Here is a 560,352-nt window from a genome sequence, read left to right as displayed (position 1 = left end):
TGTTGTCCACACAATTCCAGGTGAAATCATCGCACAGCGCTTCCATTCTTGACACCTCATCACTTTGATCTTGTGGGGCGCGAGCTGCTGTCGTCGTCACGTCGTTCACCTGCACTTAATAAGTGTTGTCAATAACTGCATTATCAGTCGTCGCGTTGGTGTTGATTGGGTGGAATTATAGCTCAGAGCCATCTTTAGCTAAACACCACGACCTGTTTATTATAGCTCCCAGTCAAGTCACAAGTGTGGTGCCAAACACATACATGTTAGAAACAAGTGAATCCAGCTGACAAAGTAATGTAGAAGGATGGTGTGCTCTTACCTCTGGCACCCCTCAGGGCGCTGTCCTGGGTCTACCAACTTTCACTTATTGTACACTGACTTCTTCTTTTTATTTATTTATTTACTGTTATTAATAAAGGCGATCTAGTCTAATCTAAATCCAATAAAATGTATCTCAATCTCATTTGTGCTTTTCTAACCACAGTATGGCAAACTTGCAAATATTCACGATTAAAAAAAAGGAAAAGTCCATTCATATTTTTATTTAACTCCATACATTCCCAAAATTTGACCCAGAATGAAGTTGTATTTTCATGCTTTTCCAGAATCATGAAGTTGTTGGTAGGTGAATTGAGATCATAGCGTGCACCACATCATGTTTGCACTGACAGTTGGCTTCTGTAGGCAAATATGAAAAGAGACAAAATAAAACAACAGATAATGTCAATAAAACTGCGCACCAAATTTGAAACTGCTCCTGTTTTCCTCGGCTAAAACTGGAAAGTTCTTTGTCTCTGCTTGGCAACGCAAATGAGCCTAAACTTGGCATCCTCCATTCTCAAGTCGGCAGGTCAGATATACCGTGTTATGGGACCTAGTTGAAGGTCAGCTCATGATGCTCAGCTCTTGTTAATACCGATCCGTTGTCTGTGCTTGTCAGTAAGTAACATGTTTCATACTCCACCTCTCTCACAGCAGTGTTTTTCTCAGCCTTGATCATAGAACAACTGACAGTTCCTGTGAATTTCTACAGATTGTAAAGCACAGTTTGGAGCCTATATGGGGATTTTATCTTCTCCTCTGTTGGTGTTTAGGGGCCGTGCATTTACTAGGATACAGATTGTTCCACTGATCATGTCACAAGTGGCATGTATCGACAGGTAGCAACATGCTAATGGTGACATACAGTGGACAGCTGGCTTTTCAGTGACAGCCTCCTCTGGCCTGGACCAGGGAAAACACCAGGTCCTGTAACCAGGTGAATGTGAGTCCAGGGGACACAGCCTTCATCACCGATCACACACAAGATCAAACTGCTCTTTTAAATCCTACCATTGGCTGAGTCTCACTGGTTTTGTTCTAAGTCATCATCATCATCATCATCATCATCATCAATGCTTTGCTTGGTTCACTATTGTTCTTAACCTATGATCCAAAGCCAACATGCCGATTGAGACTTGTTGTTATACACCTTGAAATGTGCTATGGTGCCTGTCATTTTCTAATTGCTTTGTGTTGTGTTGCATGTTTGGTATATGCACGCACACACACACACACACACACAAACTTCCATTCAAAAACACCACAGTTAAGCACTCAAGCCTTCGAGGAAGAAGAGAACAAAATACACAATTGCAAGAACCTGTATCTAAAAAATAGTTTTACATTTTAGCATGTTGTTAAAAATAAATACCTCAAACATTACGTTTGAATTATTTTCTAAAGTCAGATCAGATGTGAATGCATCAAAACAACTATAATTTTAATATCAATGAGTAAACTAAAGAGCTACATTTGGTGTACTTTATTTATTTAGATAGTCGCAAACATGTCTTCATCACATCTTATTTTAGACTGATGAGTATTTCATATCCTAAATGTCTAAAAAGACATTCAGTTTATATTCTTGGCTGAGTGGTGGGGAAATACTTTCACTGCTTCTTTATTTTCCAACTTTATCTCACACTAGTTTCCATGGTGATCCTAAGATAGCGCACAGTTTAATCCCTATTTAAAGTTTATAACTACTTTTAGAGCGTGTGTGTGCCTTGTACAGATGTACTTCTGGGGACTTATTCTTCCTGGTTAAGGTTAGCCATTTGTTTTGGATGGTTAGATTTAGGGTCAGAGGCTGGGGAAAGGGTTATGGCAATGACAAACCTCAAAGAAGATAGAACTACTAACATTGGGGTTAATCACTTAAAGTAAATGCCAAGTCTGGCAATAGCTGCAAAACAAAAAAATGTTGTTGATTGTCCCCCAGAGGGCTGCTAGAAGTTTTTTGTTTTACCAGTTTTAATACACTTGCCACATATGGTGGCAGTAGTGAGTCACTGAATTGACTTGACAGTTGCAAATTTGTGAAAGTCACCTACTATGAAGAAGTTCTTGGAAAAAAAAAAAGTGACAGTCTCCTCCAGCCTGGACCAGGGAAAATGTCCGAAAAAAGAAATAATGATAAAGAAAAGTCATGCCGCCCATAACAGTAAAAATTGTTGAACCTGTTGAAGCAGTTTGTAAAATTAATTGGAACATTTATTGGTGATACTTTCATTTACATTTTACTTATCTACTTTAGAGTTTATTCATGAAATAATGCATATATTAAAGCGTTTTATTATACTTATTTTATTCATGACGTACAGTTTTTTCAATTTTCTCAACAGTTTGCATTAAATATATCGATTTTTTCTTTGGTAAATTTGATCAACATGACTTGCACCTGCTTCTGCTGCTGGTTGGACTTTTCCATGACGAATACCTTTGTGCTGGTCACATGGTTTCATGTCATTTCACAAGTTTTTGGTTTGTTTACAAGTATAGTTGAAATCAGCAATGAGCCCCAAGATCAGAAAGGTTAAGAATCTCTGTTCTAGAGGAAATATTCAGTTTTATCTTGGACTGTCAACCATCAACTTGGTCAGTTTCCTTTCTCCCCGATGACAAGTTCAGGCAAAATCTTCTGTTTTACACTTCAAAACATGCTCCCTTGGAAAACCAACATCACGGCTTGATGTCATCAGATGTGCAAAATGTTCTGAACGGGTTTGGAGCTGGCATGTGACTGTACAGGTTGTCTTGCTATATCTGTTAATGCCTCAACAAGAGCAGTGACATCCTCCACTTCCTTGTGCCGTCCTGTCTATTTTTGAAATGTAAAAATCCTGCTGGAGGGGGGGGTAAGAGAAAGAGCGGGCACCAGCCCGGGAAAGGAGCGTTGGGCATTGGAGAGAAATGTGTTGCATGGCCTGCAGCTTAACTGGTAATAAAGTCATTAATTCAGCTGATTAACTTGGCCTTTGGGTTAAAGAAAAATCATATCCGTCTCCCTTTGAGATGTGACTGGGGAAACACAGAAGAGGGAGAAGCCAGCTAATTAGTGCTAGAAAACAGGATGGGGGTGCGAGGTGTGGAGCGCGAGATGAGAGATGAGAGAGGGAGGGGCTGAAATCCAAGGGTGTGTGTGTGTGTGTGTGTCGGCGTGTTGGCTGCACATAGGTGTTTTGAATAAACTACTAATGAGCCTTGTTTGGGGTGAAGGAGTGACAAGCGCATCAAAACACTGGCTTGCCAAGAACGCCTTCCTCTCCCAGAATTTGCCCGGCAACCTTTGAGCCTGACTCCGCTGCTTAATGATGTGAATCGACGGAGGAGAAGCAAGAAGTCGGGGTGAAATGTCAGTCTCCTTGGTGTTTAATGAGCTTGTTGGCTGCAAAAGAAGAACACGCGTGGAGAACAAAACAACACCAGTCAGGAGTGGCATCGTCCCCGTCTGAGCCTCAATGCCGCCTTCATTAACGCATGACTGTGGCGCACGCTGGGCGCGTGTCACATAGGAACAGGAACTGATGCTCCCACTCTTGCAATGTGAATAAAAATTTGGGATCTCTTAAGAGGAGCCCTGAACCAAAGCCTACTGTAGTCAGGCGACCTGCCTTCTTTTGTGTCTGCTTCACTCTTTTCATTGGATTTATTTCACCTGGATGGTCAGGTAAAATTAAAAATGTCTGACTGCCGAAGCTTGGTGCGAGCACAGTGACACCCATAAGAATACTGTACCATGCTTCTCCCACGCAGGAAGGAATGAGCTCAGGAGACAATGGTGGAGTCAAAAGATTCCACTTGAGGGAGGCCAGGGGGAGACCATTACTCACACAGGGCTGGCAGAAACCTGACATCGCTAGGAGGCAGGTGCCCAGTGACGTTTGCACGTGAACTGATGTCAAGTCGACGACAGAATTCAATCCTGTCGGAACTGAACTGGGTCAGCAGAAATGCAGCACGTGTCATGCTGTCAGTCAAAACTGCTTTATTATTGAACAGACACATATCAAGTTGCTGTGGTCCGGAGACTTTGACTCAGACAATAACAACATCCTGTCAAGACTTAACTAGTCAGTCTTTACTGGAGAAACATCAGTGAGCTTTCAATGGTGCAGCGTCTTCTCTGTGATAGAGTATCTTGTTTCCATGGAGAGTTTGAAAGATGGAAATACAATTCTAAATGAAAGCATGAACGCACTTGCTTGTAAATGCAGAGACATACAGTACTTATTTGGATGACACCTCAGGCCTCCGTTGGATATTATGACCGAGAGGAAAAAAAGAGAAAAGGAGTGATGGCATATCTGAAAGCCGAAGGAATAAAAAAGCCCCACCTCATGACAAGTCTCCAAGCTGCCTTCACCCTCCACTGATCAGCTTTCCAGGCAGAGAGAGCAAAATAGAAACAACACGGAAGCCTTCCAATAAACAAGTTTTGCTCAGCCCGGTTTATTTCCTCCTCACTGTCCCTGTAAGAGCACGCGGCTGCAATTAAGGGTTTATATTTTCAGGGGAGTTTTAATGCTATTTCAAAGGAAGAATTAATTAACAGTCGGCTTTAGTGTTTTTACAGCAATTTCACACGTCTTCAGCGATGGTAATTGCTTCAGGGTTACACCAGAAACCTTCAAAGTACAATATTGTGTAGACTTGAAAAAGGAATCTGTTTGAAACTCAAGAAGATAAACACTTTTCTTGAGGCGTGCGGGGTTTTTTTTTTTGCTGTTTATTTATGCGTGTAAAACTCAGAGGGAAGCGCTGACCTCTGATTACAACTATGTAAATAGACTGAATTCATTATTTCGTTAATTAGAAAAAGCTCTGCAAATATTATGTCCACACACTCAAACAACTCTGTCTTGTTGTGGTAAACATTGTGGAGCGGATCGCGGGCGAAAAGAAGAACAAACATAGGGCATTTCAGAAAGAACATTAGCCCATTCGTTTGCATATAGCAGATATATTAACATATTCATTTATGGTTAACTCATTAAATTATTACTCTACTTATCATATTGCAATGAGATATCATGATGAACAAAAGTGTAACTGCCATGGGCTGTTCATTGGTTTCATTGGGTTTGAATTTTCATGTATTGTGCTGTGCTCGGTTCATGTTTACAGAACTTGAACACTGAGCTGCACACACACAAATCCTCTTTATGTTTTGGGCTAAAGCCTAATGGAACTGTTCCAGATATTTTAAACAAAAAGCAAGTGGAAAACAAGCTGGAAAATACAGCAGAAGACAGCGCTGTACTCACTGCAGACTTTTTTTTAAAGCAGTGCATTGGTATAATGCTAAGAACTATCTCTTACTAGATTAAAAGACTTTTAAATACTGAATATATCTGTTAGCCACAGCAGAATATTGTTGCATTTGTGAGACAGCTTAGATTCTAGGAACAGGTTTATGAATATATATATATATATATATATATATATATATATATATATATATATATATATATATATATATATATATATATATGGCAGGTTGTATTACACTTTCAAAGGGGGATTAAACATTTGGACAATGGTTCATCATTTCAGAGCTGGCAGCAACGTCTCAATATTAGGGAATGTTCGTCAGCTTTGTATCATGTTTCATCCGAAGGAACATAAAGAAAATCTTCATGAAATCATAAATGTATCGCCCATCTTGCAGGTTATCTACGCAGCTGTGACTGGCTGTCGTTCCAAAAGACACAAAGACAGCAGTTAATAGAACATCTTTTTTTTTCTGATCATCCCGGCGGAATCCAATTACAGCGGTGTTTGGAGATCTGCGAGATTACGTTGCATCAGAAAGAAAAATACAATCAAAGCCTATCTGATTCCCCGGTGTTAGCCAGGGACATGCCCTGCGACAAAGTCTGCGCTTTCGCCTCAACCTACTGTTTTCTCCTCACAGATTCTATTTTCTCTTTTGTTTTTATTTTCTCTTCACACTTGCAATATTTTCACATATTTCCCTTCATTTTTTAATACCAAACAGCTCCTGTAAATATGTCTGGTATTGCCGTGGCAGGCTTTACCGTGGAGCCCATATGCAGAGCTGAGAGCAGCAGCATGGTCCTTCCACCTCAGTTAAATATCACACGAGACCCAAGGGGAGAGGTGACCTTTAGAAACTGCAAGTTCTTTTTCCAGGGAAATGGTCGACGTCCCCAAACTCCAGTTGTATGGTGCCGTGTGTATGGTCTGTCGCTTAAATACTTGATTTAAAAATGAGTGTATCTCCTGCCGCAGAAATAGCATTAGGGTAATTCATATAATATTTCAACATAATGAATACTTCTCGACAAATATCTTTGCTTTTATATTACTGTTACTGCTGTTATTTATCAATTTACTATTGTGACTATGTTTGTAAGAAAAATAACTGACGGTACACACACACACACAACACAACATAGAGGACCTCACACAGCCACTTACATATGGCTACACACAACCACAATATTGACTCAATTGATTGCAATATAACAATCATGAAGCCATGTTATGTAAAAGTGATATAAAAGCTGTATAATTTGTCATGTTAGGTATATTCATGCAATAAGGTGCTGCCTCATCTACCCATCACGAGTGTGCGCTGGGTTTATCAGCAAGCAAAACTGATTCTTTCGGGTCAATTACACTCATGTCTTTCAAAACACCCACAGGGTGAAAAGAGTGTAGGTATGTTCAGTTCAAATATTCTGCTGGTCCATCATTGCAGTATTATCTTATTGGCATCCCACGGTGTTTTCTCAAGTCACATCTCCTCCTCCTGACTCAGTAACCCACCCAACTCTATTAGCTGAACACCTCTTTGTATTCAGCAGTAGATATCACGGTCCTGCCCCAGCCTCCACCTCACCGTCAAGTGGTTTACGGTTCACCAACCTGCCTGCCCCACCGGCCCTCCTGCATAGCAGCTCTCACCAAGCATCTGAACCTCATGAGTCCTAGCACCCTTGAATCACTTCAGCATATTAAATACATCCCACCTTATCCGTGTTTCAATGAAAATGAAAGCTTCAACAGTGGCGTGAGCCTGTTCATGGCAGTGGGTCCTAGATGTCTACATACTGGACACCTCTGGTCATTTGTTATTAGCAGCGCAACTGAAAATGTAAAACTAAAATGGCAAGGACAGAAGACTGTCGGCTCGTAGCTCACTTCACTCAAAGTGAAAGATGACTCGGTTGCTGCAGTCAAATATTCAATATTAATATTAATCCTAATGTTCGACAAAGTTTACAGTCAAGTTGTAAGATTTCTACTGGTGGATGACCCTCCCAAATTGTCTAAAATGCCTATATTCCCTCCAGATGTAGACCTTCAGTTATGCATGAATGTTCATTGTGTTTTGAGTGACTACTATGACACTTGAGTCCAAGGAAGGACATACATGATATTAAGATGAAGAAAAAAATGCATGGTGATCCTTACCTGAGATGCTGCGGCCTTCGTCTGCTCAGCTTTGAGCATTTGGTTCAGGCAGCATTTTGTTTTGATAATCCCAAGCTGCACCCGAGCGAGCCCAGATAGTGCTCATGTTGGAACTGATGGTCAAGATCTGGAGTGAGTCACAGCACGTTTCACCACTGTTGTTGAATCTCTACGACTCTGCAGCTCTGGACTGGTGTTGCTCCCGTCAACAAACCCCAATCATGCAGGAAAACAAGACAACCTGAATACTGCAATAATATAATATAATATAATATAATATAATATAATATAATATAATATAATATAATATAATAATGCAATACTGTTTGCAAATCTACACAAACAGTAACAACAATTTCAGGAAATATTTTGGCACCAGTGCTGTTTGTTTCTGGGTTGAGCACTCATCCTCCAAAGTGTCTGCACCTGCCTGGTTCTGAGGGGGGAGTGAATGCTACTGACTGTACTGAGGTGCTCTGACTTGCTCTGACTTTGAAATCTATCACTGAAGTTATGCTTAAACTGGAACTGAAAGATCTACTCATCGCTTTATTATGTGAAACCAGATCACTTTGAATTCCAATCCGCAATCATTTTTTTTTTTTTTTTTTTTTTACAAATTCCATCGGCATGTCATGTTTGAAAAGGTCAAATTAATCGAAGAACTGTTCTTTTCAAACCTTAAGAATTGAAAGTGAATTAACATTTTACATTTGTTTCATCTAGGAAGCTAAATTAATTGGAGTTGTATTTATGACCCAATAAGCATTTAAGTCAATTATAAAAACGAGGAGTGCCGGGTCTAAATGATTTTTGGTGCCCATGCGGCGCGCGGTGTCCCGCCTGTGTGGCAGAACATATTGTGCGATTCGGCAGCTTTATCCCCGAGTAGTTGTCCTCCATTACTATGTAATGATATTCATGAGCTGGGCCCAGCGTACAGCTGTGTGAGTGCTGTATGTGTTTCATGCTATAGATCCAGCCGACAGCTCCTCAGGGCCAGTTGGTTGGGGCCTAATGACCGGGGCCCGGCTAACCCCCCGAGGATGGGCCTGCACCCTCCAATGTAGGGGGACGCCTTTGATGGAATGTCACACTGGTGTTGCCAGTGCAGTCTTCGTCGCCGACCCCCCCTATCCTGAAACACACACACAGAATTTGCCCTGAAGACATACACACAGAAATACTCACAAATCTGTAGGCAGGCCTCTTTGTGTACATTTGCATCCACGGTCGTCTCCAGACAAGCACATGCACAGTGGGACCCTCACAGTCAGGGCCGCAGTAATAGGCACCCTGCCATCTGGAGACCCCGTCCAGGGGGCCGTAAACAATAGAGCTCACTCAATATGGCACAAGACATCATCAGCACGTGTGTGTGTGTGTGTGTGTGTGTGTTGTTAATATAACAGGGGACATCACCGGATCTTCCTCTCATAAACCAATGTTTTCTCTTCGCCTGCATCCAGCCCGAGGCGGTTGGCCACTGCTGCTCATTTTAGGACAATAGACACACACGCTCTGAATAATGGACCGACTCATTTATTCCACTCTTGGGTTTCAAACATATGCTGGGGTTTCCGAGAATATTTTCAGTCAAATGAACCGAGGGAGAATCGTACACAGGGTTTGTGTCCAATGACTGTCAATGCAGTTCATCAATACATGATTCACTTCTTCTGCTGCAGTTTGGCTGGTCGGTGAAAAAACAGAGGCACAAAATGGAACAAGGAAGCCATGTTCCCAGGACTCACAAAAGAAGAGTTGAACTACTAGTCATTACAATAACAACTGTATTGCACATTACTAGACAAATACATTTGGTCCACAAGCTCAGTGGTCACCTTAATTTAATGTTGTATCATCATCAGGGCAGAAAATGAGTGGCGAACAAGTCAGTCAACACTCTGTCTGCGTGTGTGTAAACTTGTATAGCTATACCTGTGGGGACCAATTCTTGGAAATGCACCTCCTTGAGGGATCTTTTGCTATTTGTAGTCCCCATAAGCTTGAGCCTCAATGTGAGGATCACAACTTTAAAATAAATAGGTCATTATGATTGAATTTAAGTTTGGTTTAGGTGCTGGTTATACTCTGCCATTTGTTCTGGTTGGTTACGTTTAGAGTGAGAGACTGGGGAAAGGACGAAATATGGCATGAGCGTGAGTTTGTTTGAGCTTATCTATCCTAGTGAGGTCCAATTTTGAGGAAAACACCGCCTGTGTGGCCCCCTTATAATTGGGTTTCAGTTTGGTTCAGAGTCCTGGTTAAGGTTAGCTATGTGTTTTCGGAGGGTTAAGTTAAGGGTGAGAGGCTGGGGAAAGCATGTCAATGACATGTCCCTATAAACGTCACAATACAAGTGTGTGTGTGTCTGAGGACGTGCTTGAGGTCGAGGAAAAGCTAAAGTGTTGCTGTGTTTGGCAAAGATACTCAGGCTTAAATTCCACATTTTAATTCAAACATGGTGAATTCACCACTGTTTTATTGAACTAATAACAGTGCAGTTTAAATGTTGGTCATGTCGGGTATTTGGCGTGTGTGTTTGTGTTTACTGTCTCTGCCCCTTCACATCATCTTGTGCCCCTGACTTGTTGGTCAAACAATGAAAAAAGCCTTGTGAATCTGATGTGAAATGTTGTTGTATTTCTCTCCATTTGACATATGCCATTTCAAAAGAAATGTGGCTCTTCATATAAAGAAAAATCAGCTTGTTACGACCAATATTTTTAACACAATAGCGTACTGTTTCCTCACTGCTAATGACAGCAGTGTTTGATACACACACACACTAACACACAGACACACTAACACACAGACACACTAACACACACCCACGGTCGGAGATGTATCTTTGTAATTTGACAATCAAAGCTGAATCTGCGGACAATTTCCTTGAAGGTGCAGAATACTAATAACTATTTATCCATTGTCCCAGCTCCCAGTCTGAAAAATAATTGTAATAACCAAATCTGCCCTTCCCCCAAGCCTTTTATGAAAATCAGATCTTGCAAGCGGCTAATTAGGCGTGATTCGCGCTATAGGACGGGGAAAGAGTGGAATGTGAATAAATTGAGAGCAGGAGCAGAGAGAGGCTCGACAGACTGGTGATTAATGGGAAGGCTGCGATGCACATCAGCAGGGAGACACATGACGGCATGCAGAAACAGTCCAGTTACATCTGAGTGTGAAGCCCATCCAATAGCTCTTATGTACAACTGGAGCGCCAGACGCTGCTTGACCCGATCTGCCGCTCCATATTTCTCTTCCTAGTTTGGCTTTCCAATTTTTCTTTATTTTTCCCTTTAAAAACGGCACCAACTCAAAACCTTTTGTGAAATCCAATATATTATTTATTTTATTTCATCTTCACTCTTACTCGGCAATTTTCTCCAAGCTCCATGGGAAACCAAAGCGACTTGTATCAGCACGTGCTGAACAGATATTTTAGTCCTCTTTTGTCTTCAGCAATGGACTGCTTGTTCTTTTTCAACCCCTGTCCAACACAAAGCATTTTTAGTTGAGAGAAAAAAAGACATACAAACCAGTGCATCATCTCTGTGATTTATTGCGCTTTGTAACATTGCACTTTCTTGCTTGCGTTCTTATGATCCTCAATATATACTAATCTGGATATTCATCTGAATAATGTCAGGATATTGATGGCTAAGTGTTTGCGTCTCTCGTATGCTTTTTGAGCAATGTTAATGTGCTTCAACCACGACACCAATGTTATCGTCGATTTGGGGGACTCTATTTTTTTTTAAATAATTTAAATGAAAAGCTAAAGTCTTTAATAATTGTATACATAATTAAGTTTTATTTATAAGGACCATAAAGGCCTTCCACTACCCCTATTTGAGAACCACTGCTCTACAGTGAGATGTCCTCAGGCCTTACACAAGCGCCATCATTTTGGAAATGAGGAAGTACACATATATTCTGAGAGTCAAAAACAGTCTTTTACAAATGAATTTAGCATATGATAAAAATTATGTGCAGGGGATTTTGCATTGTAAAAAACAAAATGAAACCCACAAAATACAAAAACAAACATGTTAAACAGAGAGACAGATGAGGGGAAATATAAATATATATATAAAGACACATTAGAATATTCCAAACAATGTGGATCAATAAAACCCAATGAATGTCGTCCATGTTGGGCCAACACCTGCCAGTTCCCTGAAAATGCAATATAACAGAAATCTGGAGTGGAAGTAGCAGGATACTAGGTGATTCTTGGATGGCGTCATAGACAAGGACGGAAGGTCATAACGGACTGAAAAGCACGACATTGGTGGGTTGTAACTGAATGGACACTATGATAGTGAGAAGGACAGTTGACCGTGCTTTTAAACCTTTGAAGCACTTTTTCCAAGGCAGGATGAAGGTAGCAGAGGTTGTGCCTTTCAAACAAGACATAAGTAATTGCAGACCGATTTCAATCGTCTTGTTCCAAAGGTTTGATGTTTTCGTGGAACAAAAAGCTCCTTAAACAGTTTTTATGACAAGGCTTTATGACCAAAGGTCAGACTCAGTGACATTAATGAGTTCAATGGAAGCAAACGTGAACCAAAGTATGCTCATTTGAGCAAACAAACAAAAAAAAAACTTTTGCTCTAGGTGTGAATTCTTTATTCATATTGCTCTTGTTTTTGTTTTGACAAACGCTGGTGTGTCCGACTGGCGCCTGTCTGCCATCATCATCTTCTGGACGACAGTAGATCTACACAAATGCTAACAGATATTAAATTAAAGAAGATTTTTGCTGTAATGTATTTGAAGTGTCAGGATGGAAAGACACAAAGACAAAATAATTCATGAGGATTTACATCCAGGTTTGGTTCACTTTTGCTTCCCTCACTAATTGCTCTGCATCACACAGTGCTGGCACTTTCCCACTGCGGTAATCGATGCAAGGAGAAGAAGTGCAGCTACACGGAGAGCTGAGCCCCAAGCTGTGACACAGGGAAACGGTTTGTATAAATCTACACTTTTGAATATCAAAAGACACTGAGTGAAAGAATGAAAAACAGATATATGATCACATGGCCGTAAGTGCTGACCTCTGAACTGTCAGCGGTTGTTTTCAGCCTTGACATCTGTGCACCCCACAATGTGTGGCAGACCTGGACCAAATACAATTTAAATGTATTACCAAATAAATACACAAATTGCTCATTTTGAGTTTCAAGATGGATACTCTTTTCTTCAATACATTTAGATTTTTATCTTGATCTGGGTTATGGCTATTAGTAAAATAAATAAGCACATGAAACAATATAGCGCTAGCACAACTTTTCTATCATGGTTTTGAATTATGATCAGTTGTTCTTTCATTTTCTCCAGCATATGTCAATTCTGTATTTAAATTGTATTCCTCTTAAAACAGTTGGTTGCACATATTAAGTTCTCATCAATGATGCATTACCAGTGCATTTATAGGACATCATAACATATTCAAAAAGCTTTATAGAGGATGTTAGGAACGTTTAGACTCAAGGATGGTAACTTACTACGAGGTTTCTTAAGTACTTCAAGTACTTCCCAACGTTTGAGAAAAATAGCATTGTTTGTAATAAAGTTATACTGTGTGGTTAGGTCAAGGGTTTGGCCTTGTTTAGGGTCATGGTTTTGAGTTCTTGAATATTTATAACCAGATTAATTTAAGTCCACAACTTATAACACTTATAAACCTTGTCATCTGTTACCATACATGAGTATGAACATTCATAACATATTCTAAGTTTTATAAATACACTAACAATGCATTATAGACAGGACCTTGAAGCAAAATGCTATCAAACTTTCTAAAAGAAAGTGTATAACATACGTATACCTCCAGGTGAGACCACACCTGACCATAAATTATTGATGCAAATAGTTGTGTATTGATATTCCTTCACAACTTTTAGCAGTTTTTAACGTCACTGCCCTGCCACAGACAGCTTAATCCAGACTTATAATGATTCATTAAACGTTCTGAACGGAGCGTTGCTACAGCTCACAGCAGACACAGGTGAGGACCTTTCAAACGTGATGTCTTTTCAGTGCAGTTCGACTTTGCGTATATGCAGTTGAAGGCCAAATTTCCCAGGAAGCTCTCAGGGTCGTCATCTTCACATTTCGTGACCCCTGTCCTGCGTAGCTGAAGTGTCTTTGTTTCCTCTGATCAGCAGCAGACTCCAGCCATCCGTGCTCTTCAAGAGTGAAGCCTCCTTTGCCTTTAACTCCGGGGAGTGATCAGCGTTCTCTTTCTAGGTCAGTGGTGATGTGATGCACTGAGCCACTGGGAGCCTCTCCACTCTTATTCCTATTCTCCGTGCGTAGAAGAAACCAGCCACAACTCCAATTAAACTCCCCTCCGCCGACTAAACCCGCTCTCCGTCAGATCTGGAGCAGTCATCTCGTATTCAGACGTCTTCCCTCACACTCCATGCCCCGAGTCCCTGAAGATGCCGAGGACAGACAAGGAAAGATTGTTTCCTGATTGCTGGCAAGTGGGAGAAGGGGGAAGGTTTTTGAAATATTTAGCGGTGAAGCGGTCTCAGCGGAACAAAGTGGTTTTGTTTTGTTTTATATTTGATGCTAGAAAACTTGGGAGATACACAGGTCTTCCATTTAAATGACGGAAATGTCACCGGCAATGAGAATTCACTGTGGCTCAGCTTATGACTTTTTTAACGCTGTTGTGACTTGGGAGGGACGTGAGAATGTTTACATGCCGTCTCATTTCAGATGCACTGCACTATTCAGCCGAGCCTTTTCCACATTCTTATTTTCTCTAAACCAGAACGTGGAATTAGACGTGACAATTCCACGAAGAAAAAGTATTTCAGTTCATATTTTGAGCAAAGGTTGAAGCCTATTTAAATAAAATAAATGACGCTTGTATTTTGAAAACTAAAATGAGGATTTTATATTTAAAAGGAACAAGAAAAAAAGTTGAGATTTGCATACAATTCTGCGTTCTAAAGTGAAAAACCACTTATTACCTTTGGAAAACAACAACTACAATAGCAGGGTGAAGGAAAAACGGTGTATGGTGTTGTGCAGTCGATAAACATTGTCAAGTTGGCCTATTTGTGCTGTAGCTGCTTTTGTTCAAGTGTTTATTCTGCTGTTTTTCTGTGTGTGTGAGAAGAACAATTGAACAGAGATTTTTTTTTTTTGTGCAACTTGATCAACCGGGACAAACAAACATGAATTAGATTCAACGACTGTACTGCAGAAAATGTTTTGTGATGTGTTGGTAACACTCACTCTGCTGTGTTGTAAGTGTGTGTCCATGCCTGTGTGTCGTAGAGGAAGCGCGTTTGTGGCTGCAGGTCCCGAGGAAAGTTGTGGAACATGAATGTAGACAGCTTCTTTGTTACATCTGGGAGGTTTGTCTCTACCTGCTCACCTCAGCTCACCCACAGGAACAGATGTTTCTCCTACACACCATTTGGAGAGAGACATTTTCAAAAAAAAGAATCACCTAATTGTTATTCATTGTTATTCGTTCTAGAGAGGCTCAGATCTATTCAGCCTCGCCTCACTCAGACTAAGTGCACTACTATCGACTCGACACATTTTGAGGAAGCCTCAGGTCTGACTGTCGTGTGGAAAACTAACTCCTTTGTTGCGTGCGACTGCAGGCCCATGCAGAAGTGCTTGTGTAGTTGTTGCTATAGAACAATACCCTTTCAGTTAATCGCAAAAGTCTTGTAAGTTCAATTTATCTGTCTATTTTTTAAACCAGAACAACCTTTCAAAGTTTCAGGCTGTGGTCAACATTTGATTTACTTTAATATCCACGTTGGAGATGCTACATTCTGAGCTGGGGCTGGGGAAAGGGCAGTCAGGAAGTGCACTATTACATCAATATCACTGAGACAGATGAGCAGGAGAGCACACTATATCAGCCTGCTTGATATAGTGTTTCTCAGAATAAAATTAAATTAGTGAGAGAGATGGTGTAGCACACACACACACACACACAAGTCAGTTTTTAAAAAGTTGAATTTTTAAAAGCATACCTTGTGTCACGTGAGCCGGCCGACTCCACCTGGCTCTGTGAACGATGTCAACTCCACTGACATTGGAGGCCGAGGTATCGTATAAATGTGTCCTCAGTGTTGACACTTGGACATATGTAGTGAGTGATCCGGCAGGTAATCTTCTGAGGAGTGCACTGAGTCATGCACTGTTGACGTACCCTCGCAACTGGCCACACCACGTGACTGGTGCAGGAACAAGATTATGCAGTTAATTTCCAAATTCAAAAGGCATTGAATGAAGTGGAAAATTAAACATGTGAAGGTGATGCATATATTTATATTTACTGGTCAAGACTAAGCTCATGTTTATGTGCAATAATGTGTTGTGATGTGTGTTTTCAGAGCCATGGTTCTTCTCCAAGGGAATTTCCAAGGCTGCCTTTGGTTTAACTTTTTGTCTTGACATACAGTATATTCATGAACTAACTTTAATTTCCTTCCGACCATTCACTTTTTCCAATTGAGTACGGAGAGGGAGGTGACGCCTTAAACAGTGACTGCTTGCTGTGAAATAGGTCTACGACATGCATAAAGGGGATGGCAAGATTGTGTCCTCCATGGTGGCACATTACACTCTGGTGGCAGATCCAACACTCTTCAATGAGCATTTCCAAAACACAACAGAGATGGCTCATTTCAAGCACTGTTGCACAGTAGAGACTCTCTAGTCCATTCTGAATGTATTTTATTGTATTTATTTTTTAAATGAGAGGCCATCAGACAGTCCGTTTCCATTGCGAGCATGAAGCAGAGCTCCATGCCTCTTCATTTCAAATACCCTGCTCTTCTAGTCTTCACACAGCAGCACTGCTTCAAGTTGGAGGGGACAAAATAGTTTATATCATTATTGTCATATTGTTGCTGGTAAAGTGGTCTTTTGTGTACAACACATCGAAGGCAGCCTTCAGTGTTGCATGGTGACGCATCAGGTTTTCAGCTGAAGTGAAGTTTTCCGCAGGAGTGGCGCCTAACAACAAGATGGAGGTTGGGATTAGGTAAGCAATGGGATGGCGCTCATTTCCCTCAAATATATTCCAATGCATCAACACTGAAGGATGCTTTTCTCGTAGGTAAGACACTTTCCCAACATCAATATGTTACGGCATGGGATTGCGGATGTGTTGTAGAGAAAGGCAAAGAGTTTGTAAAAAATAGTATGTAATAGAATACACAACATGTAGACTTGATTCGTATCTTAATGTAAGCCTCACACAAAATGCTACTGTAGTCTCCACCAAAACAAAGCAGCGTGATGAGAGTCTGGAGAACATTTGATCACAGTTTGCAACATATTTTCAGTACGTCTTGTGTCTTTGCTAGGTATTAAGACTCAGGACTCAGGGACTCAGTCAGGGTTTGTTTTATTAGTTATTTATTAGGAGCTAGACACGTCATTTTCCTTGCTACTTAGCTGCTTCAATACCGCTGTTGTTGTTCTGCGAACAGAGCTGAATTTGAGAGTTTATTGATGGATCATGATCGCGAATTCAATCAGAATGACATAAAATGCCTTTTACAGAAAATGTTTATATTTTCTATAATACTAAATTTTAGATGATTTCAGAGGTCATAAAAAGGCTTGTATACAGAGTGACTTGCGGGGTATGTCGGTAAACCCTTCATGACCACGACAGGCCCAGGCAGGGACACCAGACACTCCAAGTGCAACAACCTTCCTCCGACACTGGAGGAAAGTACTGTCACCAACAGCCTTCGAGGCAAAGACAGGGGCTTTTCATCTAAATATTAATCATGCCAATGTGCCGCACCCACCCTGAAGCCAAGAAAAAAAAAAACCAAGAGAGGACAAGACAGCACTGAAGGAGAAAATCTAATTAAAAAGCCAGCTAATACCTTCAGCATTCTGTTATCATTGTAATATGACGGCCTCGGCCATGACAGCTCAAAGCAGGTCCATAAAGGAGCACTGCAGCCTCAGGAGTACTGCGCTCCAAAAGCACAAATTGAATATATAAACTCTTGGCGTATAATTGTATGAGCAGGCTTGAATGGCTTTGCAGCTGCCAAATCTGTGACAGTTCTGTCCCTAAAAACCTGCTAATGGGTTTTTTTTTCCATGTAAGAGCCAAGTATTAGACTCACAACAGACTGATGAAAGCCATTCTTTCCACTGTCATATTTTTTTTTTAGGATGAACATACAATTTCAGATGGATTTGTTGACCAACACACAACTAGTTCCACATTATCCGACACCCCTGAACCACTTCTTGCCCTGCCATTGTGGGATTTATTGCGTTCCCGTTTCCAAGATGATCGAGTAAAAAAACACTCAACTGACTTGTTACATTTCAGGAGAAAGAAGGCAGGAAACTGCTCATTACACATTCTGCAGCATTAATGCAGACACGAGGAGAATAGATCATTTGTTGGTAAAGTCAAGTATTGTTTTCTGGCATTTGGCTGTTTATCACAGCTTGGCCCCAAGAGGCTGCGGAAGGAAATGCAAAGGGCTCGCGCTGCTTTTGTTAATTAAAGCTGTCAATCAGGAATATCACTTGTTTTTCTCTCGTCTTCCTCTCTCTGGATCTGTGCGTGTGTCACTCTGATCAAAGCCACGGCGCGACGAAAACGCCCAACCCTGCAAGTAAACAAGAGAAATTCTCTTGTTGGTTGAAGGCGAGACGCTCAAATGGAAACTTTTACTGTTAAAAGTCTTTTTCTTTCTCCCTTTGTGTTATTGATGTTTCATATTTTATTCATATGTGTTTTTTTTCTGGGGCCGTTTAGCCCACTGGAAGAGAATATTTGTCTTCATTTCTTAGTAAGTGAGGCACCAAAAGAAAGATTCTCGACTCCCAGGAGTGAAAAAACCTTGTCAGTCATTTGTGAGAAGTGAGTGTACCACATCAGTCTCTGGACTAATATCAGAACATGTTCTGCAGACTTATTCCTTCTTGACTTTGTCTCAGTGCCACACTTTCATCCACACAAGTCCTCACAGGAGACTGTGGATTATTTTAAGAAAATCATCATGTTCTTTGTGAGCGCACAAATGTATACAGTTTATTATTTATTACATAGGTTGCTTTTTGCACTAGCCATTTTATATATAGAACAACGTTGATAAATGGAAAAGGAACAGTGTGTGTATAACATATGCAACACATGTGATAACTACAGCAATATAGTGCTGATGCTGTGGTGACACAGTGGCAAAACAGGACAAATTTATATCCTCTGATAATCCTCCCGACTGCATCAGTACATGGTTTGCTTGACCAAAAATATTATGAAGATGTTGATGCCCAATCCAAACGCTTTTTATCTTGTCTGTCGCGAAGTGAAACTTCCTGTGTGAAACACAACAAGCTTGCTAAACTTAGGACAGAAAAGGTGTCTGGTCGATTTGCTGGTAAACCTGTGGAACACAAAGCAATTGTGTTATGAATGACTCAATGTTTATTTTCATAACCTCCTCTAACACATTGGAAATACCATGAATGACAAACAATATTGCTACATTCATGAGTGGGACCAATTACGCAGCTTGTCACAAAAATGCTAGACATTGTTAGAGTTCAGCAATTGGGTGGTGCGTTTTTAGCTCTGGATGTTTAGTCTCATGCCACTCAGTGCATATGACACCTCATATAGTCATGCACTTAAGCCACTTAAGGTGTTGTATGTACAAGGTGGCATCAAAAGTCAAATAGTGATGAGAACTAGTGACTGTTCCGGCCTGTGTGTCCTGACCCCAAACTAGATTTTGTTCCAATGAAATGTCTCTCAATATGCGACTCAGCAGGGTGACCTCGGCGTCAAAGTTGGATGCAAAAGTCCACTTGTTGATATATGATGCCAAAAGGCCCATTGATGCTCAACGTTACATTCAAATCTGGATAGGGATGGATTATTTTCTGCGGGTGTTGTGCTAATTTCGTTCATATTTTTGCTTGTTTCTACAAAGCTTAGGGATACGATCCAAATAGAGCAGTGCCGCCGGAAGCAGAGGGGGCTACCAGCCAGTACGTACAGGGGTTGGACAAAAGAATGGAAACACCTTAAAGCTACCCCTGTAGTTCTAATGACACATAACCATGGTGGAAATTTCAATATACTTAATTAATAGCCTCACCAACCACTGCCTTCTACAACGCTGCCTGTGTTTCCCTCTTTCATGCAAAGCTACATTATCGATACTTCTTCCACAGTCGACATATTGGTTTTGGAGACGTTGTATACAAGTACAGTGGTACCTCGGTTTTCAAACATCCTGGACTTCGAACAAATCGGAGTTTAAACAAAAACTTCTAGATTTTCTTGCTTCTGATTTCAAACGAAAATCCAGAACTCGAACATCCCCGAAAAAAGGTGGAAAAAACATAACGTGCGCGGACCGATCAGCTGACCCACTCGCTTTGTTATTGTGTAAAACGGAGCCTCTGTACGTGTCCCGTAAGCTTCATTTACTGAGTGTTTTTTCTTCATATTGAGGTGTAAAACCTTTCCTGTCTCTGCACTGGATGGTGGTAGAGTGTCACAGGGGAGGTGCTCGCTCTCCACACCTCCGAGGCTGGAGCGCACACTCCAGGGTTTGATGTCCTGTTGTGGGCTGGAGCTGGGACAGGGATGAGGCGAGTCTGGGACAGAGCGTTACTTGGTTTATGACTTTGTCACAGCCAAACTGCACAGAACCGCACATTCAGAGCTGGACACGCACCGGGCACCTCTTCACTTCTGGAGAGACGTCACTCACTCGGCAACCCCTCCCACATGCAGCGGCCACACACATAGACGAACAGCGCACCTGCAGCAGACACTCTACATTCACTCCTACAAAAGACTATTTTAAGGCTTGGAACGCATTATTTCTTTTTCCATTCATTGTAATGGGAAAAATCGATTCAGATTTCGAACAAATCGCTTCTCGAACGGCCGTCTGGAACGGATTGTGGTCGAGAACCGAGGTACCACTGTATGTACTGTAACGGAAACATCATTCTTTTTTGTAAATAAAGGGAGCCTAAATGGGCCTTTAGAATTGGGAATGTGTTGGTCCTTTTCAGGATGACAATGCATCACCAGTATTACTGTACCAGCTTGTGAAGGCTGAGAATTTAAGGTAACAATTTGGATTCCTTAAAAAAAAAAGAAGCCTAGAATTGATTTAGGTTTTCCCCAAGTAGTCCACGTCACCTGTTCTGTCGCTCCTGCCAGCGTGTGTGCATCCTCCTGAGCACTGTTTACTGTCCACTTCTGCCAATCATCCTGCACACCTGCTGTCAATCATCTTGTCAGCTCCCTTCAAGGCGACAAATGTTTTCCTTCAAAGGCTTATTTTACTCCCAGTATGGAGAGCCTCTTTTTTCTGCGGCAGTTTTTAGTGGGATCAGCAGAGAGATGGAGATAGAAATCCCTCCTCTGTCTGTGTTTGTTCCCCCATTAGCTGTTACATTTAGCCATGAAAATGCTAATCGTATGACCAAAAAATATACACTCCATAACCTTGTCGAATGATGTGATGCTAAACAAAATGAAAATATAAATCTGTAATATTGCAGGGCCCAAATTTGAGCTGTAGTTTTAGGCAAAAATGTTCCTGTTCTAACTCTTGTCATTTTCTTTTAACGACAAAGACACCGAAAAATGTTCCCACCTGGTAGCAAAAATTCCCACCTTTTAGCATGCACATTGAAAAGATTAAAATATTTAGATTTGTTTACTGTGGCAAAAAAAAAAAATCTGTAATTTAACTCCCAATGTAACAGCAACTTTGAAAACTATGAAAAATGAACCAAAAATACACCATTTTGAAAGAAGATGTGTGACATATTGTGTTTGACAATAGCTTGCTCCCCTTCTCTCTTGCTTCAGAAGAACCCTTATGAATAGGACTAAAATAATGGGTAGCTCATTGATTAAAAATGTGATTAAATCAAAACAATCACAGTAAAAACAGTTTTTTTTATGAAAGTGATTTAAATGATTTATGCTGAAGTACATTGCAAACAAAAGGAAGTGCTTAATCATGTGCTTCATTACCGTTACTGCCCGATTAAATCAGTTTTCAGTCCAAACTGAAAACACAAGATAGAATCTTAATTATCCAGCCACGTAAAGAAAACTGCTGACCTCAGCAGAACTCTCGCTACAGTAAGATACTTGTCTCAACTTGCCAGGAAACGGTGGGCTTTAGACAGTCGCAGGGAGGGAACAATACATCGGACAGAATTGGCGGCGTCATGGCAAACTGGTGTGGTCGAGTAGCGTTTCTGTGTCGCAGCAAAGATGAGAGGAGAACAGCCAAGCACCGCACTCTCTAACTGAAGCGAAAGGCCAAAGGAATGATAAGTCCAGCTTCTGTCTTGGAGTGCGATTGTTCTGGCGGTGCTGCTTTTCTCTCAGAGATTGTGCCAAGGGCGGTCTGAATGTTCGCCAGTATTCACGCCCCACCATGCTCCCCACAATACTCTGACAATGTGTCTTTCTTATGAAGCCACGAGGCTCTTAATTGGTTTTAAAAAGCAATGCAACACCCCACCGAAGAGACCACCCCTCTCTCTGCCTATTTTTTGAAATGCCTCACTGAAATAGTGTGACAAATTTGAAAGGACAAATACAGGGAACATGTTTTCTTTGTTTAAATTGCTGCTATGATTCAGAGTCCAGCTGCGACCACGCAGCCGTGACTCTATCGCCAACAGTTGATCCTTTGACCTCTGGAACGCGTCCTGTTTTGACACGCAATTTCTCCTCTGGTCTTAATGTTCATTTCCACTTGAGGGTGAAGGAGGCGGCGGCCGTGATTGTGCTGGCTGACATGTGACATGCAGCGGGGTTAAGGGATACAATAGCACCAGCATGTTCGGAGGCTACATACACAGGCAAGGAGAGAAGTGGACCCAGCATTAATGCTCTGCACGTAGGTGATATCGCCGAGCAGGATCCGTTTCCTCCCTGTTCTCTGTCCTTCAGCCGCCACGGTGCAATTACGTTTCAGATGAGAATAGATCAGAAGCAAGGAGGGAGTCGCTTGCAGAGAAAATCAGCCTCTGTTTGTCTCATTTCATTTATTGAGTGCATTTATATTTAATTGTGTGCTGTTAATGAATAAGGAACTCGCACTAGGATTTTAAATGAAACAACAACAGTAAGATGTGCTACATGTAACAAAAAGCAGGCACTTTCGACCAACCATGTTTTTTAGAAAAGTAGAAAGATATATTTCTTTATTCACTTCCCAATGCGGACATGCACTTACTACCCTTGTTTGTTTTAAGACGCTACATTCAGGGTCACAAATCATCTACAGTGAACACCTTTGAGTCAGCAACCAGACCGTGTCATCAATTATTGTCTTCATCCAAACATTTTGTGAATCTCTGAAATTTTAAATCTAGTTTTCCTGTCCGATCATTTCACAATCTTAATTCTTCTTTTCCATTCATCTCAGTTTGAATTGCGCTCCTTTGTCCAATCCCAGTAAGCAGGTAACTTTTTTTTTTTTGAAACCACGCAATAAACAATGTATTGATTTCGAAGAAGAAGTTGCTGCATGCTCTTCAGCTCCTCCAGGTCACGGCTTTGGGTCAAGATACTAGATTAGGTTAGATGGCCTTTATGAGAAATGTTATGAATATTGCCAGTGACTTTATTCCGAGTTAGAGAAGACAAGAAGTGGCCCCTGACCAACCAACAGCATCAGAAATCTAGTTCAGTCATTTGTCTTGCTCTATGTAGATAATAAAACAATGAATCCCAGAAACCCAGACAGAAAAAAACAAACCTTAATTTTGCTCTGTAAAAACTCAATACATGCCTTTATGAAACCTCTTTAACAGTCTTTAGAATGAATATAACTACAGAAAAAAAGTCATTTGAATCTAAAATAATATATTAGGTATATTTAAATCACCATAATAATAATTGTGATATTTTATATTAAATATTGTCTGGTTAATGCCTTTGTTTCTCCAGTATTGACTATGGTGTTGCTTTATATGTGTTTAAGGTCTTTGATGTCTTTAATGTCGGCTGTAACAACCAAATGTCCCCATTATGAGAGGAATAAAGGCAGTCCAAAGTGGCATCCATCAAAGTGTTTATGAAGAGCTGCAATGAATTGCTTACTAAAGGTTTGATAATTTTTAGTATGTTCGCTGTTGCTGTTGCCGTGAACCAGGGGTCAGAGTCTCAGAGTCAATATTTTTGTCAGAACCATCGTATCATTTTCCCCCTGACTAAGCATCTTGTCAAGATTCAACCACAGTGTTTCAGCCAAAGCCATTTTGTTACTTTATAAATATATTTAGTAAAAGCAGCAGGACATGGTGCTCTCAGCCTGTGGTCCTACAAATCAATTCGTCAGATATGAGCGGAATTAGCACTGGATCAGACCGAATTGTGTCTGATGAAAAGGCATCTGGTGCCGTCGCTGCGGGGGCGCCGCCGCGTGAGGGAGGAGGGGGGCAGGAAACAATAGAAAATACATAATGCTCCAAACAGTGGGATCCCTGCTCAAGATCCACCTGGGACTCCGTGTGCAGGATCCCCCCTGACCACGGTCCAATTAAATCCTGCGCACACACTCAGAGACACACACACACACAAGTCCACACGGAGTGACCTGCTTCCATCATGAATATGGATGTGTTGGAGGAATGCAAATAGAGCTGGCCGGCTGCAGACAGACAGTCAGCAGCACAACAAAGAGCCGGTGGCTTGCGTGAACAAAGGATGGATGTTACGGATGCCTTCACTTCCAGCCAGGGTCCACCCATCTCTCTGACATGGTGATATCACTCCAGTCGATTCTTCCCTCTGATAAACCATGTTTGATGCACAGCAATAAATTGACTCATTAAATACCCCCCCTTCCTGCGCCGCTCATCATTTCGCAAGACGAAGGATGTTCAAGACAAATGTGAGGGTAAATGAATCTCCTGAATATGCACTCTAGACCAGCGCGTGAGGCAGTCAGGGAGCAGCATATAGAGGCCATAAATATTAGATGAAGGCGGGGAGACGGCTGCTCTGAGGACAGGGGCAACCCCAGCTCACACACGACCGAAAATAGCTGTGATGCGACCGTGCGATTTGAGCGCGCTGTTCCTGAATCGTTCACGGAAAAATAAGGGAGGATTTCATTGGGACGGAACAAACGGAGGGATCGGTGCAACAGATTTCCACGGTGCTCCAGACAGAGTAAGCAATAATCGAGTGGGCTTCATGGATAGTGACATTAAATGCAGGAGAAGTGCCAAGCCAGACGTGGTGTACAGGGGTCTGCTTGTAAATAATTAATCTTTGCTCTTCATGTCTTCTTGTCAGTACAGACGAGGGGCTTGTATCCTGGCAATGCGCCATGGTTTCCACATGCTGCAGGGAGAGGGAGACCCTCAGGGGGGAGACAATCTTCAACCTGCCTGCAGCTAGCAAACACACACTGAGAGCACACACGAGGTGCCGTCTGCAGCTCCTGCATAAGGCATGAACGGTATGTACAAACAGAAACATATGCCAAGGTTGCGGTTCACATACACACGAGCTACACAAACTTATTTCAGAAATTTGTACCTGGAGCCAAATCCACACCCTTAATAATATTGATTTAGTGGATGACTTGTTTTCTGGCCCCCATTCGGGAGCTGGGGTCTCTGCAATATTTAGAGAAGCAATTTCTGTGTGTTTCATTAAAATATTGGGCCCCAGTGTGTAATTATAGCTGGTGCTCGAGTTTCTCACTTGTATGTTTGAGTGATGAAAAGTTAGTCACTGGAGGGAAAACTGTCACTGAAATAAAGGACAAGGTGTCAATGATTTTTTTTTTCAGGTTTTAATGTTTAATTCAAAGATTGCAAATGTTTCTTTATCCTTAGCAGACAGTGTTTCCCTGGAAGGCAAGTACAGGCAGGCAGTACAAGTTAAAAAAAAAAGTATATTATTATGATTTTACAGCTGTATTCAGTGCCAATGCAGGCTTGCATGACTTTGGATGTCGACATCTGGGAAAGTTCTGACCTAGAGCATCTTTAACTAGTAGGCAGAAACATGTTCCCGACATCCCCATCCAAACTTGTATCCCCCTAATTCAAACTGTCATCTTCAATATTTAAATTCATTTGCTGTCCACATTTTCAAGAGTTACTGTGCAGTCATTCATCATTTTATCGTGCCAAGAGGGGCGCAGATCTGTCATGTTGCTATTGTCTGAATGTTCCTCTGTTATTTGGTCCAATCAAGCGTTCCACCACAAACATATCAAGACTAATTATCTCTGTAAATTTGGTTTACTCTTTTAAAACAAAGATTTAAGGGATGCATAAATCCAACTGATGCACCTCCAGCCACGAGTCTGTGAAGCTGATCAAGTTTGCGGATGACACCACCATCATTGGGCCACAACAACCTGGAGCACAACGCCCAGAAGACAGTGGAGATGATCATGGACTTCAGGAGAGTCACAGTTTCTCTGTCCCCTCTCATGTTGGCTGGTTCACCTATTCCTATTGTAGACTCCTTCTCTTCCTGGGAACCACCATCACTAAGGACCTCAAATGGGAGCCAACCATCAGGTCCCTCATCAGGAAGGACTATTTTTTTTTATTTTCATGACAGCACTTTATTCCAAAGCACTTTCCTAGTTGGTGGGATCCCCACTGACCATGGCAATAACGCTGGTTCTGATTTCTGTCATCAGGTATAGTGATCAGATTCAATGTATTTCATAAGACTGAGTGTTCAGACAGGTCACCAAACTGATCAGATCCACGTGTACACACCTGATCTTCTGAGAAAATATTCTTGGAAACAGACTTTTGCTCTGTGGGAACTTTTTGCCGGTGCCCAAGCCTCAATTTGTGCATGAAAAATTCAAAATAACTGGGTCATTAATAATTGTGTTTAAGTTTGGTTCAGAGTCCTGAGCTGTTTTGGTACCGGTCCTTGGATCAATTGGTACCGGGCCGCACAAGAAATCATTCATTATTTCTGTTTTATGTATTATCTAAGTTGAATGATCTTTTGAAAAAAAAAATATTTTGAGAAAAGCCTGGATTCTCACACGAGAGTCAAAATGTAACCCACAAGCTCACAAAATGAGTCAGAAACAGCTGTCTTTGGAAAGTTTCTTTGCAAAGAGTAAAAGGCTCTGTGAAAAGACAGGTGAAGAGCCCACAACTTCCACGAAGAAGAAAGTTTTAACGGAGAATAGTGGGAGTTGCATGTGAAATATGGATTTATCATGGTTGGTGATTCCCGCGTGCCAAGCACACAAACATGCAGAGGCCTTATCTGACGGTTCAAATGGTGGAACGTAGACTGGTCCGCGGTGATAAAAAGGTTGGGGACCACTGGTATATAGTATATATGGCGCTAGTTGTCCACTAACAGGTTGAAGTGACACAAACCACCTTACACTAACAAAGAAACAGACATCGCAGGACAACGCCTGGCAGTTATCATCATCAGAATCATCATCGACAGGAAGTCAATGTGCACACATTCACAATGTCAACAGAGTATGCAGATAATTTTCTATTGCATGAATCATTGTGCTATTTATGTATGTCATTGTCTCAGTGAAGAAGGAAAGAGAGCTGAGGAGCGGTGAGGAGCTGATACGCATCCCAGCTGAGCCACACTCAGCCAGGAACCTATCTATTGATGCGTGGAGGCCTCAGCTATACAGACCAAAAAACTTCTCTCTTCTACTTTCAGCTTCTCCCTTCAGGGGTGGCCACAGCAGATCATCCTCCTCCATCTCACCCTGTCCCCTGCTTCCTCTTCTCTCAAACCTACAAACCTCATGTCCTCCTTCACCACCTCCATAAATCTCCTCTTTGGCCTTCCTCTCCACCTTCTGCCTGGCAGTTCCAACCTCAACATCTTCCTACCAATGTACTGGCTATCTCTCCTCTGTACATGTCCAAACCATCTCAATCTAGTCTCTCTGACTTTGTCTCCTAAACACCTGACATGTGCTGTCCCTCTGATATACTGGTTCCGGATCCTATCCATGCTGTTCACTCCCAGAGTGCACCTCAGCATCTTCATCTCTGCTACCTCCAGCTCTGCCTCCTGTCTTTTCTGCAGTGCCGCTGTTTCCAAACCATACAACATTGCTGGTCTGACCACCGCTTTGTACACCTTTCCTTTCATCCTTGTCACACATCACACCTGACACTTTTCCATCCTGGATTCCATCCTGCCTGCACCCGCTTCTTCACCTCTTTCTCACACTCTCCATTGCCCTGGATAGTTGAGTCTAAGTACCTAAAATCCTCCACCTTCTGTATCGCTGCGTCCTGTAACTTCACCTGTCCACCGCACCCTCTCATTCACATACATGTATTCCGTCAAAACAGCTGGTGAAAAAGAAGACCCAAGACATCCAAGTGAAAACCCAGAAACTGACCGCACCACTCTAGATTGGGGAACACATACTGACTATTAATAAACTAATAATGCTCTGTAAGTGTCATATTCTTCAGAACAAGCACAGGTGACGGTCTTAGATTTCAACGGTCTGGACTTCATATGAGCGCAACATTAAGTCCTCTACTTATAAAGCTCCAATAGACATTAAAACTTCTGTTGGGGTACCAGAAGGAGAGTGTATGAATAATAAAGATACCTTACATGTCAGACTGACATGTGGCCTTCTCAGTGATGCTGAGGCCAAACGTCATCTAAATTTCAATAAATAAATCGTAAACGTGCCGTTTACACACCACATGGATTTAGGCTGAGGCTTGGGACGATGATGGAGGGGAAGAGCGAACCAAGCGTCGACAGTGTGATCCTCAAGCACGGCTAATTATTGATCATTATATTTCCCTTCAGCGTGAGTAATCACCAGCCAGGGCCGTGAGATTTGTACATTAATGCAATAATGAGCCTAGAAATTGTTCACATTAGCACATAGTGGTTAAAGGCCATTTTTCATCCCTTGTAGCAGACTTTCCTTCCTATCTGGCCTCTATTAATTCTGCTGTGTCATGGCGACGTGTGAGTCACACGGAGTAACTTCAGGGTTTTTTCATAGCACATTTTTGTCATATTTGTAATTGAAACACAAACAAACTGTTCTGCATTGTCTCATTGTCACAGGCGTGTGAAGGAGAGACGGAGCTTGGGGCTGGTGGCTGGTGCAGAGCTGACGAAACACTCCCTCTCCGGTGGGTCAGGCTGGTTATTATTCTAATGGCCTCTCAGTCGCATGCAAATAGGTCTAATGGTTGGAGGAGGGATTCTGAGGTGGGCTGGGGGTTTGTCAGTGCACCACACCAGAATTACATTTTGGTCTGTAATAGTCGCATGTTAGTGTGTGCTGAGACAAGATGAGATTTTAAAATGTGTCGCACTAAAATGATGCTTGTTAGTGTTTGGTCTGGGCTCAAATTTCTCCCCAAAAAATCTAAAATTTTCTCTTTTTAATGACTGAATTACAATATCTCATGATATTTTTAGCTAGTTATGCTTATCAAGGAAAGTGTCAAACCAATCTTAACATGGTTTATTTGGCTCATGTCATGCGGTGAAATAATAAGAAACCTAATAAAAGTATTGACTTGTATACTTATGACCTTGCACTGAACGGCAGCTTGACCGTGGGGCAGAGCGCAGTGTCAGTAACAACCATGTGACCTAGCCCTGCTCTCTAATTGGTGTTCTCCAGTGTGGAGGTCATGTGTGATGATGGGCAGACATTTTTGTGTGTAGCACACCTGGTGCAATGAAAAAGCTGGGATTGGGTTGCGCTTGTTTCTGGTGTCTCTCATGACGGTCAATTGTGTTTTACCCTGAAATGATTCTTCTCTGTTCTCTGTGAGTGTAGCAGGCACAGTTCATTAAAAGCTGCCACGCAGAGCCGTGAGAGAAGCTCAGCGAGAGCTGGTTCCACATCCATTCCTGCCCCAGCGTGCCGCCCCTGTGCCAGCTCGCCACCATTGAGCTCTCTGTGGCAGGGTCCCCAGGAAGTGGCAGTTGTGGGCACTGAAGTTTCCCAGAGCAGCTGCCAAAAATTCCTCTCCGCTTTTTGACACATAATGGACTCAGCAACTTCAGCAACAACACAGCGCTCCGGCCATGAGAGAAGCGGCGTTTTGTGTTCACAGAGCGTCAACGATCTGGCCGCCACGTCTCCTCTGCCACTTCCTCTCGGATCTCTTTTCACTTTGTTATAGGGTTTGAAATGAAACACTTCCCACTTTGTCATAAGCTGGCAGCCACGCCAACGCATTGTGTAGGAGCTTCATTTCCATTCCTTTCCCTAAGTGCGGCTCTGTTCGTCTGGAGAGGATGTTAAAGCGCGCTGTGGAAGTTAAAAGACTAAATGAGTGCTGACAAAGACCCGGCAACGCAACAACAGAGCTGGCTTTAAACTCTCACTGTGCTCTTGATTCTTTGACTGCGTACGAGCCTGCCAGTCCTCTTCCTACCACTTCAGATCTCATATCAAGCGTTTGCTTCTTCTCCGACTGGCTTTGAAATGTCATTTTATTGTATGGATGTAGGACACCATAACACACATAAACAAGTCGCTGCTTAAAACAACTTGGCCCTGCATGCGGAACCCACTTTTTAGACCTGCATTCTAATTTGTCTCTAGGTAACGGCCCTTTTAGAAAGCACAAGGCAGAGCGTGAGGCAATTTATTAGCCTCATTTAAAATGTCTGTCAGCCTGGCGCTATGGGAGACACTAACTGGCTCCATGATGACAGCACTGTGAATAAAGAATGTCATGTTATAAAGTAGATACATAGAGCCGGTGTTTGCTATGTGAGGTTTAAGAGCCTGACCTGTGGGAGGAGTAGGTTTGTATTAAGATTCATATGAAAACATGCGACTGGATTCATAAAGAGGGACTCATTTATGATGTGGAAATAGACTAGAATGGAAGGAAGTGGCGAAGATATAGACAGTGTGAGGTGGGAGAGCTCACTTTATAGTGTCAAAAATCAAAGCCATGTGCAATAAACTGTTATCTTTGAGTAAATTCAGGGTTAAAGGTTTCATTTGGGGAGGGAGTTTATAACCGACCCATTTCCCCTGATGTTTTAATACATGCAATGAACAAAAATTATCTAAATATAGTTGATGTAATGACCAAGAAATGAAAATGACTTGTTCAATGTATTCTGCAGAGTTTTCCAACCAGACTACTGACTGTAGGGAGGGCATTTTCGGTTATTGAAAAGTCAATGCTAAGTTTATTTTTGTTAAGAAAAGCACAATCACTTTACACTTGACAACAGTAAAGCCTCCTACTGAGCACAAAAAACAATGTTAATATGCTATGATAAAAGATTTTTTGGCCAATACACATGGGGGCAAATCGCACCTGCCAAGTCATTTTATGACGCTGACAAGAACCTTAAATACTATCTATACTCTATATCTATACTAATAATAATATGCACAGTGCGTGTTGGTGTAATGTCCCGCAAAACTGTTTCTGCATGTATCGATGAATCGCTGAAACAAACTTGATATCAACAACCCAGAACATATTCAATATTTTATTTTTTATTTTTCGATATTACTATTTTCAATACTGGAGGGCTAAAAACAACAAAAGACAAACAAAGACATTTTCATTAACGTGAAAAACAGAATGTCAGAAAAAAAAAAAAAAATAAATAAACTCACTGACTTTAAATATAGCAAAAAGTAACCCAGGCTACGGGTACTTGAGCATCAGAGATGTATTCTGCCAAGACTTTATTTTTAAAGCTTCAGTAGACTCAGTATCTTATTTTCATAATTCAATAGAAGGATAATAAAAGGCTAACAAAACAACAACCGTCATTCATTGAGCAGCAAGGTAACCACAGCTAGCATGGTAACAGTAGCATGCTAGCTGTGGTGAATGACAATGAATGAATGGAACTAACCAGTTATAATTCACAATAAAGGCCAAGGTGCCTCTGCGCACCGTAGCAGCAAATTAGCATCGTATCTGGATTGTCGATATTTTTGACAACTTTAGCGTGCACTAAAATAAATAGGCTACTTCAGAAACATTGCTTGTCTTTTATCATTACAAGTTGTGATAAGTTGTGATTGTTTTTGAGCCATAGAATGGCTTCTGCGAATACAAGTGACCTCACGGAATTTTCCCTGCACACCTTCTTGGTTCAGGCTTCTCTGGCACCAGAGGTTAACGATAGTTTCCACCCTGTTCCAAACTTGTTCAAGGATGCACGCCTGCTGACACGGTTGTCCTGCGAGTGCATCTGTGCCGCTTGACTAGCCCTGAATGAACTGTGCGCTGCTACTTTGTTGGAGTGTGTCCCTGTACCTCAGCTGGTAGGCGGTGTTGAGCGGAGCAGCTGGCCAGCTGTACAGGGCACCATGTATGCCCTCTGCCCCTGCCTGGTGGGGGATCCAGGCCAACGCTGGCATGGCCATAAATCCACCGACTCTGAGCATGTGGAGGCATTCAGGAGGTAGACGCCTCACCTGCTGCCCGACGGCACGCCGACTCCCCCGCCGGCCTCCCGCGCAGCTGCACCTTTGCACTCTGACATCTACAAATTGTCCCCATGGAAACAGGGAATTTCACAAAATATAAGCGAATGCTTTTTCTGCCACTGCAACATTTTCTCACACACACACACACACACACTTCCTGTGACATCCAGGAAAAATGACGTCCCCCACAGAGTGAAGCCTGCAACCGAGCAACCAACTAATGAAAGACTGGCATCTAATCCAAAGAGATACTCTCTGGAAATATAATAATAAATGAGCCAATAACCCCCTGTGACGTACATCCTTATTCATCAAAGTGTCAAACGTGAAAGCACAAGAATACTGATCAAGTTCTGATACATTGTGATGCTGTGTTTGATTTACTAGCTTCTAAACCATTAACATGGATTTCAATTATTCATCTACAATTAATGTGAATGGAAAATCATGGAGCTCACAGGGTGAAGAACATACATCAAAAATCCCCTTGAAGATTTCTTGTCGACTCATTTGACACTAACTTGAAAAAAACAATAATTGGTGCTGGTGGGGAAACTGCTTTGCAAAAGTAGCTGGTAGAAGTGCATGTACAGTAGTTGGATCAGGTTTGCTGAAAGAACTATGGCTAAAATAAGAATGAACATCAGCACGCTTCGCCACTTAAGTTTTGTTCACCTGTTAGTTTCAAGGTTTGGTTGTTTATTTCCAACTTTATTTTGTTAGGATGTCTGTGTGTCACATTTTGTCAAGTCCTCATCAAGCTTCTGTCTTATTGGCAAGTTTAGTCAAGTCTTCACGTCAAGTCAAATAGTCTAGTCTACTCCCGTCTGGTCTAGTCAAGTCATCGGCCCGTCTTGCCCTGTCAAGTCAAGCAACAGTCCAGTCCTGTCTCATCTTGTCACTGCCAAGTCTAGTCATTGTCTCAGTCTACCCACGCCTTGTCTTGTCACATCTTATCTAGTCATCTCCTCGTCAAGTCTTTTCTAGTCATTGCCAAGTTCAGGTCTTTTCCACGTTTAGTCCCTTTTTTGTGTTGCCATTTAAGGTTTTCTCGTGGATTAAACACAATGGTAGAAATCTGATTCTGCTCTGTCTTGTATTTCTTGGACCTAAACCTCGACTGACCTCATGACATATCTTATTAAAAATATTACTTGTTGCTGCCCAAAACTGTACTCACTGCTTGGATAGTTGAAAAAAAGACCCTATAAGAAGTTGACGCAGCACAAAACATGAATGTAGTTCAACTTCCAGCGAGTTACTGAAAATTGTGTCAAGCTATGTTGTTAAAATACATGCTGTCTAACCCCAAGAGATCGTCCTGGAAAAGACAGGTGTCTGTTGTTGGGTGACGTAAATAACTGTTGTTGCGTGATAAAGTGTTTAAAGAACTTTAAACACAAGGAGGGGCCAGACAGCATTGATGCCCGATTGCTTCCGCAGTCTCTATGAACTCAACCAACATATAGTTTGACACTCTGACAATATACACTGACAATCTTTTCGAAAATAATCCGAAATGAGATGAGGCCGGTTTGTTCAACTAAAAATGAAACCGCCTCAAGTCCATGGCAGCAAATCGCAAGCAAGATTATTGAGAGATCAATTGTATTTACAGTATAGTACATGTTTATACATAAACCAGACTGCCTTATTTGATGACATAAAGTAGGAAAATAAATAAACATGTGAGCAGCAGCATCATAGCAGCTGACAGGAAAACACAGCTCAAAAGTCCATCTCAGGGATGACCCACTAGAGAAGGTGGGAGACAGGACGCCCATGTTGGAGGACTGCTCTCACCTACTGCTCGGGTCTCTGCTGAGCCGCTGTGCAGGGATGGACTGGATCCCACGAAACAATGTATTGTAGAGATGCAAAACAAGTGACTGTTGGTCTCTCCTCAACTTTCATGAATCCAGACGGAGGTCCAGTGCAACACCAAAATACACTCCTCTGCTCATCATGCCACGATCCGTGGCCCTGGTCAGACGTGTTTGTCCTCCACCTCTTCTTAAAAACAACCATTACACAAGTCTGTCAGCCAGAACCTTTGACATGACAAGTTCTCTTGAGTAAATCACAGCACCCCCTGGTGTAATTGTACAAATGAAACAGCAGCCGCTCAGGTCAGAAGGTGAAACTGCTTTGATCTAATTGCACTTTGCTTGGACAGTGGAAATATAGTTTCAGCAGTCAACCCATTCCCAGTATAGAGAGAGCATTAACTGAAGTTATGCATATATCTGACCTCCCCTGCATCACATCACCTTCACTCAATGGAACAGTAGCAGTTACAGTAGTAACAATTTGATTCCTTGTCTCTCCTGTTTCCTCCCAAAGTCCAAAAATGTAGAGTTAAAATGGACTCAAACTGTGAGTGTGTTTCTCAGTGGTTGTCTTCCTGTGTCTTGGGATAGACTGGTGAACTGTCCAGCACGTCCCTGCCTATTGCCCTCAGTAGCTGGGATGTGCCCTCGCTCTCTCAGGCCTGGGTTGACTTACGGAAACCTACAATCCAAGTTATTGTCAAGTTTCCTTCTCAGGTTGTTTTCTTCAATAGGAATCTGATTTCCCGAAAGGCTAAAAGAAGCGTCAATTTGTTATGGAAAAGTTTTTTCAAAAAGGGTGCCCAAACTTTTTGGCCGCTTTAAAGGATAGCTGTGTTTATGCAGCGCAAAACAAAGCCGCCGACCAACATATGCTCACATATACATGATATACATGCAAGGGCCGGGGTCAGCAGAGTGGGTGACAGAGAGGTGGTCTGCTGCCCACTAGCAGAGTGTCACCCAGTCTAGACTCCAGATGTTGGCAGAACATAACCCAGCTCACACCCTCCCACTCACCCACCTACATGCTAACATTTGAACATCCACACACAAGCAGGATCAGCAAAGCTTGTCTTCACGATCCCTGCCAGATGTCACTGAGCGTTGATAGACTCTCACCGCAGCTGGAGGCCGACTCATGTAGGAGTGTGAGTGTGTGTGGGGGCACACAGCTCTTGTGTTCCTGTGTGCATGTTTGCCTATTTCAGTTAGCGTGTTTGTGCGTGCAGTGTGAAGCAGAAGTTTGGAGCAGCTTGAGCACAGTCGCGCCTCACAGCAGGAGTCGCTGGAGAGGCCTGCTCTGTTTGACGAGGTGCTAAGTGTTTGTTGTTCTTACGAATGTCTAATTTGTTGCCATAGCATGCGTAAGTCTTCAACTCTGGAGTGATGAACAACTATAGAGAGACTTCACACTGCAAATATGTCAACCTCAGCCATGAATGGCTGCTTTCAACTTCAAGATCGACTGGAATGCAACTGGCAATATGATGAGTACTGACATCTCTAGTGCACTCTCTCCAAAATATCATGATCATGGTGCAAAAAACATCCCTCTGAATGGATTTGTGACAGGCCAAAAACATTTCATGGTTTTATTTCTTGGTCATAATATGGAGACAGATTTGAAAAAGATCCACAATAAGTAAAGACACAAATAAAATAAAAATAAATGAGAAATGCTGAAAGACAACAAACTGGTTGAAGGTTTTTTTTTATCTTCCATACGCTCAAATTTCTGCTGAAAATTTGATAAACTCCTGACCACTTGCTTGTCAGATCACAAACTGAACATACATACCAAACCTCTCTTGTTCACCCAGCAGTATCAGTGGGATATGAATGTAAACTTCTGATGCACGTCTAATCTTCTTTGTTGTTATCGTAAATGTTTGTCCCACCTCTTTAGCTTTTCTTGAGTTTTTCTTTTAGCTGTTTGAGAGAGGAATGGCATAGAAGGAGTACTAACTGAACTTTGTCCTATAAGGAAAGTTGGTTTTGTAAAGAACAATGACCTTGTTTGTAGACAATTATTATTCACAATGCTGTTATCAATAACAAGTCAGACTTCCATGTCACATGAAGCTGGAAACTTTAATGTTGATATTGCATGTACGCTGGATTAATTCCCAACATTTAAATACAATGTTTTATTCAGCTCTGTTTTCACCCAGGGGATGTTGCGGAGTCTTGTGTGTAAGAGCTCTCGTTCCTTCTGTTTTCTCACTGAAATGGCTTTAATGTTGCCAGTGTTGTGGCCAGATGATCAACATTTTACAGAGCAAAGTAGCATGGTGCTTAAAAGCAACACTGTGCTGTACGTGAGTGTGGACGGGCAGGCTAAGAGGTTAAATAATAGCCAATTATATTGAATTTTTTTAGCCAATTAAAACAAAACAGAGGCTTTTTGCTGCAGAAAGTTCTCTTATTTCACCTTCACACAGTCTTGTTTCCACACCGCATGTGGAATTAAACTTACAAGACTGTTTTTGTCCGACCTAAAGCATTTTATTTCACTATTTGTATTTCACACCTTGAAAACTGTGTGGTCGATTGGTCCATGCATTTCCAATGAATAAAGCCTTTATTGAATAAACAACTTTCACGTTCAATTTAATTAATTTAGCTGCTTTGTCAGACAGAGTTGTTTTTGATGGATAAATTGCTATTGCAATAATTAACAGATTTCAATAACAAACATTGGCTGTGTAGAATGCGAAAAGTCTACCTTAATACAGCCAAACATGTTTCAAGTTCATTTTTCGGCCCTTCGACCTGCATACAGATGTCCACTAACAGGATCACCGTGGACGGTCCATGTTGGGACACTGATGGATTGTCGTGTCAACAAGAGACATGAGGGATCACACTGGTCATGTTGACCGAACAACACACACACACACACATGCTGGGGCTGTTGTTGTCGAGACTCCCGGACCCTCCATCTGGTGTCCAGTCAGGAGGTGATCTGGGAGCAGGTGAACCTCGCAGGAAACACTCCCAGTATCGCTCATGTCCAGCAGCGGGGGGTTGAGCGTGTGGCATGGCTGTGAGGAAATCCTTGTACCCAGACCTGAATTGTAACCCAGTAACTTCACATGGCTATGACTTTGACTCACTCTGACCCAGATATTCACGCTTCCCTAAACAGGTGGCTCCTGGCAGGCCAGCGTTACCCACGGACATGGTGTGTGTGGGTGCTTTCCCTCGCTCCTGTACCTGTCCTGACGCATGTTTCTGCGCCAAAAATGGCCTGATACATTCCTTAGACGTCACGAATAAACAAAATAATGAAGAGCAAAACCTTTACTTTTCAGGAATTTACAGTTTTCATCTTGGTCGGCAATGTATCCAACATGAAGATGGTGCTCTCATGGAATGTAGGTTGGCTGTGTAGTGTAATAGTGTAATAAAAATAATGGTTAATATATATATATGTAGGATGATAACAACAACAACAAACATGGAGGAATCCCTGATCCCTGAACAAAAGCAAACAAAAGCATCTGTTTGCTTTTGTTCAGGGATGTTTTTCGCTCCACAACTGCTCTGAATGTACTTGAAATTCTTATAAAATTCAAATTCTTATTCAAATATTTGCAAGACATTAAAAGAGCTTTAGTTTAAATAAGGTTATATAAAAACTTGAATATAGCCACCATTGTGATTTATTGTGCTATTGTCGAACTGATGCAAAACAAACAATATTTTGTTGTTTAAATGTATGTATGGGTCCATTGTTTGATTCAGTAATATACCCAATTCAATCAAATTGAAAAATGTGGCTTCTTGTGGCAAATATTCTTAAACTATAATATATATATATATATATATATATATATATATATATATATATATATATATATATAAAACGCGATCACAACATTTCAGATGAAGCTCTACATTAGCTTGCTCCTGTGAAGCTGCTTTCCTTCAAACAGTTACATTTCAACGATTTTCTGTTCGTGCTGTGCATCACTGTCCATCATTGTGAATTGTGGGCTGTAATTGTAACCTGTCAAAGGCCCTCGACCTCAGTAGGCGTTGCAACAAAGTCTATTAAAAAGCTCTCCAAGGAGCATAAAAGCAATTGATTAGTTGTCAGGTTCTCATCACGCGGCTTGATGGCACCAGAAGGGACAGCAATTATTCCTTTTCTGTCCCTCATCCTTGTACTTTGTATCATCACAACATGGATTTATGACATGTTACATGTCAATTATAATAGTGTGTTCTAATCTGTGTGTGTTTGTCTTGTGTCCTACGATTGGACATATCAATGGTCAGTCGGTACCTTCAGTAAAATAGGAAAACATGTCTTTGCTCTTCACTGTTACCCAGGGATGGACGTCATAACTGACTTGATATAATTGACAGAAAAACTGGACGACTGAAACGACTGAAACCCTTACAGTACAGCAGACGTTTCCCAACCACATGTTCTTACCACTCCCTGCTTAAACCTGTGGAAGGGTAAAGCTATTGTAATGTGTTGATGCTGAAATTGTACACTGCAGAAAATACCTCGACATGGCTTAATGTGAGCTTGTTGTTGTTGATATCCGTAGTAGCAGCACAAATGAAGAAGTAATTTTCCATGACTCACAAGTGACAACAAGTCCAATTTACAAAAGTCTGGAAATATGGGGTCCTAAAAGCTTACTAACCTGACATGTCTCCTCTGCAGTAGATTCTAAACCTTTCTTTACCTGTCAAATATTCTGCTTTTAATTTGACAGTAAAATACTAGTATCTATATCCATGCTAGACAAGTTTTTCTCACTGTCAACTTTTATTTAATCCATCACTTCTTTTCACCTTCCCATCGTGTGGCTGCAGGGTCCTATGCGTCCTTGCTCTCCACCTTCACTCTGCTCACTTGCTCCCTCAGACCTGCGCTCGGTTCCCAGCTCTCAGTCTCCCAGGGTTGTGTCGGCACATCTCACCTCCCCGCCTTGTCTCCTTCCCATTAACTTTGGAGCAGATGGCAGGGCCCTGCTCTCTCTGTGTGAGCTTGACTGACAGGGGCCAAGCACCAACCTCTATAGATGGCCAGTCATGTGCTGCTTCGTCTCGCCACTTCACCATCCTGTCCTTTAAGTCCCCTCTTATGTTCTCCTCATCTCATCATTTTGCTGAATGAATGTCTGTCTTTAAAATTTTTCATACTAACCTTATACCTTCCCTGGCAGCAGGTTTCTTAAGTACTCATCGCTGACATGGCCTCAACTTATTGGTATCTCAGAAAAACTTTGGCGTAAAATCCTGTTTCACAAAGTCCACTACCTTGAAAATTGAACACGACACTGCAGAGAAATGCCTGCCACAGAGCTACTGAAAAACACTGAGGATCTCTTAAGGAGGCTTCTGGGATAGAACATTCAGCTAGCTTTCATTTTAGTCATGGTTGGATTAGTTTGGGTGCAGGACCATTCCAGCTTCCACATTGTGCCATACTCAGTTGGTTTGTTGCTCAAGCTGACAGTCGGATCACTGGAGGAACGTCTGGAATCACATTTTGTTATGATGCTGATTCATTGTCGGGAGACAATAGTTGATGCTCTTCAGCTTTCAAACATTGGCCCAGATAATACAACTTTATTTATATGGCACATTTTCAAGACACTCATCACAATGACTGGAAGATGATAACTTCAAAAAGAAGATAGACAAGGGGGCAACTTTTCTCATGTACAAGTAACATCCGACTTATGACCTGCTCGACTCACGTCCACCTGTTACGACCTCGGCCAGCAGATGCTTATTTTTTAAATTCAATGTCTGGCACCGCAGCACGTAGCAGCCTGGCACCACGTACGACAGTTACGGCAACACAGTATCCCAGCATCTCACTCTCACACAGCCATCTACCACTAAACTAGTACCTATAACCCTCGCGTTGGCTTTTGAATGGCATTCGACTTACGTCCAATCTGACTCACGACCGGTTGGTCGGAACCGATCCCGATCGTAAGTCAGATGTTACTTGTATAGATGTGATGACATCATGCCCTCAGAATTTTTAACAGACTGAAATCTTGCATAGCTCTGCTTTAAAATCCCTAAATTGACAAATTCTATTCACAAGGCACAATCTCAATATCTCAATCAGGACACTTGTTGCAGACCGGTGTCAACACTGATTTATGGATCATAAAAGGTTTCATAACATGACTATGGAAAGCATTATGGCATTCTCAGCCCATTCCAGTCGGTCCATGGGACCTAAGATCTGAGAAAATGAGCGGAAGCCTATCAAAGTTATTTTCTGCTCCGCTTGACCTCGTGCCCTGGATCACACTTATGCTGTACCTCAGATAGAAATGATAAATAATGACGTGAGTTTTGACTATGTTTGTCATGTAATTTATGATTTATTTGCTTGTGAAAATACTGTTATTTGGAAAACAAATCAAACGTGGCATGTATGACGTCTGAGCAGGAGCCAACTGCTTCGACGCTAAGGCAGATGCTTGAAGTATTAAAGTATCAAAGATAGATGCTAGCAAACATTAGCTGACATTGTTAAATATTTACCGTGACCCTGTAACGCTTGTCCCGCATGGTGGCTCCCACTCCACCAACTATTGAGTGAGAGCCTGCGTTGAGCATTGTAGTTTGCTAGTACATGTCACACAAAACCTCAAGCAACTTTTGATGTGCAGTGCTCTCACAGCATTTGAATGTGTCTTTCAAATTCACAGACATCATATGTGAGATCTATGGCATGTTTCATAAAAGATGAGTAAATAACTTCTATCTCTCCATTGACTCCCATGAATATTTTTTGCTAACCATTGTACCATGAAGTGGAAGGTGACTCCGTCACCAGCCTTGTGTTTGATATACTGTACCTGTTTTGGAGTAGTTAATTCACCTTATTCTATGGGTCCCAAACAAAGAGGCGGTTGGGTCAGCATGCACAAATCCCATTCACCCTCTTCCATTCAAGAGGTTATTTGGTGTCATAACGCAGTGAACGTAGAAAAACACCAATAAATATGTGGCCGCCGTTGCATCTGGAAACCAAAGAACTCAAATATATTTAAAATCAAATGTTTTTGAGGCTTGCATGTATTTCTGTGAAGACATGAGGAGCATTTTATGAGCTACCCCTACTTTGTCCAGTAATGGGGCCAGATCAATGCACGTCTCTTTTCTGTTTCTCGCCATGAGTTCTCACGCTCAACATCAGAGTGCTGCAGCTCACTGGATGACGGATAAAGCACAGAGTTGACAGACCATTTTCAGCATTTGAATTTGCATAAACACGCCTTGACTTCAACTTTATGCAAATGAGTTGTATCTAGAGCCACTGAAGTATAAATTAAACTGTCAAAATGAAGCCCTGATCAAATCTCTATCAAGATTTTGTTGCTGCATGACCCATTTTTTTCCTTAGATGTTTCCAGCGACGACTGGAAACAGACAATAAAATATTAAGTCGGGGAGGGGATGTAGTCAGTTCTATGTCTGATATTAAATAATTTCTTAAATCTGGAATGTGGTCGAAATAAAAGATGGAGTTGCTGGTGATGTGCAGCAACCATGCGATGCTATGCACCATTTCTGGGTAATGTTTCTATCACATTGCTGAATATATATAAAGTATCAAGGTGGTTTTCTAGGCAAAAGGAGCACCAACCTGGTGCCCTGTATAAGGTGTATATATTTGATCACATTTTGGGTTGAAAAAAAGTGATTAAATAATTAAGACTCCACAAGTTTGAGTTGACAGGCTTTTTATCCACCTGGATCCAGAGTGTTCAGTCACTGTAGCTATCTCACGATTCAATACGGGCCATAACAACTGTTCAACAGAAAATTGAACAGTATCTCCAACCCTCATAGCTCATGCAATCTCAACCTTCTGGCATTGTATTTTCCCTTTTTGTTTTTGTTGTATCTGCAGTGGGTGTTAAAGAAAGAAGAGGAGTCAAGTCAAGTAACCCCAAAGTTTTGAAAAGATGAAGGCAATGGAACAAGGTGCTGCACTCAAGGCAGTGACGCAGTCCTCAATTTCAAATCCCCTTTTTCCAACACAGAGGAATCCATCTGTCTTGTTCCCTCTTTATTTGTGTATAAGCTGAGATGAATGAAGGGCGGTCAGCTCGGATGAGATTTGTTTCCTAAAATGACCAAGGCCTATTCTCCTGGGTTGAGAGTTTCATTTGGAAGAGATATAGCCCAGAAATACATATCTAGCAACCACTTGCATCCACCAAATCCATTCCTCTTCCATCCTGGGAGAATGTACTCTGAGGATTTCTTTACTGCTCTGATGGATCTTTCAGTCACATTGATTTCCCTTCTGTCTCTGGGAGAGGAGCAGGTCCACATCTCTGAGAAGACTGGCAACATAAATAGTGTGGCAGGATGGAAGGGAAATGAGCAGGGATCCATCGTCAACGCACCACAGAGAAACAGCTGTTTCAGGTCACAGCCAAAGATAAGACTCCTCATTTCTCTCTCACACACTCTCCATTTCTTGTTGAGTCTCTCTTAAACATTTAACACCCCAGCAGACTCACTTTAATCAGTCTCTGCCACACTCCATTTCTGTCCCGTCCCTCTCACTCTCTCTATCTGATCACAGTCTCTAATGCAAAGAGCCCATTGTGCTCATCCTCTCTTAACCTTCCTGGTCCCAGAATGCTGGGTTAGAGCGCAGCACAGATGGGGCACGCTGATGACTAAGCTTTAAAATACAGCAAGTATAAAAGATGTTGGGAACATCTGGGCCCTTGCTCCAGAATAAATTAAAACAGCGACCTTTGTGTCATATCTTCTCTTTAAAAACTCAGCAATTTCAGGCTGTACTTTTGTTACTGATATTGTTCTTCATGGGCAGAATGGTCGAGGAGAATGGTGAGCTGAGGTTCTCACTGCTGTTGATGGACAAACAAAAATCACCAATAGGGAAACAAACAGGAGTGTTTTTGTTTGTTTGTTTTCCATTCATCCATCCATCTTCATCCGCTGATCTGTTGCTGGGTTGCTGGGGAAGCTGCTTCAAAAGGTTGCGCCAAATGCCCAAAATGTTCAGCCCAAAATGTTCTTGCTCAGCATTCAAATGATCGCTGCTGTGTACCGACGTTGGCGATAGTTGCCGCTTGGCACTCGTTCTTGCATCACCCTTTTCTAATGATATTTTTCATATTTTTGCAAAAGAGAACAGGCTTACATTCGCAGTGATAGAACAGCCAGCCGCCATGCAGTGGTTCAGCTTCTCTTCCTTGAAACTGAAGAGAGGTTTCCACCAATGTGAGAAGAAAGGTTAACATGATGACATCACGATACCTTTTAAAAGACTCCCTTCCTTTAAAAAATATTTTAAGGGAAAATAGTAAAAGCAGAGCGAGGTTTTAGATTACCTCATCTGCTGGCTCAGCACCTTTATTTCCAGCGGCTCCCAACAGCTGTTTGCAGCGTTAATAACCCCCTCCAGCTCAAAGCTAATGTTGCTCTATTTTTGCTGGCAACTCTTTATTCACACATTCACCAACAAGTTTGTGTTTTCACTCTGCTCTGTTGTCTCTATTTAACCTGATGCACCAGATGGTTTGATACACACAACCATCTGGGTAATCGTCCTTGGAAAACTGTTGTGAAAAAGCAGGTACTTCAGACCTGTGCTTGGCAGGTGATTGGAGGAACCATCTGTCTGTCATAACTGTGAGCTCTTTTGGGTGCGAACAGTCTCACAGGGAGCTTTAACAGTTCTGAACCGCTGTAAAAGACTTTGTTTATGGCCCCTTTTTTATTTACTTTTGACTTGAACTCTATGCCCCACAACGATTTACAAAATATTTTATCAGAATGATAAAACTGTATTTGCAGATTGGCCATCGTAATGCAACTTTTGCCACGGACCTGCTGTAGACTTCAGGGGTTCGGCACCATTATACCGGCCTTACAATAAAATAGTTTATCTAAATCTGGCAAGACAAGAGGCAAGCAAGATATCCGTCTAGAAGTAGATGTGCATCACATTTATGAATCATAATTTTGTCATTATGAGCCACACGAAAGTATGAGACCATTCCAACATAGTTTACCATTGTTACAGATACTTTGTTGATGTCTTCCCTCTGTTTTTTCCAATAGCTACTTTTCTCCAAAAGTTCAACTGCTGGAAGAACATGGTGTCAGAAATTGACATACAGCAAATGTCTTAATATCTGCTGTGCTGAATCCCACTTCTATTGCTGATAACACTGTATCAGGACATGTGCTGGTGCTCCATATAGTGTGTGTGTGTGTGTGTGTGTGTTTGCAGCGAGCTGGACCACTGAGACCTCCAGACAGCTTATTCTTAGCAGACAGATAGCAGCAGGATTCTTATCTCTTCTTCTCTCTCTGATAGTGTATTGATGGGCCAATCGGACACAGTCTGCTGAATTCAGGAACAAAAGCTCTGATAAGTGTGCTACCACAGCCCTGATAATTTTTAGGGGGCCGGGGGGATCCCCAATTCTTTGTCAACATTTGGAAAACATCATTAATATCATCCACTGGTCTGAGGAGGAGGAGGCCTGGAGCAGCAAAAATGACGGAGGATTTGGCCATTAAGTTGGTGGCAGAATAGAAATGGCTGTCCTGAGCTTGTAAACACAAACTGTTGATCAGACTGTTGAGGCAATTGGAAATACATGAGTTATCAACATGCAGACCTGCGTACCTCAGCAGCCAAATCCATAGGAGAATACTTTTAATCATGGGCAAACAGTTCCCTCAGCCGACCAGAAGGGATGTTTCGGTTCAGACCTCTCACAGCAAAATAAGATGTTATTTGTGGCGACTCCAAGCGTCAATCCAAAGAGGCAGGACAAGAGAAGGGGACAGGGAAAACCAAGGAAAGGATCTACTTATCAATAATATCGTATAATGGCTCAGTCATCTACAAGTTTGAAACTATTAGCCAAGCAACAGCTCCGCGTAATTGAGCTTTGTTTGCTATGTTGTGATGGCATTGCGCTGTTACTGTATATGGAGTTTGTTTTAATTCAATGAACAAAATTGATGGTTGGCTGCGAAACACACAAAAAATGCATTTGAATCGTTGTGTCAAGAAGAGTCTCACTTCTTCAGCAGCACAGCAACAAACTGTGATGCGCTGCATGTTTCTGACACCGGTCCATTAGGGTCAGCAGGCGGACCCTTCTTTCCCCTCCATAGTGAAACCATGTGGACACAGGACCAGTGGTTTTGAGGGTATGGCTGCACTAAATAGGCCCCTCCTCTGTGCTGCTGATGATTGATATTCATGATGTGATTCAGTTAGAAAACTTTCTGTATTGAAAGAGGGGCCATTAAAAGTTGCTCATCTCTATCAAGCTCAGTAATTCCGCTTGATGGAGTTGAAAACTTTCTCGCTCGACCCCAGTCTCCTTTCACATTCAATCTGAGTCACAATCTCGTGTGTGTGTGTGTGTGAGAGAGAGAGAGAGTGGATGTGTGTGTGTGTTCTCCCTTCACATTTTACTACTGAATGTGAACGCACACCCACTATACACCCAAATGCTATATACACATTTCTCTGAGTGTATGTGCTTCGCTTGTGAGTCTGAGCTGGCTGTGAGCTGAATGCAATATTTCTCACTGGTGCTTGGCTTAATTTATGTCTTACCTGCCTTTTTACCAAATTACTCGCCCGCCCTCTGGGGTTTAAGCTGCTCGCAATGCTGCAAATAACAGCTCAAATGAAAAAATGCAAATGATCAAGCAGGATCCAGCAACAACTCTGTAGGGACCGCACACACACACACACACACACAAACAAACTCAAGCACTTAGTCTCCATTTTAACTTCCTCTCTGACTCTCTCCATCTTTTTATTTTCACTCTGCTGCAGGAGAGGATGCCGGATGAATATCAGCAGGGGTCAGAGAATTGCTCGCAGTGAATGACAGAGGAATAATAAACACAGGCCTTCACTCAAATTACGCCAGCTACAGTTTCACACACACACGCTGAGAAGCATACTGTACACACACACACGCACACCTCAACACACATGTGCACACACTCAAACACACACACTCGCACATACGTTTGCACCATGCACACGCACACACACACACAATGAATCCAATCAATCAGCAAAGTTGCTTTATCTCCTGCGTATGAAAATGGAACTTCAGAAATTAGCTCATTTATTTTGGACAATTAGGGTTATTGAAGTGTGACAGTGGAAAATTTTGTGTTCGCTGAGGCATGGGCTCACTAACAATAGCAGGGAGCCAATTGAGTGCCAGAAGCATTTAAAGCTGTAGTATTTACTTATCAACGTAAGCGGAGCTCTGTGTCGATCTCATTAAAAGCTCTTCCGCCGCGTTCCTTTATTCTGACGGGACAGAGACAGAGAGAAGATGAGCCCGGGGCGGCCACTCATCCCTGTCCAATTTGATATTATAGTCAGATTGCATCTCAGAAATGGAAGAGAAGCACAGAGTTTTGTCAACTTGCTGCCACAAGGTGAAATAAAGCAGGTCTCAAACCTGTGCGGGATTTAATTTAATGGTCCAGTGGCGTTCTGCTTTACTTCTCCTATTAACATAATGATCTCGGTTTTAATCTGATCGAGAATTTTTACACTGCTGCCAGTGTTTCCGTCAAAGCTTTTCTCGGCAGTCACAGGGGGCAGCAGTTGACATTAGGATGGGGAGTGGGGGTTACTTCAGGCAGGCCACCAGAGACAAACAGCAATAATTCAGATTCTCTTAGCAACAAATATGAATGTCTTTTTGTGTCTTTAAATCAATCAAAAACATATAGATTCCTGCCCACCACTATTAAATTCGACAGATTATCAATGTATGAAAATGACGTGACAGCTTCACAACATATTTGCAGATTAAGAAAGAGTGTTTTACGTTTACGCATTTTTACGTTTACGTTACGCATTTTACAAATAATAATAATAATAATAATAATAAGCATACAAAGCACATGACAGGATGAACAAAGCTATACAGTCAACATATGGTGGTACATTTCAAATAAAATACTCTAATCTAATTACAATAATAATCTAATCCTACGATCCTACAGACTTGCTTGGCTGCTTCAGTTTATCTTTTGTGGTTAACAATTGGAATATTTTACGTGCCTCTGGGATTCCAGAGAAAATGCTCAGGTGTACATTCAGCCACCGAATATGTCTAAATCATACATTTGTCCTGTGGCTCGTGCTCATGATTTTCACTGCGTGATCATCGTGGCAAACACAAAGGTCAGAGAGATGAAGCAGGAAGAAGAAAATGTAAGTGGATGCAGTGGCATCACTGGCAGCGGTTGATATAAAGAATATTGTAGTGTGTGCATTTTCATCATGACATGGAATTTAGATATTTTTTTAACTACTTTTATCATCATCCTGATATCATGAGTTAAAAATAACTTTAATCTAAACATTAAAATAAGCTAGTAAAACAGTTCTAATTCATCCAAACAAAAAGTTGCATTATGATTTGATGGATCTTTCACATTGAAGCAATATGTTAAATGTATTAGTCAGTGAGGCAATAATATATGCACCTTCAAAATGAAACATGAAAGTTTAGCAACAGTACCTTCTAAACACACACACACACACTGAGGCTACATCCAATTTAATTCAAGTGACACTGATGTATTAATGTGTTTACATGCAGAATATTTAATCTTATCGTGATGATGCATCGCCTTAATAACCTCCAATATTTATTTAGTTTGTCCTCGCAGAGACAGTGACAAAGTTGCAAGTTCACCTTCATGAATTCTCTAAACTGTAGAGCTGACAGAGACAAACCTCACTCTTTCTCTCCCACACATACTCCGAACTGGCGCAGCATCAACTGAAAGTGCATTTCACTTCCTCACTAAAGTCTGAATAATTCACCACCGTGTTCTCCGGCAGTCGATTATAATCAGACCATTTCAGAAGAAAGCGTAAAGCGCGGAAGAATCTTGATGCTGTTCATTTGTTCCTCAGATGGAAATCTCGAGGGATTCAAATAAGAAAGCTGTGACAGAGGCCATCTATACGCTGATAAATATTTAAGGCGCAATTTTAATAAGTAATAGTGCCGACATAAAAGCAGTGTTTGTTATGGCCTCCCGGTTCTCATTATGTATTCAGACGCTCCCTTGTTTTTCTTGTGCCATCAGCATCTCTTCAATATTAACACCTCTGCAGATGGATCTCTCGGCGCGGAGCTAAATGTGTGTATCCCCTGCTTCTGAATTATTATTAGAATTATCATTATTAATGGCTTTTCTGTTTGCAGTCAATTTACATGCCTCTCTTTGAGCGCAGGAGACGTGTCTGCATCCCTCCGACATAATTTCCCCTCCTGCCTGCATGTTTGCCGTGCAGCTCTTGTTTTGCCGCTGAGAGGCCTGTAGATGGAGAATTTATTGAATCTGTTGGTGGAAGTGGGCCACAATATAAACCTTTCAGTAATGTATTCCGTATGTAAATGGAGAAGGGGGACGGCGGCGCTACCAGTTCATTACGCAGAGTGTGTGTGGAGGTGTGTGTGAGTAAATATGTTACCATGGTTTTGCTTGACCTCCTCTCCACTGGCTTCTGGCGTGTGAGACCTGTGCTTAGCATATGCAAACAGCACCCACTACAGATGCATTTATACCCACATGAAAACTAAAGGTATTTATTTCTTTTTACCATCTTTATGTCATCCATAGACGTTGAAACTAAAAATGCGCTACATTCATATATATTCCATTTGAGTTTCACACATGTACAGTAATGTCAATTTATTTGTATATCTAATGTATAATAATAGGTGCAAGACTTGTCTGTAGGTCACTTAGATTATATGAGCTATGATTGATAAGCAAGGAGAAAGACTCATTCATCCTAAAATCAATCACCATAATAAAGACGTCAACACCATCAGTTGTGGCTGAGGTTAGCCAAGAGAAAATTGGTACAGTGATGGCTGAGAAGAAAACTTTGGCATCAGTAGGAAGAGAGGAGGCAGAGTAGTGTCAGTGTAGGAATGTTGAATTATGGAAGTGAAGAGGGGGTCAAGACTGGATCTTGAATTGATGTACTGTAGAATAGGTTGTGATGAACGTAGTCATTGTTGATGCCTCACAGGTAGGATAGCGGTACGAGAAGAAAGAAGTTCTGCAAAAAATGAGGTTCTGCAAGAAGGTGAGGTGATGGATGTATTGCATCCAAAAGAGAAAGGAACACATGGGTACTTATATGAGTGGAGGGAGGAGTTCTCTGGCAGAATGGAACACCCTCACACCCATGGCATCATATCTTGATAATGCCTTTTTCATCCTATACTGAAGAAAAGGCGGCCTTCAACGTTGCATATTGACGCATTGCCAGCGCACCACGTGAAAAAAAAGACATAGGTTGGGGTAAGCTATGGGATGGTGCTTCATTCACTCTATGTTAAAGTCCATCATACTGCTGTGTGTTTTAGTCACAGTGATTTTCAGTACCGTCACTAAGGAAGAGAGAAATGTAAGGGGTTATTAAAATAGCAAATGACGTCCATTGTCCTTCAGTTAAAAAGTCTCACCATGTCTTTGTGTGATGCTCCAAGCGCTCGCACATTCCCACACCTCCATGAGCGCTACCTTCTCGCGCCTTCCCGCACCTCTGCGTGGTGCTCCTCGTGATCCGCGCCTGGAGCTATATGAAAGTAAAATGTGTTTTTGTTCCTTCCGCAGGCATGCGCCCCACACAATGCAGGACCTTCTTCTCCCTGCCTGGAACGCTGTGGAAGGAAGCCTTTCAGTCCATAGAAACACCAATGCGTAAGAATTTAGGCTGACTGCTGGCTTTTTCATCAGTATAGTACACAAAGGTCCACGTTCCCCGTCAATATATTACGCCATGGGAGTGAGGATGGGTTGTATAATACAATGAGTGCAGAAGGGTGAGTCTGAAAGACCATTTGACTGTAAGGTAGTGCGTGAGTGTTGGTAGGTGCACAGAATGAGGTTAGAGGCAACAGTGAAGGTAGAGCCCAAGAGTAAATGAAGTGGAAGTTGAGGCAGGAACAACTTACTCAGGAGGAGGAAAGTAGTAAAGAAAACTGCATAGAAGGTGTTAGGTAGATTGTCAGGGAAAAGAAAGGATAGTGAGACTTCGGGTTTTCCCAATTCTTCCTTAATGGTTAAGCTCAGTCCTCAGCCTCAAAAATGCATGCTTCCGTGAAGGGCAAGGGCTGTCTTGATACTTCGGAAGTTAAGTTGAGGAACAAGAAGCTTCCTGAATTTTGACAATTGCCGGTACCTACCTTAGGATTGAGGACTGGAAGACACAAGCTACGCAGCAGAGAATATATTCGGACAGCAAATATATTCGCCTGTATGATGCAAGAATAAGCAACATTCAGTGGCGAAGAGCCACGAAAGGTGAATTGTGTCGTGACACGATCACCCAATGAAACTGCCAGAGCAGCCTGGACCATGACTTTCACTTCAAATCGACAACACCATGCGATAGAAAGTGTTCCTCAAATACAAAACTGTGCTATGGAGATTGAACGAGTTCTGCACTTCAGCAGCGCACGACTCCCCGGCTCACTGCCCATTTGGCTGGTGACTGAACAGTAGCGGTTCAACACTTGTTGAATTGATATTGACTTTCCGACCCATGTTTCTCACGTTTCCTCTATATTTGATCATTTGTATGTTGTCCATGGTGTCAACTATCAAGTGCAGCCAGTTCAGACCATCACAACGACACTTCAGTGCAACTGGTTCAGTTCTGCACAATTCTGCCAGCCACAGTCTGAGGACATATCTGCATTTAAGAGATGTTCCATTTCTAAGTCACACATACTGTAGCCCTAACACTTTTTGAAGATGAGGGGAGGAGTTGGAATTCACCCTTGGTGTTGAGGTGATGAAGATCAGGAGAGTATCACTAAAAAGAAGGACGCAAAGAAACTGTGGTATAGGCAGACAAATGTGGAGAGCAGGTGGGTTGGTGGATCAAGGCACAACACTGGACTAGGTAGTACAGCAAAAGTGAGGTCAGCTCTTAAGAGGATGAAGAGTAGGAAGGCAGTTGGCAACAATACCATCCCAGATGAGGTGAGGAGTGTTTAGCGGGGGGGTACAAAAAATTGATTCACATAATAATTGTAATTTTATTTGCTGCGTTTCAGAATCAATTTCAAACGTCCCAAAAACAATTTTCAAATGTCCCAAAAAAATCCCTGTCCACCGTTTTGTAACAACGTAACAATTGTAACGTCCTAACGTTAACCACGTGGTCTGTTCTGGACACACGAAACGCAATCCAGCCAGCTCCAGGGAGCACATGGTTGGTCTGTTGGTCGATATTTCACAGACTTACTGTGAGCAATATTTGTCTCTCACGTTGTATAAGGGGGCAGCAGGCGGACTCTTCTTATGGACACACCATTGTGACTGCCTGTAAACAGTCCCATCACCTGTGTGTTTTCACACCCATGATGTCATCAGATGCTATTGTTATCATCAGTGTGACAAAGCTGTGGAGAAATATGAGGGGCAAAAACAGGAGATGAAGAGCGTATATTAAGTGACATCAGTGGCCCTACACCAGTTGAGATCATAAAGTGCTGCTCCATATATCACAACACCAAAACACAAACACACACACATTCATGAGTGTGTGAGGAGGGCTGCCAAAGCGGACTTGGCACGGGGCCTAATGATGCCCGGCATGCGCCTGCTCTCGACAACGGCGGGAAAACACCTGCCAAATATTACTAAGGTGTAAATATCTCTATTAGCGAATGGCTGATCCCACGCGTACGTTGAGCAGATCAGAGGGAGGACCCCGGGCACCACTTCCGTCTCACAACCCGGTAATCGCTGGGTCCAAGGGGTTTGCTCTCTTTTATTCCAGCTCCGGTCTGCTCTTTTCATGCAACTCAACTGTAAATGTTCTGGCACTGGATCAAGAACATGCACCGACTCTGTATCTCACATTTGTTCCTCTGCTGCTGCTCAATAATCCTGCACTTAAAAACAGATGATTTTAAATTTTCAAAAAGTGTGTTTGGCCCAAGCCTTCCGCCAAGCTTGGCTGGGAAAACACTGAACAAAATGTTGATGGGATCCGTCTGGGAAAGCGGACCTTCTCTTTTTGAAATAAACATCCTCTGCAGCATCCAGATGCTTTATTTGTTTAAATAAGCTTCAGCCAGCTGAAATATTGCTTCTTCGTCCTGGGAAAATTCACTTCATACATATATTTATTGAAGCTGTACTTGTTGTTCTTGTGTGAATGTTTCATTCTTGTGTAATAGGTTAATTCTGTCGCCATGTGATATCCTATTGTTGACATCCAAAAACTTTCTGTGAGAAATAGCAGAATCATCTGACAAAGATGACAAGAGTAAATTGATTTGGGACATGGCAGTGAGTCATTGTCTGCGATGTTGATTCACCCTTAATAACGTGCACTAACTGGGGATGGGACTTTCAAAAGTGACTTTGTTACTTCAAGTTACTCATTACTTTGAAAGTAACTAGTTACTAGCAAAAGTAACGTTTTTAAAAACTGTATATTATAGCGGAGCTCAAACATAAACATCTTGGAACAGTCACAGTCATCGGGCAGAATTCAATTAATTGGGACAGAATTATCATTATTTGTATGGCCTGCCAAACTAGATAGTGAGGTATTGATCTGTGAGCTCTAACCCACTTCAAGTGTAATGAGATTACGAAGAAACAATACACGTAGACACCTAAAGGTGCAATGGCAGGTGAACGAATGACAATATTGAAACCTTTGATGGGCATATTTATTGTGATCATTTAGATTAGAAACTATACTTTTAGCACTGCAAACTAATCAATTCTTTTACAGAACACTTAGTAGTAGCAAGAAGAAACAATAGTGCCAAACCGATGCTGATGATCATCTCAACAGCAACACAACTGTACCAACTGGAAACATGAACTGCATTGACAACTCCACAACTGCGATAGGCAGCATGTCTTCCACAACATAACTGGCTACTACTAGTGTGTTCAACTGCTTCTGAGATAGAGGCTGTGCAACATGCGCTCCCAAGTCAGGCTTCTGCTGTTTGGCTGCAGTGGCTTCTCCTGTGGCGTCAGACCAGCCAACCTTAGCAGCGTCTGCTTCGGCCTCTTTTTCCACCAGCTCTTCGACGCGTGCGCTTTCTGAAGATGTTTTGCCAGGTTGGAAATGTTCGTTTTGGACGTGTTATCGGGCCTCCACATAGCTCACATATTTTTTATTTTAATTTTCATTATTCAAAAAAATATTTGAGTTTTCGTATGTCCGGCTTGGAAAGGTGGATATAAGAAATTGTCTAAAATTATATGACATATGACACACTCCTGTCTGTTTCCTAACAGCTGTCCATCAAAGCACTTCAGACCAGTCAGTCAATCTCCACACCGAAGCCCAGCGCCCAGTGCCTTGCACAGCAGCCTAACTTTGCCCCTGCCAGCCTGTTCACGCAGGTTCATGGTGAGAAGCCACAAAAGTTGATTCTCGAAATCATCAGTTTGTGATCTTGTTTGCGACAATCTTTCTCTGTTTACAAAATGAGCTGTAAGTCGTGTTAGTAGTGGAAATTTAATTAAATAAAATGAAATAAATGTTGTTGTCTCCCACCTAAAACACACAAAACTGTGTGTTTATGCCCCAGATGAGATATCCACACAGTGAAGATTCATTTTTTATTAAAAAATTTATTAAAAGTGAATGTTTCTGTTTTTGTGCCCTGTCAATACGGTAAATGAACAAAACCAGTTATTCTAGCTCCTGGTTCTGTTGAATATTCAAATATAATAATACACTTTCTGAGCAGTGGGGGAGCTTGTTGCAGCAGAGGCCATCAGTTATACCTTGAGTGATTATGGATCACACATTTCCAACTTTCATTCACAATGGAAAGTGGATTGTGACTCAATTTATGGGGGAAAACAGGCTATAGGAACAAATAATTAATATTGAGATTAAGCTTTGTGACATCACACTACCGCAACAAACCATGAACTCAAACCACGGTTAAACTCACCATCATTGTCTGACACAGTGATGATGAGTCTGATACAGTTCCATCTAATGTCCCTCATCACACATGATGAAAAAAGTGATTGAAAGTCAGTGTGCAGTTTTAGTCAATAATTCCTGAAATGTTTATCGAATGAAACTAGTTCTTCTCCTTCATCTTCAGCACTTCCAACTGATCTCAGTCCACTTCACTTCTTTATTCCTTACTGATACACTCTGCCACTAGCGCATTGTTATTGTAGTTCCTGTCTTAAAGTGGACTTCATTTAAAAATATATTGAAGCATATAAATATTGGTCTCTGTTATAAGTCACAGTGTAAGACCAGTGATGATATTTCCATGTTTTCATCCAATTATTTCTGCTGTGTTTACGTGTCTATTCTCGTGTGCCAGGCGTCTGTATCTCAGCCACAGGACATATTGTGAGACACTTGAGCACATTATGCATATGCACATATCGGGCTGGCACGTATGAATAACATAATCCAACAGGAAAGGGAGGGTATTAGCATATTTTGTTGGAAGCCATTGTTACAAGTCATTGTGAAGTAATGAAACCGATATTCCTCTGAGAGGTGATTATTGATGCGAGTTTGCGCACTTCAATAATAGCATTTGTAACGCCATAAGATAAAGTGGGGCCTCTTGTGCTCAAGCGCTGTTGGAGGGACGTCTAATAAGAAAGTCAGAGAGCTAATGAGGGGTCTGCTTTCTGCTCATTGCGTCTTAATGGACGATGACGTCTGTCAGATGTCCACGTGTCTTTCAGTCAAATGTATATGTGGTGGTTCAATTACCCAGCTCTTTGAGCGAATATTTGGAATTAAGTTGAAATATAGCATGGTTAGCTATGAGAATATCATAATGTTGGTGATAGAGTAAAGTAACGTATGTTGAAAGAGGTGAAAATATGGCCCAATCCCATTCCTCACTCTTAACACTAGCATTGGTTTATGAGTGCCCTCTACAATGAAGTGCCCTCGGACGTCCCTAAGAACTGCACTTCATGATGTTACACTTTACTTATGTCAAGCATCAAGATAACGTAAGCGTCACTGGTTGCCATTGCCTGCCATGGTACATCGTGTTCCCAGCATATTGAGTGTTTGAGACGTTTTGGAAATGCCGGCTCCAGCGTTTTTGCAACCTCTGGCATCTGCACTGACAATCTTACTCCGTTTGGTGAACCAACAAGAAGAAATGTACATGAAGCCGACTTTGACGCTATTTTGCGGTGACCGATCTGTTAGAGGTACGTCGATGTTAATGTTAACCTGAAAGCTGGCCGACTGTTGTTTAAGACGAAATAACAGCATACTCATTCATGTTGTATTGTTAATTTTGTATGACACAGTAGACCCTTTAGGTCACTAACACATGATACAAGGAGAAAGTAAACAGAAGAGTAGTCCTTGTTAATAAAATGTCCCTGTTGTCCTACACCCCATTGTTTTTAAGTTTAACTATCCACACTTCATCTTCCCATTTCGTTTCAAGTCAGCTCCGCAGCCCCCTCGGTTTGGAGGGATCATTTCAAGTGGTGAACAGCGAGTGTCCCCGGTCTTAGGAGTATTGGGACAACACACGTACATGTGTCCACCCCTGAACCCCTCACAACAAACAAGTGGAGGAAAACAAATGTTTCAAATGACAGTAAAACTATTATTTCAGTCATCAAAAGATTTTAAGACTCATCAATTTATTTTTCTACGCACATTTTAAAAATATTATTTGCTTCATGTGGAGCTAGGAAAAGAATATCCCTGGTAAGGTGGATGTTGAAAGACTGCGGTGTATGAAAGAAAGTGCACGCTGCAGGGCAGGTGAAAGCTTTATGGTAATCCAATTCAGTTTTTAGAAGTGTTTTAATTTTTTTTATAAACCATCCATCCATTGTCAGCCTCTCATCTGGAGTCCGGACATTTTTGAAGTGAGACCCCTTCCCTCCGTCATACCTGCATTGCTCTATCCCACGTCCAAGGTCGGCCCTTGGGCCTCCTCTTAAATGGATGGTCAGCACTGGTCTGGGGATCTCATGTTCCATCTCCTCCTCGCTTGTGAACAAGATCAAGAGAAACTTGAACTTCTAATCTGGGGCGTGATCTCAAGTACCCCGTGGACCATGGTCTCGTTCGATATTCAAATGTAGTTCTAAACAACTCGAGGTGTCACACCTTGTTTTGTTGAGCCACAATCTGTAATTGAGCTGATTCTCAGTATCTGTAATTCAACTGGTCATGAGAACGGTTTTCAATTTGTAAAAGTCTGGACCAACTCATTACGCAGAGCGACCTACCATCCTGCTTCCTGAAAAAGGACCAGTTGTAAACACAGGATGGTGCCCTTTCTGAGCCTCTCTAAGAATGAGGCCCACACATTGATGGGACACCTCACCTGACTCTTCCAGTGATCTCACACCTGACTGAGCTCCTCACAATAGTTCTCAGTGGCCGATCGACCCTTGTTTAGCTGACACGTGTCATGTTTCGACCCACAGGCTACTGCAGTATGTTTAGGCAAGAATAAAGATTGCAGTTGTTCCTAGTCAAGCTCTTTTGTGCGACTACAGCGAGGAAAAGAAATAAAGTCTACAGAGCACATTGGCACTAGAGGAAAGAAAGAAAGAAAGAATTTGACCTTTGTTCCTGGTGTGTAGAGCAGAATACAGCTTGCTCTTATTGTTTTTTTTTCCTGAGATGGGTGGATGACAGAGTGGGTGGAGTAAACCAACAGATGAACCATTGACTGGAGTACACAAGATCTTGATCAATCATTGGCTTATGTCAACCACTGTTCTCTTTTGGATTGCTTGAGTATCTCCTAATCCACGAGTCAACACATCAGGTGTCAACAGATTTTCTGTGAACGCAACATGACAATAGCGTGAAAGAGACTCTTGACTGAGTGTTCAGGGCAGTGTGGGTCTCACCTTTGGTAAATACTTTTGTTTCGACATCCTAGTTTAGTGCCGAAACTAAGCTGCGCAAACATTTACTCTTATAAGTATTATACGTTTTCTATTATAATGCACTGTCACTATTATTACAGATCATAAGAAGATTATACCTGTAATCGACCACTTAATATTTTTCCTTGTGTCCGAGCACTTGGGATTAAATTAAGCAGCAACTACTACCCTGGACTGCCAGTCAGAACCACTCTAGTCCGACCCATCTGTGGCTGATTGGTTCTTGAGCCTGAACATTTAGAGTTGCTGCTACTTCTCTGCCTCACACAATAGCTTGGCTGAGTCCCAGCCTTAAAGATAATGTTGTTACAATGTCACAATGTCACAAGAGGGTCTGCACCACCATTGGCAGTACCGAACACCAACAGCAAGTGAATCTTATCACCTTTTATGCAAGTGATATGCTCTGGATAGGATGGTTCCCTGGGATTCAGTTGGGCCTCACTCCCAGACCAAACTGCAAAGTGTGCCCTGTGTAACCCATGTTAAGGTTGCAGCAATGTTACCCTCATTTTTCATTCAAATTAGCCTTCAAATTGCCCTTAGTCTGGTCCTGCATTCCGCCACCCGCTCCCCTCATTAGGGTGATGATTCAACTAAAGGATTTCACCAACAATAATTCTGATGAGGAATAGAATGTAGGTGTATTTCAGAAGACATTCCAGGAACAAGTGTGATCATTTTTGGAAGTATAAATCCGACCGGTCCTCACTCCAATGGCGTCATATATTGACGTTGCCTTTTGCGTCCTACACAGACAAAACAGGTCCTGAGCATCGCATGTTGACCCCTTGTAAGACGTGAAACAAAGACCGAGGTTGGGGCGAGGGTAAACTATGGGATGGCGTTCTATGTGTCAATTGCTAATTAAAGGCCATGAAACAGCCGTGCGTTTTAGTCAGTACTGTCAGTAATGACAGGAGCCACTGATATCCAGTGTGATTCAGTGACGAGAGTTTCAGCACATCTCCCCCGAATCTCCCTCCATGCACATTCCCGCACCACCCACCCCTGCAACACGTGATTCACACCCCTACCTGATACCGCCAAACACAATCTCCACGATGACAATCCTGCATCTCACGATCAATTCGATAAACATGTGACACACTCCGACACCAGCGTGTGACAGCTCACGATGGTGGTTCACGATCATATTTTTAATACAGGGAACCTATGATAGTGACACTGGTCGACTCTGAGTCTCTGGATCTGTGTTTATTTTATTAGATGGAGTGGTCCTCACAGGTTCTCTGACATGGTCGTCTGTCTTGGTTTACATCAACACATGCAGGTCTCCTGCTGCGCTAGCGCCTCGGCGAAACACTGTTGTGAAAATTGTTGGATGTTGGACGGAGCTCCGCTCCGGTATTGGCGGCGGCGTCCTCTTCCGCATCCCCATTAGGGTTCACTGATCGCGGACACAGTTTCACAGGCAGCGCTAAAGCTACGACCTGGCATCAGTTAGGGACCATCAACAAATTCTAAAGTGGTGAAAGTATAAGTAAGTATAGTAGTGTACTCTTCAATAAGGCAATGGAAAACAACCATTTTAGATGAGATAATTGTGAAAAGGTTTTTCATCACACAAGACAAAGGACAGTTTGTATAATGATTTCCAGAATAGACTTTGACTAAATGATCATTTATTATTTCTAATATTTATTCATTAACATTTAGGACATGTGTCCAGACTGGTCCATAGTTCAAGTCAACCGTTAAGCGGCATGAGATACAGCAGACAGATGGCTCAATTTAACCCCTAAATAAAGTTGGCAGAACAGTCTGTCAGACACCAGCGGCTTCGACCAGAGTCGTGAAACATTGAATTTCTCATCTCTACCCTTAGTTTACTATTATATTTAAACATAAACAAATAATGATGTTGGAGACCAGCTCCTCTAATGAGTTTCATCATAAAGCAGTTTCAAGAGAGACCTTAGTGTGTCCAACACAAGGAATATAGAATGACACTTTATCGCGATAACTTTTTTTGTCCATATCGCCCATCCCTACTAAATGGAAAAGAACAGCTACAGTACAGTATAGGACGCAAAAGGACACATTTTCTCAATGTCAATATATGATGCCATGGCAGTGAGCACATGCACTGCCATATACCCTAACATCCAGACACCCACATTTTTTTCTCATTCTTTTCATTTTCTTTTTTTGAATGGATGACAGCCAAAAACACCTCAGTCTTCTTCCTCGTGTACTCTTGGGTTCAACAGTGCCAGATAGAGTTTTCCTTTTTGCTGACTGGAATGACAATGAATATCTGCAGAATTCCTTGATGACACATGTCTCTGTATGTATTGTATATGTATAAATGTGAGAAGAGATGAATTCTGTTCCTGTGACAGAAAAACATGGCATCAATCTATTAAAACTACAGCCATAATGCAAAGGGGTTTAACTCAGCTATTTATTTAGGGGATATGAGAGTCATTCTTAATCTGCTGTAATGTGAGAAAAGAGGCTTATATCTTTTGAAATCCTTCAATCATTTTCCTTCAAGACATTGAGAGTCTTCATGTTCAGGAAATTAATCTGAAACGATTGAGAACATTTTGATAGTCCGTTTTATCTTTTTTATTATTTTTTTTGCAAGGTGAAAACAACATGATCTTTGTAAATAAAGGTCAGCATCTGGCAAACAGCTCGCAAAATAATAGGAAGAAAGCTTATAGCTTGCAAAACGGATGATAGGAAATTGGATTTAAAGGAAATTGAGTGCAGGTATTATTGAGTTAGCGGCAAGAGGGCTGCGGATGGTAAACCAAGAGACCTGCTGGGAGAATAGCTTAGTGTGTGATAAATACACACTGGCACAGGAGGAACGCTTCCTTATTAGAAATTCAAAATCCCTCCAGGAAGAATATTGGACACAATAAATCATTTAACAGCCCGCCGCCTGCACTAATACTGCCGACTCAGCAAAGTCTTTTATGACCATCAATAATTTACTTTGGCTAACGTTGTTAAGCATGGATGGATGAACGAATGAATGAATAGATGGACGTATTGATAGATGGATGTGTGTAGCGGTCGAGAGACAAATGTATAAAGAAGTAAATGGATGGTACAACAAAATAGTATCAGTGGTGGACCTTTGTTGGATAGATGGATGGATGGATAGACGGACGGACGGACAGACAGACGGATAGATAGATAGATAGATAGATAGATAGATAGATAGATAGATAGATAGATAGATAGATAGATAGATAGATAGATAGATAGATAGATAGATAGATAGATAGATAGATAGATAGATAGATAGATAGATAGATAGATAGATAGATAGATAGATAGATAGATAGATAGATAGATAGATAGATAGATAGATAGATAGATAGATAGATGGACGGACGGACGGACAGACAGATAGATAGATAGAAAGATAGAAAGATAGAAAGATAGATAGATAGATGGATAGATGGATAGATAGATGGATACTAAGCGGGTTCTGGGTGGGCTCTGGCATCTGGATTATGAGGTGATTATTTATGGAGACTTTTTAATTAAAAGAAAAACTGCTTATTAGGAAGCCTCAGTTCCCTCATTAATAGCAGGAAGAGATGGAGTGTGTTGTTGGTGGGAGCACTAATGAGAAGGCAGGAGTGAGGAGGGGCACACAGGAATGTGTGTTTGGAGAAGATGTATACCAGTGAAAGTAGTTGGCTGCTATGGGGTGGTCAGATATTTAAGGGGGGTTCATCAGACAGAAAGTCAAATCTATTGATTCTAAAGTCAAAGCTGGTCTTCAAAGTGGGAGACTGCAGAGGACAACAATTTTCCATGTTGTGTTCCAATTCATCTGTTGTGTTTTACTTGTTTTTGAGGTTTCTTGTTGTAGAATGTCACGTCCAGTGTCAGTCGCTACTGCTGATTCATTGTTTATTTCTTTTTCAATAGGCCAGTCCCTTGTTTTTTGCTGTCTTGTCAGGTCTTGGTCATCATTACATCAGGGGTCACAGACCGATCCACCATAGGGCCACAGTGCCTGTATGTTTTTCTTCCAACCAAGCAAGAGAACACCTGTCAGGAGATTCATCATCTGGTGCTTAAAATATGGAAACTACTTTTATTTCACTATGCATGACTAAATCGCATGTGCTGCATTCTGGCCTTTATTTTTTGGGTGATGTAACATGTAACAAAACTGGAGAGGGCTTGAGTACATCCATAACGGATAATATGATACAGTAAATTGACTACATTCTGGAATATCCTGTGCCATTTAAGTATGATGCAGCTTCATATCCCCAACTGTAAAAGTGAAGTCAACATGCATGTACCACAGCATCCCAGAATCAAGTGGCACTGAGGAACACATATTCATATAGCTGTACTGCAATTCAGGCGCAAACTGAGCTACATTAAGTTTCAGAGCAGCCCATACGATGTCAGTGCACGGAAATATCTACAGTGCGCAACAAAAATTAATCCTCAATTGAATATAAATTACCACAATTCCTGGACTACAGGACTTCTTCAAGACATAAAGCCTTATGACAGTAGACCAATAAAATGAAGCGCTCACAGCGCAGTTCAACCGCGTGTTTCCTTAACCGGCACTTTCCACAGGTCCTCCGCTGCAGTGGCGCATAAGACCGTCCGCCGAGTGACACCGCTACATACACAATGGAACGACCAGCAACTAGAAGAGCTGCTATTTGAAGTGAACTATTGGAGCTGGCTGATGTTCAAGAATTGATTTTTCTCAAGGTCACTCATGGTTGGTCAAAATGTGCGCATGCACTGTGACAATTGGGGCAGCGGAGTTACACACAGGAGAGAGATCGTTGCAGCACAGGTTTCAGACTACCATACACAGAGATTACACACTAGTCAGGTGAGGAAATTCACAGTGTAGTCAGTGAAAGAAACCTGTTTCTACTTCATTTTAGCCTGATCTACACAGGCTCACTGCTCCATGAGGATCAGTCAGAGAATACGGTAGCCTCAAGTGGACAAAATTTAGTGTCACAACGAACGGATTCATGAGCCTTATCAATCAGTTGTTTGTAAAAGTTAATGGCGTAATGTGACTTCAATGACTAGAGTTAGATTACTTATTGTATTGGAAGGTTCTTGATATGTATGCATATTGTGAATATATTACATTATGATTCAGTTGAACAAATATGTAATATACAATTCAAAGACAATTGAAAGATTTTTTTATTTGAAATTTTACACGTTCCATTCCTCAATGTGCATTACACAAATTGTAAATAATTTTAAAAAATAATATTTAAACGCTATTATAAACTACTATAGCAGTCACCATAGCCGACAACGACAGGTCGCTCACAGTGGTCCAGGTGACCGCTCAGAGAGTTTGTGTGTTTGCTCAGACACACGAGAAATAAGAGGGAACATTGAGAGCAGCTGTTTAACCCCCTCATCTGATTGTGACGGTGACACTAAACTACAAAATTCCTGTATTGATCCAAACTTTTTTCAGGCCTGTACACTGTTAAATAAATACATGAATAAATAAAAAGAAAATACATTTATTAAAAGCCAGAAATGATTGCAGTGGTTTAAACTATTACATCAAAAGGAAATGTTGTGAGAAAAGTCATCAAAGTCATTCATTTTTCTGTTTAGTGCTTTGAGCAAAAACAAGTAAAAAAAAAAACATGAGATGGCCGGTGTAAAGAACAATACACCCTGATCATACAATTTCAGGACAGCACTCAATCAGCTCCGACCTAGGGTTAAGGTCACACACACACAAGCTGGACTCTCATATTGTATCAGACCAACAATGCTGCAGCTGGCCCAAACAGGGAGCTATTTAACAGCCACCAATTGATGCAACGCCACCAGGTGCTACTGTGTGCCTTTCCCATCCTCATTTTATGCATCAGCAGTATTCTGTTTGCCTTCATTTTCATGGCTCAAATGGTGAAAAACAAGGACGGACCACGGCCTGCCATAAATGCGGCTATTTAAGGTGTGGCAGTGGACATCCCCACCTTTGAACAAAGATAGATCCACAGCACTCACAGAAATAAATCCCCCTCTCGCACGGGTGTCTGTTTACATGTGCTGTGTATATTTACTGGCATACACTACAGATGCACAAACACCACTGGGGCAGTCTGCTTCAGTTCAAAAGTGTGTTTTCCGTGTCTGTATCTGCGCGGGTAGCAAGCAGCAGAAATAACACACCTCCATGGGACCTTTTAAATGGACACCATCTGTCTTTATCAGGGAAGGCTTTGGGAAAACTAATGCTGCGGCTCAGATGCTTTTTACCAGCAAGCAGCCGAAATGAACTGCAGCAGCAGCATCACTTGAAGAGAGGCATGCTGCATTCTTTATGGTGAATTCAAGTGGCAAATATCAAAGTTGTGACAGTTAAAAGGTTCATGTAAGCATGTAAGCTTGTGTTTTTGCATGTCTAAGCTTTACCTTCGTGATCGACAGCAAGATCCTGATCTGCCAACTGGGCACCTCTGGAGTAACGTGAAAGACATTTTAGTTTGTTGTATATATATATATATATATATATATATATATATATATATATATATATATATATATAAACGATACAAAACAATATTATTATACTCTTGCTTACCAGTACAAGTGTGTACAAACACATAAACTTTAAACTTCAACTCAAACAACCTGCAACAACCTAGAAACAAGTGTGTTAACTATGAGGAAAATGTGCGTGCGGTGCGTCGCTTGGTTGGACTCGGCCCTCAAAAGTGCCTCACATATTAATTGTATTCCTTAAGTGGAGTGGCCATTACAAAAATGATGGAACAGAGTAGATGTCGTGCAGCTTTTTGCGCCTGAATAAGTATCACTTTACTGTATTTCTTATCCAGTTGTCTCGTGTACGCACACATTGCTTCGGTTTACAGTCTCCCTTTGAGAGAAACCTCTTGTTGAATGGCTAAACTTTGAGCAAGCTACATGTTCTTAAAGTTTTGGGAGGCTGTTTGAAGTGACTTGATGAGGCCCTGACTTTGCCGGGTGATTTAAAGCGGGAAATGAAAATTAAATATATTGCTTGAAGGATTTAGTTTTTTCATCCAATGGCATTGAACTGCATCTTAAAAATGCCTTGGTCGTGCTGCCAACTAAAGACTAAACTAAAACCACCTCCTGACTCGACGACGTGATTGATAATGCCTTCTGTGGACAAAGCAAAAACCTCATGTTGCCCTCTGGGATAAGACAGTGAAACAGGAGGAGACCTAATCACACCTACACCATAATGGGAAATATAAGATCACTCCTGAATGAAATGGAATGGATTTGTGGACTACTGAGAGAGCAGTGTTTGTGGGCCACAGCAACACAACCAACAGAGCCCACTCTGGACGAGACGATGAGTCATAGTGATTGTGTTGCATCACTATTCATGACCAACACTGCAGTAAAGGCGTGGACCGGAGAGTTCCCACACGTCATGGATGTGTCTGTGCACATCCATACAAAGGCTGTGGACTGCACAAAGTGAGCTGCAAAGACAACTGTCAGGCAGGGTCTGTCTTCCTACTTGTCAATTACAGAACATGTGTGACAGCTGTCAGGGTGACTTTCGGTGTGTGTCCCTCTATGCCTCCCCTGTCAGACGCTCAGAGACACACGCAGACGTGATGTGATGGCCACACTGTCTGATAGCTCCCAGATCCTTCACGCCTTAACTGGCCTTGACTGCGGATGAGCCTCTAAACTGCCTTCTACAATAAGGAACACGTCCAAGAGAATGGGTTTGACCTCTGGGGTCATCTTGTAGATTAAAGGCTGCAGCTTGGCGAGTCTGACAGCCACAAATCTCTGTGCCTGGCGAACAAACACATACAGATGGACCCCAGAACATATCCAGACATGAGCGGGATGAGGGGCGACGTGAATGTAATGACTTACTGTATGTTTGCGCCGGCATCTATAGCGTAAGCACACAGAAGACCCCCTTGGGTTTTCTCTTGACTGTAAGCCTCTCTAATCCCTGAAACAGATTTGCAACAGTTTGACGTAATCCTCTCACGTTTTCGCTCGCCTCTCTCCCGAACCACTCCACTGCTATGCTACAGTAAGCATGCATGCTTGATACCTTGATGTAATGAGAGGCATTTAAGCAATGACCAGGTTCTAACACTCACTGGGACTTTTCAGCTGTCAGGCTGTTAAAAATACAAAAGATGTCGATGGAAATGTTTCCTAGACATAGATTAAACTTCAATTAACCTACATAATTTAGATGTCTTCATTTAGCAAAGTAGAAGTTGTTTGCAGAAATTGAAGCTACAACATTTACAGTGTTTAGGTGGACCACTCTACTCAGAATTTAAAGCATGAAAATGCTTCATGTTGTCATGATCCTGTTTTGCTGTACATTTACGTTTTTTCCTCATCTCTGTTTTCATTTTTTTTTTTTTTTTTTTTTTTTTGATAGAGTTCCATAAATCCGCCAGACGATTGTATTCCAGTGCAAGACTTGTCGATGTCGCTCTGAATCCCAATCTTGCTCTGAAACCCATGGACATCTTCTGATGCTGAGTTCCTTTCACTGGCCTGTGCTTCAGAACTTTCTCAGTTGGTTGCTATCAGTTCTGCAGTTTTCGATTTAGATACCTTTGTCTGTCAGTTGGACTATGTGTTGGATTAGAGTCGCCTTTGAGGATTATTATTCATTAAAGACTGTGAATTTCTATGTCTTTCCACATCTGGCTCCTCCGCCACACTGACACATCAAACATATGAGCACTTCTTTTGGAATGACATGAGCCACTTCAGCTTATTCTGAATGAAATGTCGTTCTTATCGAGATGAGTGTTTATGCCGATTGATCATCTGGTCCTTGTCTGGACTGATGACACATGACAAAAAATGACAAACTTGAGTACTCGGGCATTGTTTGCACCAAAACCTCTGCAAAGAAATGTTTTCATTTTTGCACAAAATACAGCTACCGGTATGTGGAACAGCAGTATATACTTTGCTTGGATGTTTTGCTAGGTTTGTTTACAAATGGATTGAGGAAGTAGTGAGTGTGAAGAGTCTCTTCCTCTACACTTCTTGCTCAGTTTTTTTATTCCTGTGCAAGTCAGAGTGGTCAGGTTCTGATTCACAGCTTGCCACAAGGGCAGTATCTTTTTTTCAGAATCAGTGTCTTTTCCCGGTATGTGAATGGCATACCTTGGATCAGAATGGATTCATTCATGTTGTGGAAAAAGTACAATGTCAAATGAACATCAGTAGACATTTTGGCAGCATAGTAGTATGACAGTCAATTTCTTCAGTCATTCAATTGTATTTTTAAAGCTGAGTTATTCAGTTTCACCATCTCAAGGAATTCACTGGGTGAAATTTAAGTAAATTTGAATGCGCCTTCAGAACACTATCAAAATCTAATCATTAAAGTGTCCAATTTACAATTGACATATGTTCACCCGTTTTTGAGTTTTAATGTTACAAAGCTTGACTTTTAATGATACAGCATACAATCAAGTCAACAAAACAATGTGTGTGATTCGAGAGTGTTGACTCACAGCACAATAGTGTGATGTTTTGACTTGACTTGGTGATAGATTCTCAAACACAATTGCATCAACATTAGTTTTTCAGCATGCTTGAGTTGTCAAAACTATCAATCTCATCTCACAACCACAAAACAATGTTGAAGGTGTTAAGAACCAAGGAGAGCGAAAAGTGTGTCCCATGGTGTGCACAAATTGAACAATGTATTAATAAATACATTACAGTGAATACACAGTCAAAGACAACAGGAAGGAGAAACTGGGGGAGTCCGAATCGAGAGAAATACCCGAAGTAGGCTCAGGAAGATCGGGAATGTAAGAAATGGAACAAGAAAAGAAGCTGAGGAAGAACAGAGGAATGGGAATAGAAAAACTCAATTAATCAAACATACAGAACAGAAGTATAAAATAGAACAGAAGATCCCGTGGCAGTCACACATCTCATGGATGAAGCAGGAAGAAAGCAAACTGACAGAAGACAGCAGTCGAAGAGGTGACAAATGAGAGACTAAGTTACCTACAAGGTCAGTTTGGCACACAACACTGCAACATAAGTGGAAGTGGCCAGTACAAAGTGAAATATAAATTCAATAGAAAATAAAACCCAAACAAAAGTGAACCTGTCAAGAGTCAAGGAACGTGGGACGAATGTCACGTGTCGAGGACGTGGAGCTGGACCCAAGTGCAAGTAGTGAAGGTTACAGTGAGGCAGGAGTGAGATAGAAATAATATTTAATAATTAAACAAACAACAAAAACACAACAGAAAGGCGTGACCGAACCGGGAGAAACTAAGCTGAAGCTGAATGTACAAATGAACCGAACTACAAAAGAGAACCGGAAACGCATGGAAACTGGGAGAAACAAAACACTAAACTCAGGGCACCAGGGTTTAACACAGTAATCAAAAAATTAGCTAGCTCACAGAACGAGAGACCAAACAAGGAGAGCCACGAGAACCAGGAGTTACCATGGGGAACAAGAGGAGTCCAAATCTCAGGAAGGGAACAAGGAAGAGAGTCACAGAAACTAGAAGACGATCTGGCACATGTTGCTGGAGTCCAGGTGTTTTTGTTCTTGGATGATCAGGGAAAAATTGGCTCCAGCCGTGTGCCACACAAACAGGAAGGGAGGCGGGAGAAACCAAACATAACTCAAGGGACAAAATAAAAGCAGGATCATGACAGAACCATGACACCAATAACGCATAACATAACACATTTGGACACCCAGTGATTGTGCTTTATAAAGTTTTTTGGGTTTCTTTTCAGAAAGGAGCATCAATAAGAAGTCTTACAAGTGAATGACTATTCCTTGGCCTCAACACAGGAAGAGGTTGGAAGATGAACATGAGGTGGAAGACGAGTGTTTGTTCATTAAAATCCCAGTCACTTCCCTACATATACATTAAGAGTGATAGAACTCTGTTATAATGAAGTGATATTATGAAATATTCATGGAGTAAAAGTGAAGATGTGTTGCTGAGGGGCAAAGGCAGCAGGTGTTAAATCAATGGAGCAAAATGTCCCTCAACAATCCCATCTCTGTTGGAAGCTACTTTCAATAATCTCTTTACATTGGTGTGTTTATTTGTTGGCATGTTTGCACTCATGAGCCGGTGTTATTCATGCGTTGGACAAGGAGGAAGTGACATAGGAAAACGATGAAGTCCGCTTGTGAGGTAGAGAAGCCATCCTGAAATATGGACTCATAAATCATCACACACACTTGCCTGCAACAAGGTACACACACATGCATGCACTTTCCCTTCCGTATGGTGAGCCCATCTGCAGGTGGGGAGGTGATTATTCACCACAAAACATCAGTTGGACAGCAGTGAAAATGGAGCGTTTAACTGGTTACTTAAATGGCGACTCCACAGGAAGACCAGAAGGTAGAAGGACCCGCTCGTGTTTGATTGACCTGCCTGAATTCTGGTAGTACTCAGTAATTCGTGAAATGTTATGTTATGAAATGTGTTTACTGTTACTGTTTTACACTTATTGTTTTATATTAAGTTAAGTATTTTGAGCTTTATTGCTTTCAGTAGTGGAAATGTGTTTTATTTATTGAATATGTGTTGCATCAAGAGTCCATAAACAGTACATGACATCACTGAAAGAAGAAGGAAGGATGATAACAGGCTCAAGAAGAACCTCGTATCCCCATCTCAGAGCGTCTGCTGTGCTCCAGCGATGGCGGCTATATGATGGCAGCAGCTTCCTCATCTGTCTGTCTCCATGTATGGCCGATGCATCCTTGTTAATGATCTATTTCATGGCACATTAATTTAAATGATTTTAGGGAATGGAACATTAGCACTTTGAGCAGCTCATATTTCTTACTGTGGCTGGCAATATTTGGATATTTTCTTTCTGATTTGATTTCATTCTGGCCGTTTAGCAGCAATTCATGAAAAAAAAAAGCGAAATGAAGCAGATATTTTTTCAGATTACAAAAATAGCGTTTTTAAATTAATAAATACATGCAATTTTCATTCTGCTATTATTCATCTCCTTAGTCAAAACACTGTCTTTTAAGGAAAATGATCAAAAGCTTCTATCTCCACAGAAGCAATGTTGTGTTCCACGTAACGTAACTTTTGTTGCTCAATGGTCTTGAATCTTCATCATATTTTTTTGAAAAGGTTAAAAACAATAGTATATTTGTGTTCACTGAAGGAGGAAGGTGTTTCTTCATATATGAATAAAACTTAACTATTGCTGACAATATATATCTGGAGTGACAGTAGATATGAGTTGGAGGAGAAGCTGGAGAGGTGGAGGTATGAGCTGAAGAGAAGAGGAAGGAAGCTCCCTCAAAGCAAGTCAGAGAACTTGTGCATGAGCGTGAGAGAGGCAGGAGGGGCAGTGGAGTTGCAGGAAGTAGACGTAGTCAGAAGAGGTGAGTACAAGTACTTGGATTTGGTCACACAGGGTGATGTTAAAAATGATGGATGAAGAATGCTAGACGTCGAAGATGAAGATGAAAAAGAAGAAAAACTCAATGTGGTCAGATCACTTATGCAGCAAAGGCATCGAGGCACATTGTGCTGAATTTATGATCCCCACAGTTGCTTGACAACTGAACATTACAGGCTGTAATAACAAGAGTGAAGATGTACAGCCATTTCCCAGGCCCATAATACGATGTACAGGGCTGGATCATGGGGGGATTATGGGATGTAATTAAAGGGGTAATTTAACGTTTGCCGTCATTTGTGAGGGAAGGGTCTCCTCTTCATAAAAGCCCACACAGGCCATTATAGCATAGGTTCGCCCAACAGGAAACGCCATGGATCTACAGCCAGACGATCCAATAAAGGGCATTATACAAGTGCTTGAGCCTCATACTACCATTTTTATTGGACGATTACATTCATTAGCAGAGCTTAGGATGTTTATTAAAATCCTCCATTCGATGTCCTTTTCTAATGAGAGAAAACCGCTGTGTTCCAATGCAGAGAAAGACTTTAATACCACTGTGGATTAGAGAAGGCTATTTATAATGAAAGGTTCTCCAGATTAGAGCATTAGCATTTCATATAAAGATCTGAAATGTTAGTTCAGATGAATCATCAACAGATTAGGGATTGTGGAAGTGAAATGCAAATCACCCAGCTGAAGTTTAGGTTTGGGGTTTGTGAGTATACTGTAGTGTACAGCTGACAAAAAAGTGGTGGAATTATGAACATACAGAGTGTTGCACTATAACTGAAACCTGGCCTCATAACCTTCATTTTAGCTTTGACTTATCTTAAGAAACGCCTCAGCCAAGATTGCTGAGTTGAATACAGATGCAGAAAGCCACATGGCGTTATTTACTGTAATTTTCATAATGTCAATTTGCATTTGTTTATACACGGGCACACATTTCCGCATGTTGGTGTATGAGAATGCAGTCAACTTTGTCGGCTGTCTCTGGAGATGCGATGCCACTTAACTATTCTACATCAACCTAAACTAAAATACACACATCAGTAATATTGTTGTACGGTGGTCGCAGTATTTGCATTCGTTCAGAGAGATCTCACCACATGTACACAGTCAGAGGTATATAAAAGTAAAGATGCAAGAATTGCTCTCAGGGTTGCACATTCACTTTAGCCACCAGACACAGATGCCATTTCTGCGTGACATTTCTCACCTGCGTTCCTAAAGCAAGCTGCGATCAAACCATCCTATGTGCCACTGAGTAAAACAAAGTTTTAACTCTGACCCATAACCTTCACCTAAGCGATCAATCAATGGCCCCAGGAGGCACGTCCTGCTCCATATTCTCTACAACCATCACATAGCCAGACTTTCATGGATGTTCCTCAGATCCATCCCCTCATTGTGATGCGTGGGGGTTTATGTTCCTTGCAAGCTGCAATGTCCAGCTTCTTGTAAAGACACACGCCACAAAGAGGACTCCGGTACATTGAGGATGACTAGTGAATTCAAAACAAATCATGGCTGATGTGAAATTGATGCCCAATGGTCTAGTCTGAAGCCAGCACTGGGCAGTGGCCCACAAGTTCATCCTTGCCACTTTTACCACCTTCCGCTGGACGTGTGGTGCCTGACTCTTGGCTGAGCAAGTCTCACTTGTGTTATGAAAGGACAGAACCAAGTGTGGATTCTTTTTTCTTTGGCAAGCAGGAAAACTGGACACATGTTTTTCGGATTTGGCGTTGACGAAACCACCTCGTAGAATAGTTGTGTGAAAACTACATGTATTGTTTGTCTTTTTCCCCACCGCCTTCAGGCTGTTTTACTGAATGTACACAAAGAAGGTGATATCAGTCAACGCAACATTGATGCTGTTCTACTGCAGTTGTCGCGCCACTGTCGGTGTTATTTCTCTGGTCTAAAGCGACGCCATCAGCGGCAGATTGTGTGTGATTGGATGTAACAGAGAGAGAGAGGTGCAGAATTACCTAATCATTAAGGAATAAAATTTGGCAGCGGTACACACAGTGTGCATGGATGAGACTAATTTACTAAACATACCCTCCAGTCTCATAATTACATGTAATTTTACCAGCATAATTAACTAATTTAATTACCACTCCTCAAGAGCATCAATTATTGATATTGCAGAGCATTCAGATGGCAGGCAGTTGTCTGGATGTGCCACGCGTTCAGAGGGAGGTAAACACATGCTGACTCTCCAAGAGTCTTGGCCAGCTTCCTGCCAGCAGAGAGGCTGAGAGAAGTGTGAGGGAGACAGACGCAGAGGACGAGAAAAAAAAAAAAGACGCGTGTGGATCGAGTGAGGAGAGAGAGAGGATTCCATCGCTGAAGTCCAACGTTAGTTAGACATTCGCTGCTGCCTTGGGAGGAATTTCAAACGGGGGTGAGTAAAACGTCAAAACTGAAGATGTGATTTCCGCTCCTGCAGAGCAACACAGCTCTCCTGACACAGAGTGGAGAGGGATGTATTTCACTAATATTATGTGAGAAAGTTTTGATGAAAGTTGTGGGTCACTAATAGACGCCTTGTATAACAACAGGCCAGCAGAGATTCACAACCTATTTTCCCTCAAGGCCCATCCACACTGGGCCTGTAACAAAGGAAGAAATGCATAACCATTGATAGCCTCTGTCATCAATTTCCCTTCAGTTTCCTCATGCCCAGGGCGACTTCACAAAACCAATCACAGCCACATACATATATCTACATCACTGTGACAGCGTCTGAATATATTCATTGGTTTGTCATTCTGATCTGATATTAACCTTTAATATCGTCAGCAGGTTTTATGAGAAGGTCTGCAGAGATTCTGCACCATTCCCCGCCTTCATTGGGCCTCTAGACTTTGTGTCACACACGCTAGACTGTGTCACAGTCAGAAACAACCCATCCTCACCCCCAGAGCGTAATATATTGATGTTGGAAAAGTGGACTTTTACTAACTATACTCCGGTGTTCCATGTCACACAGGCATTTCAATGGAGTGGCTCTCCTCTTTGATGACGGTGCACACATGGCCGTTTAAAGGGCTTCAAATAGCAATTGACACATTAAAAAAAAACAAATTGGATGCAAGGATGCAAGAGTTGCTTTTTTGAAACAGAAAAAGATGTTGTTTTAAGACCTGCAACTCCAGTTTCACCAGCTCAGTCATGCAGGTGCGTCTCTCTCTGAAGAAATGAGTCAGTTGAGGTGTTTCAGGAATCCCTGCTTTCTTTCCAGCAGAACTGTTGCAGTTCGGGTTGGAGGAGACAGACCATGAGGTGGGTCCTGAGTGAATTCAGGTGTCAGGTTTGCAGGCATGTTTCAGAAATCAGACCTGATGTCTCATGGAGAGTGATGTCTGAGAATTTGCTGTTTGATCAGTGGCATGAACAGATAAAATTAATTCAAAATTGAAGTAAACAAAAATATCTGCGCTGGAGGATTTTCTGTAAGACATCAAGGGACTCTTGCATTATCATCATTATATTATCTTAAATATATTTTTTGTCAGGTAAAATATCACCAATTTGGGACAACATTGCAGGAGCTTAATACATTACCCCTGAAAGGACCCCAATTGTGCAATCTTTCATTCAAACATATCAACATAATAGCATTGCATCAAAACATCTATTTTTAATGTTAGCATTTCCAAGTTAAAGGGTGGATATGTGTGGGAATGTTCTCTTCCTCCCTTAGTTAATGGTTGTTCTGTGGACAACATTAAGTTTCACACAAGCTGAAGGAGTTTAGTGCTGTTCCGGTACGTGACAAGATCATGTGTCCACTTCAGTGACAACAGCTCCAGTGAAGACGGATTCACAGATTCTGACAGAACCGATCTTGGTTCTCGACAAAGTGCTGAATAGATCGGAGGAGACTTGATAGCTTAGGTGACGTACGGTGAAATGATACTGTGAGAGCTTCATGCAAAAGGAATCTGCGAACAGACTGTGTGTATAATGTTTCACATTGCTGACTCTTAAAACATGGGAACCATTTAAACATGCTCTTCTCAAAAAGCTGAAACATTTGCTGTTTTGTCACATGCCGAACGATGTCCATCGCACAATTATAAAAGGAATACACATACCTATTTTGCTGTTTGCGTGTCATGAGAATTCAGCAGGTGTTGCAGCATATTTTCCCACTATTATCCAAAAGATCTAAATCCTCCTAACTAGCTTTTCTCCTGCTTGTTCTGTTGATGCAACACGCGAGTGGCCCAATTAAATTCATTGGCAGTTTAGAAAGCTCTTCCCGTGGTGGAATATTCTAATGACCACAAACAAGTGGATGTGCGATCAGATTTGGCACCAAACAGCAGGAGCTAATAATTCAGCCACTCAAGCCCATAAGCCTGTCCATTCTGCCAATAAACCACGCTATTTCACAACAACATGGATCAACATATTAATGGATTTACACGTGCGCAGCATGAAACACTCACATAGAAGAGGTGCTTGATTTGGACAGTACATCCTCACCACCAGCTACTTTTGATCCATTAGTGCCCCTGTGTCAGTCGTGCCTCAACTTTGTCTATTACTGACACAGCCTTCTAACACAGCGAATCAAACTGACTGCGTGAAACATATGTGTTGAATCACCTCACCACAGTCTTATTGGTGGCTGATTCACGACATTCTGATGTTACTTCATGTACATCTCACAGTACTTGCTGTAAGCGGTGCCATGCAAGAAACAGGATGTTGGTGTGAGGTGAAAGAAGTGGGTGTAATTTTCAAGAATTAAGCCTAGGTTCCTTCATCGAGTCTAATTTCTGTTTTTGCCTCACAAACACAGAATTTGCCAAATGACACCTTAAATGGACAGATTTACTAATGGTTGATCAGAACGTTTTTTTAAATCACACATTTCCATGAAGTGACATGAAGTGCTTGAGCGAGTGCTTGCTATTGTATTGATATTCAAAGGCCACTGTTATACAAAGGATGTCAACCAGTTTCTAGGTACAAATTTTGTGCAGGTTTTTGCTCCAACCCAACTATCACTCACAGCTTCTGCAGTCAGATCACAGTTGCTTGTTTCAGCTGACACTTCATTGGTTAAACTCTGTCTGTGTTTGATTGGTTGGAACATATACTTCTGAGTTCCAGTCTGAGGGCCGCCGAGGCAGATGTTTACCAGGAAAGTCACAAAAGTTCCCAACATTAAATGGAATAAGTGTTCAGGGTTACTACCTCAGCATGTGTGCTGCCTATATCATCTTTGAGGTGACTGTTTTAGCAGGTGCATTTGACCACAACTGACGTTTTGGAATCAAATAAAAGAAGCATTCTTTTAAATCTCATGTAACATTGGCTGAACCTTCAGACAAAGTGCACAAGGTCTTGATGCGAGGTACGCTCACATGGGTGAAAATTGAGTGTCGATACCCAACAGACACAATTCCCAGGCATCCGAGAGAACAGTGCACGTCAGTGAGCATCCTGTTTGCAGGAGTTTATACACACATATTGTGTCAGTGTGTATGATGACATATGAGTTTGCACACTCACATATGAGTGAAAAGGCCCGTGTGTGTGTCCTGAACATCTCCTCTCTGCTCCTCGATAATTATATTCATAACAGCAATCTGAATGTGCAGGGCCCATGATGAATGTGCCACCCAAGTGTGACTTGCTCCTAATAGGATTCTGGGAAACATGGCGGTTGACAAGAGGGGCCCCGTGTGGCAGACAACACCCTATGAGTCACACACAAATGCCGACACACACTATCGAATTCATGGAGTCTGAGGCAGATGCACACGCACAGCACAAAAAGTTCACAGGAGTGTGTCCATGATCTTTCTTCTCCCGCTCACTCTTTTCATCCTTCAGTTTTCATGAATTTGTCATCGGTCTCCATGCTGCCGAGATAAAGTGCGGGAGTGCTAGACTAGAACACCTCATGAAAGGTTTCGAGTCAAACAGCCAGCCTTCTGGATCTGGATTCAGGACCACACACTGTTGACTAGGGGTGTAAGAAAATATCCATACGCTCAAATATTGCAATACTTGATTCCACAATATCGTATCGTAATTTTTGCTGAAACATCTCAAAACTGTGTGATATTGTCTTGATATTTTAAGTTGTATGTATTGACATTTATTACATGGATATTTGGATAAGTGAAGTGTTTATTGCGTATTCTTTTGCATACTGGAGTTCTTTTGTGTATTAAGGGAGCTGTTTGCGAAATTTTACTGAACTAGACTGACAATTTGTTTTGGTACACATCACATTGTACATTTGACTTATTTTCCCCCATGAAATGATGGTTCTTATTACAAAATATTGCTGAACTTACAGTATCACAATAGATCGCATCGTATCCTGTCACCACTCCTTTATCGGGATGGGTATCATATCGATGATGTACTATTCTGCATTAATTCATATACACATTTGACATGTATTAAAATGTATTATCCCCAAGATCCTTCATCTGAGTGGAAAAAAAATAACGTCATCAGTAACACATTTTTCCTGCGAAGACTCCACACTATGTACCGCGATGTTATTTGTTTTGGTAACTAAAAAATGTGGTCTTTGTTTTTCTTGTCTTTTCATCCCTTCTGTAATTGTTTCTACCTTTGTCCCAGTTTGAAGGAATATCGGATGTTCCAGAGCCAGAGTTGAAATCTCATCTTTGCTGCAGTTGTAGACGTTCCTGCCGTGGTCACCTTCTCAGACGATGGAGGGCTTTTGAAAAATCCAGGGTCACTCCATTTCCTTCTTAGGTCAAGTCACTTGATGAATTGTATTCACTATATTATTAGTCAAAGTTAATTCTGGTTTGCCTTTCGTTGTTGCAATTAGTTGGCCTTTTGGCTTCAACTATTTCTGAGGACATTTGAAATAATGACTTCTCTGCTTTATCAGTCTGAAATATGTATCCAATATTTATATGCACTACAACAAAGGACGAACTCATACTTCTCAGGGGCATATTCCAGACATATTTGTCGCCACAGCTGGACAGTATTAACATAGCTTTATTGTTTTTTGCCACATTAATCGCCAAGAAACTCTCATGTTTGTTTTCTATATCCTTCAATGCAGCATCTGTCAAATATGCTAAACCTGGCAGGCTGTGCGATGCTGCTTACCATAAGAAAGAGCGGTGTGTTTTTTTCCCTTCAAGATGAATTAGAAAACCACACCTATCCAGGTACATCTGAGACCTGGGTGGATGTATGGGATTACACATATAGTCAAAGCTCCCTCCTCTGGGATGTCTCAGCGAAGTGGAGGCAGCACACCAGGCCCTTTCCCTCAAGCGCACCTTTCTGCATCCATCCATCAAAGTGTCAGCCCGACTTCTTCTCTCCTCCCCACCTGGAAATCTATCAAGACCTGATCCAGATGTGCTGACTTGACGTGTCGAGCATGTACAGCCGACATCGCATATATCCGTCCTGTGACTGATGTCAAAGCTGCTTCATGTGCTGACCATCTTGGTTGGTCCCTGATGAATTGGAGAAAGACGTATTAGCAGTACACAAACAGACGCACACGCGGCCCCGCTAACGCAAACAGGCAGCCTGCTGGACAGCCTATCAGGTCCCTGCAGGCCCCAGCAGGCACCACGACGGGGCTCTGATGGGCTGTGGCATTGATAGACCATCTGTAAGTGTGTCACGTTGGATTACAGTGAGGGAGCGAAGAACACAAAAGAAGGAAGAAGAAGAAGAGAGACGACGGAAGGGGGGCGAGGGATCAAACCCTTCTTGAAGAGTGCCTCTTTCTGTCTTTCTTCTAGAGACAGGTCCTTATCCTGGAAGAAAAGACTTAATCCCTAACCCCCCGCTACCCTCACCCCAATTCACCACGTCCCTCTTCTATTTCCGAGCCACTCTCACTGGTGCTGCTGAGGGACAGCGGTGTCTCAGCTGTAAGGCTTTGTGTTCCTCCTGGGAAACCGCTTCTAAGATTGATCTGCACAACGTGGAGCACAAAGACTGCGGGGTTTACACACTACAGAGCCAGCCATGTATCAAGATGTATCAGGGGTGGGAGTAGCCATACCTGTCTTATCACATCACGGCTAAATGGACAGATGATGGGAGGAAGCATTCGAGAGGGTTGGGTAATGCAGGGTGTTCGGTTATGACTACTACAGCAACATTTCTTCCTATTGAGAAACAGTATCTTTGTTAAGGATACAAGAGATAAAGAGCATCAACCCATCATTTAAGTTGCATTAATGCAGTATGAGGAATCTAACACACAAAAAAGAAAATCCGTTTCAAAGGAGAGATTGGCATTATGTGTGGCCACGAAAGAGAAAGGGAAGGTATATTGGACAGTTGTGACACCTGCCATGAAATTTAGTTTTAGCGACGATAGAAAGAATTAGAAAAGTTTAGGGAGGCCAGACATAGAGGGCTTGGACACATGGAGGGAAGAGGCAGTGTTGCACCAAGAATGTTGCAGATGGAAGCAGAGACACCTATTAAGACACAACACATTCTCACTCCCACAGCGCTGATACTGCGGGCACCATGTCGCGTGGAGGAATGATGGAGGTTGGGGACGGTGGAGTGTTCCTCTCACTCCGCATGTAGTCACCAGGCACTTACTACATTAAACAATGCAAATAGTCACATAGGAGAGCCACACACACACACAGACACACACACACACAGACACACAGACACACACACAGACATCAACATCATCAACATTATGCCTTCACCATTCTCTCATCTTTAACTTAACCATCTAAAACACTTTTAAACAAACATAAACCTTATTATAATGACCGTGTTGTTTTGACATCTTCACCCTCAAATTGGGGCTCAACTTTGTGGGATCTGGCAAAAGACATAAGGGCCCCCACAAGAAGGTGTTTTCCCTCACTAGGATAGATAAACACACACACATAAGCATAGCACACTTGTATTTCTCTCCATGTGGCAACATTATGAGGTTTCTTTCTTTCCCCAGTCTCTCACCCGAAACCCAATCATCGAAAACAAATGACTAACCTTAACCAGGACCTAAACCAAACTTCCACACCGTTATAATGACCCAGTTATTTTGACGTCTTCATTCTCAAATTGAGGCTTAACCTCGAGGGGCCCAGCCAAATGTCCCACAAAGTCATATGGTCCTCAGAAGGATAGTGTTTTGTCAAAAATTGGTCCCCACAGAGAAAGATAAACAAGTCCCCTCGTCTGACACACAAAACATATGCACACACACACACACACACGTTTAGTTTCGAGAGGACCTCTCATCGACATGATGTTTTCCCCAGTCTCTGACCCTTAGTTGTGCCATTATTGCGATGTGGCCATTGGTCATGGCTGGTAGATATGATTAGAGATTAGAATTTGGAAGGCTGGATGCCAAATCCCAACGACACCCAAATGTCAGGGAAGTAAGTACGTCACAAATCTAAAGGGTGAAAACCCATCAAGCGAAGAGGAGACATGGAGGTGATAATGATGTTTGCAGGCACAGAAGTGGAAAGACAGATTAAAGCACGGTGAATGGAGCTAATCCTAAAAGTGACGACAGGTAAAAAGAGGAATGTAGCCCGGGGTGTTCATGAAGTCGGCCCTAAAACAGCACTCTGCAGAAATATGACTACATAGGCCTATGGTGAGTGAAATGCACGATGAGATCTTTTGGACTGTGGGATACACAGTGGTTCTTAAGGGGGCCGCCAGCTAGCAGAAGCTGTGCAGGTGCTCGCCCACACACAGTGGACAAAATAACAATCACCTGAGGCTCTTCCAAGGCCTCGCAGCCTTTGTGATAGATGGCAGTCCTTCTTCTCCATTTCTGCTATTTCAACTACTGCGCTGCACACACACAGAGAGAGCACTGACGCACACACGCTGCTGCCTCAGGGTGTTTTGCCCCGTGCAGCGGTGAGATACAGTCTTAGGCTCCACAGTGTATCTAAGAATCCTATTTTCTGTCCTATTGTGTGAGTGCAGATAGAGTCCCATCACCAAGAGAGCAAGGTCACTGAACACATCAGCACAAAGACTCCTATCTCCTGCTCTCTGTGTATGAAAGTGGCTGCACCGCTCTCTGTCTCTGCCCTGCTAATGCGCGCGCACGCACACACACACACACACACACACACACACTTTCTGCTCCAGTCCCTCGCTCTTATTCATTCATTCTAGAATGTCCTGACCTCAAATACGCTGAAATAGCCACAAAGCCTCCCTGGCTGCAAATATCTCTGGATCTGAACTCACTGGCATTTTATTCATCAGGACAAGAGGCCTGATCAAATTGTTAGATTGGGATCATTGTTTGTGGACCGAGGGGAAGAGAATGGAAGAATGAAGACACTCCAACAAGACCTTTAACTACAGTCTCTGGAGTATTCTTCTCTTGGTTTTGGAGTAAATGCATTAATAAAACAGTTCCGTTTTTCCCATCCATACATCTTCTTCCACCTAGGGCCCAGTTGAGAACCCACTTCTCTGGTAACACCAACGTCTCCTACTTTAATCTGTCTACCCTGAACTCATGTGACCATGTGAGAACCCACTTCTCTGGTAACACCAACGTCTCCTACTTTAATCTGTCTACCCTGAACTCATGTGACCATGTGAGAACCCACTTCTCTGGTAACACCAACGCATCCTACTTTAATCTGTCTACCCTGAACTCATGTGACCATGTGAGAACCCACTTCTCTGGTAACACCAACGTCTCCTACTTTAATCTGTCTACCCTGAACTCATGTGACCATGTGAGAACCCACTTCTCTGGTAACACCAACGTCTCCTACTTTAACCTGTCTACCCTGAACTCATGTGACCATGTGGTGGTGGTTAGAAGACATTCTTAAAGAATGGGGTATTCAAGCCACCTCCACGGGCCTGTTTGGATGTGGTGGATTCAACAATGGACGTCTTTCCGCTGAAGAATCCAGTCACACTCCCGAGAGATGTAATTGTGGCAACTTGAATTTTGAGCTTGATCTTGGATTAGCTTTACCTTTTGGTCCAGCTCATTCTTCAGCTTGAGCAGCCGCTGCAACATCCTTCCAATGTTAAGGCAGGGGGATCTTGAAAAACCAGTTGCAACACAGCGTAATATATTGATGTTGAGAAAGGTCCTGTGGTGTCGCCGAAGTTAGCCTACTGTGTTGCATGTTGAGGCATCAGGCTTTCAATTGAAGCGCATGTTTGCCTTCCGCGGTATCCTGACTCCGTGGGCAGGGCATCACGTAACAGAAGGATGAAGGCTTGGTTTTCATAAACCGTGGGTGACGCTCCTTTCATTCTACGTGTAACCACATGTCAATTGGGAGGGATGGAAATGCGATAAAGATTTATGATGACTCTTCAGAGTGCTGGAAAAAGTCACACATGGCTCCCAAGGTGCCGGCCACAGATGTTGGAAAGGGTTGATCGAAATATTGGGAGTATAAATTCAAGATCCAACTCTGTCTTTAATGTTTTTTCTACCACTTGCATGTGAAGCACATCTAAGTGTGGTCCCCTAACTAATAATGGACTGAAGAATTATAGCAGTCCATGTCAATACCACTTCATAAAAGGACACAGGGCTGCTAAGTCAGAGTCTGTGTGGCACGTGGAAAGATTAAAAAGTGAGCTAAACCTTCTTAATCCCATGTCATCAGTTTGTATGTGAGTGATATATAAATCAATAAGCTGAAAACAAGGTCAAGGGCAGCCATGGTTCATGGTTAGTCTTCCTTGACTGGCCTGAGACTGCGACTGACCTCTATGACTCCAGAGCTGTTGAGAAGAGTGACACTGAACTTTGTTTCTTTGTCCTGATGCCTCCACACTGCATCAAATACATCAGTATATGAATCATAAAACATATATTTTAAACATATGTGCTGCTCATTGAGGACCACATTTTTGCTGAAAACACCTCTTTGTGTGGCTGTTATGTTTTTGTGGGGCCCTTTTGTCGGACCTCACAGGGTCAAAACAACGCGGCCATTATAATTGGGTTTCAGTTTGGTTCAGAGTCCTGGTTAAGGTTAGCCAAGTGTTTTGGATGGTTAGGTTTAGTGTGAGAGGCTGGGAAAAGCATTATGGCAATGTGAGGTCCCCACAAAGATGGTGCGACAAAGGTGTGCATGTGTGTGTCTGTGTCTGTTAGCAATGCAGCATACTACATAAATATTGTAGTGGGTTCTCAACCATCTCCAGAGTCCCCTCCTGGCAACACCAAGTGAATAATACATTACCAAGATGCAGGAGAGATAGTGCTTTATTACACTTTTGAACTACAGTCAGAGTTGTTTGCCCCTGAAACGGCTCACCAAGGGAATTACTGCAATTTATTGTGAACCTTTTATGAGAATTTCTTCATCTTTTCTCTCTTTTGATTCATAATTAATACTGACTGAAGTGGTCACGTTTTAAACGTCAGAGAAGTAGAATTCGCCAATAATATTCATGAGCTCTCCTAAATAAAAAGGCTGCCTTCCATTTCGCCCTCATCTTATCATGTTTACTTTGGCTGTTTCCAAGGTAATAATGATAATAAAAAAGCATTTCTACTTACATGCAACAATGGCTCAGACAGAGCTGCACAAAGCAAGAGATTGAAGCAAGCGAAGTTCAGATTTTGGGTGAATGGAAATCAAACATGGAGTATATTAATTTAAGAAAATTGATATTCTCCTCTCTCTTTTCGAAATGCAGATGACCTTGTGAAGCTGTCGGCTGAAGAGTCTTTTACAGGCCTGAGCTGAATTTTCAGTCTATTAGGAAGAAGCCATTAGTCAAAAAGCAACTGAGGGAAAACAAAGCCACATTACATTTAACAAATGCACCTACCTACATTTGCTGCAACATGTCCGATGGAAATTCAACAGTTTGAAAATAAGGACCTGCTAAGGAGGCATGAAAAAAAGAGAGAAAAGAGAATGTGGAAGTGCTGAAGCCAACTCTTGTGCAACAGCCACAAAGTTGGAACGTCCCGAAGCCTACCTCCAAACTAGCTACAACGTGACCAGGGTTTTTGGGAAGGTCATTCAAGCCATCTCCGTTTGTGGGCCGAGCTGAAAAGACTCGCAAACCTAGGCAGTCTTTGAAGTTGGGAGGTTCAATCCGTCCAGAGGAATGGCCCAAAATTTCTGTAAACTGCAGTGAGTAGCTTGTGAGGGATACTGAAAACATTTGGCCCCAGTCATACACTTGAAATGCAACACTATCAGTCTATCAGTCTATCAATTTCACTGATTTTTACACGCAGTGTAAATGGGTGAAGGCGAGTCGAACAACTCAGCAATTGAACTTGGTTTAATGCAGGTTGCTTCGACTCCCCAGCAGTATGAACCCTCATGCAATGCTCACCCTCTTATTTCCTGTGTCTTCAGACAGCGTCTGCACAGTTTTTCCAGTAACATCTGAAATGCTGAACGATCAATTTCAACATAAGGTTAAAAAAAAGTTTTTGTTGGTTAGGAAAACTTTTGTTTTCAGCACAAGTGATTAAAAAATAGACTAGAAAGCTGAGGCAGAAGTGGTGGTGTGAAGTTGTCCAAGAGCACAGAGAGGCTTTTTATTCTGCAGCCCTTTCAGATGAACAAATGTGGACGATCTAAAGTCCCTTCCATTGATGCACTGCTAACCTTTGCGAGTGCGGCCGCCCTATTAGCATTTGAAGGAGCTACATTTTTAGCTAAGAAGCTGTGCATTTAAAGGCCTGAGAAAAAGTCTGGGGAACCATCTGTGCTGGCTCGTCTCCCTACTCCAGCCAACTTCTGAGCCCCCAAATAAACCCTTCACACGCCCCATCTATTAATTCTGATATGCTCCATCAAAAAAAATAAAGCTCCTGAGGCTCCGGCCGACAATTTTCCGGCAGTAGTTTGTTTTTTTATATAGAGTTGTGTTTTATGTGCAGCGGGATATAAAACAGGACCGCACAAAGTACGTCAAACTGTCACAATACTCTTCCACTCACAATCTTCATGCTGAGACTTCAAAGAGGAAACTTCTTTTTCTAAGTTAAGTGTAAAGAGGCTTTTATGGAAATTAAAGACAAGAAAGTAAACTTGCCACTCCAGCGAGATGGATAGCCGTAGCAGAGGAGTATCTTGTTCAAGCGCATTAATCATTTCATTGACACTGCTGCGGCACCGTGGACACATTCATGTCTGACCAAATGGCACCAGTCTTGCTCCGCATAGACAATGTATCCTACTGAGGCTGGCTGCTTCAGGTCATGTAAGCTTACCTCAGGAAATGAGGTTCCACAAGGGTCAGTTCTTACATCAGTGCTGCTTATTTTACACATGTGCCTTTTATTCCATTTCCATTAGTGGCAGGATCAAATATGTATTATGACGAAGAAAACAAGATGGAAGCAAGCAGTTTCCCACTTCACCTCTAGATAGGATTTAGCATTCTGGGTTTATTAAACCATCCGGGTTTGTTTCCTACTCATTCATTTACCCATTTGATTTACTATATAAGTCTTTTGGACCAAGGTTAAGTGTAGCCTCGATTTATTTTCCAACCAGATAACAAGGTCTAGTCCAGAAATAACTGGAAAAAAACTCAATGAACAGTTCTCAACACTGTGGAGACGTGCTTTGTTATAATATAATTTAAATCCAGTTCATTTGACTTTGGCACTTTGGCACTTTCACAGCCACAGCACTGATCCCTCACTCTCCTCTGCAGTATTGTCTTCCTTAATGAGAAACAAACAAAAATAGACCAAGGTAACACAAAAGTCTGAGCTTAATGGTGGTCACAAAATTGACACTCTGGAAGTGGCAAATTGTCCACCTCTTCTCCTCAATTGAAAAGAAAAACTAAACTAAATAAATGCACCAGTTACGCTGTAATATGTCTTTACTACAGTCAGACTAACTTGCCATGTTTGTGATCATTGAGATGTAAAGGCAGGTCGTGTAGCTTCTGCACCTTTGTCCAGAACTATTCATGTTGTCCTTTATTTCATTCAATTGTGGCTAAAATTCTCTTATAGCCTCATTGACTGGTGATGAGCATGTACACTCGGTCCCCTAGAGGAATTCCAGAACCCCCCTGTTTGCCGGCCCACAGTCATGCTGCCTTTGCCCCTGAAGCACCTGTTGCACTTTCCCAGGGCTGTGGAGGTGGAGAGAACACCACCACCACCCTGAAGCACAAAGAACACACACGCTTCTCACACAATATCCGCCCACACTGCACACACTATAGGTCACAGATCCTTTATTCAACCCCAATGACTGCACAACACATTCCAATACAAGTGGAAGGCAAGCCTTCATTCTCAACAAACATTTGCAGCACACAGGTGCACAAATGTACATGCAAACATCGCTTGAATTAAACTCCGAATTTACACTGACCACAATGAGACGTTTGGAGAGCACCTAGTTTTGGATTATCTTCTCCGCCTCGCTTTCAGAGGCAACATGCAAGTGCAATATGGAAGCTCTGCTGTTAGAGTGGCCACTTACAGTAGATCTTGATGTTTGTCAGAGAATTTAGACACTCCTCTCGTGATCTGCCCAAAACTGTGTGAGCTTTCTGAGCTTTCATTTAGTATGAAGCACATCTTACCTATTGCTTGTGCGCATAACATGGAAATTCAGTTGCCTTCATACCTTGAGTCAAAATAAACGAATAAATCTAGGCTCCTTTAAACATAAATGTATTTTTTATTCTGTTCTTTCTGACGTCCCATTTCTGTTGAGGGCCATCCTGATGCAGCAAGCAGACTATTTTTAGTTGGTTTCAAAACATTGACCTTAGAGGCTCCAACATGTACAGTTGTATTTGACTGACAAGGATAAATGTAGTTGGTCCAACAGTCAGCATTGACTTCCCATCCTAATGCAAAGATTCCTGTTGTTCCATGCAGCAGTGCATTCTGGGAGGTGCTCCGAGTGTCCTGCAGTCTCACAGCAGTCTGAGACTGGTTGAGTTGTACATGATTCAGTTGATATGCTAGAAATGAATTTGTGTTTAAGAACTTGGTTCAGGGCTGTCAGTGTGCTCAAATAAAATCTTACAGTTATGTCTTCTTCTTTTTTTTATTTTTTATTTTTTTTTACAAAAAACGTACTGTGCTCGGAGTAAACTGCATTACATCTCCAAAGACTGGAGTCAAACCAAGGTTGCTGTGATGCTGCGGGACCAGCCTCAGCATCATCCTGCTGTAGTAACAAGGGTGGAAGAAGGCAAGAGGACAAAGTAACCCACTACATAAACCTGATAGAGCTACTGATGAAAAACAAAAAATATCCTAGGAGGACATCACATAAAAGATGAAGCTGATACCCTTCTCTCCCTGGACTGGACAGATGGTTCTAAAGGTGACTTTATACAGTAGTTGAGCCTTGGCTTTGTAACGACCATAATGCCCTTCCCAGAAATTTTTGGCCAAAATGCTGATTTATGATCATAACATTAATAAAATAAATAATGAAAAACATTAAATAATTGTATAGAATAATAATTATAAATAATAATAAAAATATTATTCCATAAATTAATGTATCATTCATGTGTTGCAGTACATTTTTGTTTTTGTTTATTTTTTTAATATTGTTTATTTTTGCAGCCATACACTTTCTCAACTTCAGATCTTTAAATGAATAGTATCCTACTTTCATATTTCTGTGACAGTCAGTAGCTTTGGTGTCCATCTAACCGTTGCTAACCGTTGACAAAAAATGATTCATTGGTGACGTTGTTCTTTATTTGTGAACCTAAATTACAGGACCAACACAGTTCGTTTGTAGTTTATCATTTACAGTTGGATGTTACTGAACACTTCAGCCAATGCTGCAGCAAAGAGATTCTATATAGAAGTAGCAGTGGAATTTATTAGCAGTTAGCATCACGTGTGACATTAGTAAGGTTTGTACATCCTAACTGTTTTCTTTTATTTGGATGGAAATTTCTGTTTTAAGTTTTCCGTTTGTAATCATAGGTTACCTTACACGACCAGCCACACACAGAGCCAAATGAGTGAGTTTCAGATGCCTATTTCACTCACTCTTTACTTACATTCTCGTCTCCGCTCAATTCAGGCTGCGTCTCAATAACATTCCAGTCGCTGATGTGCCTTTGGATCATAGAGATGCCGGGACTGTGTTGTCGTTGGAGGTCGCTGACAAGAAAGACAAGGAGCAGATGGTGGTCTTTGTCATTCCCTCTTCCTTTCAGCCTCCTGGCAAGCTTCAGCACCTCTCTCTCCCTCTTGCTCTCTGCACCATAGCAGCAGCGCAGGCCTCCGAATGGGCCCCAACCTCTGCAGCAGTGCAAACCTCCTCACAGGCACGGACCTCTTCTACCAGATGGCGAGATTATTTGGAGCAATTAATTCTTTGAGAGAATCAGTGGGAACATGTTTGCAGCAGAGATTTGGGGGCGAATGCCTGAATGACATTCCAGCATAAAGTCCCTCCCAAACAAGTGAGACGCTGGTGGGCTGGGGAGGGACGAATGGAGGGGAAATACTGGTCGCTGAGAGAAAAGAAAAGCGCGCCTTAACTTGGAGGCGCCTGTGGGAATTTTTCTGAATGAAAGGACTTAGGGGAGGAGTGTAACATGTCAATGACCAGATAGAATCGCACCTGTAAGACAAATGATCGGTAAATGCCACTCACTTCATACTGGACGAGCTGTCTGGATCAATCAGCCTGTTATCTGCCGCTTTTTCATGCCTGACAGTCTGTTGCGCTACGTAGACCAGCAGTGACATAAGGGCTGTAATCTGTCACCACACCACATCATAGACCTCTTAATGACCCCGCAGGTCAAAGGGTTGAGTCCCTCATTAACTCTGACACTGGTCTGGTCTTCAGGTCTTTCTCTGCACACTTTCTCTGAAGAATTAGCCTCTTTTTTAACCGCCATTCCCTCTTTTTCAGTGCTGTGGATTAAATCATCCTTGGTGAAGTGGAACAGAGGGAGTCTTTCTGCTCTCTGTTTGACACATCTGTTCTGTGACTCAGTTGCATTAAATACACAGATTTTGAGTGAAAAGTTTTGGGGATGACGTGACCGTGTCTTTTTAGATGACATCTGTCTACTAATTCTCGAGTCCTTTTGCTGCATTGCTTTAGAATAAGATGAGAGACAAATCACTGCACTTGTAATAACACCTGACGTTTACACACTGAGCCATTTTGCTGTTATTAAAATGAAATTGTGGAAGGAAAATACTGGAGATTCAGAGTTACATGGACACTGGAAGAGAAAACTGGTAAGATCATAGAAACATACTGTGACTATTCAAAAATGTGTAAATAGTGTATAACAGAACTAGAACTAGAACATGACATTATCAAGACTCTCTCAGCACCGTCATATTTGGAGGCAGTGCTGCATGTTTTGGGGTTTTAAAATATAGTCGTGAACTCCGTAACTTGTTTGTATGTTGCATGTTTCATTTCAATCTAGAGCTGGGTAAGCTGTATAAAGGTATTCCAATTGTAGGGTTGATTTCTTGGTCGCTTTTGGCCTGCTTATATCAGACATATCCAAAGTCCAGCCTTGTTTGTGGCCCTTCATTTGCCTCTGTCATTGAATGTTTTTGGATTACCAGCTCACCTTCTGCACTGAAATTGTGTCTTAAAATATAAAACAAAGTAGTTAGTGCCATATGAGTGAAGTGGAAACAACTCAATGCTAAAAGGGGCAAGACTTCCATTTTCAAATGCCAATGTAGAAGATGAGAGCTAGCTAGGGTAGGGTTCAAGCTGTGTTCCTTGATAGCTGAAAACTATTACTCAAACCCCAAAATAATCGTCACCCTTATCTGGAAATGATGCACCTGTTTTGATGTCAGTGTGAAAACAAGTCTTTCCTCATTTGTACTGGTCCGTCCCAAATGGCTAGTACATTGATTTTAAAGTGAAAATTAAGATTAACAATTTAAAAAGCAAAACCTGTCTGCCACAGAAATCATGAGAACTGTTCTTCTCTCTGCTCCTTTTCGATCCATCTGGTCAAGTTGATGAGAAAAAACAAATGTTTTATGTATGTCTGATGTGGGATTGAAATAAATGTGAAGTTAAAGCAGAGTGACACACCGTGAGTGATTCAGCGTTTTATTCACAGATGAGTCAACAGCTTTACAGCAGGATGCAGCAACGGTGCACCTGTTGAAGCTCACAACTGACACACACAAGTATCTTCCCTGTCCTCCATGTTGTTGGGCCTAAACAGTGTAGAGTACAAACAGGATACAGATAACTGAGCATCCAAATATCAGACCAGGAGTGTTTGATGTGAGCAGGCGGAGGAACACAGCAGTGGCCGGGATGAGAAATCAGTGAGTAATGGACTTGACTGAATTGTTTTTGACCTAAATGAGTGTGGCCCAGAACAGAGCTCCCACTTTTAGCGCATTGATGTAAGAATAGATCATGGCTGTTAAACGCAAACCCCACAGGTGGAGGATCAGCCTGCACCTGCGCGTTGTGACAGCACACACGTTTCACTGTACAAGCTCCCCTTTTCCCTGTCTATTTGCAACTAATCATTCATTTCTTCTTCTCCTACAATGTCCCCACTGTTTCTGGAGAATCATCTGATGCATCTGCTTGCATGTGGGTGTGTGAGAGTGTGCGCGCGTGTGTGTGTGTGGACGGTTACTCAGGTTGCACAGTGTAAACACTGAATGCACCTGTGTAAATGACAGCGAGAGAGCTGTTGTGTTTAGCTGGGAGGCCATCAGGGACCGTAGCATGTTGTGCAAACTGTGTCACCAGGAGAAGAGAAGAGGAAAGTGTGGCGCCGCCCGTCAAAGCCACAGCTGAGCCCACTCACAGATCTGGGATCAAATGATATCATGACACCTGATGGATCATATCAACTCCACGTGCGAATCTTCCAGCACTTCCAACGGCTCAATATTCAAAACCACAAATTGAAAATAGAGTAAAAGTATTTTCATCTTTTCGATATCGATTACCCTTCATAGTTGTCATCGTTCAGGAGTCATGAGTACTTGTACATTTTTTGTGAGGTAAAGTCTGATTTCATTTTGAGTCTTGAGTTATTGCTTCTTTTCCCCAAATCAGCCATTTTAAATTCATGTTCTATGTTTCACTTTGGAGAACCTTTTCTAGCAGGAAAGCAATACTTTTATCTTGATTTAACACTAAAATTTTAAACCTAAATGTATGAGTGACAACTTTTTCCATTTTCATAGATTGGAATTTTTTATCTCAATGAATTATTATTGACCACTGCTGTGTTGAGCAAATCTTGCCTTAAATTACATTTTGAACAGATGCAAAATGTTTTATTAATTTGCCATAAAATTAAGTCTCCTGTAGTGCGATTAATTGGGATCAATATTTTTAGTCTATTGACAGCCCTGAATATAATACATCATTTAATATTTAACCTCTTTCCATCGCCTTTAACATCATGGTTGGGAATTTTTTTTCAGTCAAATCTTAGCAGATTAAAGGGTGTATTTGAAGCTGAAGTTTTAATGAGGTTTTATCATTTTAATTCTTCTGATATTGACTCATCTTTATGCTGTGGGGAAGTTTAAAGGAGAAAAAACAGTTTCCAATGTCAGCAACTTCTGAACGTTTCAACACACTTTCAGCACTTTGCAGCACAGTTGGCTCACAACCAAAGGGTCCAGATGCAACAGCGCTAATGCAAGAGCTTCCTGCAGCCGTTCAAGCTTACAGCTGTCATGGACATGCTGGGGAGGAGGCTGAGTCTGCTCCTGCTGATGCTTCCAGCTCTGTCCTCTAGACTATGTAGCCACAACAAACAGAGGTTCCCTTATCGAGCTCATCTGGTCATTAGTCTCTGGTTACCAAGCTTCTGTCCCCAGTTAACGCTACAACAAACCTTAAGGGAAGTAGAGCCACCGTCTGAGGAAGCAAATAAAGGTGGAATAACACTCGTTCGGTTGCGCTAAATAACATGCAGGTGGTGAACTGGGGGTCAATGAAAGTTGTGATGAAAACAAAAAGAAACAACCAATATCCTAGTATGAGCATGCTCTAAAGACAGGGCGGAAACTGGATCATCCAGAAATACACCATTTTACACCACAGATTAGTTCATGTTCTGTATGAATTTAGAGTCGAATATTACATTAGAAAACTGTTGAAATATATGTGTATAGTGCCCTTGAGCCCTGGCACACACACTGTTCGTCTAGACAGCTGTTCAAAGAGAGAAACAGAGCAGGAAACCACACACTTCCTTATATGAAGTGGGGGGTGACATCATATTCTGAACACATGACAGGGGCACCGGTCCAAATGGATCCCTTGCTTTTCACCTTTGTGCTATCCTCTGCAGGCCTTGGTGTTGCCTGTCCTGCCCACGTAAGCTTCTCTTCCATCTACTCTATCTGGCTCCTCTTCACTTTCAGTCATCCCAACACTGTGGATGTTCACAGGGTCATATTCTTAACAAATTACATTGACATCATGTTGTGTATTGTTGTGTAGTGTGTCCATGGTTAAGAGAAAAATGGCCTCTTCAGAAAATGAATTTTGACTTGAGCAGCTGAAATTTGACTTGAGTCTGTAAGTATTAGCGTTGATCTTTAAATAAATAAATAGCTGAATATTACCACCCTTTATCATGTAATGTATTCCATACCAATTGTCCAACAGACACACACTCCACCTGTGTCAAGGAACTACACTGCTGCTGCAGTGGAATCAAATGGAAAGCTGTCAAACAGGAAAGGCAGATCGACTGACAATCCAGTCCTGCGGTGTCATTTCACTTGGCTGTGAAAAAGCGTCTTCAACAAAATCAAGCATTTTGAGTTTGCCTACTTAATATTGTACTGTGACAGTGGATGCTAATTTATATCAGCTATATTTTATTATGAACAGGCAACATTTTCCTCCATTCTTGATTTTATTTTACTGTAAATTATATTGCTGTAAATAAAAAACACATGAAGATACACACTCAGAGACAAATACTATACATATTGCTATTATTATTATTATATTTATTTGTAGTAGTAGTAGTAGTATTAAAACAATAACGCACTCACTGAAATGGACCAAGAAAGACGTTGTGAACGCACTGTTAGCTGCACATTATGGCACTTATCCGTTCCTCATCCAGGATCTTCAAACTACAATCAGGAAAAACTAGCTGTTAGACAAGTCGGGGTTCAGCACCCTCAATTGAACCCAAACCCCAAATCCGTGTGGAGCTATGAAGTAAATTTGCAGGGTTCAATTCAAGACATCCAGAGTCTGTTATTTTTATGTACATGTAACAACATGGTTTGTAATGGAAATAGACTATATGTCGGTGTTTCTTAAGCAAACAAAAGATGTGCAACATTTCAATTAGTAGTAGTAGTCGTAGTAGTAGTAATGTAGTAGTAGACTATCGTTCATTGCTGCATCATGGAGGAGTTGAAAGCAGCAAGCTTGAGTCAAAGTGTCTGACTTATTCACAATGTCCATCACCCAAAGTACAAGCTGAGAAGTCAGTATTATTCATTTTGGGTTCACCTTTTCTTGTCCTGTGGCTCTGTCAAGTTTGGGTTTCATTTTGATACTGAGATAAAAAAAACACACGTGCTCAAAATGTGGATGTCTGGATTTTGAATCTGTTGCCTTGTAAATCACTTGTGTGTGATGATGTTTCACACACCACGTTGCGTGTGGAAAGGCTGCCATCAAAGATTCATACCACTTACCTCTTTGAAGTTGCCCTTGAACCAATCATTGTTGTACGCATTGCAGGGCAGAACAGTGACTTTCCATGGCAACAGAAAACACAGAGGAGGAACTTAAGCCGTTTCAGCCTTTCATTATTCATGACAGACGGAATTGTGGTGTCTTCCATAAAGTTTGGGACATTAAACCTCCAAAGAGGCACTGATCTGGGTACCATTTGTGCTGGATTCGAACCTCGGTGCTGCCATATGCGTGAGGCCAGAAAACACTGACGCTGTCTTGGCAACCTGGAAGAGCGGGGAGGAAATCATGAAAAGAGAAGAGAGGGTCGTGTTGATGAGGTTCGGACATGGCGCCAGGCAGTCTGCCCGGCACAGTGGCTCAATAGTCGAGTGTGAGAAGGGAAAGGAGTGGGGTCAGAAGGAATTTCAAGGCACAATGCGACACAGCTGGGGAGGTATGCTGCCATCACAGGTCACACAAGCCCCTCCAACACAAGTTTCTGGACTCAAGAGCTGATAAAAAAAAAAAAAATAGGGGGTCAATAATCATTGTGAAACACTGAATCATCCACTCCATTTACATCTGATGGAAGTGACTAAACAAACAACAAATCAATAGAGGATCTGTGCGTGTGCGTGTGTGTGTGTGTGTGGCTTGTGTTTATCACTGACACTGAAGAGAAACCAGGCTCTCAGAGAGAAGGATGCCATGAGTGTGACTAGAAAGAGTCGTGTGAATTCATGTGAGAATGAGGGTAATATGTTCCTGTGTTTCTGGCTGTGAAACCTGTTACATGGCCAGTGATGCTGCGATGAGAGCTGCATGTGTGTGTTGGGCAGATGAACCTGACAGTGGAACTGGATGTAATAAGGTGGCGGAGAACACTGACAAGGAATGCAGGCGTATGGTTGCCGAGAGTCACATGGGGGGAGCTGGGAAACGCCTATAGATTGGAATTGGATTGTATTTATCGAAGCAATTATTTGCATGTTTTATCTCCATTGGATTATTAATGTTATATTAATAATGTAATAATGTAATATTAATGAACAAGCTGTCCAGGGTAGCCTTCTAAAATGTCTTCTCGTTAAATCTTGACTTTCAAAAATCACCTACTGTTCATATTGTTTTCTTGACAGCGTGTACTCGTGTACTCGTAAGCAGCGGAGAATCGGAAGTCATAATTGTGTGCGCAATTACGCACGAGTGAGTGGCTGTTGGAAACACGCCACCGACAGAAACACACCGACACTCCAGGAAAGACCTTTTGCACAGCTGCTCTTCTTTGTACAGCGGTGGGCAATGCGCAATCGAGTGCTCTAAATCAAGGCGCACACACTGACTGGGGGCAGAAGAGAGCGAGCGAGAGAGAGGAGTGGGACACGCCCTTCTCTCGGCTGGCTGTGGGGTCTGTGCCGGGGGTTGACCAGCCTCTCTCCCTCATCTGTCAGCCTGCTGCTTGGCGCCTCCCTCTCCTCTATAAATGAAGGGATTCTATTCATTACTTTCACACTGATCCTGCTCCTGTACGACGGACGTGGACGGAACACGGGATGTGTTGACTCAAATCGACTCGATCGTACTCTCTCGTTTATTTCCGGCGTTCATCGGACCCGCTCCTCTTGAGTAAATTGATCGTGTTGGTGGCTTGATCGAAGATGAAAGCTGTTAGTCAGGACTCGTGCAGCGGCAGCCCGCTCTCCCTGCACTGTGTGTCCAAGCAGAGCGTCAACATCGCCCGGTGCAGGACGGAGGACGAGGACCACTTCTGCCTGCAGTACGACATGAACGACTGCTACAGCCGACTCAAGCGCCTGGTTCCCACCATTCCGCAGGATAAGAAAGTCAGCAAAGTGGAGATCCTCCAGCACGTCATCGACTACATCCTGGACCTGCAGCTGGCCCTGGAGACGCACCCTTCTTTCCAGAAGCAGCCGCCACAGAGGACCTACGCTCCCGCTTCGGCTCCCAGCAGGACACCGCTGACAGTGCTCAACATCGACCACCAGGTGAGACTCCGTCCCACTAAGCGTCACACGCGTGTCATTGTTCTTGCGATGGAGAAATCAAACGCGCCGCAGACCTGATCACTCGGTTGCAGATTGCGCACTTGATCGCGGGGCTGGCAGATTAGCATGACAATGGGAGAGTAGTGGCCCACCTTACCCCGGGACTGGAGAAGTGCCTCGGCCCACGGACCACTCCACTGCACAATGAGGGCAATTTGCTGTTCAGAATCTACAGTGGAATTAATCATAGCTGATAAATGGGTTCCCTCTGCTCCGCTCCACTGCATGTCATTCATTCTTCCCAGCTGCAGGCCTGTATATTTACTTTCATGTCTTCATTTTGGTTTTCAGAGGCCAGCAATTGTCAAGAAGCCAGAGGATTCAATTTTGTGCCGCTGAACACTTCAAAGGTGAGTGACGAACTTGACCTGCACGTCGGAAATATATTTTCAAAATGTGTATTTTTTCTGACCCTATATAAATGAGTCATGGAGTGGGGTGTCGCATCTGCGGAAGCATCTGTAGGTCAGGGGCAACAATAAATCGTCTGAAACCTCAGACAGACAGCTGTGCTTTGCACAATAACTGCCTCTTCGATAGCTTGCCACACGTCTCCTGCTTCATTTAAAAGAAGAATTCAAGTATGATAACACACCAAATATCATGAAGCCGGTGTGAGCCTGTCACAATGAGACGCCCTCAGTCTGGCCCCTTCATTCTTGCCCAACAGCCTGAGAAGCCGTGCGCTGGTTGTTGGTTTGTTTTGGGTTGTTGATCAAGCATGGCCTCTGTTTTGCTGGTGGCGCCAGTCAGTCTAGAGCTCTGCAGCTCACCCCCGCCTCTATTCATCCCCTCCACAGGTGTGCAGGCTGCACAGAGCCGCTCCAAAGCCAGCAAAAGCTTCGCCAGGGAATCACACCCAACTGGAGGCACAATCACGAGGGGATTTCAAAAGCATTGGGAGGAATTAAACCCAAATAAAATGTACATCAACGTTGGTTCCAAAGAACGAGGGATCACTCTTCACCTCCCTGGTTTTTTGTTCATTTACTTTCTCGATGAAAAAATGCTTCGTGTGAAGTTCTTTTACCTAACTTAAACTCGTGACGGGGACTCCAGTTTAAAGCTTTACTAAACTGCGAAAATCATTGTACATGTTTGGTACATCTATTGTTTCAAATAGATGATTTGTGTGGGACAGGGAATGGCCCCTGGAATCTTTAAGTGTTGGATATTGTAAAGAAGAACAATTCTGATTGGAGACCATTAAGATTGTACATATCTAGAGAAAAAGAATGTTCTATGAAAGTTTGTGAAAGCAAAAACGTATATGCTTCTAATAGACTATTGTAATAATAAGATATTTTTATTAAAAATCTCTTTGTTGTTCTGTAAATATTGTGTTTACACTTTGAAGTCTTTAGTGAATGAATGTGATCAGCCCGTTAAATGTCCTCACACCTTCCTATCTTTCTTTTCGGGAACTGTTGAAACTATGTAGCATGCATGTCACACTGCGGAGAATCTGAATGTGCACTGAAGCGGCCTCGGGTGTAGATACACGCTGGACACTTTGCTTTGCCCTGCACAGCTTTCTCTGCTGGTTTTGAACTTGTTAGCGATGACATCACTTCTGCTCTTTGATATTTCTTTGAAAGGCCGACGTTGACTCTTCTTTCATTGCACTCTGGTCAAACAATAACAGAGAGAGTTACAGCACTACTTCTGGCTGTGTTTACACTGTAATACCCAAAAAAGGCTACTGAACAACGTCTCCTGTAGATGATTCACGCCGCGAAATATCTTAAATAAATGTGAACATTATCCGAGCCTGTGTGGACAACAAACCAACCATGGTGTGCATTTAGTGTTGCATCGGTTTAAAGGGGGGAAAAAAAAATCAATGCCTTTATTTTTCGTGAAAATGAACACCGACTTTACCTCACCACCCTCCTGCCAGTGTGAGAGGGCACTTGTACTTGACTGTCAGCTGCACTGTTGGACTCAGCCTTCGCTGGCTTGTGAGGAGTTGTCAAAACAATTAAAGTTTCCAGGAAATCAGAACTTCTTGTCTCCTGTTTTTGCTCGGCTGATGAGCTCAAATGAGCAAAGGTGAATGCACTTATTTGTACACCATTAAAAATATCTAGTGGTACTATTACTCTAGGTGGTTTCTAACATGACAAAATCCTCCACCACAAATTTGTCATTACATCTTTCTGTTCCTGTGGAATTTTTATTTTGGGCACATTTATTCCATCATTTCCTTTCTTTTAGAGATAAATTCATGTGCAGTATATATTACACTCTACTAAACTTGCTGGCTATATCAATAAAATCTTCAATTTCAAATGGATCATTGAACATGAGTGAACAACAAAATTATGTTACACATTTTGAAGTGTAATTAAATGCCAGTTATTATAGTTAAATATCTTAGCAGGAGCCTAATGATGATCTACTCATGATTTAAGCACAGTTCCTTGTGTAGGCTACAATAAATTGCATTTATTAAAAATGTATTAAATTCATTGTTTGCTAAATATGCAAGTGAAATCAAATCAAATCCAAAGTCAACTAAAAGTTACAAAAAAAATGACATTCTGATATTTTCTGCACTTTATTTAGCATCACACAAAATGTTTTGAAATATTGATTTTTAAAGTGCTACAAAAAGTATTTTTTTTATAGCACTTTCGCGATGAACTTAGGCGTGCTTCTTTTCCTCGCCGTCTGATGACTTCAATAATGCTCCGCGTTTTAGATTCACCATGGCAAATCTGTCTATTAATGACCTGCCTTCATTTATATGAATATGCTTTGCATATCCGTTGGTTTGGGCCTCTGGCTTTGCTCATGTGGAGAAACAGTATTCACTCATAAATATTGCAAATGCTTTTCCAACAGCAAAACATTGTTTACTCACCTAAGTGATGAAAGCAAAAATAAATGCTGAAAGCTAAAATCCAAAACACTACGTAAAAGGAATGAGGCTGGAATCAACAAGTTAAAAAGACGAATGATTCAACAAGACTGCTCCGTGATAGTTTTGGGGTATAAAATCATTTTATTAAGCAGCTTCTTCACTAGCTACAGCTGTATTATTAGTAGTATCTTAGTAGTAATTGTTATTAAGTCTTAGTAGTATTTATTATTATGTCTTTATTTTTATTTTTATTCTTATCTTGCATGTTTGTCACGAAAAGCAATTTCCGTCCGGATCAATAAAGTGATTCTGATTTTGAATATTCTGTTTTTTCAGCACAAAATGACTCCAGTGTTTTAATAACAAATGTGTCTATGTTTTCTTTATTGTGCATCAAAAATCAGGTGACTACTTGTTTGAAGACTTAAAAGCAGGTAAGTGCTGCAAGTGTTTCCCTGCTTCCGAGCGGATGAAGTGTGTCCTTGAGTCAAAGCAGGCCTGTCAGCCATTTCAATCTCAGCTCCTGCTTCCCTGACTTTTTATTTCATCATCACGACTGCAGTGCGTTGTTGTCTGGTAAATGTCCATTACCTTTATATCACTGTGAACCCTGTGGGATATAAAACATAAATACTCCAGCTCTTTGATGGCCTGTCCGAGCTGCCCGTGATGGCAGAGGTTCACCTTCAAGTGTTATCAAGCAACTAAACATTGACAAAGATTAATCTCCACGAAATATTGAAGAGTCCTCGTTCATATTCTGAATTTCGCCTTCATGCAGTGAGTTCAATTTGTCAGATTGTATTTGATTTATTTGAAATTTGTTTCTCAAGTCAAGAAAAATAGAAAGTTTTTTAGCAGGAGTTTCTTTATGTCCGGATTTTGTTCTCTATGCCTGAGGGGGTTTTTATCGGGTCATTTGGGGATTCAAAGTCTCAGTAGAGGTGAGTGTGCTCGCTGTCTGTATCAGCTTTAGCATTTAAAACATGTATTTGAACTGAGTCCTCTTCTGGAATCAGATCTGGGGTGTGGTTCTCAGCTTCGGATTTTCTCCAGTCGGCACTTTGTCTTCAGTATGTCTTGCACTGCTGCAGCATGTACTGTACAGTAAATAAAGCAATGAAATCTGATCTAATAATACAATGCATACAGTATATAAAAAAGATTATCTTAGCCCGTGACCCTATACAATAGTGCGTAAGAGAGCCACACACATTAAAGCAATAGTTGTGTGTTTACATGGCCTCAGTCACAAAGGACTCGACCTCCGCCAGCAATGAAGAAAGATGAGCCTTTCCACTGCGGAGAGAAATACGAATCTTGATCACAGGCTGCAGTCTATAATTCTTTCAAATGAACGGAACAACCTATTTGTTTAATGTCGGCATAGAAAATATAAATACAAGTTTCGTAAATAAAGCAAAGTATGAGACAACACAGCTTGGTAATTGAAGTGAAAAGTCTTAATACGGTCGAGGGTTTCATGAGCATGAAGAGGAATCATTCCAGTCGCTTCATTTTTCTGAGAGATATTTTAAACATTTGAGAAGTCCAGCTGTTTCTACTTGAGCACTCTCATCAATCTGATGAAGCCTTGTGCGTAAACTGCCAGCAGGAATCTTTTCTGCGCTCCTTGTCACTTGCCACCTTTCCCCCCACTCTTTAGCTTCTATATGAATTGTGATGATAGATAAATGATAGACGTGTTCGATGAATGTGATTGCAACATGAGCTATACCAGCCGTATTTCACAGTCATTCTGAGCGCACGTTTTGCATCTCTGTTGAACTTCATTCTGATTAAAGTCATCCACAAGTTATTTATTTAATATTATTGAAAGTATTCAATATTCTTGAGCTTCACACTTGTGGATAAGAGGTTTCATCTATTTCAAGATCCTACTTCATTTACATCATGTGAGCTGTGACACAAAATAATAACACAATACAATACAATATGCCAACTTTCCCCACATGTATTTCACATCCCTGAATTCAGCCAGTCAAAAGCAATAGCAGTGTTAGTCTTCCACTAGCTTCCCTCCCGTGTCCTCTCAGACTCACTCCCATTTGGTCCTCGCATTAAAAAACTCTCCACTCTGTTTTCCTTCAGCTAAAAATTATATGTAAAATAAATCTCTCACTTTCACTCACCAACTTATGAAAACATATTCATGTGCTGATTTTATACGATTTCTATAGGTGCCTACAAATAAAGTTTATCATGATAACAAAAATAACTCGAGTTGGAAAAACACAGTAAAAACAGTGTTCTGACTGGGACTCAAAGTCATTGGGGCTACTGTACCTGTGTGGTTAGTTTAGCAGTATCACAGAGTTCTCAAAACCAAAAAATGAATATCTTATTTAGCAGCCTTTAAGCAATGATCAATAATGTGTTCAATGTTCAATGAACCAATTATGTTGAAGATTTTCTATATTTTATTTTAATCCTGAAATTGAGGCCTAACCTTGTGGGAGCAGAATTGGTCCCTAAAAGTATCGCTGTACAAGAAACACTGGAGCACTTGCACGACCAAGACATTCCTCACTCTAAAATATGTAACCCCCTGCTCGAACAATCATAATCCGAAACATGCGTACATAAAAAATAAAAGGTGCCATCAATCAACAGAAAATGTAATTTGGGATATGTAATTGGTTATTAGGTGATTTATGGTTCATTAAAAAGTTTGCATCTGCTAATGTTCGCCTCTGAAAAGATCATTCATAGTTAATGCCCCAAAAGTGGGTGATATATCCTTCAATTCACGCTGGCTCCCGCACATCGCCACCAGGCATGGCAGACGACCTCAGCGCCATCCCATCATGCACCTCTGCAGCAGCAGCGCGGTGGGATTCCCTGAATAATCCATTTGAGAGTGAGACAGAGGCAGTGGCACGAAGACAGCAGAGGACGGCGGGTATTTGCTCTTTTCTTTTGTTTCATCCGACCAACACACCCACAAAATTTGCCAGACATTTTATTGTATTTTATATTAAATTAACTTAATGATATATACTTGTATTTCATAAACTATTGACTTAAAGCCCTGTGCCAAGGTGAAAAGCACATTGAGGCGACCAAAGCAAAATTCATCACGTTATCGTGTTTGTGCTTTCTTAAAATGTGATGGTGTTTTCACGAGCGTTGCTCCTGTATGAGAGCAGTCACTCATTTCAGCGTTGTTCTTCTTCACATGGCAAAAGAAACTGCATTAGAATCTCAAATGAGCCTGCGTCTCTAGTACTTTCTGCCTTCTTCTCTTGGAACATGAGTCACAAACACACAGAAGTGGGAGGAATTTTTTCCTGGTGAATTTAGGCAGACTGAGAAGTTCTCTTCTCCAAAACCCTCTCTCTGCAGGGACTACATCAGACATGTCACTAACATTGTATTTTTTTGCTGTATTCTGTATGCGTTTGATACATTCTACTTCATGTTTGGAGATTTGTTGTTGTGTTCAAGGCTTGCACTCTTCTGCTTGTTCTTCAGAAGACCACGCCCAATGTCTTATTCCACTGTGCCTTCAGCACTGGGTGTGAGTTATTTGAACATCACAACTCTACCCCTTCATTTATCATTGTCTCTTATCAATTCTCCAGCTGTCTCATCTAACTTTCAGCATGTGCCAACTCGGGGTTTCAGTTGGCATTAATCATAAATATGCTCCAGTCAAGTCAAAGTTTATTTTGGCCTGGTCATAACATTTGTAACAATTTGGTCAGATGTTGACAGTTCAAGGTCATTTCCTCTCCATACCACATCATTTTTTATTTCTGGTTGACTGTTTTAGTTAGTATATAGTTGTAAACGGAATTAAAAGAAGATGGAGGAACTTAACCAAAGCAAAAGCTTTTCAGCAACATTTGTTGAAACCATTACTTTTCAACTTATAATTTAACCACATGTTCCACTCTCAGTTGTAGGATTTGGATTAGTCTGTCAAAATCACTATGCACATAATTGTAATAATTCACTACTGATACTATATTTAGTGAATTCTTCAGTGTCACCAACCCATATGACTAGCATCGCCCTTCATTTTTTTTGTTTTAGGAATCAAGTTTTGGGTTCCATAAGTCTGAGCGGATCGGGACTCCTCAGTGCTCTCCTGCCATCTTTCACGCTCAAGGTGCATCAGTAAAGCACCAAGGCATAAAAGCAGACGCCAGCCATTGTGTGTGCCTTGAATGAACCTCGTGCATATGTTAAACTGCCATAACAGGCCGAGCGGTTGTGTCTCACCTCCCTCTCCTCCTGATTTAACTCCACATTACGCGGTTCCACGGGGGCCGATATCCCCTCGTGTTAATCACTGCTCTTCCTCCTGAAATATATAGCAGGCGCTTGCAGAGCAACAGTGGAGGACAAAAACGTGCTCGCTCTTGGACACTACTTGATTGCAGACTAATTGGTCTAGAGTGATTAAATATCTCATGCTTCTCACTAATTGCAGCTATTTAAAGCGGCTATTAGCTCCAAATGTCTGCCACCAACAGCCGTTTACTCATAAACAAAATGGAAGATGCAGCTACTCACCCATGTTGGGAGGTTGAGGATAGAAGGGAAGCCTTGGTGTAATGTTGCAAGGGCTGTTTCAAGCTATTTGTTTCTCTTCCGCAGCGCGGTTTTGAAAATCCGACTCTTCCATGTGATTATACATATTCAACAGATGACTCAGTTAATCTGAAGAATATCCTCATAACTGTGACGTGCGTGACAAGACCTGAGTGGCAAAAGACAACTAGTGATGGAGCTTCAAAAACAGGTAACAAGAAGACATGGGACATCGAGGAAAATATATCATGAAAATAAAAGGAGGGCACCAAATAATGTGGAGTTCCAGCGACTTGTCAGTGAGCTTCATTGACCCCCACAATACCAGTAAAATAACCTGCTGTGAGCCAATGTTTCAGGCGGCGACACCCAGTCTCAGTCTCTATCTGGAGCACCAAATCTGGTGTACATTGTTTGAGCTGTGATGATGATTCTTTCTGTTATATATTGCTTATGACAAAACACAAGTCAAACTTTGGAATGACTCATTTCAAAGTTACAAACTGAATGAGGCCCAGAGGCATGCTCCAGTATTTAGCATCGCCAGTCTTAACTGATGCAGGCGTGGTTTGCCTGCCTTGTTGCGACAGCCCTGAATAAGTGCCATCATCTTAAATGAGACTGTGACTGGATGCAGGCCAGTCAGGAGAAAGTAGCAACTCGTGAATGACCAGAAAAGGTTGTTTTGCTAGTCCAACCAATGAGAGACGTGCGTGCTCTTTACCTGATCACAGTGCCAGGTATCGGGCGGGTCCTCTTTCACCTGACAGCTTGATGTGAGCTCATCTTTCAGAGTAAAACATAGTGTTTTCAGAATTGATGCACTTGGCTTTTCATTGACTGACTTCCTGCCTGAATGATCTGCGACCATCATGTCTGATGGAAACACGCAAACGCAGTTAGCTGCGGAGGGTTAGAGTGGATGGAGGTGAAGACCCACATACAGTACGTGCTCAATTATCTGGCGGCCCGAAGTGATGCCCACTTACTGTTGTTTTCTGACCACAGCAAGTCAGTTTTTCATGCGTATTTATTGCATTTCATTTTCACAAAATGACACATTGAACTTTGAAGCTGTTGTGATGCGAGCTTGGATACTTCCTTTATTAATTCTTTTTATTACTCTTTCAGCACAGTTGCGCAGGTAACTATCGTGGTTGCGACAAAAGCCGCTGTGAGCGCATCCGAGGAAAATTTGGATTAAATGGTGTTTAGAGAGACATGAAGTAGAAGGAGGATTTGGCATCCGCGGTGCCAACCGGGGCTCCCAGGAGACGGGCAATGAATTACAGAAATGAGATCTCAGACAAATGCCAAGCTTCTCCAAAGAGCTGTGAGAATGGATGCAACCCCCTGGAGAACACTGCGATTAAAGGAGGGAAGCCAGGGGTCTGCCAAGCCCCTTAACGCTCTGTGTGTGTGTGTGTGTGTGTGTGTGTGTGTGTGTGTGGAGGGGTGGCACAGACACAACAGCCATGTCACAGAACATGACCCTGAGGTGCAGCCATCAGACAGCCAATATGGCGAGTTAAATACCGCTGCTGCATCTGAGCGGAAGGACTCCAACTGCCTCCAATCACACAGGTTTCTGTTCACCTCATGAGCTTAATTCATGAGGCTCACTGTAGATTGCTCTGCGTGGAAACAATAATGCAGCACAGCTTTGGTCCAAACAACCGCTATTCTGCCGTGTCGCAGAGAGATTCAGAGAAGTTACGTCTCCAGAAAAATGACCCCAAATACATTTATCATGTAGGTGAATGGAGCGAATTACCCAACTATCAATCAAGTACACCCACTGAACACCACTGAAAATGCACCACCTGTAAAAGTGTGGATTACCGGGGGCTAAAAATAATAAAATTGCATAAATTGCAACAATACAAGCAGTTTACCATCTCCTGATGTACTGTATTGCTCTCTTTTTCAGTTGTCCAGTTCCCCACGTGCGATGACCTGTGTGTGATTTAAGAGATGTTGGTCAAGTTAGTCCTGCAAGTGTTCAAAGGCTGACTAAACTGGTGACAGGTTAGCAGGTGAGCAGGGGTCTCAAACCGGTTCTCGAAGGGCAGCAGTGGGTGCACGTTTTGTTCCAGCCAGTCACCTTTTCACCAGTCAGGTGTTGCTGCTTGTTTCAGTGGTTAAACTGTGTGTGCTTCTCTGCTTGGAACAAACACCTGTACCCACTGCGGCCCCTTTGTGGATCAGACCCCTGAAGTCGGGGGATGTTGTTGTGTGACAGATGATGTGTGAAAACTGTGTACTTGAGCGCTGTGTTGCTGAAATGTGAGCAAGGTTGTTCTGAAGAACGTTGTCACAGTAATGAAGGGCACTCTCTCTGCAATTTAAAACAATGTAACTGATCCCTCCTGAAAAATGTTTCCTCCACTCCGCCAGTCAATTTTCGCTGTCCTGACGATAACGTTCACCCCGTTGACACCATTAACAATTATCAGTCAGCATTTTGCAAGTGAAATTGTGACTTGATGGAGAACAAAACACCATGGAAACACCTCAGCATCCACCCATGGTGCTGTCCAGCCCCTCGCTGTAGAGCCATGTAGCAGTCAGGATAGGCCCTGTGTAAGGGTGTCAGCAACCTTATCCAGTAGTATGGAGACGGCATCGGACGGCGTAACTGATCAAACCATGTCGGCTTTGGACAGCTCTGGCAGTTTAGGCAACGATCCTGAACAAGATGTCAGACAATCATGTCTTGATCTTGGTGAGGTGTGGTAACACTTAACTGGCTTGGACAGTTCGCGGTGCCTGTTAGATGGAACCTGTGGACGAGGATCACGGAATGATAAAAGCAATTACACCGCTTGACATGTCGATCTGAAAAATGCCCGAGGGCTTTCCTCTGGTGACAATCTTGGCATGGCTAAACACCTTCAAGTACTACTACTAGTACTTCATGAATGAGTTCCATGTTCTCTTCAATTAAATGTTCCCCATTCCTCGCTTAATATGTTGGCACAATTCTGCTGACAATAGGATTCCATCTCTGACAGGATTCGATTACTGTACTTCAACAGGTGGTGCATTTTGAATGGATTTCAGCTATGCTAACAAAACGTAATTGTTATAGTACTTACATTCTGTGCAGTATGACGTTGTTTCAGGCTGAAAAAAAAAGAATATCCTTGAAAATCGATTTATCCTGGTAAATAGTCAGTGTAATACAGTGTAATACATGGTCAATATAAACAAAATGACACAAAATGACAGCAACACCTTTCAAGATGACCAAGTACAACAAAACACAGTTGCTAGTTGGTTTGTGAAGGACCCAAGACCTGGGCTGTATGGAGCAACACATTCTCACTCCTTATGCATCACATATTTACTATCGTCAAGTGAACTTTTCCATCCAATATTTACACTAGAGCATTCTGTGTTGCATGTTGACACATTGGCGATTCAATGGAATCAAGTGTTTCCCTCTTGTAAGACGTCCAAAGGTAGGGCTTGGACGCACAAGTGGGTGATGATCGTGAGTTCTCACTTCTGTTTGATGTCACATGCCACTTGGTATATACTGTATAGCACCACGTGTGTGGCCACGGTCATATGAGGTGCTAAAATATATGACACCAGCCACTACATTTTTTTACATGATGTACTGCCAACGCCGTCGGACATGCTACGGATGGTGATATGCATGCTTCACTTAAGTCATGAGTTCACCATGCACTTCAGACAGCTAGCTAACTCTTTGTCACAAAACAACACATCCTCACTCACATGGTGAAATACATTACCGTTGGGAAGTGGACTTTTGCGTCCTGTGCTGACATAGAAAGCAGCTTTCAGCGTTACATGTTGATGCATTGGCTTTCAATTGAAGCACATGTTCCGCCGCCTGTGGCATATCGTGACATCATGGGCAGTGCATCGCTTAAAAGAAAGACAGACATTATGGTTAGGAAAGACATGGGATGGCACTCCTTTCATCCTATATGGAACAACAAGTCAATTAGTTTTTAGCGCCCCTGTGCTTTAGTCAGCCACATAAGGACGAGGTGTAATGACACCCAGTTAATCATTCATGTCTTTTAGAACCTTTCCACAACCCCTCCACCAGTCTTTTATTTTGTTCAGTCTCTTCTTCTGCTTTTCATAAGTGATAAGTGTATGCTGATCGTTCTCTCGCTACTTGTAGATTCATTCGTTCGTGTGTTTTTTTCACAACATCACATCGGAGTATTTAAATTGGTGGATATGTTCATTTTTGTTCTCAGTTCCTGTTCCTCGTGTCTCACCTGTCAACTGAATTTCTGTTTGAAAGTCTTCTACCTTGTTTTTCTTCATTTTTGGACTTTGCTTGTACTCTGCCAGGTCCTACTTCAACTGGGTCTCCAGCGGGTTCTGAGCCCCCACACACGTGTTTTAAAGGTTCACACTAAAAGGAGTTTCTCTGTAAGGTGGCTGGACAGTCATGTATGAGTCACTCTCATCTCCCCAGGAGAGCAAGAGTTTTCATTGGTGAATGTTACCTCCCTAGCTACTCCACTTTGGATAAGCTCACGACTACAGAGTGTCTGCAGACCTCTCTTTGCCAACACTGCCAGCCGTGCCAGAGGCTGGTTCACACATCGCTGCAGAGGTCAGTGAAGACTGGGATTCTATGAAATAATCAGACGCATCATCAGAAAAATTCACTGCAGAGCAGGCTTTTAGCTAGAAGGGAGTCTGGGTGTCTGCAAAACATGAAAAAATGGACGCCCGATTCTCAACTGTAGCTTGGCCGCTAGATTATGCTGGTATATGGCGACATATGGCGGCCAAGCTACGGTCGTGAATCGGCGTCCATTTTTTCATGTTTCGTAGACGCCCTCCTCGCTAAAAGCCTGCAGCAGAGATACAGTGGATGCAGATGGAAGCAGATGATAGTGGCTCCAACTCTGATCATATTTAACTGGCATTGTAGTACTATGTGTGGTTAAAAACATATCAACTTTCTGCTCATGGTCAGCTGTAACACTTTTACATCACTGCCTCGACTTTAATGAGAATAAACATTTGCGTATGTGGTACTCAGGCACTGCCGAGGGGAAACTGTGCCAAAGTTAAATCACATTGCACTCAGATGATGGATGAGAATGTTGACTAACTGCATCAATGACATGACTTCGATTTGAAAATGGGGGCAAAATTAATTTCTCCGCTTGGCAATATTTCACTTTCTGCCGTCGCGGCCGTTCTGCCGCGTATACACAGGCTTTGATATAGATCTTTTTCAATTTCATTAGGAACGCTTTCATTTGCAGTTTTGCATATTTGTCTTCTGCTGGAGTGTGAAGGCATCGAGGCGCGAGAGGCGGCAGCAGCAGGAAAGTAGAGCAAGGCTCACTTTTCCATCTGCGAGGACCATGGATCACTTTCTCATACACTGGAATGAACCCCTATGTTTCTATCATATTTGTTTTTGTTTTTATGCCAATTTAACTGAAAAACCTCCAAGAGTTTTAAAGTTGGAAAGCTCATTTACGTGATCAAACGTTGAATTTTCCAGTTGAGATTGTTATAATTTGTAGTGCACAGCTCTAGCAATGTGATCATGTGGATGTTAATTGCTCCTGTGTGTTCAGACACACGAGCCAAAACACTCCATCCGACCGTAGGATGAATCCACGCTGCCATGAAAGCGCGACTGTGATCCCTCCATATGCTTGCATATAGATATCAAGCCATCGATTAGAGGAGACTGCTGTCACCTAGTTGGCAGCGACGGCAGCGCCGGTCCTGGCACCAGCTCAACAACTAATTCACATGCTAATGTCTTGCAGATCAGGTCTCGCCCCCAAACTGGTTCTCCTTTATTGACTTGATTCCCCGATTGGACAGATGGCCACCTTTCAATATCACAGACGTCTGCTGGTGTTTAGGCTCGGGGTGTTCGGCTGTGGTGGATTTACGGGTTTATGAATAAACAACAACAGTGATCCGGATAAACAACAACATTATCTGGCGTCTGAACCTTGACGACGATCCATTATGGGCATTACTGTCACATCATGTGCTACAGTTGGATTTTAATTGCTCCTATTTGCTGTGGAGAAAAGGGGGCGGAGGGCGTGGGGGGCGGGGGGAGACTGTATCAGCTCTTAATTGATTTGTCCTCATGCTTGCCAAGACAAGTCAATACGGTGGAGTGTGCTGAAACCTATCAAAGCGCGGCGAGAGGCGAAGGCAGGAGAGGAGAAAAAAAAAAAAACAGCATTTCTATTTCTGCAGCCCCCCTCGCCCCCCCTCTTCCTCCCACATCTCTCCCTCACCTCTTGCTCTGCTCTTCCTCTCTCCACTTTCTTGCCTGGCAGCAATCTGACTCTGGAGACTTTCTCTTGCAGTTTTGTGAAGAGAATGTCAGTGTTGAAGAAGTGTGATGTTTCACATTTGTGTGTGTGTGAGTCACAGCATGTGTTTCAAAAAAAGTCCCCTGGATGTGCTCATTAGCAAAACACAAGTGCGAAAGGCTCCTCACAAGGCATCCTGGGTCCTGCCACTGTTCATCACAGCATTGTGTTTTCATGAGCCTCTAATGAAAGGATTCAGGCATGGATACACACCAATACTATCGTTCACACACACCCACGCACAGGCACGCTTTCCCGCCAACACATGTGAAGTGACCTTTCCAACACAGCTGTCTTGGAAAAATAACCAGTTGCTCCTATTTCCCATGCTTCTCAATTAAATGAGAGGATGGTCAGATGGTGGTCTCAAGGTACTGGACTGATCGAAACACAAAACATCTTCCAGTGTAAATGAACACTAAGGTCTGGAAGCTGCCCTTCACTCTCTCTTCTGGGTCAGCTGTAAAGTGCAATATTGTAACATACACCATTTGCTTAGTCTCTCATTAAAAATGGTATGGTCAGAAATGTATTTTCATTTGGAAAATCAAATGAATGAAATGACTAAACCTGCACATGTAAACGATGTTAAGCTAATGCTGAGATCTTTTGTTTTGAAGACTCACCTTTGGCTGAAGCAGGTTACACACAACAATAAAGGGAATGTTGTGTCCCAGTTTAGCAGCTTCCCTGACAAGGATGGCAAACACCTAAATAGCTTCTCTGTCATGAGATTATCCCATTAAATAATGCGATCTGTGGGTATCGTAATTGTTGAACGCTCAATATTTAAAGTCCAAAAATCTTTCTGTGTGTGGGGAGAGCTGACCTCTGCCAACTTGAACTGTGATGTGGAACAGAAGCTAGCCATAGTGACATGATGCTTTTAATCCTGAGGTATAGGTCTCACTCCGATCAGCCATTGTCTTCACCTGGTCTGTTGTTTAAAGGAACTTTTATTTCCTTCCATGAGCAGTGCTTGTGTTCATCTCATTTAGTCAATATGATTTTATTTTTCTGTGAGTAAAAAAAAAAACACCCAAGAACACCATCTTCCTGTGTCCCTGTTAAGCATTGCATTTTCCAGTAGTTGAAATATTTTTTTCTAGTCGGCTCCCTAACAGAAAAAAAGAAAATCAATAAATTAAAATAAATAAAAATCAAGATTTATAAAATGCTTTTGTGTGCATCCCACTCAAAAGATTTGTGTTGAATTTGTGAATTATAAATCTAGAAAAATGTTCCCGTTTCTGGCACAAAACTAAAAAAGAAAAGTTTGTCCTCATTCCATCTTTTAAAAAAGCATAAGAAACTTTAGTTTCTACTTTTTCATGCTTGAAAAAAATATTTTTTATGCTATAGTCTCCATCACTATTTAACACTAAGAAAATGTCCTTCAATATTATAGACAAGTTTATTCGCTCTCTCTATCATCAAAAGCAAAAAAACATCTCTTTCGACATAAAATGTATTTGTGCCATTTGATAGATCATAAAAAACACATGGAAACAACACTGTAAAGGGCTCCTGGATTTAAAAATCTTTCATTCAATCAGGGGTTGATGGAAAGATGTCCAGTTCGAATTTGTCTTTCAGACTAATTTTAAAATGTTGACTCTTCTCTGTGACTGAATCATTGATCTCTTTTGACCGTGTCATCGCACGTCTTTGTCCATTCATTACTCCTCGTTCCTTTAGTAGTGGGCATTATTTGCTTCCTCTGTGTTGCGGTAGAAAATTTTCTCTATCTTGGAAACAAACTTTCTGTCATGTTTGCCTAAGAAGTGACCCAGGTGCAGATGACTGCAGGCTGACATATTAAATTAATAAATTTAATACAAAAATCACAATAAATACACACAACGAAGATAGGAACTGAAGGCGTCAGAGTCAAAACACAAACCGGGAAATAGAGAGGAACTAGGGAAAAATCAGCAACAAAGGAAAGGTGAATTAGATTCAACCTTCAAAAACAGGGAGAACTCAAACACGCTCGGACAATAACTCACAAGGTCCAGATCAACTGAAAGGGCTACGTGGAGGAGAAGACTCAGACTCACACGAAGGGAAAAGTCTTCACAACGATAAATGAAAAGTGAGTTTAAGAACACTCACACGCAGTCTGGCTAAAGAATTGAGGAGATCAAAACAGAGGCGGAGCAAGGAGGAGAAAGCGAAACTCAGGATGCAACTGAAGAGAAATTCAAGTGCGCGCAAGAAATCTAGAAAATTCAGAAGAACAACAAGGAATATAAGTCTTGGGAGATTTACCGAATGACCCGAAGTGACCATCTAGAAGCCTGCAGTGTGGAACCCACGAGAAGATATCCACAGAAGAGTTGATGAAGGGATGAGCTCCAGCTGTGCTGCCATTAAGCTGGATGGGACACAGGAAAAGGAAACTACAGGGGTTTAACAAAACAAAAGCACGCAGAAAAGAGCGAATAAGAGCGCAGAGTGTGGAACGTGACACTTTCAGCTCAGAGCTGCAAGTCCTGCTGAGTGTGCCCTCTACTGGCACGTGTACTGTCGCATCGATACTATGCCAAAGTAATAATAGTGTATCTGATTACAGCATCTGAGTACTTGCCCGAGTATTGATTTATCTTGACAACCTTTTCTGGCTCCAAAAGGGCCTACAATAATGTGTTACTTTTGGTGACATATTCAAGAACTGAAGCGAAACCTTCTCCCATCCCCACTCAGGCTATTACAGTACCGTGCAATATTTCCTTTTTCATGTCGCATGAAGGTGGAACTGTTCGGAGAAATGACTGACACGCTCATGAATATGCATCACCATGAACAAAAGGAAACAATTTATACCCAATCACAATCACACTGATCCAAACTAATCAGCAAACGACCATGAGCGGAAAAACACTGCCATCTCTCACGCCATAATCCTCAGAGGGACGAGCGGAACAGGTGCATAGGTGAGCCATGATGAATATGGCCAGGCTTGATGAAATCATTTCTCTACCTGTCCGGGATAATTACTCATTATGTTAATCAGAGGACCTATTCATCATCTTCTCATTCCCACTGTCAGGACGAGGCTGTGGTGTGAGGAGCTGGAGCTGCTGCACAGCACAGCCAGGAGTTCAGGAAGACTGGACATGGCACGACATTTGCTGCAGATACAAGTTTAGAAGCAGATCAGTCCAAAGAAGGCTGTGATGTTTGTTCGAGTTCAAACCAACTCACAATGGTTGATGCTGCTGGCACAAAAAGACGTTGGGTAGTGTGTTAGCAAGAACAACACTTGTGTGTGTGTGCGCGGGCGTGTGTGTGTTTGTGGGAACCTCTCTCAAATCAGCATATGTGCCTCTGCTCATTGTTGTCTTATTTTGAAATGCCCCACTGGGGTAGCCAGCTGTTCCTGCACCCATGAAGAAGACCGTCTGGTGGGATGAAAGAGGCACACGTACAGCAGATTGACGCCACACACTCACAGCTTTGCTTCAGAACAGAATGAGTATTGGACCTGCCAAAAATCCGGCTTCAATGTTGCTATAAACATTTATTTTCTGGTTTGTGTTTCGAAGTGCGCCTTGGAAACTGGTACCAAAGCACCTGTATGATCACAATATAAAACCATGCAATGCATGACATACAAGTCTGTAGTGTCGCTGCAATGAATATTTACATTGTCTCTTTCTTTTTGTCAAGTTAATTGTGTTATTTTGTCCACCGAGGTGCAGACATTGCAGACACACTCATTGATTTTTTTTTTTTTTTTTAACAGATCACTTCAGTCTTCCATACAGACTCAAGACTCTCGGAGGGTACAGCGTTGGAGTGCTGAACTCTGCATGGACGTTTTTTCCCAGTGAAACATATGATAATGACAGGAGATGATCAGCTCATGTCAAAAGTGAATAAACATAAGGCAATGAGACTGTAATGACAATGATGGACGTAGAAAAACATCCAAATATACGAGTGTAAAAGGAAGAAAACCGTGGCTGGGAGGCTTGGTCGTGTATTGCTGGCACGTCACGTCGAAAGCCTCCAAATAAAGATGCTGGAACAATCAATGATGAAGCTGCACTCCTGCTCACGTACACACACACTCAGCAGCAATGTGGTGGAGGCACTATCACTCCATATCTGTGTGTTGGAGACACAGCAGTCTCCAAGGCTGCTATCAGCTCTTCTATTATCTCAGTCAGCGCACGAGGTGGTGGTGGCAGAGGACAACAACGAAGTCTGTACCCCGAGCTCCCCCAGTCCACCTGCTCCTCCTATAGCTCTCGTACACACACACACACACACACACACACACAAATGAACACCCACCATCAGCTTGTTAAGATGGCGGAAATGAAAAGTCTCTCCCCTGAGCTGCCGGCATCCAAGTTTGGCGGCCATCACAGCCATCCAATAATACATCTGCTGACAAAGAGAAGGGAGGACAACGGGTGCAAAATAGATAGCAAGAGCAGGAAGATAGCAGTGGGGGAGGAGGAGGGAGCGCCCCCAACCTCTGGTCTCATTAACTTAATGGTCCCAGTGGATAGTAGAGGGCTGAGGAAGGTGGGCATGGACGTATGAGAGGACAGGAGGGTTATGGACAACACACAAAATAACACGGGAGGATATGGGGCTATAATCGGTGCAAAAGATCTGTCTGTTTTTAAATGGATCTTCAGACGTGCATCTTAATCTGCATGTGCACAATACAAGCCATTAAAGTGCTATACACAAGAGCGAAATCACAGCCATCAAGTATATTTCAGTGTCAGAGGCAGCAGTAAAGACAACCTCATGAAAATAGGTGACAGTATGTGCATCATATGGTATATTAGAGTCCACATGAGTGATGACACCACCGCCATCTGTTGGTCCTACTCTGCATATTTCCTTCACTCATGAACAAGACCCTACGATACCCGAGTTCCTCCTACTGTGGAAGAATGTCTCAGACCGGACAGGACTTTCCACCCTTGTCAGACTGAACCTTTTTTGATGACAGGAGCCAAAAAAAACCTGCATGTTTTGAAATGCCAAATTTCTACCGAATAAAACTAAATAGAAAAGGAATACCATCATTTTTATGTATTAAGAGTATAAGAGTATAAGACTTTGAATTTATTATTACAGCAACATTAGAAGAACATTGTTCTACACAACAACAGGGAACAAATTATATACTGCATAAAACACACTTTCACTATTCAATATCCAGGGATGTAGATGTGGAAGCAAGACTATAATGACAAGTCGCTTGCATCTTTTCTCACAACTATACGGCATAGCTATGGAGTTTATCGGTATCATGTCCCTTCCCTCTCATTAAAAAAAAGGTATGGTGACTTGAACCTAAACAGTTCTCATGACGCTTTGCTGGCCTGTCAACCAATCATAGTGGTTGAGCAATACAGTGTGGCTCCGCCTCCACAGCAGGCCATCTGAACAGCTTGGCTCTCCAGGAACAGTAGAGAAGAGGGTAGAGGACGTCTGAGTGCAGATGAAAACAGCTCATTCTACCACTTGCTGAATGGATAGTCTGGTCAGAAGATAGGAAAACAGCCATCCGTCATAACAATGAGTCATTGCCATGCAAAGAGTCATATCTGGCTCACAAGCCATAGGCTCTAATCCCTGCTATAGAATGTAGAGTTCTCAGTCTGCAAAAGGCATTCATGATGTCTTGAGTGCAGCAAATCATAGACACTCCATCCTGGCAACAGATACTGTCCATGCAAAGCACCTGGTCACGGAAGGCAGCAGTGGTGGAGTAAAATCCTTACCAGAAGAGAGATGTTTCCAGCTATTTGGACCGGCCTCCTACACCACACCTGTCAGAACAGGACTGAATAGCCGAGTAAACAGCTTTCATACCCCATACTCACAGAGCACCTCAGCAGGACACCAGAAGAAACATGCCTTCTCCCGAACCTTATAACGCTTCCAAGAGCAAGAAGACAATCTGACAGTTCTTCCTCTGCAGCACTTAGTAAAAAGACTACATCAGGGAGGTGGAGGAGTGCTGTAGGCCAAACACAATGCCAGGCCCGGAAAGGAAACCACCACCCAATTCATCCAGTTCAGATGCACCTGTTTGCATGGATCACATTGTCTGCTTCTTCAACACATCTTCACTGCTAATCTGTCAAATCGTGACTACCATTAAATGGACTTTTGCATCCCAGAGCGACACCTTCCACGTTGCATGTTGATAGCTCCCAATGGAGTCCAATATTTCCCCTACTGTAACGTTTCCTGACATGGGCACATTAAAGAATGATTGATGCTGGGTTTTTTTTTCACTCATGAAAAAAAAAATTGAAAAAGAACTGTAATTTATGTGGGACTTCAATTCTCGCAACGATGCCAGACCTATTGAGTCTGCTGTGACCTTGTGCTGACAGTGCGTCATAAGACTTGCAAGGCGGCTGTCTGTGTTGACATGATATCAGCGGACTCACCACCCTGTGGCGCCACATCCAAAACAGCTTGTGCACAGATCATGGTAAGGAATGGACACGTGCAAAGGCCATTTGTTGAGGCTTACATTAGAAAGCTTTAGCGCAGTCTGGCTCCACAGCCGCAGCAGTGCTCCCTCCCTCTCCCAAATCACACCATTCAATGTTTTCACCATCCATTTCTTTGGTGTTATTAATCAGAGGTGTCAAGTAAGTGCAGCATGTAAAACAGCCATTTATTTCTGTGAACCAGGATGGACAGATCATTCTTCATGTTCTATCTCCCTGCTCCGGTCTGAAAACACTAACAGCTGCTGATCTGCAGGATGACAAGACACGTGCCGCTGACAGACAGACAGGCTGGAGATGGAGAGAGATGACAGGCCTTAAAATATTTCACTACGGTCCGACAGGCGCTGGATGAAAAGACGTTGGAGATGAATGGAAAAGGACTCGAGTCGGTGAAAACATTGTTTAGTGTAGTGGGACACCAGAGTGACAGCGTTGGAGCAAATACAGTGAGAGAAGTGGTAAATGATGAGGAAAGTACAGTCAGACAATTTGTCATCTCTGTTAAATGCACCTTGATCACAGCTGTGATGGTCTGAAGGGAGAAGTATCTTCAGAGAATTGCTTCTCTACCGTCACACTCACGCTTGCAATTCCACTGCTGAGCTTTCCTTTCGGTTTCTCTCTACATTCGCTTGCTATCCTACACACACACACACACACACACAAACACACACACACACACACACACACAAACACACATACACATGGATACTGCGGGGACCATATGACAAGGCCAAAGTGATTTTGGTTTCAGGGGACCAAGAGTTGGTCCCTCCACAGATGGGCCGGGGCCTTGCACCCTCTCCCTAATGCTCCATTCTGCAGCTGTGTGAGATTAGCAAGGTACCATCAATGCTAATTTGTGCTGATACCACCAAAACTTTTATTGAGATGAGGAGGAAAAAGGATATAAAACAGAGGCACACACGCATATGGTACAAAGAGGAAGGCTACTTGAATGTCCTGCAGATGCTGCTGTGCTTTATGCTGATATGGCAATGTTTTTTCTTGTTTGTTTTTTTCTAAAATACTGAATATTGTCTCATGACACAATGTTTTAGAATTGATTGAGCTCTTATAGTTTTTGTTTGCTCTGCAGAAACCTGCAAGTCAGAAAGTAGAAGTTTATTTCCATTTGATGTTTTTACACGTATTGACGTGTGGCGAACAAAATAACGATAAATATGTTCTTCATTGCCATGCAGGACTTCACAGCATCCTAGCACACAAGTTCAGTCTGGCTGCCTTCATCAACAGACAGGGAAGTCTATTTTCGTTTTTTCGTCCTATATGTGAAATTGCAGCTGTTTATTAATGAGTAAAGTTGGCATTTGAAAGTCAGGTGTTTAAACACATTGGAGCTCTTTGATTATTTACAGCGGTCCCAGGAGATGGTTTGACTGAACTTGTTTATGTGTGAGAGTTGTGTGTTTCCCATTCATGTATGAGTGTCCCTAGTGCTGTTCATAGCATGTTCGTGATGCCACACTGTCCCTGCGCTTGTAGGCTACCCCCGACGTCTGCCTTAACTTTATCACAAGTCCTACTGATATGGCCCTTAGGTGGCACACACCACACTTGCTGAGGAGCTGTCTGGTGACATTGAGGCCATGTCTAGTGTCCGAAATAGATGAGCTATAAAAAGCCATACTTTATTTGCTAACATTTTTTTGTCCACTGACCACCTGCACGTTCCCAAGGCTGTCAATCAGCAGAGGAACTGTGACTGCCAGTCCATACATGGATCACAGCCATGCTCAAACAGGAGAGTCCCATCAGGTGTGTCTTGGTCCTCTGTCTCCAGCTCCAACCACTGACCTGAGGCAGTCGTTGAAAGTAAGTAACATGGACAAAGGCCTAACAACTCCAAGCATTATGATCTGCTGTCACTAGGATAATAGCATGTTGCATCTCTGGTGGTGCCCTGTACCGCACAAGGAGACCAGTGATCAGAACTTACAGGCCACTAGATGAAGAAACAGGTTTTTTAGAGGTAGAAATTGTAATTCCGTATCGTTCGAAGAAGAGAGCCAACTGTCCGGGAGTGTGCAATGGACTGTATACTCGAGTGCTGCAGCGATGGACTGTAGTTCCAGTTCCTGCCTTCCACTTTCAGGAAAGCCCGCCCCAACCCATATACCAGTGTTGTTTTAGCGAGACGTCAGCTTTGGTCAGAACCCCACTTCTAACAATCATTTCATTACGGAAAGAAATTTGAACCCTATTGCTCCATGTTTCAACAGTTATCTAAGGTGTTGGTAAAATGAATCATCTTTACCTAGGTTGGAATGTGAACAAACAACACCATCTCACTTCTAAGGCATCATGTCCTGATCTTTGAAATCCTGCGGCATTTTTTGCAGTGTCTCACCAGACTGTCCAAAAAAAAAACGCTCTCAAAATATGGGTACATGTCACTTGGTATATGTAGCACCTCTTGTGCTCAAGAACTTGAATCGAGTGGTGCCAACTCTTTCTATAAGGTACCATCACAAATTGCCACCATGCCCGTCCTTGACCTAACTCCATCTGTTATTTTTTAAATGAAAAAAAATGCAGAGAAAGGGAAATATTTGATTCAACTGAAACACCAATGCATCAACATTCAAGGTGGGAGACTCACTTCTGTGTGACCATCAACTGTAGCTTGTTCACGTCATCATGGCCAACCTCATTCATTTAACTCACCAAAAAAGTTAACAAAGGCTCATCACTCAACAACAGACTGGTGTGTTGCCTGACTTATTCCAAGGATTCCTCCTGGATCTGAACTTAAACCTGAATGTAGCTGTATTTAGCTTGAGGCTAATAGTTTAACAGGGGACTGAAATTTTAATATAATACTTGTCCTGAGCAATGAAGATAAATACATTGACTACAACACAAACACGGTGAGCTCATTCAAGTCACACAGTTTTGTGATGTGAGCTAACAAAAAAAAAAGTTAAATAGATGGAAGGCAGTAATTGATAACAACAAGCTGAACAGAGTTCATGTTTTATTTAAATGACATTTAGATTTACATCTTTATTTACGAACAGCTCAAATAAAAGTGTCCCTACATGATTCAACAAATAATTTTGGATTGGTTCAAACAGACACTTAATCTTTGGTCACAACTGTGGATTGCAGTTGCCAATTTTAACTCAATATTATTTGAGGAATAAATCATCCTCAATGTTTTATTGAAACAATCCACTCTATAGATCAGGCGTGGCCAACCAGTCAGAGGCTAAGAGCCACATTGTTTTACTGTGCTGCTGAAAAGAGCCACATCCTACAAATATTTAAGGACAATGAATAACAGCTGAAACACATGCCATATGTTTCGTTTAGGGAATGACAAAGTTTGGTGAAGAGCCGCATGAAACTGGGAAAAGAGCCGCATGTGGCTCGGGAGCCACAGGTTCATCTCCACCAAGCTTGGTCAGTGAATGTAGAAAATGCCTTGTAAAGCGCTCCTCCGTCATCAGTAGTCCCACGTGTCTCCCTCCGCTCCGATGTTTCTCCATCCTGTCACTTTCCCTCCCAGTGGCCTCCCTCCTCAGTCTGACACATCCACTGAGTGTGAGAGGATTCATCAAAGCTGTTTAACCCTCACGATGCCCCCAACTGGAAAGCAGCCAGGGAACATCACAGAGGCAGTCAGTTGTCATCCACCCCAGCGCCCCCTGCACACACACCATCCGCCCACATCACCAGCCAGCACATCAGACAGGGAGCAGGCCTGGCTGATGAGAAGAAATGCACTAATTGTTTGATTATACAGATCTCCATGATAATGAATCACTCCTCCATGCTTCGGGAACATAGTGTGCAACCCGAATTACCATCCCAACACTCAAGCTGTGAAAGTTGATTACTCATTAGTGGGTGACTGAGTGGCACAAACAGCCCTGACGCCACTGTAAAGTCGTATTTTACTGTATGCTCTTGTAATTGCTCCGCCAGCTCGTGGACTGCTTGTGTGGAATTTCCTCCGTTTGTTCGTACAGCTGCTCTGACAGAAGACCTCAAACTATGGAGCTCACATTTACGAATAGAGAAAACATGAAATGCAGACAGGTCATTGGACGCAGAGGAGGCTTGCTTCAAGAGATGGTGGTGTACAGGTAAGTGGGGCAACAAATAAGAAAGTCATGTCCAAGAAACCTGTCGTGATGTGCATCCATCCGTACTAATCCCCCACTGAAGACGCAGTCAAGGCCAGGCTTGGACATGTCTCAACGTCAAGAAATAATATAGTCAATAGTATGTGTCTATGAACAGTGTGTGTGGCCTGCGACGGACTGGCGACCTGAAAAGGGCGTATTCCTGCTTCTCACCCACTGACGGCTGGGATATGCTCCAGCACTCCCTGCAACCCTGACCAGGACTAAGCGGTGGCTAAATGATGATGTGTGTATGGCTGCATGTATAAACACAGGGTCCCCATAGAGATGTAGTCCAACTAACTGGTGATTCTTTAACTCCTATAAGCTCCTCTGTAACCAGCGTAGGGTGGATCACCCTTCTTCTTCATCAGAGGACTCACAGTAAAGACAGGCAGTGATCTTACATTTCTGGGTGGGGAAAATCCTCTCCATACCTCACAGGAAGCACAAACATCAATGTCCTTGTGGTACTCTCACACTTTCAGGTCAGCCCGCACCAAACCTTATACCAGTGCTGTTTTAGTGAGAAGTCAGCTTTGGACGCAACTACATTTCTAACGGATATTTCATTACGGAAAGAAATCTGAACCCTATTACCCTATGTTTCAACAGTTATCTAATGTGTTGCTAAAATGAAATATCATCTTTACATCATCTCACTTCTAAGGCATCATGTCCTGATCTTTAAAATCCTGTGGCCGTTGCTGCTGTGCCTCACCAGTCTGTCCAAAAAAACCCAAAAAAACCAAAGAAGCTGAGTCAAGGGTTTATCCATGGTGTGAGACTCCATCCACTCTTCAAATATGGGTACATGTCACTTGGTATATGTAGCGCCTCTTGTGCTCAAGAACTTGAATCGAGTGGTGCTAACTCTTTCTATAGGGAAACTAGTACCATCACAAATGGCCACCTTGCCTGTCCTTAACCTAAATCCATGTGTTATTTTTTAATTGAAATAAAATGCAGATACAGGGAAACATTTGATTCAAGTGAAACACCAATGTATCAATATTCAGCATGGGAGTGTTGAAGAGACTGCTGAACCCAAGACCAAACCTTTATGGGCCTGAGACCGTCGAGACCAACAGTGGTGTGACGGGACCAAGCCTGAGACCAAAATGAATACAGTACAAACTGCCAGTTCGTTTTAATGATATCATTTCACTACTTTATTTAGTCCGTAAATGTGTGACTCTATGTGACAGATTGAGTTATGCTTCTGTATTCTACTCTGTAGTCACTTTGGTCTCGGTCTTGAACCTCACACCTCATTGACCTTGGCCTCGACACTGTCTTGGGTCCATAAAGCCTTGGTCTTGGTCTCTGTATGCGTTGGTCTCAGTCTCGACTTTGACTGCTTATATAGTATACGGAAAAGGCAATCTAGCATGTGAACGACTTTTACGGGGACCAGATATTGGGCGGCTATTGAACACAGAAGTGTGTTTTTGTTAGCATCTCTATGATTTGAAATATTTACAGTAGGATTGGTACTTGAATGACCTCCACATCCACAGGGCCAGATGTCTGAAGAAGTTATTTTCTATGAACAAGTGAATAATTTGTTCACGTGTGATTGTAAACACATTACAGCAGCATGGCAGCTTTTCTAACTGTATGGGACACAACACATCAAGTAAGTGGTCAGAGAAGCAGCTTGGTTGCCTTTCTGTGGCCACGCCCTAAAATGAATACGATGCCCTGCTACATAGTAAAAGTGTTTATTCATCAGAGTTGCTGAATAATTTCCAAATCAATAATCACTATTAGTCTTTTTATGTGTCTTTGTGTGTGACATTTAATACAAAAGCTGTGGCTTTATTCTTCAGGATCAAGAATGCAATATATATACATGCATGTGTTTGATTCCAGGAAATAAAGGCTGGTGTAATTGCATGCGCAGCAAGCTACCCGTGGGCGTTAAGGTGCAAGTAGACTGTGTTTGTGTGTGCGAGTGTGTGTGTGTGTGCCTCAGCACAACGAGACAAAAGTTAATGAGGTTTGAAGGCTGCTATGGCAGCCTCGTCTTTGTCTCGTTCCTTTGCCTCTGTGTTTCCTGCCTGGGCCTTTATTAAAAGGATAATGCAACAAGGGTCTTTAAGTGTGCAGCTGTGAAGAGAAAGGCGGCCAGAGTGACACAGAAACACAGGGGTAGAGAGTGTAAGATGTGTGAGCAGACTCTAGAAGTGTGTGCCTGGTGAGATGAGTGTGTCGTGTGGAGCGTTCTGCTGGCACTAGTCAAAGTTCATATCTCTGCATAAGATCGAAGACAAGGATTGTCATAGGTATTGTGGTTGTTTAAACCATCAACTATCAGGCACATAGCCAGCATGGGTGCTGACAAGGTTGAAAAACACTATTCAGTCTTATTAGTTTTCCCATAGACCTTTTACATAAATGTGTTCATTCATTTGAATTGTTTTCATCAAGTTATGTTCTCACCAATGAGCAACAAAAAGTTAGCTAGTGAAAGCGTGGCTTTATTCTGGCTTGGTTGGCAAAGGATTTACAATGCCACATTCTTCATCTTGAATCAGGGGACATTTAATAGTCTGTTCATGTAACCTTGTTTTGACCAGATCATTTCAACAGCAGTATATTGATGAACCAATTGCAATACATATTTCATGATGGAATAGCGCAGTTAACTGACTTTCTCATTTCTGTCTGACTAAAAGTGAACATGTTTTTTTAATGTGAAATAATACAAACTATGGTCTTCTGTGTTTTATGCAATTGTTTCAAGGGTCCTGCTATCAGGAATGCCTCTTTCCTGCTACTTCCCTCATCAATAGAAGGCAGGAATCTCTTCTTTTTTTCATAAAATAATTAATAGTGAAATGCATCCTTCCTTTAATGTATTTGAAAAGAATGTTACAGTGACAGTATGTGAAATAATTGGTGCTACAGCTCATGCTAGCATGGTACTGTAGGTCTTTATTTCTTGAGTTTTTCAGTTTTTTTAATTAAAGTATTAAACCTTTTTGTTAAATAGAGATAAATATGATATAGCACGATATAGGGTCGGTGGAGAGTTCTTGCCCCAATTGGTGGAGTTTAAGTATTTCGGGGTCTTGTTCTTGAGTGAGGGAAAAGGGGAGCATGAGATTGATAGACGGGTTGGTGCAGTGGCAGCAGTGATGCGGTCGCTGTATCGGACCGTCGTGGTGAAGAGAGAGCTGAGTCACAAGACTAAGCTCTTGATTTACCGATCGATCTACCTCCCCACCCTCACCTATGGTCACGAGCTTTGGGTAGTGACCGAAAGGATGAGATCGCGGATACAAGCAGCTGAGATGAGTTTCCTCCGCAGGGTGGCTGGGCGCACCCTTAGAGGTAGGGTGAGGAGTTCGGTCATCCGGGAGGAGCTCGGGGTGGAGCTGCTGCTCCTCCACATCGAGAGGAACCAGCTGAGGTGGCTCGGGCATCTGATCCGGATGCCCCCTGGACGCCTCCCTGGGGAGGTGTTCCGGGCATGTCCTACCGGGAGGAGACCCCGGGGAAGACCCAGGACTCGCAGGAGTGATTATGTCTCCGGTCTGGCCTGGGAACGCCTCGGGATCCCCTGGAAGGAGCTGGAGGAGGTTTGTGCGGCCTGGGAAGTTTGGGCTTCCCTGCTCCGAATGCTGCCTCCGCGACCCGACCCCGGATAAGCGGCAGAAGAAGGTGATGATATAGCAAGGCTAAATACAGACGAGTATCATGGGTGGAATTTTCTCCTCTTCTTTTCTTTCACACATTGAGACCCAGATCTGATATGGTAAAAATAAAAAATATTAATTATTAAATCGTGGAAACGAAACACTAAAGTGTGTTCTCAAAACAAGTAAAACATGCACATGAAATACAAATGTGGGGCACAAAGTACCCACCGAGCACCACCTGTAGCTCCTGCATCAGCATATGAGGTTGTCCTGTTATGTACTAAATAATAAATGAACTATTGTACAAAACCTCGGTGTTCTTTCTGCTATATTATATTCATTGTTATCCTCCATGTCTAATAACACATCCCTGTTTTTTTACACCTAACTTCCTTGCGCAGGGTTCAGCAGCATGGTACTTGTAGGCACAATAGAAGTAGCTGACGGAACTGTTTAAAACTATATTTTGAAAAATTAAGACAGATTTTTTTTTTGTTTCCTTCAGTAATCACTAATACAATCATTGCATTGGAGGAATATAAATTATTGTCCATAATAACAATAATAATGACAATCCACAATGTTCTGTTTTTCTGTTTTTTCTAAACCCACATGCAGTAGAAACAGTTTTGGAACGAATGGAATGAATCAATCACTGATCAGTGCAGACATTTTACACATTTCGTGGGCACACTTTCGTATTTCCTTCCCACGATTTACTACATTTTTATTAAAATTTTTGAAAAATTTGTATTTCTACCATGTGAGGTCTGGGGCTCCGTAGCACTGAGTCTGTTCTGCGTTGCTCAATTTGAATGGCTTTCTTTACCTAAAAATGATCTCAACTCAAAACCACCGTCTTCCGTGCTTCTAGCCAGGAGGCACACTTCCTTTCAGCTAAAAAAAAAAAGGGACAAACATGCTTTTTCTTGGATTTCCCTCTTTGTTCTGGCCAATTAGTAACCTGTTAATTGGCGCAGGTGCTGCTGTCTGAATCCAGGGGCATGGTTATTTATTAAGAGATCTCTGCAGACCTCCTGTTGGCTCAAATTAGCCCTCTTTTTGGCCAGTGGCAGGTCTCAGGTGTGGCTGTTGCGGCCCAGACACGTGCCTGTTAGTGTTGTAATTAGGGGGTAAGTCTCTCCATCGCCTTTCACCAGGTCCCACCAGCTGTCCCTTTCTCTGTCCCTCTCTCTCTCACCTCTTCTTCTGCAGTCTGTCTGCCTGTCCTCGCTCCCTTTCAATCACTTGTTTCATGGAAATAGTGTATGTTCAGAACAACTGTCCATCTTCCAAGGATCAAATTCATATATGAGATACAAGGTCCTAATATCATCATCGATATGATGATACAGTGGTCGGTTACCTCTGTTTACCAGTGCCTTTGTTTACACATTTTGTCTTGTGAGTATTTTCATTTTGGGGGATGAGCAAAGTCTCTAGTGCATATTTTTTTGCTGTCTAAAAGGTTTTCCTTTTCTGATGGTTGCCAGTGTTTGGGTGTATTTTATTGAGCTTCTGTCAGGTGTTTCCACAGCAAGTCATTCTCTCATCTTTCACACCCAGCCTCAGCATGTCCTCTCTTACCACATCCCGACTTGTCCATCTATTCTTTATCATTTACCTGCCTCCAGGGTTCCCTAACTCTGTCTCCAAACCTGTCCCTCTGATATACTTGTTTTTAATCTTGTCCGTCCTAGTCACTCCCAAGAAGATCTACAGATCTTCAACACTGACTCTTGTAACTCTGCTCCCTGTCTTTGTGTTGCAGCTACTGTCTCTAACCCACACATCATGGCGGGTCTCACTACTGTCCTGCAAAGATCCCTTTCACTCTGGCTGCCACTCTTCAGACGCTCCCCCTCACCCAACCAAGAGAGGAAGAGTCCATGAAATAGACTTGAAACAACACCTTTCAAAGACTAGTTTAGTAGTTTAGTAGTCTAGTACTGCTCGCTCATCAAATGGGGAGATCATGAAATAATTAATGAGTCATGGTGAAGATCAGGCTGCTGCAGATGTGACTGAGGCCAGTCAGATCAGGAAGTCAGTTGGAAGGCATTTAAGTGAGCAATCTATTCCTAAAAACATTTTGTTTGAGTGATCCACGGGTAAAAATAGGGAGTGAAAAACAACCAATATTATATTTCATCGCCTGGTTTGGTCAGTATCAACCTCAAACAGTGACGTGTGTGGCAACAAACTGCTGCTTCTCTCCCTCTCAGTGTTTCCTTGAAGCAAAGTGCATGTATCTCAATTTCACAGCTGAATCCCAGACCTGTCACATGTGTACTTGGTCGGAGAGGGACTGGCCCTGCAGCTTCTCCGGCAGCTACACTCACCTTGGCCTGGACCTCCTTACAACATGATGTGAAAAGGGAGCACAGTGATTCTGGGATCTGTTGACCTTTTGCCTCTAAAGCCAGAGCTCCAAATGGCTAACAATAACCCCCTGATGCCACTTCAGAGTAGAAGTGCAGTGAAGGGGCGAGACAATACTGTGGAAGTATCAATTATTTTCCAGTCAGCGGGGCCCACTTTATTGAATTACATGTGCATCCTTGCCTTGAAAACTCAGTGTGAAGCTAACAAATGTGATTTCATTGCCCCCCCCGCCCTTAGTTCCGGGGTACACTAGGTGTGCTGTGCATTGATGTACACTCAGCTGCGTCAATGTGAGCTCGGCTGCTCGTGTATACTTCCCTCCTCGCTGCTGCTGCCCCTATCACTAATGCAGCAGGCATTAGCATAGTGTTTGATGTCGAGTTAGGAGACATTTAGACACTCTCTGTTTAACAAGTGTGTCAAGTGTTTGCCACGTCTATTTACTTCTCCAACAACATCAAACAATGCACACGCAGAGCCACAATGGCGCTCTGGCTGTGGAGCAGGATGAGAGAGGAGAGGGACAGATAAAGAGTGGAAACAGAAGCTGGAGAGGGACAGGCGCGTGAAGAGCCCTCGCTTCTGTGGATCAGCAGGACTGTCGTGTCCACTGTGAGTTCGTATTAAAGCACCACTGAGAGAGCAAGAGATTCCTTGATCTGTTTTTCAATATGTGTTATGATGACATTTGTGGCTTCAATCACAATTAAATATCAGGTGTTTAACGTGCTGACTCATCACGATTATTTGTCGTGTATATGAACTGAATATGAAGCTGTGACCTGTGACTTGCAATGTGGCCAGTCCGGACCAGTTCCACATCATCAATAGAGACTTCCTTCCTCACAGAGCATCAGTTTTCAGCACTCTCTGATTTGGCTACGACAATACTGCTGGCATTTTCTTTACTGTCTAGAAGGACTGCATATATACATAATGGTAATACCGACAAGCCAGCGATATGAAGCTGAGGCAATATCATCCTGAAGATAGAGCTTCATGGTGAATCACCACTGCTTTGTTCTGTGTTTTAATTAACCATTGGAGCATATTAGCACTGTTGGAAGCATTCAGCTCCATATCTGCAAGGAAACTCCGCCCCTTACATGCGTGCATTAACTCATCTCCCGAAACATTTTTTTTTTTAAAACATAGCACGACAGATCCCCAGGATCTTATTCCATTAAAAAACAATGGATCTGTTTACTAGGAATTGTTTACACGAAATTGCCAACAATAGTTGCACTAACATGTGCACAGTCCACATGCGCAGTCAACTGCACATTTCATTTATCTCACCTTTATTTTTTTTTTACAAGAGTGCCACTCTATTTAAACATATTTGAATATGGTTGTGTTTCATTCTTTTGTTTGGCACTTGCAAAAACAACAATAAAAAAAACAATACTTTAAATTCTTAAATTTATTTTAACTGCTCTCTGACTTTCAGGGAAGATTTCAAAAGTCTTCAGTTAAGATAGGTTGTTGAAATATCATTTAGTTTTATACCAAGTATCGCCTTTCAGTCAAAATATATCTGGATATGATTCGAAGACCATATTGCCCAGCCTTTGAAGGTGTCTGTGTACGTCACAAAAGATCCAGAGCTCAGCCAAAAAAACTACCGGTGACTCTAAGCAGTGCACAGCAGCTGCACTGATTCAGAATTGTTTGCAGAAAAGATGCTGTAGTGTTGAATCATTGGTGGTCAATAATGAACATTATAGTCGCCCTTCACCACATCTTTCTTGCTTTGCTCCAGTTAATAATCATCTGCCATTTTCAGATACGTGTTGCACCACTAGCATGAGCCACTAGCCAAAAGTAAGTGAACAAATCTCCATTAAAGAACAAAACAAAATGGAGAGATTGAGATTGTGAAAAGAAAAAAATCTAATTCATAGTTTATATTTAAAAGATTTTTCCCTGCACAATTGCACAACGCTTTTGATGGATGACACTTAATGAACACTCCCGGCAGAGCATTCAGATAATGTCCAGCATGCTGTAACTTCCGTCTCATTATCATTGGACACAAGCACCTTCGGCAGTAACAGTGTGATTTGATGCGGCATGTCGGCCATAATGTTAAGTGCCTATTGTTAAGCTTTACGTGTAAAAACAATGACTGATGCCAGCGCCCATCAATGTTTCAGTTGTGTTGACTGTGTTCAGTCCTGGCCGGTGTATTTCTGTGCAGGCTCTCAAGGACAAACGGTGGGCGGGTCAGTGGTAAACAAGAAACTGCATCTCTGTCATCACCTGCAGGCTAAATGAAGCAATGGTAACTGAGGCAACCAAGGCTGAGCCTGAAGACTGTTTAAAACAGTGTATTCATGCAGTGATAGAGCAGTAGATCTGCGTAAAGAGCCGACCCCGTAGTGCCACCTCTGCACAAGAGCAGCACAGCCAGATGCCTTTTGATATAAGGTTCCACAGAAAGGTCTTCATCGGGAGGCTGATATGTGTCAATCAGTTTTTTTGTTGTTGTTGCTGGGCACATCAGCATCAGCGCCTGCCGTCCTGTCTGCCTCTCTCACCTCCAGCGAGTCCCACCTAGCACTGATAACACTCAAATATCAGGTGAGCGACTGCTGGCAGAAAGGAGATTGTCTGACCTTATTGTTTGCCTTTGCCTCCTCTTTGTTCTTCACAAATAAAGGGTTTTTTAATAAACTGAAAGGTCCTCTGCCGTGGCCTGTAGAGAAAATGAAAGGGGGCAGTGAGGTATGGTACAATGTGGCGGGAAAAAAAAGAGCAGCTCATCAGAAAATAACAAAGGTGCAAGTTAAAGATAAGGCGCCTGTCAGAGATTAATCCAGGCCTGCTTGATTGTTTTCTTTAATACCAGACCTGCTACTGCAAGCGATAAGTTTGCTGAGTAATTTGGTTTTCTAGGGGACGGCGAGTGGGTGGCTGGGTGCTCGAAATAATATTCAGGTGTGCTCCATAATTGATTTCTTTTTTTCCCCACTGCTCAGTTCTCCGTGAAAAAAAAATAAAAAAACGAGATGAAACTCAAAACTGCTTTGACGCGTCTTTCTGCTCATCCCACTACATCTCCTCTGTTTCCGTCTCTTCTCTTCCCCCCTTTGGATTAATAAAGTGGCTTTGTTGAAGACAATAAAGGGAAGGAGAGAGTGTGCTTGAGGAAGCAGTTTTCTCTTCTTGCTCACAGCTCCATTGTGGCTCCTCTGAAGATGGCAGAGAGGAGGATGGAGAGCACTGCAGACTGACAGACACGCGGCTGTTTGTCACGTTGTTTTCAGGAAAATGAATGCACGGAACAATAGATTCAAATCTATTAGCCTGCTAATGAAAAGCGCAGATTCAGCCGCCGCGCGATAATTGCGGCGCCGGGATGAAATATGTAGATATGGTTTAGGAAAGGAAAACTAGTTTAGAAATAAGTGTTGTAACTCATCTGGAAAGAGTTTTTCATCTTCCATGATAATTACAATGTTCGCTTCTTTTCTTCCTCCGCTCAAAGAGAGGCCTTTAATTTACGCTTTTATCACTCAGGCTGCATAAAGGAGAATCACTTGAAGGCTTGGAATTGAAAAAAAAACAGAGGAATGATCACGCATTATAAACCCAACGAACGGGATGGAAAAATGCTCTTGGAGATAGGAAATGACAAAGACGCTCCAACAATATGAAAAATAGATATTTTAGGATGTAATCTACAGTAAATCTATTTCCTTTTTTTTTTTGCTCATCAGCAATAAAGATTAAATCGTGATGTATTTTTCAAATGTTTATACTCAATAATATTGGACAGAAATAAAAAGGTCTCGGAGAAATCGAGGACGTGCATCGACATTTTGTGTGGCAGGTAGTAAAGCCAGAAAACGGGCACAAGTGGTGAAATGTCTCCATAAATAATAATAATATAATGATAATAATCATAATATATAAATCTTCTTTTCCGCTTTGTGGAAGGAGGATAGTTGGGGCTCGATGAGCCAATCTCAGCATCATTAATATTATTGTAGTACTAGCGGTAATAGTACTTTAGTAGTGGTGGTACTAAACAAGGACAAAAATGTCATTTAGATTAAGGAACATATATTATCATAAATAAACTATTTATTCCTACGTGTACTAGTAGCATATAAGCCTGTAAGAAATCATCATAAAGCAGTTATTGGTGTCTTGTTGTGCCTGACATTTTTACCCAGGAATGGTCACCGAAAGTTTACACTCTATACAGCATTATAATTACTGGTTATTGACCATAAATAAGCAAGTAATTGTATTATTAGCAGTCAATATGTGCTCCCCAATCTAAAGTGTTACCAAAATAACATACAATCAACAAGTTCATTTTCATGTGTCAGGCAACTGTGCTGTTCAAGTATGTTGATTTGCTTAAAGACTATGATTTGCTTAAAGGCATGTATCAATTCTTTTGAACGATTCATATCATGTAAAGGTTTGAGGTTTCGGAAAGAAAGAAAGATTCAGAAAGCTTTATTGCCATTGTCAGTGAGGATCCCACCAACTAGGAAAGTGCTTCAGTATATTGAGCAACAATGAACAAAATAAACAAACAATAATAGTAACAATAAATAAAATAAAATGCCAAATAAACAACAATGATATGAACAATTAATAAATAAACAACAAACAATTAGGATGTTCACAAATTCACTAGTCTGAGGGTAGAGGGGAAGAAGCTGTTCCTGTGACGAGAGGTTCTGGTCTGGATGGACCGTAGCCTCCTGCCAGAGAGAAGAGGGACAACAAGGCCAGAAATTCTAACCTGCCTAACTGTGAAATAATGACTTGGACAGTGGACTGGTGGAAGTGAAGTTCCCTCAATTCCCATTGCTTCCTGTTGCTGAATTCTGGATACAAACAAGCCAACAATAGCCGGTTGTTTTGAGAGATTTATTGTGTTATCACCACCTTAACAAATCCAAAACACCACAACTGCACCTAGAACAGCTCTGTTCTCGCACTGGACTGCAATGATCTCCCTTCTCCCTGCCATCTGCCATGCTGCTCTGTTAACTGCTGAAGCAGCGATTATGTCACTAAGCATTCTGACTCAATTGTGAAACATATTATATAAAGTGTGTCGCAGTGAAATGCATGATTTTCTGATATTGATACGATCAATTGATTACATCTTAAAATGACTTTCGCACGATGTTTGCCATTCAGAAGGCCAACCTGCTGAGCACAGATCGACACATATGGATCATAGGGATGTTATCAATACCTCGATCCTCTGGAAGACATGTTTATTATGTTTAACCTTAACACTATTTTAGACATTAGTTAGAGATAACTTCAGCACAGGATGCGTGGTATCAGCACTGAGGCGCACAACGTTATAGGTTCACTTGCAATGCATGGCTTTTAGATGTGTTGCGTTTCAGCTCATTGAAAATATCAAAGTAAATAACAAAGGCACATTGTCCAAACAAAAGCATTGTTTTCTTTGCACAACAGGATTTCACTGATCCTATGTGATGCCCAATGAGAGCTATTTAGTTAAGGCAAAAGTGCATGCGCTGCTGATGTCCACTGCGGAGTTGAATAAATCCTACATGTTCTCTGTTGTTAGAGATTTTGATGTTGTTCTTTTTTTCAAGAATACGCTTCAGTACTCCTCCATTTTGCGGTTTTGAAGGCTCCCTCCTCCATCACCATCACTCCTGCCGAAAGCAGCCTGCACTCTGGGGCTGTTTTCCAATTACGCTTCAACCTTTTCACTGAAGGTCATTATAATTAGAGATCCATTTATCCTCCCTGAGAAAGAAGCAAATGTATTTTTTCCAAGATTGTGCTCTGTAGAACAAGAAGAGCTGATGTATTGCAGATCTCAAGTGGCTCTATTATTATTATGCTTGGGTGGACAGGCAGTGCGCTGCACTTTGGGGAGACACTGGCCTTCTTTTCACGTTACTGCCGCATGAATCAATACCAACCAGGTCTGTACGAACCAGAGGACGCACAGACTTAACTTGATGTGGACGGCTGATGGGTGCAGTATTACGCCTCGTCTCTACGCACGACTGAACTAACACAAACTGTCACATTCATATTAGACACACTAATTGGCTTCCACACATTCCTACTTTTAAAAGAGCAATGTGATTGTGATCTACTCACTACTTTGAGGTTTTTTTGAGGAATCCGGATCCAGTGGTGGATCAGGATTTATGGCACCCAATGGGCCCTCTCAACTGTTAAAAAGGGCTGCTCTATAGCATATGTAACTCAGGAACAGTCATGTTATTTGCTCATTGTTCTTCCTGGCTGGTTGTTAACCGCAGCTAGATGGAATGCTTGAAGACATTGTGTGTTGAATATTTCATGATGCCGTCTCCATGACTGTGGCGGTAAAATGGAGCCGAACTAAGAGGTGTTGCTATTCCAATGTGCTGGAGTAAAAAGAACTAAAAGGGAAGTGTCCTGCTCAGTTCAGGCTTCAGTCGTACGGGACCCGCCGCGAAGCACTGCAGTGCGTTTCTTCTGGGAATTATTCAGATTCTTTTGGCAGAGCAACTGGATACAGATGGAAATCATGGATCTGTGCCTACGATGTACAACAGCGTGTTTTCTATCTGTGTTCTGTATCACAGAAGCAGATGGCTGGGGACCAAGGCAAGCCAAGTGCTGGAAATCAACTAATTGGTTTGAGGGAAAGCGATATGGTGCCAGCAGCGAACCCTTCCTCTTCTCTCACAGTCCGTCAGTCGAGCGCTGCAATTACCCCATCGATTGGTCGGCGCTAATTGCAGGTCTCATTATTGCGGGATTCAGCCGGTCCGCATCAGCGCAGCTGAGTTCAGAGGTAAACCAAGCCGCAGCAGAGTGTGCTGACGCTGAAGGCCGGATCACTGACAGGAAGAAAATGATAGGACTGTCTTTTCCGAGGTTTTGTTTTGAGGGCAGGAACCGCAGAGATGCCTAACATCGAGGACTGTATAGGACAAATATCTGCTCTGCTTGTAGGAGCTTGAGCAGTTTCATATGAAAGCAGTATTCCAAGTACAAAGCCGACATGAGTTGCTCATTCTGTCCACAGGGTTTAACCTCTGCATCAGTGAACAGAGCAGCGTTGCTTATAGATACGAGAGTAAGGTTCTCTACAGGAACCACGTGGGAGACCATAAATAAAGGAGAGAAGCAGGAAGAGATTTCTGTTTTTAAGCAGCCAATGATCCGCCGTTGATATTTCATTATTATAATGTCCCCAAGTCTGAACAATTTGAATATAGATTTTTAAATTTTTTTTACAATTTAAAAAGGGTTTATTAAGAAAAAAGTGAAATTATAGTACATTCATAATTCAGAAAAGCTAATGCTTTATTGGCACTTACAAATCAAGTAGTAAGTAAGTATTGAAAATCAACTCTCACCCTGAACTTAACTTAACCTTAACTTCTGGCTAAACCTTAACCAGGACACTGAACCAAACTGAAACCCAATTATAATGACCCAATTCTTTTGAAGCTTTAATCCTCAAATTGAGGCTTAACCTTGTTGGTTAAGTTAAGGTGTGTTTCCAAGACCTGGTTCCCACAGGTATAGTTATACACATCCACACCACCTTTGTGGGGACCTTGCCATAGTGTTTTCCCCACCCTCTCACCCTTAACCTCACCATCCAATACAAATGGCTCACCTCAACCAGGACGCTGACCCAAAATTGAGCCCAATAATAATAAACTATTGACATTTTAACACTCTAAAGCTTGTGAGTGTCATGATAGCGGATGAATGGACCCACTGCAGTCAGTGTTGGTCGACAGAAGACACGGGACTTGAGATTAAATTACACAATTTAATCGAAGATGGAACAAATAATACAGACAGACAAATAACTAATGAACTAAGAGCGCCGGGAACCAAAACGTGGACCGGGATCAACACATAGGGAACGGGGAGAATCTGGAAAACAAGAGCGGCGGATTAGAATCAACAGCCTACTAAAATGGGGAGAACAGAAAACACACCCAGAGTTAAACACAACGCGGTGGTGATAAACTGAAAGCGCTCGGTGGTGGTGAATACACACACGCGCACGAGGATTAAACTACACGGAATGATATAACTAAAAAGTGAGACTTGAAAACTGCTCACACACAGACTGGATCGAGATTGGAGAGAAGCGAAAGTAGAATGAGGAAGAACGAGGAATGAAAGTTACGGCTGAAATAGGAATTTGAGCGCGCAGTGGAATTTTAGAAAAGGTCAGGGACATCAGCGAGATCATGGAAGTCTTGGAAGAGCTACCTGAGTGGAGACAAGTAGCTACCATCTGGCAAACGTGACTGGCGTCGGAGGGAGGATTGATGAGGAAATAAGAGCCAGCTGCGTTTGCCTGTGAAGGTAGAGGGAAGGCAGGAAACAGAAATGACAGAAAATAACAAAACAAAAGCACAAGGAAGAGATGGGGAAGAAATACTAAAAACAGGTTAAAGTGCGGACATGACAGTGACGGCAGGCCAAAACTATCCCCACAAAGCGAAATGTCTTCACAAGAAGGTGGCAAGTATGGCAGAAACATGCCCAGCTATATTTTAGCTCCCGCTAAACAACACTATAGTACTGATTATTAACCTTAAATAAGTAATATGTATATTAATGGCTAATTTGTGTCCCCCAATGTAAAGTGGAATCTATAAAGCAAATAGGGAGTATGCATTATTCATGACAGTTCATTGCTGCACTATATTTTTCCTCAGGCAAGACAGCATCACAGGGGGACTGAAGACCCCCACCTGAACTAGCTCCTACCGACATTATAGAAAATGCATTTGAGTGCAAAGGGTTAAAGAACAGAATTGTGTCATCATCTAGTTACTTTGTTTCTGTGTGATATGAACCAGGAAGTAGGTTTCCCTTTATGTCAGCTCCAGCAGGGCAGTAGTTAATTTAGTTCAATCCTGTCACCTCAAACCTTCGATCTTACAAAGCTTCATTGCTGAGCTATGCCTGGAAGAATAAATAAATGAAAGATACTGGTACTTATCAAAACTTCAGCTCAATATGAACTATGCCTATGTGTGCCCAAATGTGTTCAAAGTAAAGCTGAACTGATCTGATCGGCATATGAACGTGCATGTTTTGTGTGTCTTATTCATGTTCCATGTGCGTGCTATTGCTATTTCAGAAAACGCATGTGCGAGAAGTTATGTCCACCAATAACCATTCAAGACCACAAGTCCAAAAATCCTGCCATTCTGATTCCCAGCAGCTTTTTTTTACACAAATGACAAGTTGTTGTTGTAATGTGGTTGCAGCGCTGGTTGTTACCAAGGTAATGGAGAAGTCTCATTCTCATGCTGCAAGAAGCAGGTAGAGTCTGTGGGTAACCTGCTGGCATCACGGGGGACTAATCTGCAGCACAGATTACAAGAATTGTATCACTGAACAACATCAAACTGAAGATATTGCAGTGGAGGCGTGGGCTAATAGTGTGTTCATAGCATGTAGTGGTCTTTTGTATCCTATGGTGAAGTAGAAGTCAGTCTTCTGCATTGCATTTGAACAAATGTTTTTTACTAAATCCCATTTCTTTTCAGTCTTCTTCCCTCAGTATTTCCTGATGTTGAGAAAGAATGCATGGGGTGACGTTGGCCTGTGAGTCAAGAATGATCACATGGTACTATCGAAACCAAGTGACGTCCAATATCATGTGGATCAGGTCGGGACCTTTTGAGGTGCCATCCATTATCTGAACCCTTAACCTCACCCTAACCTCAAACCATTCTACTCAGACAGGTTAGATCTTCTGATCCCAATCCCACCTACTGTATCAGGATATGTCGCGTCTGAGGGTGACACATGTAACACTGTGCACATTTTTAATCGCTCATGCTGTCCTTGACAGGGCCATGGCAGGGTTGTCATTCACCAGACACTACCACAGGATCTTGAATGCGAAAAAAAAACATGATCATGTATTTGCCTACAGAACCAAATACTCTTTGGTTTGTGATGTAATAGTTCTGTTTAGCTAGCTCCTGTGCTTGCTTGGAGCAATGCTAACCAAACTGAGTTATTTTTACACGCTACATAGTCTGGAATATGATACACATTCATGAATGCAATATTCAAAAGCTCGACAGCTGAGTCCTTGCCTCTCTTTCATCCTTGATCAGCAGGTCGGTGGCCGTAGGAACATGGGTTTGTTCTGGGTCGCTCCGTCAATCTTGCGTTGGATGTTATTATTCATGGAATAGAATGGAAGCCTTGTTAGAAGATGTTTTTTTCACTGATAAATCTATGAGTTGTTTACTTGCAGTGCACTTACATTTGAGTTCAGCACGCGTATAGAAATGTCCCGTTCTCTTGAACAATGAAATGACTAGAACCATGGAGGAGGGTCACTGGTGTTAACTTTTTGTCACAGCCATAGTCAATGACTTTGTTTTTCTGATGACGATGAAATGGTAGGTGAATAAAAATCTGTTCACAGGAACAAAGATAATGATGAAATGTATGATGTATTGACATTTAGAGTTGATTCATTCAGATTAAAATAAAATAAAAAAAGTTGGGACCATTAATGGCCATTACAAATTAACAAAAAAAAATTAATTAAACAATTTAAAAAAACAGTGTCAATTTTTTGCCTAAAAAAGCACCAGGGTGCAGAGACTTTAGCAAATTATGGTTTGTTTTATTTATTTCAAGTGAAAAGAACACACATGAAAAATAACTAAATTAATATACATAGATGCTTAATAAAAAAGAAAAACTAAAACAGTCCAGTCAGTCTAGTCCATGAAGTTTCCAGGCTCACCCCGTGTTGTGAGCCCTCGTGTTGTTACGGAGCTCCTCACAAGGGGACGTTTGGATGAACATCTGAGTCTGAGAGGTCATGGTAGGGAATGTTTGTGTGTGTGACAGGAGTTGTTCAGAGTAGGAATAACTGCTTCATGTTCCACAGGGTCAGGATGTAGAGAGATGGCTCTCACGGTCAGCCATGTTTGTTGATGTCTGCCCACTGTAGTGTTCGAGCGATGACACGCTGCACTACTGAGTTCTGCTTTTTAGTTACATGATACATGATACATGATTTTATGATACATTTTGATAATCAGAACCTGGACATTTATGAATGGATTCACAATCACTCTAGTCCATAACCACGAGCCTTGCCAGTAACAGTAGTAAAACTACTAAAACAGTAGTAAAAATGTGGGCGTAGCACATGACTTCACCTCAACCAAGTGGGAGTGAGTATGACGACACATATGTAGAGTAGCGTGGTGGATGAAAGGAGACTAAGGTGATTGGTGGAATTCAAGGAAAAGTCATGGTGGTTGGACAAAGTTGTTACGTTGTCATTGCAACTTTTCCAGCAGGGACTCACTGATCCCACTCTTGGTGTTACAAGAACATTTGAACTCTTTAAGATGTTGTATTACATATTACCTTTTAGGAACTTTATTTCACTAAATCTACTGCAGTTTTTTAGACTACGACTTAAAAGAATTAGATGACAAAATTGGGACTTAAAAACAATTAATAAATGTGATTTTTGTCAAAAGACTGTGAATAAAAGTAAACCAAATTCCTATTTCAAATGAACACTGGTCTGAAACTCGATGTTAACGTCCCCTCTCAGCCTAGAACAGCCTCTGGACTAATGGACAAACCGGTACATTGAAATAGGACCCTCAGTCCACACTTCTGGGCTGAACTGGGATCAGTAAAAGTGCTCCTTAATGAAAGAACAAGGGTCCAATAATGAGTTTAGCCGAGCTGTTCTTTGGAGCAGACCTACCTCCTGTCATAGGCCTCTTGCCCTAAATAGCTTCCAAACGCTCCAGCCCCATGTGACCTTTTTTTTGTACGTTGAGTATTATGTCTCAAAAGGAAACGGAAAACATCCATTAATGAAGGCAAAAAAGAAGCTGGATGGACTAGAATGCTGGAAGAACGTGAGCAAAGAGACCGAAGATTTTACCTGCGTGTATATTTATTTTAAAAAATGGCAAGACTGACGTTTTGCTTTGTGCGTGTTCATGTATCTGGACGTGTCATTCATAGCTTCTGATGGAATCATCAAATTTACAAAAAGACCTTTTGATTGTGGCGCTGCGCTCAGATAAGTGAGCACGACTGGTAAATGTCAGGCGACTTGACAGATGGAAGCAGAACCTGAGGCTGCTGCCTGACACCCTCTAATTTTGCCTTGTGCTGAACGCTGGTGCTGGATGTTCAACATGGGACATGAGACCCAACAAGAGCGAAGAGATGAGAATCACATGGAGCGCGAGCTGCTGTCCACAGTGACCTGTTCACCGGGCAAACCCCGACTGTGTCTTCAGCCGTGGCTCTGTGGTTTGGAGCGCTTCTTGGCGCCGTGCCTCGTGAGTGTAATTTGGATGAGTGCATCTCGCTTGCCTTTGGGCTCATTAACAACAATATAAACAGTAATTACTGTGATCGCCTAATTAATTCATTTAAAAATGCTGCACAGAGTAGAAGGCACATCTTTCTAGGAGATAAGACTTTTGCAGAATCATTAATGTGGACCTCATTAGCAATTCCATGCAGAAAAACACAATGAAAATAATGAAACTTTCCCAACTGTTTACATTTATTCTTTTGAATTGAATGGCTTTGTCCTGCCAGTTACCCGCCACAGATCTGCCCCCCCCCCAGTCCTTTTGTTTTCAAACCATTTGTTTTCGTCCAGAGAGAGAAAGAGAGGTCACTTTGTGTCTTAATTGTGCGTCGTGCTTTTAATCACCAGTTAATTGTGATGAACATGAATGCAGATGGCAAACGGAAACTACAGTTTCAGTGGATATGGATGAATAAATAATGGTCTTTGTTTCACGATTCAGTGAGCACATTATCTACATTTACACTGGTGGTTCTAGGCTCTGGATGGAAAAGAGAAATATCCATTTTTAAACACCTCTGTCGCCCATCATATTCCAGCGACCAGAAGCAGTCACACAAAGGGACGCTGGTGACGACTCAGTGCATGCAGTTCCGTCTGTGTTCAGCTCAAGTGCCCATGGGAAAAGGAGTCAAAATGTATGTTAAAGTGCCAAATTTATTCACTGAAAACTGCTGTCTTTGTCAATATAAATCGACACATGGACAATGCCTCCATGTCCGGAAAGTCACTCTTGAAATTATTACCCATCAAATGATTTCACTATTAACAAAACATTTTCAATAGAATTGTAGTTTCCAATATTAAAGAAAAATACATTTTTAAAAAAGAATCCTTTACGCCCCTCCCAGCCCATAATGCTGACATGCAATGGCTATGACAAAGAAAGTTTCCGTATGTGACTTCAGAAACAACACATCACTCACTCAACCCAGAGCCACTGTCTGGAAAAGGGTTCAAACTCTGATGTGTTTGCTTTTTTGGACATTTACATGAGGTATGTTAAGCGTGCCACCCAATAACAAGCAATGTAAAGGGAAACTGTTTTCCTACTGTGATGAGAAATGAAGGAATTTTTAACCTATAATTTCTCATGTCAATTAAAAAAATTCAGGGAAGGTCTTGCAATATATTTATTGATTCATCTGCTTTGTTGTGGGGTAGCAACAAAAAATTAGAAACAATAAAAATTCACAATAAAAACGATGATAATAGTAATAAATGGTAGAGCATATTTCTGTGGAAATGGAACCGGTTTCTTCGAATAACCCAATCATAGCAGCAAACAAACTAACTGCTTCCATATGTGCGCATTTCGAAGGATAAAAATCATGATTGATTTATTTTAGAATCCAGTGTTCCTTAAAAAGATAATCCTGTGTTCCCTTTTTAAGGAAGACAGGATTCAAGTTGGCTGCAAACGCGACTCACAGCTTAGTTGCTAAGTCACTGGAGAATTGATCGCTCAATCGCTGCAGGTGAAAAACACAACCTATGTTTCACTGTGATCTGGGACGAACTACAAGCTAATCTCTCCGGAGCTATGCTGCCGTCAACAAGTCAGTGTGAAATGAGCACCAGAAGAGTGGAATGTTTTTAAGAGCTGAATGATGCGCGAGCAATATGCAGCACACATAATTAAATTAGCTGCCTTGGCAGATATGATCTCCATCGCCGTGTTCCCTATCAACCCCTGAGATCTCTGCGTGATAAGCTTGCCAATGCAACATTTCATTGTCAGCCGCTTGAAATGTCTCTGCAGGTCATCAAACACATTTAAAGTGAGAACAGTGGCGCACAGCCAAGAAGAAGCGAATGATCCGGGGGTTCTATGGTGCAGGCCTCTGACCCCGCCGAAGGCCCATCAGTATTCAGGCGGACCGCCATGCCACGCCCGGCATCACTTCTGCCTGATCCAGGTGTTCCATGCTGCAGGCCTCTGACCCCGCCGAAGGCCCATCAGTATTCACGCGGACCGCCATGCCACGCCCAGCATCACTTCTGCCTGCTCGCCACTCCGCTCAAGTGCAAGTGGAGTTACGGTCAGACTGGATTGATGCATTGCGAAGGGGCGGGAAGTGAAAGTCTCATTTCATTAAAATGGTGACAAACGGAAGTGACCGAGTCCAATTTCATCATTTCATTATTTATCAGACACTGACTCCCAGGAAAACGCAATTACTGTCATTTCAACTCAAAGGCTTTTCTGTCATAAATCAATGTAATGCAAATTTATGTTACAGTCAATGTGTTTACACTATGACTTTCACCTTTATAAATAAATGTATGTTCCTTCGTTTTCTTTCCAAATAATACTTTCTTTTGCAAGTGTAATCTGCGATTTATAAATTTATCTTCTGGATCTGTTTTCTGGACATAAAGTTGTGGATGTTAAATCGAGTTTTTTAGTTGTGCAGATAGTGCAGATATGGAGTCATAAAGAGGATAATCTGATCTTATAATGGCTCCACTCGAGTATTAGAATTTATTTTAATGACACCACAACACAATTCATTCAACGCGGTTCGTCGGGATAAAACGCCAAAGACCTTGAACGCCCCCTGGTGTCGAGTGGGTTGCAATGGTTAGTCATAGTCCAGTACACAAATCGTAAACCATTCGGGTTGACCGAGTTAAGTCTCGTGCAATTTTAATCTTTTTCGTTTTTCATGAATTAGAAGGCACAAATTAGACGATGTCATTAAAAATATAAACACAGCAGCAACTATGGGAAAAAAAAAAAAAAAAATATATATATATATATATATATATATATATATATATATATATATATATATATATGTGTGTGTGTGTGTGTGTGTGTGTGTGTGTGTGTGTGTTGCTGCTGTGTTTATATTTTTAATGACATCGTCTAATTTGTGCCTTGAAGTTCATGAAAAACGAAAAAGATTAAAATTGCACGAGACTTAACTCGGCCCATTATATATATATATATATATATATATATATATATATATATATATATATATATATATATATATATATATATATATATATATATATATATATATATATATATATATATATATATATATATATATATATATAGACTGGGTGCAGTCATATTTTGAAAAACCCGTGTTCATTTTACATATTCCTTTAGCATGGATAGAGGATTTTTAGATGTTGAATTTCCTCACTGTGTGACTAATAAAGGGAGTCTAATCTGATCTAAAATGCAGTGAAAATACACTACACATCTTGTCCACGGGATGGCGGCAAATGACACGAATATGCGGATAAAGGCAGCGCGACGGGCTGTGTGATATTTCTGCCGACAAATAGGACGCTGAATCAGATAGACAGAAAGACTGGTTTGAATAAAATTAGCGGGTGCTAAAATAATAAAATAATATTGCACTGGTTATGAATGTTATTGGTTAAAAGTTCCAAGCTGTTAATGAATATTAAAAATTAGAAAATGATATTCTCAAAATGTGTGGAGGTACATTATGTCCTGACACACCTACTTTAGAGATGTTCTCAAAACCTGCATGGTTCTCGTACATGCAGTCATCTGCTTCAAACCTCACCTATCTCTCTCTCCATTGAGCGTCTGGAAGGTGGTAACTCTGGTGGTAACTCTGTGCCAAGGGGTCTCACCTGAAAGGATCACATTCTCGTCACAAAGCCTTTTTCTGGTAGAACTGGTGATGTGGAGACAACATTGTCGGCCCAATCCCTTTCACTGGAGTGTGAAGGCCACAGGAACTATTGAGTTTAATCCAGAGTGAAATGGAGAGGATGAAACTGTATTAAACGTTTGGGGTGACATGCACATCATCTTTGATTAAAAAATACAGTTTACATATTATTGATATGGCACATAGCTATTCTAGCTGTATCTAGGTTGTATTTACTTGTACTGAAAAACTACTAAGCCAAGCCATCTTGGACAGTAATACTTGTCCATTTGTGATGCTCAATGTACACACTGATAACGCTCGCACTATATGTTGCACTGCTCTTTAACATCAGTTTGGATGCGGAGGTTTTGTCCAACAGTAATATTATAAGCTGTGGATGTCACCAGAAGCACATGACCTGACAGCACTATAAAAGCGGTGTTCTGGAGTCAAGGTTGACACAGTGACCCTTCTCTATTAGTGTTTGTCTTAGCTGTATCCGGCCACACACCCATAGTGTGGGAAACAACTTCCGCATCCCTAACTCTTCCCAGTATGGATGCTTAGAATTGTTGACATTCCACCATAAAACCAAGGACGTAGCTGTTGGACAAGGGCACTGATGCCCGTGAGAATGTTAGTTCACACATAGACTTGTGGGTGTCTACTAAACATGTGGCTGTTTAGAAAGGGTCAGGCACTGAATATTTGATCCCAAAACCACAACCATGTGCCCACTATGAGGGAGTCTCAACACAACGAAATTAAGTTAAATGTTCTGTGCTCCATTACAATATTTCATGAGGTGCATGCTGTGGCTGCCAAAACGTCTCCCGCTGACTGACACAACACCAAAAACAAGTCAAAAGAAATGTGGGCTATTTGTCATGATTTTCATGATTCATCTTCACTTTTGTTGCTGGGTTGCTTCACCTTCAACAAAGAGAAAAGTCTGAGATATTTCAAGCAAACATTACAAGTAAGCAACCTGTTTTCCATCTCCACTCCCTCTAATCTTTGGGTCCCTCAGATCACCTCAATGTAAAGGATTAAAACAAAGCCAAAATATCAGGCTCCGTCCAAGTAGTGATGAGTCAGATGACATTCTCTGACCTGTGAGTCATAAAAGCTAATTACAAACAGGCCGTGTGACGTGCCAGACTCCAGCTCTCTCTTCTAATGAGCGGCACATAAGGCCTTCACGACCTCAGAGCCATCTACACGCGCAAAAGATGGAAGGCCAACGTCACTGCTGGCTGCCTTTGTTACCAGGTGGATCGTATAATTCAGATTTAAATTACTTTAATGGAACGTGAAACTATGGACAGCTGTCGTCAGCAACTGTTCGCCTCCTCTGCTGGGACATGAAATCTCGCTCCTGCCAACAAATGCAACACAACAACATGCATTTTCTCCCTTGCCATTTTAGATGATTAAAAACAGAACCAAGCAATTTGCTGCGGATGTTAAAATGGGCAGAAGATCTCTGGATTAAACAGTTATTTGATTGATGTTGATTTTTTTTTTTTTTTCTTGACAGCATTAGCCACCAGCATTTGTCCGTCTGAAAAGTGTCTTCTCTCCTGGCATTGACCCCCACAACCTGATTCATCATCATTTTTCTTTTTGCGTATAAATAATCATTTTTAATGCAGTGAAGATGTGGTGCAACTGGGACCAAATGAATCCTACAGAGTACCATCATTTGATAGGTAGCAGTTTACTGGTTATGTTTAGAGACTCATATCAGCACTGTGAGTTTCAAGGAAAAAAGTAATGATGATAACGAATACTGCTCCAGATTTTACAACTGTAGCTTGCTGTTCACACACTTATTCTTCAGCCGAGTGGCAGACAAAAAAGTTAGGCCTCTTTGATTCTATTTGAGTGGTAAATTCAGCAATATTTAAGGCTGAATTATCAGATACTGTTACATAGTAGAAATCACTTGATAAATATAACCTATTATTTTATTATTTTATTATGCATTTCACATTTTCATGCACTCTTCACACTTTCATGCATTCTTATTTTGTTAATGTAAGTACCGAGTCAAAATCCCTAACCAACACCAACTCAATACTACACATGTAACCTCCACTAGGAGGCGCCTTGCGTTTCAGTCACAGACCGCTCTTACAGTTGCTATTGAGAGCGGACCCTCTCGAAGTCTCAGCTGTTCTTCCAAGGGGCCTGCGAGCTCCGTTGACTGATTTTTGAATGATTTATTGCCTTTATTCATCCCACAATAGGATTGTTTGCATTTCGACAGCATAGTAGCAGTAGAGTCAAATATTTAAGACGTACACAAATGCTTCAGAAAAAGAGACGTCATAACATAAAATAGATTTTTTGTATCTTCTTAAATACAATAGTTACAAATTATCAACAAGCTTAACAATGACAGTGCATCCTGTCCAAGCACACCACTGTGCACCCCGACAGCGTGTTTGGTGGACTGGTGGACTCAAACATGGTGTGTGCTTGTAAGCGGGTGGGATCTTCAGCTGTGGTTCAAGGTTCAGCTCAGGACACCTGCGGAAGTTCTACCGCCAGGGATCGTCTGCTCCCTAGTTTTGACATAGACAAGTGTTTCACCCACATCCATGTCCTCTAGTGGAGTAGATGAGGACGAGCTTCAGGGTCACTGAAATCAAACACAAAGGACACACAGGTGCCTCTGTTATCCATCATGTCTGCTGGTTTGATAGACATGGAATTGCATCTGAGATTCCCCTTTTTTCCAGCCATGTTCTGCCGTCTTGTCAAAACGAATGGGAATATTGGACCAGCAGGGGAGCAGCTGATTTGACTGCCTGGTTGGGTGGCTTCAGTGGGATTACGGGTGGCACTGGAGGCTCGCTGTTCACACGTGCTGGACGCAGCTCAAAAACTTCAATGACAGAAGCACATCTTAGTTTCAAGGCAAGCTGCACACACAGGACAAACCACAAGTTGCTTGATAGAAGGAGGAGTAGCGGGCCACGGAGGACTCTCGTGGTCACCCCATGGTGGCCAATCATGTACAGGAAGATAAACTCATGGCACATCTTTTTCAAGTTGCCGAGTCAGAAGGGATCCAAGCGTGGCTTGTTTGAATCAATGCTTACAGCGTTATTGTCATTCGCATGGACGATCAAAGTGGTGGGCTGTTGAACGTGAAAAGAGAGGAGAAGTGGACACACTTCATTCAACCCCCGTGAGATTCATGTTTAATGATGTGACTGATGTTCACGTGAATCTAAAACAAAGTGCTTAAATAAGGAGTCTAGCGCAGTTATTTTGTCGTGTAGCAGCCTTCTGCCCTTCTTTCAACAGCCATGTCGGGTCAAGACGAACCGGCTGTCAGTGCTTCCAGAGGCTTACTCGTGTTGGTATGTGATACAGAGCACGGTCCTCTTCTGCCTCTCATTTAAATGTCAGCCACTCAACAGCTGGCTGTCTCAGCTTCATGTCTGTCTGTATATCTTTCTGTGTTTATCTGTCTGAGAATTGAGGTCAGTAAGACCAACTGTGAACGCCTGGTGTTACAGCACAGTCAACATGCCACTGTGTCTGAGTTGAAAAGGTTTTAGTGGTGTCTGAACTGCATTTGTCATATTTGCAACCATTGACTGCTGATGAAAAGTTCACCGATGTTCTGGTGTAAATGCACCCACCAACTCTGCCACAGATTCCTAAACAGGTCTCCTTCTGAATGCCAGTAAAACCTATAGACACAATGAAAAACATTACAGTTACTGCCAAACTCAACTCAACTGCGGGTCCCATCTTTCAGACTTGTTTTCCCAATGACCTTCCTGCATCATGTAACTTCTACCTCTTCTGACATCCCTCTATCCTTTTTCATACTTGTTCTCCAAGTTCGAGGGGCAGCAACCGAAGTCAGGGTCACCAGACTTCCAATTCCTGGGAATCATCTACCAACTCCACAGTCTTTGCTCAAAACGTTGAAGTTGTGTGCTACATATTGGTCCCATGACATGATGCTACGTTTTGAAGTTAAGTCAGAATGTCAGGATTGTTTATATAGCGCTGTGCTGCTCAGCAAAACCCATCCACTTCCAGATACTATGGTTCAATAGCGCAGTTGCACAACAACCTCTGACTGATGTTATCAGTAGTAAATCTTTTCTCTAACATCTTTCCAGGAAGACCTTGTAATAGAATTGCTGGTCCAGGTCATTTGTGAAGAAAAAAATATTCATAATTTCATACATCTAAAAAGGCCCGCTCTCAATCAGCTCATGTTTGGTGGATGACCTAATTCCAAACGTAAAGTCTCTCCAAAGCCCGTGGTTAGCGCCTCCATCATCGCTGTGTTGAACTCTTGACCCAGTGGGAGTACCATCCACCCAGTTCTGAATCCATCTAATCGGTGACAGCTGTGGCATTTGGGTGTCTCCCTTTGTCTACATACTTTTGCTTTTGTGACTTGCAGCTGACGTCCAGCATGCCCGACTTGGTGCTGAAAGATATGCTTGGAGTTGGGTGGTGTTTTTATAAAGACTCTTATCAATTTAGCACAATACAAAAGAAAAGAAAATGTCTTAAAAACGCCCGCTGGAGATACTTCTATTCATTTACCAGTGTAAAAAAGTGCATACAGAATCGGTCCTACCAAAGAATAAACCTGTCAGCCAATCACAATGCTTTATTTGGCAGATCAGGACATACACATATACTTCACAACCTGATGACATCGTCTTTTATGGCTTTAAATGTTTTGTGTGTGGTAGAAAGTGCCATCAAGTCAGTTATGACTCAATTTTTTTAACACAGGATCATCATGCAGCAGCACGTACCCTGAGGATGAATTCCATGAGTGGACCGATTTGGTACCTACACAGGCCTATGTAGTGACAAAGTGCCAGTCCGAGTTGCTCCATCCCCACCAGCAACAGAAACAAGGCCCAAAGTGAACATCTCATCACTGTTGAGCTAATGCCACCAAGCCTGTTCTGGCTTGTCTCCACGCCTGCTGTGGCCAGAGGGGCCTCTCCTGCACTGCAGGACTGTTTCAAAACATCAGACTGGGGACGTGTTGAAGCAAGCAGCCGCCCGCAGTCACCGTGGCGATAACCTGGGCTCAGGAGTGCGACCAAACTGTTTCTGCCAACATCACAGTGCCTGGATGATGTCACAGAAATAATATCAAATCAGAAATGTTGGCATGTGGACAGCTGGTTCCGAGCTGACTCCTCCTTTAGGGGATGAGACTCAAGTGAAAAATGCGAAAGTGACTGCCAACTGATACCATCGTGCACCAAATGAATACACAACCCTAGCCTCTCTGCTTTACTGCCTCCAGTAAGATTATTTGTTTATGTGTCATGTGTGACAGTGACCCCCCAAATCCCCACTGTCCCCCTGAACTTCCAACCTAGTGACAAAGCTAATACTGAGCGAAGTTCAACACCAAGGACGAGTGCGTATACTTTTTTTTCCAGCCAAATTGTGACCGACTCCACAGTGACATCACCCTTCTAGTCAGAGATGTCGGCGATGCGGCGCTAAGAAATAGTCGTTGAGCCTCGCTGACAGTGAACGTCTCACACTTAGCTGATGGGCCGACTGCTGGCATATGCCCCCTATTAGCAGCGGGTTGTCCTCATCTGTCTGAGAGCGTGATGGTGCTGGAAAGAATGTCAATGTCAACAACAACTCAAGCGGCCTGTTGCCACAGGTTTTATTTTTAAGTCAGATGAGACAGGTCCGTTAGAGGAACTTTCGACATCTTGTTGAGGCAAGGTGTTGGATTGATGTTGCCTCATTCAAATATATTCACAACAGCTGGGACTTCAAGACATGAATTTTGATTTGTTAATTACAGGCAAAAAAATGAATAATAATCATTGATCAGAAGATGAATCGCATATAAACGTTATTTGGAGGGAACATTTTCAACGTTTTTAACGGACAGTAATCGAAGTCACGATGAACGGCTCCTGAGAATTTTTTTTTTTTCCTCTACGTTTGTAACTCAGTAGATCTGTGTAAAAAAAAAAAAAGTTTGGCTGTGACTAATATTGACGTCTTATTACAGAACCTTGCATCTTCCACTTCTGGTGTGTAGAATACGGTGCAGTACATAGACAAACAAATACAAACTGGAAAAGAAGCTCTGCCTTCCGCCTCCCGCATTTTTTCCCAAATACCTTTTTCAATATTGTTTACTTTCCTTTATTAGCGCTATTGGTGCAAACGGACAGGAGATGGCAGTAGTGCTCTGGAGTTCTGACTAGACACACACGATGCCGTGAAGAAGAAGCCGCTCTGCTGGGGATGAATGACAATTGATTTATTACACAGATTCAATTGCATGTTGTGTTTCAAGAAGTGGAAAGATTTGTTTTCTGCCCATTTTAAACAGCGTTGCTCACATAACCAAATATGCCCTGAAGCCTATCTATGGAGCAAGTATTCTGAAATCCAGACGGACCAACAGGGAACCATAAACAAAGTACACCACACAAGGTTGGTCTCCAACAAAATTATATTTAAGAGAGAAAACTTTTACAAAACGTTTACTGTGAAACACAGAACAAAACAGCGTAGTAAAATGTGTCCAAACTCACGTGACAGTTCCTATATCAATGATATTTGATGTTAGTTCTGGAAGATCTTTGGAACATGTTCAGAAATTGAAGTTCAAAGTAACACACACAGTATTTTTACTTATATTTTATGTGAATAATCCCTTTTTATTGATAATATGATAATTGATAATATGTCACACAATTCATACATTTGTGTAAATGCCCATAAAATTTGATGGCAATGTCCAAGTTCAGACAGGTCCAACAGAATAATTTACATGAATAAAGAAATTACACAGATAGGCAGGGCATTTCCAATTCCCAATCCACAGAAGACATGCAAGCAGGACTCATTATTTTCATTTAATTCTAGGGCCCCAAAGCACCCAGAGATTGCCAAGCACTTTTGTTGCTGCTGCCGCTAAAACATCCATGTTAGTCATGCAACACCATAGTGTGTACACGCACTCCAAATATAGCGGCGGATGGCGTGATTTCAATTGAAGTCAAGCCATCTCCACACTGCTCTGCCTCGGCACCGCCTCAGCACTGCTTCCAGACTCAGTGGGTCTGTTCACGACCCTGAGACACGATAGTTTCAGATAAGTGCAAGACCATTACTGTATCTGTTGGTCCACAGGGGCCACAAGGAGGGGCCAGAAAGATTTCTGCAGGGGCACTGGCCCCAGTTGGTCGCCGTACAGAGCTGCCCCTCACTACACCAGTAGAACATAAGGGATGCAAACAGAAATACTCATTCAAAACAGATGATCTGGAAAAAAGCTGACACATGATGGGTCGAAAATGAACCTGGTAGAGAGGAAGATAGTTAAAATAAAAAACAGCTAGAAGCGGGACATGTCACTGCCATTGTTGATGCCATAGCACAATAGGAAACCATTGCCTCGGAGATTGGCGCCAAAATCATCACAATATAGATTGATAATTGTCTGTGATAGCTTTTCTTTATGACCAGATTGTGGCTCCATCTGCCACTTAAAGATGGTGCTGAGGAACCAGTGCCAAACCTAGCAGCAACAAAGTGGGTAACTACTCCAATCTGTTGAAATGTTATGTTTTAACTGAAGGTTTTGCTTCTTCATTTCACACAGGTTTTTCTCTTTTTTTTTCTTGAACACATTTGGGTATTTTTACATTTTTCCTTTTATATCTTATGTCATATTTTGCTTGAAAAGATCATAGTTTTCTTGAATGCATGTTCAACTCCTTAATGTTAGTACTGTAATTTTAGTATGATTTCAGATATTAGATACAGTAATACATTTGCTAATTTCTTGGTGAAACTTTGAAATAACAGTAAGAAACTGTAATTCCAGGAAGGTATTCTCAGACATGTTCAGAGCAGTCTGTGCAGGCCACTTGTTCCGCTCAGACAGATGTAAATGTAAATGAGTATGAAAAAAAATATCATTCACGTGGTGATGGACAAGTTTTGTTATTATTTTTTCTGGCTCTTACGTTCACCAATCATTGATGAAAACTCATGCATCCTCATGTTACTGGATGGCAGGTATCATGAAGACTAAATGACTCTAAAGAATGACGTTTAACTTAAAGATGTGCATTCAAAATTCAAAAGACGTGAGGATGTCCAGTAGAGCCACGTACAAGGATGCAAGCGTTGAGTGGCCATTATGTAAGAAGCAGGCAGATATGAGTGGGCAGGAAACCGTGACAGCCGGTCTGCAGCAAGTATGGGGCTTAGGGGGAGTGAATAAGAGGAGCGGGTTTATGTAGGAGGATACCAGTGCAAATATGGTAGGAAGACGGCGCACTGCTGCCGCAGACCGCTTCTATTGAGCAGATGAGCCAATGAGTAAGCAAGCGTGTCTCGTCCAGACACCCACACGACCGATGCTGGTGTCCTAGGAGATTATCTCTAGGTTTTTGCCAGGTTTCCTTATGAAATATCCTCATGGCAGCCCTGCATGATCTCTGCTCCGTCTTCGTCTTGACATGCATAAATATGCAAATTAAAATATTAGAAGTCTGTTTCATTCAATATTACTATTCATGACAGTTTTTCAGACCAGAAAAAGGTACGAAACAAATTGTCATTAAGATGTTACATTTTTGTGTAGAAAGTCAACCAACAGAAATAAACAAAGAATAGTAGCTTTGGTTTTTTTTTTTAAAAGTATTTTTATTAATGTTAATACTAACAAGGGGAAGCGCAAAAGCAAAAAGGTTGAGGGTTCGAATCCAGCTGTAGACCTTTCTGGGTGGAGTTTGCATGTGCCTGCGTGGGTTTTCTCCAGGTTCTCCAGTTTCCTCCCACCGTCCAAAGACATGCTCACTAGGTTACTAGTGGTGACCTGTCCCGGGTTTATTTCTGCCTCTCGCTCAATGACAGCTGGGGTAGGCTCCAGAACTCCATGCAACCTGTTAACTGAAGATCTATTTATGTATAATAACATGCACAACTTGTCACAATCAACTCACATCAATAAAGATAAAAATACGTCATCAAGACGTCAATAAACATCTGGTTATTGCAGTTACCCTTCACTTTGATCTGCTGTTGATGGAATATAATCATTAAAACATAAAATACAAAGTGGCGTTGCTGCCTTTATATGTATTGCAATGAAATACTGTATAAGGAAGGAAATGCTCCTTCCAAATCTCTGTGCTGATATAATGGTTGTGGCTAGCGAAGGAAAACTGAAGTGCCAGAATGATGGGTGAACTCCTCAGTTTGGGACGTCCCTAATCTGAATTACTGAATTGGCTTTGTAAACGGTCTTTAAAATTCCTCCATTGAACACTGTAAGCACAGACGAGCCTTATTAAAACTGGAACTGCGAACAAAGGGTGGCGAGTTTTTTCATTCAACATGGAATGTGACAGTCCCCTTTAGTGCAGGCAGCCAACCATTCACTAGGTACTAAACCACTATTTTTGTTCTAGCTGGTTTTAAGAAAACTTTCACGCATCTTTTTTTGCAACCTTTTAGTGACTGCTGGACTCTTCATGATCTACACTGGACCTCCCAGCCGGCCTCACCACTTCTTTACTTTGTGTCATCAACAAACAAAACTTGTCACTTGGTCCCTTAGTTTGATTTAAATCACCTGCAATTTTACCAGCTACAAAAATGTGTGAATAACTATCTGTTTGTTTTGGTGCCATTGTTATTCAGCTCAGTCTATGCTGATCTATTCTGGACTGATAAACATTTACACACTGGACCTCATTGTGTGTTGAGGCAGTCCTGTCACTGAGCGGGTGTGTTCGATAAGGTTCAGGCAGGAATTCATGAGACGCCATGCATAATTACAGTCATCCATATGTCATCAGTAGCAGCCGTCTGTTGAAAACAATACACCAAAATAGATGGGGACAGCGGGTCGGTCAGTGAGAGAATGGTGAACTGGTAGGTGACACCAGGGTCCTGGAGCCTTCTGTGAAAATCACTTTGCAGGACAGTGTGTGTGTGTGTACTTTGTTTATCCTACTTTGTGGGAACAGATTCTTGACAAATTACTATCCTTATGAGGACCGCCTGTCATTGTGGGGACATTTGGCTGGTCCCCCCAAGGTCAAGCCTCAATTTGAGGATGAAGACTTCCAAATAACTATGTCATTATAATTAGGTTTAAGTTTTAGTTCAGAGTCATGTGTTTTGGATGTTAGGTTTAGGGGGAGAGGCTGAGTAAAGCATAATGTCAATGAGAAACCTCACAATGTCCCCACAGGGAGAGCAATACAAACACCTGAGTGTGTCATGAAAAGACCAATTTTAATCAGATTTCCTACCAAAATTAATCATTCACAATGAAGTCCCAGTTTGTTCATAGACTGAAAGAAATTTTTAAAAAAACAATTTTGATGTTTTTTCAATATGTTTAATGTTTATTTAACAATATATTGTGTTCATGTTGAAAACATTTATGGTCATTACTACAGCAGAATGACTGTCCCTTTAGTTCAATGACACCTTCAGGACACACCACCCGATATAAATGAATATGTGAAATGTATGTCATCTGTTGTAGTTGAGAAGTCATCATCTGGAATCTCTATGAATAAAACCCTGCGTTCTCAGGTTATGTCGCTGTGATTGTGCCGATGTTAAATGTGTTTTTACTGTTAAAAGCTTTTTCTGTTATGCTGCCTTATGGTTCAGGGTCAGGCGGGAAAAGCATGAATCCTTCAGTTGCTCGCCACATGGCGCTGTGTGAGCTCATATCACACTCTCTGCTTTTGAAAAACTTCTTTTCATTGTGCCACCAGATTTGTAGATGAGAATATTTCATCTATCATTAAGCCTCTTAATGCCTGTAGTCAATAATACATAAAATAACAAGATTGAAAAATAAAATTTCAAAAAAATGATTTCAGCCTTTGTCATTACATACTCAGGAGAATGTTCGTCAATTGTCTTGTGTTATTTTTGCGTAACTCACCTCATAACCCCTTCCAGCTCCTCCAGGGTTCATGTCCATTTTGCAGTCGTACCATTATCACCGTTTGCTGCTACTGCTTCTCAGATCAGATCAGTTTAACCCTTGTGTGGTGTTGGGATCTGTGCGACCCGTTTTCATTCTTTATTAAAAGAAAAATGATACAATTAATTAATTTTTCAAACTGGCACTCACTGGCTTTGGCTCATTTTCTGTGATGAACATATATCAGAATACATATTTAATTATCACAAACCGTACACCCCTCCTACACATTTCTATTACATATAAGATGTCCGGGTCCCCTGGACACGGGGCCAATAGAAGTGTGGAAATTGATGTTCTGTGTACCATACACACACACAGAGCATGAGCAGTTGCCACATTTGACCCTCTATCTCACACTCTATTTGCAACAGATTGGAGGTGGGACACTATATATATATATATGTTTAAGCTTTGCCAGGGTGGTTTCTTATCATAACCAATCAAGATGGCCAAAAGGTACTCTGCTCAGTGGGCCATGGAATTGATTTTGGAAGAGAGAGAAGTTTCTGATAATGATGTAGAGGGAGAGGATTCAGAAGAAGAGGTTTCAGAATTTGAGAATCACATTTCTGAAAATTCAGAGTCTGACAGTGACTCTGAAGAAGATGATGAGATTGAGCATCAGCCAGTTCCAAAGAAAAGATGCCATCCAAATGGATGGCACTGAACCCAGGGTGGAACCGAGTGAAGCTCCAGAAAAGACGGCTCTTTCTTGAGGATCTGGGAAAGGCATTTGGTGAGACCAGAAATGGAAAGAGAAAAACATATCCCCAGAACCCCCCAGCCTCTGCAGCCATGGTGAGGAGGATGTGTGTGTGTGTGTGAGAGAGAGAGAGAGACGTTAGTAAAATTCCTGATCTTTTCATTATTCTAGGTTGTGAACCCCAGCAACAAGAAGAAGCGTTGCGAAGTGTGTGGACCCAAGATGGACAGGGAAACACAATATACATGCATACACACACAGTAAAGCTGTGCCCCTCATGTGTTGTATAGGCTCGTGGCTAAAGGCCATGTGTTCAATGGGGCTGATGTGTTATCTTGACTGATATATTTACTTTGTTCACGTGTTCAGCTTGTGTTGTGCAATGGTTAAAATTTCAAGTTCAGCAATAAAAGTCAACAGTTTTGAAAAACCTTGCTTCACTTGTAAATTTGTTTCCACTCATATCTTGATTTTAATTGATTTTCTTTGTTACGTTTTTAATAATAACTTGTAAATTTGACCTAACAAAGGTAAAGGGCAAATATTAACAATATATAACGTTTATACTGCTTGTAATTGGGATAAGGTAAACATCTGTTCAGTATTTTAACATAAAGTGTTTGATTGTGAAGCATAAAAAGCCACAAAATGCAACGGGTCCATCAGACGCACAAACACTGCACGACAACATGAACATTACACAAGGGTTAAAAACTGTCCCTGTATCTTCCTCTAAATCGCTTGGAAGTTCAACTTGATGAGTCGTGAGTCAACCGTAATACAGTACACACAAGTTTGTCTCTCTGAATTTCTCATCAGGGGTTGCCAGAGCAAGTCAGCCTCCTCCACCTTCACCTGTCGTCATCATCCTCAGAATAACAAAACTTCCTTTTGTTCAATGAGATTATTTTACAGTTTTTCCTTTCTCGTTCAAGTGGATCAAGCTCAATGTGGAACGTCCAGAGCTTCTTTTTTGTACCGCCTCAGTGGTGAAATTCTCTGCTGGGAACAAACCACACTCTGCCCTTCTTGCTGGACTTTTGGTTTCTTACCTCTATCCTCCAGGATAGCGCTTCACTGAAAATAGTTCATGTTCATTTTTTATATAACTGAGAATCCATTCAAATACAGTACGACTGAGTGTGTAGAAGGTACTCACAATTCCACAATCTCCACGATATATCCGTACCGAGGTTATTTTTACTGTTTGTTTGGTCACAGTTTGCTCACTCCTTTCTGCACATGTAAATGCTAGCAGTATAAATACTGAGCTTTATTTTATTTTTTTTGAAGTTATGAAATATAATAGACAACTTTACTCAGTTACAATACGTGGGAGGCTCTGGGAAGCTGACTGCATTTGTGGCTGCTATTCAGGTGTGCTGCATGAAGGTCTCCCTCACCCAGGACACCTCCTCACCCAGGGGCATGTTCTCCCTCATTGGTTGCTCATCTGCTCACGCCCTGACAACGCACACAGGCTGCCTTCACACAACTGCAGTGTGGACCTCGATTACAGCCCAGCCCAGACTGGTACTTTATTAAGGCTACTGTCAGTCACCAGAATCATTCTCAAAATAGAAGAAATATCAGCTTTTCATCCACCTTACAGTACAGATGAGCTCTCCCACACAGCTCCAAACATTTCTGTTTCACAGACATCATCTGCTACGTTGGTGGAAAACCACTCGATCAAGGAGTGTCCAAGACTCCCCCTGGGCCTGACCTTTTATATCCGTTGGAGTCTGTGGATGCATCTTCACCAATCAACTCTGTTGTCCACGACTAGAATGGGTACAAACATATGCACCGATGGAGGAAGAGAACATCTCAAAACATAAGCTGTGGCCTCGCGCCTCATACCAGTGATGTCACATGACTACAACGTAACACCAGCTTTGAGTGGGAACACTAGCTTTGTTTCTGCTTTTCAGACAAGGCAGTTCTTTCCTTCACGTCAACCACATAAAACTTGATAAATACATTTAAAAAAACATTTAAAAAGTTATTTTGCAAAGCATGCTAGTATGTGTGATTTTATTATTGAAAGAAAAACAATATCAATTGGCCCCTTCTTCTTTTAACTTCACAATAGCTCTACAGAAAATAAAGGGCCACGAGCACAGTACTCCTGTGCAGCTGCAGAATAAGCAGTCATAGGGAAACTCCCGGTGAAGCGCACGTGTGAGTGACAGAGACAAAAGCAATCGACTGTCAATAAAGGCCCGAGCAAACGATCTTTGACCGAAAACAAAACAACTTGAATTCAGCAACTGACAAACACTTTCTGAGAACAGAATCCGACATTGTGCACATCAACCCAGAATCAGAATCAGAATCAGAATCAGAAGTGTTTTGGAATAAAGTGCTGACAATAAAATAAAATAAACAAGGCTGTTCACAAATTCAACAGTCTGACGGCCGAGGGGAAGAATCTGTTCCTGTGACGGGAGGTTCTGGTCTGGATGGACCGTAGCCTCCTGCCAGAGGGAAGAGGAACAAACAGTCCATGTCCAGGATGAGAAGGGTCTGCTCTGATCCGACCTGCACGTCTCTGGGTCCTGGAGGCATACAGGTTCTGAAGAGGTGGCAGGTTGCAACCGGTCACCTTCTCAGCAGAACATACGATGCGCTGCAGTCTGCTCTTGTCCCTGGAGGTGGCGCTGGACTGGATGATGGCTGTGTAGAACTCTACCAGCAACTTCGTCTGCAGTCGTAGTTTTCGTAGCTGCCTTAGGAAGAACATTCTCTGCTGGGCCTTCCTGATGAGGGACCTGATGGTTGACTCCCATTTGAGGTTCTTGGTGATGGTGGTTCTTAGGAAGCAGAAGGAGTCCACAATAGGAATGGGTAAACCAGCCAACATGAGAGGGGACAGAGAAACCATGACTCTCCTGAAGTCCATGATCATCTCCACTGTCTTCTGTGCGTTGAGCTCCAGGTTGTTGTGGCTGCACCAGGACACCAGCCGCTCCACCTCCCTCCTGTAAGATGACTCATCTCCATCTGAGATGAGCCCGATGATGGTGGTGTCGTCCGCAAACTTGATCAGCTTGACGGTCTGGTGGCTGGAGGTGCAGCAGAGCTGAAATCTACAAAAAGGATCCTGCCATAGGTTCCTGGGCAGCCCAGATGCTCCAGAACGAAATGAAGGGCCTGGTTCACTGCATCGTCCACAGATCTGTTGGCTCTGTGGGCAAACTGCAATGAGTCCAGGTGAGAAGCAGTGATAGATTTCAGGTGAGAGAGAACCAGGCGCTCAAAGGACTTCATGACCACAGACGTCAGTGCCACCGGTCTGTAGTCATTCAGTCCTGTGATCCTGGCTTTCTTGGGAACAGGAATGATAGTGGAGGACTTAAAGCAGGCAGGTACATGACAGGACACCAAGGAAGCATTGAAGATGTCCGTGAACACTGGAGCCAGCTCAGCAGCACAATGCTTCAGGATGGCAGGGGAAACTCTGTCCAGACCCGCAGCCTTCCGAAGGTTCAGTGACCACGTCCTGCTCCATGGTGTCAAGAGAAAGAGGAAGAGGGGGGAGGGGAGGGAGTGTCTCATCAAAAGTGACTGTGATCGACTTCGCTGTCTCAGTGACATCATTGGTCTTAGTTGTGTCACTAAGAGACAGCATAGTCCTTTGTTGTAAAGTGGAACATGGGGCTGGAGAGACCACAGAGGTGTTGATGCAAAAAGGTTGCTCAAAGCGACAATAGAAGTTGTTCAGATCCTGTGCAAGAGCGAGGTTGTTCAGAGTGTGGGGGGCACGTGGCTTGTAGTTAGTGAGCACCTTGAGCTCTCTCCACACCGCAGCCGAGTCATTGACTGAGAACTGCTGCGTAAGTTTGTCAGAGTATGCGGCCTTAGCTTTCTTCAGCTCCCTCTGAAATCAATCCTTCACCTCTTTGTAGCAATTCCTGTCCCCACTCTTGCGCGCTGCCTCCTTCTCCTGTCTAATCTGGCTGATTTTGCAGTCAACCAAGGTTTGTCATTTGCATAACTCACCTTGGTTGGAACTATGCACTCTTCAAAGTAGCTGATCCATGACCCGTCACACAGTCAGCCATGTTGAATATCAAATATGACGTAGTTTAAGAAGTGTCCCAAGTCAGCACCTCACAGTGATCCATTGAGTTAATGTTCACGTCAGTTGGGCTCACATCTAGTCTGCCTCACTCAGATGTGTGGGATTCTTCAGGAATTACAAGGTAGAACATTTTAATGAGCGGTCCGGTTTCGGGGGGGCATCAGGGAAATGCAATTTTAGACATTTCTGGAATCTGGAGGGCACTAATACTATACAGCAGAGTGAAATTCTTTTCTCATCATTGTGAATCAGCATTATGCCAACAGTGATGAATGAATTGTCATGTACAGCATATATTTACATAAAGGCTGCTGCGCATTAGAAATCGTGACATGGAGGCTGCAGAGTGACTCATATTAAGACAGCAATGTTCTTTTCTTTCTCCATCCTGGATTACTGCCTGCTGCATCCTGAAAGCAAACAGAGACTGTGGGCTCCCCTCTCAATGGATCTGGTCTTTGGTGTGCTGTGAAGAACAATGCAGGAGATAGAACCGGACCGGTTTCCGTCTTTCCCTCTGGCATCCAGTTATAGGCCTTGAGTCATCGTAGATGGAGTGGGCTGCTGAGAACTCTCCAGACACGTCTTATTATGTTGACTCCATAAAACTATTCAGCTGATCAAATGTGATCATTGTCACATTACAGTCATTAAAACCATTACAACCTGAACCACAGCATTAAATGTTAACGTCCTAAACAATTCAGTAGTTTATTCAGATTGATGCACAACCCCTCGGCATCCAGCTTTTTTAACAGCAGAGAACAGTTCCTGATTCCAAAGCAACCCATCTCTACTTTCTGTCAAGGGAAAGTTAGCACGAGCTCAGGTGTCCCTGACTCGCCTGTATGTTTCTGACTGTTCACTTTGATCCCACTGAATTGAAAAGCAAGAAAAACTACAGATTTTCGATTCCCAAACATATATTCAACGTTGTTCTCTTCTCAAAGAATTGTTCTCTTATGCAAAGTCCATCTGGTTTACACAATAGCAACGATAGTTGCTCTCATTTGAAAATAAAACATGGGTTATGAATCAGAGAAAATGACCTCAGGTTTATCATGATACTGCCAGGACCTTGTCAGCTATAAACATGATTCAGTTCCGGCTCATCTCAGCTACATTTCTGGAATTGTGTCCATCTCATTTCATTTCATCAGTTCATCCAGACTTCAGAAGTTTGATGACCAAATACTCAACACCCTCCTGAGTGTGTGTGGCGGGTTATTCTCCGTAGGCATCCATTAATTTCTTTAGTTTTGCTGCTTGTTTTATTCTCTATGTAAAGACTTTGGCTGGGCAATAGAACAATCTAACATCACTCTCATGTTATGTTTTAAATGTCTATCAGAGCTGACACATCCATCAATATTTGGCGTTTCATTAATTTCTTTCTTCATTTTGAGAGTTTTGTATTTCTTTCTGAATACAATCTTCCTCATTTGGTCCAGTGCTTAATGGGAATTGTGCATTTATTATACAATATTAATATCATTCATTGTTTGTGCTACTAGTGAAGAAGTTATTGACAGAAGCAGGAATGCTGAATGAGGGAGTGTGGCTGAGTCTGTGTTAGAATTTAAAGTTGCAGGTGGAGTTCAAAGATGGGAGTGAACCAAACCAAACGCTGGAGGAACAAACATTGTCACTCATTTAGAGGGTCCAAGGTCAGACGGAGGAGGCTGGGAAGTACCATCTTCTCCAGAGCTGGAAGGAGCTGGTCCTGATAAGAGCCACCTGGGTCCGGACCGGGGTCCATGCCTTGGTTGCCATGGTTACGAGGGAGCCAGCAACCAGGACTGGCACCAACAGTGGAGGACCAATCGGACGAGGACGGAGCTCACGTGGAGAAACTTTGGTGTATAAAGGGTCAAGACCTCAGATAGTTTTTTTTGTTGCTCTACCAGACTACTGCTAAGGCTAAGTCAGGCGTAGTTTCTGACCCAGAAATCTGCTTTTGTATTAGACTCCTCTGTCAGGGAATACATTTCTTGGATATAACTTGTTGACACTCCCACTTCTCATGAGTAAACAAATGCACAGAGGTACACGGGTGGTGTATTTCCAACATGCTTTCTTCCTACAGCCCTGCTGCATCCTCGTGGGTCATTAATTGTGAAAAATCTTTGTTTAATCTTGGTCTGCTCTCAACTTTACAGGCATCATGGCAGCGCTCCTGTTGTCGGTGGCCATCATTTTCTGGAAGATTATTAAGTCTACATGTGAGACCCGATCTGTCGAGATCTGTTTTCCCATTCTTGCTTGGCCATTATTTGCCACAATTACAACCCTGAAAAAACTCGTCCTGTAGTTCAATTAAGTGAATTTACTTCCTTATCCTGGAGGCCTCTGAAGTTGCTCCCAATTGGAACAAACAAAGCATTGTGCTCATATTTTCTCGCTGATCACTGATTCACCTTCTTTTATGCTTGATGCTTTCAGCAGTGGATGAAGGTCAGTGTGTGTGCCTTGACCCCTTTTAGCTGCAAGACCAAACAAGCGCTGATGTATTCAAACAGTCATTAAACATTCAAGTGCTTGGTGCAACAACAGCAGGTTTGCTGGACCGGCCCACAAGCCACACCAACTCAAGGAGTCCCTGTCCTCAGACCTTCACTGGGCCTCAAAAGAAGTCCCAAAAAAACGATATGGGTACAGAGGGAGGTTCCAGACACAAGACAGGTGGCACAGCTTTCATTTTGGTTTGTGATAAATAAATTATTGTCTTCAATATAACACACTCTAACAGACCACCACCTGCTGTAAGTGGTCCATGGTTTTATGCAGACATCTGGGATGATCTGTTGTGTTGGCAAGCACGCAGGTACATGGGATGATAGTCACGCACTCCTTTCTCCCACCTGATCTATCACACTTATGTAACGCAGTCTCACTAGCAGTGCAATAATGTGCTGAACCAACACTCAAAATTAACATCAGCCTCCTTTTCATCATGAACCACAGCTGCTCTGTTTCACTGCATCCTTACTGTTGTAGAACGCAGCACACCACAGGTAGAATCTCTGCAGCGAAATAAATCACGATACAGTCATGCAGATTGTGTCCGCCATAAACAAAAGTAATATATAGAGAAGGAATGACTCAGAATCCAATATTCAGTTCCCGTATCATGTGTACCTCTGTTGTCTCAGCCAGTTGACAGTAAATCACTAATAAGCCTCTCAATGAGCATAAAATGGGGAAATGTAAATTAGATTTTGTGGTTCTTGCATAGCTGCACTTGTAGGGACCAATTTCTTGGGATCTCACCTACTTGTGGGGACCTTTTATTCCCAGAACTTTAAGCCTCAATTTCAGAAATAACACCTCAAAATAAATGGGTCTTTATGAAAGAAGTTTGGTCCTGGCTCAGGTGAGCCATGTGTTTTGGATGGGTAGGTTTAGGATGAGAGGCTGAGGAAAGCACTGTGGCGGTGAGCGGACCTCACAAAGAGTGCGACAAACTTCTGTGTGTGTGTGTGTGCACCTGGTGTATTCTAGGTTGTGGAGACCAATCATTGAAAAAAAAAACACCTCTCATGCTTTTGTGGGGACCATGCTGCTGGACCCCACAGATCCAATACTCAATTTGAGAAGAAAGGCATCAGAATAATTGGGTCATTATTATTAGGTTTACGTTTGGTTGGGGAAAGCATTATGGCAATGAGCGCTCCCCACAAAGATAGGAATACAAATGTGTGTGTGTGTAATAGAAAGAGAGAGAAAGAGAGAGTGAGAGAGATTAGTCGCTCAGTCTGCCAAACATTTCTTCATCATTTGGTGTCGAAACAGACAGTTATCATGTAATGTGACACTTGTAAGTGTTACTACAACAGATTGTCAACATCACTAGACATCCTCCTCCGAAACACACTTTTGAGTCATTTGAGACAGAATCATAAATGTTTGAGAACACAGTTATTTCCACATTGTGGACAATCTTATCATATCTGAATGAACCATATCCGAATAAAACCTCAGGAGAAAATGCACCACCACCAAGGATGTCTTTTAAATCCAAGAGCTCACATAGCTCTTGGATTTAAAAGACATCCTTGGTGGTCAGGAGAGATCTAGGATCAACACTCCACTTGATATTCTCAGGAAGTCTGGCGTGAGTGGCTTGAGGTCACGAGTGTCTCAGGCTGAGGTCAAGACTGAGCAGAAGTGAAATATAGAAAGAAAGAAATGAAATAGAAATGAATTGTAATGATGAGAGATCATTGCCTTTGATATGCTGCCAGATTGATCGATCTCTCCACTAGCTCTTTCTTGGGTTGAAGCCACCGTCGAGTTCCTCCAGACCGATGGGCCGAAGTACCTCGATACACTTGTGAATTCACTTTCCTGCCAATGATAGCATGTTCTGCAAGCTTTTGCACTTACAGAACTTTTTTTGGACAGTGGCAGCAGCAGTGCCTCATGTTACCTCCACCTCACCGAGCATCCTGCTCAATGCTCTTTCTGTCATCTCTGCAGGACAGCAATTCTTTGACCTCTGACTCCGAAATGCTCTGGATGGAGTTGTGTTGACATACATTCTCACTAGATTTTAAGAATAGATGTTCCGTGACAAGCCAAGCACTATGATCTGTGGGAGGAAACCAGAGTGAGTGAAGCGGAGACACACATGCACACATGAGGGAACATAAAACATGAGGTAGGTTTGCTTTAAATACAGTGTTTAGCTGGAATCAAACCTGGGACCGTCTGGCAAGGTGGTTGTAGCACTGGCCAGTTCACCACAGGGCCGTCACTTGTTATACATGAGGTTACTGAACTGAGTGGAAATGTGAACAGAATCCAATTTCAAAATGAATAAATCAACAAAAGGAATACTGTGCTTAGCTACAATGCTAAAAAGGTATGTTTAGTTGGTAAACAGGATTGTTGATGTTGACCCCTTCTGCCTACTGTTGCGTTCAGTCGTTCTGATGTCATAAAAGAATCCTTCTGTTGTCAATTAATATGAGAGGAGCTGCAGATATGAGCTCAGTTGTTTTGAGACTGCTGCGGAACATTTCCTCTTTCAAAGGAACGTCTGAGGGATTTGCCTTGGAGAGAGAAGTTGTTTTCTCTTCCGCCTATGTTGTTGCTTCCTGAATCTCTAGTTGGGAGGAATTCCCTCAAGTGCTTTTGCCCACCCCACATTCTCCTACACAAATGAGGGATGAGAACAACATGACACTTATCGTGTTGTCATGAACCATTGAAACCCACTGTTAAGTCCATTATGGAGCTCATGGGCATCAATAATGTAGTAGCACAGGCTTTACATCTGTGCTCTCGTTATGTTATGTTGTATAATCTGTGAGATGTACTTGTGAATGGTTTTATTGATTATTTAGCGAGCTAGAATCCCTGGATTAAACACTGCACCAACAGACTCCAAATAAAAATATTCATCTAAAAACTGCTTTATTCAAACAAAAGATTTGGGTTAAATATTTGGGTTAAATAACTCACTCAATGCAGTCTGAAAAACAGCTGACATCCAAAAATTCGTTTATTTGTTGAAGTAGAAGTGTTAACTGGGATGCTTTTTTTTAAGCTGCATTATATATATATATATATATATATATATATATATAGCAAACCTCAACTTACCTGTGGTATGTGGCTGCACAACTGTTGGCTATAACTGGCAGTGTTGTCTTCTTTATATCATGTTTTTCCTTCCACTTACCAATGTTGAGACAGTGCTCTATACATTGTCGCTTCCATCACGATTTCTCACGCTTGCATAAACTTGCTTGCAGTGAAGCTGACCCCACCCCACCTTGGACTGGGCCCCATGTACTCCATTCAAGTGGTCTGCAGATGCAGAAGAACATAATCAGACTCAGATGTGTGTGAGTACAGGATGGGTCAGGTTGATGCTCAAACATTTATATGGATGACTCACCACAGGAGGATGGACCAATGTAGGTCCGTCTATAAAGCCTCTTCTGTGACTGTCATGGCTTACTTTTGTGTCAGGACCTCTGATGGGCAGAGACCCATTCACACTGAGGTACACCCTACTGACCCAGTCTCCAATCCATCCAAGCACAGCAAGACATACAACCAAGAACCACCAGCGTTTGTGGTTGTTTAAAGTTGGTTAGCAAATTGCTCGTTTGTTCATACTTATCTAGCTAAACTAATGTGTGTGCTTATCAGTGTTTTGTCCACCAGCACCAGTAACGGAGTAACTCTAGGAGCCAGTTAGAAGCGTCACTGCTGAGTTATGATAGAGCTTATTTCTACCTTGTTTTCTTTATTGGGCATTGTTCTGTTTTGTTTGTTTGTTTTATTATTATTAGTGACAGTGTCAATCTGATAATTTGGAATTTAAGGTTTGATAATTATGTCAAAATAATTCAGTAACTAGCTATTCTGACTGCAACCCACACACACAAAAAATGTAATTGTTATATCTTTGCCCAATTTTGTTATATATGTGAGTGAAAATGTTAAAAAGATAAACTGGATGAATTAGTCAGCTATGCATTCATAGCCCATCTATGCTTCTGATACATCTAACGTGTGAATCTTGTGTGTTGATCCGACACCTCCTGGTGGTTTAGGAGGACCTGCAGTTAGACTGAAGTGCTCTGCACTCTGCGCATAAGAAAGTGTGTGTGTGTGTGTGTGCGTGCGCACTGAAGCCTGTGAGTTGACCTATTGAAATCATTTCAGCGCTGTCACCACAGCAACGCAGGCTTCTCTGTCTCCCTTCTTCTCTGGCTTCTATTTCCCCTCCCCTCTCATTTCCCCTCCAATCCAAAGTGAAGTCATGTGACCGTGGTGACGTCAATCTCGGCAGGCAGGCAGAGGAGAGAGGGTTAGCTTGTGGGATTTTGAACAGACCTGCTCTCTAGGAGACGCTGACTTTCTCTCACTGTTCTCAGTCTGTGCCTCAGTCAGTGGCTCACTCATTGCTCTGTTCCTCACTCGCTCGTCTTCCCCTTTTCTCGTTGTCTTCTCTTTCTCTTGTCTGTCCTCAGTACCCTCCTGTTGCTTCATCTGCTGCCGCAAACTCTCACTGAAGACAAAGTTCTGGGAGATGGACTGCTGAGCTGCTCACGCATTGCTTCCAAGAGAGGTAAGCTCCATGTGAATGCATTTCTCTAAGGCGTGGATGCCAGTAGCAGCTGATGTAGACATGTGTTTACGTTGCAGGAGAATTCACACAGTTGTGCAAAGGGGAAGTGTAATTCCTCCACATAACCTCTGCGCACCCCTTCAGGGAATCCAGATATGAATGCTCATACATGCGGCACGGTGTCATTTCTCTGGGGGTAAATTTGGATGGCGGGCTTCCTTTCTTTTTCGGCCCCTTTGAGGAAGAGAATGCGGGAGAAAAAGCGAGGAAGAAGGCGAGTGTGTAATGTGCAGAGCAGCCAGCGGTGATGGGCAGCTCCACATGGCTTTTCCTCCCAAAGCGTTGCTAATGTTAGAGGCAACAGTGGGCTGGTGCCGCCGTCTGAGACTGCCAGTGTTGGAGGTGTGGAGGGGGCCCCCAGCAGCTGCCACCTGCCCTCCACCCCCTCACAGCGATGGGAAAAGCTGTAAAGACTGCAGAAAATGCACCGCTAACACTTTTCTGTTTGACCAAATCTATATACTTCCGTCAGTTGAGCACAGCATTTTAGTCACAGATTTCTTTGGCAGAACCCCCTCACACCACCCCACCCCACACTACACCTCCTTCTCCTCCACTCACACATCCAGCTCCCCAGAATGTCTCAGACAAAAGCATGGCATCCCACATTTAGGTCAAGCTGGAGGAAAAGAAAGGGAAATGTCGATAACAAATGGCCCGGATCTTCCTTCCTCCCCTTCTTTCTCTGTGCTCTCCACTCAAGTTTCCCACCATGTTTTCGCTTCTTTCCGACTCCCATTCACAAATATATAAACAGTGCAGGATTTATATTATTGAAGTACCCCAGAATGGAGCTTTATTTTCTCAAGAACAAATCAACGTGTTTGGTCACAGGCTACTTCTCCGTAACTTTTTTATACATGCAACGAGGCAGCTGCTAAACTTTTGACATGGTATCTCATATGACTTTCAGTTTTTAGCTTGTATGCTGGAACTTCACTTTGCAAGATTTTCTCGGGATAGCCATCACTCACAAGCCTAGTCAGCCATTGTAACATGAGAGTCTTGACTCGTGAGAGACCTTACTACCGCAGCCTGTATTATACTGATAAGTTCATTGTCCACCAAACATCAACCACTCTCAAGTGTTGCATTCCAAAGTGACTTTGTTGACGCACGGTGGGCAGCATGCATAAGAAAGAGGTACGGGATAGGACCTAGCTCTGAAGTGGCGCTCCATACGCTCTGGCCAGTCAGTTCATGTCACTTTGTATGTATAGCACCCCATATGACCATGCCTAAAACTCACAGTGTGCACCTGTTGGCACCATGACTAAATAGCCAGATAAGATGCCATTTGGATAGAGTGACATCCCCCACATGTGCTAAACCCAACTGCATCCTGTGAACATTCGATTCCATTGAAATGCCTAACTAAAGATTTCATTGAAAAGTCAACTTGATGATAGTTGATAAGTTATGCCGCAGGAGTCATAACTGTTTAATCACTATTATTCCCAGTACAACACTGCCTGCCTCTTGTGCATAGATATCCTGGTGTTCGTGATGCAAGCTAACATTTGACTCTATGGTTGTAGGAAACAGGAATCGTGGTCAGAAATGGGACGGAATTTGCCATTTTGTCAGTGGTTGAGGCAATGCAGACTTGGGGTGATCCTGCGTTCCATTCTCCCAGGGCTTAAACCTCTGGTTTCATTCAGTCTAAAAGATCAGATGTTCGCTATTGATGGCAGTGAGCAATGTGTAGCTGATCTAGGCTCCTGACTTGCGACCCTGGAGTACTGTGTACAAGGGTTGATCTGGCTGGTTCTAAATAGTTTTGCAGCCACGCTGTCTCCCTACAAGGGTCTCACCTGCAACTCTAGGGTCCAAATATAACACAGGTGCAACAGTAGGAACAAAACAAAGAAACAGAACCTTTCTGTCCTGAATTCACCCAGATTTAGCCAAGAGCGCACCTTTGGCAGTTGTGTTGGTGTTTTAAGGATATGGACCTTTTTCCTGGCCAAATAATCACCGAACAAATGTGTTGAAACTCTAGCAAGTACCTTGTGTTACTGCTGAGCCTGGTGAGGTGGAGCAGCAACAACATAAATGGGTGTGTTATCCTTGGCCACGTGTGTCAATGGGATTGTGTTATAATTGTGAGACTTCTGTCATGAAAACCATGACACTGCATTGTTGTGCAACAACGCCCACGCACACACACACAGCCATTGCAGCGCAGGGTTGAAGTAAAGCCTGGAGACTTCAGCCTGCCAAGTGCAGCAGCCCTGCACAAAGACAGGAATCTATAACATCCTGTCTTGTACTGACGGAGGTCCTCATGTAACTCTGGTGGAGACTGAGTGGAAGGCAGTTTATGTAACTGCTGAGTTATCACCTTGCTGGGAGAAGGAGGGTGATGAAAGCAGGAATGGAAAAAGTTCAGTTGTGGGATGAAAAAGATCCAAGAGATGTTTGATGATGCAAGACAGAGCAAGAAGAACGTCAGTTGTTGTTTGTGTGCAAGAAAGGTTACAGCCGAGGACACTGACCATTTCATCCCCACCATTTGGACTTTTTATTATTGTGACATCTAATCTTATCATGCACTTGACAAACTTTTTCTAAATCTAAAACCCTCTTAAATGAAGGGTTTCGTGAAAAGTCCTACTCCACCACAGGGGAAGGTCTCAGAAGTCTTGCGGGACTGAAGCGCTGACAGATGCATGAGAGTGGCGAATGCAAGGGACAGCTGGCCAGCCAAACTCTTTGTGGTTCTCTGATGGGATTCTTTATGAAGGGGTCAAAGGTCCTCTGCCTGAAAGTTAGCTCTTGGGGGATGGAGAAGGCTCAGGGGCATATGGTGCGGCTGGAGGGTCAAACCGCAGGGTGTCTCACGCTGACATCATTCTAAAAAGAGGCATGAGTTTTAGGAAACTACGACAGACATATGTCCTTTTTTATCCTCAGAGTGAAGTTCACACACACGGAGTGGCATTGTTTGGCACAAAGAGTGAGACACAGAACAACCTACTTTACTGGAGAAACTAGCACCAAAACAAGGACAGCCTTGTTACCGGCCTTATAATTGGTTGGTAAAGGTTGTAAAGGTTATAATTTAGATAGCAAGTTTGCTGTTGTTGTCTAATACGACCACTCAACAACAACACACTTAAATTGAAATGTTATTTTCGCAGTAGTGCTTGAAATAGCAAAACAGATCAAATCCATCCGTATTGCAGTTCTAGTTATTATAGAGGTGAATCCATTGTTTCTATTGCACGGTATATTGCATATTATTCCATATGATGCTGCTTAGTGGCTCAAACTGTGGACTGACTTATCTTCCAGCCACAAATCAGCCGAACAAGGAAGCAAGGAACACAGTGCCACTGAATTCTAGCATGATCAAGCAGCAGAACGTGAAGTCCCTTGAAGAGTAACACTACTGTAAAATGGTTACATATAAATGCAGTCTAACAGTGAATTACATCCAGGACTCTGTATAACAATGTTATAAATGTTCACCAAGTTTAAAAAAAGAACATTTTCTAAAACTGAACATAACTTTCTATGAGTTTATTGTACTTGCGCTTTAACTATTGTAACAAAGGTATTTGCTTTAGTATGAACAAATCTTACATATTTTTTAAATGAATCATGATACAGTGGTACCTCGGTTCTCGACCACAATCCGTTCCAGACGGCCGTTCGACAAGTGATTAGTTTGAAATCTGAATCGATTTTTCCCAGTACAATGAATGGAAAAAGAAATAATGCGTTCCAGGCCTTAAAATAGGCTTTTGTAGGAGTGAATGTAGAGTGTCTGCTGCAGGTGCGCTGTTCGTCTATGTGTGTGGCTGCTGCATGTGGGAGGGGTTGCCGAGTGAGTGACGTCTCTCCAGAAGTGAAGAGGTGCCCGGTGCGTGTCCAGCTCTGAATGTGCGCTTCTGTGACAAAGTCACAAACCAAGTAACGCTCTGTCCCAGACTCGCCTCATTCCTGTCCCAGCTCCAGCCCACAACAGGACATCAAACCCTGGAGTGTGCGCTCCAGCCTCAAGGTGTGGAGAGCGAGCACCTCCCCTGTGACACTCTACCACGGTCCAGTACAGAGACAGGAAAGGTTTTACACCTCAATATGAAGAAAAAAAACAGTTAGTAAATGTAGCTCACGGGAAACGTCTGCATACAGAGGCTGTGTTATACACAATAACAAAGCCCGTTGTGCGTCAGCTGATCGGTCCGCGCACGTTATGTTTTTTCCTGCTTTTTTAGGGGGCGTTCGAGTTCTGGATTTTCGTTCGAAATCCGAAGCAAAAAAATCCCGAAATTCTTTTTCGAACTCCGTTTTGTTCAAATTCTGCGATGTGTGTCCATGTGAATCTTGTTGCTGTTGTCGACTGCATGGGTATGTTAATGTGTACATTTTAAACATTGATCTAAGAGATCATGGATAGTACAGAAGTGCTTGTTGTGTTAGCAATATGAAATTGAAATGGGTTGTCTGTAACTTGCACAGTGGTTGAAGACATTTTTAGTATGTTATTATTATTCAATATTCATAATCCTGACTTCTAAACAAGTGACAGTTAATCTAAATAGTATCTGAAGCACATGACAAAGTTGCTGTTCACAGGTGATGGATCCCCTCGAACACAGCTACTTAGAATTCCACTGAGCCTGGCTCCACACTTGCTGCCTTTTGGAAATTCAAATAATGAAAAAGCAGTGAAGGAAAACCATTCATTTTAAGTCAGTACCCTGGAGAAAACCTTTCTTTCTGACCCGTCTGACTTGTAACCTGTGAGGGGAGAGTGAGCAAGTTCTCTCCAGCTCCATGCAGCTTGTAGATTATTCCTGACTCGTTGATCATTCCTCAGATGTGACACTAAAATTCGTCATCAGCCGTGCACTTTAAAGGACTGTTGGTTGACAACAGTAGTGCCAGTAACTGCCGGTGAAAGTGGTCTCTCTCGGAATGGAAGGTTCCCTGATGCTTTTGTGAGCTGATCTTAGTAGTAATTTTACCTCCTCAGGTCTTAGTTTTTAATGGCTCTGTATGTTTTAGCTGTCAAACCTGACTCAGTCAACTTTATTATTACACTTGTGTATTTTAACAGTTTGAATGTTTGTTTTATTGTGATTTGCAACCAAGTGCAGCACTTTGTGATGATCTTGTGTCATTTTATGTGCAACAGTTTATAAATAAATATGGGTTGTCTGATCAGTGAAGCATGTGTTTCATCCTGAACAAGTTACATTTGTCAGACATTTAAGAAAGGTCTGACTGAGAAAAAGCTGCGTGTTCAAAAGTAGCCTGCCACCCCATGTATAGTTACTATACCTTGCTACAACAGTATTACACAGATGATAAATCAAGTAGATGATGTTTTCAAGGAGCAGGTTATGACGGTGTATATTTCTGGTCATAAACCACCGAAACCCTGGCTTACTATATGTTGAGGTATATATATATATATATATATATATATATACAGTTTATCTATGTTAAAATTCACTTGAGCAACGTGGAAATATGGAAAAAGTTGTTGAGTTAAAGGTCAGAGTGATTCAGGTAAAAGTGGCCGCTGGAAGGACTCGTACCCATCAGCGGAGTCACGCCGAACACTTGAATATGTGGGAACATGTTGGGCCACTCACAGCTTCAGGTGTAAATGACAAAATGGTCAAGATAACATGATTATGATGGGGATGATTTGGGCATTTTGAATAAAGTTTTCATCTCTAGTAACTCTGCAAAGCAAAGCGTTTCTCAGGCTTGTAGGATCTAATTATGAATTCATATATTTATTGACATAAAGAAATGAAATGGCTGTTTTTACTCATTTTGGTAAAGTGTACACATAAATCTTGAACATGCCAAACGAAGATGGCAACAAATAATAATAATAGGTGATGTAGGTGTGTAATGAAACGTGAAGGATTTTGCTTCTGGAGCTACTGTCATGTTGAATATTTTATAATAGAATAATAATTGAATCTGGACCAGGTACAGCCTGGGGAGCCACATGTGGCCCTTGGCCTGCATTTCTGTGGCGCTCATAAGGATTGAGTAAACAGAAAAAAATCATCCCTGCTGTGATTCTATTTCCAGTTTTTATCTTTTCATTAAACGTGCCTGGATTGTGTCCTCACAATCTAACATTAAATCGCATTATATTCCATTACCAAGTAATTCATTTTTGATGTTGTCATTTTGGTGAGTATTACATCCTTTTGTCCCTCAAAAAAAAATGATAAAAGTTGCATTTTTTTTTTGCTCATTGTTCTGTTATGTTCTGTTGTTCTGATATTTTTAAATTTTTACAATTTACTTTAAGTGAAATATGAAATTAAAATAAATCATATGAGCTCGAATGATGTTACCATGGCATTTAAGTTTTTAGTTTTTTTTTTCTTCTATGACTATTCATTCTAATTGTCTTACAGCTTGATCGCCTCTCGCTGCTGTCTCACTATATAATGTTAGGAAGGTGAACTGCTACTTCTGAACTAGAGGAATAGCTCAACTGAGCAAACAAGATGAACTAACAACGGGTGCTGTTATTGTCGACGATAAATATAAAATGCCTTGTCATCAGAGTAAATACTGCCCACATGAGTTCCTCTACAACACGCACACACTTCTGGTCATATGTTTGCAGCTTGTAGCTTTATCGTGTTTGGCAAAGTTACAAGAGGTCTGGGAGTCAGGTCCATGACTTCTTGCTATTGTTCAGCCTCTTCTTTGTTGTATCACTTGAGGCAAATTCTACATTTGTTTGAACCAGCAAGTCATCCTCGCAGCATAATCCTTTACTAAAGACTGACCTCCAACATTCACTGTGATGCAACTTCCTGTTCTGTTTGTTATTTTCCATGATGCTGCGTCCTGTTTCTATATTTTCCTTTGACCACAGGATGCGAAGGAAGCTTTGTAACATCCCCAGAGGCCTTCTCCGATCAGAATCATCTCCAGCCTCTGCCTGACTCACATTTTCTCTCTCGCTTTCAACATTATTGCTCAGCTTTCTTTCTGTCTATCAGAAACACTGTCGTCGTTCTGCTCTCGAAGCACATCTGATCTGTGGTCTGCAGTTAATAGCTGCTCACTAGTTTTATTTCAACTCTGCTTTGACCCGTTTTATAGTCCATTTCAGTCCGGATTGTGTGACAGACTTCTTGGTTCAAATGAGCACACGGATGCAGGACTATGACTGATCCAAAAGATCATCCTTTATTGAGGACTTTACAGTTGGATTTTATGCAGTTCAGAAACATCACGTGCTTCCAGAAGAAAATGTTAGTTGTCTCCTTTGCTACACAACTATTTTATCATCTGGGGATTCACAAATGAAGCATAATCTATACGCCGCACTCATGAAGAGTCAAGACAGATCAGCTTCCCTCTGTGTAAATCATTCAGCTTACTGAGGCACACACTTCTTTTATTACAAGATAGTTATACTTATTATGCATTCATTGGGATTGTTGTTCCTCATAAAACACAATTGTTGTTCCAAAGCACCATCAGAAGCAGTGACCAACGTTTACAAACTTAATTCTTCCTACGACATTGTAAGATTGTGATGCGTTCTCCCTCATCTCTTGACTGTAAGTGCACAGCTGAACTACTTCCTATACGTTCTTATGATGCTACATTTTGTAGTCCAAGCTGATGTGTGTTGCCATATCTGCACTCGGCCTTCAGTGTCTGGAGAGCCGCCCGTGTGACCTAAACCATAACAGCAGTGGGAGCATTCCCCACCCTCTGAACAGTTGAGGAAAAACACTACGAAACACTATCTACCTGAATATGCTAATACAGTGTAGGTATATTGCTCATTCTGGGGGAGATAAATAGAATAGTATATGATGTATCTACACATCTATTACGTTGTTTTGATTTCATTTCTATAAGTGAGCTGCTCACATCGAAGGCTATTAAAGCACACCAACAGTGCACACCGAGTTGCTCATCTACACCCGTGTCATACTTTTTTCTTTATGATTATTGTGGTTTTCTTGATGAATTCTTGAGTCAGAACCTCCTTGTTAGCTCGCCTGCCGTCATGTCTAATGCATTTATCTGACTTGAAAAAGTCCACTCAGCTCAGATGAGACTGTAACTTTTTTTAAATTGATTATGAAAGCTGTAGGAGGAAATGTCTGTGTCTCCAGCTCGTCCCTTCTTTTCTCTCTAACTGCTGAATGAATCAAGATGGCTTTATGTGTGGTTGCTTCTCTCCGCTCCTATCGGGTCTGTTACCATAGCAACCTAATGAAGGCTAAGGAGGCAATTTAAATTGAAAAATGACAAAGGCAGCCAGCAACCTCCCCTTACGTGACACAACATTCAACACTGTTTTGTGGATCGAGGTGGGCGAGTCAACAGACGTACTGGGATCCATGTACAAACTAGAGCAGTGTTTTTCAACCGTCAGGTGTGCCGCAGGACATGAGCTCATTTTAGCAAGTATTACTGGAGATATGACAGCATGAAATCATGAACAATTACAACATACAGTATGAATCATCTGCCAAACTGAGGCGATCGTATGGATCGATGCTGATGCGCTGACTCTCAGGGATGGGCTCGGCCACACATTCAGTCAGAGTGAATAACCTGTTCAAAAACTCAACTTCCAGTTGTTTCTAAACCCGTGATTCAAACACACATTCACAGCAGAATAACTCCTGATTCTAAAGACTATCTGCACCACAGGGCTAACAGCTAACTCACTTCAAACCTAGAGCAACAAAGTTTACCTTTGTTTAATAGATGGTTTATAGAGCTGGTGATATGATATGGGCACCTTCTTATTTTGCAATATAAAAATGCAATATAATCCTATAATAAAGTTATCAGTCAAACAGACTTGTTTTCACTGCAAAATCTCACTGTAAAAAGTGTGTTGGAATGAAACAAACTTGGAATCTGTTAGATAAATCAGAAATTAACATGATAGCAGAATTTGATGTGACAGAGCAGCAGTTGTTGCCACTGAGGCAAACACTGCCACGGCCTCCAACCACCATTCATTGGAACGACACCACAGTGTTCGGATGTCCACTTAGTGTAGTGGAGTCAAACCACCAATCCACAGGTTACTGAACGTTCCTCCCTCCATACCCTCTTCTTCCAGACCAGCTGCTGTGAAGCGTGGCACAAACTGCAGCCTGAGATCCTTAGGAAATGTAAATAAACAAACTCCCTCAGGAGTTTTTGAACAAATAAGTACAACACAACATGACGGAATAAATTAAAAGGAGAAAGATGAACACTATCGCCACAAAGCTGTTGCATTCTCATTTACTAAACCAGCAGGACTTCTGTCGACTACGTCATTTCCACCTCCAGCCTTTGGTGGGCCATGCTCACACAGGAAAAATGAAACATACTAAAACAAAAAAATATATATATAAAAAACTCAGCACCAAATGAATGCACTCCAAAATGTTAACACACACATAATGACTATTGTGGCGATTCAAGCTGAGAAAATGGATGCTAAAAATTTGTCTGGAAACTCCACAAAACTAAAATAAAATGACGAGAGGCGGTAAATAAGGAACTGCCTGCCAACACAGGGCAAGCCAGACTAACAATCTGTGATAACAATCTGTCAGTGCATTTCTCTTCATCGGCAGCCAACTTGACCTGTGGTGTGCCACAAGGTTCCATTCTAGGTCCCATTCTATTTTCAATCTACATGCTACCTTTGGACAAATCATCCCGTGTCACCACATGTTTCCACAGACAGAGCAGAGTAGCACATCACTCCAGTGGAGTACTGCTGATGTCCTACAAGCCAGCCAGGACCCTCAGATCCTCAGGAGGGTCTCTGCAAATCTAGACGTAAATCTAGGGGTGACAGAGGGGTCCTCAACTCTGGGACAGTCTGCCAGAGGAGACTCCAAACACAACTTGTACCTGATAAAAACTCACTTTGTGAACAGCGTTCTAAAACATGCTATATAAATTATACTATATTATACTTTATACAAGGAGATGAAATATGTAAACAGTACCACGTCCCAGAGCTGCTGGATCTTTATTAATCACGGTCAATAATCAAACAAATGAAGTTAGAACTGTTGTATTCAAAATTCATCCAAAAGAGATGACATGAGTTACTTTGCATTTTCATGTGACTGTTTAGTGTTTTGGTGAACTTGAATCCTGTTCAAATGACTGTGCTGAAGAAAGTCAACCATCGTGTCCTCACTGATGTTTTACCAAGTTCCATATTTATTACACAATAAATACCTCAACACACATATGAATTTCTAACTTGTGAATTACCAAATCACACCATTTTTTGCGGCAGGCGGTGAGAGGGAAAGACCGGGAGCTTGCTTTGCTCTGCTCCTTCTGCAGACTGATACCTTTTCAAAAGATATGTAGATCCAGACAGTAAACAAGTCAGTCACCAAAACTCAATCCTTATCTGAAAATTTCAATGAACTCTGTTCATCCATTTTGATGACACTCGACTGTCTCTGTCATTACATGGCCTGGATCCCATCGCTGTATCTGCTGATGAATGGTACCAACCAGCATCTGAAATCCTTCACGTTCTGTGAGGGTAAACAAGCCACTTTTGCTCACAGGTGCTGATCGCAGTTGAATACACCGGACTCGCCTCGCATACCTGCACCCACACAAGCACTCGCGGCCCCACGCGCTCTCACTCGTACACACACAGCCCACAGTTTGCCACCTCTGTGTTGTTGACTCCGGAGCACCATGTGCGACCATCCGTGAGGATGTGCACACTTTCAACCAGAAGCTCATCAATGACTGTGTGATTTTTGCGCCTATGTTACTATGGTTACGGCAGGAAAATCACTTGATCTGAGAGTGAATTGCTGCTGTGTAGGACGCAATTTAAAACAGAAGATGAAGACTGCAGGGATATGCTTGAACATGTTTCACACTGTGTGGAAACAGGAGTTCATGAATTAAATGATAAATATAAATCTACTTGTGAAAACACAAGCCGCCCTTAACCACACTGCACCGATTGGCAAGTTTTTTTTTTTTGAGGGTTTTGAGATTGGAGGACAGATATTACCATAAGTAATTTTTTAAAAGTTTTTTAACAAAGTAAAGTGTTCAAAATAAAGAACACAAACCACAACCATGGTTATTTGTCACCATTCACACTAAAGCAACTCAACAAGCACCACATTATAGCATTAAATCATTATTTCACGCTTAAACTTTGTGAGTTTTCAAAACTTTAGAGTTGAGTTTTGGTTTTTACAGCAGCCTTGCTTCTCAGGATTGACCTATTAAACTTGTTCTTGAGCTGCTACTGATCACTAGTACATTCAAAATGCATTCGTAGGAGTTAAGAGATGATGTTTTGAATGATCATACTAATTCACATTATAATTTATGACACGTTTATAAGGTATCAATGGTGAATTTAACCTAGATGTAAACTTTATACTAACTTTATCCTAACTATAAATCCACCATACTGTATAATGTTGGAACAAATAACAGTATTATCCCAATATTTGCACCATATAACACTCTAGAATTCTTGTTAAATATTATCATAAATGATTCATTGAAGCATTCATAATACAGCCTACAAAGTTTTATAAATGCATTCTGATGTCTTGTGATTCTACTAGTAATACATTGTACAGTCGATGAGACCCATACATGAAGTGTGATCTAAATATATTTAGCCCTGTCAGCATCATAAACCTCATCACTTTGTCGTTGTCATCAAGTTATCAGTGTCATAAGAGAAGGAGAAACTGTGGAACTAGCAAGCCTAAGTGCTGCCGAGCATTGGTCTCGAGCAAGAGAAAGCTTGACTGACGTAATGAAAGGGCTGTGGGAGCGCAAATATGAGATTGCAAGGGGCACTTTAATGAGCCACCGAACTGTTAGCCAGCGGTGTCATGCAGATCTTCAGCTCAACAGGGCCGCAATAGTGTTGCATCCATCTCTGGGCATACAAACTAAATTCACCCACAACAACATGTCCATATTTGGCCGCTCAGCTGCTACAAATATCCAAACACTTTGTTTTCCTTCATCATGAAGCAACTTTTAAGAGGCGTGACAGATGTGTTTGGTAAACTGTCTCAGATGGCGACTGTTAAACCTCCTTCATGTAAAACAGTAGCACAGGGCCCCTATTTATAGATGACCATACATACTTCCACACGTCATGAGAATACATCCAGCACAGAAGCATTTCTGAGCGTCAACTCATAAAACCTTTACTACTGAACGGTGTCTCTGTGTATGGACGGCAGCCGTGGGAAAGTGTTAGATTTCCTGTCTCAAATAGACTCAACCAAAGTACTGGAAAAAAAAAGTTCAGATTGGTATTAGGTTTGTTTTGAGATTAAAAAATATGCCAGTAACTATTGGCCCTACCACCCCCAACCCAACTGTGAGAGCACAGATTCTCATCGTACATTCCTAAAAATCCAACAGGAGCCAGGAGAGGTCTTCTGAAGTGACAGTTTCTGTCAATCAAGCTCCCACTCCTTTAATGTCAACTGCTGTCAATCTCCAAAAATGGAGTACAGGACCCACTCCAAATCCAGTCTTCTAGTTCCACCAGTCCCACACACTGACATTTATGTGTTCTTTTTTTCCCAAGCATTTTGAGTTCTCGACTTGTTACTTGAAAATGTTTTGCTCTAGATTCCTGGTTTGGTATAAACTGCAACCTTCTCCTCAGTCATTACCACTTGAGCTCCAACATCATGGAATCATGATTTGTAAAGATGCGTTTCTCTAAACAATTTGATGTTGTTTAGCGCTTTGTAGCATTCTAATGAATGTTGGATGGAAAGTGTGGTTCTGATTGATCCATTTTTGACTTCACAACACCTCCCCACTGAAACAGGAAGCACACCGTGTCACATGACAGGCTTCAGCCGTGAATCTGAATTTAACTTCCTTTGAGTTTGAGCTGACCCTCATATCAAGCACCAGACCTGAACTTCATTTGATGTAAAGTAAAACTGCACAATGCTGCGATTTGGTTGCTCATATTTCCTCCTTTTAACGGAATTATAACATCCTCAGCTGGATGTGACCTGCTGCCACACAGAGTATTTCATTGTCCTTGTGTGAATTAATAGATGCTCCGGTATCACCCATCTCTCTCCCTCCCTCTGTGGGTGCAGCTTCACTGGGAAACGCTCTCCTGCTTATCTTGTATTTATTAGCATTCACTCTGCCCGTCTAGTTCTGCCTTATCTCCACTTCCCAGGTTCTGAACAGACCTCTGTTCAACTGTAGGGCTGCATCATTTCTTAACTCACGGAGACGAAGCAAACATCAGCCTGTGATAACGGCAAACAAAGCAGAGTCAGATGTAACTCCCCAGTGTGAAAACCATTCCCCCATTTAGCCAGGTGTCACTCAAACGATTATTTGCTTGGGCGATGATTGTGCCCGACCCAGCCATTAGAGCCTCCTCTGTTGTCATGTTTACAAAACAGAATTAGGCTCCGACATTTTGGTTCGGATCAGATATCAGATGTTTTTCTTTATTACAGTAGGCGCCACAACAATTCAGTTGCACTTGCTAACGGACATGATTGCTATGAATTCATGAGTAGTTTCCTGTACGATTTTGATAAACATGTATTTGGTACGTAGTTGTGGATACATGTTTCAACGGTTGGTGACTTGTGTCCAGAAAAGAACCCAGTCACACATGAATGCACAAGCAAGAGGCAGTCAATGAAGCCATCACAACCACAGCACACCTTCTTTTGACGGAACACTGGGACATAAGCCACTGCGAGGACTAACTGTGCGGACATAACAAGGCATCATAACGGTTTGGAGCTAATGTGCAACACTTAACTCACGATCATTTAACTTGACAGCAAACACTGCCAAAGTGCCCCATAAAGGTCTCTCCCGACGGTTAAGTCGCACATGATGAGCACTCGTCTCCCTCCTTCAGTGGAGTGTATCTTTGTGAATCTGAATGATATTTGTTTAGTGACTCAGTTCAAATATACTTTGGCTGTGCCGGCTTCTCCTCTGTTAGCTGTTGAACCGGCCGTCAGTGCAGGAGGAAAGTATGTTGAGATTTTATTAGCCACTTAAACCTGTGTTGAACATATGCCGCTTTTTCCATTCCACTGTCTCGGTCATGGCAGTGATGCAGCAAACATACAGGCGAGGACCGTATTTTTATGCTTCACCGTTCACACTTTGTCCGATGCAGACTTTCAGCTAAAGCCTTGGACAAACTGACTCATATATTGCTATAAGTTCCAGATTCAAACTGATGATGAAGCTGAATCTTTTCATTTTATCACAGTAACAGACGCATAAATGTGTTTAGAAAACCTGGCACAATTCGTAGGGGTGAGCCGGAAGAATATGTTTCAGAAACGGCTCAAGAACGGTACACGTTCAAGTCTTCATTCATTGGGTCATTTTGCACCGACTAAGAACACGTTTGCGTGGTGAACCTATTATTCTGCCCTTTGCTATGAACCCGCTCTGCTCAGTCCAGGAAAGAGCCAACCATGAATCTACTGCACTGCTAATGCACGGACCTCCAATACGACTTGGTCGACTGTACTGTTTTGATCTATATACGATCATCAATAAGCAGCAGCCCAGATATTATTTCCAGGCCATCTTTTGGTGGATACAAAAAGACACATCAAATTGCCATTTAATAATGAAAACATATAGAATTCAGTGCCAAAGCTGCATTGAGTGACATCACCAGATGATAACTCATATTAAATCACTGTCTACTTATGCGCTGTAATAATTGTGTACTACCACAGATAGCTTTAAACACCAGAACCAAAGCAGAGGCATATAGGGCAATGAATATATGCCGTAGAGAGTTTATAAATGGTCTTGAAGTAGGGATTAGCTTTTGCACTTTGATTTATCTTGTTTTTGTGCTAGTTATTCTGACATGTGTTCTCTGTTTTGATGATTAAAGCGAAGACACCTGCTGGAGGTTGTTGTGATCATGATCAATCCTGTTTGGTTGGCAGTATTCCTGAATCTGTGTCTTGTTTTCGTCTGGCAGCTATTCACTGAGAAACCAAGCGGGACGACAGAGATGGGGAAACAAAACAGCAAACTCCGTCCTGAGGTGATGCAGGACCTGCTGGAGAGCACTGACTTCACCGAGCACGAGATCCAGGAATGGTACAAAGGCTTCCTGAGGGACTGCCCCAGCGGAAATCTCTCCATGGAGGAGTTCAAAAAGATCTATGGGAACTTCTTCCCATATGGAGACGCCTCCAAATTTGCAGAGCACGTCTTTCGTACGTTCGACGCCAATGGCGATGGGACAATTGACTTCCGAGAGTTCATAATCGCCTTGAGCGTGACATCACGTGGAAAACTTGAGCAGAAGTTAAAGTGGGCCTTTAGCATGTATGACCTTGACGGAAACGGCTACATCAGTAAAGCTGAGATGCTAGAGATCGTTCAGGTGAGTTTGCTTGTCTTTCCGATCATTTAGTAGCATGACCTTTCAGGTGAGATGTCGTTTTTGTGTCTGGAAATATGATAGAAATTCGTTTACTAAGCAGCTGTCCTCTTCATGTGATGAAATTTCATCTGCCTCTCTTTCACAGTAGATCCACCCATTGTCTCTGCACATCACAATACACATTAGCTCCTCTACCCTTGAGCAGCAATTGGTCTTTTTACCCTGCTAGTTTTACGGTGTTGCAGACAGAGGTCCATGTACTCCAAGTGACATCACTGCCCAGGACTGGGTTGTTAAATGACGCTGCTACACAGATCCACCACTGTCTCCATAGCACACGTTTTATGAGAGCAGTATAAACATACAATGTATTTTAAGAACAGGAGTTAAAACAGATATGCTCGAGGATAGTAGGACATATTGTATGAGGCTCCATTCATATTATCTGATAAAGATACTTGAGTGGAGAAGAAAGAGCATATATATATATATATATATATATATATATGTATGTATGTATATGTATACGAATTACAAATTACAATTTGTAATATATTACAATTAAATTACAATATATTATACAAATATTTGCAAGACATTAAAAGAGCTTTAGTTTAAATAAGGTGATATAAATACTGTGATTTACTGATGCAAAAGGAACAATATTTTGTTGTTTAAATGTATGTATGGGTCCCTCATTTGATTCAGTAATATACCAAGTTCATTCAAATTGAAAAATGTGGCTTCTTGTGGCAAATATTCTTATATTATTAAACTGTGATTAATTGAGAGTAATGAATCACAATATACTATATATATACACATGGAAGATTGAGGTATCTCATGCTTCTGACTGAGTATTCAGCGATGGATGATGAAATATAAGAAATCAGGGGTGGCATTGAAAGTGCTACATTCAAACATATCAATAACTATAATTTAATATAAAGAGATACACAGAGAATCGACCCTCTGTTTAACAGTTCTCATTAAAGACAGTGTCCAAACCAACTGTTAGAAGCAGAAAGTCTGCGATCAGATAACGTTTGCTTGAGGGTACTGCAGAAACGTGCCCCTCTATTCTATACTCTCCATGGCAGGGTGACTGGATGGACACCTGGTGCCATAAGACCGTATCATCCTAGCCATGCGATTGGCTAAGCTGTTCAAGAGACACTGTCTCCAGAGCACCACAAGCCATATGTGACCAACAGGACGCTGTTTCCTCCAAAATAGAGTGATTTATATTTTATAGCTGACTTGCTGCAGCACAGTATGAACACTAACTAAAAGCAGTAATTATTATGGAGACTGATCCAAAATGAGAGAAGGTTCTCCTATGAATGAGCCACCACTGAGTGTTTCTGTGCAGTGGAAGACCGACAAACTGCAAAATTGTTCTATTCCTGAGAGATGATGCAGGAGCAGAGGACCAACATGAGCTGCCCAGATTCAGGTTCCTGCTGTAAATGTTATAACCTTTTAACCAGATCTGCGTTTAAAGGACGTAAGAATATCTTACAAGGTTACAAGTGTTTTTCAATATATAAAAAACAAAGTAAATTTGCCTATTTGTTCCCTGCTTCTATCTTTCTTCCCTCTTTTGGAAATACAGGGATTTCTTTTTTAAATAAGTCCTAAAACCTTTTTATAATGGAAAATAGTTTTCCACTCTCCATCTCAGAAGCCTTAAACCCCTTTGAGGTATTGTATGCCTTTATTAACCAACGAACTAAGTGAACCTGTGACAACATTTATTGCAGTGAACACACTCATCTGTACACGTGGCCCAACAATGGTTGAGTGGCTGAACAAGGTTGTTTCAGGCTCTGTGCAGTTGTTTCCACTGATGATGTGGAGCCTTGCATTCCATTCCATATAGCAGCAGTTCGTATTAAGTCTGACACAAAATCAACATGATTTTTTTTTTGTGATATCAGCGCCTCTAACGTCTGCTGTTATAAATAATACACAAGCAGACAAGGAGTATTTATGAGAGGAATATTCAACAACTTGCTTTGAGGAAGCAAGCATAACACATAGGTGACAGAAAATTGAATTTTGAACCATCAGACCTGGGAATCCAACCCTAATCTCTGGGATACAGGACTCCAGCTCTACCACTGGGCTGCCTTATCACTCACCAGGGCAACATTTACAGCACCTGTCATTGGTCGGACCTCTTTCACGCATATATGCTATATGCTATGATATGTGAGAGTCAAGAAAGTGTCGGAAATGACACTTGTTTTACATGCAGTCTACACATGGCACTAGTTTGTTGTCTAATCTAACGTCTGGTTTCTCAGTCTCAGTTTTCATCTAGTTTCCCACCACTCTCAAATGAATGTGAAAGAAGATATCCAGTAGCGACAGATGAAAAAAATTCTGTGGAGGTCAGAGTCAAATGAACTCTTCAAAATGATTAGAAGCGGAGGAAGATATCTTATAAAAGTAATGAGCAATCTAAAAAGTTTGAAAATATTTATATAGTAAATAAATGGAATGGTTGAATGGTTTCAATATGAAGTGTGGGGCAGGGCTGACCACCGCCACTGGATGCGTACTGAACTTGGGGGAGGTTTGAGTCACGTGTCTTGAGTGTTGATCATGACATGAATCCTCCTTCAAAGGAATTTCTGTGGCCAAGTGACCGTTCATCTCTGGAAAGGCTGCGATGCTGTGCTCAGGGGCGATTTTTCTAATGCCCCAAAGCAGTATGTGATTAAATCAAATACAGTGGTACTGAGTCTACTTAAATACTACAAAGTAGTGCTCAACAACTCCCTGGCCTCTCTCTCACATCTCTGTTGGTTTTCAGTTCAGTGTTGACTAAGCACGAAGTCAATGCCAATCCACATCTACATCTCTGTATATAGAGTAGTACCTCGGTTCTCGACCACAATCCGTTCCAGGCGGCCGTTCAAGAAGCGATTTCTTCGAAATCTGAATCAATTTTTCCCATTACAATGAATGGAAAAAGGAATATGCGTTCCAAGCCTTAAAATAGTCTTTTGTAGGAGTGAATGTAGAGTGTCTGCTGCAGGTGCGCTGTTCCTCTATGTGTGTGGCCGCTGCATGTGGGAGGGGTTGCCGAGTGAGTGACATCTCTCCAGAAGTGAAGAGGTGCCCGGTGCGTGTCCAGCTCTGAAAGTGCGCTTCTGTGCAGTTTGGCTGTGACAAAGTCATAAACCAAGTCACGCTCTGTCCCAGACTCGCCTCATCCCTGTCCCAGCTCCAGCCCACAACCGGACATCAAACCCTGGAGTGTACGCTCCAGCCTCGGAGGTGTGGAGAGCGAGCACCTCCCCTGTGACACTCTACCACGGTCCAGTGTGGAGACAGGAAAGGTTTAACACCTCGATGTGAAGAAAAAACAGCCAGTAAATGTAGCTAACGGGACACGTCTGCATACAGAGGCTGCTGCGTTATACACAATAACAAAGCGCGTCGTGGGTCAGCTGATCGGTCCGCACGCGTTATGTTATTTCCACCTTTTTTCTGAGGCGTTCGAGTTCTGGATTTTCATTCAAAATCCAAAGCAAGCATGTAGATGGACAAAAAATCACCATGGATATTCTTTTGACCGCAATGTGGAGTAAAGTAGCGCAGGCTGCCACTATTATGTTAGTATTCCTCAGACAAACAAGTGATGTGACTCTCGAAGCATGAGCAAGTGAGTGAGAAATAAGGAAATACTATTCACCCTTTAATTCTGTTGACTTCATAACATCCACAAATCAAACTTTGCAACAGTCACAGACGTTACTACTGATTTCTAATGGTTTGAATTCAATACCAGCGTAACATTTGTGACCAATCTCCAGCAGAGAAGCAAAAACCTCATGATTGAATTCAGCCTCCACAGACATAAGTCTGCTGCATGAATAGTATTTTATTACTGCCTTTGCCTCCAGAACACGCTGATTGAAAAACATAGCTGTCATAAACCCCTTCGCCCACCTTCCATTGAGGCTGCACCTTTTTCAAGAAAGAAATGGAATGTGTGAGTCACACACGCGTGTCTGGCTGTCTGCAGGAGCTTTCAGGGTAGATGGAAGTTGAGGGGACTGAGCCTGATAAGTGCATTCGCAGAGAGAAGTGAATGCATGTTTGTGATCATAAAGCAAATGTGTCTCCCGCTGGATATCTCCTTTGTGTGGCTTCTGGTGAAACCTGAAGTGCGTCTCGAGTCTTGGTTCAGTCATCTTGGCTGCATTAAGCGAGAAGGCTCATGGTCACGTCTGAGTTTTTCATCTTATTTCTCCCCCATGCTCATGTTTCTCCATTTGCCTGACTCATTCACCTGTTTGAAAGCTGCCCACCAGTGCGCTGGATAGAGAAGCCTTAAGAGAAAAGTTTTCTTACACAAGTTTCTGCCAGTTTTGTAGTTGAAGTGATGCATAAGTCAAAAGAGCATGCTTCCACAAGGCAAAGTAAATCCATAACGTGTGGGAAAATCGTAGGTAATCGCACTTCAATAAACGGTTTTGTACATCACGAAAGGTTCTGACACACGTCTGTATAAAATTTTTCAAAGACATTTTGTTTCCATTTACTACCATAAATGACATGGTGATGAACCCACTCTGTAAACAAGCACGTCTGCGTGCACGTAGCACGAGCAATATCAATGTCAAAAAGATTGGCGTGCTGGTGCATGGACAATGGACCCAAAACACAATAAAATCTATGTATAATACAGTATATGTTCAGATTTATAATACTGACAGTCAATATTTAGAATTGTCATAATATATGAAATCTGCCATATTGATAAGTTGTCATGTTTAGCTGTTCAGTCAGGGCTATTGTAGTCGGTTATCATTGACGAACTTTCACAGCTTATGATTCATGTGTAGCAGACTCCATGTAATGTTTCTCTGCTGATGTTGAAGCTGAAGAGCCTGTTCACCATGACGTCAGATAGATCAGGTGACACGATCTTCTGCTTGTGACGTCATCAAGTCATGTCTCAGAATCTCACTTGGGGCAACACTTGGAGTTGTTGTGCACTTATACAGTGCTGTAATTTACCAGTATCAGCTTTGTAAATGATATCAGATCATATCACACTGCGTATTTATACTCATATCCAGAGTGCTGTATCAGACCCCTGAAGTCGTCCTTTGATGCTTAAAAAATCGATCTCGACTTGGAACGAAACCCTTCTCCCACAGCCAGCCTTTTGTGGATCATTCTGAGACCCCTGATCGACACGCTGCTGTCACATCTGGGCTTATTTTAAGATGGTATTGAACCACTTCCTGATAGACACTCAAGTCACAGGAACTCCTGAATGTGTGTGATTTAGCAAATCAATGAGTAGTTCTTCTCAAGGTTGGTTCATCCATTATAGGACTCTCATTCCTGTTGGCTGATCTGAGTCCGCTACGAAACACTGGGCCATAAAAAAAATTGACTCTTTTGGAAGGAGCTGGCAAAGTCTTCATGCAGTGAATGACATGGCGGAAGCTTATCGAATCGACGCTGCAGCTAATGTGTTCAAGTTAGAGACGGCCCAATGAAATATTAGTGAGAATAGACTGAACTTCTTTTGTGGGGATTTTTTCTTTTGCCAGACAGTGAATTTGAAGCAAAGACACCGCACGTCTATGGCTGTTATGTAAGAAACTAAATGATCGGTTCCCTCACGACTGCGTTGATTTATTCAGCTATTGATTCACCAGGTTATAATGGTCTGAAAGGAATCTTCTTCGTCTTCTGCAGGACTGAAAAAAAATCCTTATCTCCTCCTGCATTTAAAGGTGGTTTCCCTTGTTCACATTCTTCTTCCTGTATAAGAAATGGCAAGGTTTCAACCGTGCTCTTGCATTTGAGCGTCAGGATGGCTGCTCCCTCCCACTCGCCTGTGTTTGTCGGATGTATTAATACTAGCCACCGTTTGCTGGAGGAGGCTCTCTCCTGCAACGGTGGTGTGACTGCGCGTGATGCTCATAATTGGCCTTGCTGTGGGAGTAATTGAGGGAGATGGATCACTGCCATCATGCCTCATTTTCCAAACACTGTAAGGGAGACGAACCTCCCTCAATCTCTCTACACCTATTTGTCCGTACAACTCTCTTCAGTCTCCTGCTTTTACAACATTTTTGTCAGGTTAGCCAACACTAATGCAGATGAAGGTTAACAGGAAGCAACAATGTCAACCTTCTCATCGTGAGATGTATAAGAAGAATTGAAGCTGAGCATAGCAAGCGACATGATGACATGGGTTAGATGAGAATTTGGCGTCAAAGCGATTGCGCTGCAAGCACTGTCCAAGAAGAAGTGATCTTTTTGGCTTGAAATCCACCTCGCTCACGAGTGGATCCTTGGTATCATATCGGTCCACTTCCTCCTGGTAGCATGTAATATTGGGATCTGGCTAGTTCAGATTAGTCCGCTGAGCGGCTCTGGATTAGAAAACTCTAAATCCTTGATGTGAATTATTGGCTAAACGTACTTAGCAATCCGAGCAGTTCCACGAACAACAGCTGGGATTGAAATGAGGGCTGATATTAGTCCTGCTGGGGCTCGGCTCTGACCCAGGAGATGAGATTCCCCGCTACTGTGGCCAGCACCTATTTAAAGCTCCCACTGCTCTCTAATCACAATCATCCCTCGCCTGTTCCCATGTCAGCTCAAATCTACTTCCTTATTAGACGCACAAGGAGTGGGCTGCTGTTGCACCGTGCACGGCCTCCACAGCATCCTCTGGCAGACAGACTGTTGCTGCAAAACAGGATTGATCTTCAACCTCATTACACTCATCAATATGATTGAAAGGGAACTTGTTCCACCGTGAAAAACATCACCTACGCTTCAACGTCCTGAACCCCTCCCCCTCCACTCCCCCCGCTATACCCTCACTCGACGCCCGCTCCTTCTGTTGTCAACCTGCTTAAGAGGAGCTGTGTTCGAGTGTGTCGCACGGTGATGTGTGAAGAAGTGTGAGCCGGCAGGACAAGTGAAGCAGCGACATTCAAGGTTATTCATGGTCAGGGGTTCTAAACTCAATTGTCACACTCCCAAATCGAATTTGGGTCTCAGGGTCAAAGGTTGGAATCTTTTGCCTGAGTTCACATGTAGCTGGCAAGCATCAAAGTGAAAAAGTTTGTCTGGTATGTCCTTACTGGTCGATTGATGGATCAGCAGTTTCACGTCTGTAAAGCCACTGTGTCTCACCATGAACTCAAAAGACCATTATTTTAGATCAATAGGATCTTTGTTAATATATAATCAACAGGTTACAAACAGAGACTGTAGACAAATTATAACTGCTGAGCTAATGGCTACACTTCAAACTGGCTGGCAGACCTGACAACAACCGTGGCCAAAGCTTAGTTCTGCTTGGATTTGTTCTACTGAGAAATAAACAATAGAAGCATATTTGTAAGCAATGAGGCATGAAAAACCAACACCGCAACTGTGGAAAAAAATATATATATATGTATTGTTTGTCTTAAATCAATTTGTCCTGAAAGGCCCTAAATGTTCTCGAGGTTTCTGTGAATATAATACTTCATAATTTGGACAGACTGAAATAAATATACACAGAAACGTTACTAATTTCCCCAAATAAATGATTATAACAACTGGTAGCATCTGCTGCTATTTGCAGAGTGACCAGTCGGCTCTGAGCTGGACTGTAGGCAGTAATTCAAGGCTTGGCAGGGCAACTTGGCATGCTTTATGGCTGTATTCTCTCAGTTTCTCAATGACATTTCAGAGGCAGGGCATGCTTTGGCCAAACAAGAGTAGTGATGTGAAGTCAGTAATGCAGAGGAGAGAGAACTGTCTGTAATGTTGTTAGATGCACATGTTGAAGAAAGATTCTTGGATCTGAAAATGCTTAACTGCATTCACTTTATAGATGTTGTGTCTGTTGCATGCAGGCGATCTACAAGATGGTTTCTTCAGTGATGAAGATGCCTGAAGACGAGTCCACACCAGAGAAGCGGACAGAGAAGATCTTCAGGCAGATGGACACCAACAGAGACGGTACAGTAACAACACGCGTTGCGCTTTCAGGCAGAAGACCCAGATACACCTCACGTATTAAATACTTGGGACTTATTTTTAAGGATCATACATTTCCAGAGAATACATGATGATAAATCATTTAACTGGAATACCAATTTCATGATCTTAAATTATATATTTATTTTATTAAATTACAATTATTATTTGTTTTTAATAAGTGCCTCCCATTTTCCTGAAATCTCAAGTCAAAATAGTAAGAAAACTCGCCAAATCAGGTTTAACCCATCTAGTCCACAATACGTCTCTGACTTTTGTTAAGTTTTATCATAACACAATTGTTATTTAATCACAGGAATTATTATTCAGGGTTTTTCTTCATTCCTTATGGTTTTGACATTGTTCATTTAAGCAAACGGTGCTCTCTCTATTAGAAAGCTAATAGGGTTTACTGAAAGATAGCAGTAGGAATACCGTTGATCTGCTCTTGAACAGATTGCAAGTGGCTATAATCAATATCATGGATTATATTCATAATCCAGACACGTTCTAACTCCAGGTTTACTGTGGCGGTAGATAATCTGCTAACTCAGGTGAGTTATGGAACTGGCCCCGACAGAATTTTGGTGGATGACGTTACATACTTCGACCTCTTACGTCCCTGTTTGGGTAAAAGGAAAATAACAAGAAGCTAGAGCATGTGGTTGTTAAAATAAAGTAATCACAGAACTTCAATATCGAAGTTCTAAGCAACAAAGTTTCTAATACAAAAGAACCAACAGTGGCCAACACAGAAAAACAAAATAAAATGTGTCTCTTAAAGTGAAGGGCAAATGAAGCAGCCGCTCTGAAAGGAGCCCAAACTGGGGCTTTAATGGCTCCCAACACCCGTGGCTGTAGCTGATATGAGGGGGAGGTCAAGCAGGATAACAATCACATGGATCTCTGAAAATGTGCCACACAAAAACAGGCCATTACACCTGTCTCACGACATTGTTCAGGGCAATGCACTTTTGAAAAATGGGAATGTAAGAATGATAAGAGCCAACAAAAAATCTTCTCAAAGTGACTCAGGGGACAGACAGACATGCAAAAACATCCTTCGAGAATGAATGTATCTGATCCCATGGTACTCTCACCAACGTCTTGACAAACTAGGCACCCATCTGCTCCGACTGTGTGATGGGTTGCGTGTGTCAGTGGCACCTGGGTGAGTCTGCTGGTTGCACTTATGAAGCAGCAACGCTGACTAGAATGAAAGAGAGAGGTGCTTGCATGACTGATGACTTGTTTTGTTGTTTAAATCAACTTTGAACTTGAAGTCAGACTCAACTATAGTCAGCAGGGAGACAAGTGGCGGGTCAGCTCAACACTGCCACCTGTCTGTCGTGTGGTAGGAAGCCCAAAATAAATAGTGGTTGCATTTGTAAACAAAGTGACCATGCAAGATCCGGATGGATGCTCCAGCATAGTCCTGGCTCAGTTGTATTTTCGTGTGTGTCTGTGTGTTTTTTTTTTCTCTTTTCATCCTAACTGTAGTAAGTAAATAGAAAGTTACTTGTGAAAGTTCCAGTGAAAATCACCCACCCATAACTAAAATGGTTTCTTCACTGGTAACTAAGCAGCTTCTAACTATGTCTATGTTTACATATATAATATATATTTATATATTTAATATTTAAATTCATCATGCTTTCTTTTTTGTAGGCAAACTGTCCCTGGAAGAATTCATTAAAGGAGCCAAGAGTGACCCCTCCATCGTCCGGCTGTTACAGTGTGACCCCAGCAGCGCGGGACAGTTCTAGACATCCTAGCCATGGAGGCGTGGAAACTTCTCGTAAGACTCAGTTACATCATATCAAGCGCATCTCAAATATCAGTCACAGTGGAGGGTCAGTGACTCTCCGCTCGTCTCAGAGTTTGTGCGCTGAGCTACCTGGATGGCTATCAGACACTTTGTGGGAGGTTGGTTGGTTATTTCTGAGCTGGGACTGAAAATGTCCGCATGTGGGATTGGAGAAATTTCAACTCATATTTTCTTTTCTTTTTCAAGAGGCATGTGTCATGCAAGCAGAGAGCTGCTCTAGATGTTGCGCAATGAGTGTGAGCGATGCGTATCACAAATAAATACTGCACTAAATAAAATAACAAAATATAAGGTTTGCATGCACTGGAACAGTGTTTTTCAACCGGCGCCGCGAAAGACAGTCTGGCTGTGGGAAATGGTCCAGTTTCACCTGATTGAGGTGGATGATATGAAGACATTAAATCATGAACAACAATCTACCAGGAGATTATATGGATTGTGGACTTTGTATACACTATAGCTGTTCAATCCATTAGAAAAAAAAAAGAGGAAGTGAGGAGACAGGAAACGGAATGCAAGACTCACCTGTGGCAGGCTGCAGCAATCAGCCACAAGACTCTCTCACAAAGAAACACATGTTCGTGTCAAAGAACTTCACTTTGTGCTTGGCCTGAAGACACCAACAGTATGGAACAATAAGAATTTGATCTAAATTTTTTTGTCTATTTGTTAATTTGTTTATTTTGTTTTGTTTATTCTGGAAGGTTTTCAACCTCTTCAAGATAAGCCGAGTTGTCCAGCAGATCCTTTGAGGCTGGGCAAGCTATTGGGTCATATAGGACAGGAGTTCCCTAAAATAACTTGACAGATGAAAAACCTCGTGTGATGGTGAGAAGTATCAAGGATCAAGACCTGTGCTGTCGGCACAAAGTGAAACTGCAGACCAACAGGCCAGACTGAATAAATCCAAACGTCATTGGATGCTTTTGGAAGACCTGTTTAGTAACTTAGGGTGCTTTCTCACTGCAGTGTTCTGTCTCGGGAGCCTGAATCCAAATCGCGCCCCATTGATTCTTCACAACTCTGCCTCGCTCCATGGCGAGCCTCGCACCGCATTTTCACTTCTGACTCTGCCCACACGAGGGCAGCAAATTCCGGAAGAGGCTTTGTTCATGTGAGTTTGTCATCAGCTGTGCGATAGCACAGTTCATGATCAAAACACACCATGTTGTCGCGAGTGATGGACGTCCGAGATCTGCTCCTCTTCATCGACATGAACAGCTTCTGTACTTGGCAAACTTCCGTCGTCATCAGCGGCGTTCTACGATGAGAAACCGTCGCACAGCATGGATCAGTTTCTTCAGAGACAGAACAAGTTGAGGTCTCCATCGGGGATCAGGTCCGCGGCCAAAACCCGACTCGCTTGATTTCACATCTTGGACTTCTGAGACAAAAGAGCTTTGTCTCGAGACAGAACCCCTAGTGTGAAAGCGCCCTTGAAGAAGAGAGGACGTGGACTAAGAGTCCTTTCACCAAGCAAGCCAATTATCTATGTATATGGTAAAGGCCTGAGCTGCATGAGGAGTCCAAGAAGCTCACGGCAGGAGCTAGGAATGTTGGAGATACAAATGACCACTACAGAGCTGGCCTTGGAAGCAGAATATGGGGAGCTGGTTAAGCAACAAGAAGCTGATGTGGAGAAAGTGACGCACGATTAAGTGAGGTCAGAGAAATTGTCCAGAACTTATGGTCGACGTATGGTGAACCACAATTAACTTCAGCAATCCAAGAAGTGGAGCAGGCCTGTGATGGAGCTGCCATGATTCATGTATCTGCTGTCAACCACGATGGTTATGTGCTGCAGTTAGGTTGACTGACAGGTTTGGTGCAAACTTTAACTGACTGGGAAGAGTGGCCTCCAGGAAGTTAAAGACCTCATCTTCAGACCCAGGTGCACCAACTAAAATCCACAACTAATATACTTGAGGCCAGAAGATCAGAATTTTTTACTGCACAAAGAATCATGGAGGAAGATAAAAAAAAAAATAAAGGTGCCTTATTGGAGGCCACTGCATCATCTGCAACTCTGCCACTTGTGAGATTAAAATGTATCACTCTCCGCAAGTTTAATGGATTCAAGAGAAACTACCACTGATGGAGGAGAGATTGGGAGAATTTGCAATGACAAAGCGACCCAACAGGCTCTATGGAAGCTAAAAAGATCCAGCTATTGGGCAGCGTTGATGATAAAATCTGCAGAGTTCTCTGTCTGTATACATGCAACACTGCTGAAGACATATTCAGATGACTAGAAAACAGATATGGGAATAAGGCTGCAATCCTTATGGAAGTCGTTGAAGAATTAGGATCGAATGCCTGTTCTTGGTTCTGATCAACCGAGGAAAGTAAGTGATTTGATCCAGACAGTTGAAAAGACTTTATCAGATCTTACACACAGGTGCAATGGAAAATCCTCAATCGAGTGCAAGTTACCTGATTCCATTAAGAGGGAATGGCTAGCTTTCATGTTTAATCCTGACAACACTCTTTGGGCAGATAGCTTCATTGTCATCTGGAGTTCCTGGAGAAAGAAGAAGAAATCCTTGAGCGCCTTGAACAGCTTTGTATGAATAAACGGTTCAAGAAACCAGAAAGAAATTCTGACAAGAAATACGCATCAACTCGCTCAATGGTCAAGGATGATGGATGTGTTGTCTGTGGAGATACGAAGCATAAAGACAAGATTTTCTTTTGCAGGCGTCTCAAGCAGATGAAGTGAGGAGACAGGCTGAGAGCCAAGTGTTTGGAATGCCATGGTGATGGTGAATCCTGCAATGACTCTTTCCTAAGCACTATACTTAGTGCGGGATGTCTGCAAGCCATGACAGCTTTCTTTGTCCACAAAATGATACTCCAAAAAGGGGGAAAAGTGAGAGGAGTCATATTTCTGAGGAAGAACAAGAGTGTTTCCTCCAACAGGTATCCCCTGAAATGGCTGAAAAATGCAGAAATTCATTTTCAAACTCGACAGCTGCAACAAATTGTGGGACAAAAGAGAACCATGAACCGACTGGAAGAGATGGAGTCAACAAAAACTTCCATAACTAATAGCGCTTCGAAGAGATTGCACCTAAAGAACGAAAATGTCACAGAGAAGGGAGACTTGCTACTCAAAGAGTGAAGATTGTTGATGACCTTGTTCTCGAGGATGATCCACTGGGCAAAACAGTAGCGGGAGCTCATCCAAATATTTGTGAAGATGTTCATATGGAGACACAAAGGTCTGTAACTCACTTTGCACGCTCAATGAGAGCAGCTGCTTTCAAATTTGAGGAACATGCCTCTGAAGTTAAAAGTGAAGCCATGAGTTCGGTGACCAGTAAGGATACTATGTTCTGGTGGAGGTGGGACAACATCGGAGCAGCTTGTGAGCCCTAGTGTGGCGGATGTCGATGTGGTACATGTCAACCCGACGGAACGGAGATGTCACTCATTGAAAAGAAAGAGCTTGCTATAATCAAAGATGGACTCTCACATGTCATGTAGACACCAGAATCAAGAGCCGAGAAGACTGAGACCGTTCAGTTTGATGATCATCCTTACAGAAGATTGCAGCGCATCCAGACTGAAGTGAACAAATTTTGGCTGAAGTGGAGCCAACTCGCCAGCCCAAACTTGTTCGTCAGAAGTGAATGGTACACGAGGGAAAGGAATGTGGCTCTTGGAGACGTTGTTGCTTGCAGATAAAAATGCCCTCAGAGACCAGTACAAGCTTGCTAAAGTGGTTGATATCAAAATGGATGAAAGGGGCATCGTTCGATACATGATTGTTCAGACCTGTTAGAGTCAACCAGCTACAGCCATGAAACGGACCTTCAGCGTAGATGGAAAACCCAGCACAAAGCTGTCCAACCCAACAACAACCCAATATCCAAGAGACCAGACCTGTACCACCAGCATGAGTCAGGTGACCTCCTTAGGTTTAAGGACCAGTCGGCCAAGTGGGAGGTGTTGAGTCCATTAGAAAAAAAAGGCTCAGCTGTGGCAGGCTGCTGAAGTCTAAACTAGATACACTAGGCTACAACCACGTCAAAAGAGAGTTATAAAATTGAAATCGATTTATTTAAAGTAAATAAATAATGGTTTTTGTCATATTGCCCTCCCATTTCTGGAGACATTTTAAACAAATACATTTTCAGCAATATGTTTCTGCAAATAACATGCATAGTGTCAGTTTTTCATGAATTAAAAGGGACTTTCCTACAGGACTGAGCACAATTGTGCTTTGAGCGAGGTGATTTATAAGGCCATGAGGGTACAAGCAGCAGAGGACTTGACAGGTCCAACTGTGTGCTCTTGATTGGTTGGAACAAAAGCCTGCACCCAGGAGGATCAGTGGCAGAACCCTGGCGTTCAATGATGCTAAACTAGCAGAACAAAATAAAAGCCTCTGAAAGAGGAGTTGTGACACTCTTGAATGTCAAGACTCCTTGGACATTAACCTTCATTTTGCACCCACAATAAAGCATAATGAAAAGGTTATTTTACATTTGCAAGTGTTCTTTCAGAGCTCTGACAGACAGTGTTTTTGTTATTGTTTTAACGGTAAAGAGATGCTGGTCAGCCGGGGGCCAGCGAGAGACTGACATTTGAGTCGACAGGAAGAGCATAAGCTCAATATGAAGTAGCTACTAGACAAACAGCAAGGTGGCCGATGAGCAGGCAGAAAGTGGTGAGTGATCCTCCTATTAACAAGAGCCTTTGATAGGTTCATGACTACATTACTGTACACTTTATAGTCAGACATGATTTCTGAATCTTTCAAAACTGTTTCCCACTACATCTTAAATTTACTGTGGAGAACTTTTTTTTAACTCATTCGTGACTTGAGCTTAATTTCTCTGTGCACAAGAAAGAAAACAAACTTCTAGTCGAAATGTTACTTCTGGTTTTCATTCAAAAACACAAGACTGATGCAACAACATCCTCAGAAAGAAAAGAGCACAGGATAGAACATTCTGTTCAAGTTTTGAGAATGAATCTAGTGTACATGCACTATGTACAATAAAGTCTGCTTTATAGGACATGAGGATCTTTAGTAATAATATATTTTTTATTATTGATGACAGCATTGTGAATTATAATAGTCCACAAACAAGGCCATTGTTCTTTGTAAAAACAAGTTTTGTTACTATTGCTGGTGTCTTATCTCAAAAGGCAACATTCAAGAAAAGCCCAGGTCTAAAGAGGCCCAGTATCAAACTCAAGGTCCAAGAAGTTCCTGAGCGTGCTAGTGTTTGTGTGCTTTTGCATGATGCGAGTGATTATTTCAGAAAACTGTGTCAGCATTGTGGTTGTTTTGAGTGGCTTAGTGAGGAAAAATTACATTAGGGCTTATTGCTGTTATAGGCTTCCCATGTTATCATTTCATGATGATTGATTTTACTAATTCACAGTAATATGATGCCTTTTTTTGTCAGTATTGTACACAAAAGTCCACTTTCCCAGAGTCAATATATTACACCGTGGGAGTGAGGATGAGTGGGTTAGATTTGGTTGTCTTTTGCTTGTTCATGTGTCGTATGATATGCGTCAGATAATTCAATTTCACAAGTGAAACATGCCACGTCTGTCCTCTTGTGTGTCCACAGTTCCTGTCTGGGTGAATGTAAATGCCTATGACTGTCCACTGCAGAGCAACCTGATGAAGAATGAGATGCTGGTGATGATGATGATGATGACGTCTACAGGCCTTCAAAATGCACTTCAAAGATGGTGTGCAACCCCCTCCATGGCCCTAGAACCAACAGATTACCATGAATTCCAGCCGGTTTGCAAGCATGTCGGAGTAGACTGCTGTCGCTCAATGGCGGGTTGTAAATAGAGTTGATGTCTTGTAACTGTATTTCTGTGTCGTTGAGACTACACCGCCGGCTCATGGCATGTCCTCCTGGGAATGAGAGAGCTAGAGAAAGACTGGAGGCTCAACCATCAACTTTTGAGTTCCCTTTTCTACTGTGAGAATGTGATCGTACATATTTTTGCTGCTGTTCTGACTCCTGGCTCAGACAGCCAAACATGTTTCCAAACTTCTCAGAACTTTCCACATCCATCCTTTTCAATCTTTATATATTTCTCGACAGATTACATTGCACAAGAATCATCCGAAGTTTTATGACTCTGCAAACAAGCTTCTTTCCAGAGCAGCATGTGGAAGTATTTGTACAGGAATGCATGTGAATACTAGGCATGTGAGTTTTTAAAAAGTCTACAGCATCGTCCCACTGTGCTTGCTTCTGCTCAGCGCTGTTATTAGGATTTGCACAGTCACTGACCAGAATGTAGACACGGACTAGGAGAGAGGAAACACTGGCTACGCTGGCGATGGCCACTTTATACAGCCAGCCTTCATTGAAATTTGGTGTCAAATAAGAATTTTATTTCAGAGTACAACCAGCTACAGGAACAACTGAAGTCTGCTGCAAGTCCATCTAATCGCACAGTTAAGAACATAAACATTGTAAATGATGGTGGCAACTCTGGTGGATGGTGCTGTGACGTGTAAAAGCGTCAGAGCAGATGCAAGCAGGGATCGATGGCCACCGGTGTTTCCTGACACTTGGCACCAGTGTAGGTGGAAAATGAGTTAGAAATACATAGCACTTATGAGGTATCACGCCACCAACAGAGTTACACACTTGCTGACGTAAACTTGAACCGTCTTCCTGCCTGAATTGACACTGAAGCAAAGGAGAAATACGGAGGATAGATGATGCACTCAAAAGCATCAGTTTCTCAACATTTCATTATGGAGAAATGAATATTCCATTAAGACTCCCACATTTTCAACAAGTGTTTTTCATCCCACAGTTTTTGCATTTCAGAACTCAAACAACAACCATTTTTACAGTATTATCTCTTCCCAGTCAACTTTGGATGGATCTCCGATTCCTTAACAGTTACTTGAAAACCGTCTTGTTTTATGTGATTCCATTGGTGAACATTACTTGTGATATGTTCCACAGTAGTTATAGTTCTTCTGCTTCTGTCCTCTGCATTGGAGAGCTGTACGTGATTCGTGTGCTTCTTATTTTCTCCATCTGTCCTCCTTGATTATGTTTCCAATGAAGACTCTGCATTGATGAGTTTCCATTTCTTCCAGCGCTCTAATCATTTAAATCTTTCCTCTGTCTTCACTTTGTCCCCTGATACCAACCACTAGTTGGTCCATTTCAAAGTTCTCTCTTTGTTTTAGATGTGGCCAATCTTGTGTTTTATTTCAGTGTTACTTCCTTCAGAGTTCCATCAACTTTTGTATGGCATACCTTCCTTCATTTTGGAAGATTCCTCACATTGTTTTCATCCTTTATATCTTCCTTTATATTCTTCATTTCATGTCAGTTCTTTGTCAGTTCAGATGAGTCACCGTCACTCCATTGGTTACTGATGGTTCCATCTGCTCCTTCATCAAAGTCAAGTGTGGAAACAATTTCCTTAGCTGCTTCCTCAGGCTTTTTGGCATCATCCCTTATCAATCCTTTTTTAACTGTATAACACAATATCACTTGACGTCCATGTCGATTTAACAGGCGCCTTTCAGTTAAGTGGGCATCTTGTCTGGAGCCCCTGAGCTCTCCTCAGTGTTACTCAGATCTGGAAGCCACTCCGGAAGCAATGGTCAAGGTCTCTATAAATCCTTCCCCTTTTGCATCACCTCAGATTAAGCACACTATTTGACTAAATGATTTTGAATTGTGACTTTGACAAGGGGGCACGGGACTCATTCAGATGTGTGGGATTCTTTGATCCCGTGGGTCCGACATGCATCCTGCTTAGTTCACAAGTGTAACTGTGGTCATCTATTCACTGAGCATTAGGGTCACCAACAGGGCCAGTTCAATACAAATATATTTTTATATTAATGTCAAGTTTTATGTTGTTAAAATAATATCTCAGATCAGAATCAGTGCTGATTCCTGATGATGTCTTATCCAAAATGAACCGCATAATGGACTTTATCACAGAAGTGTGTCTCATAAAGTCGTCCTTCAGGTGACACCAGGAGGTGCTCGCAGTTTTAAAAAGGTTGGTGACCCCCCCAAGTCTCTGCCGCAGGAGTCGCTCAAGCAATGACAAAGGATATCTTCTGTGCTTGGTCCTGTGGGTAATGGCTATAACGTTCCATGAAACTTGAAATAATCTCCATTCATGGAGGGAGTATGTATTTCCACTGCTCAGCACTAGCACACGCAAACTCACTCACTCGCACAGTTGGACTAGTTTTTCAGAAGCCAGATTGCCAGTGACTTTCCCGAATGTAAGCTCCCGCTCCTACAGAACTCACAGACTCACCGATTCAGTGACGATGTTTCCTTCAACTACAAAAGCTCTGAATGTTTTATCAAATTATTTTTTTCTTAATAAATACAAGGGGAAAAAAGAAGGAAAAAAACAGGCAGAGTAACACAACTACTGCAAAGATACTCTCACAGTACGTTGCTTCTATTGTACTTTGATTGAAAAAATATATTTTCAGCTGTAGCTTTTCTGTCGGACACAGATATCAACATGTGGTCAGGTGCCAAATGAAAATAAAACTGTATTGTATACATTTATACTGTACAATTGTTCAGTGTTGAAGAAAATGTTTGTATTCGTTGCATTTTGTAGGTTTTGTATGGTATCTTGTACTGGTGAACACATGACTTTTGTCAAGTTGAATAGGTTATAAATTAAATTGACCATTTATTGTCATTTAACAGGACTGTGTCCAATTTTTTCTGTTTCTATTAATATTTTTTCCAAAATTACTGACTGAGTTGTTTTTGGAGAACTGTAAAAGAAGGGGAAAAGTAGTAATATATCGTAATATATATAAAGTCTAGTGGAACTAAAAATCTGAAAACAATGACAACAAAAAAAAAAAAGCTATTTATGGATCATTCGAATGAGTTGCGGTTCTCCTAATATGAAAGGATGAATCAAGCTGTCCACAGCGCCCTCTCCTGGTCCGTGTTTGACCTAAACTCATGCAATACACTACTGAAGTTGTCATGTTGCAGAATAACCGCAGCAGAATCACACACCGTTTTATCACGTATTTTATTATTATTAATGGTTTACAGTTTACAAGGACACATTTTGTAATTAATCTCATTTTTCACTAAGACAAGCCACGTTTTAATAGATGTTGGCGTCACAGTGAATGCACATCACTGTGTTTCTTATTTATTTATTGGCATCCCTGCGCAATAATGTAAGACAGTCTTTAAACAAAATTGTTTTCATTCCACAGCGGAGTCATGAAAATGAGTTGTATCGCAATAGTATTGCACATAAATACATCATGAAGAGCAGATCAAATCAAATGTATGAGTGCCTGAGCTGAGGAGATCATGAATTTTCATTTATCAAAAAAATCTGATTTGATTGTTTGAACGTAGGCTTCTTCTGCATACCCTGCATTATCGAGGAAATACTGCACAAACAAGCGCTTCACTGAACTTAGACTCAATAGTTGGCATGATTTAGAAAACACATTGTCCGCCAAATTAAGTCTCTGGTGACCATGTGTTGGGTAGCCTTGACCAAAATTAAAAAGTCATAAGCAGCAAAACACAACAAAGCACAGGATGCATATTTTGTAATTATTCAAGGAAAAGAAAGAAAAACAAAACTGAAAATGGTACTTGTGGGAATTGCAGTGGCAAGTCCAAAATCCAGTCCGTTGGCTTGGAAGTTCAACATGTAGGTGTAACAAGTCAACACACAAGACAAGACTGAATAAAACTTAATTTATTGACATTGACATTGTAGAGTGTAAACAAAGGGACAGAACAGCAGCCCCACCTACAGTATGAGTGTAAAGTCCCTGACCTGAAGATGTGACACCCACTCCCACACACCGGTTCAAGAGTTTCCACTGACGCCGTCATCACAGAAACTGATGTCAGCAGTCAGCTCTGTTAAAATGTCTTGTCTAAAATGTTAATCCACAGTACATCACGAGTAAAAAAATAGCTATAGCTGAAATGCAATCGTTGACTGAAACTTGTTTTTAAAAAGTGCACAAATTGACATTTGACTGTATTGTATTTTCCATCTAAAGGCAGAAACTACAAAAGGAACAAGGAGGTGGTTCAATCATAAAATACAGAGCAAACGGCCCTGTGATGTGAAAAACACAACAGGTATTGCGTGAATGTGAATCCAAGCCAAAGGGTCCAGACATCCAGGAAAAGCAGTGTGTCCCAACAACCCCGAGATAGTTCATCAGCGCCCTCTTGCTACATGGAAATCTCTGACAGCGTGACACGGAGGGAGTCAGCAGAGCTGCTGATGCTCAGAGTGAAGGTGTCCTCATTGGCAAAGTGCTGCACAATGTTGTCGTCCATGTTCACCAGCAGTCTAATGGACACAATACAGTTTAGGTTCAAGTCCCATAATGAGGAACTACAAGGTAGGAGCGTCCTCACACTCACCCTTTCTTGCTCCTTTGGTATACTTTAGTCATTAAGTCAACAGGAAGCGCATACTTCTCCAAAATCTGTGGGGAAGCAAGATGCAGATGGACTTCAAAGACAACAAATTATCAGGCTTCTTAACCAAGCAACCACAGTAACAACAAAAAATGAAAAATCCAGTTTGAGGCAGCTTGTGGTGAAGGGCAGTCCAGTTTCCTCAGACACACCAAATAGGTTGATTCAAGAACCAATAAACCAGTTTTCTGTAAATGAAACGTGCATGGAACTATTTTGGAAAACGGAGAGGATGAAATGTTTCTGAAAATAGCCAGATACTTCTAAACGTAGCATCAGTCCCAGAGGAAATACATTTGAAAAGGCCACATACAGGGCTCCATGTAGACAACAGATGTGCATCGGTGACGGCACTGCCTCAGCTCTCTCCCTGACAGTCATCACATCACAACTTAAAAACCACCGAACTACAAAGTAGTGCTCATTCAGCAACAACTCCCTGGCCTCTCTCTCACATCTCTGTTGGTTTTCAGTTCAGTGTTGACTAAGCAAGAAGTCAATGCCAATCCACATCTACATCTCTGTATATATTTTTATTTATTCTGGTCTTATGCTAACACCAGAGCACACACTTTCATGTGTTGTGGTATCCTGTGTATTTCTTGTTAGAGCAGTACAGCGCGTCAAAGAATATGAAATGAACCCCAATGGTGGTTGCATGACACAAGTGTGGCTTGTATTGAAATGAGAGGCCAGGTGCTTCTGAATGATACTCACCGCATCTGTTAAAGCTTTGAGGGTTGGAGAGTGAAGCATCAGGGCGTCAAACACTTCGTCGCACTCTTTCCTGACATAGAGCAGAACTGCGGGTGCACATATAAGACCAGTCACAAAAATGGTTTTGCTGGCCAGGAAATTAAAGGGAAGTGAAGAACAGGATTCAATAGTGGAGAATTAAACAACGTAGCTCGAAGTGGGTCAGGAAGGTTTGTTATATCAGGGGATGCAAAAGAGAGCTCAGGCCGAAGGTCATTCCCCACCTTTTCTATCCAGGTCTACCCTGGCCTTTTTGGGCTGTGGAGGACCAGCCTCCTCTTCAGGAGCATGTGCCATCCTCTTCACGAGTACACTGCTGACAAAGCGGCAGAAAACAGAGTGTGCTGTCAATAAATGGTAGCAAGTTTTCACGTCCTACTGACAAACAAATACATTTTTCTCTATAAGCTATCAAGACCTTTTTTCTAAATATCTACTTAAGTAAAGGAATGTAAACACTAATACACAATAAAACACATCAGGCAACTGAACAGCTACAGTCCTGACAAGGATCAGAATCACAACTCACCTTTTTTTGTCATCTTCCTCTCTATTGACAGCAAACACCTGTATAATAAATAAAATATCAGTAACTTACACTGTTTATGAATGTATGTGTGTTCTTGCACTTCTACCTTTGTGAGAACCTGAGTTTTTGATCAACAGAGTGAGGACATTTTGGCAAGGTTTAAGTTTGGTTAGTAACCCCGATAAAGGTTAACCAATTGTTTTGCGTGGTAAGGTTAAGGATGAGAGCAATGCCAATGGGAAGGCCCCACAAAAATAGAGATTCAAACAAGTGTGTGTGTGTATGTGTCACCTGGCCAGTTCGCTGCAGGTGTCCGAAGTGCACATCAGGAATGAAGAGAACTGGCTGCGTGTCCAGGTCAGTCTGGGCCTTGAACAGTCTACTTTCTTCTGCCTTTGGCAGCAAAAGAGGGCCAGAGCTTTTACCTGAAAGAAATTGTTCATCATATCAAATGATATCCATAACCATAGTTTTAACCAACCATAGTGTTTTGCAGGAGTGGGTGTCTGGGTGGCAAACTATACTGAACATCAGTCATGCAATAGTCAGTGTGTTAGGAGCAGAGGTGATCAGAGGAGGACAGCAGCAGCAGAATGTGGAAGTAAATCTGCTCCAAAGAGTTGATGGAATTTCATGTGTTTTGTAAGAGTTTGATGTAAATGTTTCGATCAGTTGATCTTAGTGCTGCAGTCAAGGCAACCTAAGCGGAGACAGAGCCTAGATTGAGACCAGATCTTAGAGAGACCAAGACTTTGAGGGCCTGAGACAGAGCACAGCCCAACGAGGGGGCGAGACCAAGAATACACGGATAAAATGGTTTGATGAGAGCATTTCAGTTGTATGTTTTGTAATATTTTCTTCCTCTTGCAATAATAAATGAACATGTGTCAATATGACTAATAGACTTCGGTCCACGATACATTTATTTATAAATGGCAAACTGTAAACACTATATACTCAAACCCAGTGATCCACACATTTCATATTAAAATCTTCCCATGCTCCTAAAAACAATTCCACCTTGAGGAAAGAATGAAAGAAAAGGTTTCATATATTAAAAAGCTCACCTTTCCGTTTCCTGAGCTGCTTCTTTTCCTCATCACGAAGTTTCCTCTCAGCTCCCTAAATGGAGCACAAGAAAAGTTCTGTTACTGTCTCATGGTGTCTTCAGAGAAAGTGTTTAAAGTCATTGTGCTGATGTCAAAATAAAACAGGCATGTAAAATAGATAAGCGCTCTCTTGCTAATGTCCTGGTGAACACAACTGTGATGAGACTGGAACTCACTCATGAATGTATCAGATCCAACAGCAAACAGTTCATTGCTATGTGCTCTGTAATCTGCCATATACTAACAGCCTTCTTCTGTAGCAGGAGCAAGGTCTTCTACTACTTTGGTAATAATTATACATTCAGTAGCGCAGTTTGCGCAGTGGTTCTTAACCTTGTTGGAGGCACCGAACCCCACCAGTTTCATATGCTGATTCACCGAACCCTTCTTTAGTAACAAATAAAATATGATAGACTAACTGCAGACTAGACTGAGGGGTGGACCTCTGCGGCGGAGGCTCCACCAAACCCCTGAGACCGACTCACCGAACCCCTAGGGTTCGATTGAACCCAGGTTAAGAACCACTGCTCTAGAGCAAACTGCACTGCGTCCCGCCAGAAGTCTGTATGGTATGAGGGATCAAAGAAAGAAAAAAAGAAAAAAAAACTCATAATATGGGACCATTAACAAGCAAGATCGTTCGTACAGCATCCCAAATTCACCAATTTCATTTGGTGTGTTCATTAATTTTCAAGAAGAAGAGGCTCTTTTATAGCAATACAGTACTTAATCCTTGAGTTGACACAAAACATAAGCTTAGTGCTGAACTGTGTCTGCGCAGGTGACAAGGAGTGACTCATCAATGACTCTTTTGTAAAAGTCTGTTAGATTAGGCACTTGTGATACAGTTGCGCATCGCTCTTTACTTTTTTTGTACCGTTCAACAAGCCCTTCATTGGTTAGCTTCACAAGCATATGTCTTTCCAAACGCATTCTGCTGCGAGCCACGGAGCATGGAAATGGATTTGAACACACTTTTTGAACAACCTGCTCTGGCTAGGTAAAATCTAAGTAAACATCCATCATCCATAGTTCAGCCCCTGGAGCAAAGCTCTAGACTGTCGAATTTGTTTGCTTCCTGAGATGCTCTCACCTTATCACAGAAGACTTTGATTTGAGCGAGAGCTCTATGGACCGGTCTGCCACCAGTGTTGTAACCATACGTGTCCACCTGGATGACCAGGGGCATTCCCTTGACACCCTTTTGACAGGAGAAGTCTGTGCTCAGACAGTTGACAGATATAAACACCTGCGGAGAGAGAACAAACGTTACAGAATGAATCACAGATTTAAGTGGGGCACATATTGACAGGCAACCACACCAGCAAGCACATATGGGGTCAATAGAGTCATAAATAAGATACATTTGAGAGGAAACTGCAGTGAGCCAGACACCGACACAAGTAAGCGGAAAACATCAAACTTCACACGCCCAAGATTTAGGTAGGAGTGGCTGGATTTAGACCAACCTTCAGCCAGTTTTTGACCTCAGCAAATGTTTTTTAAAACAGGAATGTTCATATGAAGATTGCAACATGATGTATTTAGTCAAATGTTCGTCGACACATGGAGACAATCAATGTTGCTGATGTCGCCCTTGTGCTGCTAGTAGCCCTGTCCAAGGTAAAGGCTGATGGGCACCAGCACCAGTTCCAAGAGCTCGGTGTCTGATCTGAAGTCACTAGCTACATTCATGACAGCGATGCACCGCTGTAACGTGTCTAAACCAGTCACAGCGTAGAGTGATTCCAGCCAGATGGGCCTCGGGTGCTGCCTTATGCAGTACAGCCAACCCTTCACATTTGCCTCCAGGGCACTCACTCCAACGGAAAGCAACCATGTACACAATGGAAAACGTATTGCTTCAGCGTGTCATAGGTTCCATCCCAACAACAGCCCTCCCATCCATATTCAGCTTCAAGGTTTACTTTTAACTTTGCAGGATGACACAGTGAACACAAACTTGTTACATCCTTGACAACGGCGCAGCTAATTTATCTTCAAGTATAGAGTCAGGTTTTACTGCGACAAGTGGATACTGAATGATTGACAGCTCACTCAATCACCTTCAGATCAAGTTATATTTGGTGCATAGCCTTTTTGTCAGAATCACTTCTTTGTAAATGGGTTACAGGAGTTGTTTTCAGAGTTTCATTTATTTTGAACAAAAAACAAACAGACAAAAAGGTGACAACCCGTCTAACCTCAAAACCACCTGCTGGCCCTACAGAGTGAAAACCACAACATAGACAGTGTAAAAGAACAAGGATGACTGATAAACACATTTGACTGACATATCTGATCAGGTTCAGGATGAATTCAACATGATTTATTATGAATCCAGTCGAACCAGACCAACAGCCTGATAAACGGGTCAGCAGCTGTGGATCACGTTCAAGACTCCAGCGTTTGGCTCCAAAATCATTCTCCCACGACACGTCCCCTCCAGCTAGTCAGAACTTGCTCAGGTGAAGCACACTGCCATACACCTACCCACACACGTGCATGCATGTGCAACGGCTCTTCGGGCTTTCCATGCTTATCCAACAGCCTTCGAATTATCCGCAACACAGCGCAGCCTCGGAACCATCAAGGTCACAGGTCAGGAACTAGTATCTAACCAGCAGCATCAACTCCACCAGCTGCACCATGTCTCCCAATGTATGTGAGCCATGTTCACTATTTGACCCTGACTTAAATTGATAGACCACATTTATATACACACACACACACATATATATATATATATATATATATATATATATATATATATATATATATATATATATATATATATATATATAAGGATTATATAAGGATATATATAAGGATTTCAAGTACATTCAGAGTAGTGGAAACCCTGGCCATTGTCTAGTTAAAAAACATTCCTCCATGTTTGTCGTTGTTCTCATCCTAGCTGCAACGTGTCTTGTGCATCAGTGTGATCAGTGGACCAGGAACTCCTGCACTTACAAAGTATATATATATATATATATATATATATATATACAGTCAAAATCATGCAAAGGTTGTCTTATTTCTCACCTTGGCTCCTTCACTGACGTCCCATGTAAAAGAAACAGCGTTGTAGGCAATTTCCTCCACATTCCCAATCGTGCTGGAGGTCTCCTTGTAATCTGCTGTATTCAGAAAAAAAAAGTTTTAGAGTAGAGTTTTAGCCATTTCAATACTCAACTCATAAATGTGGACATCTTTGAAATCAAATACAAGTAACATTTTATATGACAGATATTAAACACCACGGACATGAACAGGGGCTTAAAGCAGTCAATGGAAATTATTGCTTTGCATCACGATGTCTATTGATCTCAGCTGAGTCTCATCAACATGATACCTAGCTAAAAACAACGCCCTTTGACTCCATATTACAGCAGTCTACAAACTGTGGCTCATCCACTGCTGCTCAGTGGCTTCAAGGGACTTTATCAATCAATGGTCATTTCACTGTTTTAGAGGATAGAAAAGATGAAGAGCAGAAAAGCAGAATTGGTGACAGATAAATACAGTAGAATGACATTTAAAATTCTGAGCTTGCGTGGAATACTCATTGAAACATGAATGAAGCAAAAGTGCAAATGCTGTGACTGTGGGTTGCTTGGGGTGACCTATTGTACCACTAACAACCAAGGCGATGATACCAGTTCTCTCCAGTGAGCACTGATTGACATGGGAGAGGATTCATCCATCATTCAGAGGGTGCATGATTTAACCAATACATCCACAGCTCCATGACCAAAGTTACTACTGGAGCGTCTTACATGTAGGCAATAGTAAGACATTTTAAAGGGGAAAAAAAGAGTTATCCATTTGGTCCGGTTATTTCAGTGACCATCTCAAATTCATTCACTTCCACACAAAATAGTCTGATGTGAAATTAAATTGATGTTTGTGAATGACTGTGCGTGAACTGCCTTCCAATAGAAAAAGAGTGATGTTTGCGTTCCTTCCCTTTCATCTGCTTGCACAGGTTGGAGCCCGTCCCCTGCTGCTTACACTAGACATGGCCTCTGTCCAGGCCCCCACCTACTTCTGCTCTCACCCTCTACAGCAAACCTGTGGGAATCGCCAAATGACAGTTATTCAAATTATTCCAGTTTCACCCCCGGATATGTGACTAAACTTTTACGCGGCAGTTGCTCCACACGCTCAGAAGATACTGTCCACACCCAACTGAGGGAGCACAGTTTAGGGATGACAGTCAGCCTACCAATGTCCAAGACCCTCTGCTTGGCCGTGTGCTGGCGGGAATGCCAGTATTTCCAGTTTTTCAGCTGCTCCTCCTTGCTCTTATCTTCCCCAAACACAACCATGATGACACTCTGCAGAGACAGAGGCTATCCTGCTCATCATAAGAAACTGGTCATTGTAGGCTTTCTGCCTGAAATAAAGCACTAAAATGAATTTAGTTTAGTTTCATTTCCACCCATTATTTTCTTCTTCTTTCATATACTCCTGGCAAGGTAGCAATTTAAAAAACACTGATGACATTTCAACTGGGGTTAAAACTGGATTAAATTAAATGTATTTCAGCCAGTACTGAACACAAACAAACAAAGCTTATACTTTGGTTTCATTAAAAGCAATAATTACGTCAATAAAATCACAAAAGTGTTGGAGGACAAAAGCAGCTTTTCGACAGAGCATATATCTCCTTTCTTACTTGTACAATACCACCATGCTCCAGCTCAGATGCTCTTGCTGTTCCAGTTGTGCTTCCGTGGTGTCCACTTTTCCAGGTCCTCCCTCTGAGCTGGTGTGGTGACGGAGAGAGATCGGTTCTGGTCAAAGTCAGAGGGTAAAACTGACCCCGGTTCAGATACGCCATCACTCCATCAGCCTGTTGTGACCGCTGGGACAAGCTGGCCTCAATTGAATACTGGTAACAGTCACTGTGAGGACGAGAACATGAGTTACCATTAAGCTTTCTTCACATTCACAGTTTGTTTTTTATATTTCGGTTTGATTGTTTAATCGTCACAAAACAGTTGTTCAGATTTGAGGATGAATTTACAATTTCAAAAATGTTTTTTTGATTTTTCAGATGCTCCTACATGTGGCATTGATTCTTCATAAAGCCAAAGATATTTGGTATTTGTGTATGGCAAATTCTAGGACAACAAACAGTGACAGTGAACAATAATCAGATGAGACAGTAGATTTCCTTGTGTCAGAAGACATTGTTTTATTCATGTCACAACATCAATAACTAATCCTGGTAATAGCAATTATTGAATTGCAATTGAATAAAGGAAGCCGTGCTCAGAATTCCATTTTTTCATGAGTCCGCATCACTTCTACTGTTGTCTGTATGATTGTGATTGCTTTCATCATCTGGTGCAGAAAAAAATAAACAAGACTGAAGGCATTTTATAAGACATACATTTTACAGACATAGAGCTAAATATGGTATTAATACTGGTGTAACTGTAACTGTGTATTAATAGCTGGTTTTCATCACCTTATTATGGTCCATATTCCTCATCCTTGGTGTTACTGAGACCGCTGCAATCACGCTCTTCCAGCTTGCTTTCAGAAATTCAATTCAAAATCCATGGGTGTATTTGGCCATCTCTTCATGACCAGTGTGTCTCCAGGACCCAGAGATGTGCAGGTCACCTCCCGTCATAAGAACAGCTTTTTCCCGACTATCAGACAGATGAATTCAGCTCTTGTTGTTTGTGGGTTTTGTTTTTTTTTAGTTACTTCTAGTATTATTGTTTATTTGTACACATTTTTATTTTATCTATTTATTATTTATATATATAAGTTATTCCAAAGCACTTTTCTAGTTGGTGGGATTCTCACTGACCATGGTCATAACACTGATTCTGATAAACTGATTTTTATCTCAGCACAACTTGCCTTCCCTTGTTAGTTTGATCCTCTTTGTAGCCACAAACAGAATTCTCTCTAAAGGTCCGACTAAAAGTAAACTCCATCATGCATTCCCCATTTTGTCTCTCAGATGTGCACCATTTAGGTCAAAAGGTTAATATTAAAAACGTACTTAGTAATTCATTCTCTTTTAAGAGAACATTAAACATTCATGTCACTAAAGTAATGAGCTCTTTTATTTGGCATATGACTTCTTAGCCTGATGTTTGCAGAGAAATATCTTCCTTAATGTGAGAACCTCTCAGAGGTGGAAAGAGTGTTGAAATGTGTACTCAAGTGCAGTTACGTTGCATAAACTTTACTTGGTGTCAGAAAAGTAAAAGTTCAAATTACACTTCTAAAAACAACTCAGTATTAATTAGTTGTTTCAGACAGATTTTTTTTGAAACAGTGTCAGAGCTGTGATCCTCTATTGGCTGCTACCCTCCAGACTCCAAAAACAATATTATTCTTTGAATACATGACGAATAAAATGCAATTTGTGGAGAAACAAATAAAACAAACACCATAAAAACAAAATGAGCAATTGGCCCAGTACTATCTATTGTAATTTGAACATGACCAATCTAATTTATAAAACAAGATACAACAAGGAAACAGTACAATAAATGACCTAATGCTTGTGAGGACTGTTCAGAACACTCATTGTTTTTGGGCAGTGCAGCTAAACTTCTTATTTATTGAATATTATTCAAATTAAACAGTGAAAGTAATGAATCCAGAGTTGTCTTCATAAATAGCTAGCTGGTAAACTACGGACCAAGTCAGATCTGGACAGCAGGAAAAACTCAGTTTCCATTACATGACCCCCAACAGAGCCGCATTGCCTCTGAAAGAATTGGCATGGTGTCGACACGCCTGTTCTTTCTCCTGACATTTTTCCCTTCTTCATCTGACACTCAACAGTCGAAACCTGCTGCCGTCTCCCAATCACACTCTGCTAAAGGTTTAGATCCTCTGCCTAGCGAGTGGATGAAGTGATCCTTTTCATCTAAACAGAGAGTGGGGTGGCCGATTGTCTTCTGTCTTCCCCTTAAAATTCTCTCAGTGATGTCTCGTCTCACATTCTTCTAGGTACAACCCCTTCAGAAACCTCTGCCTGCTGCAGCTTTGCTGCGCATGTGCCTTAGATTAACAAGTGTGATGTCGATGAGGTTTCAAATATGTCTGTTACCGCACTCAGTAGCAGCAGTAGATTTTAGAAGTTGCAAAGTAGATTACATGGTCTATATTGTTATCTATAATGCGTTAAATTACTTCCAAAAATAGACATAAAAGTACAATAACCTAAAAATGTACTTAACTGTAGTAACATTAGTTCTTGTAATTCATCACTTAACAAACCTTATCATTTGCTTCCTCACCCCTGCATGCATCGAATGACCACCAAAACAATTTAGTGAATATAAGTTCAAATCAAAGTCCATTGCACATGTGCAATAAGGTTGTCCTGCAGTGAAGTCAAATTGCCAGAAGGGGCACGTTCCATTCCACCAAGTGTGGATGTGCTGAGCTGATGTTGACAACCTGCCAAGCCACAGCCGGACCCTTCTCCAACATGCGGACCCCAAGTCACGGGACTGCATATGCAAACCCACACCAGCTCATAATCTCTTACTTAGCAAAAGTAGTTGGACATGATAAAACTTTCACAGATCAGAATTGAAATGAGCTTTATGTTTTATGAACAGACATCAAGGCAAATGGGCATTTGTTTTGCGTTTCTGTGCTTATCACAGTTTGTCCCAAACAAAGTCCCCGTACTTGTGTCCATAACAGCAGGATACTGTTGGTCACAGCACTAACCCTAACCTTGACCAGCACCCACCTGTCAATGACACTCAGGTGAAGAGAGCAGCTGATCATCACATAGCCACCGTGGTGAGTCCAAGTGCTCTAATGATTTTATTTGATGTAACAACACATTCTGACTCCCAAGATGCCACATATTGACTATTGTCAAGTGGACTGTTGGGATAAGGATATGTGCCCAAGTGTGCATCATGAGCGAAGCACATGGTCCCAAGAGGTGCCAAGTGTAATGTATGGTTAGGGTTCACCCTCTGCTCTGTTTGCAGTAGCAGTCCCAATGGTTCAATGACAATGCTTCAGGAAGGCTTCAATTGTGTATCAAGTGTCAATGCTGATTTCAGCATCTCTGTGCAATAAAACTGAAGTTTCTACAATCGCTGTTCATCAATTATCCATCTCATTGTTTAGCACTATGTTGAAATAGTGAAGTCAAAATCACAGTATTCGAGTGTCTACTCACACTGGAACCCTACAGTGCAATTGTTCCGTTCCTTTTCTGTCATTCACCTGCAGGAGATGAGAAATGAACATTAAATGGGACCCCAAACTTCAAAGTTTATTTCTGAAGGCCCCGCTCACCTTTTTGCCAGCAGCACCTTTAGATACTTTGGAACTTTTCTGTTCATCTTTCAAATATGTAATGAGGGGTACATCCACACGGTTTTGCTCAGTAACCATCTTGGCCTTCTTTCCACTGTCCAGCGAAGGAGAAATGCCTGCCAGTGACAGCACAGTCAGGTCTTCTGTCTTGACCAGTGCCAGTGAAGTGTGAGCCGCTGTTCTGCTTTCACTCTCACAGACAGCTGCAGGATGGTTTCCTGCTCTGTGCTTTGAGTCCTGGTGCTCGACAGTGGTAGGGTTGTGGAGAGACAGATTGACAGGCATTGACCTTGACTTCTGGAGATCAAGTAACTGGAATGTCTTGATGCAGTTTTGAGCCATGGGTCTGCTTGAATCCACAACACTGCTGGAAATGTGTCGCTTCTCTCTGGGAAGCTGAAATGATGAACAAATTCTATCAGACCACAAGCTCAGGTGCTCACTGGAAAGTCTCCCACCTGTGTGGGAAGCATCATGGGTAAAAATAACAAATAACAGACCACAGATGCATTCAGATCATCAATTTCCTGACGATTATTTTAGAAAGAAAATAATCAGAGATCTGTTTTTGGACAATATTGCTGAGGTACCAGCGACCCTTGTGGGAAAAATAACAGTATTTGGACAGATCTAATCGAATCGAATTACAGCATTTTAACGCTCGGTACAGTACTTTCTATCACACACTGTAGTAAGGGTGCATCAGTATATAGATACTACGATATATCGTGATTTCGTCAGGACCTTCTCACAGAAGCCTGCAGCAATTCTTCCAAAATGCCACATGATGAGCGCTGCATACTGCTTTCCATGCTATTCAAGTCAGATCTCACGCGTCAACTTTAGGCTCTGTTGCGTGAACACTTTATGGTATTAAACCTGAAACCAAATCAACTTGTTTCTGAACTCCTGACAGTCTCTAACTCCTGCGTTGACCTGACGCCCATGATTTCCATACAGCTGCATTTCTGACTCTAATGACAGATCAGTTGAACAACAATGACTCCAGCTCACGGTGCCACCTATCATCACGGTGGTGAATTGCACTGCTTGTACAGCGGGATGGCAGACTTGGCAGCACAAAAATACAGTCAGTCAGAGGAAATGGCAACCACTATGAAGGATATATTGTGTTTTTCTTGGTTGTCATTCACATGAAATTGATTATCAATGTTTTGTACTTCTTCTGAGATGGATTCTGTGCAGTCAATGAATTCACACATTGTAACGTATCATGGATGAAATTCCGTACAACATATCCATAAGCGCAGAATCACTGTCACTATTATCGTTGTGGTGATAGTATTATATGGTGAAGGACCTGGTGATACCCAGCCCTACCTTGTAGTAGTCATAGACGAGCGCCAAAGCTGCACTGCTCTCCTCATCGTCATTGATGCTCATCATGGCCTTGGTTGCAACCATGAGCGGGTTCTCAGAGTAGCTCTGCCACAAGTCATCCGCTCCACTCAACACTCGCCCGTGAGCCACTGATGCTTCTTTGGGCACAACAACTCCATGTTGTTTACTGAAGAGAAGAAGGGAAGGGAGACGAGACATTTTGCCTCGATAAATTGCGAATATTAATAGTGCCAAACAACTAAATGCGCCCGAGGGACTTTCTCACAAAATTTCGACTTGAGCTTTATTTTTCAATTGACTCCTGTTTATGTAAGTTAATAACCAAAGAACTAACACTTGTTCTAGCTATTTCAGAAGCAGCGTGTCATGACAGAAGCTAAAATAGAGAATAACAAAAATAAATTCACTTCTCACAAAATTAAGCCAGAACTATATGACACTATAAGTGCTTCAAATATGAAAGCAATTTAAAAACATACTTTTACAGGTATTTGAAAGGACATGCAGTTGCATCACTTAAATATACAATAAGCTATAAAATGCATTTCAAACCGCACAGCCACCATTTCACTGCAAAATGAATAAGTAGTCTAAATGAATAATGGACTAGCACCGATTATCAATGAAATCCAAACTTGCACTTGTGCAAGTTTGGATTTCAGCACCTCTTCAAACTGGATTTATCTGCAGCTTCTCAACGCTATTTTCTCCTGCAATATTCTTACCTGTCAACGTCCATTTTTCCTCCAGGATTCTAGGTTTATAATCCCGACAGACTGGACTTTCAGGTTCGTGCAGATGGGTGCGATTAAAATGTTTCAGAATAAATAAATGGGAAAAGTCTGTCTCACAAGCAACCGAAAAGGTTTTATTATTTTCTTCAAGGGGAGGACGTGAAAATAGTAAGTTCGGCTGCAGTTTTAACTTAGAAGAAGTCAGCAAGGAATTTAGAGACGGGTGCAACAGCATAAACAAGGAAATGAACTACCGCTTCTCATTGGATAGTTGTCCTCTCACGGGTGTTAACAGCACTTCCTGATTGGAATTTAAAGAAGAGGAGGGTGTGCGCTTGGCGTCCGCAAATGCCGCGGCTGTGTTTGCCTTACCGGTGTGCAAGAACGAACTCGTGCATTCGTTAAAAGAGCGTGTTGGAGTAATATATATATATATTCTTTTCACAGCTCTGGTAAACTTGTTCGGTCGGTGACGGCTGTTAAGACATCTTTTTAGAGCAGCATGACTTAAAATAAAAACTGAAATCGTTTCAGCATTAGGCTTTTTTAGGTCATGAGATTACGCCTTCTCGATCTGAGTTCTTCCGTCGAGCAGGGTTCGCTTCTTGTCTATTGAGGGCGCTGCAAGAAAGCAAATCGGTCCTTAACGCTTCTGTGACCCTTGTTCCTACCGCAACTATAATCATTACAAGAAACGTCTCTCAGTGTTAGCAGTACAGCACTCCGGTTGTATCGCTTATCAGTGTTCAACAGACCACTCCTGTGCGCTCCCCACCTTTCTGAGAGATAGAGATGCAGTAAATTCCAACGCTGGAGTCATGAATAACTTCATATTAGTAGGTACACTGTCTAACCGATTGGTGAGAATATTCTTCACTTTTTGCATGTATCTTTAATCTTTATATTAAACAACTGTTACATTATACTTACAGAATACCATACTTTGAATTTGTTGTCTTTATTTATATACTGACGTATTTATTTATTCCAATATTTATTCCTAGATATTTGCGGTCAAGAGACGAGTCCAAGTGTGTGAACTGGGACAGAGGTGTCATATATTGTAATGGGCTATTTCCTGGTCAAGGTGCAATTGTGATCATATAATAATAATCAAAGTTATACTGATATATTGTATGTTGAATAAACTGCTTTATGATGCCCTGCTCTAATAAAAGATTGAATCCAACAGATGCTCACTGAGTAAGGTAATCTCAATTTGACCCTGCATGAGAGGTGTGCATGGTGAGGATAGCGTGGGAAAGATGCGTAGTTGGAAGAGTGAATTATTAAAGGCAGGTACCACCTAGTATGAGGACCAAAGGGGAACCAAGGAAACATACAACTCAGAACCGGTCCAAACAGTCAAATCACCTGCATCCTCCCAAGGATGAAGGAATGTGAAAGATAAGGAACCTCTGGGAACAGCGATGGGTGAGGAGGATGAGTTATGGACCACAGAGCCTGGAAGAGAAGAGACAGGGCAGTCAACCAGCAGAGGCCAGCCAATCAGAAGAGTGGACTGTTAACAGCTTTGCACCACAAAAGGACTTTAAATGGACAACAACAAGAGGATTCATCAACATTGCCCCAAACCAAGGGGAGTTGACACAAGACCTGGAATCTGGCACCATGCCAACCCGGACCTCAAGCGACCAGGACCGGTCAGCGGGGACTACAACCCAAGATGAAGCGGCCAGAGATGGTCTTTGTCACTCTACACCACTTGAGCTAAGTCTAAGTCAGGCGTAGTTGTGTACCCAGAGCTCTGCATTAGACTCCTCTGTCAGGGAATAAATACTTTTGGATTTAACTTGGTTGGTTTGGTTGTCATTCTCACGAGTGAACGGACTCAGGGAAGATACATTGGAGGTGTATTTTCCAACAAAGGTGAGGAGGCAGTGCATCTTCTGAGGTTCTATCTCTGGAGGATGTTTCGCAGCAGACTAAACCAAATAAGCCGCGACGACGCCTCATTCTTCGTAGGTTTACTGTGGCAGCATAACATGATGCAACAGTACTTTTTGGCACATTCAGAGAACCTGTGGTAACTACATAGCTTTGCCCCTCTCTATACTTCTCTACAACTTTGTTACTGAGGTCTTCTGACAGCTCCTGGGACTTCATGACTGTTGTCTGCTGACAAGCTTGGAATGACTGTGGACAGGTGAATATTGGGCACTAATCGTGGGTAGAAAACAAGCATATCACAGTCACTAGTGAATGAATTCAATCCTGCGACACTGTGATGCAACAGTTAATTGTGTGCCATCATTTTCTTCGTTTTGCTTCACTTTGTTCTGTTCTGAGAAATTGAGTTTTGGCCATGGGTGGGAGTACTGTTGCAACCCACTGTATACTTCAATTCAACGATTCACCAGTGACGCTCCCCCTGCTGCCCGAGCGCACTACACCACAGAAGATGGCACTTGCAGCCACAGACTCATAGAACACCCTGGGTAGCATCTGACCAATGTTGGAGGACCGCATTTGCCTCAAAGAAAACTGAAACTTGGGTCAGATGTGATTAGTTCCTCTTCACATTTACAACCAGCTGTTTTGTTTTCATCATAGCAGCAGCATGTTCTGCCCTCACCATGTGACAGACTTGTGATGGCAGTTATTGGGTGCACAGACGTCATCGGCTTAGTTAACGTTTATTGACACATAAATTGTGACTTTATCTTGGAAGAACATTAGGGATGTGTAGTTTTTCGGGTGCCTCTGCAATTGCATTTTACAGTTTTGCAAATTAGCCACCTGTTTCTTGTCATTTTAATGGATAATTGGTGATTTTGTATCATATGTGCTGTGGTATGTTTTTTTTGTGCAATAGCGTGGGGAGGAAATCTTACATTAATGGGGGTTTATGTGATCCACATCAAAAGTCTCCCAGACCAGAGAAGGGTTTTTAGTACTTCCAGCATGACGAATCTGAATCTGACTTAAGGGACCAATGACAATACTGGGGACGAAATTGGGGGTTTCTCCAGGCATTTGTTACTGAAAAACACCGTACGTGTGTTTTGTGAACACCGCGTTTTGTGGGGGAAAACGTCAAATTGTCACTGCAACTACAACTCCCAAAATGCCGCACGGCGCCGTCGCCATGGAAATCTCTGACGTCACTCTCTCGCCCAGGCCTTCTGTTGAAGTGGTATAATAGGAGAGAAACACCTTCGATAGTTTCTCACCATCGGGCTGTGAGTCTCAGCAGGAGTCTGTGAAGCTGTCGGCCACAACTCAGGTATGGACGTCCACAGAAAGTTCTTGTACAGCGCTTCCACAGTTTTCCCTAAACATTAACACAGCGATAAATATTTAGTGCGCTTTGCTCGTGATTTGTAGGGATCGATCTTGCAGCAGCGACACCGGATATGCTGTCAAACAATGGCCAATCTGGATTGTGTCTTCTTTCCTGTAGTTTGGGGCGCTAACGTAGTACGGCTTCTAACGAAATTTGGGTGCACTGGGGTTAGTCTTATTCAACATTTGGTAAACTTATCTCCGCACTTAGTACAACTTCATCCGCAGTGGCTCGTAGTTAACATACCAGTTTATTTTGTCCCAATTATTGAGACAGAGTCATTCTTGGGACTTCTATTCGAAAGACCAAGTCTTGTGTGTGCGGTTGCCATCAGGTCGTTTTCTTCTCATGTGGTCCTGCTCTATTATTTTAAAACTGACCAGCTGACACACACGCTTTGGAGTTTTTACTGTGAAGCGCTTTCGAGTCAGGAAATAGTCACCGCCATCTTGCAGCCTGGTCACGAGGGAGTTATGTTCGAATGATTTCACCGAAAACTAACCGTTTGTATTGATTAAATATACGCAGAGTTTGTGTTACCTTCCTTAGTTTAGACAGTGACTCACAGTTTGATGAATATTCCTGCCCTGTTTCCAACACACAATGGAAGTCCCAGGTATGGGTGTGGCGCGCGCTGTCAGGTGTGTGTAATGGAGGATAGTGTTTTGACAGAATTAACGGTGGAACAACTACATTCATGATCCTCTTGTCAATTTCCTGTGATCTAATGGTGATAAAGTCTGACTGTCTCACTAGAGCTTAGTTGTGAAAAATTGTTCACAGAGGCTGCCTTGTTTTTTCAACACGCATGACAATCAGTGCAGTAATGTAAATGAGACACCTGTTATTTCATTGGCATAATGTGACCAGCAACTTAATACACGCCTGGTCTAATACATAATGTACAGTATCTGGCATTGTTGACAGCTGTAACATATGGTTTTGCTTTCAAAGGTACTACTGGAAGGCAGAACTAGCCAAACCAAGTAGTAGTAGTAGTAGTAGTATAAAGTACTATACCTTACAAACCACACCACACTGCGATGCTTGAAAGTTACTAACCTTATTCTTTTTGCAGTGAATCTTAAGTAATTGAGTTCCCTACTCATGGACCTCAATTCACTTGAACAACTGAAACGATTCATAAAATGATCGTCATGATGTTTGGCTTTCAAAGACTCTGTACCATATCAATCCTGTGAGCCCACCAGTTCTTCTGTGTGGACAATGTTCAAGAATGTCACATCTTTCCCTGGTTATGTCGTGATTGAAATCCTTCATGACGGAAAGACGTTTCTCTGTGGATGCCTTATCATATTAATGGCTAAATCTCTCTCTCTCTGTCTCTCATTATCAGTGAACAATTATGTCGGACACGAGTGATTTGATCGCAAAAGCCCGACTGGCTGAGCAGGCGGAGCGTTATGATGACATGGCCAAATACATGAAGGAGGTGACACTACAGAAGTGCACCATGACCACAGATGAACGCAATCTGCTGTCGGTCGCCTACAAGAATGTCGTGGGGGCGCGCCGCTCCTCCTGTCGTGTGATATCGAGCCTCAAGCAGAAAGAGGCTGGTCCCAAGCAGAACATGGTAGATACATACCTGGCAAAGATCGAACAGGAGCTGAACGACATCTGCTATGACGTTCTGGTGAGTTCAAGTGTGTCTTATGGTGCAGTCGCCTATTATCGGAGGGGTTTGGCAATGCTTGTTCGATGGCCAAGACTTGGGAAAAGACAAATGGAAATTGGTGTATATCTGATATTATTTCTAATGTGGTGTGTCATGCCCTGAATGTTGGCAATTTTCTCGTGGGAATGCACATATGCAACAGGTAGCCTTGACGTGAACACGCACATGAGGACAATTTTTTTCATCGACTGATCCATGGACTATCTGAACAAAGATGGTGTCATCTTTGTTCATTTGTTCATGTCTGGAAATTTATTTTTAAGCATGATTTAAAATTGTTCTGATGTTATCAAGTACTCTTATTGGCACTCTCTATCAACAAGTAATTGTCAGTACCGGGCTGGCAAAAGAGTGGTATTGGGACATCCCTAGTGAGCATGGTTGCTAAGTAAGCCAGGGTTCACACTGGTGATCATATGCACAACACTGTGCTTTAGTTTTGCAATGTCCATCATTCTTGCAGCAGAAAGACAACTGAATTCTAAATTATTAATGTTATTCAGAAACTTGCTAGATTAATCCAGAAATACTGGGTGACTGTGATGACAGCTCTGTGATGTTGATGGCGGTCAACAATCTCTCAGAAGCACCGATTCTGGCACTGAAGTTAAACTAGTTGATCAGTCAGTACCGTCTGAAATAGGGATGTACCGATCCGACTTTTATGGTCCCGATACGATACAGATACTTGGGCTTTGAGAATCGACCGATCCCATACCAAATATTAACCTCGTGCCATACAATGGGCCTGGTCAGGCTTAGAGTAAGAGGCAAAAATTACAATGCATAGAAATCCAACGTTGGTATTTATTTAAACAATGACGTTTTTAAACATTTACCAGAATTTTGGTTAAAACAAACAACCATTGAAAATTCTTCAAACTAAATATAAAATAAAATATAAAATGTACAAAAAACAGTATGTGCAACATGAGCTGTAAACGGTGATAATAAGGCACCATGGTGCAAACAACCCTGAGAATGTCAAGCTCTGTATGTGATCACAAAAAAAAAATAAAATTGACAATTTTGGGCAAAGTTAAGATTTCCCTGCATTGAACAAAAAAAATGAAGTAGCTTAACATCTGAGCATTACAACAGCAAATGCTCACTGAAATGCATTGATAAATTCTTCCTCAAACTTCCTGGGTGGCTTCTAGAGATGCTCTAGTTCAAATCTAGACCAGTGGCATAGTGGTCAACCTAAGGGACTTTTCACAATATCAATATCTATGGACACACACCGACATTCAATATGCATCATTTTTTTTAAAAACCTTTATTTTGAAATGACACGAGATTTACTTCAAACTTCCAGGGTTGCTTCCAGAGATGCTCCAGTTCAAATCTAAACCAGTGGAATATTGGTCAACGTAAGGAATTCTCCAAAATATTATGATAAATATGTACACATCCATATTCAATAAGCAGGATTTTCAAAAGGCCTTTACTTTGAAATGACACATGAAATTGAGTTCTGACTTCCTGGGTGTCTTTCACAGGACCAATCAGTTGCATTTTCAATAACAATAAGTTACTTTCAAATCTTCGTTGGCAATACCGTAATTCTTGCATTACAACGGGCACTGCAGAGTTTCGTTATGGTGCAGGCTTGACTTCGGTATTAAGTTGGTGGTATTAAGTTTCGTGGCGTCACTCCCTTCCCATCGAAACATTATCTTTGCATAAATTGCATGTCGCTGCAGCCGTTGTCGGTGTGACAAGCGTAAAATACTTACAAAACCCACTGAGTCACTGCTGCGTGCCGCCGCCATGTTATTGCTCTTTAAGACATGCATGCGTCACCTGACGTCAGTGTGTGCACAAAACATAAAGACGCTCCGCGGATCGGTTAGGGTTACATACCCGATCCTACTTTGTGGGGCTAAGGGAATAAGATATTAAATATTATTTCATAATCGATTGCTCAATGAAGCACTTCCCTCAACACACACACACACGCAGCTACTGCGGACATCCATTCATTCATTGAAGTCCGCAAGGACTGCCAGAATTGGCTCCGGATCCGCAATTTTTCACGCCCGATACCACCTTAAGTGGCAGTATCGGGTCGATACCTGATACCTGGATCAGATCGGTGCATCCCTGGTCTGAAACAGCTCCCTGTCAGCTCCATGTCATTCTTACTCTACTGATAGTGGTTGACAGGCCAGCGATATGTGTGTGTCCCAGTGACTGTCTGGGATGGGAAGTACAGCTGCACATGCCTCCTTGTGCGCTAGTCAGAGGTTCCCTGACTGCCATTAGGTACCAGAATTATGTCCTTGGTATCATTCAGAATTGGCCAACCAACATGTAATCCAACTACTTCTTTTTTTTGAGCGACAGAAGAATATATGTGTCAGTAGTACTGCAAAGAAGGAAGCAAACTGTTCAGTTGATAGAAAATGTGAGATGCAATGATGGTGTCTCTGATCGGAGGGAACGTTGTAGAGAGAAACTCACTACTGCTTGATTAACTTGTATGTCTCATGTGTGTAGTCTTTCAAATAGAGACCAACATTAGAACCACCGTGCTGCTCCACTGAATATTTCAACCTTTAGATCTGGGATGTTTTATGTGATCCCCATTTTTCATTTTTAAATATCAAATTTTATCTTCAACTTGTCGTTTCTGTGTATTCCGCATCACTGAAATGTATTCTCTTTCGTATTGAGGCATTGACTTTTGTATAATTAAATGTGTTCAGACTTCAACTGAATATACCAATTATTGTCAGCTTAATACTTTTTTTAAACTGTATTGTTTCTCTTTCAGGATCTCTTGGATGAACGCCTCATAAAACATTCAGTGGACGACTCAGAGAGCCAAGTTTTCTATCTCAAAATGAAAGGGGATTACTTCCGCTACCTGGCAGAAGTAGCTAGAGATGAGAAGAAAAAAAACGGTAGGATGGTTGTCATTGTTTTGTGTCCATCTTCCACTCATCTGTTGGCTGCTATGCTTGGTGGCAGTGTTGAATTTGTGAAGTGATGACTGATATGAGAACTCAGGTCATGGTGTCCGGAATGCTACACACGCAAAACAAACTTGTACCCATGACCCAGCCCTTTTGTATTTAATACTGGTTAGTACCGGTACCGGTTACTGACATAGCGCTCTTATTCGCTCTCACTTCCTGTGATGATGGACAAATGGCTCTGCAGTATATTAGAGATCATTTTGCCTGATGCTGCGCTGTCAGTGTGTGTGGTTCATGTGCCCTCACAAAATTTTACTTAAGATCATAACTGTGACAAATGCTAAACTAAGTTGAATCAAATATGACGTCACTAATCTGATGCAAAGCTGTCTGCTGCATGGCTCACTCCAACAAGGAGGTGGGCGGGTTCTGAGCGGCGCTGACCACAGAGCCCAAGCCCAATGTGACGTCACATTGCATGTGACTCTGAAAATATGTCAACTATACAAAGAAGAAATTTTTTTAAATCCCATGTCATTAGGTGGGGGTTGTCTTTATGGATTCTAAATCTTTACATTTAATGTAGATGGATGTTCTTGTACTGAAATAACTTCCGCCTCATCATGGGGGTCTTCAAAACATGCCACTTGAAACACTTTTTTACAATGTAAATTTTGCTTCATTGACGAAGCATGTAGAATCTCAACATGCATCATTACATGAACGAACAAACATACCTGATTCTGTTGTTTCCGATGCAGAACCACCAGATTCAGGAACAGTTTTGTTCCTGGTGCTGTCAGGTTGCTGAACATTGGACAATAGCTGCAATACTGTTTATTTGTTCAATTGTACATCCTCTGGACTGGCACTTATCTGTTATTATTTATCTATCTATTTATTTTTGGACATTTCGTTTTGTTTTTGGAAACTGGAGGCCTCAGACCGAAATTTCGTTGCCATCATATAGTAATATGTTTTGTGCAATGACAATAAAGAAAGTCTAAGTCTAAGTCTTTCTCCTGTAGACATCATACAGAGCTCAAAGGAAGCCTACGAAGGTGCCTTTCTCCGCAGCAAAGCAGATATGGCACCCACACACCCCATTCGCCTTGGGCTTGCCCTCAACTACTCCGTTTTCTATTACGAGATCCTCAATGACCCAGGGGAAGCTTGCAGCCTGGCCAAAAAGGTTAGAAGGATTCGCTGTGTTATTGGTTTCACAATGCCGTATGCTCTCTTGTCTGTCTCTTACTGTCATCTTCTCACTTGTACAGGCTTTTGATGAAGCCATCTCTGAGTTAGACTCACTGAAAGATAATTCATACAAAGACAGCACCCTCATCATGCAACTACTAAGAGACAACTTGACAGTAAGTACTTGGTTTGTTTGTTTTTAAATAAAAGAAGTTACTCAGTACTGAAAATATTGATCTATAGGGTAATAAACAGAACATTAAGAATATGTATGTACAATACCAGTGCTCTTACAAATTTCAAAGGAAAGCTATCATTTGTGTGTAAAACTCAGAAATGAAAAGATCTCAGACCCATTTGAAGTGTTGGTATAACAAGCACAGTTGTTACTTGGCGGCTGATATGTCTCCATCCTGCGCTAACTGTCATCTCCTTCGAATTCTTTCCTCAGCTGTGGACCAGTGAAGACAAGACGGAAGGAGACGATGCAGACGATTAGAGAAACCGGGCCTCCCTCTCTTTATGTCCAACAGTCCCTGTCCTGGATCACCTATGTCAAACAAATTAACACTGAGACCATTTCATAGCATCAAGTTGCTTGTGCTGTGCTGTTTCCACCATTTTTATTTCTCATCTCACTTAATTGGGTTCACAACAAAGAAGACTTCTGGGAGCATCATGCTTGACACTGGTTGTGTGATTGCTTGGTCTGCTATGCTATAAGATGTCAGTCTTTGATGGAGGTTCTCTTTCTGGTTGGTGGTGGGTGCAGTGGTAATCTGCTGCAGGTTAAGTCTGGAAACCCATTGTACTGTATGTGCATCACATTTTTGAGTAATTGTTACATTCCATTAAGTGTTGGTTTTCAGTTTTCTTTTCTAATTTGGGGTAAATTAATCAGTGACATGTTGCCTTATTGAAGTCAACCTGAGTTTTACCGTCACTCGAAATGCTTTTTCTGTTTCATAATTAATGTCAATTTCAGTTAATGCTTGCCTAAACAATTCCTAAAAGAAATGTTTTTGGAGGTGTGAGAATGATGGCTTGTGAGGAGTTTTTGTTGACGTTAGGGATTTTAATGCAAGTGCAATAAAACGGTGCATTTAAAGGTTGTACTGCCTTGAAATTTTTCATGCCATGTGACCAGGAAGTTATAGCCCACTGAGGATAAACGGCTTGATGACTCCGCCCCACCTTATTTACAGTCTGTAGATGCCTTTTTTATTTAAAAATCTCATAGCTGCCACCTGAGGCCAAGGTAAGCCTGGCTAGTTTTCCCAACTTTTTAGATGTGGAGTTTGTCTGTTGGCCAAAATAAATGGGGCTGTGGCCTGGAGTTGGCGATACATATCAACTCTTCCCTTGAATTCTAATCACTGCCAAAAACAATCTTTCATGATAAACTTAGTGAAACCTCACATAAGAATGAGTCATGAGTCACTGATATGGGCTTTTTAAAATATAGTTTCCATCACAGAAAACTATTAATATTATGTCAGAAATGTGAATTGTATTCTGCCTGACACCTGGTTGGTGTTTCTTAAATTGTGGGGCCCTCCCACGATTGAGTTTTCTGTAATTTCAACATACTAATGCTGGGTAAGTTATTTAAAGTGCAGTACTCTAAGGCATTACTTAGAAATAGATGTATTCTGTTATATGCATTACAATTACTTGAGTAGTTTTTTTCCACACAAATGTAGTGTGCCAGACACTTGCTTTTGTGAATGTGCACATTTTGTTTTCAGTACTTTGGAGAAGAGGATGTCTACTGCACAAGATTTGAAAACACCTAGCACAGTGCCAAACTAATGATGAATTTGCAATTGGTCACAAGTGCCATTAGACTCCAATATCTGTTTATTTCTCAAGGTACATGCCCTGGTGTTTAAGTATCTTAGTCACATGTACTGACTGTGTGGTGAGCCATAAATGTCGCCATTATACAACAACGCTGCATTAGAACTCCAGATCCTTATTTTCATTCAGATGAAAGTAATTTATTTTTTATGTTTTATGATGCTTTTCAATGTAACTAAAGTAATACTGTGACAAGCCGTAAATTATGCATTCTGTTTTGTAGTAACCAACCCAACAGGGTCTTGAAGTCAAAAGAGCACAGTCTGGGATGGGGGAAAGCTGAATTTCCTGACTGAGGACCAGGCAAATACAATAATTGAATCAAGATATCTGGGGTCCGTTATTGAGTACTGAATCCATTATACTGCCATGGATGTTAATACAAACTAAAACTATTACTAATGCCTTCTTGTTTATCCTGCCATCGATCACGCACTGGCACCCAGACACAGAATTTTCGCAACACTTATTGCATATGGAGATAATTAGTTTCACAGAGAATACAGAAGCCTTTGCTTCCACCCCCTTCAGACTCGCGTCTCCGGGGTGTTGACCTCACAAACATCTTATCTCTTGAATTACAAAGAAGTGTGTCGCCACCCAACTGCTGTCGCTGACCAGTTTCTCACATTCTGGTTCTGGAAACCTGTTTGGTTGGATCAAATTTGCATGTGAAAATACCAGCTTTTTGTTCTTGCCGCTCCGCTGGATTTATACCTGGGAAGAATGCTAAAATCTCAATTTTAATTGGAACAATGGGGTATTGTCTTGGGTGGTAGAGCAGCACTCTTTTTGTTGATTGAGAAAAGGATTTCAGCAAAGAACCCAAGGAGCGGATGTGGGTTTTTGGGGAATCAAGCAGGCACCTCTGCAGCCATAGTGGTGGTTGTGATCAGGTTTTTGTAATTGTCTGATTTTCTACACACATCTAAAACAATTATGTGTATAATATTGTGCTCATGTCCTTTGGCGCTTGAACTACATTATTAAACACAAATTGAATCGTAGCTTAGGCTTTTTTGTTGCTTGAAATGTATCAAAGCCTTGAGAAGTCTTTAATGTGACGTCTATAAACCTGCATATACCTTGATGAAGGTACAGACTGGTTTCTCCTTTTGACATTGAATATCATTGATGTGTAAATGATTGAAAGCTTCAAAGGAGAAGGAAATATAGAAGACTGGTGACTTCTCTTGAAAGCTTTACTTTATTACTTGGACAAGGAGAGAAGCAACATTGTCTCATAGCATGAGCATGGTAGCTCGGAGAAGATAATAGATACATATATTTATATATGCTGGAAGATAGTTCTTGTCAAGCCTGACTGATACAACTGGATGTGAGTGCCCTATTAGCAAGACCCACGGACTTAAGTTTCACAAGTCCCTGCTTTAAGTGAACTGATTCTATACACTATATTGATGTGTTTTATAAGTGTATCATCGTCCGATTAGCTGTGGCTATATGTCGACATCATCATCTGCTTCCACTGGTATTACTTCATGAGCAGATTGTTCGCAGAACACACCCCTGAAACCGCAAGTGTAAAAAGAAACAAAAACAAATGAGAACCTTTCATTATAAAACTGAACACTCTTGATCCTTTGCTTACTATTCTATGTTTCACCCATCCCGTTGAAATCCTGTATTTTAGAAAAACTGCTGAAACAGCTAAATGATCATTTGACTATTATATGGACAGTGAATGTCATGGACGGTGGGCCAAAAACTGACCACGTCCTCATAAAGCCATTTAAATGAGAAGCGCGTTTGACGAGAAACAGCCAATCGAGAAGCAGTATATAATGTCGCGAGACTTGGGAGGAAGTGGCGTTGGTTTGGAGTGTAACTGAGCGGAGCCTCCAGCGACCTTCCTTTCAGTCCCGTCATCCGTCTGCGGAGGGTGTGCTTCGGAGCTAGTCTCGGCACACTTTTTATTATTATGAAACAAACTACAAGCTAGAGAGCACACGCAGACATATTTTTATAAGAAAAGCTAAAAAAAAAAATCGGTGAAGCAGGATTTAATTTGCCAAAGCCCAAGTTAAACGAGGAAGAATCGGCTGCGTTCGGACGAGAGCGAGACACGGGAGGAGAACGCCTGTTAAAGCTATTCTCATTTTGTAAACGTGGGTAATATCGGCTACTTTCTTATTTTCTTATATTCGTGTGGTGTCTGTATTCGGCGAAGTACTGTATTCTTGGTTACTTGTTGTAATAATCTGGTGGGGTTTATTGCAGCCGCATTAAGGCAGGCCTCGTTCCGACATCTTGCTAATCATGCTTAGCCCACGTTGCTAACAGTGAGCTAACAGCTAGCTGCGTCTTGGCGCATGGTTATCTGTGGAACCTAAAATCGAGGCTGTGGCTCACTAGTAACGAAACATTTTTTTTGTTCGTCGTCACAGGTATATTGACGGACAGCGCTCGTCAATCGACATGAATCCTAGTGCGCCCAGTTACCCGATGGCCTCCCTCTACGTGGGGGACCTGCATCCAGATGTTACCGAAGCCATGCTGTACGAGAAATTCAGCCCCGCTGGGCCAATTCTCTCCATTCGAGTATGCAGAGACATGATCACCCGTCGATCCCTCGGCTATGCCTATGTCAACTTTCAGCAGCCGGCTGACGGTAAGTTTCACCTCGGAAGCCATGTAAGCAATGCATAGCCACCATCTTGGTCGCGGACTAATCATGTCCTTAATATCTGTGAATGGCACGTGTTGGACATTGCTGACTGTTGATTTGTCTCATACCTTACATTTAACACGTTTTGCTGCAGTAAACATATTGTTACTTTCTTGGAGTAACGACTGATCAGGTCGCCATTTTTCCGCGATATTTACCTGGTAACTAATCACCCATCCCCCTCTACTCTGTTTTTGTTTGTCTTATCAGCTGAGAGGGCCCTGGATACAATGAACTTTGATGTGATAAAAGGCAGACCACTCCGCATCATGTGGTCTCAGCGTGACCCCTCCCTGAGGAAAAGCGGTGTGGGCAACATTTTCATTAAAAACCTGGACAAGTCTATTGACAACAAGGCTCTTTATGACACCTTCTCTGCTTTTGGGAACATCCTTTCTTGCAAGGTGAGTGGCGTGTGTGCACTTGGTTTGCCTCTGTGTCTTAATGATTTTCTTAAACACTACTACTTTGCATGATGTGAGTGTGATGTTTTAAAGGCATGGTGTTTTGACTCTCTTTTTAAGGTGGTTTGTGATGAGAATGGCTCAAAAGGCTATGGATTTGTGCACTTTGAGACCCATGAGGCAGCTGAGCGTGCCATTGAGAAAATGAATGGCATGTTGCTCAATGACAGAAAAGTGTAAGTGTGAACCACTCACTCATTTGGATTATATATGTGTTGTTTCATGTTAACATGTTCGTGTTTTTTATTGCTGTGTTTTTTCAATAATTAACGTTTTTTCACCATTGTTACGCCACTTAATTGACAGTACATGCATCTCGTCTGGGTACATTTTCGTGCGGGACCAAACTTCAGAATACATATTGATATGTTATGTTCATTACAGGTTTGTCGGACGGTTCAAATCCCGCAAAGAGAGAGAGGCTGAACTTGGAGCCCGTGCAAGAGAATTCACCAACGTTTACATCAAGAACTTTGGCGAGGACATGGATGATGAAAAACTGAAGGAGCTGTTTGGCAAATATGGTTAGAAACAATTGCAGCTGATAGTTTTTGGATCAATGTACATACTTTTATCACCATTCGTTTTAACACTTTTTTTAGGACCAGCTCTCAGCATCCGTGTGATGACGGATGAGGGTGGAAAATCCAAGGGCTTTGGCTTTGTCAGCTTTGAGAGACATGAGGATGCTCAAAAGGTGTACAGAATGTTTTGACACTTTTTGCTAGCATGTTAATGATTTTGTGAATGGATCCTAACATACCTCCTGTCGCAGGCGGTGGATGACATGAATGGCAAGGAGCTCAATGGCAGACAGGTTTATGTTGGTCGGGCACAAAAGAAGGGCGAGCGCCAGAATGAGCTGAAGCGCAAATTTGAGCAAATGAAACAGGACCGCATGACTAGATACCAGGTTAGTCTGCGCTAATTTGTTTCAGCCAGTCTCATATTCCCCTCAATGAACACATTTGTTATTTCTCCATCAGGGTGTTAACCTTTATGTGAAAAATCTGGATGACGGCCTGGATGATGAGCGCCTGCGCAAAGAATTCTCTCCCTTTGGAACCATTACAAGTGCAAAGGTTCATGTTTATAAATTACTGTTTCTTTTCATTTTGATCACTGCCAACATAGAATACATGTCCTTACCAAACGGTAAATCTTTTTCTTAGGTGATGATGGAAGGTGGCCGCAGCAAAGGCTTCGGCTTTGTCTGTTTTTCTTCACCAGAAGAGGCCACCAAAGCGGTCACTGAAATGAACGGACGCATTGTGGCAACAAAGCCTCTGTATGTTGCTCTGGCTCAGCGCAAGGAGGAACGCCAGGCCCATTTGACCAATCAGTACATGCAGAGAATGGCAACAGTTCGTGCTGTGCCCAATCCTGTCCTCAACCCCTATCAGCCTGCCCCACACTCCGGCTACTTCATGGCAGCTATACCTCAGGTGAGTTCCCAATGTCCAACTATGAACCGTTCCATTGACATTGATCCCATTCTTACAATTGATTTGTCAGGCTCAGAACCGTGCTGCATATTATTCTGCTGCCAACCAACTGGCCCAGCTCCGCCCCGGTCCCCGTTGGGCCACTCAGGGAGTGCGTCCGCAGCGTAAGTTTCACACACAACATAGTAGTGAATTAAATTTCCATTGTCATGTCGTATAGTGCATTTCCTATGAACGTGCTGTTATAACTTTTTGTGATATGTTTCAGATTTCCAAAACATGCCCAATGCCATGCGCCCTTCAGCTCCCAGACCTCAGACTTTCAACACCATCCGTCCCAACACGACCACAAACACCCAGGTCCCTCGCATGATGGCCACTCAAAGAATGCGTAAGTTCCCCATCCGATAAGTGTTAGGCACTGCTTTTAGTGAGTGGTCATTTTGATCGTTATCGTCTCCCATCAGCCACCCAGGCCCTCAACCAGCGCCCTGCCAGCGCCTCTGCTGCCGCTGCCCCAGTGCGTGCCATGCCCCACTACAAGTACGCTCCTAGTGTGCGCAACCCGCAGCAGCATATGGCATCCCAGCCACAAGTTGCCATGCAGCAGGTATTTGTCATTTCATCATCATGCATTTTAGTTGTTAGCTCTGTATAATTCATAAAATGGTCACCAATCAATTTGGATAACCTTTCTTCCAGCCTGCTGTCCATGTCCAAGGACAGGAGCCCCTGACTGCCTCCATGCTGGCTGCTGCTCCACCTCAGGAACAGAAGCAGATGCTTGGTCAGTGCTAGAATTTCATGTGTAGAAGAAGAAACACTTTTTACAGAAACATGTTTTCACTTATTTACTCACTTTTCAGGTGAGCGTTTGTTCCCCCTGATCCAGACCATGCACCCGAATCTGGCTGGCAAGATCACTGGTATGCTGTTGGAGATTGACAACTCGGAGCTTCTCCATATGTTGGAGTCACCAGAGTCACTCCGTTCCAAGGTTAGATGTTCTCAACTTTACAGCTTAGGTTTGATAACTTCCCAAATGCACTGTCTGACAAATGATTTGTTGTTTCTAGGTGGATGAAGCTGTGGCCGTGCTTCAGGCTCACCAGGCCAAGGAGGCTGCCCAGAAGTCCACCACTCCTGCTGGTGTTCCCAGTGTTTGAGGTGTGCGTCTTACCTCACTTCCCTTGCGATGCAACGCTCTCTGAAAAATATTGACTGCTCTGTCCTCTCATTTCAGAGCATTTTGAAACCTGCTTCACCGATGGAAAAAGAGAAAAAAACTTAAACATTGAAAAACCTAAAACACTGAAAACATCGAAAAACGATAAATTATTTCTTAAAAAAAGAAAACTCTGACTCTGCCGGGTCTAGGGGAAGGTTTGACTAGACCTTGATCATAAACAAAAATTTGTGTGAAAAAAAATAGCAAAATACTGAAAAATCTACTCATAAATTTGCATTCGTTTTATGTCATTTTAGTGTGTTGGTGCTCAGTCGTGGCACCACATGGTGGTCCCTGAGTACAATGAAGGGTGAAAAGTTTCGTTGGAAATAATGACTAATAAATTCTTGATCAATATGGGTGTGTTTGGTTCTTGGAAAGTAATTTCAAGTTGCAATTTTTGCATATTTTCCACTGGAGGTCACAATCCTTCACAGAACTTCTGCTTTGTCACAGAGCGCATCATCATCATCACCCATATTGCTGGGAATGACAGACTTAAATGCTCATGGTCATTGGTGGTTGACCGACCTGAAAGGTTCCAAAGTTCCAAGTCAGAACTATTTTAATTGTATTAAGGGTTACAAGCCTCATACAGCTACTCTGGAGACGGTCCTCCATTCGAGTCTCCAGGAGTTGTTCTTCATTGATGCCACCTCGGTGAGCTGGAGAGTTGCTGTCCACATCTAGATGAGGGGTCTCAAGCTTGATTGTCCGGAGTCCAGGCGAGAATTGGCTCCAGACCTGGGGGAGTCCAGGCTCTTATGTTCTTTGCACACAGATTTGTAATGAAAGTCGTTTAAATAATTCGACGGTGCCTATTTATATATATATTATGTTTATATTTTAAAATCCACTTGTGATGAAATGCAAAACCAGTAAGTCTCCAGATATGTGATGCAAAGTTGGCTTAAACACCATGTGACCATAACATTCCCACCAATGAGCATCACACTCATGGTGTTGAGCTTGTTGCTGCCACAAATTGTGCCGGTCGCTAAAATGCCATACAAATTATTGCCAATTAATAATGTAATGCTAATGTTATTTTCAACAATATTTGAAGACTAAAGTCTAATTCCTCTAATTTAAATTTATCAGAAATTACACAACCAAATACTGTACATAATACTTGTATTCACTGTTTTCATTCACAGTATTTTTTGCCATTGTTAGCAAAATGTATGAAAAAAATATAACATCTTAATACTACTAATAAAATGCGTATAGTCATAGTCTTTAGCAAACTTGCACTTTTATCAGTGAAGTAGCTGCACTTGTAGTGTAGACTTGTATTTCATCTCTGAAGTGTTTCTGGTGATCTCACGTTGGACAAAAAAGGACTGGGCTCTTGCACCTATTCTATCGTTGGGCACGTAGTGGTGGGCCACAGAACTGTGTCCTGGCCTGTGGTCTTAAGACCCCTGATATAGATTTGCCCTCTTCATCTGTCAGCACATTGACTCGGGACTATTGGAGGTTGCTCTGGTAGTCATGGTCAAGTCCATTGGGACATCACAGCTATGAAGAACGACTGCTAGACATCATTCTTGACGTAGCCAACGTCCTTGGCAACCATCTTTTCTGGCTGACAGGAATCGCACTGAGGCCCACTAAAGATGTTTCCAGAACAATGAGGTGAAATTAAGTTATTTCCAACAGTGCAATAGTGTTCCGCCTCACATTGGTTGAGGAACATTGAGCTTGAGGACTGCACAACCTGTGGTCTGAGCTTGTGCAGCCCTGCGGGAGGATCAAGATTCTGTGACCACAGAACCAAGTCCAGAATTGCTGTGACTGGTCCCATGTGTCGAAACCAGCATGGATTGTGTAAAGAGTTAGAACATTGGCAGTGACAATAGAAATAGAGGTTTCAGAGGCAGTTAAAATAGACAACATGACAAACATTTGAATGCAGACACATCTTGAGTCCTTACAGAGGAAACCCACATGTCCATGAGAAGAGCATTAAAAATGGCATTGCACATCTTCTGTGGTTGCTTTTACAATGTGCTTTGGGTCATCTGGTCTGTGAAGTCTTCATTTTCTGGTGTACTCTTTTGATTGCTGACCTTGACATACGCACGTGTTTGTAACTCCGCTCATTGACATAATGCCTTCCCCAACCTCACACCCTAAACCTAACCATCCGAAACAGATGGCTAACCTGAAGTTGGAATCTGAACCAAACTTAAACCTAATTATAATGACCTTCTTGTTTTGGAATCTTCATCCTCAAATTCAGGCTTAACCTTGGGGGTTCCAGCAAAAGGATGCCTCAATGGCATAAGGTCGTCACAAGGAGGTGTTTTCTCCCAAATTGGGCCTTACTAGGATTGACAATCCTAAACATACACACACCTACACACCTACTTCCTGAAGTACTGTCTTGGTCTTGGCTAGCTGTTCTGAAGGGGCTGTCTTCACCAGAGAGTGAATTCCCCGGTCCCTCCACCAAAGTTGTTTTCTGTGCTGTCCAGTGTCTTTTGGTGTTGCTGAAGTCACTGCTAGGCTTTGGCCACACATGAAATGAACTCTAGACCCTTTATCTGTTCCTTGTAAAGACGATAATAAAGGAACATCACACAGATGGCCGCAGATCAGTGGAGCAGCCGCGTGTCCCACTACATTTGGTGCCTTTGAAAGGCACAGTTTACAAACTGCTGAAAGTCCTACACAATTCATCTAATTTAGATATAAATACCCTAAAATTTAAGCTTCAGATCTGCAGTTAAAACACATTATATTATCTTGTTTCATCTATCTATTTCTATCTGGTATTTATGGAGTTACCGGTCCAATCTGGAGATGACAGAATCCAATGTGTTTGCATGCTTGAAAGAGTGAATGAGATCTAGTTACTACAACTATCATCTCGACATCACTGCAGGTAAACCCCTCAATAATATAGACATTATGACACATTGCTACAGTGTCAACCTGTAAACTCTTAGTCATGAAAGCTTTTTTTCATAGTATTATATTAAGAATTATGAAGAGAAGCTTCGCCTATCCTGTCATTTGCTTTCTGATGCTAGGTTCCATTTAGGCATAGACACATCACTGTTATGTGATACCTGGTCGGTGGGATCATGTATATGTATAACACATTCCGATCGGGCATATACATGGTCGCCAATGAGTGTTTTGAATCTGAATTGTCTTGATGATGGATTGGATTTGTCTGATATTGATATTGATACATTTTGATTACACTTACATTTAAACAAACAACATAAAATGACAAAAAAAAAACCAAAACAAAACTGCAGACAAGAACACATCTCAACCAAAACAACCACATTATATCACAGTATTTTCTTTTAGTTAATCATTACGACAAACATTCAACATCATAAATGACCATTACTGTCATAACAGTGTTGAGCTTAGGACAGTATGAGATATTTTCCCCCTTATTAATGGATGGATTTTATTTCAACTGTATTATTATTATTATTATTATTATTATTATTATTATTATTATTATTATTATTATTATTATTATTATTATTATCTGCTAATCCACAATGATGTTCTGGTAATAAAAAGTTCAGATTATTACTGTTGAGTAAACCGATTTAAAATGCGCATTTACGCTGCGTGTCTTATGTATGTTTCACGTCATGACGAGCCGTGAGAAGCCAACACTCCAAGTCTCGCGACATTATTTGAATTTCCGACCTAGAACGACAACAGCTAGCTGAAAGCTGTTTCCTCTGTTGTTCGTTGCTCCCTATCGGAACTGATAGGTGTGACCGTGGAATGAGGAAAATTTGTAGCAACTGTGTCAGAGAAGTACTTTACGGCATGATTTAGTGTCCTCCCGGGCTTCAAACTACACATTCCCTGGAAAGATATTCTTCATTTCGCCCCCTCTTGTCGTCTCTGGAACAAGTGTTTCTCGCAACAGACGGTATGTTCTCATCATTTTCAGCTAACCTTGTTAGCCTGCTTCTGCTAACTCGGGCTGACTAAACACACAGCACGCTAACAGGTTTGATAACTATCATTTCCCAATATAGTATGGCCCTTGATATATTCTGTGAATGTTATGTCTGTATGATTTCCAACGTTTAAGGGAATTTATTCCAACTGACTGTGAAGCCGAGTTAGCATTTACGCCACTGAGAAGTCGAAGCCAAAAAAGTAAAAACCCAGTGCGCACGATTGTCATTTCCTTTAAACGTGATAACATGATGGTTTATTAACTCAATATGCATAGTTGTTGCCTTAAAAGGCGGCAGCGTTCTTTTTTTGTGCTAAACCTGCTAATCCATCATAACTAATCTGAAAGAAGGAAGACAACACATTCTCTTATATTCCTTCACAACCTATTTTTGTCGAATTGTATTGGATATCTATGACATTCATTTTATCTTAGGATTTTAGAAGCTTTGTTTTTGTTGGAGCTAAGAACAAGTTCCAGTGTTTCATATTAACTAATAATGTCGACTACATCTGTTTATTAATGCTTATGATTGTATATGTTGACAGAACTGTTTTTGTTTCTGTTGTAATCTACAGATTTTATTCTTTTAAGTTAATGTTTTCTTCGTATTTTCAAATTATGAAAAGTGCACATTACAAGTTGTAGGTGTCGATGTTATCTGTTCTAGCCTGTTTATGCAGGATCCCTAATTCTTGTATTTGAGGTTGTTCACCGGAGATGTCATAATTTCCTTTATACAACACATAACTCGGTAGAATTCTTGATCAAAGCCTTGTTTACTCATCTCTAACGTAGCAAATTTCTTCTTTTATTATCTTGTCAGTTGTCAGTCTTGTTTACCTAATCAATTGTCAATATCTAAAACCTAAGCCACAAGGAGCAATACCATGTTCCAGTTTCATATGTACCATCCACTCTCAGATAATAGTCTTCAAGATGTAGTGAAACGTTTTTCTTGTAGCATATTACTGGTCACATGCTTTTAACAATGTGTTATTTAAAATATATTTGGTGAACCTTTAATTGCAAGATGCCCCTTCCACATTTTAAATTGTCCACGTGTATGTCATCAACACTAATCACATCTAATCTTAAAACAGTAGGATACCATAACCACAATCAACTAAATTAAGGTATTGTGAGGTAAATAACAATACAATAAAAATTTTGTATTTAGTTCTTCAGAATGCACAATATTTACATGGTCTAATGTCTTGACAAATACTGTGTACCAAGTAGGTATGATTGGACTTTGGTAGCATGAAGGTTTTTTCTCTTTTAAAACAGTATCAAGTTGTTTCAGGCTGAAATTGTTCGAGTTTTGTGAAATTGGTGTCAGTAAAACGCAACATGACAACATGTTTGACTCTTAATTTTAATTCTGAGTGCATGCAAACATCAAGTATAAATTACCCATCGACATCTTTTATGCCCATAGTTGATATTTTGTTGACATTTGTTTTGGACACATTTTCAGAGTACAAAGACTGAAGAATTTTTTTAAAAGCAAATTTAGTATTTATTTTTCAACATTGATGTCTTGAGATGGTTAAGTTCATGCAAGACTTGAAAAGACAACATGTTCAATATATTTGTGCATATTTGGCACTTCTTCTCTTAAATTGTCATACATGCATGCACAAAGCCATGTTTCTAGCTGCTTAGCACCTTGAACGTTTAACATGACCATTCTAGTTGTGGCATCTGTTCGTAGTTAGCCTTGCAGTGAAATGGCAGATGTCATATGTCAGCCAGTCCTTGGTGAGCTATAAAACTGAAATTTGTCGGGGGCTGTAAGCCTACAAATTTGTGTACGCACATTTGCTACTCATTTTGATTATACTAAATGATTACTGAGTTTTCTACTCGGTTAGTTTCCGTCACTGCATTCTGTTTTTAGTTTTACTAGTACTGGACCTGCAGTCATACCCTGTCACTACGACCTTTATGTTATACACAGGAGGCACTGGGCTGAGAGTCATTGTTGTTGGGTTGTCTGTGAAAGCTTACCACCATGGTGTTCACCTGTGTTCTTCCAAAGAAAGGTCATCCACCCTGCAGAACTGTATGTCCTTTGTGTGCTTGTCCTGACATGTATGTGACATCTCCCTGTGGCACAATGGTAAGCACAGCTGTACGGATAGGTGCGAGTGGGCTGACCAGCCATTTCAGGCTCTTTGATCAAAGGTCATAACAATATGTTTTGTGCCAAATCCAGAATGGGAACATACATTGGAAGATGTGTTTTCTTGGAAAGAAGACGGAAGGTGGTTAACTTTGTGTTTTGAAAGTGCATATATGGTTTAAAAGTTCCTTCCAGCTAAATTCACATTTTGAAATATATTAACCTGTTGCTCAAATCTAACTTATAAATTGTTATGTGACAAGGCAATTATTAAAAAACTGAGCTATGATTTGACAACTAGGCTACACCAGTTTGTTATCTAACTTCTGGTTTCTACCAAAAACATCTGTGTCACACAGGCGTTTCCGTCCCTCAATAAAACACTCCCCACCTTAACCTTCAAGAGCATGCTGCTACCTAGGTCAGTGAGTCTCTGCTCTTATGAGCAGAACACACACAAGTTGTCAAACCTGGTCGCGATATGAAAATGTTTCCTTTCCTGATTCTGCTGTTGAAGTGGGTTGAACTTCATTTTATGCAGCATTGTAGTCAAACTTGCTAATGCTGTGTGTACCTTGTGCATCCGCCTCACCTGTCGCAGTTGACTGGTTGATTATTAGACCTAGGCTACGTTCATACTGCTAAGTCGTCAATTTGGATGTTTTTTGTGAATTTTTTTGCGAGGTTGTTCACATTTCTAATGAAATGCGACCCGTCTGTGTGTACTTTAAACACCCCTAATGTTTCGCGCATGTGCAATTTAGGACACAATGATGTCACACCATGAGTAAATATCTGACGATTTTGGAGTTGTTGTCCTACCGAAGCCAGCATATGCGCTACTTGTTGATGACGATACATATCCAATTTAGGTCCTTGGTCAGATTTGAAAAAATTGGACAAACATAACGAAAAATAAAACATGTTGAGTGTGAAAGACTATTTAAATTTGTTGGAGAACTCTGCGGGCTGACTAAACACACAGCACGCTAACAGGTTTGATAACTATCATTTCCCAACATAGTATGGCCTTCTTGTTGAAAAAATTATGGCAACCCCGTCCACCATCTTGGAAGCGCCAAGAAAAATCTGGCAACGCAATCCGCCACTTTCAGCAGTGACGACACCGACCGCCTCAGCTCATTCAACCCATGTATGGCACATTTCCTCTTCATTTGATCATTTGTTCGTTGTGCACTGTGTCAAGTAAGCACAGCGGCTTCCGATCATCGTCATGCTGACGTGCTGAGTGCAAAGTGTGGTCCAAAGTCTGCATACAGTGTTCAAGTTTTTGGTTCATTTAAAGTTTTTGAGTGCGAGAGTAGAATTGCAGTTTGCAATGAGTTTCAACTGAACAATCTAAAGCCTTCCGTTTACATTATCAGCTTATTATGTGTTATGTTTTTAAATTATTATTATATGAAAAGCAAAGCCTTGAGACATTTAAAAAAAAGTCAAAAATATTCAGTAATCCAAACATAAACTTTCTTTTACAAATATGTTCTCGACCATTAATACAACATTTTAGAAAAAATTGTAAAAAACTACCACATTGTATAGTCGGGATTATTCGGCATTCTGCCGGGCACTTAACATTTTATTTGGCTTTAGCAACATATTTTCCATTCAGCGCATCCCTAATTTTAAAGAACTCCTTGTGAAACAAACAGACTTACAAGTAGTAACAGCAGTAGAAAACAGTGTAAATCGGTGGTGAGGCTCTTCTATACTGCAAAGTGGACCAATAAACTTGTCTTTTGAGTTCTGAGTTACTGCACCATTCTAATTTTCATTCTGGTGAAGGAAAAATAAGCAATGTTTACATTAGGGATGCACCGATATCGGTCCGATACCAGATAAAAAGTATCTTCAAATGTATGCTTAACATGTGCCCCTCCATCTAGCTAAATTGATCACATACTACCAATGGAAATGTTGGGGGCTTTTTCTTTTACCCAAGTTTCCTGTATTTTCAGAACTCTCAGCTGAGTAGAAATGTCAGGATGCTTACTTCATTTCCTCCTTTCTTGACTGCAGAGAGGGAGAAACGGGGGTGTGGGCTGTTTAAGACTGTACTGGCTTTGTTGGGCTGGAAACTTTTCCTTTCTCGGTCCCGCCTTGTCTCTCTTTGTACAGTCAACAATGCCTCCCCTGTAAACATTCACGTGTTAACCCCTTTTCTACTATCATGATGTTGTAAGATTTGTAACACAAGGCAGGTCAATCATGTCTTTCTGCTCTGTGTTATATTTTCAGTGCAGCGTCATGTAAAGAATGAGATGCTAATTCAGTCTTCAGACCACATGCCTGTTTCTTTTCCTGTCAGCACTTTAAGAGAGAGAGTTTGTGTGCCTCTTCCCACGTGAATTGGTTGCCGTTCAAGGAGTATCTCTGGGTCTGTAGTAATGCAGCTAGAGCACAGTTACTGCTTGGTGTCCTCATAGAAGCCAAAGAATGTGCATAGAGGCAGCATTACAGTGGAGACAGGCAGGCCAGGAATGCAGCTTGACGAAAAGTGACCGTCTGACAACACTGGTTCAGCTGCTACATGCCTTGCATATGCATTTGTCTGTCTTCGCATCTCATTTTAAGTCAACTATGGCGTGTGCGCCATTTTCTGTATGCCTCTCCTTGACTTGATTGCTGTGTCTGCATTTTTTAAGGTTTTAATTTAGATTACTGATAGGATAGGATTTATCTAGATTATATCTGTGACATATGAACCATAAGCAAGGATTCATTTATTGTTAAGATGCATGTCTCAACACACCTTTGAGTGGTATCGCTGTACACCAAACATGCTCACATTATCCTGGCTTGAGAGGCTTCTTTCAAATGTCCATGCTGTAGTTGTCTCCCCATGTTTTTAATAGTTGTTAATAGGGATTGCTGATCTATCTATAAAAACCCTGTCATACTGCTCCCAGGGTCATGATCCGGTAGAGGACTGGAGGAAACAAGTCTTAATGTGTTGACGTTGAACACAGTTGCAGAGGATCGCAACATGTAGACCGAGGCAGCTTGTGGCAGCTCTGCATGGTGCTGCACCACGAGCAGCGACTCACGCTAGAAGTGGTTTGCAGTCAGTTCAGTCAAACAGGTGAGATTTGCAACGCAATGCTATTGATAACGCATTTAAAGAGACCAAGACAAGTGAAGTGACTAATATAGTGTATCCTATCACAGACAGTGGCTATTGTGTGCCAGAGTGTCTGCGGCCGTGTGAGAGAGTGACGCTACAGCCTGGGGCGTCACATCTTGACTCTCCAAACGGCGATAATGACACAAGTTGAGTATAGGTTGTGACAACGTGAAACGCTCAACAAACTAAGTTGAAATCACGTTGATCATGGATTTGATGATGATCCAAGTCTAAGGACCACGACTGTCGTCCGCATTCAATGCAGGGAGGCAGGCTTGCCGCTCATGATTAACATGACCCAAAGTCTTTGAACTGTGCTTTATTTTGGAAGTTTGTTCAAAGTTCTACTGTTTGACTGATTTCCTGTATGAACGATCATCTCAGCTGCAACTTGACCTAAAGCACAGTTTGCCGGCTCCGCAGTTGGGCTCGTTTGGTGCAAGTTGTTTGCTCCATTTCAAAGAGCGCACAGCTTTGCTCATAAAACGCTTTTGGTGTGAGTCAGGGGTAAGTCATGCAAAGCCGAAAGAAGTCGTCGGTGGGACCACAGTCAACTCAGTTAGGTTTTCCAACACAACTAATCTCATTTGTCACTTCGAACTCACCACCTGTTGGCCATATAGCAATTATTAGCTGGTGAAGCCAAAACTGAAGCTAGCAAGAGCCGAGACCGCCAGCGTGCTGTTGGCTATGATGAGCGTTGAGAAGCACGAAGCTACAATGAGCAAACTCATGGTATTAGATGTCCAGATACCTTTTCCGTTGAGGACCAAGTAAGGTAGCACTTGAGCCCGTGATATAATAAACTGAGCCTGTGATACAAACAGCAACAGAATGTATTGACGCGTATTTGACCTAGACAGATTTTTGTTGTCAACATTATTGATGACATTGACTAATTGTTGCAGCCCTAGTTTGTTCCCTAAATTATTTTACTCACTTCCTGTATTTTTAAAAGAAAAATGCTGCTATATTCATGGATATTGGTTTTCATGTCTCAAATATTGCAGGTGTATTGTGTCAGTTATTTAAAAAATCTGTATTGGCAGGACAGGTGGCCAGAAAACGTGAAAAAAAAATAAAAATTGTGATTTGTATAAGAAAATAAGTGGTAGGATATTTTTGCTGTTTCACCCGCCCCTACTGTAAAACAGTGTTAATTAATCTACATAAATGTTGCACAGGCAAAAAGTTTTTTTTTTTGTTTTTGTTTCGATATTTCTTCCTGAAAGTGAATGTCTATGGGATGTCATTCCTCCCAGCATGTTTCCAGCTGAAAGCTCGCTTTCCTTTCTGCAGCCAGATCAGCTGAGGTCACAAGTGGAGTTTTTCCTCTGGAATGTTGGTTGGACTTTGTCCCGGAAGAAAGCCATGCTATGTTGTTTTTCTATTGGTCTTTACCTGCACATGGAGCTAGAGCCATTTTTCTTTTTTTTCTTTAAAAAGTGTTTGTCTTGGGGTTCGTAGCAGTATGGTAACATCGCTCAAGTTTTTGAGGTTTACCAGTTTTCCTTCAATTGTTAAACTCGCTTCATCTTACAAAAGTAGTGAGTAATGGCCAGCGAGGTGACAGTGTGTCGCTGGGACTCTGCTGACACAAATCTTTTTTACTGTACCTTCAACCATGATTTCAGTTCATGCTGATGATTAGCCCATTTAGAGGTGAACCAATCAGCATTTCTGTCTGAAGACCGATTTTTGAAAACCCTGACCTGCCTTTCTTATTTTGGTTGTTGTAGCTTTTCTCTTTTCACTGCTCATTAGTTTTTATTGTCACCTGCTTCCTTGTTTGTCTGTCTTCTGTCTGTCCACTTAATGATCTGCTGCATTCCCTTTTTGTTCTGTTTTCACAGTGTGGGGGGGACCGGTGTAATTGAGGGGGCTCTGCCAGAGTTTCTAAAAATCCTGGCAGAGACCCTGAACTGACAAATTAGTTTTTGTCCGAAGGCTCACTGTGACAGCCAATTACTAGTTTATGCAAAGAGCAGCTATTGTCGCATTTTTGTAAACCAATCTGTCACTCTTAACTTAATGAGAATTCAATGATAAAGGAGTTATTCAAAGTAAAATGATATATGTTTTGCCTTACTGGTTGTACATCATCTTCATTTCCCATTTACTACCTGTTTTTGAGCTCGTGTCCTCTGGTTGGTGCCGTTTTGGCCTGAATTGTGTCAGTGTACTAGCATAGGCACAGTGAATGTGGAATGCTATTCCTGCTGATCACAGCTTCTGACCAACCTGCTGACGTTGGTGTTTCATTTTGTTCGTTCGACCCAGCCAGAGCCTTCATATCAGCTGGTCCGATTCACCTGCATGGGATATGCATATCATGAAACAGATGATCCAAACCACTTGTCAAGGCTCCTGTGTTTAGTTGTTTTTGTCCCGGATGAAAATGTATACTTGGCTCATAATTTTTTGTAAATTATTATTAATTAACTGTAATTAACTTGTAGATACCCTCAAACATGCTCCCTGTGTTTTTTCTATTTGACTTTGATTACTCAACTAACTGATAATTAGAACAAAGTACACAAATACCTTGATAATTGACAGCCAAGCAGAGCTATAGTTTCAAATGTTTGGGAATCGCATTCATTGAAATTTCTCACAGAAATAATGATTTCATGAGAAAATGTTTTGTAACACTAGCCATAGTATGCTGTCCACAGAAGGTAAGTGGAAGAGAAGAGAAGACACATCCTTTCATGCTTATGGTGTGGTGACATGTCACCTACCTCAGTGTTAGAGCAGGTCAAACGGGCTCAGCAACTTCTTGGGACACAGTCTTGTGTACAACCATGACCTTCACTCTATGCAGGCTATGTCTCAGTCTATTTTAAGGATCATAGTGGGACATTGCAGCAGCATTTATAAGTTGGAGTTTACACTGAAATAGTTACAATGTTCTTTTCATACCCCTTTTTAGTGTACTGTACTTTGGAAGGTGCATTGTTGGAATGTCCTGATACCACTTTTTTTGCCGACTGAGACTGAGTACTTGCCGATACTGAGTACTGTTATGAGTAATTAACAACGGCGTAACAACCATTTATTATTTATTAGGATTTTTTTTATATTTCTTCAGCACGTTTTCTGAACAAACATGACACGACTGCTACAGTTTCTCTTTTGACATTTCAAGTCAAGCCTGGGCAATATTTGTATATGCTATGGTGTTGTAGTACTCAAGATCAGTTTTGGCCTAGTGACCAGTCTCAAGACCACTTGCTTAGGATCTCAGTCTAGACTTGGACTTTAGGGATCAATCCCTTAATTTTCTACTGTAACAACAAATCAATGAAATAAATACAAATTGATTTTTTAAATTGTTTGCAACATGTTTTGCCGATTTAATGACATTTATATTGCGATCAAGACAGTAAAATGCCTGCAGTGATGTCAGGCTGCTTGCTGACAAGTGGAAGAGCTGCGGAAGAACATTTACATTAGGCAAATATCACAGTAGTTCATTCTTTAAAATATGTTCGTATGAACTTGTTATGGCAACGCTGAATACATCAAACCACTGTCCCCATGTCTAGTCTGCATGTATTTTGGGTCCAAACTAACTGACATCACAGTGAAAGACTGCAATTATATTGTCTTGACTCGATTATATGAACGCATGACTCGATCCATTGAAATGAAATCTTAAATCAATAAAATAAAGTTTCCTCAGTGCATCTACCTTTTTAAAATAAATTATCGTTTTCACATCCCCATCAAGAAAAATGTACATCTTTCTGTACTCTATATTTGGAAGATGTCAAACATACATTATACATTAATATGCTATTTGTCTTAATCTGTTGGGTCATTTAAAAATTTTTAATTATGACTTTTAGCAGCACAACGAACTTTAAGATGCAAATTGGTAGTGCTCTTTGTAAAGTCCATATCCACATTTGTCTATTACCAGTATTGATATTGAATAAGAGGGTGGAAATTATGTTTTTTTTGCTGATTCATTCATAGAAAAAATAATCCGTGAATCGACCAATGGATCAAATCTTAAAATAATTGTTAGTTGCAATCTTAATGTTTTTCTTAATTTAGCAGGATCAGGGATAGGCCAATTCTTGTTTTGGAATCATATGGAATGTACCGATGTCATTTACCACAGCCATCTGTTCCACATGGGTACCTTGTCTCCTCCACAATGTGAGAAAGAATGGGCTTGTGTGGATTGTTGTATTGCAGTATTGCACTCTTGTGAATCCCTCTGCGGGCAACATTTCTCCCACCCTGCTGCACAGTGGAATATCAACCGATAATTGTTGAAATGGTCAATAAATGTCATAATTTCCTAATCAAATTCTCTTCTTTTGTTCTTTGCAGGTTCTGTTGCACCAGTTTCGCCGAAAAAGATTTCCACATTTCCGCCAAAATCCGACTATTAGATGTGACCACGAGGTTGATCAGGAGAAGTCACCATGTCTTAAACACAGACGGGCCCTCCGGAGCCCAGTCCCCTCACCCTGGACCCCCTACACCATCCCCCATTCACCATCTCACCCCTTCCCCCAGCCCCATACCGCTGCCAGATTTCCCTGCTCATGTGAGAGACAGGCTACCGAGCTCTGGCTCGCCATTGGCACACCACTCCACTGCTGATGGAGAGATGAGCCTGCGTAAGCACCAGCAGTTGGGCAGTAGTAGTGGTGGGGGAATGGGCTCCGACCGTGACCTGCAGTCCACTGCGTCCTCGATCTCCCTACCTTCTGTGAAGAAGGCACCCAAAAAGAGACGCCTCTCTTTGGCCTCTCTTTTTCGACGACGGGGTAGGGAGTCAAAATCAGGGCGCCAGAGATCTCGAGAACTGCAGCACCCAGGGCACGGAGGGCTTGCTGGGGTGGATGGTATTGCGAGCATTGAAAGTATCCACTCTGAGATGTGTCATGAGAAGAATTCTTCCATCTCCCCTGGAGCTGGGACCCCCTTTGCTACTGCTGCCTCCACCTCAACTGCCTTGGGCCCATCTTCTTCCTTGTCCTCGTTCTCCTCTAAGCTGGGAGGTGGAGCAGGACCAGAGCTACTGGAATGCCCACTGTGCCTTTTGCGCCACTCTAAGGATAATTTCCCCGACATTATGACCTGCCACCACCGATCCTGCATCGATTGCCTGCGACAGTACCTGCGCATAGAGATCTCAGAATCACGCGTCAACATAAGTTGTCCGGAGTGTTCAGAGCGCTTCAACCCACATGATATTCGCATGATACTGGGTGACCGGGTGCTCATGGAGAAATATGAAGAGTTCATGCTCAGGAGGTGGTTGGTGGCGGACCCTGACTGCCGGTGGTGTCCTGCACCGGACTGCGGGTGAGAAAAGTGTTTTCATTGAGATTCATTCATATATGGAAATGATTTGACAAATGGTATGTGCACTATGACTATAAATTGTGAAGTGAAAGTTTCTCACAAGGATCTCCATTACAGTCCACATGTTATGCTAAGATGCACGGACTGGGTTGGGTATTTAAGCCTAGGAAACATATGGCAGTTTGAGATCATTATGTCTCTCTGACAGGGAGTTATTTGACTTTTGAATGTGGCATTTACTGTTTACTGTAGGGCTGGTCAATCGATCAAATTTTTATCAGGATTACCATTATGTCTTCCGATGTTTATGAAAACGTGAAACGATTTAGATGAACGCCTGTCTCCCCACCTTCTCACATTGTGTCTCAAGGCAGCCAAACGCTGCACCACACCAAGTGAAAATTCATCTGTGGGGAAACTACTCTGGAAGGCAGAGTGAGCCCCTCAGTGGTCAAGTTCGAGCCTCTGTTTACACACCATGGGGGGCGCGAATATTAGCCACTGTTAGCTACCGACCCGGACGTCTGTACGATGGCGACATGGTTTTCTGTGTCAGAACCTCAGAGGAGCAGACGCCTATCTGGCATTCTGAGCCACAACAGCAGTGATAGCTGCTTGTTGGAGATGTTTCGAAAACTAGTGATTATTTTGAGGTGCATAAATGCATAATAACAATCGCTCGTGCTTAACCTGAGACCGTGGTGATAAAATCAAGCACTCCTTGTTACTCATCATGCTGCAGAGATGCCGGGATAGTGCTCAAATATGGATGTTTATAATCAAAGGAGACTTCTTCTCTTATGATCTCATGAAAAATGCCTAAATAGGCTTGGAATATGAAATCGCAACTTAAAACATCACAACCGCAGAAAAGTGCCATGAGCCTGCTTATCTTGAAATATTGTCTCCTGTCGCCACTGTTCTCTAAATCCGACCATACCAATTGGTGTCTCTTGAGAGAAACTTTAAACCTACATGATGAAAGTGAAATATTACTGTTTTTACATATTGTTTTATTGTACTTCATTGTTCAAAGTTTGAAAGTTCAATGACAGCAAAATCTTAAGTCGTTGAATAATCGTGATGATGATATGGATCAAAATAATCCCCATTCTCATTTTCATCATAATCGTCCAACCCTAACAGGTAACATTGACCACCCTTATAATCCGACATGCCTTTTTTTTCTACTCAATACATGAAGACTGACTGGCATCCTCTGGCTAGCATTGGGTCCACTGTCGCTCAGTTGGTTATAAGAAAGCTAAAATTGAGTTGCAGTAACTGACGTCATGAGTGTCGGATCGGGTAGCTTGGTGGCTAATGCTACAAAGGGAATCCTCAGCAAAGTTGCCCTTACAACTCACAACTAACCTAATCAGCATTTTTTGAAACTGTAGGGGAGCGCCCCCGATTACCCTTCACCTCTCAACAGGTATGGAATGTAGCCAATGAAGAAGTGGTCAGACAAGGGAGCAATGGAGGATATATTTATTTATTAAATTGATGACAATGAAACGTTTGCATTTAGTCATGAGTTGTAAATCTCTCTCCAACCAGCACCTGTCCTCAGCCAGGTACCCTCGTCATATGTCTGGCCAGGAAGCGTGACCTTAGTCCTGACATGTCCCATAGTTATTATGATGTGTCTTTCTAGATTTTTTCTGCTAAAAGCGTTCCCGAAACGTCCATTATCATGTGCACTAAATTAAAGAGTGACTCTCAGGGATGGAGTGTCTCCCGCAGCACTGGGCTCCTCATCTTGCACTGTGATTTAGTGAGTAGTCATAGAGATGACAGAGTATGCCATTGTATCTACACCAGTAAACACAGATTGACCTGCCACTCTCACTTAATTTGGCCCCAGTTTTTGGGCTGCAGCGCTTAGTGTTTACAAATGAATTCCCTGGAAATGTGCGAGTGTGAGAGATAAGCCTGATTTGCCGTAGTCTTGTACAGACTGCATGAGCCTAGGCCCTGTTCACCAATATCTTGAGTAATAGAGTTACTGTAAATCTCAAAAACAAAATTAGATCAATAATTTGTTGCAGTTGAATGATGATAACACGTGAAAAATACAGTGTCCTTTTCTCTCTTTTTACTGGGTGTTGGCTTGAACTGTTATGAACATAATATATTCCTTCTACATTCTAAAGCATCATTTACTTTGACCAGTCCTTTGTATGTATCTCTCATGTCTTGTCCAACTCAAGGTACCAAATTTTCTACCCATTACTTGTTTTAGAAGGAAATCATAGAATTTTAACATGTTTTTCTCACCACAAAAGTTGAGGGGATATGTCAACTTCTGCCCAAGGGTATGTTAATAATGACTAGGATACAGAAACACAGAGAAGTGCTATGTTTGTAGACGGGGAATGTTCTGTTTGCATATTAGGTGTCGTATGTAGCATAGACAAGTGATTTATGGCAAAACTCTTTGCTTGTCATCAGAATATACAAGCAATTCCTGAGAATGTTTCCTCGTCCAATATCTGCTTATAGTTTTATTTATGTATATAAAGTCATGTAACCTTCACACTTAAAACTGTTGCTGTACCATGCAGCAAAACGCAATTTCCTCCTGGGGATTAATAAGTAATACTAATAATCCTGATCTGATTTGTTGTATATTCAATAAGTAATTCTAATTCTCCTTGTTGCCTCAAGTAGTCGTCAACACAGAATGGTAATTTTTTACTGAGGCCCTGAAACTCACTTAAAGCCTCGTCATCGCGATATGGTGCGCGTGAGCAATGGTGACATCGAAGGACAGTGCTTTATCGTCCTTCTTTTTTCTTGACTTTTCAACTTTTATTTCGCTTCACTGAAGTATCACTGAGAAATCTATTTTCTCTGCAGAGGTTTGCCTTTGCGAGCCACTGAGCAGGCAGCACCTACCCCCTTAACTCACGCGGCACCCAGTGAGGGAAGAGCGGGGGAAACATTCTGTGAGGTTTGAGTTAGTCCAAAAGAAAATCAGAAATATGGAAGTCTTTTGGCTCTCCTATTCTTATAGTTGATCTCCTCACTGTTATTGCCACAACCGGAAGTAAGTGTGTCAAATGATTTTGGCCACGTGAGTCTCCGTCACAGAGCGCGATATATAGTAAGGAACAGATAACTCAGGATGCCTTTTCTGCAGTGACAAAAAAGGAACTCATTCTGCCAGCACCAGACTTTTAGCTAGGATTTTGAAACAGGGCGTCCAAAACCCCGCCCAGAACCCTTAACCCTGCCCCTCCCGACACACCATGTCACCGACTGACAGCTAACTACTGGCTTTGTAGAAAACAAAGCTGTAAACATCTATGATTCTTTCCCTTACTACAAGCCATTGTGTGTACAGCCCTGTGTCTCCATCTTTTTCCATATATTTATGCAAGATAAGCATGCAGTTGTATCAGCTGTGATGGTTTTCACAAACTTTCACAACCACAACATTCATTTATTCATTCAGGGCTTGTCGCCCTGTTAAGCTATATTGCTCTCATTCTGAAAGGGCTGTGTGAACACACAGCAAAATAATTGTTATGGGTGCAAAAGGTTCGAGAATCTGCGAATTTGGATCATATTCGACAAAATTACATTACAATTTAATGTAAACCAGTGAGATGACACTACGAGTTGGGCATTATACATATTATGCTGAATTACACGGTCATTATTATTTGTTCTTATTTCCCATATTGTCATCATTTTTATCTACTTGCCAATTTGTTGCTTTTTTGAGATCAACTTGAACGAATCAACCAAATTCTTTCCATTTCTCACTCCTCAATTCTTGTTAGTTTGTGTTAATATTCCAATATATATCGCAAAGAAAATGAATTGCAATGTCAGCTTGACAAATGAGGCAACTAGTGACCAGCTCCTCTGACTACTATTCTATTCTCTCATTCTCAAGGTAAACTGTCAAAATGTTATCAAAAGTTCAGTCCATATTTCGTGTCATTAAATATCTCCACAAGTGAACTCGGTTGAATATCACCTCATTGTGTCTTTCGGCTGTGTCGACACTTTTACTCTTGTATAACACTGAACACATCATTACAGTGCACTTTTTCCATGTCTCTAAAGCCCTTTAAACAATCCTGTTTTCAATGAGTACATATAATTTCTTGAATTATTCCTTGTGTCTTGTTGTTTGTGGTGAATCCTGGTTATTCAATCATCTGAATACACACACAGCCTTTGTGATATCACATTGACTAATTAAATATTAACTCATTCTAGGTATGCCGTGATTGCCTTTGGCTGTGCCAGCTGTCCCAAGATTACATGCGGGAGAGAGGGCTGCGGCACCGAGTTTTGCTATCACTGTAAGCAGCTATGGCATCCCAACCAGACCTGCGACGCTGCGCGGCAGCAGAGAGCCCAGAGTCTTCGACTGCGGACTGTCCGTTCTTCGTCCCTCAGCTACAGCCAAGAGAGTGGAGCTGCAGGTCTGCTGACGCAGTTGTGCTCATTTTAAAGTGGCAATTTCAAGATCACCAAGCATGCATTGCAAATATTGTAAGCGCCTATCAAAGTGTGGCTCCTGGAAGGGCAAGGCTAGTTGTGACCCAAGGTTATTGACTCGTCTGGCCCTTAAAACATATTGAAAAGACAAGATGTTGTATAGTAATTTGTTTTTAGAATATAATGCTGTTCCATGTTGAAAGTTGCCCATGTACAACATTACAGGGAATTCATAAATTATGGTGAAAATTCCAAATCAGTCAATATTTAGTGACTTTATCATTAGTTGTTGTCAGTTAGTGTTACCATATTCTACTTTTGAACCGCATTAAATGAAATTGAAGGAACCACAATATGTTAGAATGTTTCCAAATTGAATTTGGCACACTCTGTGCCACCTTTTGCAATTTTCTTTGGATCAATACCATCCGTCATGCTTCTATCCGCAGCTGATGACATCAAACCCTGTCCACGCTGTGCGGCTTACATCATTAAAATGAATGATGGGAGCTGTAATCACATGACCTGTGCTGTCTGTGGCTGTGAGTTCTGTTGGCTCTGCATGAAGGAGATCTCAGACTTGCACTACCTAAGGTTAGTATGTGTCATATTATTCCATAGTTGTAGTTGGTAAGCTGGTGTTGCAAATGCATAGAATCGATTCTGTCCTTCGTGTGCTAAAACTCTTGAAAGGGGTTTCAAATTGCATAGAAGTGTTGGTTGTACAACTTTGTCTTCTCAGTTGCATGACAACTGACTGAGGAAATGAGACGGTATCTTATTGAAAAACAAACTTAGTTCAAAAACTGAATCAGTATCATTTAATCTGTTCTCCGTGTGTAGGATAATTTCCAGGCTGAGATCCAAAAATGGGTGTTTAGAGCATTGTTGCGTAGCCAGAGCGAGAGATTCATCTCCATCATTGGGACGTTTGACTGGCTCTTGGTGTACCTGTTTAATCTGAGCTAGAATTGATTTTATTTTATGAAAGAATTCTATCTTGTTCAGAGATGGCAGTGCTGGTGTGAATGTGTATTCTCTCTTTGTCCCCATCAGTCCATCGGGCTGTACATTTTGGGGAAAGAAGCCGTGGAGTCGGAAGAAGAAGATTCTGTGGCAACTGGGAACTCTTGTGGGAGCCCCAGTTGGTATTGCACTCATTGCAGGCATCGCCATTCCGGCCATGATCATTGGCATACCCGTGTATGTGGGGAGAAAGGTGAGAATTGCTCTTTCACTTTCGCTGTACGACAAGAACTAGAGCGAGTCAGGACAGCTATTTATTCATGAGTTGTTCTGATCTGTGACCTAGAATGCAGGCTAATAAGTTTCTAGTTTTTATATTAATCTGCACCAAATCTCACTAGTAAATTAAAACTTTGCTCTTCTCTATCACCTTTTTATGACTTGTGAGTGCAACAATGTAAAGAGACTGTTGTCATACAACAGTCTTATTCTGTCTTCAAGAAATCAAGCACAATAATTAACTTGAAAGTAGCTAAGCTTTCCAGAAATCCCCGCCTCAGCTGTCCAGGAAGTCAGAGGTTTTTTTTTTCCCTGGACAAGCCAACTAGTGGGATCACATGACAACATGGTGTGAAACTGCATTCTACATTCTCTGTTTGACTGTGGCTCATTTCTGCTGATGAAGAATACTTGAATATAAACTGCGATATACAACCAGGAAAGTTACTCAATTGACATCATTTGATGTACTGTATGTGGGGCTGGAAGAATATTTATGGGATGTTTAATAAAATTTCAAAAACAGGTGTCCTTCTCACACTACTCTTTTTTTTGTGCCATCAACTGAAGATATTCTGGGTCTTTCTCATAAAATGCTGTGTTCTCATTGCCAGATCCATAACCGCTATGAGGGCAAAGATATCTCGAACCACAAAAGAAACCTGGTGATTGCTGGTGGCGTGACACTGTCAGTCATCGTGTCTCCAGTGGTTGCTGCCGTCACAGTCGGTCAGTCTCTTTGCTTTATTGACATATAAGTATTTGACTTGGCTCATCTCGTCTTATTTGTTTGAACATTCAGTGCCTTGTCCTTTTCAAAAGCTCTTGCATAAGAGCATGCAATAAGCCAATATTTATTGAGGCATTTTTAAGAAGTTACAACATGAGCTTTTGAGGTATTTTTATGCCTATTATGTACAAAAAGATTGGTCACTTGAGAAGCAAAACTGATATCTGATACATTATTTTGTTGTACTATTAGATTGATGTTTGTTTGTTGTATTATGAATTGGAGTTTCAAAGTCATTTTGTTTCTCCAAGGCATCGGGGTCCCCATCATGTTGGCCTACGTCTATGGCGTGGTACCCATCTCGTTGTGCCGTAGCGGAGGCTGTGGGGTCTCAGCAGGAAATGGCAAAGGCGTCAGGATAGAGTTCGATGATGAGAACGACATGAACGTTGGTAGTGGGGCTGCTGCCACAGGTAAGCATTTTTGGCCGCAGTGTGCAGCTCTTAGCTTATATTTATGCATGAGGTCATAGCTCTTTTTTCATGATTCCTTACTAATTTTAGGTATAGCTTTTACATATTTTTAGGCCTTTATTTTCTTGTTTTTTGTAGTTCAAATTCTTTTCATGAGTAGTACTCATTTTTACATCATTTCTGAAGATTGACAAGGAAGTGAGTCTTCAGCTGCGAGTGACTGTTAATTTGATTTTGAGTGTGACACGCAGGGAGGTTTTGTTACACGTTTGTGAGGTGGTATGGATTCAAGGCAGATAGTGACTGATTTTACTTTTACTGCTTTTGAAGTAGCATACTATTTTTTAAATCCCTCAGTAGTAACCGCTAGGGATGGGTGATATGGGCAAAAAACGCTATAGCCATAAGTGTTGTAATTTGTTGTGTTGGCCACTACAGTCTCTCTTGAAACTGTTTTATGATGAAACTTATCAGTGGAGCTGGTCTCCAACATCATTATTGGTTTATGTTGAACTATAATAGTTAACTAAGTGTAGAGATGAGAAATTCAATGTTTCACGTCTCTGGTAGAACCTGCTGGAGTCTGACAGACTGCTGTGCCAGTTTTATTTAGGGGTTAAATTGAGCCGTCTGTCTGCTGTATCTCATGTCTCTTAACAGTTGACTTGAACTATGGACCAGTCTGGACACATGTCCTAGATGCCATTGAAGAAATATTCGAACGCTGCGGAGCTGGAGAGCGTGGTGCGCTGTCACGGTCTTGTCATGTTCACGTGTGCAAGTCCAAAGCAGCGAGTGAGCCGCGTGTTTATCGAATTTATCATGAGATGCGGAATTGTCATCGTGGAGATTGTGTTTGGCGGTATGTCGTGTACGATGAGTTATCGCCCATCCCTAGTAGCCGCATAGATAGTATACACTGGCGCACGAGGAGCTGTACGGTGCATGCTGTTCAAATTTCTATATGTTGTAATAAAAAATGAATGACTTCTATCAGTCAACTTCATTTGTATTTCATTTGTGATTTCTCTAGATACCACATCGGTGGCAGATACAAGGAACAACCCAAGTATAGGGGAAGGCAGTGTCGGGGGACTGACTGGCAGCCTGAGTGCCAGCGGCAGCCAAATGGACCGACTGGGAGCCATCAGGGACAACCTGAGCGAGACCGCCTCAACCATGGCCTTGGCCGGAGCCAGTATCACCGGCAGCCTGTCCGGCAGCGCCATGGTCAATTACCTAAGCAGGTGCATGTGCGGGAGCAGATTGTGTGGGATTAATGTCTTCGCACGACAGCTATTTATTCTTCCTGGTGTGTGTTTTCAGGATGGAAGTGCAGGCGGACGTGCAGAAGGACCGCTGCAGCCTGAGTGGGGAGTCCGGCACCGTCAGCCTCGGTACAATCAGTGACAACGCTAGCACCAAAGCAATGGCTGGTTCCATTCTTAACGCGCACATGCCTTCAGACAGGTACGTCGGGCCGGCTACACCCCAACTGTAGCGCAAGTACAAGTGTGTAACGTCTCAAAGGTGTCTACAGACACAAGGCATGCAGGCCATGTCTGCACCTATTCCATGATGGTAGCTTCAGAAGGCTCTTCTTCCTCCAGTGATGCAGCACCGTGAAAACACTGTGCAGACTCCTAAACATCATCCTATTACAGTTGTCTTCGACAAGCCCCAGTCCTTTGTTGTTTTTCACAACCCAACGTGGGATCCTGTGGGGAGCATTTCACAAGCTCTCCTGGTGTTTTAGATGTATGCTGCTGCTCGGATTGGCTCTCATCATAAAATCAAGTATTGAGAATGGCATGAGAAAGGCATAAATGACACTCAGAAAGTTAAAAACTTCTTTTTCTTCTACTAGTTTAGTAAAATGGCAGCGAGGTGCTATAGACCCTTCTGCTCGCACAAACCCTTAGCCAAGACTCAGTCTTCAGTCTTGACTGTCAAACCAAAGTCTCATCCGCTCCCCACTTCTTCACAGAGATGGCAACAGTGTGGAGGTCCAGGTTGACATCGAATCCAAACCCTGTAAACTGCGGCATCACAGCGGCAGCAGCAGCGTTGATGACAGCGGCGGCCATGCGGGACGCTGTGGCTGGACTTGCTCCGCCAATGGCTGCGCCTCCTCTGAGGGAAAAGGAGCGTCCGCCAAGTGGGCCAAAGAGGCCTCCTGCTCCTCCTCCTCCAGCTCAGGAGGGAAGAAGAGCAAAGGAAAACTTCGCAAGAAGGGCAGTGCCGGCACCAAGATCAATGAGACCCGCGAGGACATGGACGCCCAGCTGTTGGAGCAGCGCAGCACCAACTCCTCTGAGTTCGACTCTCCGTCTCTGAGCGGCAGCCTGCCGTCAGTGGCCGACTCCCACTCCAGCCACTTCTCCGAGTTCAGCGGCTCCGACCTGGAGAGCATGAAGACGTCCTGCAGCCATGGGTCAGGTGGAGGCGACTACCACACGCGCTTCGCCACCGTCAGCCCCTTACCCGAAGTGGAGAACGACCGGCTGGAGACCTGCCCGGCGTCCTCCTCCTCTCCACAGGGACAAGGAGCCCTGGTCACCCCACACTCCCCCACCTCCTCCCTGGGCCTGGGAGCAGAGCTCTCCCCCCTCTGCTTCATCACTGAGGAGAATGTCAACCTGGTGTGCCCCGCTGAGCTGGACTCTCACAGCTACACTGGCCAGCTGCTGAAGGAATCCAACAACAACACTGACCACCAAGCGGCCCAGGCCCCCCACAGCCAGCAGCAGCTGAAGAACTCCTGTATACAGACAGACATCTGACACCCTCAACCTCAAGTGCTGCACAGGACTTCCACCACTTACAGCTCCTCCATGAGAGGTCCAGCTTTGCGGTAGTGTGTTGCTGCTGACCATCCCTGCAGGCTGAGATCAAACCACTGTGCCACTTGGGTTTCATTTTGGCTCTTGAACGTGGCTGCGCCGCCCTGCTGGCACATCCATGTTTTCCAGAGGCAAAGGTTAACAGGGACCAGCCAGTTTTTAGTACATATCCCGTCTTTTCACCTCCAACCGCTCCTCACAGAAGAACCACCCTTCTGTATTTACTATTGCTTTCCCATTGAAACCCTATATTATTTTTTTAGAGCCCCCAAACGATTTTGGCACTGAACTGGATTGTTTTTTTGATAAGCATGTAGACTATATTGTGGCCTCTCAGTGGGGAGGCGATGCTCCGCAGCAACCACTGAGTTTGGAGTCGTAGCCTCAAAGCCTTCAGAGGGCGTGGGTGCTGAGATATTTTACCAATCGTGGGGGAGGGAGGGTGAGAACTGGTCTCTGGAAGGCCGTGGCTGTGGAGATTACTCTGAAAGTCCTTATTATTGGTCAATTCTGTGACATTGTCGAAAGGAAATGTTTGGTCCTGTTGAAGGCCGGTGGTTTCACTGAGCAGGAGAGGACTTTGATCTTTTTGTTTACTCATGGTGCCTTTAAGAAGCTGTTCTGTTTGCGTCTCTCTCTCTCTCTTTCTCTCTCCACTGTGTCTTCAAGCTCGTCTCGATCGCAGAGCGGGGCACGGGCTCATGCATCTACCCACAGCAGACTGAGACTCTTGGTAAATGAAGACTTCTCAATTGCCTACCAAAGACAGCACTCAGGCTCTTGTTAGATCTTATACCACTCGTCTGTCACCTGTAGACACAGTGCGTCACCACAGCAGGGAGGGGTCACAACCCGGGATCATACTCATGTACACGGCTATTACTCACACAGCTCAGAATCAGCCAACGCCCGCCAGCGGCTGAAGACACCTGCACTGTCTCATGCGTTCTAACATGGGGAGAGCCGGCTGAATGGCTCTCTCTCCCCCTGCTGGACAGTCACTTGGTGGATGGGTCAGACTGAGGGGAGGCTGCCTCTCAGCAGCCCACCTGCCATCAGGTTGAATCCGATGCAGTTTGAGAATTCTTGTGAATGATGCGGCGGCCATTTTGGTTATTCTTCTTCCCCGTTTCTCATTAATCACCAAAATGTCTAAATCCAGATTTTTAACACTAGTGCCAGATACAATTGCAGAATGGCATATGGTATTTGTATATTTGTTTGGTAATTTGCTTTAATGTATGCGTATAAATGCATATCGGAAAATAAAAAAAAAATCAGAGCACTGTTGGTTCCCTTCTTACCACACTAAATACTGTTGCTCAATATGTCATAAAAGAGCTGCCTGCAGAAAGGCTGCGTGTTGCTGACCGGTGAGGTCTTAACGTTCCGTCGGAGAAAGCCTGCTGACAAACCTCGCACAATGGGCCGACTCATTGACACGGCAGAGGGAACCAGACTGTGAGCTCAGGTGGGAGAACCTTGCCCACAGTGATCTTGTGTGACCTTATCTTCCTCACACTCCCAGAGTCTCACAAAGTTGCTGCAAAATATCTTCTATATTTATTGTTTCATTCCATCATAGCATCTGTCGTCTTTCATTTCATTTCATTTCACTTCAGGCAGAACCTCATGAGAACTGGTCAGCCGTCTGCAGACAACAGAAGAGGTGAGCTGTGGAATGTTGGGAATCATTGCCTCCTGCCCTGCGATCATTGGAACATTCATAAAAATCTTGAATCAGAAACACAAAGTTGATGTCAATGAAGATGGAAGCAAATATTTGGAATGGAGAAAAAGGTGTTTCAAATATAAATCGTCTCACTCAACAGCGATCAGTCACGTTGACAAGTTGATTCCTAACAAACCACCACTCGTACAGGCCGGTGCACAAAACAACACAAAATTGAACCCAAAATATCAGGTCTACTTTTTGGCAATCCTTGTTTCACAATAACTTATTTCAAAAATATTCTTGGTTCTTGATTAGACATGTCATTACCGTGTGGATACACAAGCGTTAACAATCCTACTGTGCAGCCTGCTCTGAGAAACACATGGTTGAAGTGAAGCTCACCAGTGTGTTTTAAGGGGGTGGTTATCAATGGGGATGGACCAGTGAAGCCTCATGAAAGAGCCTCCTTCATTGCGGAGCTCAGTAGGTGGCGCTTGCTGATGTCATGTTCAAAGTCTCGTGGAGTGGAGAGTGCCATCTAGTGGGCTCTGATGAGGACACTGCTTTGGTGAAGCGTCATCAGTGCATCACTGAAAAATATCCAGTTACAGTTCTGCGATGGAAAAGGGGCATCAGCGACATCAGCAGCAGAGAATCTCTGCACCAAACTGCACTCAGGTACCACATGAGAAGAACTGAGCAGAGTGTTCAAGGCCCATCAAGTAGTGTGTGCAGGCTTCCTCTCCGTCAGGTAAAAAAGTAAATCTGCGGAGCCAAAAATATATGTTAACATCTGAGGCGGTTCATGTTGGTCTGCAGCTTCCTGGCGGTGCTGGACAGTGCTTTGCATAGATCCGAGGTGGGGGAGGGGCTCATGCAGCAGGCCCAGGGCTCTTTTAGATGTATTTGTTGGCCAAGTTCTGGACGTCACTCCTGGTGAAGTCGGAGCTTTCCACCGCTGACAGGCGTTCAAACAGCCCAGCCATCTGACCGCGCTTGTCCTTCTCCAGCAGCATCAGAACCACCTGCACAGAACAGTTGTCGTCTCAAGTGGCAGCTGTGAATGTGGCTAGAAGAGAATCTGAAGAACAATGGCTTGTGACAGAAGCAGAGGACGCTCCGATTAAAATGCTCAAAGAAAACTGTCAAGTCTTGGAATCCATCAGGACATACAGCTGTTTTCAGCCACCTTTAAGCATGAAAAAATGTGACACATTTTGTCAGTGTAGGGATGTACTGAATGATATAGATCATAAATCCGGACTAATATTTGCATTAATATGGACAAGGATATTTGGTATGGTGCATCAATAAACCCAACATGAGGAATAAAAACTATTTCACTGTTGTCAGTGGAGGATCTCACTGATCTCAACAGTCTAGCACAGAGGAATCCACACTCACCGAGAACCTGCCGGCGGTGTGGAGATGGCAGAGGTGTCTGTAAACCAGACCAGGGTTTTGGTCCACCAAGTGGGAGTCCATCGCCTGCATGAGGAAGAGGAGGACGGGGCCGTCCAGGTGGGTGCTCAGCAGCTGCGGAAGCTTCTCGGGAGGCGTGTGGGACAGGATCTGGGCGCAGGCGGCCATGTTGTTGCTGCTGCGAGCCGCGTTTAAAGCGTGACCGAACTCGTAGGCGTTGCTAGGACGAAGGTTGATGGAGGCTTCTTCTGTGCTCCTGCTCTCTGAGGGCGAAGCTGTTTGTCTGGAGCTGTCCACCTGAGCAGGAGAGTCGCATGGTCAGCATGGAGACCCAGATAAATGGCTCTGGTTTTTCTTAGGTTACGGGGGTGGGGACCAAATGAATACTGAATACTATGATTCAGTATTCATTTGTTCATTCAGTAGGCAATAAATATGATTTACTGTGATAAATTGCGTTAAAATATTTGATAACAAAGTCATCAAATTTAAATGTAAGAAGGTGACAGTGCTCCAAATTAACACGTTAAAAGTCCCAGCAGCAATAAAAACACAAGCAATACATACATAAAATATTCATTGAAAAAGGGGACTAATAATCTGGAATATTGACAAAAATCATTTGAAAAAAAAAATATTTTTGATGACTAAATAAGGTAAGACACAATACAATATTACTTTATTTTTCAATAATATGACTTTTAAATTTGTCTGACAAATGTTTAGAGTAAATGTTATTTTTATCATAACATTTTATCATTAATAAAATATGGAAAAGGGGTAGTGTCATTATTTGATTTAAAAAAATATTTTATGAACTTCACCAAATTGAAATAAAAAAAATGAACGGAATATAATAATAATAATAATAATAATATTAATACAGATGTTACAGGGTCTGTCGAAGCGTTACTATAAAGTGAATGAATTGATTTATGAATGTACTGAATGTACATAAATTTTCTCTCAGTAAGAAGCCACAGCCATTCGTGTGTACCTCTGTCACAGGAACGACCCTCATGGTTTTGCCTGGTGAGCGTGTGGCCTGTTGGAGCAGAGCCGTCACCTCCTCCAGCTCTCTCTGAGCCTCCTGCACGCCGGGATCCTGCCGCAGCACCTCCTGCAGGTCAGAGCTGCAGGCCTGGTAGTCCTGTTGCAGAGGGAGACACTGTACAGTAGCCAGCCCACACTGACTCCGCCTTGTCGGATGCTTCGTGACTTCCAACCATACACAGAGCAGTTCAAGTGCGTAACATATTGGTGAGGGCAGATCAATGGCCTATCATGTCACTTATTGATCACATGACGGCCCCAGGCCTGTCAGACATCCACCACATCCAGCCACGTGTGAGCAGGGCCACCAGCTTCAGAGCTACAGACAGCTGGAGCTGGTGAGCTGGTTCAGCCTCCTGACTTTCACCACTTCAGTGAGGCAACTTCCTGCCAGCTGCTGGCCGAATGGCAAACTGGTGCTCTTAAACCACAGCAGGAAATTCTGAAACAATATGTTGAAGGTAAAGGTGTGTGGTCTTCACCTGCAGGCCTTTGTTGGCCAAGGCCCGTCTGTAGAAGGCTTTCTTGTTGGTGGGCTCCAGCTTCAGTGCTGCGTCACAATCGGCCTTGGCCTCAGCAAACCTCTCCTGCTTCAGGTAACACAGAGCTCTGCAAACAAACCATCAACCAAGGACACATGAACCAGAGACCACAGCACGACACTCAGCTGCAGCTCACATGGTTTTGTGGACGCTCTTCAGCTGCCGATCACCATGGAGTTTGAAACCAACCGCCAATAAGCTAAGCAGTCAAGTGATCTGTTTTCAGTCCAAGTGGTGTCTATGTCGGGGAGCTTCACGTCAGTATCAGGATGAACCTCAAGGGGCCCAGTGTGCAAGTATGGAGCAGAGGAGTGGTTTCTCTCCACCGTCTGAGTTTAGTCTTCTGCCTGGCTCCAAGACATGTCATCAGCCTCCTCAGAGTCTCAGACTGCACATCCTCCACATGCAAGTGTTTCAGACCAGCTTTCTCAAACTCTAACTATAGACCACAAATTCAGGAACATGGACCTGAGGAGATTTTCTTCATCCACACTTGGCTGACTGGCAGGACATCAGTGTGAGAAGGGAGCATGTTTGTTTGATCTAAAGCCTCTATCCTGTTCACCGGGCTCTACAAACACAACACACACAATAGGAAATTATTCATGTCAGTTTCCGCTGCGACAAAGTCAACAATCCACTCTCTGTTGTGGAAAGACATGCAGGAGACATGGAGGAAGTTCGGACCTCTCCAGCACGTACTCGCTGTTTGATGGCTGTGGCGACGTCAAGTAGACAGCCATCAGCACGACTACACTCAGGGATGGAAAGGTAGACGTGCGTCCTGGCAGCCTCAACTCTTATTGTCCAGTTGTCAGGACAATACCACCCCTCACATGACCACCTGCGGCTAGTGGGCTGAGCTGAATTCTATCAATGAGGTCTTTTCTTCTACGACTGTAAATGGGAAACTGGAGACAACAAAGTTATTATTCCTTGGACTTGTTCTGTCATGGTCTGGGCCTCCTACTCATGCTTCACACTCATCCAGCCCATTTTCTGTGGGCTGAAACACATACAGTTGGCTCAACATCCAACTCAATGGCGGGCCGTGCATTTTACACCGAGGCCTTCAGTCAAGTAAAATCTTGTTTTGTGTCCTATGAAAAAGGATGTGTGCATTGGCCGGGAATCGAACCCGGGCCTCCCGCGTGGCAGGCGAGAATTCTACCACTGAACCACCAATGCGCAGATGGTATTGTGTATCTCGCCACCGAGTGTGATTATTCTCAGCGTCCACAGCCCCGAAAGGTATCGACCTCTATTTCCTACGCTAGTTCGAAACTACGGCGGGAGCCCTGTTGCGTCGTGACGGGTCCCGCAACACCGATGCGCCGTCGCGCGCGCCGAGCTCACAGACCAATCCCCGCGTCGGTTTGCGTACCGCTTTAAGACAATCACGTGACTGTGTTATCAACGAAACAATGTGATCTCACGAGTCCTTAGTTTAGAAAATTAAAAAACACTGGAAACACTTTTTTTCAAAATAAAAAAGTAAAAACAAAAAGCCCACAAGCATCCTCGTTCACATCGTTTTCACGTTTTTCACATTGTACATGGTCACATTATTTAAACATATATGATAAAAATGAATGCAAAGACTTAAATGATATTATCATATTTATACAGTAGGTCGTCAAACCAGTGTCAATTCAGTCTGTCAAGAAGGCTGTCTGAAGGGATTTTCAACGTCCAGCAGGTGTCACTATTCAGCGACACAGTATCAACATAGTGTGTCATTGTGTCGAAACGCTTAATGATGCCTTATTTACCCATCACTACTGTTGCACACTAGATTGCACAGTCTCAGTTTCGTGTCAGAAAGACTCCAACCAGACGGCCAGAGTTTGCCGACAGTGGCACAAGAAACATGTCAGAGTAGAATCACACTGCTGCGCCAGCGCGACCCGTTATTTACATGTTAAACGTGAACAAAATAAATGTTTGCAAATAAACGTTTGCACTCACCAAGCTCTAAGCCTGCGGTGGCCGCCTGATTGGAAGTGGCAAACTTTCTCCCCCTGGTCATCTCGTCGGTGTAGATGCCAGGGAAATGCAGGGGCGGAGAACAGTGTGATACACGCTGGAATGTCACCAAATGTCTGTGGTTTCATTGCTCTGAAGCTAGTTTGCCCATAAATATCCTCATATGTTTAAGCCACATGCTTCCGACAGCGAGAAACCAGTAGCGGTTGTTAGTCCTGAAATGACGGGATGAGTAGCCAATCACAGGACGTGTACAAGTCACGTTCAACGTGATTGGCTATCACAACTATCCATCCAGTATATGTGTCCGTTCACTCGAGAGCACCTGCGCCTGCACTGTTGCTGCTGAAGGCCTTGGACATGACGACACAAGCTAGCTGAATTCTGATTGGATGAAAACCTGGAACCAACACTGGGATATACTATGACATGAGTATGACTATTATATATACTATATATAATATAGTTTGGGAAAAGACATAAAAAATGAAATTCACTTTTGTCATAAATATGCTCATGGTTTGTGGTTCTGTTGGGCCAGCAGAGAAGGCCTCACTGGCCCTGACGGCCAGACACTGAGTACGAGTTTAAAGAGTAAAACTGAGATGACCTGCGATGCAAATACAGTCGTGGCTCCAAAAGATTACAGTCTTACACTTTTGACTTTTTGGCCCCTTGTAAGCTTGATTTTGACTCACTCACCTTGACTCTGACCTGCCACCAGCCCCATCCAAACACAGCGTTCCTGCACCAGATACTCACGTACGCCTCATACAGCACTTTTACTGCACTCAACTTGACTTCTGGAACCATATTTGCAACTGCTTTACCCCATCTCTTCCTCTGCCCTCCACGGATTGCTGATTTAGTGTCAATACTTTCCCCCACCAAGTTTTGGGGGGCTGTGCTTCCTCGTGCGGACATGAGCCTGAACTTCCTAGTCTGTGAGTCCTGCATAGTGCTATTTTGGCAGCCCTACTTGTAATGTTAGTCTGGTGCTAGTATCAAGCTGTCATTTTCTTTTCAGTCATCAAGTTTTTGTCAACAAAAATGTTTGTCTCACTGTAGCCAGTCATCCATAGAACTATTCATATAGTTTCAGTCAACAAAAATGACATTTTTGGATCTTTTTTCTTGTTCCTGCAATTCTATTTCACACCTGTCAATATAGCGATCACCCATAGCAAAATATTCCATCAGTTTTCTGTGATGAATTTGTCCTATAAATCTGTCCTGACAAAATGACTTATCAATTGGCACGTGGTCATAATGTTAGTGCCTTTTCTACATTGCTCATAAATAATTGAACAGAACCTTGAGTTGACATGGGCTTCACCTTTGCCCAGAAGTTGGAGTCCATCAGAATACAGGGCTTAATCTTTAAAGCCTGTTTGCTCCCCTATGATCTGCAGTGCTGTGCATTTAGCAACTCTGCCATTTGTTTAACCTTCAGTTGAAATTTACTCCAACACACCTGGAACTCTCCTTCTATTATCCCTCAGATTTTGTTTTGGGAAGAAACTATCTTTAAATGTTGACCCTTCAGCCGGGTGAACACACAAAAACAATGTCAATGGGGATCCCCCTCTGACAGGTGAGAGATGGCGTGAGTGCTTTACCTGTTGGTGTAGATTGCACACTCCTCTGGCTTGAGTTTAAGGCACTCCGTGTATTTCCCCAGAGCGTCCTGGAAGTGGCCCTTCTTCACAAACTCGTTCCCATCCTGCTTCAAAGATGCGAAGCGGGATTCTGCTCTTCGTTCTGAGCCGGTCGAAACAGAAGAGTACGTTTGTGAGCTCACACTTTCAATGAATGGATTCAAAGCTCAGGATGTCAGGGATAAAAAGTGAGCAGATGCAAGCAGCATTTCCTTTCCAGGGATTTCCACCCATGTGCTGAGTGCTGGCAGGCGCCAAAGTCAAGTCAGCAGTCAGTGGCCGCGTGGACGGCTAATCAATCTACTGCAGTGTCTTGTGGGAGCAGAGAGAGTGCCAGCAGGCAGTTCCTCCAGGGTGGATCCACACCCCGCATGCTCAGCACTAGCATCGAGGTGGGAGACTGAAGCATGAAATTGCTTCATAATATCATCATAAAAACTGTTCAATACATAGTTACCACTCTTCAGTCCACATTCAGAAGAGTGGGGGACAGGATCCATGCTGCATTCAGTGACAGCAGTGCGTTCTCAGTTTTCAAGGTCTCTCTCTTCGCCCGGCCTCGAAACTCCCAAGTGCTCCCATCTGCTCTCCTCGTCTCTCTGCTTATCCCCCAGACACTCCCCTGCACTCCATCACTCTTGACTGCTCGGTCGGAACAAAAACCTGCACCCATAGTGGAACAGTTGAACACCCCTGCCTTACACTGCCTTCCATGTTTCTAGAAGTACTTATTCACCACCTCTATCTCCATCCTCTTAGCAACATCTACCACCATCAGCTTTTCTGTCCCTGACTCCACACTTGCCCAACACTTCCTCATCTCCTCTGTTTCCTTCACCTACATGGCCACTGAAGCCCACTCCTCTCAATCACCTCGTCTAGTTTGTTCCAGAACTCCTCAGCCTTTGAGAAGACAGAAGCCTTCTTCTAGAAGACAGAGGCTTCAAGCTCACGATGACTCCCTCTTCATTGCCACAACTGTCCACGCACCTTTCTTTCAGAGATGGCCACACAGTCTCCTTTTCACCAGGATACAAAAGCATGAACCCATCTCTGACGATCTACTTGGTTTCCTGTTTTGAAGAATCTGCTCATTTAATATCATTAACATTTGAGCCTGAGTGAAATGTTTGTTTACAGAGTGAATGCGAGGCTGCCTTTCATGAAGACGTACCTGCATCCCGGGCTGCCTTCTCAGCTCTGGCCTGGAGGACCTCAGCACTGGGGGGCTCCTCTCTGGGGTGCTGCTGGGCTGACAGAGGGACCAGCGGTATCTCTGGGAGCTTCTCCCTCCAGTCGGGACCATCCTGATCTATCAGCATCTTGGTGATCCTGGACCACAAACATTCACAACCATCCAGTATCCAGGGTGTTTATACACACCGTGACCTGCTGAGCTCCTGTTACATAACAGGCAGACGGCTATGATTAGCTTCTGAGTTCAAGCTTAAGCTGTGAGAAGTCACTGATCGCTGATGTATAGGGATTCCACACATCAGCGTGATATTGAAGAATGTTTTTCTATTGCCTAAATACGTAAATGCACTGCGTAAATATGAGAGTGAAGATCATGCAGGATGATGAAGGTCCTGCATGATCTTCACTCCAGCCTGAGCTCAGGAATACATTTTTAAATATTTGCTTTTACAATAATTTTTTCCATTCAGGTATTAAACACTGCATTTAATTTAACTTAAATTAAATTTGGCTTTTTTTCCAACTAACCTCTATTATTTAAGTTGACCATGTTTAAGGAACATTATTTTTGTTCTGTAGAGATTGGCACCTCAATATTTTATTTGTCCAACATTCATTGATGCAACAACATTCTATTAATTTTTTTTATATATTACTCTCACAAATCTTATCTTTTCTTATTCTAAATACTATGAGTTTCAAGTTTCTAGTGCTTATTGCAAAAAATAAAAAAAAACATTTTCCTATTTTTTAATCTTGCTGTGCATGATTAATTTATGTCCCAGAAATATTTTCCAAAAGTGCATCCTGACCTACATGTTGGGAACATATGTTCAAATATTGGGTTATTAGAGAGGTGGCTACTGATGTGGTGCTTTAAAAGGCCTTTGAAATCTCAGGAAGTTGAAGGAGCGAGATGGTACCTGTTGACACTGTCGTGTGCAGCCTGCACGCTGACGTCTATCTGCAGGACGGTCTTGTAATCCACGTAGGCCTTACGGTAACGCTCCAGGGACTCGTAAGCCATGGCCCGACGCAGCAGCGGCTTTAGGGAGAACGGCTGAAGCTCCAGAGATCTGGACGTTATAAATAGATTCGTGAGTCAGGAGTGAAAGACCAACTCCAGAGCTGATGAATGTGTATCAACATGATCTGGTCATTTGGCCTTGTGGTTGTTCAACGGCTGCTGTAAAAACCTTGGTAAGCTGATTTACAAAATCATCATAAATCAGTTTTTCTGGATAAAGAACACCACTATCAATGGGAAAACATTGTGAAATGTGGCCCTGTTCCGTTTCTCCACACGCCCAGCTTTCTCACCTCGTACAGTCTTGTATACATTCCTGACTGTTGCCATCTTTCAGGTAGCAGGCTGCTCTGTTGGAGTACAGTATACACAGATCATCCGGGCTGTTGATGCCTGTTAACACACACAGCAGATCAGCATCACAGCGAACGTGTGACAACAGAGGAAAGAGCAAACAATAGTCACAAATATGAACTTAAATAGTAGTAAATACAAATAAGCTAACATGAAAGCAACAGATCAAGTTCTGGAATAAGATAGCTTAGGTGGGGAACTACAGAAAAAGCTGCGGTAAACAAGCTGTTAACCATCTGTTTGTTGCGGTTTGAAAATGAAAATGGAAACACAGTGCCTTTCTCTTGACAGAACCTGCCTTTGAGATCAGTTTTTACATTCATGGTCGCTGCTTTTTTTCAAATGTCACAATCATTGATTGAGTTCTATCAACTGAAATGTTACAGAAATATAGCGTATGGTATGAGTGTACTTTAGCCATCCTTGACACATTTCATCATCACCCCAACTTTCCTACCCCCTCAGTGAGTCAATATCAGTTTCTGGAATACACCTAAATCACCAGTTCCACATTTCATTTCACATCTTCTTTCACTTTGTTACAACAATGACTAAACTTCCCTTCCTCATTTCCATCATGTGAATCTTATCAGCAGACAAATCAATCTTGTTTTACCTGTAAAACATCCTTTACTGTCAGCACAGATTCTCCTACACTTGAGTGTATTACAGAAAATTGAATGCAGGCCAGTATGTAGTGAGTAAGAACTTTGAGTGATGTCACATTAAGGTCACCCTTTCCCCCTGTTTTAAAAGTTCCCCTTCACTGTCATCAGCTTGCTCCCCAACAGTCCAAATGCAATGGATTCACGTTTCAAGTCACGTTTTGTTAGCTAACTAACGTCTTCCACAGCAGAGGGAACATCTGTGCTCATTGTAGCATGCGGCTGAACTGATTTGTTGTTTCATGTAAACTCGTAGCAAGGCAAGCTTGATGGAACAACAGTGCACAAGAGCACTGAGGCCATGAACCTTTTGTCGCATGTAACCTTCAGACCCACCAACAAGAGACACCTTTAAACCGGTGTAATAGCAAGAGTACGAGTCCGTCCCTGCGGCAGCAGTGCATGTACGGGCACTTGCTTTCACGCTCCCACACCATCTCCCTGCTGACTTAAAGCTCTCCCTTAACAGAGAATTTCACAGTGACTAGTCACAGGGTCATGTGACCTGGGCCGACCTGAGTTGAGAGGCTTAAAGACAGACTGAAACAGAAACAAAGTGTGAAGCATCACTAATGTGATGTGAAAGATCCTGGAGCCTTTGGACTTCTCTGTGGTTATGTCTGAGTGGCACCTGCAAGGTCGATAACTGATGGGTGTTTACATTACACAGGATTATTCTTCTCCCCAGAAAAGCACCTACATCGGTCAGATGCTGGAATGTCTTTCAGACAAGTTTGGTGTGCGGTGTAAATGTGACATGAAACCTACCAGAGTCTGAATATCCTTGAATGGCTTGTGAGTATTTCTCCAGGGCATCGCCGAACTGTCCATTCTTAAACAGCAGGTTCCCTTCATTCTTCAAGCGGGACAAAGCTGGCGGCAAAGCTCCACACGGGGCGTCCAGATTGACAGCTTCTCTTGTGACATCAGGGGTTCCCTTAGTGCCGCTGTCCTGATCCGCCTGGACTGAAGCGGACGAGCCCCTCTTGCCTGTCCCATTGGCGACCTTCTCCTTTGACTCTTGAGGGACCTTGTACTTGTCTGCAGTGGCCCCCTTGCCTCTCCAATGTCCAGAGTGGGAGTTGCTGGACTCGCTGTGTGGTCCCCCGTCTCCTCTGCCGTGGGGCTTCTTTTGTGCGTTACCCATGTCTCCTCTTTCAGCGGGAGCAGCTGAGCTCTCCTCCCCTCCCACAGGCTGGCTGGGCTCGACCGGACGGGCTGGATAGGGGAGAGGGAGGTGAGAGACAGAGGGAGGCGATGAAGCACACCCACAGGAAGTAGTCAGCGGTTACATCACGGCGGGGGAGGGTCAGAGCGCACATGACAGAGCCACTTAAAGGAAGGCGCTACAGGAAGCAGACATGCTCAAACACGGGGAATTACAAGAGCTGTGGGTGGGGGGTGGGGGTGGATCACGTGGTAACACAGCAGTAAGCCACACAATTTATCAACTGATTAAAGACAGACGCCTCTTACGGAAAACACAGAGCACCGCTAGTACATTCAAAAATTGGCTTCTTAACATAGTATATTCACAGCAGCAAAGCACTACAGTTTAAATCGACCAAGAGTCAATGTGAAGGTTTCTTTCAGAACATGGTTTTCTCGAGTGATTCATGAGGGACTGTGTATACAGCCTGGAAGCGTGAATCAATAGTCACATTGATTTTGAGGAAACAAATCTCACCGGCTCCAGCCTCGTCGCCACTCTTGTCATCTTCTACCTCTTCAATCAGGATTCTTTTCCCTTTGTTTTTCTGTTCAGGTTCCTCCAATTTCTTTTCCATTTCAGACAAGAGTTGCTGGAAGACAAACCATTTGGACATTGGTTTGGAGGTCACCGACATCCAGGATAATAATGCTCTGATTCACAATTCAAATCATTCCTGGTAACAGTTACTCACTCAGAGCAAAAGAAGGACCTAATAACTGCGCAGAAAATAGCCTTTGAAAAAATGTCATTAAAATAATAACTTAAAAAGAAAAAAAATGATGCCATGTGAAGCCAGTGTTGTACATGTCTGAAATGAAAGGTTTCTGTTACCTGCCATCTTGTTTTCATTGAAATGGGTCTATATGCCACCAATGCAGCAGATCGATATCATTTAAAGAGTATATTGTCTTGGTGAAGAAAAAGCTGACATGTAAGACAATGGCATCCACCGAAAATTTGTTTCATACTACTGACAGATTTCAACCACAGAATCAACATGGTCAACAGAGAACAGCCACACATCAAGTATTGGACTACCTTCACCAAATTTTTTGGCGACAAATGAGGGACCTACAAACCTACAATAAGTGGTCATAATGATATCAGATATAGATTGTTCACAACTGAATGTTGTGTATTATATTCCAATTCTGATTGCATACAATGGTATGGACTTGAGGTCTGACATATGTTCAGGAGAAACTGAAAATAATGTTGCAGCTGAATCGGATAAGTAGACATTTTTGAGCAAAATAAAGGGCTGCTGGAATAGATGCTCTGTCACCTCATTCATGAGGTCTGTTAAACTTGCAAGGTGAATTCATGATATTGACAGATCAATCTAACAGCGATGCACTGGGCCTATAAACAGACATTTTGTCTGCTAGCAATTGGTATGACACTAAGATAATATTTTCCTTTAAGTTTACAGTCTCCTTCAACAGAAGCAAATCAGTTATGACCCTGAATGCTCAAACACAATTTGGAATACTCGTGTTTTTAAAGCATTTGTGAAATGTCTGTATCTATAAGTGCCGCTTGTTACGGGCAAACGTGGAATCTAATGCTTATCTTGTTCAGAGCTGACTTCCCAGAAGTGTTATTGTTGAAGGGGTGGACCGGTTTGATGGCAACAATAAAGTGACGGACCTTTCAACCCTCTCATCTAATAGCAATGTGTTTGTTAGCAGCCTTACAAGATTATAGAAAGTATACAGGACGATAAGAGTAAATAAATACAGCCACACTGTCAAAAGTAAAGGGTCAACTATCGTGTTAATATTTAAACAGTTACTATGAAGTACAGCCAAGCAAGACTTGTTTTACTATTGCAAACGAAGACCCTCAGAAATCACTAAGTTAAACTGAATAAATGCATAGTACAAAACAAACATGGAGTTTCTATGTTTTCCTTGTCCTTGCGTGGGTTTACTCGAGGCACTCTAGTTTCCTCCCACAGACCAAAAACATACAGAGGCCAATTGAGTCCTCTAAATTGTCCGTGGGTGTATGTACAGTATATGAATGGTTGTTTGTTCTGTGGACTTTTGATGGGCTCAGGGTGTCCCCTTTCTATCACCCAAATTAGCTAGGAAAAGCCTCCCGCGACCCCCATAAAGATGAAAGTAATATGACCCAGCACAGTTCGTATTTGAGGTCAGAAACTGCATCTGTGGTAAGAAGAAAAAAGCAAAAACACAGGGCATGGGCTATGAAGGCTCATTGGAGCATGAAGGAGATGAAGTTTGGACGTGCTGTCAGATCCATAAACAGCCTCTGTGGCTGGACAAGCTAGATATGTAGCCCTTTTAACTGAGCGCAGTCCAGCTGGGTTTCTAATGCATTCATGCACAACTTCCTGCTCCTCCTTTTGCATGAACCTCAGCCTCAACCCAGGACCCCTGGACCAGTTTTGATGCATACGGACTCAGTTTCAAAGGGTTTAAGGGTTACTTCTGAAAATGAATGACAGAAAAAAAAGTTCCTTTGTTGCCTGTAACATTTATATTTTTAAACATCGTCATCAAGCCTTCAATGGAAATGGAATGGAAGTCAGAAAGAAACAAACAGTGACACTCAGTGGGAGGAAGATACACTGTCAAGGTGTAGAACAACTTACAGCTGCAGCTGTGTTCTGCGGCTCCTCTTCAAGCACCTGCCTCAGATCTTCAGCTGCTCGCTTCAAGTCACCCTTGTGCTTGTAGACGGTGGCACGGCGTAGCAAACCTAAGCGGCATTCAAATTATTGATGAGATATGATTTACATGGCTGGATCAGTTATCAAATAAAAGAGACCTTTTGCATTTCTAGGGTCCATTTCAAGGACTTTCTGGCAATCCATCATGGCTCTGTGCCACTGTTTGAGTTTGATACTTGCTTGGGCTCTGTTGTTGTAAGCCACCACAGTTGGGATGATTGAAATACTCCTGCAATGGAAATTTAACGAAAACTTAACGTTAGACTTAAAGTTTATTTTAGACAGCGATGTTTAGATCATTGTCTGCATTAGAACAAGATCACCTTAAGCACAAGAAAACAAAGGTCATTCACACGTATCACGAATGCACTCAGTATTCCATGAGAGATAATGAGACCTTGAATAATATGCCACTGCTTCCTCATAGTCGTGAGCTCTGAATGCTTCGTTGCCTTTGTCTTTTTCATGATTGGCCAGAATGAGCTTCTCCTGTGTGGTCCGCCCTGTGTGCAAGTCAGAGGGGTTCATACCACAAATGTGTTCTCAGTGTTGTAAGCAGAAGAGAAGTGAGCCGACAGTCAATGAAACATCACTTTTCAAACATGCTCATCACTAAGAGCATGAACAGGACGAACTACAATTTTAGGTCATCTGGTCTTAATGTTAAATCTGACAGATGTTTTTAGGATAGACAGGATTACTTGAAGTCTCCACTGAAGTCTTGATTTTGTTATGGCCAGCATTCTTTATGGCAGGGGTTTCCGTTGCCACAGGGTCCCCATCAATCTTCTGACACTCTTTCTCCACGTCAAACCTAAATAAAGGATGCAGTCATCACACTTAGAGGAAGTTAAGATCATAATGAAATACAGAGCAAAAGCGACTCACTTGTCCCATTCCCTATAATCACGTGGTTTGGTGGTGTTCCTCTTTTGTTTTGCTGCGGAATTCTGTAACAGCACATCTTCTTAGCTCTCAGAACTCTTCGAGAGATTCTTTTGCTAGGTTTACCTTACAAACTGGGACAGAGCAGTTGGCCCCCCTCACAGGCGGAAGAGTGTCTCTCTCCAGGTCCTCAACCGCTCGATGGTTCAGTGAGGTCTCAACCATTCTGGACTCTTCTTGCCATTTCTACTACGACAATATTAGACAAGCATTAGATTGTACGTTTCAAGGGTGTCTGTGTAAAACTGAGAGCGTGTGCAGGACCTTCATGTCATCAACAATCTGTCCCCACTCCTCTGTGGACAGACTGGCCGGTGTAGCCACAGGGTTGTCTTTCCTGAGCGCACGGCATCGTGGGTCGAGTTGTTCAACATGTTTCTCACAGAACTCAATCAAATGAGGGTACAAGCCCACTTTGCCAGACCTGTTGTGAAACACATGCACATGATATATTCATTCCATAGATCAGTACTAGCACATCACAAATGTATATGTCAAACTATGGGTCTGCACAAGCAATAATAGTCCCCTACTCAGTTTGGTATTGTTAGAGATTAGCTTTTGTCGTACCAGTCACTTCCCACTGCTTTAAAAACACCTGTTACATTCACCTGAGTATTTTCAAGATCTTCTCAAGGTACTTCACATCTTTGCATTCTTGTATGTAGCCGTAGTCCAAGTGTTCTATTGGGATGTTAGCGGTGTCCTCGTCTCTTGTAGACTGGTTTGGAAGACAGAATGCGCCGGTCATGGCTGAAAAACAATGACAAAAACGCCAGTCACCAAAAGCTAATTGCTTGTGTGTAAAAACGCGTTACTATAGCAACCGAGGACGGAAGTTCAACTGAAGCGGAAGTGCGTCATCGCCGTAGTCGAGGGCTCGAAATTTGAAAACGTGGCTGCGAGGCGTCTAGTGCATAACATGTAAGCGCTCTGAGGCCGCGGCGACGGGCGCATGCTGAGTTTCGGGACACAACCAACTGAACGACTCCGAAGACGGACCACTCCATCGCGTTCGCGTGATATTGCGTGAGTGTTTTAAATGTGTTTTGTTTTTGATGTTGCCGTCTAACACGCTGGCATCTACGACGACTGGCTTTTAGTCTTGGCCTTTTCTGTCAAACTCAGAAAAGGCCAAGAGCAAAAGCCAGTCGTACAATAAAACAAAAAGACAGTTCTGTTTTGTTTTATTTCTACACTTTCTGTTGAACTTTAATGCTAGTGTTAAACGATGCAATCGTCTGCGCTTGCGCAGGATTTCATTTGGCGGCTCGAGCTCCTGCAATAGCGGCACGCGAGCGGGATCTGATGGTCGTCATGGTGACCACTAATGAACCAGCTGGGGGTGTTTGGCTTCTGCTCACCCTCAAACAAAAACTGCAAGATCAGTCTGTTTGAACCATTTGGAAGCTTCACATTCAGGTTCCCATAACTTCATCTTCAAGATTCATCGTTTCTTTAAGTTGCCTTTTTAGCGTGATGCGGCCTTCAACTGCATTAGTTGATGCGTCACGAAAGACACGTATTAGACCTTCAAAGATGATGTGAGATTCTGACCTAGACCATAGGGCAAAATATTGTTTGCACTTGTCTCGTTTTACGGTTTTGTTGCGTTGGTCACAGAGGAGCTAGCGACCACAAACATGAGCAAGGTGGTCTTGATGACGTGGCTCAACTGTCTCCATCTCATGTTTACATGTGGACAAGTAGAAACCCGTCTTTGGTGACAGTTTTCTTCTTCTGAAAGTCTAACCTCTCTCTCTGTCTATTTGCAGGCTGGTTTACTGCTGAGCAGGTGGCAGTGGGGGCAGCCAACAAGAAGAACATGCAGTTCACCCCGGAATCCCACATCTTCCCTGGCGGCTGCAAAGACAGACACCGTCCTGATGGGTCAGACAGTGGCTACTCGGGTTTTTTCCAAAGTCCTCAGAGTGAAGTCGATTCCTGCCGGTCGGCTTCCTCTTTAATAGACTTTCATGACACGCCTAAAGAAAACGTCAGGCTGACTTTTTCACCCAAAGAGCGTGCCACACGCTTGACTAGGTTTTTAGATGGAGACTGTCTATCTGTGCAGCAACCACAGGCCCTCAGCTGGTGTGAGACTCCTAAAGTTCACAAAAGAGAATCCTCCGTTAGACAGAGGCTTCTACTAGGCAAACCAAGCACTGACACCACAAAGACTTGTGAAACAGGACCATCTTACACCAAACGGGCAGAATCTGTCAGCAATGCCACGTCGGATCACTGTCGCAGCGCTCCGTTTGATTCTCTCAGCGCTGCTTTGCCACTTAGCACCTTAAAGTTAGACCAGGACCCCCAACTCTCTGGTAGGAAGCGTCGACTTCTCTTCTCCCAGATGCGGACCTCCACCCTCGAGGATGGCACCTTTCACTCCTGCCACCTCTCCAGAGTAGACCAGCAAGATCCATCGTCAGATGGATGTTCAGGCACATGTGATCAACTTAATATAGCAAGTCCACATTTGAACAAATTTCTACCGTCCAAGGAGAATTCTCTGTCACCAATCAGTTGCTTGACAAATGACCTCTATGATTTCTCAAGTGTCTTGAGCACGCCATCTTCCATGCATACACCCAAATACTCCAGGTAAGTGTAACAAGCTTCTCTTGAAGATTGACAACATGTCTTTTTTTTTTTTCCATGTTGTGACGTGACTGAAACAAATCTCCCTCTGTTAGGTCTGTGTGTGGTGACAGTGGCTTTAGCTTCCTGGGTCTGGATAAATCCCAGGACTCCTCTGTTGATCACGACGGCTCCTTCCAAGAGCTTTTGCACTCTGCCACCAAGGGAAATGGCGCAACTCCAACTCTTTCCGAATCCAAACGCCGCTCCCGTCTTCAGCGCCAACACAGGCTTTCCACGCTGAAAGAAGGAGGCTCTCAGTCCGAGGAAGACCCGTTGAACCTGAAGGGTCACAGCCATGAGCAAGACGACGTCTTTGCTGCAAACGTCAGCCCCAGCCACATTCTGACCGCTGATAAATTGGGAACAGGGAAACCCAATTTCATGACGCCGCTGAGGATGACCGCCACCAAGTCAGACACCACTCCTGCTAAATCAGATGCAGCTCGTCACAAATCGACAGAAGTGGATCTGTCACTCACCCCTGCTCTGCAGCTGGTGCATGCCATGTGTCAACAGAGGGCCCAGATGTTTGTAGGCCAGAGCCCCAGCCTGAGAGAGCAGCTGAAGTCCACAGCAGCACTTGCAGAAACCCCTGTACCATTCAAGACAACTATGCCCTTGGCGGGACTGATTGGGAGAAAAATGGGTGTGGGAAAAGTGGACGTTCTCTCAGAGCTGAAGAAGAGAAATCTTGGGCATGTTCTGTCTACAATATTCAGCCACCTCACAACTGAAAGCATTTACAGGTATTGTATGTTGCATGAAACCACTTCACCTCATGAATGCGAGATGGAAACATCCTTTCCTAGAACCAATGTTTTAGAAACTGACTGAACAATGATAGCAGGTCAAGTGTAAGTTGGGTATGCCATTTTGTTAAACTGCACCTGTCCTTACAAATAATGTTCTTGATACATTTGTTTTGAATCTTTACACAGTAACTTCACCTGTCATTTTTATCTATTTATTGTGTCATGTATACATGGCTTCTTGGAGTTATGGGTAGGTGACACTGCCCATGTCAATTGTATTTTTGCTTCACCTCTCAGGTGCAGCCAGGTGTGTAAAAGCTGGAATGAAATAATCAAGCAGGACAAGCGTGCAAGCTTCAGGCGACGAATCCACCTCAGTGAACTGGAGGAGGCTCTGGAGGTAGCTGTTGCTCTTGTCTCAAGTCAAAATTCAATAACATTATCGGGATGTAAATGTGTGTTCAGAGGTTGGATATTTCATTGGCCTTGGGCCAAAGCTAACCTTTTATTTTGTATTCCGCAGACTGGCGGTTCTGTGAACGTTGCGGATGCTGAAACTCGATTGACTCTTCTTAAAAGATCTGCCCTCAAGACGGTCCAGAGCCAGTCCAAGAGCTCCAGCTTCTGCACTCCACAGTCGGGATCTAGCACTTTAACACCCATCACATACAGCACTTTACATTCAACAAGCAAACGGGACAAGTTCCTGGAGGTAGGTTCCTTTTTTTTTTTTTCAGCTGATCTCAATCCAGTATACTGTTTGAAGTTGCCAGGAATGAACCCTTCTGTTATTGCAGGTTGCTAAAACTCTCTTTCATGACGAGAGTCTCAAGCCGTGCCCTCGGTGTCGGCACCCTGCCCGATGTCACTCCATCAAGAGGGAGGGGGTCTGCAGCAGTGCTGACTGTGGCTTCCAGTTTTGCACCGCCTGCTTGTGTGCGTTTCATGGCTCCAGAGAATGTGGCAGCCATTCTGGACGGCGTCACAAGAAGGACATTCTTCTTCCAGGAAGTGCACAGAGCAAGAGAAACATTCGGAGACTATGAGAAGACGATATCTCTCTACCTCTCAGACATTTTTAGATTGTTTGCTGCTGAAGCTGCAAACTGATTGAGCCGATGCATGAAACCAACACATGTACTTAATGCCTTTCTGACTTTTCTACTGTTTTCAACGCAACTCTCTCTTGAGTTTTTAAATTTGAACATGACCAGCGACAGAATCTGCTGTGATTGTCGCTTCCAGCATGGGATGTAACTTATTTCTTCTATTCCAGTGGGATGTTCCATTTTAGCTGTGCTTTCTGTTTTTTTTAAATAAATTCGTACTTTTAAAAAAACATACTATGGGTTTTATATTCCATGCTTATTGCGAGTGGTGCGTGCACCTGATTCGTTAGTATTTGGCGCCACCTAGTGACGAAAACAGACCTCAGGTTCTGAGCGACTTCATTCATAAACAGGAGAACGCTGTGGCTGATAACTTTTAACGGTGCTTTTTGATAGTCAGGCCAAGCTGTTACAGTACAGACCAAAGGTTTGGACATACCACTGATACAATGAGTTTTCTTAACTGTGTACATTGCAGATTCTCACTGAAGGCATCAAGACTGAACACGTGGAATTAAGAGACTTCTGTAAGAGCGTACTTTATTCTTCAAAACAGGCCCCCTCTACTTTGATGACGACTTTCCTCACTCTTGCCATTCTGCCAGGAGCTTCATGATGTAGTCAGCTGATCAGGTTTTCCAACAGGTGACTACGTCATGAGGCTTATGAAGAAGGCCAAGGGTTTGCAGCACTGCCAGCAAAGCAAAAGGTGGCTACTGTGAGTCATCTAAAATATGAAACATATTTAGAGTTATTCCACATTTTTTCCCTTGCTACCAAATCCCATAGATCCTTCTTCATATATTTGATGTCTTAAGTATTAAGTATTTACAATGTAGAAAGTCGTACAAGCACAAAACACTCAGAAGGCGTGTCCAAACTTTTGGCCTGTACTGTATGTTTTTAATATTCCTGACTGAAGGTCTGGAATTGAATATCACACACAAGATATTTATTCTCTCACCATAGGCATTGCTAATGTAAATGTCAATTACGGTCCCATTTATTCCTAAGTAATAGTTCATGATCACATCGCATTCCTTTTAGAAATGCATTTAAACAGTAAGCTCTTCTCTACTGTGGCAGTCATAGATTGTTCTTACCTAACACGTGCTGTTTCACTCACTGGAAACCCTATGTGTTTGATTCTCTGTTGACAATGTCACCTCTTCTATTTTGCCAGTTGACTCAAATGGTCCTTTGATTCATCAGTCTGATGTCTCACTTCCCGATCAAAGTTCCTGACAGTTTTGACTTTATTCCTAATGTTTAAAGTTGTACTGCGAAAGAGGAGCTCTGCCAAAGAGCTCTGAGAAAGACATATTGGTTGTTTCATTAGCCTTTGTGTCTAGTTAAACTTTTACCGCCTCCCCCTTCTGTTTTGAAAGTGAGTCCACTTCCATAGCAACCAGCATTCTGTAATTACAAGAGGCGGCAGAGTGCTGCTCCACTCCTGTGCGACTGAGCTTCTTTTCACAGGTAAGGCGGCGAAAGACTTTCACACTGTTGTTGTTTCACTTGCTAATGAATTTTTAAATATCTTTTCAATAGAAACTCTGTGTCCTGGTCCCCTGTAGGTCTAGATGATGATGGTCAGAGACAATCTAACAGGTGAGCTCACTGCTGTCTTGTTGAAGAGGTTTTCATGACCTTACTCTAAATCCAGTGTTGCTTTCCTTTCAGAATTGCCTCATGTTTCCGCCAACACACTGGTTAGTGGTTTCTCTTTTACCCAGCACCTTGGCAGAACTGGGTCAGATATTTTCAGTCATTTTGTTATCCTTTTTGCAGGAGGACTTTTTGGTCTCGGACGACGTGTTTACACTCTACTTCAATGATTTCTTGAGTCTGCCGGTAAGTTACGCCTGTGCTTGGATTAATTACGCAACGGTCCATTTTACAACAAACACTAGATGCCCTCTCGAGGTCTGGTTCAATCTTCAGCAGTTTGGAACAGATGGATGGAGTCTCCTCTGTCCCCAGTCTGCTGCCTTCTTTCTCCTCCTCCTTGATTGGAGACCGATAAGTTGCTCCATAGTTGACTGACTCTGAGCTGAAAAGTTTAAGTTCTGAAATCAGTTGTCTGTACAGCTCCAGTGAGTTGCGATAACATTGGGACTAGTTTCAGAGCTGTAAACTGAGGAGCAGACAATGTACAGGCACTGTGACAAAGGTTTACTGAGGGCTGACATTTATGGACACCTGCAGCCTGACGTACTATAACCATGTTGCCAAGAAGTTTGGGATCAAGCTATCCATGCATCCACCCATCTATTGATTCCGCAGTGCTCTCATTGACCCCATGATGGTGGAACTCCTGCTGTTGAAAACATTTTTTTTCTGTTACCTACTATCTGATCACATCATATAATAATTTGATGGAACTAAAAAAGATCACATACGTCTGCTACTGGCAAATATATACTTTATTTTTATGTATTTATTTTTACACAAATAATTTAAAATGAAACAAATTGAGCAGCTTATTCCTGACAAAAGTTGTTTTTTGACTCTCATTGTTTCAACTTCAGCTCCTCTGACCAGTGATGATAGCACTCTGTGCTCCCCAGTGTTTCTCGCCCGCTTTACAGTACAACCAGGAGACTGGATTATTCGAGGTACCCAGTGATGCTGCTGAGTTAGTCTCCACTCGAATCAGCGATGCACTGCAGCAAAGGAAACAGGAACTGCGATCGGGTGATTCCATCACACAGCTGCTGGTGGACAACCAGTATATTGTCTGCGTGAGCTCAGTGTTCTAATACTAGTGCTGTGCTGTGTGCGTGGTTGATGTGTGACTAATGTTGTGTGGACATTTCAGTGTCTCGACAAAGAGCAAGGACTTGAGTGGATCATAAAGGAGAAACTACCGTTCTTTCTTCAGAGCAACTGCTACAATGAATACAGGTATGGAGCCTTGTTGCCGTAATGTTTGTAACCAGATGAACTCAGAAGCTCAAGTCTAGTGTGACATCGACTCTGGCTGACCTCCATAATGGTGTTGGACATGCTTGGCCTGCTTTCTCTCACTTTTCATCAGCAGGAGATCAGATGACAGACACACCCATTCAGGTGTCCAGTATTTTATTCATGGTCATTTTTCTTGTGTTCACCAGACTAGCCAAGACGCTGTTTCGCTGGATCCCAAATGGCAGCAGCCCGTGGGGAACTTGCTCTTCTGCTGACAGCACGTTTTCAGCCTCCCAGTGTTGTTTTTGCAGCTACTTGAAGGCAGAAGCTGATCGAAGTGAGAACCTTTCCTTTGTCATTCTGCTGGTTACCGATGGGCCTAATCTATTTCACATGTTTTCAGTGTCTAGGAAAGTGGATCACCTGACATGTTTGTTCTATAATCAAAGGAGACAGAGCCACACCAAAAACCAGTGTGTGAAATGTGCTTCCGTTTGTCCAGAGACAACCACAGCTCCCCCAGTAGCATCAGTAGCCTCCTCTTCCTTGAGATGTGAGGACCCTCACACTGCTGAGGAGGGCATCCCTCCCTCTCAGGAAGCAGCTGACAAACAAGAGCTCACTCATTTGTCTGAGCAACAGTTGGAGGATCTGGCCCAGAGGATAGTTGAGCAGGTGCTCCAGGATGTGCTGGCCATGATGAATGAAGAGGTTGGAGCAAATAAAGCAGAGCTCACACAGCGTGGCGACCCAGATGGAGCCTGTGAAAGTAAAGTTTGCCAGTGTTCCCCTGACAGGGAACATGAAGAATCGAAGCAGAGTGGGAAAGGTCAGGATGACCCGCACTCAAGTGGACGGCAAGAAAAGCCAGAGTGGGATAAGGTGCCGGACAGTGGGGGCGCTGACACGGAGCGTTTACTAGGCATTTGTTGCCATGATACCTGTTGCCATGACGGTCGACCGGGCTTGGATGAGTTTAGGAAGTTTCTATGTGGGACATCAGGAGACAAGATACTCAATCTTTGGTTGGATATCGAGAGACTGAATGGCATGAAACACAGTGAACGCAAAGAAAGGTGAATATCTGCGAAGCACCTGTCATCTAGAATCACTTTCTGAAACAGATTATGACTAATAAACATTGATGTACCTCTCACTCCTGATGTCAAATAGCTACTTGGCGCTGATGAGGAGTCGGTACCTGCTGAGCAGCAACCAAAACCGTCTGAACATGGAGCTCATCTCCAGGTTGGGGCTGATAACCTCCTCCTGCTGGACGGAAGAAAAACTGCAGTTGGTGCAGCCGCACCTCACTGAGACCCTGTTCCGCTACTGGTAACTCTCACGTGAGCCAGAGTAAACGCTCCCGTGTGCGCCTGTGACCGTGTCTGTCATTTGACAGGGCTCCTCGGTTCTGGACCTCGCAGTATGTCAGAGCATTCCGTGATGAGTACGCCAAACTGCTGATCAAGAAACCGACCAGTGCTCCAAGCCACCAGCCATCCTGGCAGCGCCAGTGCACCACACTGAACCTGCCGCCTCTCTGTCCTGATGCCATTCTGGCCTGGCCGCCCCACTCTGTCCAGCTAGAGGTGAAAGCTTGACACGTGTTAAGTCACGCAGTGCGTTTTCATGCGCCATGGTTTGTGTCTTGTAGCTGCACAATGCTAAACAGTTGCTGGACAGCAGTCAGATCGAGAGCATGTTGCAGGCTCTCTGTGTGGAGGCCCATGCCGGCATGTACACCACAGGCTTCTGTGAAGCATCTGGAAACCAGGTAACTGACTTCAGGCCTTTACATGGCAAGACATGGGATCATTTCTGTGACTTATTGCTCCAAAACTGTTCAAGATTTGGGCCAACGCTGTTTACTTTTGGACCGACCTGCAGCATTATCATGAGCTCTTCTATCAGGATGGACTGGACCCGTACAGAGTGCAGCGGGAAGCACAGGTACACACACAGTTCACTTCTATCATACGAAAGAATCACATTTCCAATTTCTCATTTTTGTCCAGCATAATTCAGCCACTATTCATAAGCGCTGAATATTCATCAGCTCCTTTTGAGTCTATTTCATTATTTCTTTTGGCTGTTTATAGTTAAGTCAATGAGTAATAGTTTTCTTTCTTTAATGGAAGGTTACCAAGAACAGTATGACTATGTAAATCTATTGGTAGGTGTGGTTGAATTTTTCCTAAATGTGGTATCCAAACGGTATCAGATGTTTTTCTTGCATTTATGTTTGTACGAACAAAGACATGCAATTTTAAAATATTGATTTAATTATTTGAAAAATCACCGTTATGATAGCCTGACTCATTTGAGAGTTGAAGAACATGACACATGAAAACCTTTCACTACCTTTTCCAAACCAGCTCTTTTTGTTGACAAACATCTCGTCATCAGGCTGAAGGTCGACCACCAACCTTTAACATCTTATTGAAACCAAAACATCTGAAACATTACATGACACTTCTAATGCCAGTAAAGCTAGTGGAGGACTGATACACACTGACAGTTGTGCTGTCATGAGAGATTTAGGACACAGCCCTTTGCATTCTTTAGTGCATCCAGTAATGGAGGGGAACATGCTCTAAACCAGTGGTTCTTAACCATAGAGCGCCCCCTAGAGGGCTGCTTAAAGTTTTTTGTTTTGCACCTCTGGGCCGGGAGACTCAGTTTTACTACACTTTCCACATATGGTGGCAGTAGTGTGTCACTGAATTGACTTGACAGCAGCAAATTTGTGATAGTTAACAACAACAAAAAAATGATAAAGGAAGTGATGCCACTCAGCAACAGTAAAAACTGTTCACCTGTTGGAGTAGTTTAAAATCAATTAAAACATTTTATGGCGGTGCATTTATACTTTACTTATCTTCTTTACAGTTTATTTATAAAAAAGAAAAAAAGGTTTATTTATTTTATTCAGAATTGGATTCATGACACAGTTTTCCCAATTATCTCAACAGTCTGCATTAAATGTGTTTTTCTTCTTTTTTTCTTTAGTCAATTTGATGAACATGACTTGCACCTGGTTCTGCTGCTAGTTGGACCTTTCGATGACAAATATCTTAACAATAGTCACATGGTTTCATGTCATCTCACATGGTTTTGGTTTGTGTACGTGTATGGTTATTGAAAACAAATCAGTAATTCTGTATCAGAAATCAGTAATCGCTGTAATGAATCAGTTCTACTCCTTCAATGCGCCCTGCACCCATTTGTTCTGGAAAAGGTGGGCCCCGAGACCAGAACGGTTAAGAACCCCTGCTCTAAACCACAGCAAAAAGGGACTGTATCATGTCAGCCTCTTTCTTCACCACGTCAGTCATGTCATGCTCATGGTGGCGCAGGCCTATAAATGTGATCACCTTGCTCCTTTCTCTAGCTGCTGTACACCACGTATCTGTTCAGCTCAGCCAAGCGCAGCCTTGGTGTCGACGAGGAGACAAGGAAGAGGGTGTACAACCATCTGCAGCCGGCGTTTGAAGATCTTTTTGATGAGGTGGAGGAACACACGCTTAACATCCTGCTGGAGGCCTGGAGACAACTGATCAGCAGGGACACAAACACCTTCCATCAGGTGAAATAAAGTCAATACAGGCTGTTTATCTGAGCAAGATTTTTTATTCCGATGCCTCAGATAGATCTTAGCACTTGAACTTAAACTGCTACTGGTGTCTTCAGCTCAGTGTGCATGATGAGGTGCGCCACGTGGACAATGAGGAGTACAGAGAACTGAGGAGTCTGTATGATGAGTCGCAGAGGAAACAGGTGCGACACGCATTTTGAATCATCTTCAGTATGAACGTCTAACATGTTCTCTCTGTTGAAGTCTGATTTGCTGCTGTCTTCTGCTGACACTGGGCTGCCAGACGCTTGGTCCAAGGTGCATCCCCGCTACCAAGGCTACCGCCTGGCTTCTTTGTTTCGCCACCATCACGAGATTCGCTACTTCAGAGACTTTCTAGAAAAGCTGGACGCCAGGTTCGTGCTGGTGACTTCCGTCCTCATCTGTTTTGTTATGCAGATGGTTCAGAGAACCTCTGACCGGCTCAGCGTCTTTTGTGTTTCTCTCAGTATTCACCTGCAGTGCTGGCTGGATCTGAGGGAGTTCAGGATGATTCCGCCACTAGAGGAGGATGAGAGGCAGGAGAAGTCTTCTGTCATCATGAACAAGTATCTTAACAGGCGGTACTTCTTCAGCCCAGATGGTCCTGCCAGCATCGACGAACAGAACAGTGTAAGTGTCTGACCAGGCTGCTTTGAAGTCTACCAAACACACCATGCAGAGTGGAGTTAACCCAGGGCTCATTGAGCCACAAACAAAGAAACAAAATCCAAGTGAGTCAGTCACGAGAACGTCTGGTGATGTTTCCCAGGATAGCGGTCCAAGGGAAACTCTCACACCTCATCACATGTCCAGCAACTCGTCGTAAGAGCAACGTTTTTAAAGTCTAGAGGAGTCCATCTCTGTGAGACCAAGTCTGGCTGCTGCACCGGCGTCTTAGTTTGGTTGTGGTTTGCGTGAGTGATGTGGATAAACTGACAGTTTTACTGTGTTGGCACCGCTCTCCCTCAGTCAGTCACTCATCCCTTCACAGATTAGATTCCTTTCATCTGTGCAGCGAGGGACTGGTTCTGATTTCGGAACCCAGTGTGAGTGACTGCAGAGCGAGATGAGAAAAGAATTTTGAATAAAAACTGAACAGCACGACCAGATCAATGTTCCAAGAAAGAAAGCAGATGAAGGGATCGCGGGGGTGATAAAGAGCGCAGTGGGGGTTTGGGTTTCCAGTCTGGTGCCTTCAAGTTGGTCCAGTTTATTTTAACAATGCGCTGCGTATATGTTGCTCTGCAAGTGTTCACACTGTGGTGTCCTGCTGCAGGTACTAAGTCAGGCAGGTGGACTGGAGCGAATAAAGCAAGGAGCCCTCTCCGACACCGTTGTCAAGGAGATTCAACAAATTGTGAAGAACCACATCGAAAACACATGGCTGCCTCTCTTCCTGGCTACAGCAGAATTTATCGATCGCCAGACACAAAAGTCAAAGGTAAAGGCTTCTGTCGAAAACTTCATATTGCCCTCCAGGTCTATTCACAAATACAAATCACTGACTTGCAGATACTTGTATCTCAGTGACAGATACTTGCCATTGCATCTGCAAAATGTTTCTGTTCCTGCATTTTTCTGTTATGTCTTCAAATTAGTGTCGTTACTGCCCTCTTCTGGTCGGTACTTGTCACTGCTTTTTTTTAAACGGGCCGTCCTCATTTCCACTCATCCATAAGTTTGAAATGTGAAAGTCTCTCGCTCAATGAATTGCATGTGGTCAGGGCCTCTAAAATCTTGAGGTATGAATCCAAGGCTCTTTGGTTCAATATCATTTGAATGAAAACCCCCCAAAGATGATATTTGCAGCTACTGAGACTCTGATTCAGCCTTTGTTTTATGAGCCTGCGCTGCATATGTGTTCAGGAACATCAGCGAGGTTGTGTGAGGGTTGACAGATTGCAACTAAATTGACACACTCATTTTCAAAGTAAGAGAAACTAGGGCGGAACATTTTCTGCCCTGCCTTGATAAATTGTCCAGATGAGAGAGAGCTATGGGTCTGTGTCACTGGCTGTGTCTTTGCCCAGCGATTCAAGACCTTGGTGCCGGGGCCCCATGCTTGGGCCGCGGGCACCCCCTAGAGGGGCGCTAGAAGTTTTTTGTTTTACACCTTTGGGCTGTGAGGGCCGCGAGACGCTCAGTTTTACTACACTTGCCACGTATGGCAGCAGTAGTGTGTCTCTCAATTGACTTGACAGCAGCAAATCTGTGATAGTTACCAACTATGGAGAAGTTCTTGGAAAGAAAAAAGAACCCCAAGAACCCCTGTCTTAGCCCACCAAACACAGAGATGCAGCGGGAACTATCCACCATATGCCAGACATAACCTCCGATGATTCTTGAGTCTTATCATTCAGTCCCCCAGTGGTCGCACTCAACATGACGTGCACATTGTGGTATGTTCGGAGCTGCTAGCTACAGTGGTGATAGTGCCATTTAAAGTTGTGGCCCAGTTCACTACAGAGTGGTTATGATCCAAGAGGATCACACATGCTCTTGACATCTATGTCATCATTTCAAACAATGTCAAAGCCGCTGAAATGAGTCGATCTGGCTGCTGTATGTTTTCATCACTTCCTTAGTGGATGTGTGTTTGAGGTCATGGTGGCCGGGTCACTCAAGGTCATGAAATAATCATTCCGTGGTCCTAGACTCTGATGTTTTCTATCTTGATCCTGCTCTGACGGTAAGCAAAGCCAAGCCAGTGTTGTGGAGCGGGATCTGTGTCTTGTCATGTGAGAGAGGTGCACGCTGCTGTCGCTCTCTCAGGTTGCCTCATCATGCAGACTCACAAACCTCAGGCCTCATTATGTTATCGAGTTTACGAGGTTTGCTCGCAGCCGTGCTCTCATTAGGTAATGAGGCAAAAAGCAGCAGTTTAGCATTACGTGGCGGAGCGGGAGGCGAGCCTGGGGACGGGAAGCGGGGTGGAAGGTGAGGAACGGGCCACTGAGATGACATCAGAGAGGTGGAGGTGTGCGACGGAGGAAACACGATTACAGGGGTCACCTGCCTGAGAAGTGAGTCGGCGCTAGACTGGAGCCTGGCTGACATCTTTGTGTGTGGTTTTCAGCTGCAGGCTGCAGAGAGACTGTCCCAGCAGCAGCGGCGCAGGACCAAGAGAGCCGGAAAGGTGAGGAGCAGAAGACAGTCCCTGGATTCACTTAGTCTCTTGGCATCAGGCTCAGGTTCTGTCATTCTGGCACAATGGTTAGAGCTCACACACTGGATGGAGGACAAATCTGATGACGAGTGAGTAACCTTTTGTCAGTGTGCTGCAGCAGCTGCGATCCTGTCTCTGTGTGGAAGCTGGCAGGTCAGATGAGTCTGATCATGATCTCATCTCTGGCAGACATACTGTCATCATCATCATCATCCTCATCATCTAAGTTGGCTCAGGCTTCCTGAGGGTGTTCAGGAGCTGCAACAACAACAAAACTGAACCTCACCAGGGGGCCCCAAAATACAGCCCCCTCTCAGCTCTTTGTGTTTTCATGTAGACAGATGACAGAGAATAGATGCTTCCTACAGTTGAGTTGAAGGTGTCTCCACCTGACATCTAGGTCAGAGGTGAGCCATCCAATATCCTCTGGGCCACATGATAAACTGAGACTGTTGCGAGGAGCCATCAATCCAAAAGAAAAACAGCATCTTACTGTGTTAAGAAAAAAAAAAAAACACTTAGTATCTTAACCAGGACAAAATGGGGAAAAAAACAAATATGGGGAGTGTAATTACAATACACAAAGAACAACATTTTTGTTCAATTGTATATTATTTCATTTTATTTAAGTATGATGAAATGATTCTTAAATATTTCTTTCCTTTAACTTGGAGGGACATTGAAGTAATCAAAATAAAAAATGGATAGAGGTTTAAAAAGAAAAAAATAAGTCTTTAACAAGTTACAGTTAATCCAGTAACAAAAAGTTAAACATTAATTTAAAAGAAGAAAAAAAAAACTTTTTTTTGTTAGCAACCAGACACACTTCTACATGATTGAATCCTGAGGGCCGCATGTGGCTCTGCAGCCGCACTTAGAACACTGACTCAGTCGCTTCTTCCGTCACACTGTTCCATCTCACATGGTCGAGCTGGAGCAGTGCTGCTCTCCATTCTTGATGCTAAGTTGATGTGGTTTTATAGCCTCACTCATAAAAGTGTGTTTGGAAACAGAGCAGAAATCGAAGTCATTGCTGGAGTTCTCAGTGGAAGCTCCGCAGCTGTGCAGCTCTTGATGTTTTTATTGACACTCATCCAGATACACATTTCTTCAACAAGTCCAACACAAAAACAGCAGATCATGTGACGTTGAACGTTTGAATCGCTGAGAAAGAGAAACACCTGGTCTCACCTGGTGGCTTTACTTTGAGCAAGGTCACAGCGAGACCAGCTGGTGCTGAAGATGCTGTGTCCTCGGTCCTCCTAAACATCTTCATGATGCTGCTCCTCTTGACTCTGGCTGGGTATTTGCCAGCCTAGTTGTAACACTGCGACCTCTCTGCCTGCAGTCTGAAAACCTGTGGATGACATCGTCCAAGGAAATCCTCCTCTTCCGGAGGATTCTCCTGAATCCCGGCTCAGCCGAGCAGTTCCAGCGCTTCGTCTCAGTGAAGGGAGAGTTCATGGAGAAGAACATCCTCTTCTGGCAGGAGGTGCAGCGCTACAAGGTAGAGAGGGGCGCTCCACCACACAGCACCCATTCCAAAACTGTCTTCAAACCATGGAGACAGTTGCCTCCACCTCAGTTAATGTCACAGGGCTTCTTTAGCTTTATGTTTTGTGTCAACTAGCATGTGTCCCAGAAGTCCACAGACACACCTTTAACACTGATCTGTGGTCATTCAGGATCTTTGTCATTCCAACTGCGACAACTCCACCATCCACCGCAAGATCAACACCATCGTCAACTGCTTCATCAACTCCGCCATGCCTCCATCGCTGCAGATCAACATCCCTCAGGAGCAAGCCCAGCACATCATGGAGAACCAGTACAACCTGGGGCCGTACGTCTTCAGGGAGGCTCAGGTAAGAGGCCACAGGCCGAGTGTGTGTCTGTGGGTGTCTCTGACCGGCGTGGCTCTGAGTGCAGATGTCGGTATTCGGCGAGCTGCTTCGGTACTGGCCTGAATTTCAAAAACTGACAGGCAGCATCCAGGAGGAGAAGCTCCTGCCGCTGCTGGAGGAGAGGAGAATGCAGCACAAAGCCAAACTTCAAAGACAGCGGAGGAAACTGGAGGACGAGGAGGCCAGGAAGTCCCAGGTGAGGACCCTGGAACTCACCTGTCGAGCTGGAATCACTCTGCTGTCTGTCTCCAAGCAGCAAGATTCTAAGCATCTCTGAGGGAGCGTCATCATCTTGTGTCCTCGTAACACAACAACAACCTTTTTATTGAGGACAACAGATATGATTAATGAGTCAGTTGAGAGAATCTGGTGGGATCATCCTGTGGTGAGGTGACAATATCTTCTCTTCATGGTCAACACAAGCTTGTAACAGCCCAGTAGAACAGTCCACTTGTGATGAGCTTGAAGATATTTAGTAAAAAAGGCTGCAGATCAAAAGTCATGCAAATGGTTCTGAATATAGTGTCAATGTACTCAGAAGATGCTCCAATAGATTTAGATACTTTTTGTGTGTCTTCCTTTCACAAAACTTGTTTGTGGATGTGCACACACACATAAAACTTTGTCACAAGCTGCTTCTTAATGACAAATTCAGGAAGTCCATTACCTGCTGCTCTTAACAGGAGGACAATGAGCTGAGAATGCGCGTGGCGGAAGAGAGCGAAGAAGAGTATGCGGTGGAGGACGGTCAGGCCACAAAGCCTGAGAAAGAAAGGATGACTGTCAGCAGAACGCAGTTGTACCCCAAACAGCCAGTAAGACTTCTTTGCTGGTGACGTTGCTTTCAGGAATCCTACCCGGGTAGAAAGAGCCAATGAACTATGCTGCCTCTCCACAGCTGTCATGGTCGTACTCCAAGTACATTGCTGCCCTGAAGAAGGAGGAAGTGAAGCTGAGGAGACAAGGCAAGATGGCGATCTGCTTCACGCCCACTGTTGGTAGGTCAACTGACAGATGTCTACAACATCAGAGGCAGTGCACACCATCTGGAGCACTGTCTCTGTTGGTGGCTGTTTCTGGTCCATAGTGTTGAGTTCCTCCTTTCTATAGGCTGGAAAACAGTGGCTGGGTCGTTCCACAGAACGTGCACCATTTCCACGTAGCAGGCACAGATCCCTTTTGTTTTTATAGTGACTCAGGTCCCTTGTTTTTACAGCCTTGTGACTCCCATTTCACAGAAAATATACACAAATCTGGTGGAGAGTGCCATCCTGGTAGCGTCTGAAAATGAGGGCACTAAATGTTGCATCACTGGTTATCGATGGCTAGCACTGATACTGATGGGCTTGGCTGGTTAAGTCACCATCCAGGTTAGCATTTCTGACTGTTACCGTAATGGTACGGTCCAGCTGAACTGACTGTATCAAACTAGTGGAAATAAATCATATCAGTAATAATGACATGAAAGAATAATCGGCTTAGAAAAACAAGAGTTGTTCAGACTGAAATCTGCTTCTGTCCCTGTTCTCCGTGAAAATGACAGTATTGGTATTTAAAAGGACATGTAGTTCACAACACTTTGACCAACAGTTTCAACCCTGTTAAATACACATGGACTGAAATGGATCAGAAAGGCACTGGTTTGGAAGAGTGGCCCAGCTGTTGATGAAAGTCAAGCCACATGACTCTTTCCCAATAAGCATGTGGTTGTAGCTGCTTAGCACAGTGAAATGACTCCACCAGTACCGCGACGCAGCCATCAAAAGTTGCAGCAGCTGACCACTGTTGAGCAGATGCATGCTGCAGTTCAGGTGGTTCTGTAACACACCCTCTGTTTCTCTGCTATAGATAACATGTCTGTGTGCAGTGGGAAGTCTACAGGAAGTAAACGTGGCCGGCAGCAGATCTCGACCCGCTCGTCCAGATCCAGCAAGCGCTAGCCCACGGGCAGTTTGCCCTCCTGCTTGCTTGCAGGAGGCTCACTGAGGAGGAGCTGACTCACTCTGTCATCTATAAAGCCAACACAATGATGACAAAGATTCTGTTTTATTTAAATGGTTTTGTCCATGTTGAGGGTTTAGACTTGATCTATTGGATCAATACAAAAATAATGTTGACAACAATATAAACAAGCAACTCTGCTCCTCAAATCCCTGGGTCAATATTGCACTTGAACTGCCATCAGTGTCTTCATTGAGTTCGCTGAGCAGTTTATACAAATATATATTTAAGGCGGAACAAAGTAAGACTTTGAAATGTGATGTCAGTGGAAGCCCACGCGCAAGGCTTTGTCCTTCACCATGAGGAACTTGCTGACGAAGACTTTGGCAAAGGCGGGTTCCACCAGGTAGCGGTAAGACTTGGTGACGGACGGCGGCGGCTCCGCGAGCGTCACCGGCGCCTGCTGCTGGAGGGACGCGGGAGATGGAGACAGGAACTGGCAGGCTCGAGTCACGTAGTCCACCAGGCGCTGGTACTGCTGCTCCGACAGCCGCTCACGCACACCGTCGCCCTGGCAACAAGCAAAGACACCCGCTCAGATGAGACTTCTGACCCCTGACACGGAGGTGATGGAGTCTGGACTGAATCTTAGAATATCCCCCATCAACATTGTTTTCCCAGCTGTGTCGTGTGAATAAACACGTTCTTTGGTCAAAGTGGACTGTTTTGTGAATGTGAGCACAAACTCGTGCAGGAGGAATTTCTCAACACAAGAGGTACGTTGTAAGTAGGACCAGAGCTGAAATGTAATTTTGCTTCTAAACAGTAGGCAAAAGCAAACATGCTGGTGATGAACTGCAGGTAGATGGTGCGGCCTTTGACCCCTCACCTCGGTGTCACTGGTGACCGTCTGCTGGTGTAAGATGAGCGTGAGCTCATCCTGACGTCCTGCCGCCTGCTGACACTCCACCTGCAGAAGACAGCAGGTGTCACGTTCGCCGGAGAGCAGACAGAAACAGCCTCAAACTGAAACGGCTTCTTTCTGATCAGAACTGAAACTGCAGACAGTTACATACTTCAGATGACGCTTGTAGTCATGAATTTACTTGATAGTATTGTCAGTGCAGATCAAGCAAGTCAGGGGTCTGTCCCTGTTCCTGAGGGGCGGCAAGCGGCGCATGACTCCCGTCATCACGTAAAGACAGACGCTTACTTAAATCCAACATACAGTTTAGACTTTTACCTCTATTTGAGCGCCAGGACTTTTATCGTTGCAGATGAAATTCTTCACTGCAAAGCAACGTGCTGCTGAACTCTCGAGGACTCAACTAAAGCAGACTAATGCAGGTTAACATGTCACTCTCAGTACTAGTGAGACAGCCATGGATTACTGATGCTATTCATGAATATACTCTGTAATCCATGAGCAGCTGAGCCACTTGTGTCAGGTCAGCCATGACCGTGTACATCAAGAGGACCGATCTGTCCTCAAGTCACAGCAGATGTACAGGTGTGTGCACACGTCTCTTGAACTTCTACCGCACTTCCTGTTTGAACCACACACGCTAAAACGTGCACACGCTGTGTTCAGACCGCCACACAAGGAGTTGCATGACTGAGAATGAATACATTACAATTACAGTAGTGATCACAAAACACAGTTTCCACAGCACAGTAGGTGGCACTCTTGGTTTAAAAATGCCAAAGACTATAGAGCACAGAGTGCCATCTAGTGGCCTATGAAAAGAAGGACACTGCATCATAAAGTGTCATTGCTCATGATCTGGACTGAGGTGTAATGAAACTTTAGGTAAAATTTCTGGGACATTACAGAAGACAAAGGAAGCAGTTCCTGGTGTCGACAGGTAAACCTCTGGAGGCGATCTGGCACCATCTAGTGGTACCAGTCTTTGATTTTAGGGAAAGGTTTTGATGGGTTTATGGAGTCTCACTCCAACTTTGAGTTGAAACATGACTTTATTCAGTAGCACGTCATAAGGTCAGCAGGTCTGCTCTCGGTCCAGACCGCTGGAGATGAACGTACCTCGGTGATGGGGAAGGCCTGCTGCTGCGTGTCCTCACTCAGGCTGACCACAAACAGCACCTCGGAGGTCAGCAGCAGGCAGCCGGCGTGCTCCTGCCCGGACGCACTCACGATGGTCACCTCCAGGGCCATGTGGAGCTCGGGCCGCCCCAGAGACTGCAGCATTTTCCTGCAGCAGAGAACAGAAGACGCTGGCTGACACTGCTGCTCTCAGGAGGAACTGATCGGAGCGTGTGGGGTGTCTGCGTGGCACACATCAACAGGCCGAGCGGGTTCCTGAGTCCCTGGCACACTTCTGAACTGACTGCTGCAAACTCAAAAAGGCCATTCCCGATAATTAATGCCCTTGGACTGTCAGAAGCACAGTGAGTGGTGCGAACACACGCACGCAAAGGCCTGTCACACCTCAACAACGGGCGCCGACATCCTGTAATTTACATTTCTGACTGTTCTCCGATTACACGCGTGGCGAGAGGCGAGTGTGCGTGCAGGAAGTGTTTCTGTGACGGTGTGTTTACTTTGGAGGGCAGGTGTTCAAATTGCGGTGCAGATGTTGTGTAGTTTCTGCTCAGTGTCTCGCTGCTGCAACACTTCGACCCTCAAGTGACGCAGCTACCTGAAGTAAAAAAAAAACTGCATTGATGGAAACCAGTTTCCCAGCAAGGCCACGCGGGAACATGAGCTCAGCACTCCTCCATTTCTGTCCTTGCTTCCCCAGCAGTCAGACAGTTGCGTCCCTCGTGGTAGCTGACATGATGGAAGGAAGGAAGTGTTGGGTTTGAAATTCTGTTTGTTCCAGCAGCAGCTGCTGTCATCTCCACAGATAACAGCAATCAGTCGCTGTCTCTGGAGAAATACTTTTCCTATTCGATTATCGGGCTGACTCTTTGACTTCTACATGCTGACTTTGACATCATTTCCCTCGTATGAAAACTGATGTCACATTCAGACAAAAACCTAAAAATGTCGACAAAATCTGCCATGTGGCAGTTTAAAAAACAAACAATAAAGCTCCAGGATCACGAGAGTCTACAGTCGCACAGACAACCATCGCACACCCAGAGCAGATCAGCTGAAGATCAGGTCAGTCGCTTTGACCACACTGGACTCCAGCCACAGAGAAGAAATCTCCAAGTTTCTTTTGGTGCATTCCTCTGTTTTTATCCCAGAAGTGTGGCTCTCCTCTAATATTACACACTGTGTCACCACAACGATTTTACTAAACAGCACCATCTAGTGTACAAAGTTCTCCTTCACTCAGGAACTGAGAGTGTAACTTCTTATGATTAGATGACTTGAGAGACAGTCGCAGAATTCAGTCTCACAAAGCAACAAAGAGAAAGGTCAGAGGTCGTACCAGACATATTTCAAGTGGCTGTTGGGTGCCAGTGCGCACTTCTCGTCCGTAGGCAGGTAGAGTTGTTTGGGAAGCTGCCAGAGGCCGGCTCCATGGAGGATCCCTGAGGGGTGACACGATCAGTCAACACTGCCTGTCATTCACAAGGTCATTGTGTTCGTGTTGTGCGACGAGGAGTGACGAAGGTTGGGTTTCAGCACCTCTGTTATATTTGCCTTCCTTCATCATCACTTAAACCAAACCAGTCCTGAACCAGAAACAAGGGTAGCCATCAACCAGTTTCAACATGGTGAGCTCTTCCTCATGAAAGGTTCAGTGTCAGTAGAAAGATGTTCAAGTCTGTCATGACCACATGAAGGCCAGCAGGGGGCATGTGATGGTGGAGACCGAAGAGTTTGAGCTGGACTCACCATATCCAGTCTGAGAAACCAGCTCTGCAGCACCACCGATGGGCTTCGTGAAGACCCCCACAATGCCTTTGCCCACACCTGAGATCACCCCTTTGGCTTTGCTTCCAGCTGAGCTCTGAACCTCCCAGTTCCTCTGGAAGTTCTGCATGGGCTGGTCCACGATCCCCGCAATAGCTCCTGCGGGAACCCAAACCACAGTTGCAGCTGGAGTTTCACTGTTAGACTGCTGTTTGTGTGTTACCTAGCAGGCTGATGCCCAGGCGGGACAGCCCCTGCCTCAGCCCGTCACCCAGACTCTCCGGGAGCTGGCGTCTCCATTCTTCCTGCCGGTTGTAGTGCTCCTCATCCAGAGACAGGCGGTCCATGTTCCGGGCCAGACTGGTGGCCAGGTTGGTGATGGATGTCAGGGTTCCTGAGGTTCACGCTCGTGAGTGTTTTAGGACTCAATACTGTATGTCTGAAAATCGTTTTACCTTTTGAGATGTGTTTGACGAAGGAGGTGGTCCCCCTGGAGACTCCGCTCACAAAGGCTCCGGGGCCTCGCGTCAGGCCCTCGTAGGGCAGTCGGAAGAAGTCGGACACACCATTGCCGATGCTGCGCACAAGGCTGGCAGGGCTACCCAGGATCTCCAAGGAGCCCACCACCCATCCTGGACAAACACCGACAGGCTTTCAAGTCACATGCCCCGGTGCCTCTCTCTTTGGCGACTTACCGGCTCTGAAGAGGGTTCCGGCAGCGTAGTGCATGACCAGAGCGTGGACCAACTGGCGGCCGGTGGTGCACACGGGACCCCGCTCGAACAGGGAGAAGGCCAGTGGGGTGTGGTCGGAGGCGATGTAGAGCTTCAGGGACGCATGAATGCTGACCAGCAGGTTGACTGGCTGGATGACGAGTCTCTGCAGACGTACGGGGTGAACCAACGCCTGCACCGACTGGAGCACCTGGGCGAGAGCACGTCCAGCTTAGCAGTTATCCACATCAGGAAAGAGAGGCACTGAAGAGCCACGACTTGCTGAAGTGAGTTTGTTTTAGAGACTTCTTGTTGGCAGAGGTCGTCTAGAGATGAAATCTATCCTGCTTTACTGCTTCATTTTAGTTTGAGTTGACATTTGAAAAGACAAACATGTCTGTCATCAGACTGTCCTGCGATAACAGTCACGTGACAGCTTTTTTTAAGACACACATCGCTGCGTAACTGTGCTCAGTGACACACCTGCTCAGGCACGGTGGCTGCAGCCGTGGTCTCTCTGACCTGTGCTGAGCCCGAGACCATGGCTGACTCCGGGATGTAGGTGTGGAACAGAGTCTTGACGTAGTAAACAAAGGTGTCTTCCAGGTAGACTCGAGCAGGCTGCAGCTGGAGACTCACCTGAGAGGAGACAGATTTCAAATGATGGTTGTTTGTGTTGCATTTCATGTATAAAGCCACGCAATGTCGTTCTGTTTGCACTTGATTTTGAAATCTAAACATCTACTTCTTCAGAAGTAGGAAAGAAAATTTGGTCAGAAAAAGTTTGACTTGACGGTTACTCCTGGAGGATTTGACACCACACAGAACATCTGTGAGATGAAAGCCACCATGAACCTACCTCCTCCACGGAGCACCTGTCCTCAGCCACACTCATCCTCAGCTGAAGGAAACAGGAGCGTTTGAACGCCTCCAGCAGCTCTGGAGAGCACAGCGGATTCTCACTGCTGCTCCATAAACTTCCTGGGTCGACTCTCTGCTCCTGACACAGCAGCACAGGGAAGTGGAAGCTGGCCCGGTTGTACAGCTGGTTGTCCACTTGCAGGGAGGAGCAGTGGAGCTCCACCAGGGAGCCGGAGGGCATCAGAGCGCCGAGGGAGGCCGCTCCTGATTCTGGGTCGGTGGGTGACTCCGGCAGCTGAGTGGAGGGAGATGGAGCCAGGCTGAGCAGAACTTTGGTCAGTGTTAGCCTCAGCAGCTCCACAGAACCAGCAGGGCTGGTGATGTCATCGTTCAGCGCCACACTGGCTTCGCTCAGGAGGACGGTCACCGAGAGCTTTGTGGATCTAACAGCAGCAAGGGGATAGATTAGCATGAGCCTGTGCGCCCTCTTGTGGTCACCACTGTCCTAATAAAGCCCAACAAAACAATCTCATGACCCAAGTCAGTCAGTTTGTGTCGCACACCAATGTTTAGACAGATTTATTTCTGAACACACAGCGACACTGACTGAGGTCAACAGTGACTTGGAGGAACCGCTGCTGCTTTGTTTTGACACTAAATGGTTAAAGCTCCTCGTACTTCAGTGACCTCTGACCGTGAGTCATCATCCTCGTTACATGCTGAATGGTAATTTGCTTCCATCTCGCTAATAAAGCAATCGCTCTCACATCCTGTCTGCTCTAAATGAAACACAGTTCTCTGTTGATGTAATGGAACAAAGCCGCAGCTCTTTTTCCTCCCAACATGTCTTGCTAACATCACCTGTGTAGGTTCTCTTAGGCATGCAAAACAGCGCGTCACAGTTCAAGTCCTAACCAGTCACGTACTTGTTGGCGATGACTGCGTCAGTGCTGCCCTCTGGTGACAGAGTCAGGACCAGCGTTCCTCCTTCAAAGACGACGTCCAGGTAGAGACAGCCGAAGCCCGGTAGGAAGACCACCTGAGAGGCACGACAGCAGAAATGTCATGTTGGATTTGAGATGGCTTGTGAGACAGGACAAATCCTCCTCAACAAACAGTGTGAATCTGTCATGCTTCACCAAGGATTGCTCAGCCCAAGTTGCAATAAAACACAACAACCAAAGAGTTTTGAGGCTCGAGTTTTCCATTTGTGGTTCTGTGATCTCCACTTCTGCAGATTCAGCATAACCAACCTCTGTTTGAAAATGGAACCAAGTCGTGCTGAGAGCTTCACGCACAGCAGTCAAAACAGCCCCGACCTCTGACCTCTCACCCCTAGCATAGAGGGCAATCCCAGACCTCACAGTAACCGGAGAGAGGAAGCCACAGTCTCAACCCGAGCCTGCCGCTGGCTAGACACAACACCAAACATGACACACTCTCACTCAGGTCAGGCTACAAAAATACATCGCTTAACACAGACACACACGCACACACTACCTGTGTTCCTGGAGAGTTGATGTCAACCAGGTCGGTCCAGTCCGAGGTGCTCTGGTTGGTGCTGGTCTTCAGCTGCAGAGTGGGAAGCAACTCTCCCTGCTTACAGTCAGGAAAGCTGGAGAAGTGGTGGTAGAGTTCGTGGTGCTGCGAGCAGTTAGCAGGCAGAGAGACACAGAAGAGTTCCGTCCTGGGGGTTTCTACAAAGCACACGAGGAGAAGATGACTGAATTTGAAGAGCAGTGTTGGATATATCTTTCTTTACTCACCTCTGACATTCTCCTTCATCACGAGGGAGACGGGACATTTGTTATGGACCAACATGCGAGGACAGGGGTCTTCATTCAGAGTGATGTACGTCACCCCGAGGTGCTCCTGATATGTTAGCACGACGGCTCTGCAACAAAGAAGCCCATGTTAAACAGGAGGAGCTGCTGTTTCACCTTGAAATGAAATGATGGACATGTTCTTCTCAATTCTGCCACTAAGAAACAAATGTGCTCTTTAGCACGAGCTGCTGGTGGAGTTGCACCCAGCTGCAGGCTGGAAGACATGTTCCTGGTTATCTGTGGTCTCCCAGGCTGCAGCTGGATGCTATTGAAGTTGTGTCCCTACTCGGGAACAAACAGATGGAGCAGCATCACTTCTCACATATTATCGAGGTGAAGCTTCATGGCGAGGACACAGGCACCAGAAGAATGAAGTCGTCTGTCATGTCCATCGTCCACTTCTGTCCAGCTATATAACCTGCTTGTTTAAGGAGCATATGTCTGCAAGCCCTCTGCTCTGCTGGCGGTGTCTGAGTATCGACCGTAACTGAAGTCGTATTGACGTTGGCCGGCTGTCGTCCATGGCAGTGATCTGTCGGTGACAGAGCTCGAACAACCACCCACATGTCCGACATCACGCTCCTTCCAAACCCAACATGCCAGATCTCCCTCTGCAGCCAGGCGGTGACACACTTCTTCTGTGTGTCCATGTTTGTGTTTCTGCCTCTGGCTTCAAACTCTAATCTCTTTTTACCACCTCATAAGACAGGATTTAAGAGCAGAGGAAAAAGAATTGAAAAAAAAAAAAAACGTCTTGGAGGGTTGCAGAACAAGTGGAGAGTTCGACAGTGGAAACACGTTGAGGGTGTTCCATTGCTTCACTGCCGGTGTTCAACAGGCTGTGACCGGTTTCAAGGCCTTCTCGCTTCGTGTCCCGTGCCAGTTTGGTTCAGTACCCTGCTTTTAAATGGACTGTCACCGCCAGTAAGTCACAAGGTTCACCCACCTGCTGTTCAGGCCACCTCCCGAGTCGGTTTCCCCGGGCATCGACACACTCTGCCTGGGGAAGTCTGGTCTGACCGGAGCGGGGAGGCTCCAGGCTGCAGATCCAGCTGTGGCATCGGACTTCAGCACACAACTGAAGAGCATGTGCTTTAGTGGCAGAGGCAGCACCTGCTTCTCTTGGTCCTCACTTTGGAGAAGATCCCAGAAGGGCACGGAGCAGGGCACAGCGGGGGAGGAAACATCTGACGGAGCCAGAGAGAAGAAGGACGTCGCTGGAATGTCACAGGGCTGAGGGAAGAGGAGAGGATGGGGAGACGAGGTGGAAAAAAAGATTAAATGGGTATTGTCATTGGAGAAAATGTGTCTGGTTCACTCTTTGACGCAGCTCTAAAGAACACACAATGTGCAATCTCCTCCCATGTGGGTGTACTTGTCTGCATTTTCATGGAATTCATTTAGATCAAGTACTGTCTCAGTCACGGCCACTGGAATCGCTCATATTCACCTCTCTGTCAATATATACGCAACCTTTTTTGTCATTTTTCTTCCAGGTGGGAATGGACTTAGCCATAAGACCATAGTTCAAAGACTGAAATGCAAGTAAAAAAAAGTGCAGTCACTAATAAAAAACAAACGTGTGACTCAAACTGGACTATTCTCCCGGGAAACAAGGTCTTGTACATGTAGTGGGGCACAGCGCAAACATGATAGGCCCTGATCAGGTTTTCTTTTTCCTCAACGGACGGCATTTCCCAAAGTAGTGCTTCAATAAAGATCCAAATCCAAAAAGATGCTCCAACTCTCAAACTGATTGAGTTTTTGAAGGCGCCAGAAGGAACTATGATGCACAAGGAACAGTGGGCGTGTTCAGGAGGCTGCAAGCCAATGGAGTGACAGAGTGCTTGTTGCTGTTTAGAGGCAGTCAACACTTTCCTCGCTTGCAAACCACTTTCAATCCGCCATGCCATCGTGATAGACCCTGCTTTTCTACTTGCAACTCACACCATCTCCAGGGGAAGACCCCACCCCTAGCCTCATGAGGGTCCATAACATATTTTGTCTTTCAGCGCGTGAAACTGAAGAACCAGATGTAGGAAGACCACCTGCAGCGGTCTGTAGCGATGTCACAACATTACACCCAACTCAGTGAAAACAAGATGGCAGCGAAAGACTTCTAAAGCCTTTACCAGACAAAACAGAAAAGATTGTATTCATATTATTTGTATCCAAAGGCTGTAGGATATCAAACTTTGACATGTTTTTGTTCGTAGTAATGAAGACAATAATAGTTATAATCATAGTAATAATAATAAGCAACTTTTTGTTGTTGTTGTTGTTGTTGCAAAAACAACCAAACAACCAAGTGTAGTCATTACACCCGGTAGATCTTCCTGTTGAAATAGCATATAATAATAAAAAATACACCTGGATGAAAACTCTTGAGGGCTCAATTGAACATATCAGCAGTGGTGTCTTCTCAGGTCACGCAACACACAGTTCCAGGTGCCCACGAGTCGAGGATCAAATTTGGCCGACATCTCCATTCGTCCATCAGAGGGAGAGGCGCGGCAGCCTTATTTAAACCTTCTGTCTGTCAACACTCGAATACCAGAGAACAAACACCCGCACACTGAAGAAAGCTGAAGTTCATTATTGATATTCAATGTGGCTAAAACGCTGGAAATTGATGATGTGCTGCTTCCATGTTTCATTTGCCAAAAACAATTTGAAAGAACAGAATAGCTAGAGCTCACATGAACGATCAGCAGCGTGTCAGATACTCTGTGGCGAAGTGAGCCGGAGATGAAAGAGGGCACATGAGACGCATGGAACATCAACAAAAGAACGGCGGATAAAACGCACTGCTATTGTTCTCTTTCATTCTTCACACTGAGCTTAGAGCTAAATTGGTAGCAGAGACACGGAGCTGCCCTGGCTGCGCAGCCAGTGTCAGTGAGCAGCAAGCGTGATGAATGGACACACTAGAAAGACATTCCTGGCCTTGTTTGTGGTCTCTGTTATTGTTAAATCATCACCCACTATTTGTTTTTTATAAACTTTTTTGAAAAATGTTCTCCAGTCATTTAGTGGCCACTGGCAGGCTCGGAGGATCTGAAGGCCCATGAAATGACATCACCGCCTTGTTGCTCCCTCTTTAGGGACAAGCGGCAGATGAAAGCACGAGGCGAAACCTGCATCCAATTCTGGCTGTTTGTCTAATACTCCTATGAAGTGCCATTGCCACATGGTGGGAGCAGCGGGGGGAAGTGGCAGGGAGCAACATGATCTGATGGAAAACGGTTAGCTACACCCTTGCAGTGTGCGGTATGACTAGATGCGCGTCTGAGTAATGCGTGCAGGGAATACGCTGTATGTGAGGTCTGGAGTCGACACGATGCAGGACTCCAGGAGGCAACGGTCGCATTAGCAGCTCTGTTGTTCACAGTCGCTCTGAGTCGATTTGCTTCTTCTGACGGTTTACATTCACAAGTGCCACTTTACTGACATGAAGATGTGGGGCACCACGAGCCACTGGGGGAAGCTTGGAGCGACTTCGATTAGCGCTGAAGACCGCCTGGTTACTACCGTCTTTGTGTCTGCATAATAATATAATAATAATAATAATAATAATACACTTGAGTTTTGCTTAGTTTGCGGTGAAAAGGAAAATCACAAAGCTAAGCTGCAGCAGTGAAAGAGCCAAATCCATGAAGCACTAAACCAAATGTGATGTGATGTTCCGTGGGTTGTGGAAATTGTGAATTACAATAGTAAGATATTGTGACTCTCTAGTAGTGATTACACCGTATCCTGTGTTTTATCGACCTGTTCAGAGTTGGTACACAGTAATGACGCATGCACGGCTGTGGCGGAGGACAGTTGACTGTCTAGCTAAGTGAGAGCGCTAGCCATTAAAGACCCAAAATGTTAGCAGCAGAAACTCACACTGAGGGATGACAAGAGGACTCCAAACCCGTACAGGGTTAGAATGCTGGTTCTGACAGCTGAGCACGTAACAACCAGAGGTAATGCGCACTGACAACGCCAACTTTTTTTTTTTGACGTGAGCAGCAGAGGTGAGGAGCCGTACATGTGACTGCTCCAGATGCTCAGCCCCCACAGGGGATTATTCAGGATAACTTCAGAACGTTTGTAAATCGCAATGAACCATCAAAACTCCACCAAAAATCAAACCACTTCTTAGTTAGCCTCTTCCTAATTAACCCTGCACATGTAGTTTATTTCAAGCGCATTTGTTAATTATCCATTTATCCGATTTATTATTTAGATTATTAGTTTTCTATTTATTTACTTATGATCTACATACTGATACTTCTCTTATAGTTTGTTTTTTTTTTCAGATTGTTTTTATATTTATGTGTCTTGTGTTGTTCGACAGCTGGTGACTTTACTTGTAACTTCACGGTTAATGTACGCTATTGATTTCTGTCTGACGCTTGTAGTCTTGGGTGTTTTTTGAGTCTTTCCTGACCTTTAGTTATAAAGAAGACGCACTTCCTGTCTCACTGTGACTCACTTTGTCACATATAAATGTTGTTATGAACCTGAACGACATATAAAGTATGATAAACATGATCCAGTTTGTCACCAGTCTCCTGTAGGCTGGAGCATAAATACATCGACATAAGTTGCACGGTCTGTGGTGAACCTCACCTGCTCATCAGAGCCCAGCGTGCTGTAGCTCAGCACCGGCCTGCACTGAATCGAATACGGACTGTTGTTGATGAGGATGGTCCGGTCCTCGATCTGTAAGATCTGGATTCCATGTCTCACCGAGGACGACACGCAGAACTGACACAGCTGCACAGAAGAACACAGAAGTGAGGAGCCATAACACCCACATTAACAGAAGCACTGGCGTACCTTCTGGGGTCCAGGGAAGGCTCCCAACGTGATGTCAGCATCCACATATCCTTCTTCATCCAGGGTGACCACCTCAGCACCTGCATCCTCCTTCCATCTTGGAGAGGTCAGGTCATGGACTAGCTTGAGTGCAGTGGACTTGTGGACAGTATTGGTTTGTGCCCAGTACAGGCCGATCTGAAAGGCTTCCTGGAGCGACAGAGTAACTCAACTTCAGCTTGTTGAACCCATGGCACAGTTGGAGTTTTCTTAGTCAACTATGACCCCTCGGACAGTCGTTTGTCGCCTAACAACTATTCTGTTACCTGCCATCACTGAGGCATTTTCTGCCACAGACCTGCAACTCAGTGGATACTTTCTCGTTTTTCAGACCAGACATAGTTGTGGATAAAAATCCCTGCGAGTCAGCAGTTTCAGAAAGATTCAACTCAGTGCATGTGGCACCAATAACCATGTCAACATCAACATTTCACATAGAAGAAATTACAGTGCAAATTGTCTTGTTTTTTAATTCTCATTAATATCGTCAGCCCTCAACCGTCACTCTCAAGACAGCTGGACTCAATCTGCTGCAGCAGGGAACCAATCGGAGCTTGAAACCGACATCATCTATGTGTCTACACACTTGCTACATGAGCGACTTTTCAAAATAGCAAATTAATACATCTACATGTTTAGATCCTGAGAAGTTTTGGAACACAGACGTACGTACGTTCCTGAAGTGTACAACAGAGTAGCTCTTGGAGTCACATGAGCTTCAGTCAGGAGACATAATACAGATGTCCTGAAATATTTCATGCACACATCTGGCAAGTGCAACTCGGCGGCATGGAGATACATGCCAGCTCAACTAAGCAATGCCCTTCCATGAACCAATCAGATCAAAGGGACTCGTCCTCTTGTTGTGGTGCAACAGCCAGCTGGCTCTCATGGAGCCACGCTGGGTTCTCATTCAATTACATTCTTTGCTTTCTGTTATGGACAACTTCAGCACTTGTTCCTGAAACTAGACAAACAGATACCCAGAAGAAGTGGGAACAGTGGCTGCTATCGTTTAGAGAGAGGAGAATGAAAAACAGCAGGAAGGTTCTTTGAGAATTGGATAGATGGATGGATGGATGGATGGATGGATGGATGGATGGATGGACGGACGGACGGTTGGATGGATGGATGGATGGATGGATGGATGGATGGACGGACGGACGGTTGGATGGATGGATGGTTGGATGGATGGACGGACGGTTGGATGGATGGATGGATGGTTGGATGGATGGATGGATGGATGGATGGATGGACGGACGGACGGTTGGATGGATGGATGGTTGGATGGATGGACGGACGGTTGGATGGATGGATGGATGGTTGGATGGATGGATGGATGGACGGACGGTTGGATGGATGGATGGATGGATGGACGGACGGACGGTTGGATGGATGGATGGATGGATGGTTGGATGGATGGACGGACGGTTGGATGGATGGATGGATGGTTGGATGGTTGGATGGATGGATGGACGTACGGTTGGATGGATGGATGGATGGATGGATGGATGGACGGACGGACGGTTGGATGGATGGATGGTTGGATGGATGGACGGACGGTTGGATGGATGGATGGATGGTTGGATGGATGGACGGACGGTTGGATGGATGGATGGATGGTTGGATGGATGGATGGATGGACGGACGGTTGGATGGATGGATAGATGGATGGACGGACGGACGGTTGGATGGATGGATGGATGGTTGGATGGATGGACGGACAGTTGGATGGATGGATGGATGGTTGGATGGATGGTTGGATGGTTGGATGGATGGATGGACGTACGGTTGGATGGATGGATGGATGGATGGATGGATGGACGGACGGACGGTTGGATGGATGGATGGTTGGATGGATGGACGGACGGTTGGATGGATGGATGGATGGTTGGATGGATGGATGGATGGACGGACGGACGGTTGGATGGATGGATGGATGGATGGATGGACGGTTGGATGGATGGATGGATGGTTGGATGGATGGACGGACGGTTGGATGGATGGATGGATGGTTGGATGGATGGTTGGATGGTTGGATGGATGGACGTACGGACGGTTGGATGGATGGATGGATGGTTGGATGGATGATGGATGGATGGACGGTTGGATGGATGGATGGACGGTTGGATGGATGGTTGGATGGATGGATGGAAATAGCTACGCACCCACAATTAATTGACATTTTTTTCTTCCTTTTTTTAACCCAAGCATTGGAAACATTGTTCATAGCGATGAGCTCAATGGGACAGCAGGGGGCAGGAGTGTTCCAGAACCGGCTTGCTCCACACACAAAGAGGTACCAAAGAAAAAGCAGCTCTTTTTACATTAAGTGAAAGATCTGGATCCAGATGGTAATTTTGAACAGCACCAAATTCCAATCATCTGTTCGCTGTTCCAATATGAACATTTCCTGGAATTTTTATTGACATCTGTTGATCCATTTTTGAATTATTTTGGTAACAGACACAAAGTGTCCAGTCCAGATAAATGACTGGTCCTGATTTAAATCGAGTTTTTCCCACATGAGTTGTTTGATTCTTGGCTCCCTACATGGCTTGTAACACCAAAAGCTTTGTTCATAGGAAATATAGCCATATGGTCTCCCTGGAAACACTCTAGACGTGAGGCAATGATGATCTTCAGCAACAAAACAAACACCAAACTAGATATATACAGTTAAAGAAGATGAAAATCTGGTGGCAGCCAAGACTGTTCTCTAGTCGAATGATAGCGTTGTATGATTATAACCTCTTCTATCACACAAATTATCCTGAGACTGAAGGATGGCTGCAAGAATGGCTGCGTAAGAATGCAACATTCCTACCTTGAAGTTGGGCGGGACAATGACTTTGCCGGCTGGTATCTGCAGCACGATGTTTTCTCCCTCGAAGAGCCACAGATCCCACTGGGAGTGGTTGGCCAGCAGGGCCCAGGGCAGAAGCTCCACCAGCAGGGTGTTCAGGCCCAACTTCCAGCAGGACAACTTCACCTGCATGGGGCTGTCCCACTGGGCAAGACCCCCCACCGCTGACCTGCACGAAGAGGATTTCAGATGAAGTTTAGCTTGACCAGTAGTGCGTCTTTGTGTCATCAACAGTAAATGGTCACTTTTAGCTATACAGTTGTTTCGATTGTCGGCTATTTTCAGTCACACAGTATAATATTCAGCTTAACGGCAAAGCGTTTTCAGACACAAAAGTCGGACCAAAATATGAAACAAATGGCTTCACATAAACACGTTGTGCTCAACTGTTTCTCTACTCGTTTTGGCTGTTTTGATATGAAAGGACAATGTGAGGTCTAATTCGTAGTTTTCCCACACTCATGGCGGTAGCATTGTGTTTTCGAACCTCAACACTCTCAGCAAAGGAGGCCTGCTGAGATATACAGAGTTTGTGTTTATTAAACAAGTGTCTAGTGTCGACTGACAGAAATCACAACACAAAAGCAAAGCTAGGAGCTCAAGTGTGAAATATCCTCAAGTGCTTAATAATGGTTTCAGCCTGCGGAGGAATTCAAACATGCTACAGGCTGATGTTCTTCCTGATTTTCAGCGACAAGAATTTCATCAAGAACCAGGAGGAGAGCGTGCAGCTCACTGTGGCCAGGGAAACGGCTGATTCACAGCGGATTTTTAAAATCTGAGAAGGGATTTTTGTTTTTAAACATTACTTTTGCAACTTCAAAAATAGCCAAGCCATTTTTTTTTAGGGATGAAGAAGTACGAACTGTTAAACAAGCTTATTCACAATGTCTGGCAAACAAAGTGACATTTCAAAAATAAATCTTTTCTTTCTAGGTCGAAAAAAATACAAAAAAGTAAGTCGAATGTGCAGTAATCCTCCTCTGCATGTGTGGCTTCAACACAACAGCACGTATGCTCAGAGTGGCGCCACAGGCTGATCGAGTCCACAGGACCAGGTTGTTTACAGTCAAGTTATGAAACACAAGCATATAGAGAGACCAGTTGACAAGACATCTGGGAACTCAAACGGGCATGTCGAGACAGACAAACAGGCAGACAGAAGAACAAACACACAATCACTTTTCCACCAATCCGCTGACACAACAGTCATTTCACGGTAATCATGTTCCTGCGAGCAGCAAACAGTGTGGAGAGCCAGGAGTCAGCCAAACAAACAGTTGAGTGCTCAGACTCACTCCGGAGTTCAAAGCCATCAGAGGAGACTCCAGATCTGACGCTCCCCAAAGCCTGTCATCTCAAACTTGTCACAACCATCGCCTGCTGTGAACCGGGCTCTTAAAGATTACAGAAAAAAAAGGCACCGCAGATGCCTCCAAAATGTCGGGAACAGCAGATAATGTTTCTCACATGATGCCAGAGAAACATTCTGCTCACATGGGAGACACTTGTCACGTGATAAATTCATCTTCATCTGTGTCTGTCCGTCATTAACATCAGCGAATAGTGATCAAGTGCTTCAGATCACTTCACACAGGAGGTGTAGCAGTTAGCATCAAAGTCGGGTTTGTACATCCAGTTTGAATGCTGCTGGTGTAGTACCAGACACCACAACACTGGAGTCCAAAAATTCATTTTCTGACAGTCAATTCTGGGCAGCGGGGTGGCAGAAGTCTGGGGACACCCTCAACTGTGAAGGTCGCAGATGCTTCTGGACTGAGGAAGGAAACAGGAGTGCCCAGAGGAAACCCACGCCAGACACCATCTTCCACACGTTGAAAATGCATAAACTTAAGATGAAAACTAAGATGAAAAGATGATGGTGATGATTTAAAAAAAAAAGTATTTCGAGGTCACTGCCACTGTAACTAGAATATCCAGATGCTAATTTAACTTTTTTTTCTTATGAAACTGAAGTGCAGTAAAGAAGCATGGGGAAAGAAGGAGGTTTCCGGACACGTCTGGTTACTGCCCTCTGAAATAGTTTTTCCAAAGCTAGCTGCAGAGTTGTATTAGAACTTACGAAGGTGTCCCGCTAATATGTAATATCCATTTAATGTCCCTGTAATAAGCTTAATGTGTTAAAATCCTTCTATTGCTCTATCAGCTATGATCCCAGTTACTCTGAACTGAACTCTCTGTTTGGTTCAACCAGTGCGTTCTGTGTGTCTCCGCAGGTTGTCAGAATGAATTTCCTTCAAGAGGATCAACAGTGTACTCTTTCTTTCAGAGGACAACTCACAGGACAGAGCCTGACAGTCCTGAAAACCTGACACAAAACCATCAGCTACTCTGTAACATGAAAATGTGAGTGATATGTGTGGTGGTTAAACATATGGGTGTAATGACCGTTTGGGATGTGGGGTGCACAGAAACCTAGGCCACCACAGGAAGACATGTGGTCTCCATGTCCGGCAGATCTAGAGGGACTTTGTTCACGAACATGCGGCTAGGTTTTCATCTGCTCTTATCAAGACGTGATTGCTCTGTGACAAAAGATGATTCCCAGAGTGACATTTGTGGGCAGATTCCCATGTGTGCGCTGATCAAAGGTAAATGTAAACTCATGCGCTCGGCTGCATAAACAAACTCGCACACACAGACATATATGAGCGGCTCTCTCTTGCGAGCTCCTGCCAAGTTCCAGCTGCACTGAGAGGCTCTATGACGTGTTAGTGTGTGTGTGTGTGCATGAGTGGAAGAAGTGTGACTGAGAAACAGCTGAAGTCTCTCGGCTGAACGCCTCTGCATTTTCCTCACTAACTAATGATTATAAACTGCAGACTTGGAAAACAAACCAAAAAAATCATACTTTCTGAATGTTTGAAGGCTCCAACATTCAGTCAAGCTCCAGAGTTATTCCCTTATTCAAGGCGGATACCTGTCAGATTCTTTGGCGATGTAAGGCCAGGGGTGATCAGAGGAGGACTTGGGTCCATAGAAATCAGCCAGGATGTGCTCGAGCTTTTCCTCGCTCCAGGTCTTGTTGACTATCTGCTTGATGAGGCTTGTTGAGATGGGAACAGCACAGTGTGACGCGTCTTCCTCCTCCCTGGGAAAGAAAGCAGGGAACCAACCAATCAGAGGCGGCACCTTCCACACTATTTTATCACATTTATTTCCAATGTTCTGTTGCATCCGGGTCAGAGCCAAGGCCTGGAACTAAGTCAGGACCATCATGTGATTTCAGGTGGTCCAAAAAAGAGAAAAGATGAAAAAGGGGCAGAAATTACATGCTACTTTTTAATTGTAACATTATTGCCAAATGTAATCCAGGTCAATGGATAAAAGGTGAAACCCCAAAAACCATGAAATGACGTTCAAATTTCACATTTTAAAGTGCACCAAAAACCAGGTCACCAACAAAGCATGTCGATGATCTTCTAAGATGATCCATGACACGATCCATGTTTGCCCTTTGAAAGGCAAACCTGCACAGCATATCAGTATATCAGAAAAACCAATCCAAAAAATGCTTGTGGCCTCTGTCGATCGAGCATATAGGGTAATCCGGCAGGTCATTTTGTGAAGCGTGCACACAAGAATGATCTGATGACGCAGCCTCGCAGCCACCGACCGGTTCAGGCAGTGGACTGGCACCAAAACACAGTGGAGGTTGTCAGTTTTCAGAATCAGAAAACTTTATTAATCCCAAGGTAAATTGTGTTCATAACCTGCTCTGTACACAACATATCACAATAAATTAAAAAAGTATAATATTATAAAGCACAAAAAAAGCAATACAAAAGAGCTTAGAAAACAATGTGCAAGAAAATGCTGTTCAAGAACAGAAAAACGTGCCAAAGAATTCCTTCATTACAATTTTTTCAGGGATGACTTGTATGTTTTTATTGCCACAGGAAGAAAGGACCTCCTGCGGCGCTCGGTCTTTGACATGGGTAGTCTCAATCTATTGGTCCATGTGCTTTTGTATTGGACCAGGAGCTGATGGAGGGGGTGGGTGATGTTGTCCAGGATGTTCATCACCAGCATAACAACTGGAGTTCATGAGTTACCACATTGTTATGATGAAAAAGCTAGCTGACCAGAGGGCACAAAAAGTCATGGAGGACTAGAGAGTCACATGCAGAATCTGTTTCTGTACTGGGAAGGTGGTTCTCCATTCATCTGGAGGTTTAGGAACTCTGTGTCACTGACCTGAGCAAGACCAACGAACCACATGATCACTCCTGAAGTGGCTGAGGAAAGGGAAGTTTGGAACTGAACACTGTTGGTGTTGGGATGACGATTGTAGGTCGAAGGTGCGCAGCTTTCTGCACGACTTTCCTTCAAAGTCTGCCACAGCAACATGGACATCCATTTTCACAAGGAAAACAGACATCTTCTGACAGGCCAGAATGTTGCTATTGTTCTGCTCAGTTAAATTAAACCGAGCCCATTAAACTCACTTTCACCCAGAAACCTCAAATCAGCCTTTTCCCTCGACAGTCTGACAGCATTACAAACAATCATTTACCCAGCCAAGCGGCAGTAAGTGACCCGATTGGATACCTCCGGCCCAGACTCTGGTCAATTATGGTTTTACAAAACAAAGAATTACAAGAAAAAAAAAAAGTCCAAACCAAAAATAGATTCTTCCTTCCCCCTGCTTGGCCAGTGCCCAGCAGCCTCACCACCAGACTTTATTAATGGCCTCTATTGTGCTATAAAAGGAACTGAGAAGTGCTGAGGAGAAATACAGGGTGACGACAAGATGCCTCTCATCCACCACGGTTCTGAAAGCGGTGGGAAACGGTGGCCTCTGACTGAAACCCTGGGGTTTTGCCAAAGTAAGTAGAGAAGAAGGTTACAGTTGTGGATGAGACAAAGTTTGTCTCAGTGTCGCAGACCACAGATCCACTCTCATCCATTAGAGCCCACAAGTATGTGTAATTACAGGAAGGAAAGATGAGCTGTTGACCAGCGAACATTTGAGCTGGGGGAGGTTTAGGGTAAGGGGCACTGTGGCGGCCGCGTGTTTTGTGCGTGTGTTTACGGCTCTGAAGGTACATTTACAACTGTGGCTTGTCGAGGGAATTTTGCGAGGGGATGGAAAAAGATGAGACTGGAATTCAGGAGAGGAGGATTTGTACATTTGTGTGGTTAGAGGCAGTTTGGACTCGGGGGGGCTCATGTGGTTGCGGAGCACGTAGATAAGACGCTCAAGGGTTGTGATCTTTCTTTCTGGGAGCATGAAAAGGATTTATCTACAATAACAGGAGCCAAATTTATTCCCAGTCACTGCATGACTATTGTGGTTCCCCTCTGGCTGCTGCAATCAAAACAAACTATGTGACCAGATATCTAAACAGAAAGTGCTTATAGAAAATAAAACGCTCCTGGGAAAAACACATCCCACTTGTTTACTTGCAGATCACTCGCAGCGGTGACCAAACATGTTCTTCCATCCCTACAAGGAACGACAATGATCATGCAAACACTGATTAAGAATACAAAATGACAAATACTCTGCGTGGGAGGATTCAATTCAATAAATAGAATATAAAGGCTGCATTAATGGGCAAGGCTGTTAACCCATTTGTTCTTCTTGGACAGAGACAAAATGATAACCAGATGATGCTGGAGAGACTGAAGTTCCAAACGCATTATTCACAGTGATGCCAGTTCAACGTAAGTGTGTTTTTTCAGTGCTTTTCCAGTAAAAAAAAGGTCATGTTAAAATATTGTTAGGCTGGAAGGCAACATCTTTAAATCCAAACTCACAACAACATGTAGTTGATGAATTTATACAGGCATATATGCTGGGCAAGAATACTGGGTAATCTTACTGGAATGTCATGTGATGACAAGATCAGCTGCTCCACTTCAAGTTGGCACACCATCCCATGTTAACCATCAGCTCTCCATTGTTTAGTTTAGCGCACAAAGAGGTCATAAATGGATGGATTCATGTCTGTGCTCACCAGCTGCTGTGGCGGAAGTTCAGTTGATCACTCGGGAGAACAGATGAACTGAGGTGGAAGCTAGTATATAGTACAGCTAGTATGAATCTGAGCTGACTGATGCGACTCTTTCACTACCACAGATTCAAGATGGAAACAGATATTGAAAGTTGGGCTCAAGTGGGAAATGACTGAACCACCTGCACATGATGTGAGGCAAGTTACGAACACACTCACGTAACAGTATCCACACCGCTGGACTCAGTGCACTCTTATGACAGGACCATGTTTCGAGTGTTACCTGGCCTGGAAGGTGAGGTGATGGGTGAGGTCGGCTTCAGTGTTCAGCAGAGGGTCCAGCTGCCCCTGGCCTGTGATCAGCTGGCTCTCTCTCAGGCCTAGACTTCTCTTCTCTATGTGTACGATGACTGGATCAGTCAGGTGGCTCCTCATGACAAAGAGCGGACTGAAAATGACCTGGAATGGAAAACAAAAACATCTCTATGTGAAGTACTTGTGCTGCTTAATTATATTACTTTCTTGCATTGTTTTTATTTATATTTACACACTCATTTATTCTTAACGTAGTCCAACTGTTAAAAAAACCCCATTTATTTTATTTTCCGATAATTAAAAAAAAAATGTTATTCTTAAATATGCCTTTAAAATCATTAAATTACAGTCTTGAAATGGTTCATAAGATGTTTCAAAAACAATTGGGGATTCAAGGACCGTTTTCATAACGTATGAAACTGTCACCATTCATATTTTATTTTTAAGTTACAATACCAGGGGTTCTTTCAATATGAGATCAATAATTATATGAAAAGTTGAAAATGATGAAAAGTTTGGGACAGTGTAATTACACATTATTAATTAGTAATTCCTTTATTAATTCCTTTATTAATGGTTAATAATTGCTAAAATCTAAAGTGTCACCACTTTTTCAGTTGAGACTCACCACTCTCTGCTGCATGTGAGAGTCAGGGGCGATGGTGAGCAAGGTGCACCACACATAGAGCAGCGAGCCACTGGAACAAGGCACCTAGAGGGAGACAAAGTATTTGAGCTTAAAGATCAGGACAGTCTTGCTCCGTAAAACGATTATTAGCTGGTGGAGATTTCAACATTATTTGCTTCATTAGAATTCTAGACAGAGAGAGAGAGAGAGAGAGACAGAATTGTTGTCCTGTTAAACAGATTTATGATTTCTTTGTCTTTATTTATTTACTGTATTTCAGTGACATAGCAAAACAAAAAAGTACACACAAACATGAAGAGAGAACTACAACAAATTTGGACAAATGAAGTGAAAATATTATCGGTACACAGTCTGGCACAACTTTACAATAACATATTTTTACCTACTTTGAAAGTCATTTGGGGTCCCCAATAGTATATCAATATTAAAATATCAAACATTGTATCAAACTACTAATGAAAGCCACAAAACCTTCAATGGATCGTTTTATCATCATTTTTGGGGGAAAAAAGATGACGTTTAGTTTAGTTTTTAATGGCCCAGTATGAGGCATGTAAATATGGTTTTCTTGCCTCTGTACAATGAAGAGCCAGTCTATGGTAGAGCAGCTACTGGTTCATTTATAACCCTCACATGAATGGCATTGTGGGAGGGTAGATACTGTATAACCGAGCAGATCTCCAGCAGGAGCCCATCTCCTGTGTTTCCCATCATCTGGATTGTATCTGACTGAATGTGAGCAGACACCTTGAGCCAACCAGACCAGGCCGAACATATAAACAAGAGAATAAAGTGAGGGAAATCAGTGAGAAGTTTGTGAACTAACTGTTGTGGAAACATTAAGTTAGGCTCCTGTTAATATGCTGCAACGGTGTCCCACTGAGGACATTGCGACGGGAGCTCTAAAATGTCAGAGGGTAAACTAAGTATTTAAGACAGGTAAACTGTGAGGGGTAAAGAGCAGAAGCGAGCAGGACACCAGAGTGAAATGGTAGGAGACAGCCGAGATAGAGAGATCTAAGGACTCAAACACCAAATGGCTTTTATTTCCAGCCAAAACTCCAGATGTGTAATGAATGGCGGCTCTGATGGGAAGAGATAGCTGCCAAGGTTGGAGAGGCGCCAGAGATGTTCAGACCAACACACAGAAGCCGAGGATGAAGAGCGGCCAGCCATAAACAGCATGGGGTACACAGAGCAGGACAACAGAACAAGAGCAGGATCAGGAAGAAAAGAACACAAGACAGATGGATCATCTGGTGCTAATCCGCCAGTGTAAAAGTGACTTCAAAGCCTCTCATTGTGCCCACATATCATCTAGGGTTTCCTGTCTGTGGTTAGTGTTGTTATGAATCAGCATAAACTGCATTTCGGCCGCTCAGCATCTTTGCATAACAGATTGGAAAGTGGAATACCTTTGAAAGTCAATCTGAGTGGACAATCTCAATCTGTTCTCCAGTAGTGAGCAACAGTTCTGCCACTGTGGCCACCCAGGAGAGGCGGGATCTGGCCATAGTTGGTGGTCCCAAAGGATGCAGCACACGTGTGGATGAGCTGCGGGCTGGAGATCTTTTGTTTTATCTGTTTACGCGGCCGCATCATTGCGCTGAATGTGCTATTAGCAAGCTGAGCAGCATGAATGGCTTATAGGAAGACTACACCTTCACGCCAGGGCTTTTCAAACTCCATTACTCAGGGGGCTAAAACTTCAAAAAACAAGTCCTTGGTCAATTAAACAGTGGACAAATGGAATTCTTTGTTGGAGAAAAGTAGTTGATCAGAGTGCCTTTTCATGATTGAATGCTAACTCTCTGTAGCTTCAAAACACATGAATGTGTCTGTAACCACTGACTCACAACACGACATGCAGTCTGGTTCATCTGCTCTCTGAGCTTTCACCACATGACCTTGATTTTTTTAGGAATTTTCCAGATTGGCTGGCCAGATTTGCCCCCCTATGTCATGATTTTAAAGTTTCTTTGCACCAGTTCCTATGAACGGGAACAATTCTGTGGAGGTCAGACAACCACTTGAGGTCTTCAAGTCATGTCAGATATTTTAAAGAATTTTTTTTTAATAACTGTGGCTGCACTATGAAGAAAAAAATAATATTTTTGGCTTATTGTTTACAAGAAAAAACAAGAAAAATTCTTCAGTATCAATATGTCTGTTCCCAACATTGTTGGTATCAAGGTCAACAAGTATCAAAAATGCTGAGCAACAGCACAGTAGAATGTATGGGGAGCCCCAAAACTTTTTTCCACCACCCTATAATAACTGCATCTTAGTTGTACCTGGACGACCGAGCTGTTGGCACTCTTGTCTCTCCTCTCCAGCTGTACGTCCTGGGACCAGTCTTCATCTCCTTTGGCCTTCACACACAGCTCTGTCATCTCAGCATCTTCCAGCACATAAGAGGGCAACTTTGCGCCGGCCTCCAAGCAATCGCAATGCTCCCTGACCACGGTCTGACCGTCAGGACCCACGTAGTGCTGGACCACCCTCAGTTCGATGTCCTGAGCCAGGTAACTGCACATCATCTGTCGCCCGCAGATAATAACCTGCAGTTTGAAGACGAGAGCCAGTCATCATCAACACTGCTAAAAATATACGCTGAAGACAAACACCTTTGGAAATAATGTCAAAAAGAACTTCAACATATTCTGATGATGTGCATATACAGTAAGTCCATTAATTCACTACTGAGCAGATTTGACTTCTTTTGAATTCACGACGCATGAATGAAGGAGTTAAACAAGCTCAACATGTAAACCTGGCTCTGTGGCTCAGTCACACACTGAATCTTCCTGATTGGCCAGTCTACGCAAGAACAGCAGTTAAGTTAGGATTGTGTGTCTGTACACTGCTCCAGGTTTTCACGCCGACGCCTAACTTCACTGCCACGGCCAGAAGAAGAGGGAGAAGCTGATAAAAAATGCTGGAAATTCCAAATAAAAGCAGATGGTGGCAAATCAGTGAGAAGCAGAATGACGACACTCCACACGTATCCTTTTGCCATTTGTGAATTTGTCGTGAATTGGATGTGACCTGCGCTCGTTCTCTGTCATTAGGTCAAATGGGAACAAGATGTAAGCGACGTCTCAGACGAAGATGGAAAGAATGTTTCAGCCTGTTTTGACTGGAGGACATGATAGACACTTGACACTGTTTACACTAGATGGTGACGCCACCCGGCTCTGTTGACATCACACGTTTTCAGTCTCTGACTCCAAATGTGATTCCAATTGTTGAAGCTACACCAGTCGGTAAAAGTCAGGTTCCTAAGAGAATAGCAATTATTCAAGGAATGTTATAAGTAGCATTGTGCTCACTTTAGTTTGTTGCTGCTTCACACATACGGCTCTGTCTTTGGCACGGTGTAGCTAGCATTTATCTCTAGTCAAAGAGCTGGAGATCAGTGTCTGTAAAGTCTGATGTATTTTGAGGCATTTGTGAATGAAAGAAGCAACACACGAATCTCAATACATGTCATGACTTGGTCCTCATCAGCTATTGTTTACATTAATCTGCAACAAAAGCACATTGATTGACACAACACTATGAAACATAAATCATGATTGAATTTCCAGAGTTATAAAGGCTCATGGCAAAAAAGAAACAACAAAAACAAGCACATTACGTCAGGACACAAACAAGGTTTAGTGTTAAAGTGACGTAAGGATGCACCAATACCAGTTTTTCAAAAACGAGTAGTGTGCAAGTACTTGCATTTCAGTACTCACTGATGCTGACACCGAGTACTTACGCCATTAGACATAAAGTTACTATTTTTATTTATCCATATATGTATATCATTATTTGAACAACATTTCTCAGTATGTTTTTCTTGTGCATGGGTGACGGTCATAAGTTTCACTGCAGTGCTAACACAAATTTTACAAAATTGACATTCAAAAACTACATGCAGGTTCCGTGGTATCGGTGGGCACTCTATAAGTACTTAAGCCCAATACTGGTATTGTGTATCTATTAGTAAGTCTTGTGTCCCAGTTTTTTTAGCTGGAAGAAGAAGAAGCGATACACACGTGAACAGATGGTACTCCAGAACACAACCATTATATCCCTGTTCCTACCAATGTGTAGAGAACTTTTTGAGTTTTAACTTCAGATCGACAGCTAAATGCAGATGCTCACATCATCAAGAACAGACTCTGATGTGTCTCTTGTGCTTGTACTCATCAAATGAGAGCTGAAACAATCACCTGTTTCTGGACCCCGTTGAGCTGCACGACTTTGATGATCAGTGAGGCGGTGCGTCCCTTGTACTCGATGGTCCTCAGCAGGGTCCCCACATTGTCCACGCTGAAGGCCTCTGACCAGCGCCAGTTTCCCCAGCCTTCTATGCAGATGTGGAGCAGCTGTGGGATGGGACAGACGCACACAAATAGACACCACAGACACACCAAACAACAGAGGTTAGTCTTCCTGCCCTTTATTTATCCTGGAGTGAAATGCACATAAACAACAAGTTTCTTTGTTGAGAATATATCTGCGCAACAACACAGTTCCTGTTTACTGGTGTTGGGCAGGTCTGCTGCTGTTGGACACAAAGAATAGAAGCAGACACACACAACAAAGTGGATGGTGGAAACACAGCTGATGTGGAAGCTTGCTGTGGCCCCATGTGTGTGTTTGGGCATTGGTGTGGTTGAAAAGTCTGCACTCCACACGTCTAAATAAGAGGCAGATCGCTTGGCCCCCGATCACTTTGGCTTCAACGCAGCAGTGTGTGTGGCTAGGTGTAAACACAGATCAGAGACAGAGGTAAACAGACACTTCTCCTATTTTTAACGTATTTACAACACCACATTATTGTACTGCAAAGTGTGGTGTGTTTCAACAAGGAATAAAATATGACATCATATTGACATAGCACATAGACAACAAACGCACGCTTTTCATGCAGGAGAAACTGCAGCCTGAAAAAAGAAATACTACCATGTTGTTTACCCAGTCGTGTTCCAGCTGTCATTTAGATAAGATGGGTTTGATAGAGAATGAAGATTTATGTATTGATATGCAAGTTTTTTTTTAACAATCTACTGTATGTATTTTGAGATGGCAGAAGTCAGGCCATGAACTCTGGCCCAGTAATGTCTGTTCCACCAAGTGTCCAGATCCTGAAGGGCCACAACCAAACCAAGCTCCAGAGCAAATACGGAGGAGAAGCAACACAAGTAGGGGACAACTGTGGAAGTGAACTAGCAACATAGAGATGACCATGGTAGACTAACCTTAACCCTGACCGTCAACTTACTAAATATTTAGTTGCGTCGTATAACGTATAATAACATCGTAAAAACAGCCTCTTTAGTCATTTTGACCTTTAGTGCAAAAAGATGAAGTGACAACCTCCATCAATTCATGATGCATGTTGTGACACATCTTTTATTCTGATGTATCCCAGGTAAAAAATGCAGCTCTGTCCATTTGCTACAACACAATCAGCCGCGACACTTCAGGCACTTCCAGTGGAACCAAGTCTTTAACAGATGGAAAACGTTCAGTTGATATGACAAAGATGAAGCGGCATAAGACAAACCAAGGGATGGGATACAATTTCAGACCTCTTCCTTTTAAGAGGTCCCAGTTCGAGAGGCTCAGTAGTGAAACAAAAATACATTAATGAACATGTTTTTTTTAAACAATTATTTCATGACAGCTGTTGGACGGGGGCATATTATCTATGTGCAGGCAAATTTCAATGTTGCTTCCCCCTTGGGCAGCGTGGCTGACCTTCCACCTGACTGAACTCCCTGCGTCACCCTGGAGCTGACAGAAGTTTAAACATGAGAGAGCTCTGCGAGAAGGTGAAAAAGACAGGCCATGCCTTCCACAAGGCGAGTGAGGAAAGAAGGGGCGGACGGGTGGGTTCACTACCCTGCCCCAGGAGACAGCGCCAGATTGAAACACTGAACAGGGTTTTTTGAAGACTTGACGATTTACACATCGCTCAAACGTGCTGAACATTTAACCAATCTGTTAAAAGAAAAACAAATTTCCCAAAGGTCAGAGAGCACGGGTAAAGCCTGGTCAGGACCTTCGGTGTTTCCCTCTGCCGCGGTCGTTTCTCACCGTTTGAAGGCAGATTCTTTTACAATAACATTCTTAATCTAAGCCTGAATTGTCCTTCGTCACCACCATTCTTTCTCCCTGACGGCTGACGGAAAATGACATAATTTTCTTACCAATGAACGGGTCACTGATAAAAGCCACTCACCCCGCTATATCAGTATAGTATATCATTACATGAACTACTGACTTCATGTTGCTTTACTGCACGCTGACCCTCCTTTTATTTATTTATAAAGAAGAACACCTCAAATAGGAAACAAAAATCGCTTTATATTATGAGAATAACCACAATTATGATTAAAGTTGTCCAAAAATCGCACACCAAGGTTCAGACCAGAGAGCGCTTCCGCAACATCTGCTCGGAGGGATTTGTTATTTCAACACCACGTCTCTCCTTTAAGCTTGCCGTTCCTCCCTCTCTTCTTGGGTACTTCATCACGCCTGTGGCTCAACTTGACCTTCAAGAGAGAAGTCACAATAACGTCTTCCCCCAGCCTTCAAACACCAACTGCTCCCTTTGTTTGAATCCATCTGCGCTCTCACTCGAGCGGGAAGAGAACAAAACATTACAGACAAATTGAACACGTACAACAACAGGAATGAAAAATAATAAAATGTTTTGCTTCTTTGTGACTCGTCCAAGTGCTGCGACACTGACAAAAGCCAGTTGGCCACATGTGTTTGTTTTGGGGCTGCATGAATTAAGCTAGTACAATTACATTCAGCTGAAAGAAGAGCTCCACCTTAAGAAATCTCTTTGTAGAATCAGAAGCTAACATCTGTATGTCGGTTCATCCTGTCCTTGATTACTACTTGTCGTTAATCCAGAGAGGGAACCAACTGCTTCTACTTTACTCATCACGGCGTCCAAGGCAGAAATTCTGAGCATACTGTAAATGGCATGATGACAGAGTCAAAACTGAATCCACCCCCTTTTAAGATGATGATAACCAACCACGAAAGAAAAAAACAGACCATGTGCGGCCATAATATAAAATGGTGCCTGCAAAATGATCTCTTTATGATATCCACGTATGAATAGAATACATCTTTTTAGCAAGTTTAATAAATAAATCACAGTAGTTGTGACAAGAAAAGAAACCTGCCTGGCATCGGTGGTGTCAGGTCTGCATTTGTCAGTCCCTCCTGGGGTTTGCTGACTTTTCTATTGAGTGTTGCGGCCAAGAATGCCTGACTTTGAGGGAGATGTTTTTTTGTTTTTTTTTTTATTGCGGTGAAAGTTGTGATCATTTACAGTTATGGAACAACATGACAGGGAATAAGAACCTCGTAAATTAGCTTGTACTAAACTAGTGTCTGTTTTTAGCCTTCAAAAAGCTCCAGGCCGCAATGTTTTCAACAGAACGTAGGTATTATACTATACTATATACTTTACGTTTAGCGTGTGAGTGCAAAGAACATACACACAATGAATACATGATTTAAATTTTTCTTTTTTTGAGTTGACAACATAAGTACATTTTAGTTTTATTACACTGCAGGGTTGTTTTTGTTACGCAGCTCCTCACAAGGGTGGAGAGTGACAGATGCTTGGATGGATGGAGTCTGAGTGGTACAGCTGGGGAATGTTCGCATTTACCAAGTTGTACATACTGTATATGTTCCTCCCAGTCAAAAACACATCCTCATCTCTGAAGAAAACATGTATTGGCACTATAAGATCTTTCTACATGAAATCCGTTGGTGCAGTGCTGCAGTACATACAACATATTGTCTGTGCTTATTTTTGAAAATAAATTACTTGGAAATAGAATAATATTGGCTTACACACTACATTATAGGTTAAAGTTATGTTTGTAGCTGTATCTCTTTATTAAGACAGTGTTCAATGTTCAACCAAGACGGCTTTCAACTCAACATATAGTGACCTCAAACACGTTGCTACTCAAACAGAAAACTGATGCAGTATTTTTGTACTTCATCAGTTAGATGATAAGCGGCTTTAACGCCAAAGAGGAGCAATAACAGCACAGATCACCACTGCGCCCTTATTGAGTGACTCCTTCATTGTACTGTGCGGACACACTAGAAACAATGAAAGTCAGAAACAAATAAAAGAAAATGTCATCATGGAGAAAAATATGTCAGAATTTGGAACTTCACAAGACTATGTGACATAGTCAATTTCTGCCATCATACTTTTGGAATGTCGCGTTACTCAAGCCGGTGTGTGTTTGCGCACACAGAAACTGGGATGAGCTGAGACGAACAGAGCAGGGTTCACACAATATCAGACTAACTCAATGAGACATAGCTCACAGTGACTGGACATTTTCTCTGAAAAACACTCATTCAGTTTACAATGAATTAGCATATGAAGTGACAGTACACATGTTGCTATAATGAAGTTATTAATTACTGTTGTACCCGTATGTTGATGATCTTAATAGTTGAATGTTTTTCCCCAAAGATTTGTAACCACATAACAAAAAGCACATTTCTCCAAACTGGTCTCTGATTTTGCTTTAAAAAGCAACAGGCCTAATCCATGTGATTGCTGGCCAGATTGAGATCACCCAAAAAAAAAACGTGCCTAGAATTCTAGCTGATCTAAGTCTTCCATAATAAACTTGGGAGCTGTTATTATCTGACACACAATACAATTTTGGGTTCTGTGTGTGGCGCACCTAAATCTAACGAGGAACACCTGTTGACTCACTAAATATCTTTGGATTAGAATGATGTCGTAGTAATCCGCTGTGATCCGGTGGGGACCACGTTGGCTCTTATCATATCATTGGTAGCATGTGACCTAGGTGACGCCTCATCACCCAGATGTGGCCGTCTCTGTGGAAACTGAATGCAAAACCAAAACATGGTTTTGAAAGACTCATGGAGCTGCCATCGGTGCCTCCCAAAAATGAAACTAATATCCAATGAGTCAATCAAAAAACAAATTCCATCCTGATGATGATTTCATGACGACCGCCTGACACAGTGTTTAAACCTGCCCCAAGGGAAATAATCGGGCTTCGGAGAGCTCTGAAATAGAAGGTATGATATCAGTCAACATCCTTGTATGACTTCATTCAGGTGGCATTCACTCACACAGGGCTCAGATGTAAGTGTACGTGAGACATCACACACACTTGTCTCAATGAAACATTCCTCTATGTGAATCCTTCTTAGCAAGTTACTTAGCTCTACTAACTGAGGGCAACTAAACTGCTATGGACAACAGAATTTCCATCACTCTTCAGTAGCCAACAAGCTCATTACAGTGGTGTTGGGAGGATGCAGCAGGAAGGCTGAATAAGAGCACTGTGTGGAGGAGGTGGTGGCAACAAAACAGAGTATCATTTCCAACCTCTCTCACTCAGTTGCAGATGAATTCCAGATTAGTTTCAAATTCACTGGAAAATACAGACTTGAGGGCCATTTATGCTCAACGTTACGTACGGATCCGGATACAGCCAGAGCCTTCTGTCCATGCCCCGTTAATTTCCTCCATAGCTTACAGACATGGACCACATGGAGCAGTACCAGCAGAAATCATGGGGGCAGTGTTGCTGTTACTACCACGTACTGTACATAGCTCTAATGAGACACGAAGAAGACATGACAAGTCACGGTTAACTGCCTCACCGATCACCATCTCTGCAGCTGCCTCTGTTTGGTCTTTGGTGCAGGAGGTATGTTCTTTTCCACAGTCACCATGTTTGTGTTGGAGTTTGTTGTCATGAACTTTTGAATGTGGGCTGCTTGCCCTGGTGGATATGTTGGTAAACAGTAATAGCAACGTAAAGAATGTATGTGATCAGTGACAACAACAACATTTGAAACTGACAGGTAAATTTTCGAACGCAAAGGGAGCATGGGCCTTTAGAGTGCTTTGCTTTCCTCCAAGATCTGCCTTTGTTTTTCAGGGTTGTAACTAACTTATGACCTTTGTGTGAAACTTAACAGGCCTTAGGGAACATTTATTGAGTTAAGTCAGGTGTCTGCTTTACAATGACATCATTGGAACCTATTGTTGCACCATGCACCACTGGTTTAAGTGGACTTTAACCAGAGGACTAACCGTTCAGATTAAAACTAATACCAAACACCCAAGTTACCAGGTGAAAACTATCTGGATAATCAAGACAGGCACTTCATCACTCTGCTGCTGAGAGAGTAGATGATGTAGTAAACAAAATACGGGGCAATAAGACAGTCAAGACAGTGACACACCACATCACATCAGTGACAACCAAACATTCATCAAGAGAGAATAGCAGTGGTTTGTACAGCTGTCTACAATGCTTGCAAGACAGTGCAGCATCAAAGCCCAAAGCCATAGATCTGCAAGTCTAAAAAGCGGTCGAAGAACTGGAAGAAGGTACAGAGGGAAAGCATTGTACTGCTCCGTGGTTGACAGAAGAGACGTTAAGGGGTTCACGCTTCACAAACATTGTTCCACTGCTCTGCCTTTGGTTTCCTCCAAGGCATCCGAAACATCTAGGACCTCAAGGCTTTCTGAAGATGCAGAACTGACAAGTGTTTGCACCAAATCCTGGGAAAAGACAAACACACTGTCTCGGAGGACCTAGTTTTAAATAGCACTGGAGAGGATAAAGAATCAAGTGGTCAAAAACCACAGAAATGCTTCAAAAGCTTCTCAAAATCTGGGACAACAAAAGGGCTTCTGTATAAATATCAGACAATTCTGGAAACACCCTCAGCTCTGGGCTGCATGGACAAAAACAAGTACATCCTGAATTTTAATAATTTAATTTGTGCAAATGTTTTTTTTTTTTCAAAAACTTTGATAGACGGGAAACATTGGCAGTGAGTCTCTACAAAAGACTCACTGTGCTCACATCATAATTTAAAAACACAATTGAATATGAACCATGGATCAAAAACAAATAAATAAAAGTATCAGTAATTTCACCAAGCCTGAGTTCCAAGCAATATGTTCTCGACAAAGGAGTCTCTAGAGGCTCAGGCTATTGTGTCACTTGGATGGTTAAATGAGTACAATACATTACAATTGTATTATTAGTGTTATCTAATACTCCCCGTAGATAACTACAAGAAACTAGCATGAGTCCTCAGTTAAACATCAATAACTGTAACCTGAACATACTTTCCTGCACTTATACTATGAAGAACAAGAGATGAGTGAAAATCCTCTTAAAGTGACGTATTTTTACAGACATTACAAAAGAACAAACACATACTCCACAAGGGAACAAAAGGTCTCATGTGCTTGGTTGACTGGGTAGCAGACAAAATCTGTCAGTGCGTACACCACCACATCAAGAGTACTTTCAAACGACTAACAACTGGGACTCATTGCAGACTGATGTACCAACTGTTTTGACCATACAATACACAGAGGAGCACAGCAATCCACTCGGCTGGCTCACAATGAGTCAGGCTTTTCCCACTGAAGAACAAATGTAGCACTGTTTGCTGCAGCATGGCTGCAACTTGACTATGCAGATAAAAATCCTTCATATCTCATCTTCTGCGTCTAATATTTGGGTTTATATTTGACAACTATTGGCATATTTGACAACTATTTAGCATGGCACATGTTGGTCCTCAAGAGGCACCTGGGTTTGGTCAGACTTTATAGCATATGTCTGCTGTCTGTTGAAGGTATATTGCAAGACAATATTGTCTCATAACATTGTAAAATCTAATTGCATTGTAACACAGCCAACATGCCACTGAAACATTTTTTTGCCCAGATATTGGATACAAGAGAGACAAAAAGGACTTTTCACTCATGCACACATCTCTTTTGACAGTTTCCCTACCTCACACAGAGCCAGGGACTTTTTCACTTCGCCCTGGAATGGATTTAAGGGTGCTGTCCCTGGTCCTGAACAGCGTGAGCAGAGAAAAGCATTTGTGGCCACCTTTTTCCCCTGTTCCATCATGGCTAACACTCCCCCGTGCAAACTCCATGTTTATTGGCAATCGTCCGACATATTAAACCTTATGACATATTCCAAACTGTAGTTAACACTAACACCAAGGTCCATCATGGTTCAGCTAACTATTCATTTGTTGCAGTGACCAACCTTTAAAGAAAAGCAGACTCAAACATGATGAGATTTAGCAGGAAATTTCCACATTTGCTCAAGATTTTATTGAAGGTGCAAAGCTTCAGATGTCAGTGCTTCAATGTAAAAGCTATTTTACTGCAAACACATTCACAGATTTAAACAAAAAGTGTTCTAGTGACACAAAATGTTTCAAGATCCCATAATAAACATCTGAAACCACTGATGCTCTGAATGTTGTTCTTTATAGTGAAAATTACTGTGGCTCGCATTTAGATTTTTTTTTTCTAAGAAAGTAACTGACCTGAATTCAACCTCAACCAACATCACACAAAACTATGGTCATGTACTGTGTCTAACCATGTGCGACATGGTCCATGACCCACCAATTCACAAGGAATGCACTGAACCACAACCAAAACCGCCCATTAGAGTGCAACCATATATTCTCCATCCATATATATATATATATATATATATATATATATATATATATTTTTTTTTTTTTTTTTTTTCAGCAAAATAATACTGCAACCATATATTCTCCATCCATATATATATATATATATATATATATATATATATATATATATTTTTTTTTATTTTTTATTTTTTTTATTTTTTTTTCAGCAAAATAATACTGTTAAAACAGAAATGTTAACTTTTATTAATATTCTTCACAAGCATGATTTGATTTTCATTATTGATTTTTATTCACCGGCAGCAAATGCTTTTAGCTTTTAACAATGAAAATAAGATGCACATCCCAAATGTATTGTGATCCAATCGCAATCCAAGAAAATGTACGTGCACAACCAATATAAATAACAGATCTTGGCTCCTGTGTGCAGAAGATGAACGTGCACCAGGTGCTTGGGCTGCGTTAAACTCCCTTCTCTTGGTACCGCCCTTAGTGCTCGAATATATGGGAGACAAAAGATGAAGTAAAAAGTCTACTACTCTGCTTGAGGTATTGGGAAAATATTGCACAAAAACTGTGCTTGGGTCCTTCACATCATCTTCTTATCACTTATGTGTATCAACATCTATGTTATTTGTTGATGTCGCAACATGGACAATCCATAATGGTATAAGTCAGTTATTTTGGGAGATGAAAGCATGCAGCAGTAGTGAATTGAGGGTTGAAAAAAAAAAACACTCCAAATCCAGGGGGGATTGTAAGTTCTTGGCCCAGTTAACCACGCAAACCACAAGGAATTCCATCAACCATGCTGCATCCCTACCCAAGAAAACAGGCAGCCACTCCATGGGCATGGACGCACGCATGCACACACACGCTAGAGTGGCTTAGCGGCTGCGAATAAGTGCAATTATTGAGAGGAAAAGTATACGTTTATAATTACTCCAACTCCAACTGCGCACAGCCACACATGTTGGTCTTCACACTGGCTGGCAAATGATCACGTGAACGCTGACAGGCTCCAGGTCCAAGGAAACATTCTACGAGAGTGTCTGTGTGGGTATGAATTTGATTAAGCAGTAGATGACAGCGTAATGTATCTTCTGGTTACGACTGACAGAAGAAATGAGGGTCAGGAGGAGTGAGCAGAAAACACTGAACCCGTCAGAGGGAGTGCGACCTGAGTTGAAGTTCATATTTCATTGGAAAAACACTGTTGTAGAGTTTCTTATGAGAGGAGTGACAGATTCACAGAAGTATGTCAACATCATGGGAAGTGTACTTTGCTTAAGCACACAAAGCCACAGAAGACATCGTAAATTAAAAACAATGTGGCTCTGGGTTTTATTTTAAGCTAAAACAACAGCCCTTTTCATTGCAGAAGTATTAAAACAATAACGCCCACTGAGATCCACGTATGCTCAGTATGTTATCTGTGTGTCACAGAAAAATGAAAGTGGATCGAGGAATGACACACGTCGCTTTCCTTCCATTTCTTTCAGGAAAATTATTTATCGTATCAAGCCATAATTGAAATACAAATTGAATTATGGCTTTTGCTCCATGACTCTCACAGCTACTAATTCAGCGATGAGCTCATGTCCATTTTGTTGTCCAAGGAGCAAAGGAAAAGAGGAGACAGAGCAGATTATTTTACATCAACAAATTAAAAGCTCTACTTTGCATGTGTGTCCCCGTGGGACAGGTCGTATCACAGCCACAGGACGGTGTGATGGCCAGCCCTGTCAACAGGTTCCATGACTCCAAGAAACATCAAGATAATAAACTGGGGTCAGGGGAGAATAATAGAAATGAATACAGGGGGCAATATGGGGCCGCGAGAAAAGACGCACACATTTCTGTCCCAGGACGACGACAAAAAAATAAAAAGACACAAAATAACAGTACAGACTCAAATACGGCTTTGACCAAGATTTCACAGAGACAACTTCAGGTTCATGAATACTAACATTGCATTCAGCAGCATTACACTACGCTATGCTATAATTGTTTTGTCAAGTGGAAGAAAATAAGTACGTTACTTCAAACTGGACTAGAAATCCCACTTTGTTACATGTTTGACCTCAATTTATTTGAAAGAGTTGAAAATGAAGTCAGAGGAGTAACAAAAACTGAAACAAGCTACACTTGCAGACTTTTTGGGGAGGAGGAAAAGAAAATAAATAAATAAAGAAAGAAAGAAAGAGAAATGGATGAAGTGTAAATTGTAACTGGTGACTTCACTTTTATTTTTGGATGTAATTGGAGAGAAATTTGAAGTAAGGCACTCTGGAAAGCAAATCATCCATGAACATCAGGAGAGCTAGCTGAAACTCCTACTAATACCTAACCCAAGACCAACCAACTGAATACAGAACACATTAGTTTATTTGTCACCATTTCCAATCAACGGCAAACGCTCTTGGGAAATACGTGCATCCTTTTACAGTTATTCCAGTCGGAGACACCTAAGACATCAACAATAGGCCGGGGCATAAAAAAAAATAGACTCTGACCAGAATGACTTTTTCCCATATTTTACAACGGCAAGACTTATGTGTCTCCAGATAAACAGCTGGGAAGCTGAGCTCAAGCACGTGCCCTGCTCCTCCAGAAGTGAAGCACTTATTTTCAAACTCCAACTATTGTCAAATGTAGACCAAGGACTCGTTGCATTCATGCAGCAGAAGCTTGCATCGGGCAGCCAACTGTCTCTCCACAGTGCCATTTTGGGAGCGCACCACGGACTGCCTTCCTAATAGATGTAGATACTGGAATAACACCATCTATGTAGTTGGATATTGGTTGTTTATCCAGCTTTCATTTCACTACATTAATACTACATTTAGAGCCAGCTTGACACTCACAGTCAGAGCTCTTTTCTCCTCTCATCGCTGAGGTGATAAGGTTCATTAATGGGTATTATTCAGGTAGCTGTTTTTCAAAAAACAAAAGCTGAAACTGGGAATTGAACACATGCAGGATATTCTAAGACCTAGGCAGTGAGGTTTTGAGCCCAGTCTAGAGACTAAGACTTGTCTCGAGTACTATGGCACGAGCAATTGGACACTTGAACGACACTGTAACAATAAGTGCAATGCACACATTCTGATCATTGTTTTTTTACTTTCACATTGTAACATTTCTGAATGTGCAACTACTTTCATACTTATCTGTGCCAAAAACACATGATGAAAGAACACAAACCACTGGTCAATCGTAGTTCCCACTGATTCCAATCTTTCCCTTAAGATAAAAAGGACTATTGACTTCCAAGAATGTAGGTGTGTGTGTGTGTGTGTGTGTGTGTGTGTGCATGGCTGAGGCAAGAGCCGAGATTAACCACGGGCGATGATTAATACAACTTGACTTTTTGACTTACTGCGCGTAATTATGGTTATGTCTATTCTCAAGCCTGACCTTCTCACACATGTCGTGGAGGGAGTGTGGGTGTGAAACATGTGTGGATCAGAAGCACACAGTACGGGCCTCAGATCACCAGCCCACCCGCCAGTCAACCTTGAAACCTCAAAGGGTTAAATATAATCAATCTTCTTTAACAATGATGTCAGAACGATGCCTGGAAAAGCTAAAGCTACTTGCAAGTGTGTGTGCTTTTTTTCAGTAAGAACAGAGGCCTTTCTGAACAACAAAACTGTTTGAGATTGACTAAAAAGTATAAAAGTGTATCGTTCTTCTAAACTCCACTTTTAAGAACATATAATTCTACCATAGCTGAGGTGCTAGAGTTTTGCAATGCCATAATACATCCAGGGCCTAATGTGAATGTCACAAATATGTAATTTCTATTTATTACCATGTCAAAATAGTGTATGTAGAATGTATGAAACGGTCTGAGAGGTACCTGAGCAGACTTGTGGGACCTCCAGCTGTACTGGTGGCTGTGCAGGCTTGCCAGCAGCACATTTTCGTCCGTGTCCACCTGGCCGAAGCGAAGAGTCTCATTGGTGTCGTTACAGATCGCGTAATGGCTGTAGAGCAGCTCCTCTTCTTGTGAATTTCCATTCTAGGAGAGTAAAACAGTAGGTATTAGGCTGTGGAGGCCAGAAGAGGAGAGCAGGAAGGAAAAGTTCGGTAAAACATTCGTGTTTATCAGGTGTTCAAAGTGCTGTAGAAGTGTGTGCCGAATGTGTCAGTGATGTATCTATTCCAACTTTCAAAGAAATAAAAAAAATTCTGATCCTCAGGCAGCTGTTGGCAAGAAGGAGATCCAGGTGAATCATATCGTCTGTGGGAGCAGCAGAACCCTGACAGAGGAGTGAATCATAACCCTTGCTTGTCTGCTCTCCAGGACTCTGTTGCCAGGACTGTGCTCCATTGCTTAATATGCATGTTGCTCCTAATAAATCATTTCACAAACTTCTTTCCACATCGTTCTTTGAGTCGGATGCCCATCATAGACACCACAACCTTGAAAAAACAACATCTGTAACCAGAACAACACATTCAAACCAAAAACACAGGGTGCATTACTCAAACATTCTTTCCCAGTATTAGTACTGCTGCATGTTGTCCGAGGAACACCAAGTGTTCCTCCTTGTGTGTGGTAAACACAGACTCAGTCAGTATTTCCTATAGAATCCACGATAAGGGAGACCCACCTACTGTTAAGTCTTGCTAGCAGCTTTTGATTTGTGACTATTTGTACTATCCTGTAACTGAGCTCACGCTTTTAGAAAGCAAAACCAAGATTGACAAAACTCAACCAACAGGCATTAAGAACTCAAGAGCAGTAATACAATATATTTATCTGGATTCTTCGTTTCCACTTGGCTTCTATAGAAAGAGTAATAACTCTTATTACAACTACTGCTACAGTAATGCTAACATTGCTTTTGTCAGGTCAATGGCTCTATAATAAGAGAAAGAGTATGAACACATTGTCACTCCATAGGCGTCACATACTAACTATCATTAAGCGGACTTTTGCATCCAATGCTAGCGCTGGAGTAAGCCCTTCATGTCGCACTAAAAGTCATGCACCTGATCATATGAGAAGTTAAATATTAAGTGGTAACTATAATGTGTAGGAGATTGAAATAAACATTAAATACAAATCCCACGTAAATACCAAGAAAGATGAAAGGACATTTTAAGGGCAAAACTGAAAAGAGCGCCACCCCATTGTGACCCTGACCATGGCCTGTGTCTGTGTCAAAGGCCTCTCAGACGACAGCCGTGATAAAGCTGAGAACCCCAAAGGAAATTGTGTCTTCACATCTTGATCTGCTCATGAAAAGCAGATCACTATATAGAGAAGGGTATCTGAAATCACATGCTTGCGCACCTGGTAAATGGGTTTCCTTCCTGTAAAAAGCACACAAAGTGTTGTCTCAATCTCTGGAAGAACATACTTGACAAAGTAGGGATTTCAGGTATAGATTTTTGGTAGATGGAAGCAGAAAATGGTGGACTGAGGCCAAAACTATTTGCCTGGAGTTTGGCCAGCCTACTGCAATGGATCATCTAGAAACAGAGAACTTCAGTGGTGTGAAGAGCGCAGGTCGACTGTCATCATACTTTAGCTTGCATGCAACATGGGAAGGGTTGCTAGAAGTAAGTCCACACGTGAAAGTACACACCAGAGCCTATGCATCTGAACTGGATAGAAGATAAGTGTAACATTGTTTTTGAGGATCTTCCAAAGACTTTCAAGCCCTGATGGGATCTCTCATACACACCCCACCCAAGCATTCCACACACATGACTGCATCAAGTGGTTGCTTAATAACTAGTCAAGTATCTCAACAAATAGGCACCATGGAGTGCTGTATAGTTTGAGTCGCGGAGGGGTTGATGGTTAAAAAACGCTGGCAGTAAAAGCGCTGTGCTTGTCTGCCAAGCACGTTCAGAGTCCTGGGGTTGCTGATGCTATTGAAAACGGATGGGAAAAGTTACACCATTTAAAGAGGACTCGATGATAGATGTGAGCCGGAGAGCGAGGTAGAGGAGACAGAGGGAGAAATACTGAATCAGACCGGACAGCTGCAGAGAGTTGAAATTTTATTGTGGAATGCAATCTCTGCTCCCTTTTGAGCTCAATACTACGATTTACAAACTTCCTGCTGCCATCTTACGATGCCACTTTGGATCCCACGCTTTGATGGTATCACCTTTCATGAGGTAATGCGATAGACGCATCACAAAAGCTTCCTCCAGCAATAACAATTATTCTCAGTCTTGGCCGGAACTTTATGAGCACACGAAGATATTGAAGCAGTCAACACGCTGACCTTGTTAAAGAGCACAAATGACAGCTTATTCCACTGACAGACCTACCAGGACTCAAGTATCAATTCCACTAATCCACACAGATCTCATTACACCAGTGTCATGGTCCGAAATGATGCGGCAGATATGAACGACACTTGTAAAATGTCTGGAAAAATGAACTTAAATGACAATAGCCGCTCAGGAGCAGAAGTGGAGGTGATGGGGACGCATGTGCACGAGTAATAAAACATGAATACGATCTAGAGTTACCTTGCTCTCAGTGGTAATGACACACCTGTTTTAGGAGGGAGCTGTGAGAACCAAGCATGAAACGCTAAGGAAACATGGCCATTGAAATACTGCTGCTGTGAGAAACCAGATTGTGAAAATACAACAGGGATTTTGTGTGGTCGACCAAAGCCACTTCCCTGGGGCTGGAAGCAGAGGGACTGGGGGAAAGACTATTGAAAATGGAGGTTGTAGTGGAATGATGCTGGAGGCCATTTAGGGCACAACAAGAAACAAAAAATGATACTAATACTCCTAATACTCCTGTTCAATAGTAAACTTAAACCATAGGCTCTTCAGCCTTAGACACTCAGTGGCTATGGCTCAAAGAATGAAAGACAAGTTCATGTCGGCATGATTACATGCATATAATGCAAGTGATTATGGTGATAAATGAAGCCCTGAACCCTATCATTTCTATTTATTACCATGCATGTGGAAGTGCTCCAGCTGCTCTGGTTGTGGTTCTATGGAATGCCCGTGCATGGTTTGTGAGGTTTTAATTGTGTGGTAGTCCAGGAATCCTCTCCACGGTTCAGTGCTGACCCCACAGGCCACATCAGAGACTGCTCGAGTGCCTGCCTTGACACCAGGAAACACGAAAATCACGGAAATAATTACCGCCATTCTGTACATCCATTCTTTAAAAAAGAAAAGAAAAAAAAGATAACATTTCCGACTGCTTCCTATTACATTCGCACATGTTCACAGGAAGATCCCTTACTGCTGCTGTCGGAGCTTAATGGCAGCTACTGGCACAGACTATAGTACTCTGAAGAACGTGTAACCAAAATACATCCCAAGAACATTGTCAAGGACGCTGCAGACATGACAGAACCCCAATGAACTGATGCGGTTAGGTTGAGGGTACAAATCAATGAAAACAAAACAGAGCGAGGTACTGCACAAGCAACAACAACTGGCCAGTGTGACATGTCACATGCCAGGTTGTGAACAAGGCAACAACAAACAAAATATAGTTGTTGCAATCTTATTACACAGTTATTGCAATATAATTAACTTACACTAACCATTTGTATTGGACTAAAATGACCTGACCAACACCACTGACCAGCTCAACACACAACACATGACTACTTGATTCCGACATCCTTTAGCGCAGCATTTTTTCTAAGCGACCAGAGTGTGATTTTGTTTGACCCTTCTCTACCCTTCACTCCACAGCTACCCTACCCACATGCAGTAAAGTTGCCCTGTAATTACGGCATGTTTTTCCCCTGTGTTCAGCAAAGTGGTGAAAGCTGGAGGCACTTAAAAACGTATGTACAAGTTACAAGGTTGCTGCTGTTTAAATCAATCAAGGCTGTACAACAAACTCAACCATCGTATGTATCAAGCTAAAGTGAAGCCTTGCACATGGACCTGCAGCCAGTCAGGTCCTGTTTGAGCCTCATACATAGACGGCCTTTATTATTCCCATAGAGGGGAAATTCGACAAATCATGATGTGGTTTCATGCTTTCATCCAATATTACACCCAACTATTAGCATTTAAGTAAATACTGTCAGCTAAGCCAAGTCACCTGAGTGACTCTAGTCCATGGGAGGATTCAAGTTGGACACATTGTGGACCCTCCCTGTGAGGCCTGGCAGATACACATCCGCAAAAAAGAAATCACTTTGCGAGTTGAAATCCTCCATGGATACAAAGATAACCAAACATAAAAAAAACATTATGACATTTGTGTGATGCTTTAGAGCTAACAAGCAGAAATGGGGAACATTCACACACTGTTGCACCAAATGATGCAGGGAAAAAGAATCAAGGGTTAGATTGGATCCATCTTTAGTATGGTCCGTTAGAGTGTGCAGTGCCACGGGATTAAAAGCGCATCAACTGGGAGATCACAATGACTAATGACACATGCTTTATTACATTTTCTTTAGGTCAAACGCTGGTGCAGTCGAGAAAAATATCATCTTGCGGAGAAAATAACTGTCCAAATAAAAGGCTCTCAAGAGGCCAGCATGTGAGTCAGCACAGCCACAGCTGAGGGCGTTTGATTCCAGAATGCTTAGGGAGTGTGTTCAGAAGACAAGTGGGTCTTGGCACTTTCGATCTCCTCAATGTTACTGTGTTTTCACAGGCCTCGCTTCATGCAAAAGTTTTCTGGCTACCAGGGCAAAGCAGAGGGATGTAAATCTACAGTGGGTCACAGTGTGAGAAGCTGGGAAACAATGCACTCAGACTTCACATCAAAACAGAGGAGCAGCTAATTCTGGCAAACTTTATTACCACTGGCTGATGACCAAAGGTATTCCAGTGAAACTCTCGACTGCATATGGACTTTGTTTAGCTGTGACTCCATATGGGACACACAATCTTAAGCAGAGTGTTATGTATAAGAGCATGTTGTTCCTTTTACTCGTTCAAAAGGTGCAGGTGCTGAGATGCATGGACGGGCCAAAAAAGGGTTCCTTTAATGATACAGCTGCCGTAAAAAACAGACTTGCGTAGTGAATAAAGACTTGCACTTGTAGGGATACTATTTTGATGACTAGAAACTATGACAAAACATCATATTTCTTACAAGTCCTTTATGAATACATGCAATGGACATGAAACACATTTATCCTCAATTGGCTGATGACTGTTTATGCTGCCACAACTTAACTGACAGGGTCTAAAGACTCACTATTCTTTGAGGCCCATGCACACAAATCAGCCTCCACCATTGTGTCTGCTGGATAATATGGATGTTGTTAACAAGTTTGAAGGTCACCTGTTGCCAGCTCTGAAGGGCTGTGTCCAGGGTGTGGATGGCATACTGACTGACACTGAGGAGAACTGGATCCACCAACACATTTGCGTCCAACACAGTGGTTTGTGGGCCGAAAGTTGTGGTGGCTTGACCCTGAAATATTAAGGCTGGCGTCAATTTCAACCATATTTTATGATGATTTACCTTAATATTGAAAACCTTTAGTCCAGACTGAATAGAAAAGCAGTTTCACCTGAATCGTGCAAGGCTGAAGGAGCCGAAGGTGCGTGAGGTTTCGATACTCTAGAAGTTTGCAGCCCAGCTGTGTGGAGAAAGTGAACTCTTGACAGTGATGTGGTCCATTGTTCCACTGCCGCAGGAATATCTGGGGATCCTGGGCACCGATGACCATGAACTCGTGCTTCTGAGGTAACTTCCTGTCAGGTAGGAACGGTCGAAGACGTTGAGCAGGAACTGGAGAGGATATAAAATAACTTTTAGTTCCATCTGTGGATGAATTACACGTCATTTATAACAGATCACAGATTTGACCCAAGAACAGTTTGCATGTGTTTCCACGAGTCACACACACAGACTTAAAATGCTAAGATTTACACTTCAAATAAATGATGTTCAAAGATAAAATTGAGACTTAGAAGACTACATCAGTGTGCTATGTAGCGATCGCTTGATTTCAATATTCAGTGGTACCTGAACCCAGCTGCTCCAGGTGGTGACACAGGTGGATTTGCAAGCGGGCCAGTTGCAGGGACACGCCCAGGGATGTGACGAACCACGGTGCAAAACAGGAGTCCACTCTGGTGCAGGCAGCTAAAGCCATTGGCGACACTAGTTGGTCACAGGGTAACTGAGATCCACAGTCACTGTCTAAACTGCAGGGAAACACAAGATAAAAAAGTGAATATCATAATGACCATGAACAGTATTTCATACAAAGTAACAAATGTTTTAGTTTCACTCCAGACATTGAATCCAGGTGAATGAATGAGCCACAATGTTTCCTCAAAATGCCATACATGCTTGACTGATGTTTGTCGTGGTGAACAAGGGCTTTAGAGTAACGTACCTAAAAACTGAAACACATTTTAACCACTAGAAACAGATATCCAAGACCTATTAAAAAGTCTAATGAATGTGAAAGAGACCAGCTGAGGAACAAAAGAAAACACGTGAAGGCTGTCTTCACTTGAGGAGGTACTCCATCAGAGCAGCAGTTTGTTGGAGAAGCTCTCCTTGGACATGAACTGCATGTCATTGCTGATGAGGCTGAATGGAAGGTAATTGAAGTGAATGACCATTTGCTCTCTAATTTGCTGCAACCACGATCCATCATGAGAAAGATTCAACAGGAAAACGTGAAAAAGGCTGCAGCAGCAGAGTGCTCCTTAAAAGATAAGCATCATATGTTGACAATTTTCATTATTTTCAGTTGGCAGGGCAGCCAAGTTATTTTTTCTGGTGGAAACTAAAGAAGGGAAGATGAAACAAGAAAGTACGGAGATGGGAATCAATTTTGATCAAAAAAGACAAATCATTTAAACATAAAGGAAATGTAATGTTTGGACTATGATTGTAATGAAATGCAGATGTATATTTTGCTTTACACTACGTGGAATTTTTTTTCCCCCCACGCCAGTTCTCCGCTCGCATGTTTCCTCATTTCTCCCCCTGCTCCCCTGGTGCTCAGCAAGCCACACAGAATGAGGGCTTGGCAGCTCAAACTTCCTACAATGAAGTAAATGGGTGCAGGGGACGAAAGCGATTAAGATGGAGTAAGAAGATAGCGCCGCACGCTGAGGTAAGATTTAAGAGGAGAAACTCTACATTACAGAAATGTCAATGCCTCAGCAACCCATCCCAGTACACTCAACAAACTGAGAGGCATTTTAAAGAAACCGATGATGGCGCTTTTACTACATGCTACTTTCACCAGCACCCCTCGATTAGATACACTCAAGGTAAGCAGGAAGGAATCCGGATGGGCCCGGACAGGCACTTTGTGTGCTGGGAAATCTCATTAGCCGGATCTGAATGGCTTCCAAACCAGCTTCTTGCTCCTGCACACCAGATGTGCGCAGAAAGACACATTGCAAACTCCTCATGTTCGCCGGCACGGGTGCAAACCTTTCTTTCCTTCTAATGGACTGCACACAAATTGTAAGAGGACAAACCCGGCAGTGGCGGTGGGGCTGGTTCTACTCAGTGCACCTTGGACCTCACAGAGTTGAGAAGCTTTGTTGAATGTATATAGTTATCTACAAACTACTGCAAAAGAGTTTTCTATAATATTCTTTATCAGGCACAGTAGTACAACAATGATTTGGTCGCTAGTGACAAATAGGAATGCCATAGGTACAACACTTGAAAATACATTCAGACTGGGTCTCATCATTTTTTTAAACCTCCATCAAGTAGTGGCAAAAGTTATGTGCTCACCAGTGATTGTTTGTAGTCAGTATCACTTAAAAAAATACTGCGTATGGATTTTCATGGACTTTGAGAATTGGTTACAAATAGGCAGACTTAGTGTTAAGAGTTTGGAGTCATCATTCAAAAAAAGAAAAAGAAAAGAAAAGAACAGAAAAAATACTTGATTGAAAAATAAACAATTTATAATTGAATCACAAACACAATGAACTTCCATGTGACAGTGGATATTAAATATGTTTCAGTTTAAAAGACATGTTTAATGCCGCCAGGTAAGACTTGACATATTTGAGGATTAAGTTGTGAAAAGAGTCCCTTGGCAGAGTTCTGTGCTGCTGTCCTAGTTTGCTCGTACAGTGCTTCTCTGTGTTCTCACTTCACCGTTGTCAGACGTGTCTCTTAGTTTTGTACTGTTGGAATAATTACTTGGCATGCTACATTTGGCAGTAGCAGCCAATTCTCCAGCGATTGAGAAGAAGTTTATTCCAGTCAGTCATATAACAACTAGTCCATCTCGACTCGATCAGAGGGATCCATAAGGAGTGCAGAAACAATCACTTTCATCAAAGAATAATATGTTCTTCCCCACGCTCACTGTCGGCTTTGGTTGTTTATTAATGAAGTCCTTTGGGATTTCCAGAGCAGGGTATGTAAACGTAGATTTGACCAAGTCATGAAGCCTCGGATCAACGGGCGACGGTCTCTTCAGACTGGACCAATGAATTCTTTTTGTTCAATAGTGCCCAGTGACGTTGCTTGTGGACACCTTCACTGCTGTTCTTTACTTTATCTTTCAGTGGTAACGTCACCACTGAGAGGTTGATATTTCCGACTTATAATTTGACATTTCTTCCTTTGCTGACAATCTACTTGTACAATTTTGGGATGAAGCTAATTACTCCAAACCTCCTATTTTCACTGTGATAAGCTTCATTATCTCGGACTACCGATCCAAACACAGTTTCTTCAAAAGTCCACATCTTTGCCATGGGGCATTGCGGTTGATTTAAAGCAGTCTCTCATACCACGGTTTTTGAAAACGGTCGTGCCAGAGCTTAGTTTTTCGTGATATGCCAGATGTTCATTGAGGAGGCCTGACTATTTGCAACCGTCGCATCTGGTGCCTTTGCTTAGCGTAATTTCAGGACTACCGGGTGAAGCGGAATATTAGCCACACCTACTAAATTTAAGAAGTTGTTCATACAGTTGTTCGTACTGTGGGTGCAGTGGTAATGTCTGCGCTGTAGAAGTGGTACACCTGGGTTAAAAATGCATGAGGATCACTTCTAAACTAGCTTTGAAAATGGGGTCCAGCATCGAGACTGAGTCATGAAACAAACTTAGCAATGTCCCGAATTTGAATCATCTTCTAACCTTCTTCTTTTAACCACAATAAAGCGCTTAAAATGCACTGTTTTTCCTGTGTGTCTGAAGTGCCGACACCATGGCCGGTCTCAGCTGCTGCTTCTCCTCTCTGGTCCTCCAGGAGATTGGCCCTGTTGGCGGAGCTCTGGACACACGGTTGAAAACAGAGCCTTTTGAGCGCTTTAAGGCAAATGAAACACATGAATAAATAAAGGCTGCATGACGCTTTAGCTTGTGAAAGTCCATATATTAGCCGTGTCGACGTATAAGCCACAGGGTTCAGACCACAAGAAAAAAGTAATTCACAGACAAGAAATGGCAGAAAGCAATGAGATTTGGTTTCAGGAAATAAAACTAGGGGCTACATACACACATGGGGACGCATATTTTCCTATCTGGAACAAAACAGCCATAAAAATGGATCTGTTTGAGGAGTCCAGACAAATCCAGTGAAAGCCACCTAAAATGAATATAGTACATGCTAGGTTTGCCAGTGCATTATAGGAACAATAAACTAAATAGACGACACCGGCACATGAGTTTTAAGAAGGTTGAAAACTCTGCTAGCATGGTAGCATAACAACCTGAACTTGGACAAAGACAAGTCGGTGTGAATCGATGATGAGGTTGAGATGTTATCACGCTGAACACAAACCGCAGTAAGAATCAAAAAGGGCAGGTGAGAAACCAGGGTTAAGTCATTCTCACTCAAAGGCACCAAATAGTGATTTTCAAGAGGAACTTTGCATCCCAGAGGGAAGCTGAAGTTAGCAGTCAGTGTTGCATTGATACATTAGGCTTTTAATTGAAGCACGTTTCATCTTCTGCAGCATTTCGTGACACCAAGGGCAGAAAGAAGAAAGACAGGGGGGTGGCGCTCTTTTCGCTCTAAACAGTTATGTCACTTGGTATGTGTAGCACCTCAGCTCAACTATGGTAGTGATAAAGGCTCCTGATCGTGACCCCTTAATGGGCATGCCCTAACCCTAATCGCTCCTTTTGGAGCTTCCTGCGGGAGGGGAAACATTTTACACCATTCAAACACCTGCAACATGAAACATCCAACATGTAAGGTGGACAGCTGACTTCTGGACAGAAAGTGGATGGAAAAGCCCACTTGAAAATAGTCGCTGTTTGGTGCCTTGGGAGTGAGAATGTGGGGTTTTGCGTGATTTTGAACGTTTTTAGCAGATCTGTGGTCATCCGCAACAAGATCCATCTACAACAACATTAACGTTTGCCCTTGCGTTTTCAGTGGCTCTGCTGTTGAATGTTTACTCCACCACAGTATTATCTGCTGAATTGTGTTTGCAAGAATCGTCTGCTGCTCATTATAATGAAAAACTAGCTGACGATTTTGTGTTTAGTTTACCAATAAACAAGCGCCAAATGAGCACTACTCTATAGCGACCGTCGCAAACTGACTACAGTGGAAAGAGATGAGGACAAGTGTGTCGTGACATTAACCTTTTCAAAAAAATATGGTCCTTCTGAACAGATGTACCCATGAAACCAGTGTTTTCAAATGAATCCATTCATGGACCTGCTTTCAGAAAGTATTGGTCCAGTGAGCTAAAACACTGGATCCCTGTGGATGAAAGGGACGATACGACACAGAACTTGCAGATACGACTGACTGACTGACTGACTGACTGTGGACGGGGCTGTAACTCAAGAGGACCAACAAAGATATCCATCCATTTAGGAACACACTCATCCAAATTTTCAACTTAACACAATGTGTTCAGTGTATAGTTTACATATCGAAATCATTGTAATGCAGCTAAAAGGCAACTAGAAACACTTGGCATCTTACCTCTGTTCGTCGCCCCCATCACTGTTGCTGTTGAGCACAATCCTCCACAGGTCGGATGCGACCAGCTCCTTCTGCTGGTCAGTGAGGCTGACGCTGGGCAGTTGCAGTTGGCAAGTACTGCTCTCTGACAGGCTGAATTCCCGATATGGAACAAAAGCTTGCTGGAGCTCGTCCCAGTATTCAAGGCTACATGGTACCTGAGAGAAGAAAATGACCTCAGCGTTATGTTTCCTTTTTGTGACTTCTCTACGATTCAGCAATTTTGATTTGTGATTGAAGCTGAGACTGAAATCAACATTTTGTAAATCAGTTTTTAATAGAGCCAAAACCACCAACTCATTTCATATTCTGCTTGCGACAGATGAAACTGATACGAGAGCAATAGTAGAAGGACTTTACAAAATACATCTCTTCAAATCAAATAAAAACAAATAAAGGGTCAACTGAAGAGCAATGGATGACAGGTGGGTTACAGATAATGCTTTTACCAGGGTTTCCTCCAAATAGTTCGACCCTAAGCCAATGGATTTGTTCCATCAAGTAACAGCTTTTTACTGAGGTTTCAAATCCCGCCTGCTCTCTTTCTCACTATTGTATCACTTCGCTGTTCATCACTTCAGTCCAGGCCAAAGAGACCTTTTAAATGTGAGCTGGATCCCCAGTTAGACATAAAGAATAAAACAACTGCCGGGATCTGCTAATCATCACGCGTAGGATGTTGCGCTGACCCTTTCAAGATGTGGGGAATCCCTGCCCTGCAGGAAGAATGAGCCATCTCAACTGAAACCTTGATTTTTTTTTTTTTTTTTTTATTCGCTTTAGACAAAACGATCTTTAATTACTCCAAAACTCGGAAAAAGCTCCAACACTGTGACCGCAGACCACCAAGGCAGCGAGGGGAGATCTCATCTCCATTACAGCGCTGCATGACCGCAGAATAACTAAACACCGGGCAACTGTGCGGTACAAGACAGCCATTAGCATCCAAGTCCTGGAGCTGTTTCTCACACTGAATAACAATCAAGCTATGTGAATGTTCTCAGATCATGTGATGACTAGAAGAGCTCCATTTGCTGCATTTACATTGTGTCAAAAATAAAAAGGGATAAATAATGTGCCCCTGTGTGAAATAAACCAGGCCTTTCCTCGACCACCTGTGCTACTGAGAGATGACCGGTGACAGGGAAAGTAGCAAACCCCGGCTGTCTGGCACTTAAATGTGGTGCTGCCTTTTCATTTTTAGTATTTGCAGAAAATTATTTTCCATATTTAATCTATGTAGTTCCATTTGAAAGCAATAGTAGTTAAGATAGGATGTTATCTGTAAAGGAACAGATAAGTCAGGGGTGTCGAAATGGTTCCAGCATGGGCTTCAGTGGGTGCAGGTTTCTTGTCCTTTACATCACCTCCATTCAGTCAGGTGGCTTAGGAGTGTATACAGTTGTTAGTCTGGTGTTTCAGTTGCAGACTCTGGTTAAACTGCATGAGCTTGATCGGTTGGAACAAAAACCTGCATCAGCCCGGCCCTCTGGGAACTGGTTTGCCAACCCCTGATATTAGGTAACCGTAGTAGTGTGATTAAAAAAACACAATGAAGTACAATAGTAGGGACCTGCAACTGAAGCCAGGTCCGTGACAACACTGACCAGAACCTTCACAGAATAGCAGTCTTAGATGTTTTTTACTTTATGCGAGAGCCTATGACTTGGCCTCAATATGAACAAGCAGAAATTCACTTTAGAAAGATCCATGAAAGCCAAGGATCAAGGACGAGACTCGATCAAAAAGGATTCAAAGGTGAGGACAGAGGAGTATATATATAGGGCCAATGCAAATGTTATCCTCTCTCTCTTCCCTTAAGTAGCTTGCCCTAACAATCAGGATTTGTCATTTTGAAACATGCATATTTGCTACGTTCATTGGAACATGATGACCACAAGTTTCTCCATTTCATTTTTGAGGACTGAAATACAAGAACGGCAGCCATTAGTCCATGTTGAATTGTATAATAACTGGATATATTGCCATGTCATGAGTCGCTGGGTGGACAGGTCGGCAGGTAGGGAGAGGATAAATAACTCATAGACAGGTGAATGAAAGAAAACATTGCTATATTCAAGGAGTTTCCATTTTGTCAGACACATCTGGAAAATATATTGATACACGAGAGTTCCAGATGGTAGTTAAATACTGTTGAGATGAATGATAAAAGAGAAAAAAAGAGTGAAATCATTTCTTGGCTCTGTTGAGTCGGGCCTCTGGCACCTAGTAGTTCAGGGCACCTGTGTATATGTCAAAGGGATTATGTATATACTTTCATGTGGAATTCTTCAACACGCATGTATGAAAGACAATATGAATGTATACATATGAGTATACACAGGTGTGCGCATGGATGTGAGTAAAGAAAAGTGTTTCCCTGGCTTTATTTTCCTTTGTCTGATTGTGTGTGTACCTTATCTGATAAACAAAATGTGACCCTGCATCGCTGTCATGCCCTTGGCAGAGTGGTTTCTCTCTTACTTTTCTCCGCCGACTTGATAGAACGAGTGTGGCAGTTACAGCTCAGAGTTCAATATCACTTGATGGGTTATCTTAATTTGTGGCTGCCTTTTTTGAACCGAGGTGATTCTGCTGCCAGGAAGGCTGCGTCTCAGGGAGTTCTCAAGCAGGCGGGGATTCAAAACTATTTACAAATAGGTTTACATCCAAGAGTGCTGGCAGTTTTCTGTATACACGGATCTGATTTCCATTCCTGTCACCCACCGTCTGCTCGGCCAAACCACAAACTGCTCCTCAGCACAGAGTTATATTGAAGGAACTGATTGACCAATCAAGATCTCCAAGAAGTCAACCAAAAATGGGCCAACCCAAAACAAAACACTGTTTTCAATTCCCATGCTGGGCCCAGGTGCGACCATCTCCATGAGTCAAATATGTGTCAGCAACTGAAGACTCCCCTCGTGCCGGCTCCCCCTGCCTTCACCATAATTAATAGTATCACCACCGATACTATCTGTTATTTCACTGATGCAGAAAAGAGTTCAACTTTTATCAGACAGCATACAAATAGAACTGACATAAACTTAAGCAAACATTTATTCAGGAGAGAACACACAGTGAATAACCCCGGAAACTAAGTAATAGACGGAGATGGAAATCTATTTTTCAGATTTGGTTGGGTTGTTCTTGGTCCCAGCTCAGCTTTACCGGGTCCCAGTGGGAATGGAGGGTTACCCTTGTCACCACTCCTGTGCATAACTGCAATGGACCGATTTTCTAGCTGCCCAAAGGGGGGTGGGGCTTTTCTTTTGGCTAAATCAGACTACGTTTTCATTCAATTAAAGGGTAACACCCCTGTATTCCTGGAAGAAGAATCCTCCACTGAACACCCTTGTTATGATCCTGCTGTGTTAGACATGCACATCAACGCAATCACCTCCGTAAGAGCTTATGACATCAGGAAACCTGAGAAGCAGAAGGCCTCTGGGCTCCCATGACAGTGTTACAGTGGGATGTGGAACTTCTTCAGTAGCACTGGCCCAACACAGAGCAGACTCACCAATACATGCTTTATGTACAGGAGACGGTTGAATGTAAATTTGGAGCAATTGCATCACAATCTGTAATTGCTGTGAGGCCAAACTAAGTTCTGAAAGGACCTCAATCACACCATTTAACCTAAGAAACGTAATTTGCCACTTACATAAGCAGGACTTGAACCAAGCGATGAAGCTAAGGCGCCAGCTAACAGGAGTGAAGTACAGTACCAGGTGGGTCTGGCTTTCAATGCAAGAATCATGCGAGAAGATCAGAAAAAAAGTAGTCCATCTCTAACCCATACTTTTTTTTCTCAAAAGAAAATGCTGATTTATTTTTTGTAGAATGTTTTACTTATATGGCCTTTTTTATATAGCTGTATCAAATGTGATTCAATAAAAGACTTCATTATTGTTGTTGTCTTCACCTGACCAAAGCTTGGATAAGCTGAAATACATAGATTAAACACAGATACATGGACAGGTGTAGGGCTGTGTGTTGACAAGATTCTGGCCATACGATACATATCCTATTCAGGAATGACAATAGAAAACTGATCCCCACATATTATAAGTAGGGATGGTCCGATCAGGATATTTGCTGCCGATCACCGATAAAGATCAGCCAGAGGGCCGATCGGCACAGATCACTGATACGATCACATGGACTGAAAATAACTTGTAATCAAAATGATGAGACCTTCTGTGTACATGATGTGAAAACATGAACCATTAAATCATTTTAATTCAGACATGTTTTCATATAACCGCTTCAAGGAGCCAAAAAAATAGAAAAACTTTGCAGAATGTAGTAACTCTTATGTCAGGAGAACTGAAAAACTTTCATTTCGATGTGAGATGTTGCAGTTTGGCGAGAGTCTCTTGAGACTTTGCTATGTCTGTGAAATATTGCCAATACTAGTGGGACTCAGAAAGAGAGCACCGCATTTATGAAAGTTCCACTCCAACTCCAAAACTGTGACGGATCTGGCCGTTTCTGTGTCCGTGTAAACGGCACCCGAGAAAGGCTGGTCATCTGTCTTGGATTTTAAGGATTATCTCTTGGGCAATTTGCTTACCCTTCCAAATGTTGCGCTTGGACCAGAGGTTGTTGCTTAGCAGTAGCTGTGCTAAGAGCTGCTGAGAAACCAGCGATCTCACTTTCATGAGCCTCCAACGTCCATTAAGTGCTACTGCTTTAAATAGCGTATTTAACTTTAACACGCTTTTCTGCACAGTGTTTTCCCGTGCATGTGCAGCAGAACGCAGATTGAAAGAAGCTCCACAGCAGACATGCTGCTGCCCAGTGAGCAGCGAGTAGGGAGGAGTAGACGTTGTTGTGATCGGCAAGGTAGTGATCGTTCACAGTCACGCTGAAATCGGCCGATCATGATCAGTCTCCGATCTATCAGAGCATCCCTAATAATAATATTGGATGGATATTGGATACAGCTCAAACTCAAATAACCTCTTGGTGATGGATGGGGGAGTGTGTAATACCAAGGAGTTCGAGCACTCTGTGGAGTGAGTACCCTGCAAAGTATCCAAGACTGGCTAATAGCAGGCTTTCCAAACATTGTTCCGGCATTCTGTGGTGAGCCCCAGAGTATTTGACCCTCTTGCGGTCATTGGCCTTGTCCATCCAGTCCTCCCAAAGGACAGTCAACTGAGATATCACCATCATATCTGGGCGGAGTGATACCGATAGCGATAATACCGCTGCATCAGGGAACAGTTAATGGAACATGACATGCTTTTCGGTGAGTTTGAGTGTAACAATATTACCTTGCACCCCAAGATGGGTGACAGTAAGGTTTTCTGCCAAAATGAAAAGGCAGCATGACTGACAAACCTGACTTATCATCGACTAAACACAGTGAGGATTTGTTTATGTGTTATTACTAATACAATAGCTCTGAGAAACACTATTCTGTATGATTGGAGCTGAGGCAAAACCAAGTTAACAGCCTTTTGACTTCGCCTGGATTTCAATAAGCATCGATTCGACCTAATGAAGTAATCAGAAACATGACGGTTAAATCTGTTGCCGACCTTTGTTTCTCATAACAACAATACAGTCACAGCTGCAGCGCTGGTTATATGCTTGAGGGGTGCTGGTTCATCTCAGGCCACAAAACTTTATTAATATTGATCGTGAGCCAGAAAGGCCATGATGGCGAAGCAAGGACATGAAAAGAGTGTCCTACAGTGCCAGGCACGAAAACAACAGCAGGGGAGCAGATGGTGTGGTGTTAGCTGAAAAGAAACTGAGAGATCAATCCTATACATGTGAATTCCATTGGGTGAAAAAAACGCAAGAGCAGGATGTATTTGTTTTTGTGTAAGCTGACGTCAAGTTGTTTCTTACAAACGCACCCTTCAGTTCCCATGAGCTGGGGTCACGGTGAATCATAGCTTCTGTATTTACACGCAGGAATCAGAGCCCCACAGAGAGACGGACGGAAGGTAAGACAGATTAGAAGTATGGAAAAAGAAAAGTGAGGACAGCAGCTTATGAATTACAGCACAGGGCCATGCAGCGTCACTTCTCTCTCTTTTCTCTTTCCATTATTGAGGCCCTCCACAGGTGGGAGCCTGTGGATACAGTAGGGGGCTCTGTAGGTTTTCAGCTCTCACCCTTCTCGTCACTCTGACACTCCCAATCCAAAGCGTGCAAAAACAGTGCAGGCAGCAATTTGACTTTGAGTAATGGAAGGAGGTTTGAATTCCCCCCTTTGAGATACTGGAACCAGTTGGGAAACCACAGCTATTTAAATGCAGGCAATCTTGATTTTATAAATACGATCTGCTCTAGGGACAAGAAAGAGGAACGGCTTGGAGAAACCTCCCCCACGCCCCAAAACCTGACCTTCACTGAGGGAACCCATGAGAGGGGTGACAAACATAAGGAGAGAGTGAGGACATGGGAAATATGGATTTCATGCACCTTTTTCCTCCACCTGCTGGTATAAAACATCCCAAATCGGAAAAACACTGCATAAATGGCAGAGAGGAATGACAAGACATTGCTGCCTAATCCCTCTCTTTCGTCCTTGCTTCCTTTCCTGTGTGACTGACTTTCCATTATTCAAAATCTATCAACCTTCATCTCTGCGTAGCTGCATGGTAATTTTAGAGGCCTGAGAAATTAAGTCAGGAACTGGCTCCTATTCTCCGTGACATACCGTACAGCATCTCCCCCTAACACTATCCTCTACAACCATGAAAACATATAGCCAGATTGGCTTTTTTACTATATGCCAAACTGTATAACAAATAATTGAAAGATTAATGGTGAATATTTAGTGAGAGACAGACATTAAGCCCATTGAATAACTGACCATGCTCTGCAAAACAGTGGTATATTCAAGCAAATTACCTAAAGCAGAAGCCCACAATTTGTACCCTCGACCTCCGGAACAGTGCACAATAACGTGATGTTTTGGGTCTTAATTCTGTGTTGTGCTGTGGGCTGGGTGGTCCAAATGAAAGGGAAATATGGAGCCCAACGCGACATTGCTGATGTGGGCAGTCTCTGCCATGGAGGAAATTTTCACGGCACGTTGACTATGGGGCAAGGAGTACATGACCACATTAAGGTGGTGTTCTGGCCGTCCAGCTCCGCATGTCTTTTGCAACATCTGCCACTCTCTGTCAAGAAAGCTCCAGAAAGATCTACAACACTTCGTTACTTCTGTGCTGCAGCAAATTTGAGAAGGCTAGACTGGACTTTTAGAATTATCAAACATATTTAAAATACTGAAAAGGGTATCTGATTACACAGAAAAAAATAGAAGCAGGACAATGTTGGGGGGAAAAAATGAGCAACTTGGTGGATGACTGTATTCTCCCACTGCTTTTTTGCAACACTTCAGAAACAGTATATACAATTTTTCCCACCTATACCAGCTTTGTCGAAACAGTTATAGTTAGATAGTAGTTATAGTTCATGCACAAACAACACACCACAACTGGTATCATTGTGTTGGCAAATAATATACAGGATTTGAACGGGACAAGACAACCTCAGCTTCTGGATGTCAATCTGTTTCTTCTCTGACCAAACATCTGTCTGAGCCTGTTGGCTCTCCTGTAATAAAGTTGTGGAAGCCTTTGTTCTCAAGCATTGGTGAAAAATGACTTCTTTCACCCCTGAACTCAAAGTATTTTTACACAGCTCTTATTACACATCGGCTCCTTGTGACCATCTCTGCAGACAGCCCCTTCCCAGGGGGCCATTCATCTTCATTCATCTATTCATCTATCTCTTCCTAATTTCCTTAACTGTCACTTCACAAACAAGTGAAACCTTCGGATCTCTACCATCATCTGCCCCAGTATGACTCGCAAACTGAAACTCAATATGTGGCCAATCAGCCTTTCAGTCATTACAACCTTTACAGCTGTGGGGCCTCTTTGGGGAGTTGGACATGTGCAGCTTCCACCTTCCAATATATCCACTGTCAGCTCTACTAAATCACAACAACATCCGTATTGTTGTTTTATTAAAAACATATTTTAGGATCTCAAGCTCTTCGTGACACACACTTGGGTGTTCACCTCTAATACACACCTGCACTAGCTGGTTTTCTGGGACCACACAGACTTTTCTCAATATGACATGACGTCTGATCATCATGAAGACTCTTTCCTCTCTTCAGTGCATTCATGGAAGGAATGATTTTCAATCTAATTTTAAATCTAGTTTTTTTTTTTCCTAATGGAAGAAAATTTTTTGATTTGTCATTTTACACGTTACAGTTGGGACAACAGCAGTCAACGTGAATCTGCAACAATCACCTCGCCTTTATGTGTGCGTGAGCTTGTCAAATACATGTAAGTCCATGTTCATGTTGTGTTTGTAGAAGGCCTCAGCTAAATGGGCTGACGTTCTTGTTGCGAAGAACCAATCACACTCTTTCATTTTCCTTTGTTACCCTAGTCACCCATTGCTGCCATTGTCACTTCAGATTTTTATATCTTAGATGCAGCATTCTGCTTCATGGTGCAGCATCTACACTTGAAACAGTTTGGTATTGTTCCATTACTCCACATTCCAATGCAGTCGCAGGTCCTATTTCAATGCGATTTTATTCCTAGGACAGATCTCAGTGCGTTCAGCTCACTGGGCACCAGTGCCTCCATTGCCATGTTGCACCCCAGAGCTGGTGAAGCAAGTTCAGATGATGTTCTGCGACCACAGAGTTTTGCGTGTTTAGTTGCCTGCTGTTTTTTAAGGGATTTTCTTTGTATTACTGGCAGCCGTGACAAGCTTATCAACTAAGGTGTCACTACTTATTTGGCATTACTCTATGCTGTTTTTTCTGCTTGAGAGCTGATTCTATTGATGGGTCAGCCTTGCACACCCAAGCCGGCAGTGAACTTCTCTGTGTTGTGCACAGGTGTTGCAGGAAATACGTGAGTAAGAGGTGCTTAGTTCTACAAGTGAGATCATCATATGCTGGAAATGTGGGAGAAAAATACAACTACTTGTGTCTTGTGTTTTATGGGACTAATTTAAAAGTGACTTGAGTGCAATGTTTTGTCACAAAATTCAATCTGTTTTTTTCAGTTTAAATTCAATGCCCGTGCCAATGTTGTACACTTCATTGTCATTCTGATTCATCACAGATTTTATCATCTAAAATCCAGGTTAAAGCAACCACAACTGCCACAACCAGTCTAAGTAGGTTAGGGGGTAATAATAATAATATAATAATATAATATAATAATAATAATCCTTTTATTCTCTATACCTAAAAATACATACTTGGCAGCTCAACCACAGGCAAATTTGGGGAAAGAGAATGGAAGATCTCAATCGAACAAGTGTTTTATTGGTCGGATTATGAAGCTTAGCATTGATGTTTGTGAAGTGAGCAACCTCAACCTGGAAAATCTGGAAGCTGAAGACCCAAGCAGATGATTTGTTATGCTGCCTGTCATTGAGAATGCATGTCTGACTAAAAAACCAATAGCATAGTGAAATGCTGAGGATGAGCGATAGTAGTGAGTGAGGGATGTGCAGTACCCTGTCACAGCCCACGAACCTCCTACTCTCCACCACTTGAGATGCAGTATTTGCAACCGTCTGCCAAAAAATATAAGCTCCTTTGGGTCAGACAACACCTGGCTTTTTCACACACCAGGGCAAGCAAGATTACTTCCCCAGATGTCTCGCCATGTATTACATGTTTGGTGGGACAGCGGGGGTCTCTGTCATTCAATAACACGTAGTCATGAGTAGTTCTGATGATTTATTTCATGGGAATTCTAACAGCACCCGGCCCACTTTTGGCTTTTATTACTCTGTCTCCCTTGCAGGTGAAGCTAAGCAGAGAGAAGTAAGGGGGCAGTTCTCAAGTCACATCTCTTTTCTCTCCTTCTTTCCACCAGCAGAACAACACTCATGCAATCTCATTTTATCAGTCCTTAAGAAGAGTAAATCAAGTGTTCAGTTTCATGTTTTTGGAGTGATTAATATACATTACCACCTCAAACAGATGTGTGAAGATGGGGTGAACATGTCATCAGGCTCATCCTTAGCTCTGCACATTTATTAATAAAAACAGAATAACAATGAGTAAAGAACAGCAAGTTCCTACCTGTAAGGCGTCACCCAGGTCCGCCGTGCTGATTTCAGGGTCCTCTGTGGTGTTGAAGGGTACAGGGGTGATCCTGACAAAGGTTAAGACTCGAGGCTCAGGGTACCTCCACACCATTACTCCTGGGCTATCATCGGTCTCCCCAAGGAAGACCACCTCATAGGGTCCTGGCTGTTTCCGAGAAGCTGCATGGTGAAAGAATAGTGCATATTATTAAAAGGTTGAAGCCTTTTGATATGTGCAACGGCAATCTGTTCAAAATGTAGGGTGGTTGCTTCGCTGAAGCTCTTTCATTGAGCCAAATTAGGCAACAGTTGGAGCTATAATGGAAACAATAATGCAAGATTAAGTCGAAGGAAATCCATGATGACCTGAGGCTGACCTCAGCAAGAGCATGGGTAGATTCTGACTCACATTTATTACTGCCAAACTTGTTTGAAAATGTGAGGAACAACAAACAGTTATCAGTGTACTAACTCCAAAACAGAGTCAGAACCTGGCACTCTCCCGCTCTTGCATTTCTTCTCGGTAGAACAACCAAGACAAATTACAGCTGATTCATATTTTTGGAGCCCTCTGCCCAAATAAATCATTATTATATGCCTGCCATTATTATGCATGTCGCCAGCCTTGTGAGCACGACTGCACATATTACTAATCTATCAGGAGGGTCAGTGACGTCCCCAACGTGCTGAGCAACACACCCGTGTGAAGCGGCTATTTTGTGGCTCTTGACCTCAGATGACTCCACCAATGATGTTAGTTGAAGTCGTCTCCATAGAGACGTTTCCCACACAACTTGTTTCATTGTGGATGACATTGTCTTCGCTTAGTCACAGGAACCCCACTGTTATTATCGAGAAAATAAGGGTAACTTACAGAAACAGACAGTGTGTGTTTAGAGTAACTAAACAAACACATTTAATACCACCACCTTAAGATAAAAAATGATCTGGAGAACAGTCACACTGTGATCTGAAGCAGGGATTTCCCTTCTCTTCGGGGAGGCACTTTGAACCCAATGACCATCCAACAGCCCACCAACAGATTTCAAAATAAGTGCGTCTCTTACAAAAAGGATTTGTGGTGTGTATCTGTCAGAGTTTCAACTTTAGAATGATGATGCAATTTTCCCAAACCTTCGTGTAGATATGAACAGCACCATTAGAATGTTTCCAGGAGGTCACATATAAACAAAGTAGCTACTTTATTCCTGCATTGACAACCGCGGTCTGATCCACGCCAACCACCTGCAAGAGCTGGAAACGGCATCTAAACTTCCCAGTGCTGTTTGGGGTTTATGACTTCAGGAAAAATGTTTATTTGAGAGAACAGCCAAGCAGGGATCTGGTGGCTTCCTGAAGGCTCTGTGGGGTCAGAACATGAAGGCCTATTTCCAGGAGTAAAGACTTGTCCGTTGCAAATAAGTTCTTAGATGTGAATTTAAAGTTATGCTGCTGAAAATATTGAGGAAAAAAAGACATATATAGAACTAAAGGGGGTAAATATGAATTAAAACGCCTCTTCTGTCTATTTACTCCTTTCAACAAACACATCTATCAGAGTGGTCCACTTGCACGCTGAAATGTTGGGCCTGGTTCTCCCTGAGTGATGCCAACATGTTGCAGACAGATTTTCCTTCAGGTCCTAGTCCACTACTGTAGTCATCCCCACTTTAGCCAGAGCAGTTAATGCTTCAAAGACCAATTGAGCAGTGCAACAAACAAAGACTCAACCGCATCTGACAGAAAGGACGGCTGGTCCGTTGCCAGAGAAAAGCTTCTGACTATAATGTTCCAGAGTGAGCATGTCGAGGACAACGTCAGTAAACACCAAGAAAGGGAGTGTTTCTCTGAGCGGAATCAGGCACACATGTCCAGTCAAACCCTAACAAAGGATCCGAGGTCTGTGTTCCATTTGTTCATCCAGTATTCGATTATGTCGTTTCGCTCTTGTGACTTGTCAATACCTGCGGTACTCTTTTATTTCTGTGCAAATATGCATCTTCTACTCATCAAATGTACTTAACGGAACAATATATGACAAAAAAGTTTTCACAATCAAATGAGCATCAATAGAGTATGCACCTTCTCACTCGGGCGCAAGCAAGTCAATAAATGCTTTTACTGTGTGGTATGCTGCAATAGTTCAATTGAGACATCTATATATCACGATAACTCTTTAGGTGTGGGAAAAATTTGCTATTTATAAGAAGCTGGTGAGATGACAACAAACATATCACAAAAGAACTACAAAAAATTTTAGTACTTCTTAGCTGCTGCTCGATGTAGTGATATCCTTCACTGGCAAGGGTCGACTGGAACAAAAGGACAAGGGAAATATTTGCGCCATGCATTGCGCCTATTCGCCTCCATCAGCCATCTTGCTTTTGGCTGACCAAAGGGTAGCAGTGTCTGGCACGACACAATAGTTTAACAATCTCATCTCAAACCACAGAAAACATTCCACTCCTTTCCTCAGGGAACCTCTGCGTCCAAATAACTGCAGGTTCACACCAAACACTATTTACAAGACAAAAAGCAACTGATTTATGCGTGAAGTCAATGTGGTGCTGCTATTGTGAGAAACTGTCCCACAAAAATAATGGAGGTGGGTATGCAACTAGTGTGGGGAAACGGGTTCACCATCTCTGCATGTCTCAGACGACATTTGTCGCATCAAATGCTGAAGAAAAACATGAACTCTGATAGCAAACCAATCAGAGCCCAGACTTTATTGCGATCTATGGAGGGAGGGAAAATTCCTTGACACGGTGATGAAGTCAAATGTCACACGTTGGTGAAAGTAGATGCGTTTGGTGTGAACGTCGGGTAAGAGTGGTTCATTGAGAATCAAAGACTTAGACCTGAACTAGAAAGCTAATTGTTGGCTATACACTCGGCGGTGGTGCCATCTGGCTAGCACTGCTCAGCCTGACAAAACAATCTCTCATTTCACATTCACTCAAATGAAATTACCTGACTCCTGGATGTACTGGAAGTGGCCGGTCCTGAGGTCATCGGAGCTATGCTCGGTCCTCGGGCAGGGAGTTGCAGGAGATGGAGGAGGCTGGGTATCACAGGCCTTTCCTTTGGAAGAACTGGCAGCTGGGTCTGCAGCATGGTGACTGCAATATGCTCTGAGGTGCTCTTCCACCAGCTTGAGACAGTTGAGATGTTCCTGACCCCAAAACAGCTGCAGGGGTATTGGATTATATACGACAATAGTTGACACTGATGAACTTGACAACAAGCTACATTTTCCAATACAGATGATAGTCATTGAGGCTTTCACTATTTCTTATCCCTCCACATCCTCACTAACATCAGCCAGAAAAACCCAACACCCTCCCCACTTTGCCGCAGATTTCCCTTCCCACACCCCATCAAAGTGGCTCTGCTTGGGGTTTGGACTGAAAACCAGGAATCTCTGAGTCAAATTCTCTTCACACATGCTGCAGCCTGCATGCCACTCACCAACTTCCAAGAGTAGGTTATGACCAAATGTTTAAACCAGGAAACTTTGGGGGATTTTTCCCCCCACATTTTTGGATAGAGAAAACAAGGCAAAGGAATTGGAAGGAATTCTTGAGGTTTTTGTACAAAGCTTGATTAAAACACCACATGCATCAATATTTGTGGAGGGAAATGTATGATTACGTATTAGGTGTTGAGTTGCGAGTGATGTTTCTTTAAATGGGCACGCAATAAAAGCATTAAGGGGAACCACTGACAGTAAGGGAGGGGAAGGGGGTTCCCTGTGCAGTTGTGATGTGGAATAATATATTTCAGTGCCCCAAGTTAGTCACACTGAACACGGGGCTTTTCGGCATGACTATTATGTAACTTCTGCGAGATGTATCACTGACTAAAAATAGCCAGACCATATTCCACCACATCACCGACTGTGACTCAGATTTACAGCATGAAATCCCAAAAGTCAACAGTGGAAGTGCAAACAGGATCAGGACCATGGCATAAATAAAGAGCGATGGCAGAAAAAAAGAGGAGTGCTAATGTGCTGTGAGCATAACTCTGGGATGAATTCATCCAAGTTTGTGGTCCAAACATACTTAAATGCTGTCTGCGTGGAGCGCCGCAGATCTCTGCCGTAATGCCGACCACCAATTTGTTTTATTTTGCCTCTCAGTGGGATGAAATCAGTCAAGGGAGTGCTGGCAACTGTCATTTCCAAAGCAGTTACACTAAATGATTCGAAGACCAAATACGGCATCTAAAAAATGATTGACCGTGCCACCATATTCACTGCGGCAATTCTCCTCAGACAAATTTCCTTTCATACACTTTCCTCCCAAGTATAATAACGAAATTAAAAATCATTATTTCAAGACTTAATGTCACGCTGCTCTAACTTCACTAAAATATTTTCAGTATACTAGCTACTTTTTCCTCTGGGGTTTCTTAGGGATATAAATCTTAACCTGTGTTTGAAAAAGACACAAGTACCACAGTAATGGTGCAACATGGTTTCTACCTGTTGTCTAAATGGTGAAAAATGTGAATAGGTATCTGACCTGCAGCAAGCCTCCTTTAAGGTCCAATAGGAGTTTGGGGGTTCCTGGCTCCAGCCCAGCGCTGCCACTGTGGCGACACCATCGAGCCTCTAGAGAAATGGCTCCAGAGAAGGGCCCCAGAAGGAGATGACTCCGGTCCTTCAGTCCCGTCTTCACCAGCACATCGTGTAAGTCCAGCAGTAAGGACGCTGACTGCACTGCATCTGGAAGGAGAGGGACCATGGAGGATTTCATAGAAGATATGTCAAGCGAGGATTAGCAAAGGTGCAGCAATGAATCAGCATTTTCTTCATTTAATGGCATCAATGGCTTTGGTCATATTATCTTTGTTCCTGGCATCCGAGTACGTCTTTTTGCTGATATCGCTAAAGGAATCATCTTTATAAGTAGCACCTGACATGCTCTGCATAACTTCACTTAAATGAAAACAGAATGGACTTCAATAAGAAACTATAAAGCGGACAATGGAAGAAAAAAACAAATATGGGGCAGATATTGTAAGTTCTCGTCGCTGTTGGTCTTTATCTTCTTCACTACTATTTGATACAATATTTTACATATCTGTTATTTAGATCTTGTATGCTTCTAATGTGGCCATTTCAGTGGAGTTCCTTGGAAGATAGCAACTATGGTAGCCTAAAACCAAATTATAATTTCCCACTTCTTCTGTTTCAACAGCTATTTTTAATCTGCAGTCAGGGTTCACATTATGAAACATGAACATCTTTCCATTTGTGGTGGCTTGACTCAGGAATGAATGACTCAGGAATTTCTTATTCAACATATAATCTTAATAAAACAACAGAGGACTGTACAAAAAAAAGTCAGCCGTGTGGGATTTTAGAGAGCAGTGACTCATCCGTTCTAGGAAAGAAATTGTCAATATAAATTGGCATCCACCTGCAACTATCTGCTTCCCAGCTCGCTTCAGTCTGAACATTGTGTTTGCTCTCATATATAGAATATTCACAAAGTGACACAAGGAAACTCAGAAGATTGGCAAGGGATGGAGAATTACTGTCACCATTCCTCAGGGAATTGCTTTTGATTTTGCATGGCGAAAGCTGCGTGTTGCATGGCTCGAATGGGAATTATAGAAAGAACAAGAGATACGACACAGCTGCAACCAAATATATGATCAAGGTAACTCACTGTGTCAGCACTCGCTGGGTCATTGCAAAATTTTGGTAAGTTAAGACTAATATATGGCCCATTTGTTAGAGTTGCAGGTTCTAATCACAAGCAAGTCGAGTTTGTTCTCAAGACAATGGCAACACCATGATGGATAATAATAAAGTCGCTCCATTACAGTCTTACTGAAGTTCATCTAACTGCTCTCCCCTGCCTGTGATGTCATCAGACAGTGCTGTGGCGCAATTTTGAGTTACTGACTGGACCGGATATGGCGTCACATCTTGCCACATTCATAATGGGGGAAGAAATATTTAGATATTCAATACTGTCATGAAAAACTCACACTCCCCCAGGAGCCTAGAGTCTACGCCTGAAATGTAATCTGGACAAAGATAAGAGAATGGTTCCTAAAAATGACCGAAAGACTCGGCTTAGGAGCAGCAGCTGAAAAGGTTGTGGGATTTAGTTTTTAAGTCCTGCAGTTTGAACACTAAAGTTCTGACTATACAGTCACGGCCAAAAGTTTGGAGAATGACACAAATATCACATTTTCAGAAAGTCTGTTCCTTCCGGGTTTTTAGATGTTTGCCAGGTGCTTCTATGGTACAGTGACATACAATTAGAAGCATCTATTGAGAATTACATGCGACAGGTCAATATTTGCAGTGTTGACCCTTCTTCTTCAAGACCTCTGCAATTCTCCCTGGCATGCTGTCGATCAACTTCTGAACCAAACCCTGACTGATGGCCGTCCATTCTTGCATAATCAATGCTTGGAGTTTGTCAGAATTTGAGGGTTTTTGATTGTCCACCTGCCTCTTGAGGATTGACCACAACTTCTCAATGGGATTAAGATCTGGAGAGTTTCCTGGCCATGGCCCCAAAATCGTAATGTTTTGTTCCCTAAGCCATTTTGTCAGGACCTTTGCTTTATGGCAAGGTGCTCCATCATGCTGGAAAAGGCGTTCTTCATCACCAAATCGTCCCTGGATGGTTGGGAGAAGTTGCACTTGGAGGACGTTCTGGTACCATTCTTTGTTCATCGCTGCGTTTTTAGGCAAGACTGTGAGAGAGCCCACTCATAGGGCTTGCTCAGAAAAGGAGAAGACTTTTGGAGGAACAGCTTTTGATACTTGTGAAATGCTATATATGTATATCATAGTACCATAAAAACATCTGGCAAACACCTAAAAACCCTGAAGGACTTTGTGAAAATGTAACATTTGTGTCATTCTCAAAACTTTTGGCCATGACTGTAGACACGGTCACATGAAGACTGAGTTCTGAACGCCTACGTTAAAGGCAGACTGAAGACATGAGTGGGCAAGGAGCACGTCATTGTACACACTGAGGCAGAAAAGAAGAATATTCCCCTCTTTTCACAGTGCGTCATTTGCAGCCCAGTTAACCACAGCATCCTGGTGTTAAACTCAACAGCAGCAGGAGCCAGGTCATCAATAGCCATCCTCATTAGAAGCCACTTTAATAAGGGGAGTCCCTTTATCCTCAAATACTGCAAATCTGAGCCTAGACTGACATCCATTAAACAATCCTTCCTTCTCTGCCGTTGCTTCCAGTATTACCGAGTTATGAGTTTTCATGTCCCTCTGGGGATGCATTAGCCTGGACACTGTTCAGCAGTAAAATGCAGTCATGTGAAGGGTGGAGCGGAGGGAGAGCTACAAAAGACAGTAGGTAGGAGCAGTGTTAAGCCTCTATAAGTAGTGCCTTAGAATTTCAACATGAGGAAATATTCCAGCATTGTAGGTTGAATAAATCATCATTCAATGGTAACATTTCATGGGCAACATGACACGCATCATCAGAACCAGTGACTATGTTAGATGCAGGAAGTATCATTGAAAATTTATTGCAATGAATCAGGATTACTACTGAGTTAGTTTGTCTTTCTTGCCTCTCAGGAGTGTCTTGCATGTCTCCATGACAAATTTTGATGTTTACTGCAGTCAGCTAACATTAAAAGTTGGCCAAGTTTGCCGGTTGGAGTTCCAAATATAAATCCTGGGAGAGAAATTAATAGCAATAACAGTAAAGGAAAAAAGATGGAATGATGGCCTTGCTGTGTTTCAACAGAAAAAAAGAAAACAAGAATTAAGTAATTCCAGCTTGGGACGCTAAATGAAAGTAAACAAATGGGAACAATAAATAAGAAAAGCTTTCACTTGGGTCCAACAGCACAAGTTGTGCTTTACAAGAGTGCCAGATTAAATCAGCATGAAGAAGTGGGGGGGGGTCAGCAGAGGCACGTAATATGTGGTTTCATATTGTTATATCCATTTAATAACGTTGTTAACCAACTGTGTGCGTGCTGAAGTGTTGTATGGGAAATCATGCACACTCTTTGGATAGTCTGATGGGGAGCTGAGAGATTAGGGAGGGTCTTGTTTCATGGACCTAAAGACATCTGTTCTCTCTCGGCTGCCCACCTCCCTCCTTTCCTTCACTGAACTACAAATGCCCCCCTGCCTTGGGGAGTGGTGAGTCGTGGATGGAGGGAGGAATGTAAGGGCTTCCACTTGCTTTTCATTAACACAGGATCTGGTAACACACCTCACTGTCAACCTAATCCCCGCTCTCTCCATCTTGTCCCCTGGCAGAGGGGGGTTGCCATGACCAGGTACACAGGCCCAGATGTTACATGGATGAGCGGAGCAGGGGTGGATGGTAGGGTCTCCTCCTTGATGAAGACAGGCTGGGTTTTTGGGTTGGTTCTAATGTCATCCATACGAGACTGAGTTATGTTTATACCATCAATACTGCGCATCATTAATAATGTTTATTAATTCCTTATTAAGTCCATAGACATCTTTACACAACACATTAAACTAGGGAACACACATTAGCCAATGATGACCCACTTATTCATGCATATGTGCATATTATTAGAAAGTTATTCACCATTTATTAAGTGCTTATTAGCACGCTATTCAGTATGACTGTTTTCTACGCACTATGAACAAAACCCTCATTACTGACATTTACTCATGGTTAATTAAGATTTCATACACGACAGTCTTTCTTTTGTCCTGTGTTAAATATGTTCTTTTAATTTATAAATATGATTTTCAGTTCTAAATGTTTTTCCACAATGCGCAGTTAAATCCCCCAAACAGAACCAAAAAGCGACGTCTTGATGAATGCTGTACAAAACATATTTCATGTCACAATAGACTCTGCATTCCCTCGTTGTTTCAGCTCTGCTGTAATACTTAGCGTTTCCTCCACAACTTCTGCTCTTCCTACATGGACTTTTACATCATCTTAAACTCTGCTCCGGCCCATCAATCTCATGCTGTGACTGAGGGCCGGCAAATCAACAGCAGCAGCAACAGTAGAGAGACACAGTGTAGCAGTAGTCCCACTTCACTCTCCTGCCTTACATCTTCCATGTACAGTCCGTCCCGTGGGGGTCATTCCTGCTGACTTATTGTAGCAGCTCCAATGCTCAACTTTACATAACGGAGACCCAAACCTTCATCTCAGTCAGATTCCAAGGTATCTGCTTTCGAAAGGAATACGGATCACGCTGGAAAGTTGGAAGTGGCGAGTGATGGAGATGGTGCAGCTGAGGCTGAAAGTCAGTAGATACATCTATTGTCACCGGCAATCCGTCTCTGTAATTGAAGACAGTTTGTCTCCTTTTTGGTGGCAGCAGATCTGGAAACAGTGTGTGCGCAAGCTCTCTGGGGTATCAGCGCTATGACAGAGATCCATTAGAGCCCAGCATTGTCATGCGCCGTAAAACAACTGATGATTGCTGGGTGAGGTGTATACGTAATTTAGCACACAGTTCTGGCTGTGTGTCGTGTGTTACCAAGATTCCAATGTCAGAAATGTAAGGGACTTACTAACCCCTAACAGGACTAGGAACTGGTGACTTTATCACCCACATATCTGACACATATGAGCAATGATAACGTAAGTAATTGTACATGGTTTATTTAATGCAATCTTTTTTGTGGTTTGTGACTCGAGTTTTCAGTCAATGCGTCATCTCTCTCTACTCATCTTTCTCTACTTCAGAGCAGAAGTAGTAAAGACAGAAGCTGAAAAGCTGCAGAAGATCAGAGACAGAGCAGAGGGAATTGTGTCACTGTTCAGTTATGCGGAGTCACATAAACAAAGTGCAACTTGTTTGAGGATTCCATCAAACTTTTTGACAAACATCTCATCCTGTAAAACTCCAAAACAACATGTGCAAAACACATGTGTTGAGGAAGCCTGGCTGGGACTTGGACATCTCGCAGTACGGCTGAGACGTCAGTGGCACTGAGGCACAGACCATCTCAGTTGCTGTCCCAGTGATCTGGCTGTATCTGCCATACAGTTTTGAACTCCATTTCCAAAACCAAGCTGAATCCTAACTAAAATAATGTTGTATTCAGTTGATCGACAAGTTCAAACAGGAATCTCAGAAACTACCCCAGGCTTTTGTCAGAACACATTGTCTGTTGAAATGTTTCAATCAAGTGTCCTTGATTGGATGAAAACTTTGGAGCTATAGACCCAGTCAGAGTTTCTAAACAGATATGACGAATATGTACAGAAGTATGGCGGAGGATAGTCCTCTCAACGGTGGATGAAAAAACAATCTCATACATGTACAACAACCTGCAGGGATTCGGTAGAACAGCAGTTCTGACAAGGGACCACAGAACAACCAGACATATTAGCACTGAAAACCTTTGTTTACATATTTATGCTGATGCAGCTATGAGACACTTCTGTTGGCAAATTGTGTGCACATGTCTTTTTGACATTGTCTATATCAGAAATGTTTCCTTTACAGATTGAAATGCTGAGATTTACCTTTGCCTTAAATTTCAAAATTCTGTTTGATTGAAAAGGGAAGAATGGAAAGTATATGAACGAGTAAGCAAACCACCCAAAACAGTTTTATGGGAACGTTGAGCAAAACCTGATGCTACAGTAAATACAGAGCAATTCTTAAATGTAGCAGCTGTTAACCCACATTTTTCAGTGAATTCAGGTTGTTGTTTGATATTTATTTTGATTTGTGAATGTTGCTTTGAATCTTTGAAGGAGTGAATGGAAAATGAGAAGTACTCACCATCTATTCTTGGTCCAGGCTTTATGTTGAGACTTCCTGTCATGGCTGACATCGCTACAGTAACACTGGGTTTCATTGGATGTGATTCGGTTTCCATGATAATGACAATCTGTGCTGTTTGAATGGAGATCTTGTGGAACAAAGGAGCCAAAGTATTGATGACATTTGCTCCCTCCAAGCTCGTGACATAGTGGTGGTCCGGATGTGGAGTGAAGTCTACAGACGGCATCTTTTTGGGAGAGGTGCGTGGAGTGGAAGCTGAAGATGTTATTCTGCTAGAGCCTTCACAGCTGTACTTTGGTAGTACTTTATTCAAGTAGGCTTTGGCCTGCTCAAGTTTCTCCAGAGTGGGGTTGATTTTCAGAGGACGAGAGAGCTCCAAATTCAGCTCAGCTGTAGGGAGAAGAAGTACACCACGTAAGGGTCAAAAGGTCACGCACAGACAAATGTCAACATCCAAGTTTGACATAAAGCAATGACGGGTTTTACTGAAATAGAACTCTATAGTTATCTATTGTAAATGAACACACTTCAACAAGGGGTCAATAGACCAAGAAATGTTTTATATATTTACCAAGAAAACTGGTTTGGAACTGTAGTAAAATTTAAGATTTTGCACTTTTGGAACTCCCTAAACAGAAACAAATCTGGCATATCACAAAAACAAAATGCTGGCCTACTTCAGGCATTAGCAGTCAAGCAGTTTAGTAGAGTAGAGTTCACGACCTCTGCAGTTTTGCAGCAGTTTTGGTCCTCTCTTTCCAAACTCTATAGGACCTTTGCACCAGACCCGGCACATGAAACAATCTCAAACACATGAGAATACACGGCAACACTAATACCTTTGAGTGACAGAAGAAAACTCATAACTGGACGAGTCCTGCACTTTGTTTGGTGCCGCTAGCCTGTAGTCAATAACTTTTCCAACTCCAACACACAAATGAATGTCTTTAACAGGGTGGTCTTCTAAAGGGACTCTCATCTGCTCTCTGTCCCAGGTAAGACGGGGAGCCAAGAACACTCATCATGACTTCAGCTGCTCCAAACAGCCTAAAAGCAGCAGTACTCTAATGCAACAAAAGCTATTTTTCCCTTCAGAAGTGTGTCTTCCACTATTTTAGATTTTTTTATTCAAAAAGCTGCCTTTTTGCATCTATTTTAAAAAGCCTGCCATCATGCGGACGGGATGTATCCAAAGCAGGCATGGGGTCTTGGGGTTGAGAGGCAACGTTGGTGATCACATACTTTTGAGGACTCTAGTGTGAAGTCTAATGTGAACAGGCTGGGGAGAATAAGCGACAGGGCCTTCTCAGGTGTCAGTGTCTATTAGCACTGGAGAAAGAAGGAGATCAAGGTCTGACAAAGGTACACAGGCACACATATACATCCAGTCAAAGCCGTGGGGGAGATCAAATATGCTTATTAACCAGGTTACTGTGCCCCTATTGGCAAGGTCAAGCATGACGCCGTCCCTCCTTTGAACCTGGTGTTGAGTGTACGTGCGCATGCAGCCACCACAAATACTGTTTTCCTTCCCTGCCCACCTTTGATTTTCTTGCCGACTTTTACGCTTGACTTTTGACAGCAAAAAGGCTGCGTCAGACACAGGTGCTGATGTGTCCAATTACAGAGGCTGGAGGCATGAAGGGACCGTGTGTGGAAGGTGATGTTTGTGTGACTGACAGTGCCTGAAGAGTATCTGTGGACTCTGAAGTCACAAAAACAGCCTGGGACCCGGTAAGGGCAGTGACACGCATCCTGGATGCCATCTGATTCGAATTAGAGTGGTTCTGGATGGATCGGAGGGCCGCAAGCTTGTATACAGTAACTGACAACTTTTCTTACGACCTATTCTTTGACGGGAAGCAGGGACCCTGGAGAATAATGGTTCCAATTTGTTCTACCTAATCTATCACCTCCCGGCTCTCTATGGTGAGGCGGCTGATCTCTGATGTCCGAGTGGTAGCAGTTACACCTTTGGACCTGCTCGGTGACCCTCTTCAAAGCTGTAACTGTGTACCAAATGAGGGAAAAATATGTGTGTGTGTGTGTGTGTGTGTGTGTGTGTGTGTGTGAGAGAGAGAGAGAGTATGCATGTCTGCTTATGTTTCTCTACCTTTGTCAAGGATATGCTCGCTGATGAAGGCTTGGACTTTTTTTGTGGAAATCCTGGCTCACGGTTTCATATTAAAATTGTTTATGTCAGAGTGTGACGAGTGACTGACCATGGTGGGTCACTGCTGTGTCTTCCGCAGCTTTAAAAATACACGTGTTTCTTCCTTAGCATCCTTGACATCCATAAGTTTCTGGTTCATTAAGGAGACTAAATGCTTCTAAAATTGCAAACACATTGAGGTAAACAGCAAACTGTAGCTCAACCTGCTTGCAATTCCTACTAATCACATATGAAGCTTTATCAACTATGGCAGTTAGCAATTGTAAGTAAATTGCCTCAACTTCTTGTCACCCTTTTTGATAACAAGCCAGCAAAAAATAACATGAAGTCCTCAGAAACTAAGTGATGAACTTCACTTTGAATTACTCATGCTATAATTATGGATACCAGATGCATCTAAATAGAAGTGTGTGTGTGTGTGTGTGTGTGTGTGTGTGTGTGAAAAGGTAAACCGGTAGCATGTGTGGTCAATTCTGCATATTTCCAACGTAGACTGACCTGGGGGCAACTTCACACCGAGCCTGGATCCTGTCTGTGTCATTTGCTTGAGTGTTTTAAGTATGAGAGCGTTTGGAGTGAAAATGAACATGAGTCTTTATGAGAGGAGTTATCAGGGAGCGTGCTGACTCGTTCAAATAAAAACCAGAGAGAAGCCCACTTTTCATTGTGCTGACCAAAATATCCACACAGGAACACGCACTTTTAAGATGCATGTTCATTGCTTGATGGTGCTTTAATGAGCTCATAGTTGACTGAAGGACATTAAAATATAGAACCAAAAGATGAACCAACTGCGTGTTTGGTCCATCTGGTTTATCAACCTTCATCAGGAAGGATCATGATAATGCATTATTTTTAAAACAGATGCTTGTTTTGGAATAAGGAGACCATACACTTATTGAGATTTAAAGATTAAAATATGTTCAGTCAAGTTTTCCTATGGTGCTTTTTTTGATCAGGAGGAAAAAATAAATAAATAAAATAAAATAAAACAAATAATGTAAAAAAATAATAACATCAATAATAATAATAATCTGATGAATTGTTTCTTTGATATTTAAAACTATTAGGATTTTTTTCGGATTACAATCCAACAGCAAGCGGAACAAATAACCTAGGGAGATGCATTTATTTTGTAGTTCCATTTATCTTAGCTGCATACAGTGAATAGTACAGACAACCACTCATGCACACACTCACACCTATAGACACAACTCTATGGACAACAACACTAACCAAGTGCTGTTTTACAATGATGATGCTGATGTAATTCACTCACCTTGTCCAAGGGCATGAAATATTAAATTCTCAATTCATTACTGTACCTATACTACACCACACCTCTTGTAAATAGAGCTGCTTCTGATTCAAACTTCCCCCAGAGAACTTGTTGCGTACTGACATGGGAGTTTGAAATCAGCGCTGACAGTGCACCTTGAGAATATTTAGCATCTGACAAGGCGGGCCTTGAATCTCAATGTGTTGCTGTATTGTGAATACAGAGAGCTGTTTGTTTTGTGCTATAACAGAGGGACGGAGAGGCTCAGGGCTTTCCGTTGACAGCAGGAAGGGATGTGTGTGGGTGAGGGGGCAAGTCCTTTTGTGTACATATGCACAGTGGGTGCTCATGATTGTATGACTCCAAAAGATAAACACAAGGTATTTCAAAGTGTGTCAGCAGTTGAGTGTCAGTGTGTGTGTAAGCATCTGGAGCATCTGGCTTACTGGAGTCCAGGGAGCTGAACTCAAAAGGATGTCCTGCGCCTACGCACACACACACACACACTGAAATCCTACGAGGCAAAGAAAGTTGCACACACTTTTGTCCGTTGCACGCTTATCTGGACTGAATATCTAGCAGCGCTTGTTAAGCGTTGTTTGCAGATGTAATTTCAGTTTGAAATGAAGCCCGGGTCTGACAGTTTGACATAAGCACTGACACTGTGAGGGAGACAGATCCGTTGGTGTGCGAGCTTACCTGACCCGTTAAGAAAATCTTTGATCTGAAGACAGAGCAAAGGTGGAGGGATGCCAGTTTTACTGTCGACCTCGCCTGCTGCTGTTTGCAGCCAAAATACACTGTAATCCAAGGACTCTGGGAGAGTTTTCCCTTGGTCTGGACATGGGGAGACAAGTGATGGGCATATTTCAGTGATCAAAACATTCTATAATGCAAGAAAGTGCTTCAAGTGAGAGATTCCTTACCGAGGCACTTATAGTCTGATGTAACCCCTCGCAAGGCCACATCAAACACGGACAGCTCCATTTTCTGCTTGCGATGGTGGCAACTGAGCAGAGCAGAAGGCTGCATCACTTGGAGGTACAGCAGCGGTTCCAACACCTGGTCGCCAGGCCCTCGTCTTCCAGGCTGCCTGACTATCGTCACGCCAAGTGCCTGGCGGGCTGATGAGCGGCTGGGTGTGGGCAAGCTTTCCAGGGAAAGAAGACTTCCTCTCATCTGTGCAGAGTTGGGCTTCGAGTTGTTGCTGTTAAGGATATCTTCCGCTGTCAGGCCCGCGAGTGTTGACGGGCCAAGTGGCGCAGGCTCAGGAGACTGTGAGGCTGATATTGGTGGGGAATCTGACACGACATCCGGTTGATTTAGGGCACTTTTCCCCATCTACACAGAGCAAAAGAGGACTAGACATATACTTTATGTCGCACAACAGGGCATATAAAATACAGGAACATTTTTCAGCTGATGCAATACAGCTTAGCATATGGGCATATGGAACTACACCACAAACTTTATTCAGCAAGAGAGTGCTATCTCCTACCTTTTCCAGACTTTCCTTCTTTTCCTGGTGCACGGGAATCTCGGATGATTTTGATGGACAGGCCTTGGTGGGTCCGGAGCAGTCGTACGCCATGACAGAGAGCCTGCTGGCCGTCAGAAAGATGTCGAAGGGGATGAAACTGAGGTTCTTGGTAATGGTGGACTTGTGTGAGGGTCTTGCGATGCAGTGGTGACTTGCCCCACTCTGCTGCTCGATTTGGACAATGCGGATGTGAGCGCTGTCGCTACCGAAACCACTGTCTTGTCCAGTTCCGCTGTGAAGCGACGAATATTCGATGGCTGCTGCTGGGTCTTTAGTCCCACCCTTGTGCTCATGTCGCCAGACCTGTGAGGTTTGACAGCGAGTGTTATGCTTTGGAAGCTGATGGTAAAGAACTCAGAACCTGTCTGACTCAGCTCAGTGTATATATATATATATATATATATATATATATATATATATATATATATATATATATATATATATATATAAAACATTAGAATTGATAGAACGACCCATAATAATGCAACTGAAACAAGTTATCAAGAAGGTGTGAACTATTTAGAACTATTTGAAATTGTATAAACTATTAAAACAAACATAAAAACAATTGGAAAAAAGTAGGAGTTAAATATTTTATATTTTTGGTTATACTGTAACTTGTTTGTCCTTTTTTTTTTTAAAGAAAAGGTCAACTTTGTTGAATGAAGATTCAGAAAAAACAACAAAATGATAATAAGAATAAATTAAGTGTGGAATCAAAATTCAATGGAGAACAAATTTGAAAGGAACAAATATCTACACTGGACAAGAGAATCGTCACTGAGTCACATCTATGTAGACTAATATTGTAGGAAGCCTGATCAAGGATACCATCATTCAAAATATTAGAGATGTGAGAATGAACTAGAGTTAAACTGTGTTAATATAATATTCTGACACAGACAGACCAAGACTTGGTTGATTAAAGTGATTAAAATAACTGGGTTGTCCTGAAATCATTTTTCTGATTTATTTCATCCCGAGTCTTGACCCTGGTATATAAAAGCATTTATCGAATGACTTTGGCATTGTGCATAAAATGGTTCGGCTTTGACTAGCAAATGAAGGGTGTTCCAGCTATTGAGGCCATAAAACGTTTTCAGTGACAGATGATTTAAATCTTTGTTCCATGGTTGCTGGGTTTTTCAACAACAATGAACAGAGGCATTTTTATTTGGCTACCAAAGAATGGTCTCTACATAAGTTAAGAAGCAGCCTGTGGTTCTCATGCAGCACTGACAAACACGTATGACTCTTATAAACGACCGGGTTTGTTTAGAGGTTGCCCCAAACTAAAAGTAATAATAATGACAGAAAATAATGATGTAATAATAATAAATCTGGGCTACATCATGAATCAAGAAAGGGTTTGTGAAGGTCTGAGTTTGGATACCTACTTGAATGTTCTGGGGTGTATTGAGTTTCATGGTCACGCTTGTGCCTTGTCAATCATTAAGTATTGTGATACGATGAAATTATTTTTTCCCCCCATGCTGATGGTTGGATTGGCAGCTTGCACTGGTCCAATTTCCATCCAAGAGAATCAGCATCTGCAATCCTGATACATTTTGTTTTTGTTTGGTGTTGACACAGGTTTTGTCGAACTCAAGCAAACATGGATGAGTGTGTTACTTGTAGGACGGTGGCAGTCTCATCATGAAACCACCCAAGTGTTGGCCAGAAATGACTCATCACCTCACAAAATCCAAGTTCTTTGCATGTCAACCAATACAGGAAAATCGGACATGATTCCATTTTTTTTAGCTTTCACAGTTACAATTCACAGAAAGGACCAGATAGACACACTCCAAAGCACAGGCATCTTTTGGGTGTCTTTGGGGCCTTTGTCCTGTTGTGCTTTTGAAATCAGTCATTCCATCTGCACTTCTACTGCTGTTCAGACGTGTGACTCAGCAGACAGTTTGGCATCTGCAGAAGCATAGATGAAACTGCAGCTTCATAACAGCATTTACTTTATGTTACAGTCTTCATTGAACATGTGATAAGAGTCTTAGATGTTAAATGAACTGCAGACGTTTTCCCAACCCAGCGCATTCATCTTCGCTAATGCACTTGTGCATCGTCATTTAAAAAAAAACAAAAAACTCTTCTACCATGCTAAACCACTGATTTGAGCGTCGCAAATGGGTGAACTGTCACTTTTAATTATCTGCTGCTGTCTTTTGAATCCTAATTCAAAAGACAGCATAGGCGACATGAACAACGGGAGGGTCTGAATCTCACTTGAGGTGTGGTCACACATATTTGAGTCCAGTACACATGGCTGCCATTACACTGCGTTCTCCCAGCTGCTCTGCCTCGACATCACCCACTGCCATCCCGTCCACCATCATTTTAAAATGTGTATTATTGCTGTGGCAGAGATTATGTTTCAAGAGCTCCAGGCAAACATGTTACTCCCTGGCAGCACATTAGACGGAATGCTTGACTTATTAGATATTTCCTATTCTAAACAGTGTCATCAAAGGCTTAGAACAAGAGCCATATAAAAGCACGTGGCATGCCTGCCTCCGTGCCTGCACTGTTCTCTCTGGTCAGCTTCATGTGCATAGCTTTTATACAATCTTCCTCGCCAGATCACTCTTCCCTCTTTGGACTAATGAGAACAGGATGTGTGCGCTTCTTATGAATACAAATGAAAAATTATCCAAACATCAGTGAGGGAAGAAAGAAACACAAGACTGATATTAACAAAATGATGTATTAGATATGGGTGCTTCTCCGGATCAGACCGAATGCTTGTATACACTTTAGATATTGAACTACAATGAAACAAATGCATCTAGCAACATAAACTACCCTGGCTTGTTGTACAGGTGGGTAGGGGACTATGGAAACTGCTTATAAAATGAGAATTTTCATGTAGGTCCCATACAGAATCAGCTTGAACACATGAATTCAAACCATCACCGGCAGTGGCAACAGAATAGAAATCAATGGGCAAACTTTTCAGAGTATTTGCCTATGTTACAATGTTGCCACAAAATGTTTTTTTAAAATAATCTAATTTCTAAAATAAAAATCATCACTTATGCCAATCCCCAAAGCTTTACACAACACCTTGTGACACTTACTCTGCCTTTTACAAAGACTTTGTTTCTTAAAGTGACATCACTGAAGGCAGATAACATCACTCAAACAATTGCAGGGGTCTCGAGCTTAACCTTACCACCCCTCAACATAAAGCTATCTGTAATTCTGTGGTGGATTACTGCCCTGTATCGTGACAGGATGGCTTAAAGAAATGACACCTGGGTCGTCATATTAACTAGGATAACATGAATAGTGATTTATGCCTGAGGTGGGAAATCATTCTTGGCAGGTCACCCGTGTCTAACATAAGGTGAATGTCTTTAAAAATGTCTGGTCCAAGACGATAACAAAAAAACACAAAACCAAAGTTGCAAAAGTAGACAACCGGATCAAACATACCACAACTGGGTCAAGATTCAATGAGATGCACCACTACACACCAGGATCCATAGATTGACAGATATATAGAGTATCAAAGACAAAAGGAAAGACTGAAAGAGTTAAAGTGAAAGATTCCATGCGCCCGGTTATTGGCATCAGTACTTAAGTCTCACAGCTGCATGGAAAAAACCCTACAGCATCTCCGTACACATACCCTATCAGAACATCCAGCTGTAAGAACACCACAGGGGAAACCCCAGATGGAAAGACTAAATTCCAGTTGGGGCTGGGGAGCGTCTTGAGATCATTTAGTTGCACATATTGATGATGCTTTTTGGACCCCATCACAGGTAAGTGGCTGTGGTTTAATGACCGCGGTGATGAAAACCCTGCTGATGTGAGAGCACGTTGTATTGGGGAAAAAAAATGACTGAGAACTACCGAGCAGAAGCAAATTGTCCATCCCTCAATGGACGGGACAAATAAACTGCACCGCAGCTGGGAGTGAACCAACGCCAGGAGAAAAAGCAAAATTCCCAGTCGAGAGCTTGTACACATGCATTTACAATTACTGCAAAACCCCTGTCTTCACTTTAACAACCACTACTGAGAGAGTGCCCCCTAAGCAAATTCTTGCTCTATATATAGATCTGCTTACAAGTGGAATAAGGGATAATGTGGACCACAATCAGAGAGACCAAGAGAGACAATGCGAATATACCAGAGCAGAGTTGCTTTGCCGTCATCAATGAACACAATCAGCACAATCTTGGCATCAACATCAACGCTGAACAAATGTACCTGCTGCCGCAGGGTTCAGCTTGGCAAAGCTTCTCTGACTTAATCTCAAAGTTCTGGGCTTTGTTGCAGCCCACAGGAATTACTCACAGCATGGGGATCAGGTAGAATGCATAAAAACAAAGTAGTCTGCATCTCAGCCGTGTACCAATTAATTCATTCACGGATGGCAATAAATCCAAAATAAAAACATGAACTGTAGCTTCAGGCCTGCTTTCAGTCGAAATCCCCCTTTCCTACCATAACTTCTGTTATATAACTGCCAGTCTGAAGCACAGTTTCCACATCCCATGGTAATCTTTCTCTGGGCTGACTTGATCACAATCACGAAGCAACATAGAAATATGCTCGTGCAGGCCCCCACACTCCTCACTGGCCAATCATGAGGTCATCCCTTTCAATGTCTCAAAGCACAACATTCTGGGGGGAAAAAAATGAAGGATAATCCCCATAGTGTGAAACCATGACTTTCCTGAGTGCCAATCATATCAGAACGCATCTGTCTGACCCCCATTTCTGTCAGTGCAAGTCAGATCAACCTAAATAGAATCAGGCTAATAAGCGGAAGCAAATGTCACTACACCCAAATGCCACTGCTTTACAGTGTTGGCTCCCTGGTCCAATATGACAGCATTACTTTTACATTGGAATAGAACATATGCACCTCATTGCTTCCAGATGCCTAAAAGTAGGTTAAGCTTTAGGTTGAGAGCTCGAGGAACGTGGGACATATGAGATGGAATAGTAGTAGTAGCTTATACAACGGACAGGAATTATTCTGTTGAAGGATCCATCCATTCATCCAAACAATCCACCACTTATCAAGGGTGGGGTCGTGCGAGTAGATGCTCACGTGAAATGGTCCAGGCTTCCCTCTTCCCAGAAACCTACTTTAGCTCTGTCTCTGGGACTGTCGGACTGACTCTTGTTCTGTTGGTCATCACCAAGGCCTGTGACCATTTCTAATAGAGCTTTCGCCAACAGACCTTTATGGCCTCTTGAGCACTGACCCATCAGTCAGTGTCAGGCAACATCTTTTCCTCATATGTCATCAAGACACCAATATCTTTGAACTCCTGCAACTTGAACAGCACATCCCATCCTTTTCCAACTGAAAGCCATGATCCCAGACGGAGAGGAGCAATGGGGGGCAATGACCAATGAGCAATGACCATCTTATTATGTTTGATTTAGTGATTCTTTTTTTTGTTACACCATTGGCAATTATTGTGGAAACTCAGCAATGAGACAAGTATTTGCGAGGAATATCATTTATCATCCATTGTTTATCGTGATTTCAGAAGTACAGTATGGACTGAAGCAATGGTAGGCCTTCAAGTCACACAGCGTCCTTGGTGTAGATCGCGGATGCTAAAAGGTCGGGGGTAGCTCCCACAGGATATCTTCAATTCCACAAAACACCAGGGGCAAAATAGACAAGTCTTCACCTCGGCCAGTTGTTATCATTGAGAACTCGATGAAAGTGGAGTCCGAAAACATATTTCCGAAGAGATGCATTTTGTTAAAAAGACGTTATTATTATTACACTATTGTATGCGTACTGTGAATTCTTGACATGACAGCTAGACATATTTCTTGTTTGTTTCGCCCAACTTTTCATGCTCTATTGTAGCACTGGCTAACTCAGGTCAAGAAACAATGGAAGTAATATCATTAAATCTTTATGACAGATCCATTCACTGGAGCTACTTGCATGTGGGGCGCCTGCATGGAAGTTAACTTCTGTATCTTGACTGCATCAGTTTACAGGTCCGGCCCCCGTCGAGCTACTCACTATTGTTTACCAGAACCATAAAGCTGATAGCAGGCCTCTGTTCTTTTGTGCTCGTGGAAGAAAACCTCAAAGAGCCAGTGCCTCATGTTAATCAAAAATAATAACAATAATACTAAACCAAATACCATGAAGACTGCAAATGATTGTGGAAAACAGAGGAGGGAAGACATTCATAATATGAAGTCACTGCTCTCTATACGGCATAGCAGCAGCCACAAAGCAGAACAGGCCTTCAAAGGCGGTCACTTAATACATTTGACTTTGTTTCAATAACAAAAGCAACCTGCTATGCACTTTTAGTGAACCACAACAAAGAAGCCGTGGAAGGATGTGACCCCGGAGCTTGGAAAGAGATGGTGAGTGCTTTAGAGTGACTGTCAGCTGCACTTAAAATGTAGCAAGCTCTGGGCTCCAAGTGGGGGCATTTAATAAGCTCCCTCCACTATTTTATACTTTAGTGGGTGGGAAAAGGCATTTGATGTTATGGCGTTAAAAGCAAAAGATGAAATGGAAACTGACTTTAATCTTCTTTTTATCATTCCTTAAACATGAACGACTGGGCGAGTTATTTTCACTCTATATTCTGGACCAAGAACACTATATAAGCCCTTATGGAGAAGCTACAGTAGTATGGCCAACTGTTTCTAGTGTGTTTAACTTGGGCAGGGTTTTCATTAAACGGAAGAGGAAAAACATCTAATAGTGTTCCATTTGTATTCATAACATGGTCTTGTTCTTGAGGTTTATACTCATTCTATGTTCAAATTAGACTTAGAATTTTCATCAGACTTCCTATCACCATAGTAAACATACTTCGCAACCACAACATCCACATGACACATGACATCAACTACTGAATATGAATTTAAATAACCTAAAAAATAGGCCGTTTTCAAGCTGCAAACAAGGTTTACAACCAAGGAATTTTATGACTGGTTCTCAGACTGACTAAAATACAAATTGCTTGAACCACCGATGAACTATAGTTCACCAATGACTGTGCCAGGTCTACAACAGTCAACTGATCGGGAAAACCCCAAAGACAAGGAACATTGGAAAGCAACATTTAGATCTCTGCCAACATTGAACTCTCACAGCACCATTAATTGGGGGCTTTTCTAGTGAGTTTCTAGTCTGAGCAATTGGACAGAGATATTCTGTTTTGCATTGATGCTGATCAGTCTTCTGGGTAGCAGTATCAAGGAAATTCTCGAATCCCTAAGGCTTGGTCATTGTTGAGCATTTATCAAGCCTCAACAGTCCCCAAAATTGAACAGGTTGGGTCCTCAAAAACGTGCAGATTTGCTCTCTCTGAATAAACACGTAGATTTGGTAGTGGAAATGATACAGTTAAACGAAAAGATGTTTTGTTACAACCAAAATATAAAAAAAATACGAATGTTCTTCAATGCTAAAATTATAAACTCCAAACTTCACAGATCTATTTCAGTCCTGGACACATCAAGCCAATTCAAACTGAAACTAAATTGCAACTAGACTATACTTCCTCTACAGCAAAGGTGAACTGGCACTGGTTTGTCTTACTAAAAGCAGAAAACCACATGAATACACCATCAAACAGCCAGACAATTGAGAGCGATGAATTAATGTAAACTTAGTGTTGAGGAAACTCACTAATCTGAATTTAAAGGGGCCCTTATATGTGCCTTGGTGTCTGCAGTGTTAGCAAGACCTTAAGAAATTCTGTTCATCCATTTCAGAGTAATTTACTTGAAAAAAGAATAAGTATGGAGGCCACACAAAAACGTTCCATTTCGCCAATTCCTTTTTGCCCACAGATCTCATTATGTAATTTGAGGAAATGTCATAAAAGTTTGCACGATGCCTACAAAGAATTATGGGATAGATAACACCCCAAGCTGCATAAATATCACCACTTGCTGGACAGACTTCATGGGTTGAATTCTTAGCCAAGATTTTCTAGCAAGACAAAGAAGTGTGTTTTTCGCAGTGAGGGAGAGGAACATGTTTGAGGAATAAGTTTGTCATTCAAGACAGCTACCACAGTCAAGGAGACTCTTCCTGGATCTGAGCTTTTATGGAATCAGTGAATCCATCTTCAGTGGAGCTGCTGTCCAAATTGAATACATGATTTTGTCAGGTAATCACTTTGGATGGATAAAACCGTGAACTATATGTTGTCCATGACAAGAACTAGGACAACCATATGAACTGAGAGAGGGGGAGAATATCTCCACACTTACACAGTGACAGGGCTCCTTCAAACAGCGTCTCAGTTGTGAGTTTGTATCGATAATACAATAACTGTTAAAATGCATCAACAAACATCTTACCAAGGTGACAAACAAGTTGATTTTGTTATTATTAACACACATTTTCATTAAAGCCGGTCTAAATTCTTCTGTGGTTGATTCTGATAAGAGTTGAAATTGAAATGGAACCGGCCATTTTTGCTGTACATTGTACGTACAATATTAATTAAAACGCAAGCTTGGGTAAAGAAACCCGGCGACGTAATGCTCCACACAGGCCGCCAGACCATGTGACCAAGCAAATGTTAAACCCTCTCATCAGGATTCCGCTTGGCACTCTCCAACCCAACCAAACTTTCTACTTAACATAATTAAGCTTGGCTTTGTTTTCAATAAACACACAACAAAAGAGACTTCAAGCTGTATTGTTTTCAGCATCTGCGCCGGTCTTCGCAAAAGCAGACGTGGTAAAAGCCAAAAAAGATGCTTCTGATTAGTAACACGGAGTGATCTTCTGAAACCTTCACTAGTGCTGCCTGGCAGCCATGTCTGCATTCTCTGTCTTTCATGAACACACTGAAGTAACTTGAGGTGAGATTGTTCAGCAGCAAGAGACGCGGCGTTGAATGGACTTTCTTTTTTGTTCTTGTGATGAATCTATACCAGGAAAAAGGTCACAGCACATTCCACTGAACACCCATTCTTCTTGTGTACAATTGTTGCAGCGTAGACACATCAACACATTGCTTTCAAATTCAAAAAGTTTGGCTCATTGTCCATTTAAATGGCTGAAATTAGAAAACAAGGCTTGAAGTAATCTTTCATTATTTCGGCCTGGATATGATCCCAGCACCAAATGAGACAAAGGCATACATGTGCCTTCCCACAGGAGAATGATGCAAGAACTGCATGTCCCCTCTTGTACATCAGCCCTAAGTGCCTGATTCGGGTATAAAAAACAGACACAATTGAAACCACATTGCAAAAGCACCAATCCGAATTCTGAGACTCTAGGATACGTTAAATTAAATACATGTACAATTCATACATTTTGCAGAGAGAAACATGTTAAGGTGTGTGAGAGCAGTGCACTCAAGCTGCAGCAGATAACATCTATATTGGTCGAGTGAGAGATCAAGGAAAAGTATCAGCTGGCATCCGTACAAGATCAAATAAGGCAACACAATTACCAAGAACTGGATTTAGTTAAGTCCTGCTCCAACTGCTGGATTATATGAGGTGCACTTAAGTCATCTCTGACACAGCCATCCCAGCTACTGGACATGCTCCAATACACCAAGCTGAAACAGGTGAGGTAAATGGCTCAGTCCTGATTGGCCTATACGCCACAGTAGTGTCATTACTCTTCTGGACTGAAGAATGTTAACTTTGTAGCATAAGGAGACGTCATGGCTGTGTTAGCCACATATATGCCTGTTCCAACAGCCTGTGCCCCAAATAGCTGCTATAGGCTCCAGCACCACCGACGACTCTGAAATGCCAGGGCCAGAATGAGGCTATCAATCTCTACTCCAACCATGGGATGAAAATGATGGAGCTCCTTCTCTCTTATCTCTATGGCAAACAACCGCAAGGGGGCCCTGGGGAGCTGAAGCATTGGCGGGACTCTACTGACACCACATTTCCCTGATAGCATTTATCCATGTTATCTTTCTTACTGAAGCGGGTCAACTGCAATGTCATGAGAGTGGCGAGAGTTTGCCAAAGTTTGTACGTGGAACATGTTCTTTAAAGACCTCCAAGACATGGAGTCAAACAGGCACATGGGAAATCGCATAGCTTGGCATTTTCCATCCACATTTTGATTCTTTTTGATGCTGAATATCAGTTCCCTACACTACAGTGTTGAAGTGTTTCAGTCATTCCAATAACAAACAAAAAATGTGTCCCATTTACACAACCTCTGCCACTGATAGGTGGAGGTGAGGTTAGGTTTGTTTGAAGTACCAGGATGGACACATTGAGGCCAGACTGATGGGCTGGACACATGGAGGAAGACAATCCTCATCGGTTGTCATCCTTGGTCATCGTTCATGGATGTAGTGAAAGAGAACATGAGTGACTATGGAGAAGGTGCAAGATAGATTCTGGGGGACATTATGCAATGGGAACTTCTAATGGGAAATAAGGAAAGACAAGGAGGAACTCCATAAAAATGACGATCAAAACATACGAACATATTGTTGGGATTAGCCTTTCTACATGGCTTTCATTTCTGCTCTATTTTTAATAGCTAAAGCTGCCTACTTTAAGTACAAAATTTTGTCTCCACAAAACAGATGATCATTGGAAATTGGGTGGAACTTAATACTACCATCACTGTATTAATGCAGGTGTCAGCACTCTCTAGGTGAACCAAGTATCAGAGGAAATGTTAAGTGCCAAGACTGAAGAAAAGACATGCTTTTAGCATATAGCAAACCAACCACCACAGCACACACAAAATCACTCACTGCTCAAGCCTTGTAGCATGAAGGAAGCCTAACTGACTCCAGCACCTGCTTGGTTAGTTTTAAAACGTTTTTTACAGGTGAGTAAATAACCTGCTTCCGACAATAAAAGTTTCAGACAAAAATTAGATTTTTCCCCCCTCTTTTTTTGTACAAGGTCACCATGTTTTGTGTACTCAAGCTGGCCTGGCGTGCCCTGCTTTTACTTCTCCCCTGGGTCCGTGTCTGCATTTCTTTAAAGAAAAGAGAGCGAGAAGGAACTGGAGTCTCTACCTCACCTGGGTAGACACTTGATACCACAGTTCACAGCAGGGGCCCCAATGTCTCTCCTCAAAGATGCCGTTAGTTGCCCTGTCTAATATGATCCAAACCCACTTGATTTTATGTGGGGTTTTCACGGTAATTTTGGCAAAACCAAGTGAGGAGAGAGCAAATTCAGCTGCTACTGATCTCATAAAAATGAGATTTACAAGGGGCTGACTAGGAAATGCACAACATCTTTGCTTTGAGAAGGTTGGTTAAGGTGCAGGGAGAGACCCGAGAAGGTGACTTGTTTTGACTGGTTGTCAATTATCAGTTGATTCACACAGGAGGCTGAGTTCAACGAGAACTAGAGTGTGGTTTCATAACAAAAGAGAGTGGCAATGGGATGAACACCGGCTTTGAGCAGGAGAATATTCAGGATAAGCTGAGACAACAGGGCTTACTTAACAGATGTAAGACAGCCAACGTCGAAACAGAGATGCTGTGCAGAGAGAAATGTTTATTATGTTCTCAGCAGAAACAGAGCAAAGGAAAATATGGCTGAGCAGGATGGGAAAGGTCGGGGTGAAAAGGATCTGGCCCAGAGAGAGGGTTAATAGCCAGGTCGACTGGTTAAGAGCTGACCTCCAAGGAACAGCAGCTCCCCATTTTACAGAAAACACTTTGGCCTGAGCCAAGAATGAACGCAAACATTGGATTTGGTCTCTTTTTCTCTCAGTGTTGTGTCTCTTCTTTCGTTGGACCCCTCTCTGACTCATTCCCTCTTGTATCCTTTTGTCATTTCGCCATCAGTTCTCAAGTTGTCTCCACTCTTGGCCGTGCAGTGTTCATTTGTTAGTATTTTGGACTCACTATCTTTTAATATCAACTTATTTCTGTTGGCCAACGAGCGAGTTAAAGTTCCTCTCACGCTTCACTACGTTAAAAAGAGTAGAGGTCCTGAGAGTGTCTTAACCTTTAAAAAATACAGCACCCTCAAGCAGTGAGTTTGACGTTTGGCTTGCGTTTTGAAGAGACACAGACAGCGTTCTGAAGGTGGCCCACTGAGCCAAGGCTGTTGATAACGCACAAGTATCAGCCAGTCTAAGCCACTGTGTCAACCCTTGATGTATTGACCTTCTCTTCTGATCCCTGTGTTGCTAAGCTACTTGCCATACCTATGATAATCGTGATTATGAAATTCATTCTCAGAAAATGGAATACAATCTAGTTTTCATGAGACAGCAACAAAAAACTAACTAAAGCAATAACTTTCAATGATGCTGACGATGAATATGGATGGCTCTTGAGTGTTAAAACTTGCATTGCCTAAAGGGAAGAAATGGAAAATACACATTTTCATCATAACCAGAATCAAAACAACTCAACTTCAAGTCTTCATGTTCATGTGGGAAACAATATGAGAGTTTAGATGCCAATCTGACACATTTTTGAGGACTGTTGAATTCTTGTTTTGGAGCTCTTCTCCCACTAGAAACCTAAAGCGGAAACGTCTTTTAGGCTTGAATAAGATCCAAATTCTTCTTGGATTCAGATGGTTGCATACATTTCGAAGTGGCACATTTTGGTTGGATGGGACTGATGGGATGTTCACTATGCCTCTTTCTTTCTTGCTTCCCTCCTTTCTTCCCTTTGAACCCTTGGGGTCCAGTACCCCACCAGAGTTTGTGACCCAAGATCACAATCTAGACCAAGATGAGGCAAAATGAGACTGAGCTCAAATGCAACGGCACAATGTTGCCTCTGTTGTACAAACAGTCTTAAATTGCTTCATAAACCTACTGTAAAACCAAGGCAGCTACTGAAAAGCCTGCTCCTTCCCACTCTAAATTCACTTCTCCCTGCAGTTTATCTTGGCCGACAAAGCACCCTGCTGTGTAAATGCTACGTTGTAGCGAGTGAGTGCTGTAGCGTGCAGCTCCTTCATGTCCTTAAGGGAACAATAAATCGACTTTTGAAAATAATGAACTCTGTCTAGTGTCAACAGGTTTACAATACCTCATGCAATTAAAACCTTGAGTAAAGAAGAAAGGACAGAAAAAGAAGGTGAAGTTGTGGTGAGGTTATACACGTGTTTACTCTCAAGAGTCCTGTTGAGGCAGGTACATTTCGGACACATTGCAGTCGGGCATTGCAGTGAGTGAGCTGGTGTGTGTACGAGTATGAGAGGAAGAGCCCAGTTTTCCCATGCGTGTAATCATCCCAAGCTGAGGTTGAGGATGAAGCACAGTGGGACTCCCCTTGCACCAGAGGGTATTTTCCTCTCGCTCTCTGGTACAGTCACACCCGTGTTGGCATGTGAGTTCTAAAGAGCAGAGTTGACAAGCAGGTTACAAAAACCGGGAAAATACGTGGTTTCTAGTATTGGTAATACATTCAGTGGGACTTTTTCTGTGTTGAAAAATACAGGTTAAAATGCTACTTATCAGTAAATGGTGAAATAATTGTGTTGCACACCAGCATTCAGTCCAATTCAATGAAATGATCTTTTTCCTCCCAAATACGGTTTGATCTGTATATAAGTATTTGGGATGTCTGTGATGACAACAGCCCCTTCAGTATCCATTTGACTGAGTTGCATATCAGTTGATGACCTGATGAACCAGGTAGCGACACAACATGTATTTAAAAATTCACTATCAGGTGATAAAATTTACAAAAACAATTGCGGAGTTTCATGAAGCGACAGTCACTTCATCTTTGTCTCCAGGGCTCCAGCTATAAGGATTATTTTAATAGCTGACTGGACACTAACTATTAGAAAGACTGGTGAACTCGTCGGTGAATGACGTGTATAAGGTTGATGAACACACAGAATTGTGTGATTATACTGTTGTAAACAGTCATTGGAAAATGGAAAAAAGTATGTGAACTGTTGTGAACACTAGTTATGTGTTAAATTACAAACATATTGAAAGTCAACTAGTCACCAACTAGAGGCCGACTAGAAGAATGGACTACATCGACCATCGATCGGATGGCTTGAAGAGTATGGTCCATGTCCTTCTGTCATAACAGTCCGGTCCTGTTTGAGAAATACGCCTGCGAATGAGAGCCCTCTATACCATTGATAGAAACTCAAAAATGCTTTTTCATTCATAAGGATGCTCCTATTTTTTAAAAAAAGGTAGTCATTGCCGCACATGATTCTATGTTTGACGGGACACATCCACTCAAGTTGTGGCAGTCCTGGAGCGACTCGCATCTTGACTGCCACATAACCATATGAATGCAAAATCTAAATCTGGCTACAATTTCAACACTTCAACACTGAATTCACATGGACCAAAAACTCATGGTCACGGTATGACATATCATCATCAACTAATCCTGTGTCTTGTAATTCCATGATATAAAAAGGCTTGTAAGTGCAGTGTGCAACTAGACAGAGGTAAACAATGGAAAAGTGTGGACAAGTGGCTGCAGCACTCGGTGACGTCAAATCTAGCAGATGAGAGGAAAATAACAGTCCCCAACAAAGTATTGGTTCCTCGCACAGTTCATTGACTAGAAATGACTGAAATCAAAAACAAAGCTTGCACACTCACTGCCCACGCGCCTGCCTCGCCCTGCTGCTGCCAGCGAATCTAAAAGCCCCTTCAAAACAAATTCATTAGCCCAGACAATAAAACACAGCTGTTTGCAGCGATGGGAACTGTTTGAAATCAGGGCCCTGCATTCTTAAAAGGAGTGGGAAAGCAGAGATTCGACAGAACTGCAAGTGGAAACAGATATTTCTTAAATGAATTGCCACCACGCCACAATCTTTTCTTGAATTCTGCTGCAAATGTAGCTATTGCCTGGGTGTGTCCACAGATTATTATTATTATTTTTATTTCATCATTCCAAGTCACACCTGCCCTCATCAAATACCAACCGAACAGGCTTGACCTTAAAGGCGACCTTGAAGCCTTGTCATCAGCTTGCATCTTTCTGACTGACTTTCAGTGATGACAGAGCATCATTGACAGTGGATAAGAAGTCCACCTCATCACAACATCGCGGGCTTCATCTTCTGTTTCCGCTTCATTCATTGCTGCCCACCAAGAACTTGTGAATGTAAATCTCATATACATGCTTGATAGGCTGTTTCTTTTAGAGGTTTTCCGTCTAGCATTGTAGTGTCAATGATATCCTCAAATATTCTGCCACAATGAACTCATGAAGACGACCTGATAATGATTTGAAACACGGGATCATGCGGACAGACGGGCTGCTCCTTTAATCAAGACCCTCCAAACAAAGTAAACGCAGCAGCGGGGCTATTTGTTACTGCTGTGTGTAATGTGTTAGCAGGGGGTAGACAGCTTGTTGGCACGGTCGAGCGTGAGTGAGGGGACGCAGCTCAGAAACAGCAGGCCCCGGTGAGGAATCTGGAAGTTATGCTTGTAGAACACAGCACGCCACTAGAGGGCCCTGCAGCTTGCAAAATTGGCTTCTGAGCAACAGAAGTAAACAGATCTGACAATGTCAAAGAAATATTTCCCTGCTGTGGGTCCAGGCCAAGCAGCCGGACAGATGTGCTTGCCAAAAAGTCTCACAAGATAGATGTAGGTGCAAATAGTTGAACTGAGAGAGTCCACTAGTCAGAGCCAGAACGTGTGGTTTCAGAGGAGCTGAGGACAACGGTAAGGACACAACCTGGCAGACACCCGTGTCGGAGTCTTCGTCTCCAAAGGTGCTACCAATATACTACACAAACATGGAGTAACAAAAGACTGGATGAGTTCATAAATGAGTGCCTAAACGCCAACTGGCTTTCGCAGGCATCCATACTTGATTTCTCAACCGAGAATGGATGGATAATCATTAGATGACATCATTCTGGACCTGTGGGCTGTTAAAGTTACACTTAATGCAGCTGGAGGCAGCAATAACACTGTAGTTCAGTGTGACCACACCATCAGAGATGAAGTGGGGGACATGAGCACTGGTGAGGGACTTCCTGTCTTCTGTGTGTCTAACAACAGATGTGCAAGGTAGAAGAAAATGAAATTTAGCGACTGTATTCACCCAAAAGAAGTCACTCCGATTTGGCAACACATAATTGATTGATATAGGAACTTTGCCATTGGAGCCCCCGCAGAACATTTGCTGGACTTTCCCATCAGTCCTTGAACCTGGATGAACCCTCCTGCAGCCATTAGCTGCCCTTCAGCAAAATCAACCCATGAATCATTACGAGTCAGGGGTGAGGGCGGCAAAATCACCCAAATCAAGAGCAGATGTAGAGCCAGCGCCTCCTTGAGCACGGCTCCATGGGTAGCGCATTTAAATAAACAAATAGGGAAAAAAAAGAACAAACACGAAGTGTCTTCTTTGTTACCATGATGTTGCTCGACTGACACCGCTGACAGATCAACTGTGGACGCTGTCACAGCTTCTCCTCTGGGACGGCGCTCTGGCCTCTCAAGCTCCCGCCGGCCTTTTCTCCACCTCTTCTCAGTTTGAATCAAGCATGTACTGTTCAGGTCAGAGCAGAACTCAACCTGACCATCCACATTCTCGCAATAAAAGGTGTTAATGAAGGAAAGGCATGCCACTATTACTCATCTCTGCTAATGAGTTGGGCAAAAGTTTAGATGACATGATCTTGGACGTGAGTGCACCCCGCAGACGTCAGTGTGAACTCTTCTTGAAGAGTGTAGTTCAGAACACTGTGCTCTAGAGTCACTGACTGCACTCTGACTGCATAAGTCCGAGCAGGAGAGATGAGAAACTACAACCTATTTCCTGAATGTTTGACTACACTTCTGATGTGACATAGGGAGGATTTGAATCAAGATTTGAATGATTAAAAAAAGAGTCATGACTCATAAAAGCAGGGGTGTCAGACTCAATGACATGAATGAACTGAAATGCAGTTCAAGTCACAGGGGGAAGAACATTTGGATTTATTGAAGAGTGAATGAATATTGGAACTTGTTCAACAGGAAACAAGAGTCGTAGTTCGATAACAGACAGGAACTCTCAGGCTAGTGTCCCTCTTCACTACCGACTACCTCACTTTTTTTCTTGAAGCAAAAACATCATCTGATCTTTCATTGAATTCCCTTTCAACTGCATCAGATTTTGGGAAGTGTCCAGATGAGCTGTTGACATTTAGAATCTCAGTTTGTTCTCCTGTTGTACTGCAATCATCATACAGTAATCTCTTTGCTTTTCATAAGTATTGTAATATCGAATGAAAGCATTTGGAGTTTTGGGGATCAAATTTCACCCCCTGCTCTTCAGTGAGACATATATACAGAAGCGACAGTCAACAGTGAACAAGGTGCCATTCACTGTATCCTAGATTTATAGAAAATCTATCGTATTTCCGGAGATTCATGAAGCTTAAAAGCCGACAAGCCAATTTTTGAATATCATTGTTTGATATCAATGTTTCTTGGATTCTCAGAGCCAGTGGCACATCTGAGGGGCACCAACACCCCTCACATGCAAAACTACACAACAACCACAATATCTGTTTTCCTGTTATTGTTGGACTGGAGCATTAGAGTGAAGTACTCCATCACTCGGTAAGACCCTGGACGACTGGATTCCCTTTTTTTCCCCAGCCACAGACATCCGGTCACACCAGCAACTTCAAAGTTGTAAGAAGTCTGACAAAAAAACGCAGCTTGTCAATGGTACCAATTGTATATTGCACTCATTCAGTCATAGTGGGAACATGTTTGCTATCACAACTAACAAACGACAAAAAAAAAAAAAAAAAATCAGAGCTCACAGGGTGTCCCGGGCATGAAGGGGTGCTATTCAACAGACTGTTTTTTCTCTTATTCTACCTATTTTAATGGAAGAGTACCTGTAATCAAATCTATACATCTATTTTCTACATCCCTCAGGAGAGACTTGGGTGTCAAATATGTGTTAAAAATAATAAACCAGGCTACATTATTTCCTTTTTTGCATTGATTACACGCAGCCGGAGAATCCATACTTCAGTACTGTTGATAGTTATAATGGTACAGTTTAGCAGTGAAGTTTTGGTGAAAATCCTGGTGTAAAACATGGCCGGACTGAATAAAATACTAATAAGTACTTAACTAGCAGCCAAAACACACATGAAAATCAGGTACAATCTACTTCACCTTCTTACAGAGTGATTTCTAAACTCACATGAATCATTATTCCATGGACCTCTTAAACTGTTCTTGTTTGCATATGTTTACAAAGGTGATGCCCATCTGTGTTGTAATTGTTTTATGTTTGATTGAAAACAAAGAGGCCTTACATCACCTCCTTGTTCAAGAAGCAGGAAACATGCAGCCAACTATTAATCTCACACAAAACACATTTATTGCACCACACTTGAGAAGGCAGGCTTATTCCAACCCACGTTCATTCTTGCTTACATTCATCATATGTTTTTGTATACTCCCGAAGACCAAATCCGCATAACTTCAGAGAAGTATTTACAAGATCTGAGCCACTCGCTACAGTCAGCCCACAACAACAGACGTCAGAAAACAGTAAAATCCCTCATATTGTGTCACCCCTCTCTCCTTCATCCCCTTTTCCCTTCCCTCTCAAATGGCCTGTTCTGCTCACCCCTCAGTGACTCCCATTCTCATCACAGCTGGTAAATATTTTTATATTGTATTCCATTAGCCAGCTTTATTTGAGCCGTCAGACGGGGTAAATGGCGCCTGGGAGCTCCCTGTCCTGTAAACAATAGGAAGAGCCCTGAAAGCTGCTGCCGAGCAGAGAGCCGTAAACTGCGGCTGCATTAGAAGAACTGCTGCGTTCTGGGTAAATATTTAAATGTGTTAGATTTACTCAAAATAGGGGCAGGGTACGGCGGAAACACGGACAAGAGATGAAAGTGCATTATTTATTAATGGCTAAAGTTCAAAGCAGCAAATAGAAAAGCAAAGAGAGCAATTCCAATGTAGAGTTATGCAGTTTTGTCACAAACTGCCTCATATGCAAAGACTTCACCCAAGATGCATTTTCAGGGGGATGATTGAAAATAATGTTAGCCCCTACAAGTTCCTTTAAAGCTTAGAATATCAATGAACCAATGCTAACCAAAGCTAACCACAGGCAAAACCAATGATAAAGGACTTTATTGTTTTGGACGAGCAGTCGGGTTTTGTTCTTGAAGACCATAGGTGCCCGACCAGCAGGTAAGAGCGCACCTGGACCACAGATACTCATTCCCTGGACAAGTAGTGGATGAAAAGAGTGGTCTCTCACGTCATCAGGCAACATTCCAGTATTTAACAAGTTGTTCATTGAAAAGGGAATAAAATTTATTTTATATTAAATATCTTGCATTTATTTATTTGGTTAAAAAATTGCAATATTTTTAATACTGTGTTGTTCGGTAATATTGTTAATAAAAAAAAGACTTTTTTGTATGATTCAGTTGACGGAAAAAATGTAATTCAAAATAATTGGCAAAAATCTGTAAGAAAAGTACAATATAAAAATGTAACATACTAATCCTGATAAACAATCCACCTTGTCGCATCATAGTTAAAATGTTTTCCCATTATTATTATAATAATAATAATTATTATTATCATCAATAGTGTGCAGTGGGGATTTTGTAAGAGGCATAAAATCTGATGTTCTTTCAAGAGTTCAACTGAGCCAAAGCTTGCAATCTTAACTACTGCAACATTATCATCTAAAAAAGAAGAAACTTAACCTTTCCCTCAGGAAAGGGCTTACCTCTAATGTCCTGCTTTTTCAGAGAATTACTCATCTGTGTAACACTCCATGCAACATATAAGGAGAAATGTACCTCTGTGCTCTTTTCAGGAAGGTCTGAGCCCATCACGTTGTCTCTGAGAAGTTGCTGAAGGAGCTGCACCTGTGCAACACTGAGGTAGAAGTCAAGACTGCTGGTCACGTTGACCTCCAGGGAGTGACCACACACAATCACATCCTAGAGAAAAGGAGTGAAAAACAGAGGTTGAATTTAAAATGGCAGTAAAGTGAACCTTATTTCCCTGAAAAAGAGCTCATTAAAATGTGCTCCAGCGGCCCTGGTGTTTGTGTGAGTATCAGTCAGGGCAAGTTATGAATTAGCTGCTACACATTGTCAAGGGGCATGTTAACTTGGACGGACAAAGCTTCAAAGAGGCAGGAAGTTTGAGAGAGCCCTGCCAGAAAACATCAGCTGTATAAGCAGAAAGGTTTGAACTCCATGGGTCAAAAGCCTCCACTGCATGATGATCTGCTGAGGGAGCCCTGATGAGGAAGTTTCTGAATATGGACATGCAACACTCAGGACCTTTCAACATCTCACATTATCAATGTCTTATTGCGTGCGGGCCCAATGTCGTGGTTTCAATCATGGCAAGGTCTGGGGACAAAGGAAGTGGCAAACGTCTGAAAATCTGTTTTTCAAATCAGCGCTGAGGCTGCCAACTATTATACATTGTTTATGGCTAATACTGGACATGTGATCTTTTGTATGACCTGGAGCCCCAGTAACTTGTGAGGTTCTGCAACAGCCGAGATTTGGGGGGAATCCAGCTCGGTTGAGACAGGATATTTCTACAAGAGAAAGTTTCGTTGACCTCAAGAAAAAAGACGCTATGAAGATCAGTTCCATCGAGTCGCTCTGCATTGGCAATGAGCTACAAGAACTTGGCAAGGAACTACAAGATTTTGCTCCTGAGCTATGGTGGAACCAAGCATGATCCAGACAGTGGGGTTGTTACCAGCAATAATGAAGACACAGTTGGTTTCGCCCTTAATGCTTGAGTTTTCTCTGCAGGTTTCTTCGCACAAACCAAAAACCACTATGAGGTCAACTGGTGACTCTGGTCATAGGTGCGCGTGTGTGACGCCCTAAGTAGCTGAGGAAGGCACCAAACAGAAGCATTTTCAAAGGTTGAAATGATACAATGTTTTTGTTTTTCACACGTACCTCCGTTTGTCCACTCTCTGGGGACAGACTCTTGCTGTAGATGATGGCTGGGGCAGCAGTCACTCGTACAGAGAAGTCAGTCACAATTGGAGTCAGGATTGCACGACGCTCCTGCTGCCTCCGGATACTGGACAACAGAAGATCAGATTATACATTAAAGGGGATAAAACACTTTGGCTAAATGATTTGTGTTGGAGAGTCCAACGCAGCTAATGACTATCAACAATACATTTGAAAGAGACTAGCATCATGGCGGTGAACAGTTGACGAAACGAAGAGCTTGTCTCCTCATCTGGACTGGATGTGTCCTTCAGGTTAAAACTTGAAAGAGCACCCAATGAAAAGGTCAAGGCTTAATTCATGGGGGTATAGACTGGTTAGTGCGCTTCCAAATACAGAAGACGTGTGGTACATGAGTATTGATTAATTTGTTTGCACAAACTTTGTTTGGAACACTGAAGAAGAAAGGTGTACTGCATGATGTAGGTATGTATATTCAGCAATTTGGGCTCCATTTTGACTTCATCAGCTTTCATTTGCAACACAGAATTTTGATTTTCTTTCGCAGTACTTTGCAGTGCCTCCAGATGACCACCACACACTTTCTACAAAGTATCAGAAATTCAATCCTGCAGAGTCCGAAACATCACAGTCAATTCTCTCGTGCAAGATGGATTTGTAAAATATTTCGACCGGTCCAATTTTTCAATTTCTGCTCGAACAGATTTTAGCTGGAAGCTTGGTTTTGGAGACGGAGTGAGACGTTATTTGACAAGTCTCAATTGGGAACGACCCTTAATTGTATACATGAGATCAAGCTGAGCCTGTCTCACACCAGCTTTCTCCATTTCACTAATGTTCATTCCCACAATCAAGCCATATTTGTGGGAACATTTGTTAGCACTAAAACAAATATACAAGCAGGCTTTATAAGGTGGTGTTAATTGCCACATCTGCTGCTATTAAAACAATCAAAGCAGACAGCTTCCAATATTTATAGTTGGCAAGGATTACAAAAAGTCCTGTTTCTAGGTGGCCTAAAGTACTGTAGTTGAGCAGACCCAATATCATATTCACTCCTGCTACACAAATGTGCATTACCCTTGCCCTAAAGGGATTATTTTCTGACATATTTCCTTGCATACAAAGTTTGATGGAGGCCTGATTTGGAGGTGAAATGATCTGTGAGGCCAATTGGTGTTTGCTAATCTCCCCTCAGACAGGGATTGAAACAATGAGTGTCTCGTTGCAGGGGACAGGTGCTATCATTCACCAGCAAAGCAAAGAGGCATAAGGCTCGGTTTACGCAGTAATACAGGGGGCCTCTGGTGCGTGTGTGTGGGTGTGTGTGTGCTTGCTAACTGTATGCACGCATGTTTGAGCGGGTCTCTGAGTTGCCCCCTCAATGCATTTGGTGCAAATTACAACAGATGGGGGGAAAAAAGAAAGACAGTCCTAACACACCAAGTAGACAAAAACGGGTGTTCAGAGTGTGGGCTGTGGTGAGTTATCGAACAAGGGGAAGTAGATAGACTTGACAGCTTCCTGACAAAGGGTCTTTCCTCACCGGAACACTCTGACGAGGACAGGTCCTGTCAGAGGATCCACAAAACAGGATGTTCCCCAAAAATATACAGGAAGCCAAAGCCTCTGCAGAGCTCAACTTTTGGACAGTGATCCAGCTCAATTTTTGGACAGTGATCCCAGAGAGCCTTGGGGAGCTGTGGTCATAAATAAATTGCTGAAATGAGCTAAAATAAAACTGGTAGTCACGACATGAAAAAGGACACCTAAGGACCCTTTTCAAAATCAACTAAATATCACTTGATTTCATCTTTAACTATAATCATACTAGATGCCAAAGCACAGTATTGCTATCAAGCCAAGGGATTTGGGTTGACATGTACAATTCAGTCGACATACAAGGTAAGATGTGTGGTGAAGGGTTTCATTCAAATGAAACAAGGGGGGGCTTGGTGAGAAGCAACAACTGTCCTACAGTATGACATGATGAACTTGAATGCAGTACTGGATGGATATAAAATTCCAGACTCATTCCAGACTCAGAACATTCATTTGTCCAATTCGCTCAGCACCTTGTTGACCAAGGGAGGCATGACTATTCATAACTGAAGGAATCAAAAATATGTAATCATACCCACAACATTGGGAATTTAAACATTGCTCTCTCCCTATATTTCTAAAGTTTGTTGCAATAAACTTTAGAAATAAACTATCAATTACATCCTTCAGCTGTTTTCAGTTATCTTAAACACATTTGTTTAGTCAAAATCCAGCACAACAACTGTAACAAGTCTTTTAAAATGATATGAATGCAACTCGGCATCTTATGGGATCTGGAGTGTGAGCCCAACATCTCACCTCATTGCCCTTCCAGTCAATTTGACCCTGGCTGTAGGCCACTGCAGCCGACTTACATCACCGCAGTGACAAAGTGAGTATGTTTGTGCAAGAGGCGTGGACTAAGCCCCAGCAGCCCACTAATTGTCGAGAAAGGCTCCGTAGTAAGACCACTGTGCTGAATGCACGACCCCAATGGGGTCCAAGTCCTCCACTTAAAACTGCAGTTTTATTGAATGGTGTGACTGCCAAAAGCACGGGAATGTTAAAACAAGCCAGCATTTTGGGATAGATGGTCAGTGCAGCTGTGGACACAGAGCACAAGTATAAGGGCTGTGGTGGTCTAAGTAGTTGCAGATGCCACAATAACTGGCATGTCCACCACGGCATGCACCTACAGTATCCATCCAAAATAAACGTTATAAAGAAGCAGCAGCTTCATTCTAAAAATGCTGACAAAAATGTGTTCTTCATAGCAATGAAAGGTTGATAGGAGAAGACTGGCAACTTGTTTTAAAGCAAGACACAACACTTGTATTTCTAATACACTACATTATTTCTCTGACTCATTGCCTTGAACATCTTCACTCACCTACTGGCCATGTTCCATTCAAGAGCTGGATTCTGGGAACTCCTCTCACTCTCTGCTGAAGCTCCTCCTTTAGTGCTTTCCTTTTCTGGCTTAAGTTGCTCCCACTGGGCGGTTCCAATGTTAATAGACTGAAGGTCCACCTGGTACTGACGGTCTTCCACCTCTGAACCCGGGTCACGGAGGATTCCAAGGTTCAATGCGCGCCTGAGAAGAAAACAATATGAAAATTACATGCACGTATACACGCATGCACATCAACAAAGACCATTGGGCGAGGGTCTCCTCAAATATGGAAAAAAAAACAACAACCAAAAACATTGAATCTGTTTATCTCACAGACGAGCCCCAAGAACACAAACTGACAAATAGAGATCAGAAATCATGTTTAAAAAGACTTCCAAAGCTTCCAAAGAGCAATTTGGCTGCAACTCAGTCGGGCTAAAGCTTTTACTGCCCTGTGCTTTTCATTTCTGGCTCATGAAAAACAGAACTTCTCTCATGTACACAAACTAATACAGTATAAGAGATGTAAAGATGTAGAGATATGTCAGGAGCGGGCAGCATTGTCAGTGAGCAAACACTACCGTCTCGGAGCCAAGAAAATATGATGTCATTTATTTTGCCTTTGAGAGACAAGATCCTGAAGAATTCTTGAGGAATAATCAAAACTCAACATCTGCATATGACATCAGAACTTTCAGTTCATAATGACATGTTTATTTGTGCTGGTGAATTCAAATGAGAGCTTAAATGGGATGAAAATGGCTACAGATGTAGCGGCAGCATGAGTAGTTTTGTTTGTTTCAGCAACGTCAATGGCAATTTTCATTTAGCATTTCCCTCACGAAGTTGCGCTGCAGAGACTTCAACCAGAGCGTGATGTTATGACAATACACACCAAGTACAAAAACAATGGCGACAGAAGATCAGAGGTGCATAACTGGATTTAGTTGGATTTGTTGACATATAAACAAGTGAAACAGATCCTTAATCAAAATTTGGAACCGCATTTATCAACAGAGTATAATGTGAATCAAACCAACATCCCTGCAAGAGTTGGGTGGGATGTGTCAGTCCAGATTCATTAAGACTTTGTGTAACACTACCTCCATCACCCTCCCCAACGCCAAGCTGCAGTTTTTCACGTTAAACAAACCACACTTACCTCATGTACTTTCCAAATTATCTCCTATATTCCGCTTATTTAGTCACATACTCTCTATCAACTTATGGCAATAGGCGGCAGCCAAGCCTCTGAACGGCAAAGTCATTTCGGATGACATAAATAAATACGATAAACATTTGTCTAGGTCACGCAGGCCATGGAAACCTGTGTGATTTAATATCAAAAGACATATTTTAGCCAATCGCAGGAAACAAGAGAGCTTCATTTCTGACAAATGAGGAGGGGAGGAATTTTGGAAGTTCCCCTTGGGGTGCAATAATAATTGAAACCAGATTTTCTCGGTGTACATGTGGGGGGAAGACCCTGCCAGTTTGACATATTTGATTGGTCATGTGAAGACCACACTGCCTGGCTAAGAGGAATTATCAAACGCCTTTGGAGAGTATAGCTATTACACTGCTCACCGTGTTCAGGGACGAACGGAAAGCACTAAAAGGGAGACAGGTGGAACACCACCTTCTGCCAGGTCACTCATGCCTCATAAGTAGTGAGGGAAAACAGAATAAAGTAGATGCTTATACTGAGGAGGAAGGCTGGAGAGGAAGGGATGTAGAGCAGGGGTGAGATGTTGTCCCAAACACAAGTACTTTGCCCTTGTTCCTGTGCCAGCCATATTTTAATTGCAGGAAAGAACCACAGAAACAGTATTTTTTAACGACAAAATTCTGCTATTTATAAAACTCCGATGAAAAGCCCTGCAGTAAGAACACTCTGTTACATGCTGTTCATGGCACTTATTTAGAGGAAAAAAAACACTTTCTCACATAGTTGAGACCCAATTTGAATTACAATCAGACCAAACACAACAACGTGAACATCAAACTGTTGTGGTTCACAGTCAATCCTTCTCCCAAATTTAAACCATGGAGTGGGAAAGTGTAGACAAAATGATGGCCCGTGGCAATTGGATTAAACGCTTTGCGCACATTCATTACTCTGCTGTCCAAATAAAATCCATTTTTATTACCAAATTCCAATTCACCATCACCATGAGACGGAAGACACATAATGTACACATAATTTTTTTAAATTTATTTCCCATAATTGTGCTCAATATTTGAACAATGTCTTCAGTTATTTTGTAGGACTCAACAACAAAATGGATTATACTGAGTAAAATGAAAAAAAATAAAAATAAAATAAAGATGCGGTATGTGACCTGTGACCGGATAGAGCAAGCTACATGTTAAATTCAAAAGTCCACCCCCACTTCCATGGCACTCAGGGACAAGAAAATACCTGACAACTATACTATACTGAGCCTATACAACAAATATGAACATCTCAGTTATGTACCTGTGTATTCCTGTAGTCTGAGTGAGGGGAGGATCTTAAGTAATACAGTCAAATAAAAATGCTCTACGAAGAATATCCAACCTATCGCCAGCTCTTCAAAACTTAAATATCCACACATAAGGCACAGACAAACGCTGCATGTCATGAAGGCTTTTTCAGTTAAGGACTTGCTTCCACAATAATAAACAATATCAGTAGCCACAGCTATGGAACATGCGTGAAAAAAATATATTTTGACAGAGGAATCATATTGTAAATAAGCATAAGGGCCTGTTGAAGTGGAATCCTGAGAAATCTAAATTGCCATGCCAAGGTCTGAAGGCGAACTGTGGTTCAAGGTTGTAAAACAAACCACAATGGGATCTGTTTGAGGCTCCGAGCCCAGTGGTAGGAGTGCTGGAAGCAGTGAGCTGTGTTACACTCAAGAGAAGGTGATCCTGAGGTGCACCATGAGCTATTTATCATTATACTTAAGAAGTCTTACCCCCACACTCACTGAACTCCCCACCTAAGGCCAGCACTGCAGGAAGCACCGAGCCCCCACAGCTTCTGGATCATGTCATTACGAAACCCGCAACCTGAGCCCGCAACCTCAGACCTTTTTTTCACTCTGCGTCCGAACCAATCACATCCAATTCTTGTTACACCTCCACCATTAAAATGACATGATCACTCTTAGAATCTTATGGGTGTGCGGGCACACGTTTGACATAACGTGTAACACAAACATAATGAAAAAGACATAATGAAAAAATAAATAACAACAAACAAAGAAACAATAACAATACGAGTAATACTTTGATCTTTGCATCGTATCAAGCATCATCTACAGGTACAGCCTCTGGATCAGCTCACTCCGACTGCCAGTGGCATAACACAGAGTCCCACCGGGACGGAGTCTGTGCATAGGGCGAAGGGGAATTCAAAAGCAGTATGATTCATTCAAGTTGCAATTACTTAGTAAGTTAAGCACCCCTACTTTCGGTGGTCCACTTCATGTTGCCAGAAACTGTGACTTCTGAGCTTAGGATTTATGACCCCAGTCAAGTCCAATTTCTCTTAATTTGCATCCAGCAATTACAATAATTAAGGCTTTGAATTAGAGTGGCGAGCGGGAGACGCATGTGGAACACTGAGAGTCAGCAGAATTTAAGACCTCGTCACTCAAGACTACTATGAAAATGACTCTTGAATGACTGGTGCAATTTTAGCAGCAGTCAAACAGAAACGCAGCAACATGTCCAGAACAACAAAACTGCAGCAAGTGCTCCAAATCTGTCACACTTGGCAGCCGCCGGCTACTTATTTCAGCCAAGTGCAAGCATTTTCACGCAGAACTGTTTAGCTCTCCTTTAGGCCTCACACACTATCAAATGAAATTGCACTTTTCCTGAATTGTGTCTTGCCCTTGATGTGCTGAACAAAAAAAAAAAATCTCGGCATTGTACTTTTTGAAGGCGGACACAGCATTACTCATCTCTGCTGCCGCTCCTAACAGAAGCCTGTTATTCATTAAGCTGATTACACTTTAAAGACACTCCACCAATTATTCGATATTTACACAAAAGCTTAGAAGGAAACTATTACTTCTATATACAACACAAGTGGGGCTTAGAACAAATTCATACCACCCCCATGACAATAGCGGATGCTCTGAGCTCTTGTCTTTCCAGGACTCGCTGCATACCAAAAGTCAGTGTTTGCACGTTTATTTCAACATACCTAATTGCTTGAGTCATTTATTTCACCAGCGGTTTACACGTCAGAGGAGGTTCTGTTATAAACACAGATGTATCTGCCGTGTTGCTCTTAGGACAGTGGCAAGCTTGTGCATATGCAGACCTGAAAGATTGGCTTGGAAGAGGAAGCATACGGTGTTTGTCTGCTGGGTGAGGCTTTGCTTCACGTGCCGTTGTTACATATTGAAATTGACACCACCACCTAATGCTGTTTGATTTGTTCAGCAATACGTCTTGACAACGGGATCTGCATGCCAGCACACTAAATGATCTCCCGCATCTTGGTACTTTCAATGCGCACTATTCCCCTCAGGACAGACATCAGCGCTGGCACCTGCAGTGCCTGTTTCAAAGATGCCAATTCAAAGCCTTATTGACATTCCAAAACTTTCCAATACGTAAGACGCCCAAATCTCACCATCCATTTTGGAGGGCAAGAAACCTTCTGAATAAGTGGAATGAGGTCGAGTTGAGCTTGGAAAGACAACAAATATTGAACAGGCACACTCAACCTGCGCCCAGAACTGACAAGGATTGACATGACCGCCCTTCCACCATGGTGCATGAGTCTTACCACACATAGGGTCAAACGTTGTTTATCTACTTTTGTTATTTCGACCAAAAAAAAATCTGACCTATTTGGATAGATAGTGTAGTGTGTCAATGCTATGTGAAAGTGAGCACTGTCCACATTTTAACATGATATATTTAATATAAATTTGTAGCTGGAGATATTAAAGTTCCAAACACACATCAAGAACATAAATTCAGAGCAATGACACACTGTCCTTTGTGTTGTATTATATGAATTGACTATCAGTGATAGTTTTGAATGCTAAAAAGGCACCAAAGTATATTGATGAAATAAATATAGGGCAATAATATTGGATCAATATTGGATCAACACAATGTAGGCAGAAATGAGCAGCTTGGCGGAAGTCAGTGATCCGTGGTTTCTTTTTCTAGTTGAAATTAAATTTAAGTGACTTAAAATGTCCAAAATGGACTCGCCTCTCCAACTGAGCAAAAGGAATCTGTTTCACTTCACTGTATATTAATGTAAACAAGCTTTTGGTTCACATGCAAATGTAATGTGCTCATTGAGGTATTTCATATAAACTCACTGTAAAACTGTCAAGTTGAAAAACTTACAACTTCTTGAGAAATGTTATTTTGAACTCAGATTTTTTAACTTGTGTTCCTGCACAGTGTGTTTTATGGGTCTATAAAATTAGGCTTTATGGATCCAACAGCTTGAACCACTACTGTTTTTTCTCCCCTTTCGATATTGATTGAGTGTCTCTGGGCAGACAAGCTGTTTCACATTAGCATGCAAACTGGTTTGTTGTGTGTGTACTTTTGAAGATGATCATTTTTATCTGTGAAAATGAAGGCCCTTTGGCAGAGCACTTTGAAGTTGATTACACTTGGTTTGTAGCAATTATTGAATTCTGACAAATGTTTAAAGCTATGATGTTACATAACAAGGCCTCACTTGGACTTCAGCAAATGAACACTGAATTTTTCCCCCAAACAAAGTCAGAAAAATGACGGCCATATTAGATTAGGATCACATACGCCGCATGCCTCGCACAGGGCCAGAGCAAACAGGGAACTTGATAGCTTCAACACTGTGTCCATCTTGTTGATGTTATTGTCAACCTTAAAAAACTGTTTGTTCCAATTGTAATCTCCTCCCAGCGAACAAAAGGCACAGTGAAACCTAATACAACAACTTTCCACTGGTAGCTTCCGGAGACTGAAATGTAACCCTTTATATCAGCTCATATGCAGAGCTGTTGTTTTCCTTTTACAAACAGTAGGTTTTGACTTATTTATTGTTTACATATTTATGGCCTTACAAGTTTCATTTCAACAATCTAATCTAATCTAAACATGCAGCAACGAACACAGTGAATTAAAAAAAAAAAAAAAAAGTTTATTATATGAATCATAAGTACAACTAAGTCAGATCTCTCCCTCGCCACAGAAGCTGAGCATTGGCATACACAGATAGCTGCCCATACCACAGAGAGTGGGCACCATTGTGGGCAATACAGAGAGCAGGGAAGTTGTTTGGTTGCGAAGGTGAGCAGCTGACAAAGCTATCACATCTTTTGGCCAATCCTGAAACATGAAATGACCAAACCTGAGCAGCTGGTGATGAACACAGACAAGACAGTTGGCAGATCAGGGCATTTCACCGTCTTACTGGAGTAAAGATGCCCAACCATCTCCCACTACTTGGCTTTAACAGGGTCACCGACAACCCAGTGCGAGTCACACGTAGATCGAAGGCCGGACTCAACCACCCCCAACTCCTAGCTTCGGGGACAGAGACCTGGCAGGACTCCAAGGAACCAAGCCATACAAAGCTCTGCCATCCACAGCTTCACTCGGACACGTCACCTAGCCACCCACCCAGCAGAGACCTGGCACCTGTCAACCTAGGCATCACCACTTGCGATGGCTTCAAGCCTCACCCAAGCACGCTGGAGCCCCTCTGAACTGAGAGTTCAGCTCAGGACCTACAGTGAGACCACACACACCCAATATGTCCAAAAACATTGCAGTGGAATGTGAAAACTGCTGTGCAATGACTCTGAATAGAACGTGTCTACTGCTTCTACCAGTGTTTACACCAGTGCAATTTGTTTACAGTTCATAAGAATGCCATTTCATTGTTCATTGCTTATTGTTTATAAGTCTACGTATTGTTTCTACCAACTTGCACTCTTCATTTCTTAGTCTTGTTATCCAGAATAATGACAACATTGAATCTTGAATCTACCTTTTTTGTATGGAGTGTGTGTGTGGAGGGATACATCAGCAACATATAGGCTTAGACAGCCAGTGTTTCTACTGTAGGTACTCCTGTACTCAGGTTAACCCTCTGACTGTACTCAACCAAAAAGGTTTTCTCTTGCCCCACTTCAGAATAGACTCCGAAGGACCTGGGAGATGAACTGACCATTACAGTTACATTACATAACAGCAGTTTTCCCATCATTTAAATGCAAGATAGAGTTTCTTTATCAGCCCACAAAATAATGCTTGCAGGAAGACCCAGCTAATACATGATTTAAAAAGATTTGGCACTAGCAATTACAATAGTATATAATATAAGCCATACAGTGTTAAACATTGGATAACAAATACAATTTGTTTGAAAGAGCTGCTACTCAGGATTTAAAGTGTTACAGAATGATCTAACAGCTTTCCGCTTGCCAAAATACCAAGTGTCTTAGTAACTCTTTACAAACCAACATTATTACTTGGTCATCAGAAATATTAAGCCAATAGCAAAACAATACATGAATTGATATGCCGTGGTCTGAATCAAATGAAGAATTCAATCCCAGAAGAAACGGAGGAAAAAAGGACCAACGCTTCTGTTTTGCTGAAAACCATATAGAGGACGGTCCAGGTGTAAAGAATTAGAGGGGATGGCACATCAAACAGACTGCTTAGCTTCTTTCCTGTAACCGTTGTAGCAGGAAATGCTTCATTGCATCCTGTGAGCTGAATGAGGCTGACAGGACAGACAAACGAGACGACCAAATCAAGAGCGAGGTTGAGAACACGCAGCAAATGTACGACAATATATATATATATATATATATATATATATATATATATATATATATATATAGTCCATAACTCAACTGCACGTGAGCCCTTAAAAGCTCCATTTCAACAGTGTAAGACGATAAAAAATATATCAAGAGAAGTTACAATAACCATGGCTTCATCATCACTGAAAAGTGGATGGATGTCTTGCCAACGGTTGGACAGTCATTTCAACATAAAATGAGCAAAGCACATTCAGTTAATCATTTTTTGTTTCGTTCCAGCGATGTGTTCAAAACTAAAGCTGAGCACGGGTGTGATGACAAAGTGACAGGGGTGGGGTGCTGATCGGCGGGCTGTTGTGTGTGAGAGTAAGTGTGTGGGGTAAGTTATGGAGAGAAGAAAGGGGACCACCGCAGTAGAGCTGTCTACATGGTGGCTTCACATTTCCCCCTGTGGTTATCTGAAGTCTGCAGCTTAGGTAACATGAATGACATTAATACACACATGCATGCACTCATATGCACACATGTACATCACACCAGTCGGGCCTCAAGATCTAATAATGTATGTACCAGTCACGCAGCAGATGGAAAGGGCTATCCTGACTCTGACGGAATAATTATAATAGGATGTGGGCACACACATTATATTGTATATACAGGCATGTGCACTATATATTGGGGGGCTGTAGCCCAAGCCAGAAAAAGTGCTTCCATTGCAAAAAAAAAAACACTATTGTGATCGGTTCATTTGGATTTCCAAACATTCTGCAATTTTCTAAAACACATAATGAAATTGAATCACAGAAATAATACACTTTAAAAGCACTTCAGTCCATGTCTGTTCAATACCGCTTCAGAGCATATATTCACACCGTCCAATTTGAAGTAACAATCTAAATAACAAAGAGAACTGAGATTGTGTTTCTAACCTAATCCATCTTTCCTGACTCATTCAAAAGTTTCAAATGTTGAAGTCCTCCTCTCCACGATGCAGTATGTCCCTCATCATGATGGTGCTCTGTTATTGCTTGATGAAGTTCTCATGCATCATCATTGAAGTCTCAGCAAAAGAGAGGATATGAGTGTGAAGACCACTCTTCAGTCACAATGGGCTTGGCTCTGCCTCCGGTGTAGCTCTGAACCTGCAGACCACCACATTAGACGGGGCCATAGCAGAGACTTCAGATGACAGATCTAATGCATGATTCAAGTGACTTAGTTCAGCGTTTTCAAGTCTTGTGTTAGAAGACCCAGGACACATGGAGGGCTGTGTCTCTGGGATGACCTGGCCTTGGGGTCCCACCAGAAGAGCTGGAGGATGTGTGAGTACCTGCTCATACTGCTCTGACAATCCGAATAAATTAGTGTTAGAACCAAGGACGCGGACAGGACGGTGCATATCAGCTCGGTTGGACTGATGAGGTTTATATGGGGTTTAATGGAGGCGCCCCTGACAGCAGCTGTGAGCAGAGCCAGGCTGAAGGTTTCCTCCTGACCGATCACAGCAGAGGGGGCGAACACAGCACAGCCGGGAGAAGGAGATGTCAACTCCTGCCAAAGGTGTTTCCCATGGGCAGGGCCTATGCACATTTTCAAATGTAAATATGTCATTGAGTTTTGTGAAAACAGAAATATATTGTTCAATAAGGGTCTACTTCAAAAGACACACCACATTAGTACATTAGTTTCACTTTAAAGAACAAATACTGTAGTACTAAGTGCAGTCCAAACAGTTTCTAATAAAATATATCAATACTGAGTCTACCTGGAACACACCATTCATACCCGGTAATTTAGTGCTATAGTCAAGACCAATATCAGAGCATACAGAGGATACAGTAAAGGACAAGACCAAGATCAAACTGAATACAGAATACAGAAGTCTACTAGTCATATACAGTAGATCCACACATATTTCTTACTGCAACAATGATCATAAATTAAGAACTGAAATGCTGTATGGTAGTTGGAACAAAACAGGAGTTTATTCTGTATACAGTTGGGTCTCGGTCTTGTCCATCTCATTGGACTTGGTGTCTGTATGCTCTGTTCTTAACTGCAACACAGCAGATTTTCACTGGCTGCTCATAGCAGTACCACAGCAGAGGGCTCTCGAACAGACATTTTGTCTGCATGGAAAAGGTGTGTTAACTATTATCATCATTTTGAACTGGGCACGGATCCTTTCTTTTTTTAATGCTCTCCTCATGAAGGGGTTTGTAAATGGTTGATAAATGCAAGTGTGTTTTGTTTGTAATAACTCATTTGTCACAGGTTATGGTTGCCATTGTAACAAAAACTACAGTATACACATAGTGTACAATATAAAGTTTTTAGAGCACAAACTACTTTAGATAATGATTCACAAACTTCAAAACCTTTTAAACCCGCCACCAGAGAGGAAAGAAATAGAAACAGTGAAGTCACACAGACACAATACTGTATTACTGAATACCCCTCATAGTCTGCCCTGACAGCTTCAAACCACCCACACAGGATGCCAGAACATCAACATGTCATGAGCAGTGAATAAGAGAGGAAAAAAAAACAACAACGCACAAGGCTGATGTCTGACTACACACATGGACGAAAACACAAACCAGATGCACACACAGTTTCCCGGGGCACCAGCACGCATGTCATCCTTTTGACAGGGTAACACCGGTAGAATTTGACTGTCATGCAGCAGTTGACTGCAGAGCTTCCTACTTTGTCGTATGGGAGTATTCCTGGACCTCTGGTATCCTGCTACAGGATAAGCTACTTATGCTTACCCACTGAGTGAGGTTGGAGTCATCTGCCCTCAACCCCTGAATGCTTCAGTTCTACCTTTTTTTAAATGACTCTGGGAGCGATGAGGGGTCAACATCTGTCAGCATGTATTCTGACCTGTCTGACAGCAGTGTGCAAAAATGCACATGCAATTTCCAGGAATCTTTCTAAAGGTCTGTCACCCTGTGCATGGACTGCAGCTGCAGCATGGAAGCATTGCTTCAATTCTCTCATATGTGCCTATGTCACACATGTCCACTGAATATAGTATGTAGTCATCCAGAGCAATGGGCAGAGGTCAAGTGAGGTGATGAGGAGAGTGCCGCCAGAGTGGAAGTGGTGGAGAAGACTGTAAGGGGTGATCTCCAGCTGGAAAAAGAGAAAGCTACATAGGACAGGAACGATGCAGATACGAGGCTTGCCATTCAGTATGGCTTAAAGACAGTATTTGTCACATCTACAAACGGGAGGCCTGTCATACAACAATACACACAACATAAAATATAATTGAGTACAGCTCAAAATTTTCCACGTTCTATACGAAACATGGCTAAAAACATGATGATAGTACTATTTGAAATGCAAAGGCTTATTTTCTCTGTAAAATGCTAACATTTTTATTCACCTTTTTGTTTCATCACCAGCATTACACAGAGCTAATGACGAGAATACCATCTAGCTACACGTCACAACACCATCCACCATTTCCTTCTGTGTACTGCCTATTGCCGTCACAATGAGGATTCAGAGTGAGATGCGGGGGCACCTTGAACTGACTGGCACATATACCAACAATGTAGAGTTATACTAACCACCCTTTTTTTGGACGGTGGGAGGAATCTGAATTGCTTGAATAAGACACTGAAACACAGAGAGAACACACAAACAGAAACTCAAAGGCATGTACGGTACACTGACAGCGCCAGCTTTATTCATTGAAATGTATCATCCGGACACCAACGCATGCTCCTGCAAATAAAACATAACTGTTATACAAGTTATGTTTCCGCCACAACCAAGATTCTCATTTAACACTTTGGGTTTTCATATTTTCATCATCCCTGTATTTTAGGAAAGATTACTATATTCTCAAAATCAGGTAATTCTCAGAAGAGAAATGCTAACTGATATCACCCATGCCAAAATGAAAAGTGAGGGAAAATAAGTTGCGGTCTGCCTGTTTGAATCTCCAGTGGTGAGCTCTAATACCCCATCACTCCATCTCCGCTGCGTACTACATTGGAATCATATGCATAGATGGCCATAAAAATGCATGGCAGGGCCTCGGCTGGGGTTTTCTCGCCCCTAATCCCCCTAAACCTCTAACTGCAGGCAGAGGAATACAAGTGTTGTGGCGCAACCTTCTCACAGAGCCCAGAGCCTGAGAATAACATCACAGAGGCCACAGATATTTATGGAATGAACCACATGCAGTATACAGAAGTCAGTAGACACCACAACACAAGACCCCATATACGGCTCCCTGCTCATATACAGTGCCAGCCTGAAACTAAAGTAAAGTCAGAAGCTAGTGATGTGTGAGCAACGGGACAGCATGATAATTACAAGCTCCATAGAACAATAGTCTCGGTTTCACCAATTTCACAAATGTGTTTAACAATTAGGGTTTGTTTACAGCTCTGCATACATTAGACGCACAGCAAGCTCAGACCCTAAGATCCTGAGAGCCACACAAAAGTACATGACGCAAAGTGTGCTGTGCTCCAGGGCTGCCTCTCTGCCTTGACATGCATATCATCGAGGGCATATAAAGCCCAACTAACTGCTCCTGATCACTGACCTCGGAGGTGTAGCAGATTCCGTTTTTAAAGACTTTGGAAACGGCATCCATTATCTTGCTGTGAACACAAATATGACTGATTTAATCAAAAAGGGGAATGTCACTTCCCCGGTTTGTGATTGTGAAAGAGATGTGATATTCTGTTGCTGTTCAGCTGCAACAGGTGTTTCATTTGCTGGACTTCTACACTGTTTGTTTTGGCCGACATTCAAACCCTGACCTATTTTAGCTTCTTATATTGAAATGAAAAAGGGAAAACATGAGTACACATCCAAAGATTGATGGTTGACCAGAACACGTCCGGCTCTAATCATGGCGAGTGAACAATGTAAAGCTGAAATGAAACCCATGCGTCCGGATCTCTCAAAGACATTCTTGTTCGGGACGTTTTTGCAGTTATCCTATTTTACCTCAAAACTGACTGCTGGGTGGGTCACGAAAATGCATGACGGGCTGGCTGGCTCAAATTCAATAAACCTTTTCCCTTACTTCCCTGAATGAAAAAAGAATCCTAACACAGACTACATCGATATATTATACACTAAAAACTGAGCTCACTTTCAACAAAAAATATAATACGGTGGAGACTTTTTCAAAAATGACACACACATGCACGCACCTGGCCAAAACAGACCAATTAAATAATAGATTTACTGCCTTGGTTTAGTTTCTATGAGAGCCTTCAAACAACACACTTTACAAAGAACAAATATAAACTTGCAAACTAACATGCACTCACTTTTCAATGTCAAATATCAAAGCCCATTATAGTTTTTTGGCAAGGGGATTCCCACGCTTCACTTGCTGTACCGTACCTTCATGTAACTTTGCACGAAGAGTGAAACTCAATAAACTGCAGGGATTGATTGAAGTCAAAGGGAAGACTTTCCAAGGTATTTGTTTTCCACTTAGATGTAACAGCATGAATATAAACTGCACTGACTCAGGGAGTTGAACTGACCATGTGTCAAAATGTGTTACAAGGATTACATTTTCTCACAATGCTCAGCATTACAAAAGACAAGCAAACCGTTGGTCACTACACACTACACACACTGCACAATTGAGCAGCTACGTGCAGGCTCACCCAGCTATTAGTACGTTTATCTAGGACTCTTAGCGATAACAGGACTCTGACTCTGTACTTATTCCCACTTTAATGAACCTTTTGAACTCCGTCCATCACAGTGTGGCGGTGGTGCGTATTAGGGCTCAGATCATTTTGACGACAAACAAACCTATTGTAATAAAACTTTCAGGGTTGGTTGGGAACGGAAAACCTTACAATACGCCACATTTCCACCAAGGCCGAGGCTGTCCAGATCGGCTCAGGTTGGGACCCTTTTTTTCGCCTGGCCCTCTTTGCGTCCCCACCGAGTTCAGGACTGTTTTGAGTTGGCAGGGACATGGGCGATGATGATTACAACGAAGAACAGCAGGATGTAGCACGAAACAGGATGACGGCAGCATAATAGAAGAGTCTCTTTTGTGCTGACTATGCAACGGGTGCAAACTGGTGCATTACCAATGGCAACTGAACAAAAATGGGGATTAATGACTGAGAGTTACACATTCAGAAACATTCTGAAGTCATCAAATAATGAACAAAGAAGTGTCATGATGCGTCCAAAAAGATTAATGATCGAGTCATATTTTACAGTGCCCCTCAATGAAAGTACACTTACTCTGGAAAACAAAATGGACTTCATTAAGAAACATCTGAAGCTGAGAGAAGAAGAGAGAATTGTAGCAGAATGGTATTTGATGTGGGATTTAAATGAACTTCTATACATTCAAAATAAGACAACAGCGACATGAGACGACCACAAGTTCACGCATGTTACGAGTGATCGTCATGACGTGGTGGCTCGTTCAAATGCTGATCAACAAAGGTGTCAGAAACTATGTGATGCCGCCAGATCTTGATTCCTGCACTAGAGCACTGCTTTGTGTTTTTTCCTGTGAACTACTGGACTGTGTGACACTACACTTCGCAGTGTTCTTCACAGCAACCAGGGGTTGATGAAGCCAGACTCTTTAAGCTCCTTTTGTTTGTTGGACCTGTTTTTTAAATGTATTTCTGAATTTGGTGATTCAGTAGATCCCTTGTTATCACATGCTGGGTATTTGGGAAACACACTTGTCAAGAGTCAATGACAAAAAAGGATTTTACAGAGGAAAATATCTTAAGTTGAAGTCAAAGTGTAGTGAATACACTATTTAAAAAATATATATTGTAAATTAAAGTACAAGAACACATACCAAAAAGAAACCTAGAACACAGGGTGGACTCCAGCTTGTTTTGTCCACAAGAACAAACAAAATGATTTCCCTGAATGCAACAGCTACATCACTTTTCAAAACGATTGCCGGTGTGAAAACACAGACAGATGTGCTTGTTATTAGAATTCAGGCAGCAGAAAACACGTATGAAAAGCAGCTGTAAGGTGAGGCAGGCATGATAAATCACTTCCTCCAACATCAGTGAGACTAGGAATACTTTCAAATTGAGATACTGGATTTGACCAAATCAAGCGTTTTAGAGCAGCACCTACACTTACACCAACAGCACGATAGATTGAAATGATGGTGACTGAACATGTTGATGAAGGCATCAGTGAAACTTCAGTATTAAGTGGTAGAATCAGCTCTATCGACAAATCAATGTGGCCAGGATAGAAACCAGCAGCACCTCAGCCCTACTCATATGTTACTTTTTCAACTTTTGCCTTTTATTTCAGACTAATTTCAGGAAAAAAAAAATCTCTGATTTCAACTGTCAAACATTGGTAGTTAAATTATTATAAAGTCTGTAAGTTCTCATCGGTTTTAATGACCAGCCAAGTATCCCAGCTAGTCATTGCTCATCATAAACCTGCTCACAGAACCTTTAGTGGTTTGAAAGCTGCTCCTAAATCAGTATATATAAGAGCAGAACCTGAGAGTCAGCGTGTGTGGCCTGAGCTCCCACTCCACGGCAGCAGTACAGTGAAGCCGCCGCACTTTTCACTGGTGTAAACAAATGTGGAAATAGGGAACTTGGCAGCAGACTAAAGTGAGTGATGAGGCAAGTGTGCACTGAAGCATCTAATGAATCATTTGGTGGGAGGTTTTATGAGGGAAAGAAAGACGAGGAGGGAACACTACAGAGGGGTGGACCAGCTGTGTTATGAAATATTTTACAATTCACATGAATGTCGAGCAAAAATAAAAAAACAGCTTAAGCTTTGCACAGACACCTGAGAGCATTGCTCACTGCCACAGCATCAGGACAAGCATGTGAACAGCATTAAACTGACTCCTAATCCAACTATTAGTACAGCAGAAGCAGCAGCAGCAGCAGGAGGTGAGTGTGGGTGAATTTACCAAAGTGTCTCGTGATGCAGTGACAGGATCACACCTCAGCAAAGCTAGATGCTGAGCTCAACTCCGACTTCTGAGAATGGATTTTAATAGTTAAAGCAATCACAGATTTGCTTCAACGGAGTGTTGCATGAGTCTGGTGAGCCAACATTGAGACATTTTCAGACTTAAAGTATAAACTGGTTGTTTTATTTGCTATTTTAGAACAGTTATTGGAGGGGAAAGCACTGACACAAACATACAGTACACATACTCGATATGAAATATATAGCAACAGACAGCAAACACAACTGCTACTGTATCAATACATAGAGCAGGGTCTCATGCAGCGCTTCATGGTCAACCACAGACCACAGGGTATCACAAATACGCTCATAAACAAGCTCCACAGAGCAGCCAAACAAAAACACCAGTTTTAATAGTTTAGACAGAATTCTATTTTGAAACCAGAATCAAACTAAAACTTGATCCAATGACTGTATATACCAAGGACTCCTTGCTGGATCCAAGCAGGTACTAACATGGATAGCTGTTGTTCTGCCGTAGCTGCTCATTATAGCTCTAGACGCTGGATCAATACCACCAACGATGCGGTTTCCATCCAAATGTTTCAATGATTTTAGCAAATATTGTGAAAATGTGCTTTGTCAATTTCTATTTGTTATGTTGCGATAATTGAGAGCATGCCACGAGATGATGTCATCAGAAAGCGTCAAATAACACACACGGCCGACGTTTCTTTGCCACTTTCCATCCATTATCTTTATTCAAAGAAGTGCTGTGTAAAAAGAAAGCTGTTCTGCCGTCCACACGGATCTGCTGTTTACCAACGATTCGGTTCAGCTTTTACCGTACGTCAGAGACTGTCTGGGCGTGTGTGTGTCATCGTTTATCCGCTAAACCTGTTTCCATAGCAAAAGCATTATTTTCTTTTTATTGATTCGCAGAAAATCCACCTCCACCAAGAGTGAAAACTTTTCTTCAAATTTCTAGCCTTTCCTTCAAGGTTTATTTCTGCTATTTGTGAAAATTCAAATAAAAATTGGTAAATGGATCGAAGGTCACACTGGGGTGTCGAACAGAGGGGATATTAGTTGTATGTATATTTAATCTAACTCAGGCAACACACACGACTGATGCATCAGAGCAAAGATGAGGCCGACTCTCAAACACTGTCACACAAGTGCTTACTGACAGAAGGTGTTCTTACAAATTGTTATCACACATTAATGGCTTTGGATAATGAAAATGATCGAAAGCCCACCGTACCCCACCCCAGTCACATAGTTTTGGTTGTGCACAGTCAAGTCACAGCTGCAGTAGAACCCCACCAAACCGAGGATGACCAAGTTTAATCCAAAGGTTACGTTGCAACATACTGTGGGTTATAGATTGATCCAGCAGGTTGATGGAAGTTGAACCAAATTCCCGATGCCTCAGCCAAGGGTTTGTCAGTAATGGTTTCAGTGGTACTTTTGGAGGCCTCTATATTTTCTACAACTATACTTTTATCCTGTCTGCATTTCTTTAAGGCATGTGGACAAAAAGGGGGTCAGTGGGGTTTATTCCTTCTTGACAGATGAAATCACTTAGTGAGCATTTAGAAAGCGTAGAGCGCCCTGTTTTTGCACTACTCCAGGGACACAAAACCTTTTTTCCTTGTAACCTTAGCATAGCAGCTACTGGAGGAGATGGGTGGATGTGTAATGCTGCCAGTGTTTTTTTATTACTCACAGACTTGGTCCTGGCTTCAGTGAGCTGTGTTTATCTGTAGAGGGGAGATCCCCATCATGAGCTCTTATTAGTACATATATGTGGGCTACACCAGGAAGCCGTTCAACGCCCAGTAAGAGGGTTGCTTATTTACCACAGCGCGCTGGGACTCCAACCAGTCTAACCATCATGTGAGTGATTTGGGAACGTGAGACCAGGAGGAAGTAACACATTCACATTGAGGGAGAGGCATTGGGATTATTACCCGTGGATCAACAGCACACTGTACAAGGCTGCTAGAACAAAAAGGAAAGGTGAAGGGAATAAAGATTAGAACCTGAAAGTTAAAAAAAAAACAAAAAAGGGGGAAGAAAAAGGAGCAGCAGAGGGTTAACATTAAAAGGAAAATATAAAATAACAAAAGACGTTTTTTGGATTCTGCTACATCATTTTTGGCTTGGTGCAGTCCTCAGAACTGACACAGCACCAGCAGTAGTTTTTTTTTCCTCAGTTTCCACGGAGACGCATGCATGTGCACCAATGAAAACAGAAAAACATTATTTTGTGGGATAGTGGGATTCTCCTTCAGTCTCTGTCTAACAGACTATGAGGTAATGAGTATGTGATGGAATCTAGAGTTGTGTCATTAAGGTGTGGGGATGCCGGGAAATGTGCAGGATATTTTAGGAAACAAACACACACGCATGCACACACACACACACACACACGTGCAGACACACCACTGCCTGCCGATGTCATTTAGAAATACATGTGATACACATTATCAATTTCCGATGACAGGACAATAGGCACATGGTGGCGTTAACGCTCAATAATCCAGGACAAAAAACAGTCACAGCACTGGCACCATTTAACTTGTTGTTGCCATGACAACATTTGAACAACAATAAAGATTCAAATGAAGATTCAAAATCAAGATTGCAATGACACTACTTGATCGCTAGTGTCCAGTCCAGTATATATATATATATATATATATATATATATATATATATATATATATATATATATATATATATATATATATATATATATATATACATAAGACATAAGCACACTTTATTATTTTCAAGTGTTAACTAAAGTCACATAATCTACAGGTTGCAAGGTATTTATTACACTGTTGGCTGCTGGGCTTTCAATCAAGTGGTCAGGAACATTAGTGAGGGAAAATAAGAGTATAAGATCTGCCGGATTTTACAGAGGTTCTTAACCACAAGAAAGTTGGGGCTGAATGTGTGCTGGACATTCTCGGGGGCCAGCACTTTTACACTTGGGAAAAGCTTGCCTTTTCAAGACAGGAAAATGATTTCAGCTGTGTAAATTGACAGTGGCCTTGTAGCAGAAAACAGAGCGAGTCAAATGGTGGAAGCCTTCAGCTCTTCGTCATTATTCGGTTTCGTACAGGATCCAGAGGGAATCCACCCGTTCGGGATAACAGCAATTCACCTTCACGTGGTTGAATGAAACGGTGTTAAGTGTTACCAAATGAACATGGAAGAGGACATCAATTCTCTATTGCAGCTTTACAGTCACGCCGGTTTATTTGACCTTCTTTGAGGATTTGGAAATACACTAAATGATAAATACACACGGTACCCAGAGAATGATGAGGTTGAAAGCTGAGCTGAAAGAGAAACAGCTTCAGTGGCCCAACGTCAAGATATACTGTCAGGATGTTTACACTTCTGAGCTATTTTCGTCTATACCCTTCTCTTGTCTCACAGGGTGGCATTACGGTAAATCCTTGACACCGTCATTAAGAGGCAATCATCGCTTAGACAGTAGACAAGAACATTTTAGCTGTTTAGATCAGTGAGTCATTTATGACAGCGGACGAAATTAGCGGTGGATTTGAAATCCGAATTGCAGCAAATGGCTACCGGGAATCCGACATACCTCTTCTAGCTGCAGATGGTTCTCAATTGTAAACAGGTACTGGTTTGCATGATTACAGCCACTTGCAATAAGGTCCTAGTAAAGACTCGGGGCGCAGCGTGTGGCTAGGCCAGCGAAGTCCATAACAATGCCTCGAATCAACATTCTTTAAGCCATGAGACCAGAAGTGTGATCATCCTAACCTGGAGGGCATATGTGAACAAGGACGTTTGGGGTGGTTTGGCTGGGGTTGGAAGAATGAACTCTGTGGTTTGACATCATTTGGGCTCGGCTCCATGGCTGGAAGTGGTGAACACTGACTTCTGTGCACAACTGGAGCTAGCAGCCATCTTCCATGAGATGTATTTTCATGTGAACAAGGCTTCTGCAGTGAGCAGTCACTACACAGTTCACAGTTCTGTGCCCTAGCCTATGTGGAAATAGAATTAAATGCAAATTAAGAAAGGTCATTAAGATCATGTTGAATGGAATGAATTAGGTGCGTAATGACGGAAAGGGTATATAAATCACCTAAAAATACCAACATGTCAGAATATACCTTGAATAGAAGGCGGTAAATATGAATCAATAATAGTAATTAAATAAAATTAATTGTACTCTCCATGTGTGACAAACATCGTCTCAAAATGCCTAAAATGCGAGGGAGTAAATCATCTATCGTAGGAAGCACTACAATTTTGAAGCGTCTGAGGACATAAAAAGGGGAAAAAAAATCTACATTATTCCAGAAAACACTAGTATATGCAAGATACATACTAGAGGTGCACCGCGGTATAAGTGTATAAGTACCTGAAAGATGAGTCATGGAGAGATCACTAGTGTCACAGTATTCCTGGTGTCTCAGCCTCAAGCACATACTCAAGACCGCATTTTCAAAGTCTAGTCTTGGGAAAGACTGCATTTGGTCTTGTCAAAGACTCAGGTCAGACCAATCTAAACCGGAGCTGAGAGACACGGGCAGGAGTGAAGTGAGGAGTCACGTGATCTGCTGTATGACACAAGAGTGAATAGGAAGCTCTATAGGACGGTGGGACAGTGAGGCCTCCTATGATGTATGGTCTAGAGACAGTGGCTCTGACACAAAGACAGGAAGCAGATTTAGAAGAGTCTGAGTCGATGATGCTCAGGTTTCATTGGGAGTGACTAGAAATGTCAAGATTAAAAACAAGTATATCAGAGGGACAGCTCTGATATACTGTCCCTCTGATATACTTGTTACAGTCTTGACTCAACCTTGCCCCCTCAACCTCTGGTTAGGTGGTCACCACTACAACACTACTGATGGGACGAGCTGTGAGGCTGACTGATCAAGCAGTATGGTGGCAGAAGTGGAGTCTGAAAACCTACGGTATATTATTACATGTGTTTGTTTTGTGTTTTACGCTTTTATGGAGAAAAAAAGACGATGGTTATGAAGTCAAAAGTATGATCCAGGATTTGTTGAAATCCCTATAAAAATATGCTCTCTATCAAGAATGGCCACAGTAGTAAGCATGTAATGATCCCTTAGCCTCATGGGCCACATGCAACACCCATCGAAGTAGAATGTTGAATTACAAGATAAGGTGGTCTGTTCCGTCCACTTGTTGTTCATTTTCTATTTTCTTTCCCTTCCTTACACATCGTACGTCACCTCATATCTCCCTCACAGCTGCACAAAGCATTAGACGTCACTTTTATCTCCCTTATTACACGTTTGCCAGCACAAAATCTGCCCATTCACACAAATGCTTTCTCACAGACACATGGTGGAGGGCTGCGGTTTGGAGGCAGCTATGACACAATCCAGATTCTCTAGCTGCCTGTATCAGGCAAATGTGTTTTGCACTGAGCCATTTCCCTCAGAAGTCCAGATTTTTCCTTGCCTCAAAGCTTTGATCCACATGGCATCAGAGGCCTTGTGTCAACAGCCTTTTGTTTTAGCAGGAGGGCCCAGGGGACCCTCGAGGTGTCATTCATTTCTCTGCGTCATAGCTGATGTTGCTTTACCACTATGAGGTGCTGTCACTTTTTTTCCATCTCTACATTCAAAAAAGCACATGTATCTTACCCCTTTCAGGCAAAGATAGAAATGCGTGTGCAAATTTTCCATGCCTGATACATCAAATCAAACAAAACAAGTGGGCAAACATTCAGAATTTGTGCCTCACTGTAAGATCACATCAATCATGCCACTTCTCTGTGTGTGTTTATGTGTGTGGTGGAACAACAATAAATATTTAGTTGATAATCCATCACATTATGAAGACATTTCTTACTGGTAGATGTCTTTCCGCAGGACAGTGCGTGTCAGAGGGTTATCAGCCTGAGGAGCCATGCTGAGTGAGCCCAACTTCAAGACCAAAGTGTCTTCTCTTTTCACATGTGCATCTGTTGACAACATATGATTGTATATTAGAGATCAGATGGAATATATATGCTGGTCCTCAGAGGTCAGACCTCATAAGATTAGTCATCAACCTTTGATCTTTTTTTTATTTTTTAATCAAAAAAAAAAAAAGATGACAAACTGAAAGTTCAGTGGAAATTCTTTTTTTTTTTCCTTCCCAAGTGCTTTTGCACATATTTGAATCAAGAACAGATGTCTTTTTATCGACACGTTAGTCGAAAACCATAAAAGTTTGAATCATTGTGAAATTAGATACATTATTAAAAATGTTATTCCCTGTTTTTATCATCTGAAGTCAGTTGATCTAACATGCATTTCAGTGCCATTTATCATCCACTGGAACTTGATTTCGAGAGAATGAAAGATGCATGCTAACCATAAACCATAACCATAAATCTAATCTCAACTCTCTGAAACAAACCAAACCAACCAAAGCAAACCCTAATACAAAACTCTTCTTCAGATTGAATAACCAGTTGCTCAGTGAAAATGGATTGCAAGTGAAGTTACATTTGCATTTTTTGTCACCTCCTTCTACATTTTAAGAATGTATGGTGATTTTTTTTGTGTATTACCACACATTTAATATCCCATAGTTAAATACAAGTCAACTATTGCAGCGCACATATAAATGTACTTTCCAATACTTCAAAAATGATATGTCATATCAGAACATATATAAAGTGGTCTACAATTTACAGAACTCTGTAGAAAAATAAAAAATTATAGAAAAATATAGAAAAAAAGTTGGAAAAAAAAGTACTTTACTACTACTTTACTTTACAACTGTTTGTGTAAACAGTTTTAGTTACTACTTTCTACTAGTTCACAGAACTTAGGGAAAAACATGCTAATATAAGGCTAACACTTTCAATAGGGTAACACACATTAAGTATTAATAAGCTAGTTACACGCTATCTACTCTTAATAATCAGTAATTATTGTGTTGTGTAGGGAGAACTGTTGCTGACTATTCCAGAGCAAATGTAGTCTGATTTAACAAAATGCTAATCTGAGCTTTATAATAAGGACTAATGTGTGGTTAATACACATATGAATCAGAAGTTTGTTTATGGTACTATATGTTATAGTGTAACTAGTATGCGATATAAAGGCACTTCATTGCAAGTTTTAATATCTTTCCGATATTTGCTAATTTATTTGTAATTTTGCTCTGACCTCCTGAGGGTCGCACAAATTTAGGCAAAGGGCCACATGTGGCACCAGGACAGCACTATGCCCACCGCTGTTCTCCATCATTATACGTACAATATTGGAATAGTTGCATGTAAACAATGCAAATTATACAGCAATAGTTACCAGGTGCAGTGGTTACGTACAATATTTATATCTACGAAACCAAACACCAAACAGTGTCATTGTGATCTACAGACAAAACATTCATGGTTTTGTGGGTTTTGTGTAAACATACATCATTTTTGGAAGGGCAGTCACTTGTCTGAGGCTTTCCAATGACTTGTTGACAAAAGGACCACAATGTGACAATAAATTGACACTGAATAGTTTCAATAATTTCATGTTTTAAAATTATGTTTGAAATTATTTAGAATATTTTTTGTTGAAAGGTGAGATGTGTGCTTTCACCTGCGGCTAAATGCTTGTCTGATCCAGGGCAAAACAGCCTGATCACACTGGTGTTGATGTAAATGAGTGGCAGAGAGCGGGAGGATAGTGTGTGGCTTCTCATGGGCTGGCCGGTGGATTTCCCACGCTCTCTGAAGCGCCTCGGCACTTTTGTCTATAAAAAACAAAAAAAAAAACAGTAACAAATATTTTGTTAGAACCTACTGAACATGAACAACAATAGCATAATGAGGTTTTAATGTTTACTGAGTAATTTTCCAACCTGAAACACTCCCGCCACATTGGCCAGCAAGGGACACACTAGAACCACATCGAAGGGCTGAGCAGTCAACAGGATTTCCCTCAAGTACTGAGGGGAGCTGTCTGCCAGCAGGTCAGGGGCTAACTGCTGACTGGCTGTGGTTGTGCTGCTGCGTGATGGCCGGCTGGTTAGCTTGTGTCGGACGTTTTTAGTTATAGCTTGCGTATATGTAATGGAAAGGAAACCATGTTGCTGGTGGGAGCCCTCCAGGACTTTGGCGGCCGTCTAGCCAGAAGAAGCAGAAATTACAATGGTGCAAGACAACATGACATAGAGTGTGTAATAGCTTTATGGAGGCCTGACATCTTGGATGTGGATGACTAAAATTGTGAATAACTAAAATTTCAATGTTGTCAATACTTTAAAAAAGAAGTCCAGATTAAAAAAAGAAAATTACCACTTCCAAAAAAGCAGACTCCTCCATCATCTTAATAACCAAACTTATTTACTTATTTACTTAAATCAATTCAGTTCACCCAAGTAGGGGTCCTCAAGCACGATGGCTCATTGAAAACAAGGTGAAAATGAATGTATCACTACTTAAATAAATAAAGGCATATTTTTCGATTTGAGGGCTGCAAAACCTCCATCAACAGAAGGACACATGCAACATGAATAATGCACACAGTATTAGATTATAAGTGAGTAATTTTTTTTAGACTTAAATCACAACATACACAGATGCTGTTCAGGAATTCAACCCCCCCGACTTTTTTTAAAAAAAATGAAATTAACTCCATTCTTTTCTGAAAACAGCTGTTGCAGGAGGCCAAGCAAACAACAAAGAAACGCTGTACTCTTACAGGCGGGAAAAACCCAGAAAAGTGGCTGAAAGATTCTTGCTTGCTGACGGGTCGAACCAACAGAGTGCGTCTGTTAAGCTTGTCAGTGCAAGAGAGGACCACTCCTCCGCAGCTGCCTGAGCGCCGAAGACCCTCATCCAGACTGAAGGTGAAGAGAGGGATAGGATAGCAGACGAGATGGCCAAAGAGATAAAAGGGAAGAGAGGGTGGAGCACAGAGATTTCAAAATTACATTCAATCAAATGAAGGCAAAAAAGCACACAAGATTAAACCAACAGAAAAATGCACGACAAGCTCAACATTGAGGAATGATCCTGGGAATGGTCTTATACTACTCTGATGACAGTTAAAATGCAGAATATTTAACAAGATTCCAATAGCATCCCATCATGTGATGCATGTAAAGGAGACAAAATTGAGGCAGATTCTAGTATAAGACCATCACCGATACAAGAACGAGAGCAGATGACTTCCCCAACTCAGTTATTGCTTAAATTATCTTAAATCAAAGCCACGGGAGAGACAGGGTTGACATAATGGCCGACATTATCCGCAACGCTGTCTTTCCAGTGAGAGCAGATAACATGGACCTTGATCATGGCCCTAATTGTTTTATTAAAAGAGGCCGAGTGCTGCTCTGTGGCAGACAGAGGCCTCACCACAGCGGTCTCCTTGCACTGTAGAATGAGTCCTTCATAGTGCCAGTCAGGCCCTGGTCTGGAGAGACACACAAGTATGGAGTTAGACCTCTGGATCAATATAAAGAAAAAAAAAAACGCGATGAGCCAAAACATTTCTGTGCGACGCTGGATTTTGCAGCGGACACCTGTGAAGTAAATTAACTGGGGGAAAAACAGTGAGACAGAGAAGAGAGTCGATCTCTCACGGGCATCATTATTTCAGCAACCAGGGGAGCCAAATCATGTGCTGAGCATTACTATCCCTTCACATTATGGAAATAATACAGCGTCAGCTGCATTATTTCACTTTCACAGCTTTGCAGTTCTGAGGCGGTTTCCTGGTCACCACACCGGTGAGCCAAATAGTTTGTGTGTTAGGCCACAGCGTCTACTTAAAAAGTCCCCCAAGATGACTCACACGTTGATGGATCCCAAAAGACACTCTTTTATATTCCTCTGGTCATTCAGTAATACGACCATAAGGTCAGCAGGCTTAGCATAAGAACCCTAGTTTGAAACGGGAACACCATAAATAAAACCATTCACTGTTTCATGTTACAGAGGTGTCAGGCCAATAAGAGAAAAAGCACCACCGTTTTTTCCTGTTGATTTGAAGTGTATCAGACAGTTTCCAACTCTGTACATAACAAACATGAGTATTGTGTGTCTCTCGACCAGCTTTGCTATATGACGGGAGTCCAACTCCCACCTAGTGATTTACTACTCCTGAACACATGCGCTGCTATGACTCCACCCTGTCTCAGTGTCCTCCTGTTTTGATTGAATCAGAGATTCAATTATATAGTTACCTCTCATATTCACTTGAACTCCCTGACTTTCCACTCATTTTCTCGCTGTGTGATAGCCAAGAGCAGATGAGCCTCCGTTTTGTCTGTCAAGGTTGATTTAATCTGACTCACTCCACACGAATATCCTGGGCTGGGTGCTGAAAATACCTTGCAATTATCTGTTCAGGATGATTAATATGGACTCCCAGTGTGTTCACTTGTGTGTGTGGGTGATGCAGATTACAGTGGGCTAACAGCCCAGTGGTCCTCTGCTGCGTCCTAAACAACTATGACTGTAAACTGGCTTGGAAGACGTGAGTGCTTTTGCCTGCCAGAACTTTGGTTGGTGAAAAGTGCAATGGGACCATGCACACTAAACAGAAATAAACCAAGCAATGAGAAAATTGACCCATTATCTACTTAAGAAGGCCAAAGGGTCTACTGAAATGATTAAGCCTGGCTGCGTGTCAGAAGCAATTGCACACACACCTGTGGGACGCCAAGCACAATAATGACCCACAACACCTCCGTATTTCACGAGGAAGCCACCAACGTGGCGCAGGCCTTGTTCGACTCAGCCAGTCGGTGTTGAAGTCATTTAGCCATGATAGAATATAAGCAGCAAGAGAGCGACCGAGGGGTCTTTCCATAAGCGTACCAGACATGACCCACGTCCATAACTGAGTAACTCAGCAACAGTGACTCCCAGTCACAACCATCAGCTGTTAGCAAATCAATCAGTCCATGAAGTCGAGCTCTCTGAGGCAAATATACCACTTTCACTGCCTCACCTACTAAGATGAGAGATCCTTGACAGAGATGCAAACCAACATGAGCTCTTTCTTGTGGAGCAGAAAAGTCAATGTGCCCGCAAACTAAAATAGTATGAAGGCTGTCGTAAAGACAGTGAAGGAAAGCTAATGTGGCCATTTTCTTCATCACCTTTGGCCATAGTGGGAATTTTGGTCAGTGGGCGATTAATGCATTTTGTTTTTTGTGAAGGTCAGTGATGGACCCGACGCAGAAAAAAAGATAATCAACAGACTGCTGCGGTTTTCCTCCTCTAACAATGTGTCTGTGAATAGAATCAGACACCGCAGTCTGAGAGAAATGAACGACATATTGTCTGAGAGCCGCATCTCAGTGAGTCAGACTTGGGCCAGCCGAGTAACAATTGAACTCATCCAGCATTTTCTAACGTCTGTCTGACTGTGAGTTTGCTTGACTGTGGCCACAACCGCCAGAGCAGATGTCTGGAAACACGAGGACACCAGAGTGGAAATGCAGTCACAGTCCAAAGGAGCAGTGATGCAACAAAACCTTCCAGTTAGACACAATAAACATTTAAGACAGTTCATATGTCAGTTTAGTCATGTTTTAGACAAACAACCTCAATTTAAAAAAACAATGGCAAACTTGCTTTCAAATAACTGCACAAACTAACTTTGCTAAATGCTTCTTCACTGTACTTCTCTTTGAACATTGCCAGGGCCTGACCATATCTGTTGTGTATTCCAGCTTTATTTGCTCCCCAATATTTTAAAGATAAACCTTTATGTTCATACAGCTTGTGTCTCAATAAGTAGAATCTAATGGGAGCGATTAACATAAGTGTGTCTTAAGTAAGTAGAAAGAAAATCCATTTGCAACAAGATCATTTTAATTGCACTGTTCATTAAGTCATACACTTTTTTGTGTATTTCCCAAGTGAGTTCAATCTTTACGCTCCGCCTCATTCTCTCTATTAATGACGTAGAATAATCTGTAACAAAGCTATCCCTAAAAAATAAACCCTTACACTTAAAGCAAGTGACAACTATATTTTGATAACAACAGTATTTGCAAAGAAAAAAGCGTGTCTGACAATGAATGCTGAAAAATGACTGAGTCTGAATACCTGCATCTGAAGTGGTCGATATTGAAGCTGCCAACTTTACACTTGATTTTAGTGTAAACATCCTGGACATCGACCGAGGCGCTCAGATCCTCCAGTTCACTGATGACGCAGATTTCTGATTAAAAACAGAAAACAGAACTGGTCAGCTCATTCACAATGTTCCGAGACAGTGTGAAGACCCATTTCCAGGAGAAACTATTAATCATGAGTCGAAATGCACAGCAGAGAACAGTGTTACATACTGTAGCTTCACAACATCAATTATGTTTTCAAGTTTATGTTTTCAATCATGGTTATGTTTTCGTCGACCATGGTTTGACTGCCTGTTTGCTTGTGTTGAAAGGATATGGACAGATTTGGACAAAGTTGTCAGGAAACGTGAAATGGGCACCAAAACAGCTCAGGTGGGTGAGCGTGAAACTTAAGATCCCGGAGCCTTATTCAAAACTGGGTCGGCTGTCACATGGGATCACTTTTACATGTGTGCTAGTGGGAGGTTTGCACTCACTGAGTGCTTTCTGGTATCTTATCTTGACCTTCCCAATCACTTCAAATGAAAACCTGAGCATTGTCATTTCTAGTTCTGCTTCCTGTCTTTGTGTCAGAGCTACTGTCTCTAAATCATAGGTCAAGACAGCTCTCACTACTGACCAACAGTGTAGAGCTTCCCTTCCACTAGACTGTAGCTGCTACTCTTGAGTCACAGATCACCCATGAAGGGCTGACGCAAGCCTGACATGCTCCTAGGAGTGCAACAAAATAATCAATGTTGCATTACAAGTAATGGGTGAGAGTAGACTTGTGTTATTATTACTGAACAACCTGCAGAGAAAATTATTGTGTTAAAATGAAAATGAAATGAAATGCATGAAAATGTATCCTATAGCTCCTTTAAAGATACATAAAAACAATAACAAAAAATAAAAACAGGAGAGTTCGCCCTTCAAAAGTCGTCTTTGCACAAAGCAAAAGTGACAAGCCAAGTCAGTAAACACAGATGCATGTTTTGATTCAATAACATCCAGAAACAGGATGGAAGTATAATGTTGCTATTGACAGACACAGGCTCATGATGCTCAGCAAAAACACCGAGCTCCCTAGTGATGAATTGCTGGTGAGGCAAGAGAAATGTACGCTTTATTGTGGATGCTGCTCGGAAAGAACTGTCCCACACCGTACGAACCCAAAGAAAGCCTGTCTCCAAACACACTTTTGATATTGATGAATGACTTTTCTGGGAGAGGAATGGAAATCCTTAGTCCTTTCATCTCAAAGAAGAAAAGCATACCGCTGGTTTGAGCTGAAAACACACAGTTCTGGCCAAGAACTTCTGGTATGGCTGTTTTTCCATTTCTCTTAAAGAGACTCCCGTCTTATTTCCTGTGCACTTGAAGACATTACATCACTGCAAATTGTTTGAAGTTCATATGTTCAGTGCTTTTCCTCTAAGAGTGTATTCGCGATACAAGGCCACTAATGTGTTGCATGTGTACGACTGTATTGATATCCTCTTTGTAATACTATTTTCAATAACCGGTGCTAAGTTGATCTTGCAGCTCAGATGGCATATATTTAAAACAGAATCCATAAGAATGCTTAGTTAGGACGTGTCCAAGTTGAACCATCTCTGTGAGGTCCTCAAAGACATTCCTCATCCACCATTAAACATTTTAATCTGGGTGTTCTGGGAGGCAGATGCTAGATATTACAAGGACAGAAATAAGGTAATCAAGCCATTCACAGCTACAGCGAATCCAAAAGCAGGAGGGCGACAAGTCACTGATTCAGTTTAATGTCGACAGCTTGGCCTGTGTGCGCCAGTCAACACACTGGCACGTCTGTTGACTCAAGTGCTGCATAAGACTTGAGACCATTTCATAAAACAACCACATGGTTTTAGACATTTGCACTTTATCTTCTCTATATATTAGTAAGGAAGACGCAAAACAATTGTCAGGCAATTGTTTTCCTTTGTCACTACTGTTCCCAAGGGATGACTAACAGAACAAAAACAGTGATTTATAATGTCAAAGATGACATCAAGAACAACTTACTTTTCTCAACATTAATAAACTGAAACGCACAATGCAAAACATAAAAAACAGTTGGAAAAAGTCAACAGTTATGATGTGGGATCCCTCTGAGGTTCACACCTGCTTTGTGAAAAGCAATCGCTTCAATAGAATTGCAGCCGAAGCAAGGAGAAACAATCCAGAAATCTGGGGAAAGACTTAGGAATATAATCACTTAGCAGTGGCTCAGAGCGCAGATACTGTTTTATGGGTTACAAACGGTATAGTAAATTACAGAATTTCAGCACTATGCTCTGCACAGCACATACTGTATAGTAGCTTGTCCGGTGTAAGAATCTAACGTACAGCAGATATCAGTAAATATTAATTGGGGAACTGATCAGGATGCAGGAAGAAAAGATCAAGGCAATATGAGGCCAAGATCCAGGGAGTGTATCGCTGTGCCTTCAAATCAATGATAAAAAAAATACATTTCAGCGTTTCCGCCAGGATTTTTAGAAACTGTGGCCAAATGTGGTGTATTTGTTGACTGAATACAAAACGCATACATTACCTGTGTTTTTGGAATTTGAATCCAAAGTAAACAGCTTCACGGTAACTTTAGGTAACATCCACTGCATCCAGAGGCTGACTTTCCCACTGGTGCCTCCAATACTGCTGGTTTGTTGCTCAAGCGTTACTGTGTCAGCAAAAGGACCATCGTCTGCAGCTGGTACAGAATCACCCTACAGGAGCAGAGCAATGAAAGTTAAAGTGGAGTGAGTCATTTTCAATACTATTTCTATTACAGGAATATTGACCCATGTTGATGGCATCACAGCTGCACTATTCATTCAATTAAAATGAAAATAAATTGAAAGGACAAGAAAATTATGAATGGATTTAATGCATTAAAGTATTAACTAGTATTGAACCTTTCGTGGGCTCATTTGGAACATCATTTAACAGTTATCACCTGTTACTTGTGTTTCAGTTAAGAACGTTCCAATGATCTGTGTCGGTGAAAAAGCTATGGTAATATAGAGCTCTAAAGGTGGCTCACTTAAAATCATTCATTTCATTTCAAATTATCAATGGTGAGCAAATTCTAGTTCATTAAAAAAAAAAAAAAAAAAAAAAAAAAAGAGAGATTTAAATTCTTGAGGTGTCACGCTATCTTGCAGTTTTTTTTTGCGGGGTGAAGTCTCGTGTGAAGACAGTGAAGATAATGAAAAACAATTTACAACATTGAAAACACTAAACAAGCGTGCAACAGAAACAAAATATTAAAAGGCAGTAAACGTAATTATGCCGTTACAAAACAAAACAAAAAAAAAAGGCTGAGTATGTAGATCACGGGTGGGCAGTTAAATTCCCTAAAGGGCCACATTATAAACTGTAACTGTGGTGAGGGGCCATCATGCCAAAAGAAAGGTGGCGATGACTGTGAAACGTGAATAAAAAATCTCAAGGACGAAATGAAGCATAAAAGGATCAATGGAAGCAAATATATTAAGAAGTATAAATATGGCATGAACCCTACAAAAAATCATTTTACATGCATTTATTTGAATAGAAATCATAAAACTATGAGCCAAACATCGAAGATGAAAAGGCAATTCATTTTAAAATATATTTAGAATTTTCTTTCAATGAATTTTGAGCAAAACACAAAAATGAAATGGAAACAGGATAAAAAAATAACAGAAAAATTATATAATATTCAACTTATAAGTTATATAGTTTTAGTCTGACCTCATGAGGGCCACAAAAACACAGGCAAAGGGCCGCATTTGGCCCCCGGGCCATACTTTGCCCAGGTCTGATGTAGATGGAATCTCAGTCTAAGCTCAGACGATCCTAAACTTTTTTTTTTTTAATAACTTGGAATATTAGCACGTCAAAAGTCAAGACATTTAATTATATAAAACACTAAGAAAACAACATGTCGCTAAAAGCTGTGTTTTTAAATGACTGTTTTGTATAGTGTAGGATAGGTTGAGCAGCTTTAACAAAGCACCATTGACTTTTTCTGTGGTGAACAGACATCTGCGATGTCTGCAATGGATAACAAAGAGCTGAATGGAAGGAGAGGGGTGAAGTTCCACTGTGAATCTGACACAACCCCAACACTGGGCGGCCAGCATCCACATGTGCTGCTCTGACTCAAGTGTGCACCAGGACACACATATCTAGCTGTCTGGGGGAGAATGTGAAGCCTGAGGCGGGGTGAGAATCATGCGGGGATGCGGTGCACATTCTACGAGTGCTCATCTCATTACTGAGGTTTTGGCGAGGCGGGATGTGAGACGGCGCTGGGGACATTTCTAATTTCTCTCTCTCAATCATCCTGGATAATGGCTTTTCCAAACATTCATCTTTGTCGCAGACTCCCAAACTTTAAAACCTGCAAACAAACAATATGGCAATTTGCAACGCCAGCACTGTGGGTTCTTCGCTTTTTCCACGGCTTCTCCTATGTCAGCAGGGTAATGAAAGATTATGTCATGGTTATCGAGCCTGGCTGTGGCTGGTGAGGAGGTTATCGACCATCTCAATTAGAAACCCCACAGCTGCTGCTATGATTACAGTGTCTTAAAGAGGATCCAGATGAGGAAACTATGTCCCTACTCCACTGCTGAGGAGGAGGCACCAGGGCCCCACACCAATTTGCAAATTTAATTTAATAACAAAGTTGAGAGCGACTGAGAACGGTGCTCTATAGCAACAGATGACAATAATATAAATAAATACGGGATTATGGCGATTTAAAAATAGATTTAATATCAGCACGTATGAGAACCAAGAGAGACTGATGAGAACCATGTGCTAAACTCAAGGCTCTGGCCAAGAGAAGTGAGAATATCTGTTTAAGTATTTTTGTTAAGAATTTCAATTGAAAATCCAGCTGATAGTAAAAACTGTGGAATGCTTCAGTCATGCAAGTGAGAGCAACACACAAGTACAAGACAAAGTTTAACCAGGCAGCATCACACAGCGCTTGATGTCATTTGTTAAACAACAACCAGCTGCAACATTGTAATCACCTGCCTTTGACGGTATCCAGAGATCAAATTGTTTGTCGTGCACGTCCAACAGATGCTTGATTAGACTAAGACGTGGGGGATTTAGAGGCCAAGTCTAAACTGTTTTTTTGTAATTCTGGGTAGAACCCAGTTCTCCCTGGGAGGACTTTGCCTAAATCATCACAAGGTCATGACTTTCTCGTCCACTGGCGCATTCGTGCTACTGTCACAAAGTGAACCACACAGACCACACTAGCCCTCCGTGTTCGACAAGCAAATTCATGTGTAATTACTTCCTTTGTCCATCACTCTGTGGTCCAGCTAAGACACACTTCTGGCAGTGGACAGAGGTCAGCGTTCGCACAAACTCGCCCTGATTAAAGAGACCAATGGAGATGTGGCGAAAAGACTCTAAATGAACTGCATGTGTTCATCAACCCATGAGTATAAACTGTGTTTTACAACTGACTCAACTACAGCAGCCATGGCATTTGTTTTACTATTATATTCACCAAAGTCTGTTTGCTTATCAAGGGTATAACTCAAAAAAGAATGGATGGACATGATACTTACAGGTTAATAATGAAGTAAATTAGACATACCTTGAACAACACCATTCAACATCATACAAGTGAAGGACTAAAATAAATCAGCATTCATGTCATTATGTTGCCAGGCGAGACTTGGAACAGCGCTGAGGAGCAGAATGCAGTTGAGTAAATGTCACAGGCAGGTTCCAGGTTACAACACGAATTGAGGAGGTACGGGTTTGATTCGCAGACAAAGAATTAGTTTTTATCCACCAAGTGGTCCAGATAGGTTCATCTCAGCTGGTAAAGTAACAGGTCCCTTTTCCCAGGATCTATATACAGCAGAGTGCCCTTTCAAGGGGCAGGGATGTGGGTGATGACATCATGCATTCTCTCATTCATTGCTTCAATAACACAGCATCTGCAGCAGAATTATTATTCGGGTTGTGGCTAATGATGCTCTGCTCATGTTGTGATTGTTTAACATCAAGTTACCAATGAGAGGAGACGATCGCAAGTTTACATATGTTGGTTAAACGATTGAGTGTTTTGATGTACTCGTGTGTTGAAATGCTGTAGAGGGGACATTTTCATTGTTTCAACAACCTTTCTTTGACAGATTCAATGATAACAATACTGTGTGCGAGAGGTTTAAAAGCTAAAACTTTCCACTGTGATGTCTGGCTGGACACGTAGAGAACACAGCACATTATATCAGTGGACCACAGTGCTTAAAAACACTTCATTTTGGGTTCCAGCTGACATAAGACTAGTAGTTGCGGTATGCATTGACAGATCTAGAGGAAAAGTCTTATATTCCAACTACACACATGCGTGACTTCATTGAATAAAGCAAGCTCTTCATTCTCCTCTCCCATAAGTGCAACACCCGCGGCTTAATCGTCCATGTTTTCATTTAGCCCACAATTGTTTATCATTTTCAGTAAGACTAACACCCAAATGGTTCAAGTTAGTTATTTTGCTTCCTTTTAGCGATGGAAATGCCCTTGTAAGGGTAACTACCCAATATACATACTGATACAGACTGCTCAGTGGAAATGCGGCATTACTGTACTTACAGCTTTAACTAACAAGGAAGGGAACAAGTTGCACTCACAGAATGGGAACATTATTGCAAGCAAGCCCTGAACACAGACCAAACCTTGGAGCAGACTCAACTGCCAAAACCATTAAATATATAACCACAACAACCACAATAACTCAGCAAATTAACCACAACACTTGCCAATTTTGCTTGCTTCTAATGAGGTTGAAATATTTACTTTGTGTCTCATATATATCCAAAACACTGATAACCTTATACGTACTTGGTGATAATATAGGGAGCAGGAAAACATCTGTAATTCTATAACAGTTTATGCTTTATGTCGTCATATGTTCCAATCAGGTGTTTGGCAGTATCATTGTTTGGTTCCATGGAACCAAACAACTACGTGTGTGTTTTGTGCATATTTGGATGCAACAAGTGCAGGGTGGAATATAAGATGCTGTAATGATATTCACTCCATCTCAAAAAAGATTTACCGTCACCAGCAATTTTGGTACTAATTATTGTGGCGCAGGAGTCAAAACAGTAGTAGTCGGGCGAGCAAGCAAGAGTGCGTGTGTGTGTGTGTGGTTAGGGCTATTTAGTTTACAGTTCTGGCCAGTCTGAGGGATTAGACTCTCTAATGTCATGTGTGGAAACAGGAGCCAGCCGTTGGCGCTGTGGGAAGGTCAGACCACTGTGTGTACTGTAGGGTGGTTACGCTGTAGCATTGGATACCAAACTGCTCCCATTTTTCAGAGCCAGAACCACTGCTGCCGATTTACATTTCTAAATATTACAAGCTGGTTTTGACGTGGTGAGGAAATTAGCCTATTTAATTTAATTTGTAAATACAATAACATCAGCTGGAGCAAACCTGGGTCTTGAGTTTGTGTGTTCTCCCTGTGCCTGGTCTCCAGGAACTCTAGTTTCCGCCCACAGTAAAAAAAAAAACCAAACAAACAAAAAAAAAAAACAACAGATTTTTACTGACTCTAGATTATCCGTGAGAGGTGGTCTGTCCACTAGTGCCAATAATTGACTGAGAAAAACAAGATAGTAAATCAATAACACAATGTGACTAAAAAAAGGCGAGTGGTGAGGTAAAAGCAGTGTGAGTGAGTAGGGGATCAAACTTAATATTGTTCTTTTCAACAAGTCTTGATAAAAAAGGAATACATTACCAAGGAATTCAGCCTTACTCTGGTCCCATTTATAAGATTCTTGGCCTCACAAGAACTTGCCACACACGAGGATGAAAAAAAGTCGTTCAGATATGAGGGCATTGACCTACATTGACCTTGCCAACATACCACCAAGAATTCTTTGAACAAGCAGTAAGAATATAGCTCGTCACTAACCTTGTAGATGTTGATACAAGGAAAGTCAAAAGTGTGGCGCTGATAGATTTTGTGTTTCGCACAGATCACACGAACATTCTCTGTTCCTCTCATCAAGGTGAGGCCTTGGAGAACAGATGTGCTGGTGTGATGTTGGAGGAGGCGAGTTCTGTCACATTCCTCAACTGCCACATTTGGGGGCCTCAAATTCACATCCACACAGACGCACGCTTTCAAAAAGGGGAGCTGTTTTCCCACACCTTCACAAGCCAGGTTATAAAGTATACAGTTTAATTTCGGGCCTCTGCGCTGTAAACGGCCCGAGAATCCGGGGTTTATTTTCTCTGCAGAGTTTGTCTTCACTCATCAGAGGGAACCAAACACTGCAAGACAACAGCCAAGCTGGGAAGTGTCAAAGATGAAATGGAGAAAAAGCAGACGGGACAGTTGCTTTGAACAGGTGGAAGAACAAGTCAGTTCATGAGGGGCATTAATACAGCTCAACAATACACACAATTCAAGCAGCTTTCTATTTCAACAAGCTCACATGGCAAGGGTAAGCCATAGACGACTACAAACTGAATCATTTAATGTATTTTAATACAGACACTTCATTCTGTTACATGTTTAGTCTATTCATTTTATTTAAATTTTACTAAAGGAGAGGTTTTTCACACACACAAAATGCCATTGTTTGTTTTCTATGGTCTCCTATATTAAATGTGCTGCTGAAACGAAGAATGTCCCACCTGGCAGACATTAATTGTCAGAAGGTTTATTATCTTGTCTCAACTTAACCTCCCTGCTACCCCCCCACCTCCTTTCTCCCATATGTTGAACGAGCACAGCGTTCATGTTCAATGCAAACAGAAGACGCTAGTGTTGCTCAAAAAGTGCTTGTCAGCCAACAGTGTGGAGGTAAATAGAAAGAGCTGTAGTTTATGTGTGAAACTATATTATATATCTACTATTACATTTATTTAAGTCTTTTACTTTAAATGAAAAAAAATCTGTCTCAACTAGTACTAGAACTACTTTATCTGCCCTTAAAAGTGGAAACATATTGATCAAAATCAAACTATAACTCTGTGCTCCTTTTTGTGTTTCTTCAATAACCATATTTCATTGTTGTACACGCACTCTTAAAGCACCGGTATTTATGAGTGCGGTTGTTGCTGCCACTAGTGCTGAAACTTATCAAAACAGCTCCTACATTCTTGCTCAATCACTCGGCCTCCCACAGGACTAAACACTTCTACCAGTGTTTGGACTTAGGTAAACAGTGACAAGTGGGCTGTCAGGCGACTCCATGGTCCTGTTATTAATGCTCAGCACCGTACTGCTTCCACTGAAAGACACAACTGCAGCCAATATGGATAAAAGAAATGATGCAATATGAACGTTAACATGGATTAAATACATGAAACACTTATCATGGACTATGAAGAGGGGAGTGAAGCTGTGAACACGGGACTCACAATGCTGACAGAATGGAAAAATACAGAAGGGGAAATTATTTGATGAATAATTCGCGAAATCCTTCTTCCTCATTGCATAGTAAAGCATACCGGCATTTAATCAACTTCACTGAAGAATATTTTTGGCTATATTGGCTAGTTCTCAAACGAAATTCTGAGTCAGGTGTTTTCAAGAAAAGTACAAAACATGTCCATAACAAGGGGAAAACAAGTAAATCACAAGCAGGGGGATCCAATAATAAATGATACATTCTTTAAAAGCAACATTTTATGCCAGTGCTTGCTTGTGTTGGCAGTGTTTCTCATTGGTTTGCTGTGATTTATACAATGATGTCATCCTACAAGAACTAAAAACAACTTTTCATCATAATGGAAATTATATGGTTGTTATGGTTATATTATTAAACTGGTTCTGGATTCGCCACAGCATCATTAAGTCCACATACAAAGAGTTACGGTGCGTCAAAGAGCAGCCGCATGGCTTCAGTGCGGCATAAATGTTCATCATCATGGGAAGCACAATAATACTGAAGATTGATGTTGTCAGAAGATAGCTCAACATTTTCTGGGCTCTGCACGCACGGCTGCAGCTCATACTCACAACACTCTTTGGATTTGATATTTCATCCCAGCAAAAATGTAAATATACATTGTTGTTGTTCCCAAATTAAGAGGCAGGTTTACATTCAATCAAACTGCAGCTCGCTCAAGTCAACAAAACTCAAGTCAATCCGTATCTGTTCTTCCTAAAGTGCGGGGCTGATGTGATTTTCCCAAATTTTACTCCAAACAAGGCTGATTTTTTAGACAAACTAAACGTGTTGATGCTGACTCAACTACTTACCAATTCAATATTTGAACTGAACTATGTATACAACAAAGGCTTGGAAAGTAAGTGATAGCATCAGTTCCAATGTTTCTTGCTTCAGTGTAATCTGAATGCAGTTATTGCAGAAAGAGGGGTTTACACCTGACACTGAAACATTCATGGGGCTGTCAAGTATGAACACACGCACTTTCAGCGCTGATCAATTGATCAAATTCATTATAAAGTTGCATCATCTTCATCCTTACTCCTCCACTCTCCTACAGAGAACTGCAAAAACCTATCATTACGGGTTTTGACTAACCTTTATGGCTCCACTTAAAGATATGGACAATTACATTCATTTGGAGTTGTTTTAAATCAGTCTGCTTTGAACAAAGCCTGACTTTCGTGTGCATTTCAAGAACCAATAGTTGGACCATGTAACAGAGCATGTATTTCCAAGCAAGTTGTAAGGCGGAAAATGCAGGAAATGAGAACCTCAGTTGGAGAACCAATATCTGCTGAAGGGCTGTAAGTGCTGGTGTCTGGCAGGGCAGTGCCAGCACTGCTGCGAACTGGAGAGCAGGGCACCACACCAGCAGGGGGCTCTGGTATGTTCGAAGTCTGACGCAGGATGCCGTGTTTCTGGAGACGAGACCAAGTGGAGCTCCAGCTGAGCATCAGCTCATACAACAGTTGAACCTGAGTAGAAACCAAAAGTCAGACAAGAACGTTATTCAGCCACAGAAGTTGTCAAGAACAGAAGTTTTTTTTTTTTTTTTTTTTTGAGCAGTTGAAACCTTACCCAAACAGACCTGACAGATGTAATTACAGTGCTATTGAGTAGCAAATATGCCTGTCAGATCAAGCTATTTCTTTGGCATGGGGAACAAAAATTAGGTAAAAAAATATGTTATTCTTTACTTTACTGTTTCATTAAGAATGTTTCACTGGTTATGCTTCTCTTCAGCATGGTCAAACATGTGTTTCACTATGGAACTGTTATCCAATAAGTTCCCAAAGCAACATCCAATGAGGGAAAGTTGTGTTGTTTCATCAATTTCCAATCAAACACGAACCACAGTTAGAGGAAAAACTGAACTGCTGGTGTCAAATGTGCTCAACTATTTATCACGTGTTCATATGAAAAGCTGCCTTTAAACAACAATCATGCCAGAAGAACAGGAGTGGAAAACATGAGAAGAAGGAGAGGGAATGTGTAGTGACGCTTGCAGTTACGCAGCCACTCCAACTGAAGACCAAGAGGAAAGAAGTCAAGAGGCGCTTGTAACATTGAGCTAATTTCTGGATATCAAACACTTTCCTTACGCAAGCAGACACGAAACAAGCCCTTGTATTTAAGGCTCATCAGAAGCAAAGGTGTTCTCACACCGGATCACACGCAGGATGCACGCTTGTCATCACACACATTACATGCAATTTTTCTATAAATAAGCATAAATCAAGTGAGGAGAAGCGCAATTCAGTGCAGCTGCAAAATTTCAAACATGTCTTGGAAGAGCTGCTAACACCGATCCAGCTGCCATTTAGAGTCGGGCCAACAGCTGTCCACCATTCCCAACCAACTGCACTTGAGCCAGACGAAGTGCTGCTCCACACTGTTGTGGAGGTAGCATTAAAACTGGATGACAGAACTTGACTCATTACTATTGTGACGCAATTTTTCCGCTCAAGATCACCCTCGGCACATCTTTAAAATCTTAAGTGAAGAGAAAAAACAATCGTCACATACATCCACTTCTTGAGCACGATTGAGACCAAATGGCAACTTTCATCCGCTCCTGTACACTAAGAACAGGCCAGGATAACCAAAATATAGGCAGTCAGTTCATAAAAGAAATCATGCAACCTCAGCAGTCTGGGCATCTGCCTCCATCCATAAGTGGAGAAAATCACAGAAGAGCTTGTACTCAAACTTCACATCTTTTCTCATTGACTACTTGACAAAGTAATGGATAGGTTGCTGCAGCCGTCACAAAGTTATTCATTATTCTGACAGAAATGACCAATCATGCGCAACAGGATTTCTTTGACAAAGGTTATGATGGATAGGGACAATTCAATTAGACTACCCCTCCTCAAAAAAGAGTGTGTCAGTGGGCTTCAGGAGGGCCTCAAGAGTACCCCCCCCTTCAACCTTCCAACAACTTTTCTAGCTGAGGTCCAGACTTCTGGCCCTAACCAAACTAAAGAAGCACTCAGCCTTTGTGACAGCGGCAGCCTCCCTAGTTCAACTTGACGGCACCCTTCTTCACCTTAATGGTTCACCACAGAGTTCTTGGAATGCCTCCCCTAGGGATCTGACCACTGCCTCGGGAATGGAACAAGGGAACTCCACAGTCACTTCCTTCACTCCTTTCTATTGGTGGGGGTTCACAATCTTCCAAACAGCTGATTGAACTAACCATCACCAGAAGATCCCCACTACCCACATAGTAGCTAGACGTTTCAACGCTCCATCTTAGGACTCCAAAAAGGATGGTTAATGCCAAATGATGAGGGAACTTTGGATTGGAGGTGGACCAAACTACCAAATAAAATGGGATAGCCTACTGACCTGGGGGTTGGAGAACTTGACCAAAACTGGCTGAAGATCCACATGGAGGCAGACCACAAAAGAGCTGTGCATCTTATGGGAGGTGACGGCGAGAGTCGATGTGCAACCCATTGGCACCAGCAAGCTGAGGCTGCGCTGCTGGCCCAGTAGAGTGTACACACTGAACTGGTTGAGACTAATAGTCCAGGGAAAGGCGCCACCTGACGAGAACGAAAAATAGCTGAGCATCAGAAAAGCAAAAAAAAATGTTTCCTTAAATTATCAGTCAAAAAATTAAACAGGGGAATTAATGGACAAATAAAAGCCCACATTTCTGTAGAATATCTAGAACGCCTAGATGAAGCAAAGATTAACATGCAGTCTCATAAGTGTTATGTTTATGATGGACAACTCTCAAAACAACAAAGGTGTTTGTTAGTTTGAATCATCTCATATTATTGGAAGGAACTTTTTCAACCACTGAAAAACGACTTTAACACCTGACCGTGTGGATGTGATTTTATTTTAATGGGGTAAAAGAACCAGATAATTTAAAGAGATTATTGTATGCCAGATACTTTTTTTTCTGGAGGAAAAGAGTGTGCCCATAGCATCTCTAATGATTACAAGAACCCATGAGTCACTTGTGTAAACTGCAGGTGTGCACACCACATGGACTCAGGCTATCCCTCACAGTCAACGGTCTTAAGTTTGTTTGTCTTTTGTCACAGTAAATGAGTGGTAATCGGTCAAAGGTCTGCTTGGAGGTGACGATAATGAATTCCACCATTGAGCCGAAAACCTATTGTGAAACCATACATTTACATTATAAATAGAAGCAGATCAATTTATATTTACAATGAACGGACATTAAGACTATTATGACAAATCATAATAATCTGTACCCGAAGTGAATCACTGTTAAAAAAAAAAAGAAAACAAAAGACAAAGGTTGTTGAGAAACATGCAGTATTCTGGACACATTCTAGACATGTGATCACCAACCTTCCTCAAAAATGGGCTTGGAGACTACAAATGGGAGTTCCTGTAGTGGCTCCATGTACTTGTGCCCGGCACTGATGACACTGATCTGTGGCAAACACACCACCAGAGTTCCAGGCATGGACTTTTGGTTGTGGTACCAGCTGCGCACAGTACCAGGAATGTCCCCACTGACAATGGTGCTCGGGGATGGAAGGCTGTTGTTGGGTAGAAACACACAGCATGGCTGCAACTCCAGCTAGAAAGAGCAGAGAGTGAGAGTTCAATCATGATGCTGACCTTTTGTGACCATGTCATCAGCACAACCAGTAAATAACTGAGATTAAGAATGAAAAAACATCAGTGAACACCTTGTTTTCAAGTGAAGGGCCTTGAGAACACAGGCCTTGTTGACATTCCTGGATTAACAGTCAGGATTCAATTTGAATTATCAGATTATATATGACTTTTTTTTTTACTTCTGAAACAAGCATATCCAGATAGTGTGCATTTCAAATGATCAACTAGAGGTCCAAAAAAGTGCAAAAACTGGGAAGAAAGACAGAAAGCGCCAGTGGGGAGGATATGGTTTCACATTGATCTCACCCTGCTTCCTCTTTTGATTATTCTTCAAAGGGGGTTTTGAAATAGAAACACTTTTGCACATTGACACATAAGGATCGGCCTTTTCAAGAGGCGGCACACAGGAAGACAGTTCTCTGATACTGCCTGTTCTGCTGCAGACTTTAGCTGGGTTAAGCTGTGAAGCAGGCAGACACGGGAGAAGCCTGGATTTAACTCAATGACTGTGCTCTTTGTGTGACCTCAAGATAATTCCACCTGCATGACCTCATAGTGAGGTGATGAACATTTTTTCATTAAAAAAACAATTAAACAGCAACACACACTGCATATTCATGTACATATTCAAATACAGATCAGAATGAAATGAATGAAAATTGAGTAAGAAATCGCAGCCATCAATGAAGAACGCTTAATCAAATAATAGCTCGTATAAGTAAGCACTGTAGTACTAAGCAGTAGTACAGGTGTGATAAAGATCTAAACATGAATTAGACACAAAGAATGAACCAGCCGCATGAACACATGAAGACGCGACGTAATTGGGTTGGAGAGGCCTCGACTACAGTTGCTGTTGAAACCCTTCATAATCAAATATAGAACCACACACTTAATGGTGTTTGCTTTAAATCCTGCTGTTATTTCCCATAGCAACACAAACTAAATATGATGTCAAGTGTATTGTAGTTACAGCCTTGCCACATAGCGTAGAGAACTACTAACAATGATGAGATAACATCTCACAGATGACAACAGAGGAAAAAGCTGAACAAGTGAATGGCATTTACTGGGCATGGAGACCACTCTTTCTAAATGTTTACACTTTAGGCAAAAGGCTCAAAATTCTTCAAAGGGCTCGAGTATGTAATGGAAAAGAAAACAGCATAAAAGAGCAAATGTGAGTGACGCAAAAATAATCTTGCATTCTCCCTCCCTGTGTTTCAGTGGAAATGAAAATTTAAAACAACACTGACTAAAAAACTGTAAATGTATAATCGGGTATGAGGGCTCATGGGAGGAAAGAAAACATTATGATTTCTCAAACACTGAAGATCAAGTAGTGACCAATGGGGAGAAAAAAAACAATAAAGAGTATTTAACAGGACATGCTAGAGACTGAGTAATTCAGTGATGTCGAAATCCAATACAGTCTGCTTACTGTCAACATTTTCCAGTCAAGATGAGTAAGGCACATTCTGAATAAAAACATTAATGGGTGGCACAAAGTGCATGAGTCTAAAATAAATAAATAAATAACAGTATTTACTCACCACTAATGACCAAGACGATGTGGAGTCAAAGTCAATCATGCTGAGGGCCAAAATTTGCAATTACATTTTAATCGTCGTAAACTGTCCTCTTTAACACAAATCAACTTCCCATCTTTTATTGAATTCCCTTCTTTCTGCATCATTGTTTTTGTTTCCTGTTTCTGCATTATATGTTGACATCGCTGCACACAAGAAACAGCCTGTCGGGTGGCAAAGCTTATTTATGTTACCGTACATTATATTTTCACAAGCAATGTCAAGTTAAAACAAACTTAAAATTTACCTCATTTCTAGATATGCCAATCATATTTTTAACAATTATCCTGCTGCATGGTCAGCATATTTGAGAATGCCTGTTTTTTTTTCTTGTTTTTAGATGTCCCTTTCTGCAGTGCAGAGAGTTAAACCTGCTCAACAAATTGCGGGAATCTCAATTTGGTCAGCATTTGAGTCACGTGGTCTACCTGGGTAAATGAGCATCAAGAAGCATGAATGATTTCAAAATGATAAAAAACTATATATATGTTCTCATCCTGTGTGACAGCAAAATTGGAGGAAAGGAATTGGCGATTCCTCTTCAGCCAGTCATTATGACTGGCTCACACAAATGTAAAGAAAACATGTCAACAGAACAAGGGGCAACTTATAATGATACGTAAATGGTTAAAAAAAAAAATCCGACTCAAACAGTGCCAGCATACACTGTCCTCGTGTTGATCGATATTTCCCTCCCCAGTCATGCTGGTGTTTAGTATCCAGCTCAGCCACCAGGACCACAGAGTTAACCTGGCTACAAGCAAGTCAAGCTGCTGGAGGCAGGGGAGGAGAGTAAACCACTGAAGGCCGACAATGATGCCAGCAGGACAAGTCCAGGGCATTATTCTTCTTGTATGGTTGAAAACAAAACAAAAACAAAGTGCTGAATCCTTAGGTCAGCGAGTGAGAGCATGTGTGTGTTTTATGTCACAACTAATGGTGTAAAGGTTCAGTTGAGGTTGTGCAGGGTCGTGTTTAGTATTCACCACAATTTTGTTTAACAGCTCTGCAACAGGCCAATAAACACAGTAATGGGAGCGGTTAGTGACAACGTCCCCCTAATAAGAGCTGATGGGCATGCCAGCTCCACGTTTCTAATTGTTCCTGTGTGTGTAACACAGATGGAGTGTGGGAAAAAAGAATTAGCCACGTCCATCGATCAGCCCGGAAAACTAGCATATACCAAAGCCCACGCCGGTTCCGTCACATGCTCAGGAGGCAAAGGTTCACACTTGCGGTCCAGCACTCCGTCCACAGGACAGTCACACGGTTTAACGCGCTGAACCATGTTTTTATTCATTGCAGGATAGTGGAAACTCGTATTCTGTTAAGATGAACCCATGGAAAGACTGTGTTTCCAAGTGAAGCAAAGGGAACATTCTAAAATGAATTTAAAAATAGAAATGGGCACAAATAACAGAAGACAGTCCAGAGTATAATTGCAGTGTGGAACTATTACACAACTTTATCCTCGATGGGGTTTTGGGTAATGTGGAAGAAAAGGATGACAAATGCTTTGGCCATTGGACATGAATAGAATTAACAATAAAACAATACAGTAAGTGCATGTGACTTCATTTGTTTTTGTTTTGTTTTTTAATTAAATAAGGCATGTTTTGGTGTTCAACTGTAGCACTGGGCGAGAGTGCAGCTGACACTTATGAGTAACTGTATCTAAATCTTTTTCATGTTGTTAGAACAGGCTAGTAGACAGAACCTTTCACGGCATCTCAGAGAAACGCAGCAGTTATATGGGGATTATCATATGGACAAAGTAGAAATAAGCAAACATAAACAGCAATAACCGTTTGGTGATAAATACTGTGACAATGGTGCAAAAACAAATTCAATTCAGACACACCAGAAAGCGCTTAAAGACAGCCAGGAAATCTATGTTAAAAAAGCAATTGAAGCCAGAAGTCTCCTCCACGAGGCTGCACGCGCGGGGTTTTAACTGAAAAAACATGATCAGATGTGGTATATACACAATCACAAAAGTATGAGTGGAAACACATAGTGAACTTGTACTTGGTGCAGACATTAAATAACTAAAAGTCAAAAACAATAATGAAGTGTTACGAGCATAAAAGCTACTGACCTGTTGTTAACATTGGCAATGCTCGACGTACTGAATCCACACTACGAAAACCTCTGTTGAATAATATTCATTGTTGGTCTAAATCTAGACCGAAATCCATCAAAATAATAAACATATTACTACTTACTACTAGCCTAATACTTTCAAGCAAACAAATTGCACTTCACTTCGCAACTAGCATCATCACGACCAAGTAGTGTATGAAAAAAAAAAAATTAAGTGCAAAAACCTACAAAAAAAAAAACGAATTCCCCCAAACTCCCAAGCAGTGGTGTGCCGTTTGAGTGACAGTCTGGTTCTTTAGCTGGTGACCAGTGCTTATCCAGAGACTTAAGCCTTGATCCCTGCATCTAAGTCCCTAAAATGAACTGGGATGTTCTCACACTTTGATCTACAATCACTGCGCCACTAATTCAATCTGGATTCCAAATCTGGAAGTCAGCGTGTGCTGCCGGGAATAAATAAATACTAGTACAAAAGAGACAGATGACAAAGAAACTCTTGAAATCCATCCATTTGGAGCATGCATTGATTGAATGGTAAGTCTAAAGATTTTTCAGCATGTGTAATGGTTCCCTCTCATCCCTGCCTGGCGCCACATCACATGGTTCATTCATGCTATTGGTCCAGCCTGTACTTTACAGTCTTTATAAGTTTTTATTCCTTCAGTGTCATTAACCATGATGTGTTACAGGCATTTTAAAAAATGCACTTCACTTTGCTGTTTTAACCCGATGTTTTGTGGTGATATGCTTCCTGTTGCCAAAACTGAGGATGTTGAGGGTCAAACTACCTGTTCAAAAAGGGAGAGTGCCTGTCTACAGTGTCTTTGACAACATAAGACGGTAGGCAAAAAAAAAAAAATTCAGTACATATAGATTCATCGCAAGCGCACATGCATGACATTTGGTACGTCAAATGCAAAAATGTGACATCCAATCATTCCATAGAGATGCCTTACAAATATTGTGTGGTCGTAGTCTAAACTCTAATGCAAAGTTCTGAAGGTTGTGAATTGTCATTACGTCATGGGATTCTAACTTGTATGACAACTATATCAACTCAATCAGAGGTGATGAAATCATAGAAACGACTTGAATAAGGAAAAATGCCTAATGCTGAAGGTGCACATCTTACGTCCCATATGTGTATGAACAATCTGCACATTTATGTGGTTGTACTCTACCTCACGGTGGAGGTTGCTCAGTGGCACTCTCATTTTGAGTGTTGCGGGGTGAAAAGTTTGGGATCCTCAGAGCTCCATCATAGCTCAGTACATTTTCTACAGTACTTTTAGCTGGAGCTAGCAAGGCATTTACCTGGATTGGTGGAAGCCTGCAGTGTTCTAGCATGTGTTTAAGATGCGCTGCACAAGCAACTGCAAAAGACTGAGCAATCAAACGATTAAATCTAGATATCTTTTCTAGTTTTCTCGTTTCTTCACCACTGTTTCTCCCTCTCTTAAACACACATTACATCAAAGTACCATTTATTTAGCGACACTGCACGTTTTTCACTTCTGATTGTGTTGGGAAATCTCAATACTAATGACATTTCATCCTTTTCTGCTTATTCCCCACCTGAGGAGTGGGGCACATCCTATCACAAGGCATTACACTAACAAAGATTCACACTCTCATGGACAGTTGAGAGTCACCAATTCACCTCTGCGTCTTTGGTTTGCGGGAGGAAATTGCAATGCCCAGAGAAAATAAGCAAAAGCACCATACTGCTGCCCTGACAGTGCCCATAACTGTAAACATGAGAAGCTTTCTGAGATTCAGAGATTGTCAACTTAGATCGGTCATCTTTTTATCACTGCAAAGGTGGTGACATTTTTGGAAGGCGTTGGTTGTTTGTCAGTGAGTTGAAAAACTTGAAAAGCTATTTACTGGAAATATGTGAAATGGGACAAGCAACAAATGATTTAATTTTGGGAGTGATCCGGATCACCATCTGGATCCAGGAATTGTTTAAATGATTAACATAACTTTTACATTCTTGGAAACACATGTACTTGTGGGGATTATGCATTTGTGGGGACCTTTTGGGGGCCCCCCACAAGGTTAAGACTTAATTTGAGGATTAAACTTAAAAATAACTGGGTCATAATAATTGGGTTTAAGATTGGTCTAGAGTCCTGGTTAAGATTATCCATGTGTTTTGGAGGGTTAAGTCAAGGGTAAGAGGCTGGGGAAAGCATTATGGCAATGAGCGAACCCCACAAAGATGGTGTGGCAAACGTGTGTGTGTGAGTGTGCGAGTTTTTACCCACAGAACATTAAATATGAGCATTAACATTCATTATCTGGGAGTAGTGTTTACAAAAGCGTACATTTTCTTTTTCTCACAACAAAACATGTTTTCCAAATGATCTCTAGCCAACAGGAATCCACACACTTACAACACCATCGTTCAGTAATACTGTAACCGTACAATTTGCCTTGTATTCCTGCCTTCTTTTCCACTCCTCTTCTCCTCTACACACATAATAGACAAACCATGATACACAGGAAATCACACAGAGATAGAGAAGAGGAAATTAGAAACACCCTCTCAGCATCCCTGGTGAAAACATTTGCAACTCCGGAGTCGAAATATCTCAGCAGAGGGACAGTCAACAAACGGAAAACACATCCCTTTGTTTTTAAAAACCTGATACCTCTCCAAATGTAATCTTCCTGTGACTGTACCAGACGGGACGCTGTGTTTCCCAAGAGGTCGCTGGATGAACAGAAGGTCCACAGAGCACCAACCCCACACACACGAAGAAAAAAAATGCTAAATAAGTAACACATTGTTAATCTTGCACACATCCTACATTTCAGTTCTGCCATTCCTTTTGGAATGGATAGTGTGATTGCATAAATAATGTCTCTGTGTAAATCCAGATGATTAATATGTGTATCTAAAGAGGACAGTGTGCAGATGTGCACTGTGAACTGCTGGTGTATACATAATTAGTTTGTTGCATCTCAGAATGTGTTTTTTCCCCTCTGTGGATTCAAGTAGAAATAAATACATTGAAATGCTATGTCTCAGGACAACAGATAGGCAGTACAAGCAGCCTGGCACAGAAGCCCAGCCAGGCAGCCAGCCACCCCTGTGGCCCTGCATTCCTCAATTCTAACACTGCTTACAGAAGCTGACAAGCACTGGAGGTCTCCCTGGCTGAGGTGGAAATCTGCAAAAATAAACGATTTAGGTGACATGAAGGCTTTGTTTGTTTCTGCTGGCCCAGCTGTTTTCGTTAGTGCAGTGGGTTAATTGCAACTTTGATCGCTGGGTTTATTGATCCAACGGCGGACTTAGGAGTGTGCCTGGCCTGTCTTGGCCGAGCCTCACCCCCCAGCTAAAACAATCACCCTTCTCCTACCCGGTATGTTGAGCCACTGCAGATGGGCTCCTCAGGGTGGCCTTGGCCAAACCAGAGCTGAGAAGGTAATGAAAGGGATGGACAGGCAAAGCTCAGACAGGGCCCAGTGCCCCCTTCATGAGAAGGAAACAAAAAAGAATGATCTATCTCTGGTCAGAAAGAGAATACATTTGTTCAATTCAGTCAAGGTGATGGGGCAAAAAAAGAAAAACCATGACAAATCCACAGCCTTGAGCAAAATGATTACAAAGAGATTACAAGAATTCAAGTATATTGGAGCTGCTTAACGATTGAAGATGAAACAGTTGGTGACCAAAAACCCAAATGTGCAATCAGGTAGGTATTTAATTCTAAATGAGCCAGTCACAGCTTGTGTTCATTAGAAACACAAAAAGCACATCCACAACAGCCACATCACAGGCATTAATGATGTGCCTTCTGAGGCACTTTAAACTCACAAGTGGAAAAGGCACTTCCCCCACCTCCCCCACCTTTACCCCCCCCTTATTCCTAAATGTACCTTTTTCAACCTTATTCCTATTTATCTACTTGTCTTTCTCTAAAATATTCTATTTATTAATGCATAGCAGCTGCAGGGAGCAGTGTTACCTCATTTTTCCATGGCAACCAGCTTTCTGTTTTAGCATATCCCATTTCAGTTTTGGTAGCAACGTTCTGCTCGCCAACGCTGGACACTTTCACGTGTGAAATAGATGGAATAATTAAATTCCAGGAATAGAATAACCAAACTGATCACTGACAGTTAGAATCAGTGACAACATGGGCGACCCTGAACAGAGCAAGGAAGATGACAAACAACACAATAGCAGCAGTTACTTTAAGTGACCGAGACTCAGTGAGAAGAAAAATGCAGAACACTAAGTGGACAGTGAAAGAAAAACAATAATTAACAACTAATATGATCCCTAAACATGAAATCAGACAGAACACATAGACACACATAGATCACTTCAAGGTGTAGCCATTCTGTCTATTGCAACAGTTTCACAACCACTTGTGTTGTGATGTAAAGTGACTGAGATCTATGCACACCTGCACACTTATGGGTCTTTGGTGAAATTAAAAACTATTTAGAGTGAGATCAGTTTGGACCGGCTAAAAGGAAATGTGCTCTGGTATTTCATCAAATCACATTTCCTGAACAGCCCAGGTGAGAGCACCATTTGTACACTTGACTAGATCATTCATCTATTCAATTACAATTTTTATGCAACAGATTAACTTTACTGGTGAACTACAAAAGCTATAGTACACATATTCTCACTCTTTAAGTGTCAAATACCAACTATTTTCAAGCCTCCCAGATTGATGCAAAACTTAGTCATATGGGTTGCATGTTGACACATTAGGCTTTAAATTGAGGCACATGTTTTGCCTTCACCAGCATTTCCTGACGCCATGGACAGTGCGCTCCGTAAAAGAAAGAGGGTAGTTCGGGTTAAACCTAGGGCTGCATCAATCGAGCGGCTGGCTGATTTATCGGCACTGACATGGGCTTTTATAACATCATCTTGAATCAGCCAAATACATGACTAATTTAATTGTTTTTAGTACTTTATTTTTTTCATAAAGATGCTATTTATAGTCATATATTAAGAGTAATGTCATTAACAATGTAGAAATGACAGGCATTTCTCCAGAAAATCACACTACTAATGCTGTAGACCCATCTGACCTGCAACAGCAACAGGCAACGAGACAGCCGGCCACGATAGCAGTCTTTCACCAATACTTCTCCGTCACGAAAAATGACAAGGAATTACTGTGCCAAATTCAAGCGCTTCCAGGAAGATAATGAATGAAAGTTAACCGGAGCAATCCTCAGGTGAAACCGGTGAAACCATTGCTAATGGAGTTTTTTGTTTTGGAGCAGCAGCCGAGTTCTGTTGTCGAAGACCGGAGCTTTCAGCAGCAGCCACTCACTGGACATGTAGTCGATGTGTATACACTGTAAATATGTTCAGATGTTTCTTATATTCTGTTCCATCCTGCTGTGATCTTAGCGCTCAGTGTATATTAGAATGTTTTGATTTTATTATTTTATTTGGTATGTTTTTTTGTTCCCCAATTCCCCCCGGATACATAAAGTAATTCTGATTTTGATTCTGAAAAGAGGAGCGGTCTGTCAGGTTATAAAGCAACATTCTGGTATTTAACAAGTGATGAGCGAACATTGTGAGTTTGATCATGAACAAGGCGAATTTATTTTATATGAAACACATTGTGCTTGTGTCACTGTTTATTTTGCTTTAAAAGTTGCAATGATTTTTATAGTGCTCTTCAACAAGATTGTTATTTAGTTCACTTTTGTGTGTAATCAAATTGTGGAAAGAAAAGAAGCCAAAATCTGGATCTGCATGTTGAAACTTGAAAAAATGGTATGAGGGTGTAATGTGGCTCAGACTGGATCTCCATTTAAAGGTTTGGTTCCAGATATTTTCCATCACAGCAAGGGATTTGAACAGAACTTTTTGATATTTTTTCCTTTATCTCAGTCTTTTCCTGTTAAGTCCGGCATCAAACTGTTTGATTTTAAATTACTTAAAAATTGTAAAAAAAAAACCAGAACAGAACCAAAACTAAAATAACCGCCATACTTTCCGGACTATGAGCACCATTTTTTCCACAGTTGCGGAATCCTACAGTTTAAACAATGTTACGGCTCACACATAGATTTTCACAGATTTTAGTAGAGGGATGCTCACTGAGCCCTCTGTTATTTGCGTTGTGCAAGAATGTCATTCCTACACATTTGGGGAAAATTGAGTGCCACATATCGTTGCTTACCAACATTATTTAGTTCAAATTACAAATTGAAGAATCTGTCTGGTGCCATTGGTTCTTATTGAAAGCCCCTGCAATCTGTCTGGATACAGAGTAAACTAGTAGAGGAGTGAATTGCCCCTGGGCAAAAGAGTTGACTCAACGTTTCTGAGTGATCTACCACTAAAGCTAACTGAACAAATAAAATATCTGAGAACCACTGTGAGTAAACAGACTGATTTTGTATGATTTGGATTATGTAAAAATGATCAATCAACCGTAAAAATGAATACTCACGAATACTCCCAATGACTCACAGTGACAAGGCCACTTTTTTGACTCTTTCATAGCACCATGTACTGAAGACCTCAGGGCCTCATGAGAGAGTGACCAAGGTGCAGCTTTAAAACCATTGGCCTGGCCATGTCTGGGTAACATTTTCAGCTATATGAATGTGCAGTCAATACACTCTCAATCAATCACTCGCTGTCAATCACTCACAAAAAGCAACAAATGACAAACAAAACAAAATGATATATTGTCAGTTAAAAATGAAATGCCCAATTACAATATCATTATTACTTTTACTACTTTTTTACAAAAAAAAGTTTACTAAGTCTCAGTGTGTCACGTCTCCTGCAGTAGGTGCCTTTCAGTGATTGCTGCTGAGACCGTGTCTCCGCACTCCGTTGTGCTGGAGGAGCATTCTATTTTTGACTTTCGACAGAAAGCAGAACAACACAGTTTTTTTCCCCCACACCAAAAAGGATAAAAACCTATCATAAGTGTCGATTAACTTGACCTATCAAGCTAATTTAGTTTTGAGTCCACTTTTGACAACTTTGCAATTTTTTTTTCGCTTTCTTTGATAGGTCATTTACGCACCCTGAAGGGTTAAAACAGCCATCTTTTTGAATTTCCCCACCATGGGACTAAATCTGTAGCAGACACTAATTCAAAGCGGTGGCTGTTTTTTCAGGTAGAACCGTGCATCTCTCTCTGCACTCCTCTGTTACTTACTGCCGCGTAGCTTGACACGTGAACTGTCCGCATGCTGAAAACGTGACTTGCGTCTCTCCCATACGTCATGCCCAAAGGTGTAGTTGAAGAAAGCAAATGTAAATATTTCGCTTCTTGACAATGGTTAAAATAGTAATGCACGGTTACTGAGCTAAATAACTGCAATCTCATTACTGGCTTTGAAATTGTAAAGCGCTGTTAAGCGATTACTTGTTACTGAAAAAAGCAAGGTGTTACCGGCATCACTGCTAGTATGTTATTGTTCTACTCATTCAACTCACTCACTCATACTCGACATGGAGAAAATTGGCTATGCACCAACAGGAGGAACGAATACTGTTTAACCGGATATGACAGCCTTTTCTGAGCCATACAGCATAAAAGGATGACTGTTGACGCCTCTAGAGGATTTTTGCGATACCGTACTCAAAGAAGACCATTTTTGTCAAGGTTCTGCAGGTTGAAATCATATTCAACAGTTAAAGCTTTGCCCTTCGCAAACTAGCAATGGAGATTACAAAAGTCAAAGCTGATCAGAAAGTTTTCTACGTTAAGGCAGAAAGGAATTTGAAGAAAAACAGGAATGCAAATGAACATTGATGTGTCAAGAAGAAACCACACTGCTTCTTGTGTTGTTGTCAGTGGTGAAGGAGGACAAGGTACGTGTTTTGAAACCAAACACAGACACGTCATTCTCAAATTAATCTTCAATAATCAAAGTCAAGTCAGTGGTGTCAGATTCTCTTTGGACAACATGAATCAATCAAAATCATATTCTGTACCCCGTACTCCCAGAGCAACCTCCTAAGGACTCCACGTGATCAAACACTGTCTTGAAGTTGAAAACTCCCAGGAACCTCACCCAATGACTGGGATTTCATCCATGGGGCCTTGCCAAGCACAGCTTGAGTGCTCCCAATCATGAGCCCACCACCTGTGAGAGGGGTAATGAAGGTTGGGTGCCAAGTGAATGGAGGGAAAGTTGAAGGCAAAGGCCTTTGCAATCCGACCCCGGATACTGGCTCTCGGGCATGGAAAGACTGGTCCAAAGAGGGTGAAAATGATGGATGGCATGCTGATGCATGAATCCAGCAAATACAAACATGTGTGGTTTCAAATTGCTGGAAAGCTGGACTGAATGCTTGCCATGAAAGGAATGCATCGAACACAAGCGCTCATCGCAAGAGGCAACTAAAAAAATATGATTCACCAGAAGAGCCTTGACGTACTCCGTTGAAATAACATGCACCAACAGTGGTATTCAGGAACCACTAATGATAGATACTGCCCACGACGGTTGCAAGTTCAATGGATACTAATCGGCATTTACTAACTTTATTATACGAACAATTATTACCAGATTGTTACAATTCTACAGTCCTTGATGTGGCGTTGACTTCAAACTCTGACAGAGTGAATGATTAGTATCAGAAAGCACCCATTAGCACAGCAACTATCATGTGTCCCCACTCTGTTTAAATGGGTTAACGTTCATTGAGCAGCCATAGAACAATAAACGTTCTCAATTGATTTCACTCCCACTTTTTTCATTGCCTGGAATCTTCACAAAACGAGGGAAAGAGATCCAGAAATGGGCACATGTGCAGCAATAGTGTGAGCCATTAGGTATTCTGTTTACATGACATTAAAATAAATTCAGAGGTTTTAGTTCTTGGACATCCAAGCAGTTGGATGGTCAATTTGATCCGCCTCTACTCCCATGTGGACAGGTCCTAATTACTGTGCTGCGATCCTAGTTCCACAGCTGAAGAGAACAAAGGGAAGTGGAGGTTAGAGACTGGATCAAGGTAGAGCCAGTGACTAAGATGCTGAATGAGTGCTGCCGCTGTTTAAATGTGGAGATGTTCTCTCCCCCCCTCAGTTCATGTGTTAGTCCTCATTCTTGTCTTGGACACCATAAAGTTAACAGTCTTATCCAACCTGGAGAAGATTATTGGTGTTTTAGTGTGCAGCAAAATCACTGTCTCACTTAAGCAACAATAGCTCTGATGATTACGGAGTCACAGATTATGACATTAAAGTCTGTGAAAAACTCTATGATAAATTGGTGGTTCTCGACAAAACCTGTAATGCAGCTCCAACAGACCAACCAGCAGCAGTGTTATATCGATCCACAGAGTCACAGTGTTTAGGAAAAGCAAAGACATGTTCACCGTCCCCACAGATAAAACACCCATCTTTCAACACAGTATTTAGCAGGTGTAAGAGAGTTACTCTGTGAAGTTTGTTGCACCATCACAAGCTGATGTCACAAAATGTCGGGGTAACATATTGTGCCAGCTTACTTTTAGAACTACATTTCTCTGAAATGGATGAACATAGTTCTTAAACACTGACACCATCAGTTAAGGTGGCATTTCATCTTGCTAACAGTACTCTTGAAGTCAGTCAGAACCTTAGCTAACAGACCGAAAGAGAAGTGTCTTTGTGAATCCTGAAATCTTTGGCACAAAAACATGCATGAGCATCAAACAAAAATTCTTCCCAAACAGGTGTGTGCACATCCTCCGGCAACACAAGGACTCTCTTTATCATATGGCACCTCTTGCTGGCTCAGCTAACAGACACAAGATGGGAACACTTTGGCTTTGAGGAACTTGAAGTGACACACAGGAGCAGCCACACAACAGATGAACCAGCAACCAGCCGCATCAATACAAGTGCTCTCCTGTTTTAGGCTTGGTCGGCAGCCTCAGTGAGAAATCTGTTTTCAACAGACACAGGAGAAAAACTAGCTGACAAATTAAAATGGACAGTAGGGTCAAGATTCACAAACGTCTTGACAACAGCTGTTTAAAATCATTGAGTTCACTTTCAGTTGGGTTTGTGACTGAGTTATTTGTTACAAAATGTCTCCTTAAGAAAACACGGCTTGTACGACTTAAAGACGTGAAGCAAATTATGAAAGGCAATACACAGCAGAAATGACAGAAACACTCAAAATGCTAGCCTGTGTCGAACTGGGAAATGAAATTATAATAAAGAGCACATGAGAAATATTTCTTCATATTCAAAATACTTAGATTAAAAGGTATTGCATTAACAAACCAAACTTTACTGTTTATTCCCAAATACCACAAGAAGATGAAAAACATACTCTAGAAAGGTTAAGAGACGGTGCATCCCACTGTCATATCAAGTGTCTTGATAAAAACGCACCGCATAATTAAAATGATTTTACACATTCTATACAGTTTTACACACAAAAAACAAAAGTGTTTGCCAGACACAAAGCTGTCAACCAGGGGATTGAAGGGGTCATGGTCATGGAACATTAACAAGACATCCAGCCTCCATAATCATGAGCAAAAATTCAAGCTTGCAAACCCAAACAAACCAAAACACTTTCACGCAAGCTCATTTCCAACCCTGAGAGTTTAATAGAAATATGCTCATGTGTTTTTCAGGCATCCAGTACACAGATTAACAAACAAAGAGAGACCCTGAATATGTAAGTGCCACTCAGTGATTGGAAATATGAAAGCTGAAGTAAAAGAGTTGAAGAGGCACAAAACAACAAACGACACCTGTTTATTTACCTGTACAGTGAGGCGTTTGACAGCATCCCAGACGTTAGCAATGAGCTCCTTCATCCTCTCCTCTGATGTTATCAAAGACTCCTCCGGGGCACTCTCAGGCATCACTTTCATTGGTATGGAAAGAGGACGTGACTCTACGAGAAAGGGGACAAGGATTTTGAGATAAATTTCAAAATACACAAAAATGATGAGAACATTTAGTATCAATGTCTATTTAATCCTGAGGAATAAAAAGACAGAAATTGTACTTTTTAGGATGATCTTTATGTACAGTATCTTTCTGTTATGCAAACGGTCATGCAGAATACTCTACATCTGTCTACTCACAAAATAACATGAAACAACATCACTATATGTCAATGAACACTACTGCAACCTGCTGTCCAATTGACATCATTGCGATCATTACATTTCAAATGCTGTGAAAGTGTGTGGAATTATACTGATAAAATAAATCTTGGGCAACAATATTGAGGAAACAAATCAGAATACTGGTGAAAATGAGCAGCTCCGAGGCGGTTTGTGCTGCCTGAGAACTTCTTTCATTAATCTGCTGGTTTTTTTCTCCACAAAATTGTATTAAGTTTCATGGAGTCTTATAGGAACTGGGGTAATGAAAAATAATTGGTTTCTTGTTTCAGAGTTGGAGAGAACACTATGAGAACAGACACAGACATGTCTTGACTCCACAATACCTAACATTATGACTCGTCACCCGTCTTGCTCTCGCGTAGCCTGATGGCAGAAGCAGGCGCAATCTGGGGTTAAGTGTCTGGCTCAGGCACATCAGAACAAATGCAACTGCAAGCAAACTATCATTCACAATATACAACATGAGGAAAAAGAAGGAAACTAATATGGAGACAGGTCTCGCCCAGGTTATCCTTTGAGGATGTTTAAGCCATCAGGCTTCCACATTAAGTGGAATGACAAGTCTCTAAAGTCGCATTAAGACTATGTCTTTGCATTGTTCAACCTCCTCGCCCCTGTGTGGCTGTGATGATGTCACAGAAGCAGCCTCCAACGACGCCATAGTCCACAGTCCAACCTGTTGCTAACAGAAACAGTCAGGACACTGATCCCATAGTTGCTGGGGAGACGGCCCCAAATATAAAAACGTTAGGTCACTGATGGGGTTTCACGTGTCTCTCTTGGCTGAGTGACTAAACTCACAGGTACATGCTTTCGAAGTTACTGTGAAAGAAAAGAAGACATGAGGCATGAAATCATTGTGTTTGGAATATTTTCTATGGGACTGTGACTTGAACTGAATTTGTTACATACAGTACATTTACTGTTTCCTCAAATGTTTTACTATAATTTACATGAGATTAGATTATTTGCATTTTACCATATTACATATTGTGCCTACGCCAATAAGGCTATTTTACATGACTTGACTTCATAAAAAATTAAAAAGATAATAATAAAAGATTCACTCACGGCAAAAGCTCCATTTCGGACTAAAAATCCAAATCACGTGACTTGACTGGAAGCACAGTGTAATGAGCGAGCCTCGAAGTGACATTCACACCACTCAGCCCTGACATCAGACAACCCATTTTGTCACCTCAGTCGGATGGAGATTTGTTTTTGGGCAGTGGCAAAACATTCCTATCTCCAAATGAAAGTACAGAATACTGTCAATCTCTAATCACCAAGCGATGCTGCATGAGCAGGAAGAAACTTGATTACTGCGCTTGCTCCTGCGATTCGGCACCACAACGGTATTCTATGAGAGCCGTTTTGTGACCTTGCGATCTGCCAATCCTGTTCAAAAATCAACACTGCGTGTGAGATGAACTACAACTCAACCCTCTCACTACAACCTAATTTCAGCCAGCCAAGATCCACATGGTATATGTACTGTAATACCAGGATCACCTTTGAAAACAGGAAAATAATACATGAGGATAAACGCATTGACTAAAATATTCCGCCTGCCTTTGAATCCTGGATACGTTTGTGTGGGCTGATCATTGGAATAAGACATTTACATGCAGCCAGTAGATTCCTCTGTGGACTGCAATCTTGGTTCTCTGTGGGGCCTCCTATCTCATTATTCCTTCATTGCATTGTTTTCCTTCCCCAATCCAACCACCATTACCATGATAAATGATTGACTTTACCAGAAAATTTAAACTATATAAACTCCACAATGAAAATATTATTCCCTTCTGAACAGAACATAGCAGCCAATAAAAACCTGTCTGACTTCCATTAAGCTACTAGGGTTGGATTATAGTAATGTATGACTACACGGTTCTGCTTGAAATCCTCTCATCTGTTAAATATCTACAATAAATGTGAGGGTATTTTGGTTTCTCTGAGCTGTTACTCTTTCAGATATATGAATCACATGTATGTTAATCAGGCATGAACATTTCTTCCCCATGTCCAACCTCAACGTATTTTAAATGCTCTAGTCCCACAGTTAAAGTAGAGTTCAGTACAATAACAGCCTCATTTGAGATGCTGTCTGACAGTCAACAACCTTGGTATTGATTGAGACTTAAAATGCTGCAATGAACAGCCGATCCTATCAAGTCATCCACCAGCAAGAAGACTACAGTTCCCATTTCAAACAAGCAAGGCCAGATTAGAGGACGGATTTCTTCATCTTGAGTGCCAATACCTAATTTTTGGAAAGCAAGAGCAAGTCATGAGATCAGTACTCTGGTAGATGTTAGGAGAACAATGAAAGGCTCAAGACTTGGGAGGTTCTTGATGCGGAGCGTCAGGGTTGCTGCCAACAAGAACATTCATTAGGGACAAATAAAGAAAATACTTAGAGGCCAGTTTTATGTGAACCAATTTGTGGTGTAATTGTGCGGGCAGACTGGAATTGACCTCAAACTGAGAAGAAATGACTTGCCTTCAGACTTAAGCTGCAGAGGCTTTCTTCTGAGAATAATTAGAAGTAAAAAAGTTCACACACTCATAATAAATCATTAGGAACACTCAGTGAGTTACTTTGTCCTGGTCTTTGTTTTGAATTACTTGCTATATACATATCTCGGCAAAGCTTTTGCTCTGCCACAAAAAGGCCCAGATATAATTTCCTCGCATCAGGACAACCTTCTATTTGGTCCCACAGTGATAACATCATCCTTTGGCTGCTCGGCTGATTCGTTGGTTTTAGGATGCAGACTATGAGATATGCAATAGTTCTTAAAACGCTGAGAAGGGAAGAGAAAAGCTTAGATCTTGCATTACTTAATTTAATAACTTGGCCAACAATGTTCTTTTCAGAGAGACTGGTTTGGGTATCATTTGTTTCAGATCACCGTCTGGATGCCGAAATTGTTTGAATTGAAAGGGGTTCCTAACTGTGCAACAACAACTGAAAAACAATGTAACATATCAATAAATTTGTAAGTCAAACTGTGTTGTGTTTTTCTAATGAGTGCATGACAGTAAAAACACAGAAAAGGCACAAACAGATGAGAATAGTTGTGTTTGGCTGGTGGCTTGAGTATATCTAGAGGAAAAAAGAAGTTCTGTCATTCAACATTCATAAGAGAACATTTCCTTTGGTGAGATACCAGAGGAAGTGAGAAAGCCAAACTGCAGCACTGAGACATCTCTCTATCCCTCACCAAATGGCTGGGAAGTGCATAAAAAGACTCAAGGCAATTATGTGTCAATAGATTGTGTGTCGATGAAAACAAATGATTGAAGCAATGCTGTGGGTAGAACACACAGCGGAAGGACGGAGGCTTATGATTCAAAATGTTTCAGATGAAACAAAAAAAAAGTTTAGAATTTTAGGGTCAAACTTAAAATACATTAAAGCTTCTGTCAACATTAAATCTATGTAGATTCAACATGTGCAGGGACCTAAGCCAGAAAGGAAAAGGGTTCTGGAGGGGAGACTGATACTAAATTGTGAAGAGAGGATTTAGGCTGAGGAGCTATACAAACTATGATATCAGCTTGCCAGCAGCACGTACAGGGGAAATGTTCTGCAATGAAAAGGTTTAATGTGTCTCTGTACGATTGCCTACACATTAGCAGACATCTTCCACAGGCCTGCAGGAAAGTCCCTGGGATTGCTAAGAAACTGTAGCTAGGCTGAGTGGACTAACCAAAATATAACACTCACTTTACATCATACAGCTCCAAGGAATGTCTTTTAAATGCCAGTTGGAAGCTGATATACATTATCTATCTGGTTTGTATGCTCTGAAGGGAATTTTGAGTGCAGAAAGCTATGGGATCGTCCAAGGAATAAAGGTTTATTCTGTAGTATCTTCAGAATCATTGTCTTTCAGGAGTTCTAATGACAATTAAATCTAGCCACCAGAGAGGCTCAGGACTACTCAGCTTTAGTTTTTACACATTGAAGCTTTGGATGTTAACATTTTGTATGGAGGACCATCGCTAATTTGTCATCCTCTTTGCAGTGAAGTAGAAAAATCAAATCAAGTATCTTTGCTTTGCCAGAAGCATCACACTACTTGCAAACGGCATTATCCTGTTAGCTTGACGGTCCAACTCCAGCAGTGCATGGTGCTGCTCGCAACAAAGCACAAAACAACTTGGACAAAGATCAGATCGACAAAGTTGTAACTGTCGAGAATGAGTTACTGGGGCAGTCACTGGAGACTTGGGGTTTTGTTTTGGTGTGACCAAAGAATGGAAAGTGACAACAAACTGCATTGTGCACGATATATGCAAGGGGAAAAAATGCATGCATTTGTGGTTTGATGAGAAAGTAAAACGTGTATTTTACTTTAAAGATTAAATACATTTCTGTAGTCAGTTATAGATCTGTGCTGCATCAGTGACAGTTCTGACTAAGCCATCTTGGAGGTCAAATCTTATGAAACCACAACTGCACCTTCCACAAATTACATATGTCTCACTGTATATGTGAGGCTCAGCTGGCGATTTCAAGTAGACATTTATATTACCAACATTACTGGTATGTGAACCTGTCTGTCTTCATGTTTGACATGAACATTTATTCCATGCATGTGTAATGCTTTTAGTCTAACTGCTAAAGAAAGATCCCTAAAAATGGAAAATTGGCAAGAAGGAAAAAAAAAGTCAAAACCACAGCAGCCTCATCTATTCTTGGAATCCTGAACCTACACTAATACCACCAGAGAAGGGAAAGAGAGGATAGCTTGCCGAAATGAGAGGAGTCCACCCTGAAACACGGTAAGGGACAAGTCAGTGTACCCTATTACGTAACTCTGAGTAGCTCTGTTAATAAACCCTTTTAATGAAAGACAAGTTACAGCCAAACATCAAGACATTGAAGGAAAAAAACAAATTAAGCCATATTATTGAGGTTCAAACCAATAATATGAATTTCAATTTGAGGTCAAAGCAACAATAGGTAATATTTATGAATAAATATATTATTTTCACATTTTCTATGATGACAGGCTTCATATTGAACAAGTATCATGGTATGTAATTTTCTCTTAAGGAGTGCAGTGAAAATTGTAAAAGAATGACTAAACAGTTTTTTATCCACGAATCAGGATACAGACATATAGCAATGAACAATACACTGATACAATCAGCAACTCAAGGAAAATTCAAGAACGTCGATGAGTTTCGGTCAGATGAATGAGAACCAGAAAAAGCCTACACAACTCTGACTCCAGTGCTGGAATAAGAAACCTCTGCAAGTGAACTAAATGGATGATTACAATGCATGGAGCCAGCTCGAGTGTGCACCCTCGCTGGCCCTATACAGAGCAGTGTGACTTTGGGTAATGTGTGAAACAGAAGGCGAACAGAGGCTGTTGGGGAATTATGTGTGCGAGCGGTGACAGAGATGGGCTACATGAAGGTGGTGATGTGGATAAATGTAGTTGAATCACGGGTTCGACTGGAGTGCTACACAGCAAGGAAAAACCTGCTATATACAAAGTCATGATTCTGAAATTTCTGAGTGACATTCTGCATGACCACAACACAGGCATGCTGCCATGAATGACCCGGATCATTTCCCCATCTTACCTGTAACAGTCTTTGTTTTGACAGGACTGCTGGCATAGTCTGAAGCTTGATTGGATGGCTGCTGGACCAATGGAGTGCTTCCTACAGAAACCTCATCCTCTCTTCTTTTTGCCAAGGGAACTGAACCTGGAGTCTGAGGTGACATCATGCAATTAATCAAAAATACATTTAAGAGCGTAACACATGAAAAACATGTTTTTTTAAGCTGTGGCCAGGGCGGACTTTGGGACGAGTCGACATTCTGATCATTTGAAAATGCTATGAAAATGTTAAAAATAAAAGCTGAAGCGAAAGTAGAAGAGAAAAGAAAAAAGAAAAAAGAGGCCACGTAAGAGGCGTCCAAGACCAACAAGAACCGGTGACAGCTCTTTGTTGTTTTTGAGCAGTCTCCCATGCTGCTGGCAGGCCAAACACACTCACTGTCACACCCTCATGCATGCACACATACAGCATGGTTGGCAAGGACGTGGCCGAGAGACAGAAGAGTGGGAGGTTGGTTTGAAATAAGGAAACCCCATTAGCAACAGCCAGCAGAACCACTAGGCAATGATGCAGCTGTGCAAGGCCACAGGCCAACCGCATGCGGCAGCGCGAGAGAACACACACACGCACGCACACACGGACACAGGCAAGTAATCTGTTCACATAGACAAAAAACATGGATACCTTTAGTTTTAGATGTCAGTTACAAGAATAAAAATGAATCCAAAATTACATTTGCATTGAAAGATGAAGAATGAGTCTGAAGCTTCCATCACTTAAAATAGGAGTTCAACACTGCAGGTGACCAGGCATTTTGTTCACAATGTGATTAGAAATTAAAATCATTTGCATAACTTTTCTAAATAAATTTATGCAACCCTCCAAAAATTTTATATGTATATGCTGAATTCATTGTTTACCGTTAAAAACAATAAAAAGCAAGACAAAAATTGAAACAGTACAGATCTTTGTGGCCCTCCAACAATTAGTTGTGAGTTTTTCACTTTTATTTTTGTATTTATTTTTTAAATAAAACCAAACAAATAACTGAATCAATCACAAACAGACCCTTTTGGGAGGATTCAAAATGAATGTTTCACTGTAGAAAGCACGAATCCGTATTTCTGTTTTTTGTTTTCACATGAGATCTACAAGTTGGATGATAAGTTTAAGATGGTGATGCTTATTCAGATGCCTTTCATGTGTTTTGGACTTCAAGATCACAGTCATTTTTAAAGTGTTTAAACATGTCTATTCTTACAGTCCTCGATTCTTTTTGATTTTTTTTTTTTCTGAACAGCAAATTATATTTATTTATCGTACATCTGTTTTTCAAAAACAGTACACAGAATTGGTTTGAAGGTCCAAGACAGCCTACAATAAAGTAATCCACCAGTGTCACATTACTTTCTCTTTTCTCACTCTTCATCCTGCTTCATTTAGCATAGAGCACTATTCACATCTCTGTTGAGCCGCACATCCTTTGACTGAATTTCCTGCAAAAGTGAACCACCCCTGTCAGTGTGCATTCCTGTCCTTCACACAGTTATCAGCCTCCAACTCAAAAAGTTAGTTAGTAAACCAGCCAGGCCTTGAGTAGTGACCATGACAAGTGGTTGAAGGAGAATCAGACAAACTGAATGCACTTGTGCAATCCCAAAACTGTACCTGTTGCTGCTGCCTGCTGCTCCCTCTATGCGGCTGATAAAGCAGCCATGTGCAGAAGATTGGATCCACGTTGATAGCAATGCCTTTGATGCTGATCAGTAAGACGGCGCCTGAGCAAAAGATAAATAAAAAAATGAGTTATTGCCAAAAATAATCAATCATTTGTGACGTGACTGATAGGTACAGGCACAACTCATAATTCAAATATGGATGACAATTATGCTATTTTGTCATACTTCAGCTCAACCTTAATACATCTGTCGCTTGACACAGATCACTCAATTATCACTCTGGCAATTATTCAGAGATTGAAAATCTAAAATCCTCTTCATTCTCTTCTTTACTCCAAATTTCATAAATTGTGTCATACTGACTAGGTCACGAGGAGTCAAGACAGGAGACAGAACATTGAAAGTCATACAATATTTTTACACTGCAATACCAGTGTTAATATGTGCCTATCACAGTCCATATTTCACAGCATCACATCACTGACGTCATATGACAAGATCTATGTTTAACAGCCTAATCTAATTCTGTCATGACTCCGCCTCCAATATTGGCATGCCTGATGCGACCGCACCAACACACAATCTGAAGCCGTCTGAAGCTCCAGTTCAAACATGACCTCAGTGTTGACCAGAACCGCCGCAGCTCCCCACCTGCCACCGCAACCCCAGATTTGACATCCAGCCACCCAGCACATTGTTTATAACTTGTGAATCACTCATTCATGCTCGCATGCTGCCGGACTATGCAGCATATTTTCATAAAGGATTATTGCAGCATCAACAGGTTCAAGCGATCAGGACTCTCACGCTAAAAAGAGGGTTCATCGCTGATGCCTCTATCAAGCTCTTGTGCAGCAAAACAAGTCGAGTTTTGTTTTTTACTGGCACTGTTCAAAGAGGTTTCCCACTGAGCCAAAAACAACATTTTCTTTTGATAAACTTCTGCGAAACCTGAAACTTTCTCTAGGTTTTGCTTGACGCTTTAAAAAAATAATCTTCACCAACAATAAGCGGGCCCTGAGGTAATGCGTTAGGATCCTATCAATAATGATTTCCATGCCGGCAGGATTAGAGCACGGTCTCTGGCGTGCGGTGGAATGTCCCAGCATGACGACAGGAGGATGTTTCAGCTCTAGTATGACTTTCAGCAGTTTAATGGAGCTTTGAAAAAGACCCTGATCTGCTGTTTCAGGCCCCGAGGCAAAACTGGAGAGCGTGTGTCCAAGTGTGAATGTGTAAATGAGAGCGTGTTTTAACTCAAACAAAGCCCTTGCTGCCTTGCAAACAACAAGGTGCAATAAAGGAGATTTTCATTTACACCCATACATTTAGACATCAACAGTGTACACTGGTCCAACAATGAGATAGCTCCAATTTGCTTCACTTTTAATGTGTTTCCTGGCAATCACCTTTAGAGAACATTACTGTGAACAGCAATAAAATTCACTCAAGTACCTCAATGAAATGTATAATTGTGGAAAACCAGCATATGAGGCTTTGATTACTCGCATTATAGTATATTAATAAGCATTAATCTTGTGGCTGACAGCAATGCAAGATGCAAAGGACGTTATCTTGGAAAGATAAAATGACCAACAAATAAGACTTGGGAGACAGCTCTCCGATTTTTCTTTCTTTCTTTTATTTTTTTATTCACTGACTACTAACTTACAAATAGAATAAGTAAGGTTCAGTACTGTAAGCATCTAACTGTTCCTTCCTGCATTACAATACACCGATGATGTCCATCACACTCTTACTCTGGGTAATCCTTATCCCCTGCTCGTCTTTGTCTCCTGAAGTCATTCCTCCACCCTTCACCATTATTGTCCTCCGCTCCCTCTCTACAGAACAAGAACAACCAATAGGCCTTGGCTGAGGCTGTGCAGCTAAGGCCCAACTTAAGGCTGTTTCATCATGGCTTACGGCAGCATGAGAAGGACTGGACCCAAAAATGAGTATGAGCTCAAGACAGCAGATGTGGGACACAGTTCAACAGACGACATATTGAACAGCATGTTCTTGCAAAATAGCTTCAATAGTTTGAAATAAAATTCATAAAACAGCTGTAGTGGTCATAGCTAATCAAAGGTAGTCATGTATTTGAAAACATCACCAGATGAGACAGTTGCAAACAGAAAGAGTTCCTGAATGAAAACAGGGTGTACCGTTAAAAACAAACATCTGACACCACGGCAAGAGAGTGCTTGAAACTCTGAAGAAAAGATTAGAGAATCATGAGTCATCCTAATTATACAAAAGTTCAGTTCCTCAATTGTATCTGACTTTCTAAAACAATAAAAAGGCATCTTATTTGCCGTGTCATGTGTATGGCAAATGAGTACCACACTGATCACTTTATTTATCGCATTGCCTGCCCCCCATACTCTGCAAAGTTGTTGAAGAAATTGGTCAACGTTTCCATGCAGGTAATACCCCATCAGGCCAGCTTCTATAAATACTCACAGAAGTTCAGTTTGGCAGATAAATGAGGCCCATGTGTCCAATGTCAAAAGGGTGGTAAAGAAAACATTTGTGGGTGTTTCATTTCACCAATAGAATTCACTCAATGAGTCAACTCATTCATTTTAACAGTAACTAAAAGTCTGTTGAAAACAGAGTTGTTGAAAACCATGCCACTTAATAACAGTGAATGTCAAGTGACCAAAAAAAGAACAAAAGTTAAAAAAAAAAAAAAAAAACTGCTAAATTGTTTTCCCATGAAACGAGTCATCAAATCTGGGCAGGTCAATAAAATTTTCTTCAGAAATAGTCCACAATAAGTGAAGTAGTTGCTGATGTTCAAGGAGTGGTCTTTAAATTTGGCCTGTCACACTAAGAGCAGTGGCCACACTGACATACTCCAATAACACTTTGCTCGGTCTGACAGTGATGTAGAAACTAAATATGTGTTAACCTGGCTTCTGACTTTTGGACGACCAAGGCTTTTTCACTCTGTGTGTTCTGGTGTCATCTGGTGTGTTGACATTGCTGCCACCATCTTTGAAGTGTGCAGCTTCATGAAAGGGCCTGACATGCTTAGGGTGACCTCTGCGGCAGGCTAACTGTTGTTTTTGTGCGCTCCTACCGGGTGGCACATGGGTAATTACCGAAAGTGATGACAATGATAACAGACCAGTGTTTTTTAAAACATCTCAATTATTCCTGAAAAAAAAAACACTCTTTACATGATATGGAGGTGAAAATATACTACGCCATACAATAAATTCCCAGCCATGTAAGCACATGCAGGCTCACTGACTTCACCAGGGCAGAGCTGTTAATGTCAACCTGCCCATTGTCTCAGCAAATACATTTTTGTCAGCAACATTATTGACAAACTTTCCTTTTCTTCATCTTGGTCTTGTTTTATTCTTTATCTCAAAGAGACCACAATTAGTCTGAACTATAGCAGCTTTAATGAAAAACATCCATGAGTGGTCAGACAATCAATTTGACAACTGATATAAAAGCAATTACAAACGTTGGACCCAACTGACCACAATCAGCAGTAACATCTAATTTCAGGAACTTTCAAAGAATGTGATTTTTGGAAAGCATGAGCATCTTCAACCTGTACTTTTGAATGTGATCTTCAACTTCTGTTTGAGACCAAAAATACAACTATACTTTTTTTCCATTTTTGTGTCAATTTCAGTGCCATACAAAAGCCTGGTCCTCTCTTTATTGTATGTAGTAACAGCTCTCCAACCTGCATATGTAAGCCTGAACTAATGTCAAAATGTGATTATTGGGGTTACGAAACTGACAACCTCCAACACGTGAGGTCATGACCCCACCGTCAGAATTGCAGACAATAAAGAAGAAGACGTAAGCAGCCCTTAGGGGGGTCGAACAAAAGGCGGAGAGAGGACTTCTGTCCACACCACCAAATCTACTTCAGAGAATCACTTCATTGTTGGACACGAGGCAACCATGGGTCCAGCTTCTCCAGCAGGAAAAAAAATAAAATAAATAAATATAGCCCAGCTCACGTCAGCCAGATCACTCGTGACAGGTTTAGTTAATTTCGAAGCCAAGTAGCAAAGCAAAACATTACACCAGTGTGCACAGCCTACGCTCCCTTTAATTGCTTTTCCAATGAGCTCATGACTCAAAGGTGTCCTGGAGTGAGCTATGTAGTCAGACAGGTGTTCTGCTGGTGTATGTGCTGGTCTATCTGAGAGTGTGCGTCCCTGAGCATGCACGTCCGAATCCCAGGATGAAAGAAACAAAGTCGTGAGCATAACCCCAGTGTTCAAAAGTATTTTGTCAACATGAGGTTGTTTTTTTTTTGTTTCATCCATTCACACACATGAAAATCTCTACACAAAATTGAACACATCACTCTTCGCACACATTAACCTTATATGGCTGTTTGCCAGTGGTGCTGTGACCTGGGGGCAATGCCGCTGCAGGAGCCAGGGGGCTCAGGAAGGACACGGGGAGTTTTGACTGGAAACAGACATTGGCCGAAGTGCTCTCACTCCGAGGCTTACAATATATTCACTGGAAGCATTTGTTTGTCTGTATGCGTGTGGGTGTGTGTGTGCGTGTTGAGAGGGTGGGTGCGGTTCCCTGCCCCTGATTAAAAAAAAAAGTGAATATGAGACTATGTGTGTCATTCAACAAGGCCCAAGAGCAGTAGTTTGCTGCTGACAGTCAAGACCCACCTCGTAAAGGTTTTTATGGCTGAGGGTACAGAAACCGGCCAGAGAATAGCTTTGCAGTGATTCAGCTAGTCAGGGTGTCAGTGGACGACAGATGACAGGAAAGGAGAAAGCCGATAAAACAAGGAAGTTACTCATTTTCCTTGATATAGTAAGTCTGAAATGAATATGTCACATCAAGAGTGGACTAGATAAGCGCTTAAATTATTGTCTGTGGATGACACTCCAAGGCGTAACAGCGCTAGATGGTTTTAGTTGATCACGCTAGCGTGGATGAGATTTTTGCCAAACAGTCCTTTGCTTAATATGTAGAGGAGGTTTCACACACTGATAAACAATTGGCTTCGGCAGACATTGATCATCACAGTGGTTTAATCCCATATCAATGTCAGCTAAGGAAGCAGATAAAGTCATTCAGTAGATGCCTGCCTCTCCCAACGATCAGTTCTGTGTCTGATATAAAAACAGGTTTGTGGACGCCATAAAATAATGGCAGCTATAGGGAATCATCTGAGGAAGATAGCGTGTGCTAAAAGAAAAATATTTAGGAGCTTATGGCGCACTTCTACAGTTCTACGTCACAGTCACAAATCCCAGCAATAATGCTATTATTTATTATCAATAAATGGCTAGAGGTTTTTGAATGTAACCAAAAGTAACATCCAAGACATGAAATATGTAGCATATTTTCATTAATATTCATTATTATGCTGCCTGTTGTCCTGCAATCGCAATGTGCAACAGGAAAACTAATATATCCTTGTCTTCTTTACATAGGAAAATGAGTAACTTGTTATATATATATATATATATATATATATATATATATATATATATATATATATATATATATATATATATATATATATATATATAGCACTGCAGCTGAGTAGTGCATCAATAAGCAATAGCAGCAATAGCAGATATACAACGGTGACCTGCAACCCAGCTTTTCAACTTCTTCAGATTCTCAATTTAGGTCATTACATCGTGCAAACATGAGTGAGAAGAACAGAAGGACAGGCAAGGTTGATAATTCTGGTCTCCACATATCCCGGTTTGACCTAAAATCCGCCCCTGATGAAACCCAACCAGCTCTTTGCTCGTGGGACACAAGCTTTATCTCTCATTATACTCTGCGGGACAATCACTTCTCTAATAGGCCCAGAAAAATAATACATTTCTGACTCACCAATTCCAAATCACACTGAAGATGAATGTCTGAAGTTCAGACCAAATGTGACCTAGCTCTTGTCACTGAGATAGCCAGGCATCTCCATCAGAGTAGAAACAGACTTGCTGCTGATTGCATGAATTCATCATTACAATATCCGTCACGGACATGCAGCAAACTGTGTGAACTCTAAATGAGCTCCAGTCCAATGTAAAGGAAATGGCAAAGACAATTCTGAGCTCATTAAATAAACACACTTCTGCTTCTGCTGCTGCTTTCCCACCGTCAGACATGCTTATTTACCTTGAAAACTCCTTATCACTGCTATCATTCAGGAGGCTCATGGGCTTTCACTGCAGTTCAAGTTGAGTTCCCTTAGTTTGTCATGAATGGGGTGGAGGTGCGTGGGTAGGGTCCAGAGAACCATTCAATGTCCGTCATTAGTTCAAGCACATTCCAAATAATGTTATGAAGTAGAAACAAATGTTGAAATCATTCACATGTTGCAGCAGTTTTGACGAAAAGAAAACACACTGTTTATGAGATTCATTAACAGATCATTTCAATCTGACCAATATTGTATCATTTATGATGAACAATTCTAAGAATTTTCTTTTCCACATATTTACAAATGTATTAACCCACAAGCAACAAGTGTGCACACGCATGCATATTCCATACATGAAAGGAACACATCTGATCATCTGCAGAAATTGTGTTTTCGCCCTCTTATGAAAATAAGACTAATGGGAATTGGTTGAACGTGAACATGTGAGTGCCACATGGGAGACAACCAATCTGTGGGAGCCAGAATTGCGTTACGAGGATTGAACCGCTATCTCTGTGAAAGAGGCTATGTGGTCATCTGTGTCTGACCTGCCTGTTTGCAAAATGATTTAAAGCATGAGCAACATATTCCTGTGAAATGCTGATGGCACAAGAAACTTGAGTATTCATGGAGTAGTGGACTTTGTAGAGTTCTGCCGAGTGCTGATCTGATTTCGATACAGGCTTTTGAACGAATTACAGTAGAAAATAATATGGTAAAATTCTCTTTTGGGAGAAAGCAAATTCAATATAGGGGAAAAAAAGCTGTTATTAGCTCCCACCTCAAACACCAGAGGAGGTAAACTGGGGTGGCTAGAGGTGTTTCCCAGGCCCAAATATTGACACATTTAAATTAGGCCTCAGAGTTTAAGAGATTAATTTCAATGAATTAATAACAGACATGGCTTGAGCATGCAAAAGAAACTTTAAGAGAAAGAAAATATACATATCTATAAACAATCATTTTAATAACAGTCTTAAATCATCTATTATAATCCTTTAAATTTATATGCATATATTTCACATGTTCAGTGAAAACAAGCATTTGAATTGTCTTGGGACGATTGCAGAAAAACATTTTACCATATTTTCATATATGAAGGCATGGCGAGCTACAATATTGAGAAGGGAACAAAATTGTAGCGATATAGGCAAACGCAAATGCTGAAAAAGAAAGTCATGAAAAGTTCAATTTTGGGTTTGGAAAACATTATATTCCTAAAACGATGACTACATCCATCATTAAACCTGGGTGGGACAGGTTTGTGATTCATCACTCAGTTGGGAAGCGTCACAATATGCACGCATTATTATACTTCCTGGTGTGGAAAAGTGAAGAATTTTCCCCTTGGTTGTTGGCACTCCCTAATCCTGAACTGAGGTTGACACCCCTCAGAATCAGAACTTGAGGAGGGCTCACCCCACCCCTGCACACGAAGGTGACCTTGCACACCCCCAGTCAAAAAAAACACACTAGCAGTCAAAAAATTTGGACACACCTTCACATTGTTTTGTTTTTTTTCCTTCATTTTGTCTCCTTTCTACATACATGTACAGTACATATACCCAAGATATCAAATATATGAGGCAGGATATTAGATTAAATAAGATGGCCTTTATTAGTCCCACAGTATGGAAATATGTCGCAAAGAAAAAAAAAATCAATAACTCTAAATATGTTTTGGATTTTAGTACAGTTGTGCTCGTACAGTATCTAACAGTCTACACTTTATTTTACTTACAGGGCTCAATCAATATGGTTTTCATATACTGTACATACTCGGCCTTCTTACTGAGCTTCATCATACAGTAAAGTCACCTGCAGGAAAACCCTTTTCATTGTGCCAAGTAGTCATCAAAGCGAACACTTTTTTTGTTGACTACATAATTCCATATGTGTTCATTCATACTGTGATGCCTTGAGTGAAATCGTGAAAATAAAGAACAACCATTAAATGTGTGTTAAGTGGTTAAACATTCACAAAATTTAGCAATCGGGCTTTAGTGGCTTCACGGTGAGCTATTTAGCTGACATAGAACAGATAGAGGTGTGAAGTAAGAAACATGGAGAATGGTACACAGGAAGGAGGTCACTATTGTCAATTAAAATGTTGCCCTTTTAATTCAACATAAACCTGACAGCGCACGTCCATGGGCCCATCTTTCCACTTTATTTGCAGTATTGTGAAAATGGAATGCACATTTGGAAAACCTATATCAATTAAAGCTCCAAGGGGGAAAAGACCAATAAGTTGATGGCTCCACCAGCAAGTCAGACGGATACATCACACTGAGATTAGGTTTCCAAATTCCAAATGGTCCAGTCCAGTTTCCCTCATATAAAAATTCAAATCAAAGCCACACCCTTACAATATTACAAACACAAACAGATTCATGCATTAATTTCCTCCATCTACACTTCTGTCTCCTATCACTGGCATCAACAGTGTATAAACACCTCCAACTCTGAGAATTAACCAGCAAAATTTCACCCATGAGTTAGATTCACTGCACTTCATCATTGTTATCCACATTAGAATTGATCAGATTGTGTAGGTATAAAAGTCTGTCTTGGGCCTACCTCTGAATACTGACCGTCTGGCGGACAGCCAGGACCCTCACACTTGCGTGTTACACCAATGTTTTCCCACTTGCTCCAGCTTTCACTGAAGTGTTATTCAACCACATTCAGGTCTCTTTACATGTTTAGTTATGTTTAGTGTGTAAAGGACTGTGTGAAAGATGCTTGTAATAATAATAATTATTAGTAGTAGTAGTAGTAGTATTGCATTTCTGTATTCTGCAAACTTGTCCTAACTGAAATCTTTGCGGAAAAACAAAAACAAAAATGCACTGTCATTGCAGTTTATTATTGATGAGGAAAAGGCATCAGCTACGGAATGAAATGAGTGTTGTGTGCACACACTAATGACCTCAGCTGTGATGCATTAACAAACCATGGCACATACCAGTGATGAGTCAGCTTCTCTAAACACAGCTAAGTGCACCCAACACTAGCTTGGTGCAGACTGACACGACATATAGAAGGAACAAGAGATGGGAGTATGATAGAGACAAAGAACACAAGGAGGAAAAATTGACAAGAAATCATGCAGGACGCTTAAAAGGGGTAGACAGGGAGTGAAAAGTTGAGAGAGGCAGAGAAACGGGAGGATGACAAGAACAAAGGAAGAATAAAACAGATAACATCAAAGGAAAAAAAATCAATACAGCTGCAAAATGACACAGCGTATCACTACATCTTCACTCTTTAAAATATATGAAAAATATCCCCATCTAGGTTGTCTGTTCGCAGTCGACATTGACTTCTTCTTGCAACACATTCCATATGCCATGACACCACAGAAAGCGGGTGGAGCAAAGGCTAACTGCAAAACAATCCATCTGCCTTGCCGGTCCTCTGGTTGATGAAAGAAGAGATGACATATTTGGCTGTGGCTTCCATGGCAATCAAAGAAAGACCAAAAGGTCTGTCTGAAAGGAAATCTTAAACTTGATGAAAATGTTTTCTGTCTAGACCGACGGTGCAATAGTGCAAGTGTTAGATCAGGATCTTTAGATTTAAGGGACCGACTCACACAGAGAGACAAAGTAACCAAGAGTTCCATGAGCTCACAAAGTCCAGTTTAGAGTTCAAGAACCCCCCCAAATATTGCAAGGAAACCATAAACTACGGAGCATTAGATGTGTAACACTTGCTTTAAGCTAACCTCAGTGGGTCTCTGCTCTCCCCAGCCAAAAACAAATGTCTGTTGTTGACTAATTGATTTATTGTGAATTGAGGTCACAGGTTATAGCGAAAATAGTTTTGATTCCTCATGCTTAAAAACATCCAAATGATGTATGCCCACATGACATGATAGTCAACGTCACTCATTTTGGAAGTTGTATATTAGATTGTAATCTTGCTTTCAGTGAATTACCTTGAAACATGTAATGACGGTTTTTTACAGTAGCTGTGTTGCTCTAAACAACAACTGCAACACTGAGATCCCTGGCTAACAGAAAGCAAGACGTTGCTGCCCTCCATCTATGCCACAGACCCGAGTAAAGTAATTCCATTCCATGGATTTTAATGTTGTCAATGTGTCAGATTGACAATATGCAAGTTACTTTTGTTAACAATTAGCTCCACATTAAATGCTCATTTTGAAATCACAATTATACGCTTGTTTGAAGGTGCTGTATGTGCAAAAGCAAATAATACCATCCGTCTCCCTCCAAAGCACGAGCCAGCCCATGCGTTCAAGACATGCATCTATAATGCAGTCATGGACATGGAATGAATCCATCGTGCAACTCAAAGCAGATGCCTAATTTAACTCTTATTTGTGCAAGCTAACAAGACCCACATTTGTTGTTTCTTTGAATAGCTTATGTATGGAAACGTTGAACTATGTGTGACACCCCTACAAAGTTCTTTAAAAAAAGCACGAGAGCTAATCATGGAATACAGAACCAGTGGATGGTTAGATAGCGTCAGAAGGTAGTCCATTCATCTACAGGTCTTGTATACGAAGTGACCTGAAAAAGTGGAGCTTGGGCTGCCCGTGTTTACTGCCTGTTTATCTAAGTGAGCAGAGGGGGGGCCTGGAGGTCCATGGCAGGTCAAACCACACACGGTGAGAGGACTCCAGCAACCCCGGAGGACCACTCAAAGTGATGTGATTTTACAACTACTTTTTGGCCTAACTACTGGTGCTAACACACACACACACACACACACACACACACACACTCAGAAGGAGAGGAGTTTATTACCAGTGTGTTTAGACTAATGGTCCCCAAGACAGATGAAGACTTGAGAGTTTCTGAGACCCAAATGCCCTCAAGGCAAAGACTTTCAACGGAACGAGCAAGCAGTTGTATATTTATTAAGCGTCAACAATCAACAAAAAGAGTAAGAAACAACAATTGTATCGCTAAGTGAGAACAAAGAGTAACATAGTATACATGGAGCGAATAGCAAGAGATGGTTGAAGAGAAAAGAAAACCCCCAAAACTCCTTGAAACTAAGCGAAACACACTGGTTTGTTTATTCTCAGTCCAGGGCCAGCGTGAAAAAAAGTCTAAATAAAATAAACCATTGATTTGACTGAAATTGGAGGCAACAAGTGCTGCCGTAAGGAAAGGCTGTGAAGTGTGATTTCTTGTGGTTAGGGTTAATCCTGATTGAGGAGCCCATGAGTTGAAATGTCAGCAACATGAGACTACCACAAAAATAATTACATTCAAGTTTAATGAACACAATTGCCTGTGGCTACAGAGGCTTGAGAGGGAAGAGTGCATGTATGTGTGCGTGTAGGTGTGTGTGTGTGTGTGTGCCGTATGGGGTGAATTCAAGATACGTATCCGTTTACCCATTTCATCTATCATGGCTAGCAATTCATGACTTAGCTGGAAATAAGTGATCAACCAGCAGCAAAGCTGGTCAAATCTGTGGACCAGATGAAACAGCACATTTCTCTTTAAACTACTGCCATTTCCTTCAAGTTCACACCAGCTTTCATCATGCTGTTGTGTCTATATTGACTATCTCAGTTGTCCAGGGTGAAGCCCATTACAATAACACTGTTGATAAGAGGCACCTGCATCCTTGAAATGTTGAGAGCAGCTAAAAAAAAACGGCAGCGTCTGTATACTGGAGTTATTAAAAAAAAAGAAAGACGTGGAAAAAGATTAGAAAGTGAATTGTATTTGTTTTGTTCATTCGATTTGGAACAAACCCTCCCATTAACAGCTGTAGCTGGGATGAGCCCGAGGAGTCATCCTTAAAGTCAACAAGCCACATCAAAAGACATCAACATGATTATAAACCTCTACTCTATGGGCGTCCTCCCTAAGCACAGAACCCACTCACTCACAAATGGCAGGAGGGAGGAGGAATCAATAGTAATAAGCCTCTATTACCCATCTTTTCTTTCACGTTACATGCCGGCGTTATTTTTCATGTTGTCAAACAACATATGAAACACGTTTGAGAAAAACATGAATCCAAAAGAGAAAGGTCCATCAGACTCAAAAGGATGTGTTGATATTAGGCATTTGCTCCCCTTATTTGCAGGGGATTGGAACATTTTAATGGTTCCCGCTGTAACACAGTATATTTCACCTCTCAAATAAAAGGAAAACCTTTGTTCGTTGCAATTAATGAAGAACTCACTTATCCTATTCTCAGTACAACTAGCCCAGACTCTGCAGTCAGCAGTAGGAAATCCAATCTAGACGTGCTAATATGAACTTGCTGGTGACAAAAATGTGGAAATTCAGACTCAGGGCAGGGAGCAGCCACTCATCTCTTTGGGCCCAAGACAAGCGGTGTAATAAAGACCAGACAGCAGGCTTAAATGAAATGATCTCTTGTTCAAGGCCCACGGGATGGTCAACAGGGTCCGTGGTGCATTACCTAACTTTAATGGATTGTGTTCAGCTAATGTTTTGGTTGCTGAGAGGTCAGGACCCTGAAACAAGGTTCCATCAGACGGGGGATAGAGTTACAAAATAGTCTCTAATGCAGCAAGACATCCAAGACATGGACGTGACCCACATGATGTCACATACCTGGATTAGTCTTCGTGCCCAGAATAATAAGAAGCACTGACACGCGTCCTTAAAGATGTTTACCTTTTAGCATCATCATTGTTTGGTATGTAGCATAGATCTGTAATCAGAATTACATGTCACAAATACATGCATGTGCATGAGTTTGTGGCATGCACAGTGCATTTGCTTTGACAAGAAAGTACAACTGCCAAAGCTTAAAAGCTCACTGGCTGAGCCAAGTTGCTTATTGATGCAGTCATCAAACTGGTGTATAATGTTTTCCAGAGTTCTTCAACAATCTAAGCTGCTCAGGAAATTACGACTGATATGAAAGCGAACACTAGTTAACGACTGAAGAGGAAGAGTTGTCAGTGTGCAACTTTGATCCTTATGGTAACCTTACGGCACATTTTTTTTAAGCCGAAAGACAGAAAGATCGGACACATCTTGGCTCGGGTATAACCTGACGTGACAAGATCCTCTCGTTTGAATGTAGCCTTGAAAGTTCTGGAAGTCACACAAACAAAAGGAATGACATCAACTAAAGAATACATTTACGTCAGGTGTGACTTTATTTAATTTGAAAGTATATAAAGTGGCTTTTTTGCTTCCAAATTCAAGAATTTATATTTGAATTGGTGAAATATATGCTGGCATCCCCACAGGAGTATCGGCCGTCAGACACATACCCAGTTCTGCTGTGGGAGCGCAACACCCACAACACGCTCTGTTCATGTCAGAGCCGGGTGGTGTGCCCCCGAGTTTGTGGGGCTGGAGTGCAGCTGCGAAAGGGAACATCTGGACGGGGCATGAGGTGTGCTCATTCATTGAGTAAAGTGCTGCTAGACATTTTTAAACAACTTACCCACTTGTTATTAGTCGTGAGGAATGGCTGTTATGTGGGTGGGAGAATGTGAATCACCATTCTCTTTACAGTAAAACTTGGAAAATCTTCATAAAAAAACTTTGCAGTATTTGCCTACACCCACATTAAATACTGTAAATGTTGGCTGTCCAATATCCAAGCTGGACTCCGTGATATAATGAAATATGGATATATCATCTATCCAACATAAAATTAAAGATGAATTACAACACACACACACACATTAGTCAATAGATAGCACTGTAATAGCACTGTATTTAACATACACTTAACAATGTCCATAATATCTAGTTTGGAACGACATGACTGAATAACACAACTGAATAAGACACTCCAAAAATGTGTGATCTTTTGGTTCTTATAGTCAAAATGAATAGCTGTTGTGCATGTCCTGGCCATGACCTCTTAGATTTGTGTCATCCCAACCCACCATAAAGTGAAAGGAGTATGGACATAGTCTGTGGAGCTCCTGGCTCACCCCACTATGAACTGCCCCAAATGCTTTACTACATGTGATTACATCGCTTTCTGTCAAACACAAAGGAAGATTCAGATGAAGGTCAGCTCTTTGGTGCATGGACACATCAGCAATTATTGTTGGGTTTGGTTCATATGTGGGGAGAGCAGCAACATAAAATTAGACTTGTCACGAATTTCACCGCAACAGAGGTATTAATGTCTGGGGCGTGTTACACTGCATGTAATGCTCTTTTTTTCCTCAGATAATCAGCGGGCTTCAGGAGAGCGAAATCCAAAATATGTTGGTGCCAATTTAATGAAAGAACTATAGCCAACATATCTAGTTATATCAAATGCCAATATGATATATTTCATTTAAAGTTAGCTACAGGCATGTGGACAAAAGACCTGACAATTGTCTCACACTTGATCCTGGCAAGATTAAACATGATTCTTCAACAGACCCTTAAACCCAAGGGTCCCAACTTTCTGGTAAAGTTTTAACAACTAGTTTGACTTCATCATGAGAAACACACTGTTCTTGTGTACTGATGTTTTGGACTTGCATCCTCAGGCGATGTGTACATTGTGTTTGACTTTTTTGTTGTCATACTTCCAACATATACGCAAAAACAAAGTTGATAAAGATTGTTGTGGCACGGACGAAGTCATATTTGAGACTGATGTTGGTTATTACAAGCTTGCAATACAGATGATAACACACACAATTGATGGTTATACTTAAACTCCATTAAAACCTACTAATTTAAAGCATTTACATTTTGTTATCTTGGAAAGGGAATGAAAACAATCCACCCAAAATGAGTTCATTAATTTTGAGTTATGAATCAAGGCTTCAAAACGTTGCAGTTCATTCAGGGCATTTGTGCAGAAACCATCTCAAGAACTTGTGTTATCTCAGAAATCCATCCAGTCATTCATTTGGTGGTAGACATTCGATTATCTCTAGCTGTCCACTTTGAACTCAAAACAATATTGCAAAGCATAGTTTAAACTCACCCCAGTTCATAAAACAGCCTGGATTTGCACAGTGAAAACTCTGCTGGAGTCTGACACACCACACAGGTGTAAATCATGAAGGGAAAGAAAAGGACGCTTAGTACACGGTCATCTGAACACAATGCTTGCCAAGAAGCTCATTCTCAGCCCTCGTTCAGTTATCTTATCCGCTATCTCACACTGATCAAAAATATTTCCGAGGCTACAAGAGTTCAACTTAAATTTATGATCTGGTGCTGATTCCAGTCTATGATCACTTCACTGATGCAATATTTATGGCTATTAACCTTCTCCTTCCTGAACACATTCCGTCTCAATATCAGACGAGTGTCGCTGCTCGACCACACCCGTTGAAAGAGCTATAGTATGAATTTATGTGTGACTCATCAAAGGAGGGAAACAAGCCATATCTCATTTGTTAGGAGCAATATTGGACGACAAATGTTTCATGAGGGCAACTGCTCAAGGGGAACTGTTTAAGGCAGCCTTATCTCTTCAAAATCAAAGATCATACGGCTCAAAATTATAACAGCCTATATTGCAGTGAAGACATATGATTCTACTTTCTCACAATAATTGCTTAGCTGTTGTAAACACGAAGCTAAATTCTGTTGGACTATAATAATGACACAAGTTAACGCATGTAAAGAAACCATAAGAACATCTGTGCCATCCTCACCCATGAGTGCTAACATTTATTTAAAGAGAAACTCGCTACCCTTGTGTTTAAAGTAGCTTAACTACTGTCATCACGTCATATTTATTTGGAGAAGAGGGAAGCACAGAATGACCACATTCCTTCTACCTTGTAGCCTTCACATGACTTCTTGCACCAGCAAAGAGACTGGCTTTTATCTTCACGTTTTATATACAAGTGCGAGCGCAAGGGTTAAGAGTCAGCTCCCTGATCCTTTTGACCCTCCTCTTACCTCTTGTGGAAACTATTATTAAGTCAAATCCAAATTATGACACAGTCCCATTATAATTTTAACATCTTAATGCTTAATGTTTCACATTACATTTTTTTAAATTAATTTATAGAGGAATATATATATATATATATATATATATATATATATATGTGTGTGTGTGTGTGTGTGTGTGTGTGTGTGTGTGCACATGTTCATGGCTCATGCTTTTATAGATAAAAGGCTTCTATTTTTTTTTTTTTTCATTGCAAGTGGGGGGGCAGCTGACCACATGGGGGCAGTGATGGACCTGGCAAAGGTCAATGAGGTTTCCTCATAATGTCAGTAGCAAGGGGTGTGTGGCTCAAGAACCTGCTCTATAAATGGTGGTGTTGACCACACAAAACTTCAATCCAGCATTCAAATTGTTCTTGTGCTTTATAGATGCAATTACAATTATGTATTTAGTATATCACGATATGTTTTACATGGCTGATTCTTTGGTTTGCTTGTACATAGCACGCAACCAGAGCTCATGTCTGACAAGGATTTGGCCTAAAATTACGTTGCACCAGTGCAACCACAAGTCCCACAGGGAAGTGCCCAAAAGTTTGACATGCCTGCTGATGCTTGGATCAATTACAGCACCAAAGGCCTTCAATCATATATCCTATTCAGAAAGATGTCATTTGGTGAACCTGATCTAACGTCGAGCTCCTTGAAAGACTGTCAAGACAAACGTCTCCAGTATCCTGCTGATGTGTGTGTTTCTTCTCCTCCCCTGGCACTGCTAACCCTGTGTTCACACTTCATGCAGCGGTAGGAGGCTCCTTTATCATGCTCGTCTACCGAGCAGATAGTAGCTCTATCAGGCTCCTCAATGTCCACATGGTCACTCAGCATCCTCTGAGTAGGCATCAAGACAAGCAGCTCTGCTATAAACACTATAAGTCGCCCTACTGACAGAAATACATGTAAAAGTCAAATGAATAAAGATTCATATTTTCTGTTTGATCATTGTGTGGGACAGACATGACACAAATTCATACGTTTTTGTATTGACCCACAGTGCCCTTTGTGGAACATGCTGTGCTGAGTCCTGCAATCATTGTAGTGGTCACAAAGGAAGCTCCTGTGAAGGTTTCTGATAGCAGAGGAGGACTGCTGGCTGATAAGAGAGGTGTGAACAGCAATGTAAGCTTGTCGCCCCAGGGGGCCAGTTGACAGATCAGGGGTTAGAGGGTTACGAGGCAAGTGGACAGGCACACACCGAGTTCATTTGGGCAATCCACCGACTCAAACTTAAAAATTTAAAAATTGTCAAACATATAAAGTTGTATATATGTCACCAACATTAAAAAACAGAAGAGCACATAAAAATTTTGAAGGGCAGCACAATCGTAGGAGTGTATCTTCTATATGTGATGTTAAGGCAAGATTTACATTTTTTTGTGACTAATAGGAGAACTTGTATGATTACAAAGCAAAGGAAAATATAGGTCTCATTCTTCTGTGTGAGAATAAAAAGTGGAAAGCAAATAATACAGTGTATTGATTAGTTGGCATGCTATTGGCTTGTTCAGGTTAGACAATCAGCCAAACACATTTTTGTAATAGGGGCTAACTGACATTGGACAGAATATGAACAACAAAACAAAAAAAAAATCCTGGTTCACAAACCCTGCTAGATGTAGATATTTAAATGGGATGAAATCAATGGCGGTGTGGGCAGTTTGTTTGTATAAGCCACAGTCTGCATTGAAGGTTTTACAATTCTCATGATAAGGACTGCAGGCTACAACCCCCCCTTCTCCCATCTCCCAATTCCCTCATCTCAACCATTCCACACCCGACATGTTGTGGAAAAGCACGATGGCGTGACCTTTGACACCTTAATCAACAGGCATTAAAGAGGTCCTTAAACGGAACCGACGAGCTGGGCAGATTGGACTGACACGGCGACTGACTGACTAGTCCAGAGGCTAAGAGGGATCCAGGAGCAGCGGTGCTGAAATGCAGTCGCCAACACATTGAAGGTGGCAGAGGTGGTGGGAGAGTGTTGGCCATCACAGGGCTTACAGATTAGCCAGGCTTATTAGTTCACTAAAGAGACCTTCCACCCTCTTAGGATTGTCACACGTCTCTTTGCTGCCCAGCCTATTACGAGCTTGTCTCAAACAGGCAAGAAGCCTGTCGGTCAAAATATAATGGAGGTGAAAGGGTGAGAGTGAATTTATGATCCTGTAACAATACAGCACTCAACCGAAGCCGCCAAACTCAAGAGCAAAACGCAATTTAAACTTAGAAACCAAGATAATGTGCACATATGCAGAGGCAACCAAAGCCTGGTGGTGTTATGGAGCAGTGTATCAAATCCAAGGTTTGTACCACAACTGAACACAGCGCGTGCTTTTATAGATAAAAGGCTTCTTTTGAATTTCAATGATTTGTACGCAGTAGTAGGCTGACAGCATATGAAAAATATGCAAAGCACACAAAGAGGACAATGCAACAGTCACAAAGCACAGCCATTAATCGGGAAAAAATGAGAATTACATCAATGTGTTGATGTATAGCAGGGTGAGAGAACAGAGTGTCTGTGAGTAATACAGCAACAGGGTCATATTTCTAAATTACACAGCAGTTAAATTGTCACCAGAATGGGTTCAACCTTCATCCATGTTGCCAGTGAATTAACTCACTGCAGCTCTTTTTCCCACAGAACGATCAAGCCACAATAAGTACCGATGTGTTGACTGTAGGGATGCTCCAATCGATCAGCCACTGATCATGATCGACCGATCGCAACGTGACCTGTGAATGCTGATCAATGCGTGCCATTGGCGATCACAAATTCCGATTAGGTGTGAGCCTGTATCAGTGTATCAGCCAGCATTCCGATGAAGCACAGCGGGTTGTGATGCGTCAAGTGTACTTATTCTCTTCCCGACAAAACTGACACCAACAAAAGAGGGCAGTTGACATACAAAATAAAAATAAGTAAAACCAGAGACATGCAGTGGAATGAAACAATGTTGTTCAATCATGGTTAAATTTCATTATTCACATATTCTTTTGTCAATTGATTCATTTTATTTAAGACATCAACACATCATAGAAAATACATTTTATTGCCTGCAATTCTAATTGGTGTGAGTGACCAACAGGAGCACCACAGAAACTCATACCATCTGTAGAAGTTTAACATAAAGCATGAGTGTGTACTACCAAGAAGCTTCCCACACTTTATGCATGCGCATAACCAAAGGCACATTGAGACAACCAGAGGAAGCTAAAACAGTGCCCTGCTGCTTTCATCTCACCTTCAATCTTATAAATGAGGTGCCGCCGGCGGGTCAGTTATCCTAAATTACTGTAAGAGGTTTACACCGTGTTGTACCCCCCACAAGGAGGGAGTACTGCAAACTGTTTCATGAACATCTTGATAGCAGCACAGCTCCTGTTTCACCCAAGTTCCCGTCTGCCAAGTAAACATTGGTAAATTCTTCGTTCAGACCCCTGACATTATATTACACTTCAAAACACACATGCGGCTTTGAAAAGGAACGTTTTTCTATTAACCTACACATATATTTTTAGATCACATTAGGCATATCTCTGCTGAGGATGAAATCCGGACAAGGCAACATTTTTGATAAAAATGTATTTTTTCCTGCCTAAATTGGTGTCAATTTCAATTTTCCTTTTGTTATGTTTTGTTTTAATTAACATGGCCATATGTAAATCACACAGAATTTACACTAACATATTTCATTACAGTGAACACAACATGGATGGTGTTTAATAAGTATAATAAGGCAATATGTGTTTTTTGGCAATATATATTTAAGAAAACTGTGCATGTTTTATAAGACATTTTGAAGAAAGAAAGAAAGAAAGACATCAATAATGTTCATTCAACTCAATGCGACAGATGACAACGCCTTGTATGGATGGAAGTGCAGTTTACACAAAATAATGTCATGTACACAGATCAAAAGGGCTAACTGATTCTGATAATTACCAACTATGAATATTTTGTCTTTATGGACTTTCCCAGACATACCAGAGGAACTTGGCTCTAATGGTGCTGTCAACCATGTAGTTGACAGGGGGCTTTGAGGTCTGAGGCCCCCGAGCAAAGTCTGCACCTTAGCTGTGGGGATCAGCCTCACAGAAGCAAGGATGTAGCCTCCAGGTTTGATGTTAAATCTTTCCCTCATTCCAGAGCGTTTGTACACTCTGAAAGCTGATTAGGCTAATACACACAGTGGGCACAGGAACACATTAGCCACAGCTTTCAAAACACCAGATCCTATTTCATGGCAAAAGTGTTTTCCTTATTAATTTCTGGGATGATTGTTTTGCTAGGCCAGTCAGTCTCCATTTCATCCGATTCGCTCCCTATTTCTGGTCTCACATAGATTTCAATGTCACAGAGTGTTTATGATTCATGACAGGACAACCTTTGGGGTTTAGCGGTATTGACCTCCCTCTGAGAAAATACAACAGGCCTCAGAGAGGCAGAGGGCGCCGGTAACCCTAGCATGTGGAAGAAAGTGGATCACATTTGAAACACGGCTTGTAAGAAAAGGTAAATGCAGGAGTGACAGGCCTTCTGATTATCATAAATTCAGACAAAAACAAACTACGACAAAAAGTGAAAACAATGACCAGATACAGCTGGACAGTCGGTGTAGTACTAACGCCACAGGATGCAGCTATTCATCATAAAGAACTGAAACATATTCAGAAAAAATGTAATCAACCGATTATTCCAAAAAATGTCTTTCAAGCCTTTAATGCCGAAAATGTCTTTTAAGACTTGACCTTGAGAAAAACTGGGATTATATTAAGGCAATGTAATGTGGCTTATTACTCTCGCCTCATCATTCATATGTTGACACATTTTTAGATGCACTAGTGTAATTTCTTTGTGTCTAGCTTTAGCCAAACTAAGGATTGAATCAAGACTTTTGAAGCAAACCTCTTCTTCAATCTAACAATATTGCTAACCAGTTAGTTTTAAATTGTATATATAATAGCAATAGCATGCAGTTTGTGGTGCTCTTGAAAATATGCTAGTTAGGTTTCAAAGAAAGCAGAGGGCTAAAGAGAGCTTGACGCTCCCCACACCTGAGAAGCCATAACCCCATCTAGGCCAGAACCTGCCACCAGAGGCTGCACAGGACGGAGCTTCCAATCACTATCCAGATCTGTTCTCATTGACAGGTTCCATTAACATTCTTGCCCAACCTGGCAGGAGAGTTAATGAAGGTTAAGTGGGGTGAAAAAAAAGAACTGGCTGGGATCAGTGGGGAACTTTATGAGGGAGGTGAACATTTTTGAGAAGGGTGGAGGGCGCAGAGGGGGAAGAAGACCAGTGCTGGGGTCTGGACATGGTCTGTGCTCCACTGACAACTCTACATCACAGACAAATGAGAAAACATAAAGGGTGTGGGCGGCACTTAAATAGAGTAAGAAACATAGTGCGAAGGATAAAAGCGGGAACATTATTATAAGTAGTACTTGTAGTGGTAGTAGCAGTAGTCATGTTATTCATTAATCCTGTGGCTCACTAATTTAACAGATCATTTCACTTGAGCAGATTGATTATGCAGTATTTTCGTTGCAAGACAACATTACTACATCTGAAAACCAATAGCGATTACCATTGTATAAAAAAATATTGTACTATACACACATAATACACATTAACTAATTCGTATTAACTGAAATTGCTTTTGTTATCCTGATACTGCTAAAATATTTGACTATATTATATATCGTCTTGAGAGCCAAACTAAATCAGGTAACTCCTTTGTGGTTCATCAGTAAATCCCAAAGACAAAACAGAACACCTTCGACGCTGAAAACAAAACCTTATATAACCGCGATGAAAATCATGATGCCAAACTGTGCTCAATGTTAGATCAGGCACTCTAGACTTCTTCACATGAGCCAGACCTGAAAAAAGGCCAAGTACTCTGTAATTGGCACTATTGAGAGCCCTCTGTGTGTCAGTGGCGGGTGTGAATAAAAGCCAAGTTTATAGGATAATTGAACATTGGAGCGGGCTGTGTCACATTCCACACATCTCTCCAAGCTTTGGTTCTACGGGCTGGTTCTTTTAATTAATTTGATTTTGATTTGGTGAGACCAGTGAGAAATCTCTCTCACCGCTGCCACTGTCCAAGTCAAACTCAAACTACAACTTTGCTCAACAATTGGCTTATTTAAATACATGTGAAGGTGCCCAAGCAAATTCCTACCCTTAAGAACTTTTAAAGGATGTACTACTGTGCAGATGAGTCCACTGTTGCAGGTAGAACTGTGGTGTAATGGTACTGATATATCTTGCTTACTGAAGCTGCTAGGTGCAGAATAGTCCAGAGCGACAGATCTGGGCGACTGGACAGCCTGAGAAAGTGTGTGAAAGGGAAAGAAGATGTGGGGTGTGGGAGGAATGGGAGACTAGACAAGAGGAGGGCAGAAGGAGATGAAGGGGGCATGCTGTGGCAGCTCATCTGTGAAGAATCTAATAGGCTCCCATCTCCTTCCCATGCCCACAATGCATTATCTCATGGCTACTCAAGCATGGAGACACATAGTGGTTTTGCTACTGGCACAGCACTTCAGCCAACTTCTTAAAATATCGCCACACAGAGTCTAGTGAGTATGCACTGAACTCCTGTAAGAGAGAATGTGTGTTAATGGTGGCATCCAGGCTACATATAAATCAGTAACCAGCTTCTAATAACTTGCATAAGTGGTTTGATCCTGCTTAGAGCTGGAACACAAGCCAGGATAGATGAAAGACTCAGACTTCACTGAAAGCCTGACAATGATAAACTCTCAGGTGTGATGAACCAAAAATTAATATTTGACTTTGTCACCAACAATAGGACACAACACAAGACCTGTCAAGTCTTTGTTTCCATACCATGGATATAAAGACAGGGCTGAACAGATATGAATACTGTGGACTGTATTCTGGCGAACTCAAACATCAATAATCTCACCCTGAGTTCCATGAAAGCAAAGTAGGTTGATTGTGTCGTGTGATCTGGCTGTGCAGAATGTTCTGACCTTTGATCCAGTGACAACAGTCAATTGGTTAAGGTTAACTAAATTGACCCCTTCTCTCTCGGCTACTTAACTCAAAGCTGGACAAAGTGAACAAGGATTACTGCAGTCCAAATTAGCTAACACTGAACACGTCTTGACCCCCACCCCCAAATATCACAAAGGCACACACATTTTCTAACTATCACAACAAGTGGATTCATTAAAAATAGAGCAGGCGAGAGCTGTTGGGAAAATGCCTCGGACATGCACTGGGAGCATAGTCACAATACGAACGATGGAAGAGCACAGACACGGGTGGGGTAGTTTTGTTGGACTTGTGTCAGGGTCTTTACTGAATACCTCACTGACGCACATTGAAGCAAATTACACATTTGTGGGGAAATGAATCAGGGAGCCATGGGAATTGCATTACACCCAGTAGCTGACAAGCAAGACCCCGACTTTCCAGCTGTTGAGAAGCCAAGGGCAAAGTGTCTTCCCCACCCACGACAAGAAAAAAAGCAGATGTACAGGCGGTTAAATAAGACCCTGCTAAAGGTTATACAGAGTAATGCGTTTTAGATTGACTCTACCAAGAATGGTGGTCAATTAGTAACTCCTGTGAGTTACAATACAGCACCAACAGCTTTTTACTCTTGTAATAGCAGTAATGAGAGGCGCTAAAAAAAATCTAACATAACATAACGCACATTACCAATGAATCTTCGTGACACACTTCCTTGCTAAATATTTTATTTTTACAACTTAACACATTGTGGATATTTTTATTTAATATCTTTTATATTTTAGATCCAACAAAAAAGTTAGTACAGCCTTGACTATTGCTCTTTTCTCAATGTCGTCACCTGGAAGGTCTTTACTTCACTGATGTACCTTTTCAGGGTTCACTTGTGGAATTTCTGGTCCACTCAATGGGGTTTGGAACATCAGTTGTGTGAGCAGAAATTCAGAATTCATATTCTGACATGGACCAATCAGATAACAAATGAAAAGCAACAGTCCCTCATCACTAGAAGGACCATCAAAGTGAAGTCACAAAAATCATCATCAATTCTGCCTCACATGAGGACCATCCCAAAAAAGAAAGGACAAAAGGCTGTTAATCTGAGGCACCAACTTCAGAAACTGCAAGAATTGAGACAAGATGAATCAGAGACGGCAAATAAAAACTAAACAAGTTCTCAGCACCCCTGACTCATCAGACCAAAGCACTGGTCCAATGTCCATTCCTTGTCTTTGTTGGCCCAAATAAATCTATCCAGCCTGTGGATTTTCCTGAGGGACGGTTTCTTAGCAGCTATTGGATCATAAAGGCCTGAGTGCTTGTTGAACATTTGATGTGAAGTTGCGTCTGCTATAAGAACTGTGTGGCATTTACTTTATCTGGGCTGCGCTGTTAGTTTGCAACAACAGAGGCAGAACTTAACCACAGCAGCAGAGGTGACTCTTGGTCAGTTTTGTTTTAGCATTTCTGTTTTGAGACGCTGTGGCCAAACCTTTGACTGGTAGTCCTGAAGAAGAAGCCTTTAGAGCAGTGGTTCTTAACCTGGGTTCGATGGAACCCTAGGGGTTCGGTGAGTCGGTCTCAAGGGTTCGGTGGAGCCTCCGCCGCAGAGGTCCACCCCTCAGTCTAGTCTGCAGTTAGTGTATCATATTTTATTTTTTACTAAAGAAGGGTTCGGTGAATGAGCATATGAAACTGGTGGGGTTCGGTGCCTCCAACAAGGTTAAGAACCACTGCTTTAGAGGGTGCAAGGTCAAAGTAGTGCATGGATCAGGTGTGACTTAGCAGAGCCACTGCAAAACAGACACCCTCTCTTTGGGCTGAGGTCAGCAAGATAACGCTGATAGGATCACGTTTACCATTCCCGTCTAAAATGAGCAACAAGAGCAATCCCAGAAGATTTTGCAAAGTGATCACATTTATCTCAGCCACTGACAGTTGAACTATCAGCCTATAATGACAATGATACCGATACTACAATCTTTATGGGTTTCATGATTGGCTTTTTCAAGCCCCTGACTACTGTTACAGCAGGTCCTCCCTGAAAAGGTGCTAAGAACCCAAAACCAAAACTGCTCTTCATGGCAGGAGAGTTCAGCATATTTTAAGTTTAAATTGTTTTCAGCTGAAGAGGTCTACAGAGCTCTCCTCTTCCTAGACACAATGAAATTTGAAGGGTGAAATCACTGGGTACATGCCGACAATATTGGATACCTTTTTCTGTTGCCTGATACGTCCCACTGTTTGTCCAATATGTTCCGTGTGTTCAAACAACCTGGCCTCCCTAACTTTGTCTCCCAACTTTTCAACACGAGCTGTAACTTATTTCTATTGCTATCTATGGTCATCTCTTTACTGTCTCGAAACCATACATCATAGCAGGTCTCACTACAGTTCAATAAAGCTTCCCATTCACTCTAGCTGCCACTCATCTGTCACAAAACACAGCTGACAGTTGGTGTTGCATTTGGATCCAAACCTGCACTCATGAAACATAGATGTTTTCCCCGTTTTGGAAGCAGGGCGCTCAACCTGGATAAATAATTACCATTCCAATTCAAAGTTGGGAATTTCATCATGAATGTTTACGTTGAAGTCATCCACTTATTTAAAGTCACACAGTCAAAAAAAATCTGAAAACTCTGAAAAACTGACCAAGCTTGTTCTTGTTTTAAAGAATCTACATGTTGTTCCTTGTTTTGCTTGATTTCAAAGGAATTTACTTACTTACTTTACTATTTATTGGAGATTTGGTTTAGTTTTTTTCTTATTATTTGGGGTAAAAACTAAACTGAATCATACCATTGGTCGAGAAAACTGTTAGAGATTGATTGTGAGAGAATGAACGCAGGTGAATAAAAGTAATCAATGAAACCATGGTTAATGAGGAAAGTACAGTAAAAGTAATTCACAGAAAGGTGTATCAGTTTGGACAAAGCTGCTATGGCCGTTTCATGTTCACAGGTTTTTGATCAGTGACTGATGGAAAGAGAGATAATCACCATAAAGCAGACCCAGACAAAGTCACGCTCCAACTGAAGCCAGACTTTAGTATCAGCTTTTATCCCCTCTATGTTGTCACCAGTCTCCACCCCTCAGCCTCACACTTCAGCCAGGTTTTAAGCACTGTGAGAGTGGCCTAAGTAGTCAACACTTCACAGATGAACAGCTCCAGTAATGGGCTATGATTGACCTCAATATCCCACTCTGAGTGGGTTCCCTTGTTCCAATGTCTACTTTCCTTCATGCATAAAGATACTCTTAAGGAAAGTCTGACATGAAGATGAAGACTGACCCGCACAGGTAATATAAATCGCAACAATCTGCCATAGGGATTGTTATCTTTTATGAATGAAAGAAAAATGTATATATTTTTTTACCCCTATTACCATGTTGAATAAGCTTCTGCATGTATTCCTTCAGACATTGGTGTTTAATAAATGTTGCCTCTCATCTTTTGTGCTCGGTAAGTTTATTAGCCAAAGCGGACTCAAGTCAGCAGCTTAAAGTCATCTTTCTGCAGCTTGAGACAAAGCCAGACTGCTGATTTAACACTCAATAGAGTGAGCGAACACATGCACATGAGTGGAAAAGAGCATGATAGATGGACATATGAAAGTACTAAGGGCCTTTGAAAGAATGTAATGAAGGAGGCTATCAAGGGAATTCCCAAAATTCACACCTCATCTACGATGCAACCCATTCAATGGATAATGTTTCAGAAGCAAGGGTGTGCGTGCGGCCTGCTTCAATGCAAGCATGCTTCAAAGTGCGTGTGCACTTTCACCAGTGTGTGAGTGAAATGGTCAGATCAAAGTCAGGTGGTGCCTTTTTCCCACCCGCTGTCATTAGTTGGGGGCTCCTCAGTTTCGGAACGTATACCATCGTTGAAAGAAACGTTTTCACAGTTTTGGATGGCTGTACACAAATAAACGTTGAGAGCGAGAGAATTCAGGTCTCATCAACAAAATCCATAAGTCAGGACCAAGTTGAATTTTTTACCAGGCTGTCTTTTGCTACCCACAGTTTCTGCCATCTTATTCTGTATCTCCCTACCGTGTATATATATATAAATCTGGATGCTTAGAAACATCAATTTATTATTATTATTATCATTATTTACAAAACATTTGTCACCATCTTTATGCTAAAACAATTTAATGTCCATCAACACACTGGCTCGCATGCAAGGAGACACGATCAATGAATCACCACAGATTAGCCGAGCAGCAGCATAAATTGGGGAGAAAAAATGGTCCATTAAAGACATGCCATGGCCATCATACTATATAATCCCGGACGCTATTCTTCTACAGAAGAGAATAAGAGAATTCACTCTTAGGGGAAACTTAAGCTGCTTTGAAGTTGCTTTGCTTGGCTTTCTCAGCAGACTCATTTGTGGCCATTTATGGTCAAATCTGAATGAGATGAAGTAACAGTTCCCCAAATTGCCATTTCTTCCGTTTTAGCCATTCAGACAGTCTCAGAGATATATGGTCAGAACAACAAATATTTAGCACTAATTGTGAGGAATTATGATCATCTGACACTGAAACTGTGACTCTAGCACAAGGCAGAAAACTATAATCGTGACACACTCCCGACATTTGGCGAAATAATCAACACAAGTACAACCAGAAAGTTTTATTCCATTCAATAAACATTTAAAGTCAAGGTTGTTATCATGGCAAAAAATGAGTGACATATACGAGTAGGGAAAGCACATAAATGGAGTAAATAAATCAACGGAGTGAATAAATCTAAAATTCACTATTTACATGTAGGCATTCAAACAAAAACTTTAAGAACAACAGATGACTAAGACCAGTGTTCATAAAAGAAAAATGAATGTGCACTCTTGGAACTATTCCCACAGTTACTTTGGTTTGGTAAAATGATCAAAACTATGGGGCTTGATGGGGAACATCTTTAACATTCGCTCTGGTCTCAGTTTGCTTGATTAAATGTAGCATTTTGAGATCCCAGAGTTCTGAGAAAAGCATAAATCATTGTCTCGCAGCTGCTGGCGTGCCTGGGGAAAACACATGCTAACCCTCACTCACTCTTTCTCCCTTTCGTCTTCTGCCTGATCATAAAGCACACCCGATCCAGCAGTCCCTCCTTCTCTGGCCTTAGTCTCTGTGGCCAGTTTTTGAGGAGGGGGGGAACACCTGCGGGCTGCCGCTCGCCCTGTAGTTCAACAAAAACCACAGCTCCTTACACGCCCTCTGGCCTTCTCCTCCTTCACATGGGCCTTGTCCAAGTCCCCCTTATTCTTTTCCATCAATCAACAGTGACAGTCTAGAGTGCAGGCGAAACGTTGTGGACCAGAACACCACTGGCCACAGATCAAGTTGTCTCATGAGTATCTCATTGGAATGACATCCGACCAAATTCCTAATCTCAGCAAATGTTTAAATAACTTGCCGGTTTAAAAATAAATAAAGAAACCATTAATCTTCAGAAAGAAGAAGAGTACAGGGCGAGAATGCAGGTGAAAGCAAAGAATGAGGGCACTACAGCACAAAGAGATATTGCAAATTCTATTTGAATTAATGAACTAATGTTCATTTGAATCCAACACTTATATACAGGAGTGAAAACCAAAACCAACCAAAAGTGAAATTGAACCTGTCTGCACACTTTTCACACTATTATATCCCAAAGAGATAGCAGTGGCAGAAATTTGAAGGTGAAGCAAAACTGCTGCTGCCATACCTCACGCCAAAAATGTCAACACAATTGTCTCTCTCTTTCTTCCACATAGCTCTCACTCCTGAACATGCCTGCTGGTACACTCTAAAACAGTGCAATTCTGGACATAAAACTTGACCGGTCAATTAAAAATGGGCTGTGTTCTGATCAGGAAAATCACTCAAATGGGGAGCTAAGTTTACACAGAGGTGAGAACCTAGGTTTAGAGTTCCACGGCATGAGTTGGAGATTTTCATCCATCATCCTCGAGTTTCTGGTCAACATAACAGAGGAAAATATACATTTCAAGAATTCTATTAAAGACTTTATTAGTTTGCCTTTCATCAAAGAGAAATGTTTTTTCGTTATCCTAACCGAAATTAAAGAGGAAAAGTTAAATCATGTCTAACATCACACTGAGAGAACAGTCTAGTTATGCATCAGAATTTAAACTTCTACATTAAACTGTCAATATTATGTGTTCCAAAGAGAAGAATTTATCAGAGAAAAAAGCTGTACAACTGGAGGAAAAAATAGATGTCGTTTTACTTAAAACAGTGGATAAATGATAGCAGGATTTATTTTATTTATTTATTTGTTGAGTTAAAAGTGTTGCGCAAGAGTAAGAACTAAGAGACCAATACCTCCTTCATACTCTAAGTACTCTTGAACATGGGACGACTTAACTTTTGGCACATTCATTCTATGAAGAAATGCGGATACCCCCTGCTTTGCTGCTACACCCACCCACCCTCGCTCCTTTAGCAATACGAAGAGGTATGAAGTGCTCAAGCAAGGAAAGAGAAGCACACCCACTGCTGACATTCCCACTGAAAAATCTGGATTCACTGTCATTCACTTGTCAGAGGATGAAGGGGCTGAGAGTGAAGTATCAAAGATGGAAAAGCTCCAAAATATTGAAACCATTGAGGATCAAATCACAGTGGACGTTATACTCTCTGAAGAAGGGTCAGCAGTACAAACACAGGGATTTACTGTTTTCTTGGCAAGTTTCTCTCCACTGTTTTTATAGGTTGGAATCAAAACTAAAAATATTAAGATTGCTAAAGATTTTGCTGGTAAATTTATACTGTTATGTGGAACTATGACTGAAAACGTGAGAGCACGCACCTCGATGTGGACATGCATGGACACATCTGAGAGAAAGCAATCAGACGTACAAAGACACAAAGAAAAGAAAGAAAGAAAGAAAATACAGTGGCAGCGATGAGAAGGATTGCGGGCCACCGCTGCTACACATCTGCTGGCGATATATTCTGCGCTTCTGGTAATCAATCCTCTACCTCCCTTTCACCGTCATCCTCCATACCACGCTGTCTTCTGTTTTTTGTACAGATCACATTACTTTTACATTCAAAAAATATACAGCAGGTTTAGGAGCCAAACCTTTAGTGCAATGAAATCTGTTCCAGCGTTACCAAAACCCACACAAACCTTACAAACACAGAAGGACAATCTTTTCTTACAGTATACAAAGCTTTTTGTCTTTTGCTTTCCGCTCACTCTACTACCACCAGCATAAAAACCACCCAGAGTCACTCTCCTCTCATGTTAACGCTGACATGTTTAAGACCTGAAGGATTCAGAGTATCCATCTAAGCTGCTTGATATAGAAAGTGACATACAATTCTGCAGACAAGCAGTGAAGCAGGGCTACGTGAGCACAAAACTTGGTCACATTCACAATTGAATTCATATTCAAATGAGCATGTGACATAAGCACATTGCACAAGCACAAAGCTACACCAAAGCTCAGCAAATGTGGATCATAGGGAATAGGATTTTCAAGTGTACATCCAATCTTATTTCCATAAGCGCATACAAACTTTCCTTCCTTCCCTTCATTTTCAAGCGTTGCAATAGTTATCCCACCAACTATGTATAGCTGAACTGAAGCTTTTTGGAATGAAAGAATCAGAACACAACATATCTCTCATGTCTGACCCCACCGATCCTCAACTAAAGAGCAAAACCATGCAGCCACCTGAAGACATTGCCTAACAAACCAAGTAGATTGTTTCTACGCAGAAAGCTGCAGGCTGTGTTTGTGGCTAATTAAACTCATCCTTATCAGTTAACATCAAACTGAGACAATTTAAATGGTTAAATAGTTAATTACTTTGAGCGAACGATGCAACAAATGAAGATGCTTGAAAGCGTCGTGAACTTCTACACAGCTGAACACTTCAGATTCAAATTCCATAAATTCCATAATAAATATAAGATAAGTTACACAAATTGTGCGGAAGAAGAATATTGATCCACATATTTTAAATTCAAGAAAAACTCTGGGGGGAAAAAAAGAAATAGTTTAACAGGGCTGCTGATAGCAGCAAAACAACCTGTAAATACCTCATGACCTCACATCTATAGTCCACTCTTGTTCTCAGCTGATTACTCGGCACTAATGATTCAGTTCCTCTGACTGATCAGAGGGCGAAAGTGACGCCAGATCTCATTGTAGGCTGTCAGGACCCTGCCAAACGCACAGCACTAAACACTACCAAGAAAAATCATCAAAAATGGATGCAGTTAAATGTGAATTTTCCTGACAAATACTCACTTCCAATATTGATAGCGAGTAAAATACTGAGTAATATCGCCACTCAGTGAAGTGAAAAACGACAGAAATAGACTTCTTTCCCTTTGTAGGAAAGTAGCGATTTAACACACGATTTATTGAGTTAACACAAGGGATGGGCCAAAAATTCAGCCGTCAAAAATGGGCAAAAGACATTTAGCACCAAAACAACATGGCGGAGAGAGGATGTTGTGATGACACAACCAAAACTGCGGGCAGGTTGCTATAGTTTGGATGCGTCAAACGTGCCTGCGGTGTGGAGGTATTACTACATCTGACAAAGGCCGGCGAATAGCGATTTGTAAGACATGCAAAGCTGTAATATCAAGAGGGAGAGGGTTGTACTTATTACATGTAGGGAAGCAAATCAAACTGCATGTACTTCCTTGCAACTGTACTTTAACTGTTAGCATACAAGTACAATATGAGGTGTTATTTGGACGTAGAAACATGGATGCATGTGGATAGTTACGGGAATGTAACCTCAGTTGTATGAATACGTGCCAAGCTCTCCAACCAGTGCATAGCACAGACTAAATTATTTTACTCATCTCTCTGCACCCTCATTGTCTAAAACGCACAGTTCACATATGTGTCACGGAAATGTTTATGTTATGCTGTTATTATGTTCCAACCTTAAGGGAAAATATTGTCATATCTTTCAGCAGTTGCACCTGTTCTGAATGCACTTAGCAATTGTACAAATTAAAGTTAAAATCTATGTGACTTACATGCATTAGGGTATTTAGGAGAAAATATTTTTAATGATACAATCTTTCAGCATGCTGGACATCATTCATGAGTGGGGTAAAGTTTGACAACAAAATGTTTCATTTTGAATATCATATTACTTAGTAATTGTTTTCCGAATTGAGACATATATGCTATGACAGTGCATTGATTTTTGTGAGATCTATCGGTTGTCAGCAATGGTTTTCTCATTTTCCATATTGGTCATTTTGGTGGAGGTGAATACCCTTATTCCAAAGAGGTTGGTACAAGAAAAGTTTGGTGCCACAATGTTGAATACAGAAACTTGATTTACCTGAATTCCTGCAATCACCGAGCTGAGGGACCTGAACCGAAAACGCCATCAGGTCAGGAGCAAGAAGAGACTCTGGTTTACGGATCTCGTTCAGCCATCGGCTTGTGTGAAGTTCTTTCGTGTCAGATGGGCCTTGGATGAGAGGAACCAGCTTCTCCTTAACACCTTCAGTCGAACCTGACAGGGATACATAAAGAAGTAGTAACCAAGGAGATGGAAAGCGAGAAATCATTAAAAGCCCAAAAAGCCAAGTACATTTCTTAAAAAACAAAAAGCAGAGATTGATAATAATAAAAAATAAATCAATAATATTTTCAAAAGTGACCAGTGAACTTTAATCGGTCATCTGGGCATTTTCAATTGGACGCATTTGGCTCAAAGTTGAGCCGTAATTGAGTGAGTGTGAACTATCTCCTTGTTTAATCTTCTGGACTCAAATGCACCAACCATCAATGCCATCAGTCTCAAAGGTAAACAGCACCTCTGTGTCACAAATCAGATTAACGCGGGGAAATAAAGCATGCAGGAAAAATGGATGGAATAGAGTGAAAATACAAGATTAAAGAAGACTCCTTTGCCTGAGTCTCCCCCTTCTACCCAGGCTGTAAAGTTTTAACAGGGCACAGCTGCACACACCTGGGGTCCTGGCACACACTTTTACTGCTCCCACGGTTCCTGCGGCGCATTTCACCGTAGCACGGCTGCAGTACTTCAGCTCCAGGTTTTGGATCGAGCCCTCAAGAGTTGGTGACGGGCCTGGAGATTTCACACCTAATTAAAGAAAAGGGGGGGGGAAAGGGGTGAAGTGAAGTGCTGTCGGACAGGTTTAACCACCATTGCTGTGGCTTCATTCAACACTTGACTGGCCTTGAATTGATCTTACCCTTCTTTTACCCAAAATGTACCAAAACAGAGCTCTCTGACCAGAGTTGAGAGTTTACTTTTTAATAGTTATTGCAGCGATTGAGTTCCCATGCGCCAGGTTGATTGCACCACCTGATGTCTAGTGTTTGCTATCTAGTGATACTGAATGGTGACCTAAACAGTTCCCATGATGCTGTGCGGTCCACTCAACCAATCACAGTGGTTGATTGCTACAACATGGTTCCGCCTCTATAGCATGTCTATAAGATGGAGTCTATCTCACACAATGTCTTGAATACCAATACCTTGAAGGATGTCGGCATATTGCAGCAACAACTGAAGTCAAAGCTCCAATTATAAGGGAGTTAAGTTCCTAATGTAACTCTGCTACAGTGTCTATTCTCTGGTGGTGCTTGTTAAGCAAATCAATAGGATGCTCTCCAGATGAAATAACTTTACTGAATGTGCAAGAAGTAAAGAAGTAAATCCACAGTTGAGTGAAGTAGGTAACTTGGACTGTTACAATGAGTAATGGGCCAATATAAAGGATATATATTTCCTTGACAATATCCAATATAGTCACTTCAGCTTAGTGTCAACTACCACTCAGCCAACAACAGAATTACATCACACTGTTCTTAAGTGCTCCTCACTCCAGGATTATGGATCTAAATCTCTCCAACAGCGGAATATATATTCAACTGCCATCTTTCCAAACACAGACAATTTGCACTGTGGTGAGGAAAGAGTGGTGGGGAGGGGATTACATATTTATCATTACGATGTGTCAATGTTATTTCTATGGTGAGAATGCAGTTTGAACTCGTAATGAAGGAAATTGGAATAGTGAGATGGCTTAAAGATATTACAGTTTAGGGAGTAACGTGCCAAACCGCCTGTTGAGCGGACAGGGGGATTCATTCATCACATGCACATTCTTCCAGCAAGCTATAACTGTCCAAAGTAATCACATTCAATTCTTACATCACCTGTTCTGATAAGGCCTCTCAAAATCATTCCCCACTTGCAGCGTTAACACTTCATTTCCTACAGGCAATGGAGATGTTTAAAGGTTTGAAATGTCATGACGAAGGACAAACAGTTCATGTGTCTCCTTAGTGTCTAGGTCAGCTTCCTCCCCCTCTTTATAAACAACCATCTGGTCCTCAACAATCGTAATTCTGAAACAATTTAAAATTGTACTTTGTGACGCAAACACATAACAGAGTAATGTGAAAGAACAGGATGTTGATTACAGACGCAGTTAGCCAGCCAATTTGAGCAGGGGAAATTGCTGGAATATTTAACCACAGATGTCCTTTCCTTGCCTCAGACAAATTACCTTGAAACTTCTCGTGCTGTCCAAGAGTGACAAGAAATACCTTGAACCAAATCAATGAGCAGCATGTCTATAAAGTCACTCTATCGTCCAACATACTTATTACACAAGCAAAGCAAAAAACAAACAAACAAAAACTCAGTTATCGCATTCTATGTTATAATGTTAATGCAGTGTTAACACAGCTCAGTCAAATTAACAATGTAAAAGGAACAATTTTTTACAGTATTTTTCTGTTACCTATCAATATCACAGCAAGTATGCAATGCGATTAAAACTGATAACTCAGGACAAAACAAAACAAATCTGATTAAAATATCTTAATTTTGCCTTTGTATTACCTTTTATGGTAGAGACACCCCATGTATGATGGAAAGACTAACCCAGTATAATGAGTTAATGTTTATTGTTTTGTTTTAGTTCTATATCTAGAATGAACAAAAAGTGCAAATTCTGTATCTTATGTTTCAACAGAGTTCAACAGATGACAATGAATAAGTGTCACAACTGCAATTTAATGAATCAGGATTCATTAAATTGCAGCTCTAATGGTAAGGACTGTGGGCAAAACTGCAGCAGGACAGATTATTTTCTTTCTTCAGCCACTGACTTTTCCCTTCTATATTATGTGAGTCCCTTTGCTCTGTTCTTAAACATAGCCATTGAAAAAAACTGGATTCCAGTCAGGAACATAACATAGGCAATTCCGTCTCAGTTGCCTCTTTGATAAATGGAAAAAGGGATATTACTCCAACACTTGCCTATGTAGATGTCCAAGAGGCCATGGCGCACCTGCTAGGGTGGTAGTTGGTGCGTGGGGGGGGGGTTCCTAACAATGTTTTGGCCAGCTGTTAGGACTATTAAAAAAAATGTGGAATGCAGGAAGAGAAAAACACAGGTTGGTAGTTTGCCCACATGAACTTTGTTATTTAGTATGGTTTATGTGTATAATGCACGAGTGTGTGTATTACAACCAGACGTGTGAGTGGTCTACATGTGACTGAGTTAAATGGATGTGTGTGGTGCTGTTATTTGTCAAACGAGGGCAGGTGTGAGGAGTTCATAAACACACAGCTTGGGGCCAGAGGCTAAGGCACTCCATCAAACACGGCGAGGGCAACGGCGGGCAGCTGGATTTGACATCCTGAACATAGAGTGTGGAAACATGAAGAAAGAAAACAGCAGAATAACGGAAAGGGGAGAAGGAGGTGGGGTGTAACAGGAGAGATGTGTGTGCAGTCGTAGGTGGATGGAGCTTTTTTGTTTTAGGTGAGTGTCTGACACTGCCGCCACTATGTCAGTCTATTGGTGTGTTAATGAGAGATGGCAATAGTGTGTGTGTGTGTGTGTGCATATATAATTTAGTATTTTATAAAAATAGTATTATATATTATATTTAGTAGGGCTGAAAAAACTAACATCACAAAGATAATATGACAATAATAATGATAAATAATAATAATTTGTTAGATAATGGGCATTAAATGCGTGTAAGGTTCTGACCCAGCCACTCTTATTTCACTCAAAAAACAGGCTCTAGTTGTCTATCGTATATTGCATTAGATTAGATTGGTTGGGCTTTTTCTGAGATGCATTTTACTAATTCTTTACCAGACTAGTAAAGACTTGTTACAAGACTTGTTTACAATGGAATTACTTAACTTCACACTGTTGATCACTCTTAGTTACCTACATTACCTAATTACCCACAGTGGCCACTAGTTGATGTCAAGTTTACCATTGTCAGACTCACGTTGCCACTCCTTCTTGAGCTATGCTCAATCACAAGGAAATACTGTAAGTGAATGTATGCCAAGTGGAACGTCCCCTCAGAAGTAGGCACTTTATATTGCAGATACCCTGGTCAGATATTTACAAAGTCAACAAGACATATTAAAGTGTTAATCGATTTAATTGAAACAGCTGTAATGTATCACTGCTCTAAAGCGATTACTGCCTCAAACACAGCCAGGTCAACCTCTCATTCCTCATATGCATGTATAAAACAAATCCAACATGCATTAAGATGGGCACCATAATCTAAATGGCATTGAGATAAGGTACACCATACCGCCCATTCACCAAAGGTCAAATGCAGAAAAGAAAAAGACTTTCCTCAAAGCAAAAGGTCTGGCTCACAGAAGCAATGACTTCGAGTAAAAAAGGTAGAGGTAGACAAGCAGGGTAGACTGAGACCAGCCAGCTGAACCATTAAGTAGTGATGCAGAAACAATAACTGTCTCCAGTGTCGGGAGGGGCTGAAGCAGGAGCAGTAAGTAGGAGCAGAAGGTCTGCTGGCTCAGGTCCAGAGGCTGACACACAGCTAAAATGTAACTTGGATCTTAAGACATTTTTTTTTTCTTCAATATAGCTTGCAGAGTTCTAAAAGATAAGAAAAGACTCCCCGGATCAGAAAAAAAAAACATTAAAAAAGTGACCAAATTACATTGTATTATTTAAACAACACTAACTGTCAATCTATTATTACTTAATTATATAGATTTATCTGGTATCATTCATATTATTATAGGGGGGATTCACAAGAAACCCTTGAAAAAAGCAGATTTAAAAAGCCATCAAAATAATTAAACGTCAATGTAGATCAAGTTTATAGGTACAAATATGAGCCAGGGTGAGAAATAGATCAAAACAGGCCACACGGACAGAACAATAAAACCAGTGGCTTAACTTGGCATACAAGCACATGAAACCTTAAGCAGACATGGGAGCAAGTGGTACTTGTTGCAGTAAATGGGGATATACAGACAGTGATGGGCCTAAGTGTTGGTGGTTGCAGAGGCTGGGGGTACAATTTTCCTGATTTCCATACCCTCCAGGTGTTGCCTGTTTTTCTGTCTGCCTGCTACAGAAGTGACACATGTTTTCGGCTCATTCAGGCTACGGTTCTCTCTGCCACCGAATTACCACAATTAGGGAGTTTTCACGAGGAAGCAATTTGAGCAACACTAATGGGCCTAGGCAGTGGGCTTTGAAAGTGAAAAGGGGTCATTGGACTACAATACTGAACAAACCGAGAAGATTTTGTCATAGAGAGCCAGTTGGAGGGAAGCTAAAGAGAATGAAGGAGTGCGACTTGTACATGGAGAGCTGAGGAAAAACTCCAGCTACTCATCAGTAAAGTAAAAGACCTTAAAGCACAACTATGAACGAGAGCTCTTGAATTCCAATCCCACATATCCAATGGCCAATGCAGCCCTGTCGAAGCCACAGTTAGGAACAGATTCAAAATGTGGTCAAACAATAAAAGATGCTTGAAACGGCAAACCACAGCAAATGACACGACACCCCACGTGGCTCCACGTCACCATAAGGTTGCTTCGGAGTTGCTCACCCTGCTATCATTCATGAATATTCTTGTTCAACACGCATCAATAACTCATAACCATTTCTGGGTACAATACATTTGAATTTTCAGTCATTCGCCACTATGAGGCAAAATTTTAAATACTATAGTTTTTCACAGTAGATTCACAACTCTGTGACATGTCTGCGATCATCACAACCATTGGATGGAACAACCAGTGGGTCGTAGGGAACCAATTCTGCAGACTGTGAAAGATAACATGGAGGCAAGTTGATATATTTAGAGACATCTCAAGACATATCCTGACGAGACCTTAAAGCCACCATGTTGTGGGGATCTAGATACATTCCAGGTTAGATGTACCAGATGTGCAAGGGCAATGCATCAGGCAAAACTTTTCACCGAGAAGTCTCAACACTAGGGAGGATGACTAAGATACGTTAAGGTGAAGAACACTGACAAGCTGTTACAAACCATCATGGGAAAGAAACACCAGCGGACAAGGTTGGGCAAGAGTTTAAGGAGAAGAATGCCTAACTCTTCTTCTTGATGTATTGCTAAGTATATGATAAATACATTCAATACAGTGAGGTCATTTATCACTAGTCTGCAGTTTTCACTCAGGTCTGAGAACAAATTGTATTTCCTACCATTAAGAATTATGCTTTATTGCGGAAAAAAGCTGATGTGAAGTTGCATTTCTTTACCATTTACATTCACCATGTTTAGATTTTTTTCATCAAACATTTAACCCAAATGCACGCAGATAGAAGGTAAGCCTTTGTAAGGGGACTGGGTTTGACGCAGGCTGTGGTTCCATTTCATTAAGGAGCAAAACTCAACCACTAAACATGCCATGATCTGGCTAAATATACAAATGTCTGGGTGTGATTACTCATAAAAGACTACAGAAGGCTTATGTTCTAAATCAATGTTGCTGGAATCTATTATTAGCATGAGTGACAGAAAAAGAGCAGAAACCACTGGGAGGACAAAAGCAATGGACTGAGGCCGGTGTCTGGTTTGACTTAAAACACAATCACAATACACAGAGGAAAGCAAGTACGTCTGTGGCTCATTGAAGTTTGCATTGACAAGCGCAGTCTTAAGTTTGGTTTTAGAGTTATCCATTGGTTCTCTGATGCTGACAACATGTTCTAAATGTCATGAATGAGGTTGTGTTGGGATGGAATAGACCCCTACACTTAACTTTTCTTCCTGCCTTTATGTCAATCTGCGAAAGAGATAACCAGACAGACACAAACCAATATATTACCTCCTCAAAAAAGAATGACTACCCAAAGCCACGGGCCAAGCTTGACTGAAACAGACATCTCTGGGATTACATTATGCTTCGAATCGCTTTACTGACATCCTTGACAACCAGAAACCCAGAAAAGTTTAAGGTTTGTGTCTTTGTTTCATTTTAATCACAGGGTAATGCAAAGGGACCAACAATATAAACAGTGTCCTCAGATGATGATCAGGTAAATACTCCTCATGTCTCTTTTGATGAATAAAGAAAACATTAACCATATGAGTTAGAAAATTCAAACAGGAAAACAGTATAAATAGTAAGTTTCAAACTTAACTTCACTTCAGCTTGGACACAAAACAGGGATACTTGCAGAGTATTATTGTGTTTACCTGAAATGGTTGAGCAGCTGATTATTGGATTAATAGATCCAACTCATGATGTCTCACCCAAACAAATTCCAACACAAGAAGAGGAGCAGCTAATTTTACATAACAAACAGACTACATCAAGTGACAGAATATCCATCAGAGATATCTGAACTGACTTCAAACAACAGCACAGAGTGGTTTGAGTTTACATGCTGTCATGAGGGGAGAAACATAAAAAAACTACCGAGAGTGCAACACAATGTCCCAATGACAAAGTATTGTTTAAAAGAAATTATGCATCTCCCAATGATAATGAATGCTTTCAAAAATTCCTGTATCCAGAGAGCGATCCAGATCACTCCCCAAATTGAATACATTTTTTCCTCTTCCCAATCGACATTTCCTGAAAATGTTCATAATCAAAATCAAAATAGTTAGTATCAACAACATGATATGTACTCTTACTACAAAAGGCACTGACAGTAAAAAAAAAGAAAGAAAAGATGTATAATAACCTGGTCAGATCATGAACACCTAGAGACTTCCAGCAAACCACTCACTACAAATAATAGCCAAGCTATACTTCCATAGAGCTACAGACAACACAGTTTCCCTCTGGAAGTCATGACAAAATGTATCAGGTATCTACAGCGATACAGTTACATGGAAGTGGGGACTTTTTTGAACAGCAAACTCAAAGGGCTATTACCAACATTGATTGGGCAGCAGCATCACAAGGGGATTTGCGTCAGACTCATACTCTTTCAGGCAGCAAGATCACAGGGATGTGAATTGCTGGCCATGACAGGGGCAGCCTTTTTCAAGCAGTGCAAAAAAGCGTAAAAACTGTTGTTGACGTGGTATTTTATAAAATACAATTTGTCCCCAAGCAATAAAACACATCACCCTGATGAAATATATTTAACACACCAAGCAATTTATAGCATAAGGGTGTGCAACAGCAATGCAGCAATGGCGCATTTGTGGCCATGTGATATACATGTCACCACCAAACACTGGCTTGAGTCAAATAAAAGAGTGCCAATGATAACTTCAGACTCCCCGTCTGTGGTCTATGCTAAGATCTAAGATTGGATTGATGTGTGAAGAAACAATGATAGTAAAAAGGATGTGTTGTTTTAACTGTAAGAAACCCTAACATGAGAAGAAACATAGAACTAACTATTGGTAGGCAAGCTGCCACAAATGCTACTTTTGAAATGAGTGTTTGGATAAGGATGGAACGATTCATATAAGAAGTGCTACAACATTAATCAATCAAACAAAATATCTAAATCAGCATTTTTTCTGAGACTGCAGTTGAAAAACCAGTGTGTTTTAATTTCCCATATCAACGGAAAGAGTACTTTCCCATAACGGGACACATTCTCTGCACAAGACACACTTACAGGCCACACAATGGCCTGACTCAAAAAGTGTGTAGGGAGGTCACTGTGGTCAGTCAGTCGCTAAACTGAGGTTAGAAGTGGCCAGAAGCCACAATAGGCAGAAATTACAGACTCTGCCGTGGCCGCTACTGCAAACCACAAATGTATCCCAAAAGTATAAACAATGGGAAAATGTAACATGGTTTGGCAACTAACAAACAGTGCATGCAGAATGCAGAAAAAATACTGAAGACCAAAATGATGACCAAAAGATGAAAAGACAATGCCAAAATCATCTCAACGAACTTGGGCACTACTACAGTATGTTTTTGACAAATAAAAAAAACAACTATTTGCGCTTTGAGGAAATTCTGGACAACAACAAATGCTCTGGTACTTCCTCAACCACGCTTCCACCTCTTGCAGCTGTATTCCGGTCCCAGGCAGCTCATTTAAATTGGAGCATATTTTATTATGGAAACCTTTAACCATCCTTTCAATATCTTGAGATTAAAACTGATGTCTTAATGAGTTTTCCCCTCCTGCTTGGGATTTCTTTGTAGGAGGATGAAAAGCTTGAACACTTCCCGGTGAAGGACACTGACCATCTGTGTTATCAGCAAGGCTCTCTGATATGGGACACCTTCCACAACTTAAAAACACCAACTCGAAAAGTTTGGAGAAATGGGTTTTGTATTTGACATGCTGCATATTCAACATAAATGTCTGAGTAAAGATGAAAACAGACAAATTAAAGGTGAAAAAAAAATAAAACCAGCAGCTGTGGTGTACGTGTTTCTTACTTACTAGTGCACAGTTAACTTACCAGAAGCAATGACAAGTTTCAAGATTCTGAACATAATTATTCTAGATTCATGTCAACAAATCAGCAGAGCAAAAATTTAGCTCTCCATCTGTCTACAGCCTGTGACCACTACTCTATTTCAACACCGATCCAACACAGACCTAGACATCCTTGGTTGTATCATAGGAATGATTGTGGAGTTTTTTCCCCACTAAACAGATACTTACACAACACATCACCCCTTCCCCTCCACTTTATGCCTGCTGAGCCCACCCCCTCGCTTACCCCCAAGTCCTTTCCAACCTGCCAGCATATAAACCAGATGTGAAAATGTTTCTCTGTGTTGCTATTCAAACACAGTCACCAGAGAAAGGCAGAGTGAAGGGGAGAGGAATATTTGACTTCACTCCACAGGAGACCAGTTTAACAAAAATTGGCGGCTACACACTGGTGCAAAAGGTAGCTAGGCTCGTTTGGCCAAGGGGGAATGTTGACGGCATAGCACACAACATGATCCTAATGAGTTGGAAAAACTCTGGTCCTCCAGAGGGATGGCCAGATGCTACCGTCATAAGAAAAGCTACTGTTTCATTAAAATCAGGCCGAGCCATCTCTTTAACTGAACTTTGATTCAAAAATAAAGGTATCACAACATGTCCATGACATGAGGCGTGACACCTTGTAATTTCATGTTCCATCAGTTGTTCAATTACACGGAAAATACTTTGCTCACCCTAAGACAAATTTGCTACAAATACATATTTACAAAACCCTTGACAAAGTTCAACTTTTACAACAGAGAACATCCCTTTGAAATTGTCTCAGTATGAACATACTACATGAAATAAACGTATAGATGAAGCAGCATGGTTGTGGTATATAACTTTTTCATTACAAAATAACAATACTGAACTTTACCTTGGGCTTTGAACACTTCGCTGATGAGGCTTTCGCTGAAAGTCATTGCTGCTCCATTGCTGCATTGGAGGGTCCAGCTCTGGCAGATGGCTTGGAGCACGAGAGTCTGGGCCCTAGTAGCCTGTAGCGTGAAATGTGGGAGCTCAAAAATGAACTCTGTGGTCGGCACAGCGGATCTCTGAATCCTGTAGCAAAGGGACAACAAACAAATACATTACAGGGCATTAGCATTCCTACTCCGTGAGAAGCACGATCTGGTGTACCATGGAAGCATGGCACCACCGTCTTGATCAACATATAAGAGCAAAAATTATCCTCACACCCAACAAACAGAAGAATCGCATTTAAAACTTCCACAAATCTGTCACAGTCAGATGAAAGTATAAAACTGCTTGTTGATTCCTTGAAACGGTATGAGTCCATTCCAAAATCTAATTCAGTAGTAGCCGAGTGCAAGCCAAGCTTCGCAGTTTGATGTGACTTGCCTCTTTGCCACAAACCTGTTTCTAACTCTCCGTCAAATTATGTGGATGATTTATGTGAAAAGATGTTCAACCCAGAAACCTGACTCTGAAAAAGATCTCAGAGCATTAAACATCATTTGTCTCTCGAAGCACACCAGTTGTCTGTGTGTTTGTGCATGTAGGTGTGAGTGTGCGTGCACAAGTGTGTGCATGTGTGTCTGACAAGTTGATGAGTGGTGCGTTCAGGGAGATGAGGTCACAGTACAGTTGGATGGAGTCCTCCAAGCATCCGTCTATCAAAACCTTACTGGACCACGGTCTCATTTATCCCCTTCCAAACAAGCCGGAATATAACACAAAAGACACACATCAAGATGCCACTCGAGGGTTCAGCTAATAACGGTCACCTTAAATGATGGTTACATCTACGTCTCATTGGTACATGAGAAAACAAGCATATGCTTCTCATGCCTTCAATGCCACAAAGGCATGTGTGTGTGATCCCGTGTCCGACCAGCCGACCATCTGCAACAGTGAAGAGGGAAAATCCCTGGACTGGAAAAATACACAGGGACATGCAGACAACAAAACAAGCCTATTTGGTTCCATTCTCTGGGCAGTGCACAGGATTTTTGGCATTGGCAACGTCCCATATATAGCCTTACATCATCTTTCAGTGGGTGTGCACATGTGCATGTTCTGACTCCATACTATAACGTCAGGAAAAATAAAAATAAAAAAAAAATTATGCCCACCAGAGCAGTGGCATTAAGAGAATGGTGACGAATTCTAGCAATGGCTGATGCATCTTAGTAACAAGCATCACACTGCATTTATTCACACATCCATTTTGGTTTGAAACCAGACAGTGTGGGATATGTCATGGGGTTCTCCCGCCATTCGGCAGTTCTGCAATCGTTTAACTCCTCTGCTTCCCTCCCTCTCCTTCTCTCTGTCTCTTTATCTTTCCCTTTCTTCTGCTCCTGGGTGGTTCGCCAGGGTGACATGAGCAGTTAGTTGCACACAGGCGAACTGAGAGTTCTTAACAGCCTGCTGTCTGGGATGGGGGGGTATGAGACATAAAGCACGGGTTTGATAAAAGAACATGTAAGCGTGAAGAAAAAAAGCTTCAATCATGACAGGGTCAGCAAGTTTACCTAGACAGCAACATGTGGCAATTCTTGGAACATGTGGCACATTTGGCAGCATCCCGGCGCATGCAATGCCACTCTATTCTATTATGGAGATCACTATTGTTGCGGACCATAGAACAACACATCAATCATGAAGGTTCCATGTGTTTTCATGTGTGCGTGCACAGCAAAATATTGAGCAAATGAAAGTGAAGGGCACCCAGTAACAACAGTGTTCCCACATGCAGAGCAAATGTGCCTCGGCATCCACTTCAATGGAGAGACTGGCAAACGATTAAAGTTTGTTGGCTTATTCCTGTGTTTATGGCATTAAAGCAGGCAAGCTGTCATGGGCATGCGGTCGTCTGAAACTTTAATTGTGCACCTGCATTTATTATATTACGCTCAATTGTTTGCTAACATTAACTTGGCTGTTGGGATTAAATGAGAAGCAGAAACTCTCATTAGGGCATTTTGGGAATGCTAACAGCAGAGGACGACCAGACACTTACCAGGTTCCATTAGGTAGCTGGCAGGGTGGTGGTTTTTCGCCGAAATGTGGTAAACAGATTTCCTACACATAAGACTTGCACTCTTACCCAGCTTTTAGGGGATGAAAACCATATTTAAGTTATTGGTGATTCTCATGGTTGTAAGAAGACATGACAAAGAGCTCGCTGCTCACACTCTGCCAGACAACAATAATCATCACTATGTCAAGGCAGGGAAAGGGTATCACCATGGAGCCACGTCAGTCAAAGACAGCCTCATCATCACCAACCCATCATACCAGGACTCGCCGTTAAAGCAGCAATAGGCACGGTGATAAGAGGAATACCGGACTATAATAAATGCTGCCATTAGTGTACTTTCTTCCTGCTTTACTGCATACTTTGCCATCAACAAGATGTGGCCAAATGCAGCCAACACTGCACACTATTTCTACTTCTTATCTGAAAATGAAAGACATTTCAGTGAGTTTGCCAATCAATATCACAATCGTAAAAAGCATGAACAACCATACAGTCTAGCCAAAGAGTTAAAAAACATGTCTAACTCCAGTCTACACAGTCAGACAACTCAATAAAAAAAATACTTGTTTATATAGAAAGCAACAAAAGGTTGGCTTCCCAGCTTTTGAACTTTTAAATGCTAATAAAAAAATGTCCTTGGCATGAACTGAGTAGTCTTTGGAAAGAGCCGAAACTGACCTCACGGTAGTGCTTACAGTCAGTAACTTATCCAGTGAAAAACAGAGATCACCAGGAATATGTTGAAAGGAAATCAAAATTAGTCAGGAGCTATAAAAAAAATAAGGTGTTTTACTTTTGGGCATTTATGTATTTCAACAACATGAGGGTTAATTTCCAAGCCTGTCACCTGTGCACTCACTGATTGTCAGGTTACCATCTGATGGGACACTCACTCATAACTCGGACACAGACCCATACACACAAACGTATGAATGCGCACACACAAACTTGCATGCGAGGATACAGTCAGTGGCTGCCTGTCCACTGTCCCTGTCAGAAACACGTAGAACAGAGTTTGGTGTTGTGCAGAGGGCATGAGTCATAGTCATTAGTGCCATACCAGCGGTGTTTCCTTTTGACTTGTCTGCTTCCTCCATGTACAAACTTCAGTGGGGATATAAAACAGCAGCGAATTATTTTAGGCAAATGGGTCGTGACCGCTTGCAGCTCAAAACATTGAGACTCCAAAGAAATTGATTGTTTTTCTTGTCAAAATGGTAAAAATTGCTGACAAAACAAAAAACAAAATACATTTTTTTTTAACTTTCACATGAAGATAAGCCGTAGCATTTCTAATTTAAGGTCTCCTTCCTGTTTAGGAGAATGTAAAAGGAAATGCCCAGATGGTGTCATCATCACAACACGTGACGTTCAAGTGCCACTTCCATGTGCACAAACAGTCGGTTTGTGCTCAAAAAAGGAACACAACCAGAAAAATGACTGAAAATGTTGTCACGGGTCAAAACGTTGATGTCTCCATAAATCCATATGTTTGCCTCAAACAATGGCGTCAGAATCAAGCACAGATCTGTTCTCGACTGGTCCCTATTCTAAGTCATGGAAACACTCCATACTGGCAAGCCACATATCTGACTAGAAAATAATGTTCTGTATTGTGGTCAAGTGGCTTTGTGACTTGACCACAATCCAGCACTATTGACCAAGGACAGTTGCTGACCCAGAATGCCGTGATTGACATCATATTCAAGAGAGCAGCTTTCAGTGTTTGTTGACACAATGTCTCACAATCAAAGTTTTGGTACTTTTCCATGTGTGCTGTTGAAGGGCGGTTCACATGACCACAGAGAAAAGACTTTGCACAGGTGCTGCCTTCCTGCAACGAAAGGGGAAATTCCACTAAACTACAAGACTATTTTCTACAATAAACATCAGTGGTTTAAGACAGAGACAACATAGATTAAAAATAAAAAAATAAAATTAAATGTTGTCAACTTTTAAGTGGCTGTCCAAAGTATGACCACCAAGCGGTGTCAGCGAGGAGGGACAACGGTATAAATCTAATCCGTTATAAATTGACATATTTGTCAGCCAGATAAAACAGAAGGTTTGCAACCAGTTATCTGAAGTTTCTACAAACATTTACTATCCGACTCTCCCTTAATTAACTAGTACAAACAACACCCAGAGTAAAGAAGACAAAACCCCAACTCAGGCATTGTTTCCTAATCTTAAAAAGCCTAGAGAGGGAATCAGCCTGGAAAAGGAGGGAAAGCCAAGCACTCATAGGTCTTCAAGAGTCAGCCACCCTGTCAACATCTAAGACTTACGACATAAGACATAAGACTTAAAATAAAGTTATCATAAAGTGAAATATACATTGTACATGGCTATCAAAGAAAAATAAGCAATAAGAGAAGGCAGCATAAATGTACAGTGTTCCAGTGAGCCCTCAACAGATGTTCAAAGTCTGTCTAAAATTTTGCCCATGGTGACTGACCTCGACCTAAAATACAGGAGCAAAGATTTGAGTAGAACCCCGGTTGAAGTGAAAGATGGCGGTAGATGAAATCTAGCTAGAAAATGTGAATTTTAATATTGTTATATTTCATTCTAAATGTTTTTGTATGAAATTATGAAAAATCTCTGCCTTTAACACCCAAAACTATTTGTATAAGAAAAAAACTAAAGACAGATTCAAATGAGTACAAAGACCAACTTTTTTTCCACCCATCTGGAGAACCTCTAACCCACAGTGCACACACATACATTCTCAGAGGAGGGCTTCATTACACAGGGATTACTAAAAAAAATGTTTTAATCAAGTTGTGCAGACAGCTGCAGAGTGCGAGGCGAGAAAAATGGCAATGACGTGGTTCATCAGCCGTTAAAGGAAAACACATCAAGCAGTATGAGTGTATGTACGTGTGTACAGCTTCCTGACTCCAACACTTCCAGCTGTGGTTCCACTTATGGATACAAAAAGATATGAAATATTCAACAGAAAGACCTGATTTATTTTCAGTAAATAATTTCACTACTTCTACTCAACAAGGCATGCAAAGTATCACATTACGTGTGTGGAATGCACATCAGTGATAATCCACTCAGGGTTGATAATCCATCTACTCCTTCCCATTACCCACTTTTTCTTCATTCTGAGAACTTTGGCTGTGGTGATGACTAATTCAGACATTTCTTGTCAACCAAACACATCTTCAATTTCACCATTTACTTTCATTCATGAACTCAACAGAGTTACTTTCACTCTGTGTCAATAAAATACAGACACAAATACTCTATGGCATAATAAATTGGTATTTTAAGTGCATTTGCTTTTGAGATCTTTGAGATGAGTTTTAAAGCTATCAAAAACCAAAAGTTAATGATCATCCCCCTACAGCTCCTTGTGATAGACATCCAGATCAAGCCTGGATAAGACGTTATTGTAAGCTGTACTAACGTGACCATTTAATTTCATTTCATTGTAAACGTTATACTGTATATGACTAATTTGAACATAATATAATCCCTAATGATATATTGACATTTCTTCCTTTAAAATAATGGCTCTAGTTAACAATGAAGATGGTGGTATTATTACCATTATTATTATTATTACTGTTATTTGTATTATTATATCATCATCATCAATTTACTATATTTTAATATATTGCACATTATTGCATTGTCACTCCCAGAACTGGGTTATGTATCGTGTTGACAGACTGTAAATCTGATCAATTTTTAAGTCAAGAAATCATAAATAGACAAAAAGCGCAAACTTAAAAGACATTGGAGGAGGGCAACACCCCAGGATCAGACAGAGAGTAGAGACATTTCAAAGAGAAATAAAAAGCTGCTTTCTTTATAAGCCTATTTAGGTACCTATGTACACAATTTCATTAGAGGCTACTAAGCTGCCGTAAGAACTTGAATTTTGCACAACCAAAAGAATAACTTTATCCATGACATGCAACCCTAATGCGTCCATTGATTAATGGGAGTGGGCAAAGCGAAACAAGTTCACCTCTATGCCCAAATACTTTTCATGCTGTGCCATAAGAAACACGATGTTGTACCCATTTACAATCCATCTGAGAAAGAAATGGAACAAAATTACATCATTTGTAATTCCAGGCTGCTAATACACACCTGTTAATACAGAGCGCGCGCACTTGTTACAGAGTGTGCCTCTATCCTTCCAGCCTTCTGAAAACAGGGAAAGGGAAAGGGAAAGGCTGACAGTAGTTCTTACACTGCCTTGTTCAACAGAATTATTTCAATGCTGCACCCATGGCCTCTGAACCACAGCTCTCAGCTGAGCATGACCACAGCCACCACACATTCAATTACAATTCATCACAAACACTTTCAGACTTAAACCCAAGGCTTCATAAATCTCATTTGTGTTGAATGAGTAATAGAAGCGATTACTTCATGATGAAATCAACACTGATCAAAGCTTAATTGACGGTTGAACAGCGGTCCGTCCAGAAGCTGTGTGTGTGACATCATTCACAAGACCTGTCAGACGTCATACAAATGTATACTGAGAGCAATGAAATCGACTTTTCCATCCAAGAGCGACTCCCAAATCAGTTTGCAAAAGCCAAAATGGTTATTCCCATTTACTTCAAGGGCTGCCAAATGGCTTGCAGCCACAGTCAGTGTTCTCACTAGTGGATGCTACTCGTGTACATTTGCACATTGACTTTGTTTTCAGTGGTTCGCCACTGAAGGACACAGAGAGCATTTTGTCGAGAGAGCGATTCTTGGCGGTGCTTTAAGACGTGGACCAGGAGTTAGCACTATGACTAACTATGAGCAGGAGTAATGAGGCATTACAATCACACCAGAAGCCTCATGCTTCAGATGCCTCAATAAATCAGCACATGAGCTAATCTACAGTCTAGACTACTGCGCCAGACACAGAAATGGACTCCTACACTTCACTTGAAAAACCCTCTTATAATCCGAAAAACTGACCAAACCATTGACCACCTTCAACAGTGAAACAATAATTGCATATCAAAGCAAAGCAACTTTTGTTCTTCATTGAAACACACACAAAGCATTTCGGGGCTACAAAACATGCACCTGTAATGCCACATGGCTTAAGAAATTATCCTCACAGAAATAGCTGAGCGAGAAACAGGGGCTGCTTAAAATGCCACATAAAAGCCGACATGGGGCTGAATTATTGCCTGCAATGTGAACAGCCTGGACTGTGGTGGGTTAGATGGTATGTTAGTTGGTGGGCCCCTGTGTTGGCCTGCCTCCATATAGTGTTTCTATCAGGTGGCCCTGCTCTGGGATTGTTACATGTTACAACTGTTAGAGCACAAAATTGAGACGGCTGCAGGGAGCAGAACACAGGGGGTGAGTCTCAAGTCTTTTTAGTCCGTCACTTTTCTTAAACGTGCAAGCTATGCAAAATACTTTTCACAGATGAGAGTAAAACAAAAGAAATAAAGTGGTTAAAACTCTGACTTATAAACTGTGTTATAATGTTTCAGGAGATCCAATTGCCTGCAGGCTGACAACATTACCAATTGGTTGCATTTAAATAAAAGTTATGGCACAGTCAGCACAAGTCATAGCAACCATCTACACCCCCGCTTCCACACCCTGTTTTACAAATGTGACAGTGATTGAAAAGATTTATGCTTACTGGTTAACAGCTAACACTCACTTTTAGTTAAATATTCACCACATTGCTTTGTTCATTGATTTTGCTTTATTTAAGGCAACTAGGATTTTTCCACAGTCAGAGGTGGCAATGGTGCACTCATAGCTCCAAATATTTGCAATAGTTAAGTGTTTGTCAATGGAGTTTTTATTACTAGCACAGTAAGCAAATGATAAAAAAAAAGGCTTTTAACTGTTCAGTTGGCAAGATCTATCGAGTCCTTTTATCAATCACCACAAAAGCTCCTCGAGCTGTGATTAATTTGATATTTACTTTTCCTTCAAACTCAATTCCCCAGAGAAAAATCAAAGTTGGATCAACAGTTGATCTTGAAATTCGCATGCAGCGCAGTCAGAACCAAACCAACATTTGTCAGAGACAAAATGAAAATATTTGTGGTCCCAATTACCCGAAATGGCCATTCAGTTCTTCTTTTACGAATGGACTGATTAGAAACAATAACTAATAAAGGTAAAATGTGAAACGCAGATGCACTGGAGATCAGATGTAAGAGAAATGCTTCATAACATTGGGATTTGTCTCGTCATCTGTCTGTGATTACACGGATGACAAGTCAGGAGTCAATCATGTCGTGTTTACTGACTTTCCAGGACAGCACATTTCAAAGCTGCAACATTGCTTTGATATGTGCAGCTTGACCTGCTTGTCACCATTCTTCTTGGAACAAACTGTCAGCTTTAGTTGATTTGACTTTGAATGATGCTAAACGATGGTGTACGTAGAATGAACCTCTTTGAGGGAAAGAACATGCTACGATATGTAGCATGTTCAGGACAATGATATCATTTAAAGCTGATCCAGGCGCAAGGAAGCAATATTTTTAATCAAATTAGAGGTAGAATAAATGTTTGTACTATTAAAAAAATCAAAAATAAAACTGCTATGTGAGGGCTTATTAAGGGCGATAACCATGCACGTTGGTTTCCTACAGCTAGCAGAAACCAATGAGGGCATGGTACTGATCTGGAACATGTCTATCAAGGAAAAGCACTGGGTGTCAGGAAGAAAAATGGCATACCCTTGACATCTGAAACCACTTTTTGATATAGGCACAGGAGGAGTTCTTGGAGATCAAGAAGGCAGCAAACAGAGAACCAGGTTCTTGTGTCAGACACACCGGTATAGTGCTCTGTGTAAATACCCTATGGTTCTCTCTGGAACTCACTAATAGTAGACACAATGGTTGGCTGGAGAAGAAGTTAGGAAAAGTCAAAACCATCTGCAGCTCTTTGACATGTTTAAATCTAAACTAATGGGGGGAAATCGATTCCCAAGCCAGTGCTCGTGCTTAGCTTTTCCTGCTTTAACAGGCCTTGCAAGGTGTGACAGAGAGGACACAGTGCATGTGAACGTGCATGTGAGAGCCAAAAATGTGTCAATGTTTTCTCTGTACCAAGTTAACTTGGACAGCTATATACAAATTTGAAATCGAAAGAGGCACAAATGTAGTTTGCTGATAAGTCATGAAATCTGTAGCATACAGAGGCAGGATATAGTTATTGCAAGTTAATCAAACCTGCAGACAGCCAGAGCAACAGGGACAAGGCAGAAGATTCCTCATTACATTTACACAATTATGGTGGTTAAAATGACTGTGTATTAAGTTTCAGGAAATGTTACATTTGGCAGGTGTTTGGATATGTGTGCGACAGAGCCATGTAAATGGGCTCTGTGGCACAAGTATGTTTTCTGAGAGTTTCTATAAATAGCAATAAGCTGCTATTCACATGGGTGTTACTCAAACGTTTCAACTAATCTGGTTCAAATTAGTGACGTCCGTGTGGACGCAGCCACTCATCCATCATAGTCTGTTTTGGTGTGATTTTTTTTTTTTCATTCCCCTGGATGAACCTAAAACAGTTAAAACTGTGTCCCCTGACAACTCACCAGTATTCTGGCATCTGGATGAGCTTCCCATACAGAGCAGTGCTGAAGGACGGCATGATGGCGATCGGTGGGAGAAAACTGGACTGGCTGTCCAGACAAGTCAAGCTTGCTTGGAACCCAAAAACCTGGAAACAAAGATGAAGACGATGTCAATGGGAGAATTGAAGAAAATACACATACAAGCACATACAGGTGTGTCATCTTAAACACACTAACATTGTTGAAATATATATTTTCATGCGAAGTTTGAATTGTGTTTAAAATTTGCTAATTACAGAAATTCTCTAGATTTAGAGAATATATACATTTCAATTGCAAAATTCTCCAGCTCTCGGAAATAAAAACTATCTATCAGATAAGTCCAACAGCAGCTCTCAAGACAGGCACCTAAACTTTGACAGGCGGGGTCAATAAAGACTTGGAGATAAGGCCACTCTGGATTCTAAATCCCTTCCTGAATTGGGTGAATTACAGCAGGAGTGACCTCCACCCTTCCAGGATCCCCCAACCAAATCCAGCAGTAGAAGATGAAGTTTGGCTGATTGGTCAGTATGATCTTTGCCCACTGAGCAGTTGACTGTTAACCCTGAAGCGACCCCTTGATAAGAACTACCAGCATGATGTTCCGCAAACATCCTGCTCTTAAAAAAACATTTGCACGACAGGCTAGACCACACCAGATTACTCCTGCTACGTTGTCCAGACTACCTAGAGGGGCTTAGCAAAAAGCTCACCAAGAGCTTCATCGGGCACAGAAATAATTACAATAAAAAAAAAAAGTTTTTACCATTTTCTAGAAAAAAATGTTGTTGTTTTTTTAACACACAGTGCAAGCTAATGGTGCAACTACAGGTTGTGCAATCAAGAGAACATGTTTTTACTGTTTCTGGAAGAACTGTACACATGTTTGATTTTTGGCTGGAAACTAAAAGCATTGTCACACAAGTTAGTAACTTGCGAACCTCCACACTACTATTATTATTATTATCCGGATTATAGCAGTGCAGTGATACAATACACAGAGGAGAGGTCTAGATTCTGTATGGAACTAGTTCACATGTAATGGTAATCTGGTGCATCACTGTCTGCTTCTTCACATTTATTGAATTCTCAGTGTCTTCAGTGGCATGACGGAGATGCGGGCCAAGAGCTTTGTTAATACTTTGAATGGTGATTGAGATAGTCGCCCCACTTACTTTGAGGTAGAGGTGCGAGTAGCAGTGATGTAGCAGGTTGTCAGAAGGTTGGCTAAGAGTGCTCACAGTGGCAACCAGCTCCTGGGCATACATGGGTACGGTATGTTCAATGTTGACCTTCTCCAGCTGGAATTGAACTGAGGGTAGAGGCCGTACAGGTGAAAACCCTGCAATGTGGCCCGCTCCAGGAGCAGCCTGTTAAATGGACAAAAGGAATCGTGGTAAGCGTGTCAGACCGGAAAAGTAGAATGAATCGTATAACAAAACCAGTCATGCTTAAGTCTATGAGGAGATGTGGCAAATAAATAAATAAAACAAATTCAGTGACATGACTAATTTCTGAATAACATTTCTGAATAACAATACTAATTATTATATTTTAGCAGTAAAACGTCATATCATGAACTTCTGATATTTCGTCTTTTTTAGACCAACCTTATTTCCCATAATGATGGGCATTATTGTGTGAAGGAGATTGAACTCTGCCATTGACACAGTGATTGAGACTTGGAGCAGTGTGAGACAGGTGAGTCTGGTCGGGATGAATTCTTCAAGGAGTGCCACCTCTTCTAAAGAATCTGAAACATGGCTCTCCACAATGGTCTCTGCAAGGGACAAAAAGGTACATTTGACATTTGTATAATCTACACTTCCAGACATCATCTGGCATTGCCTCCAATACACTACATTTAGTTCAGTCGACATCTCGTCTTACATTTCAAAAGGGTTGAAAAGGAGCACGTACTAACTTGGACGAAGTTTTGGTGACTGTGGAAGTTATTTCAGTCATGGGACCAGATTAAAAATGATTTCTGCTTTGCAGCATGGGACATCGGCCTTTTGAATGGAGCCATCTTTGAATATTGGAACCTTGTGGCCAGACAGGGATTAACATGGTATTTTGCTGTCTGTGTCTCAGCTTCAACTGGCATTACCATTCTCCAATGACAAGATTGTATTTTCAACTAAAAACTGTCATTAAGAATGTGTCTTTGTGCGGTGGTGCAGTACAGAATACAGACCGATCTTCCTCATGCTGAAGTTTTAATGAACAGAAGGCAGTTTAGTTTGTCAAGCTTGTTTTATCTGGCCTCCTGTGTTATGGCCTTTTTCGTAGTTTCCACAGCGTCTTAATAATGGAAATTTTGTTGGAGGTTTGCATTGCCATTCCTGTAACTCATTTAAAAAAGGACTGTGAATTAGACTGAAAATGAACTTGGAAAAGAACGTAATCTGAATGTATCAGTAACGGCGCAATGTTTGGAGATATCACATCCTACTCGGTGGCCAGCGATCCTGAATTCCAGTATATACTCATAAAACAACAGGATAAAATATTGACCTACCACGTTTCACTCATGAGGACTACGGTTATTACTCCACAGCGCATTATCTATCACAGATGCTGACACAACCAAAACTCTAGGATGTTATCATTTTGCAAAAATGAAAGTTATTGCTTCAGATATTACTCACAGACCCACATTCTATATTCTTTCACAACATCCCTTGGATGAGCTCATTAATAGAGAAACAGGCTTGATCTATAACAAAGGTGTTTGGCTTAACCTCCCTCATGTGGTCCATAAGGTCAGTACTTTCATGTACAGCTGTGTGTTGACAGATGTGTTACACAAAAAAATTGTGATGAGGATACAGTTCTGTGGAGAGTTGTGTTTCATTCCCAAGCGACTTGAGGGTGAAATGTGACTGACCTCGTTGTGGTTTGCTGTAAGGCTCGTACTCGTGGTCCATGGCACACGTCACCATTTTGAGAATCCGATGGACTGCACTGCTATTTAATCTGAGGTTCAGAGGTCCGATGACCAGTCTCTTGATAGATGTCTCTTGCAGAGTGGGTGTCACCTGCTCTGTTACTGCAGAAGACAATTCTTGAGAATCTGCAAAAAATAAATGAGGACAGGTGTTTAAATGCTGAGGGAAAAACTAATGAAACTGCAGGAGCAAGTCAGAAATAGAAAGACTATAATAATCGATTACAGACATCCGATAGGCTGACAAGCACATGGACAATGAATAATGTCGGAGCAATCCTAAGAGGAAAAAGCAATAGCAGAATGATGATAAAAATGTGAGAATTGCTGAAGAGGGAAAAACAGATGTATTCACGAGTCCCAAAAGGAGCTGGATTAGTCTTTAAGACAGTTTGTATAGTATGTTTGAGTGAAAATGTAACATTTTTCTCATCTTCACCGAACACCAATAAATGTGGAATAGTGAAATATCCCAAATTCGGAGTGGAGGTAATCATGATGCAAAAAACATTCTAAACAAATAGATTTGTGGTCTGTGACAGTGGTCTGCACTTCTTCTTGACTTCAGTACAAGAACAAGGTAATGTCTGTTGTGTTGAAACAATGAGCAGCAGCAGCAGCGACCAGCTCTCACAGCCTCAACCACTGGAATGATGACTATTCCAAATGTCCACTTCTCTCACACAGCTGTCCTTCCATTCTTCACAGGCTTCGGTTCCAGAGGTCCACTTGAAAGACTCAGCACCACAGCAATAAAAGCAATAAAATTAAAAATAAAGATGGGGGTGGATGAATGGCAGAAAAGGAAGTAAAGGACAAATGGTCACTTGCTCCCTTCCCATAACATTCCAACACCGCACAGAACATTCTTCTCGCTGACAAGTCAAGTCACTATTGCTGCAGTGTGCAAGCTGAAATGTCTGATGGATAGGAATTGAATGCCACCGATCTCAGAGACATACAAGAGTAATATGCATTGTCGCTTTCATTGCTCTTAAAGATTGAGCTGAAAAGGATTAGGCCTAATATCAACCACATGGCTGGAGCTAGAATGGTCCATGAAATGATGAAGAGGCCAAATCTAGGCGGGATTTAGACTTTTTTTTTTTTTCTTTCTTAATTTACCTCTACAAAGATGCTTGTGATGTCATTGGTGAACGTGACCTGGGTCGGTTAGTGTTTCAGTTGACACAGAGTTTATGTTAGTCCTTTGGCAATAGAGACTAATTTGTTTGGTTGACACTGGATCGGCCCCGTGTGTGAGAAGCAGTGAAATACTGACAGCAGAGAAGCATTCCAACTCAAGAGGGTAACCACAGACGTCCCACAGGAGATAGAGACCGACACTTATCCTGCTGTCAAATCACTTTGACAGCTCCGGGTGACAGTATCAATGAGTTTTTTAATTAAGATTATGATCTGGAGCTGACAGCAGGAACATTCAATAGCTGGGTCAGACAGATTCACAAAGGTCATTCTTAATTAAACAATTACACAGACAGAATTAAACAGAAGATTTATAAGATAAAAAAAAGAAAATGATGGGAAATGTATTGTTTGAGTCACATCAATATTCGAGATAGCACACAGAAAGCATGGCCAGTCCATGTACTTTCATTAAAAATGAGTTTTGTTTAGGTTGCATTATGATATGTTGATCAAACTTTGCAAAAAAATCTAAAATTTGAATCATAAAACACATTTAAAAGTAAATTAACGAAACACTTCTCAGTATTACAACAGAAAAATACATGCTTGATCAGAATATGTGCGCACCTGGCGATTATATAGTTAAGATGCCACCTGTCTGAATTGAAAGAAGACCAACGAAGAAAACGGTAATGAACTGACTTGCGCTGTTGTGCGAAACATGGCTCACTGATGAAGAAAGCTCCATGTGAAGCATCATAAAAAGCAAAACAGCAAAATCAAAGTTTGCTCAGTATTGAACTTCCACACTTCAGTATCATGAAGCACAAGTGAAGAATAAAGCAAAGTGGTATGACAAGTGTTTTTTCAACTCAATCAGATTCTCCCCACCTTCTCTGTGGTGAAGACACTCAGGATATTTGTTTCATAATCAGCATATTACTATTGCAACTGCATCTGCTGGATGAACATCAATATAATCAAAAGGTTTTATTCATGATTTTCACCAATCGTAAGATCATCTAGGAAACTGAAGGGGTTTTTTTACACATAGAAAACGTGATGACGACAATGATTTATATTATGTATTAACTGTGAGCCAAAACAAAGATATAAATTCTACAAGTAGTTTGTTTTATGTCTTAATGAGAACAAACGTCAGAGACGTGGTTAAACACTGTTGAGTACTTGTGAGGCACAAGGAATCCTGTTGGTCTCAAAAATGCTGGCCAAAAAGAGTGACACCTAATTAGACAGGAAAAGTCTATCCACTTTCTCAAGGGCTTACAGGTAGAGAGGAAAGGGGAAACAGTGTTTCAACAAGCAGAAGAGAGAAAAGAAACTTAAATATGTGTCAGCAGACTAAACACTTCTGACAGCTGCCCTCCAGGTAAGTTTGGGGTGAAAGCAAGGACAAGAAGGGTCAAGGACCAGGTGGGTGTGACTCAAAGAAGTCTCCAGGGAGCTTGTTTGACAGAGAGACAGTGAGGGCGAGCGTGTGTTTGAGAGAGAGAGATGGAGCATGTTAGCAGGAGGTGGAAGAAAAAGAACATGTCAACTATAAAGGAAGAGAGAAGAGGTGGCAAGGTGAGCAAATAAAGTCGGTGAAGAGGAATGAGTGGACAATACCTTTGCCACTGCTGTTCTCCATTGTGTAGAGATAATCCATGTAAAAAGCACCAAAGCGTTGCAGGCCTGCTATCTCTGTGTAGGTCTCCTGTTAAACAAAAGCAGTTTGGTAAATATGTCGGGAAGGGACCAGTGACTGGGGTCATCATGGATACGACAAAGGAGGTTGAAATCAGAGCTGAGGAGTGAATTGGAAAGAAGCCAGGGCTAAATATCCATTTTAGCAGATTTGAATACGTATCTATAGCTGGAACTATTTGAAAAGCAGATGTACAGAATGAAACAAATCTTTTGTATTATCTGCCAGGATGTGGTTTATATCTTTCTATGTTCTTATCAATTATGTGACGAGGACCCTGCAAACTTTCATGTGAATGGCAACCAAATAATCCAAATAACATTTTGTTGATATGGCCTTCCGAATCCTGAAGTACTGTTGGGATGTTTTGAGGGGTTTTTTTCCAGACAAAAAGTCCTGTCACATGACAATTACTTCCATAAAAATACCCAGGACAAGGGTTAAATGCAGCCCAAAAAATGTCTGCCATGGGTATAATAACACATAACATTGAGCCGGGAAAAAGATGGTTTAAAGGTCAATATCAAATGGTTTCAGTGTCAATTTAGGTTGCCATAGCATTTTGTTTCAAACTGATTAGGCTATCTACCTGATATTTGTTTCTTTTTTATTTGCCCAAACTGGAGTTTTCCCTGGGCTTTAGTGGTCAGCGCTAGTCACTACCAACGAGAATACACAGGATAGTGTGATAATACCTCATCACTACTGACTAAAGTAGGGAGGGACAGCTGGCTAGGAGGATTACTTCATCGTAAGGGCTGGAATTGAGATTGCCAGATGATTTCAGATAAAAGACCACACTCCAGGTCCATATTTTAGAAAGCTCAAAGAGTTTTCATAGAATGATTTTTATTTCTAACATTAAAAATCCATTGGGATGTAACTTGTAGTTATCCAATCCTCTATTTAGTCATAGGCTCCTTGACATATACTGGAGTCTTTGAACCGGCTTATATTTAATCAATGTCACGGCACAATATACACACACACTAAAAAAACAAACACTTCACATCAACTTGTGAAAACAGAGATTTCAATTGGGCCTTATCAGAGGAGCAGGTTAATAATTAATATTTATTAAGACACGTTTAATAGGTTTGGCATGCTTTTGGATCAAAGCCATTGGGCGGTTTTGAAAAGAGCTAATGAATTAACACTTAAACCTTTGACTCTTTAGACTTTCAAGCATGGACAGATGGATGGATGGATGGATGAACAAACAATCGCTTAGGTAGGGGTCACGAACACTTCTAAACTGAGTCAACACAAAAGATGTGACGCAGAAAAAGGGAGCTGTGTTATCTTCGAACACCACTTGTTAGACAGAAACATTCCTTTTAAGGGACCTGGCAAAGGTGAAAGCAAAATACAGCGTCACCCTCACGTGGAATGGCATCCCACAAAAACGCAGGAAAGCCTGTGGTTTAGGGTCTGTGGTTTATTAATAATAATCAATAATCAACAGTGCAGAAATATGGACGATGCCACTTTACTTGTTTGGCAACTGATAATGGAATTCAGAAGGGAGAGCAGATGCTAGAAAGGTGTAATACGTTCATTAGTTAAAGGCATTAAGAAGCTACAAACAAGAGAGGTAATGAAAAGCTTACAGAGCCAAGGGCAGTGGTGTTTTCTTTGTTATGACATTAACTTCTTAATTGCTACAGACTTTTAAACACCTGATGTTCATGTAAAACTGCATATTACTGAGACACAACTAATAAATATGGCCTTCTAAACATATGCAGACTTCAAGATTCCAGTCCTATTGCCTTTGTTTGGTACTTGAGGGAGCACTCTTCAATGATGCAGAGAAAACAAAATTCTACATGGCTAAGTGATTAGATGGACCATGACTCAATATTAATGAGTAGCGACACCACAAAGTCACCTTGTGCGTAGCAGCATCCAAGACAAATTCAGCTCTGACATTGTTGTTCTCTGGACTTCGGTAATCGAAAAGAGAGTTTGTGAGGTAAGTCATTCCTTTGCTGCTGAGGCTATCACCACAGGTAAAGAAAACAGCATCCTGCAGTTGAATAGAAAGATCAAATTTAGTTCCACAGTTACATTTTCAAGGTTGAAAGGCTTTCCTTACCTCTTCACATCGGTTCATGTTTTCTTCAAAGTCACGAACTCCCATGATGCCTTTTAGGCAGAGAGCCCGGCAGCCGACAAAGCCAATCTGACAGTCAAAAAATGGCTCCCCCATCATCAGAACCTGAAAATAAAAACCAAACTAGAAACCACTACATTTTGCAACCCAAATGTAAAAAGCCTTCATAAAAAAAAGAAAAATCAACTGTTGTTTTAAGCAAGTGAAGGCAGCATGCATGTTCCAAAGAACTTTTTGTCACTATTATGAGCAGTCCAGGAAACAATGGTCGGTGGTACAGACAGTGCTGTGGTCTTATTTTATGAAGCTAAAAAGAGCAAGGGTCAAACAGCTTCCATTTCCCCTGAGAGAGGTGTGTGCATGTGTTCACTCCAGTAGCCTCTATAAGCAGTAAGGTGTGGTTCTCACCCAGCAGACAACCAAACAGAGTGCAAACCCATAAAACTTTACGTTTCACCACACAATAATTACAAGACCGAGTTCCCCTGTTTTACTAGCCATTGCTTTGCCTTTCAACACTCTCACTTTTTCTTGTCCCAGTTCAGGCTGATTTGTCATTCTCCCAGCAACGGCATAAATTACTGAGATTGGGCAAAGAAAATCTTTCAGAACTGTCACATCTGTTAGAAAGATTAGAAAATGAACCCGCGGTTCTCCAACAAGCAGGTAATCAGGAAAAGAAAGACATTATTCACGTCGAGGGGAAACACAGAAGTGATCAGAGTTGGGCCCAGTTCAGGCAGAGATTCCTCAATGATCACATCAGACTTAAGATAAAATATCCAGAGAAGCTTTATAGATGTAGCGAGTGGGCATCTGTCCAACAGTGTGGTCAGAATAATAATGTAGAGCTTCCAGTGAGGACAAGCATTTCGATGAGAGTTCAAGTGTGCTTGCATTGGAGTAAAAAGGGATTAAATATATTCACTATGTTGTTTATACAAAAAGATGTGACAATGAAAGGAGAAAAGATGTAGTGTTCTGGATGCTGACAAGTTAGCTGGAAGCTGATTTTTAAAAAAATGCTAGTATTGCGAGGCAAATCTATGGTCGATTTAATTTCTGAATTCTCTCAGAGACAACTACACGTTGAAGAACAGAGCTGCATGACAACAAGAAGTAGACCTCCTGAATGGTACAGCAACTTAGTGAGCTATTATGATATGATGTCTATTTCAACCCTCTGCAGCTCAGCTCCATACGAGCAGTGCTGTAGTAATCAAACAAATCTACAATGGTTAGCTTTTACTTATATATATATTTATATATATATATATATATATATATATATATATATATATATATATATATATATATATATATATATATATATATATATATAATAGGAATAATAATAATAACAATAAGAAGAATTGTGGATGTGCAAAGCTAAGGCTTATTTAATTCATCACATCTTTATTTGTACTGATTGACTACATTCAATTTTAAGTGAATCAAATATGTCAATAGTTTTCCAGAACATGCAAAAAAGAAAACTTACTTCAATAGTCATGCCCTCTTGCTCCAAACACAGGACTTCTTGAGACTTGACTTTCTGCGGACTGTAGTAGCTGCTCTCTAACTGGGTCTCCGTCAACTGAATAGAAGAAAAAAATATGATATTTAGAATTAGATGAATACAGCGAATCGACTAATATGTTGGGAATCATTAAAGCTGAGTTTTAGAGTGATGGAAACAAAATCTTTGAGACTCGCTGGCTACTTGACCTGGATGTAAAACATACATTCAAGTCAAGTAGACAGATGGCAAAACCAGCACAATGTTTCACAAAACTTTGACAAAGACTCAATTTAGAATGACGTTCATTTTTTTGACCATTTAGACTGCAGGTTGCTCCCTGCAAGTGCTCCCCACTTTGTACAGTAAGGATATGAAATTTTGTACATATATTTCTGCTCTACTCACAAAACAAAATCTCCATTAACAACCAAAACGCTGTCTAAAATCTGCATTTTGTTTAATGACGATGATTTAAGCACCTGTGGAATGCTTAACTCCAGGACAGAAAAGAAGAATGTGACACAAATACAACAAATTGTTCAGTAGTTGAATCGTGTAAGACAGAGTGAAGGATGTGGTTAGTGTGGTACAGACCTGATACTTAAGCTGTTATAACAACTTTGGCTGCGGAACTGTGCAGACCCCAACCCATTCAACTTTAACACAGGAAGCAGGTGCAGAACAAGAAGCAGCTGTGCCTTATTACTCCAACTGATGGAGCAGACATTAGCCACTCCTGCTTACTTCTCAAGTTCTATCTTATTTTTAATCACTTAAAGTCCATCAACTTTTTGACAGCAGTACTCAATGGCGCAGCCAAACAATGGAAAGGGGCTTACCAACATAAAACCACCCCTCAGATATTCAAGTATAAAGTGCCAATGATATAGAAGGAATCTGGTAGTTTTTAGCAATTGTGCTGTTCTGCTTAAAGCAAAAAAGGTTAACAGACTATTTTTCATTCAGGCAATGAGTTTGTTCCAACCTTGACTTTGGCCATGAACGATAGATCTTTACAAGAGAACAAGTGAAAATGAGGAACAGTGAATTTCCCTGTCAAGAAGAGGTAAAGTGGCAAAAATGGCATTCCAACAGAAACACAATAGGAGCCCAAGAGCTGTGTCAAAACTGGTAATCAAACAAGTCGGGACTCCAAAATACCCCCCGATTTGCATTTTACTTCCATATATTGCACCATCTCAGGGAACAGCCACAGAAAAGTCGGACATTAAATTCCCCAAAACTAAATACTTCCTTGCAGGAAAGAGAAAAAAACATCCTTTCAGCTGTCTGCAATTACTCAAGCTAGGAGGCAATTAATTGATTAAAAGAACTCAAACAATGCAGGAACAATTTAAGCATTATTAGAAAAGAGGCAAGGTTGAGTTGGCCAGGGACGTGCCTCCCTTTCACTAATCACACACTGGGTTACTTACCCCCACACACACAAGCAGTAATGTGATCTGAAGTGACTAAACCTGAGGGGAAACGCAGATGAATTCCAACTATTCTGAGTGAACAGGCAGGATTAAGATACAAGATCCGTTTCTCAATAGCCATCATACCATGTATAATGTTTAAAACATTAACGTGACCCGAGACACCAGTTAGCGGTCACAATACCCTCCCCTGTACCGCACACAGAGATGAGGGCTGAAACTTCCTGGAGATCAAGCGGTTCTTTACGACTCACTACAACCAGGCATGTAGCGGGGTGAAGCAAAGGGAAGTTGACTAAAGCAAGAGAACCAATACTAGAGGAAGGTAGTCTTAACTGCACCTGGAAAAACCACAAAGTACAAATTACAGATTTAACATTGCTACATTTTTGAAATGTTCATACTAATCTGCATCCCTGCATCATAAGAGCACAATACCAGATGTATAGAAACCCAGTAAGCTCTATGAACAAAAGTGACTTGTTCAACGACACCATTCAATGAGTCAGAAAACGGTTCAGAATTGTGCATCAGGCACCTTTTTCTTTACTGTAAGTGTCCATGCAAGCACTCTGTGGGGAAACGTAACTATAGTCCAAGAGGTTCCAGTGATTTTACCTTGAAAGTAACAGAAGCCTTTGTGCAGTAGAAGCCAATGGAAACGACAGGGTCCTTGGTTGTATGCTGCAGATGGCTGCTCAGTGTTCCCTCTCCCTCTCCTGGTGGGTAGAATTCTTCATCTCCGTCTTCCTCCGTACCAACAATGGCTGGGACGAAGGACCATGCCCACGACACCCAACCCTGGTCCATGTCTTCAGAACTCTGTGGCTGTGAGTAGTGTTCTTGATTGGGGCTCGAATTCAGACTCTGGGATTCCTTATCCACCTCCATGCCTGTAAAACAGTGAAAAAAATAACTGGTCACAATTTATATTAGAGAACATTTATTGTAAATATACAACTGTATGTATTCGTATGTATATTTGCAGCACATTAGCAAGTCATTAATCACAATACATGATTGATTGGCGTTTTGTTAAGACTGACTACATTTTACCCAGGAATAGTCAGCCAAATTATTTCACTAATGTTGATATGGGAATCAATTCTTTAACCAGCTGCTGTACTGTTTTAAATGTATTTTTATGATAAAAAAAATAATACAATGTTTTTTTTATAATATACATAATTGCAATATCATGACCAGCAACTGTCCTGCTATTTTTATGTATTATATATAGAGACAGCAAAGGACTTTTGATGATTGTTTGTAGAAGGTACATTTTATACATACATACTACCTTGTTTTCAGAGATGGTCTGACTTAAAACCAACCTGCCAACCGACACTAACCTATTCTCTGATACAACGTCTCCACTAGTCTCATCGTGTCCGTTTCCACACAAATCGGGAGAGGGAGCTGATGTCAATACACAAGAATGTGTAATCCCATTCCTCACAGCCACACGTCCTCACCAAGAAAACAGCGTTGTCCGTGAGGTCACATCTTAGGAATCCCAAAGGCAAAGGCGGTGAGAATTATGGCATATTTTAATTAAATCTCTCACTTCGGAAATTGGTATGTTGAAATCTCTTGTTTTTCTTATGTCTCTTATCTGAAGTTTTTTCTGGCCGATCCTTCTTTTCTCGTTTACACTCTGTGCAACCCTTTGAGGTGTCAGTTCAACAAGCTAAGCTCTTTTCACTTCATGTCACAAGCTGATGAAATCAATGTTAGAATAGCAAGGCAATAAAGGTGCAATTACAAATCAAATGATCAAAACATAGCGGATTAAGTAGACTTTGAAGTAGTAATCCACAGCAGTGGAAGACAAATTCCCAGAGAAATACAGACAAGCGAGGCCTGATGGTGCAAGGTAAAAACCTCTACATTGAGGACAAAAAATACCCCATTCTTTCTTTAAATGCATTTTTTGACATTAAATTGGAACAAATAACTCACTGTGTAAAAATCTGAAAAGGAACCAAGAGTTACAGTAGCTATGCCCATTACAGTAGGCACACAAGAGAGGTCTGGGTGCCAACTCAAAAGGTGCTACAAGTTAATCAATACTTATGTGCGTGAAAGTAAGACAGTGAGCAAAACCAAGTCAGATAAAGCAGTGCCCTGATAGGCCAGTAGATGTCCCTCCATGTTTATGGAGAGGAGATGGACATGACAACGTATTAAAAGAATGAAACATTTCAATTAACATGGGACAAATGTGGTGCAGCCTCATAGCGTCTTTTTCACAGAAATGCTGAACAGAAAGGAAATTTGGTTTTAAGAAATGGCCTATGGACATTTACACACATAAAGGAAAAAGAAACTATGATTAAAAAGGCTGCTGTCACATACTCACATATGGGGACCACATGAAGTTTGTAATAAAAACCCTAGAAATTGATCTGTGGGATTGCGCCATCCAGTTGGAGTGACTTTGTCGGGCAGACACAGCACCTTCTACGGCAATCGAAAACCTTGACCAGACACTCATGTGACACGAAGGTCAGAGCTCACGCAGCTTTTGGACAAACACATTAAAATCACTAAGCAATCATTCCAAACAAAACACTAACAGTTCAGGGTTGTTAAAGCTTCCTTTCATCAATGACAAAACACAACAGGTCTTTCCAACATGAGGATTGAATGAAAGTTACCATAACACGCCATGTCTGGATCGAGAGTCATCAAAGCAAAGAGCAGGTAAAAGTAGCAGTTGAATACAAATATAATCTAGGTTTTCAGTTAAACTGCAAACTGAACACTTCAGAAGTAAAAATAATGATAATTCACACTGAATAGAAACCGGATAACAGAACATCTAAAATGTTAATGGAGCAAATTGCTTTTTTTTAATACGCTAAAGGTTTGGCACAACAGCAAAGGAAACCTGGTAAATCAGGGAGCAACTTGGTCTTATTACATCATCTTTTCCATGTGTCTTTGTAGTTTGACTTCCAGAATGTTTTTTTTTGTTCAGTGTCAGTAGTGTTTGCAAGGTTAGAGCTCATGAGAAAAGTATGAATGAAAAGAGCTGAGCAAAACGGAAACACACACAAACAACTATTAAATGAACAGTGAATGTTTAATAGTTCATTAAAGTAAAATAAATTGTTAATTATAAATAGGACTAAATCATTGCTTATGGGTGAATAATGTCCAACTCCTTGCTGCGTGAGTTATGATTTCCACAGTACATATGTGTTTTTCTTGATCTTGTTTTAATATTGCTGTTTCGTCTACCTCTGATGTCATCAAACAAAGGTCACATATTCACACCGAGAGATCGCATGGTTGTGGATCATAATAATGAAAGTGCCTCTGTTAAGTAAAGATTAGTAGTAAAGCAATATGATCATTCAGAAGAATGTGTTACAAGTTCTTAATAATAATTGATGCTATGTTATCAATAGCCAGTTTATTTGCACAATACATTTTGCTATGAAAAAATAGTTTTAAAAAAAGTATAAACCTAAACGCAATAACGGTCAACAATTAAAACTTAAAAGTATGAGTAACTGACTCAGTAACAGCAAAATAATCCTTAGATTAAGCTCCGACCGAAAAGTCATACGCCTACTTACTTAAACACACACCTCTTCTACTCTGTCAATGACTTCCAGCATTGTGAGATCTGTAGTTGCTCGGGTTCCAAGAGCTGGTCCTCTCTTGTATATTTTCGTGATGGGATACTAATTCATTCTCGGGGGCTTTACATAGCAGCAGCATGACACTAACTCTTACATCTGGCATTGGACACTATACGGAGAGCTGCGCCAACTTGCAGTAAAAGTTCCGAGCCAGCAGGCAGGGCGCTCGTTGGAGGGAGTAAATGAATTTGCTTTACTGTGTTGGGCCGTCTCCCTCTGCCCACCACTTCCCCACTACCATAATATGCTCCTGGTAATACAAAGACTGATTAGTCATGAGGGACTGGGGACTTGATCCTGTTCTATTTGGCTGGGTAGAAGATGAGCAGTTAGGGAGAGGTGGAATGTGAGTTTTTGGAATGAGGTGGGGTTTGGAGAGAGGTTGGCTACAGCTATTTTAAGTACAATATCATATGTTTATCAACTATTTATACGGATGTGTAGATAATGTAGGCAGTTTAACAAACAATATAGGAGGAGCCTAATGCAAATTTGCTTTTCACTACTCAATGTGGCAGATGCAATTACCAGACAATTGAGAAAGAAAATGAGGCTGTGTCTGATTCCTGCTTGTATTACTGTTTTTTTCTCATGATCCAATTTCCCCTGCACCCATCCAAATGAAGGAGATCAAGCTTGACGAGTATGGTCTGTCTTGGATTACATGCACCAAAGATTGTTTGTTGAAAAGGCTGAGGAAGCAAACTCCGTGAAAACAACAGTGCCTATCAGGGTTTGAAGCAAGCACACTTTGTGAACACTCCTGACCAAGATAGAGTTGAATCACACTGTGAACTTTATTAGGGTTCTGTCAGATCTATTTGGGGGAGAAATTGTGACTGCATCAGATGGCGAGTGAGAAAGAGAGCGTTGCATCAGACATAGATAATGTATTAAGATTCCTTATTACAATTATTGCCTCTTTTCTGGGACACACACTAAAGAGAGCATATATTTATGATAACTTTTTAAGGTCCAAAATAATCACCCACCCACATAAAATTAGGATATCTAATGTATAAAGAAACTTGGATCCAAGACAAAGTACAACAAAATCAAATACAATGTCTTAGTATCAAATAATCTCTCCCTTCAGAATATGACATTTTTTGTGACTATGCAAAGGAGGTTTCCTTCACCTCTTCATCTCTGTGAGCTGATGCTTTTAAAAACCTAATTTTGGTGCATCTGGGCAATAGAATGGACACGTTGTACTGTGAGTGGACCAGTATTTAGCAGAGATGACCAAAGGAGTCACAGAAGCAGCGGGACAATAACAGAAAGGATGCTAAGACACAGCACAGTAGTTGTAAGATGCACCCATGTATGGGAAATTCTGGTAAACTGCAGTAAAACTCCTGCTGGTTAGTGTTAGCGTTTCTTTTTACTGGCAAACCATGTTTGATTACCTCACTTGGTCAGTAACTCACGTTGATTCTACTTACTGCCTGAGGATGGCGCAGAGTTTATATAATCTTCACCATAGGAATCTGGCTGACAGTCAACATAGAGTGATTTTGTGTTTAATGCTGGTTAAATAAAGGCAGAGACCGCTGGAGTGAACATTTAGTCTAGTTGTATTCTGAGTTACAATAGATCCAATATATGTTTATTTATGTCAATTCATGGAAAAAATGCTCATGGATTCTACACACAAGGTCTATTTGAGGATGAAGACTAGGTCATCATCATTGGTTTAGTTAGGTTTAAGGTGAGAGGCTGGAGATAGCATGATGGCAACAAGAGGTCCACACAAAGTCCTAACAAGGACATAAATACAAACTTGCACGTGCATGCATGTGTTTGTCTGATGATATAAATAATCATGCAGCAATCATAAAAAGTGTTGGGGATAAACAATATTACAATTGCTGTGTCAAGTGAGACGTGTTAAAGCATTATTCTTCCATCCTTCTCATTGTGCTAACCCAAATGATGCGATTCACTCATGAATGATAGCAATGATTTGTTTTTCCATTATTTACAGATGCAGTATGAGACCTAGTGTTTCTGAGAACTGTTTCTTCACCCTTAACACTGAGACAAACCATACAGGAGGCATTTCAAATGTAGAAAACTGCACAACAGATATATTTACATTTGTTATGTTACTCTTAAATGCACATTTAATTTACTTGCAATACCTTATTTCTTTTGAAGCAGGGAAGATGCTGTCAGTATGCTTTATTTTATTTGCTTACAAGATTAGTGTTGTTCTGAATACATGCATACTATTGATTTTTTTAACTACGTAAGATATTGTTAAATGATTGCCGTGTATACTTTTTGGAACATTTGAGCACAATGCAACAACACCACAATGACAAGAACTAAGATTAGAGTGTGAATATATTAACAAGAAAAAAAAGTCTTAAAAGCACTGTAGCTCTGTGTGTATGTGTAAAGGAGTACAAGAGTGCTCCCTCAGAAAAGGACACTGACCCAGAACCTTGGCAAGTGGTGGACAGCCAGTCAACGGAACCACTGCTTGGTGGGAAAGTGACGGATGTGTCACACAGAGCAAAGACGAAAGGCTCAAGTTTGATCTGCTAAGATAGTCAGAAGTAAGAAGTGTCACATGAGGCCACCGGAGGCCTCTCTCTTTCTAGGCTCGGAGATTAATAAGAATTACTGTTGATAATAAAGCACAACAGTTGGGCTCAATAGTCACCCAGATATCAGGAGTTCAGCAGAGTAAGAGAAAACTCACTCAACTCAATGCAATGTCACTCACCAGATGGACTTGTACAAGCCTCCTTGTTTTGACCATTGCCCTCTTCTCGCTCTGCTTCTTTGTGCCCTCCTATTTCTCCATAGTATAGGGCAATGATCAGCTCTAAGATGCGTATAAACATTGGCAGCTGTTGATCAGTAATGGACAACTTAAGGGTCTCCACCATGGTCTGGATCTGAGAATATATAGAAGGACAATTACAGCAAAATGCGACACAGCAAACCCACGTTATTACACAAATACCTCCCTTCATAAAGTGAAAAGGGGCTGAAAATAAGTGAGGGAACTGCCACGGAATTTGGCTGCTCATCTCTAGTCTTAATACACTTTGAAATTAACAAAAAACAACTAATTTTGATATTGTTTTTGTCCTGATAAACAACCAATAATGGGCCTCAATTTTCTATAGTGGAAATTTGCCAAACTTATTGGAAAATAATAAACTAACAAATAAACCTCAGAAACAAATCATAGTTATGAGCACAAGACAAAGGAAACTTGAACCTATGGAAAATATTCTTGCATAACTGCAACACCATTGGCTCAATGTTCATTACTTTGATAACTGCTGGGATCTTGGAATTGACGTTGTCGTAGCTGAAATGTAGACGTGTTCTGAAGGAGCACTTGTAGAGCAGCGGGTCCTGATAAAACTCTATCTTTCCACTGGCGTTCCTCTTGTCCAAGCACACGGTACAGTCAGCAAAGTTGATCACTTTTCTCAGAACCAGTTCTGGAGCTGCACACAAATAACACTTTAAAACAGCCCAAAATAAAAAGACATGTAAAAGTATTACACTAGGGATGAGTAAAACAGCAATAATAGCATACTTATGTCCTGAGTTGGTGTATCTAACTGCACGAGGACATAAGCAGAAGTTGCTTACCAGTGACGTCCATGAAGGCCCTCTCCCATATATCATCAACTGTGAAGCATTCAGCTGACGTGATGTTGACCGACAACACGATGTCATCTTCCACGTATTTCAGAATCAAGTTATTCACCACAACATTGACATTGTTCACCACTCGTCTGATGAGACTCTGCACGTAACCTGAAACACAAAACAGACATAACACGATAAATTAGAACAGTAAGTTGCAAAATTGTTTTGGAATATTCACGTCAACATCTTCAAAAGTCTAGCGTTGCCCTCTTCCCAAAAAAAGACACGTTAGCCTAATACCAGAGCTCCAAGCCACTCTCCCTCACTTTAAAATAAGAAGACGTCCCAGAGTTTTTTTCCTCTCCTGCCACAATGTGTAATATGGATAGGTGCAGCAGAAAATACAAAATACCTGTAAAAAAACATGATTCTTAACCTGATTCAGCTAGAGGTAGACAGAGTACTTAGAGTAAAGTTCTCTGAAGGGATCTCCTATTCTGTCTTTGGCTAACCTCATACTGCATAAGCACATGCAGCCTCAAAAGGATGAAATGCCAGTCCAACCGTGCACTTATCAGTTTTGGTTTATATTTGCAATAGCAGTTTAATACCCAGCATGACTATTCATAGTGATTTATCAATAAAAAAATGCAGATGCCCAAAAACAGAACCTTAACAGAACCAAAACACATAAAACGGATCATTGCGCAGCAAAATAAAAAGGCACTAATGTCAGAGGACAAAATATGAAGATAGCAAGCTATAAAATCCTGGACAAACAACATTTTTCTTTCCTCCTTTGCTGTATTCCACATACTCCTGACAAGTTGAAACACATAAAGCTTTACGTCTCAATGTCTTCCCAAAACAAATGTAGTTTTCCAGTATCTAAGTGCTTGGCAGGGAGCATAGTAGATCCAATAATTGGTCTGAAATAAATGGTCCTTCTGATGAGAGTATTTGTATAAATTAGAGGATTGTTTTGCTTGTAGTAAGCAACACCATGTGTAGACAAGCCTGGAATAATTTCATTGGAAAAAAGAAGAAAAGGAACAAGGAAGAGGGAAGGGCATAAAATTAGCTCATGTCATGTGTGTTTGTGACACATGTGGGAGGCCTTCAGGTAAGCATGGCGGCTCTCTTGTGTGTCCATGAATGTGACCATGCGACTGTTGCACCTGCACTTCACTCGCTGTAACCTAATGACACCTCATATTTCCCTCTAGTTAATCAAACACAAATATAATGAATAAAAACACCATCAAGTGCCGCAGTAGATGAGATAGAAACATTTTAAAAGTCTAAATTACTTTCACAGCAACCCAATACTTTTACATTTAATAAATGATGAAACCAAACTGCACTCTGTTTTGTTCTTCAACATAGATGAAACAAAAACATATTACCACTCGACAGGCTAAAACAACATAAATAAATAAATAAATGCAACGTATTTTCTCAAGCATTAAAAAAGGTACATGCAAATATAAAAATGCCAACTGAATTAAGGAGTTCACATAATGGGTCATTTTTTTGAATGACACTAAGAATCTAAGCCGAATATTAATCAAGTTTGTGGTAACAAGCCTTCACTTAAACACCTTGGAATCACACAGGACTGCATACATGCATGGTACAGCAGCTCTCCAGAGCAGAGAAAAGCTCCAGTTGGGGAAAGCGCCGGCCTTTACCGGTACGGGATATTCTCCATCCTTAAGTAGCATAGCAGTAAGACTAGAACAGCTGCTGTACAGAGCGAGAAGCACTCCACTCTGTATCCACATTGCTACTCGGATCATTCAAAGTTAATCTTCCTTCAAACCTTTGCTGATTCTAAAATACGTGTTTAGGCAAATACCTGTGTAAATATACTAAAATAATCTACACTTTTCAGAACTAACACCCACCCTGCACCTTCAAGTAAAAACCTAGTTGACCTGTAGGAGGGAGGACGACAATAGGTAGAGAAGGTAGAGAATAGACATTGGTATCCCATTATCTCATCACTTGATGTATAAATGAAAGCAGGATATGAAATGTGGGACCAGTAACACAATGATTACGTGTGACAATATGAATTGCTATAAATAAAAAAAAATAAAAAATAAAAACCTGTTGGAAAAAAGATTGCTCTTCCTTGAAAATGGACAGAGAGAAGATGACTGTGTCTTATGACCAAACAACATTTTTGGATGGGTCTAGCAAATAAATACAATAAATAAGTTTATAAAATAAGTCATTAAGTACATTTTTTTTTTTTCCCCCAAACACGCACGGCGAGACCCAATAGATACTGGTCTAGTGGGAGTTACCTAGGTAAGAGGCACCCTGCTTTAACAGCTGGGGTGTGATATTATCTCACATCTTAAGGCATGGAAACATATCCTCCCTTGATACCGGGCTTTCAGTCGTTTGGCTTGAAGCTTGCTTAATGCTCAGTCCAGATACGTAATCTGCATTGGAAACATTATGGTTATCTCATTCTGAAAATAAAGGATTATGAGTGGGGATATACATGTGCTGGGCATCATTTATCAGTCAACATGAACATGTCTTTATTGACAGTTAAATTAAACTAATAAACACAGTGTATACAGACATAAGGTGTCAGTAGCCCATAATGTATTGAAGAGCCATGATGAATTAGGTTACAGCACAAATGACCAAACATCCTACTTTAGTAAACACAAAGAGACTCATACCATGACTTCCTGCTCCACATATAGATTGCCTGACTTCGTTCAAAACCAGGGGCAAATGTTCATGATCACAAAATACAGTAGCGCTGTTTTGTTAAAAATGTCACCAGGATAGTTATTGCATTTTCAACAACAAGATATATCCAAAAGCATTATGGTTCACTCTCTATATTTCAAGCATGTCCATAGAAATAATCAGCAAATGTGTATTCAGTAAGTACTCTGACTCTCCTCCCCTAGGACACTCGAGCGTAAATGAGGCTAAATCTTTGCATCATTCAGTAGGCCAATCCTCCCCCACAAGAGCAGCGGCTGCTCTGGTGGCCAGAGCAGGGAGGTAGTGTAGCCTTACTGGCCTCAGGGCCATCACTCACCTGGGGGCAGGTCCGGGTCGCTGGGGGCAGCCTGTTGCAGGCGTCGGGGCTTGGCTACAGCCTTGGAGCTGTCTGAGACAGTGCGACTGGTAGAGCTGGAGCCACTCTCATGGTCGTTCTGGTTAAGAAAACAAACAAGGCATGTGAGGCTCACTAGCATTTACACATGAAACATTAATATCAGCAATTCTGAGTTACTTTTAGTAATGTCATTAAAATTGAAGGAGTAATATGATATGTACTGCCTGAACATAAGACAACATATGGCTCGATTAATAAACTTTCAAAGACATAGGTGAAGACCTTTCCTCCTCAGCAGAGAGACTAGTGAACTGTTGACACCAGGAATGCACTGAGAGACATTTGAATCCAGAGTGAGAGTAAATTTTCAACTGTAGGATGTATGGAGATGACAAATTTGGGGAAAGATAGATGCTTTTCAGTCTAATTAGAAAGCACCACTTGATGTCAGGAAGAAAGTGATATTTTAAACCTCAGCTTTGAGGAAAGACTCCCAAATGAAAGTAGTTTTTTAATAAACGTGTATAAGAATGGCTAAAAAGGAATAATATAAATTATACTAACATGTGCTTCGCCAGAAACACAGCTTACAATCAACTTCAATGTAATATCAAACTCATGCATCATACAGAGGGCACAAGGCTGAAACACAGTAGGGGAAAAACACTGGAAGAAGTACTCCATAAAAGGTAAAAAAAAAAGAATAGAACTCAAAACCCTAGACACATTCTAAAAATAGGATGATGGAGAAAAGACGGGGGTGGAGGAGAACCCTCAGTATGGCATTGATTAGAGGTTACAGCAGAGCTTTTCAGCCAGCCTTGGTGATACAGCGTCAGGACAAAGTGAGCGTTTGACATTGAGATGAAGGAAGCAGTGACGCTGGAGTGCTCAGGACTCTCTCTTAATATCTAGTAATGCAAACAGTAAAGGTGTCAAACGTGAATATATTCAGCTACACAAGACGGAAACGTCACATAGCATCACATACCAAAACAAGCAAGGCAAATAAAACATTTGCGCCAGCATTTATAGCATACCACACCTCACATTCTCTAGTTCTGGCACTGTTGCACCTCCTTCTCTGCGTGTGACAGAGTTAAGATGCGTATTTTGAACCAGGACATGGTTACCCAAGAGCATGCTTGGCTGACTGTAATGAAATAGAATAGTTTATCGTTGCGATAGCCAGTCTCATGTCAAATAATAAGGTGTCAGATATTAAAGAACAACATTGTTGTCTAGCTTCAAATTTTGTTTGTTGGTTTATCTGCACATCTATGAGACGTAGAAGTGAGTGAGGCAGAAAAAAAACAAAAAAACAACAAATTCAACCGAGGTGAGAATTGAAAAAAGCCCGGTCGCTTTCCACTTTGACGAGAGTGACAGACAGAAGGAACCACCTACTCAGGAGGCAAGTATGCCGCAGTGGAAGGTTAGAGCACAGGAAGACTAGCTCTAACCTCTGTCACCCTGCAGACGTCTGGCTCAGGTCAGGGACTTGGGCAGTGTCTGAAATTTACCACGTCATCTGAACAGTCTCCGCCAACTTGCAGCTATTAAAAAAAAACACTTAAACTAAACAATCAATATTATTTAAAGCTTAAAACATACTTTATTATTCAATGCAACAAATACTTCCAGATGATTGAAATAACAGATGCCCTACTTTGTGTTTTTCTCGATCCATCGTTCATATTCAGGCAAGACAGACAGGTTTTGTCTTCTTCTCCTGATGACAGCCTTGATTTAACATGCAGACATGCAGGTGTTCTGATACCCATGTTTCCCATCTTTCTATTTTGAGCTGAATCGTCAGAAACCCAAACATTATTAAAACTGGTCCATTTCAGAGTTTCAGCAGATTAATGGGAGCATATCGAAGACCATGGCTGAGCAAACACCCTTTGTTATTGTTGTTCTTCCTCTGCAGGTCGCTGGCAGACCCATGCTGACATCAAAGCAGCAGGCCCACAAATTGGAGGCCAGGCAGTGAAGGGCGAACGCCTATGGATTGAGAAAATAAATGAAGGAAACCCAATAGCTCCTTATCAGAGGCTGCTCACCCAAGCTCTCCTCCAAACACACACACGCACACACACACACACACACACACACACACACACACACACACACACACACACACACACACACACACACACACACACACACACACACACACACACACACACACACACACACACACACACACACACAAACACACACAAACACACACACACACACACACACACTCAAGCACACAGGTCACATGGGGCAACAAAGCCATGGGGTTCAGCAATTAGACTGCTGTTATTCCAACAATAAAAACAATACCTTACATTTAGACATCACACTTTCTTCACAAATAATTCTTAACGTCTTTTACACAGGATTGTGAAGACCTAAAAAACACTAGAGGTTTAACATACAGGACTCTTTGTTTTCACAGAAAATAATGCATTTGCATACAAACGGCAAACGTTGATTATTTGAAATATATAGAGTCTGTTCTTCTGTGTCCATTTCGTCTTGCAATACTGAAGTGTGTCATTGTGCGTAAAAGTATGTAGCAATGAAGAAGTAACTTTACAGAAAAAGTGTACATTTTGCCCTTAACATTATTTGATGGTTCGATGTCAAGTGACATTGAACAATTTTCCTCTCCTTTTATCACCTGTCTTCCTTCTTAGTCGCTAGTTGTGTACAACTTTCCACTTCTTCTTTCCCTTAATCAATCCAAGAATCGCTGGTTCTCATAGGAATGGTTTCCAGCTGGCACCAAAAGAACTACTACATGAAAAGAAGCTTGCTGTTATAAACATACTGTCATAGACTGGGATGGTTCCAGTAATGTAAAAAGCTATGTGGCCACTTCTTTTACACTTAATCTACTCAAACCATTGATGACGATCCCACTGGAATGTAAGCAGAGGGGAACCAAGCTCATCACAGTCAACTCAAATTACTTGTTAACAAATGTTCCTCGGAGTTGAACACATCCATCAGCCCAGCGAAAAAAAAGTGATGTTCATGGCGTTTAAATGAAAATTCCCAAATATGCTTCATGAAAGAAAAATTAATAAAGACAGCTATAAAATGTTACCCTACATAACATGCTAAAATAGATACGGACCAAAGACCACGATCCAAAAAAATATCAGAACCAGCATCGGCTGAAAAATAGTACTTGATTAAATGGATGGAGAGAAAACTATATGACACACTCAACTAGACGTTTGAAGATTTATTATCTTAGCATCTTTTTCTTTCCAACGTCTGTTATGCATACATGGCTGATGGCCAAAACAAATAGACCAGCAACCTCAGGATTCAAAGGTAGGCAAAGGCATTGAAATACATGTTGTACCACCAGATTCTTGCCAATATGCAGCCCTAGTTGCTACAGTAGGTCAGCACACCCCATCCTCATTTTCCTCCATGCTGTGTATCCTCCCTAGTCACACCTATCCTCTTATTTAGACTAATGAACCACATTCATTTCCCTATCGCAGAATGTCATGATCAGGTTAGGGGGCCACATCAATTACTATGAGCCAAGAGGTCAGAAGTTCAAATCCTGGTTTGGGATTGGGAAACATGTTGTGTCACAGGGAAGAAGTCATGAATGCCCTACTTTCTCTTTCTTCAATAACTTTTTTTTATTGGCCACTGATCAACCTATAAGATTCCTGATATTCTCTAGTGAAGTTTGTGAAAAGAAGTGGGGATTGTGTCTCAAGATCTAGCAAAATGAGCACTACGTGGAGGAATTCAATCTACACACAGGACTGGAAACACCCAAGGATCCTTTGTGGTTAGTGTGGTGACCAAATAAGGAATCTTGGAGCTCACTGCTGAAACAGCTGCATACAATACCTGCCATCTGACAAGTGGATAAAGACGTAATGATTTCAAACCAAACGTCTATACAGCTCTTCAGTTTCTCTGGTCACAACCAGCGATATGCATTATAAGATTAGAAGGTTGTAGCTCCAGCTCTCTTCTCTAATCAAGTTGATCTCCAAATTAAAGATGCAGACATGCCTTGTATCAATTTCAGCCAGTTCCCAAAGTTATTTCGCTGAATATTTACACAAGTCAGTTCAGTAGGAGCTCTAAGGTCATTGCCCTTTTTTTGTCATACAATAAAGGGGGTTTAAGTCATACCCCCAATTCCAACATTTGATTTACTGCCAAGAATAAGGATTTCAGACAGGATGTTGGCTAGTTCTAATGTAGGTGCCGTGATGGAATTTGGAACATAGCTTAACAATTTAATTCACTGCGTCTCCATTTTCTTTTCATTGGGGCAAGTTCAAATTTGTCTACAGGCTGCATGCTATGTTACACTTCTGATATTACTGCACCTGAAACACCTGCCTGCCTCAGTAATTACACAAAGTGAAGGAACGTGTTTAGGGTACATGCCAATGGGGTAAAACAAACACTGAAATGCCAAGCAACATGGAGGACGAGTAAAGTGGAGCAAAGTGAAGAAGTCAGTTAAAATGCTAAATTGTGTACAAAGGGAGAATGGAAAAGAGCAAGACAATGTTCCTGATTTAGATCTGAGAGGCTCTGATCCTTCAGATGTCTCCATCAGCTAACCACAAACCCAGGCTGAGCATGTGAGGCATGCTGCTTACGCTGGCACTACTACCCCCTATTGCTAATAACTGCAACGTGTGAGCTACAATAAAACACTCCACGCAAAGGGAACGTGAACACACACACGTTCACTCAGATTCAAGTGCAGCAGGTCACATGGACGAGTTCCTTGGCCAATTCTTTTCACAATTTGAAAATGAGTAATTACTAAGTCCCTATAAAATATAAATCAGTGGAATGCAGCTTTGCAGCACTTGGTGGGAGAAGGTAGTTGGTGGCATTGGCTCAGTCTCATCCTGTATGAGTTTTTCTTACTCATTTGAAAGTATCTTAAAGGATTAATTATATAAGTTAAGGCTTGCTCACAGATATTCCAAGAAACAAAAGATCAATGTGATAGATGTTTCAATAATAATTGCCATTTGGGTCATATGTTTTATTGATGTGTTAAACTACACACATACTGGCTCAATTATTTTAAAACAATATCCACTGTTTTGGGATTTCCCACACAGCCATGCCCACACATCGCCATCTTTGGAACCCAGGCCAAGAGCATAAAAACCAAAACTCTGCTCGAAAAACAGTCATTACATTTATCGCTTTAATTGCGAGACGTTTTGTATTTGTAAATCACCAAAACCTCCCACAACTTCATTGTGGCTCAGAGATGTTGCTTTCTTCCACAAACACACAGAGAGGATGAACACTTAAGTTCACAAAAATTTGGGAACCATTTAGATAACCTTTTCAAACTTTACAGGTCCCATATAATAATACATCGTCCATTTCAGACAATTATGCTAAGTTATGGAAAGCCTTGGGCAAAATTTCATGTGAATGGCACATACCAGCATCAAATATTGTCACAGATATTAACATGCATCTGTCTCAGGATGTAAAGTTAGGCCAAACAACATATGATGCACTAAAGCTAAGAGAGGCATTTTTGTCCTAAATAAACAGAGGTTAAGACACTATTGACACAATGAGCCAGAAAATATTTAACAGAAGAATGCATCTACTCACATAACTCACAAGCAGTGTTGATGCAGCATTACCATATAAACAGTCTAGCTCCAACATGTCATTTACCATTCGCCAAGACATGGGCTAACAAACCATACCGAGCTCCACACACAGCATATGATCGTTTAACGTAACATATTGTCTAAGAAATCATCTTCTATCGTGATTGGTCAATCTAAACGCAGTGACAGAAGTCCGTCATTCACTTCCAACACTCATCCAAAGTTGAGTTGCTGAGGCAGCATTTGCGCCAGTGAGACAAAGGGGTTTTTCACACCGCTGACTCTGTCTTGAGACAAAGCGTGCTATGCTCCAAAGTCCCACATGTAAACACATGCGAACCACATTCTGGCCGCGGACTTGGTCCCGGCTGAAGAGCTGCACCTTGTCTCAGGAAGCTCTCCGCGTGGGGTGAGCTTCTCACCTCAGGCGACTTGCCGCTAGATGCCGGAACCTACGTGTACAGCGTCTGTCCACACAAACATGATAGATGCAGAGAAGTAAAAGATCTGATCAGTGTCTGGATGGACACCATTGCTCAAAAACAGCTGCGCAAACTCCCAGAACTGGGGAGGAGCACAGCGGTCCGGGACTCGCAATATGTGCGGGCGTTTGATAACTCCCGTATTTTTGCCTTTATTAGACAAACATCTGATTTTATTGTCAGACAGATTAACTTAAATCAATGGGATCTAACTGGTACTGCGCTGTTGCAACTGCTGTGATCATGCACAGCTGTCTGCGTAAGGAAAACAGCGAAGAAGAAAGACGCAGATTTTTCCCAAATTTCTGAAGATTGCCAGACTATTCATTGATCCTTTTTAATGTCTGGATCAATAATTCACGGCTAAAAAAAATGCTTGAGCGTCAGTAATCTTTCTCACTTTGTCCAACTTGTGAGAGCAGTGTGGATAAATCAAGATGTCCATAGTGCACAGCTTGTTTCCGCTTGTTTCCATTTCTTGTAAAGTAAACACCTTAACAAACAACCCAAAATGTCCTTTCAATGCAGTGAAGAAGCAGCTCCAAGCCGAGTGCCAGGAAGAGACACCAGTCACCTGCCTGAAGAAACTCATTTTGGCTGCTTGTAACCTATACATGCGAACGGCTGCACAAGAATCACTTTAATCACAATGTCCGCATTTGCAATGGTGACATTGCAATGCAGTTTGACAGCATCTTTTTTTTCTCATTTTCACTTAAATTTAGCTTCATTTAAGAAACACTAAGGAAATGATTATGTGCTGGGAGGTTTGTCCCTGTCAGCTCTGAGGCCTTCTTGCACAGCTTTCTTTTGGTCACCACAGCACAACACCAAGACGACATTCGTAGCTCAGATTCCCTGATCCATCAGTATCACCATTGTCCCCTTCAGTCGGGAACATATATTGTTCCTGATATAGTTTTTCACCTTGCCCCTAGTGGAGAAAATTCTAGAGTGAAGGACTTGCTCCCAGGATGAGTATAACTGCGCATCTTTCTCCTGCAGAGCACTTGAGTATGTTATTAGTCATACAAAATAAAATAAATCAACATTGTGGATATCAGACTGGTGAAACACGTTTGACTGACCTGCATGTTTATTTATTATCATCTCGCTCAACCCTGTGCTTCCTCAACAACTTCATATTTTCCTTTCGCCCCCAACACAGAGTGATCTGTTGTGCAATTATCCTTATCACATTCTTCTTCTCTTACCCACACATTACAAGGGCCCCAGGCAGCCAAGATAAAAGAAAACACTCCTAATTCCAGCACACTCTAGGGTGAGTCGAAGCTAACTCATTGAAAAACAGAAAACGCAGAGGAGCTGCTGCAGCGTTTAAGTGGATGAGTTTTCCTCTGGCTACAAGAAGATTAAATCATTACATATGTTTAAAAAAAGTGCTGTGGACTTAAATGGAGCACATGCACGTTAAAATGTGAAAACAGACCACCCACAGTTTATGTTGCGTGGAGTCACACAAGGATACTTCTCGTGACATACACACAGACACAGCAGACACCCCACCAGAAGGATTTCACATTTCTATTGCTACGTTGTATCAGTTTATTTATCTCTGCATTAACAGCAGTTAATACAAGTGATAGGTGCATGACGCAATACTTGTGGATTACTTCAATCAATTTTGGTTTCTCGTTTTGGATTTGAGCCAAAAGAGCAAGCAAGCATCCAAATGCCCAGCTTGAGGAGCCCTAAAGAGGCAAACATTAGGCCTAATTGCAACATAATTAATATCACCAGCAGCACCAAGGAAATAATGACTTGCGCTAAAGGGCCGCAGAAGTCCGGATGGCCGGAGAGAAGGATTAGCAAGCAGATGCAGAACATCCTGGTTGAGGTATATTGATCACAAGTTGACTCACTGGCTGCAGGAAGCCACTGGGCTTAATTTTTCCCCCGAATGCTTTTCTACGTCTGCGGGAAGAATAGAAGTAACATAATCCAACAAGGAACTAAAACCTCAAAGGGAAAGCTATGTCATGGTGCAGTGCATGACTGAAAACTAAACGTTATCTCAACAAAAGCAACGAGGCTGGAATTGCTTCGTGAATTTGTGTGCTTAACCAAACAAAGCTCAAAGCAGTGCAATGAGATAAATAGATGTATTCAAAGCTCAATTTAATGTCAGAGACTAAACTTTTGCATTTAATCTCTCTTTAAATTAAATGCGTAAATATGAAAGACAACACATTTAGTTGTCATAATAAAAATAAATTCTATGCCAAAAAAACACACACACAAGTAATCACATTCAGAAAACTTTCTTTTCTTAACGTTCCATCTTCATGTCTTTCTAAAGTCGCTCAAATTATTTGTCCAGTGCAAACTGTTTCCACAGTATCAGTAAAAGCTGGATTCCGTTACAAGACAAACGGTTGTATTCAAGGAAAACAGACACGCTAAAGTCCATGTCAACTGGCATCTCTTCTGTCCTGAAGAAAGGCCCTACTGAGCTGATGATCAAACAGACTTCGCAAAAAATCTCTGTAAGCCAGTTGCTCTCTGTGAGCTGGTGAATCAAAGGCATGATATCCGGATGGCATCAGGACAGAGATTACCCAGCTTGTCCAATCTGATTGCAAACCACCAGAGGGTGTTTTCTTGAACCATCTTTTTTCTCTCTGTATGCTGACTCCAAAGAGAACATTTGCAATAATTTAAAAAAGACAGATTTCTGCTGAAGACAAGATTTAGCCTGAAGATATTCGATTTCATGGAATACGCATAAGAATTACAATACACCAAGTGAAGGAAAAAAACACTTATTGTTGCCTTTTTTTCTCCGCTGGAATGTTCACGATGAGGTTGAGGAAACAGATTTTGGAATCACACGAATATGTTGGCCAGAATTCTAATTAGCAGCATACTATCATTGTGGCTCCAACAGTAACAATTTCATTTTAGAGGAAAAAAAAAAGATAGTTCATAGTGATGTTGGCAACATTCGAACGTGCTCAAGTAAAGTTACAATAAATTCTAATAAATTTAAAATGAATTACATTCTGTGGTGCTGGAAATAAATTAGGGGTGTGAACCGCATTGGCAGAAAACAATCTGATCAGTCCCTTGATACACAGGGCAAGAGCTGAGACAAGAGAAAATACAGTAACAAAAAGTAGTTGATCTAGTTCAATAAACTGTTAGCCTTCCAAAACCATTTCAACTATTTGCTCAAAATGTGCATTCACATATCATGTTTTTCATAAGCTCAAAATGTCATTCAACTGGAGACCTCTGCAACACTTCGACAAAAGAGTTGGCGAAACACAAATTAAAAACCTTAAAATGCATGTTCTTACATTACATTGAATAAATAGAATAAAAAACTTGGTAATTTCCTTTTTGGGGTTGTAGCAACACTGCGACAGTTTACTGAGAAATGCAGGTCATAGCAGAATGTCCCTACTGTGGGACTAATAAAGGCCATATAATCTAATCTAAAAAAATACACTTAACACATACTTATATCTTTAACTGTCTTATATAAAGATAATAGTGCTTTGAATGGGGCCACATCTGAAAATAGTATCACCTTTAATTACAGCATGAATCAAATATCGAAATCAGCAGCCACGAAAAACTCAGATGGAGCACAAAGTGGATCCAAGAGCATAAAATCTCTTCTAACTTTTGAAACCCTTATCTTTGGCTCATAAAAAGTAAAGAGTGCTTGGGAATGTTACAGTCCACTCTTTTTCTGATCACACCTCATCTTCCACATCTGGGGCAGGTTTTGAATGTGTTAAGAAGAACAAAAAGGAAATTGCACTAACACTAAATTGAGGCACGGCTGTTTTTGCTCCTGGGCTACAGTTGGAGTTGAACACAACACTAGAATAAAGAGATAAAACATCCTGGAACATTTCACGAAAGATCTTTAAAAACCGATGGTTGGGCAAGAAAATGACAATAAGGAAAATCTATAACCAAGTTGACCATTTGACACCCAAAATCATAAAAGACAAAACAATGAAACGAAACATACTTTTCCAGATATTAATTCTTTGGTGTGAACATTTGAACTTGCTGCCAACTCTTTCAATGAGACATGCAGACTGAGGGGCATATGGCATGTCAAATAATAAATGAAGACCTTATGAGTTCTGATAACTCCAGTTCCCATGCACTTCATATACTAGTGTCCTTTAAAGCTATTGTTTCAATCTGAGGAGCCCTCGACATGCTCATATTTCTTTGTACTTAGAAAGGGTCAGACCAAAGAAGGTCATACCAAGTAACCCACGAGAGAATGTGTGCGTCTTTCCCTAAAAAGAAAGCTGTTGATGACCACAACACTCGTTGACCACATTTCTTGTCGACAAACTATGCTTTTGGACATGGACGCCAACACTAATCTGATGTAGAGACAAAAGGTTTTTATACCAAACTGAGTCCAATAGTAGGCATCCATGCTCTTTAAAAGACAGAAAAAAGCTGATCCCAAATATTTAGCAAAATTAATGATGAACTAGCTGCTGCATGTCATTAACATTTTGACTAAAATAACAAACGTCAAAATAAAAATGACAGCCATTCGAATACTGAAGACCTTTTAAGTCTTCATTACAGCTCATTATTATCAATTACACTGTCAACGGGAGCTATAATCTGCAACAGCTGCAAAATGCCAATATTTCCACATATGCTGGGAACTTTAATTGTAAGCTGCTCTACATTCTCTGCAGATGGGTCTGATTGAAAATCACAGATATTGCCCAGCTCCTCTCAAGGGAAAACATGATCATTGAAATAGACTTAATAATGTGGTTAAATTATACAAACTCAAATGAACGGTCAAAGTTGTACAATGTTTTTGCAAAGAAGCACACAGGCTTCAGCAGTCATTAAGAAATGAAAACATATTAATCATTCATTTCTGTAATTTGACGGAAAGTTCCTTCTCACGCCTGTGTTTGGTATGTAATGGCAGTACCTTAACCAGAGTGGATGCTACCTTCTCACTCCCGGAGTGAGTAGGTAGCATTTCTGTAATTTGACGGAAAGTTCCTTCTCACTCCTGTGTTTGGTATGTGATGGCAGTACCTTACACATGCTACCAGTCTGCAGTACCTTACACATTCTACCTACTCACTCACGGAATGAATATGGGATATAAAATGGGATAAAATATGGTATTTTAAATTCAATTACCACAGCACCATTAATCTCTTCCTTTCAAGCAAGGATATATTCAGGACATTAAGTCAAGGTAACAGGGACAATAGTTTTTTTTTTAAACATAGTATGATAACTGTTGATCTAAATAATAAACCCTGGCTCATAGCTCAGATGTATAAGTGCATTTACCTTTCACTAGAATTCCAGGAAAATGTTCCTAATGCATAATTGTTCTTTTCTAAATGTTTTTCCAATTAATTCCTAAACATCAGACCTGAAGGACTTCCTGCGCCCCCTTCCCCACAGATTGCAATTGGTTAGTTTGTATTGGATTCATTTAGCATGGTTTCCACTCATAAGTTTGAGATCAGACATCTGTCGGGAGATGCCTTTGATGGCCTTCTTTCTAGTGAAGCTCATTTGCTCCGTCCAATAAAAGAAAAGAGAAATCTATTGTAGCCAGGATCTCTTAATTGGTTACTGAAGAGAAAATGACTAAAACATCATGAAGGAGTCAAGGTCGAAACTATAAACTGACTACAGAAGCAAGAAAAACCAGAGAACAAACTTCTGAAAAAAAAAAAAAACTTTGTGAAAGTGTGTCAATCTTAGTAAACATAACTATAAAAGCAACCAAGATCAGGAAGCCATTCATCACAAGATGACTGGAAAACTGAAGTCAATGGCCATAGGAACTTTGACATGAACACGTCATTTTTAGATATTTAGGACACTCGATCTGCAAAGATGCATTATAAAACAAAGAAAAGCATTTTACAAATTACAAGATGTCGAATATCATTTTTGTCATACATGAAAACATTTGCACAACCACTCACAAACATATTCAAATGCATTTATCGTGACTGAGTTTGACAAGTGACAACATGTAAGCAGGTTTAAGCATGTAAAATGATGAGGCTCAATTTCTTCAGCTCTTTGGTTTAGTTCAACATATAAATATTATCAATGTCAAGCTGAACCAACAGCTTAAGGATTTTTATCAAAGTTTTTGCTACTCATCAGATACTTTTTGATGGGTCCCAAAAAGCTGTACCATTGTTTATTTCATAAAACCATTGAATCATATTCTTGTGATACATCTGTGTGAAATTGCTGGCTCTCTCCCTCCATGTGGGAGCAAAAGCGTGATTTGTAATGACAGCAAAAATGTACAAACCATTACACCCTGCAACTGTAGGTGGCCACAGGAACAAAAAATGAATTCAGTAGTTCAGCTTCAAGACTAAATATGTTTGGCACGAACAGATTCCTTTTTGAAGCATTTGAAAACCCTTAGAGAAAAGTCCCCTTTCAAATATAATCCAGACTCTGGAAGCCTTTTCTTCCAGCCAACCACATATACAGTAGGAATTTGCCAGAACCCAAATAAAATCAAATTTAAATAAATGTTTTAAAAACAATGAATAACAAATACACCATGGACAAATTACAGTATTAAAAAAACATTCAAAAACAAAAAAAACTGTCAGCATTTCCATTAAAGAACACTAGGTACTCTGGGGTACCATGTGTCCAATATGTCCATCTGAAGTTCAGTGGTCACTTTCATTTCTTCATCTTACAGTAAGTGGACTTTTGCCACAAATATGGTTTGACTCCATATTGCGCTACATGGGAGTAAATATCAGAAAGACATCCAATAGCAATTACGCCCCACAATTCACTGACGTGGAGGCATTTTCAAGTCATATGTAATATTTGATTCACACTACACATAATAAATCAATACCATTGCGATACATTGCGATAGACCAAATTATCTCAAATGGACTGCACTAGAGACATGTTTTCCTCTGGGAAATCTGGATAAAAAAGAAAACCCTTTTAAAAATAAATAAATAAAACAGAGGTTCATTTTCTGTCCAAAACATCACGGAGGCGGGGAGTTTGACAGAAAATGTAATACGCTGTCAATATCCGTTAAATTATGGGAGGCCAAATGCGTTTGTCACTGTTCAGTGTGTTTGAACAGATACTGTGGAGTTCCATGGTTTAGTGGTCATCCCTCTAGCTTTCAGACTCTAGTGTATAGGTCGGCTTTGTTTTTCAGACGACCAATTACAAAAATCTCTTGTGTTAGCTTACCATCCCATTTAACTTTATTAAATAAACACAAAGCAAAATGTTTATCACAGAATCATTTAACAACTGGAGCAGACTGCTCTCAATCAAACTGTTAAGCACAAAAAAACAGGTTAAATGCATGAGAAGGTAAATGTATTTTCTAACAAAATGCTCTTAATGATCTGTGTCTACAGCATTCGACTTGTGCCATGAAACATAAAAATAACAAACATTTGATAAAAGTAGATGACTAACCGGATCTCCATCTCTGAGCTTGAGGATGCATTCCATTGTGTTGATTGTAATGACGACAGGCTCTGAGCCCAGCTTGGTCCACGGAACATGGATACGCAGTTCGTGGATATGGCCACTCATAAAAGTAAACGGCAGCTTCAGCTCCTACAGTGAAAATTGACATTCAAATCAAACAACAGATATATGCAATCTTCATAAGCATAAATGAGACTTTGCATCTTTTTCAGATCAGTGTCCGAAGACATGACATTTACACTTCCTATTCTGTGAAATCAATGTCTGAAAATTTGTGACACACTTTCATCAAAGTCTGCAAAGCTTTTTTTGAGGCAATGAACTGACTGCTCCAAATGATGTATGCGGACCAGAAACATTCTCAAGTACAACCAACAAAAACTAATAAGGAACATTATTGGGAAATGCAGCCATGACTTCACATGTTCTCTGCAATGCATGTTTTTTAAATGAAATCACTCTTTGCTTAAGTTCTTTTTTTGTTGTTGTTGTTTGCTTGTTCATTGGTTTGTTTTGTTGATTAATCAAATGTTTTTTTGTTGTTGTTTTTTTTTTTGTTTGTTTTTTGTTACTTCAGGCATTTTGCCTGTGAGCTCTGCAGCACCAAATAATGTCGGTGTGGAACCCGGGGCTCTCAAGGAATTGGTTGCAGTACCATGACATTGTTTAGCGCATATTTTCCAGTGTGTCTCTCCATATGTCCAAACCATCTGGTTCTAGCCTTTCTAACCTTGTACCCTAACATCTCCATGAGATGTCCCTCTAAGAAATTAGTTCCTCGTCTAGTCTTTCTTCATCTTCATCTGCGTCTTCCACTGTGCCACTCCTGGCATTGCTAATGGTCTTACGTCAGAGCACCTGTCTCTAGAACATACATCTCATGATGGGTAGGAACACCTCAAAAGTGTCAACTTCAGATAAGTTGGAAAAGATATAGTACACATGGCAGGAATGCTGAAATGTCATAGACTGCGTCAGTTTTATTTTGTTGTTAAAATGTGAATAATGCAGATTGGTTTTGCAGTTCTGAAATGTCAATCCATATCTCCACCATGGGTGAGCGTTACTGCCGTAAAATTGACCTATGCTGTTGCTGTTCACTGTATCAATAGGCTTCATTGTTTGTCTTCCTCTCCTTATTTTTCCCAGTCACTCCTATTCTTCAACAGTATATATATATATATATATATATATATATATATATATATATATATATACACACACACACACAAGCTTCCCTGCTCTTAATGGTATCATAAGGAGTGGTGAGATGATGGTGGGTGTAAGTTACCTGTTCCAGCACATCCAGCTTTAAGTCCAACTTGCTGAGCACCACATCACCTCCCCAAAGGGAAAGTTGCAGGTCAGAAGGCTTTAGGTTCTTGATATATTTATTAACGTAGCTCATCAGAAGCGGTGTGACATAAGACTCCAACATCTTGCCCCTGCCATAAACATACAATAAAAAGAACCATGGGAATTACCGAGAAAAACTGGTAAACATTGTAGAAAGTTATTTGTAGTTGTTTCACAGCTGGTCCAACGAATACAAGCGAAAAAATGGAGTGTATCCCCTCATCTACAATCTATGCAAACGTTGTTTCAGTGAGCTAACTAAATGCGTATAACAGTGGTTGAATTAAAAGGTGAGTACGTGACATAGATGCCCAATACTTGACAGTTGGCTAGGAAGCTAAGCTAACTGCTGGAAAGAAGTGATGCATGGCATTCTTCGTGCCACTAAAAAGCAAAGACATGAGGAAAAATACTCTAAAGGACACGTCCTTACTTGATTGGAGTCGGTAGCCAATGATTATATCCGTTGAAAAGTTGTTATATGACAGAGATTCATCCCGTTCACTGCAGCTAGCCACCACACTTCAACGTCATCAGTAAACAGGCGCACCACTTCCGTGTTCCTCGTGATGCATTCACGTCTCTTAGGAAATATTACATAGAATGTACAGCAGCCTTCGCTCATTCTGGTATTGTAAATTGGATGACCGGCGGTTTTATTTAGTATATAGTTGCATGTAAGTCCGTTGCGTTCACACGTCTGCACTGAAATTTACGAAAGCACCAGACATATCCTTCCCACTATTTGTGACATTCTTGCTCCATGTTTGCAGGAATTAATTAACATCATGAACAAATGATGAACGCCGCACTTCACACGTGAAAACCACGTTTACAGAGAGAACAGGAAGGCATCGTATTACGTCATCCTCACACTTTCTATACGCCCACATCCCCTTCGAAGGCAGTTCACTTACCTTTTGATGAATGAGGACTGAATAAAGAGCAAACATACCACTTATGCCAGGTAATGTAACTTGTTCTAGCACAAATATACACCAGGCAATAACAGGTTAAAGTGCACCGAACATGTGTAAAAGCTAAAATGAAAACTGCACCAGTGATACTGACATTTCAGTTGCCTGAGCTAAAACCGCAAATAAATCCCATTTGTGTAGCTAGACTCTAGATATACGTAAGGCAGCACAGGTTTTAGTACACTAGCAGCCTCGAACTTGAGTATGTCGACAGTAAACAGCACTCAAAATGCTATGGTCCTTCCTGTTTGGCTAAAATTGTGTTTACACACAATTAACACCAGAAACTTCACACAAAATGAAAACGCCATGTTTGTCATGGCAGGTGCAATCGATGAAAGTGCTGTCCTTAAATTGTATATCTAATATGCAATAAAATAAAATAAAACAAAATTGAAGATCTGATGTGAGGGTTATCCAGTCAATATTTAATACCCTAGTTAACTATTTTTGGTAATTTGGTGTCATAAAGCATCATTTAAAAAAAAATCATAAAAATGCATTAAATGTAGATATACAATGATACAGCGGGCATGTTAACGAGGTCATTATCAGAAATAAGTCATGGAACTACTTCACTTATGTTTCCCTCGAGTTTGTTTGTTTGCTGTTTTTTTTTACAAATGACAGCAACGTTATTATTCCAAGGGTATGACGTCATCCTCTGTGTAAAATTACCATATATTGAGTTTGAAATGCCAATGTCATTTATTTGGGTTCGTGGTGAGTGTGTTAATAAAACAACCATTGGACATTTGGCACAACTCAGATTTTAGAGCACCTGTCGTGTGTGTGTGTGTGTGTGCGTGGGCTTGTTTGTACTGCCTCGTGGGGACGGATTCCTGACAAAACACCATCCTCGTGGGGTCCTTATGTCTTCGTGGGGACCTTTTTCCGGTAACCCACAGGTCCAAACCTCAATTTGAGGATGAAGACTTCAAAATCACGAGGTGATCAAAACTGCGTTTCAGTTTGGTTCAGAGTCCTGGTTAAGGTTACCCATGTGTTTTGAAGGGTTAAGTTAAGGGTGAGAGGCTGGGGAAAGCATGTGTATGTGTGTATGCGCGTACGTGTGTATGGTCCTTGTATAGATATACCTGATGGGGCCAATTCTTGAAAACACACCTACGTGTGGGGACCTTATGAATTTAAGTCCTGGTCAAGGTTGACCACTTGTTTTGGATGGTTCGGTTTAGGGTGACAGTGTGGGTGACCGGGGGTGTCTCAAGTGTTTTAGATTTTTTTGTTTCATTTGATGTTGTGTACGTCTGGTTTTCTCCGATATATAGGCCCCTGTCTGCCTGCCTGTCTGTCTGCGGAGAGGTTTGTCCAGTACATTACTTATCGTGCGGGAGCGCGTGCTGGTAATGTTCGGCGTTCAATGCCAAATTCATTTGCACGTTGCACGAATCATTTGACGCGCCGCAGTGTCGGGGTCACTCTGCGTCTGTGCTTCTTGTATTCCTGTACAAGCAGCTTGCACCTGTTCATTAAAGAAGTCAGGTTCACCACTACTAACGTTTTATACAGCATTTAATGCAGTTTGGGTGTTTTCCACCCACATTACTAAAGAAGTAAAATGCCGAGAGTCTTTGTATTTCAAGCACTTACTTTGTTCTTGAAATGACGCCCTGCGTCGCACTTATAAAAAACACGATACCCTGTGGTGTCTAATAGACCGGGCCTTTGTTAACGGCAACAATCAGTGGGTTTTCCTTTTATTTTTCAGCATGTGTGAAATCTATGAGATGTTGACAGCTATAGTTGCTGATTGGAATTCTATCCATTTTCACCATCAAGGAACGCACCCGGTGGTCTGGAAGACACAGGCCTTCGGACCAAGCATATAGAGGAGCTGGATGAAAAATACATTCATGAAATAAAAATACTTACTATAAAAATACGCGTTGGTATCGATAGTAAAATGTATGTTTCAGATATGGTGAATGTCAAGAAGTGTAAATGTGCTGTTATTTTGTTTATTTTTTAAGCACAACAGTAACTTGGAATTCGAATAGAATTTTCTTGAATAGATAATTTAACAGAACAAAACCAGTGCATAATGAGGGCAATACAACACTGAAAGAAGACACGAGCGTTATTATGATTAGCAGTATTTCATCTGTTTGATGATCAATTTTAATACTTTGGGACAAACAGATAAGACGCTTACCAAGTAAACTGCCACAATTATTATAATTAATAACCAATAGTTTCAGACAGAAAACAAGCAAAGAGCAAACAAAAAGAGGAAGACTAATGGGCACACAGCGCACCTGAGGCTGTAAACATATTGACTAATAAACTTGCTAAACACTGCTCGAGGGCCTTCGTGTCTTGAAGTCATGTAAAAACAATTAAATTCAAATGCAGAGTCGTTTACCATGGAAACATTTATTTTCTACAATACAATTTAACACACTTAATATTTATGGCTGTGGCAACCTTTCAAAAACAAGAACAGTTATTTACAGTGCGTGTTATTTACATTTGGTAGAAAAAAAAGCCCCGCTGCGCAACACAATCCTCAGAATGTCCTCCAAGCAAACTGTGTGTTTTAATTGCTTTATTTTTGTTTCAATCTCTTTGTCCTTATTGTTTTATTTGTAAGTCTGTCCATGCAGGTTTAGAAGTCCCGGTGAGGGCTGTGCGTCAAACTGTGCCGTCGCAAGTCACAGTTGCGCCGAAACACCTTTCCGCAGCGGCCACAGCTGTAGGGCTTGATGTCTGTATGGGTGAGAAGGTGAGTTTTCAGGTTACTTCTTTGATTAAAGGTTCTTCCGCATGTGGGGCATTTGTGGGGAGACTCCTGTTTAGATTTAAAGCAAAGGATTATTCCCTTTATCAGATATATGTCTTCAGCAGAAATTATTTGGGGCATTTATTCATCCACGTCTCACTTGTTTTCAGTTTGGCTTGAATATCCCCATGCATGCAGCAGATGGTTCAATGTTTGATTAATGTGAGATATTTGAAGGGCTTACCTGCATGTGTAAAGTTTTATGGACGGCGAGAGTTCGGGACTGACAGAAACCCTTGCCACACTCTTGACATTTGAAGGGTTTTTCCTTGGAGTGGATGTATCTGTGGAGCAGAAGTAACACTTCATTAGCTACTATTTATTTAACCTTCAAACGGTGCAGATCACATTTGACAACTAAACGCACTTGGTGGAAAGAAAGGGAATCATTTATGCTGCTTTGGATTTAAAGACAATGGGCGCTGGGAGCCAATGCCAGCTGGGCAAACGCAGGGTAGACGCTTGACAGATCGCCAGTCCACACAGAGACAGACAACCACGAACACACTCACTTACACACACTAACAATTTCGGGTCACCACAAAAACCGCATGTAGTTTTGCGAGTAATTCAGGGAGGAAGCTTTTGAGTGGCAGCTTACCTGTGGTCTCTGAGGTGGTCCTGTCTCCTGAAGGCTTTGTGGCAAATGTCGCAGGTGTACGGCCGCTCGTCCGTGTGGGTCCTCTCGTGGATCAGCAGGTTGTATGACTTCGTGAAATGCCTGCCGCAGAACTTGCAAATAAATTCCTTTTTCGTCTTGGACGGGAGTCTGCCTCGGGTGGGTTTTCTGTCCGGAGATAGCTTGCTCAGCTCGGAGATAGTCCCCCCCAGCCCCGATGCCAGTTTGGCCAGGTCCGCAGCTTTCGGTGGGTCCTCTTGCGTGGCGGCCAGGGCCAGATTGGCGAAGTCAAACCGCGGTCTGTCCTTGTGCAGCACCGGGACTCCGTGCGTCATCGCGCCCTGTTTGGGGTGGAAGAGCTGCGCCGCGGCGGTAAAGGGCAAGGCTGGGAAGGGGATCCTGGGGTCCATCAAGCCTTGAGCGGCAGCCATTTCTGTTATTGTCGACCTGAGTCCTTGGATGTGCGGGTAACCGAGTGTCCAGTGGTTCATATGCATGGTTTGCACCGCGCTGAGGCCGTAAAGTCCCTGCAGCTGGTCAGCAGGGAAAGTGTTGACGGCCTGCAGGAAGGAGTAGTTGGTGAGCTGCAGGGCTGGGTGCAGAGGGATCGGGGCGTGCAGGGCTTTGCTCCCCATCTCGGCTCAGACCTCTGCGCTGGAGTCGCTGATAAACCTGAGGAAACAACAAAATCATGTCACTTGACGGCTTTTGCTTTTATTGATTGATTTACTGACAACGCTTTTCTCGCATTTCAAGCAGTTTAAAGATGAGCATGTTTGACAACCGAATACCTGAACTGGAAACACACATAATTACACAAGGCATTTCTCGCACCACTTACTTGCTGTTATCTTTTCACTAATTTGCATGTGATTCATGTAATTTAGACAAGCAGGTAAACAACACCTCGCCTGCCATTTTTGAATATGATAATTTATATTTGTTTAAAAATGAAAAGGCTTGAGAAAAAAAATGAACATCAAACACAATAAGTATTTATGAATGTGTCATATTCCGCATTAGAAAAGTTGTGCTTCCGCTTAAAGACTGCGGCGTTTACATTAATAAAACATGAAGCAATTATGTATGAGCAGGCTAAATGTTGCCTGTCGTATACTACTTTAAAAGCTATTTAATACAGTATCGCCGCCTGTTTCGACTATTGTGTATAATCTGACATTCCCTTTGGCGAAACAACATGAAGTAAATAGCCTCTGGGTATTTAAAACCTTCTTTTCGTTTGTTTGTTTTGAATTACAATGACAGTTAAGTTTTCGCTTGCGATGTTAAAGAAGGAAACATAATTTGAGGCGACAGGACATTGAACGCCAATCATGCATTCATAATATTTGTCGTTTGGGTGCATTTCACTATTTATGTGAACCCGTGCAATATTGACAGACCTCACCAAATCAGATTCGTACAAGCGAATATCCTGCTGCTCTTAAAACTTGCTGCAGATTATGGGCATTATTCACACTTGTTGAGGGGAAAGTCTCTCTGTTGTTTCACTCCTGTTGGTACTTTCTCAATGCCTCCCCGTGCTTTAAAGGGGGACAGGGGTTAAATATAATTCTGCACAGGTGCAACCTAAGTCACCATGCCGGCACTTGCTGTTCTTCACCCATATGCACCACTAACCTGTTCTTCGTTTAATAACCTTTGGACTGCATTTACAATTCCACTGCCTGATCGAGTTTGCGCTTCCCCGCCTCATTGGAATTATTTTTTGGGTTCCCGTTAGTTTTACGTTTCTGTAAGTCGTGACAAATCTGTTGTCGCGCTGATTTGAGCGGGATCAGTGATGTTAAACGACCTGCAGCTGGTGGTCACCAAGACGAACTAACCAGCACCTGATATCCGACAAGAAGAATGGCAAGTCATCCAAAAGCGTGCACACTGTGCTCCCTTTCGGAAACACATTGTCATGTCCCCTGTCATTCAGTGTCTTACCCCAATAAAACGAGCTGCCAAAAGTCCCGCAGTGTCAGTCAGTAATCCACAGTAACTACACACGCGACGAGCTCCAATAAAGAAACTTCTCCAAGTTACAAGTCCATGAAACTCTCATGAAGCCATGCACGCTGCAGACTCGGGCCTGAGCGCAACTTTGGATGAAAGAAAAGTTAAAATAGTCAGACTGACAGCAGCAGCGTGGGAGTTCAGTCCGGAGCCGGGTCTGGAAGTGTGCGTAATGCGCACCGGACGTTCACTTTTCAGTGCTCCAGTGCTGGATGGCTCAGCCCGCCTCCGACACGCCTCCCCCCTTCTCTATCATTAATTCCAATGTTCCTCCTCTGTTTATTTTTGTTTGGATAGCAACTAGGACTCAAGACTATAGGAGCGACTCTGACACCTCTCGTATAGAACCATTTGAAGTTTTTCTAGACAGTAATGGAAGCAGGAGCGGAAATTCCAAAACCCAACGTCTTCTATCGCCAAAACATGATTCTGAGGACTTCAGCAGCACATTTTGAAAAACCACACAATTTTAAGACAATCCATCCACTCAGGTTCAGTCGTACCGCGCTACCCGGGATCCAGGAACCAGTGCGTACACATTACCAGTAATAGCCGTTGGATGATCTAAAAAGACTTATCAGCGTGATTGTCCCGTTGGTATTGTAAAGTCAAAATTTCAAAGAAAGTGTCTCATGGTGTTAAACTGTTATAAAATGTATTATTATATTCTTATTATATTCTTATTGTTATTATTATTATTATATGAGGAACGATTGATAATCTCGATACATTTTAATAATTTTCAATTGCAAAATTATCCGAATCAAATTATGTGTATTTTATGTGTCCACCTAAAATCCGGTTCGTTGAAATAATATTTCACTAATTATTTCCGATCGTATATCACCATAATGTCAAGAAACGAAATAATGAAAAATTCCCTGAGAATCCATTTAATTTGAACAATTAACTTTTTAAAAATGAAATAAATCGCCTGGATCTGTGGGAATGTTTTTGTTTATTTGTTTTGTATCAGAACCGAAAAACAGTCAGCCATATCAATGTTTGTTCTCACAAGAGGAAACGTGAATGTGAAATATGTTAAACTAATTCAGGAGGACAGACACAGTTTAGTTTCAAACCTTGTTTGACGTCCCAGGGTTGCAGAGCGTGGTTGTGTTGCGCCACCTATCGGGGTATATGCGCAACTAAAGCGGAACCTTACAATGATATCTTCACAACCAGCGAAATTAAAAAATACTGGAAACATTGCGGACCAATGTTTGGATGATGCAACAAAGATTAAAATGCATATTAAAATGATACAATCTTTTTCTGCTACATCTAAAACGTTTCCATGCAGAAAATGCGAATAATAAAAGCATGTCTTGATATGAAAAAATGAACGGCTCAATCCTTCTCAAACGTCATCATGGTCATTTAAAGCCAGCAATATTAGTAAAATATTCGCACGAGAGGCTCGAGATTTTTTTTCCCCTACCCAATTGTTTTAAGCCCATAATCTGAACTAATACGTTCACATATATGAATTGGCATGCGACTGTTTAGGACTCCCCATCGATTGACATCTCATTCGGAAGAATTGGACGATGATGTTGCCACATAAGGCAAGTATGGATTTTGATATCTATGCATGTCACCCATCATCAAGGATATTTAAAATCCTTAGTGACCAATGATTGCTGAAAGAATATATATATATATATATATATATATATATATATATATATATATATATATATATATATATATATATATATATATATATATATATATATATATATATATATATATATATATATATATTCTTTTTTTATTTTCAAACGTCTCTTCTTTCCATTTGAGTGGGGGGTTGTTTCACTTGTGAATGACGTAAGCATTAACCTAACCAAAGATTGGATCAGAGCGTACGTTGGGAGTAAACTTTTTAAAACTATGTTTTATCACGACTTTCACCTGCAAGCTTGTGAACATGAATTTTAAACGCTTCCTCTGTAAAATACTGCGTTCAAAGCCTCTGGCCTGTTTAAACAAACGACCAATGTCCGAGCCAATCTTCGTCATGAAATTCATTTGTCTTCTATCTTCCTTTTAGGTCCATTTCTGACCTCGAACCTCAACCATTTACAAGGCCGATCAACAGCTGATGAAATAACAGATGATACAGAACGTTCTTGTCGTCTAGTATTCGTCTTCAGAGCAGCAGAACATTCGCTCCTCACTACATGCTTGTGGTTTTCAGTCGGTTTCACATCACCCAGGCCCACATCTTCACTGTCAAAACCCTGAACAATTGCAGGCGGATTAGAAGAAACATAACCCCCCACGCCCGCCCCACATTTTTTTTTATATTAGCCCGATGATTAGTTCGGAAAAGAAGGCGCACATCCTCTGAAATAGTATTTTACTTAACAGAGAGAACAGCCAATACAAGCTAAACACGCGCTCACGTTTCAGGGTAAAGATTTGGGTCTCACCTGGTTCATATGGCCGTGAAGCGGTTCGAAGGAAACGTAACGATCACACGACATGAAAGTCACTTCGAACTTTTTAGGGACTCATGGTATGAAAGGCAGGGTAAAGGTATCTTCTTATTCACCCAAATTGTTCTTTGTAAAAATTAGCCAGAAATATGTGATGTATTATTACTCGAAAAGCAACGGATCGTCAACGCTTATCACTTACTTCACAATGGGTTAAGATGTTTACGGCAAAATGACTGGGATCAGTGCTAGAAAAAAATGTTTTTCTTGTATTAAAAAACCTCGACAGTGTCATGATGGCAACCACATATTCAAACCAAATAAAATAGAAACCCACCAGTCAATAGCTCCAGGTCTGTCTGACTATGTTTCAAGATTGATGAGCAATGGAATAACATGTCCTAGTACGTGGTTTCGATTTTATATGTAATTTTGAGCCGCATTATGAGACGATAGTGGTTTTCATGGTATAGAAATTGTTTACTTTACTGAATCCACTGATTAATAGCGATGTAGTGTTATTGATCATCAAGACAAACACGTCATTAAGAGAAGAAACAATAATACAAAAATGGTAATGTTTTAAGAGATTGATATAATATAATATAATATAATATAATATAATATAATATAATATAATATAATATAATATAATATAATATAATATAATATTTTTCATTCATAGTTCAGTTTGGGCAACAAATTATAGTAAATGTGAAATGTATTGTACGCTATCTTGTTTCTGTTCTGTTCTACATAAAATCCCTTCATGGCATCGTTTTTTTGCGTGTCCCACTTATAGCAGAAATCTTATGTAAAAACAGCTGTTGAACAAATATTTAAGAGACAGAAAGGATACTGAAAATGAACCAAAAAAAAAAACCAAAATCAACAAAAATATGTGAAAACTTTTTGAAAACTTGAAATAATGGATTAGCAAACAAACCATTTTCTACATCAAACATTAAGATCTTACATGTAGTACGTGAGTTCCCCTTCAGTCACCCTCAAATGTGTGGCCCATTATGATACTGCCATGGTTTTCAAAACACTGCAATAACACAGTGAGTGCCTCGACCTTTGGCCCTTCCTTGAGTCCCCTGCAGACGCCATCATTCTCTCCACTCATCTGACTCCCACATAGTGTTACTGGTGCAGCTCAGTGCAGCTGCCAAGCTTGTAATGGCCGACACTCCTCTTCTAATAACAGTGGGTGACACAAGGATAAACGAGGCACTGATCAAAGACCAACGCGTCCTAGAAAAGACACTAAACATTATATTATGAGGGACTCATGTTGAAAAGAAACGAGTTACGTTTTTAATGACACAAGAATTTACCATGTTTTAAAAAAAAATCTTGTTCTATTTATACTTAACAATAATTCTTACCGTTGCTGTGGCCTCCACGACAGGAATGTGCGCAAGCTTTCAGAGGTTGTCTTTGTCTGTTTCTTTATTTCTGCTCCACCAGACAGGATGTCAAGTCCAAATGTGATGTGCGCAGGGAGGCAAACCTATGTCTTACCTGCATGCTGTGGTTTCAGAGCCCCCACTTTCCCACCTACACTCAAACTGCACCGGCAGTAGTTCTCAAGATAGGTGTTTTCACTCAGAGACCCCGAGAATCATATTTTCCCCCCACATCAAATGGCTTTTCTCTAGATGTGATGTTTCTCTTAAAACGTTCAGTAATGCAGAGGCAGAGACTTCTCTTTTATTTTACACCCTTTTCACTCAGATATGAGAAGCAGCTAACGTATGCTTTAGTCGCTAAATTCTCGTTATTTACATCAATACTGACCTTATTTTGAAAATGGTTCAATTGAAGGAACTTGGACATTAAAATTACAGTCATAACTGAGAGCATTTATTTTCTATTCTTCAAATGAACACTGCGCTGGCACAGTTAACCCTGCACATATAAACAAACCATGCTAATTGTTTTATCTCAACATATTTTGCAACTGAAGCAATATGTCATTACTACATGATATTAGTTTGGATTGTGAATTTTATTTTCAATGGTGTCCACATTAGTCATGAAAATAGAGGAAAGAAAGAAAAGAAAACACAAACAAAAAATCCAAAACACAAAACAGCTCTGTATTAATAAGGAGTGGGTGCTCGCAATAATTGATTGATATACCATCAGTGTGAATATTTATTAAACATTGTGGGTATAATTATTTTTCACATTTTGGCAGGCGACATGAAGTCAAATCCATTTCTGGGTAAACAGATGGTATGTAGGGCTCAAGCGTGTCTCTTGAAGGTGTCACAAATGAAATTTGAAAAAACATAAACACACGTTTATTATTTAAAGCAAACTTTTGTCTTCAAACTCGAATCAAACAAGAATCGGAGTGAATTGTTCCCCGAGGATTCCTCGTAGCTGATGCTAACACTGTTACCACGATCTGCTAACTACTGCTCATTATCGCTCTTTGGAGGTAGTAGACGGCAGATTAGCACCATCAATGGGATTGAGGGTCGTACTGCCGTGTAGAACTGCAGTGAAGTGAGCAAGATATCAGTGATTTAATCCAGCTACAGCTGCGCATCCGAGTCTAAGCAGAGGCCTCTGGTGACGAAGGCTCTCAGTCACCGGCAGTGTTTTTGCACCTTGTTTATGAACAGCTTTGTGTGTTTTTAAGAGTAATTACTACCGTTTATGAATTCACAACCTTGACTAACCAATTTTCTGCGTAAAACTGTGATGTTTTTTTTTTCCCTAACTATAACGCATAAATTACTTCGAGATGGGTTTGAGATACTTAATAAAAGGGAAATAAGGAAATTGAAATCACAATCATCCCTGCTATAAAATCACAGCTGTAGAAGATTCCTTGTAAACAGAATCACAATATAAATCAAATCTGCTCTCATTGATGGGAAAAAATCAAATCCGAGCCTTTCTATTATTAAAAGCAATCTGATGTTCCTCATTCCGGTAAGATGACTTGGATGCCTTCTCTCTGGTGTGATGTTGAATATACAGATGGGCACCATTGCACACTAAAGTCATCTCACACATCATCAGCCACTAAAAACATGTCTGTCCTATTTCCCATGAAGGCTGCCGAGCGTGTGAGCAGTCTGATGCAAGCCTTTTTATGGCCTGGACATCAGAATATTTCTTTCTTTAATTACATGTAAATATTTTCACTGTTGTTGTTATTGCTAAAACTGCATCTATAGTGAGACGAGAGATTACAGTGGCGAGATTCATCTGATATCTCATGCTGTCACATCTGGAACAAATAGAAGCATGAGGAACTAAGAAGAAAAACTAACAGAATAATGATATAACATACTGGGATACAGCTCTCAATGTTATTAGCGGTCGAATTCCTGCTATTGGCCCCCACTCTTTGTCAGTCGAACTTTATTGTGCAAGCTTGCCACCTATTGGCTCTCACTAATACTGCAGGAAGATCACCATGTCATTACTTTCCCACAGGGAACAGTTTGTTTTCAGAAAGTGTTAGGTGAAAAATCATCATTGAATAAACTATCTCCTGTTGCAAACTACACATGGTTTGGAAAGGATCAGCTTGTCGTGGACTTGAGCGTTTTAGTTGCATATTTTCAGCTCAGTGTCTTAAATTTTGTGAGTTCCGGATTTACAAAACCCAGTTTCAGCAGAAGTGAGTGCGCTCATGCGTGAGCAGAAGCAGGGCACTGCCAGTGTTGCGGCTGGACATCAAGCATACTTCTGGTCTACTGCTGAACACTTCTCCATCTGCAGTGCATTGCCACTCTCTTCACTGGTCTCCTGCCATCTGTTTAACAGCACCCGGTAACTTTGCGTGACCGAAAGCTCCCTGCAATGTCATCTATTTTACCAAGGAGGAAAAGGGAAGAAAACCGCCATAATATCGTGCTCTTTAAACCAATAAAACCCTGCAGTAAATGCTGTTCAAGCCCAACACCAAATCCCATTTGTCAGCAAATAGCTTCCTCTGGGTTGTCTCCTCTGGCCAGGCGCTTCTGTTGAGCTCCCTGTCATTAACGTGACAGTTTTGGAGCTTAAATCGTGGGTTCAGATGGCAATCACAGTTAAGCAGCGATGAAGAGTTAGAGCTGAACCATTTGTAAAAGTTGGACTTGGATGACATCTGATTGAGATCACAGTTAATACTGCTCTGTGTGGCTGTGTGTTTGTACATGTGTACACGCAACGTGTAAAAGCTGCGGTGGAACTTCCACTTCCTCTGTGATATTGGTGGAGTGGGTCTTATCAACCTGTCCTGAGCATGTTGGCTTGGCTTTTACTGCTCTGTTTTTTTCTCTTGCCAGTATGATGGGAAATTTTGTCATCTGGCAGCACACTTGCGTTGTAGTTACTGTGTTGACTTCACCGCAAGAAGGTCCCAAGTTGAAATCCTGCAGTGGTTTCCCCCTCTTTCTTCACATAGTACCTACGGACAGTGGTCAGTTCATTGATCTGAACAGAATGTGGGTGTTCCAGTGACACAGTGGTTCACCTCTTGTCCAATAATTGTGTCCCTGATGTCATGACATGATGCCAACTGTATGAACCAACAACATAACTTTATACTTCTTAGCCAGTATGAAACACTGAAAACAAACAAAATTAGGTTTCATTTATTTGTATTGCAGCTGTACTGCTGTGTCTTGTCTTGCTTGTATTGTATGCAACTGCTCAGGATTCCCATCCATCCTGACACGGTGTGCTTTTGTAGGTGGACCAACATTTTGCATCATTGGAAATAAGAATGGAGAATGGTTGATAAATATAGCGTAAAAAAAGGGGAAGGAAAACCAACCAGAGTTGATCAACCTCTTCATAATCTCTTGAAAGCGTTGAAGGCCTCACTTCCACACTATGTGATATTGTACCCTTTTTACACAAAATGGCCATACATACATTTGGCCAACTTATGCGGCACAGAGCAGTGTCACCTATACAAAAAAAATATCTGGTTAATAGACACTGGTACTTAGTTTTTGGAACACCGGGAAGCAGCTGCTCAAACTCTGTCCAACAACAACAAACAAACTGCAAACATGACCCCATTACTCCCATTTACAGTACATTCAATGTTTAGAGGTTATGTAAAGAACTATTTTGCCAGGTGGAAGGGTCTTCAATTTGGGGGAAGGAGTGTTTTCAGTGGTTGTTATTGTACATAGACTGCCAACATTTTCTACCAAGAGGTCTCCAAGGTATGTGCTGCCTTAATATATGTAGTTTACATGCAAGTGGATGTTGTTCTGATGAAAGTGGTGTGACGTAAGGGGTCACATACCTTGACATTTTATAAATGTTTCTCATTTTTATTTTTATTTTTTCATCCACATGCAAACAAATCCACCCACAACTGCATGACTTCTTGATTTTTGAGAGGAAAAGAATTTTGGTGTATTATTTGGAACCCTTCTCAAGTGAATGTTGCAAAACTTTATTATCTTTATTGGAGGGGGATGCTGCTGGTAGCAAGATGTATTTATAAAAATGGCAACCCAGTAGAGCAGCGTCTTCAGGTTTCAATAAATAAATAAATAATCAAATACCTTTTAGTTCTTGTGTCACTTTTTTTGTGATTCAACTAAATCACGACGGCTTTTTGTTTAAGATCGGAAAATGACGTTGATGATGTCAAGGAGAATTCAATACATCAGCCACTGTTGTGACCAGATGTGCCTTTCCTGGTTGTGGTAGTATCAGAGTGTGGGCAAGGATTTTGTGTCAACACAGAACAGTCCAGCATAAATGTCATCCATCATCCATATATTCCTGCAATATTGAGCTTGAAACGGTGTAGGTGAATGAAATGCTGACCTCGCAATTGTTATAGTGCTCAGCCAACATATTCCATCTACTGCTGCTATTGTAATCTCTACCTACCTTCTCACTAAGTTACAGTTTTGTGGGTCCAATACGTTGAATCGTGGGTGCAGCGGTAACTCCCTGCTGCACGCTGACCCACTGGTGAGCTGATGGACAGTAAAACAGTCCCTGCACCTGTTTCCTGGTCACGCTCAACTGTTGTTAATAGGCTGATGAGAGACGTTAACAAAACCTCGGCAGCTCACTGGAGAAATAAATCAACAGAAGGGGAGACTGTGTCATCTAGGCTGTCAAAAGAGACATTTTTATAAGGTCCTGGTGGCTGCTACACTGGTCCACTACCTATGGTGGGGTGGAAACATGGAAAGCTTTTGCAGTGAGGAGGAGGGAAGAAGTTTGTGTAGTGCTTAAACAGTGTATTTTAATAGCAAAACATTGACGTTCTGACTCATAGGACACAAACGGCAACTCAGAGAAAAGAAAGTAGCATCAGTTGCACCATTATTTTAACTCACTTTTGATAGAACTGTAGTGGTTCATACAGCAGAAGAAAATACCTCTGGGGGCGTCAACAACTGGCACAGCATAGTTCAGTCTGCCCACTTCAGGTCTCGTCCTTCAATCTCTCCCCAGCTCCTCAGCCCCCAGCTGCACCAAAGAGTGGCATCGCGGAAAAAAAACTAAATAGGGTGAATTAAGTTCCTCACTGAATTAAAAAAAAATTATGAAAAGCATATTTCTAAAAACCACAATGTGCAAGACAGCAATCTCCGGTGGCTGCCATCATCAATATATTTTCCTAACATCTGGACCCTCCAATGGCAGTAAAATGTTCATAGATTTCACTCTCTCATTCGATCGCTTTCTCATCTGCAGTGTGAGCTGTTATCCCTCTGCAGATGCTCACTGACCTCCTGTCATACAGAAGGCCGGGAGTGAAACCTGAAAAGCTCGGCTCTAACATTCAACACCACACTTCAACAACCTTCAGAGCTACAAACAGGACCAGTTCTGGCCTTGTTTTCAAGGGCACATTGGTAATCATATAGGGTGCTCTTTTGAAATGAATGGAACATAGCACTGTCATTTTTGGGACAAACCTCACTATACTTTGAAATATGTACATTGGAAAATGTACATTAGTCCAGTCCAATGTGACATCACTCTCGTCACCTCTTGTATGCCCTGGTCTCAGACAGAGAACTTCATAAATAAATGGAGCAGCATCACGATAAGGGACTTATAGAAGTTTTCTGCATTTGAAACATATGCATAGTCACAAAAGTCACATGCCTAGGTTACATCCCCCTTAATATTGCCACTGGCTCCTCCCGTAACAGTTTGAATGTTGCCTCAGACACCAATGCTAAAACCCACCTCTTAGTTTAAGAAAAATTACAACCGATTTCATTTGGTTTTAAGATTACACATCCTCATATTGGTCATCTGCCATATATTCTGGACTATTGAGTGCACCTGAATATCTGAACCTGAATGAAATCTAGAAAATAGATTTTGTACGTACATAAGGCGCACTGGTCTTTTGGCCTTAGGTACAGCACTGCAGTCTACACTGTAGAAAGGTCGGTGAATTCTGCGCACGGCTTAAAAATGTGTGAGGATATGCAATATCGCAGCTGAACAAGTTTTGAAATGGGTCCAGCATGGAGACTGATCAATGACGAACACAAACTCAGCAAACCTCTGATCCAGCGTCATGCTGGCAATAAAAAATAAAAAAGACTCCACCATCAATCCATTTAAATGCACTTTCCCCAGGCAACCGAATCATAAAGAAGGAAGGATCAGAATATATTAATTAAAGTGGGTGGATACCCAGTCGAAACTGTTTGTGTCTCTGATTCTCTTCAAATAGCCTTTGATAGTCATGAAGGGATGAATAATTGAAAAGACTCAACTTTTTTTTTTTCAATCAGCAACCACAACAATCACTGTTGAGTTGCAACATTTAAAGTCTTTAATCCCCAGACCTGTTTTATGATGAGCCAGACATATTCATGTTACAAGTGGAATCAGCACTTGGCTTTACATGAAAAAAAGAGAGCTGGAGGGATGTTACGGATTTCCTTCTCGAACAGCTTCTCTGACCCAGATGACGTGAGGATAAAAGACATGTATTCCGAAACATACGTTTATGATACTCCCCTTAAACAATCTGATGAATGAGACAGACCTGTGAGAAACTGGACTGTACAGTTCAGGAGGCTGTTCAGGAAGCTCAAGATCACAATTGATGCTGCATGTTTCATATGTATACACAATTTAAACTGGATGACTTTTTATAAGATAAAATCTGCATCTTGTCTGAAGTAACTTGCATTATTTCCTTGTCAGAAACATGAGCTTGTGCTCAGTTGACTCCGCTGTGACGATTGTGGAAAATGTATTACTTGCCAGAAAATAAACTAGACACAGTGTCATAAAGAAAGATGTTTACTTATTTCGTGCAAAGAAAAAGTCTCATTCTTTGTTAGGCTGTGAGTTTAAACATTGTATCGATTCAGCCCTGTCAGTCTCATGGCTGCCTTGCAAATTCATTTAAACCTTAAACTCACATTTATTTAACGAAAAACCTGTCCCATGGGGTTTTCTGTGGTTTGAATTTAACAGCATGTTTGCCTGTCTGGTTGCGTTTACTGCCTGAACAAACGCATACACACAATCTAAAAAAGAAAAAGTGCTCTTAGGCAAATTCACTTCAACATACTCATACGGTCTCACACACTGACTAAATGTTAACACACAGGTGCAGTCTGGAGGGAGGTTGCTTTTTTCTCTCATCAGCCACTCGTAATCACTTCCACTCCGGCCCAGTAAATCTCCGTCTTTTACTGATTCATTTATAGGATGCATGTTCACAACTCGTAGCCAGGGAAAATGTTTGACTCCCACCAGGAATGCATTACCAGCTTCTGCATCTACACAGTAACACATTCACTCCTGCAGTCAACTCACAGACGGGAAATATGCTTTTATAAATGTCTACCTAGTTTCTGAAATGTATTTCTGTGTTTTAATAGGGTTTTAAGCTGTTTACGATGTATAGGTGAGAGCGGAGTTATTAGTCAAGCGGGGCAGCTGGGCAGCTGTGGATGTTGGCAGGTAGCAGGACTTCACCAGGCGGGTCTTCGGGAGGTCCAAATGACCTGTTTTATACCAACACAGGCGCTTTGTCATAAAAGCCGGGGGGAAGTGGAGTCACAACTTGAGTATTTGTTTGAAGTGGATGGAAAAAGTCCTCCAGTGGCACAACTGTGCGAGCTGCTGTGTCTGATGGGAATGGTACAGCAGAGCAAGACAGGCTACTTTGTCTTTAAATAAGCTGTGGATTGGCACCCAGGTACTGGTAAAACACCCCTAATGCCACAGAGAGAAATCAACCACATTCCTTGCTCACTATTTTGGATGGAAACAGTCTCTTGTCACTGGTGTTCGACCACTATAATTGGACGTTAAGGGGCACGCACACAGAGGTGTGATGTTCAAGCTGCTCACATATCGCACATTTTTCGGCTCTAGGGAGGTTCAGAAACTGGCTGTGGCATTCTCAGGCTCGGCCTGTAGAACCACATCTTTGAATTCACTTTAGCTACAATTCAAAACTCACTTACAGTAGTAACCAGTAAAGTGTAATTACATGGTTCACACTGCTGATTCAAGATTAAACAATAGGGCACTTGTTTTAGTTCAAAATCTGACGTTTTACCCCAAACTGTGTCCAAAAGTTATAAGCAAGGAAAAGGTCCTGAAACTCTAGTAAACTTGCAGCGTGATACATTACATTTATTCTATTCTGTGCTTTTATGTTGGACTTATTTTGTGATGTGTCTGTATTCTCCCCATTCTGTCCCTGTTAGCGTTGCAGTTAATGTCACACACCACTTGTAGTGCTGAACAACACATCCTCACTCCCATGGCATTGTATGTTGATGTTGGGACAGTGGACTTTTGAGTCAGTATGTTGAGTATGTCACTATGCTGACATCGAAGGCAGCCTTCAGCGTTCCATGTTGACACGTGGTTTTCAATTGACTCATATATTCTACCCTCTCCAGCATATCCTATGGTTAGTGCAACACAAAAGAAAACGACAGAGACTGGAGTTAGATAAACCATGGGATGGAGCTCTTCTTGGCGTCAATTTGGAATGCTGACGGCTTCCTTTGTTGTCCTTTCCCATCATCAACATATCATGCCATGGGCGTGTGGTTTGCTTGTCCAGAATGTAGATACTCCAAAGCTGTTCATTTGATTGTTATCTCAGAATGTGTACACTGTTTTCTACAGTAGTGTGAGCTTTTAGTTCGGTGACGTGCTGCATGTTCATTTGTGTACTGGTATGCATTACACCATTTAATTTTTACTTCCATGTCCAAGTCTCTATGTGCTCAACTATACAATATGCACTTCATATCTATATCTCATTTTGAAATCATGTGTTCGGAGGTATTTAAAACCAAAAGCTGTATGTACAGCAGGGGATTTGTCATGTCCGCTTTTTCACATGCTTTTATTGTTACTGTAATGTCTGTGTTTTCCATGCTTTTATTTTTGATCCTGTTCCTTGTCTCTCTCCAGCTTTTCGAGCGACACAGCTGGTGTGGATTTGGTAATCTGACTCGCCCGGATATCAACTCCTCAATGCCAGCTTGTGTCGCCAGATGGTTACTTTGCTTTCCTACGGTAAACTCTCCCAAGACTCCACTCTCTTGTTAAGCTTCCTTGAATATTCTAAATTCTGTGCGTGCTTGATTTCCTTTTCAGCCGCCTCTTTAGTTCTCGTCCTTTGTTTCTGTTTGCATTTTCACTCTCCGGTCGATCCACGTGTCAGTATTTTGTAGATCTCACTTTTTGTTTTCTGACAGAAATAGTTATTTCCTTGTGTATGTGTGTTTTCCACCACCGAACGTGTGTACTCCCGAGTGCGTTTGTGTTCTCCCCGTTATTTAGGCTTGATTATAATTCCCCTTTTTTCTGTTGCAGGTTTTCTCCAGCCCTTGTAGCCCCCGTGTAGTTCCCGGTACATGTTCTGGTTTGGGGGCCTTTTTTTCTTCGTTCCTGTTCGTCTGTGTTTTATCTCGTCATTGTTTATTAAATCCTTAATTTAATCTCGTCTCCGAGGCTTTTGTCGACCACTACACATTGCACCTGGGTCTAACCACAGACAGCCAGGACAGGATAGCGCCTCGATCGCTACATTCTAGTATGTCTAAATAAGAAGACCAGGGTTGTTCCAGTTGTTTACAGGTTGAACTGTGTTATCCCCTCCTTCCAGTTTGTGTCAGTTACGGCATACTTTACAGTTTCGTTCATGTGGAGTTTTTAATGAAGCATATTTTCGAAATGGGATTTTTAATGGTTCATAGAGCCAAGGATTACTCGGCATTGACTGTCCTCACAAAACACGTCGACTCTAGCCTCTTACAAAATCAAAAATGTTTTGTCTGCAAGTGCGATGTATGTCAGGATGATGGATTGCGCTAGTGTGCTCCAAGATTATGTTTTATGAACTTTAAAGGGCCCTGGGGTTGGTCTGCGAAGCACATAATCTCCTTCAAAGTGCTTCGCTGGATGAACCAGCGCTTTATTATTAAACACCTTTGACAGGGTCTGATTCTGACGAAGGTTCGTGCATCCAAGGCGACACTCTTTAATATCATGTTTCTGCCATTTAGATATAAGTATGAAATACATCTTAGGAATCAATTTTCAGACGAATATAGAAGCTATGTTGTCTGACATGGACTGCCATGTGCTCACCATCTATTGTCTGTTTTCATTTTTGGGGGGTTCTCCTCATATAGTGAGTTTTATCTATAAAGAGAGAGTATTAAAAAGGTAATACTTTTGGCAATATGGTTTAGATTTGATAGTTCTAGTGAGAATTGGCTATAAATGAAGTGGTATTGATTTCACATGTGCAGGAAGAGAACCAAAGCTTTACACAGAAGGAGAGAAAGGGGAATGCCGTCACAGGGATGTTCATTGAGGGCTTTCTGCAAGCTCAAGGGGCCGAGGGCCTCATTCATCTGCTGGGGAGCAGTTAAAAGTACAATAAAAAAATTCCTTATTCACAATTATTCAGACCATCTACATTTATAAATCTTTGCTAGGAATGATGTATTGGTCATTTC

General features: G+C 41.8%; 11 protein-coding genes and 1 non-coding gene across 28 annotated transcripts; 7 read left to right on the top strand and 5 right to left on the bottom strand.

Annotated features, from left to right (window-relative positions):
• The first annotated feature begins 93,562 nt into the window (after nt 1-93,562).
• Nucleotides 93,563-96,573, top strand: id4 (inhibitor of DNA binding 4). Its single transcript, XM_053881158.1, has 3 exons — nt 93,563-94,178; nt 94,530-94,588; nt 95,039-96,573. The coding sequence occupies exons 1-2, from the start codon at nt 93,828-93,830 to the stop codon at nt 94,575-94,577; spliced, it is 399 nt and encodes a 132-aa protein (XP_053737133.1). The 5' UTR covers nt 93,563-93,827; the 3' UTR covers nt 94,578-94,588; nt 95,039-96,573.
• A 66,768-nt stretch (nt 96,574-163,341) lies between these two features.
• LOC128768282 (neurocalcin-delta A) lies at nt 163,342-197,648 on the top strand. The gene is made up of 5 exons (XM_053881053.1): nt 163,342-163,629; nt 178,697-179,107; nt 187,003-187,108; nt 188,795-188,924; nt 194,546-197,648. Exons 2-4 carry the CDS (start codon nt 178,730-178,732, stop codon nt 188,890-188,892), a joined length of 582 nt encoding a protein of 193 aa, XP_053737028.1. The 5' UTR covers nt 163,342-163,629; nt 178,697-178,729; the 3' UTR covers nt 188,893-188,924; nt 194,546-197,648.
• Nucleotides 197,649-198,699: 1,051 nt separating this feature from the next.
• Nucleotides 198,700-216,172, bottom strand: LOC128768185 (grainyhead-like protein 2 homolog). 2 transcript variants are annotated; one of them, XM_053880874.1, is made up of 16 exons: nt 216,124-216,172; nt 213,625-213,714; nt 211,496-211,682; nt 210,134-210,550; nt 210,015-210,061; nt 206,508-206,736; nt 206,055-206,166; nt 204,872-204,966; nt 202,920-203,075; nt 201,785-201,839; nt 201,009-201,142; nt 200,718-200,755; nt 200,413-200,504; nt 200,150-200,235; nt 199,376-199,440; nt 198,700-199,301 (listed from the first exon to the last, which is right to left on the bottom strand). In XM_053880874.1, exons 3-16 carry the CDS (start codon nt 211,577-211,579, stop codon nt 199,181-199,183), a joined length of 1,731 nt encoding a protein of 576 aa, XP_053736849.1. In that variant the 5' UTR covers nt 211,580-211,682; nt 213,625-213,714; nt 216,124-216,172; the 3' UTR covers nt 198,700-199,180. The 2 variants fall into 2 exon arrangements, with proteins under 2 accessions (XP_053736849.1, XP_053736848.1); XM_053880873.1 differs by lacking the exons at nt 213,625-213,714; nt 216,124-216,172 and adding an exon at nt 212,242-212,454.
• Nucleotides 215,359-224,109, top strand: LOC128768187 (14-3-3 protein beta/alpha-1-like). Its single transcript, XM_053880875.1, has 6 exons — nt 215,359-215,497; nt 216,915-217,214; nt 220,036-220,165; nt 221,209-221,372; nt 221,458-221,553; nt 221,829-224,109. Exons 2-6 carry the CDS (start codon nt 216,924-216,926, stop codon nt 221,874-221,876), a joined length of 729 nt encoding a protein of 242 aa, XP_053736850.1. The 5' UTR covers nt 215,359-215,497; nt 216,915-216,923; the 3' UTR covers nt 221,877-224,109.
• A 315-nt stretch (nt 224,110-224,424) lies between these two features.
• LOC128768110 (polyadenylate-binding protein 1A) lies at nt 224,425-229,420 on the top strand. Of its 2 annotated transcripts, none has more exons than XM_053880732.1 (16): nt 224,425-224,576; nt 225,646-225,869; nt 226,137-226,330; nt 226,451-226,566; nt 226,775-226,914; nt 226,993-227,087; nt 227,166-227,303; nt 227,377-227,472; nt 227,563-227,835; nt 227,906-227,999; nt 228,104-228,226; nt 228,303-228,445; nt 228,538-228,622; nt 228,702-228,832; nt 228,912-229,002; nt 229,079-229,420. In XM_053880732.1, coding segments are annotated over exons 1-15 (1,944 nt in total). In that variant the 5' UTR covers nt 224,425-224,574; the 3' UTR covers nt 229,002; nt 229,079-229,420. The 2 variants fall into 2 exon arrangements, with proteins under 2 accessions (XP_053736707.1, XP_053736708.1); XM_053880733.1 differs by lacking the exon at nt 224,425-224,576 and adding an exon at nt 225,103-225,366.
• A 3,332-nt stretch (nt 229,421-232,752) lies between these two features.
• LOC128767970 (E3 ubiquitin-protein ligase RNF19A-like) lies at nt 232,753-254,670 on the top strand. The gene is made up of 10 exons (XM_053880416.1): nt 232,753-232,979; nt 242,627-243,610; nt 247,847-248,055; nt 248,521-248,665; nt 249,128-249,290; nt 249,931-250,045; nt 250,358-250,519; nt 251,553-251,766; nt 251,846-251,989; nt 252,507-254,670. The coding sequence occupies exons 2-10, from the start codon at nt 242,910-242,912 to the stop codon at nt 253,300-253,302; spliced, it is 2,649 nt and encodes an 882-aa protein (XP_053736391.1). The 5' UTR covers nt 232,753-232,979; nt 242,627-242,909; the 3' UTR covers nt 253,303-254,670.
• A 225-nt stretch (nt 254,671-254,895) lies between these two features.
• Nucleotides 254,896-275,527, bottom strand: LOC128767969 (sperm-associated antigen 1-like). Its single transcript, XM_053880415.1, has 19 exons — nt 275,408-275,527; nt 270,409-270,550; nt 270,062-270,221; nt 269,864-269,983; nt 269,741-269,802; nt 269,554-269,666; nt 269,250-269,355; nt 268,951-269,081; nt 268,775-268,881; nt 266,629-266,743; nt 265,710-266,159; nt 264,216-264,315; nt 263,819-263,971; nt 262,873-263,030; nt 261,660-261,801; nt 257,995-258,121; nt 257,457-257,609; nt 256,442-256,756; nt 254,896-256,062 (listed from the first exon to the last, which is right to left on the bottom strand). Exons 2-19 carry the CDS (start codon nt 270,546-270,548, stop codon nt 255,934-255,936), a joined length of 2,781 nt encoding a protein of 926 aa, XP_053736390.1. The 5' UTR covers nt 270,549-270,550; nt 275,408-275,527; the 3' UTR covers nt 254,896-255,933.
• Nucleotides 259,172-259,242, bottom strand: trnag-gcc (transfer RNA glycine (anticodon GCC)). Its single transcript has one exon. It is a non-coding gene; the product is annotated as a tRNA-Gly (tRNA).
• On the top strand, nt 270,678-274,504 carry fbxo43 (F-box protein 43). Of its 2 annotated transcripts, none has more exons than XM_053880417.1 (6): nt 270,678-270,826; nt 271,573-272,404; nt 272,497-273,189; nt 273,493-273,595; nt 273,719-273,907; nt 273,993-274,504. In XM_053880417.1, exons 2-6 carry the CDS (start codon nt 271,623-271,625, stop codon nt 274,239-274,241), a joined length of 2,016 nt encoding a protein of 671 aa, XP_053736392.1. In that variant the 5' UTR covers nt 270,678-270,826; nt 271,573-271,622; the 3' UTR covers nt 274,242-274,504. The 2 variants fall into 2 exon arrangements, with proteins under 2 accessions (XP_053736392.1, XP_053736393.1); XM_053880418.1 differs by lacking the exon at nt 270,678-270,826 and adding an exon at nt 271,268-271,341.
• On the top strand, nt 274,920-288,558 carry LOC128767968 (regulator of G-protein signaling 22). Of its 8 annotated transcripts, none has more exons than XM_053880408.1 (25): nt 274,920-275,022; nt 275,693-275,783; nt 275,856-275,915; nt 275,988-276,016; nt 276,096-276,158; nt 276,875-277,048; nt 277,126-277,211; nt 277,421-277,551; nt 277,618-278,290; nt 278,388-278,549; nt 278,617-278,806; nt 278,872-278,991; nt 279,066-279,167; nt 280,609-280,803; nt 280,908-280,994; nt 281,056-281,207; nt 281,301-281,463; nt 282,110-282,274; nt 283,910-283,969; nt 285,348-285,506; nt 285,685-285,864; nt 285,929-286,099; nt 286,587-286,718; nt 286,802-286,901; nt 287,752-288,558. In XM_053880408.1, the coding sequence occupies exons 3-25, from the start codon at nt 275,888-275,890 to the stop codon at nt 287,841-287,843; spliced, it is 3,414 nt and encodes a 1,137-aa protein (XP_053736383.1). In that variant the 5' UTR covers nt 274,920-275,022; nt 275,693-275,783; nt 275,856-275,887; the 3' UTR covers nt 287,844-288,558. The 8 variants fall into 8 exon arrangements, with proteins under 8 accessions (XP_053736383.1, XP_053736384.1, XP_053736386.1 ...); XM_053880409.1 differs by having other exon boundaries at nt 274,972-275,013; XM_053880411.1 differs by lacking the exon at nt 274,920-275,022 and having other exon boundaries at nt 275,067-275,783; nt 277,717-278,290.
• Nucleotides 287,757-540,067, bottom strand: LOC128767966 (intermembrane lipid transfer protein VPS13B-like). 5 transcript variants are annotated; one of them, XM_053880402.1, is made up of 68 exons: nt 539,952-540,067; nt 539,454-539,607; nt 538,148-538,291; nt 524,524-524,641; nt 521,451-521,618; nt 521,121-521,302; nt 520,564-520,738; nt 514,795-515,069; nt 512,717-512,812; nt 511,198-511,320; nt 510,991-511,128; nt 509,021-509,108; nt 506,183-506,368; nt 504,903-505,072; nt 504,468-504,662; nt 503,272-503,396; nt 493,584-493,768; nt 483,955-484,089; nt 483,319-483,495; nt 450,866-450,975; nt 449,216-449,348; nt 443,237-443,370; nt 428,534-428,768; nt 427,550-427,749; nt 425,470-425,673; nt 417,316-417,487; nt 414,730-414,844; nt 412,024-412,081; nt 410,523-410,786; nt 410,261-410,414; nt 408,525-408,636; nt 386,902-387,105; nt 383,949-384,075; nt 382,815-382,958; nt 363,021-363,365; nt 362,449-362,863; nt 362,222-362,359; nt 358,068-358,460; nt 351,842-352,044; nt 350,286-350,502; nt 347,308-347,492; nt 337,164-337,360; nt 332,246-332,427; nt 331,788-332,008; nt 331,556-331,687; nt 326,156-326,317; nt 313,977-314,132; nt 312,048-312,314; nt 309,733-309,816; nt 309,073-309,248; nt 305,750-305,920; nt 302,770-302,977; nt 299,904-300,092; nt 299,694-299,840; nt 296,020-296,306; nt 295,014-295,141; nt 294,748-294,944; nt 294,174-294,286; nt 293,246-293,690; nt 292,870-293,025; nt 292,369-292,597; nt 292,129-292,305; nt 291,897-292,067; nt 291,656-291,832; nt 291,246-291,348; nt 289,889-290,057; nt 288,734-288,814; nt 287,757-288,415 (listed from the first exon to the last, which is right to left on the bottom strand). In XM_053880402.1, exons 2-68 carry the CDS (start codon nt 539,598-539,600, stop codon nt 288,167-288,169), a joined length of 12,063 nt encoding a protein of 4,020 aa, XP_053736377.1. In that variant the 5' UTR covers nt 539,601-539,607; nt 539,952-540,067; the 3' UTR covers nt 287,757-288,166. The 5 variants fall into 5 exon arrangements, with proteins under 5 accessions (XP_053736377.1, XP_053736379.1, XP_053736380.1 ...); XM_053880401.1 differs by lacking the exon at nt 412,024-412,081 and adding an exon at nt 411,365-411,506 and having other exon boundaries at nt 287,758-288,415; XM_053880404.1 differs by lacking the exons at nt 412,024-412,081; nt 520,564-520,738; nt 521,121-521,302; ... (3 more) ...; nt 539,454-539,607; nt 539,952-540,067 and adding exons at nt 411,365-411,506; nt 516,837-517,009.
• A 2,584-nt stretch (nt 540,068-542,651) lies between these two features.
• On the bottom strand, nt 542,652-546,080 carry osr2 (odd-skipped related transciption factor 2). 3 transcript variants are annotated; one of them, XM_053881350.1, is made up of 4 exons: nt 546,060-546,080; nt 543,897-544,586; nt 543,480-543,579; nt 542,652-543,304 (listed from the first exon to the last, which is right to left on the bottom strand). In XM_053881350.1, the coding sequence occupies exons 2-4, from the start codon at nt 544,547-544,549 to the stop codon at nt 543,122-543,124; spliced, it is 936 nt and encodes a 311-aa protein (XP_053737325.1). In that variant the 5' UTR covers nt 544,550-544,586; nt 546,060-546,080; the 3' UTR covers nt 542,652-543,121. The 3 variants fall into 3 exon arrangements, with proteins under 3 accessions (XP_053737325.1, XP_053737324.1, XP_053737326.1); XM_053881349.1 differs by having other exon boundaries at nt 545,868-546,077; XM_053881351.1 differs by having other exon boundaries at nt 542,652-543,222; nt 545,868-546,077.
• Between the last annotated feature and the right edge of the window lie 14,272 nt (nt 546,081-560,352).

The sequence above is a fragment of the Synchiropus splendidus genome, chromosome 12 (assembly GCF_027744825.2).
Source record: "Synchiropus splendidus isolate RoL2022-P1 chromosome 12, RoL_Sspl_1.0, whole genome shotgun sequence".
NCBI classification, from domain to species: Eukaryota; Metazoa; Chordata; class Actinopteri; order Syngnathiformes; family Callionymidae; genus Synchiropus; species Synchiropus splendidus.
This window is presented reverse-complemented; position numbering and strand designations above follow the sequence as displayed.

What these genes read in the sequence shown, in the direction of transcription:
- id4 (XM_053881158.1), top strand. Translation starts at nt 93,828, where the DNA reads ATGAAAGCTGTTAGTCAGGACTCGTGCAGCGGCAGCCCGCTCTCCCTG. An exon ending in TGCTCAACATCGACCACCAG is followed by an intron (nt 94,179 to 94,529) that starts GTGAGACTCCGT and finishes TTTGGTTTTCAG; the next exon opens with AGGCCAGCAATTGTCAAGAA.
- LOC128768282 (XM_053881053.1), top strand. Translation starts at nt 178,730, where the DNA reads ATGGGGAAACAAAACAGCAAACTCCGTCCTGAGGTGATGCAGGACCTG. An exon ending in AGATGCTAGAGATCGTTCAG is followed by an intron (nt 179,108 to 187,002) that starts GTGAGTTTGCTT and finishes TGTTGCATGCAG; the next exon opens with GCGATCTACAAGATGGTTTC. An exon ending in GATGGACACCAACAGAGACG is followed by an intron (nt 187,109 to 188,794) that starts GTACAGTAACAA and finishes TCTTTTTTGTAG; the next exon opens with GCAAACTGTCCCTGGAAGAA.
- LOC128768185 (XM_053880873.1), bottom strand. An exon ending in GCAGAGGGTCTTGGACATTG is followed by an intron (nt 204,967 to 206,054) that starts GTAGGCTGACTG and finishes TTCTGAATACAG; the next exon opens with CAGATTACAAGGAGACCTCC. An exon ending in TACCAAAGGAGCAAGAAAGG is followed by an intron (nt 199,302 to 199,375) that starts GTGAGTGTGAGG and finishes TGTGTCCATTAG; the next exon opens with ACTGCTGGTGAACATGGACG.
- LOC128768187 (XM_053880875.1), top strand. Translation starts at nt 216,924, where the DNA reads ATGTCGGACACGAGTGATTTGATCGCAAAAGCCCGACTGGCTGAGCAG. An exon ending in AGATGAGAAGAAAAAAAACG is followed by an intron (nt 220,166 to 221,208) that starts GTAGGATGGTTG and finishes TTTCTCCTGTAG; the next exon opens with ACATCATACAGAGCTCAAAG. An exon ending in TACTAAGAGACAACTTGACA is followed by an intron (nt 221,554 to 221,828) that starts GTAAGTACTTGG and finishes TTCTTTCCTCAG; the next exon opens with CTGTGGACCAGTGAAGACAA.
- LOC128768110 (XM_053880732.1), top strand. An exon ending in GGAGCTGTTTGGCAAATATG is followed by an intron (nt 226,915 to 226,992) that starts GTTAGAAACAAT and finishes CACTTTTTTTAG; the next exon opens with GACCAGCTCTCAGCATCCGT. An exon ending in CACAAGTTGCCATGCAGCAG is followed by an intron (nt 228,446 to 228,537) that starts GTATTTGTCATT and finishes CCTTTCTTCCAG; the next exon opens with CCTGCTGTCCATGTCCAAGG.
- LOC128767970 (XM_053880416.1), top strand. Translation starts at nt 242,910, where the DNA reads ATGAGCCTGCGTAAGCACCAGCAGTTGGGCAGTAGTAGTGGTGGGGGA. An exon ending in TGTCCTGCACCGGACTGCGG is followed by an intron (nt 243,611 to 247,846) that starts GTGAGAAAAGTG and finishes AACTCATTCTAG; the next exon opens with GTATGCCGTGATTGCCTTTG. An exon ending in GGTTGCTGCCGTCACAGTCG is followed by an intron (nt 250,046 to 250,357) that starts GTCAGTCTCTTT and finishes TGTTTCTCCAAG; the next exon opens with GCATCGGGGTCCCCATCATG.
- LOC128767969 (XM_053880415.1), bottom strand. Translation starts at nt 270,548, where the DNA reads ATGACCGGCGCATTCTGTCTTCCAAACCAGTCTACAAGAGACGAGGAC. An exon ending in TCAAGGATATTCAGACTCTG is followed by an intron (nt 264,316 to 265,709) that starts GTAGGTTTCATG and finishes GTGTGTTAACAG; the next exon opens with GCATCAACAGCCCGGATGAT. An exon ending in GAAGGCAGCCCGGGATGCAG is followed by an intron (nt 261,802 to 262,872) that starts GTACGTCTTCAT and finishes CGACCGGCTCAG; the next exon opens with AACGAAGAGCAGAATCCCGC.
- fbxo43 (XM_053880417.1), top strand. Translation starts at nt 271,623, where the DNA reads ATGCAGTTCACCCCGGAATCCCACATCTTCCCTGGCGGCTGCAAAGAC. An exon ending in CATACACCCAAATACTCCAG is followed by an intron (nt 272,405 to 272,496) that starts GTAAGTGTAACA and finishes TCCCTCTGTTAG; the next exon opens with GTCTGTGTGTGGTGACAGTG. An exon ending in AACTGGAGGAGGCTCTGGAG is followed by an intron (nt 273,596 to 273,718) that starts GTAGCTGTTGCT and finishes TGTATTCCGCAG; the next exon opens with ACTGGCGGTTCTGTGAACGT.
- LOC128767968 (XM_053880408.1), top strand. Translation starts at nt 275,888, where the DNA reads ATGATGATGGTCAGAGACAATCTAACAG. An exon ending in GAAGGCAGAAGCTGATCGAA is followed by an intron (nt 277,552 to 277,617) that starts GTGAGAACCTTT and finishes ACATGTTTTCAG; the next exon opens with TGTCTAGGAAAGTGGATCAC. An exon ending in ACGTCTTCAGGGAGGCTCAG is followed by an intron (nt 285,865 to 285,928) that starts GTAAGAGGCCAC and finishes CTCTGAGTGCAG; the next exon opens with ATGTCGGTATTCGGCGAGCT.
- LOC128767966 (XM_053880401.1), bottom strand. Translation starts at nt 539,600, where the DNA reads ATGTTGGAGTCTTATGTCACACCGCTTCTGATGAGCTACGTTAATAAA. An exon ending in CTGCGGAAAGACATCTACCA is followed by an intron (nt 387,106 to 408,524) that starts GTAAGAAATGTC and finishes TTTTCTTCTCAG; the next exon opens with GCGCGCATTGAACCTTGGAA. An exon ending in CGTCAAACACATCTCAAAAG is followed by an intron (nt 292,068 to 292,128) that starts GTAAAACGATTT and finishes CGTGAACCTCAG; the next exon opens with GAACCCTGACATCCATCACC.
- osr2 (XM_053881350.1), bottom strand. Translation starts at nt 544,549, where the DNA reads ATGGGGAGCAAAGCCCTGCACGCCCCGATCCCTCTGCACCCAGCCCTG. An exon ending in GACCACCTCAGAGACCACAG is followed by an intron (nt 543,580 to 543,896) that starts GTAAGCTGCCAC and finishes TCTGCTCCACAG; the next exon opens with ATACATCCACTCCAAGGAAA. An exon ending in ATAAAACTTTACACATGCAG is followed by an intron (nt 543,305 to 543,479) that starts GTAAGCCCTTCA and finishes AAATCTAAACAG; the next exon opens with GAGTCTCCCCACAAATGCCC.